At 41.7% G+C, this 512,841-nt stretch overlaps 23 protein-coding genes across 37 annotated transcripts; 15 read left to right on the forward strand and 8 right to left on the reverse strand.

Moving 5' to 3' along the window:
• Positions 1 to 28,811: 28,811 nt before the first annotated feature.
• On the reverse strand, positions 28,812 to 33,245 carry LOC131671497 (kinesin-like protein costa). Its single transcript, XM_058947968.1, has 2 exons — positions 33,237 to 33,245; positions 28,812 to 32,053 (listed from the first exon to the last, which is right to left on the reverse strand). Exons 1-2 carry the CDS (start codon positions 33,243 to 33,245, stop codon positions 29,450 to 29,452), a joined length of 2,613 nt encoding a protein of 870 aa, XP_058803951.1. The 3' UTR covers positions 28,812 to 29,449.
• An 11,132-nt stretch (positions 33,246 to 44,377) lies between these two features.
• Positions 44,378 to 55,292, forward strand: LOC131671490 (protein suppressor of forked). The gene is made up of 13 exons (XM_058947950.1): positions 44,378 to 44,865; positions 45,651 to 45,842; positions 45,927 to 45,959; positions 47,357 to 47,454; positions 47,567 to 47,720; positions 47,978 to 48,211; positions 50,795 to 51,178; positions 51,429 to 51,675; positions 51,753 to 51,822; positions 51,901 to 51,997; positions 52,080 to 52,338; positions 53,154 to 53,288; positions 53,377 to 55,292. The coding sequence occupies exons 1-13, from the start codon at positions 44,848 to 44,850 to the stop codon at positions 53,592 to 53,594; spliced, it is 2,139 nt and encodes a 712-aa protein (XP_058803933.1). The 5' UTR covers positions 44,378 to 44,847; the 3' UTR covers positions 53,595 to 55,292.
• A 2,855-nt stretch (positions 55,293 to 58,147) lies between these two features.
• LOC131671494 (fasciclin-3) lies at positions 58,148 to 283,696 on the forward strand. 2 transcript variants are annotated; one of them, XM_058947961.1, is made up of 11 exons: positions 58,148 to 58,622; positions 267,804 to 268,130; positions 268,222 to 268,341; positions 268,414 to 268,596; positions 268,679 to 268,863; positions 269,007 to 269,148; positions 270,044 to 270,157; positions 279,033 to 279,063; positions 279,337 to 279,420; positions 280,436 to 280,604; positions 281,739 to 283,696. In XM_058947961.1, the coding sequence occupies exons 1-11, from the start codon at positions 58,556 to 58,558 to the stop codon at positions 281,937 to 281,939; spliced, it is 1,623 nt and encodes a 540-aa protein (XP_058803944.1). In that variant the 5' UTR covers positions 58,148 to 58,555; the 3' UTR covers positions 281,940 to 283,696. The 2 variants fall into 2 exon arrangements, with proteins under 2 accessions (XP_058803944.1, XP_058803945.1); XM_058947962.1 differs by lacking the exons at positions 279,033 to 279,063; positions 279,337 to 279,420; positions 280,436 to 280,604; positions 281,739 to 283,696 and adding an exon at positions 274,003 to 278,797.
• Positions 283,697 to 283,836: 140 nt separating this feature from the next.
• LOC131671498 (uncharacterized) lies at positions 283,837 to 291,613 on the reverse strand. The gene is made up of 4 exons (XM_058947969.1): positions 291,242 to 291,613; positions 287,948 to 291,167; positions 286,215 to 287,728; positions 283,837 to 286,137 (listed from the first exon to the last, which is right to left on the reverse strand). The coding sequence occupies exons 1-4, from the start codon at positions 291,611 to 291,613 to the stop codon at positions 283,837 to 283,839; spliced, it is 7,407 nt and encodes a 2,468-aa protein (XP_058803952.1).
• A 3,873-nt stretch (positions 291,614 to 295,486) lies between these two features.
• LOC131671486 (scavenger receptor class B member 1-like) lies at positions 295,487 to 336,623 on the forward strand. 2 transcript variants are annotated; one of them, XM_058947942.1, is made up of 9 exons: positions 295,487 to 295,916; positions 298,285 to 298,440; positions 321,628 to 321,883; positions 321,984 to 322,125; positions 331,806 to 332,006; positions 332,164 to 332,388; positions 332,776 to 332,938; positions 333,653 to 333,897; positions 333,971 to 336,623. In XM_058947942.1, the coding sequence occupies exons 1-9, from the start codon at positions 295,880 to 295,882 to the stop codon at positions 334,331 to 334,333; spliced, it is 1,788 nt and encodes a 595-aa protein (XP_058803925.1). In that variant the 5' UTR covers positions 295,487 to 295,879; the 3' UTR covers positions 334,334 to 336,623. The 2 variants fall into 2 exon arrangements, with proteins under 2 accessions (XP_058803925.1, XP_058803924.1); XM_058947941.1 differs by lacking the exons at positions 295,487 to 295,916; positions 298,285 to 298,440 and adding an exon at positions 310,035 to 310,659.
• Positions 336,624 to 336,806: 183 nt separating this feature from the next.
• LOC131671493 (ATP-dependent DNA helicase Q5-like) lies at positions 336,807 to 341,911 on the reverse strand. Of its 4 annotated transcripts, none has more exons than XM_058947960.1 (15): positions 341,677 to 341,911; positions 341,182 to 341,306; positions 340,918 to 341,082; positions 340,658 to 340,831; positions 340,353 to 340,532; positions 340,167 to 340,272; positions 339,973 to 340,084; positions 339,626 to 339,871; positions 339,367 to 339,552; positions 339,139 to 339,274; positions 338,973 to 339,062; positions 338,722 to 338,904; positions 337,946 to 338,630; positions 337,361 to 337,780; positions 336,807 to 337,281 (listed from the first exon to the last, which is right to left on the reverse strand). In XM_058947960.1, exons 1-15 carry the CDS (start codon positions 341,789 to 341,791, stop codon positions 337,214 to 337,216), a joined length of 2,991 nt encoding a protein of 996 aa, XP_058803943.1. In that variant the 5' UTR covers positions 341,792 to 341,911; the 3' UTR covers positions 336,807 to 337,213. The 4 variants fall into 4 exon arrangements, with proteins under 4 accessions (XP_058803943.1, XP_058803942.1, XP_058803941.1 ...); XM_058947959.1 differs by having other exon boundaries at positions 337,361 to 337,870; XM_058947958.1 differs by having other exon boundaries at positions 337,361 to 338,630; positions 341,677 to 341,762; positions 341,843 to 341,898.
• Positions 341,912 to 343,914: 2,003 nt separating this feature from the next.
• Positions 343,915 to 346,692, forward strand: LOC131671495 (dolichyl-diphosphooligosaccharide--protein glycosyltransferase subunit 1). The gene is made up of 3 exons (XM_058947963.1): positions 343,915 to 344,889; positions 345,027 to 345,851; positions 345,972 to 346,692. Exons 1-3 carry the CDS (start codon positions 344,109 to 344,111, stop codon positions 346,199 to 346,201), a joined length of 1,836 nt encoding a protein of 611 aa, XP_058803946.1. The 5' UTR covers positions 343,915 to 344,108; the 3' UTR covers positions 346,202 to 346,692.
• Positions 346,693 to 347,172: 480 nt separating this feature from the next.
• Positions 347,173 to 348,694, forward strand: LOC131671511 (deoxyribonuclease TATDN1). 2 transcript variants are annotated; one of them, XM_058947981.1, is made up of 5 exons: positions 347,173 to 347,314; positions 347,479 to 347,658; positions 347,739 to 348,132; positions 348,253 to 348,456; positions 348,558 to 348,694. In XM_058947981.1, the coding sequence occupies exons 1-5, from the start codon at positions 347,275 to 347,277 to the stop codon at positions 348,661 to 348,663; spliced, it is 924 nt and encodes a 307-aa protein (XP_058803964.1). In that variant the 5' UTR covers positions 347,173 to 347,274; the 3' UTR covers positions 348,664 to 348,694. The 2 variants fall into 2 exon arrangements, with proteins under 2 accessions (XP_058803964.1, XP_058803965.1); XM_058947982.1 differs by having other exon boundaries at positions 347,293 to 347,413.
• A 755-nt stretch (positions 348,695 to 349,449) lies between these two features.
• On the reverse strand, positions 349,450 to 356,821 carry LOC131671507 (transmembrane protein 214-B). The gene is made up of 9 exons (XM_058947977.1): positions 356,438 to 356,821; positions 355,742 to 355,941; positions 354,947 to 355,630; positions 354,669 to 354,879; positions 354,401 to 354,546; positions 350,231 to 350,363; positions 349,887 to 350,152; positions 349,660 to 349,811; positions 349,450 to 349,589 (listed from the first exon to the last, which is right to left on the reverse strand). Exons 1-9 carry the CDS (start codon positions 356,562 to 356,564, stop codon positions 349,463 to 349,465), a joined length of 2,046 nt encoding a protein of 681 aa, XP_058803960.1. The 5' UTR covers positions 356,565 to 356,821; the 3' UTR covers positions 349,450 to 349,462.
• Positions 356,822 to 358,586: 1,765 nt separating this feature from the next.
• Positions 358,587 to 363,277, forward strand: LOC131671509 (neuronal acetylcholine receptor subunit alpha-2-like). 2 transcript variants are annotated; one of them, XM_058947979.1, is made up of 8 exons: positions 358,587 to 359,284; positions 360,874 to 361,040; positions 361,158 to 361,202; positions 361,280 to 361,389; positions 361,580 to 361,793; positions 361,861 to 362,038; positions 362,129 to 362,281; positions 362,485 to 363,277. In XM_058947979.1, exons 1-8 carry the CDS (start codon positions 359,182 to 359,184, stop codon positions 362,847 to 362,849), a joined length of 1,335 nt encoding a protein of 444 aa, XP_058803962.1. In that variant the 5' UTR covers positions 358,587 to 359,181; the 3' UTR covers positions 362,850 to 363,277. The 2 variants fall into 2 exon arrangements, with proteins under 2 accessions (XP_058803962.1, XP_058803961.1); XM_058947978.1 differs by having other exon boundaries at positions 360,874 to 361,202.
• Position 363,278: 1 nt separating this feature from the next.
• LOC131671510 (5-hydroxytryptamine receptor 3A-like) lies at positions 363,279 to 365,421 on the forward strand. The gene is made up of 7 exons (XM_058947980.1): positions 363,279 to 363,659; positions 363,733 to 363,777; positions 363,861 to 363,970; positions 364,032 to 364,233; positions 364,453 to 364,636; positions 364,713 to 364,865; positions 365,028 to 365,421. Exons 1-7 carry the CDS (start codon positions 363,420 to 363,422, stop codon positions 365,396 to 365,398), a joined length of 1,305 nt encoding a protein of 434 aa, XP_058803963.1. The 5' UTR covers positions 363,279 to 363,419; the 3' UTR covers positions 365,399 to 365,421.
• A 43-nt stretch (positions 365,422 to 365,464) lies between these two features.
• LOC131671512 (neuralized-like protein 2) lies at positions 365,465 to 368,568 on the reverse strand. The gene is made up of 4 exons (XM_058947983.1): positions 368,021 to 368,568; positions 367,495 to 367,884; positions 367,099 to 367,422; positions 365,465 to 366,779 (listed from the first exon to the last, which is right to left on the reverse strand). Exons 2-4 carry the CDS (start codon positions 367,862 to 367,864, stop codon positions 366,658 to 366,660), a joined length of 816 nt encoding a protein of 271 aa, XP_058803966.1. The 5' UTR covers positions 367,865 to 367,884; positions 368,021 to 368,568; the 3' UTR covers positions 365,465 to 366,657.
• A 1,639-nt stretch (positions 368,569 to 370,207) lies between these two features.
• Positions 370,208 to 377,621, forward strand: LOC131671492 (kelch-like protein 18). 4 transcript variants are annotated; one of them, XM_058947954.1, is made up of 10 exons: positions 370,208 to 370,245; positions 371,621 to 371,799; positions 372,538 to 373,067; positions 375,109 to 375,239; positions 375,321 to 375,821; positions 375,900 to 376,075; positions 376,149 to 376,329; positions 376,390 to 376,606; positions 376,681 to 376,850; positions 376,922 to 377,621. In XM_058947954.1, exons 3-10 carry the CDS (start codon positions 372,588 to 372,590, stop codon positions 377,127 to 377,129), a joined length of 2,064 nt encoding a protein of 687 aa, XP_058803937.1. In that variant the 5' UTR covers positions 370,208 to 370,245; positions 371,621 to 371,799; positions 372,538 to 372,587; the 3' UTR covers positions 377,130 to 377,621. The 4 variants fall into 4 exon arrangements, with proteins under 4 accessions (XP_058803937.1, XP_058803936.1, XP_058803935.1 ...); XM_058947953.1 differs by lacking the exon at positions 370,208 to 370,245 and adding an exon at positions 371,375 to 371,448 and having other exon boundaries at positions 372,524 to 373,067; XM_058947952.1 differs by lacking the exon at positions 370,208 to 370,245 and adding an exon at positions 371,375 to 371,448.
• A 405-nt stretch (positions 377,622 to 378,026) lies between these two features.
• Positions 378,027 to 381,607, forward strand: LOC131671489 (GTP-binding protein Rheb homolog). 3 transcript variants are annotated; one of them, XM_058947947.1, is made up of 7 exons: positions 378,027 to 378,623; positions 379,174 to 379,367; positions 379,477 to 379,548; positions 379,920 to 380,127; positions 380,219 to 380,348; positions 380,431 to 380,533; positions 380,660 to 381,607. In XM_058947947.1, exons 2-6 carry the CDS (start codon positions 379,319 to 379,321, stop codon positions 380,518 to 380,520), a joined length of 549 nt encoding a protein of 182 aa, XP_058803930.1. In that variant the 5' UTR covers positions 378,027 to 378,623; positions 379,174 to 379,318; the 3' UTR covers positions 380,521 to 380,533; positions 380,660 to 381,607. The 3 variants fall into 3 exon arrangements, with proteins under 3 accessions (XP_058803930.1, XP_058803932.1, XP_058803929.1); XM_058947949.1 differs by having other exon boundaries at positions 378,032 to 378,489; positions 380,431 to 380,553; XM_058947946.1 differs by having other exon boundaries at positions 378,033 to 378,623; positions 380,431 to 380,553.
• Positions 381,608 to 381,759: 152 nt separating this feature from the next.
• LOC131671487 (ATP-dependent DNA helicase Q5-like) lies at positions 381,760 to 384,572 on the reverse strand. 3 transcript variants are annotated; one of them, XM_058947944.1, is made up of 11 exons: positions 384,462 to 384,508; positions 384,341 to 384,365; positions 384,151 to 384,266; positions 383,915 to 384,079; positions 383,684 to 383,848; positions 383,370 to 383,546; positions 383,208 to 383,307; positions 383,007 to 383,133; positions 382,746 to 382,934; positions 382,513 to 382,650; positions 381,760 to 382,445 (listed from the first exon to the last, which is right to left on the reverse strand). In XM_058947944.1, the coding sequence occupies exons 3-11, from the start codon at positions 384,205 to 384,207 to the stop codon at positions 381,866 to 381,868; spliced, it is 1,698 nt and encodes a 565-aa protein (XP_058803927.1). In that variant the 5' UTR covers positions 384,208 to 384,266; positions 384,341 to 384,365; positions 384,462 to 384,508; the 3' UTR covers positions 381,760 to 381,865. The 3 variants fall into 3 exon arrangements, with proteins under 3 accessions (XP_058803927.1, XP_058803928.1, XP_058803926.1); XM_058947945.1 differs by lacking the exon at positions 384,462 to 384,508 and having other exon boundaries at positions 384,151 to 384,166; positions 384,237 to 384,266; positions 384,341 to 384,389; XM_058947943.1 differs by having other exon boundaries at positions 384,341 to 384,572.
• Positions 384,573 to 392,321: 7,749 nt separating this feature from the next.
• Positions 392,322 to 395,758, reverse strand: LOC131671499 (uncharacterized protein K02A2.6-like). Its single transcript, XM_058947970.1, has 8 exons — positions 395,656 to 395,758; positions 395,217 to 395,343; positions 394,973 to 395,127; positions 394,677 to 394,879; positions 393,829 to 394,027; positions 393,616 to 393,733; positions 393,176 to 393,507; positions 392,322 to 393,082 (listed from the first exon to the last, which is right to left on the reverse strand). The coding sequence occupies exons 1-8, from the start codon at positions 395,756 to 395,758 to the stop codon at positions 392,322 to 392,324; spliced, it is 1,998 nt and encodes a 665-aa protein (XP_058803953.1).
• A 55,009-nt stretch (positions 395,759 to 450,767) lies between these two features.
• Positions 450,768 to 452,543, forward strand: LOC131671500 (piggyBac transposable element-derived protein 4-like). Its single transcript, XM_058947971.1, has one exon. The coding sequence runs from the start codon at positions 450,768 to 450,770 to the stop codon at positions 452,541 to 452,543; it is 1,776 nt and encodes a 591-aa protein (XP_058803954.1).
• A 34,782-nt stretch (positions 452,544 to 487,325) lies between these two features.
• LOC131671502 (uncharacterized) lies at positions 487,326 to 488,234 on the forward strand. Its single transcript, XM_058947972.1, has one exon. It carries the CDS (start codon positions 487,326 to 487,328, stop codon positions 488,232 to 488,234), a length of 909 nt encoding a protein of 302 aa, XP_058803955.1.
• Positions 488,235 to 490,828: 2,594 nt separating this feature from the next.
• Positions 490,829 to 491,662, forward strand: LOC131671503 (uncharacterized). The gene has a single exon (XM_058947973.1). The coding sequence runs from the start codon at positions 490,829 to 490,831 to the stop codon at positions 491,660 to 491,662; it is 834 nt and encodes a 277-aa protein (XP_058803956.1).
• A 2,219-nt stretch (positions 491,663 to 493,881) lies between these two features.
• LOC131671504 (uncharacterized) lies at positions 493,882 to 494,865 on the forward strand. Its single transcript, XM_058947974.1, has one exon. The coding sequence runs from the start codon at positions 493,882 to 493,884 to the stop codon at positions 494,863 to 494,865; it is 984 nt and encodes a 327-aa protein (XP_058803957.1).
• A 616-nt stretch (positions 494,866 to 495,481) lies between these two features.
• On the forward strand, positions 495,482 to 495,919 carry LOC131671505 (uncharacterized). Its single transcript, XM_058947975.1, has one exon. The coding sequence runs from the start codon at positions 495,482 to 495,484 to the stop codon at positions 495,917 to 495,919; it is 438 nt and encodes a 145-aa protein (XP_058803958.1).
• Positions 495,920 to 495,976: 57 nt separating this feature from the next.
• LOC131671506 (uncharacterized) lies at positions 495,977 to 498,364 on the forward strand. The gene has a single exon (XM_058947976.1). It carries the CDS (start codon positions 495,977 to 495,979, stop codon positions 498,362 to 498,364), a length of 2,388 nt encoding a protein of 795 aa, XP_058803959.1.
• Positions 498,365 to 501,150: 2,786 nt separating this feature from the next.
• LOC131671491 (meiosis-specific coiled-coil domain-containing protein MEIOC-like) lies at positions 501,151 to 512,835 on the reverse strand. The gene is made up of 3 exons (XM_058947951.1): positions 512,344 to 512,835; positions 511,915 to 512,080; positions 501,151 to 511,547 (listed from the first exon to the last, which is right to left on the reverse strand). The coding sequence occupies exons 1-3, from the start codon at positions 512,827 to 512,829 to the stop codon at positions 511,189 to 511,191; spliced, it is 1,011 nt and encodes a 336-aa protein (XP_058803934.1). The 5' UTR covers positions 512,830 to 512,835; the 3' UTR covers positions 501,151 to 511,188.
• Positions 512,836 to 512,841: the final 6 nt, after the last annotated feature.

Consider the following 512,841-nt stretch of genomic DNA (forward strand, 5'->3'; position numbering starts at 1 on the left):
CCTGCTTAAAATGCGGAGTGTTCCCCAGAAGATGGAAAAGTGGAATGCTAATCACGTTACTCAAAGGGGTTGAAAAACCCGAGAACGAGATTAAATCATATAGACCCGTATGTCTACTCCCTATAGCGGGAAAGACACTCGAGAGGCTTGTGATTCAAAGAATATCCAACATTCTTAATAGCTCGGACTGGTCTTCGGAAGATCAATTTGGCTTTAAGGCAAATAGATCTACAGAGGACGCCATTAGAAGACTACATGAAATAGTAGAAGAGGCAGAATCTGATCCGTCGACCAAGTACGTAGCCGCTATTCCACTGGACGTCTCAGGAGCATTCGACGCCTTATGGTGGCCAAGCCTGCTTTCCCAATTGAAAGAAAGAAATTGCCCGAAGAACATCTACAAGCTCCTCCAGAGCTACTTCAGTAATCGAGAGGTGGGCATATATGCTCACTTCGAAGAAACACTGAAAACAGTGACGAAGGGGTGCCCACAGGGTTTAGTATTTGGACCGGTAGGCTGGAATGTCATCTTTGACAAACCACTTCGGGCAATCAGGGATGCAGGATACGAAGTACTAGCCTACGCAGACGATGTACTTCCTATCATCAAGGCGAAGACACGTATTGATCTTGAAAGACAAGCCCAAGAAATCATTAATATAATGATGAACTGGTGCAAGTCTGACAAAATGAAGTTGGCAGTGGAAAAGTCAGCACTAATATGGCCAGCTAAGCGAGAATAGGAACCCTACAGTCAAAATTGGGAAAGACAACATTAGAACGCACAAATCAGTCAAGTACCTAGGAATCACGATCTCGAAGGGCTTCCGATTGGAAGAACATATTCGAAACGTAGTTCAAGGCTGTAATAACACCTACTTCAAGCTAAGTAAAATAGCAAAAGCGAACTGGGGCCTAAAATTCAATTCCATGAAAAAGATATATAACGGCTTCCTACTATCGAAAGTTACATATGCCGCTGCGGGCTGGTGGCAAAGAACTAACATCAAACAACAATCTGCTTTAGAAAGATTGCAGCGATCAGTTCTTTGCAGAACACTCAAAGCCTACAAATCGATCTCTCATGAAGCGGCGCATGTGCTAGCAGCCTCTCGACCAATAGCTCTAGAGCTCGACGCGAGAGTTGCAAAGTACTGCGTCAGGAAAGGGAAATCGATTAAAATGCACGGCATCCGAATTAAATCCGAAGAACTTCGATCGGGCAGACTAAAAATCTCAAAAGCCATACAACTCATCAATGATGAAATCGAAAGGGTATGGCAGGAGAGATGGCAGTCAGCCACAAATGGCAGGAGAACGTACTGCTACTTCCCAGTAATCAAGGACAGATTAAAGAAGAGGTGGCTAAATCCCAATCACTACATAGTCCAGTTCATGACTGGACATGGCGCTTTTAAGTCATACCTCCACAAAAGAGGACTATGCGAAGACCAACTGTGTAACTGTGGGGAAATAGAAAGCGAAAGTCATATTCTCTTTAACTGTGAAGATATAAGGGAACTAAGGAAGCCATTAATAGAGGCTGTTGAAAAGGAGGGTCATACATGGCCTTGCCTGGAAACGGCCCTAGTATCTAGTAGGAAAATCTACAAAGCCTTTGAAGACTTTGCTAGAAAAGTCATAGAGCCCAGAGAAGGAGCACCTATAACAAAGAGAAAGCGCAGAAAAATAGTCACGAACTATGGTAGAAAGACGCCGCCTCTTACAAGGTCCCTGACCAAAGGACAAAAACTCCCACAATAACCTAATTTTTAAAACTTTGAACGCAGACAAGCTTATAAAGCTTGAAACTTTGAACGATAATTTTTGAACATCAACTTCAGAACTAAATTCTGAAGCTTGAATACTTGAACGCAATTTGCCCCGCCTGACCCAACGACGGAGTTTTGAACCGAATGCGTAGCATGACCGGCAAAGATACTGAAAACTGCCTGGGGAATCGCCTTGTCGGCTAGACGAGACCCCGCCCTGACATAACAAGTCAAAACCCAAATTGAAAGAGCAAATATCAGTATCAGCCAAGTCGTAAAACCATTCTTTAGAAAGCGAGATCCGACTTTGGGACAAACGGCGTAAAAACAACCTCTCGAATGACGGATACCCACCAGCGTGAGCGGGGATGACCGAAACGCAATGGGAAGATGTACCTAGGTACGTCGAAGCGATGGACCTGTGAGTCGTGGGAGAAATTCCTTAATACAGATACGCAGGGTAGGATGTTTTTCGAACGCGAGCCCAGGAGGGGAGGCTCAGTTGGTTGATCGTCTTAGGAATTTCCTCTGGCTGTCCTAGCTGAGTTTCTCTTCCGACATCCCAATTTGGGTTGGCCTCTACGGGGTAGTGGTACCAGGTCAAGCAAATCTCATAAGATTTGTACGCTGCGTGCTTCCGACGCAGTAGACGTTGGGGCAACTAGAGTCCCGTCGCGCCCAAACCGAGGGTCAAGCCTTTAATTCCGCTCTCCTTGAGCGTTGAACCTTGAAAAGATCGGTACTCCTCTCGAGGAGGTCGCCGCCTTAGATGAAAAAGGTTCCGACTCGCTTTGTGCGTCAGGGATGTCGCAGCAAACTTGACTTCCGGATCTCCAAAATGTTTGAAAGCGAAGGAGTGAAAGACAGTGGGCTATGCCAACCTGTTGGTGCCCAGTGAGAAGGGTGGTAATGTTTGATTACGCTGTGCCTCCCTCAAATCGGAAAAGTATGACAACACACAAACACTAACTGTCATCGGAGTAAGCCTTAATTAGTTGAATGGCCATTCAACCGCTTCTTTATGTAAGCCAATAGAGTCGCATTTAATCTGTATCGTGTCATTTCTCTGTTCTTTGTCTTTGCCTTTGTTTTCTTGTTTAATTTTATCAATTGATTCATTGTATTTTATGATTGGTCAAAGGGCTTTTCCCCCACCTACGACTGCGGTTTTTTATGCCAGCTGACAATCATTATTCTTTCTTTAATAAAGGTGTTTAATTAGAGAATAAATAATTTTGTTATCAATGCAAAGTCAACCCAAGCCTCACTGTAATAGTACAACAATCAGATAATTAATTAGATCATTCGGACTTCTTAGCAAAGATAATAATCATTTTAACTTTGTGTATCTCTTTCCTACTTGCATCTCTATCAAGTATATAATACATATTCAACTCCTAATGTGATGCGCTGCTAAGAAAGAACACAAACAAAGATCTATAATCGAATTTCCTAAATCCAAACTTGAAAGAACAAAGTAAGCCGATAAAGTTGATATAGACGCACTCACTGGCAATTCTTCTTGTAGGCTATAAGAAGTCCTGACCCAATGAAGAAAATAAGTTCAAAAACCAATTCGCGTGTTATAGATTGAAAGAAAAATTGTACAAATACCTAGCTGGCCCTTATAGGCTGACTAGGGCTCGTTGTGCAAAAATCTCGATTTGAAATCAACCCATGTCTGTCCACCGCAATCAATAGTCCCAGAGAAGAGATTAAGTAAGCTATGAATGAAACAAATCAACCTTGGTGGCCACAATCGATTGCAATCTATCCTCCATTATCAAAGCAAGAAGGAGAAAGAGAAGGCGTGATATGACATATAACCCTGATATCGACTGCAACTCTGGTGCTCACGAGAACGATAGAAAATCGACTCGAAAGGCATCAGGAAACTGTTATCTTAGTACCTGAATATAATTTGGAAAGGCGAACAAAGGAAGTAATAGACTCAAATCTCAGAGTGAAAGACAGTGCACGAAGAAGACACTTCATTCATGGTACATCCTCAATTCACTATAAGGATTCTAATAGCCAAAATAGAATAAAGTAGAAAACATGTAAATAGTACCTGTTACGGACGAAAACAAACGCCTTCAGTGGTAACAGATGTTCGGTGTACGAACCTCGAAGGACGGAGCGCGCGGGTCTCATTTGTACATGGGATTTAGGTAGATGCGTTTAATTATTTTTGTCTGTTTGTATCGTATATTTCTCATTAAAAATAAATCAAAATATAAAGTTGATTGTTTTTGTTAAAAAAAAAAAAAAACGCGTGCAATTGGTTCCCCACAATTGGTATCCCTAAGTTAGAATTAGCAAACAATTAAGTGAGTTCAAACCGGTGTCTGTGCTTTATTAACGTTGCCAATTTGTTCAACAATGGTACCGAGAACAAAGAAGAAGAGAACCGCTCTAGTGACAACAGCAGTGACGTCCAAAAGAACGCGCCGTCAACCAAGGAATTTGGCACCAGCGGCCAAGGTAACCAACAAGCGCAGCTGTGGTCAACAAATCGGAAGAGGCATTGAGCCGTTTGCCACATCAATGAGGGTTCAAACCTCGCCAACGCCACCCGAGGGTCACCGACGACCAATGCCGCCGCCTGAACTGATTAAAGAGCAAGCACTGGTGCATGAACTTCAGGCTGAACGTGACACCGTTTAGATTCGAGTGGTAAGATCAAACAGTGATAATGATGCGTCTTCCGTTATGACTGCGCGTGCCCGCACTAATATGAGCAGCAGTGTAATTGATGCGAGTGTCTCGTTAGTGGAAATTGTAACCAAGTTAATGCTCAAATGGATGCGCTTCGAGGCAAAGTATCGAGAATCTACGCGAAATTATGGCTATTCCAATCGAGAAAATACTTGGGCGATTGCAGAAAGCTGTACGAGGCAAAGCAGCCAAACGTGTAGGTACATTGCTCGATACAGCGACCGATCTAGAAAAAGTCATTCAATCTTTGAAGTTGCTATTTGGCAGTAGATCCGCGATTGCTAGCACGATATCGGAAGACATCTATCAATTACGCTCATTGCGAGATGGAAAAAGTGGCATTGTAACTTTCGCGACAGATATTAGTAATACTGTCGCGACCTTCAAATCGGTCAGTATGACAAGCCGTTTATCCGACATAAATCTAATGTGCAGTGTTATACTCTCGGGAAATCTGAAGCAGGCATACTGTGATTGCGCTGCGGATGAGGCAGCTGACGATAAAACGAATTTAGAGAAGCTCGCCAATTTTCTATAAAGGAAGGCGCTTAATACAGTTAAATCAGGAGTTTTAGAATTGGAGGTAACACGTGTACGCCACCAAGAGAATAGTCGACCACGTCGAGACCGATCCGCACCGAGACAACATCGCGATGACTCGAGAAAAAACGCAAAGCTTTCTAGGATCGGTTATGTCTGTGCCACCATCGTTAAGGCTAGGTCGCGCGCTGAGCCGCGAGAGAACAGCTAAACATGATAATGGGTGCCGTTTCTGTCGCCGTAGCTCTCATACGATCGTCGACTGCTATAAGTTCGAGAAAAAAAGGGAAGCCATAAAAACACATTAGCGAAGAAGTTTGGGCTATGCTATCGGTGTTTGAAAGATGGCCACCTTGCGCGCGACTGCTCAAACGAGACGGATGCAAGATTTGCGGTCTCGGGCATCACGAAAAATAGCATATAAGCGATCGAGAACGGAACGATCAACGAATTTCCAGACACGGTGATTAAGGTGGTCATTCAGGTTCCAACACTAGTGACTGTACCGAGAAAAACGACGCGATAACGCAACTGACGTCGCGACGGGGAGTGTTGAAAATTGTATCGGTGAAAATAAAGGGAACGGAAGGCCAAGCCGTAAAAACCTTTTCGTTATTAGACGGAGACGGACACTATCAACGTTATCGATAAGAAATTGGCGAAAGAAACTGACCTACAAGGAGAAGATGTTGAAATGAAAGTATAAGGCCCGTGGGGTGAATCTGTTCATACGAAATGCGAACGAATAATCTGTGTGGTGGAAGGTAATCTCGGGCCGCAAATTATCGAGCACACCCTCGCGGTTCCCAATTTATATTTGCCATCTCAATACTTACCGTCTGACATCATTCAAAGAATTAAGACATAAGAATACGTAGATTCACAAGATTACGAGAACATGTGAGTCTCGACGGATAACTGGCACCGGCCTTATCGCGTTATTGTCGCGTTCGTTGTTGAGTTGGACTATACACGGGATTTTCAAAGACAATAGAAAGAACGCTTGCGGCCTGCGGGTTCGCTAGTCAAAAAATATTTTGGATCCGAAAACTTAGACATTGAAGCGCGTAGGGAAAAGAATGAAGAGGTAAATCGGTCTATGAAAATCCTGCGTGAAACAACGAGAAAAGTTGACAATAGTTGGGACACAGGGCTTCTATGGAAAAGTGATACTCTACCAATGCTTAACACTAAGGCAACGGCAATGAGGAAACTAGGCGCGGTAGAGAGACGACTGTATCATGATCCATAGCGTGTAACGCTTTATTATAACGAGATGGAACGGCTAGTCAAAAATGGATGTGCAGTAAAAGTTGCGAATTTTGAGAAGCCAACGAACGAATGCTTTCTATTGCACTTTGGCGTGGTAAACTCGAACAAATCAGGAAAAATACGGTTATGTTACGTTATACGTTAGTAGTTCGGACTCTTTTGAAGTTAGCTTTACTAAGAATTGGTCTTATCGCGTAAAGAAAAAAGAATATCAATGATAGATTAATAAAAATTCAATTAGTGTATATATAATAGCATTTGTTCTGGAGTTCTATTGGTCACTATAGAAAATGCGGAAAAGCGGAGACCAAAGACCGACTTATCTCGGAGATAGCGCCCATACTCCGGATTAATCTCGCCACTGCCAGCCGCATCAGTTTTTTATTGGATGAAGGGACCGCATATGCCTCGCGATGCTCTTGAAGGCGGTGAGGTTGTCAGCCATCGACTCGTTCTCACCTTACATCCGGCGGGGCAGTATAGTATACAGCTGCTTTCAATCTAATGTCCGACAGTATTGGCGACAGAAATCTGAGGCGAACTCGTGGAAAGTTCGTCATCCATCGAGGCTGTTAGCCAACCAGATTTTCATGCGATAGAAGAAGGTCGGATCCAACACTGGGAGCATCTCGCGGTCTGAGAAGCCGTGCCTTCGTACACAGCGCTTCAACTTCTCTAAGAAGCGCTCAGCTACACGTCTTTTTAACAGCTAAATGTTCATGCAATATCTTATTGATGCTCGTCATACTAATGTCCAATAATGCCTCAATCTCACGATAAGTCTTATGACGATCTTGCAATATCAGTTCGCGTACAGCATCAATGTTTTCTGGCACAACTGATTTTGGACGACCTTCACGACTTTCGTCCCGGAGCGAACTACGGCCACGATTAAATTCGTTATACCAGCGTTTCACAGTGGCCAAGGATGGGGCTTCATCGCCAAAAGTTGAAGTAAGTTGATCGATGCATTATTGACTTGATAAGCCACGTCGAAAGCCGTAAAAAATCATCGTACGAAAATGTTCACGAGTTAATTCCATTTTTTCACTGAGACAAAATTTTAAAGTCGCTGTAGACAACAAAAGTTGTATTTAAATGACAAAATGTTCTGAAGAAGGTTATGGTTAAAAAGGTCAAACTTTTAATTGGAAACATCAAATGGCGCCTGTAAACACTTGTTATGCCAAGGCTCAAAATATAAATAGCAACCCTCGTATATTAGCTGGGCGCGACGCAGCCACCAACGACAACAAACTCCAACAAACACGCCCCACGCACCAGACAGGTATCTTTAAGAATCAAAACCCGGCAAGGCTGTATTCAAAAACAAAACTCCCAAACCGTCGGAAAGTCGGCGATGCGCCCGATCCGACAACCCAGCTCGAACTACCCTTTTAAATTCGCTCTCTCGTCGACCCTCTCCCAGTCTTTCTTGCTTTCGCGACGATCGGACGATTATGAAAGTCAATGGATGATTCGACAAAGACATGATTCTTCGTTACAGATTAGAAAATTCAATGTTCGGGGCTTGATCAAACCGAAATAATATACAGTAATATAAAGTGAGATCAAACTTCGTTACTTTGGAAAATTTTCTGTCGTAATCTCACGCAGATGATACAAATATATTCAGAGAATTTGTAATCCACCTGAAATAAGAAGGGAGGAGGGACAGGGAATTTAAGAGTTAACTAGTGTAGAAAATACTAACATCAATTTAAGAGAAAAATTATAGATATAAAATATATTTTCATAATCGAAAATTGAAAAAGTATTAAAATATAATCAGAGAAGTAGTTCAAAGAAAAATTTCAACAAAATTAGTTGAGTAGTATTATAACATATGCGGCTAGTACCTGTGCTATTAGAGTAAATGAAACAACGGAATGCAAATATATGAGAAGAAAATCAAAGATCTTAAACTAGGAAAAAATGTTAACAATCGAAAACTACTTGAAACAAGAGCAAAGATAAACCTTAAAAGATATCCTGAATTTCTAAAAATTCACAGTAATGAAAGTATAGAAAGAGTTATTATAATTATCATCTCCATTATTATTATCCATCATTATCTGAGAAAAGCCCTAAAAACATGAGATGGAAATGGTTGATTAAGGGCAATACGGGAAGAGTTTAAATCTTTCTCAGACAACAAAGTGAGAAATGTAGTAGATGAACCGTCAAAACAAAAAAAGAATAAATCTGGTAAACTCAAAATTAATATTCGAAAGAAATACATTAAAAAATGGACGTTCAACGGCGTTTCTGAATGGAGTTCTAGAAGAGAATATTTTCATGGAAACAGCAGGAAGCCTAAAATACAATGAAGATACGATAAGTAAAAGAACATGTAAATCAAAGAGAACATTATATGTACTAAAAATAAGCCAAAAGAAACGGTGTGAAAGGTTTATTAAAGAAATCGATCAAATATTTCGAAAGACATATCAAAGATTCTTATTTGTTTGATAAATCTAAATAATAAACCAATCAAAGCATACAAAGAAAATATTAGCGGATAACTTTTATGCAATTAATTTATTATCTCGTAAAGAAACAGTATTCGTCAGAGGAGGATAGGCAATTTGTCTATCAGAGTATTTGGCGATAAATAAGGTGTAGATAAACCCCTAAGAGACATTATCGGGCTAGTTCTTTACTAGACAACAATTTGGTGACACAATAAATCAATTAGAGATTGTACACAAAAAGATGGTACAAATAAATTGAAAGCTTTTGACTACAGTTTACAGGAAATTCAGAGAAAATTAAAACTAAGAGAATCTAGAGAAAGAAAATACTGCAAAATAATATGAAATTTTTTTTACGACACCTAAAAAATCTTACAAAGCAACTGAACCTACAACTTTAAATTATTGGACAATTATACTCACTACTCATTCTATCTCGTCACTCATCAATTCAACTGCCAAAAGAAAAGGTCTTTTTATAGACATTTTACATTCAACAGCTGGATGGACAAATACATTCTTTTCGTACTTTTGCATAATTTTATGGCCTTGAAATGACAGCCGAATGAAATTATTTCATTAACGCCAGTTTCAACTCTTAAAACTATCGATTATATAATTATCATGTTATAAATTGAAAATTAATTTTCATTCTTAAAATTATTCTTATCGTTACATATTATTCTCATTCTAGTCTATTGATATTAACTTTATATTATTTACTTTCACTTTCACTCAGTTGTCTTTTTGGTTAATTCGCACTATATAATTATATGATTAAATGAACTTGAGAGTGAAGTTCTATAATAATTATATGAGCGTCTCTTTCGAATTCATCAAAATTCCACCCATTGTTTTTTCCATTATCTTAAAATTTTACATACTTTGAAATACCAATGTATAAGTTATAGCGAAGCTTCAAACTGCTGCAACCGTCAACGCTCACTAGATAACAAGTCAGATACCAATACCTAGCTTCAGATCGATTGGGAGCTTTTTATTTTGTGGAATTACAGTCACTAAATGTTTGATCACTTTGGAAAAGGCGCTCATATAACTATGATAGAATTCACTTACAGCAAATTTATTAAATTATATCATTATTACAAAAATCATAATTTGCTTCTCCATGCAATTAGATTACACGGAAATTCAATAACAACGGTGATAATGATAAACACAATTATTTCGATCTGTTGAAATAATTCTTGATTGTCTCTCTCACTGGGGCGTACGTATTGTTTTTCGTTGAGCGAACGCTGTATTAGAATCTTGAAAGCATTTCAACTGCGAGAACTTTATCTATACTCGTGAAATTAGAAGGTTTCAAGCAAGAGCCTCTGAAGCCATGATGTGCATAAGTTGACTCAATAACATTGATGTAATGCCCTTCTGTTATGTATATATTTATAGGGTATAAAAAGATCGTTGACAAATTTATAAATCTTTAGTATATTGCTCAGGTATTGTTAATACTTTATTATAAAATGTTGTTATTCTTTTTCTTGTGAAAATATTTTATTTTTCACATTTAAACTCTCAGTTTGGTAAAAAATACATAGATACACAAAAAATTAAACTCACTGAAATTAAATATATAAAATTTACAAATACAAACATACAAACATAAAAATACATACTCGAACGTATCGTATAAGAATCTATACAAAATATGTGTACGAGATTTATACAATATTTGTCCAAAACATTTCATACAGATTTTGAATAAATCTTGAACAAAAATTGTATAAATTTTGAAATCGATTTATGAAATGAATTTTCATTATTATCTGAATTACTAATAAAATTTGTTTTGGTGAATGATAATGAGAATATTTTTCAAATTTATTTCTATTGAGACTTATATTATTGAAATGTTTTTTTCAATAACAAACATTTTGATATAAAATACTTTGATTTAAAAAAGCATTTAAATATACATTTACAAAATATTACAACTTTTAGTACATATTTGATTTTTTTCTTTAAAAATTCATTCATTTTAGTAGTAAAACATCTGGACGTAGCAGAAATATATTGTCCATCAGGTGTATTGGATACAAACTGCAGTGCAATAATTTCAATAGTACTTATATCGATACAGTCTTGTTCACCTTTTACTACTTTCTTAATTTTGTTACATTTTTCGAAAATATCTTCTATTATAATATAATTACAAATAGAATTTTATTTTATTTGTTTTATCAACAACAAATTCGATTATTTTTATTCACATCTTAAATAAACATAAGTATTATTATGCCGAATAAGTATTATAAGAACTATATACAAAAATAATAATATTTCCAATGATAAATACTCAATAAAATTTACCATAAAATATGCTAAATTTAATCTTTATGATCGGTAATAACGGACTGAATTAAAATAAGTCTATAAATTGTTGTCTTATTTTAATCCACGAATGCAAAATTGATTGAATGCATATATCATATAACTAAGAAAATTCATTTTATAATGAAATTAATTATTAAGCATTTTATTGAAAATAATTATTAATTTTCACAAAAATCGTACAGTATTAGTACAAGGTAAGTTCAACATTTGCAATAAATGTATATAAAATATGAACAACATTTATATTTTAGGTTTTTTAGAAAAGTCTTATACAAGTTTTGTACAAGTCTTAGACAAATCTTGTATGAATCTTGTATATACTTTGTACACAATCTTTTACAATTTCTAATGAGTTGAGCACAAGTTTTGTATATTTTTTTTACAGTGTGGTAAAAAATTTTATATGAAAAATTTTAAAGCGTTTACAATTTATCTTAGTATGTTATCATAATACTTTCGGATTCAATGGCATTAATACGAGGACTAAAAAAGTCTACATGAATGATATGTATAAATTATTAATGAATTTTCGTGCAAAATTCAACTTTGACTTCAAAATCAATTTAATTAATTTCATTTATTTATTTATTTACAGTTGCATCCCCCTGAGTGGGTATTAGCGACATTGGCACCGTGTTAAAGAGTTACTTGTTATATAGAATTGATAATAGTTATACACAGAGTTTGTAGTACAGGCTTGGTTGTTTACATCGATATAATTACAATGGTGTATTAATTTTTTCCTGTTTATTATAGTTAGCTTGTTAGTTGAGTTTCTTGTAAAAATTTGATGACATTTTGGCATTGATCTGGATGATTGAGGAGGCTTTGTATGTCACTTGATAATTTGTGTTTTTACGTTCTTTTTTGTATTTTGGGCATTGCATTAGTATATGTGCTCAGTGTTTATTCGTATTAGGCATTTTCCACATATCGACGGTTTCTCTTTATTTAGTAGATGTTGGTGTGTTAGTAATGTGTGTCCGATTCGCAGTCTAGTTATTATAATTTGTTCTCTTCTGTTCAAATTTTTTGCAGGATTTGTTTGAAAAACATCGTTTTTTTTATTTTTTTTAATGAACATTTATTGGTGATATCGGTCCAGTTAGCGTTGTTTTCGTTGTTAATTTTGTGGTCGATCGTTTTGACGCCAATTGTTTTGTTGATTTTACACTCATTGGTGAATGTTAGGTGGCAGGCTAATAATGCTGCGTTTTGGGTGTGTGTGTGTAGTCATTATCTTTTGCTAGTCGAATTCCTATTTCGTCTTTTGTATTGTTTAGTATATTGGTAATGTATTGGATGATTGTATTTTGTAAATGGATGTTTTGGAGTTGTTTAAATGCATTACTGTTCTTTTAGTGAGATCTATATTGTTTAGAGTGTGAAACATCGAGGTTTCGCATGCTGATTGAAGTCCGTAGTATTTTGGGAGTTTAATTAGAATTTTTTTCTTGGCTGGGTAAAATAGCGACGGTTCCGATAATATTGTTTATGGAGATGATCTCGGTATATATGTTGTTGAGGTTCGTAGTAGGTTGGGAATGGTTGCAGTTTTCTTTTCTCGCGATACTTGATTGATCTATTGTTTGTTTGTCTTTCTATATAACATATAAGTTTGGTTAGAATGTGAAATTATGTATGGAAGGAATTGGTCATAGTGAATTTCATAATTTGTGAGATATTTATAGGCTTGATAATAAAATAGTGTTTTTTGTAGCGGTTTGTTATCGTCGTATATGCGGCGGGTTTTAAAGAGGAGAGTATGTGATTGGTGATTTTAGTGAGGCGAATTTTTCGCCTGAGGTGTAGTGGAAGTACATTACTTTCACTGAAAATGCTGATTATAGCTAGGGCTTGTCCTGTAGGCTCCTGTTGCTATTCTTATACTTTTATATAGTATTACATTTAGTTTATTTAAAGAGCTTTTATTTGCAGAATCGTAAGCTACGCAGCTGTAATCTTGTTTGGATTGGATCAGAGATTTGCGTATGTATTCGTGATTATTTATTGGGTTACTCTCCAGTTTCTTGCTGATAGTAATTATATTAAGTACATTCGTAGAACGCATTGGTTTTTCAGGACTGAACCCACTTTGGGCGTTATTTAGCAAGTTGTTTGTTTCTATATACCATTTCAATCTTTTGTTCACAATTTTCTCTAGTATCTTGCACATGCAGCATGTTAGTCTGTAACTGTTTTTTTTATATTTGTTTTTGTTAGATTTGAGTATAGAAATTACGATGGCTTATTTCCTTTCGTCGGGGAATTATTTTTCCGTCCAAATTATATTGCAGATTTGTAGTAGGCATTTACGGGATCTGTGTGGGAGTTGTTTAAGAAATGTTTGGAATAGAGTCAGGTCCCGGGCTAGTATTTTTGCTGGTTTCTAGTATCGACTTTAGTTCTCGAAATGTGATTTTATTGTTAATTGTGTTGTTGTTTCTCGTTTCTTGCAGATTTACGAGAGGATTTTGCGTTTTTTTTAATAATAGGAATTCATCGGTAAGGTTTGTGTCACTTGCTGCATCGGCGAATTGTTTGACTAGTTTGTTTGACACTTCGTGTATAGGTCGTTTATTATTGAGTTGTTTTTTTTTATTATTATAGACTATTGTGTGCTTTTGTCTTCTATTGATTTGATTTTTTTCTACAATTCGTTGAGGGGTAGTTAATAATTTATCGATTTCAGGTATTTTAACCATGATTTTGTTTTATTTTGTTTTATTGTTATTTTGGCTAGGGCTTTTAGACGTTTATGTTTAATTTGATTACTTTGTGTGTTTCTTTTCCAAATGTTGAAAGCTCATTTAACGTTTTTGACAGCGGTTTCGCACTCTTTATTCCACCAAGATGTATTGTGCTTTGTAGTTCTCTTGGAGCTGATGGGAATGCTTTCGTTTGCTGCGTATAGAATTATTTTTTTGAATTTATCTATTATTTAATTGATATTGGAGTTAATCTTTCGGGATTTATCGTTGAGTAGTGATTGCTGCTGCAACCTAACACTTATTATTATATTTGTTATTTCTTAGCTATAGTAATTTTCTTTAATTAATATATATACTCCTCCACTGGCATTTATGCAGTCTTGTCTGTTTTTGTTGCATCTTGTAAAATTTTTAATATTAGGTTTGTCGTTGCCTTTGAGATTTGTTTCTTGTAGACAAACAATATCTGCATTTTCTTTGCATATAAGGGATTATAAGTAGTTGAGTTGTTGTGCTAGTGTTCGCGTTAAGAGTAGTGTGAATAAAAACAATTATTACAAAATTATATCTAATTTATTATTATGACAAAAAAAATTATTAGTAATTATTAATTATGAATAAACGAATGAAATCAAGTTGTAAAAAACAAATAATATCTTTAGACTATCGGAAATTATAAGTGCGCTTGAATCGAGTTAGTAACGAAAGAACAACTTGCCTCGCTGATAGCCAAGAACTTTCTGACTAATACTTGAATGATGCTTGCCGAACGAGCCGAGAAATCAAAGCATTATTCTCCTCCATCCTTTTCTTCCCCTCAAAGGGGCTTAGAGGTGGAAGGCGTCAGTTTTCGTTTTTAGCTTATCGTTTGGACTATACGCGTAGCTATGCGCACCATACTGTTCGCTCTATCAATTGATCGTGTGCCTTTGCACGGCTTTTCAGACGTTCAAGTGATGGTGTAATGTTACACGCTAAAAGTGCTTAAATGAGAATGTGCCTTTGCACGATAAACATTCAGCAATGATGTGCCTTTGCACGATAAAAATCCAACAATGATATGCCTTTGCACAATAAAAATCCAACAATGATGTGCCTTTGCACGATAAAAATCCAACAATGATGTGCCTTTGCACGGTAAATGTTCGAGGTTGCATATATTGCGGTATGCATGACTCCCATCCGATCTATGGATGTGCATGCGATTCGAGTTGCGAGCTTGAGAGCAGGTGGCATTAGATTTTTGTATTTTTTTGTTTAAACATGACATGTGGCAATTGTACGGTTCTCCTTCCGATCAAATTCTACTCTATGTTTGTTATAATTCAGCTCGTGTCGGCCGGCATCATTCTGTATAGTTTTAATCGCTCTGTTTACAATAATTTTCGCCAATAAAATTATGATTGCGCTCACTCGTTCAGCTTATGTCTAGGTGATTAATACTACGAAGGTTACAAATTATAATCGTAGAGAAAACGTGAAACGGTTTAAAATTACACTAAACTTAAATAAATGGCCGGCATAAAAAACCTCGCCGTCTGAGAGGAAAAAGCCTGCCATTTTACAAGCCAAACTTAATCCAAAAAAGGCGCAGAGACAATATTAAAAGATGGCATAATCGCGTACATTTCGTTACAATTTATTTTCTTCTCCGAAGAATTTTTCGAATGTCGGCTCGGCGACACTTGATTGCGTACGGTCTTAGATTCGAGAGCGAAGGCTTTATCGGATTTTGTATGCGTATACAAGTTGTATCGTATATCGGCTATGAATCATGAAACAAAGAGAGAAATTTGAAATAGAAACACTATGAAAATTAAGACTTTCAGGCACACGTCATCGTCAGCACGAGTTTCGATTTTGACACAAGCATCTTGATTTCATTGCAAGCAAACCACGGTTAAATTATACTCGGTCGTACGGAACAGCTAGGCTATTTAAATTCCAATGAATGCTTTTAACCATATTCATATTTATATAGAATCAGAATCGGAGTCTGAATTGGTGGATGTCGGGGTAGGAGTGAGGTTCGTGTTCGGATGCTCGATACTTTTTATATGTATGTCTTAATTGCCTGGCCTCAATTTTCAACCATTCGCGGTGAATTTATGTTTGTGGAAGTTAGCGCCGGCTTCCTCAACCGAAATAGGACCCAAAATCGCGGGGCACAGCTGTGGCGCACCATAACTATTGAGTTTTCCCCTTGCAAAGTAATTATCAAGTGAAAATAATTTACAACATCCCTAAATATACTTAACAAATAAAATATAATTATACTATCTATTTCGGTCAAAACAAACGGAGAACAGTGCAGACATTCGTTTCTTTCAAATTCTGGATTTCTAGTTAAGATTTTAAAAAACTAGCGATACTACACACGTACTTTGTATGTATTTTATCAAATAAGGATACGAGAGGCCTGTTGATTTTATTGTAAGATTAAAAGCGTCAGCAGCGAGAAATTAAGCCTACAACTGTATGCAGACTTGAAAATTACTTAAACTGAAGTGGTTACTTACCTGTTATAGGTACAAACATTTGTCGCCACATGTTTAATGTCAAAGAATAAATAAAAAAGCTGAATTTGACAAATAAATTAAAAACTCATAATCCGATTTCCAGCTAAAATGAGACAAATAACGAATTTACAGAATTTAATTAGAAAATTGAAAACCTTAGTGTTTAGTCATTTCTTAATAACTTTTAATCAGATAATAAAAAAAAAATATGCTGTTTCGCGGCAATTCAGGATACAAATGGTTTTTATTTCCGAAAAAATATAGTCGAATTAAAATTTTGCACTGTTCAAGAACATTTTTTTATGACTTGAATAATAAGAAAATAATTTAATTCGAAATCATAGTACTGAAAAAAATTTTGCGTTTCTAGAACCCCAAAAAGTGTATTTTTCAAAGATTTATTTATACAAATTGGTATATGATATTATTATTAGATAATGAATTTATTCCTTCTTTGTTTCATTACAGTTTTATTCAATGATTTCTTAGCGGAGCTCCTTGAAAAATTTCAAAGGAAAAATGGAATTTTTATCAGAACAGAATGATTATTGAAATATAACATTTCAGTATAATATTACATTTTAATACAATAATTCAATTTCGATACTAGTACGAGAAAAGATTATAGGAATTCTTACTTCAACGTATAACGATATATCGTTAGCAAATTTATATACTCCGGGGAAGTAAGGTCGAAAAAAAGACGAGAAAGGACGACTTTCGCACCGCTAATTTTATGTTCTTAATCGAATCTATATCGATCCCCAATCACGTACCTGAATTCTCTAATAAATCCCGCTGAAGCTTTCGATACAGCTTGCAAGCACAGCTTTTAACGTGTAAAATTGAATGTTTTAGTGCGTATATCTTTCCAACATCAATTCGTACAAAAAAATTGTAAAGATCGAATTTGTTGAGAATTCAACGCTTAATAACATGGTGAAAATCATTTTTGGAAAAGAAATTTTTTTCAACCCTTAATTTTCAAAAATTTATCAAAAAATAAAAAAATTCGTTTGTTTAATGGTAATTATTCAAAAAATAGTGTTATTAAGGTGAAAATATAGTGGTGGTGCTTCTGAAAAAGGAGGTGCAATCAAATTTGGAGAATTCAAAATGGCGGCCGCTCCAACTGATAACGCATTTTTTTTTTAATCGTCGTTCGTTTTATAAACATTAACAATATCGAGATGCGGTTTTTTGCAATCGACTAAGCAAGAGTTATGTTTCAACGAATTATAAATTTTAATATTTTTTTATCATAGTTTTTTATTACTTTCAGTGAAAAAAAAAATTTTTTTTTTGTTTTTTCGTAATTTATCGTTGAAAAATTCATTTTAATTCTCTATTTGAATATGAAAAGTGTAGATCTTGGAAAACCACAGATTTAAAAAAAAAAATTTTGTAATACGATCTTTAGAAGCCGAGATAATGGAAGGCAAAGTTGGAAATGTTCTGACGGGATGCTATTGACTTTTTGAAAATTTTGATTGGTACATTATATTCCGGCATCCAAATTTTACCTGGCTCTATTCGGGCATTCCGATATTGTTGTCCCATACCTGTGAAAAAGACAGGTGTTCGAAGCGCGCGCAACGATACTACAGTGCGGCAGCGGCTGAGAGCCGTGGTGATGGTAGAGCGCTAATGCGTAGATGGATCAAGCTTTTTGGTTTCTCTAGGTATTTTTATAATAAATTTGGGTTTTTACTATTTGTTAATCATTTTTGTTGCATTTATTGACAATAATAAATATATTTTACAAATATTATACACATAAATATAGCAAACTTATGACTAATGCGCAATTTTATCTACATTTATTTACAATTTTGGAACGCAAGTAAATATATTTTATAATTTAAATATTTTAATTCATTTTTCACTGAATTCTTGCTCTTTTTGATTGCAAATTACGCGGTTCTACAATTTCTTCGTCACTTTCGCTATCAGGAATCAGATCTCCGTCATATTCATCGCTATAATCAATTTGCAGTTCACAATTTAACATTTCACTTATATCGAGGTTATAATCGTCATGTTCGTTAACATCGTCGTCGTTATCGTCATCTATTAATCTACTTTCGTCTTCGATGTTACAGCAATTTTTACCTTTGCAACCTTTACATAAAATGGTACAATACATTCCTACTTTCTTACAACCACACTTTGCTGTAGCACATCCCGTAATGCAAGCACAAAAAATAATCGACATTAATTCTATCGGTACTAGTTCGACATCGGTAATTTCTGGCGCAAGTCCATAGTTTTCAATAAATTTCCATCCCCAGTCCCTTACGTTTATTTTATCGACGACAGTTTTATCAAGATCCCACAATCTTAGTTGATAGAATACTCTACGGGAATGAAACTTCATTGCAGCTTCAGTTAGTGGTAAATAAGCTAAATTGAAAGTTTTTTTAGCACAAGATTTCTGGAAGCAAGTGAACCTCAAGTCGTTCAAAGAAACATTTTTGTCTGGTTTTTCTTGGTAAGCATATTTTATAAATTCCATGCCCGCTTTCTCTACGTCGATCTGATCAGCTGTATGGTCGTAAAATATTTTTAACTGTTGTCGAAGCTCTTCGTGTTCATTTAGAATGGCTATGAATTTTAGTTTACCCTGATTATAAAAAGCAGAAGTCGTATCACATCCACTAAATGCATGTAATAATGTTATATATTCCTTGAGTAGTGGATATTTAAAACTATTGCAACGATAAATTCCATCGATAGATTCCAACGATAGATTCTTTTTCCATCTTTACCTTTGGCAACTTTTAAAAAATAAATGTTATTTTTTTCAAAAGCTAATTGATTCAATATCACGAGGATATCTACATCTTCGCCAACAATGCCAACAGACGAATAGGGCGCAGAAAAATTTATTGCCGTGCGAACAAGCTCTGTATCAACATCTTCTTTTGCCTGATTAACAAGGAAACCTGTAATTGTGATTTCTCAAATCCAACCATGGACTCGAAAATAATTTAAAAATGTAAATATGATTTCGTATGAGTAGATAGGAAGGGACGATATGTGAAACAATTCGGGATATACGAATTCATTTCCAATGCGTTGTCATCTTATTCAAATTTATTATACCAAGGTTTGTTTATTCTGTGTGATCGTTACAGTCTAAACATCGCTGTTACCTTAATTTAAATACGCGTATTCGCGCAGACTCGACGGATACTATTTACACTTTCAAAATCGCCTTTATATATATCTACAACTTAAATTTACCTCCAATCGCAAGCGTCTATAAATCCAATTCATTTCGTACATTAAATTATTCGTTATAATTCGACTTCTTTTATTCGCATGAGTCTCTATATCGAATTTATTCGCTATGTCGTCAATTTTCTCGGTTCACACTCTCACTTACATGATAACAATGACAGAACCTGATATCGCCTCATTCCCCCAAACGCACCATGCCGACGTGGATATCCAGGGGATGATTATCTGTCCAAAAAGATCATCACCCGAGCTCCAGTGATTACTCCTATCGGATGATTCCAGTGATACGATTGCAAAAGCAAGTCGTATGTCGCTTGGAAGAAAGAACGGTCTCCCGGGCAGGACGGGCCACCCGATGTTGAGATCGTCCCACAAAGAAAGTGTTCCTCTGACGAAAGGAAAATGGCACCGGATCCAGAGAAGGTCCGTGCCCGCCGAGTGCTGATCGAAAAGTATTCAAAGCCGATCGAGCCGTCGGCAAACGCGCGCAACCAACACCCCCCTCCGACGGCCCCGCGAGCCCGCTGCCAACCGAACACATGGCTCACGAGCGCTACCAGCGGGATCGGTCGCTCTAGCGCTCGAGTTAGCGGCACACGTTACAAACCAGCGATTGAAAACTTCACTTTCAATAATTAAATCAAATTATTTTTATTTGTATCGTTGCTCAAAAAACTACGTTGACAAATCGTTGGACTGTTTTCAGTAATAACATATGTAGGCGATGTGCATTTTTGTTTACGGCGAATACGTTCAACATTTTTCGTACCTCTATCATTTATGTCTTCCGGATAACCATCAAAATAGATCATACACGTGTTATTGTTCTTAGCATAATTATTTTTAATGTAATTGACGTATTGATCGCAAACTTTTCCATATGTTGAATTTCGGTTCCAAACAACGCGGTGCAGAAGAAATCCGCCATTAATTATAATAAATGAATCTTTGAACATCGGAGGTTTCTCTTCCACTTGAAAACTATCATAGAAATCTGCCTTATTATTTTTACGTAGATCATTGTCAAGGAATAGAGAGGGTGGATACGAAGCCAATTCATGTGTTAAATATTTCTGTAATTCATCTTCATTTCTTTTCCAAACACAAATTCTTTGAAATAATAAAGCAGAATCTATATTGGGAACGTCCGATTTTTTTGCTGTGTTGACAGTTTGTAAAGTGTTGACTCGATTTTTGCGCTGAAATTTAATGGTCGTCCATGTGCTACTGTATGTTTTCCTCATTAAATCAGTTCCCCTTTCAATTGCATTATGACAATATACTACAGATTTATCTCCAATCAAACCTGTGCTGATACACATGATTTCCTCTGTTTCTACGAATGGATTGTGTGCCAAAAACCAATTATGAAACAAATCTATGACATCGTTATCTGTTATTATACGAGCATCGCTAGCATCAGCATGCTGGCCGCTATTGGTGTTAAAAGATATATTACTGTGATCGAGGACTGATTGATCGATTTCGAAAAGTGACGGCATTGACAGTACCCATTCATTAGTTACACTATCATCTACGCCTCTTCCATGCGTAAGACCACCTTGACTTTTCATACTTTTCATTACAGTTTGCTCGATAATCATGTCTGACCAAGTTCCACTTCGAAACTTGTCAGTTCTGCGTACAGTAAAATACCCCTCCTCAGTAAGACGTTTGAATTCTTCTGGAGTCATTTTTTCTTTCAAACGATTAATTTCTTGTAAATAAATTGGAGTCGCTTTAGCGTAATGAAAATGACCACTAGCATGAAAAATTGGCACTATCTGTTTAGCACTTGATAAATGGCCCTTCCAATTACCAACTCTCTCCGAATCTAAAAAGGTAAAACCTATCGCTATTAAATGTAAATAATGTACCCATAGTTTCGGTGTAGGTCCTCTGTTGGATAATTCAACTAAAGTCTCGTCGAATTTACTTCTAATTTTTAGAAAATCTGGATTACTCAATTTCTCTATTGGCGATTTGTCCACGTTGTCCAATATTTCTTTCAAACGGTTTTTTTTCAGATTCATCTAGTATCATTTCGGAAATTACAATTTTTATCAGAGCCAAATATGCTAATTCATGGCATCTTATGGTTCTAGCGTAGTTACTACATTCAAAAACTTTATCAACAGAATTTTTACCAAATGCAAGACCGAACAAATCTTTTAAGCCACTATTTTTCATAATAAAACCAACTGCTTTCCAATACGACATGAACATATGAAAACCGCCCAGTCTTAAAATAACAAATTTCAAATCGGCATCATCCGGAGCAGAAGAAATCATTTCATATGCTTTCAAAAATAAGGGCAAATCGAAAGTCACTATGGCGTACTTTTTACCGAAAAATTTACTCTTTCTTACTGCTTGCATTAGAACTGTATAAATTGTATCCTCGTGAGATGGCAGAGCATTTACAAAGGCAGAAATATAATTTTCGATACAGCAAAAGTATTATCTTTCACTAATTTCTCTAAAAATCCATTTCTACCACTTGTTTTTTCAGGATTAATTACTTTAGAGTACGACCATAACAAATTTTCCGATGAAATTTTTGAAGAATTATTCGGAAACATTTCATCCAGATTTTCAAAAGTGATTTCTGACAGTTTGCTACGATCATTGTTATCGTGTGATAAAAGCTGAACGTCGCTCATTTCGCTAACAATTTCTGCCGTGGGCACTTCTTTCAATCTTGGAATATCAGTATTTGTTGCTATCGTTCGATACGGCGTAACAATCATCACCCCATCCATCGCGTGAAACGTTCCACTTCCATTTAGCGTACGAACATTATGATCGGCATTATCGAACACGAACTGTAAAGTGCAATCGCTTAGATCCGGAGGGTCATCAGTCATGACATCTTTAAAGTTTTGAGCTAGAGATTTTCGGAATTTTTTTTACTTCATGATAAGAGGCGATATATCCATAATTACATAATAAATTTACAATATCTTTGCAGCCAGTCTTCTCATGTAAAAGTGATGCCACACCTACTTGTATTGGCGATACAAATGAATGTGGTCTGATGACTTTGATTAAAGAGTGTGATAAGTTAACTGATTTTCTATAGTATGGTTTAAGATTTCCTTTTTTGTTTTTTGTGCATAAAATATCGAGCAATAACTTCATTGTTTCTGGTACATCTTCGTTTATTTTATCATAAAATTCTCCTGATGGCGGGTAAAACTCATTATCATAAACCATTGCGCGAACATCCTCGAGCAATATATTTGCCGCTGCTAAAACAACATGTTTACGTTCTTCCAAAATATCTTCTTTTTTCTGATCGTACCAAACTTGCGTCAAAATATCACATGCTTTATCTTTAAAACAAATCAATATTTCTCTATTTCGTTTTCTGCTAATAATTATGTCATCGTTATGATATTTTAAATGCTTCGAACAAATGTGTTTCATTTCTGGCATTTCACCCGCGTAAGTTTTCATTATATCATTTAAAGAAAATTGACACTCATCTCGATTTCTCTCTAGAAAATCCATCACATGTTCTTCGATTGGATCACTGTTTTTTGTGCGAGGCAGCTTTGGAGGCTCACTTTTGTGAAATTTAATTAAACATTGATGGTGGTAACGAGGTGAATTGTCATATTTCTTCATCTGAATTAAATCTACTTTTGATAAGAGAGCCGAAATTTTTATAGCATCTGCAGTCTTTAACGTTTTAGTTTTTTCTAATATTTTATCTAAAGTTTCTTGATGTTCAACTTTTCGAACTACCACGCTCTTTTTTTTCTGGTTTTTTCGTCTGTGCTAATATAAAAGTATCAGAAGCATCGCAGTTATAGAAAAAACATAAAATATCGAACGCAAATCCGCCCGAGGACCGTCGCTTTTTTAGACTCAATTGAACAGCTTTTTTAACTGCAGCAGCAATATTACCCGCGTGAGTGTATGACGTATAACATTTATTGTGAACTTGCAAATCGTTATTCCTACTAAAGCGAGCATGCAGTGAATCTTTTCTCTGTATACTAGAGTTTTTTAAAGTTTCGCGACATTTTTCACTTACTGTTTTTATATCATTTAGAGGCTCGTCGCACATAATGCAATGATGTTCTTCGTGACTCTCGTTTGGCTCACCAATCTCCATGATTCCTAGCAGAATATTTGTAAAAAAAAAATTGTTAGTATAATTGAACGGTAAAAAAAGGTACAAGTATTGCAGAATATTATTTTTACCTAGGCTTGAGCTAGTTAGTGCATAATTTGCCCTGGAATTACACATTACCTCAATCTACAATTGTCACATAACCTGATCCATCTCAATCTAAATGGACGTGAGACTTTAGCAGCTACTGGTATCATCTGGCATCATTTTGCACTACATTGATTTCTCCTGCACACCGGTTTCCTGCAACATCGGCTACTAAAAAACACATTATCATCGCCTACATACCGCTTTAGTGAGAGAGATACATCAAAATCGCTAATTTTATTTCATCTTATCTAATCTAATTCTCGCCTCGTTACCCGGCTGCGCCCTTAATTAATTTCTCCTGTAGCCGTCATCGTTACCTTTTCGACTGAGTGATTTGTTTTGTTGTTTCTGTTAGTCATCAGCAATTTATTATTAAGCGACCAATTTTAAGTACTTATAATTCCGAGCGCCATTTAGGTTAAGTTCCTCTACTAATTAATATTCCCGCGAATTTTTCCAAATTTCCCGCGAATTTCGAAATATCTTGCATTTCATCTAACTGCAGGTAGGAGTCACAGATCTCGTTTACTCTTGTTCGCGCCAAATTTTCTATCTGTCACATACATACTATCTTGACCATTTCGACTACGTTAATTCGCTCTTTCCTCTCCAGTTTATTTCCTTGTTAAGTTTAACGTAGTTCGACTCCCTCTTAATCCTCTAAACCTTAAACTTGTGATCCCTTACGATTTCTTAATGTCAATTAGAGACTGTGCTAAGTGTTACCATCCATTGCGACGACTCGACAGATCTCTTTTGTGCGGCTCCTGCAACTCCCTTTACCACCTTAATTGTATATCCCCAAATTCTAGGCCGATATCCAAAACTACTAAATTTATATGTTGTACTGATTTATCACCTTCCAACCAATTATCGATCGCCAATACAGTCGCGCTATTCGCCACGCTTACCGGACACTCTCCATCTATACTCTTCCGGGCCAAGAAACGCCTAGCCTCGCCTACTCAGCCATTATTGTCGTCTGTAACCAAGCAACATTGTACTGCGCCTCATCATTCGTCACCTGAGTCCTCTGTTCCTGCAACCAACGTTTTCGCTGCGAATCAGAACCACCTGCAATCATCGTCGCACTCAATCTCATATCAAGGCGTAGATCACTCTACTACCATGGCGGATGCACCTGAGTGGTTCAAACTAGAGGCCCAACTAAATGCCGGCAGACATCAAGAGATGCGCGATTTGTGGTCCCAATTGCGCTTGGAGCACCAGGTCAGAGATGCTCTTTTTGCAGTCACAGACGAGCCGGAACTTCTCGTCCACGGTCTTCCCTCTGACTATCAGGGCACACTGTTCCAAGCAGCAACTTCACTGCTTGTTGCGCTCGGTTTTCGCGGGATGCACAGTCTGCCGCAAATCATAAATACGCGTGATTGGAGCCATTCTTCTGTCTCTTCCCAAAGCTCATTATCACTTCCCGGCGCTGCTCGTCGGTCTGCTCACTCATTCGCTTTTCTTGTGGACTCTCCATCGATCAGGGATAGGATTCTTCGTTTCTCCCCGAAGTTGAACGAGCACACCGCCCAGTCAATCTTTGGTACCGGTGGACCGACGAGAGTCTACGTTCGCCCTATATGGCCGAAGCCGGTCTTCGATCTTCTCACAAAAAAAAATTAAAAAAAAATTTTCTTTTTCAATTATTACAAATAGTTGAAGCTTAATATATTATTGAAGGGACACACAATTTTTTTTTTCGTTTTGTGCCACGTTTAATGACCGCTGTATCAATCTGAAACATACCAAAAACATTTTTTTGTTATTATAGTACGAAAAACTCGTCGATAAACTACATTTACGATTATAAAAAAATTTACTAAAAAAATTTTTTTTATTTTTATTGCAAAAAAATGGTTAAATAATAATTTTTTTTCAAAATCCTTTTAGTTTGTCGACTAGATAATTAAATTACCTTTAAAATGGTATTTTTTTTTCGATACGTTAAAAATTCGCGGAGTAATCGTCGGCAGAAACTCGAAAAATCATTTTTCGAGGAAACCCGAGAAAACGCGTTTGCAATAAATCAAAATTTCTTTTTTCATATTTTCACTTTCAAAACCATTTTTTGAATTTACCTGCAATGCCTGGCCCATAGAGCAAACCTTCTGACTTTTCTAAGTGCACATTTTCCGCTGCAGTTTTCATTTTCTTCAATAATCGAGCTTCTTTTGAGCAACTCTCACTTCGAGCATCTTGCCGCTTGACTCGCTCTTGGTCCACTATTTTCGCATAACTAGCTGTAACGTTACCGACTTGCAAATCTAATATCCTCATCATCTTCAAAATGCCTTTGAATCCATCATTGAAAACTACATCAGCAATATAAGCAGCAATTTCAACAGTTTTAGGGCCAGAATGTAAATGTTTTGGAGCTAGACGCCACACGAGCGCGTTGAAACTTTCGTTGGCGTTTTGAGTGTAACCGCCTAAGCACCTTTTCAATAAATCTTCTTTCGAAAGATCTTTGTAAATTGGTAATAAGTGCTTTTGCAAGTTAACATGTAAAGCTGGAGGATGTTCATATACATTTGCCCCTACAAGGCGTGATGATTGCCACCCGCACCAGCTGTCAATTCCAGGAGGGCAATTTTCGTGCATTGGATTTTCATCTGTAGAGCACATGTAATAATAAGTTGACATTATGGCTTTCTTCATATCTTCAACGGAGTCCACGTTCCTCCTTATTGCTAATCCGTAATAATTAGTCAACTTTGTAATTGGTGCATCTGTGAATTTACCCTTTCTGCCTAATTTTTCAGCTTTTTTCAAACTGCGCAGTCTTGTGCCCATTCTCTTTTGCACATGGCCAATGAACTCACATTTAGTAACTGTATAGGCATCACCGTAAGGATTTTCGTTCAATATGGCTAGAAATGTCTTTGAGTTGCCATCACCTATATAAACTGTATACATTACACCATGTAATCCTTGTGATCGCAAAAACATTTCGAGTACGGCATCGACCTCCATTTTACCAGCGGAGCCTTTATGATTCGCACTGCACTCATCAGCGTGATTCTCATACCAATCATTATATTCCGGCGTATTTTCTTTATAAGGACACGTAGAGCAACCTTGACAGAGCGTACTTTTCACAATCAAGTCAATAATTTTTCCCGTCTCGTATGCTATCAACGTTGTAACACCAATTTTTGACAAGAAGCCACGCTTCTTCCACGAGCCATCGCCTGATACTTTTAACTCTAGCAGTGGTCTGTTGTTTTCCTCATTTAATTTCTTTTCTTCTTTGACGGCGTTATCACAACTTGTGAGAAAACAAGCCTTCGAGGCATCATAAATATGCTGCAGTATACCATCATAGGCTTTCTTACTGAGACCTTCGCCAATATCCAGTAAACTTGCAAATAAGTTAATTCCTTTCAAGCCAACACCTAATAATCTCATTACAAATACTATACGACGGTTTATTTCGAATCCATTATTGATGAAGGGTCCTGAATCAACTTTACTTTCACCACACCTACACGAAACGAGTTTCCAGCCTATGCCGCGGTGCCCAGCTTCTAAAAACTTTACAGGTCCTTTGCACGATTTGCAGCACAGCAATTCAGACAATACAGAGAACATAGTCACAAACTCAATGATGCGATACCGGTGCCCATTATTTATTGTGATTTCGTCCTCCGATGCCAACGATAATTTTCTTGAACTCGCACTGGCGAGTTTCAGTTGTAAAGCGGTTTCCATAAAACTTTTTTTTGCGCTCTGATGCACGATATCTTGAGCCTCCCTCGCCCTTCGGATACGAAGAAGACATGGTAAAAAGTGCAGATTTGCTTATAACTCGGAAGCCACAAGAGAACTGAAACAGCTGCAGTAATCGCGCCGAAACTAGCAGTTCGAAAGCTATACTCTACAACCTCATCTCAAAAGTATACTAAACATGAAAAACGTTATATTTCAAACATGGCTGTATACATCTTATTGTATACCTTTGAGTCCCTACTCGATGGGGTGCCTTTGTGTTAGAGCGCTCACCTGTTTACCTGCTCCGCACGCTGACAGACCTTTCCGAAAATGATCATAAAATTTAAACCGCTTAGAATTTTGCTCCAAAATTTTAACAGCATACTTTTGAAAGGTTTAACTTTCAAAATATGCACAAAAAAAATCGATTTTTTTCGCCATTTACACGAGGATACCCCCTTAAGGGTTGAAAAAAATTTTTTTTCCAAAAATGATTTTCACCATATTAAACGTTGAATTCTCAACAAATTCGATCTTTACAATTTTTTTGTACGAACTGATATGGGAAAGATATACGCACAAAACCATTCAATTTTACACTTTGAAAGCTGTGCTTGCAAGCTGTATCGAAAGCTTCAGCGGGATTTATTAGAGAATTCAGGTACGTGATTGGGGATCGATATAGATTCGATTAAGAACATAAAATTGGCGGTGCGAAAGTCGTCCTTTCTATATACTTACTTCCCCGGAGTAATAGGTTTTAAGGTTTCTACGTGCAAGAGGTCGCGGGTTCGAGCCCCGGACATGTGAAGATTTTCAAAAATGATATTTTCATGTCTGTTACCGTGATTCCAATGGTTCGGATTCCACCATAAACTGTAGGTCTAGTTATAATGCATGTTAAACTTTATCCTCCTACACCATTTAAAAAATGATCGGAAAAGTAAGTCTGCATATTCATGATTATGTATAGAGAACCAAGACTAAAGCGTACAGGTACTTAGTTTACCTCTGCAGCGTTCCACGCGGACGTAGTTCTTGAAATAACAATAACAAATAACAAATAACAAAATCTAATTTTGTAATTTCGTATCATATAAATATGTAAATCAGTAAATAGGGTAAGAAACATAAATGAAATAATAGTAGTTAATATAAAATTGATTTTATTATACATTTTATTATAAAAAGAAAATAAAAAGCAAATATGATGCAGTATTTTATTAATCTTCACATTTATAAACTAGGTACTGAACGTACAGTAAAATATTTACTGATAAGTTATTTTATTGTTGATCGCATTTATAATCTAATTATTACACTTTTGCTATTTACATACACTTAAATTGTAAATTATTATATATTATAAAGAAACCAAACTATAATTTATAAAAAGTAAAATGGCTCTTCATTCTATCATACATGATTGAAGTATATGTATATTCAAACAAAATATTTACAAAAAAATTTAGATGAAAAATTAGTTAATGCTAATACTGTTTAATTACGCATATTATTTATGGAAGAAATTTGTGCTTCAATCAACACTAGCGCTTTGTAATTCAGTAAAAAATACAACCTAATATAAGCAATACAAATTGTAAGATCATTCTCACTTCATATTGTTACGACAATGACCATTAGTATCTTAATAAGCGTTTAATTTTTCGACTTGAATATCAGTTAGAATTATATATTATAATACTACTTTTTGTGATATTAAAATTATTTAATAACAATTTATTTATATATAGTTCTTTACGTTTTATTAATCATTTCTTGCGTGTAATTTGTCATAACGTAATAAATAAATTAAATATACATTCAAAATAAAACAGTCACTGCAAAGTTTTTTGATGTAATACATTTAAGTATTAGAAGTTATCGCCTATTTTTGAAAAACTAATTTATTTCCTTCACGGAAAACAGTAGCTTTTTGTGATGGTCCTGCATGCATCAATTGATGTGATGGCTTAAATACTGGCTTAGTGTTGCGAATGGAATGAGGTTGAATGGCCTGAGTTAATGCAGATTTATCAAACTTAATTAATGATTCATAGTTAGCTATTCTTTGTTTCAGAGAATGATTTTCTTTCAATAAGTGGGCGATTTCCCTGCTTCTGTCTATCTTGCTTTCACAAACTGAACTACTACTTTCATCAGGGTAACAACTAAGTAACATTGTTATGTGCTTTTCATAAGTTGTTTGAAAATCTAGCAATTTTTTCTCATAATCCATTTGTAAACTTTTAAAATCACCTTCCATTTTAGCATTATTTATCTCTAATTCTTGTGAGCTCTCCTTGAGGTCAACAACTTTGTAAATGTATTTATAAATTAATGTAACTAGCTCTTTATGTGATAATTTTTCTAATCTATTAAATACTGGTATATTATCATCCAGTTTATTTGATCTATTCTGATTTAGGTCAGCTTTACTACAAATCATTACATTTTTCTCTTCCATCATTGCATCGATACATTCTATGTATTCGCTTACATGCAGTACATGCCTTTCAATCTTAGTAGTGGGAGTCATTTTAACAGTCGACAAATCACATTGCATTTTTATCAATAAATCCCTAATATGTCTCAGCTCTCTTATTTCTTTTCTAAGACTTTCTTTTTCATCCACGTCATCATCATTTTTGCAATTTGACTTTTCTCTTATAGAATCATTGACACAAAAGCTTTTAATATTTGTTTCTGTTGAACACTCATTCGTATCGCTTTTAACTATTATTCTATGATTTTTTCCATCCTCGCTTACAGATAATATTTTTTTTAAGTTAGCTGGTGTAAGATTATAAACATCTTCAAGTTGTTTAACTCTTTTTTGACATTCTGCTATCTCAATACCAAGTTCTTCTTTATACTTCTCTTCATTATTCAATTGTAATTTTAAAACTTCCATTTCTTTTCTAAATTTATTAACAGCAGCTTTAGAAAAAGTCAATGTTTTCGCTGAATTATCAACTATTTGTTTGAGATTTTTAATATCTTTTACCTTCTTTTCATATCGTTTTAACAACTGTTTATATTTATCCATTTCTTCCTGATAGGACCAAATATCACCTACATTCCGTTGTGATTTCTTACAATAGAGTAGCTTTTCGTATTTGCGATATTTTTCTTCATATTTGCTTTGCCACTCTCGATATTTTTGCTTAGCAGTATTTCTTGCAGCAGAGTTTTGCTTTATTTCTTCAATAAAAAGTTCTCTTCGTTGAATTGCACTTTCCAATTCTACAATTTGTTTTCTCAATAAATCTATATTGAACTGAATTTTTTTCACTTTTGATTGCTTTTCTATAATATCAATTCTTAAAGTTTTAAGAGTATTGAGATGTTGACAATCTATCGCTAAACTAGATTCTACTTTAATATTTTCAGATTTTACATTTATATTTAATGTCTCTGCACAATTTTGGTTATTCTCTGGGTAAGCTTCAGTCTTCTTATTAGAATTGAAAGATATAAGATCATGATTATTATTTTGTTGAAGATTAATATTATTATTTAGCTGTTTCTGGCAATTTCGCTTTTGAAACTCAGCCAATTCGATACTCATTTCAGAATTAGGTAAAATTGATGCTCTCCTTGCTGACTGTTTACTCATGGAACTTAATTTTACACTTGTTATAAAATTATTACAAACTGAATGCGGTTCTGGTGAATTACTTCTTGAATTAAAATCATTTTCTGATATACTATTTTTAGATTTTGAGCAATAAATTCCTGGGAAAATATCATTTGATTTTAGGGTGCCATTCTTCATCGAATTTACAACATTATCTGTATCAATTTCAAATTGTTTCATACTTTCTTCTAATTTATCAATAAAATCTGAGTTTTCTGAGTCAACATCACTTTCATCACTGTCATCAGTTACATCTGGTGTTGTCTCATATGTTTCACTTTTTGAACTTGTATTCAAACTAGAACTTGAACAATTTTTATTTCTGACATGTAGCTGTTTACGTGCCCAATTATTAGATTCATCTGTTTTTTCATCTGTTTCAGTGGTTTCTGTGACTTCTTCAATTCTTTCCAAAGATCTTCTTGTATTTTCTGTGTAACCATGTAAACTAACAGACTCATCACCAACAATGCACTCTTCATATTCTTGTTTCATACAAAGCCACTGTTCGATTTGATTTTTCAATAAATTTTGTTCATTTGATGGTAAAGCATTTGTTGACATTAATTTATTAAAAAGTCCCTCTGCGTTCAATACCAATTTTGACCACGAAGATGCAGCAAATGCTAACCGAAACATATCAGCATTATGATTTTGATCATCTGATGCTTCAGATGGCATTTCATCTCTTGACTGTTCATAATTCTCTTCTTGATGATCATTCATAGAATATTGTAAATGCATATCGTGGGTTACCAATTGATAATAAGGATATTGTTCTAATAACATTTGTTGATATTGTGGCCAAGGTCTGTAGTGTATCAGTGCAGAATGCATATTGATTCTTGAAGTCTGGAAAAAACAAATTTTTTTTTGATAACGTACAAAATCTTTTAATTGACAAGTAATAATAGGTTCAAATACTCACATGAATATTTTGACGTTAAAAACTGGTTGCAGGGATATACTTGAGATCGCTATTTGTAAATATTATTAAAGTAATTGTATACATGATAGTATTTTTTATCTTCGATGTGTTTTACAGTTTCATCAATAATTATAGAAATTTTAATTATCAAGACAACAAACTGAAATCAACAGCGTCAATCCGTAGTGGCTTATCTCACAACGGCAAACACGATTCACATATGACATACTGATGTCAGATTCAGATAGAAATAATGTTTGCATGAAACAGTCTTACATCTGTTTTGTGTAAATCAGACCTAAAGTGTGATTAATATACTAATAAGTGATTTTATGAGAATTTGAGGATTAAAAGGTTTCTTGTGGCAAACGTTAAATATAATAACTTTCTAACAAGGAAACCACCCCAACCCGACCCTACTGATTTGAATGATTTTTGTATTTTTTGTTTTTTGTTTTACGGAATGGCATCCACTTTTAAGGGATGAAATCCACCCCTGAAAACCACCCCGAAAAATGTTTTTTTAAATATATCTCTGCATCTAATGAATATTTCTAAATAAAATCAACGCCACAATAGTTCTTATAAGTAGGTGTTTTTACTGATATGATTTTATTTAAAAATATTTATTAGATGTAGAGATATATTTTAAAAACCATTTTCCGGGGTGGATTTTACCCCTTAAAAGTGGATACCAGCCGATAAAAAAAACATGTGTCGAATATTTTTTCGAGTATTACAACATATCTAAAAATCATTAAAATCGGTAGGGTCGGGTTGGGGTGGTTCCGTTGTAAGTAAAAATAATATTGATATAAATTAAATTTTAATCAAATATAATATCATTTAGTTTATAAAAATGTATTCTCAATTTTTATGTAAACATAATCTACAAATTCTGATGTAAACATGAGCTATGAGGTTATGTTTATGCAGCTTATTTATTAACTTATTATTTATTCTTCTTTAAATCGCATTATCTGCTGTCACACTACAGCTTCAATTAAGTCATAAACATACTTTCTTGAATGATGATACATTTGAATAAACTTTTGAAACAAAACAATTTATTATTTGTATATAGTAATACTAAAAAGTGTAACTAACCCAACACATTATGGCTCATGTCAAAATTGGATAAGATAGAACCAAACTATGTCAAAAATGACAAAGAAAAGAACAGATATCTGCTTTTCTTTTGCCGTTTATAATTATTTATAAGAAATTATTTAAATAAATTACTAAAGTAATACATTCACATAATTTGAATTAAGTGATAACTTTTGAAAACTAATAGCGATACTCGATTGTACGAATAATAGTACATTACGATACAAGTGCGGGAAAGTAGATTCTTGCCTCGTGTGGCATTTACGCCCGAGCGAAGCGAGGGTGGAAAGGTACACGAGACGAGAAACTCTGAAGTATAAATCTTTCAAAGTCTACTTTCAAAGTCTACTTTCCCGCACTTGTATCGTAATGTATTATTTCCATATAAGTTTGAAAACCTAGTTAAAAAATACGTGTGAATACCGGACTAATAGTTTTAGTAATTTGTTTGACAGTTGGACAATATCTTACTCAGTTTTGGCATGAACTTTAATGGGTTTAGTTGGAAACTGTAATTGTACAAAAATTGGCTTTAATTGAACTTCTTCGTGTTTTTGTTATAAATGATCTTGGCTTATTTTATCCATTTGCTGCAAGTGATGGTTTATGGTTTATGATAAACTTTGAAAAACACAATGATAAAGTTCATTTAATTTTTTGTAACCTTACAATAGCTTCTACTAAATGTATATTTTAGACCATTTACAATTCCTAAGCTATGCAGTTTTGGAACAAAATCAAAGTGTATTCACTGTGTTAATTTAGGAAATTATAATATTTATTATATAATATTATAATATTGTACAACCATATATTCTAATATACATAGTTCAACTTTCAATTTATACAGAATCTTCAATCTTTATCATCTGTAGTGTATTGTGAATGTGAATCTTTGTATTGGTGGTTATCAAGATTTACATGCTTTACTTAGTGTTGGTTTTTTTATTCGTGATTTCAAATAATTTGTTGTATCAATGTATCTATATGCATTGCATAATGTATCTATGTACATATATGGTATTGAGTGATCCTCTAACTAAATAAAAAATTCACTGTAATCTGTCAAAAATTAGTTCCCTAATAGACAATAATTGTACCACTGGAAATTAATTTAGCTGCTCATGTTCAATATGAAAAAGAATGATAAAATGATGTTTGTTTTCATAGTTGACTAATTAAATTTATTATATCACTAATTTCAACTAAAACTTTATCAGCTTTCATAAATATATATCTTTGTATTTCTTCATACTACCTATCTCGGATACACTAACAGTGATTGGTACAGTGATGAAAAATATTTAATTTCTGAAAATAATTTTTTTATTTAAGAGATTTAGGTAGATTCCAGCTTATTACATTATTTAATTTGATATATTTATATATGTAGATTTATAAGAAAGTCTGATCTTTTATAGCTTTGATCAATCTTACCATCTGTTACCATAAACTTCCATAGCATTCATTCACTTCAACTATAACAACAGATCCCCTGTATCTACTTGTCTAGCAATTCATTTTGTATTAAATTTTAAGAACATTACTGTTTCATTATTGCACTTTCAACATTTTACCAAAGCACATGCTATTTTTTTAAATAATGCTAGCTTGTTCATTTACTAATTATTAACTTGGCTGAAACTGTATGTGAGAGCGCACAGATGTGCGTATAACTGTATGTACTTGAAAATCATTAAGCTAATATAAACAATTCAAGGCCAGTCAATGGTTCAAAAACTATAGGTACAATGTTTTACAAGCATATTTGAATGAAAAATAAGCTTGTAATCTGTTAGTGTAAACTTACACAGTATTCATTTCCACTAATCCTTCTATATCTACTTGTCTAGTAGTTAATTTTATATTGAATTTCAAGAACCTAAGTACTTCATCATTTCTCCTTCAATACTTCTCTAAAGTATACATCAACTGTTTTAATTAAATGCTAACTATGTTTATTTATTTGTTAACTTAATTGAAGCTATAGAAAATCAAACTTTTATACAAGTACAAATAAATATATTAAATTAGGTAATTTAATAAGTTCCACTCTACCCAAATCTTAAACACAAAAAAAATTATTTAAATAAATTAATTATTTTTCACACAGCACCAATCACTGTTATTGTATCCAATATAAAGCAGTGAAGAGATGTACAAAGATATACATTTGTTAAAGTAATTAAGTTTTACTTGAGATGAGTGAGGTCATGAATGAAATTAGTCAACTATAAAGGGGAATAACATTTCACCATTCTTTTGCATGTGGATTATGAGCCGCTAAATTAATTTTCAGTGGTACAATTATCCCTTTGGGAACTAATTTCTATTAGAATACAATGAATTTTTCACTTGGCTTGAAGACCACTCAACAATATATATATATATATATATATATATTGACATAACAAATTATTTGGAATTTATGAATGAAAATACTCAATATTAATTAAAGCAGGTAAATCTTGATCACCACTAATACAAAGGTTCACATTGACTATAGTGCAGTTTATACTAATTAAAGAATCTGTATCAAATGAAAGTTGAATTATGCATCTTAGAACAAATAGTTGTACAATGCTTTAAATATTATAATTTCCCAAATTAATACAGTAAATACACTTAATATTTTTTTTCTCTAAAGCTGCATAGCTCAGAAATGGAAAGTGATCTACAGTATACAATTATTAGAAACAATTGTAAAGATTTAAGAACAAATGAACTTTATCGTGGTGATTTTCAAAATTTTTTAAAAATCACATCAATTGGAGAACAAATAAATAATATAAGCTAAATTATTTTTTTAATAAAAGAGCTAAGGATTCAATGAAAGCTAATTCTTGTACAATTTAATCTTGCAATTTAATTACACTTCATAGCATTAAAATATTTCAATAATAAGTTAATATCCTACAATGTTCTATTTTCTCTGAAGTAACCTACAAGGCCATGTTTACATAAAAATCGAGACTAATTTTTATAAACAAGGTTATATTTGATTGGAATTTAATTTGTATTGATAGTACATTAATTTAGAAAGAAATTGTACTTACTTTCATTGCAAAAAACCTTTTGATCCTTAGATACTTCTATATATACAACTATACTCACTACTATAATTGTGACTGGTACCAACGAATCTATAGACGCATCTGTATTCGATACTAGTATATATGTTGGAATCAATAACCTTAGGTCCGTTTCACATGAATCAGTCGTCTGTTGGTTTCATAGGACGTTTACAGAATTATCGTGACACTTATAAAATGACATGAATCCTATATAGTATAGTGCATGCGTAAAAATGGTTGTTGCTCGGCATAAAAATCCTCGTGATATTTAAATAAGTATTTTATTATATTACAACTGCAACAATAAAATTAATTAAAAATCTTTTTACAAAAAGGAACTTTATAAAATAAATGACAAGATTAATGCAGATATACATATAATTTTGTTATTTGAAAAATGCACATGTAAGAAAATAATTTATTGTTATTACTAAATTCAATTTATTATTATTTTAATTTATTTAATATTAATTTTAATTATTCTATTACTCGATTTAATTTATTTTACCAATGATAAAAAACAATATAGCCTATATAGTGTATACACATATTATGTAACAATATTACAATAATACGTTATAAAAATTAATTTCGAATTCTATAAGATAAAATTGCAAATTAAATTCCCGAGAGCAAGCAAAAATTTGACAAAGAAAATATATAATCGTAAATAATAAAAATAGTAATTGTTGAATGGTTTACGCATATTTCTCCCAGTAATACACATCTCCGTTTCGAATCGCGATTCTAATTCACTGATTCTCGCTCTTAGGCCCTCGTACGCGCGCGTATGCGCATATGTGGCGAGGACCTCTAGTTCGATTATTTAGTACCAACGCTACCGGTAGTGAGCAAAAGTGACTGTTGTTTAAAACTGTAGCGCCGAACATACCACATTTAATGTTCAAATGTCAGGTCTACAATTTACTTTTCAAATTCTCATGAATATTGCTTATTGATGAGTATGCTAATGTAAAAAAAGCTTTTGGGATGATTAATACATATCATTTATATATATATTCTTCTTCTTCTCATATATTCAAGTACTTCCATAAAATTAAGGCCTAATTCCACTAATTGTAGTTGAAAGTCTATCAATTCTCTATCATTTGCCATCTTATAGACTGCAATAATGTAAAAGTTAGATAGGCGTTCATTAAATGTGGTACGTTCGGCGCTACAGTTTTAAACAACAGTCACTTTTGTTCACTACCGGTAGAGTTGGTACTAAATAATCGAACTAGATATTTTTAGTGATGTTACTAGAGTTGCGATTCGCGTCCGCATTCGTCCGCATTCCGTATGTGACCGGGGCCTAAAAATTAAGTTTAAACATTAAGATAAATTTACAAATAAAATTCCTGAAAGTAAGCAAGAATTTGACGAAGATAATATACAATTGAAAATAATAAAAAGATTGTTAAGCTGTTTACTAGTGTAAACCTAGTCGGAAATAATTTTCTTTGTCTAGCTGAAAGTATTAAAAATGAATTCTTGCTAACTGTTATACACAGTTATTTACACTTTATTACAGTTTATAAACATCTGATTTTTGACATATATAATGGTTATTAGAAGTTATCTTTTCTATGTTTCAGAAAGCAGAGAGAAATAAGCATATCATTCATGATCAAGCCAGGAAAATCGAACATTTGGAATTCCAATTGAGTCAAGCTTGAAGATAAGCAAGGAAATCGATTATTGATTCAGAATACATTATGCAAAGTTGTGAAAATAGTTATGACAATAATAAAAGTAGTAAGTATGTTATTTATACTTTTATGCGGCTGACTTGATGTGAATTCGCAGTCAAGGTTTTGCACAATAAAAATTAATTAGGATCTCTTTCAATAAATAAATAAATAAATATATATATACAATATACATACACACATATATACATACACATACATACGAATTATAACAAAATATTAAAAACTATTAGAATTATTATTTTCACTGAGATAAAGAATGTGATTTTGTTAAGTATGAATTTACACTCTGCTAAGTTTATTTTTAAATTTATTTTTATTATTATTCTAAGTTTATTTTTAATACTATGAATTACAAATGAATTACGCGCGTAAACAAAGTTAATAATAAAGTCGTTTTGTTAAATGAAGCATGCATGTTCTACACGTGAAAGTTCATCGATTATTAATATTTTTGTAAAATCTTCAATTTAAAAAAATAGTCAAAATCCGTCGGAAAGTTTTGGAGAAAACACGAAATTTTTTAACGGGGTGAATTTTAAGCCGCGTCAGCTGTTTTCGAGCGCTCATCTCCACGTCGGATTCCCGCGCGACTAGTTCACGGTCACGTCGGTCTTCGAACGAAAGACAAGCTTACTCGGGTAATTGAAGCAATTCTTAGTGTTGAATAATAAAGTTCAACTCATTATCTATAAGTGAAAACAAAATTAGTCTCTTAATCTTAAAACTAAAGAAGCTGCGATTTACATGAAAGAAATTATCTCAGCTCTAAATGAAGTTAGAGAGTCCACTTTTTTTCGAATGATAGGAAAAATGACCAGGAATTCAAAAATAAATAATACAAATATGGATGAAAAAATCCGGTTATGGTATTACATTTTATACATCGTGTCATATTTATGCAATAAACAATTGTGTTTTACAGTAACAATTTCATAAAAATAACAAAATGTTATGGATGATTCTTATACTAAAAATCTAGACGAATCAAATGACACGTCGTAGACAATCGTACATTTTTTCATATAATGAGAGTAAAATTAAAAAAATTGATGCTACCGATTACTTGGCTGATTCAATCATAAATAAGTAATTTAATAAATAAATAAAATAAAAAATTTAAACAATGTCTCATCTTAGAACGTCTTTTTTTATCGATGTCACCTTTCATTAATTTTGTTAATAATCTCTGAAATTATAATTAATTTTTGAAATAAATTATTACAGAAACGGTGCGCATGAAAATGAAGTGAGTGAGAGAGAAAAAGTGAGCGAAAGTTTTGAAATAAATGTTTTTTGCTCAACTCTGATTAGTATCAAAAAGTGCTTTTGACATATGAATTGAGGGTGCATGTGTGAACTTTCACGTTTTTATTTTTTAACTGAGGTGCCGGATGCAATAAAGGGCTCAGTGCTCAACCTTTTCGAATCGAGACTCATCGATTTATGATTTTCAAAAATTGAAAAACCAAATAATAAAATGTACCATTACGTTTACAATAGTAAACGCTATATTTTTTACATTTACCATTTCGTTGTAAAATGTCAAGTTTCTGAGGAAAATATAGTGACTGTTAAACTTCAAAACACATTTATATTTATTTTTTGAGAATAAACTCGCTGTTACTCGGATAATTTTCATCTGATTACATCGATTTTTTTACAAATACGTGTAATTATCTCGCGTACACGTTGAATCTATACAAAAATAACTGTAGAATATGGTTAATTGATTATTTCAATCTAAGTGAATAAATTCGGGTCACATGGTTTTCGTGCGTTCAAAGACAAAATGTTCCAAACGGACAAAGGTAATATGAATAATTTGTATATTATATATAACCAATTTCAAAAAAAAATTTTACAATTCAGCACCGTATTCGCAAAATTTAAAACTAAAGGCACGCACGTATGGTATTTTCTCATTCTACGTGATTTTAAGAGTTCAGAAATATTTGTGTGCAATGCCGGAAAAAATAGGGTCCGGCATGGCACACGTATATTTCTAGACTCCTCTAGTCACATATAGAGAGAGAAAATACTATACGTGCGTGTCTTTAATTTTAAATTACGCGAATACGGTACCGAATTGCGGAACTTTTTTGTAGAATTGATCATATGTGAACACGATCATTGTTGCTAGATATACATATGCTATGTTTTTGACATTGCAGTTCTCTTACTGAAACGTTGCAATGCAATAGATGCAACAGGAAAGTTAGCAACTTCTTGGAAAAAATTATACAAAAGAGAGATTGGGTACGCTATTCAAGATGCGCGAAGGTTAAGATAATATAAAAATAGTAGAGAGTGTGGTGGACCATTGTTGCTCTATAATACGGTTACCCTTTATATATTACATTTAAGATCGGTATTTGAATACTTTTTTGCAGCGGTTACATAACAAAGTTTTAAATAAGTCATATCATTTTTATGGAATTTGAATCAGATTATGTAATGTATTGTTACTTCTTTAAATATTCTTATAAATAAATATTACGTTCACGAAAAAATCTTTCTTTCTCTTCTACGTAAATTGTAAGAATTTAAAAAAACAATTTTGTTTTGGAAACCACGCGGGATTTAAAGTGGGATTTCACTAGCGGATTTAATTTTTGGAAATCCTATGTTGGATACCATGAGGAAGTTCGGATACATTCTTAATTTACCGGAGTCCCATGTGGGTTCCCATATGGAATCCCACTTGGAAATATCTATCAAATCCCTGGATGGGATCCCATATGGGATCCCATGTAAGATCCCACATAAGATCCTCATAAGGGATCCCATCCGGGGTCTTCCGACCGGGTAAGAAATAGAGATTAAGGACACGGATTTATACGCACAATAAGTAAAAACAAATATTACAACATGAATTTTCAGTCAAATATGGTAACTTAAAGTAATTAAACATAACAATTAAAGAAACGCATAATTTGAAAAATAGGATTTATAAGTAGCTGTGATGGTGGTTTGTGAGACTGCCCACTTGCGAAATAATTTATATTATTTCATGGTAATTCGATTGTACAACAAAAGATAATAAAAGCCTACGTTTAGCGATCATTTAATGTAGTGTAGAGGTAGTTTGCCAAGACGCCGAGGAGGAAACTTTTTTAGTCTTCTTTTTATTGGAAATCTTACGTAATGAATCACTCGGCATTTTTTCGTGGTAATTATAAATTAAAACGTAAAAATATCGAAATTCATTGTTAGTGGTCGTTTGATTGGCTTTAGGAGCAGTTTACGAAGGCACCGACCAGAAAAATTTTTTTCGCGCTCTTATTACAATTATACTTAAACGGGAAATCATTGTGCTGTCTCTTATCTATTTGTATTGACAAGTGTCAACGTAAAATACTAACATTAATATGCCAGTAACTCTAAGGGTAGTTTATAGGGGTAGTAATTAAATTAATGACGTGAAATTATTATTCATATCAATATAGTATTGCTAAGAAGAAATATATCGTATTAAAAATTGAAACTTGAAATTTCGCAATTTTCTTTCACCGTGAACGATCCAAACTTCATACTCACCTCTTCAAGTGTTTTTTCTACCATATCGCTTGCTGAGCGTTCGTAACACGATCCCCCCGTAAAAAACTACGCTAGTTTTTCATGTTTTGCAAACCGAATATTTTTATTAACTTATGAGCCGGTCTTGTCAAAAACGTTTTCCCCGTTTTTATTGTGGCTGCTCTAACAATTCCCTCTGGCCGACTATGTATTTCTGTTACCCTTCCGGTCTTCCACGCGTTCCGCGGCGCTTGATAATCGAACATCAATACGATGTCATCAATTTGCAGTGAGGGTGTACACCGATACCACGCTTTGCGAGGCAATAAAGTAGGCAGATACTCCCGAATCCATCTTTTCCAAAAGGCCTTTGCACAGTTTTGAACGATCTCGAAGGTGCGTCGCGGGTTTAGGATTTCGTCCTCGTAACGCGCGAGTTTGAGATGACCTGACGAGCTTCCAATTAAAAAATGGTTGGGCGTTAGTGCCTCTTCGTCATTTGGGTTAACCGATACGTGTATCAGCGGCCTAGAGTTGATCATGTGTTCTATCTCAACTAGGAGTGTTAGGAGTACTTCTTCGCTTATCGATTTTCCGTGTAGCGCGTAATCGATAGCTACTTTAACAGACCGGATCGAACGCTCCCACGCTCCCCCGTGTGTGGCGCGTCGGGCGGATTAAATCGTCATGTAAATCTATTTACTTCGGCAAAATGTTGTTGCTTTGTGATCTCTATATTTCCGATTGCGTCGCGGAATTCCTTGCTGGCCTTGACGAAATTAATTCCGTTATCGCTGAACATTGCGCGCGAAAACCCTCGCCTAGCTGCCAGTCGTTGCACGGCCATGATCGTCGAACTCGCGCTTAAAGTATGTGCTAATTCTAAGTGCACGTGTGGTCATGCAGGTAAACATGACGCCCCATCTCTTCTCTCGTTTTCGCCCTATTTTAACGAACATTGGCCCAAAGTAATCTATCCCGCACTGCGAAAACGGTCTTTGTCCAGTTGCTAGACGACACGCGGGCAGGTCAGCCATAGGTGGGTTTAGAGGCACGGCGCGTTTCAATCGGTAAACGATGCATTTTTTATTTAGCCATTGTACTATATAAAATCTTTGTCGCAGCTCGTTTACAATTTTTTCGTTGTTAGCATGGAAATATCGCCGGTGATAATCTTCGATAAGCAATTTTTTCGCGTAGTGATTCGCGTCCAAGATTATCGGTTGATTTTTGAAATCTGTGATTTACAGCGACGTATTCTAATCTTTACTATCCCACACGCGCGTGACCCGTCCCTTTGCGCGGAGCAGCCCTTCGCTATCAATGAATGGCCGTAACTCAATCAATTTACTCTCCTTGGCTACGTCCTTGCCCTTTCGGAGAGCCTCGAGCTCATTCGGGAAGTACGCGTGTTGGATCATCCGGAACCAAGTTTTTTCGGCCTCAAGAGTTTACTGCGCAATTGTTTCGTCTTCCTCGGTTATCGGTTGCTTTGACGATATCGGCTTGTTCGTTTTCGCTCTTACTTTCCGGGTCCATGTGATAAACGCTCTTCTCACACTTGCGGCTGTTTTCACGATCCTATTCCAGCCTAAGATTCGAAGCCGCACGTCCACTTCCTGCGAACTTGGATTATCGACAAACTGCGTGCCTATAAATTCTTTTCGCGCTACCAGCTTGTTAGCCTCTTGTTTTTCTGATTCGGTTAGCTTTCTTGATTTCGGCCACTATTCCGAAGATTCGCGTAAGAAGCAAGGGCCTGTAAACCAACGGTCGTCTGATCGCATAGGTCCGTTGGATTGTCGTGTACTATCATTCACAGTTGTCGGTATCGCACGTTTTTTCGATTTGCAGTCGAAACGCGAGTGACTGGCGCCAAGGCATTTAAAACAGACACGTAACTTCTTCGCGATATCCCAAAGACCGTCGACTGTTTCGTGTTTAAATTCTAAACAAAATAACTAAAATTCAGCCATATATAATTTACAAAATTTCCTTTTTATCTAGAAAATATATACTTAAATAAATAATTACTAACATACTAGCATAAAACCTTTAGAAACGGTAGCATAAAAAGTATTTTTATACCACCGTTTCTTAATAAACTTTTGTTTTCAAACTGTGCATCCTTAAAAATCCCTAGCTGCGCACACGTAGTCGCGCAGTGGTATTAATATCATGGCAATCATGGCAATATGTTTTTGTAGTTGATTAATCTCATTTATGTACTTTTTCCGTATAGTTACTTTTTCAGTAAATAAAAAAATTTATTGCACTTACGCTTGTAAATTTATTTATTTATTTAATAAATTAATAAATATTTAATATATATAACATATATAATTTAAAATGTTTTCCAATTTATCAGTAGATGGTACAATTAATTAAATTAATAACATATTAAAATAAAAAAATTACTGCCTCTAACATCTGGTTTATAAATTACAATTAATAGATTAATTAATTTTTATTCTCATCACAATGTAGATTGTTATAAACTACTAATCAATACATTAGACCAGCGTTGCCACTGAAACAATTTTTCTCAGGGTTTCTAGAAATTATTGTATTATGCTAAATGGGATAATTTTTAGGGACCCTGAAAATAACTATTCCAACGGCAACGCTGCATTCAGTGATGAGAATCCAATGGCGTTACAAAAAATTTTATTTTCATGAAGTTGTATCGTATCTATATTGTTTATATAACTATGATCAAGATTCACAGCCGGCATTCCCATAGCATATCGGTCATAGCTGTATAAATGATGTAGATGTGATACGATTTCGTGCATTAAATTCTCACTTAGTGAGCATATTGTGAGTCAAATTGTAGCACTGCGAGTAGTAGCTTCATTTCGTATACAACTTTAAGTTAAACCAAACGACAAAGTTAAAAGCGTTTCGGAGACAGGAGGCAGAGTGGAGGCATCACACAACGGTACGGTACACGCCACTCGTGGCGGCACTGCTGCAGCAAAGCAAGCGACCAAGCGTTTCCTCTTCGCTCTTCATCAACCGCCAGTATAGTACATAGCGGCCATCATAGCTAAAACTGCTAAAAATCTAGTCAAGAAAATTGTGCGAAACGACGTGTGTATTCCAGCAGTTCATTTCTCATGCACAATATTAGTGCATGAGATTTAGTCATAATAAATTTTTGAGTGCCTATTGTATCTTCGTTTTATTCTTGACGATATCAGATACTTCTACGTTTTACGTAAATCAATACAGTGACGCGCCACTCTACTGTAATTTTGTCATTTTGGCACGTTAAACTGGAACAACCGAAAATTACAAACCATGGCTGAAAATGATTTTGTAAGAATTCATTCATTTTATTTACAATATCAATTAGCTAATTTGTACAGTTTTATTTGAAAGAATATACAATGTTTCGTGCTTTCACTATGACGCAAATCTTGCTTAACCTTAAATATAAGAATACGTTTGTCTATACTTGCTTATGGTATTTTATATAGTAGAGTGCAACATATTCAGTTATGAATATTAAGCATAACAATATTTATTTTGCTTTTATAAGCATCATTAGTACTATTTATTTTATTACTTTATTATGTTACTAACCTCTTATGTATAATAAAACATAGTCTAATAATGCTATTATGCACAAACCATAACATTTATTAATTTGGTGTACCATTAATAGTTTTTATTAGAATTACTACTAATTAATTAAATTTACAATAACCAATTCAAGGTTTCATTGTTTCTGATTGAAAGACTTATATATCTATTTATAATTTTAAGCACTGAATTACAATTAATATAATATATTAAAATGTGTAACCTATTTTAGAATTTCTTACAAATACTCAATGTTAATTTTAATACGTGTGTGTGTGTGTGTGTGTGTGTGTGTGTGCGCGCGCGTGTGTGTGTGTGTGTGTATGTGTATGTGTATACGCCCATGTTCATATATATATTATATATGATACATGATTAGAATATTAATAACTTCTATAATTACTTGTTATACTAGATAAAATGTTTCCTTTGCTTTTTCAGTTCTTTGGAGACTATTATAGGATCTTTTTGAATCATATTTATAAGTTATTAAAAATACTACAGTATTATGTTTTTAGGATTGGGGAAATGAAAAGCTACAGCGTGCTCAGAAGAATATCAATGAAACTCCACATGACTTGGAAGCATGGAGTTTGCTGATCAGAGAAGCACAAAATAGACCAATTAATGAAGTACGTCCAGTGTTTGAAAAACTTGTCACTGTCTTTCCATCAGCAGGTCGATACTGGAAGATTTATATAGAACAAGAAGTAAATTTTTTAAAATAATAAGCCATGGAAAGTTAAAAAAATTTTAATTATTATTGATGGTTTCTTACTTTTGCTATTTTCCAGATGAAATCACGCAACTATGAAAAAGTGGAAAAGGTATGTTTATGCAGAGTTTACTAGTTAAATGTATTTGTATGAAAGGTATGACAATATAAAATGAGTGTATCCAAAAACTCAAATAGACTAATCAGGAAAATGAAAAAGTTTACGAACTATTACTATTGTAATATATTACAAAGATATATTTAATTTGAAAAGTATATTACTTTTACATAGACTGTGATATTACCAATAAAAAATATATTATTGAGTTTTAATTTAAAAAGTTATTTATTACTTGAGCAATAACAATATGAGCAAAGTCTTTTTCATTTTGCTTATTAATATAAATGAATTAATGTTTAAGTTATCATGGGAATCTTATGAGTACATTCCAGACAAAGTGAATTACATAATTTTAAGTGTTAAATGTGATACATACACTTTGCAAATTATGTGAAGTGAATAAAAGAATTTATATTCACGAAAAGGCACTTTCTTTATTGATGAATTATTATGCTTACATAATGTTTGGGAGGTTGTTTTCTTTTTATGCTACATCTATATTCTAACTTCATACTTTGACAAATGTTAATAAAATAAGTCAGAATGAAAAATAAGGAGAAGATAACCTTCTAAACATAGTAGCCTTGTATTCCTTCCTGAGTTTATTACTTACATCATAGCTCCAATTTCATTGAATTCATCCTTGGACGTGTCGTAAGAAAATCAACAAAATCTCAATTTGGGAAGTATTTGTTTTCAATACACCAGTTCTCAAATCACTAGTAACATTGATTCTTATTTATTTTAGTTTTCCTGTCCTACAAAAAAAGTAATGGTCTCTATTAGAAGTAGCATGCTATGAGTCATTGCTATGTTACTTTATATGCAACAAAAGATAATTGATTATTTGTTTTTCATAAGCTTCTTATGACTGAATGTATCAAGTGTATTCTAAGTGCAATGACTTCATTACATGCTGTTTCGCAGTCTGACTTTAATTTAAACTACAAAATTTCCCTATAGCAATTAGAAAATTTAATATCAATATATTTTATCAATAAATACCATTCAAAAACTGAGTATACATATGAACTTAATTTTTCTCAATATCCTACAATCAATAATAATAATAATTTATACATGCCAATAAAGCATTTGCAAAGATGTATAGGTGCATTTTTCTTACCTGCTTATACTGATTATGAACATTATGTTATTGTTAAGTTAAGGAATCAAGAGAAAAAAAATATATGCCTAAAACTATTTATTTGAATGTAAATATTTTATGTAATGTACATGGTTCAAACTCCACATTTATTGGAAAAATTTGAGTAATTACTTGCTTTTTTGAGTAAGTAAGAGGTGCAAGCAGTTTTTTGATTGGAGAAAATCATGAAATTTCAATAGCCTATAAAAATAATGAATATTAATTTTTTTGTTGCTAACAGCTTTTCCAGAGGTGTCTTATGAAAATTTTAAATATTGATCTGTGGAAATTATATCTCTCATATGTCAAAGAAACAAAAGCAAGTCTTGCTACTTACAAGTGAGTAAAATGTTTTTTTAATAGTAGTTTATAATTATCTATCATAATCTTTGTTCAAGTAAAAAATATTAACTTTCAAAAAAAAATAAAACATTTATGTGTGGATTTTCAGAGAAAAAATGGCGCAAGCTTACGATTTCGCCTTGGATAAAATAGGAATGGATATACATTCTTATAGCATTTGGAATGATTATGTTGTATTTCTAAAAAGTGTTGAGGCAGTTGGATCATATGCAGAAAACCAAAGAATAAGTGCTGTGCGCAAGGTAATCTTACATCAATTTTTATGGACTTGAAATAAAGAACAAGTTCTTATTTAATATAATTTTCTCCATGCAAGTGCAATAAAAAGTAGAATTCAACTATAATATATTCTTTTAATTTGATAATTAAATTAATTGATTTAATTCGTTACATTCTCTTATATATATTTTATTTATATAATGATTTTGAAATAAATATATTTATAAGTATTTATGATCTTTTTTTATTATTAATATCAAATGTAATTATTTACATGTAGGTATATCAAAGAGGTGTGGTAAATCCTATGATAAACATGGAACAACTATGGAAAGATTACATGGCTTTTGAACAAAATATAAATCCTATAATTGCTGAAAAAATGGCGATAGAACGGTCTCGAGATTACATGAATGCAAGAAGAGTTGCTAAAGAATTGGAAGCAGTAACAAGAGGCCTGAATAGAAGCGCACCAAGTGTACCACCGACGGGTCATCCCGAAGAAATTAAACAAGTAATTAAACATTTTGTCTTACTCATTACATTCAAACAACATTCAATAAAACTTTCTTATAATTTTAAAACATTTCTTTTAATCTTATTTTATTCAACGAGTATAAGAATAAATTACAAAAAATTATTACTATGGTGACTTCATGATTCTTTTTCATTCAAATGTTCCTGATGTTGATCTATAATCAGGCATGTGCATTCGTCTTTTCTGATAATCAAATTTAAGTTCAATAATCATTTCACATGAATTTATAAAACGGAATTATTGGGAATTTGCAACATTTTTTTGCATTCGAAAGTTGAAACAGTGTTTTTTTTATTTTTCGTCTTATTTAAAAAACTTTTATTAATTCCATACTAGGTAAGACTGAAATCGATATTTTGTGCTTTATTATGCAAAAAAAAATTATGCAATTACAGCAAAAAAATCTGATTCGGACATGTAATACATATATTCCCATGTATTTTAACAATGAGTACAAATCCATCGCCGTAATTGACGCATTACTATCCAGTTAGTTTTTGTTTTGTTTTATGTTTTTTTTATTTGCATACAAAGGAATAAAGAATTCTTGCGTTAAATCCCTCTTCAGCGTGTCATAATATATTGGAACACATGTGTCGCATGTATAGATCAGCTTTGTTTTGTGTCGATATCGTCAGCTATTTATCATATAGAAATATTTACTAGTATATTATTATAGAAATAGTAAAAAAGGCCTTTTATGTATTTTTTGGGCTGTATTTTAATTGAATTTTGTTAACCCTATAAATCATAATATTGCTTCCACTTTTTATACTCAATACATTTATAAATTGTGTATTAACTGAAATAAGTTTAATTTAGTTTAATATTTTAATTATTAATATGTCGATTGTTACATAATTCAACATGAGTTATGTTCGTTTTACCCCATAATTTTTGCATAATTATAATTCACTGAATTTATTCAATTTATTACATTGGTGACTTAGTGATTCGATTTTTGTCACTTTATGATATTTTGTAAACTGACATTTTTATAAATTACGTATTTTATGATCCTTTAGATTACTTATAATAATTTGATATTTACTTGCATATTTATTTTTTCAAGATGATTTATATATAGATTATGTCTAGAGAAAGATATGGATCAGTCAGTGTAGACCGTGCCATCTTAAAATGATTGTGACCTAAAGGACCTGTTACAAAACCTACAGAACAAAATTTTGATTATAATTTAATTTAGTTGCGTATCCTATCTTGGCGATTGGTATATTAATTAGTTCGGGCACTGGTGACACTTGCCTAATTATTGAGAAGGGCTGCGGTTTTATGGTTGATCTTTGTTTTTGGGATCACTGAATCTTAATATAATGGGTCATATATCATGTTCACAGATAATCATTTTGTTTATAACAACTCAAGTTGCAAAATAACGATTATTAATATTTTTTGCTTATTATTAATATTAGTAATTAATAATTCTTAATAATAATAAGCAAAAAATAATAAAATTAACAATTATTGTTAATCTCAAATATAACCTGGTAAGTCGATTCTATAAGAAAATATAAGAATATATGACATCTAGCCGTGCAAGTATATGCGCTTGTGCCTTATGGATGTTGGAGTAGTTGATTTAGATTTCATTGGTTAATATCCATCTTGTACAATGGAAATATAACTATTATTATTATTATTACTATAATTATTAATAGTGTCATCAACAGTCTCGATAATTGGATTGAGCAATCCTAAAAACATAAAGATCATCTATAAAACAGCGAATCCTTCTAAAATACTACTCGAGTGTTACCTTAGCATCTTAACTGCCCTTCAAGCCCACACTATAGGGGTAAAAGTGCTAACTTTTAACAGCGTTAATAATGACTTAGAATTATAGTATTCATTTGAAAATATATCATGTTATAGGGCAACTTACAAGTTCCTATTTTACGAAATAGATTCTTCCTAAAAATGGAATATGACATCTATAATTGTTCTGTTTTTTATATTCACGTAAACAAAGGAATAAAAAAAACAAAGGAAATAAAAGTTGATTTAACACTTTACTAACAACCATTCATTCATCTTATATTACAAATAGCCCAATTTGTTAACTGTAAAACTTACATAACAAATAACTTAAATAATAAATTAGAGTGTACACTTTCGAAACTTCTTAAAATTAATTTAATTTAAACAAATTTTCCTGCAATTTGTCTTGCATATTGCATGGATTATTAAAATATTCGGTTTCTTTTCCCATTGCGTTAAGTTATTATTTAAAACTCTTATAAATTATTTTGAAACGTGAATCAATCCTTTGAACTTCAAGAAATAACATTTCAAAATTGATGTAATTTTGTTTGAAGCTGAATATCAAACATATAAATTACGTCCTGTCAACTGGAGGAAAGTTTATGTGAGTGTAATTTGTGTTCAGTTATACGGATCTTTTAGAATAATTTCTAGAATAAGCCAATAGCAGCATTATGGCATAAGGGTGATAAAATAAAAGAACCTATTGAATGAAAATAACATTAAAGCGTAGACGAAAAAATGTTTTCTGATATACGTGAAATTGAATACTTTTAGGTTGAACTGTGGAAAAAATATATAGCTTGGGAGCGTAGCAATCCTTTGAGAACTGAAGACACATCGCTGGTTGCTCGTAGAGTCATGTTCGCGATAGAGCAGTGCTTGCTTTGTCTCGGTCATCATCCTGCTGTTTGGCATCAGGCTGCCCATTTTCTCGAGCTTAGTTCAAAGATTCTTACGGAGAAAGGTGACGTGAATGCGGCGAAAAATTTGAGCGATGAAGCTGCCACTATGTTCGAGCGTGCAACCAGCACATTGTTGTCAAAAAATATGTTATTATATTTTGCTCATGCTGATTTTGAAGAAGGTCGAGTTAAGTACGACAAGGTGCATCAAATTTATCAAAAGTTTCTCGACATTGCAGACATAGATCCTACTCTGGTAAGTGTCGAAAATTATTTGTTTCACTTGCTAACCAAGCTCATTATTATTAATTTTTTTTAAATTGACCTTATTAGTAATAGAAATTTTATTTATAGTCTCACAAAGCACTTTGCATCAAGTTAAAGAGCGTATTAACAACCTATGTAATATTTTTCAATGTAAATTTTTAGACATTTAGTAATAGTTACCATTTACTATTAGCTGACAGTTTAACCGAATCATAAGTAATCTGAATTCTAATTTACAGGCTTACGTTCAGTATATGAAATTCGCCAGAAGAGCTGAAGGCATCAAGTCAGCAAGAACTGTTTTTAAACGTGCAAGAGAAGACCAGAGATGTAAATTTCACGTATTCGTCGCGGCTGCATTGATGGAATACTACTGCACCAAGGATAAGAATATAGCGTTTAGAATTTTTGAGCTTGGTTTAAAAAAATTTGGTGACAACCCAGATTACATTCTCTGTTACATTGACTACTTGTCACATTTGAATGGTACATTGAGTTTCACTTTTTCTTACTGTGTTTTCTGAAATTTCGTTATTAAAAATATAAATGCTTTATTTTTTCAGAGGACAATAACACTAGAGTGCTGTTTGAACGAGTATTATCATCAGGCAGTTTAGAACCAGAGAAATCTGTGTAAGTACTTTCATATTTTTCGTAAAATCGATGTAATTTTTCAACGAGTGACATTTTTATTATGAATTCTAATTACAGTGACATATGGAATCGTTTTCTGGAATTCGAATCAAATATTGGGGATTTAGCTAGTATCGTCAAAGTCGAAAAAAGACGAAGTGCCGTTCTTGAAAAGGTTAGGGATTTATGTATTTATATTATATTTGTTATTTTCAAAGATATTGATGAGTCGTTAATGTGGTTTTAATGATCCATAGATTAAGGAATTCGAAGGTAAAGAAACAGCACAATTGGTCGATCGATACAAATTTTTGGACTTGTACCCCTGTACATCTATGGAACTGAGATCAATTGGTTACGTGGAAGTATCTAGCGTTAGTAGAAATACATCGTGCCCACTGCCGCGAGCTTCAGATACAGAAGAAGTTATTGCAGCATTGCCAAGGCCGGATTTGTCACAAATGATACCTTTCAAGCCGAAAGTAAATCCTTTACCGGGAGAGCATCCGGTTCCAGGTAAATTATATTTACTTAACCACTATTTAATATCGATGGCACTTTATGTATTTGTTAGATTTATAAGACATATTTTCGTATCATCAACGATAAAAAAATCTTTTTTTCGATTCCGCATTGACGTTAAAGCTCAATGACAGTCATTTACATTTTCAATTTCATATATTGAAATAATATTAATTGTATTTAATGTTTATCCTTTTTAACTAATTAACCAATAATTAATCTGATTAAAAAAAAAGTCGGTGTTTAAAGATAATTTTTAAGTAATAGAATACAGTGTTTTTATCGAATCCAGAAAAACAAGTGTGAATCTAATTTTATAATTTGTACTCCAAAATTACCAGTGTTAGATGCTTAAATTTTACGTAATCGAAACCTTATTAGATACAGCAATTCTTTTATGTTTTAAAACTTATATTACATACATAATTTCTTATGAAGAACATTTTCAACGATTATTTTTTATTATACAATAAAATTCCTTATTTATCTATAAATTATTACATGCACTTAAACGTTATATTAGTTTTTATTTAATATATTTTAATTATCAAGAAACAGATTAATATAAAATTATATATAATTACTATATAACTGTTTAATGAAACCTTCATATCACAGGAAAATTGATCACAATAATACTTTATAAAATCCAATCTTATTTTTATCCTATTTTTATTTAAACATACCTTTTGCTATATCTATGACCGGTGATTGCAAATAACGTTTGTTGTCTTTATACATCTATATTTTCTTCATTTGAAAAAAAAATATATTCAAGAAAACATGAAGTAAATATAATTTACTTGAAGGTGGATCATTTCCATTACCTCCTGCTGCGGCTCAATTATGTACCATTTTACCACCACCAGGATGTTTCAGAGGACCATTTGTCTCAGTTGACATGTTAGTAGACGTATTTAATAGGATTCAATTACCTGATCATGGTGAGTCATGATATTAGTACTTTGTTCATATACAAGATAATTATTTTCACATATGAATTTGTATGTCAACTCTATTTTTTCATTCTAGCACCTTTGCCTATGGCTGATAACGGCTGCGATACAAAATTGTTTGACTTAGCTAAGTCTGTTCATTGGATTGTCGACGAAACTGCGGATGGTAATAGCATTATCAACAAGCGAAAAAGAACTCGATTAGGTAACGGTGATGATAGTGAAGAAGAAGATTTACCTCCACCACCTGCAAATGACATATACAGACAGAGGCAGCAAAAGCGTGTCAAGTAAACGTATTTGCGAGCAACAAAGTATCAACATTGAGACTTTCTAGATGTCTCTTTGAAATATTTCAAATGCGTTTTTTTAAATACTTTATAAGCATACAAATATTGTTATGTACTGGAGCTTCTATTTGATTGGATACAAATTCTTGTTGATCATTTATTTTTTCGATAATTTTCACGAACATTAATTATTATAAATGATTAATAATTAATAATCAGTAAATATAAATTTACTGATCAATTTACTATAAATTTTTGAGTTATCGAGTTTCTCACAAAACGTATTTTTATTTCAAAGTGACTAATAGACAGAATTTCAACACTTTATGGACATCTAAAAGTTTTACTTTCTTGAATTAAGTCGATGTAAAAAAGCTCGTCAATCAGTCGTTCGAATATGATCACCGAATTTTGATTGTATTGACTTTGCTTTTGCTATTTTTTGAGTACTATGTACTCAGTTTCATAACTTTCATAACATTATTATATTTTTGTAAATATACTAGTATTGGAGTGACTGTTTAGTTATCCTCAAAAGAAAATGAATTTAGAAGTGATTGAAACGTAAAAAAAACCTTGGGGATCATTCTTAAATAATTTTTTTATACATAGCATGCATTAAGAACTCTCAAGCGTTAAATGAATTTTGAAAAACTTACAACAACTAAATCAGATACCAACACTATATGAGTGCATTAAATTCATCATTATAATACAAATTCACGTGAACTTACTAACAAAAAATTGTATTTTTCAACATGCCACCCGGAAAGTACAATTTTACCGCACGCTCAGCGAAAAACGTGCTCTTGAATTCGCGCTTTCCATACGTTGTTTGAAAAATACTGTACCTGACATATTCGAGAAAGTAGATTCTCATTTCGCGTGGGTCTTTCCACTCTCGTTTCGTTCGAACGTAAATCTCACACGAAAAAAGAATCCAATTTTTTACGCTAGTTAGGTAATGTACAATTTTATACGAACAATCAGAAAAAATCTACGAAATGATTATATCTTAGTTATAGCTAAACGTCCAAGCAAATGATACTTATAATTACTTGCTTATTGTGGTTAATCAGAATGTTATTATTAAAATTTACTAATTTTTTATTCTTTTTTGGCTAAAAATTATATGAAATATTATATTTAAATTAACGCATATTAAATTAAAGTGCTACTGTCACATATTTCATTATATTTTTGTAAAAGACTACAAAAGCAGTAATAAATCTCTCGTAGGAAAATTTGTAATAATAGTATCAACAATTTTTTTCCAAGATATAAAGGACTCATATTATTTCTTATGTCATTTATGATTTAAATAATATTTACAAACCTCCTGAATGTTTCTTTTACATTCTACTATAAAAAATGTTTAAGATAAAATTTTATATTCCTATCATGATTTTTGATTATTCATGTCAACAAAAACATTGTAAGTGAGTATAATAGATTAGCTCAATATTTGATATTTAGATCTAATATGTAAGATATCTAAATTAGATGATACTTTAACTGATAAACGTATTGAAATACAATTGCATTATTTCTTTTGGGCATGTGTTAATATGTACTGTCAAATATATGATAAACTATCTTTCGCAAACTAAAATACCATAATTAATTTTATAATTTGAACTGTACAATTATCTGCAAAATTTTATTTGAATTGTACATACAATTAGTGTCTTATTAAATTAAAAACGTGTATCATGTAATAAAAAATATTATCATAATTTTATTTCGTAGGAGGCTTATAATTATAAATATAAATATTTAAAATTACAAAATAACGTTTATTTCACATCATACGTATTTGCAAATCACGATTGGTGATAACACATTATTCATATTAATTACAGTAAAAGTTTTGTAGAAAGAGTGAAACAATTAATTAAATTATATAAAGTATTATATGGTATTTGATAAAGTTGATTATTATTTTTAGTGAAATTAAAAGTTACCTATGTAAATAATGAAAAATGAAATAATTTGTAGCATCCACTAATTTTTTAATTTTATTAAGAAAGACAATCTAGCGAACTCAATGGATTGCATTATAATTATCTGTGTAAAGATAATTGCTTATATATAAGTATACTTTAAAAAAAAAGGAATTTCACGTCTGGCTTATTGCAGATATTACATTTATTATGAAGTCGATTTGTATTCGGAAGCAAATAGACAAGTGCTAACATAATTCGTCTACTTTCAGAAAATTTTATTGTAATGTAGAAACTATTTATTTTATGGATATAGGAATCCCTTTAATATTCATCCAAATTTGCTTGTTCAAAATTATTTTTTATCTTTACAAAATCTACAACATGTTATTTAATTAGAAAATCTGTTAAGTAAAATTCAGTCTGCAATATACTTATACTTATATCTACGAAAAATATATGGAATGATAAATATAAAATTAGAAAATTTCTTCAGTTCAATCCCTTTTTTAACATATGTATTGTTTAGATGGTAGTAAGTCAGCATAGTGAACACACTATGTTCAAGATCAAAATCTTCAACAAGCTAAACAAAAACGATACCAATCTGTAATTATTAAAATAAATAATGTATGTAGTAAAAGTGGTAACACATGAGGATTCATATCGCAATTAGTACATTCTTATTTTTAGTATATAATATTTTTATTATTGTTAGTTTGAAAACTTCCAACTATATTGCTTAAAATTTTAAATCAAAGCTCCAAATTCAATCAAGTTAAACATTAAAGATATAAAAGTAAAACTAACAAAACTTCCCTTCTGGAAATTTAGGTATCAGTTCAAAAATTCCTACATTACTATTAGCTTGGAAATTATAGTAACTTGACTTTCACAGCACATATATTTAGAAAACAAAATCACATAAGTAGGTCTTACATAACGTTGAAACTTAAGATCTTACACAGTGATTGATTCGTCAGCTATTAGATATAGACCAATTAACACAGTTGTGGATCCTAATCGGGAAAAAAAACACGCATTTCAGACACGCGCAACTTCGCAACGCGCAACATATATTCAAAATTATTATTATTATAGTGTATTTGTAAAACAGCAATCTCTGAAAAAAAATCTCATCAATGGCTTGTCTAATTACTTTCGGATTTCATGTAAAACATTGAAAAGCTTTCGATCCTTCTAATTTTTAATAAATTTTTTAACATATTACTCAATGTTAGTGTCTCAAAGTTGAGCATGATACGTTGAAATGAAGCTGCATTTTTTTATTTTGGCCTTAAAGTCTTAGTATATAGAGTAGCTTGAGAGTAATGTGACACCAACAGTTATAGTTACAGCTTATCGCTGTTAAATCGCTAAAACAAAATAGTATTTTCAAAAAAAAATGCACTGCGCAACAAATTACACTTAATTAAAACACTACAATTAAAACTTCTAAGTATCATTTTCAACAATTCATGAAAAATAAAAAATCTCGAAAATTTTTCAATGTTTTGCATCAAATTCAAATGTTATTAGGCAAGCCATCAACTAGATAATTTTTTTCAGAGATTGCTGTTTGCAAATAAACTAATTTTTTTTTAATTTCACCGTAATTACTTCAGAAAGACTTTGAATTATAAGTTGCATTTTTCTCGGTAATTTGAGTTTTTCTGATAAAAAAATTGATTTGTGCGAAGTTGTCTGTGTCCGTGATGTTTTTTTTTCCGATTGTCGTCATATCTTTACGTATTAGTCTAAACATACCGCTGATGAATCAATCGATGTGCAAGATCTTAGCTCAACGCAATTTAAGTCATATTTTCATGTGATTTTTTTCGCAAAGATGTAAGCTTTGAAAGTCAAGTGACTATCTTTTTAATCCAACTAAAGATCGTCGTCTGACGGAAATAATCAATTTCACAGTGACTATACCCAATGCACAAAAAAACATTGTTTTGGAGCTTGTTTCCTAGATTTTATATTATAATTTATTATATAAATTAACAAAGGAAGCATCTGGGAAACAAGCTTAATTGTGATATTTTTACCAAAAAAATTTCTGTACAAAAACTTTCTACAATTATTAATCGTATTCTATATATGGAAATTTATTGATTTTATTTGATTTTTCAAGTGCATACCGATTATCTTTCATCTAGGCCAACCATTGTACGTATTTTCTTCATTGTAGTGTACTGTAGATATCTAGGTTTCCACAAATTACATAAATGGTGTATTTGTCATAATAATATTCGAATATCCATTCATCGCTATAAACCATAAAAACTTATCTAGATATGGAAATATTAATTTATACTCTATGAATCGATTTCAAATTTACTAATTATTCGTCAATTTTGAATTATCATTTGCTTAAAAACAGCTAAATAAAAATAATTGTTTAATCGGTAAAGAAAGAAAAGAAACTAATTGCAACCTCTATGTGATTGTAGAGTATCGCGGCGCGCTTATACGATGCCGCCGCGGGAATACGCTGAGTGCGGAGGGGAGCCGCGGCGCTCGGGCGTCTTCGTGCCATGGAAGCCGAACGCGTACGAGTCGTGCCGAAAGGAAAGCGCGGCAGTGTTGGCAGTCAGACGGTCTTTGCGCGTCGAGCCGATCGGTCGCTGTTGCTTCGGGCACACACAGTTTATATCACAGCGTGCGAGATAGAGCACCTATACTGCCTACCTGTTATACCTTCACATCCGTTCGGTTAACCGATCGCCGCTGCGCTTTGTGCGCACCGCTTGTTTGTTTTCATCCACGACATATTACGTACTTCATTTACACCGCCAGTTAATCTTGGTTCGTCAACTGCACTGTTTTTGTGATTGTATAATTATAGTTCTGCGACTTATAAAAGCAGTTTTGTGAGATCTTTTCGTATATATCTCTTGCTTGAGAGATATCTGCTCGAATTTTTTTGCTCAGTGTCAGTGCGAAACTTGCAAGTTTTGTTCTCCACGTATCGAGGAACCACGCGTTACTAGTGACTACAAGAACGATCTCCGCCAAGATGATTTTCAACAACATTATCAACGGAGTGCTGCTGCTGGCTATCGTGGGCGTCGCGTCGATTCAAGGTTTGTTTTTTAACAGTTTTAATCTTGATAGTTGCGTACAAAAATTGTAGCCAATTTTTTGGAGATTCCGGTCAATTGTGTTCCGTTTTTTTCACTAACTAATTTGGGCGATCGGTAGTTTGTGTTGACGGAAACCGTAAACAATACAGCGCTATTAATGGATTGTATTATTACCATAGCGCTCTATACTGATAACGTTTCGTGAATTATACATTCATCGAAAATGATTCGATTTATCTATACTATGTACTTCGTTCAGTCGCATCATAATTTTCTGCTTCAAAATAAAACTGCTTTTGTATAATTTTTATTTATCTATGTTTTCTTATATAATAAGATTTCATTGGAATGTTTAACTTTTGAAGAAAATAAACTAAATCGATAAGCGTGACTGCAAAGCGAGCACGTTTGAAAATACTTGGAAATACCATTGGCTCAAGTTCGTGGAACCAATTTGACGGTAAAAATTTTTATTCTGCGTTTTGCAAAAGGTATGTAGAACAGAATTGAAAGTGTACAGTAATTCAAAAAAACTTGGGAGTCCGGTCGGCAGAAAATTTCCTTAAAGCGTTTGTTTAGCTTTGTTCGGTTCTCGAAGAGGAAGTCGCTCTTGTTCGAGACTATGTATTGCATTCCATGAAGCTGGAGCGGTAGCAGTCACGAAAAAAGCAGCATCTCGATCTCGCATGCGATAAAGCGACGAAGAGAGCAGCACATGAAAATTGCAGTTCGCAATCGGTTCGAAAGCCTGCCGCGTGATTGTCGGTTGCACGGAGCGGAGACGCCGATTCGAGTAGTGCACTTTCCCGGCCGTCGCCTGCTCGTTTACTTGCGTTACGCGGCAGTCGTTGCGAAAAGATCAAATCGGCTTAAAGTATGTATGTATGTACGTGATACCTAGAGTGGGGTTACCTTCACTCAACTGGATTTAGTACGTCTGTATGTTCGCAATAGAAAACTCTTTTGTTGATAAACAAGCATAAAATTGTAGCGTATTGGAATTCGGATAATTTGGAGTTTTGTATTTACTTCTACTAGTTCGGAGTACAGTAATTGTATTCGTATCGCTCAAGGTTACACGTGAAACGACGGTAAATTCACTGCTTCATTTTTCATTAAAAACAGTACACGCTGCCCGTATATGAAACGAAATCACATCATTTGACATTGTACAAGTTAATTGAAACTAACATTTGCAAAGACGATAGAGAGCGGAGCTGATGAGCAATTTATGTACAGGTTAGCTGATAATAAAGTGGCTAGTACAGATAAACGCGTAAAATCATTATCTCTAGCGTGAATTAAGATCTATAAGGTAAAGGAAAGAGAGGGGGGGAGGAGAAGACAGCGAACAGAAACTGTAGTGTCTACGCGGCGAGTAGTAGGGATAATGAGCCGTTACATTTTCTCGGGGTTTCTTTCGCGAGTGTGCGTGTCTATATGTGTATTGCTCTCTCGCAATTCTCCATCAGGTGTACGGCGTTCTCTGGCGCGCACAGCCGCCGCCCTGCAGACATGACGGTCCCGCGTCTACACTCCATTTTCTATACACGACTATACTTGTAGTCAATAAAGCGAAGACTGACTACTTTTTTTAGTAAAAATTCTTTAGAGAAGCTAGTTTCTCGTTCCGTTATTCATCTTTCAAGCGCTTTCTTTGCGCGAAGCTCTACGAAGAGGTTTTTTATTTGATCCGATTCTTATGTTACGAATCAATTTATTTGTATTGACTACTGCGAAGAAAAGAAAGCAATTCTACAAATGGGAAGGTTGCTGCTGGATTACGATCGTTTTTCTTTGCTCTTCGTATACGCTCGTCGAGAATCAGTGAAGAAAAACAGCAAAAGAACCAACGATGTAACAACTTGTTCAAATAAAGCTTTCTTTTTTCATGCGATCAAATCGTTTAGTGTTACAGTTTTTTTCACGTGTTTTCTTCGACGTTTAAGTTCGATCAGTCAGTGTCACTTGCAAATTTATTTAATTACCAAATATTTAAGCAGCTGACACAAAACACTCAAAGGATGCATATCAAATCACACTCTCTTAAGGAAACAGATGAGCAGAGACTATATACATTTAAGTGACAAGGTCTTTAATGACAAATAGGGTGTGCGTAGTATGAATAGACTCGATGTAATCAAGCATACAACTTGAAATTTCATTCGATTTTTTCATTTACACTGTGAAGCTGTCCAAAGGAGATATAAATAGCTCAATACTTTGTTTGGAATGTTCTTAATTGATAATCATCTGTATCTGTGATCTGGGTCTTTCATTATTTTTGTAACTTATCGGCCATTAATATCTTATTCATTGCCGTATAATTTGAATTGGCATTCAAGTTCAAGTGTATTGACAAGTTCAAATTGACTAATACAAGGAAGTAGTATCTAACTTACCTCATTGAAATATGATAAACAATGTCGAGCTGATCAGAAACAAATATGTTATTCGGTTGGTGGTTGGTCCATCTGGAAAAAAATTGACTTGGTTAGTCCACATAAGCTAGTAAAGAAGTTGAATATGTTGCGGGTTAATCTACGCTTCGAGTACTGTTTAATCACGGAGCTCTGCAGGCTGTCTGTACGATGGATTTTCCTGTGGGGAAATCGACGATTCGAGACAGCTCGAATCGTCGCAAACTACTTTGTACTAATCTGAAGTTATTGTCGCAGTAATTGTACTCTTCCTCTCCCTTACTTCTCTTTTTACTCGCTCTTCGTATTTCTATACTCGCAGTCTGTTGCTCTCGGGCCTTACAAAGTTTTCTTTCTCCATAGTGGATTTGTTTTGACTTTTGTTCAAAGCTCATTATATCGCAGGCAATTCTTTGAAATTAGCCTTTCTCCGACTAGTTGTTTGACATTCAAGTAGTGATTATAGAAGAATACAAGCGACTGTTAACTGGCAAGCAAACTTTGCTATTTTTTGTTGCTATCGCAACAACGCTCATTTACTTATTCGTTAACGTTCCTCGTTGCTCCGTCTGGATTTCTTTCACGTGGGAGATAATGGAAGCCAAAGGATGAGCAAAAATAATAGTAAGGGATGGCAACTCCTCTCGGCGAGAATGAGAGGGACGAGCCTTTCAGACCGTTTATTCGACGCTGCCTCGTCCTTTTGTTATCGCTGGAGAATCGAGCGTCTTGAAAGATTGAAGACTTGGGCAACAACGTCAGGCAGCACGTTTTTTTTTTTCTTCCCTCGGCTCATAATTAACAATCCGCTCATTATTATTGTCGTCGTCGTCGACAGAGCGAACTCTGTTGAGCGAAACATTTCTTTCTCCTAGAAATTGATATTTCTCTTTATTTCTTCTCCTATTGATATGCTTTCTCGCTTTTTATGGCAATTATCTTCGCTTGCTGTTCATTTTAAGGGCTTGGGAGAAATCTGTCGACTATATTTTTCCCGATACTTTTCCAAAGATATTGAAAACTTTAGCGCGCGCAATTTCGTATCATGAGCTTTTTTGTTTACACTGTAGATATTTTAAGATCTACCTCTGATATAAATTGACTGCTGAAAAGCGTACTTGCACACTGCTTTCTTCATCTACTATAGATCGTTATACTTCACTTTTTGATATTTCATTACTGGTCTTTCCAGTTTACCCAAGTTTTAGTTGATTTTTCACATAGCCTCATTACCCATTCTGAAACGATCTTCTTTATATGTTTGTGTGATTGTAGGTTCATTAAGGTACATTAACTCGCCCTTTTTCTCGTGTACATTGACAAATAAGTATTGTCAGCTGGTTAACAGTTTGTTGGTCAGCTTAAAATATGTTCAATTAATACTAATACACGTAAAACTATGCTATAAAATTACAAGTTAGCTTTATAGGAACATATTCGATATGAAACTTTGCTGCGTAAAGCCTAGCAAAGAGACGTAAATTTCATTATATTTGTATCCATCAGCGTTCTCAAAAAATATTTGATCAATTATCCTCGGAATAATATTTCGAAGTGAATCCTACAATGTGTCGTTAATTAATTAATTAATTGAGCAGCGTGGTGATTACGTTGAAAGGCGAAAATAAATGATTGAACATCGCCTTTAGCATAGAAAGCAACGTAAAATGGTAACAAATTGCGGGGATATAGAAAATCTCGTATTTATGTGTATATATCGATCTCTCTGGGTGTACCTATCTGCGCAAATTGTGTGCACGTGCATCTAACGTTTCATTCGGTTTTATATCGATCGCTCCTCAAAATAGTCATCGGCAACTGGGTTGTGACGTTATCAGCGCGTACCGTAAAATCCCGCTAAATATATATTCGCACGCGACTATTCAACAGCAGTGTGTAATGAGAAAAGAGAAGTTTATGGATCGTCAGGTATAATAGCCCAACACACGTACGGCTAGACTTGAATATTTGAGTCGATGAGGACAAAGACGCACGCCTATCCACTTCCCGAAATATCCTTCCGCGCGTTTGGGCTCGTCGAGACAAGGTAGTTGAGGGAGCGAGGGGGTGGTAGTAAAATCACATATCGAGAACCGGTTCAACTGGTTCTCGAGTTAGCGTCATATCGAGTGCAAGATCGGGGCACTGGCATACACACTAGCAGGAATATAGGTGTGTGCTGCGGCCTCGGAAGCTAACGTGTCCTCAACTCCTTCTCCCGCCAAACGGGCTCGCGTCCACGTGGACTTATAGGGCGTCCCGCGTCTCAAGTGCGTATGCCATCTGTTCTTCTGCTTCGTACTCTGTTCAAATTTATATCGCACAAGGTCACGAGCTGCCAGCCGATCTCGTTCGTGACTCACGAGAAAGCAATTAATTGCGGCATCGATCTCTCGACACTCGACTGCCGACCTTCGCGCTCGTCACACAACGGTCAGTAGGCTAATCTGACCAAGTGGAGAATTAAAGCAGAATATGGCATGCTATAGCAAGGCGCGCACTGCTGCGGCTAAAACTAGAGCGTTCAATGCAAAATTCGCGCCAACTTGCCACTGAAGCGCGCGCGCATTCCACTTTTTTGCAAGCCGAACGTCTTTCGGTATCAATTCGTCCATCCACGCACGGGACTCTGTTGGCGAGTACAGGCGCGCATCGAGATGGCAACGTGGAGGTGTTGTCGAGTGTCCGGCTAATGGCCGTGCGCAGCGAGGCCTCGCAGTCAGTATATAGGGTCATGCAAGCGAAACGTGCGCTTCGTACACTGGGGCCCCGCGCTCTGCTTGCTTGCTCGCTCCGCCGCCGAGAGAAAGGAACTTGCGACTATATCCCCGGAGTATATCGTACTGCCTCGGTCGTCAGCGTTTCTGTATATATACGTAGCGGGTCATCGACCGTGAATTTTCGTATTACCTGTTGGATACACGCGGCTTAATTTGCCTAGTGGCGTTTCCTTTTTTCTTTTATTTTTGACTGAACGCTTAATTCTTTTTTTTCTTTGTTCTTTTTTGTTCGATAAGTGAAAAATGATGTTTACGATGTGACGGCCTGGGCAAACTCTTAAATTGATTGAATTGTTTTCTCTCGCGTGGGCGCGTGTTTCGGATAACCTTGCTAACTTTATCCGATTCGATTAGGGAAAAATTCATTTTTAGTCGAACGATGCAGGCAGCATCGAAAAAAGCACCACTAGAGAGTTTACGTCAAATGAACTTGGACGACAGTGATGGAGTAAGTAGCCAAAGGAAAGCTGATTGCATTCAGAAGTAGGAAGATCTTGCCTCCAATACTAATGACGTGTAATATGTTTGCCGAAGAGCTCTTAGCTCTCTCTCTCTCTCTCTCTCTCTCTTGCGCAGACTTGGACAAACAGCTGCTTATTAGACGACGCGGCTGCGCTAACAGTTGAAAAATTCAAGCGCGGCTGACGGATAGTTCACGGTATAGTGGTGCGCGCAGCCTCGTTCTTTAAAAGGCAAATATACCGCGACTACGTATTGGAAATCTCGCGAGTTTGCGGATGTTCGAGCAGCGAGCCAAGCCTTCGCACGCAGTCCCCCCCCCCCCCCCCCCCCCCCCTCGGCATAGACCTTTGCTGCACTACACACATATCGCTACACCTGTTCGCATCGCAGCCAGGCCCACAGATTGAGAACGCGATATGAGCGTGAATCGCTGTACAGTACAGTCGACGCCTCTCGCTCGCTAATGCGACTTTCTTCAAGTGCGCAATCCTCTGTCGAGTTTGCAATATAAATCAGAGTTCCGCTGTTAATCCGCAGGGCCGCGAACTCGTTTCCTGCTTATGACAGATCAACGACCTGCGCGCGCTTGCTTGCTGCCGCGTCTTGAAGCTCGGCGGGCCGATCGTTTTGAAAGTAGAGCGACCAACCATTAATGCCGGGCACTTTTCGATGTCGAAGAGAGAAACAGCTGCGAGGCAAGCTTTATTAATTAGAAACTGGCGTTAGCAAGAGAAGCCGTTACAGCCTTACGCTGGCAGCGCGTTTGCGGCCTATAACGAAGTACCGTTGAGAGAAAACACAGCGAACAGAGCGAACGCTCTCGACTATGAATACAATTATTATCGTTGAATGGGAGAGGGAGGGGAAGAAAAAAGCAGTGCAATCGGCGGCGGCAGGGCGCCTGCTCGCTCGCCACAATGAAATCTCCGAGAGCTTGTTTATGATTAACGAAGGCAAAAGGCAACAAAGCGCGCGGGCAAACGAAGCGCTTTAATTAAGGCAAGGTGTGCCACACCGGCGCTCGCCGTTCCCGGATGAATTCATCTCGTGCTCGCGCGCGGGGAGATAGAACGAGAGGCTTCAAACTTTTACGTCGCTCGCGTTTTATTTACAACCGTATAAAATATGTATCCGGATGCCGCCGCCATGCGTGCCTTTTTCCACTTGCGTCTGCGGCCCGCGAAAAATGCAAAGCGACGCCAGACTGTTGAATTTGCTTTCGTATTATATGCAGCAAATCGTCAATTGAGGCCAGCAAACTTACTTTGAATCAGCGAAACGGTGCCATGTATTTCGAAAGATGAACTGTCAAAGTGCCACGCGGTTTTCTTGTAAATGCTTTGCTCTAGCTTAAATATAGGTTTACGTGCTGTGCACACACAACTCTATCGCGCGGTCTACGTTACACAGCGTAACACAGAGATATCTAGGATACGAAGGTTTAGCAAAAAAACAGTCGTCGTCGTCGTCGTTGTCAGCGGCTATAACTCGATTTTGCTTAAATAATAATTGTATTGCGCAGGTGGATGTACTTTCCAAGTTGCAAAACTGCACTTGTCATTTGAAACTTTTAATCGTTGCATCTGAATACAGTTATAAATAGTCCGCTGCAAGTACCGTACTGAACATGGTAAAGTCCCTACTATGCACATAAAAAGTAAATCGTTCATTTTGATGCCGAGGAGTACACACTGCGGAAAATAGTAGCAGCGAAGAGGAAAAGGAAAACGCGCAAGGTAGTGAAGGCGTGTCGTTAGCCCTCTATGCGCGTCATTACGGACTATGTAATACGCCAGCAGCAGCTAGTAGCTAGCAATTATTTGCGCAAGTAGATTTCGTTGTATACACTGCGAGAATTAATATTATTAAATTTTCCAGAATTCGCAGTAAAAATTACTACAGAACATAGTAATCGTGGGATATCCTCGACTGTCGTAAAAGATGCCATCTAACATAGTAAAATTTACTAGAACCCATAGTAATTGCTACTATAAATAGAATGCAGGAGATTAGCTGGCTAAATGTTACTATCTACATAGCAATTTTTTACTGTTTCGGGAAACTACATTAAAATGTTATACTTGAATTATTGTCGAAGGTCACATTAATCCTGAAATTCTTCTTTGGAGTAGGGCGTATACGATTCCAATACATTATCATTACTACCTATGTACACATGCATATTGCCCACCTTATCTATTAATCGGTTCGCAAGTTAGTTTATTACAGTTTTACATGCTTAGTTCAGACTGACATTATCTTGTGTAATAATCAAATATTTATTCTGACACGTACGACAATTAAACTGCCATCTACGCGTGGCCCTTGCAAATCATCAAATGACCATTTGTACAATTGTTTAAAATTATAATAATTCTTACTAGCTAATCTGATACATATCATTACATAGTTTAATAATTATTCGAATGATGTTTTAAATCACTTCTTATAATGAACTTTTGAATATCGCCATAAAAAATTTGCTGTGTTCACAGTATAATTCAATGAAATTGAAATAGGTTCTACGGCGACTCGAGTATATTCCACGATTACCGTGTTTTTTAGTGAATTTTGCTGCAGCTGTAGCATACGTTAGTATAGCAATTCCCTCAGTGCAAAGACGTAATTGACATGATGCGAGGTGTGCGTGTGAGTGCGACGATAGGCCGTGCGCGTAGTACGAGAGTCTCTCGATGTCGGTGACCCAATGACCAGCACTGCGAGAGAGGAGAGAGGCATTCTTCGATGCATATAAGCACGCGAAAGGCACTGCATGCGCGAGCTGGAGATGCATGCGGAATACGAGTAACGCATACGTGCACCTATGTGCGGCTGGTTGAGTGAGAGGGGGGCGGGGGGAGTGAGAGGAAGAGAGGAAGAGAGAGGGAGAAACGCGCGGCGGCGACAGAGCCCGCTCCATGCCATATCTCGGCTGATTGGATTGGTGTCACACGAATGTCGAAGCCGATCGATCTGCCCATCCGTCAGCGGCGACTTATTGATATTACGAATAATCGCTCGCTAATACCTGCTCGATTGCCTCTTCCCCCGAAATTGCTTCCTCGTCGCATAGTCTGCTCCAGCATACGCGGCGAATGCCTCTAATCGCTAATCTTCGTTGCCCAATCTCCCTGTATTACTGGACTTACTGTGTCGAGTTATATATATATATATTTGTTCGCGGATGGCTGCAGCAGAGCTGAAATGCCGGGAATCGCGTAATCGCCGCCTTTTTCCCAAACACCTAAATCATGAGGTGGAAGAGAAAAGAAAAGTTGGCGTATAAAGCCAGGGAAAATAGATCGTTAAATTCGAATGATTCCGGGCGAACGAGCAAACCTTATGAATCTCTTGGCGGCGTGGCGGTGAAATGGGGAAAAGCGTTGACCGGCACTCTAGAAGGTGAAATCATTCTCTGGAAAAATGGAAACGAGAGTCGTTGCCGGCGCCTGCGGAAGAGGCGGCTACAGCGCGATCGGAGAAAGCTTATTCCAGGCGCGTCTCGCGGTCGGACGGCGAAGGTGAAGCCGACGACGACGACGACGGATGCGGCGCGCGGTAGCCCATTCTTCTAGTCGGGCCTGCTGCTGCTGGTCGCCGCGCGAGCTTGGACACGGGGAGCGATGCACGTTTGCTTCGCGAGCTCCGTGCTCTCGCTTATCCTTCCTTCTAATGCTTATCGATTCTCGCGGCTCCGTTTATTAACGCTCTGGCGGCTCGTACAAGCTTTAAGTGCCATCTTATTTTCATGCGCGCCAGCTTACGGACCGAAGCTTATTTCTCTCCGGGGCGCGCGAGGGGCGCTAATGACTATTCTCGGCGCGCGTGCTCGTTGTTTTTTATTGTCTTCCAGGTGGCTCGCGCGTCGGAGCTGCGATGAAAAATCTTCGCCGAGCGGCGCCATGCGTACATCCAGCGCTCGCCGCAATTGCATTAGAAAGCTTTTCCCGCGCGAGCAGCTGCAATTCCCACGCGCATTTTACATATATTGCATCGAGGTTATATTGCTTTTCCTCGCTGTAATTCATTTCTTTCCTCTCCCTCTCTTCGCTGCGCCGAACATTACCGGCTGATGCGGTTTTTTCTGTCGTCTCGCGGAAAGAAACGGAAAAGAAATATTTGATCGCAGTAACAAGCCAACCGGCGGGTAGGTGTGTAGACAGAAAGATAGATATTTAAATTGGAAAGTATTGGAGCGTTGATCGCGGGCGTAAGGCAGGAAAAAACGAGCCGAGGTCTTCCCGTCACTGGGCTTATCGCGAGGTTGCGTCGATTCGACGCTATTGGACGGGACGTCGATGAAAGCTTGTTCATTTTTTCTTCGTAGTCCGTATCTTTGCACGCGCCAGCATGCCAATTGTAAACATACAGGGTTTTGTATATATTGCACCTGACGAGGGCATTGGAAACTTACGTCAGATATGTATCAGTGTGTGCGTGGGACAATTTCAATTACAAAAGCCGATTATGGGCGAAGCGTATACTCGTTGCGTAGTTAACGGACTGTTAATTTTTTGTTTGCTCGTCCAATGAAAGTTGTTATTTCTCTTGGGATTCGCGTCAAATTCTTGGAGCGTACTTTCATTGTCGGCTCGCGAGCGTATACAATATTTTTTTCTTTTTTCCGTGCGGCAGCTCGAATCTGCGCGTTCCTCGAATGTTTTCCAACTACAGCCATTCACTTTTGTCCTTCGTTCTGAGGCAGCCGAGTTCATTGCAGCGTTATACTGTTCTCTCTTTCTCTCGCGTGCGCGCGCGCGCTCTGCCAAACTGCAGTCATCCTGTAATAAAGTCGCTGCGTGGCCCGCTCGAACTTTCTAAAGTGTCCCCAACGTTTATCACTCTCATTCTATTATTCGTTTTTTATTCTCTTAGCCATATGAAACTCGCATTGTCCGCATTGGCACGCGCTGATTCATCGCTCGTTTCCTTATTATCACGCGAATAAAGAAAAAAAAGTTTTTCATTTGTGTTGATGCGCCCGGTGTTGGTTGCTGCTCCTCCGGATCTCCGATCCTCGTCGTTGTGTAGAGAAGGTTGCTCGTGAGACTAGAAAAAACACGACAAAGTAAAGTCAAGAAAATTGCATCGCAGGGCAATCTTCGTTCGCCGGAATCAGTGCGAGAGCAGCGCGTAAGTCAATGGGGATTGGCTCCGTTATAGGCATCGGTGTCCTGCGTGGGGGCGGCAAACAAGCACAAGCGGCAAGCGGCAGCCGAATCCCATTGTATCCACGTGCGCGCGCGCGCGTGCGCGCGTGTGTGTGTGTGTGTGTGTGTGCACGTCCTACCCTCGTTTTCTCTGGCCGATAACTGTCTTTATATATCTGTATCGAGGCGGTAAACGCCCAAGCCATTGCCGGCTCTCATTAAAGATTTAATCGCTCGGTCTTCCCTTTTTCCGAACGAAGCTGCAGCAGCGGCCAAAGAGAAACGCCGAGTTCTGCAATCGCGCGCCGTAATAGCGTGCCGCTTCAGTTTATCGTGTACTGATATTTAAGTGTTCGCAGTTTCGATTGAGATTTCCTCGGGGCAAGTCGCTTAGCGCTTTTGTACACGGACGTGGTCGTCCGAAAAGTAAAGGGACACGCTCGAGCATCCGTGTGGTAGCTTTCAGCAAATTGCTATATGTACGTAACTGCTGATGAAGTTGACGTCTTGTTTTTTGTCTTCTCGGCACCTCGACTTTCACGACCGATGCCGATAAATGATGAAAAGCAGCTACAATTAACATTTCCTGTCGCGAGAGCGTAATTATAACGCTGCTCAGCCGTGAAACTTTAATGGTTGCCGTGATCAAAAAATATGATTCATCAATAAACAGCTGTGGGTCCGAGAGAGACTCGTTCGAATGGCGCCAAGCTCGCTGTTGAAGAGCGATGATTAATGAGCCTACAGAGCTTTCCAATAATAATATTATCTCACGTTCCAATAAAGGATATTGCGTTTTCTCATTGCAAGATTTTTACGATAGACTCGGTTAATCGGCAAACAATTCATTTCGCACGATGATTCGCTGCTGCCAGCTCACGCTGCAATCTCACGAATAAATCATATTTTCTCGCTGCAACGCAATCCGCGAGATTTACTTGCGGCAGTAACAATTATCGGTTCTGACTCAAGCCGACAAAAATCCGCTGCTTATTCTTTATCAGATGCAAATGCTTTTCTCGAGCTTTGCCAGCGTCGCGCACGCCGTTACAAGCTCTTTACGAGCGCCAGTTCATTATTAACTGCGAGAGGCAAATTTTCGGAAAGATAAAGCTGCATTGTTACGTCGCACAGTTTCCAGGGAATAATTCCGTTTGACAGCTACGCGAAAACCGAGTGGTCTTTACCACATGAGAGTACAGCGAGATGCTCCGGTGCGGCCGTTGTCGCAACCGTACCAACAATAAATCTCAATGTGGACTGACCGTTAAAGTCCCTTGTCTGCACTAAAGCCCGAGATTCCTATGTCTTCTTTTCTTTCTCTTGCGTTAGTCTCGTTCTTGCGCGAAAACAAGCGAGCAAGCGAGTAAGCGAGTAATTAGCCGAGAGTGGTTATACACTTCGGGGACCGCTTGTGCGACGCGAAGGTCATACGGGCGGGGCAGGCATTTTCACAGTTGGCATTATGCGCCCCAGCTAAGGCTGATCTATATGCGCTCGCGCGAATCCCAGCCAATTACGTCTCGGCAGGCCGAGGCCCAGCAGCGGCGCGTTAGCCATTAACCCCGGATTTCAGAGAGAGAGAGAGAGAGAGAGAGAGAGAGAGAGAGAGAGAGGGTGCATCCGAGTCATATATCCGAGCAGCCAGCAAATCAAAGAGAGAGAGAGAGAACCTTTTATTCGTCTTGCGGAAGTTTGACGGAGGGCTAACTTCGCTTCTGCTCTTTATGACAGTTGACTTCCTTTCGAATTAATTCCGTACAGACGCAACCTGAGCAAGCCTGTCTCCGTATTGAAAAGTGCCTCGACGAACGCCGTAATGCCGCTTAGCCTAGATGCTTTGCCTTGATAATTAACAAGTTGCGCGAAGTCGCGTGCGATTAGTCAAAGGTGCGAATAAAAAAGGCAACTGATTGGCGATCGGTACAATGCGTTTGCAGAGGAGCGACCGGTCGTTATCCAGTGCGCAAAATCATTACCGCGCGGAAATTCCAAAGGCGTTATTTATAAATGTAATCGAACGAACGCGTCTAGAGGCCTCGGCGCGCGCGCTCGCGCACCACAGGCAAAAAGTTGTTTTCTATTTTGTAGAGCGTAAGCGCGCCTACCTACCTGACTGTTCGCGATAGACGTGCGTTGGTAATAATTGAACGAATCGATCGACCGTTCTCTCTCGCATTTTTTCATCGGCCTTGTATGTTTTTACTTTTCCCGACGTGCTGCAAGCTTCACAAGGCATTTCGTCGCAATGATTCTCTCACTGTTACGGAGGTGTTTTCGAGCTGTCCGGACTACAAACGTCATTGCAGCTTGAGCAATTGATAAATGAGATCGTTCGAAGACGAAAGGCTGTGCGCGCAAGTGAGCGTCTTTCTAAGCCCGCTGATCCGCACTCGCTTCTCGCTATTTATAGTGCGCTCCGTGGACATACTCGGAACAAAGAACAATGCAGTGCGAGAAAGAGCTCGCTCACGTTATCTGCTAATGTTATCGCGCCAGGCGTCGCCAAGGCGATCGAGGCGAGCTTCGAGGATGTACTCTTTTTAAGCGAATCCTTTTCCTATTATTCGCACTTTCATCGTTCTCGCCCCCTATTGTTCCATTAATCCAGACGTCTTCTTCCTGTAAATATACATACATACATGTAGGAACGCGTGTGCTGAAGAACACGATATTTTCGCGGAGCAGCCGTTAAAATATATTCTGGTATCTCGGTAACGTTCATTTTCAGCCAATTAGCAGAGAGAAAGAGAGAGAGAGAGAGAGAATCTGCCGCGAGAGAGTTGAGCTCACGTTACCCGCGGGAGAAGCGCGGTTGCGAGCATGCGCTGAAACGGGACAGGAAAAAAACGAGCGCCGATCGCGCGCCTCTATAACGAGAGAAAGTATATATATTCCCTGGGCACTGCGCGAATAATGAAAGTCAATTGAAAATCTGGCTCCGAGTCGGTACGCGCACGCGTGCAGCCTTTCGTTTTAAAGTGAGTTTGCCACTTTTCTGCAAGGTGATATTTCAATGCGCGCGCAGCCTTGGCGATTTTTGTTGTCGTCGTCTACATCGGTATCGCTGACAACCGGTCTAAGGCATCACTTTCTTATAGGCCGCGCTATAATCAACAAGCCCAGCGCTGGGACTTCTCTCTCTCTCTCTCTCTCTCAAGATGTCCGCCAACATTTATCGAAAGTTTGTTTGCAACTGGCGCTATCGATCGGCGGTCAGGTCAGCTCCGCCGATATGAGCTTTCGCGTAGCGCGCTTGTGCTATTTTTGATAACGAACCGGGCCCTTACGCTCACACTCTCGTCGGATTGACATACACGTATACACGGCGGCCGTTGGCGGAGAGCGCACGGCGCAGCCTGGACCGCCGACCCGCGCGAGTAAACGAGAGAGAAAGATCGCGGGGGGAAGTGACTAGACGAACCGGTTAGACGGGTTCCTCGCTGCGAGAGAGTAGGCGAAAGCCCTCTACTCCGTTATCCTCTTTTCTCCTCCTCTCTATGCTTCTCTCGTTTCTTCTTCTTCTTCCTCCTCCTTCTCCTCCTCTTCTTTCTCCTTCCAGCCTCTTTTTTCGTTCTTCCTTTTTCCCTCTCGCCACACTGATGTACGTAACCGTCAACGCTCCGCCAATGCTGATTTGAAAAAATGCTGATTTCACCTCGGCCTGCCTGCTTGCCTGCGTGATTTTCATTCGAGCTGCATACTCGCTCCTCGCTGAATTTTTCGTTGGATTATAATAACGCACCGTGAAATGCTTGCGCCGTTCAATTAAGACTATTATTTAATGGATACTTGCAGGGCTTTCTTTATGCTATACCTTGTAATTATTATGGTATTTTTGAAGTATGATCATCCGAGAATAGCGAAAGCTACGCGCACGAGCTGTGTTTTGCCGAAGATATTTCAAAGACAATATTTTCGTTCCAAATCGCAACTTATCAAAAAATTGCACGGTTTTCTTCAAATTACTACCACACTAAATAAAACTAGATTCAAGCGCACTACGACTTCGCTTTTGAAGACACTGGAAAAACTCGGTCGATCGTGCGATGAGTGCTGTGGTGAAATGCGATACGTCTGCAGATTAGTCTAATTCGCGAAGTAATTCATGTGCTATTTACGTTATATATACACACTCTCTCAGTCGGTTGCGGCACTAGCATATCTCTTACTCAAATCAGTCTTTATGGCGAAACTCAACACAATTTTTATGGCCAAAGTTCGCGATCATATAATCCCCCTATTCTGAAAAGAATGCCACGAAACTTGCAAATTTAAAATGAAATATTCGATGAGCGTCTTGGTAACACCCCCCCTCTCGTTCTCTCTCTCTCTCTCTCTCTCTCTCTCTCTCGTTTTCTTTAGTTACAGCGAAAAAAAAACTTTGTGATCTACGAGCTGCGGCTAACTGGCTGGCGTTTCTGCATCTTTCAAATTTGGCTTTACTTTTTTCTCAACCGTACGCTTGACCGCTCTTCCAGCGCTAACTTCTCTTACTATTAGCGAGCCCCTGGCTGAACTTGCCCTTTCATCATCCGGGAATGGAAAAAATAGAAAAAGCTAGCAGAGGCTGAGCCCGAGTTCTTTGAAAGAGCACAACTTTCGAGGTTTCTCGTGCAGTCGGTCAGCTAAATTTCGCCACCGCAATCACATCCGATACAAATCGCGGATGAGAACAAGAGAGAAAGCTCAGAACGAACGAAAAGAAGGCCAAAAGCGTTGGCTAGAAAACGCGTGGAGCAAGTAGTTGTCGTGTTTCGGCTGAAAACATCTTCCTTTTTTTCACTCGCGGGAAACCTGCCAAAAGTCATATTTACTTGGGATCTGTGTGTGAGTTGGGGGGGGGGGGGGCGAATCAAGTTTGCTGCTGTTGCGCACGTAAATCGTGCGACTGCTTCTGCTCCCTTTTGCACAGCACCCACTCGACGAGATGAAAGCAATTTCGTCGTGGTCGTATATTATCAGGAAAAATTATTGTGCAGCGGTATCCTTTTTTGAGAAACAGGCCCTTAATACTGTTTCGATGCTACAGAGTACACTCTCATTCTTCCTTTGATACGTTGGCTTAGCTGCGCTCCTCTTCCTCCGTTCTCCAGTGCCGGCCCTTCCTCCTTTATTCAGCTTTCAAACTATTGCTACTACAGTTCTGTGGGACGTGTATCGCTTAATTTCGCCTCGGTCAAAGTCGCTCGGTATGGAAAAGAACTTTGACAAAATCTTTTCTAAGAGCTGCGCAATGCGATAAGTAGGTAAAAACGAAATGCTCGTGCATTGTGCATCGGAGAAAATATTTGCAACGCCATGAGGTCACTTATGAAATTCCGAGCAAGCGAAATAAAAAAGCAACAAAGTAAGCGGAGCACTCGGATTTTCCGTTCGGAAAAGAGAAAAGGAAGTCCGAATTCAAATGAATGTCGCTCATTTGGCGCAATAAGCGAAATGTGTTAACCGCGCGGCTCGAAAAGCTGTGTGGAATCGTATGCGTATTATAGAAAGTAGTAAAGTAAAGTAGCGTGGAAAGCCGTAAAGCGTTTAATTGTCGGCTTTTCTTACTTTGCACGGTTTTGTAATTCGTCAAATAGCATCTGCATGATTAGCCGAGCTCATTGAGCCGACATTCAGAGATGCCCGAGTGAGATGCACCGAACATGCGCGCAGTACGAAAAATACGACTCGCGGCAGTTAAGATGCAGGTCTATCTACGACTGTATCAGCCTCTTTCGAGTGATCAATTATCCGCAGGCTATTAGCCCATTAGGAGGCACGCCGCGAGCATGCGCTAGACCAACCGACTGTCCAAGCCCTCGAGCATTAGTTTTTTTCGTGCAACGCCCTCTCGGTCTCCGCATACCCTCCTCACACCGATTTTCAGCTTAGTGATCTAATCTAGATCGACTGCAGGTGTACATGCGAGCACGAGAGGGGAGAGCCTAGACGAAGGCTGATGTCGATCTCGCCTATCGATTCCCGTAACACTGTTCGGCCTGTACGCACTAAAAAAATGAAAATCGATTTTTCCACCTTTCAGCGCACGCATCATATTTCAATTTCAGCTTGATTAATATTTTTCCTTTTTGAATGTTACAGGTGAGTCGGAAGAAACGAATGGAAGGCAGTCGAAATGGCATTCATAAAGTGCACTTTACTCGTAATGTATGAAACGTTGAGTATTTTGATATGTTTAATTATACATCTACAAGGCTGACTTGGGCAAAGCTTCCTTCCCGCGCTGATGATCAACTACTAGCCCGTTGCTACTTCTAAGCGAAAAGGCTTCCGTTATTCCCATGGATCTGGTCGTTCGGTGGCTGCTTAATCGAGTACGGGTATAGAGCATAACCCTATCGGGTTCACGGCTATCATAATAAATCGCTGTCCGAAGAAATGCGACAGAAATAGCCTACGATTTTTCGATCGTCTCTACAATGACGGACATTCGAATTCAGTCTGCGGACGTGCTGCTGCCGCAACGGCCGACCTGACGAATTTACCAAATCGCCAAAATAAAATTCGATGACGCGCGTCGCTCGTTGCTCGTTTGTCCGGAGATTATTGGATGAGTCACCGAGCGAAACGAAAATATTGCACGCGCAGCTCGCGCAATTATAAAATGCGCCTCGGCGCGCTTAAAATATTTTGCATTAACTGAGGTGTATTATTAAAGCGAAAGGACGCGCGAGAAGTAATTACCGAACGGCTAATGAATGTCAATTACGCGCCACATTTTTCACTCCGATTTCCGTTTTTATTCGTGCGAATTCAGCGCTCAGCGAGTAATCCAATTTCTCATTCAAATATTTATATTTACGCGCGGATGAACGCTCAACTCGATCGCGATTGCGGAGTCGAGTGAGTTAGTAGGTTGTGTACAACTCTCGTTGCGAACCGCACAAATGGTGAATATCTGCGGAAGAAAGCGGTGGCAACAGCTCTCTTTGTAGATCAATGGAAAGTGACTGCTTTCTGAGCACTTTGACGGCAATTATTCGACAGCTAAAGAAACTATTGTCTCGGACTGGGCTTGAAAAAGAAGTCACGCAAAAGAAAAATACTCTGGCTTCCTGCGTTCGTCTTTTGTCCGTTTTGCACGTTGCGGCGCACAACGCGTTTATTGAATTTTTCCGCATCGGAGCCCTCGACTTTGCTCGAAAACAGCCACGTCCTGCTTCGAATTATCGACGGAGATGCGACCTAAGCCTCATTCGTAAAGACAAGAGAGAGATTGCTAAATGACTGTGATTGGACGCCGAAACTCGTTGATGCGGCAAAATGATAGCCGTCGTCGGCGATGTGTGCGAGCGTAGTTATTTAAGTCGGTTTAATTAATGATTCGGAAATCGCGTCCTAAACGCTTCACTTAGCGGCCCGTACAAACAATGCGCGCAAAAACTTATATAGATATACAGCTTGCGCTCGGGATGCCGCGGCAATAATTAATCACTCGGCTAATTATGGTAATTTGCGAGAGGCGCGGCGCCGCGCCGACGCTCTCGAGCTTTGCATTCAAGCCTCCTCGGCCTCTGATATTTCCGAGAGCAAGGGAAACGAATGAGAGGGGTGTCTCTTGCGCCTACGCATGCCTTTTGTCAAGCGCGTTGCGCCTGACGAGGAAATATATATGGCAGACTTGAGGCTGCCGACTCTCCGATAAGCCACAGGCTCTTGCTCGTGAAAAGCAAAAGCTGTCATGCGGTCGCGCAGACACGAAGACAGGGACATCTGCACTCGCTGGGGAGAAAGATGTCCGTTACGACACGCGTCTTTTTCCACCGAACGGACGTCATAATTTTGTTTGGCGTGGGCGAGAAACCTACTAAAATCCAGTTGCGAGTCTGTTTTCTTTATTTGGCCCGGGACCACGTGAGAGCTCGAATATTAAGTATACACCCGCATTTTGCATAATCGACTTGGCGACTCTTTTCTCGCCGCGCAGGTATTATTTCGAAGCATACTTTATTGGCAGATCAATTGCGCATCGATAATAACGCAATAAGGCAAATAGCTCGCGGCGGCAGGCTCTGAGTACGTCATTAGACATTGTTGTCAAATTATCCGCGTTCTATACAGCAGAGCGCAGAAATGTTCAAGGATGCAGAGAAATAATAAAGTGCGCGATCTGGCCAAGAATGCAAGTTGTGCGAAAAAAGGAAGCCGAGGAATCGGAATGAACTAGTTTACACGCTGCGAAAAAAAGAAACATGCGCGTACTGGCCTTTAATAGGCTCATTAAAATGGGTTTGCTCGATCCAAGAAAGAAGGATGCATAGGTGGAATACAATCGAGGCCATATGGAAGAGGCACGCACCGAGCACGAAATGACCGAGACGGGATCTTCCCGCAGAGCGAGAGAGAGAGAGAGAGAAACGAGAGCTCTTAGGGATGACGTGTACGTAGAAAAAGCGTCGTCTGCATCGGAAAACGTCGATGTCAGGCTTTCTCTCTCTCTCTCTCTCTCTCTCTCTCTCTCTCTCTCTCTCTCTCTCTCTCTCTCTCTCTCTCTCTCTCTCTCTCTCTCTCTCTCTCTCTCTTCCCGACTGCTGCATCAAAAACGGAAATGAACATCGACTCGACGATTGCTTTTTTCGCAATCCGACAGCCGCATTATCGACCCTTGACATGTTAAAATTTTTCTCCTTTTATTGCTTCTCCGACGAAGCTATTCCGCTACGCACAGTATCGCTAGCATACAAGCCCTCTATATTGATTTTTTTTCGCTGATACTTAGGTGTGCGCTATACGGTTTAAAGAGTCTCAAGCTAGAAATCTATTAAGCGGCGAGTCGATAGAAACGAGTATATTTTGTTGGCGCGTGATGGCATTCTTGTAGTTTTTCTCTTCTTTTGTCTTCATCCTCGTAAAAAAAAGGAACGGAAGAACGAACGGCAAGAAGAAGCCAAGAAGCCGTTGATTCGCGCGCAGCGATGGTTTCGTCATCCGCGAGTGATTCACCTACATAGAGTCGAGTTAGTGCTTTATGTTTTTCTCTTGCCACGAGTCTTTGACACGCACCTTGCCAATGGAACTAACTCTCCGGCCATTAAAGTTTTCTATGAATGAGCAAGCCGCTGATGAACTCATCGGCGTGAAATTGCTTATTCGCATGCCGACAGTTGTGCTTCGCTGGAATGCACTTGTCACGAGGGCGAGCGCGTGCAGTGCACGCTCCCGAGCGAATCTCTGTATGAAAAGCCAGCTCGACCGCGTCTTTGGTTCGCTCGCCTCTGCATCAACCGAATCTTTGACCTTATCGACCGACCGGAGCCTTGCCTTCTTTGTTCGCGAGAGAGCGAGCAACGTAAAAATTGGCGCGGGCTTTTCTAGACCGTGAAACTCGGTTGTGCGCCTCGCGAACTAAACGCCCCCGCAAGCCCGCGTGCAAATCGAAAATCGTGAGCTCGCTCACGAAAGATTTTGCACTCACGGGCCGTCGCGCGAGTCTACTTGTTAACGATTAATCGCTTTCTAACCGCGCCGCGTTCGCCAGATTGCTCGCTCACTTCGTTTTTCTGGATCAGTTGCCCAGCGCGATATTTGAGAATTGTCGGGACTTTCAAAGAAACGAGGAAAAGGAAATGCTCTTTGTACAGTTACGCAGTTACGCCGAGTGAAGAAACAAATGTACATAACTAGTTTTCTTGAATCACGTGTGACGCATTCACTTGCAGTACAGTGCACGTGCCCTGACAAAAGACGGAGAGTTGCAGCTATCTTACTCCGAAGCGCTTACGGCACATCTTTTTTCTCCTTGTTTTTATTCTTTACGACTTCTCTACGTGTCTTAGAAAGTTTTCTGCAATTGCGCGGCTGCCGCTGCAATAACAACATTTTTCCCCAACCGAGTTATTGAAAAGTAATGGGTGTTGAACGCCGCCGAGTCATACGAGCGGCACATACATGCACGCTCGTCGTCGTTTTTCATTTTACCACGATTCGCCAGGCGACTTTATCTTAAAATATGTGGCACATTGGTCGTTAAATTAACGATCGCGGGCTCATACGTGCTAACAAGGCAAATTGCCTCCGCGAGTTTTATAGCAAGTCATTGATATTTTTAAAACAATGAACGTATCGACCGGCGGAACAAAAGCACAAAAAAAGTTTTGACATTGCGCAAGCTCCGCTAATCTGCTGTAACAATCGAAATTCCATTGGAGAAGGAGCAACAAGAAAAAAAGATGCACTTTCGAAAGGCGCCTAATTAGGTCGCGGACGCAAGTGTTCCCGGGAAACTTTCTTTTCGAAAAGTCGCGTGTGCTCTAGCGACAACAGCAACAGTGGTGCTAGCGGCAATTAAAGTAATTCTATTCAAGCGCTCGCAGAGAGGAAGAGGGAGGGAGGTTAAAAAAGTATACTCCCATATAAATCGCAGCGCGGTTGCGCTGACTGAAGAGGAAAGGGAAAGTTGGGTAATGTCCGCGAAAAGAAACGCTTCCCATGTCGATTTCAGCGAATGTACAGATCGCTAAAGCGACATTGATCATCGAAGGTCAGTGCTCTCTCTCTCTCTCTCTCTCTCTCTCTCTCTCTCTCTCTCTCTCTCTCTCTCGCCTGCACTGCTCTTTCACAACGAACGAATGCTGCGGCGGCCTGCTTGTCGTCGCTCAAATGACGGAACCCGCGAGCACGTTTGCTCCTTCTCCGCAAGAGCTCTGCGCTGGAACAATGCAACGGCAGCACACTCGAGTCGCAGTGCCGGCGAAGCAGCAAGTGCAGCGTCGCGGCCACACGACTCGGAGCAACAGGTCTGCCTCGGCGCACGCGCACTTTTTGCCGCTGCGCTAATCGACCTATTAATTGGCCTTCGCCAGAGCGCACCCGAGGAGAAAAGCGGAACTTGGGCTAATCCCGGCGAGATCGATGTACCGCCGAAGCGACAAACAATTAGCGAGAGCTGCAGGATTGCCCGGCCGATTCTCCGAACGAATAGCCCCGAGTAAAGTCACGGTGCAGTCGTACGGCACGGCATAGCCGTGTGGCCGCATTCATTGCATTAATCACTCTCGCTCTCTCGCACACCCGCTGACTTGCGGCTCGCCCTCGCTCGTGGAGCGCTGCCGTTCTCATGGTGTGCAGCCGAGGAGCGCGTAGTCGAGTAGGCGCAGTTCCGCGAGAAACAAATTATCGGCCCTTGAAAAACCCGTAAAAAAAGCTGGCCGTGTTTGCGGGGCTTTTCCCGCTTATCGGGCCGCGCGCGATTTGCCGGGAAACGGGTGAACGAGTCGCGGGATTGGCCAAATGGCTTTTTGACGACTACTCGCCGCTAGCGCTCGCGTGTTTTTGCCGCCTCTCCTCGGCTACTACTACGCCGCGCTTTTGTTCCCGATTCTCTCTCTCTCTCTCTCTCTCTCTCTTTCCTTGCCGCCGCTCTGCGTGTATTTCTTTTTGCTCCCGCCTGCACCAAAGCGACGCTTATTAAGATAAACTTTGCTGCGCGCTTTTTTGTCGGGCGCTCTCTGTCCTCGAACACGCCTATTGTTTTCGGCGAATTGCATTTTTCCCTTCGGTTTCCTTCGCCAGCCCGGCGAGCGCGCGTTAGCAGGCCCAGCGGCGGGCTTCACGAGTGCACTACACGTCAATCGCCCGCACGTAAAAATAAAGGGGTTAACGACGTGCAGTCGGTGAGCATTGAAACGGCGAACGAGGCTGCGAGATGCCGAACCGTCGGAGATTTGTCAAACGTCAAGCGATAGGAAAATGACCGGGGCATTAAATGCGCTGACTCGTCGACGCCTAGAGCGCGCGCCAGCATGACCTCGAGATATGACCACTGCGCATCCGCGAGCTCCATATCCATATACGTAATCGACACCGCGCTCATTCCGGCTAACCAAGCCTATTCCCTCCCGCTGCACAAGCCACATTATTTCATTTGCTTCCAGCAGTGAATTTTACCACGCGCACTTGACATTTCCAGAGCGAGCTCTACTTTATGTCTGTGTTTGTGGACAAGCTAATGGTATTTACACGAGCGCCAAGTATCTGCGCTAGCGAGAGAGCAGCTACGTCGAATTGAAATCGAAGCGCGGAGATCGCGTTGTAGGCAAGAGAGAGAGAGAGAGAGTTGCTCGGAGAGACGTCGGCCGAGGCGTCAATGTATATTTTTTCTCGGGGTTATATTCTGTAAAGCCCAGCGACGACTAGACGAATGAGCAAGTTTTAGTATGCGGATTCGGTCGCTTACGCGGCTGCAAAATGGCGCTTTCCTATTTCTCGGATTTCGAAAGCTGTGCGTTTATTTCCTCCGCGAGCGGACCAAAAGTTCACTCCGCCGCTTTTGTTTAACGACTGCCTAACATCACGCGAGTGTGTGCGTGTGTGCATGAAACCCTTCGTTATGAATTCAGCTTAAACACGCCTCGTATCTCCCTCTCTCTTTCGCGAGCAACGCGTACGGGACGAGGTGCACGTGTGCGGAGGACTCGCTGGCTAGAAACTCAAAACTAAAACCTGCCGCGAGTTCGGACGGATGTGGGCGGGTTTTTGCTTTGGATTTCACGGCGCGCTTTGGTACGCTTTCGCGACACCTTCTTTATTTTCGTTGTGAAAATAAGTTTTCATAATTTGGTAATACAGTCTGATTTGCGGTAGTACAACCAACTTGGTTCTGATTATTCGGTAGGTGCAATTGCGTCGCAGGCGACTAAAAGCGAAGGAGCAGCAGTAGAAAAAGGCTTGAGAATGAGTATGACAAGGCTCTACTAGATTGGAAGAGATAATAAAGTTTGGCGATAGAGGTAACGAGTTGGAGTGCGTGCGACATCTCATGGGATGGGAACAACGATGAGTAAAGATAGGCAGAGGAGAGGCTAGACAGACTACTAGAGAGAGAGAGAGAGAGAGAGAGAGAGAGAGAGAGAGAGAGAGAGAGCTTTAGCGGCAGAGAAAGGCATACATGTACAGTTGCGTGGCGGCCGACGGTTTCACCTGACAGGCTACCGTGACGACGCCAAGGCTACGCCGGGCCGAAGTTCAACGCACTCTCCTACACACTCGCGCACTCTCACGCAACTGTAAGCTGCAATGGGCTGTAACAACGCCGAGATTCGTTCTTCTCCGTGCAGCTTTGAATTTTAATTGAGAGCCGATACTTCCCGCCAGAGAATTCCAAAACTTTAGCTTCATCAGTACTTTCCACGCACTTCTTCTTCTTCTTTCTCGTCATTAACATTCTCCTTTCCCTATAAACTTCCCAAACGATTTTTTTCCTTCGGTCGATTTTTTTTGCTTTACCCTATTGCACACTGAGTACGACGAGGCCAATAAAAACAAGTGTACTTGGCTTATGAGAATGTAGACGCTCGTTCTCACTGTTTTATTTTTCCACGGTCCCTCTCCCTTTCTCCGAGCTGCGCCGCGTGTCCCTCGGTGCGCGACCGGCGTCCGCTTGCTGCGCATTCATTGGCAACCATTTCTGACTGTCACCTCTGTAGGCGCCAGAATTTTTTTTACTTCAGCGGTTTCTCTTTTTTTTCCAAATAAACTTGGCAATTTTTGTCAACGTACGCGTGTTAATTAGTATTCTCTTTGCCAGCCGCGCCTGACGCGTCGCGTTTGTTCGCTCGACATTTCCCGGCTGTAGTCCTTCGAGGGAATTGTCACTCATTTTTGCATTACCAAACTACGCCACGCCGACAGTAATCGGATAGTTGCACCGTTTTTCTTTTCGTAAAAAAAGAAGGGACTCACTCTTTGCTTTTCTTTTAAAAAATCGTCCATTGAAATTTGTAAAACTCACATTTTATAATTCAAAAAGTATAGCGTGATAGTGCCGGGGTGCATTTGCATCTCATAAAAATCAAAAGCAGCAGTAGTAGTAAATTTCGGTTGAATAAATTTGAAAATGTATCGCCTTCGCCACTGGAGATGATGGAGCTGCGACAGCGACACAAACTGGGCTGAGCGCGCGCACGAGAGAGAGAGAGAGAGAGAGAGAGAGAGAGAGAGAGAGAGAGAGAGAGAGAGAGAGAGATCCCCAGGAAATTACGTCTTGCCACTTAATAATCTCATGGAGAGAGTGTATAGTGTACGGTGGGCTTGTAGAGCTCGGTAGTGGGGCTCACGTGCAGCTTTGGCTTGCTAGTAACGACAGTGCTTGCGATATTTCATAAGAGCGACGACGAGCGCCTCGCGTATAGCAGCAGCAACACAGTTCACGTAACCGAGAGGAGCTTCTGCTGTTGCCGTCGTGGCTGCTCGTAACAGCTCATTATCCCTCGAGAAAAGGCCTTTCTCTCCCCCGAAAACCCGAGAACCCATGAGAAATGGAGCCTAGTCGAGATTGATGCGTGGTTTAATTCGAGTCATAGTAAAATTTCATCCCGAACGTTATAAATGACCGAATGGCATCTAGAACGGTTAGAGAGAAGCACAGATCCCCTCTCAGATAAACTTCCATTGTCCGGCTCCACGGGATCCCTCTACGTGAGTGCGCGCGTGTATATAGTTTTCTTTGACCATCCTTTCCGTTGCCTACCTGTCTGCCCCGTTCAGGCTCTAACCCTATGCGCCCCTTCTTTGTCATATCGTCTTTCTTGCTTTGGCTTATTTCACCTATGCCTTCACTCCCTTACCTCAGCTTTCCTTCTATTTCGATCGAGAATCAATGAAAATTATTGCCTTGTACTCATCCCTCGGCAAAATCTCGACTTTTTAAGCCGTACTTTGCCATCTGTTTTAGTTTTAAATGGCTTTACTCGAGACGACAATTGATCGCATGAAGAGCGTTTCAACAGTCATTTCTTTAAAAAAACGCGTGCATTCTTTAACGAGAATAAAGCTTCAAGCTCAAGCTAAATCCGGGTTTAGCATTATGCTTTCTGCGAAATGAAAGGATTCAAATTCATTCTTCATTCTATTAACATTAAAGCTTGTGTCATGTAGCTTTCGGCTTAGCGTACTTTACTTCTGCAGATAAAAATTCATCCGTTTCTTCGTTACGCAAGCTTACAATTACGGCACTAAACGGTACATTATTTTAAATCCTCTCGAATGCTTAAATATTTTATTCCTCGCAGTTCGTTAAATTCGATAATGGAAAATTTAAAGTGTATTTACGAGTAAACATACCTACAGGCGCGTAGGTTGAATGTAGGGGAGATTACTACCAACAGCACATCACTGACAAACCATAAAGGAACAAAAAATGAAAAAAATATAACGAATGTATAAAGCTATTAATTCGTTGGTTTCCGTTAAGCGGCTGTCGTGAGCCGTCTGTGGCCGTTAGCTTTTCTTCTCATAGAAAAAGAAAGGAGAGCCCAAGTTATTTGACTCTTCCGTTATTGAGACTCGCGCTTCACGTATACCTTGGCTGAATGGGCGTTTGAGTGTTTAAGAGACAAATCGTGATGCATGGGCGTGCGGGAGGGCGGCGAGCAAATAGAAAGCTCGATGTGGCGCTCGCTGCCAGCAGGCATCATTGCGCGACAATGAAAACCCTCTTACGGTCGGATTTGGCTGCGGCCGAACGTCACAAATAAATAATCGAGGGCCGCCGTGCCAGATGGTCGGCAGGTAGCAGTGGCAGCGGCAAAGGCGCGTGCTGGATATCCCTGGGCTGTCATCCTTCGCTCTCGTTTCTAGTGAGACGCGTTAGCAGCCAGGCAGCTTTACGATCGCACAGGTGTACGCGCACGCGGGACAGATAGATGACGGACCTCCGTGCCGCGACCTTTTTTATTAATCACTTCGTGCAGCCCGTGCACGCGCATTCACATGCACGCCGCGATTTCCGCCGTGACAAATCTCTATCGCGTCCGGAAAAATCTCTCCCACTGTCGCAGAGCTCATTGGGACATTTATTTTGGCTCGGCTCGGACAAACATAAGGGCAGATATTGGACTTGGAGAACTTATGCCGGTGGAACAATAGACACCAGACCGAGGCCAGGGAGAAAAGTTGACTGCATGGCTATTGGAAAAAAGAAAAAGGCGTGCACCTGTATCGGCTTTTGGGGTCGGACGGTCGAGAACAGTCGAGCAAACACGCGCGCGCCCTGCCGTTCATCCGGTCACGAGGGCAGCGAGGGCAGGATGGCTACGCGACGTGCACACGACAGAGGGACGACCGACACAAGCGGGAGAGACGAGTGTGCAATGACCGCCTGGTCGGTTAAAGGGCAGCACTCGTGGAATGCGGGCCGCGTCAAAGAAATGCCGCGCGAGAGAGCCTCGATCTGATGCGTCTCCCTCTCTCTGTGGCTGTACTATGCGCCGACTGAAAATACCGCGAGAGAAACAGATCCGAAGGAGCTTTTACAAGATATCCGGCAAACCTTGTGTGCATGCCTGTTCATTAGAGGCCGAGCCGTGCACTTTAATGTGCTAAGTAAGCACCTGACTTTACGAGACATGTTTGCCTTTAATGCCGATAATTTTCACAATGACTCTCTTCGATTCCATTAAATTTTATCTTTTCTTGCGTCTACGCTTTATTGACGATCAACTTTTTTTTCTGTTTCAGGTACGTTCCTCTGACATCTGCCAATATTCTCTTACTTTCACGGACTTTACTTCATGCTATAGTAACGTACATGCAGATTATTTGACAGGGCCCAAGCGATTTTTATTTGTTGCCCTTTGCTACAAACAATGCGCATGTCAGCCACTTTCATAAAACCGCCAAGAGTGGCTTAGCCTAAATATTATCGTAGTCAAGCAAATATAGCCAAACAATTAGAGCTGGCTAAGCCTATTGTTGGCTGGGATGCTGCTGGAAAGTAGGTAGTTTACCACTAAGCCCCGAACTGTAAGCGTTCGCGTGCTCTCCACCGAGGCGGGCACTAGATGAAACGTGAATACGCACACACGCGTACAACAAGGTAGCCAGGAACTTGTCGAAATCGCACGAAGCTGAGAGAGAGAGAGAGAGAGAAAGCTCTGCTAGCACGCGCCCATCGACGTTTGCATACCATGTAAATTTGAGCAGCCGGGATTCGCGCCTCCATTGTCTTCTCTACCTCTCTCTCTCTCTCTCTCTCACTCTTTCTCTAGTCTCGGTGCGTATATATACACTTGCTTTCTCTTGCTGCAACACGCTTGTGTACACTATGACTCCAAGCGTATAATTCTCGCTTTCATTGCCGAGGACCCTGCAGTAAAGCTGCTGCTGCTGGTGCTGCTGCTGCTCTTTCACTCAGAGTCACGCTCCGCGTAAAAGCAAGAAAAAGCGCGGCAGCTCGCTTGGACACCAGCGCTCGACTCTTTTTACGAGCGCTCTCTCTCCCTCTCTCTCTCTCTCTCTCTCTCTCTCTCTCTCTCTCTCTCTGCCAGGATACGCGAAATTACATTTATTTCACTTGTTTAACGGCGGCCTCGTTAACGTCCTAAGCGAATGATATATTAATTCGCAAACTCCGCGGCGAAATTCGCTAGCTGCTTCTTAATAACTGTTTACTGCCTAATTAAACGGGACACTTTATGGGCCGGCGCCCAAAGACACTTTGATTGAGAGCTCATTAATGAGGGCGAACCCTATGAAAAAAAGGATTAAGATAAATATTGATTTAACGGCTCGCGATCAATAAGACTTATTAACGGATTTCGAATACATCTCATGGTCAACGGAATTATTCAAAGGTATGCAAAGCACAAATTGAATATCGCGCGCTTAAATTCATACATCGAAATCGGATGATTTATCGTTGTGCGTTGCAGCAGTTCGATCGAGTTATGTAAATGCAGTCTCTGCTAGAAAGAGAAATATAATATCCAGCGGGAGTAATAATCAGGCAAGCGCGATCGACCGAGAGTTTCGGTAGTCCTATTTTCCGCGCCTGATAAAGAGAGCATGTCAAGTGTGCCTCGAAGAAAGTCAAACAATAGCATTGCCGGGGTCGCTGTTCGATTGCCTCGATTTTCTGAAAAACAAGGAAGCGGCGGTCGCGCGAACGAAAACGGGGCCACTGACCCCGCGAACAGCAAGATAAGCATCTGCCTTGTCTGTTTGGCGAGGCATTACGTACACTACGCCCGTGTATGCGATGTTGATAGTCTTAATGCGAACCGGTATTATGTGGCCACGATTTAGCTATGCATATTCCCTACTCTCCGACGACATATCGCGCATACCTAATCGTGCACCGAGAGCTTACGGCGTTAATAACGAGCCTCGTTTATGCTAATTACGCGCGACTAAGTGTATACGGGCTCAAAAACTCGTCGCCCGCCAACAATATACAACTTTCTCGAAGCATAACATTTGCATGCCAAATTGATAGATCGCCAATTAAATGTGAATGGATATCTCGCATGCGGACGAGTAGAGACATTGGCTTATCTGGAACAATGGATGCAGCAGCAGCAGCGGCAGCAGCAGCGTCTTTTATGCTAAGTGGATCATGTCCGTTGCGAGAGCACGCATTGCGCCTCTCTCTAGCTGCATCGCCATCAATATTTATGCTGCGTCCAGCTCCCCCCGCACGTGTGTCGCGGCCGCGTGACTTTTTAGCGTTGCAAACATCCATATAGCGGATCTCAACGACTTTACGTCATTGTATGCTGATGTCCGAGTCCTCTCTCCGTGCCAAATACATTCAGCACACATGCACCGTGCGGACAGACGGAGAGATCATCTGAGGTTTGCCCCGCTCCAACGTGTACGTATCCGCGTGATTATGAAGTCGCCTTAGGGACACGCGCTGATGGATGTTGAGCTGATGCCTATTGTAGATTGCCGCGCGTCTCCCCGCGTCAGGCCCACTGCACAGCCAAATAATTGAATTTATCAGCCGCTGCGCGACGCATATCGTTTGCCAACGACCGGATGATCATTTGATATTCCTCTTATTAGTCCAGTCAACCAAAAATTCACATCGGTATCGCGGTGGAAATGCATTACGAGTGAACAACTATCAAAATCCAAGATTTTCATAACTAACGGAAATTACGAAAAAACTTTCAAATAAATATGATGGATTTCGGTATACCGTGACTTACCAAATTCTATGGTGTAATTTACAACTGTTTTTTCGTGTTTTTTAATTTCGACACTGTCATTCCCTTAGCCCGAACAGCTGACGTGCGCAGATATGCTTCTGCGTCACTTACTACCGCTTACTTTACTCTCGCATAACACCTTTGAACCACGACATCGCGACCGTCATTGTTGGCGGCCACGCGAGCTTCTGACTGAACTATTATTATGATCGCGCTGCATATTCTGTGTTACTTCCGTTTTTTTCTTTTCTTTGCCCAACGTTCGATCTGTGTTTAAAGAAAAAATCAATATATTTCAAAATCATACATTGTGTGGATTATAATATTAACACAGCGATTCTACGCGTTTACCTGTAGTTCATAACTGATGGAAAAATGTATACACGTATCGATTTTAATAATCAAAGACAAACGCGATTCTGTAAATATTCAACAATCAGATCGGGTTTTTCAATTATTGCCGAATTCAGCGTTATTTCGTTGTTTTTTTACTTCGAAACGTCAGTTTTGTGTTATTACATTTGATCACAAAATGGAAATAAAATCACAGGGAGATTGAAGGCATAACAGCGCAGACCGAAAAATGTTTAGTTTATCGAGTACAAGGGTTCAATAAACTTGAAGTACGCATTAATGCTAGTGAGCAACCTGATGCACACATACGCGTATTTATCGGAGTCGTCAATCTCTTTAAAACGCTACAGAGTGAAGCTCGCGAACCCACGGCTAATCCGATTTCGCGCGCGCGAGCATCGGACGTTGGCTGCGAGCAGTGTTGTAATCGGTTTCACTTGCGGAACTACGCTGCTCGTTAGTTATACACACTCGAACTCGCTCAGCCGTTTTTCTTTTTTTCTTTTTCTTTCATTCCTTGTAACATTTGTATGTTCACGAATGCTCGATCGACGTAATCCGTCGAGTGCACCTGGTCCACAGGAGCCAAAACTCAAATGAAAAAAGTCTTTAATGCGTCTAGTTTATGCGGCTTCTGCTCCTCGTTTACATCTTTTAACAGGCTAGTTCGGTCGAGGTCTAGCTTGTATAGACTCGGTTATAAACTAGGCCAAAGGAATTTTAAAAGGGCTCTACAATTTTGCCGCTGCTACCACTACTGTTTTTTTTTTTTTTTTTTTTTTTTAAGGGATGTCGAAGAACGTGCTTTGTCTTTTTTTAGTGTTTCATCCCTTGAGGATTTCTGAACAGTGGCTCGTGACCACAGCTGCGAGCGAGCTACCGAATGTGCGTTTCTGAATGTCGGATGTCGATTCATCGTTCCATTTCAACTGATAAGTCACGTAGTTATTGTTATAGTCTGAAAATGGGCCTGTGTTTAATTTACGATTTCCGTTTGTAAGTACCGTATTATTAGCATAAATCAGGAGAAACTTATAATCGAAGCAGAACACGCATTTCTCACTAGACACGCGGCCAGCTGCGGCTGAGGATTTCTCGTATAAAGGAGCAAATAGTATACATTTTTATTTTTAAGATGAAGATTTACGAGGCTCAATTAAATAGTATCCCGTAAAGTAACACACACCCTCGTCATCGACGTCCGTTAATAACGCTTTACGAATGATATTCAACCACCTGTGAAATGAACTCGGACTGTTCTACGATATATAATAGAGAGCGAAATCCAACGAGCAGCATCGAAAAATTTAACGATCGGTCGCTTGCTTGCTTGCTTGCTTGTTGCCTCTAAGGTTCTTCGATCTAGTCTGCGGTTACATTCCCGGGCATGTCTCAACTGAACTATAGAAAAAAGAAAGAAAAAAGAATAACGCTTTCACCAACTTGAATCCGTTTCTTTCTGCTATTACTAGTGTTATTTAGCGCGCTGCGCGCGCTCTTTCACGGTTTTTTTTGTTATTTATAAGATTATTTAAATCTGTTACGTGATAATTTTGAGAATTAATGGTGTATACCCATAGACAAATCATGCTCTTCGAAATACATTATATTTATAGGATATTCATTAAGGAATACAAATAGAAATTGCACCGACTTTTTCAAAAAACCGATGAATTTATATTTTGCAATATGTACCCAAAAATTATTGGAAAGATTAATTGAACCTATGATTAATAAAATATACTAAGCTATCATACTATTATACAAAACAGAACTTGAAATATTTAATAGTAGTGGTTACAGCACCATTCTTATAAGTATGAGTAATTCACATAATATCTTGTGTTTTTTTGCTCGTTGCCTCGTCAAAAATATCCGTGAACATTCTTCAAATTTAACGGGTTTAATATTCCGATAATTAGTTTTCGTTGTCCGCATACCTTTAAATTTATAATACACAAAAGGTAAAAACGTATTTCCCTTCCACTTACCCTCTCTTTCAACCAAATTTCAAGGCAATGTTAATTTTATTATCTTAGATGGTTCTAGATGTATTGATATTTTCAATACATAGTCTTTATTTTTTGAAAACGATTTACGAACGACGAAATTTTATTTTTGCAGACTATTGTTCATTTATATTATTTATAAATTGAATTTACTACTGAAATATTATAAATGCTTCTAGATTTATAATGATTTATAATGTATTTGAAAGTACATGAAAATTGTTGCTCTTTTTTCGCATTAACGAATCACAGCATTGCATGTCTGCGAAGGAAATTTCATTTGGTGATTGAAATCACTTTCACTCGTTTACTCTAATGCATCATCAGCGTATCGTTTTTAAATATAAGGCGACTTGGACTTGTTCCCGTTGGGTGCGTGGGCTAAGGATACTGTCAGTCTCCACAAAAATTTGAACAGATCCGGTTCGGTTTTCCCACATTATAGAGAAGCTGACTGCACAGCAGGAGGCTCGAAGCGTGTCGATGAAACTAAACGATCGGACGGCAGTCGTGGCATGGAATTGAAACGGAAACTACGTATATGAAGGACACCAAAACGGAGGAGACCAAAACAGCAGTGGCAGCAGCAGCAAGCGAGCAATAAGTGCACGGAGGCGCCGCTCGAAAAAAATACAACACCGCACGCATACGCTTGCGCATGCCCGGGCAATGCCTCTAACGAGGCTACATCCTGCGCGAATAATAAGCTTGTTCCGTACGCGTACAATTGCCGGAAGCGCTCTCTCTATCTGTCTTTCTCTGCTGCGGCCTGCGTATAACGTCTGACTGTCTCTGTGTAGATTTGGTGTGTGCGTATCCCACTGCTGTGGCCGAGAATGGTTGCAGCTTGCACCTGTCGCGCGGCAACGCGTCAAGTGGCGACAACTGTCAATGGAGTATTCGACAGAGGATCGGTGTGTCGAGTGGAGCTTCGACGCCCGTTACTCCGACGAGCTCGTTCTTTCTTGCGGATCCGTGTGCTCGTTCTCCCTATCTTGATTTCAAATTGCAACTTGCCTGACTCTCGACAAAGGCTATGCGCGTCTAACTTGGATTGGCGAAAAAAAATGAACGCTCGGTCCGCTGGGATTTGAAGCTGCTGGCAGTGACGTATCTACGCGCAGGTGTAACTGGAGAAACACGTCTGGCAGTCTACGCAATGCGTCGACCGTGAAACGACGAGCTAAGCCCCCGAGAGATGTGATTCCTAGTTGTTCTGCTAATGCATGGGCTCTAGGTAAATTGCAGGATGGTTGGTTCGCAGTCGCGCGCGGCGGCGGAGGTCGAGGCCACAGCAGTTATGCTCTACTCGTTCACTTGCGCCTCGGCCGATCTTCATCTTTTCTCTTTCGAATTGAGCAAACTCGGCAACGACAATTCCACATCGAGGGCCTGACTATTCGAAAGCGAAGTTTCAGCAGATGCAGCGCCGGTGCCAGAGAAGAGTCCATTATACTGTGGCAGTGAGCCACGGAAAGGAACCACAGCAGTGAAATCGTGCGGCTCGATCGGAGTCTGCTTGTCATCGAGCGACGCGCCGGGACAAGAAAAGAGCGAGACTTTTGCATGTGCCACTCGCGCGCTTTACCGAATGCTGATCACGATTTTAATAAGGAGCTCGGGTCAGAAGAAGAAAAAATGGCAAGAGAATCGAGGGAATCGGAGGGTAGAGAGAGCCAAGCGCAAAAGAAGCCAAGTAGATCGCACTGTGCACTCGAGCAGCACTCGAGTGACGAGTGTCCTTGTGTCCAGCCAGAGAGAGCTTAATTAGCATAACTGTTGGCTGGTTAATTGATACTCAAAAAGAACTGGTCGTAATAACGGTATCAGAGGCTTGCAATCGGACTGCAACTGGCACGGCCGGCAATCTCGGCATCTGGCGCTGGAGTGGTCTTTTGGCTGCGAGCGAAGAAGCAAGCAGCCGGGGTCCGGTTTGCCGATGATATCTCGAAAGGAAAGCGCAAAGGGGGCTCACTAGCAGCGCAGAAAAGCCAGCCCGAATAGAAAAGAGCCGCTACGAAAGACGACAGCCTGAATATTAATACTTCCCTGGGCTCCTCTTTTCCGAACAGATTATATCTCTCATCGGGCGCTCGAATGAAGACCGTTCGCTCGCGGATTAAGCGTCGAGACTTTTCCAGCCAAGGAATCTGGCTCTACTGCGCACTTTGCGCGGTCCTCCCTCGATTCTGATGAGGGCCAAGCACAGGCACAGCTCGTTCGGCAACTTTCTCACTTGAAATGCAATCGTCCGCCCGCCACTCACAAAAATCAAGACAATCTGCTTTTCTCCCACTTCTGTCTTTCTTTACCTTTTCCCTTCTCTTACTTCCGAGACAAAACTGCCAACACTGACTCATCCATTTCTCAAATTGCATTCGTATAATCAATCTTCGAGATAATTGATGCGATGATGCATGTGAACATTCTCCTCCCACAGCCTACCAAAAGTGGCGGGCAAGTCGATCGCTAATACGTACAGATAGCTAGTGTACCTCTGCAGCTTTCCAAATGAATGAAACTCTCAAAGTAACGATAACAATTACTCACAACAGATTGATCAATCGACGAGCTCTTACACGTTTGCGAAGGAGCAGAACCGTGATGGAAAAAACCCGAAAAGAACCGTGGCTAACTCGATAGAGAAGGTGTGAATGGAAGCGTGAGAGCAAACGCAGACTTAATCGAGTAGTTGAATTTTCTTTCGGAAAAATCAAGTGATAAATTATTTTCCCGTCGATCGGTGGAAAGCCAACTTTCCTGATATCCTAAAAGCCTACCAGCGGTAAGTTCTTTTTTACGGTCTTTTTATGGGCCTCGTCGATCGAATCTCGCGTCAGCAATATCGAATATAAGCGAAATTGCGTTACAGTTGTTTTCCTCTCAGAACGAACCGCTGCAAAGTTTATGTATTTTTTCTGACTCTCTCTCTCTCTCTCTTGGCGGCTTTGGGCTTAGGAAATGACATTTGTGGTCACTCGGTCTAATGAAAACCGCTCCATAAAGATGTTCTCAAAAATAGAAAGCGCACAGAGCAGACCAGACTTAAATGTTTGGGCGTTATTAATTGGGCTGGCATTTGTTCTTCGTAGGTAGCGTGTGCGTTTATCGCGCAGTCGCCTCGTTGGTGTCACAACTGCCGCTAGAAGCGGAGTTAGAGGTATAAAAGAGAGACGGATCGAGAACTTCCGCAGCGTGTCCGCTTCATCTTCCGTGTCACCTTTTACGAGCCGCTTCTCCACGAATGCGATACACAGACATGTACACACCTGCAGCGTTACGTATCTACCTACCGTCGAGTTTGATACCCCGAGAGAGAGAGAGAGAGAGAGAGAGAGAGAAAGAGAGAGAGAGAGAGAGAGAGAGAGAGACGACAAACGCGCATTCATTAGCCATTCCAAGAGCCGAATGCGCTGATGCTGCTTTCAAATGCATTCCTTTGTATCTTCGCGCTCTAACTGTTTTTATCATTTCCTTCCCAACGGTCGTTCGCCGTACTGATCATGGGGAATGGAACAATTTTTATCCACACTCGGAAGCTCGTCTCGGCAACTAAACAATTTTTGAATCGCAGGTAAAACTATGAGAGAGGTAATAAGTGTCGACGAACGTCTTTGGAGCTGCAGACACAATTGGCACTGGTAGCAAAGTTGAGGCGCTTCGTAACTCGCAGAACGGTGGGTTTTCAGGGCAGAGCAGACGTATTCGTTATGAGGTGCGAAACATGGGGACGAAGAAGTTGAGAGGGAGGATTCGGTTACATCGCGGTGAAAGAGGAAGAGAGTTGTAGTTCACGGTTTGTCGAGCCACAGACGTGAGAGAGTTGTTCTTTATAAACTTGCGTAATTTATCTGGCACAATGCCGTTGATCAGATTCCGATTGTGCCGATTTCCCATTGAGCAACCGAGCCGATATCTATCTATCTGAATTCTAAGAACCTTCTTGCCGATCACAATTACCGAATGATTAATGCACGTTCGAACATTCAGCTTTCTGATTTCAAAATCAACGAAATTCAAAACAGGGCAGGCGTTATTCTCCAATAAATGCTAGTTGGTGTAATCGACCGGCCGAATACGCCGGTACGAACGTAGCGTGGCTTTGGAAAAATAATTTAGTAGCCAACAGTGCGGTGCCGGGAAAATGTGCCGTTCCCTCGCACAGCGACCGCACAACGCCGCGGGCAAAACGTTTTCGGCTGTTTTTTGCACGAGCACGTATAGCCGCGCGAGAAAAAAAGTGCGGCGCTCGGGCCGCTCGTCCGCGCGCCAGCAGCGGAGTTACAAGCTGTTTATCGATGAAACTCTCCCGCGCCAACTCGATCGCTTAAATCCGTCTCTGTTTTGCATATAAAACCCCGCTCGTGCTGATTGCGTACGCTCCCCGCGAGTGACGATGCCGCTGCCGTCGAGCTTTTTTTTTTGTTGTTTTTTTATTTCTGTTTTATTTTGTTTGTTGTTTCTTTTGAAACGTCAGCCAGCGCTAACGCGACATACGCACTGCCGTTAATACGCCTTTATTTTCGGACGAGATAACTTTTTGTGTTTGTTTCAATTACGAGTCGTCTGTCCCTGCAATTACGCTTGTTTGCGCAATTCAATTTTGCAGATAATTACTTAGCTGGCTGAAATAAATCAGGAAACAGGCTCGATCTTTTTTGTTTTTCGTTTTGTTCGATGAGAATCACGCTTTCGCTTGTTTCCTCGCTTGATATATTTTCCTTCTCTTCGTGAATAAACGGCCATGAAGAAAAGTTGGAATGAGATGGTCTTTTTACGAGGCAATCCGTTTGCGTATTTGCTGTTGTGTCAGCGACATGTAAAGGATGCCTTATCGCACTTTTTAGGGCGAAAGAAAAACGCACAGTTTGCCACATAGTTGAAAGATAACACGCTCGCAAAAAAGAACGAGACAAGGCAAATTACTCGTACAAAAAGGCCTCGTACGATTAATGAAAATGTTGATGCGCGTAGAGATTATAAAATAAGTTACTTGTCGACGACAGTGGACAGCGTCGACGGGCACCGGTGATAAATACGGAAACTATAATTTACGAGTGTGTGGCCTATTAACTGACGGAATAGGCGGTGACCGAGCTTGCCATTTCTTTTTTGGGCAACTGAAATTGAAGATCAGCGAGGTGAATTCTATGTGTCAGCAGTGGTGAACGAACGTTGGCGCGCGGCGCGAGGGCGCAAGAAGTGGCACTTTTTCCGAGAGACGTCATCATCATAGCCGTGCACACGCACTTTTTGGTGGCGCGCTGTCGTTGAGGGACGCGGGCAAATTGCTCGAGTGGCTCTTGCGAGTCTGCGAAAGTCAAGGTTAATTCCTCGCGGGGCAGATTTACGACGCGCGCGCGGTATATCCGAGAAAATTGCCGCGCTTCAAGCGACTGTGGCGTTGTTTTCGCTCGCGCTCTGCTCTATTTCAGCCGCAGCGGCAGCTACTCGAAATAATCGCGGTATGAGCCGCGCTTTTTCTCTTTTTCTCCCTCCTTTCTGCAGCGCCTTAATGTACATCTTTTACGCAAATTTCACGAGGTCGCCGCGCTATCATTGACTCGCTCAAGACATCATCATTTTGTCTTCGCGTTGTTTTACATTACTTGTAAGCAGCACGGCTGATCTACGTTATTATCGAGAGATCGAATGGCGACATTAGAAGCCTATGGAAAGCATCGCGCAGCGTGGAATCGATCGCTGTTCCAAAATAATGCCCCAAAGCCATGCCGTGACATACTTCGGCATTTCGGTGGGCAAAGTAGGTTTTACTTGAAAAAGGCAGCCGCGCCAAAGAGCCAGAGTCGACGCGCGCGCGCGCGTCGACTCTGGCTCTCTCTCTTCATTGGCGCGTTGCGCAACCTCGTTTATATAAGCAATTCGAGCAATTAAGCAATTTCTCGGATTTCCTTACGCCTCGGCTGGCGTACTCCGTGCCTTTCCCCATCCGTTGCGCCGGAGGAAGGTCTTGCGGATCGCCAACGGAGCCCCTCTTGCACATTGTCGCTCGCGCAAGCAAACTAATTAACGCGCCACCTGTCGTTTGCATTCGCAGTCGAAATTTCGGCTCTTTCGCGCGCCTCTCGCTCGTGCGGCTGGGTTCTCGTGAAGCTGGTGAAGCTGGTGAAGCTGGGCGCGGTACGACCGCAGACGCCGGGCACGCCGGTTGTTTTAGTTTGGCAGTTTGGAAAATTGCGAGTCGAGTAATCATCTTGGCGAATGCGGTCAGCGACCGCGTGAAAAATTCTACTCTGAGAAACGAGGGTTTGCTTGTCGAGATAAATTTGCGTTATAGCATACTAACATGCGCCACGCTCGACCGAATGATTTGAGAGCAGCGGCGCGCGGCGTAATTCATGCTCGTCATTTTCCTAATACGAGTACCGTCTGGACGTTAGACGCGAGATCGGCCGGCACAGTTTCACTTGCATAATTTATTCGAGAGGATATTTATTTATTTATTGGCGTGCGCCAAGGAGGCACCGCTCAAGTGGCACTGGCTGCAGCTCGTCGTTCGGCCTTCACGGCTTCGTACGCTGTTTCCCCCGAGGAGCCTCGTGGAGCGCGCGCCTCATTCGAGCGCGATCGACGACACGCGCAAGCAACTCTGGACACTGGGACGTTCCGCAAATAAAGATCCACGGTGGCCCGCGACCACGAGGAGACGCTCGCGTGGCTCCGGGGCAAATTCCTTTGCGTGCTCTCTCGGCTCGCCAGTGCGTAACCGCGGCGTCGCGAGCCTCCGTCACTCGTTAATTGTCGTTTTATCGAGCGGCTCTGCGTGCAGTGCCTTTTCAGCTCGACAACTTTCATGGCGCCTGTAATGGGAGCTGATCGATCGAATTTTACGAGCCTCCTCGCACTCGTCACTCGACGCGCATTTGTTCGCGCCCAGCGAGAGTGAGCGAAGCAGGTTCGTGCGAGGATATTAGAAAATGTTGAGAAATTAGGAATCGAGAAGGACGGCGTGGGATAGGACAGACGCGAGGGAAAGCGCTGTGGGCAGTGGCGATTCGTCGCTGCAGATACGGAGCGAGGAGCAGCGCCGCTCGAATAGGTTCAGGTGGCGATGCTGCAGAATGTCGGATTGGGGCCGGGTCGAGGAGCAATCGATCGAATCCAGAGAGACAGCTAGGCCTTGGCTTCCCGGGCTCTCCGCGGCTTCAAGTTGATTCAAGTCGCGCTCGCAGTTTCGATATCGCATCGCGCACTTCGTTAATTGGAATGCCTCGAGCTCGTGATGCAGGGCGATCAGCTGCTGTGGCGACGCCGTGATAAGACCGGCCAAGCGCGTAGCATGGGGATCCACCACTTGCCGTCCTCAGTGAGAAATGGCTCGTCGTCGTCCGCGAGAGAACGTACATCGACGAGCAACGTTTTGCCGCTACGGCCCCGATGAAATATCTTCTTTTTTTGCCAGTCATCTCTGTCTAATCGTCGCCTTTGCTATGGAATGACTAATGCGTTGTGTGATTCTAAATCCACTGACTAGGCGACGCATTATCGCCTTTTCTCAGTTCGCCGTCTTAGTCATCTAAATTATTCGCCGTTGTGCACTGTGAGATTGTCGTCGCATGTGGTGCTTGTCTAAGTGCTTGGACAATACATGCACATGCATTAGTAGTTGTTTTTACTCGGAAGTGACTCGCTGTGATCGCGGCATTGTTCATCGAAATGTCCTGAAAGGAGCTCGTTATATTCATAGCAGACGTCGTTTTGTCGACTATTCGATTGCACCTCACAGAACTCGCGTGAGCCGACTGATCGTCGATGAAATCAGACTGTGACACACGGCGGAAAGACGACCCAATCAGTCGCGAATCGATGAGACGCGTCGAGTAGTCTGTTTACGTTTGCAGTGCGACGAATGGCATTTGGCTTGGCGGTAGGCGGCCTATCTCGGCTGTACGCCCTGGTCGTGGCGCGATCGGCTACTACTTGTCGGCTGTAGAAATCTCCGACTATGCAGTGCAGTCACGTATAAAGGCCATCATTTATTAACCGACTGCAGATCTCGCGAGTGCGCGACTGCGTGTGATCTGCAATCATCACTGGGTTGTTGCATTTTCGACTTTGCAAATGAATTTACGTTAGATCGTCGGTTGGAAAACGTGCGCGACTTTTTCTCCCCCTTGTTAGTAGAAAAAACTAAAGGCTGTTTACGCTTAACGTACCGAGGAGAACGATTGCATCGTGTACAACACAAGGGATATAAAGTTTCATTTCATCGTGGCAAAATGCAGAGATCAGCAAAGCTCCCCGACGCTGGCACTGTCTAAACATTTAGTGGAAAGGGTCGCTTTCCTCGTTTGCCGGACGAGCGCCCGGCCAAATGACGCACAAAGATTCGTAGCAGAAGACTATCGGGGCGCACATTTGATTGGCTTTGTTGGCTCCCCAAGCGCATCCGCGGACTAGGTTGTCATGCGCCGATCGCATTAATCGAGCTCTGAAACTTTCGTCAATATATACATGGACTTGGACGCGTGAGTAATTGAAATCGTTCGACGGAGGATTCATTAAAGAGAGAGATAGCGGCATTGACAGAATCTATGCGCTGCGGCAGCTAATGCTGCAAATTAGCCATTGACCTGTTATACCGTATGAATGATATTCGCCAGCTCGCTTCGGCCTTAGCTTTGTTTTCTTTTTTCGTCATTGTTCTATTGATGCGCTCGTGACCAGAGGTCATTAATTCATCGACGTCTGCTACGCTATTATCTCTTTTTGTAGCTTGCGATTGATCTACAATCGAGAACTTCTTTGCCAAGCCGCTCGGAAAGTCAAACGAGATTTGCAATGGGTAAAAGATATTAAGAAAAATTGTAACCACACATGGCAATGCTGCGGGCTTCGGGCATGGACGAAGGGGATAACCGTACGAGAGCACCTCATAAAATTCAAGCTTTATATTTATCGGGCCGAGCGATCGGCCGCGACGCGTGATTTTAATGAGCAGCCGCGTGTTTGTGCTCTCCTGCTCGCGCTCTCTTTCCCCGGCGTCACTCGAAACGCTGCTGGTGGCTGTACTGCATTGATCATCACTTTTTCTCCCTCCCCCCTCCCTCTCTTTTCCTTTTTCGGTGGCGCACTGATGCTAATTGGCGCTGCGCGAAAACTCTTTCGCGAGCTTTTTTCCTCTCGATCGCTCATCGCCTGATATGCTGATTCGCCCTCGACTTGCACGCACTGCGCGACCTGCGGATTTATATTCAGCAGACTCATGTAGCCACGGCAACGTTGCTTACTGTGTACACGCGGCTGCTTTCAACTCGCAGCTGCTTTGCTGTCCTAACGATGTTTCACCGCTTTTTTTCTTTCTCGCGCCAGATCTCTCGGTTTCGCCTCTCTCTCCCTCGCTCCTCGTTCCGCCCAATCAATCAAGCTTGGATTTTTTAATGATTCCCTTGCGAGTCTGAATCATTTTGGTCGAATGCAATGCTGCTCCTTCGTCTGCTGCCCCCCCCCCCCCCCCACCCCCCATCCACCCACCAATCGCCGTGTTGCGAAGCCGCGAGAGACTAGGTGCAGAATCAGTCTCTCTCCTGGAAAATTGCATTAATATTACACTGCGATAGTTGCTGCCGTTGTGGTCGTTTTTCGAATCTCGCCGCTTGCCGCGACTGCGAGCACTGTACCGACGACGACGATGAATACAAATACATCCGGAGACGCGCGACTACGTTAGAGCCTGTACTGGAGCGCCGATCTTTTGTTTGCTTATCTTTTATCTTGCTGTTTGCCCCTGCCCCTCTCTCTTCTTTATTTTTTCTTTGTTTCGAGCAGCTCGCGCAGCTTTCGTTTTTCGCTGCCATGCCTTTTCCCTAGAGCATTTGTCCGTGTCGTGGATATAGGCTTTCGTGTAGCCCAGCACGAATTGCTTGTTTCATGGAGATGTTTTCTAGGGATACTCGAGTCTCTCTCTCTCTCTTTCTCTCTCTCTCTCCCTCTCTTTATTTCAAACGCGTTAACCTTGTTTGCATACTTCACACGCAACGCTGCAATTTATGATTCGACTCGCCACAGTCGCGGTGAGAATAAATTTTCAGGCGCAAAAATACAACTCTATTTCTTCTTATGGTTTTTTTCTAATGAAGGCTGGAGCATTCAATCCGACAGCTAGCTTATATTTATATTCGACGAAAAATCGTAACTTCAATTGGCTCGATAACAGGTTGCTTAGTTGTCGTTTGAAAATTTCCCAGAGCTTTGAGAATACTAGAATAAGAAATAAAAAAAGAGGCAAGCAGCGAGGTGCTTTGGAAATTTGTGCTTTCGTTGTGTCTTTTAGGCGCACTCGATGATTAAATTGAAAGGTCGCCGGTGGAGAGTCTTGGCGAGCTGTAAATTCCGAGAAAGCGGTGGTTCGTTTGCGCTCGGGCGGTTCCCCTATGCACTGCCGTCAATACTTGGCAGACAATAAAAGTCGCGGGGCGCACGCTATAGCCAGTCAGCGGATTTAATGCCTCGTGAAATGCTCTTTCTCTGTAGCCTTACACTATATCTATATATGTGGGTCATAAACCTCAATTTTAACTAAAAATCCGTATCGGTCGGTGGTTTCGAGACTGAAATAAAGCCGCGCGAACCTGCGCGAGCCAACAAAGTAGCGCGCGTCTTGTTGTTGTTGTTGTTGTTTTTCTTTTTTTTTATTTCTTCCTCGCTCGGCGACGCTGAACGCGTGTACGTACGGCAGCTCGCCGACTTCTGACCTTGCGCGTATACAACCCACGGAGACGCTGCAGCTCTGCCGTGCCGAAGAACGCAGTACGGATATGCAGATCGCGCGCAGTATGAGGCTTCGAGAGCAAGCAGGGCGTTTGCACGACTGCCTCGCTACGTTAGTGTCTTTTTCTCTTGAACGTCGCTATCTGCTGCGCCGCTCGAGGTTCGCCGCGCGCACTCGTATCAGTTGCAGCGTTTCCTCTTTCGCGTGCTAAAAAGGCAGCGCTGTTTGCGCATCCGAGGTGAATTGCAATCGTCGTAAGCGGTCGAGCAGCCTTGGCTTCCATTAATTTTAGAAATCGCTCGTTCAATTCGAGCTCGTCCGCTTGTTCTCTCTTTCTCTCCTCCTCGGTTTCCATAAACGGCAATAAATTGAACGCGGCGAAACTGGTACGTCGGCCATTTACAGCGAGGCGAAGGCGCCGAGAGAATGGCGGAGAGCATTAGGTCAATTTTTCGCAGCGTCTTGCGCTCAGGGGCCAATCAATTACGTACTTTCTCTGTGCGCTGCAAGCAGGCCAACGCGACGGACTGTGGTGGCGATTAGGGCCAAATTGAAAACTGCGCTCGTACATAAATAAACGTAAAAACCGTGGACCTAATAGCACTCCGCTGCTTCGACTGTTTTGTCATGGCGGTTTATCCGTTTTTAACGATGCCATTCACCTGCTACCGGCCAAAGTGGGACGCTGTCGTTCGAGTGTGGAGAGTGCGTGCGCGAGCGCTCGTATCATTCGATTAGCGAACTGGGCTCGTCGGGTCCGTCCCGTTACAAGTGGGCCGCGGGACTCGCCTCGACCACGCACGGGTACCTTCCGATGTTTTATTCGCGCCGCGCGCAAACTTCAAGCTTGCGGCGCCTTTGGCGCGCTGCAAATTGCAGGAACTCTGACCCCACGAGCTGCTCGGCGAGGGATTACGATGCGCGCGCCCGTGCATCATCGTCTTATTCGCCCACGGCCACGTCGGATTGACCACTTTAGTGGCCTTGGGACACGCGGCTTGCGGCTTGTTTTCCGAGCGCTTCGCTTCGCCTCGTCGCCTCTCGCGCGTACGTCGAGCGATGCGCTTGTGCTCGGCGTCGCTCGGCAATGTCCAACGGAACGCTGCGATCGCAGGCTCGATCGCTGAGCGATCGTCAGATTTCTGGCAGGCGACCCACGAAACAAAAGAGCAGCTTGAGCCAATTGAAAGCGCATGAAATTACAAGTCGTGGGCAGATTTTTTTCTCTTTTCTTTCCTTCTGCTTCTTCTGCTGTGCCTCCTCTTTTTACGAATTGGCTCAACTTTAGAACGACTGCAATCTCGAATTGCCAACTGCGCGCGCTAGCGAAAGGGGTTTCGGAATTAAAGGCTCCTGCGCCGTTATCTTGATTAGCCAATTAAACTAACTAGATACAGAGAGAACAAGGCGCACTCGCTAAAGGGATATCATATTGCGATACTTTCTTGTTTATTTAAAAGAAGCTTTTTTTCTGTGCAGTTTATTGTCGCTAACCGCGCGGCCCGCTTCCAACTTCGTGCGCTATCGCAGCAGTATTCCCATCTAATCTACTTACAGGATTTATTAACATTCGCGCCTTGCACTAGTGTATCAATTCTGTGGCGAAACGCGCAGCGCGCATGCAGCTCCATCGCATTGATCGCGCGATGTACAAATAAAAGCTCGACATACGTCGAGGGAAAGTACGATAAGGATGATTCTCGCGGCGATAACGTGGCTCGCGAGCGTTTGTTTTATTAGGCAAACTGGTGCTGGGCTGCAAAACGATAATAAAGCTGTAACCACATTTTCAGCAAGCCTCTCGGTGCAGCTCAGATCCCTCGAGCAGATAAAACAGGTGTGCGTTCGGTTTGTTCCGGATACTCTCTCCTATCAATCGATTTTGATGCGTTTGCGCATATACGCAGCTTGTACATGGCGCTCTCTCTCTCTCTCTCTCTCTCTCTCTCTCTCTCTCTCTCTCTCTCTCTCTCTCGTAACCGTTACGGATCGCAGCCGTTTGGAACGAAGAAATTGCCGCTGCTGACAACTCGCGCCAATGCCATTTCCATTAGATTCGAAAATATTACAGTCGTCGCGCTGCTAAAACCCTTTTATTACTGTTCAGCTACTTTCTCTATTTTAATTGAGAGTTTTCTAGAGTTTCTTGCGAATAAAATACAAAACGACGCTCTATTCGAGTTCAATCAAACGAACAAACAAGCAAGTTTGAATGTAAAAAGAGCCTTCGGAGCTACGGCTAATGAATGTTCGATCGCAGCCGTCGGGTCGCGAGAGAGGTAAAGCAAGAAAATCACGAGGTGCTAAAGTCAAGATGATAAAAATATGTCCGGCAACGACCTTTCATGGAATTTTCCCTTGCAGCTCATTAGCCCATTCATTGTCAATTTCAGAGAGAGAGAGAGAGAGAGAGAGAGAGAGTCGCACGCGTCGGAAGATGCTGGCAGTACGATAAGCCTTGCGCCGCAGTCACGTGTGCGTACGAGTATGTGTGCGCGTTGCTCAATTTTTATTTTCGAGCTGTACGTGTGCAGATCTCACGTGCGCGCGCGCGCATGTCGTAAAGGTAAAAGGCACTTTTGTCTTTGACGTTCGCGTAATCTCACTCGAATGCCTCTCTTCGTGCTCCTCCTTTCCTGCGCTCTCGCAACAGGCTATTCAGCGAAAATAAAGTGGCTTTGGCCCCCTCGACGCACCATACCTCTTTCTCTCTCGTTCTCCGCGTATCCGGCATTCTTCCTGCTTGGGATCGCTGAGCTTTGAGAAATAATCGCGGGATGCTGTCGCTTTTTCTCTCTCTTTGTTAAACTGGCTTTATCCACGACAACTGATAGCAGCGAAGCAGCGCAACAGCGCGCTCGATGCTGCCTTCTTTCTTTTCCTCGCAGGCAATCGCGTCTTTCGCAGAAAAATGTTATTTTCCTGTTCGATAATTGCCTTGTCTTTGTTTGTTGCAGGTAAGCATCGTTAGAGGGACTGGCAAAACATCTGGCCAAAACCTGAGTGTGCGGACTCGTGCGACGGCACGTGGAACTGGAAAGGAAAATTTGCAAGAGAACGGAGTTAATTGGAGAGTGAAAAATACGAGCGAGCGCGTTTGCAGCGCAAATTGGTGGGCAAAGTGGGAAGGCAGCGGCAGGCCGAGCCGAGGGCTCGATATATCGGCGACTGCTGAGCGGCGAAACGGAAAACCGCAAATCCGTACATCGTCGCCAATAGGTCGCTTTCTCGCTGGCGTACTCTCCTTTTTCGAATATTTTTGCACGATATTGCCCTCGGACAGAACCCGCCACAGGTACCTAGCTAGCGTGCTTCGCGTGAGCCCACTTGCGACGCCGTGCGCTCGATTGTTTCCGCGCGCGCTTATTGCACCGGCAGCCTTGTCGGCACGAGAGCGGCGATCGATATTCGATCCGTTAACGTCCGACGAGCTGTTCGATCGCGCCGTTCGCCAGTACGGCTGCCAGAAGCGCGACGAAAATCAAGCGGTCGACTTGTTGGCGCGTACGTACACTGTCGGGTAGGGAGGCAAGGTGGCGATAGGAGAGAGCGCACCTGACTGACGGCGATTGGAAGTACGCAGGACGTGTGGCGCGCCGGAATATGGGCCAGCCGACACTATCGGATATCTGTCGGGGAAACGCTTACGGGAATTACCCTGCCGACGGCCCGTACGCGCAGGTCTACGGCGACGCGGCGGATGGACGCTCGTTAGGGGCGTCCATCCACAGCTCGGCGCTGCTCCGGTTGTCCGCGCGAGTATCTCGCCAAGCGAGCCAACTTTCGCTCGCACGTTGCCGAACATCTTGGCGATGTACAGGTGCGCCGATGCGCCGTCGATTGCGAAAGTACACAAGCTCGCGGGCGAGTACTCGACTCCCGCGTTTGTCGAGCGGAGAACGAGGGTAAACAGGCGTCCATTCATCGCCGGCTAAAAACCGAAAAGCCCGACGAGAGTGCGCGTCGGAATAAAAAAGAAAACTGTAGGTTGCCGGAGGTCGGCACCGGCAGCGGCATCCGTGCACTATTTGATTTCCTCTCCTGAGGCTTTCACATTGCGGCTAAATATACAAAGTGCGCGCGCGGATCTACATTTTCATTTTCATCGCGGCCGCCAGTAGCATCTCTCTCTCTCTCTCTCTCTCTCTCTCTCTCTCTCTCTCTCTCTCTCTCTCTCTCTCTCTCTCTCTCTCTCTCTCTCTCTCTCTCTCTCTCTCTCTCCTGTTTCTGTTATTCTTCCTCTTGGCTTTCATTCTCATTAATTCTCGCCCCTTTCTCCTGCATCCAGCAATTGCTCCTTTTTCGTCGGCTTTGTGTAGGCGAGCGCGAGAGAGCAACGAAAATACGTTACATATTGCCGGCACTTCCTCCTTGGCTATACGCTCGGGCGTTTCATTAATTCTGCGCCGACCGCGCGCGCAAGCTTCGCTCCATAGTGCTGCGCATTTTTAGCCGCTAGCAGCAGCCAAAATTAACGGCCGCCTCAAGCTTTGCTTACTGAATTCAGCTCTGGATAAGGAAATTCTCGGCTCCTGCTAAGCCCGCCTAACACTTGGTAAACGTCGTTTTCTTGCGCTGCCGCGCCGGATTAAATCGGAAATTTAAAATCGGAACAGCCAGCGAGCGGTGAGATTTGAACGAGAGCAATTCTCCGGACAGCTAGCAGAACGCAAAAAGTGACAATCGTATTAGAGGTCGATTAGTTTTGTTGGGCGGCGAGGGGGCCTCGCTTGCTCCGTTTTGGGTGCATACATGCAATTGGCGTGCGTACATCAGCCTCTCTCTCTCTCTCTCTCTTTCCCCGTAGCGGGCTCGCAGACACGTGAAAGGGTTAGCCGCAGAACCGCCAACCTCATTGCCCATTGTGTTGCTGCTGCTGTTGCTGCTGCTGCAACAGCGCGAGCAGTCCTCCAAAGCGTGTTTGCCATTCAACCGGGCGAGCGGCTTCATTAAACCGAATTATGCGCATTACAGTGCCACATCCCGCGTTGCGCACCGCGGTCGAGCCCAACTGAAAAGGCGATCCCATTGGTTCTTTTCTTCGCGTTGGTCGGCGCGACACGACAACCCCGCGCCGGCCCAACGAAAAAACGAGGAGCAAAGTGCGTCACAGGTGCGTCGAAAGCAAGGCCGAATCTTGCCGCCAACGTCGATCGACCACCGCGAGTTCATTCATTGTTGTTTTTTTGCGTGCAGGACAAGAACGCGCGCGCCGATCGCTGCTTTAACGCGTTCGCCCTTGTTTCCGCGAGGAAAATGTTTATGAAAATACGGCTGGCTGCTGAGCGTGGGATACAGTGCTGCTTTGCATGATAATGGCCGCAGGCGAATTAATGGGATTTGGGAACCGTGCAAACTCTCTGTGGAGCGCACGAGCAAATTGATTTGAAACTGAAAAAATATGATCGATGCGCGGTGCTAATTCTACACGACAGTAAAGCATTGATAAGTCAGCTAAATGAAATTGGCGTTGGTAGTTACTGAGCCTCCGGAATTTCGATGTTGTCGCGCGATCCTATTTATCTGCTATTTATCCGCCGATTTCGCCCAGTGTGTATTTATCGTCTCGTACTAATCGTGGACACTGCTTTCCAATGCCCACACGCGCCGCGCACAGGCTGCGTACGTGCAATCTCGCGTATTTGCCGAGAGAGCGAGAGAGGGGGGGGGGGCAGGTCAGACTCCGGGAATGCATTTAATCGTCGTATCCGCTGTTAATCAAACTCTCATTTGCAAATTTTCCCTCTAATTTCGTTTGCTTGAACACTCGCCCTCGAATGCTATACCAAACGTATGAGCAGAGTGCTCGGAAGTAAGCGCGCTTGCTCTGCTCCTCTCCTTTGTTTCTCTTCTCTGCCTTTTTCTCCCTGGCAGCCTAGGAGCGCTCGCTTGATCGACTGCTATCGCTGGAGGCGCCACTCTGTATCATTATAATAGACAGCTTCCTCCCTTTTCGTCACTTTTCATCGCTCGCGTAGGCCAACATCGCCCGTAGCGCGCGGACGACAAGACCACTCGTGGGCGCGTCGCTGATGCCCGGTTTTTTCACCGACGACAGTGACGAGTGCAGTGCGGGCCAAGCAAAAGGGAAGAGCAAGGTGCTGGCTAGCGGAGCCTTTGCCACGCACTCTCTCGCGCTCTATTCAGCTTCCGACGCGGCATGCACGCGCTGCCCAAGCGCCTTTCACTTCTGGCTCCAAAGCCCTTTGCCTCGGGAGGAGTCGTTATTTTCTTCCATTTACGCGCTCTTTCATCGCAAATTCTTTGGCGCTCCAAAGATCTCTGTTGAGACACTTGACGAACGGTTCCTCTCTTACAACGACCGATAAGATTAGATTTTGTAGTCGTCCGCTAAGGCGACAATCGTAAAGTTTGTCCGTAGCCTTTCTTGTTTACCCAGTTACCGAGAACGCAAGGTTAATCGGCAGATGCCGGGAGGTTTGGTACATATCGATCGTGGCTGGAAGCCAAGCTGCGTCGGATAATAGGTTCGGGTGCTCGTCGCGCAAAGCTGTCGAAGAAGAAGCCGTCCGCAGCAGTGTCCGGCTCTGTAATTTGCACCTCTCGCGCTAACAACCGTCTTGCTCGGCGACGGCGGCGGCGGCGGCGGCGGCGGCGGCGGCGAATCGAAAATCGCATCTGCGAAATGAATGGGCGTCGAGTCAACGCGAGCTGGCGGCAGCGCTTGAAAGAGGCGCGGAAGCTTTTAACGAGCGAGCTCCGCTCTGCACTGCATGCGCGCGTGGCAGAGCTAGCTGTTTGTCGGCTGATCCGCTTGGTTTGCTCGGGACAATGCTGCGGAGGCGGGCGGTCGAGGTGTAGTGGGCTTTTGCGAGCGAGAGAGCGTCTCCTTCACGGGCCATCGCGAACCTCGGGATAATGGTCCGCGTTTCGTGTACATTGGCTGTATCCGGAAATGGATTCGCGGTGCTGCCGTCGCCGCTGCTGTTGCGTCGGTTCCTCTACTAGCGCGCGACTCAAGCTTGCGGTTCACTCGTGTCTGCGCTTTGTTTTTCAAATGACGAGCGCCTAGGCGTGTCGCCGCTGTTTATTAGTTCTGCCACGCTTGATTATTGCCTCGAAGGAGGCACCTTCCTTGCCTCCTGTCGATCTTCGCTTTGTCGTAGAGCTGCAGTACTTTCGGATGCAATCGGCATTTCTGTAAAAGTCGACGCGAGCGGTCATTGCGACAAAGTGTACATATAACCCTCGAGTGGATCTCGAGCTATTCGTTCACATCCGATCTATGTCTCGCATCGTTTTACCATCGATGTACCGTCGACCAGAGAAAAACTGCGCTCGGCTGGGTCAACAAACTCGCGCGCTGGCCCTTTATTAACTCCGGGAGCAGTTGTTCTCTGGACTGCGGCGGCGCGCAAAGCAAATCGCTTCTCGAGGCCGCTCGAGAAAGCTGCGAGGGGGCGGTTTCGATTTCCACCAAAGAGAAATCGCGCGGACGTGTTGCGCACTTTGCTCAGCTCGTACGAGCCCTGACTTTTCTTTGGCTGGCATTGTGCTGACGCGCACAAACGAGCTGTCTGCGACGTCGCAGGCCAGTCGGTTGCGTAGCCGGGTACAGGCGTGAGTCGGAGGAGCCAACTCGTGAATTAGTTGGCCAAGATTTGGGAGTTGCGCAGCCGCAAAACTGCTCGCAGACTGCTGGCGCACTTCGACGAAACTCTTCGACTGCTTTGCATATAAATAACGGCTTCTCCGACTGCCGCTCGCGCGGGCTAATCTCGTTTTCAGTAATACGCTGCCGATAACACCGGCGGCGAGACAATGACCCGCCGCAGGCTCTTATAATGCACGTCAGTGTCGCATTAGCGTCGCGCGGGCCCCGCTTGCGCATAACCGCTGTGCCCTTGAGTTATTCATCAGTTTCCAGCGAAGCGTGGGAGTATTATCTTTCTCTCTCTGTCTCTCTGCCTATCTGGAACCAGCGAGCGAGATAATCCGCGGATTCGAGCCTCGCGCAGCCTTGGGCTACATTCGCCTTGCGGATCAACTCCCGTCAAAATATTCGACGGAACACGGGGGATGGCAACGGGCAAAGCGCGTGCTACGTCGTAATGCACTCGATCGTACCTCGACACCTATAATACCGCCCACGTTCGACGCGCCGCATGCTAATCGCGTTATTTTGTTCGTACGAGCCGTTATTTTTGTGCCGCCCCCTGCGAGCTCGCTCTCGTGTCGTTCGTAGCAATCTGCCAAGGGCGAGCGTCACTCGTGGCGGTTTTCCAGAAAAAGGCAACCCTCTACACGCGCTACTCTTGCGCCGATGCGACGACGACTTTATCGAACGATTTACGCCGTCGCCTGGCACAAGGCGAGCGAATGAACCTGTGCATTGACTCGGCATGCATTATAATGACGAATGGTGCCACTGCTCGCCGCAATTCAACGCTCAATTTGAGAAATATCGCGCACTGCTTGCTTTTTTCCTTCATGGCTCTACGCCTCTATTTTTCTTCACGTCGCGGAAATTTGCCCTAGAGGGAAGGCAAATTTCATCCAACCTTCCGACTCGCTATCCGAGCCGTAATAACATTCGTCAGGCAATGGACGAGGATGTTTTAGAGCTTAGAATAACTTATCCTCGTTTGCAAGAGGAAGTTTCGAGAAAGTAACGAAGCATCATCGGTCAAGTCTGAATTGCATCGGATAGACAGCTGCGAAATTAAAAATTCGAAATAAGACGCATTCCAGAAACGAAACTTGGGTCATCCCTTTAATTTGGCGTATCTGAATTCCAACTCCTTCGTGACTCTTTCGTTTTACGATTCGCCGTTTTCTTTATCAGTTATAACGCCCGCGAGGGCGCATACTACTCTGCACTAGGCGGTGCCCTCCGCGCGTAATGTTCTTTTTGCTTGCCTATAAAGTATCCCGGGCCTCTTGGCATTGCGGCAGCGGCAGCCTGGAGTCGCTGCAGCGACGTTCACTACCGGCATGTATTATAAAGCATCTTCGAATGAGCGCTCTCTCGGCGTAAAAATGCATTAGCTCGTGAAATGTGGCCATGTCGTCCGTTGACAAGGGGCAAAAGGAGCGACGGCAAGAAATGTCGGAGGTGGTCGTCTCGTGGAAGCCTGTTGACAAAGCATCGCTCAACGTTCACCTCCGGAAGGAGTCTGTTCGCACGGGCCACGCCGCGGCTCTCTATCCCGAGCCCTCGCAGACATTGCGAGCATGCAATAATTTCTCATCGGTATAAAGCGCCCGCTGAGACGCGCACAGCTACGGCGAATATCGCTCGGCGGAGATTTCGCTTTGAGATTATCGCTGCCTGCTGCGAGTACGAGAGCGCGAGAGAAGGAGCTGTCCGCGCGCCTTTGGCTTGTAACGCGCTTGATTAGCGGATTTCTCGTCGGCGTCGGGGGGCGCGAGAGCGTTTCCGAAAGCGAGAAACGTCGCGAGCGGACACCGAGAGATCCAGCGGACATCCAGCGACGCGGATCGCGGGCAGGAACGCGCGCATCGATCTCGGGCGGACGCGGCTCCGCCTACGCGCTGATAACGGCCGAGGGCGCGAGCATCGAGCAAAAATGAGAGGCCGACTTCGCGCGCGCATCGATTCCGGATAGACGCGCGCCTCTAGCTACGCGCGCGCCGGACCAGAGCTGCCGATGATTTATGCCGACCGGTAATACACTTTCGAAAAGTTGCGAGGGCGCGCCCACGCGCACGTGCGCTGACGGATGTCAAGCTATAAGTCATTGCGAATGAAAACTTGAAAAGAGGCCGGCGCCAGCCCCCTTTTCAATCCTTTTGTCACTCTCGCAAAGTCAAACGCGCGTGCCCGCTTTTTCAGCTTTCGCCGGCGCAGAAAAACTTCGGGCACTCCGAAACCGCGATGTGCGCTGCAGTGATCGATCCCCGACCAGTCGATTGCGCGTCAAGGCACACGAGGAGCCCGTCAAAATAAAACGCTGCCGAGCAGGCAGCTCGTATAAATAAGTAATCAGATTCATACACACGCTGGCTCATTAAACTCGAAAGAAGCGATATGGCGTTGAGCTTTCGGCTCTTGCAAGATGAATGAGCGCCGTAGTATCGAGCATAAATAATTGAGAGCGATACGCGCAAGATTGCACTTGTTTTTTCTCCAATTTTTTCACGTCCCCGTGATATCGCACGCACGGGCTCATCAATAATTGCCGCTCGAACATCTCAAGCGTAACTTGTCAGTGATTTTTGCTTTCACCGAATGCGCGGCAAGAGATATTCGCCCGAAAACTACCTATAGTAGCACGTGATCAGATTCCGATTTCCGATTACATCGTCACGTCTAAATAACGCGCTGGCAGAATTTGGTCGACGGCTATTCATCGAGCTCGAAAGAGGTTAATGCTCGGGCCGTCATTTGGCGAGCAGCGCCTCAGCCGTGAATGGAAGCCAAGTCCGAAATTCGAATTCATGACTCGAGCTTATTTTATTAACCAACGTGCCTCTTGAAGGCGCACTAAACTTAAATTTGCTCGCCTTCTCGTGCATCGTGCAAATTTTATTATGGCGTGAAAATGAAAGACTGCGCCAGCCTCTCGCCGTATTATAGCGTTGTTTTTCAAGGCAGAGGCGTTCGGACGCAACCGTTTTTTCTCCTTAAGCGAAAATTGCCTTTGTGCGTAAAACGCTTGTTTCTTCGAAACCCATTTCTCCGATCGGCTTTGAAAAGTTCAGCGGCAAGGAAGAAAATTTCACGTCAAAATTGGAAACGGGCTAAAAAAACAAAAAGAAAAAAGAAAAAAAAACCGCGAGCACACGGAAGCCTTCGGTGTGTACGCAAGAATAGACTTTCTACGGCGACTTGGTTACAGGACATGCGTGGAGTAACCCAGTTCCCACGTAAAATAAGCCGTCGGAAAATGACTTTTCCCAAAGTCTTCTCGTCGGCTCTCCGCGGGGCCGCTGCCACCCCGGGGAAATAGATTCCCGTAAAAAAAAATAGTTTTTGAGAAAGCGATTTATGGTATATGAGAAAACGTCGGGTAGGAAATAGCAGTCTGTCTGAGGCGCAGCGGCGCGGCGACAGCGCGTGTGATCGGAAGCAGACTGCGCAAGAGAGCACGAAAAAACTCAGCAGCAGCGTTGCAGCGGTATACCGCAGCGGCATATCCCGAGCGAGTGCGCGCCTACGTTTGCGTCATCAATGAAAGCCTTTCATTAGGGGGGCCGCGCTCTCCTTCGCTGGCAACGCGCGTCCGTCTTCGATGCGGTCATTAATTGCCGCTGCGGGAACCGATGTGTCTTGCGAGCGCGCTTTGTGCATCCTCCGCGCGCAGATCTGCCAGCTAGTTCTGTCGCCTTTCGCACAACCTACCGCCTGTTTACGGCGGAGCTCTAAATGAAGCCTTTACTTTGTCGCGCATCGCTCGCGCCCGGCAATTGTCCTTTACGAGGCTGTCCTCCTTCCACGTCGACCTCGGCACTCGTCGGCTATTCCGAGAAGCGCAACGACGCCGCGACGAGAGCATTCTCCCTCTCGACTTTTCCGCGCGAACGCAGGTGGGCAGCATAGGTGAGCGCGCAGGCGGCTTACCCAAAATTGGACTCGCCGTGGAAAGTGCATTCCGACGAGCGTCGTCGTTGCCCTCGCGGTGGCTCGAGGTCGGAGAGGCGGCCCGTGCGGCCGATCGCCGCACGTCGTTACCGCGAAGCTCATTGTCAGCTCCGCGCAATAAGGTCGCTTCTAACGCACTTGCTATTCCTTGGCATTGCCTCGGCCGCTCGTTAGTTCGCGCGTACAACGAGTCGACGCCGCGGAGTATGCTCGCTGCTTTCGCGATAATTTCCGAGCATCGTTGCGTTTTCGCTGACGTTTCGCAGAAGTCATTTGCGAAATATCATCGTCGAGTTTCATGCGCGTTTCGGCGAGTCAGCTAGGCTCGCGCGAAACCGCCGGGCGGATGTGTCGCTTCGATCGTTCGGAGAACGGCTATCGTGCACCGAGAGTCGCGATGATTCAAGGCCAAGACGCCGCCCGAAGAGCGAGCGTGCAGTTGTTGCCGAGGACTCGCAGTATAGTCCCACGAAAAAACGGTAATCGGCTTTGTATCGCAAAGCCGGCAAAATTAGCGATCAGTCGCTGTCTGTCTGTGTACGCGGAAGCGCGGAAGGAGAAGCGTCGAATGCTGGCGAAGCCGAGCGTGTAACGTGATTAATTCATCACTGGGCGGCCTCTCTGGCAATTTCGCAGCTACTGCTTGCAACGCGCTGATTGTAAACGAACAATGCGCAGGGATATATTCGGATTGCCGGTACATATCAGCGCCAGGCCAGCGCAGTACACTGGCCATGGGGCGCCGCCTCCAAATCATATTTGTCCCTTGATTTGCCAGCGAAAGTTGCAGCCGCCTATGCGTCCGTATGCCCGGATTAATCGTTGCGAAGCGAGTCGACGAGCCCCTTCGGCGCGGCGGCCTAATGATCGCGCTGGCCGGTGCCCCCTTGCGCGGCGCCGACGTTCGCGCACGATTCGTCCAAGGGGGCTGCGCGCTTCCGCTCAAGCTCGCGCGCAACCTACCGCGCCCGTAACTGTCCGACGGGCGGAGGCAATTTCGACGGAGCGCCAAGTTCGACCGCGGAACAACGTTTGGACGCGGGCGGGCCGCGAACGTCGGAGCGACGGGGAATCGCCGTAGGTGCGCTAATCGAATATCAATAAGCAGGCTGCCGGACGGCAGCTCGGCCGAGAGCCCGGCGACGAAGCGGTCGGCGGCCGACAAGCGCTCAGGCCTCGCGTCACGGCCGGCGGCTCTCTAGCCGGGCTGCTTGCTCGGCTGTCCGTATAATTGGCGGGCCCGGCACTCGGCTCTCTTGTGCCAGTGTCCTTGCGCCCAAAGCAAACACGAGGAGCGAGCAACGCGGACGCGCGTTCCGCTCGAATTAAGCATTAGTCCAGCGCCTGCTCGTGCTGCGACGCGGACGCCTCCGGCCGGCCGTCACCGTCGAGTTTCGTTACTCGGCTTTCCAGCTGTTTTGTTTTCCCGCTTCCCCCTTCCTAATTGAGCGTGCGTCCGAGCAGTTCCCGGAAAGCCCGGAAAGCCCGGAAACCCCGGAGACCCCGAAAAGGTACCATTGCACGGTGCTCTGTCCGACAGCTGTCGAAGAGAGGCTGGACAAAAAATACGCGAGGTCGCCCGCGCCACGAGAGATTCAGCGCGGCGATAATTGAGTGTGTATATAGCTGTAGGTGTAGCCGAGTGCACCTCGCCTCATGCATTTTGAAGAAGCGAAGAGCGATGACAGGCCGTTGTAATTCATATATACCTTGCTGTAGCTGCGTAGCCGGAGAATAACTCACAACTCGCAGCGAAACTAATCTTTAGTGCCAACATGGCCTTCAGCGCTGTAGAAATAATCTGCGTACTAAAATGACACGAGCAAGCGAAAGAGAAGGAGCCGCGCGCTCCTCTCCTTCAATTATTCAGTCTGCGCGAGTAGATGGATCGCCTTCGCTATTTTTCGACCGGGCTCTCTCGGTTCCTCCCTCGCTTTTGCGTCTTGCGCCGTACTCCTTAAAAGCGCGCGCTGCGCTAAGGGATCTTTTCTATGCCGAAAACATTAAACTTGCAACGCCGTGTTGCCTCTTATCTCCAAACAAATTCCCGCCCCTTCGCCCGCATTAGACGCTACCGAATGCTTAGCGGCCTAAAACGAAATTGTCTAAGCGGATTATTTAAAATGTGCTCGCTCGCGCGCCTCTCTGCGGCAGAAATAACACGAGAGTGCCAGAGACAGAGGGAGGTGGCGTATGTGTGTGCTGTTTAAAAAGTGTTGACTTTTGGATTAAACGTGTGCCGCGACCTGAGAATTATGGAAATCCACGTACGTATAAGAGGCGCATTTCTAATTAGCAACGACGCACCCAAATTCACATTGTATTTACAAGTAACAAGTTGAACGCGCGTGATGGCAACTACATTCTAAGCTTGCTAATTAATTCTTGCCACTACTGATAGATTAAAACTTGATTAACTCGTTAACTGACTGGATGAAAAAAAGAACCTAAATTACCGAATAAGCCCTACAATTTGGCATGATAAAGTGGCAAATTGTTATATTGCGTGCCGGGGTGCGCGTTAACATCGAGTGTGTGCGTGTGTATGTACGTACTTGTACGAATCCCCAACGTGGAAATAATTATCCTAACATCTGGACGTTTATTTAAAACACTTGTCACGTACGTTTTAACGAAATTCAGGTTAGCTGGGTAGAAATTATAACGGCGAGGTCAGCAGACTCCGCCACCGTCCCTTTGGCAAAAGAGAAAGAGAAAGAGAGAGAGAGAGAGAGAGAGAGAGTCATCTTATCACACGCAATCTGTCGCGAATAAATGGTCGTCATGATATAGGCGCGGCAATCCGCACGTGACCGATAAGTCTGTCGTGATAACGCTCTGTCTCGGCGTCGACGCCCGCAGTCCGCAACTGAGCAGCTCGCAGATTTACGCACGCGCGCAATTATACACTGCGCACACGTCGGATAAGTTTCCAAAAACTTTTCATTCGATGATAACCGTCGCGAAGGAATCAAACTTTGGACTCTCCCGGGAGCGCAACCGCTCTCGGGCGCGAGCTGAGCAGGTGACGTGACACGCCAAAAGAATCTTGGCGAAAGATAAAGGCCGCGATACGGATAAGCCTCGTAGCGCTCGCGGGGCTTTTACAGCAAAAACTAGGCTGGCGCGCGCTGCCGCCCTCGCCACTGGATCATTCGATCGCCTCGTTAACTCCAAAGGATGCTGCTCGACCCTGGCCTTCGACTAGCCAATGCCACGGCAGCTTAGATTGTACACGGTGTCAGGTGGCGCTTCGGGATCAGCAGAGGCGGTATCGGCCTCCGTCGATGAATATGTCGTGCGCTACTTGCGCGCGGCCGACTGCATCGTCACCGCAGTTTAGATAAGCCCCCCTGCTCGCGATATCGCTAGAATGAATTGCCTCTGGCGAAGCTCTTTTCTCTCTCAGCCTCGACGTCGCTCGTCGGCGCGTGCGCCGCCAATATTGCCCGTGCCTCGTTAAAAAGGGGGAATCCAACGGCTAAACACATAGAGGCTTGGTTATACCTTGCTGCGTGGAAAGACGTATCGCGGGCGGGGCAGGGGGGTGCAGTCGATCTAATTGAATTGATGGCTTATACGCTGCGCTCTCTCGCTCTTTAAACGTCTGCATTTGAGTGAGCGATCGTTATCTCGCAGAAATAGCTTGTATATCCATGTTCGACTTTACGTATGTGATAGCGCGCGTTTACACACACTGCGATCGATACGGTAGTTTGGCGGGGAGCAGCCCAGCCACATACGCAACATGAATAGTTTATTCTTTTATCGCTACTGACGTTGCGTATATATATTATTCCAATTACGAGTCGCCTAGTTGTGCTCGTTGTATTAGCCACGGCGGCCATTTGCATGTCGAATGATATTACGTACTTTTGTGTGCGCAGTGGCAATATTGATGTAAGCTACGATCGATACATTTTCGAAAGTGATTCGAGCATGGCTGCGCGATTGTCGTTTCGCGATGCTTCCCGGAACGGCCAGATAAATAAAGGTCAAGACAAAGGCGGCTAGAAGCTGGAAAAAGCGCAGCGGGACAGACTGTAGATGTCAGAGGGAGGAAGCTTTTGTGTAGCTCGAGCGCGAGCATCGGAGCACGTAATTTTCATAACTTTTCGCGGAGACAATGACCGAGGCCGGCGCCGCGTGGCCCTTTTGGATAGCGGATAGCGCCTAAGTGGCTGCAACCGACCAATTCTCCTGCTTTTGTCTCGCTGCAATATTCGCCTGCTTCTTCCTCCCTTGGATCTGTCATCGCGGCGTTTAATGGCTGCTCATTTTTGTTATTCGCGCGTCCGCCGATTCAATTATCCGATGCGGCACGCGCGCGCCGCCGAGCGTGCGACTTTGGGCATAGAGCCACACACCCGACACGCGATACACGCCAAACAGCCGTCGATCGATCGCCTTTATTTTGCCGGATACGGCGGCAAAACAGTTCGACGCTAGCTGTGCAAGAGGCGCACGGCTCGACCAATTCAATTTGCCTGCGCGTTAGCGAAGAACACCGAGGAAATATCGGTGAGAGACGGATGCTGCACCTACGGACGAGACATTGAAAAGCAAGCTCTACCGAATGAAAGGATCGCGCGGCTCTCCGGACGGAGGCGCATCGAGCGTTCGCTAAAAAGACCACGTCGACGCTCGCGCCGCTAGTCCAAGTGCAACGGCAATTACAGCTTGGCTGCACGTGCAAAGGAAGGCTGCTTCTCTGCTATACGGACGAAACGACCGTCTCGTAAGAATTTTAATTTGATTTGAAAGCGAGCGGCCTGGAAAGAAGAACAATTTCGATAAAAAAGACGAATTTTCCATGGAGAAACATCCACATGGGAATGGACTTTTCGGCAGAAATTTCAAAAGAAAGGAGCAAAGGCTGTATAGCGGAGCGCGTCCTTCCGTCGCTGCGGGCCGCGCGTGTAATTTAAGGTTGCCAAAGATGAAGAAAGGGAAGCTGTGACGGGCTGGAGCGCAAACATTGCGCCTCGCTCTTTTATTGCTCCACGCTTCACTGAATTGTTCAAGATGTAGGACCAACGAAATTAGGCTCTTTGATGTGTCGCGCGTCGCCCCCTCAAAGCCGGAACAAGAAAAGCCAGGCCAACACAAATACCCGAGCAGATTGGTTAATACTCCGCGGCTATACGTGCGGCAGATCCCTCTGATAAGGATCTTAGCGAAGCGCGCGCGATCTCTTTGTGCGCCAACTCGTGTGTGGCTAGTCATAAGCGTTTTCTCTCTCGCTGGCTCGGTTACAATGTAATCTGCGGGCGTGCGCGTCGAATCCAAGTGTGGCGCGCAGATTGCCAGGCGCAACGCCAGTATTTATATTCGATCGGCAATCGGTTACGAGCGAGATGTAGGCAATCGCGCGGCCCATATGTGCACGCAACGGAGAGCAGCAATAATTAGCATAGCTATTTCGCGAGTGGCGACCGCCAGGCGAGTCGAAAAGAAAATTTGCGCGCGCGTTCAAACAACGGCCGGCGGAATAGGTGTACGTTGGGTTAGTAAAAGCCGCTCTCTCAAAAGTGGACGCTGGCGCGCGTAATCAGTGCGAGTGCACGCTGCGGCGCGGCAACAAACAGCGCGGGAGTATATAAGCTTATCCGTTAATGGAAAACGCGATCGCACGTGACGCGCAGAGCCAGCCGAACCATGGAAATCGCCAGAGAGATGACGAGTGCACACGGGAAGCGCAGAGAGCTCGCCGCTATTCACCGACACTCGATGACACACATACTGCTCGTAACGCGCGCGCCAATGGCACGCGAGGACGCGGAGACAGCTATACGCAATCCTCGCTGCGTATTAATCTTAGCGCTCATTACTTCTAGGCGGTACCGTGCTCTTTTTCCCACGCCACTCTCGTCCTTCCTCTTGTGCGTGTCTGTGTTGCCACGGCATTCGCATGATGAATATTCATACGTGTCCGATGCGCGCTCGCCTATTAAATGCTACACGCTTTCGCAATGTGTCGTCGGTCAATTGTTATTTTGCGTATGCCGCGTGTAAACGTTTCACTGGTCGACTCCGAGACGTTTACCGCCGGCGATAATTGTCTCGACGTGGGACTTATCTAGATTCGAACGACTGCTATAACGCGCATCGTTGCAGCTACTAGTAGCTGCTTCGCGTATATACGCCGCGACATTTCTGGCGCCGCCAATATTGTCGCGCTCTTCACTCGCTCGCTTTTTTCCCGTCATCGGAATCCACTACGCATAGGTAGGTCCTCGTATGCGCTATTCACACGTTAGTTCGCGCTCTCTGAGCGCAAGAGGCGTCAACAAAGTTCAACATTTTCCACTGAACAATTCCATTGTTTTGAGCTGTGTATTAGATTTTTCTTCCCCGACTTCACGGAATTTTCGTCTACGGCTGAAGTGGATTTGCAATTGTCTATCGGCAAACAGTCGACTGCAATGGAATTCCAGTCAATTATTGAATTTTTTAGCGCCCGTTGAATCCATTAATGGTAAACTTTTTAAAAAATGGAGCAATTTGGAAAACAAAATTTTCGAAGTCTGCGCCTCAACTGCTCACCTTGAGTAGATTATAAAATAAGCGACGACTTTCTCTTCGAGCTTTTCTTTTGCTAGCTCAAGGCTTCCGATGAAGAGAGAGTTCCGAAAGGAACAATTGGCGCACCATGACACGAGGTGGCCGGAAGTCACAGCGACAGTTCCACGCCTGTTTTTCCTCTCAGTCTCTCCAGGCGGAGAAGGACGCCGAAAGATAGACGCCCCCGAGAGCAAAGAAAAAAATTGAGAGGATGCACTGGCATCATAGGTCAGTTCATTGCAACTATTCGGCCGCTCGCTCTTCGCCCGTGTCTTGCTTAGATTGTGACGTGTAAGTCATCTAACGGTCCGCCGAAGTGCTTCTCTGCGTACACGCGTACATACAGCACCATTTGACTGTGTTATTAAAAATGTAATATCATTGACTCGATTAATCTTCGTATCAATTTGGTCATCGTTACGTGTACTGCAGTCCGGCTGAAATCCTGATAAAAAGTACAATGTGTCGAAAGTACCGAAAGGTAAGCAGGTCGAACACTCAGGCCGGTTTCAGCTTGAGTCAAGAAAGAAGCAGCCCGAATCGCTGGTGAGGTAGGCGATATTCATTGATTAGGCATGATAATAGGTAGAGGCCACGAATAATTGATACTTTATTGAGATTGATGTACGCTACTCTCGTAGTAGGTAGTCCCGTACGACGACGTCATTCTCGAGCAATAGTCCAGAGGGTGCCATTGTCCAGCGCACCCAGGACATTAATGTTTCAAGGCTATGCGTGGATTTTAAGCAATGCGCTAGTAGAAAATCGAAAGTCTTGTGTGTCTGCCGTGTATCGAGGCTCGAAAGACGGCCGAACATATACGCTAGAAATTGTTTTTAGCCGTGGCGCTGCGGTCGCGAGGTCGCAGCTTCTGTCGTCTAACTTTCGAAGTTCACTATTCGATGCGCACAGCACTCTCTTCCTTGCTCATTCTTGCAAGATTAATGACTTCCGGTGGAGAAATGACAAGCCGCTTCGTGCGTCCCATACGCGTACGCAAACTCAACTCTCGACTTATCGTCGCTTGCGCGGAGAGGACAGGTTAATGCCTGTCTTGGTACTGGAACGAAAAGTCTCGAGAAAAGTGATGCTTTGCTTTTTGCGCAATAACGGCTGCTCAAAGAGAACGCCAGATATAGGGAGCTTGCAAGTTAGTGCCTAAAATTACGAATCGCGAGCAGCGATTGCATCTACCGGCCTCAGCTAACTATTTGTCAATAATCCAATTTGAGCTTTCCAATTGAATCCACGAACTGTTTGTACACCATTTTGTTACTCACTTTATTTCTCTATTTGTTGTTTCAGGTAAGCCGAAAACAAATATGTCCTAGAAACTCTCTGCCAAACAGAGTTAGGGTAAGGCTTTCTTTCTTTTATGACTAACGACTTAAATAGAAGTAGATAAGAGGCATAAAAAAGCTCCTGCGTATATGTCTAGACGGCGCGGAGCGAAGACGATGAACCTGGTCGCCGCGTCGAACGCTCCTTTGTTGCTACGAGCCGTATTTGCTCGATCTCAACATGTACATAGCTAAGGGTGATCAACGCGGCTACTCCATCGGGACGCATTAACGATTGATTACAAGTTTCTCAATGACGTCAACGCACTGTAATATGTCCCGCGAGTTTTTACATGTCGGAATTGCGAAAGTAAACTCGTTAATAAGAATTGGTGAGGCGCGCGCACCGCAGCCTTGGCCGTTATTTCCGCCTCTGCAGCACGGAGTGCAAATATTCGTTGTACTCCGCATCGTTTTTCTTTTCCTTGCCGACAGTTATACCATAGATCACCTGTGCAGCACGTGGCTGTGAATGACGCCACGCCAAATCTTTCAACTCTCGTTTAAAGCTTGCGCCTTTCTTTCTATTCTGCCGTGTACTTTGTTCTTGTTTACTGGCGCGCCTTGGCAGTTTACTTACGGGCCTCGGAGTTTTCGGTAAGTCTAGCAGCTGCATCATTAGTTCGACTTATTGGCAGTGTTGATTGACGTGGAAAACCTTCGGGAACACGCGCGTTCCAATTCGTTTTTCTTTCGCAGAAAATTTTCGCGCCTCGTGATGCAGTCTCTTACTGATTTGAGTTGCGAAAAGTGTGTTTGCTGACTTGCAACTTGTCAGAGCTTTCCCGGAAAGTCACCTAATAGGGGGTTTTCCCCTACAAGCAAGGAACACAACGCATGGCGAACGGTTGTCCCTCATCGATGATTGAACGGTCATGGAAGAATTTAATTAAACGGGACCCTATGCTCGTAAAAGCCAGAGTATATCGAATCCGGGTGCAACTGAGTCACGAAGAGAGACATACGTATATATTGGTGAAAGCCTCGCAGCAAAAGTTTGGCTGTACGGTTGTGACGACAGTGCGAGTCTTGTACATGAAAAAAAATTAACGGATCGTCAGCGAGTCCGTTAATTCTGCTGAGAGGGCCGAGATGTATTAGGCTGTTTACAGACTGTTCCGCTGGCTTTTTATTGCGACACGTACACTCTCTGCATATGCGTGAGGCGGTATTCCCTCGGCGCGACAGCCTACATGGGGGGGCGGGGGGCCTCGCTCGGCACTGCAATTATAGCTCGCGCATACACCTACTTTGGGGGCTAATAAAATTCCACGCGCGCACTCGGCTATTTGTCCCGCCGCTAAGTGATATGTAATGACGCGAGCTTTTGCCCCCGAGATACGAACGTGCGCACGCCTCCTTCAGCGCAAATCCCATTCAATACTATCTGCTCGCGGCGCTTTCTCTCGACGACGCCCCGACGACAGAACTGCAATTTCGACTGTTTCATAAATTGTGGATTAACGTCTCTCTCTTTCTCTCTTTAACTTTGTGCTCTTTGCCTTCTTCGATTTGTAAAAAAGAGGGGGCGTACGAACGTCGCCCCCGTGGCGACGACGTGCTTTTTCAATGGCACATTCCAGTGTGACAATCAGTTGCCGAGCCAGACATCAAAAAGCCTAAAGCCCTTTAAAGAGAGCTGGACAGATGAGAGGCGGCGGCGACGGCTCTCGATCTTGAAAGCTGGATTTACGAACGGGCTAATTGCAACTTGATTATTTACAAGCAAACTCCTCGATCGTTCAACGGCGGCTCGCTTTTCATATATCCCTTTTGTACGATCGACAACTCAATTGCACTTTGGCATTCCTCTTGTCGTCTGCGATACTTGCAAGTTTTATATAAGCGGCTTTCGATGCTTCTTGATCTTACTTGCATGCAACGATCCCACGACGAACCGTCTCTGGAGCTTTTTTTGTTTAGCTTGTACAAGTCTACGAATCGAGCAGAGCCAGCCAGTACTGCATTGGTCCACGTCATAGTATATCTCATCGAAAGCATCAGAGGATTTCCCGTCGCGAAATACCCCTTGGCAAAAGTTCTCGATCTGCTTTGAGATTTCCAACTGGCTCTCAACTTTGCCGCGTAGCTGAACGTTGCTCTTATTTTTAGCCAGGCGGATAGTGAAACATTTCGACGACTCGCTCGCAATGTGCAGTGTGCATTCGCAAACATATACTTAATTAATCCTGGACTTTCTCCGAGAATCATAGCCGCGGGGCGTAATTGCATTTGTGCGGTAACAGAGTTGCTTGTAAATAGAGGCCAACGACCGTACCAAAATATCGTTTGGAAAAGAGTCAATCACACAAGTGATTAAAGTCGGCTTTTATTGCATCACAGCTTCAAAAGTCACAACAGCGCACCGGCGGCGGCTTCATAAATCGTTGTGGCTGCCGAAAGAGAAAAAAGAAAGAGAGAGAGAGAGAATCCCTCGACACGACAAACGTAAACAAGCGCATCTGGAGGCCGCGTTGCTATTGCTCAGTTGGCCGCACAACGATTATGCTCTAGCCCCCAAACTCATATTTCCCGGGTGCGCGCTTTCCTCGCTCGCTCTGTCTCTTGTCCTCAATTACTCGCCACTTCTAATTACCATTGCAAACACGAACTGGCTGGCTGGCGCTCGGGAGCTTATTAGCAGAGGCGGACCCTGGGGGTGCAGTTGCGTCAGAGAGAGAGGGAGAGAGAGAGAGAGAGAGAGAGATCGGCGCTCGCGAACCATCCGTCATGTCATCTGTCGCTCCGCTTCGTCTCTCTCTCTCTTTCTCTTACTCGTGCCTATCTGTATTCGACGACGCGGTTTTTTGCTGCTGTCCGTCTTTCCAATGGAAAATACTTCCTATCACGATGAATGAGCGTCTCCGGAGCTCACATTATTTTACCGTCGGCCCTTATATTCTCGTGAAATATCAAAAACAGTGGCATTTTACGGTTGACTCATTCGTATAATTTGATATGGAAAAACCTAGATTATCCTTGCACGGATGTTCATTGAGTGAAAGTAGTGGGCGAAAGAGTTCCTCGAGAAGCGATGGCACATTTATCGAGATGCTTATCGTGGAAACAAAGCAGATTGAGTTCTCTTACTGGGCGAGTATAACAGGGCGCTCTCCCAATCCATACATATGTATGCGATCATGTAGATGTCATATCAGAGTCCAATTTATTCGCTCATAGCGTTCTGTTTCTCTCTCTCTCTCTCTCTCTCTCTCTCTCCATCTATTTGCGCGTTTGTCTCTTCTTTTTTCTCAATGATTTGGCTTGAAGGGGACTGACTGGTCGCGCCGTGCCATAGCAGCTGCGCGCCCCTCGCGATGCCTCGTAAATAAGGGTTGTCTCGCACTCTCGTCCTCGTCGCAGCTATAAAGCTCGAGTGGTCCGAGGATTTGATTGCAGATTGCGCGGGGGTGCGAAACGAAGGAAATGTGCGGCCGAGACGCTGAATCTGGCCAATAAGAGAGGGTGCCGAGCATCGTCATCACGACAAATTAAACTGACGTTGCACGTTCACTCTTCTCCACTCAATTTCAAGGTTTTTTTCATTTGGACGGTTCATCTCTAGCAGCGGGTCAACGCCTTGATTCCTTTCGGGCGATGCCTCGCGATTTCTAAAGTGAAAGGAGCCAAGCCAACGTACGCCAGGAACGTGTTAAATTCGAAAATAACCGACGGCTACGCAGTCCCGGATGGAAGTTGGCCGGAGAGAAAGAGCGCACACAACGGGGCGAGGGCGCAAAAAGAGAGTGGAAGGGGCTGGAATAGCAATCGTGCAATTTGCTTTCTCTCGCGCGCGGCTTGCTACAACAGGCGAAGAGAAATGAAGCTGGCCGATCGGATCAATTCAAATGAGCTGAGCGCAGGCGCCGCCTGGCAGCGATTCTTGAAAAAATATTTGACTAGCCTGAGCGCTCGCGGCAACCGTGTGTGTGTGTGTGCTTCGTTTCAAATGCCGATTGCTTTTTCATTACGTCGAGACCCGACTGCGAATAACCCCCACAGCCACATGCACACTTTGCTGTCGGTCTTGTACAAAGATACCAGGCTCTGATTATACCAGAAAATCAACCGACTGATATTCCATACGCGTCTCTACTTCTTTTTTGGTCAGTTTCGCCAACATATTTATTTGAAATTTCGATTGACAAAATTTGTTGGCCGCCACAAGTAGCGTCTTGTGTGTTGCGTAGGCGGCGGCATCCGCCAGTCGGCGAGCGCGCTGAAAGCTTCCTCATTTGTTTTTTCCCCGACTATTTTTAAGTCGTCGCTGCAGTTGAGAAACGCATTCGCTTGTCTTCGCCCGACAATGCATTCGGACGAATGCATTTGTTTGACATCTACGAGCGCAGCCTCTAAAGTTACGAAGAGGGAAAAAGCACTTGTCGAGTTAAAAATGCCCATCGAAAATGTGTGATGATTGACAGCCGTGTGTTTTTTAAGTAAATGTGATATACCTGGGCCTGGGGGATTATTGACTTTTGTCAGCTTACAGTTTACTGCTGCGGAATCTAGGAGAGGGCGAGACCACCTTACAAGTCGGCTCGTAAAACATGCCATTTAATTCAGTGAGTACGGGCCTATAAAGCAGCCCGAAATACACGTACGAAAGGAGCATAAAACTGGAAGCTTGTTTTTCCGTGATCTCGAGAGAGAGAGAGAGAGAGAGAGAGAGAGAGAGAGAGAGAGAGAGAGAGAGAGACGAGGGCGCCACTTTAATAAACGTAAAACATATAAAGCGCCATGTTCTGGAAAAACTCAGGTTCGTGCCGAAAGTCACGCGCTCGTGTGTACGCAGTATGGAAATAGGCATACAAGTGCGTAATTTAGCCGATCGCGAGCGTACAGCTCAGTAGGTAAACGCCATTGACTGCGTGAGCCCGAAATGCACATCGGCGTTTGAAGTTGCACTTGTATAGCAGGTAGTTAGGCGTAAGACGGTCTATCGGGCAGCCAGATGAAAAGCCCTCATAAATAGCCAATTCGGGCGCTCGTAGATCACCGGATAAGACGTCCTCGGGGTGAAGCACACGAGGGTTGCTTTCTCGCAGAGCGCACGCGCTTTATAGCCCCCGGGGACAAGGCGACTTTTTTTTCGAAGCAGTCGAGGGACTTGCTCGCGCACTCGCTTGTCTCGTTGCGTGGACGACGGTGATGATGTGACATTATGCATGAACCGAGGACCTTATCTGCTCAAACGTCGATTTTCGGATGGATTGGCGCAGAAGTTGGGCGCCCTTCGATCAGCGAACCGCCTCAAGGTCGGCCGCGGCAGCAGCCTCCAGTCGCCTCAGCGAGAAGACGATGAATCAGCTGCTCCCTCTTCGACGCTTACGTACGGCATATAACGTTGTATACATTACGCGCGCATGCTTTTCATTATGAATGAACTGTCGTCTTTATGGGATGCGCTCCGCTGGATACTCTATTTATAGCTCTCGCTCCTTTAATTGGCCATTATTTATATATCTTTGCTGCCTGCTCCCATCGCCTCACCCAACTACACACGCGCGCGCGCGCGCGCGTAACCTTCGATTTCAATGTTTGCTCACCGTGTTCTTTCACAAACAATGCGTCACTTGTTTGTGGGGTGGGGAAAAACTCGTAAAAAAGTGAACAAACGTGCGATGCACGTTTCGTGGGTAAAAAGGAAACGGGTGACAGCGGCTCAAAAGCGAGCCTAATAAAAAAGTAGAAGCAACATGGAGCGCAGCGTCAAGTGTGCACGCGAGGCTAAGCAGCCCGAAAGAGTTGAAATAATGAAGTTAGCCAAAAGCAGCAGCTTGCGGGCAGGTACGCGCCGCTGAAATCTAGCTGCAGCGACAAAAGCCAGCGCCGACTTTGTGGCTTGTTTAGCGCGCGTTTTTTTCCCCGTGTACGCGACGGCACAGGGGTGGGCAATCGATGACTACGACGCAAACGTTTTCTGTCTCCCTTTTGGAAAAACACTGCTGCGCTGCCGCTGGACTGCCGAGCGTGACCAGTCGAATGAATAGACTCGTCTGGCGGATGCACCGAGAGAGCCGCTGTGCGCTCTACGGACCGGTGACTCGCCGACCGGCTATCGGCCGTTCGCAGATCTACATGCGCGCGGCAGGCGTTCATACGTATATTCCGTATATAGCTACATACTTTCGTTGTTCGCTGGCAGAAGGAAAAAAATTTCGTTTCTATTTTCGGAGGGAGCGCGATTCCGTGGGATCGTCCATTGACCGGCGCGCTGAATTGACAGAACAAATAAGTTATTTCCAAGACTCGTACCGTGGATCTGATAAATTGATTGATGAAACTAGCCGCGACTTCGCAGGCTTATCCCGTAGCTTTGAAAATTGAGTCATCGGTCCTCGCCGAATCGAATACGCCAGAGACGGCGTAATCCGCGCACCCGAAACAGAAATGTTTACGCGTTTTAATTACTTATGTGGCAGCAAGCCAATGGCGCCGATAGCAATGAACGAGAAAAGTATGGAGTCGAGAGGGCTTTGCGCGAGCTAACGAATGTCGGTATATTCGCAAAAAAACAAGCCAGAGAATAAACAACGAAAGTATCGCAGAGCGAGAGAGAGAGAGAGAGAGAGAGATAGAGCTGGATAACGGGATTAAAATCACGCAAGATCAAAAGCGTGGCGTATGCTGTACGCGCGTGGGTGTACGCGTGTCTCGCGGGGCTCACCGTTGCAAAACTGCGCCTGCGTGACGCGCGTGCAGCCAATCAGCGTCACAGTGCATTTCCAAAGATGAGCCCCCCCCCCCCCCCCCCCTCCTCGTCTCTCTCTCTTTATCTGCAGCGCAGGACAGTCTGGCTGTTTTGAATATTAAAAGCCGGATTAGGTCTTTGTTTCTGGGCCGGAGTGCGCGCATCAAGGGGGCTTCCGCGCGTAGTTGGCTTTTTTCCGCCTCTGATGTATCGATAAGTGATGTGCGCTGACGGCAACGCCGGCTGGTCACTCGACCGAACATTCTTTAATGTGCTCGAATCCCGCGCCGGCCGCAGCTCGGATAGTCGTGTAATCCGCTTATTGAGCCCGCTCCGCCGCTACGCAAACCGGCAGGCGCGCGCTCGCGTCTTTGTTGCGCGTAATTCTGTTCTGGAAACTCGACCGAGCACTGATTCCTGCTCGCTGCTGGCGTTGGGGGCTCCGGCCTCGCAAGTGCCCCACGCCGCCGCAGCATCAAAGTGAAAAATGGAAATTCCGCAGAGGCTGCGCATTTACATCCAAATCGGGTTAATCGGAATTCGCAGGGCGAAAAAGGGGGACTGCTAATCAGTCGATCGGCCGTCGCTCTTGGCGCGAGGAAATAGGAAAAGGCGATTCGCAGGGTCGCCTATGGAGGCCGGCGAACGAACCCGCGCCCCGCTGATCCGGCCGGGCGGCGCACTCGGTTATCGATAGGAAGTTCCGATTCCGGACTGGCCGAACGAGGAGCTCAATTTGGCCCTTCGTCGCCGCGCGTGGACGTCGATGGGCCAACAGCACGGCCGATCCGGATCGGGCGACGGACCGAGTGGGACGCAGAGCGACAGTCGATATCTGTTTCTTGCAAAATGCAGCTCAATGTCTCTTTTGTATTCCCTCGGCGAGAGGTGGCGAGAGGTGGCGGAGGGGGAGGGGGCCAAATCGCATGTTCTAGGTAATGGATTGAAGTTTTCGTCCGCGTCTCCGGGGACGTGGGCAACGATGCCGAAGATTAATAGCGGCCCACTGCGCTTCCGGCCGATTCCCTTTGTCGCTCCCGCGCGCCTCGGATTTGTTTTTGAAAAAAATAAACGGGCGCGCGCACGTTGAGAAGCCAGCAGAGGACAAAGCCCCGCTCGTTGTAACGTCGGTTATCATCGGCGAGAGTCGAGGCGAATGCCAGCCGCTGCAATTGACGCGCGACCTCACTGGCCATAGAAAAACGCGAACGCTTCGCGTCGGATGCGTTGTTGTCGCGTCGGGCGAACCGGCGTCGAGCGCGCGCGCGACGACGACCAATTGATCGGCTCGCGAGAACGAGCGCAAACAATCGGGCGGCGCAAGGCCTCGACGTTTCGTCACTCCGGGGCATGGAGCTGCCCGTTGTTCCCTAGGCAGGGGCCCCGCTGGCGCGCGACAGCTCAATCTCCCTCGGCTAGCAGCGCGCCACCCCTCGTCTATTTTGAAATTCCGCCGTAAAGATGAATGCTCGCGCGCGCGCGCCGCGGAGCCACAACGAGGACGTTAGCTAGCCGGGCGACCGACGCGCACGTCGCATTCGTGGTTTGCGGCAATTATTTATGTGCGTCTGTTGTTCCGACTCGCTTGCGAGTGATTTTTGTTGGCACCGGCCCGGAGGAAGACCCATATAGCATGCCTCTCGATGCGTTCAGAAGCTAGGCGCGCTCGCGGGATAATTACAACGAGGGAACCGAGGCAAACAATCGCGAAATGCGAGAGTTTTTATGAAAATTCAAAAGCATACATAATACCACTAAGAGCGCCGTTGAAGAGTTTGAACTACGCGTGTGTAAGCGATGGAATCAAGTTCTCGCGCGATCATTAAGAACTACTAGGTGGATTATTAAACAACGCTCAAAATCTTGCTGAGAGCAGTTTAATTAGTAGTTCCATCAAGGCTCGTCCGACTGCATACAGCAGCGAGAGTTTGAAACACACCGAGAGTGCTGCGGATGAAACTGGAGTCTCGCGAACGGAGCGGCGTACATGTAACCGATAGCTTGAACTTGAGAGTTGGCGAGACCTTGATCGTCGTCGACAACGGCAGGCGCGACAGAGGAGCCGACTCGCGTTTCAATGAAGACTACTCCAAGAGCTACGTGCGTGCCGCAAATTATTCATCACTGTCCGCGCGCGTCGTGAGAGCGATCGAGTGAACCAGCGTCAACATTCAAAGTGAATTAATTGGGGCAGAGGGTGGCGGCGGCCGATTCACCAGGCTCGCGGAGAAGCGTTGATCCGCTCGAAGAAATTTGCCGGAGCGAATGGCCGCGGTGTCGGAGCGACGTTGGCGAGAGGGTAAAAAGGCAACGCCAGTCGGACGATTAGGATCATTAGCCGTGACTTTATGATTAATGGAAGTGGCCGGACCGCGAGAGGATGGCTTGATTTACGAGGCCTCTACTCGTTCGAAAGTGTAAACGATGATTATCGGGCGTCACGCATCGCTGCCATACGCGTCCAATTCAATTGCAATACGTCTGCTGGCGTTTCGCTTTCGAGCCGGCGAAGCAGGCTCCGAGCTCGATCCTTTTTTACACATCAGCTTCGTTCGGCTCCTCCGAAGGTTCGCGCGTCACTTCTCATTTATCACCCCGCAACCGGCTTAACTCCCCTACCTACACAGGCGACCTATGCTCTCCTAGTACGGCTCAATTCGCGTATAATAATTTTAGGCGATTTAACGCCACTGACCTCAAATCTCGGTCTCTGCCGTGATCCCTCAGACATTTATATGGGCGAGGGGGATAAACGACCGAAGGAGGATCAGCTAGCGCAGAAAGGAAGAAAAAGAATATATACGAAAGAAGGAAGTGGCGTAAGCGGAATGGGGTTGGGGCGCGCGTCTACACTTACAACTCATCGAGCGCGAATACACCGTGTAGCCGCTGCCGTTGCTATCGCAAGCGCGCACCATTGACGGACTCTGACGAGCGAAATGTCAGTGGTGCATCATCGCGAGAGACCATTGTGTTTTCCTGATTCGCTCTATATCTCTCTCTTGCTCCCTTCGCCTAGAAGCTCCTTTGTATGCGCAATCGCCTACGTTCATCTCCCTTTTCTCTCTCCCTCTCGCGTTTTCATCCGGCGCTTGCTTTTTTCATTCTCTTTCGTGAAAATTAATTAAATTTTTCAACAATATCTCTTGCTAGCTGGTGCCCGGTTTAACGAGCAGATGTGGATTTGTTTTTGCTCTCTGGATTAAAATTCAAAGTACAGCCGGGCAAATGCTTTAGCTTTAGTAAATGAAAGCTGCTTGTAAGACAAAGCTCGTGCAACTGTCCACGCAGTCCTGATTAATTGCTTCAATTGACGTATATTTCAATTGAATCATTCAAAAACCGTACAAAAAATCGGAGCTCGACCGAGGTATTCGACAATATTCGACAAGCGTTAAATTTGGTTATGAATGCCGGTATTTTCCAGTTATTTAGAATGTACAGATGCAGCGATATTTACTTTGGCTGGCGCGCGGTGCCGTTTCTATTGGCAAGCGAAATCCGCTAAAATCGCACGGTCAAACAACAAAGGCTGTACGAGCGAACGGAATGTTTGAAATATCAAGGCACGAATCGAACCAAACAATCGAAACAGTTCCCGTCTCATCCCTTTGTCATGCTCGGTACTTTTCTCCGTGGACTGGCTGCTTGACTTCTCGCCGACAAGAGAGGCAGAGGGCACGCGCTCGCATTTTTCCAGTTGCACGAGCACGCGCACGTTAGCCGCGCCGAGGCAGCGTGCAGCTTGCTCGCGAAATCACACCTTGCCATGGACGCGCGCGCGAGGGGAGAGAGGCACCTGGCCGCAGCACTCAGACATCGTCGAACGGATCGTCGACGCCGTCGTGCTGCTGCGCGCCAACGACGCCGCTTCTTCCAAAACCGAATATCACGTCCCGTCGCCGGCCTATTTCTAACCGAATGGCCAGATCATCGGATTAGCCGACGCTGTGTTTGCCGGAGCTCGAACAATATTATTTCATTACTCGTATTCCGCGGTCGTTGAAAATCCGTAAAGTCAGCAATGTCAGTGTCTACACTCGTTGCCTGATTGCGTCATTTTCATATGAATGCGCTTTCGCAGACACTATATATTTACGTATGATTGCGAGGGCTGCTCATAGATACCGACTCACAATGGCGAAATTGCTCCGGAATCTAATGCATAAAATATAAAGCATTGCCGATTGTTTCCCGCGTGCAGAGTTATGTAGGTCGCGATTCTCGCGCGCACTCGAAAAGTGCGCGCGACGCGCGTCCGCTGACCGATCGAGCCTCTCTCGAACGACTACTCGGCGTCTTCGCCGATTGATACGGCCAGGCGTTATGTCTACATGCGAGGTGTAGCGGGGGCCTGTGCGACGGCCGACTCGTTGCGCGTTGAATTGCTAATTGTCGCATTTGCAGGCCGTAGCCTCAGCGCATTCCTTCGCAGAGGAATCCGAGGAGAGATTTTTCGCATCTGGCTCCGTTGCTTCCGTGCCGTGCCGATAAATCGCTGGTAGGCGGGTTTCGTCAGGCAAACAACGGCGCGTTCGATCATCGCTCGCAAGGGACTGCTAAGCCAGCCAAGAGCCGACGCGCAGACCGAGAAATGAAAAATAACGAGGATGACATTTGCTTTCAGACGGGAGCGGCCCCGGGCCTCGAGTCCTGTACTCGACCTGCAGCTCTCTTTATACCTTTACACGCTGCATCTCTTTCCCCCGATGATGCTTGCGTAACAACGACTAACGGCGCTCGTGCGCTCTCCGCTCTCGTGTTTACTCGGGCCGCGCTAGCCGACGAATAAAGCCCTGCGGAGAACGGAGATTGATAAACACCAGCGCCGCGCTCGCATGTCAGGTGGTCGACTGCGCTCTACAGCTCGAAAGGGCGGCTATATCGCGCTCGCCAGGCGTGCCAAGTTATGCAATCAACGGACGAGTCGATTAGCGCCGCTGCGCGTTAAGACCATATCACACCATCGCGTCGCTTTCTCCCGGCAGACTTTCAAATATATGTACTCGTATTTGTGCCCGCCGCTGACTTATTGCCGCTGAAAGATTCATTGGGCAAAGCCGAGGATGGCTCAGCTGCGCAGGTGAGATTTCGCGCGAGGTTTTATTGCCGACTCATGAGCAGAGCTCAGTTTTACGCGCGGCGCCATCTCCCCGAATGCTCTGCAGAGCTTATATTGTCGATTGTCTGGCGACAGACTGTTAAGTTTTAACGATGCTGCATTCTAATTTGCGACGGACGTGAGAAATAGGCGTCCGACTTGTTGGCGAAGGCGGCCGCTAGTCTTGGAGTCGCGCAGGTGGCGCGAGAGTAAATCTCCGTGTCTTAAAATTCAATATTTTCCATAAGGCTCGGCGCTCTTGTGCGATCATTCGTTCCGAAGGCCATAACTAAGCTTTGCGTCTGGTTATATCGCCAAGTCGACAGCGACGACCAAGCCTCACGGATCTATTGGAGCTCTCTCCCTCCCTCTTCTGTATTTCCCTCCTTTCTTTCTCTCTTTTATACCGTTATTCTCCTCGCTTTCGCTCTTTCTTTTACTGCCATCTCATTTTTCACGGGTTCTTGAAAATTTTCCTGCTGTTCTCAGCTCCGAGGGGGAAATCCTCGTCTAGCTCCGACAAACTTTTCGTACGCATAACGAAGTAGAGGCACGTACAAGATGGAAAATGTCGATGAGCGTCATTAGCGGAGGGTGGTTTCTCAGGTGCGCGACAGCGCTTAAACAGTATTCGGGGCTATCAGGCGTCGAATGGAATGTTGCCAGTACGAAAAGAAAGGCGGCGTTGCGCGGGCTATCCTTTACCTGTTTCATTATCGCCGAGTCGTTTCTTCCCTCCGCCGTCTCTCGCCGTTATCGCTGCTCTTATCGCGGAATACATTTCTCATTCTACAACTCTTTCCTCGCTCTCGTCGAGCATTATTACGTTTTTCTCGAGTGTGCGTTCAGGCGGCTGACTGGGTGTGCTTGTCGCGGCCGTCCGCGTCGAAGAATCTCCGCCGGCAGAAGGTGCAGCGTCATTCCGGCTGTAATTCCCGTGATGGAGCGACTCTCAAAGGCTCGTAAAAATCTGAGCTAGCTATCTCTTGCGCTCGCGAGGAAATGAATTTGGGTTCGATCGAGCGAGGAACGCTGCCGTCGGTTTCACCCCCCCCCCCCCCCCCTCCCTTTTCATCGGCAGCGCACGAGTTTCACGACGCAGACGAATGCCGCGCGGCGACGCGCGGTTTCCTGGTCCGCCTTGGGACTCCAAGCCCATTGTGTAATCGCCGTCTTCTTCTTTATCGTCCGCGAAGACGGAGGAGTCCCTGCTCGCTGGATTTCACGTTCGACTTGCGCGACTCCGACCAGTCGTATAATTTGTCCCTCCGTAGTTCGCTGTTCGCCGCCGCGCCGGCGGATGAATGTTTAGCTCACGACGAGCATGATTTTATCGATGCTCGAGCATTTGCTTCCCTGTCGTCCCGCTCTCTTGTCTAATGAGAAAGTCGACGGCGACGGTCTGCTCGATAGATTCATTGTCGCGCCGATCACGACTTCATCAGTGAATCGCAAAGTCCCAATGATCCCCAGTGCGAAAGCGGGCCTGCAATCTGCGCGCACAATGTACCATTAAAATAATGCATGCGTGTCACGGCGCGCTCGGATCGATTTATCAGTATTATTAACGTAGCGGTTAATTCAAGTTTCGTCGAACAATAGCGCGACTAACGGAGTGGAGTGTTGCGTTGGAAGCTTGCGCAGGAGTGGCCAATGAGCCCCGAACGAGCAAAGAAGACTTAGGCGAGGTGCAAGCGCCGGAGAGCAGGTGGTGGTGCATCGACGGAGCCGCCACGCGCGTGCATATAGTCGGAATCCGAAATGAGTCGCAGAGAGGAAGTGGAAATTCATTTGGCGAAGGCCGCCTGTGAAATTTCCAGCGCGCCCGACTGGGAATTGATTGCCCGAGAGGACTTAACCCGATCGCCCGGTATTATCATTAGTTATATATATTAGATCTGCGATCAAACAGTTATTTACCTTTTGGCGCGTGCCGTGCAGTGCGAATAACGAAGAGGCCGACTGACTGAACAAGGGCAACAGATATTCGCTTTCTCGGACAATTTGGTTGGAAAATAAATGAAACGGAATGGAGATAATGGAAATAAGAGTTGGAAAGTAAATGGCTCGGCGCACTCAAAGACCTCACTTCCGTTCTATATAATGAGGGATCAAGCGAAAATTAGGTCCCTTGCGCAGCTGTACAACTCTACATTTAAATTTACAATTATCCTTGGCAAAATCCCCGCCCTCCTCCAAGGATTTCCAAGATAAACGAAGCGCGCTGATTCCAACTTTTCTCGCTCCGCCGCGTGGAAATACGTTTACGTAGCAATCAAGCCTCTTAGCTGAAGATTTTCGAGGCAATTGAGATCTCACACGCGAAGCAGCCTATTCGTTGGCTGCCGCAGCAACTTTTTCCGATTTTTTCCGATTTTTTCATTTCGAAACGTGGTCAGCCGTGCGATCCGCCTTGCACAAGGGAAATGCCTGCAAGACGGATTTCATTGTACGTTAATTGCGTCAGGAGCGCTCGGGCGTGGGTCTCGCAAAAATGGCACGACGGCGGCGAGGGCGGTGCATCATCGAGAATCGCTTCCTCTTTCCGTGCGGCGCAATTTCGGTGCTCGCCTTGCCGCGCGCGTGCATCGGCCATCCGTTGCAGTGCAGAGAGTGCGGCGCTAGCCCATAAAAATGTAAAGCGCCCGGTCATTTATTTGGCGTGTAGTAGGCGCGCTCGCGTGCACGGTAAAAGAGTGAGAGGGACAAAAGCACAGGCGGACAGCATTCTGCGACTACGACACTTTGCGTTCGGTTATGGTTTTCCGGCATTGTCACGGCTGGCCGCCCGGCACTGATATATCGCCGAGCGCTGTTTACACTGTTTGCAATATATTCCAGGCCGAAATTAACGGCCAACAAGAGGCACAGCATCTGCGACGAATTTGGAAAATTGGGGGTGCGCTTTTGTTCCGCTGCCCCCACCCCCGCCCCCGATCCGACCCCGTCCCGCGCGCTCTCGCTCGCGGTCCTTGCGCCAATTGATTTTCCACATTTGGCAGCGCCGGTCATATCGCGGGCTTATTAGGCCAGGCCGCACAAAAGACTGCTGCCCAATTTTCCGATCGTATCTCTCCGCGTGACGCGCTTTTTCCTCTCCTCTCGCCGCGACGAATCTGTCGCTATTTAGCGAGCTGATGTATGGCACTGGAGCGAAGGCGAGCAACAGTCTATCCTTGCGACAATGGACGTTTTATACGAGAATAGCGCGTGAAATTACTTTCGTATTTACGCTTTCCCCCCGCCGGCTGTTATTGACTTGCTAAAAGGCGTTTTCTTTCTTTGTAAAAAGTCGTAAAAGCACGTAAGGCTTCCGGCGACGTATTTCTAATAAAAGGAATAAAAGGAAAGAAGAAAAACAGAAGAAGATAGGAGTGTCGAGGGTGCGAATAAAATGAAGCCATCGCATGGCGAGGAGCGGCATAAGCCTCGGCCAGCAGTGGCAGTATATCCTCAACGGCGGCGTAGCATCGCGGCAATCTCCGGGCTCTCGGCGCGGCTACGTCGTAGAGGAAGGCATTCGGCCCGGGCTATCATCGGCCGCGAGATATCCGCGCCCTTTCGAGCTCCGAGGAAGGCACTCGAGGCCTCGGCGGACGCTCGCGGATCGGCGTCGCGTCACTGCTGCCGCTGCTTCAGGGAGAAATGGCACAGCGATAATTTTTCCGCGAGCCAAGCTCGCTCGCTGCTGCCGCCTTCTCGCGCGCGTATAATGGCTCGAATTTATAGACTCTCCGGCTAGCTTGCCAACTATATATTGCCTTGACGAATCCCACGCCAAGCTGCGATGTATTACGGCCTCCTTGCCAGCGATATCGTACATCTTCGTAGCCCATTCCAATTGCTTCCCACTTCTTGTTGCGTGAGCGTGCCGCGAAACTGTTCTACTGGACTCAGCCCTTTTCGGATATTGCCTATTTTCCCCTATAGATGCGCGCCCCATCTTCGCCCATCCCCTTTGTTCCTCGTCCATTTTTGCCCACACACCAATGTTATTACAGTTCGCATCTTATTACCCACTGAATATCTCGATGCAAAGAAAACTAGACGCCTTGAAACTTGACGCCGTTACGATAACGCGAGACATCGATTCGGAGCGGATTCGGTCGAATTTCGCGACGGTTGTTTGGCAGCCAGCGGATTACATATTTGGGTAAGTCATCGTTACGAGCTGATTCGATTCCGCGTGCACACAAGTAGCGCATTGCAACCTGCAACATTCGGCGTCCGACCGCTCTATTGACGGCACATTTACTTATCGATAATGAATACGAAAATCGACTATGGCTTTTGACAAGCATTCACTGGCAATCTTGTTGTGCGAGCTTTCGCGCGTGATTTTTCGCCGGAGATTAATGAGAAACTCCATGTAGGATTGATTTGAGAGTTAATTGAAAGCTCTGCCGAATAGCCTCGAATAAATAGCAGAGCATTCAGCTTATAATTATTTTCACATTCAGCTGCATGTCCGATTCATTGGGCTGATATCATGCTGTCATATTTAATTTATTTTCTGGATATGTAAAGCATCGGCGTATTTAAATGCAAAACCTCAATTTCCGATCAAAATTCCATTAGACTCTACAGACTCGATTCGAACGTCTAATCGCAAGCAGTAAATTGCAATGAACTCCAAACACTTATGTGCGGCAAAACGAGTTGGACTTGCTTTGGTTTGCTTTCCGTGCAGGCATTTCATTAATTACCAGCCAAATTTAACGAAGCACACCCTTAACGCACCCACTCCAAACTAAATATCAGCCTCTGCGATAAATTTTGCCTTTAATTGCCAACTTTTGCCCTTTCCCTTTCTAAACTTGGTAACTTATACTGCAGGAGTTGATACATCGAAGTACAGCTTCTAAATTAATGTTGTTATAAAAATAGTCAGCGTCAATTGGCTCTTTACTATCAAACACTACGAGGGCGCAATATTGAATTTTCGATAATATTCAAGTAGGTAAGTAGATATACGTTACGATTAATACAATATATCTTCTGACGGATGACGTCACTGATACGGGAGAAGCTGGCAGTTGACGTTAGAATACGGGGGAGCTGGCGGGTGACGTCATGATACGACAAAAGCTGGCGGCGATGTCAGGATACGATGGGAGCTGGCGGTAAATTGATAGAGAGTAGTAATCTCACAATTAATTATGTATATCATTGATCAGTCCCATTTTATTAGTGAGAGCTCAGCATGCGCCTGGCGTTAGTACTATCATTCACGAGTACCATTTTATTAATGAAAGCTCTTGATGCGCGTGGCACGAGTGTCAATAGCGTGAAGCAGATGGAGCGACGGGATCTAGAGGATGACGATAAATTGATTGTGACAATCAATTATGTATAAATTCATCAGCTTTACTACGCATAGATTAATCAGTTTGACCAGCTCGGTAATAACGTGATGGCATAGTGTAGCACGAGTCTATAGTATGCGGGGTCCTATAGAGCTGACGTATAGCAGATGGACGCTAGTACAGCACCACAGAGTTGCAGCAGGCGGGACAGGCCCTGTAGAGCTAGCGCCACTGACAATGAGTTGGAGATATCGAGAGACTTATAGAGAAGCGCGGTCGATCGATTGCTGCTGCTGTGATTATAGTTGAGGCTGCCTTAAGAGCCTGTGACGGTCTCAGTAGCACTACCCTTTCGCCTTCCTTATTTATATGGAACAAATGAAATAAAACTATAATAAAACTGTAATAATACTATATAGTTATAAAAATAATAATACATGTTTGAGATAAATTTGAATATTAAAACATAATGTATATTGCATAATCAAAATATTTACATTCCAGTCTGTGCGATGAGAAATATTTTGAAATGGAATAAATGGCTAATTGAGCGCTAAAGACCAACTGAATCCAAAGGAATTGATACTCTAAATCGATATATTGATGATTATTATTTACATAAATACCCAAAAAAATATTTTGAAATGGCTACGTCTGATTGTGTGAGTGTGAAAATTAACGGCAGAGCATTCTATATTCAACGTATAATTAATTTACCAATGTTAATTATATATAAGTACATAATATGATGATAAATTAAATAAGTGTAATGAAATAAAAATATATCAACGTGTACAATCATCGAGTTCATAAATAATATATAAAATATAAATAGTATATAACTGTAGAAAAAAAAACAACCACGTAACAAAAATGTATATTACATTATTGTATAAAATATGAACAACTACAAATAAAATTGGCAATTGTGATTAACTCTTTTTCTATACCGTCTATATCCTTGTATACTTTTACCTCTCTAAATAGTGATTATGGTCAGAGTATTTCGTACTCAATGTATATATAATTTAAATAAACGATATTCAATTATATAAAACATTGTATTATTTGATCTGTTTTGTATAAATGAAGAAGGAGAAAGTGTAGCACTAGCCTCAACTAAGTAGTCACAGCCGTGGCAATCGAATGGCCAAGTCTCTAGATATCTTCAACTCAGTGGCGCTAGCTTTACAGGGCCTGTCCCGTTTGATGCATACTATAGACCCGCGCTTCGTTTCCAACTCTGTGAAGCTGTACTAGTGTCCATCTGCTGTACGCTAGCTTTATAGGACCTCGCATACTATAGACTCATCTACGCTACGCTATACAATCACGCTATTACCGAGCTAATTAGACTGAATAATCTATGCGTAGTACGGCTGATGAATCTATACATAATGGATTGTCACTATCAATTTATCGTCATCCGATAGCTCCCGTCGCTCTATCTGCTTCACACTATAGACACTCGTGCTACGCGCATCCCGAGCTTTCATTAATAAAATGGGACTCAGGAATGACAGTACTCACGCCGCGTGCAACCCAAGCTCTCATTAATAAAATGGGACTGATCAATGATATACGTAATTAATCGTGAGATTACGACTCGCTATCAACTCATCGCCAGCTCCCATCGTATCCTGATGTCATCCGCCAGAACATATATTGTATATCTACTCAGGTAATAGTTTAGGGTGCTTCTAGGAAGCGCTGGTATATTGTGCAAACAATATAGCTAACACGCCACTGGCGTGTATGGTGCTTCATTAAACGCACAGTGGATCGAGTGTAGAGCCTAACGCTGGCTGGTACACTCTAGTCTTATATAATGATCAATTGAAATTTCAGTCGAGGCACACACGAGTGATTGGCTCGGCAAGATTGTAGCGAGCAGCAAATGATTTGGATATTGAATGGGCTGCGCTGCTCAACGGACTATTCGAGAGTGCACCAACGATAAGCAGGTGGAACAACGAATTGAAGGCTTTCGCCTCGCTGCAAGAGAGGGCCGCAAACACGGCGCGAATTTGCCAAGCAGGCTAAGATGCTGCTGCTCTAGCTCGGGCCGGGGATCGGCAAGTGAAGCCCTCTCGTCGACGTGATTCTCGATTATACCTGAGCCGTGACGCGCAAAGGCGGCAGCGAGCGAGAGTACAGGACGGGCTAGAATAGCGCGCAAGCCAAGGCTAAAGCGAGCGTCTCTGTTGTCGTCGTCGTTGCGCCGGCCCGAAGAGAGGAAAGCTCTTGCGGATCTTATGCAAATCCGCTCCACTCCCTCGCTGCCTCTTCCAGCTAATAAAACTCGGCTTGCGAATGTTTCAGACGTGTCAACAGATTTTATGTGCGGCGTAACTCGAGCGCCGATGAAAATTCACGCGCTTTTATGTGGCTACGCGCCCGGCGACGACGGCGACAACGGCGACGTCGGCGACGGCAGCGTCGACGAGAGAGAGAGAGAGAGAGCGCACACTGCCCATGAATATTGAACTAAGCTTTTATTTTGGAGAAGCAGCTCAACGATCTGAGTCACGGTCGTCTTACAACTAGGCGGGCTGATCGGGCTCAACGAGGTGCATTTCAAAATTAGTCTTCGGAGGGGTCGTTTCGAAAATTAACATGATTGAAACTCAGGAGGCAGTTTATTTTTTACTAGTATTTATTCAGGTCTTTTTAAATCTTGTTAAGCATCGGCAGGAGAGGCAGCAAACCGATGCTTTCCCTACTCTCAAATATCCGCGTCGTGACGTCTCTCCACTGCAAATAAACGGTTCCCCTGTGCAATCAGCGATATCTCGACGTCTGCGCTGTCACGTGAGCAGAAGCTGCAGCAGGCTTTGGCTCGTGAAACGTTATAATTATCAAATGATTACAAAGCTCCGTCCAGGCCATTATCGCAAAATCGAGCTTAGATATTCGTCGAGTTGCAGAAATTAATTAACACTAGCGAAGACAAAAGAGGATTGCCGCGATCCCGTTGCCCGCTGCACAGATCAAAGCAGCTCGTGTGCCTCGCGGTAGAGCGCGCGTGCTGGCGCGTCGTAATTCCAAGCGCGCTGCGCGGCTACGGGCCGAACAATGCGCGCGTCATGGCGTCGTGGACGCGTTTACGGCGTTCGTCATCGCGCCCCGAGACTGCCGTAGGCGATCGCTCGTCACAGCGGCCAGCGGCATCTTGCTGCGATACATTATCGTAAACGCGAACTTGGGAGGATGTATTGGCGACTGGTGGGCGAATCCCTTGGCGCGGAGCTGATTTTCAGGCTAACGAGCGAGCGCGCAGGTGCCGCATTCCCGCGCTGTCGATCGGACGGGACGCCGCGCGCCAGTCGCGCAATAAACATTGACTCAGCACTCGACTCGAGGCATTCTCGCGGCACGCCGACACGCTTACGAGCTTGGCGGGCGTGCAAACGCTTTCGCGAGATTACGCGCTGGCGCGGATGACGGAAAGAAAACGAGAAGCGCGTTGCGCAAAAAAGTCTCGCTGGCTCGCGTGTGGCCGACTTGTCACGCGGACAATTGTCGATTTGTCAGGCAGCAAAGGAAAAAGACGGCAGGAAAAGGCAGTGCGCAATAAGCGCACGGCGCACGCGAGTGCACAGCGGAGACGTGGCATGATTAAAGCCAGTCCCCGGCCGAGCGAGTGATCGTCGAGCCGCGGCGCTCGCAACTCGGCGATATATCACCGTGGCGCGCGAGCGCAACTTTGACTCTTCTCCAGCGCGCCCTAAATGCGCCAACTTACGGCAAAGTCAATCAGCGTAAACCTCGCGAGGGCGAACATTTAGTGGGCGCACGCGCGGTAAACTGGCCTTTAATACCGCCCTCCTTGCTCTTCGCGGCCGCATGCAAACAATCGCAATCCGCGACGGCCCAGATTTTACCGTGGAATCACACGGGGCCGGGAGACAAAAGCTCTGCCGCGCGATAAAAACGCGACAGCGAGCGGGCGTGGCGCGCACCGAAATCCGGAGATCTCGCGCGAGCAGCCGCCCTTCTCTTTGTCCTACCTGTTCGCGCAGCCACTCTCTTCTGCAGATCAGGTCAGCGAGACAAAGGCTCCTCTTTCACGTCCGTCTCCCCAGACTCTGATCTCTCTTCTGGATTTTGCTCTTATTATTGATACTGAAGTTGCTGCTACAAGCAGGCCCATTGTTATTTTAGCTTGACGTATCTTCGTTATTCGTCTCCGGACCTTCCTTCCTTCTCGTGCCAGACGTGCTCTCTCTCTCTCTCCTTCCTCTCTCCCTCGGAGCATTTTCACTACAGCTATTAGAAGTATGACAAGCTCGTTACCATCCATGCAGTACCGGAGTCGTCGATTAATCATACCGGGATTTACCGGAGCCCGTTCGAGCACTACGACTCCTCCGCCTTCTTTTCCTTTCGTTCTCTTGTTCAAATGCTCACTGCGGCATGCTTGGAAAATTTTTAATTGGACCTTCTTCGACAAACTGCAAAGGAATACCTATAAGACTGGCAAATGACTGTGATAACTGATATCTGGCTCAAATCATGTTTAACGAACTTCAAATGATATATTCAGCTTTTTTACTGGAACATCACGCAGGCTGATATTTTCAAGTTCGAAATTGATCGATCTATGTTTTCTATTAAAACAAGATTAAACCGGTAAAACTGCGAAAATCAAGTGTCGAGTAAATATTTATGAAATTCGGACGCGGCTGGTTTCGCCGGGACTGCGTGCTACGAACTGACTAGTCAAGCATTGTAGATCCAACAGTAATTGATGTATTTAAGAGCCGCGTGTACGTAGTATGATCGAGACGAGAGTTCGCAAAGTGTCGTGTGGAGTTATGTCGGGCAAATAAATTAAGCGCCCGCGCGCGCAACACGCGGCTGCAGGCCGCAGTGCAGCTTGATTGCCCAAGGCAAGGTTAGGTAAAGGGCGTGCACATCGTCGCGAGCGAGCGAGCGCGGAATAAATTAAAGACGATCAAGAAATTGGCTGAGCTCTCCCTCGGCGTGTGCCATACTTGGCGCGCGCCGTCAACGACGAGGCAGCCGCCGCCAGTGCTATGGTTGTTTTGCGCGCAAACAAATGCCTCGGAGCTACAAGGCTCTCTCTCGCTTTCTCTCTCTTGAGCCTTCTTCCTCTCTCTCCCTCTCCCTCTGCACTAAGTAAGTAGATGGAGTTATGTAGTTGCCAGGCTGCCGCGGGAATCGCGCGCCGCGCGGAAAATAAACGCCGGGCCCTGCGCAAATTCTGAGCAAACAAGTCGCCCCCGAGTTTAAATTGCCTTGGCCCCCGGCCCCCGGAAACACGCGCATAATCGATCGTTCCTAACGATCCAACTTTGTTCCCCGCTACGCCTTAATTCGTGCTCTTGTCGTTTGCCTAGTTTAATTAGCGGCGGGAAAAAATAAGCGTAGCTACGACTTGGGTTGCCCTAAATCACGACGAATAAGCTGAACCGTGCGTAGCGCCAGTGGCCGAATAAATCCTCGGAAATGAAGGCCCTCGGCGGCTGGAGCGCGTCGCGTGGCCGGGGCAGTCTGCGAGAGAGAAACGAGAGGATATCGAGGTTAATTGAACGAGTAGCAGCAGCGCTGGCAGGTGAATCGACGAGGGCCAAGAGCGGCGTATATTTCACGCCGCGCGATCGCCATTGGCCTCTCCCTCTCGCGCCGGCTCCGTCAGGCTCCACTGCCTGACGCGCTCCTTGCCGGCATCGGGCGCACTCGTAGTAATACCATCCTAAAACTCGTGCGCGCGGACTGTGGTCGCTTGCCATTGCGCCATCTGCACTCGAACGCCACGACGGGGGCCTGTCCTTGCGTTTACCATCACATTGCCGAACTCTCCATCGCTAATAAACTTTTCGCCCAACCAGTTCATCAATTAACCAATCCAGCTCTCGAGCACGTTGTGCGAGTAGATCGCGAGTAGTGACGAGCTATTCTAGGCCGTTCGTCACCCTTACCAATCGGCCAGACAGTGAGAGACGACTTGTAAATCCGCTTTACGCGCAATGAAAGAGGCAGTCGAGTGGTACGATGCGGCGAGCTGAAGTCATTATACGCACAACGCGTATCGAAAGGATAAGCCGTAAGTCGAGCTGTGCGCGCTGTCTTGCTTTTCAATGCCAGCGCGGGCGATCTAATCGAGTTTAGTTCCTTCTGCGCGCTCGTAGTTCTCGCCTCGGCCATTCTTCCTCCGCGTTAATGATATTCAGAGACTTGGCGAACTTTGCTCCTCCATTGGTTCCGCAGCTATGCTGATGGCAGGAGGAAGAGAGAGAGAGAGAGAGAGAGAGAGATATCGTCGGACGCGAATGAGCGCGCGAGCCGAATCTTGGGCGAAAGTTGGCGTGGCATGCGCGCGCGCCCGCGTGCATGCCGCCGGGTACTAAATTCGCGAGAGAGACGGATCGCGCCGCAAGCGATCCTAATTACAACGAGCTCTGGCGCGACGTGACTTTAACGCTCGCTGTGTTTGTCCATTGAAGCTAGCTGCAGCAGTCCCAGAAGGCACGTCGCAACTTTCGCGCCAGAAGCTCGGGCACCGTTCATTAAAGCGCCAAAGTGCTGGTTACGAGCGATGCACCGCCGCCGCTGCCGCCGCCAGTAGCCAAGTTCCGCTCTGTCGATTCGTGGCCCGCGTGCATCTTGGCCGCTGTAACCCGTAGCTCCAACCGGCTTGGCGCACTGCACCCGCGAATGATTAATAGCCCTTCTTTTTACACTCGACATGGGCGACGAATTTATGTACTCTGCTTTTTAGCCCTCGCTGCTGCTGCTGCTGCAAGCTCTATTTACGTCAGCACGCGATTACATGGAGCGTTTGCTTTTTCTCGCCGATAGCGTTAATTTTCCATTGATCAACGATCGAATTTCTAGTTTAATTAATGGCTAACGAGTCTTAATAAAGGCTCATTAGCGTGTTTATCGTATCGGATAAAGCGTTTGCTCGACGTGCGCATTGCTGTACCGCGGAAATCATTAATTCTGCCGTTCGACCGCTCATCGAATTAATTAAACACTTGAAATTTTATGCGCGGACCTGCGACGATTATTCGCACGTGTCGAATAACGCTCGCGAAAGTCTTGCGGCGGCAAAATGATCAAGCGGACAAAATGCTCGTATTTTAATCTGGGCTACGTCATCGCCACGGGGTTATTGGAATTGGCGGTTCCGGCAATACGCTAGCATTGAATTTCGGCTCGGCGCACGTTTTCGACCAGGTGGGAACGTGTCCGCGATTATATTTAAGCTCGGAGAGCGAGGGAGCGCTGCGATCGTGCGCGCGAAGCCGGCGAGATTGTTGCCAAGGGAAAATACGTAACGCAGTTCGCACGAGGAATCTTCCAATTGCTTAGTCAAGATACGAAGTGCTCTGGTCAATTCCATTGTGATTCCGAGCCGCCAAACGGCCCAGTGTCCAATCCTCGCTGGTATAGTGCTCGGCGAAAGAGAATATCCCGGCAATGGCAATTGGCGCGTAGCCGCGATCGAGGGTACGAAAAGGGAAATCAAGTGGCGCCAATTGGAAATAAGAAGCGAGAGTGGCCAAGAGGCGGGGGCGTGCATGCGTTTTACGAGCGCATGCAGGTAGGACCGCGGCACGCGAAGACTCGAGCGGTGCAAATCGTAAGCGCAGTAGCGTCGATGCTAAATGCGGCCGGAGGGCTCCGCGAGCGAGCGTGGCCCGTGTCAGCAGCTAGCGCCGGAGGAACACAAGTGCTGGCTCGCAGCCAGATAGCGCGCTCAGATATTGACTGCCCCTCCGCCCCCCGAATTTGCATCGGGCGCTCGTTAAATGCCAAGCTATTGGCCGGAGATCGACCCGCGAGCTTGAATACCGATTATCCGGAAGGCTCCGCGTCGTGTTTACAAAGTTTTTCACTCGACCTCGACTCCTGGGCAGTTGGCGAATTCGCGCCAGATTTATTGCCGGCCCCTCGAACCCTCAATTACCGAGCTGCGCGGACACAGCGCCGCTTTCCCCAGTCCCATGAAACCACGGAAGTGCATCGGAGACACGCGTCCCACGTCTGCTTGGCAAGTTTTCGAGTAGGCTTGCAACCAGCGGCCGCATTTCACGATATCGGAGCAGAGGAGGAACTGCGGCCGGCTTGAGCAAGCCCCACGGTGTAGAGGCTCTCTCGGAAGGACCAATCAATGGAGAGCGCTCCTCTCTCCATTGATTGGCCGGCTTGTGGAGCTTGGAGCTGAGCCCTCGTTCGTGGGCCTGTATTACGCGCGCAAGCGGCCGCCGGTTTTTCCGAACGCGCGAACGCGCCGAGCCGGTAGTTCATGTGCCGGACGGCGCTCATTGCGCTCATCGCGCTCATCGCGCTCATCGCGCTCATCGTAGAAGGCGTCAGCAGCTCGTCGAGAGACGCGCCGCATGCTACTAGCTACTCGGGGCGGCCGAGCCGTCGTGCCGTCGTTACGCTCGCTCACTCGCGGAGACATTTGAATAGACGCAGCCGAGCGATATCAGGCGGCAGATGTTGGAATGGGCCGTCGATCAAGGGCTTCGCAACGGGAAAGTCGTAATGCGATATAATTAGAGGCTAACGCGAGCGGGGGAAATTCGTGTCCCGAGACCACCTGCGGAAAGAGCCAAAAAACAAAGGGAGAAGAATACCGGATCGCGTGCTCTTTTCGTGGGCGTGCGCGTGCGGCGCTGGTCAGCCGGCGCGATCCTAATCGTAATGTATGTGGTTCCATTTAACACGCGCCATGTGGGAGTTGTCCTGCGGTCACGCGGGCTTTCTCTCTTGCAGTCGCGAATCGTGGAATTTGTACGCGTCGTCCCGCGAGCTTTTAATCTGCAAAGCTATTTCTCTCGGGGACAACGGCTAAACATTTCAATTTTCGCGAGCCTTTGTCTGCGCCTTCTAGTCGCCGGTCGGAGCCGCCGATTTATACTCGCTGATAAAGTCGCCTCTTTGATCAACCGAGCGCGCGCGATAAGTCTCTTGGCGAGTCGGAGATAAATGCTCACCAATGAAAAATAATATCATCGCGTTCTCTCACGAGATGGCCAGCCATTATGAAAATTTGGTGTTGACTGCTGGCCTTCGCTTTTGCAATTTCGAAGGGCTCTTGGCATCGCGATTCTTCTTTTTTCTCTCTCCTAATTTTCTTTAATCTTGCCAGACTGCCGCATGAAAAAGTTATTCCGCAAGGATCTTGGCAGCGGTTTTCCCTTAGAAGCGGTGGTCTAGCTCTACGGATCTTTGAAACTACGCGAAGCGGCCGGCTGGCGCTTTTAGCCTTGATTATAATTTTCAAAGTTGTACGCGTTTAATCATTAAGATCGTTTGATCAGACTTCTCGCAATGATTTGCGAATACGAACGTTGAAGCCGACCTCGTGGCGAGGCGATCGAGGCTAATTGACCGTCAAGAACAAAGCGCGCGAGCGAATCCTCGGCTGGCGTCGTTCGCAGAAAAACGCGCCATCGATCAAAAGCGAGGACGAGTCGAGCGCGGTGAACGCGACGCGGTAAAGGGCGCCGACGGACAATCGCAAAGTTGGGCGTGCACCTACCCGAGAGGCCGAGAGGCTGGCAAGAGTGATTAGGGAAGGGCACTGGTTCCGGCGCTCTAATTGCGGCGCCTAATGAGGCTAAAGCGACACGCGGACGGCGCTGTTGCAATTTCGCAATAGCGGCGGCAAAGTTTTGCTGTCCGGGATGCCGGCCGCGGCCGTCGCTATTACTCACTCTCGCTCCATTTTCGCGCGTCGAACCGTTAGCCGCGGCCTTTTGTGCTGCGCCTCGCCGCTTCCCGCGTGCGCTCGGCTAGCGGACGCGCCGCGTACCCAGACGCGCTAATCGGCCAGTCGGTTTGTTCTGCCTAGCTCTTCCCTTTTTTCCCTTGCTCGCTGTGCCGCTTGCGGTTCTTCTTTCTCTTCGGCACGGCGTGGCACGGCTGTATGATACCCCGGTCGCCTTGAAAAATGCGACTCCGAATTAACGGAAACGAGCTAACGACGTGGCGGGTTCAGTTATAGCAAGTCCAATATGCGCTGATGACGTGGCGGCGCTGTCCCGCTGTCCTCGTTCGTCCGATGCATTGTCAAGTCGACTCAAGTCAACGTGGCTCTCCGTAAGTGCGTGGGCAGTGAAGCGCGCACAAGGAATTTCCAAGCGAGCAGCCCAACTAGGCTGTCGAACCCTCGAGCGAGCGCGGCTTTCAAGTCTGAAACCTTCGAGAGCTTAACTTTCGAGAGTATGCCAAGCGAAGCCATACGCGAGCTATGCTATAGGCTCATAATCGTGCGCTAATAGAATATCAGTTTTAACGAGTTCACGTCTCGCTCGTCGAGACTAAACTCTCCTTAGATTAGGGACAATCGCAGTCGCCTTCTTCCACTGTTATCAGATCCCACTTTATAAGCCGTTGTCGCCGTGACATGGCCTAGTTATATCCAAGAGGAACGCGCATTTCTATCGTTTCCGATTGGACGATTACCTGTAAGGGATGAGTATGAGCGCAAGTAATTGGCATACTTTGCTTTGTCTTATTTTATTTTATTTAGAGGTCAGATGACCGTTTTTTTACAGAAAATGAATACAACGGTCTAAAGAGACGTATAACATATATCGCTCGCTGAACGTCAAAAAGGCGTAGATTCAGTTAATATAACGACGGTCACACAGTAGCACACGGATAAGGTGCTATGAACTATTTTTCATCCGAAAATGCTCAACGCGCACTAGCTGAATTTTCCATTTGCGCTGCGCTAAATCTTTTGCACCTCACCCTTTTCTCGCCCAAATTTTCCGAATGGCCCTATCCCGCCCCTACCATCTCTCGTTTGCACTCTCACTCGTCCATTTCGCGGTAAGAAGGTCGACCAGCTGACCTTCCGCCCATTGAAGTGACCCGCGAGAACTCGGAAGCCGCTTGCTTCCCGTCGGCTTTGGTAGCTTTCAGGAACTTATTCCTCAGAGCTAACAACTGCAACACGGTGACGAAACACACACTTTGCCCTCGCTCACGTTCGAGTGTCGAACAGATCGACTTGCCAGCGAGATTATGGTTATCCACAGAGATTTTTTACTTTTTTTTTGTTTCGGACACGGACGGGCGGTCGTTCGAAAAGCTTAAAAACACGTGGACGACGTAGGTACGAGGCGCTAGGTGAGCATCTTCGCGCACCTGGTTTTTCTTTGAGAACTGAGTCCTGATTTTTATGGCGGACCAATTAGTTGCACGACGCACCCGACGGGTCATTGTAGCCGCACGCGTTACTACCTGGCTTGCTGTTTTCCAGCGCGCACAAATCGGTCTTCGTTCTTAGCTGGATTTTTCTCGTTTTTTTGTTTTTTCTTCCCTTCGAAAGTAAAAGTGAGCATCCCTTTCTGACGCTTGCTTTCGAAAGCACCGTTGAAGCCGTCGATGAAGCACTCATGCTCAAAGAATAAGCGATGGTAATTGTCGGCGCGTCAGACAGCGCAGTGTCGCGGCGCGTCGTCATTGGAATAGCAAATCACCAACGTCATTATTTACACGCTCTCCGGTATAATGAGCCCAGAATTTTAAATCGCGTCAACGTCGTTTTAATGACGCGATCGCGCTGGAAAAAAGGCGCGCCAAAGTCCAAATTAAAAGCGCGTCGCGAACAATAATTGTGCTGAATACGCTGGACGATCAATCACGATAATGATGCGAGTAGCGGGCGCTAAGAGCGCGCGTCAAACCGGATCGAAAAAAGGGGGCGCCGTGGGACGAGCGAGCGCCTGTGGCTGACATTGAATCGACGATTCTGCGCTGGCGTTCGAGCGCGCGCTTTCAGAGCCAGAGCTGCATGTGGGCGCGTGAGTCGTGGGTCGAACCGTCAAGTGTCGATAACTGAGCCGAAGAAAGCCGAAGAAAGACTCGCTCCCCGCCGCTGCCGGATGCTTGCACGCTCCAGAGCGACCTCTGCACCTCTTTTTTCGTTTTTCCTCCCCACTCTCCGCTGGCTCACTTAATCACGCGAATGGACGCTAATGACCGCGAGCATTTCATACGACGTGCCAAAAGAACACAGATTTGCCGGGGAAGCCAAATGTTAAGGTCATCAGATCTGTTTGCGATTCGCACAGTTATTGCAGATCAACGTTAATTACATTTGCTTCGCGTACTCCAGTAACCTCGTGATGCTTTTATTCGGTTTTTGTAGTCTCTTTTAACAGCGGCCAGTCAATTGATTATGCTCTCGCTGAAGCACCACGCTATAAATATGAATAGACGACTGTAAAACTGATGCGTGTCAAATGAATTTAATACGTACACGATTTTATACTGCAGTATGGAGCTTTTTACGAGATAATACTGGAGAGTGATTCATCGACTTTCTCTCGACCATTCCAATCAAATTATCGATCGAATAAATTGCGTTTTTGTAAAAACCACTTTATCGAGAAACTCTGAACTTGTTTTTCGTGAAATCGATGAAATGTCCGACGTAATATCGCATAAAAAATTGGATTCCTGGAGTTTGGTCAAAAAAGAAGTTACGACGCGTCGACACGCAACAAAGCCGATTTAGACGAAAGAGCGCGTAGCATATATACGTATACCCGCAAGCCGTGCGTGTATAGATATATATCAAGCTGGGCCATCGGTCAATAGTGGCAAACTTGCGTGTGACGTTCGATTAGCATAGAAGAGCGTAGTTCTGTGGGCTGGCTTGCTGCCGATCTCGCTCGCCGCTTGTCTCGGGAGCGCCGTTTACGCGCGCGCGCGTGCGTGTACTTTTACGATGCCGCGAGCTCGCTCGAGGCGTTGATTGCCGGGATCGCGAATTACCGCTCGACGTCGCGAATGCGTATGCGCGGCTTATTGTCTCGTAAATATTGGATTTGAGTGCAGGGCTGCTCCGCGCTTCTCTAATTTGCCTTTTCTCGATGGCCTATTTCATATTCGCGGTTTCGTGCTTATAGGCTGCTGCTCAATTTCATTAAAACTTGAATTTTATTAGAGGGAAACGACGGCAAAAATAATCGACAAAGTATGCCGATATGAGGCTTGGTAATTTTCCCGTGTCTAATTAATAAAGACTGGCGCTTCTGATTAAAATTGATGCTCCAACTGTAGCTTGTTCAATGGTTTATTTATTAGTTCTATTACCAGTGCACGGCCTCTAAATCGTAAATTTTCATGACAACTCGAATCCGTACATGAATTCAGATGAAATTACTATTTTATTTTGATTTTATTTTGAACCAACTGCCAACTGACATTGATTTTTCTAAAAATAATACGTACGTAGTCATATTTACTGAAATTGTCGAATAAAATTAAATAACTGAAATTGTATATAATATTTTACATTGATGTCGATTCAACATTATTGCTTGTTCGTTACAGGTGAGTGCATTAACCCGATGTCTATAAAAATTGTGAAAGCTTGTTGAAATGAGATACCTCGATGGGTAAGTAACTCGTAAAGCAAAAATTACCAGCTAGCTTTTCTGCGCATGCCGCTTACACCGCAGTTTGATCCCCGAGATCGATAGACCTGCTATTTTAGCAGCGCAGAGTCTCGGTAGGTGCATTGGTTCACGAAGCAAGTCGGTTGATTGTTAATCGGAAATGATATTCACAGTTGGTACGCGCGTGGATAGGAGACATTTGGATCCCCTCGACACTTATACATTAGCCGAGCATGCATGCGCACGCACGATAGTATCTCTGTTTTACGCTGTCTGTTTAGATTTGGCCGTTGAAGCTTAGCCTTTTCGGAGAAGGGGGGATACGAATGAATAGTCGTTGGACGACGTCGCGGCGAATAAACACGATTGTCTCGTAGGGCCAGGCCGCGGAAAAGCGAGATTCGCGTCGGCCTCGATGAACCGTTCGCGGTGCTTGTTTGTAGGTGAGCTGTGCCTGCGACGAGGATACGGATCCGCCGTGGTCTCGCTGCCACATCGCATAGCAACCCCATGCGTAAGCTGCTACCCTACTGTTCTCTCTGCGCGGCTTTCAAGCTCATTTCTTTCCCAAAACACGCGTGTATACGTTTCGTTAGCGGGCTGTTGCCCTTTTTTCTGATTTCGCGTTTCCTTCTTTTTCGTTGTTTCAGCGTATCCAATTACTTAAGATTTTTCTCGCGGCCTTCGGAAACTCACATTTTTCCTTGGCTCGTTGACTTGAAAACATGAGAAAGCAGTGCAACGTACCTTCTAAATAGGAAAATTTCGAGGACGCTCGAGTTGACGTGTTCCTATTCGGAAAGAAAACGACTGGGAGGTGACTCCTATCCTGCTGGCCGATGACGCTGACGAAAAGGCTCGCGGAACGTGTTTTCTGCCAAATAAAATGTCGTTGTTCCGAATGGAGTTGCTTGAAAATTGTTCCGCGATCTATCGCGAGTTCGCTCGAATACGAGTGAAGGCGGCGTTGATAAAGGCTCGCCGGTCGTTTTCAAATGTACCCTTCGCTCAAGCGCAATCGATGCTGGACGAGCTCCATCGACATCCACATTTCAGTATTTTCAATCAAACGCGCCCTTATTTGAATAAAATCGAAAAATGCATATTCCAAGGCGATGGCAAACATTTTTCATTCGAACGCCGGAGCAGCGGAGGTAGGAGAATTCGATACGAGGGAAACAGCATTGGATGTGTTCAGCCTCGACATAAATTTGCCGGCGACAGGGCTTCCGCGCAGCGGAGCTACGTAACTGAGCGCAAGACTGGCATCTCTATAAATACAATGATTCGCGGGTCGTTTTCAGTGTTTTGAGTCGTAGGCGCGGAGGCGCGCGACGCGAACGAATGGAAAGAAAGAGGCAATTAGCGAGGGGAAGCTCGGCTGAGGGCTTTTATCGGTTCGCTCGGAAGAATGATGTTGACGTATCGCGGCTGCGAGGGAGAAGCTGCTCCTAATCCCGTCGGAGCGTAATCCGTTGCTCTGCCGAGCGAGACTTCGGAGCGAGGGATGAGCAAGAAGAGAACGGGCCAAATCCGATTTCCAGCAACAACTCATTGCACGCGGCAGCCCGGCGAGCTCCTATCGCCGGAATAGCTCCGCGCGCCCTCCTCTTACTTACCGTCTTACTTGCCGTCTTACTTGCCGTCTTACTCGCCGTCTTACTCGCCGTCTTACTTGCCGTCTTACTTACCGACCCGGCGAGCTTTTCGTTTCGCTGTCCCTCGCGAGCGCTGCCGACATTGCCCAAGTTCTTGCACTGCTCGTTTACAAGCAGCGATCTGCCGTCTGCTCCGAGCTACGGAACGTCGCCAATCTGTCTCGATCATCCGACAGAGACCTTATCCACAGCGAGCTATCGGCGTGCCGCGCACCCGCGTTCGCTCGCTAATTTAATCTTGCACCGGTGAAAGCGACGAGGAACGCGCGCAGCTAGGTCCGCCATAAAAATTTCATGTGCTCTCGCGTGCCACGTTAATAGAGCCGCGAATGGCCTTCGATGCATTCTCGTCGTTACGAGCCAATTTCAGAGGTGCGCGAAAAAGTGCCGTCGTCGGTCGGGCTTTCTTGCTCTCTTGCTCCGCGCAGCCATATCGCCCACGTGGCGGCTACGGGGGGGGGGGGGGGGGGCTTTTATCGGAGCACGCCGGCGGCACGTGAAAAATCGCGGCCCGTGGGCGATAACTCGCGCGCAGGTGTTCCTAAATTGTCCTCGTCAGCTCGACCGCCGCGCAGCTCGGGTTTCCGCCCGCGCGCCGCCAGATGCAGCGAGGACGTGACGACGCGACGACGCGGTCCTCGAGCCCGGTCCCGCAGTCGCATCGCTGATAAAACCCACCTGCCGCCCCGATCTCGCTCGCCTCGCCCGTCGGGGGCGGGCACGGCCATCGATGCGGCCAGGCAAGGTCCTCCGAGCGAGCAAAGTGGCAGCGGGCCTCGGCGCCTTGCATCATTCAGAGACCTGGCGCGACGAGCTGCTCCTCTGCGCCGCGTCCCACGGGAAAAATGAGCGGCCCAGCGCGAAGCTTCTGATTGCGCTTTAATAATTGAACGGCGCGCCGGGCCGCTCTCGCCCCTGACGCATTCGAGTCCGTCCAAGTGCCGAATCGCTGGCTGCGAGAGCGACTGCTTAAGCTTGAAATTCACTCGGCAGCCGAGCGAAGCGCGGATATTACGCTCATTATTTGTCTGGGAAGCGCGGAGCACGGCGCGGGCCGGGGAAAAGCGCCGGCGGCGATTATGCAGTTAGATTATTGCCGGTGCACAGCTGCTGCCGGCGCCTCGCCACCAGACCGTCCTCTCAAATGGCGAGCGCGACCTTCGCGCGCCCGCTAGACCCGACCGGCCGCCCTTAAGAGCCGTGTTCCGCGGAGATTTGCCGCGGATTACGCCGATACAGCTGCACCGAAATTTCTCCGTCATCCCCCGGCGAAACTGCCGGCAATCGTGGCATTACGCAAATGTTTTTCAGTGCTGGCGCGGGACCGCCGCGCTAATGAGCTGTTCGCGTCGGGGGCGACGGTTATTCGCCGCTTCGCTCGCGATCGTTTGGCTCGAGCGCGCCGCTAATGGCCGTTGTCTTGGACGCTTCGCCGATCAGCCCATCCTCGATGAGGCTACGGCTGCAAACGCCCGATTACAATGGGAATGCGCTGTGACGCTCGATGGGAATGGCGATCGATACGAACGAGAAAGTGGGACACGTCAAATGAAACGTTAACGCGAGACTGCAGAGGAAAATGCATTCAAACAAGCCATCAAGCCAGGCTGTCCCTTCAATTTCGCTCCGATGTAGCGTTAACACCTAGTCACGTCGGGCTGCGCAGGCGAGAGGAGAGCTGCACGTGTGTGCGCGCGCCTCGATCGCTGTATACGTGTTTCAATTTCATACGCGAGTTGCTCGCGTCATTTTCTCGCCGCACTTCTCGCCGTACGGCGCGCGAAATGTGTCAGCAGCCGTAATGAAAAATTTACCTGCGCCGCGCCGCGCCGCGCCGCGCGCCCTTCATCCTTTCGCCCCGTGTACATTTCCCGTCTTGGTCGCAGCGCGTCCTCCTCGCGACTCGGTTCGCGGCGCTGCAGCAGCGCTCGAGCGCTTCGACCAACGACAGCAGCCGAGACCTAAGGATGAATTGCGGAAGAGAGGTCCCGGGAGAGGGAGAGCGCGCCGCCTAACTTTGCCCAACTCGGATCTGCGTTTTTCTTCATCCTGCCGTCGTCGATGATAAACACTCGACATTTTTTAGTCGATCGCGCGACCGAGCGCGCACCTACTTGGCGTTTTCCGAAAAACCGACCAACTTTCTCCGGTCGGATATTTTACGTTGGCGAACTTGCGTCGGGGCTAAACTGGCTGAAAATGGAAACTTTGCTTGAGCGATCGAAGGAGGTCGCGGGGCGCATTCCGGCAACGTTTACTCTACCCCTTCGCCGAGAATTGTTGCGCGCCAAGTTCTGCGAGCATAAGCGAGCCGGAAAACAAAATAAAGCTCGTCGAATGCATCGGAAGCCTCGAACTGATGAAAATAGCAAGTTGGATGGGATCCAATGCATCCGTTGCAAACAGCTCCCAAATCCTCCAGCTCGTCGCCTGGCCTCGAGCTCTGACCGTCGACGGCCAGAAGGAAAAAGAGGGCGCGCCTCGCGTTCCTCTTTTTGCGGGTCCGTGCGCGACGCGTGCCAATCACAGGGCGCAGCGAATAAAACGGCGGGCGTCGAGGCGGAAGCCCGGGTCAAGATCCAATTGATCTCGTCATCTGGCTAGAGTACAACGGCGCGCGCCACCGCGATCAGATCGGACCAGAGTCGCGAGCGCACGCCAGAGGACAATGTTTCCAGAGCCTTTCTCATTTGCCCACCGTCGTCGCGGTCGCTCCTCGCAACAGCGAGAGCTGTAAGCGTGCAAGTTCAGAAAGACGACGTTTCAGCGTCATTGGGACTGAGCGCCAGCGAGGCGGATAGTGATTGGATGCGCGCGGCTCTCGCGTATAGCGAGCGAGGCTTTACCTGATTTTATTTGTCTCGTCCGAGTGCCCGTAGCCGCAGTGGGCCGCGGAAAGAGCGACAGCCAGGCCAGAGCGGCCCCTGATAAGCTGCAGCGTTTACGAGCTGCTTCGAGCACATCAACTCCGGCGATTCATTAGTCGCGAGCTTCGAATATGATCGCGGCGTTGGATATAGAGCGACGCGTTTGGCGCGGTCGATTAGCGGACTACTCAACGAGCGAACGAACGATACGTCGAGTTTCGCCGCGAACGGCATTCCCGCTCTTCGGTGCATTGTAGCTCGGCAGAGGAGCGAGCTTGCTCCACGCCTCGCTGGCCGTTGTCGGCGAACATTGACTTATCGAGCGGCGGCGACGACGGCGCCCCGCAGCCGACAGACAGAGCCAGAGAGCGGCACTATGCGGCAGCCACGCGAAAGTCCAAGTGTGCACTCGTTCGACGAGAGGGAGCAAAGAGCATCCTGCTTGTACGCGGCTCTACCGAGCACTCTATTGCTCCTTTTTTGCGGTTGAGTTACGTCTACCCAACCCCTCGATATCTTTCGCTTTTTATTCCTCGTCGAGCTTCTCCTTTTGTGCGCGCGCTGGCATTGTTCGAACATGTTTTTCACATGTCCGCATGGACCATATTTGATAGGTCTTGCGACAAAAGGTATGCGCATTTCCAGCCTGGGCTTAAAATAACAAGTTAGATAAAAATGTCCTGGTACTCGCGAGAAAGTTGTGAGTGGAGCAGGGATGGGGGGGGGGGGGCGTAAGAAAAATCCGTAAAAAAGCTTCAATTATTCACGGAGTATAACATCCGGAGCATTTTTCGAGGAGAGACATTTTCTCGCGACATTCTCCGTCATCGAAGGATGTCGTAATATCTGGCGTACGCGAATAAGTGAGCACGCGCGTACCGAGTCACGTGTACGTCCTTACAGATTCTCTGCGTACCTAATAGCTTGTAAATGGCTGGTGCGCACGTTGTTGAGCAGCTGCTAACCTTGGGATTTCACGCCTCTGTATCTTGGGCTCTCGACAACCGCGCGGTATTATGATTAACCTACTTGTGTTTTAGGAGATTAACCGCTGCCATCTCGTATTTCATGGTTATGCTGCTTTATGCAGCCACCAATTTGACGCGCAGTATTCAAATTATCATTTCACACACATACTCTCAAGCAAGTCCAATGGCAAATACTGCAACGCGATGATACCATTTTTAATCCGACGCTGTCGACTCGACGGAAAGCCACATTAGCACTCGAAAATTGTTACGACGATCGACTTGTGCCCAAAAACTCGTCGATTCGATCTGCTCGCTACGTCCCTTAAAATGTCAATCAATTGTCCAAGAACGTAGCAGTGGCGTCACGCGAACGTGTAGCCACGCACGAGTGGCAAGATTGGCTCAATGGGTGGCTCACATCCATTCATAAAAAAATCATCATTTATTGGCGAATTGCTGTGTACGACGAGTCATCGCTACCGTCGTGTAAACGAGCGCGAAGCTGACTTTCAGGAACGCAGAAGTCTGCAAAGGCAATCAGACTGCAGATGCGTGGTACGGGAAAATTGGTTCGAGAGTCGTGGTCTTGCGTAAGCAAGTCCAAGTGGTCGCGCTAGCGGACAGCGACTACTCGTGGGCAGCGGCAGTAGCAGCAGCGAGACGAGCACTCTCCTTAAGTGCATAATGGCGTGTGGGCCGACGGTCAGGGCCAAGCTTGCCAAGGCGCTTGTCACTTGGCGTCATTCAATTTGCCGCGCGCGAGCTCGACTCGACTCGATTTTTGCCCTCGCTGCTCCTACCTGTCGCGTATTGAAACGTACCCTCGGGAGCCGCGCGCGCGCCAATTCACTTGCACGGATCGTCTGCGTCCATGCGTCATTTCCGTGGCCCCTACAGGAAAACCAGATGGCGAGCTGCACTGGGCAAACTGTGGCTGATTTCGCAGACAACGCGCACTCGGCAACCGCAAGCGTACTGAGTCGAGCAAACGCGAAACAACTGCAGAACTGCAGCTCTCCCGCGGATCCCGCGTCGATTTTTGTCAATTTTGACGAGTCTCACTGCTACGTTGCAGAAAGGATAGATGCGCGTACGCCGACCGCCAAGCGTCCTGCTGCCGAGTTTTCGCACTTAACGAGCGCGCAACTGCACTTCGATGTTCCCCCTTCATCTCGTCGAGAGAAGAGAGAAAATTTCTCGAGCTGCGGCTTTCAGCTTTCGCCGTGTGTAGCTCGAGGCTTCGAGGGCGTTCGCACCGTTTACAGAAATGGGAATTCCAAGTGTTTTCTATTTTTCATTGAAAAGCCGCGCTACACAATCCCAGAAGACGAGTTTAGATCGCAAGCTCTCTCATGGCGTTGCATTGATCAAGGGGGCAGGTCTGCAGCCGCGGCTTCCGCGCCGCGAGACAAGCGAGAAATCTCGATAGCTTGGCGCGACGTACTACGCTGAAAACTTTTGTTGGCCTTCGCACTCGCGGGCTTGAAGAGTTTGTCGGGAGACGAGCAAAGACGACTATCTCCGTCTTCCTCCTCGGCACTCTGGGACTCCAGTTCCGGCGCCGCGAACGCCTAAGAAAGCTCGCGTCTTCGCTCAAAACTGGCGCTTTGCAGCGCTGCGTCTAATGGCAATCCGGCACGAAAAACCACTTTGCCGTGGTTCCCATTGCCCGCGCGTCTCTCGTTAAAAATCAGATCGCTTTGCTGCCGCGACGATCGATCTTGGAGATTTCGAAGGCTGCGCGCGAGCGCCAATGGAAAGCGGCACGGGCGCCCAGCTGAATTGTTCTCGGCGCGACGTAATATCGCTCGCGCTCAACGCTCGGCAAGCCGACTGCAGTGGCGCAGCGGCAGCAGCGAGATAGAATTTATTCCTTCGCTCGCGTCGAGAAGGCGCTGCGAACGAGCGTGTGCGTAGCCCGAGACAAGCGCGCCCTTGTCGCGCCCAGATGAAATCGAATATTTTCAATTCAAATGCACACGTACAGGCCGGAAAGCACGGACACTGAAAATAAAATCCGACGTTATTAAATATTTGAGATTTAATACTCGCATACGTGAGCTGGCTGTTTCCTTGCTCCTCCTCCTCCTCCTCCTCCTCCTCTCTTTTCCGCTCGACGTCGGCTATATCTCTTTGGCACAAATATCCGTCGGGCGAGGGCGCGCCTCAGTCCTCTCGACGTTGGACCGCCAGCCCGGCAGAGCGCCGAGTACAAAATATAGCTCGCGCGCCGACCTGCAAGACCAAGCGCTTTCGGCACTAGCGAGAGTTAGCCTCGATGCGACCGATGTTCGCGACGCCGGCGCGGCGTGCAGCCGCTCCGAAGATCGCATATCCGCGAGCATCGAATCACTTCCTCTTTTCGCCGGCGCCACATACAGCCAACACGGATCGGCCGTAAAGTCATAGCTCTAATCGCATGAAAATCCGGAAACCTCGCTAGCGCTGGAGTCGAGGAGACCGAGGGGGCAGCAGGGCGACAAGTGGATTTGGCTAAGCTGTAGCGAAGGAGCAGTGTATCGTAGTCGCAGCTTACGCGCAAAGGTGCTCCAAATCCCTGCTGATATCCTCGATGTGAAATACGACAGGGTCCTCCGGCTAAGTTACTTGACACGGAAACCAATATGAAATCTCGCGACGGCAATTCATAGACGCAGCTGCTCACGCGTCTCGAGAGGAAAAAACGGCGGACGAGCTGAACATTGAAATGCCTCGCGTGCAACGAATTATCTACGGGCTGTGGAGTCACCGCTCAATTAACGCTGATTAAAAATCACAGCGCAAAGTCAATCGAGTCAGCGGCGAGCCCCGGCGAGATTTTCTCGCTATCTGCAGCAGCAAATATATCTCGAGCTTAACGGAGTCTCCGAGGTCTTTGAAATTTCGTTCGTAAACATGTCGGCTAAGTAGAAAAAAAGGCGGCGGAGGCTTATCGCCGGGGAGCGAGAGCGAAGGGTCAAAGCAAAGAGCGAGCGTGGCGTGTCATCTTTGTCGACGCTTAAGGACTAAAATATGAATGCCACAGGGGAGCTTGATCCAGCAGACGGCTATATTGAGGCGTCGCGCGCGAAGCGACGTCGTAATGAGTTCTCGGGGCCAAGCGCGAAAATAATGGGGCCGCGGCAGCAGCTCTCATTGTCGCCAACGCGGTGGCTTCTCCGCGAATGCCTCCCCCGGTGCAAAGTGACTCGTGAAGAAGATGCGAGGGCGCGAGGAGAGTCGACGTCTTGCGATTCGTCGCATCAAAACTCGTTTTCCCGGGTGCAACTGGCTTTTTCGCTGACGTCTGAGTATACGAACACTCGATATTGGTCGTTTACTGCGAGAGAGAGAGGTGAGGGGGGGGGGGGGCGAGCCCTCAGCCGCGCTGCTTATTGAAAATAAACTTCATTCGAGCTGCCAGCTCTGCGCCCAACTTCAATCAGAGTTGCAAACTTTGCAAAGACGCGCGTCTATGGCGGGCGACGCGAGAGAGAAAGGCACTCGACGGACGAAGCCCCATCAATAAATATGACGTACAGAGCGCACCCGCGATCCTCTGGCGGGCTTTACTGGCGCGGCGAACGTGCACAGAGAGCGAGAGAGGATACCGGAGACGCCTGAGCGAAGATGCAGCTATGTAGGAGAGCCGCTGATGGAACTTAATAATCACGGAAGCCAGTCAAGTGGGAAAGTGGGCCATCGCGTGAGCTATGACGTCGCGCGAGTCGCGCGAGTAAGATAAATGCTGTTTTTTCGCGCGCGCTCCATTATGAACGCCGTCGTGACTCCGAATTGAAGCCGTAAACCGGCGCCAGATCGTTAGCGCTAGCCCCCCGTGGACTTTCCGCATCTCCACCCTGTAATTACGATCTGCACTGCAGAAAAAGCCAACTGACGTCCGTCTCTATTTCTGTTCCAGGTAAATGTCGCTCGTCGGCTAATTCGCTGACAGCGCAGTGCCAACTGTATGCGTGAGTCGATCTTCATTCTTGTCGAGCCACGGCTGATTTGGAGCTCCTTTGACTGCACGCACTCGACGCACAGGTGCACGTGCGATTCGCTCGCTTTCCATTGCAAGCTGCGCGCAGACTGCTGATAGGGCGATAGTGTCTGCGTCGCACTCGAGGCGTATTATCGATGTTGAGTAGGAGCGACGACAGCCGCGCGCGTGCTCTCGAGTGAAAAAGCTCTCTCTCTCTCTCGCCGAGACCGCGAGCCTAAGTGCATTCGACGCATGCCACTAGCGGCGCTACACGATAATGCAGCTCGGAAAACAGTTTAATCGCTTCCGCCCCTTTTTCGCCGACGCCGTACATGTTCTCTCTCGACGATAAATGCCACCGTTCCTCCTCCTCCTCCTCCTCCAGCCGTGCAGCAAAATCAGTTTGCGCGCAGGATTCGTCGCGCCCACTCGCACTCGCACTTTGGCCAGCTTTGTTTATTACGTCGCATTGGCCAAGAGCAATAGAGGCGGTGCGCGCTTTTTTCCGCGAAATACACGGCGAGAAAGCTACTGCAGCAGTATAGACAGAAAGCATCCGAGCGCGCCAATAGCGGTCGGTTTGAAAACACCGATGATCAGTAATCGTCCGTGTTTATCCGATAGGGGCTCTAATATAGCCGGGGACTAAGCGAGATAAACGAGGTTAGACACGGATATCGCGGAATCGGACGACGATCGCGTAGAGGGTGTATCTTAGATGCAGCACGGTGGCGGCCGCGGCGGCAGCGTGCGATCCGCTCGATTTGCCTATCGGGCCGGTTATTGCGGCGGGCAGGGCGTCGGGATGGCCTTAATAGTCGCTGGAATATTCATTTAATTAACAAAGTTACGAGAAACTCTCTTATATGGCGACGAGCGAGGGTCACGTGACTCGCGCTACGCCAGCTCTCGGCCATTGAATTGGAGGGCGCCGACCGCAGAGCGCATTTAACCATTCCCTCTCAGCGTCGGAATATCCCGCTCTCGCTGCTGCTGCTGCTACAAGAACGTAGCCAATAGCGGGGCCCTATCCTCGAAACTTTCGAAAATTGGCCAATAACATTTCGATTTCAAAGACCGTTCGAGTGTCGATGAGCCGAGACGCTGGTTTTAGTAGGTGCTTAGGAGGGCTCGACCGCCTCGCCGCGCCGCCATTCAGTTCGCCCGCGAGAACGATTGCCGCCCTAGCGAGAGCGATACCTACTTCGCTAACGAATTCGACGCCGTAACCTATAGCTCGGACGTCCACGCGATCATCGCAACGTCGTCGCCGCAGCGAGGCGATCCGTCGATGTCGCAATTCGGAAGCAACGTTCGGGGCATCTGGAGCGGCGAGAGGTGGGCCCCGGGACCGAGGGAGAGCCAAGCGGACGACTGGGATGCAGCTGGGAGCGCGACAGCGGCAGCAACGACTCGCGATTGTTGGTTATCGGCTGCGGCGCGCGCCACTCGGCATCTCCTCGTCCGTTTGCAGCCGTCGTTAAGGTGCAGCTAGCACAGCAGCCGGGGGCTTATCGCCGAAAGCCCGTAGCTTCCGCTGCTCCTCGCGGTAAAAACGCCGCGCTCACCCCGAGGTTGCAAGCTGCGTTATCATCCGGACCGGCTTGTGCCTCTCTGGCTGGCGCTCAAGCCATCTTTGTCAATTGCCTCCAGCTGCCGCATGCGAGATCGTTTATTTGATCGCCATTCTCGTTCTAACGGACCGCTCGTTTGCTTGATACATTTCACGCGCTGCCTTTTCCCAGTCGTCTGGTTTTGCCAACAATAACAATTTCCGTGATAAATCGCACTTTGAAAATGTAGTGCGGAATAACGATTGTAATGGCCCTGGAGGACGACTGGCGTTTAACTGGTCAACTGCTTGTCTGCTTTCTACGTTCTGCCTCTCGTTGTTGTACACTTTTGCCGAAAGGTCGATCAACAGCTTGCCGTACGTCTGCCACTCTGCCTTTGAAAGTCGAATCTCGGAGTAATAACTGAAACTCGGTAAACGGCACGCTTTAGCGGATAACAAAGCGAGATGCTGGTCGCAGCGATCGAGTGCGCCGCGCCGGCGCGCCGTCGGCGGCATTTCAGCAGGAGGCGATCGGCTACGACTCCTCGCTCATTACAAATTGCTTCCCCGCTTCGCCTCTTTGTGCCGTTCCTCTGTCGGACTCGTTTCTCAGAGAGTGCCTCTAAAAGATACACTGCTCTCAGCTCAATACTATTTCCAGCAGTTTCGCCTTTTATTCGCTGTAGCGGCACAACTTGGCCCAGTGTTCAAGTTCATTTGAACAAATACTGGCAAGAGCCAAGCTCGAGCGAATTACATTTCTCGATGCGAATTTGCGATTCGTTATTGTTCGACTTTCGGCGGAAATGCAATATTGGGCTGATAAATCGATGGGCCGCGCCTGATTGCATTATGCAAAGCTGGTATCGCGCTACCGAGTTTTCTGCGACGAGCGACGAGCATCGAACGGCATTGCTTGGGAAAACGGGAAAACACGGGAAACGAAGTGGCTGGGGCGCGCGACGCATTAACCATTTATTGCTGGCACGCAGCGCCGACAACTCGCTAATTCGCGCGCTCACGCGCGCACACGAGGCCACGAGTCGAGGGATTTGATTGCCGGCAATGAGTTCAATCAAATTGCATTTGAAGCGATGAAAGGTGGCAGTGTGCTAGGGTCGGCGATCATGTCGGTGCGCGAGGCTATAATGCAATTGCAAATGCATTATGCAATGAGGGGCTTGCTGCTGCCGCGTGCAGTGCGTTTTGTCGATTCGAGGCCTAGTGGTGGCGGCGATGGCAGAGACGGCGGCGGCGGCGGCGGCGGCGGCCGTGCTGTGCTCGCAACTTCATAAAACATTCATAACGAGGCATTTTACGTGCAAAACAGCCGGCCCAGCTTGACTCCCCTGCAAGCTCCCAACTTTCGGCATATATTCTCCGGGGCGACAATGCCAGCCAATTCCATGAACAATCTCGCCAACTTTTTTCCATTCGGCCCGCCGGAGACTACAGCGGCGTAAACAGGCCACACGACTCTCCTCCAGTCCCGCGAGTTTTATATGCACGCCTACCTGCAATGGCCATGTTTATGCATGTACTTGCAACGAATATTTATTGTATTTACGTATAGAGTTGACTGAAATAAAATATTTTTGATGGGTCTTCCGTTGAACCCTTTGGAATCGGAAACTACTTTGGCTCGGCTTTTTCTTATAGCCCTGTATGCCAACGCCGATGCAATACGCGATATTGAGTGCAACTCGCGGCAAAGGGAAAGCTGTCTTCGCAACACTGCCACCTGGTCCGTAGCTAGAATGTTGCAGTCGAGACTACAGGACAGACGTCGAGCAACCTTTTATCAGCGTTGACGCGAATGCAGCCAGCACGCGTGCGCATGCACAGGCCTGTCTTCTACGCGCTGCTTCATCGCGTCTAGCCAACTCGATCAAATTGCAATTGCGATCGCGGGCTAAAGTTCGAATGAGCGTGGCCACGCCCATTATCCTACTCGCCAGCAATTCAGTCCGCCAATAAATCTCTCCTCGAGCTCTCTCGCCCTCCATACTCTGCACTCTATGACGTGATTATTTCGTTTCCGATATATTTGCCTCTCGCTCCTCTCGATTTTTTACGCCAGCGAGGATCCTTGTTTCAATCCATTCAACCGGCTACCAGCCTGCAGCTGCCTGCCTGCCTGCCTGCCTGCGTTCGCAGCTCGTCGGCTACCGTATTTTTCAAATTATCGAGAATACAATGCGCACTAACAACTTTACGTAGCTTTCATTCGATTTGCAAAAGCGAACGCAGCCTTTTTTTCCTCGAGTGCCGGCTCTATCCTGAACCTGCCACGCTTTTGTTAAAAACAATGCCGTTCTGCCGTCAATAACGAAGGTTATCGCGGCGGTGTGTCGAACGAAAGAAAATTCATTCCGTCATTTTTCGCCGAATCTCACGCGAAACGACGCTCGATCTTTTTCGCGACAAACTTTCGCGAGATTTGTATCAGGGCTCCAAGTTTATTCGCAGCGATAAACTCGAGCGCATTGACGTGAGCCAACGCGGTTAACTTTTGGATAGGATACGACTTGGCCGCCTCGGTCGACGGAATGAGCTGCAAGACGTAGAACTAAGGTAGAAACGGCCGGAGGGATCTAGCGCTCGACCTACTCATTATAAAGGCAGACTTGGCCGTCTCTTTCAATCAAGTTTACCCAAGTTAGCGTAAAGCAGTTGGTACGAGTTCGCCTTTCTCTGTTAGTAAAAACCTAGTCTCGTTGCTTCGGAATAAAATGGAAACGAACTGGCTGCGATTTTTCGTGGGGCATTTGCATCGCGTTAGCGTACCCTGCATTGTTTTCACTCGTAATGTAGCGAGTGCCAAGTAAAAGCTAATCGACACTGCGATATTTTCCGCGCTGCAAAAAGTAGGTGTCATTGGCGACGCTTCCGCGACATAAAACTGCCAGGTCTCGAAGAAAAATGTTGCCTCGGCTCTGCAGGAAAATTTTACGAAAAATAAAGAACGTCTCGAGCATTAAAGAGCTGGACAAATAGCTTGCAATATTTTACTGCAAATGAGAAACACAGAGAAATGCCAACTCTTTGGCCAAGTGATGCGCTCGAGGGCGAAAAGCGTGCAGCAACGAGCAGACTTCAGATAGAAGCAGAACGTACGATTGAAATTCATTGCAGTGCGATTGCGAATACCAGTTTGAATAATGTCGACCAACTTTTATCTGGAATGGATAATTCGATTTTTTTATGCTAGCGCTACGCCTATATAGGGCGACTATCGCAACAATAGTCTCCTAAAAGGGCAAGCCCCTTAAAGGTTTAGCCCGGAGAGGCTGTCGTCGCGTTATCAAGTCTCGCAGCGGCACAACCACCATAGCGCGCGCGAAATTAAGCCAATTTGTTGGCTCGGCAGTACGCCGTGCCCCTTCTTGCTATTTTTCCTTCCTCTCTTTTTCTTTCTCTTTGCCTTTCCCTCTCTAGCTGACCGACTAAATCTCGTTTGACCGCCCTTATCCCTTATCTTCCGACTTGTCGGCCAATCTTTCACTTGTTTCCTTCACTCGGTTGTTGTGCAAACAATTACGTTACTCGCGGAGGAATGCACTCGGAGCAACAAAGTTCGAGCTAATCTTTTTGGCGCTGGAGAACCGTTGCGAAAACGAAAGAAAATTATGCTAAAGGACAGTCTTTTGAAAAGAAGAAAAAAAATAGACTTGGGAAAAAGTGGCAGCATTGGATTGCAACTTCCAACAGGTTGTTCTGCGAAGAAGGCAGCGCATTTATTCGGACGCACGACACGTACGGCTGAAACGCATACACACGGTAGCAGCTTGAACAAAGTCATAGCTATTGCAATCTCGCGGGGAGTCGTTTACATGGGCCGTAATATCAATACGGTGCTTGCAGTTGGGCTGTTGCGAGCGAGCCGAGCTAAGAGGATTTCGCCCGGCGGATGCGCGCGGAGCGCCGAGACGCTGCACAGTCTATGTATGCCAAAGGAGATTTACGAGGCACTTGAACGCGCCAAGCTCGCCTGCCCTTCTTCTCTTATATTTCCTCTGCTACCGGGATTTAGCCGAGCGAATGACAAATTTTTGCCGAGGCTTCTTGTACCTGTTCTGCATTTCATTCCGTTGCCGTTGTGCGCCTTGCGCGCACAGCCACGGCACTTTTCCGATAAGCTCGTAGAGGCCACTTGTTTTTGCCGTTGCCAAGAGGGACGCGCTATGGCTGCGATAACGTTTATCGGTAATCGAATGCGATTTACGAGGCTAATCTCCTGGCCGGCTGCATTATGCCTTGCGATCGGCCAATCGGTTTCTTCAATCATTATCCGCGGCGGCGGCGGCGACGGCGGTATTCTTCTCGTAAAGCCGAGTAAGCGGTTGCTCACATATTTTAATGAAATTCAATAGAGAGGACGCAGCTGAAAGCCCGGCAAGACTAATCGCACTTAGAAAAGGCTAATCGTGGAACGTTAATCAAAAGTTATAATAAGGCCGGCGAGAAGCGCGACTCGGCCGACGAAAGACAGAGGAGGAGAGAGAAGGAGGCGGAGGGCTGAAAGTGCTCTCGAGAGCTCTGTTCCGAGGTTTTTGCGAGCAGCGAGCCAGGGCCGGGGCGAAGACAGCAGCACTCAGCCGCGGCGGCGGTGAGCGCGAGAGAGCAAGAGAGCGGGAGAAGTTGGATGCGTCAAGCCTCTCCAAGTTTTCCAATGGCTTTGCTTATTACAGCGCCGATCGCCGTGGCGCCGAGCTGCCATTGTCCTTGTTAAGAATTTCGCGGCAATCCGGCCGGCCGGTGCAGCCGGTGTCGCACGGCCGGCGCCACTGTGCCGGCGAGCGCGCTGCGGCCGCAAGCGATCAATCTAGAAATGTAGCGCAAACGAGCGCGAGGATAAAAAGCATCGTCCGCTATTGTTGCTCGGGCTTCTCACGCTGGCGGCTGCGCGGCTCCTTCGTTGGCCAGCTCCGACGCCTGCAGGCCGCTTTTTATTAGTTTCTCGAGTAGCCAACCCAATCGAGAGTGGCCTACTCAGCCTCCCAGCCATTAGATCGCGACTCCATCTCCGGCGCAACGCTCGCCGCTGCCGAGGTTATGCGCTGCGTTGCGCTGCTGCTACGGCGAGGAGTGCCGCTCGCCCGAATACCGAGGGGATCGCGCGCGCGCCTCCGGCCCCGGGCATTTCTCCCGACTGGAACGCCGGCTGCTGCAAGCTCCTAGCCAAGAATACGAACTGTCGGAATTCCGTTTTTCCGATCAAATTTATAAATGGATTTGCGGTCAAAGCGCGATATGCCGCGGCGTTCCGTGTTGGCAATGTCCGATGGCGCGCGGCCCTGCAACTTTTAATTAAATTTGGCCGCGCCAATAGAGCTCCCGATTCAGAGCCAGCGAGAAACGAATGGGACAGTCGAAGAGTGATCCGACCGAATAATTGATCTAACTAATGATAGCCGAGGCGTTCCCTCGGTCGAAAAGTTCATCTCGCGTTCTTTCGTCGCGCCGCGGGAAACGGGGGCGGGCGGGGGGCGGCCCTCGTCCGTTTCTTAATCCCTCGGAACGCTGGCATCGCAGGTTCGCCAAACGAAGATAAAGCAAGGAAGCCGACAATTGATCCGGCTGCGTTTTACGTGCGCGCCCGACGACAATGGACGTATATTGTGCGGTGCACAATACATGCGCGCACTATATGCTGTCGCGTGCCCGTGCGGCCTGTTTCGACTGATGACCGTAGGATCGCTCACAGCGCCACCCCTGATTTATCGTTCGCTCCTGCGACGCGAATATCTTTGCACGTCACTCGCATCGCTCATTCTACCTTTCTCGATTTGCCCCTGTTTTTTGCTCTCTCTGTCTCTCTCTCGCTCTCACACTCTCTCTTGTATGCTAGTCCTTCCATTTGCTTCTTTGACACGGGAATTTTCATTAGTGGATTCATTTTTTACTGTGGCCGTTCTGGCTGTCGGCTACTGCACGAGCTATGAATCGTGAACTACCGGCGCCTCAACTTGTTTCGGTTACTTTGCGTTCCCAAATCTCACACCTTATCTTTATTATGATCTTCCGCTGCATCTCTTGCATGTCTAGCTTAGTGCAGCGAGTCGTAAAAGCGAGCACGTTCGTTTGACAAAACACGCACGGATAAAGTGCGATATTGAGCGAATAAAACGCGGAACACGACAATCGAGCGACGGGTGGCAATGATGAAAACGAAGAAATGTTCGCAGCTCGCTGCTATCGCGACAAACTGACAGTGCCAGCCATACGCGTGTATAAGGCTGGAGGCGGAGCTTGAAATTTTTACAGTGCTAAGCGAGTTTGTCGGGGTGAGGTTGGGGGGGGGGCTCGACGGGTAGAGGCGCGCGTATAACGCGATAACGCGAATGCAATTGTCAATTGGCGCTGCGCTAGCTCCGCTCGCGGTTCTCGTGCCGGAGCCGCTAGCAGCGAGCGAAGAACATCCGGCGTCTCGGCTGGAGCCTCTCAAATTTATGCGATTTCCGTGTAAGGTATTATTGCATTTCCGCATCGGAGCTTTAAGTGCACGGAACCCAAGCCAAATTTAGATCCTCCTCTCGCTGCCATCGCGACTGCTGATATGCAAAGCTCGAAACCTCGCCAAAATACCGCTCTGCCTTCTACGAGTGCGAGCCGCGGGTTTTCGCTCGTTTCGACGCTAGTTTCATATTGGCTGGCTAGTCAATCCAGAAAGAATAGCTCGGAGAGTTAGAATTGTTTGGCAAATGGCGCTCTGATCGAGAGCGCACAAAAAGGAACGACGTGGAAATGGTTAGCGCGATAGTAGTAAGAGTTTTATTAGAGTGTACGTTGTGGCATTGAAATCCCATCAGGTTATGGGCCTCTCTCTCGTCTCTCAGCTATATGCGCTTCGGAAAAGCACTGTCGGAGTCATTTTGAAGCTAAAAGGTTTTCGAAGTAGTAGCGGGCAGAGGAGCGAGGCAAGGATTTAGCGCTCGCCCCAGCTAGCCGGCCGCCACCACAGCTTCGCTATTGATTTTCTTTCAGATTTTTTCTCCGCTTTTTTTCGTCATATTCCCCGCGAGCTAAAACGACATTTTCAATTATTGGAACGAAGCGCTCGCGCGAAAGTCGTCAGGCGTGGAATATAAAAGAGCGGAAATTGTCGTCGCGGGCGCGCGTTATATATTCCATCGACTAGCCATGGCCCATCGGGAGGGTTATGTAGAGAGTTTATATTGGCAGTGGTGCGCTCGATGTCGGTTTAATGCGGAAATTAGACCGCGAAACTTTGTCGGAGAGAGAGAGAGAGACTCGGTATGACGTTGCGTGCCGCTCGAGCGTTTTGTTTACACGAGCTTGCTCGCTTGCTCTCTCTCTCTCTCTCTCTCTCTCCTTCTCTGCTGCGATCAATGCGCGAAGGCGAATCGAACACGCGTCACAGGCATAAAGCGCCAGTGCACGCCAAGTCAGTCACTCGCTTCTATGTATACCGAGATCGGCCCACGTCTCATTTTTCACTCAATCCAGTTGAGCTTTTAATTACCTGCGCACGAGCTTAACACGAGACGAGCGTAGGCTTTCATCACTGCTGCCTTGCAGTTATCTGTCGGCTTGCCAATGCCAAACATTCGCCGTGCCATAATTGTTTGTCTATCAAATACTATGCTAAAAATTTATTGTAATCATTATAGTACGGTGCATATGAAATGAGAGAGATAGAGAACACCGTTGAATTAAAACAAACGCTGAGCTATGCTTTGCTTGCAAGCTTGCGTGCTGCGGCGAGCGGAAAAGTTGATATTAATTAATCAACGTGAAACGCTTGTCAAGGAACAGCACAGAACGCGTACAGCCAGGGCGGAAAAAAGGAAAAAAAAAACAGAAAATTCCCTTAGGAGAGAAAATGCTTGATACGTGTATATCTGGTCTAAGGAAATTTGACGTCGACATTCACGGGAGAATCGCACGGGAGAGAAAATGCGCTTGTCAGCAGCGGAGCCGCGCGCGCGCACGCGAGTCGCGGCTGACGTTACGTTCCAACCCCCCTGACACAAGCCCTCGCGCGGGAATCTGGGAATCTACATATGCAGATGCGCCGGTTGTAGCTGCTTCGTCTTATCTTCGTCTCGCTCTCGGCGCATCTATCGGCAAACATTGGAAACGTGTCAGAGTAAATCTTGGCAAGAGCTATTGCCACTGCGCCCGAACTGGGAAAGTGAGCTAGAAAGGGAGACGAGTCTCTTTTTCTCCGCGCGCGCGCCGCACGAATCCCATCTTTCGCAATCAGACCGATGCGGGGCTAACCTTCAGCCTAAGAGCGCACCAGTCTTGTTTTCTTCTTTCGCCCTTATCCGTACACGGATATTTGAATTTCTTGTTTTTTCTCTCTCGCCGCCAAATGGGATCTCTAATATTAATCGAATACCTCGAGTATTGGCAGCTGCGCCCATTCATCGAGCAACTTGTTTTCTTCCAGTAGATTGTCGCCAATGATGAAATCGTTCGCTCGTCAACGTCAAAATCTTTGTCTCTTGTTCGGTATTGGACTCGCTTTATCGGAACCGAAGGGCTTCTTTTTCTTGAAATTTGAAAACTACCGTGCTGGACACGCGAGGCATACGTCCCGCCTGGGAATTCCAAATAGCCCCAGGAAAGACATTCCCAAAAGCTGTCGGACCTGAATATAGGAAAACGGCTGCGCATTGAAATTCATTTCCTGAGCGCGTTAATCACTATCGTTCCTTCCGGTTTTTACACTCGTCCCTTCATTTTTCCCGGGAACTTTCAACGTAATCGCGTCCCCAGAGATGCCTATCTATCGCATGAGTCACCACTATCCTGTCCTTTTTTCACTCAACTACCTGTATAAATTGTAATTAGCTTCCGTCTTTTTCCGTCGAGCGCTGTCGCTTCTCGTCGGCTTTCCCGGGGACAGACGGATAAGCAGCCTTTGAGCCCTGCAACGTAATAAATTGTCCTGTTGCTGCTGGGCTCGACGACCCCCCGGCCATGTCACATAGATCAAACCAAGGATTAGACTAATTACGTATGCTGCTTGGCAATGCCCTGGCTGCTGCCCTATCCTGCGGCTTTTCATTCGACGCAGGCCCTATCATCGTTTGCGCGCTTCGATGAGAAATGCATTCGCAATCGAAAGCTGCGGTTCTTTCGCCAAGGTCTGCCTCGATTGCAGTCGTCGCACTTGAAATCGACGGCGAAACTGTTCTTGGCAGCGAGCTTAATTTCGCGCGCGGCCAACAAACACATTGCGGCTGGATGCTCGGTCGCGCAGCTGCGATATATCGCCCGAGGCTGACTGCTCACGCGGCACACGGTTTCTCGCGGCTGCGCACCGACGTCGAGGAAGAGGAACGAGGAAACACCGCTCGTCGCAGCTTGCAATACCGATCGTACTGGCTGGCCGCAAAGTGGAGAATAATTAATTACGCGCTCGCCCATTGAATATTACTCGATGCGCGGAGACGCGATAAATCGGAAAGGAAAAAGCGCGCGCGTGGAGCTTGCGTGGCACTTATCTTTGAATGAGCGACGACGGAAAAGCTGACGGTGCAGTGTCACGCACTCGATGCAGCTCGATCGGCCGTTATTCAAATTTATCGTTGCTCTAAGCGCGCCCAGGTATCGGCGTAGTTAGCGAAATATTACGGGAGCTACTGGCAGCGAGCGAGGAGCGAACAACACGGAAAGGGGTGCGAGAGTTAGCTTGGTGAATTTTGCCGCTTGGAATGTACACGCAACGCGGCCGAGCTTGACGAGCCGTGTTGACGATCAAAGTCCGATTTTCATCTGCAGCCGACTGCCTCTGTTTGCCCACACTCGGTACTGCCAGGAATGAGCCTGCGAGCCCCGCTCGCGGGATATCGATCAGAGCTGGCCCTTTGTACACGCGCGTAGCGCTGTAATCGCTGGAATATCAATTTTTCACTCGGCGCCGGGGCTCCATCCATTTCAAGAGCCTTTCGCTGCAGTCGATGGGCGCCGCGCCGAGGTGAGCTGGACGCGCGTGGAACAACCAGCTCCGCTGGCGGCCCGTGCACTGTGCCGTGGTGAGCGCGAGCCCGTCGTCGGCCCAATGAAAGCGTTCTCTGGCAAGCGCCTGCCGGGCCGCGAGACATCGCAAACATTTCTCCGGATAATTCATGAGCGCACTTGGCTGCTTGGCTGTCTTCCAATAAAATTAGGAGGGAAGAGAGACGAACGACTTTAATATTGCGCGCCACGCGCGAGTCGTATTGCGCTCGGTCTAATGTAATTGAAACTCGTCAGGCTAATTATAATAAGAAGTAGGCTAGTAGTGCGTGGCCATCGCGCTTACCTCGCTTCCCTCGCTTCCCCCATAAATTTTCAATTAGCCCGCCTCGGACGTACTGCCAGCCATGTGCGCGCCTTGTGACGCGACAGCCCATACACCTAGCCACACACATAGCCACATGCATAGCCACATACATAGCCGCGCGCGATGCCGATGTCCTCTTCAGCGACGACGCCCGTCCTTTGTGCCTGCCGTTAGCTGGCTTTCCCGCGCGCCAATCCGTCGAGCGTTCGCGCGCTGCCGGTCTCATAATTAATCTGACGCGCGCTTCGCTCTTTCATCCATCCTCTCGAGAGCAGCACTTTGCCGCGACGAAATTGCTGAACGGGCCGGCGACGATTTCTCGACGACTCGAATCTGCATTTCAAGCGGATCTTCGACATTCTCCAGAGCAGACGACGGCCTCTTGCCATACGTGTGCCGCGCTGGCGCGCTAACGAGTTGTCGTTTCGGGCCCGTGCAATTGGCATTCGGCCGAGCGTCCAAAACAACCGTTCGTTAGCGGAAATTAGGTAACGCGATCGGTCATCGGTTAATGCTCGATGATGGCTGTGACCGCGCGCATTTCCAATTCAGCCGGAGGTGTTAATCAACGGTTACGAGTACGCTCTCGCGGAAAATTATGCGATCGCGCGGCTCGGCGTCAGCAGCCTGTTTATCGTCGTACCCGCGCAGCTCAATTAGATTCGCGATAGTTAACAATACTTAGGCGTGACGTGCGCGAGCTCGGTGCTTCGAATAATTTCACGCCGGCGGCTCTCGGGCGATATATTTTATTCGCGTGTGGCACGACTCATTTGCCAAAGTGCAATGAGATTAATGCCGCTAATCGAGCTTTCGTGTCTCTGCGTCGCGTGCACGTCGAGTGCATCGACGTATTGGCGCTCGTTTCTTCTTAATGCCGTCAAAGTGGTGCTAATCGTCAAGTGCGTTCGAAAGGCCCGGAGCCGCAGTGACGAGCGCACACGTTCTCGCGCTGATTCGCAAATCCGCGTTGGAGGCAGATTCGGCCGTTTGTGAGAGTGTACGGACCGCGCACCGAGTCAAAGTAATGCCGTTATAGCCCGAGGCGCTTTTAGTCGAGGTGTACGTGCGTATGAAAGCTGTATTGGTTAATTTTCACGAGGAATCCTCGGTGGCGTCGTCGGCAACGGTTCCCCGAGCACACATCGCTCGAGCTGCTGCTGCTGCTGCTGCTGCCGCAGCTCATTCCTTCCAACTGTTATATATTTACATACGTAGTGCGTATCCGAATCTCTGAGTCGTTATAACGCCTTACTGGCGGTTTGGGTCCCTCGCGTATACGCCTCGGAGCAGGAAATTGCGGCACCTCTTCCGCTCGTTCTCTAGCTGGGTGCTTATTTTTTTGTGCTACCCGCGGCTTTGCCACTATTTTTTGTATCATTTTTTACGTGCCCATGTACTTTCGCAATTTGTAGGCCGAAAAGATAACGAAAGAAAAAGAAAAAATAAAATGAAAATGTGGAACACAACACACTCGTGTGTACAGGAGAGGAAATGTAATGTTCCGATGTTTGAAATGACGCGTAAAGGTGGTTTGATTTGCATTCCTAAGGGCTCGCTGCGGCTCAAAAAATAATGCCGTTGGAGCGAGGGAGAGAGAGCCTTCTCTGCGTGACATCATCTCTCGAAAACACTACCAAAATAATTTTTCGCTTCTTTCATCGTACACATTTCATTTCGCAATTCACTGGCTTGAAAAATTGAACGACTCCGTTTTTTTTTATTCGGAACGCACAACTTGGAAATGAAAATAGTCTAGCGAGAGAAAAAGTGGTCGTTAATGAAAGCAAGTTTTGAAAGCTGCGTGCCATGGAGACGTTACTGGAAAGCATCGTGCTGAAGGCTTTGTTCGTCGTAGTCAGCGATGTCGAATCGGGAAATTCACTTAGGCGCGTTCTCGCTCGCGCATCTCTTGGGAAAGGTGCATCGGTGTATCGGTGCGGCGCACGCAGACGGCCGACGCGAAGCGCTCAGGGCGATCCTTTAGTTTGCTCTCGGTCGAGCTGCCTCCAAATGAGGGTCAGTCTTCAATCTTTCTCCTCCGCGCTTGCGTGACCGACAAGAAACAATGCTCTCGTTCTCCCCTGCGAGAGCTCGATAAATAAAATAGCAGGATCTTTCCTCGGCGAACCGACTGATCTAGTGCCCGTGGCGCGCTTGCCGCAACAATTTAGCTCCAAGTTTGCCCCACAGCCGAGTGCTTCGGTTTTTCTCTTGGTTTCGCTAATGAGCTTTCTCCGTCACTTTGCTTCTCTAGCTTGTATGGCGATCGATACTGGCGCTTGGCAGAGCACTCACGAGCTTCGACAGAAAGCCAGTAATACATCGATATATCGCCAATCGAACGTAAATCGGATTGACCAGTCAACCTACTGAAACTGAAACGCCCAATTGACCAATTAATATTGATCGCGTTGCATTAGCAATGCCTTCGAAAACTAAAATAAAAGCTCCGAGCCAAGTGAAAACTTTTAATAAAGTTACTTTGTTTAATAGACGAAACGTTGGGCAAGTCAATTAAAAAGTCAAATTAAAAAGTTTTACTGGCTAAGTGTGCCCCAGCTTACTGCGCGACGCAGTCTCCAGTGTCTAAAAGTGTGTTGGGTGCGCCACGGCGCGTCGCGCGCACAATCTCCGAGCAGAGGCGGCGGACGCGCGCGCAGTGCCAGTCCTGCAACGGAATCAAATACTTAACGATTGGAAAGGGTGTATCGGCAAAGTGTTTCGCGCTCGGGCCAATAATTGAGTTTCGTTTTTTCTTGTCTCTTGTCCGATCGGCCCGTTCATTACACACTTTTTCGCTTTGCCCTGTCTTCTTTCCTTTTCGTTCGACGACACACCTGACGCTAACGATTTATAGCTCTCCCAAGGCTGATAGGATCCCCAGTTCCTAACAATATAAAAGTTCAAGTCTTCGCTATCGGTTTTCCTCCAACAATTCTCTCGGCGCTGAGCAACGTATTGATTTTGGTTTACTGAAGCGAGGAGAATGAATCATTCTTTCTGGGGACTGGTCAATTGGCTTATCAGCACATTAGGTTTAGCAGAGTCTCGAACTTGCAAGGATTCCCGCTTCGCGTGGGCATTCTTGCAAAAGAAAGACGTTCAGTTGGTCGAGGAAAAGAGCCGCTGCTCCACAATCCACTTAAAAGTCATGACCGTCACGAGCACGAGAGCGGGAAGGACAAGGGTCCCCGTGAAAGGCAGCGGAAATTGAGAGGAAATGAGCTGAACCGTGGAGAAAACGGTAAATGTTGCAGCTCTTGTTGCTGGCGCGCACAAAGCCGCTCGATGACACTGGCTGCGTTCCAGTCCCCCAGCTGTCATTGCTGGAAAGTGGAACGTCGACAAGAGCAACAGCCGCGGCGATAATAGTTTGTGATAAATAGTTTGCGGAGAGAGCAGAAACAAACGGAGACGGAGAGGGAGAGGGAGAGGGAGACGGAGACGGAGACGGAGACGGAGACACGGAGGCCGAGAGAAAGCAGCGAGACGAGTAAAAATCAGCCCGTGGAAATGTAATTTATTCTCGCGAAGAGAAGTTTAAGCTGAAATTAATTAAGCCAACTTAATTAGGTGCGTCAAGGCGCGCAGTGGAGATAAGGTTTTTTCGCTGGCGGCTCATCATTAGCATCCTGCAGACGTACAGCTCGAGTGGTCGCGCCAAAGAAAAGAGCGCGCCCTCGCGAAGCGCGCAGCCTGCCTGTCGATCGGAGCTTCTCCCAGTTCGAGTGGCGCTCGCTGCTGAAAGGAGCTCTCTCGCCACCGGCTGGAATAATAAATGAGCGGCAAAGTGGAAAACAACGGGATCGAACTGCAGATGAGCCTCGGTCGATCCACCACCATTTTGCCAACTCGATCCTCCCTCGCTTCGCGCACCCGTCTGCTGCGCGCCATTCCTAGAATTTTTTTTCCACCTCATCCACCGGGAAATCAACGCTTCCGTTTCAGACCTGTCACCTCGGCCACTTTTTGCCTCTTTTTCCGGAGGCGTGTCTCTTCTTCATCGGATTCATTGGCACACGCGGCCAAGGGAAACTTTACGAGAAAAAAAATCGCTGATCATAAGCTTGTCGCTATGATCAGCGTTTTTCAACACCGAGCAAATCTTCTTCCTTGCCTCATGTTTGCTCTTCCTTTCTGTTGCAGGTAAGCAGAGCTGGCACATGGCCGCCGATCTTTCCGCGAACAAAACAGACGCAACGAAGCTCCATCATGAAATACCGGTAAACTAACTCGCCGAGATTTTTCTTCTAGTTTTTAACGTCTTTGTAGCGCTGCGCGTTCGCGCGCCATCTGAGCGAATTTACGACCGGCGTTAAAGAAGATACGCTGCTTGATAACGAATTAGCCGCGAGGACGTAAAAAGGCCATTAAAATTGCGGACCAACGTTTAAGCGCGACGCAACGCGTCCCTCTGGTAATGATGAAGCTTTCGGAATATCGCGACGAGAACGCTTAATCGGCTGGCCGTGTGGCGGCGGCGGCGCCAAGCGCGGTGCGTGCATCCTGCAAATTTCGTGCGCGACGTACATCCATAAAAGCCATTTAGCACGTCGAGCGCCCGAGGATGGGGATAAATTCATACATCGCCGCCGAAGGAAGGAAGCAAAGCCGCCGCCTCCGCGGACTCCGCCTCCCCCGCGTGCTCGTAAAAGAAAGCCGAGTCGAGCGTTTCGACACTTCGACCGCTTGAATTTTACGGTGACCTAATTGGTAGTAATCCCGCTACTTACGGAGCTTAATGAGATCGTTAATCCATAATTGCCCGTGGAGCTTCTTTTTTCTTCTCGCTGCCTTTCTCTTTCGGTCGGTCGCGCGGCGCCGATTTACAACCTTCATTATCGGTCACCGATGGACGGTTCAACGTGCGCGCGAGCCTCGATTTTATTGCCGCCGAAGGGCGTTTTCATCCGCGTTCCCGCCTATAAAACATCTTCTCGACGAGCTTCACTTGACGAAGGCGCCCATTGCCCGAAAGTGTTTCTAAGCGGACGACTCGAGGAGAGCAAAAGGCGCACCAAGTGTCAAAGAAAAAGCAGCTTGGCTGACCAATGACGCAGCGTATTCATTTGTAACGAGAGGGCGAGACGGCAATATGCAATTATTCGCGGTACTCGCTTACGAGCAGCTCATTAGAGTGGCAGAGGCGCTATCTCGCCGATGGACAGCACCGCAGCATCGAATGAGACGGTGCGCGGGCAAAAGGGAGCCAGCAAGCCAGCCCGCGTGCTGCACTGTGCGTGCCGCTGTTGCAGTCCAATGGAGTGTTCCGCCGAGCGCGACATAAGCGGAAGCGCCGAGAGAGAAAGAGAGAAGAGGGGAGGGCCTCGGTTCACTCGCTCTCGGCCAGAGCGTGTCTTGGCGTTGAATCGCCTGCGAAGTACTCGGCAGGCAGTGCTCGGCTGGCGCGGCCATGCGTCGCTCGTAAAAGTCGGAAAAGCAATGGGGTAGCGTCAGCGAAAGAGCGCGCGCTCGCGGCCTAATCGAAGCTCACTGGCTGCGCGGGCTGCATCAGCAAGCGCCTCTCCTCGTCGCGCTATGTCGCTAAAGCGACGAGTCGGAGCTGGGCTGCACTCTCATCAGCGACGCGCGATCGATCGCATTTATCATCGACGCCGACGAGAGTGCGCCTCTGGCTTCTTGTCTACGCGCTTTATCCCAGCAGTCTTTCGCGCTCTGCGAGCGCATCGGTCGATCGACGGCGAAGCATCGCTAATGATGAATTTTTGGGGCTTCTCGCTTGGAGAGGATGTTTTCGCTCGAGTCGGAGTAGCCTGAGGCCAGGTTGGTTAGTAGTCGGTCGGTTTACTGAACGCCGCCACCTTGATGGCGTACAGCTCGACTGCGCGCGCAAGCTCGACGCCGGATTAAATTGGATTTTAGGCGCTGCGAAGCCGATCGACTAAAGCGCTGGTAGCAGAGCCACGGGAATGCCGAATGCGCAACTCGACGCGAAACCAAGCGAGGCAATACCATCGTGGCGGCAGGGCCTGAGCCGCAGCAACTTGCAAGCTCATAGTTGCCCTATCACTATTAAACCCGTTTACAAGCCCAAACTCTCGGGCGCGAGCGCGAATATCCCTTTGTACCCGCGAGACGGCTTTGCGGCTTCACCTCATTATCCCGAGCACAGGGCCTTTGCCAAGAAGAATTCCACCTGCATCGATTCGTTTCAGCCAAACTCGATCTATTCTTATGTAGCTTCAGAGGCTCTTTTATCAGATCTGCGATATTGTTATCATTGATTTTTCGCGTCAATTCATTAGCTATGTTTAGTCTTAATAGCCCACGTCTTGAGTACCGATATCGTGTCCATTGTCTATCTAATTATGTGATGCAACTATATCAATTATTTCGAGTCGTCTCGCAGATGCACGCTCATGCCAGAACTATCTTATTCGTTTTTGAGATTCAACACATTGAATTGCAGTTTGCAAGAGCGATTTGTAATAAAGAATTCGCAATAACAAAAAATTTATTATCTCAGCAATAGATCATTGATCGTGCTAGTTTGAAATGCAAAAATGTGATTTTTCACTTGCAGAACAGTCTCATATGTAGTTCGATTCGCTTGCTCCTATATACTTTTGTACGTATTCGGTTCCAATTTATGAATATCAATGTACGTACCAATGCTTTGACAGTGATGTCAATTACAATATCCCGTTGATTAGATAACACGTTGATATCAGTTGTGCCATTCACAGGCCTGCAGTTGTACCACGAATAATTCGTATGAGAAGAAAACGGTGTGAAGTGCGAAAAGATGTTTTTGCCTAGAATAACATTCATTGAAATGCGAGGTCATCCGTTGGCCTATTTATACGACAATGGGTGCATGAATTCGGCAATAAAATAGCTGGAGCCCGCGTGAATACCCGGAGTCGCGTCTCTGGCTGCGCTGCCGAGTTCTTGTTATTTAAAATCAGATATTTCAAGCATTTCTATATTGTCTCTGCGGTTGGCATCGCCGCGTTTCCGTTTGCCTTCCCAAGCCTGCCCCCAATAATCGGGATTCCAGGTCGAGACACGTCGCCGCGGTGAACTGCATTGCTCAGCTAGCCTCCCAGCGACGACGGCGACGAGGACGAGGCCAGCTTACTCTCCAGTCCCAATCAATGGAACATTGTGCGCGCTCTCCGGCGGGCGTGCTTTTTTGATCGGCTGCAAGCTTGGCTTTTTCGCTCTCTGCCGACATCTCGAGGATTTTTCAAGAGGATTTTGCCGAGGGAATTATATCGCGAACTCGGTGCGCGAGTACCTCGAGTCGCTCCACGGATATCTCCAATTGTTATTCGACCGTTCAAGCGCACATCTGTCGCTTGACATCCGTTCTGTTTACCGATAGAAGAAATTGCAGCGATTGTGCCGGCGGGCGAGGGTTAAAGCAGCCCGGCTGAATGCTACCGGCATCGCTAAGCCACCGGCAGATCGTCTCAGGATAATCTGCGAGGCACTGGCGCGTCAGGCTTATGTGCGTGCGGCTGATGTCGCCGGGGTGACGCCTCCGCCGATAACGAGCCGGCTCGCCGACACAAGGACCAGCGCCAGCCGTGATCTTCGGCTGTAGGCGACGCAAGTGGCCCGCGATTGTCCCTTTGTGCGCGAGCCCGGCACAATGCGCCTCGTATCTGCAGCCGCAACCTTCCGAGCGTGCATCGCTGTTTCGCTGCTGCTCCTAATTGTGTTCGTCCAGATTCGCGTCCTCGTCGACGACTTAGTGTCGGCCTGTAATCGAAGCCCGGCACGTTCGCCCAATTCCGTGCCGCGATTCTCGTTATTTTGCTTGATGCAATTGCTAATCAAATTCGCCGCAGTCATTCGGAACTTTGAAGCACCTTGGCGCGAGTACATGCGATCCACGTAAAAAACTTTTCTCATCATCATCAGCGACTAATGTGGCTCTCGACGCTGCTCGGACAGAGTATTTCCTTGAAATACCAACGAAGCAAAAGGTCACTCGGACACGAGCTGCGCGCTTAATTAAAGCAGCATTTCCGTGTTCTAATGTTTGAATTGCGAAGAAAAGTTTTGCCGCACAATCGCGCGGATGCGCTAAAAATCAGCCGAGGTGTGTGTTTCTGTACGTGTGCGCAGCTCCGGCGCCAACTAAAAACGAATCCGCGGTACCTTCGTTAACCAGGGGAAACTGGCTGCAAGTGCAAAATCACATTTCGAAGCAGCAAAGCTGAGGCGCGCGGAATTGAAGAAAAGTTTTGCTCTGGTTACGCAGATTTTCTTCCAAAGCACTCGCGGATATGCGCGCAACCCGAGGTCGCTTCGTTTACACCGGTCGGCGGAGTCCCGGCTCTAACCGCCGTGCGTACCACCAGCCTTGCACCCGAGCCCATTGAAAGGCGGAAAACTGATGGCAGCGCTGGCTCGCCGCTAATTCTACTGATTGCCTCGGCATCGGAATAAGAGCAAGAGAAATCGAATGTTTTTCGGGTGCGCGAGCGCTGCGCCCCTTGCCAGCCGGAAAACTAGCCAGTCGCTCGCTGTCTCTGGCTCACCGTGACAGACGCTTCATGAATATGCAATTTTACGAGCACATCAAGTAACGTATTTTCTCTGGAGAGATCGTAATAACAGAAAGAAAGAGAGAGAGAGAGAGAGAGAGAGAGAGAGAGAGTGAGGGGCCGCGCGTGCACGCCTCAAGTCCAAAACTTGCACTGGAATTTCGGCTAAATGCTCTCTGGCACACATGAGCGTTCGAGCCGCGTGCCACAAGTCGTAAAGCGCGCAAAGAGGACGCAGGGGACACTCTTGCAGCGTGCCACAGCCCGTACCTCTATCGATTAAACTGTCGTTGCATTGCGTCGCAATCATCTTGAATTATCCGCATCTATGACCGACAAAGCCCACCGAAGCTTTTGCACTTTTTTTCGGTCTGTCAGCCGACTAATGCGCGTTTGCTTTACGTTCTCAAGTTACCAATCTCGATGTATCAGCCAGTCTTGCGAGTACGAGCAATAAGAATATTCATCGGACTGCGCTAACACGAGGCGTCTAGGTGGTCGACGTATACCTGGCCTGTACGCCTCTAAACGAATGACGCAGAGCATATGTCGGAGGTGTGATAGCTTTTAATAAATCTAAAATTACAATGAGGTTCACGGACTCGTTCGTCATAGATAAAAGCCCCTTGTAGCCAGCGGAGCGTGATTTTCGCAGCCAGAGAGTGGCAACCCCTTGGCTCACGCACCACGGCGCACGCAATGAAAAAGCCCGCGGCTCGCTTGCGAAAATCCATTGCTCCCTTGCTCACTTTCGTTATCGAGTCTTGTGTGTATGTGTGCTGCATATAGTATTCCCAGACATAAGGGACACGCCTAATTGCGAGATTTATTGGCCAACCGCATCCAATTATACGTCTCCGTCTCCGAACCATCTTCCATATTCGCATGTGCAAAGGAGCAGAGGTCTCACCATGAGATAATTAATAATAACCTACATGCGCTAATTTTTCTTTCATGACAAGTCGATACGCTAAAATAATTTTAATTTTCGTCCTAGTATTTTTCGTCCTAGTCAATTTTTCTCCTAGTGAATCTAAAGTAATTGAGGAAAATAGTAGCACTCGGACTCGTTTTACGAATAAGGTCACTTAATCACTGTAATATGAGCATTACGAAAGGTATATTTAGTCACGGCTGAGCTCACGTGTTTTATTCCTCTGTTAACCCAACTTGATTTGTTTGACTTTCTACCACATTTTTGTCGAGTCGGTTGATTTCCATAATGTATTTGGCAACCGCGTGTGTAACAGTGAATATGTTTTTTTTCATTTTTAGCGGATGAAAATTTTCACCTTCTACGGTAATTAAAAAAATAATTTATATTCGTGTGTTCGACAAACCGATCGATGGCTATCAGACAGCATCAAACGAAGAATGAACGGCAATGAGGGGGAACCTCGGTAAAGAAAAGAAGCAAGGAAGGATGGCAAAGGCGTGGCTACGTGCAAACTTCTCACGATGCCATGCGTGACGAATTATTGCGCAGAGCGATTGCAACCTTATAAGCTGTTACGAGGCTTACCCCTCTTCCTACCATATGTACTCTATAAGACTTGACGAGTCTATTCATTTGCACGCACTTTTACACGCCAATTTCTTGCTCCAGCGTTGCTACACAAAGATACTCGTTTTCACGCTGAGCTAATTTCATCTGCTTATGCTGAATTTACAACCTCGCTTACGACTTCGAACCTCTTATAAAATTAACTCGCTGAGAATATGTTCGAAAATTTTTTAATAAAGCACGCAATTATGAGGGTGTCGTGATTGAATTTGTACCAAGGATCGTAAATTTAATATCCTCGAGTAAGATTACAACTTTATCTGATTTTAATATAGAACATTTACTTTTTGGTATTCAATAAAAACGGAGAGAGAGCATTTTTTCCAATAAAAGTTGCGTTGGAAAGCCAATAACATGCAAATATGCATGGCATAATTCAAGTACTCTCGGGTGATAAAGTGCGCGGAAAAAAAATTGAAGGCAAGGCGTCCGCCCGAGCGCAAGCCTCCGAAGTGCTCGCTCTCTCTCTCTCTCTCTCTCTCTCTCTCTCTCTCTGTCTCTCATAAATACTTTACGCAGGGGCAATCGGGCTGTGAAACACATCCGTTCAATTACGCAATTGATCTGAAATGTTAATATTTCCAAAATAGCCCTCTCGGTTCCTACGGGATAGAAAGAAACGAGCCGTCGGTGGAAAAAAAAACTGGCTGCTCGGCCGTTTGCCGCTGCTCGTTGCATATTTTATTTTTAGCAGCCGGGCCCCACTTAACGCTGATGCACACGCGCTATTTTTAATTTACAACCTGCCACACTGCTCCTCACTTTGCGGCGAGAGCAGCGTAAAAAGTTTATAACGCCGACGAAAAAAGCTAGGGATCGAATAGGTTCCGACGGCGCGATCATTTTTTCATCACCGTGTTGGGTTCACAGAGCGCAGAGCGAGCTGTCGGTTTACGCGTGAACGATCGACCGCGCTATCGTCGAGTAATCAGTTGCTGAGTGAGCGCTAAAATTCAGCAGCCGAGGCTGCCGGCCGCCCTAATTTTGGCTCCATTTACGTGGTTGCTGCTCTCGGTTTGCTCGCCAATGCGAAAATCAGCTGATGCGCAACGCCAGTTCCGAGCGAACCCTTTTTTCCCATCTCTTTTTATCCATCGGAGATTGTGTAACGATCTGTAGTGTTGAATGCACGCCGATTGCCAGCGAAAACCGACTGAGAGATTAATATTGTTGTCTATACCCCTTTCTGGCTCACTGGATTTTCGTTTCTGCTGCTGTGTAATCCGCCAACTGTCGGAGGTACACAAGCGTTTCCGCCAATCGTGCGTTCACCTTTGCCACGTCATTCGTTCATTAAGTGGAATATATGTTTAAGCAAACAGGCCAATTGCATCGCGAATTGCGTTGCAAACAATATCGCAGGCCGACAAAATGTTTAAAATGGAAAAAACTCAGAAATGCGATAGTATGTTTGCGAATATTTTCGAAACGCTGATTCCGAATCTGGCTTCAGACCTGATTCATCTTTTAAGGTTTTCGAGATATCCCAACCTGAAAGTGCGAAAATCCCGGCATTTTGCTAAGTTCGAGGTTATGTAACACAGTGAATAAATATTTTCTGTTCGAAAAACAATTAGAGTCACGACGATGCAGCATTCTTGTCCATTACGAGTAAACCCCATTTTTCAGATTAGAGTTTTTTTCATCGAGATATCATTGATTGGAAATAAATACTTTAGCAGCTTCGCAACAACATTAAATCAGTTCAATCGGCTCAATCAAATACTTGTATCTAGCATACTCCAAACCCTTAAACCCCAATTGCCGTAGCGCCCTACTCTTTTAGCCTGTGATTTTAATGTTGTTGCAAAATCGCTAAAATGCTTAACATGACAATCTCGATGAAAAAATGATATCTTTAATCCAAAAATGGGGTTTCAAGGGCAAAAGTGCTGCTTTATGATGGTATTACTGGTTTTTGGAAAAAAATGTATTCACAATGTTACATAATCTCGAACATAGCAAAATATCGTGATTTTCGCATTTTAGGGTTAAGATATCTCGAGAACCTTAAGTGATGGATTAATTCTGAAACCAAATTTGGATTTAGCGCATCGAGTATCTTCGGAAATATACTATCGCGTTTCTGGGATTTTTGGATGTGGGCCTATGTATTTATATGGTCTCGTTCATATGGCTAAAAGTAAACTGGCTTTGAGTATCATTTTGAGAGAGCAAGAGCGAGAGAGAGAGAGAGAGAGACAGACAGAGATGTTTACTGATATTTTGCGATGCGAACTATCTTCTCTCTCTAAATTAGTAAACTTTTTTGAGCAGCCATGTAGTTGAACGCCTTCTTTATTATTCAGCGCTGCTGAGAATAACCGAGCGTAATGCCTTTATGCCTTGCGTAAGCGAGTTTTTCTTGCAGGCGGTGCCGTAGCGTTGCGTGTTTTCTCACCGCTCAATATCCAACTATGCTCAACTTCTTCTCTTATCCCTTTTTATTCATATTTTCTTCTACTCCTCTCGGTGTATACCTTATTATTTCATCTGATCCTCGAGCAGATTCCGTCTACAGCGTTATCGGAAGAGTAATTGCTGTAAATGTTGAAAATTCGCAGGAGTTTTTAATAATTTATGGCAAAGTAAAAATTATGATCTCGATTTTAGCGCGCAAAAAGCAGCGTACAATAGTTGTTTCGCGCAATATTACAGACATTTAGTTAGGATGAATATATATTCAGCGGTCGTCGTATATATTTTTGCAAAAGTAATGTGAGTGCTCAAGTCTGAAATGATATTTCCAGCGTAATAATTTAACGGTGCTAGGCGCCCGGGAATCGTCGACATAAATTCCGTCTAAAGTGAAAAATGAAAAGAATTGTCAATTTTACGCTGGCTAGCTCTTGCCAATTTTTTTCTCTTTATACGTTGATCGTGCTTGAAAAATATGTAAAGTTGCTCTTTTTTAAATGCTCATCGCAGAAATTATCAATTTGCTCGTCGTAAAAGGCCGAATAAATGTTCGTGAAAGAAGTTCCTCGTGGTAAGTAGGTGCGATAAAACGTCGCGACAGTTTTTCCATTCAACGAAAGCTAGAGATGACACATAAAACACGAGCAGGTCAGGTGATTTAGATGAGGTTCGGTTTCAATTAAAAAGAGAAGCTGTCAGAGAGCGCCTGAAAGTTTCCTAGCAATAATTATGTTATGATCGCGCGTTCAGGTACAAGTGTATACACGTGCGTACAGCCGGCCGCGCGGATTCTTTTTCAAGAGGTTTCTATTCAGCGAGGGATCACAATGTGGAATCCCGTGCGCGCGCGCGAGAGAGAGAGAGGCTCAAAGGGTGTGTAAGCGGGGGCATAAGAGATAGGTCGAGAGCAGCAGCAGCCAGACCAGATTATAATTCGCCTCTTTCTTTCATTCTGTCTTCCCACTCTCTCTCTCTCTCTTTCTCTCATTCGTACGCGGGCCATTCAGGATTGAATCCCCGTTCCTAATTCAATTCGCAGCAGCTACCGACTCTGCCGAGCGTTACTTCTATATCTGCCTACCTGCGAATTGCTTCTTGGTTATACCCTATACGCGAGATCCTTTTTTCTTCTTCTTCGTACTGATAAATCATTTCGAATGCACGTTTCACTAAGTTGAGACACTCAATTCCTCGGAATGTTTTATGATTAATCGAATTGAATAATTACGGTAGTTTCAAATTATTCACGACATCGATGCGCGTCACCTCTTTTACCGAAAATTTTTACAATTCAATTTGAAAAATCAATTTATGCCGGAGAATACGCAAACTAAGAATTTTCTTGATGGACAGGGGGAAAATTTGAATGATCTGACAAATGAAGCGGGGACATGGAATCTAATTGAAAGCAAGCGGAGCACGAACAAGTCTTGAGTTATTTTGGCGGTGCGTGTTTTTTCTGGCGACAGCAGTGCAGCCACCCTCGCCTCGACTTTTTTTCACGAGTGAAGCTCGCCATTCGTTATGTAGAGAGAGGGAGAAGGGGGGAGAGAGCGTGGGCAGGGAGACGCGCGTGCGAGTCTCGAAGACAGAAAAGGGGAGAAGCGCGTACGTACGTACAGCGAGAGATGCTGAAGAATGCACTCCAGCTCTTTTTGAGCAAACAGAGTACAATGGCGGATGTTTTATTGCCGCGGAATAAAGAGATGAGAGAACGGGGTGTAATGTGGCAGACCGAGCGTGAAATTACTGGATAATGGACGGTTTTTAAGGAGAACTGGTTCGTTTGCCGATTGCCATCTCAATTCTAGGCGGCAGAGGCAGCTATTCAGGCGACCGACCCACGGAGAGAGAGAGAGTGAGAGAGAGAGAGAGAGAGAGAGAGAGAGAGAGAGAGAGAGCGCAAGCATTTCATTCATACGCGTGGACAATTTATTAGATTAGTTTTCGAGATTGCGGCCTCCGCTTATGTATTATGCCATAGCAAATTTGCTTTCTTTGTTACCAACTTTATCCTATACAACGCGTGCCTTTCAAGAACTATCCAAACTTGCGTACACGAATCTGCGAACGTTGAGAATACGCTTTCCAATATTGCGAGGAAAGGAGGAGAAAGAGAGAGGCATTTGCCTAGCCGGTCGCGGGGTTGCGCTGGGAGGGCTGGAGGGGAGCAGCGTCTTTGTAATGAAGAAATATGAAGCGAAGGGAAGACAGCGCCGGGCTTTCTCTCTTCGACACGCGCGCGGCCTCGCGACCCACCGACGTTTATTGCGCTACTTTTCACCGCCTGCTACTACCCTCGCTGCCACCTCGTTCCGCGGATAAATATCGAAAGTGTGTGGAGTTTTCTTTGAAAGCCGATATTCGAGCGGCGGAGGGCGCGAGAGGCGCACCAGGTTTTTTCAGCGATTGGAAAGTCTTGCTTGCACGGTAGACACGGGTTTCCCTTTTCTTTTTTCACATCCAACTACATACGGAACAGATACGTCTGCCTCGCAGGCCTGAGCCTAAGAATGCATAAAGATTGATCCGCTCGCGCGGACGCTCACTCGAAAATCTTGCGGGCTCGCGATAAACGGCATTTGGTCCAGTTTCGAAATTGGCGAGGCTCGAGTGTGGGTGTGGTGTGTCCCAGTCGTCACGCAGTTGATCGTGGGAAACGAGCAGCAAAAATTTGCGTTTGCGACGAGAAATTAATGCCAGCCAGGCGTCCATATTGTCGCGGCGCAACAACCACCGAGCGCTGTCTCAATCTGCTTTTCTGCCTGCCTGCCGAAAGCTCGCGTACAAATATTGCGAGACGCAGGTAGCAGCAGGAGTCGCGTGGCTCGACATCTCCAAACCTCCGCCCTGCCGTCAATTCGGCGGCTAATCCGTGTTTACGGTATTGTCCCGGCCCGATATGCACCATTGTGTATGCTACTAAAGGTGATATACTTGTTTCCGACGCGGCATCCTCTTTACGAATTCAACGCGCGTATGCCCATTAGCTTGTTATTCCCTCATACCCATCGTCCTTCTCATTCAATGAAAACTTGAAAATGCTTTCAAATGTGATTCTGATAATCTCTTTTCCTTCGACAGGTCCGTATTGCGTTATTGAACAAAGTGCAATAATGCCAGGCGGAATGTTGACTCGCATCACTCGTTTTCATTTTGCCTATCCGTCCAGTGTGCTTTAACAAACTACCTTACGCACGCGCGTAAATTTTCATCTGATTTTTCGCTGCGGAAAATAACGTTGGCAAACGCGCAATGCCAGCAACGGCAACGAAGGCGTAGCGCAACATCTCCGTGCGGCGGGCAATAAGTGAATTTGGCGCGGGCCGGCGAAGCCTCGGCGTGGCGTTCGATTCGTTGGCGCGAACCAGAAAGATGCACGGGTGCATGGGCTGCGTGCGCAATGTCGGCGTCGCGCCTTTGTCAACCGTAAACAATTTGTTTGGATCTGCGCATTGAAGGGGCTTTCCCCTTGGCGCTCGACAATAATGGAACGGCGCTTTTCAGTGCCCGCCGGACCGTCGTCGGCCGTAATAATTGAGAGAGACTGCGACTTCTCGCGCTCGCGTGCTCGTTATTGCGCCCCCCCCCCCCCCTCCCAATGGGTCTTTCTTCACCTCCGCGAGAGTGCATTGTTTTGCGTGCTCCTTCGCCTCTTCGATGACTGCGTGAGGCGCCGCGCCTCTGGCCCTTGGTCGTGGCCTGCCCATTGTTCGAGCTCGCGGCCAAGGAATAAAAAGCGCGCTGCTGTGCTCTCAAGACCTTTTCTCCGCCGGAGAGAGGCGTCTCGGAATTTTAATTAATGCCGACGAATGGCGAATATAATTAACATGAAACTTGGATAGTGCCTCTGGCTGGGCGCTGGCAAAGCTTGCAAAATCAAACTTTCAGCCAGATAAGAAATGCTCGCAGTGATTACTCGCCGATGATTTGTTGCTGCTCGCCAAACAGTCGCGATCGAGAGAGGCCGAAGCGGACGATTGTTATCTCGAGTGGAAAGCGAGCTTGCTCTCGAGACTAAGTTCATAGATAGGATTTGGCGCGCGCTCGCTGAAAATATAGCGCAGACGAACTCATTCTGGGGATCTTTGTTGCCTTGGATATTTCCATCGATAACAGCCCTCCAGTCATATTCCTTCGCAAGCACAACAGTCCAATCTCGGCTTTGGCTCTCGAGCGTGTGTGCGCGTCACGTAGGGGACCGAGCAGGTTGCGAATGGCTACGACAGCGTAAAAATATTCGGGAAATCATCGCAGGCACAAATCGAATCCTCGGGGAAAAGAGAGAGAAGAATTTGTCTTCGCGAGATACCTTCGCGGGAATTACTCGCGTGTCCCGTCTCAGGTAAGCACGCCTTTCTATCCAGCGTGAACGATCCGAACATCCGTCCAGCTGAAGTCATTCAACTGATGCATCACTAGAAATCAGATGAAACGAGAAAAATTCGGACGAGAGCTTCGTTCGATCTGGCGAGTGAACGGACAAAGAGAATCGACTGCGTAGCTGGCCGAGCACGAGAAGTCTCGTAAAAGCGATCGAGCTTGAAGCACTAAACGGAGTAGCAGTGCCTGGATTCGTGCATTATTGGATGATCGGGCGGTTAGGAGACGGCGTGCGGCAGTACAGTTGTCCGATAGGTTGGCCGGCGGCGCGTTACACAGCTTTGGGCGCATAATTGTACTTAGGCGAGGGCCGGCCGCTGAATAGTTGTCGGCTTTAGCGGCGATGTTCAATAATTATCCGGGCGGCGCGGTCGCAGCAGCTAGCTAAGACGCGCCCATTGTAGAGAGCTTGAACTCAATACGATTGTCCCGGTCGAGCTTATTGTTGGAAGTTTCTATTGTCGTTATTATTTTGGCCGCATTACCCGCCAGATTTATAGCTCTCTCGAGCTACTCCGCTGCGGGCACTTGGATTAGCGGCTAAAGCGCACCACGAGCGTAACCTGAGTTCATCGAGCTTTCCTTCTTTCGGCTCTCGCGCTAGCTTTATTTATGGCCGCGAACGCGCGACCCGCCGCGAGATATGACGCGCTGGCCTCGGCCCCGCGACACTGCAACAACGCCCGGCGGCGAGTGCAGAGAGAAACGAAGGTGCTCGACCTGGCGCGGCAACAGCCGGGCTCGACCAACAAAAGCCGGTTGAATTCGTTTTTACATCGGCGATTGGATTCGCTCGACTTTGGAGTGGCGTCGACTGCCGGGCGCGGCCACGACAACGGAATAAACAACAAAGAGGATGGCCAGGGCAGCGGCTCTCGGCGGCGGCCGGCGCGCCGAATTTCCGCGCACAATCGAGGAGCGGCTACGAGCTTTGTGCCCAGAGTCGCGGAACGACGTGGTTTTCTTTGCGCGCGGGAGTCCCCGGCGAATGTTGGCTCTGGCCATCAAACGAGATTCGGCTTCTAATTGAAAGTCTAGCGTCGACGGCGGCGCGCTGCTGGATCAGGCCGAGTACAGCTGGCACGGATATTGGCAGCTCGTCGAATAGAAATGCAGCGTGCGTAGTGCGAGGCTAAGGCCGAAAGACTCACCGGCCGGGAGGGGCGGAACGCGAGTGCTTTACAGCATCGCTCGAGGCCCATTTATGGGTTTAATTCGCGCGCGGATAACGGCCTACGTGCGGACACTTAGTACTGGTATAAAGTCCAAGAAAATAGCTCTCGCTCGCGCCTTTACGACACTCGCTACTGCCGCCGTCGCTAGAGCTGCGAACGGCTTCTAGGCAGATTTCGCGCCGCACTCGCGGCAACGTACAGTGGCGCTTATTGCGCCGCCGCGCTACGGCAAAACCGGAAAACAGTTGGCCTCGTCAGCGTTTTGCGTTTTCCTCCGCGCGCCGATACTAATAACGCTGTCTCTTGCGCCGTGTGCCAGGTGTACGCAGCGAGAAATTGCCGACTGCCAGAGCAACCAGCTTCTTCCGCCTGCGCGCGTGCGCACTAGTGACCTAGTAAAATCAGGCGCGCTCTCTGCCCCCTTGCTTTGACAGCAATTTGACACGCCAATGGCGCGAGAACGAGCGCAGTAAAGCGCGTGACGATATTTCACGTGCGTTTCTTACCGAAATAATCAACTCCGACATTGCGAACGGTAAGTCTAGCTGTGGACTTTTTAGCCGTTACGGAAGAGCTATGTCGCCCGTGAGTTTTTGAAGCCAAGCAGTCGATGCGGTTCAGCAAAGCCAATTAATTGAAAGAGGCTGTTGCGCAATTTTTGATTAAAGGTTGCGTGACGTTCCGGCATCTCTTCCCGGCACGGCGACCAAGACAGGCTATAAAAAAGGCAAGAAGAAGCGAGCGCCGTAACCAATTGCGGAAAATTATCAAACTCGACGCGCGGGTGTTGCGGCAGCGCCTGCGAGCGCGGCGCACTTGTCGGCTTCTCTTCTCGAGGGAAAAGCGCGGTGTACGCTGCTGACGCAATTGCTTTCGCTTGGCGGCGCCGACGCCGCGCTTGCGTACACCAGCTAATTCAGATGTTGGCGAACGACATTAATTCATTAATTTAGAAATTGCATTTGCTCCTTTCGAAAGCAGCGGCTGTTCTTTGCGTTTTTGTCGCTCGTTCGACTACTCTGCCGCTTCGCTTGTTCCCTCTTTTTTAACCCTCTCTGGAAAAAAAGACATAAACCTTGTTACTTCTCAACGCGTAGCCACGAGTCAGTTGATAATACAATGAGCTTAATAAATGTCGACTAATAAGCTTAAAGTGAGTTGTCGCGTTAGACAAAAGAAAGAGCCAGAAAAACGAGTCGCGTGCAGATCTCTGTCCAGATCTTGGGCGCATTCGGCGTGGCTCTTTAGCGCGTGCGTTTTTGCTCTCGGTGTGTGGCTTGGGCTTTCAGCCGATGCTTTTTCTCGAAAGGGACGAGGGCAGCGGTGGCGTTTTGCCTGCGCCCCGGCGGCATGTGGCCTCTCATTTTGCTGCAGCAGCAGCGGCAGCGGCGGCGCTGCGATGGCACTCGTGCAGCGGAGCCGTCAAGTGGAAACAGTTCAAGTGGTTCTCTCTCCGCCCCGACGGAAACGTCGCAGCTCTCTTATCTATACCCACTCACGCCGGAGAAGATTGAAGGGCTTTTCTCGCCCTCCCCACGCCCTTCTTCCCGCCTTTCAACTGCAAACGCGGGCCGGCGCGCGCATCTCTTGGTGAATAATCGTCGGACAAATTGTTGGGAAAAAGTCGAGACCCAATCGATATTCAATTAAAGCCCCTCTGGTTTTTCATAAATCCAATGAGCGTTGTGCGAAGAAAGGCAAGCAAGCACGAGCGGGTTAACGAGCGGCCAGACTATCCTTTTCGTTAAAGCCATTACCTCCACTGGCATTTTCCATTAACCTGCGCTCTCTCTCCCTCCCTCTTTCTCTCTCTCTCTCTCTCTCTCTCTCTCTCTCTCTCTCTCTGTTTCTCTTCAGCTTTTGCTTTTCTCCCCTTGCCTCGCTAGTCGCTATTTGTACGAGAATTCATTTCTATTTATTTAGATTTTTCTAGCACTTCTTGCTCCCCGTTCCGGTATTTCTCCCTCTCTCTCTGGACGCTCCTCCCGGAGATTCATTTGATGCACGGATTACCTGTTTTTATAGCCAATAAATCCAATTTTCCCCCCTTTGCATTAATTGCTCTTTTATACCCTTTCATTGGATAATTTTTCAATTAACCTAGCAATATCTATATAGAGGCATTTGCTCGAATAGCCGTTGTATTTATTCGTCTTAAATACCGAATAAATATCCAAGCTGACTAATTACTCGGCTTTTCGTCGCTCATAAAGTAGCGCTACTTATTTTTTTATCCATCTAGCGGAATATTAGAATTTGCTAGAAGCTGTCAGGCAAGCAGGCACTTTCGAGCTCTGCGACGCCCGAAACTTGCGCCGCAAGCATCCATTTAGTTAGCTGTTTCCCATTGGCTCCGGCCAACTCTACATCCCTTTTCAGACGTCCCGGCGTCCCGTATAGATTAATAATTCGAACGAGTCTACTACGGCGGAAAGATATGTCGGTCCACGGTAAAAAGGAAACAACAACGCGCTGCAAGAAGAGCACGTGAAAAACGATTCCCTGAAATAGCGCAGCAGGATAACGATGATCGAAGCGCGTCGCCGGCGTGCATAGCTCGCGCAAAAGGAAATAAAAGGAGGCAGCGCGGCCAGCGCAAAAATAGAAAGCTCGCGTACCGCGCCAATGACAAGGCGAAAGGTTGTATTTTGCAGGCGTGCGCCGGCAGCCGCCAGTTCGAGAATGAAAAAATCGCCATATCGCGGCCGCGCGCGAGCATTGCGAAGCGAAAGACCCGCTGGGGGCGGTAAATTGATTTGCCGTGGTTCTTTTTTCGCACTGCCAGTGGGTCACGACTATTTAACGGGGGCGGCCGCGCAAAGAGTTATATATATTTTATTACGGAACGGGGGCGAGGGCCGACAAGTACTCGAGCGACAAGCTCATTATCTTGCGCGCTGGCAAGGCGTAACCGTTGAGCTTATCGGCACTAGGTGCGCGACCAAGGGAAATGAACAAGAGAGAAAGGAAGGCACGCGAGCTGGAGACGGGAGAAGACGAGAGAGCCGGATAAACCTGTTACACGCACATTGTCAATATTGAACGAAGAGAAGGCGGAAGGAAGCGCAGGACTTGGCTAGTCCCCGTTAATTAAATGAGCCGGCTTTATAGCCACGCTCTGCATAAGACATTACGCTTAATGAATTTGTTTCGCACCAAGGTGCTCGCAAGCGCGCGCGCGCGCGCGCGTGTGCACGCGTGGGTTAACGAGCGCGCGACTATGAAGGACGGGAGGCGGAGTACCCGAGCAATTTAATCGGCACGAGTGGTGTAAATAGCGCCGGGCAAAAACGCTTAGCCATCTCTGGCTGTCTCACGGCCCGGTGTCCCGGAAATGGAATGGAAGGAGAGAAAAACGAAGCCACGCGGCTGCTGCTGCTGCTGCTGCTGCTGCTACTGACGCTGCTACTGACCGCAAGCCCAAAGTGTCGTTCGCGCGCAATTCCCGCCGCAACTTATACGATCATCAGCTACCGTCGCCTGGCTAACGAATTCTCCGGGCGCCCCTGAGACGGACAGATCTTATCGCGCCGATCGGAGCTGCAACTCGGACAATTGGCAGCTTTCAAGATCCATTGACGTGTGTGAAAAATGCCTACGAGGCGACTGCGCTCTATCATTAGCCGGCGGAGTGCATCGAGTCATCGAAATAATACGTCAAAGACAATTGGCTTTTAATGAAAAGAGTGGCATCTTTGCGCCGCGCTTGCGGACGCAGGACACGTGCGATGTGCTGAGCTGTTCCGCCTCGAACCATTCATCCCTTTCACGAGCCACGCGGAGTCCATTATTCCGAGTCGGCGGGGAGAGGAGTTGATCAAGGCGACCGCACTGGCTCGCGCGCGCGCAGCCCGTAATCGTCTGGCGGTCGTTCCGTTTAATTGCCGGGCGCGCCGGGCAATAATTGTGTTATCCGAGAGCAGTTTGCGCAGTTTTCACTCGCTCGCCGACTAGACGTAACTCGCGACAGTCCATCGGGCCGCTCACGTAAGTATGAAGCACTAGCGGACAAAGCAGTGCACATTTGAAGATTGGATCGCAAAGAAGCGAGCGCTGAGCAGCAACGCTGAGCACAGTGAGGCTGCTCGTCAAAGTGAATAGCTGCACTCGCACGCTCGCGGGAGCAAATTAGGCGAATAGAACAGCGGTGAGCGAAGCGAGCGCGGGCGCCAATTGTAAAAGAACGGCGGCGCCGGTGAGCCTGTCCATAAAGCCGGAACGTGACTCTGGAATCGTAGCGCGCTAAATTAATTACGGTTAACCTCTGCAATATTGTGCATCCTCTCGCGTGCTCAGCCGACCGAAATTGGCGTCCACTATTGGCTGGCCGCTGGCCGGCGCCCGGCATTCGATTGGGTCCATCTTACTCGGCAGCAAGATGGATCCCTCGAAGGAAAAGCGCGACTATTGATTCAACAAACGAGTCGATGGCTGCTGCTCGGCAGGAGCACCTCGCCGTCCCCCACTTGTTTGCATCTCAAGTTAAGCCCTGCGCGATCCGACGCGTTACTGGGCGTCTGCGCGCCTCCATCTCGAGCGACCCTCGGTCGTTTAACACCCGAGCGAGCCGGGGAAACGCGGCCTCGAACAGCAGCTCGCGCGCATCCGCCGAGCTTATTAATCGTCAAGGGAGATGGAGGCTTTGCGCGCGCCGCTCCTGTTTGGCCTTGTCATTAGCCGATTCCGACTTAACCGAGTGGTCGCGAATCGCGAAGGGCTCGGCAAGGGGACCAGAGGCCGAGATCCAACCGTCGCGGCCCGCTTTGTCGGCGAAGGCTGCGGTTCGGCTGGGAAGGAGCAATCGAAATCGATGATTCGCCGTGGCTCGTCGGCGAACATTGAAAACTGCCAGCTGCCGATCGGCCGTCGGGCGTTGGGACGCCGTAACGTCGCCTGGGACTCGCCAGAAATAAAAGTCGGAGCGCTCGGGGCTCGGGGCTCGGGGCTCGGGGCTCGGGGGAAGAAGATAGAGGCAACGGCGGAGCGCGCGCGGGGGGAGAGAAATAGCCGTGGAGTGCTGCGGCGATAGGGCGGCGCGACGCCGGCGCGACGGTGGCGCGGCGGGAGTATAATTAAAACGGCAGCTCGGGCGCGCAGCTCGAGCGCACTTTCTAAACTTGGCGTAATGGGCGTTATCAGTACGTAACAGTCGTTCTAACGAGTACCGCCGGAAGCCTCGCCAGATCAGCCACCAATTATCCCCTAAGCCTTCCTTTGCCGCGGCCCGCCGCCGTCTGCTATCTTCTATCTTCAGCCTCGCTTTTTTTCCCGCCGGCGCGCCGTATCGCTTTCGCGGCTTCGTTATTTCGATTATCAACGCGGCGCCTCCTCCTCCTCCTCCTTTACCAAGACTCGGTGCCTTCTTCGCTCGCTCGCTGAATCTCGCTGCTCGCTCATTCGTTATTCTCCTCTTCCGTGGCCCACTTCCTGTCCGCCACTTTTATTTTATCATCTGGCAAAAAATGCGTGGCGCGCAGACGTACAGCAAAATAATTGCGCGTTGTCGCTGAGTCGGATTTTGCTGAGCTGTCGTACGCAAGCAAGCCTCGCGGACGTTCGCGCTCTCTACGAGTCAGTTGCACAGGTATATAACGCACGTACGTTTGCAAATGCGTTCACAGCTTATAAATAAAAGAACCATTGCCTGAGCGCGACGCCTACAAACGGACATTTCAACGAATTTTCATTTGGTTTTGTTCGAAGCTCCGTCCGTCGAGCAAGTTGTCTGAGTGCAGTGCAGCCGTGCCGCAGTGCATAAGATCGTGTCAGACTCGTACGCGCGAAGAGTTTCCGGGGGCCACGGCGTCGAGAGCTTTTTCGCGAGACGAGGGCAAGGGTTATTCGTCCGGGCGTCGCGGCGCCAGCTCGAGCTCGGCATTCGTTTTTTGGTCGTCCGCGCGGGGCAACGAGAGCCGCCGTGCCATAATCTCAGCGATCGTCGCTTCGGCAACAGCGTTCGGCGTAATCGTGGCCAACGAACGCTTCAAGACGAACCATCCGTTGAACCAAATTAGCCGAATGGCATTGACGCAGGCACGAGGCTCCCGAGGCTCCGTTCAAGGGTGAAAGAGAAAAAGGCGCGGGCGCTGCACGCAGCCGCGCGAGAGCTTTATTTGCGCATACGACGCGGAAACGACGCCTTGGCGTTCGCAAAGCCGCGTCTGCCGATCGATTTGACATACGTATCGCGCGCTTTTTCGACTCGGATTAGCGTCGTTCAATGCTCACAATGCTCTGCCCGTCTCTCTTTTCCCTTATCTTCGGTGACATACATACATACCTTGCCAAAGCTCTCGTTCGCTCTCTCTCTGAATGCACACGCGAGCCCACTCTGCCGTATGCTCTGGCCGTTTGCGTTTATGACGCATCATATAAGCTCCCAAACGATTGCTCTGTTTGCCTCGATTGCTTTGTTTGCGCGCTCGTTCGAATGCGCCTGACTGCCCCCGGCGCAACTCCCCGTGTTTACCGTCTCGTCTGAAATCCGTATTAAACTCAATTACAGCTTTACCAAGACGAGTTACCTGCGAGTTGCCAAAGTCAATGAAAAATCCGCAGGATGACGATTGATGGAACGTCGAGCCGCAGCCGTATACGCTGTTTATCGACCGACTCATTAGCCAGTTGCGTATGCATAAAACCGGAATCCAATAATTTGCGAATTGACGACACGACGGCGACGAGCGATAAAATCGGCAAATATGCAAATGCAGTCAGGGCTGAAAGCACGCATCGATTCGAAAAGTGGGAAAAAGAAGAGAATAAAGAGAGATTTAAAAAAACGAAGGAAAAAAGAGCAGAAAGCGCGCGAATGCAGGATAAAAGAAAGAAAGAAAGAAAGAAAGACGACGATCGATGGATCGGCGCGTTCCCGACAGAGTCGATGGAAAGCCCATCATCCCGTCGGGCAATTTGTGCAAATGAACATAAACAAGCGCGTTGCTGGGCGCGCATCCGTCTACATCCAGCGGCCAATAAACGTCGCGCGGCCTCTATGAATTATTTTGACAGCTGTCGTTCCTTGCAACAGTGGGCGCGCGCGACGCCCAGTTGATTCGATTATATGGAGGCGTGTGCGCCTGGCCCTCGACAATGCCGTGGCGCGGCTCTGCGCGGCATCGTCTTGATGTCGAATGTCGCCGTGCAGTCAACTCGCGGCAAAGCGATCGCCTCGAGGTAATTTTTAATAAGCCGGCTGCGGCGGCCCTATCGAGCGAGTGCCGGCCGACTGGACGTCGCGTACGCAACGCCAAGCGCAAAGTGGACCGGACGGCGAACACATGTCGGCGAGCCGCCGTACAACGCTGCTCGCGCGACGGCTCTTTTAATTTGAGTGGACGCGCGATTCATCATGCTCAGGCCGTCGCCGGCGCGTGCACAGGTGGGCAGCGCTCGCCGTTTCCGCGCGGCAAATCGCGCTCGCTCTCAGCGCAGTGCCAGCACGCGAGGCCGACGAGAGGCCGCCCGCCATTTTGTAAATTGTCCCGGGGCATTTTCACGCGATCTGCATCTCCTCGAGAGCCGTGCGGACTTGGCTCTCGAAACCTCCTGCGCCCATGAAAAATTCATCTCGGGCAAGACTGATGTGGCCTCGTCCCCGCGCTTGATAAATCTTGCGCGCGCCGCGCTGCCTCTGCAAATCGCCAGATAAACTCGCGAGCCTGCGAGCAATAAATTGCCAAGTCGGCGCGACGGTGGCCCCCAACCACCACTGCGAATGACCTAATAAGCTTGGCTAGGATTTAATGAGCTATTTTTCCGAGAGTCGTTGGCCGGAGCGGGAGAGAGAAGCAAACGAGATAATAACAGGAATAGTGGGAGCCGCAAGTTTACGAGAGGCGCTGGCATTTCGCTGGCTTAAATTATGGTTTCCATTATCCCTAGCAAGCTTTTCGGCGCGGGCGCCTCCCGAGCGCCGCGCGCCGCAGTTGGCGCGTGTGTGCACCCGCAGGCCAAAGAGGGATTTGTGGCTGGCCAAACTGACGCCCCGTAACTTACGCGTATATGGACTCTGGCGTGCCAGCTACTTATAGATATGCACCTGTCTCCCAGCAGCAGCGAAAACTGCGCGCGCTCCTCCTGCGAATAATCAATTCCGAAAACGGCAGCAGCTGCCCTCGGCTCCGCGCCCAGCTTGCTGCGGCGACTCCGCGTGGACGTACAGTCCCGCATATGCCCCATGAATAAACATGCAGTGCGCGCACACGTAGGCCTCGCCCCGCCAACGCTGAATTATGCAGACGGTTGCCGCCGCCCCGACCATTGCCACTCTTATGTTTCCTTTTTTCGAGTACATTCCTTTCTCTTGGCACTTCATCAGGGCATGATCGCGGATCGTTTGCTGGGCTTGAAAGTTGCCTCGTCGAACTTTGCCCTAGCCCGCGAGCAACCGAGCCGCCGAGCCGTCAGCGTTCGCCGGAGCCCAAAGGACTCGGCTCGATGTGGCGTGCGTGCGTTTATTTCGGGTCAATCGTGCGAATACAATGAGGCGCGGCGAGGCGCATGATGATCGCGTCGAAAATTTGGAATGCCGATGGCCGGCGGCGCGACGGCGTATGCGGCCGCGCCGCACCGCGAGCGCTTTCCGATGGTCGCCGCGGCAATTTTCGGTCCGCGCCGGTTGACGAACGTCGAGCGTCGACGCAGGCCGTTTTGAACACTCGACGTACGCGACGTGTTTTTTCAATACGCGCTGCCCGGGCTGAGCCTGGCAATATCAGCGAGAATAAAGAAAAAAGAAAAAAGGATTCGAAGCGAGCCACCGAGGCGCGAATTTATGGCGAGATGAGGCGAGCTTTTGACGCGTAGGGGAGCGCGTTGTGTTTCTGGGGCATTTGCCGCACTCGCGCCAGAAAGCTTTTGTTCGCTTTGGGAGCTTTTTAATTGGAACGCCTCCTCTTGCCACGCCAGACCGGTTCAACTATATTTTGTAGCCGTGTACCTGACGCGTGCCTCGCGTGGCGACCGCTGGCCTCCATCCATTTTTCCACGATTCCACGAGCCCGTGCTCGCTTCGTTTGTCCGATAATTATGTCGACTGTCCACAGCGTCGCGCGCTCGATCTATTTCTATAAAGACGAATTTCGAATCGATCGACACCAGCTTTTCTTCGAAAAACAAGAAACAACGCTAAAACGGTTGACTTTTTTTCAACGTCGTTGTGCAGGGAAGAAAATTGCCGGCAAAACAGGAAACGATACTCGTTGACGGTGCGAGCTTGAAGCGTGGCTCGTTTGGGAACGAGAAAATGGTCGAAATGCAAGTTATTAATCGCACTCGCGCAGCTCTCGGATTGGGCTTGCGCTGTCATTGATAGTTTTGATTAATGTGCGATCGGCCCGGCTCGTTAACTCGATTATGCGGGCCACCGAGCGACACCGTTTCTCACTTCTCTCTCGCGTTATCTGCCGATCCGCGATCTATCGACAGTTCCCTCCGTCACCTCACGACGATAAACGCCAGTGGATACCTGCAAACAAGCCTCGTTACGCTGACTTTTTTCCTCTTTTTCCTCCTATCGCCTCCAATGGGAGTTGTTTTTTTTTCTGCTCGCCGATCCTTGATTGATCGCGGCACTCGATGAAGAGCTAACAGAATACGTACACTCGCTGTTCCATACTTGACTACGGAATGAGTCGTTATATTTTGACGTTGAGAAAATGTTGTTGTGGTTTTGTCGGCTGAGGAGCAAGAAGAAAAGATCATTTATCTCAATGAAAAGTCTTTGCACGGCGGCTTCGTATGCGCTACTTAATGGATGACGACGAGGGATCCGCGTCATTCGCGAGGGACTTACCCGCCCGTATTGATGGAACTGCGTTTGTCGTGACTGCATTCCCCTTCGATATTATCTTTCGATCCGATGACGTGATTGCGATTTCGTCTATTGCTTCTTCGACGATATAGTTATGGCCATACTCTAACTAAATAAAAGTAGATAAAATATTAACAAAATAACGGGGGAATCGATAAAATCGATGAAAACGATAAAAATATAGCTCGCAGCTATATCCGCACTGTGAGCCAAGTGTTGCGCAATGCATAAAATATCATGAATAATTTAGGTCTCGTAGCAAGCTACGTTTTGCATTAAAGTGTACTGAGTGGCACGATCAATTTTAAATCATTTCGAATACTTGCGTGCAATATAAATGTCTACATCTTTGCTGGGTTACTGCAATAAAAGCTGATTTATCGACAGAATACTTGAGTATTAGCGGAGCTGAGCGGGAATATTGAAAGACACAGGTTGTTTATCGTGAAGCTTGAACCCTCGTCATATCTCACTTGTTACCTCTCCCCCCAACCAACATTTTCAGACGAGCATTCTCGTGGAAAGACTTAACTATTTATTGACTAGTCGTGACATGATAAATACATCCGCTGGCACGGTTGCAGTAGGCTTCTTGGAAGAAAAGGCATATCACGATTCTTTGGTGGACGTGCTCGAGGCGTTTACAAGAGGAAAAGCGCGCGCGACCCATTGTCCGTGCGCAGGATCTCACCTCGTGGCGTACGCGAGACTGAGGGATAAGTCGAGAGAGCTCGTATTGCTTATGATTGATGATGTCGTGATAGGTGTTACGCTGCTCGAGAATCACGCAGGTGCCAGTCTCTGAGTAACAACTTGCCTGGTGAGATGCCGACGCGAACTCTAGCAAAGTTTAGCTTGAGAATGTGAGCGACTAACGATGCGCAAAACCTCCTCCCCCTCGTACTCGAGCTAAAGCACCGACGCTGCTTTTTTCCGCTTTCTTCCATTTTTGTTCTCTCGTAATCGAGCGCGCCGATGTAAATGCAGCTTTGTCCGTCATTATATTCATATCAATTGGCAGGCATCGCGATGCAGAGTATCAAAGTACCATCATGCGGCGCGTGGTATTTTTTTTACGAATTTCACGCGATATAGTTTGACAACGACTCGCCAGAGTCGATAGCGTCGACGAGGAATATCTTCCGGCGCGGCGCAAAAAAATAAACCGGACGCTGGATACGAGCGCGCGGGTATCGGCAGAAAGCAAATTCGATATGAAAAATTGTTGCTGCGTGCAGCATTCGGCAGCCACCGCCGTCGTTCCATTCGATTTTAAACAAAAACACTACTCGCGAGCTACTGCTATGTTTACTGGCTTTAAAGGGAGCATGCCCGTTTTTCCAAGTGTGTGATTCCGTTTTTACTTGGCTACACCGCCATGCATAACAATGCTGATCGATATTCCGCGTGCCACTCGAAAACTGTTGCGATTTTTGCAGCTTCATGTACGTTGGCGAGCGCTCGTAAATGCAGTCCCGCTCAATAAAGTTTAGGAGTGAGAACTTGACAAGCTTGATAAAATACGAAAACGTAGTTTTCTCATTATGATTCGGAGCTCGTATACACAAACCAGCCAAACGCTCATCAACTCGTCAGAGTTAGCGGGCGCGAAGCTTCGCGCAGCCATCGCCAGTAAATAAACAGTCGGCTGATGATGAGTGGGCGAAAAGCTCGGCAAGTCACAATTCGCTACGCTTGTCTGAGCCGCGGTCTGATTTATGAGGCCACCAAATGGCTTTCCGTGCCTCGGCAGCCTTTAAACAGTCGTCGAAACGCGGAATATACGACGAGGCAGAGGCTTTTTTTTTTAACTACGATACGCGAGGCACATAACGCAAGCGAGGGGCTCCAGTACTGCAAAGGCTTCAATTATAGACGGCTGTACCTATTGCCGAGTATCGATTGTCCGTCGTACGGGCACAACGTGCACTCGCCCCTGTACTGTACTGCGCTCTGTTCTCGATGTCAAATGATAATAACAGAGGCACAGACGTTTATTTTTATCTATTTTGTCACGCTGAATTCAGATTCACAGTTAGTTTGACCCCAGTACGTCACGTTTACGAGACCATAGGAACGTCAAATTTAGCAAAAAGTTGTTTCGAAGAAGAAAACTATAGTATTTCCCTAGTTTTGAGGGCTGCCGAATCTCAAGCTGTAGCCTGCTTGCTCTCGGCATGTCTCAATCAGGGTCATGTCAATATCATTGTAAGTTTATATTTTGAGATTTAGTATGAAGATTGCAAAAGTACAAAGGTATGCTTCCATACAACTAGACAACTATTTTATACGTATTTAGAGTTTTCTCTCCTAGCTTTTCTTGGCAAAGTAGAAGAGTGAAGATTAGGTAACTTTGGTTGAAGATTTATTGAAAAACTTCAAGGACCTGGATTGTTTAATACCTTTTAAATTGCACTTTCTACATTCTCGTCTCGATTACTTCCTACAAACCTCCGAGTATACAGCGAAGAACAGGATGAACGATTTCATCAAGATGTCAAGCAAATGGAATGTCGCTATCAAGGAAGATTTTTTTCTGCATACTTTAGAGGGAAAACGAGCCAAAAACGTAAAAGAGAAAAAAAAATCAATTGTGATCCAAGTAATCTTGGTGTACCGTAATTTAAACGAAAGTATTACACGGCTGAACTTCTATGTCTGAATAAAATAAAGGATAATCTTATATACTTTGATCCGCTGAATCCAATGGTACCGGTTACTTCTATAAAAATTGCCTAGCTTTTGTTAAGACAAAATTGTTTCAATACAAATATTTTTTTAGTTAATTTGAGACATTTTAAGAAGAAAAGATCTCTTGTAATTTTCCGATAAAATGCAAATTCCAAAGGTAATGAATTTTGAAACTTTCAAAATTGACGTTTTTTTTATACTTAGAGTATTAATGACTTGAGCTTTCAAACATATTTTAAAAATTGAAAATATAATTTATTCTTTAAGACATTCTCTACTTATTAACTAAATATAATAATAGATTAACCAGTCGGAAACCATGGTTACTAACGTTTACAAGTAGTGCTATTTGCACTATCTATGATGCGTTTGTCAAACTTGACATTTACATTAACAGAACGAGTAAAACATGTAAAAACAGAACGTTTCTATCGTTAGGTAAAATAATTATTTCGTAAAAAATGTTTTAATAAATGCAAAAATCTGAGGTATAGTGCATGGTCGTCGAGCGAATTCGCGAGAGCCAGACCAGGTAGGTTGCATGCGCTGTCGCGCGCAAAAGGCGCTACTTGTAAATGCCAGTAACTACGACTTTCAACTGGTAAATTTATTATTGCATTTAGTTAACAGATAGAGTAAGTCTTAAAGAACAAATAGGTTCTTCCATGTTTGAATAATATTTAATAGATGGATAATTATTAACACTAAAAGTTTGAAAACAAATGTCAATTTTTGAAAATTATAAGTTCATAACCTTTTAAATATACATTTTATCAAAATATTACAAAAAATCTTTTATTCTTGAAACGTTCCAAATGATCTAAAACAATAATTTTTCCGTTGAAAAACCCATTTATTCTTAAACAATACCAAGCACTTTTCGTAAAAGTAACAGGTTCCATTGGATTCAGCGGATCTAAATACATAAGATTACATGGTTCTTATCCTTTACCTCTCTAATGCACATGGGATCATCCCTAGTCCCAAGACCAAAAGCAGTGGGGTGTTCTTGGGAGCAACTTTAACGCTAAATTCGGTATCAGTAATTCTCATAACCATAGAAATACCAGTCATCTCTTCATAATCGGTTTTTGTCTCAACTTGACCTTCAAATGGCCATGCAGACCTAACATGAAGGAATAAAACTTTCAACGTGCGAAAATCCACGAGAATATATGTACGTCGTTTTTGATACCAATCACTTATTTCTGTTGTGTGCCTGTGTAATTGCTCGTTTTGTGGGCAATTTACTTCTGTTCTTTTATAGCCACATCGTACAATTTGTTTGCTATTCATCGGCTGAGCTTTATTTTATTTCCCCGAGAAGCTACCTATCGGAAATCAAAGATAGTCATACACGCGTAGCTTTGATGGAATGCAAACGACAATATTGCAATAATAACCATATGAATATTAATGGGGCATTAATTATTCGGAAAATACGTCGTGCGCGGTTCTACGTACATAATGCGCTCCGGGTTTTCATTCGAAGGGTCTGTTAAAATTCATAACATGCAATTATACATCGCAAGAGACGTATCTATATTCACGAGTGGAGCTTAAAATACAAAGAAGAACAACTGGTAACTGTAACAGAAAATTAATTATAGATTACACTTCGATGAGAATGAACTGTAAGTAATTGCGTAAATATGAATCGTAAACAATACGGAGCACATAAACTAAAGATATACGAGGAGGAAAATTAAATGATATTAGCAGAACAATCCATGTGTGCTCTATCGAAGCTCGTCCTCATTTGGGGTTTGGTTAAGGCTCTTCCGGTGAGACCTGTTCGCACTCGCATGGAGCTATATTCCACACGAAATCTCTCCACGTAACTGTTCCGACCGTAAATGTTCCGCTTGCATGCGTTGCCCGGAAGAAAAAAATGCGTGCCCTAGTGTCGATAGAATCGCTCGCAGTCATGTTTACTTCCGCTCGCACAATTCGCGCAGCCATATAGGGCATTGAGCCAATCATAAATAATACAATGGCGAACGCGGCCTTGGTCCTTTTTTGCTTTCGCACGATGCTTCGGAATGAAGATCAAGCTACTCGCAATTCATGGTATGCGGGCGCGCATTTACCGAGGATTATACCAAAATTTTTTCACCGTATAAAACTCGAGTTGTCCAGCGAGGTTACTGCTCTCCGCCAGCCTTTATAGCGGCCAAATGTTTAGCGCTTTTATCAGGGAATACTTCATTAGCCTGTAGGGCATTACATGTAGGACTTACGGCTGCGATTACGGGTAACCTTTATCGCTCATTTTCGAGACAAAAGATGAGTTTATCGATGAACCTCGTGGACCCATTTATTCATAGTGCGACATTGTTTTTCGAATACCGCGTCAAGCGGCTTACGAGAAATTCGGTCATACGAAGGCGAAAATAACGGCGGGAGCTTTGAAAAAGGGAGAAAATCGGCTTAGTCGGGCTAGTCATTCGGTCCAGCCGAATGGCGCACCTATAGGTCCAAAGGAGCGTGACACGTCAAGTTTAGCGGACAAGAGTCGGGGGTCTCGAGGACCAGTTGGCTTCAAAGTTTCCGCAGGCAAGTTTGGAGGTCGGGGTGGTGGAAACGCGTGTCTGAGCTCGCCTCTCTCCCCTTTCTCTCTCTCCCCCCCATACACTACTCGAAAGTTTTCCTGCCTGACATATTTACGGGCGCCAAGCGGGAAATACGAGGACACGCGCACCGGAAGATGAAGAGCACTCGCGACCGGAATTAGCGGCTTTCACGCGGTTCTTTCGTTCTGAATCAAGCTTTGTAGTTTTTTACTTTTCCACGTGCGATGTGCGTCAGGTCGACGATTTTATATACTGTTTTCTTTATTTCACATCGTTCCACTTGATGGACATAAAAGACGGCAGATTGAAAGAAGGGGAATAACGGACGTGGCTAGAGTTTCTATTGCCGTAGGTTGTTACGCGAGTGGAATGCACTGACCGCGAGGCTCGTAAACAAACGCGAGGCACTTCATTATTCGTTTCTTTTTTTTTTTTTTTTTTTTTTCTTTTTTGAAAATTGAAAGGAAAGTAATGCGATGCGCAGCGCGCTCTGCAAGTGGGTCGTAACGAAATATTAAATCTGCTCATATAGCCCGCGGCGCAACATTAAGCCCGGCTGCCGGCCGTCAGCAAGGAAAATCGCCAACGGTTAGGTACTCGTAAACGTGTCCCCTCTAGACTCTCTCGCGAAAAGTTTAACAGCGCAATATCGCGCCACTTTACATCGCTCGTTCCCGCGGCGAGCATTTATCAAATAATTGCGCGCTCGGCCGGTCGCAGACGTTGAAAACGCGGCGATCGAGCACTCGGGGAGGCGCGTCCATCGGAAAGATCTTGCGAGTGCTATTCAAAATAGTCGCAAGAGGAAGGCCGAGCCGCCGGTGAAATAATAAGAAAGCAATATAAAAGTTGCACGGCGCACTTGGACCGGCAGACAAGAAGGGCGGAGCGATCGGGGCCAACTGGGATTTTCGATAGGAGGATAGGAGACCGCTGAAGAAGTAGCTGTAGACGATTGGATTATTTAAAGTTTACCCCGGGAAGTTGCTTTCGCGCGAAAAAGGAAGAACAGTAGCGCGCATTGCCGAATTGGAAATCCCCTTTCATCTCGCTGAAACTTTGGCTAAGCCGGCGGAGAACTCGTCAGTCCCCGTGTGTACGTAAGTTCGGGGCGCGGTCCCTGTGTGCCGCCCGCCGCCGCATTCTCATTTGCGCCACCAACCCTTTCTCCACGCACCCACTGCTCTCTACTCTTCGCTTTGCGTCGATCCTCCTCTGTCTGTGTCTCGCGCTCGGCGCCCCAAAGAATCCGCCAGCCTTCATCTAGTCCGAGGGCGCGCAGAGCCAAGCGGCAAAGCCTTTCAGCGATTCTTTGTTCGGTCGTGATTAGTTTTTTGCCGCTGATTTGCTTTCGATTTGCCGCCGTCGACGACACTTTGACGCGAACGCCAAAGAGACTGCACTGTTTGCTCGTAACTCGTTAAGCACTGCTAAATTATCGAAAACCTGCCAGTTCTCGCAGTGCACTTCCGCAGTATGTCTGTCGATTCTGATAATGTGCGAGAAAGGTTTCCGCAGTGAGGAGAAGAAGCGAGCGCTCGCGTCAAAATTGAAATGGAGAGCACGCGAAACGGCTGGATTCATTAAGTGGATAGTGGCGTTAATCGCGGAAAGCAGATTAATTTAATCGCACTACTTACGGGCCGCTCGAACGAAAGAAGCTTTGGCGGAGAGTCGAAAAACGAACGAAACCGAAGAATAAAAAAATCAGCGCACCGAAGCGATAGTGACTTTACAGAGCTTTGGCGCGGAGGTGGCGGCGGAGAGAAGTGGGAATATATCATGACGTGACTTTGCCAGGGTGCTGCGAGCCTCTAGGAAAAAGCGTCGGGAAATAATGGAGGAAAGTGATTTCCGGGAAGTTAAAAGCCGCGGATCAAGAAACTCACTTCCACCTTGCCGGCAGCCCTCCCTCTTGCCCTCTCTTCTTTTCTCGGCTCGCCTGTTTCCTTCCAGCCTGTTCTCCTTTATTTTCTTTTACAGCCTCGGAATGAAATTCACTAGCGAGGGCAAGGAAGCCGAGCAGGCAAAGCCCGGCAATCGAATGAATTGCTATTACGTGCATCGCTCTTTTTCTTAATTTGCCGATCCGCCGCCGAGAAAGTGATTTGCTAAAGGCCGATTGCTGACTTGCGAAAGAGAGCCAGTCGGAACAAGAGAAACAATTCCACCTTCCACTTTAAACTTTGGCGCGTTTTATCGTTTAAACTTTTCGTGTTACCTACTTCCGAGATCTCACCTTTTTGCACTAAAGCATCTTAAGTGTTTTTCAGCATCTCTCTCTCTCTCTCTCTCTCTCTCTCTCTCTCTCTCTCTCTCTCTCGTGAGCCATCCAACTTTCAGAACAGTTGAAAAACTCAAAATACCTGTGCCTGTTTTATTCGTTTGACGCATGTCCGATTCCCAAAGCGGAATTCTGTTATTGGATCTCTCGGAAATAAAAGACTTGAAACCATCGGATATCACACCCACGAAAATGCGCAGACATTTTATTTGGCCGTTCTCCCAGCGCGGGAATTAGCATTTCTTGCCGAATACAGTAGAGAGCAGGTAATAGAGAGCAGACAGATAGGTGCGTCATTCATAAAATTCATTCGAAATCAGCAATCTCCTGACTCATTCCCTCTCCTCCGGCTCTTAAAGCCAAGCACATAATGGCCGCGAAGAATACTCGATTCTTTCACGGGTACGGCGCGATTTGCATGGGCCAACACACGCGTCTTCTTCCTCGGGCTTTCTCTCTGGCGCGAGGCGCATAAAGTGCGAGAAATATTCGGCCGAGAACCGGCCCTGAGCGAATTTATTTGGCAGCGATTGCTAGCCAAGCTTCCTTGTCGTTCCTTTCCTCGCATTCTTATTTTCTCGCGGCTAGCAGCTCTCTGATATCCCAAAACTGTTCTTTCACCGTCGGCTATCGACTGGTAAATACCTTTCCTACAAATACGCTCTCTCGCTCGGTCAATACCGTTCATTCCGCTCGACTTTTATGGCTTTACCCAAAGTTGCCAAAAAGCAATGAAGCACCGGTTGAAATGCCTGCCAATCAACTGTCATTTCGGTTAATGAAAACGCCAGACCATTGTTTTCTGGCTTCACTTGCAAATAGCTTGCAAAACAAACTTTATTTGTTATCCGATTTCAACTTGCGTATCGAATTAAGCTACTCGTAAAATTGCACTTTTTGTTTCGCGCGCAGTCACTGCCGCTTTACAACTTGATAATTAAACATTCCTAGTACGAGTTAGAGCATTTTAACCCGAATTCCGCAGCGGCAATCGCTGCGTTTGCCAACATTTTAATAAACAAGTAACTCGATATTTGGAAAATCTGTTTTTCACGCGCAAGCTCGAGAGAAAAAAGTGCATTCTTCGCAAACGAAAATTGAATTTATCGCAAAAATTAATCAAAATTCTGCGAGGCCAGAGGGTTATGAAAAGCAAACAACGAGCTGAAAAAAGGCCAATTGGGGATGTGTGCGTGCTAACGACAGTGGAGCAGAGAGCGGACAAAGGGAGACTCGGGCGCGTAAAATCGCTTTACATAATAATGAAAATTGAAAAGACCAAACGAGGTATCACGCCATAGAATCGTTGATTAAGCGCGACAAAGGAGTGCTAAATTATGATCGAGGGTCAGACTGAATGGTGGGAGGGGTGCTCTCGTCGAGATTTTTTCTGTGTTATTCTTCGTCCGAGTTCGCCGTCAAATGAGCCCTCGGCACGCATCACGTACAACGTCCCTCGGCTCGTACGGCTGACCGCGCGTCGACTCGTGTCACTCGTTTCCCACCTCAATGCCCACGTTCAGTGCCTCGATCATCGCCCCGCTCCCGTTCCTCTCAGCCAGCACTGACAATTCTGCTAATTACGTATATTTTATTTATTCATTATCTAACTTTGCCTTTATCTTTATTATATGGCGATTAAATCAACATTCTTAATAGATCTAAGATAATATTTTTATTCGGTTTCTTTATTTACAATTGTTGTTCGTTTTTATGGCTATTTTTGACTTTTTCAACAATTTTTTTCCAACATAGTATGACACAGTTTAAAAATAACAAAGCAAGGGATTCAATTAAAAAATATATGTCAAGCTTTAAAAAAAACTACTATGCCAATGAAAATGTTCATTTCTTCGCAATATCAATTTTGTGTCGATCTATAAAATAATAGAACGCTCTCGTCTGTTCTTAGAAAAAAAAATTAAAAAAAATAAATTCCAGGAAGCTTTTCTCATTGAAATTCCTGAAAAAAGCGATTTGGAATAGCCGCTATTCAATGGTACCCAAAAAAGAGCACTTTGACTATGACGAAAGCACGTACATGAAACTGAATTTCAGCCGAATTCTTGTAAAATTTTAATCCGTGAAAATTAAACAGAAAAGGAGTGTACATACTTGAGTGTAACAAAAAGCAAGGAAAATGTTGTATCAAGTAGCTCTAAGCGTATTTAACAGACACAAGCGCAGGCAGGCAGGCAGAGCGTACTCAACTCTCTCCGGTCAATCCCATTTCGCGAAGGGCACACGCGCGAGCGCTAACGACTGACGAGAATTTCAAAGCAGCCCGGGAGTGAGTAATGACTTTAGTGGGTGCCAGCAGCAGATCGAAGCCCCGCGGGCCGAGCCGCTATAGAAGCTTGATGCGCCTCATAGATTTTAGCCGGGAAATTCAAGAGAGCCGATTAACAAAGTACCTGCTGCCGCCTGCCTACAGCATCTTCATCGTTGCGCTACGCCGTTTCATCGGAGTATTCAAATTGACCGCTGCGTCCTTTTGCACGAGCGAAAGATGAAAAGCTCAGCGATAAGAATCGAGGAAAGGCGCGATAACGCGCGCATAATACACTGAGCAGCGCCGGGACGTGAAAATGAAAATGGAGGCGCTCGGCGTGCCGTATAAAACTGCGGTGGCGGTAGAGCGCGCGTTAAGCAGATATAGCATAAGGCGAGGGGAAAAAATTGGCCGGTGGCAGCGCGAGCAAGTGCCATTAAAGCTCGCTCAATGAGCAGCGCCAGCAGCAGCGAACCGCGCCACATCCATCACTCAGCTGTTATTTCGTTATTTGTGTCGGAAGCCCGAGTACTTTTGTCGGCTGTACGGCCGGCATCGAGCGCTGCTCGGGCTTTCCAGTTGCGCATTAGTTGCGCCATTGTCTTTTCATCTTTTTCATTTGCAGGTAATTGTTCGAGCTCGGCTCTCGCGTCCTTGCTCCTTCTCCGATTTATTTGGCTTCTGTGCAGCCAGGAAAGCCCTTGAACGCCAGACCGGACTATGATGGATGGCTCTTTTAAGATCTCGGGATCGCGTATTTCTCGTTATGATCTTTTATGGCGACGCTCCATTAGAGCCACGTAATACTTTGGTAACTACACCCGGCCTCTTAGCCGATCGCGAGTTCGCGCGCGTTTTCATTAATTTAGTCTTAAAATCTTTCTTAACGCGACGTTCTGCGTGCAGCGGTGGAACGTGAAATGCCGCTTCGCTAAGCCGCGCACGCCTCGCTGCAGCTTCCGACTGGACGTGTTTTCTGCCGCAGTGCCGCAGCTAGCTCGAGGCAAACGAGAGCGCGCTGAGTCTTCGAGTGCGTCACTTGTCGAGTCCTTTATATCGGCGCAGTCGAGCGGAAGAGAGCGAGGCTCCCGGCGCGGTGCAGCGCGCCGACGAAAAACAGCCGAGGCCCAAGCGGAACTTGCGACGTGCGTCCTCAACGTTATCGAATTTGCCGATGCGCGCTCCGTCGAGATCGTCGCTCGCCATCTCTACACTCGACTGGCTACTCGCGATGCGCTCCGATCGCTCGCCAGATCAGACGCCAAGTGCAATTTTGCAATTTTCGTGTATCGAGAGAGTAGCGTCACACGAACGATACTCGAGCGAGAGGTTAGACAAGCGCATTGCTGCGCGTTCACTTTCTTTCCTAGCCGACTACCCCGTGATTGAGGATAACGAGCGCATTAATGCAAATTGTCTGCCGGCGGACTTTTGTCAAGGCACTTTTTATTCTTTTGTGGAGCACCGACGTTAACGGATTTCCGTCTTCACTCCTGTGCGGGCTGTCCTTTCGGTCCGCGGCATTGTATTTGCCGTCGGGTCTTTCGAGCAATGAAAACGCCCGTTTGACTACTCGGTGACAGTCTCTTTTTTTTTATCACAAACGAGCGCGGCTCAAGGTCAGAGGGCAGCGCTCGCCTAGTACACACGGAGCACAATCGCGCGGCGCTTCCTCTTTTACTTAGCGCTCAAGTGCAGCTGCGCGTTCTTGCCGCGAGCTGCTCTCGGGCAGGGCGCGTGAGCAACATGACAAGCGCAAAGTTTGACGCGCGACTCTGTTGCTGCAGTTGTATACTGCTCGCGCACTAAGGCTAGGGCAGGCTGCCCCCTTAATGCCGGCGAACTTGCCTCGCTGGCTCGAGGACAACTCTGCCGCGAGCCGGCCATTGTTTACACGCCGCCGGGATCTTTGTCATGCTCGGTGCCAGGCTGTTATTTGCCTCGAGCGTCAGTAGTCTACGCGCATGCCATACGTACACTAGCTGGCCTGATCGTCGTCAGCGATAAGGCTTGTTTTTCCAGTCGAAGCCGTTTCACTTTTCGGACGCGGGGGACCAAACTGCCGGACGGCTGCTTTTGCTGATACAACGCGCGCGCACGGCCGAACCGTTAGCCGCTTTTACGATGCCGTGGGAGGTGTGCGCAGAAAAATTAGCAATCCGCTCACGTGTCGCCTCGCATAAAGTGTAGCCGCTGTGTACATCGTCGCGGCTGCAACGTTCGTCCGTGCGTCCGCGCAAGTCGAATGGGGTCGGGGGACGAGGACGAGCGCCCGCATGCAGCCACGACGTATCAAAAATAAAAATTAATTGGCTTTGTATGCAAAGAACGTTCGCGCGCGAGCACACGCGGCTCTTCGTGCCGCGACTTTTGATTGCGAACTATCGAGAGCGCGCGACGACTTTCTGCGCTGTTCTCTCTCTCTCTCTCTCTCTCTCTCTTTTGCTTTTCACGCGGCGCGCGATTGTTTTTCAAGCTCGATACGCACGCAAAACTATGAGATTCCAATGCGCCACGTACGTGCTTTATTGAGGCGACCGCCGTGAGTGCGCGACTCAATGAGACATTTGTATGCACTCGGCGGTTCTGAGTTATGGTAATGATTATTGAGCCGCGCTACGTCTTATTTATGCCTTATTATGTTGGCGTTGCCGATCCCCGAGTGGCGATGGCGAGTTGTTCCGCAGCGGCTGCAATTGTCGCGCCGTTGCCGAGAGGAAAGACGATCGCGGCGATCGGCGCGAGGCGAGGAATATGAAAGGAAAGGGCGCGCGTCGACGATAAATAATGCGGAGCAAGTCGAGGCATTATTTTAGGGGAGTGGGGGCGACGATGAATAGCCGATGGAAATCTGGTTTTCAGCGCGCGCCCGGGCAGCAGCGTAGTCGATGGCCGCACGGCAGCCGGGATAAAAGCGCGTCGTCTGCTGCCGGGGCGCCAACGAAAGAGTCTCAGGCTCAAATATTTATGCGTTTATTTACATTGCGACGCGCGCCGCCGAACGCCACTGGCTCGCTTTCTATCCGCGCGGGCCCCGAAATATATAAATCTCGGCGCCACGCCTACCCCGAGCTGCTTGCTTCGTGTTCTAACAATAATAAACAATCCATTATTGTCGTGGCGGCCTCGTAAAAAATACGCAACCGCAACTCTTCGACATTCCGTTTTGCGGGCCAGCCAACTACCGCTTTTATTGTTCGCCGGTTATGACCACTTTTTTAATATTTTTCCGTACGACGCTCGTATAGCAGCGCTGCTCTTAAAACTTCGACAACTGGCAAATTGCGTTTGAAAGCTATCGGTTGCTTTGCGCTTTAAAGGCAAACTTGACCAAGTGAGAATCGTAAAAGTGACGAGTCGAGAGCTACATCTTGATCGCGAGGAATCAATCACGTCAAGCTCCATGAGCCGACATTGTTAAGCGGTAGACGCTTCGCTTGGATTTACTTATGGAAATTATGATGGAGCCTTTTTCGAGACGTAAAGCGAGTCAATCAATTTGCGCGGGCTCGCTCGTTATTGTGCTGTCTCGTTAAAAATGAAAAGAAAAGAAGAAAATTGCGGTTAGTCGATCGAAGCAGCAGCAGCAACAGTTTAGTGGATTAGCCAATAATTAACCATCGATGGAGGGAACGGCTAACGATGATTATAGCAAAGGCCGCCATTGTAATGGTTGCCGATGGAAAACAATCAATCAGCGTATTGCTCAATGCGCGTGCAAGTAGGTGGGGTAGGCAGGTAGGCAAGCAGGCAGGCAGGCAGGCAGGCAGGCAGGCAGGCAGGCAGGCAGGCAGGCAGGCAGGCAGGCAGGCAGGCAGGGTTAGTATTCAGAGGGTAAGCGAGGCTGCTGTTGCTGCAGTTGGACAGGCGCTAAAGTTTGCTTCAAGTTTTGATTGCTTTCGCAATGAGCTTCGTTAAATGTTAAATAGGATGATGTGTCATTGTCTGCGAGTAAGTAGTACTCGCGAGCTTTGCCACTCGTCGATCGTCTCGTGATTGCGCCAAGTGCGCGTCGACTAAATCAGAATTTGCTCTCGCGAGGGTCGAATCTTCGCGCGCGAAAACCGAAAGCCCCAGTTTTCGCGCGCGAGAACGCGCAACCGGAGATGGGCGAGCAGAGTTTAGAAACACTTCGGAGAGGAGCAACGGCGCGGTGATAAAGTACGTTAGTGTAGTTCTTCAGCGGAGCTTTGCGCTAGCCAGCAGCGCGTAAACAACTTTTGTTACTATTGCAGGTGCGCTTGGTCGCGCGCTAACTTTACTTCAGAACTAAAACTGCCTAGTCGCGGGCGAATTAAAGCAGCGCCTCGGAACATGCACTCACGCGCAAGTCCGGTACAATTACGATTGGATCTGGACGCGAGAACATTTTACTCATATCGTATTCTTTAATTACGAAATTAATTGCAATTGCAGTCGCTTCGTGCAAATCACAGATTAGGAACAAATTACTTTTAGCTCAATGCTAACGAAATCTTTCCGTATATTGCATTTATTCGCAAAATTAATCTGACTGTTGTGCGCTGAAAACATCAAAAAGCCATTATGGTTATCATAACTCGTCAATCGACGAACATTGATAGAAATCATAAACGTAACGCATTTTCAGTTAGAGTGCATGAAAAATATTGGGACTATAGCACAAAACGGCATTGGCTTTTTTGCTAAATAGATGCTTCATTGTTTTGTGCAGTTTGCCAACTTTGGAATGAAATCATGACCATTTAACGTTTGAGGCGTTGAAAAATTCCTGCTTTTCCGTACTTTACATGAATTTTTTTTTCAATTTTAAATGAAACGGAAATTCGCAGAACCTACTCACAAAAAATATTCCATTTGTTATTTGTGTCGAAAAAACTTGATGATAATCTATTATATTATTCCAAAAGAATCGTATAAGCATAATTAACAAATGCGATAGCTTTATAACTGAAAGAGATATCGAACTGATTGTTTTTTCGTTTAAATTTTGAAAAATTGTAGTTTGCAAAGTGTATACAGCAATAATGTCCGTTAATACGATCGATGGAAATTCCGAATGCAAAAAGAAGATGCGTTTTTCGAAAGAAAGAAATTATTCCGCCATGGCGGCGAAGGCAAATTAAATTTTACAATTTTCAAGCACGATATTGCATTAAAAATTGCGTTTGTGCGAAAAATGAGGACGCGAGCGAAAAAAATTACATGGAATTTTTTAGCCGGAAGGTTTTAATGTGAAAAACACAGAAGGAAATTAGAGGTGGCGGATATAACACTTTGATTACTACATTATTTATGAGCGATTCCATCAATGAAATAGCTGGCTGCTCCATATTTCGTAACTTTTTGGGCTAATTCTACTGGACTAGGGCCAAAGTAGGTTCGGAAACATCAGTTTTCTCGAGCCAGATCCGCTCGCGCTGCGTGTCGAGTTGCAGTCGTAAACCAACTTTCCTAATGAAAGAGCTCTCGAGAGAACACGTCCACTTCGGCCGGCAAAAGCAACGAGCGCCGCCCGCTCCCACTCGGCCGACACTCCTGCCTTGTCGACACTGTGCCCGCTACGCCCTCGGTGACTTTGTCGCTGACCGATTGACGCGAACCTTCTAATAGAACCGTTCGCTCGCCTCTGATTTATTACCTTTCACGCGTCGTTCGATCATCTGGTCGAATTATTATTTTTTCCCTAATGCCTATCGCTGACAAATGGGCCAACCGGTCTCGGCTGAAAAATAAGCCGAGAGCCAAGCAAATGTGAAGATAATTGCCGTGCGGAGGACAGAGGGTAAGCGTCGCACCTGCCGTTGACCACTTCCAATGTAGCTCTCGATCGGAAAAGACAATCCCGCGAAACGATCCGCAGCCGAAAGTTGTCGCGAGCACTTAAAGTTGGAGCGCAGGAAGAAATGATAAAGAAGAGTGCGATGCAAGTTATTTGTTTGTTTAATTAAAAGTACAAGTGAAGCGAGGAGCAGAGGCGCGAAACAATATATCTTTTTCAATTAAAAGTTTCAACAACGCGAGGCGGACTCGATGAGCGCGCGAGGATGGCGTGTATACAAGACACAAACGGGCCGGGAAGTTGGTCCGCTCGCGCCCGCGATAAATTAGCGGCTATCTCGAGGCGGCCATTGATAGGGCAACGCTCCACAGCCAACTTCTGTCATATAAACTTAACGCTAAGACAACGAAAGTCTTCTTGCTTGCCTCCTCCTTCTCCTCGCCTTGCATTCTCGCCTCACTTTGCTTGACATCCTGCAACGGCTTCTAACTATATGCTTTACTACTTTTCCAAACTCTTCTCGCCCACTCCGTGTTCATTTATATTTCCGTACTCGAAGCACTTTGTACGAGCATCTTGCGATGTTGCCTCTTCCTTATCTGCACCACTTTCAACAATCGACGTTTATTCTCGCGCCTCGCCTGCTTTCATGGCATCGGCGATATACGCAAATACAAAAACATCGTAACGCGCGTGTTAAGGGCAATGGGCGATTGTGGCTGCACTTGCAAATGCCAAGTTCCTAAAAGTCATACGTAGATCAAGATACAGCCGGTACGGTCGCGCGACAACGACGCGAAAGAAGAAAAAAAGGCCGAGCCGTTCGGTTAAGGCTCGCTAAAGTTCATGGCTCGCTAAACTTGGCGGGGTTCGACTTTACCGATATTTTTTCGTTGCGTCGTGCCATAGGAGAACGGAAGAAATGCAGTCCTTTTTTTGTAGGCGTCGACAAAAGTTATCGGACGTTTGCAGTCGACGTAGTTTCGCGGCCAATTGAAAGTCCGCGACTGTGGCGTGCTCGCACGGTTATCTGCCGAATCGACCCAGTGTGCGGCTACCTCCACGACAACGACACTTTCTTCGCCCTCTATTGCTCTTCTCGCCGCGGGAATATGGCCTCTGTAACCCCACGACTCGGAGTTGCTACTGCATCTTCCTCGAGGGATTCTTCCAGTTTAATGTTGCCATTTTTTCGTCGCGACTGCTAGTGCTTTGGTGGTCTATTTTCGTTGTGACACGTCATTTTGTACTCTGAAAAATTACGCGTGTTGCGTTTATTTGTTTATTGCCGAACTTTGAGATTGACCTTGCGAAAATAGAGAAGCGTTCGGAGCCGATTGTTTGCTTTTTGGTCGGGGTATTCACGTCGACAAATCGGATTTGAAAATTCAAAGAACATCTTGTTGGGCGTTACCTTGCTCTCTCAGTCGTGTAGAGCAAACACTATTTTGCTTTTTCCGCACACTATTTCTCTGCGAATGAAAAATCCGTGGTTTTCCGAGCTTTTCGTGACAAGCTTTCACGGTTTATTATATTAGCGAAATTGCACGGGAATTCGATTGCAGAGATACAAATGAGATTGAAGAGGCTTTGTCGTTGCATTTGCAAATCAAATGGTATTTGCTATTGCGTGAGCCAGCAGCGCTGCAGGAGCAATAAATAATAAATAAGTGCCAAAACGAAAAGCCAAAGGGGTACAAAGAGACAAGCAGAATAGAGCGAACGAACGAAAGAACGAAAGCAGCCGAGAGCAGGGAAATAAAATGATAGAAACAAAAGAAGAAAGCGTGGGCGACAGAACGAAAATGAAAGCGCGCGATTGAGTCTGATAATTGAATTTGCTAGGGCAGCAGCAGCAGCAAAGCGCATCACGTAGAACATATGGTCTTAAGTCAATTAGCAGCTATTATAACAAATGCCATTATTCTGTTTAATTTACGATGCAGCGGTATTTTAGGAATGAAATTGAATCCGATCGTGCGTGCAGCAGTCGTGAAACGGTTTTGCCGAATCGCGTTAGTGCTGATTCCCACGGCCGCGCGCGTGGCTGGCCAGCATCCACGATCAAATTGGATTGGCGTTAGAGCTGCGAGCGAAATACATTTTCTGTCCTGATGATTATTAACTCGCTGAAGCTTTATAAAGTTATGCCCCCCGAATTTCTCCGCGTCAATGTATCTCGTTTGCGAATTTCGTGTACCGTTATTGCGCATCGTGCATCATCAATGCGGCTTTAAATATTGCCGTCCAATTTGGGTCCACCAATGTTTCGCCATCATACATTGCTTCGGCTAGTAAATACAAGCCATCGATTTCACAGCCCAACACTAATGTGTGATTAATATTTCCGTGATTTTTTTCTGTTACAGGTACGTTTCTTCGCGCTCCATCCCTTCCGTTCTGCAAGCACGTAAGCATACTCACCGGACTTGATCCCCGATGAAAATTGTTCGGCATTGAAAACCAGTAAACGTTCGGAAAGCCCTGCTTGATTGTGGGCGCGCAAAAGAAATGAAATTTTGCGGCTCGAGGTGTTGCACGCAAGAGCGACTTTGTCGAAAGAAAATGAAAACTGAAAGATGAGAATAGCGATCGAGGTCCGCAGTGAGAGTCGTCTGCGTAAATAAATCAAGCGAAAACACAGCGAGGCCACGGGCACGGGCGAGGTGTCCGAATCGAAATTGTCATCGACAGTGTGCGTCGTCCGCGCGACCGGATTAACACATCGATCCGATCGTATAGCTGGTCCGGGCGCGCTCTCGCCTATACGCGACACTCGACGAGATACACATGCACGCGGACGGATAGCGAGCTCGCTGATCCGCCAAATAGCTGAGGTGTCGTGTCCCAATTCCAGAGCCTGGCTCCCATCAGACTTTGAGCCTCGGCGACGCATTATGACGGGCGCGCTATTGAATAATACCTTTGCTCGTTCCCTGATGTACTTGACAGTCGCACGTCGAGCTGCTAACCCGTCAGCCGAATAGTTCGTACAGTGGAAATCAGGTTGTCTGGCTTTGCTTTGCTTTTTTCCGCAGAGCGTTGTCGTCGACTGGAAGAAGCCTCGATCGAGCCACGTCTCCGTGCAAATATTGCACCCGGCCATCAACATCGGTTGATCGAGGTTGCGCGAGCGCGCCACGGAGCAAAGCCAACGCTAGGCCCGGCGGCGGCGGCGGCGGCGGCGGCGGCGGCGGCGGCGTTATATCGAGCAGCTGCCATTACCACGGGCGCCTTTGATAAGAGACGCCGATGCAGGCACCCAGCGAAAAACCGGTCGTTAACCCAATTACGCGTCGTTATCGGCGCAGTCGAGCCAAAGCAAACAGCTTTCGTCAGCCTTCGATATTCCGCGAGTCTTCTCGCCGCATGCCAAGCGCGTCAATGGGGTAATTTCTGCTTGACAAGACTGCGCTTGCAGCAGTAAAGGCAGACGTGCTTTCGACTGGGCGCGCGGCGGAGCACGCGCTTAGGTACGCGGGTAAAGCCGCTCTGCGACCGCGGTCAAACTTTTAGCGCGCGCATTTCCGCTAAAAGGCCTCGAAGAAGACTTGGCTTCTCGCGGCCCCCGGAAAGCAAGGCAAGCAGATGCGAGCCAGTGCCCACAGGCTGGCTTTGTGCCCATCGATAATAAAGAGAGAAGCGGAGGGGCCTCGTGGCAGTCCGGTAATCGAGTTAGCGAACGACGAGTGCATCGAGCCCGGCTCGTCGCCAGCGTAAAGTATGGAAAGTCAAAGGCCGCGCCCGACGGCTGCTGCATCCGCTTCGGGACGTCGTCTCTAGAGCGCACGGCAACTGCTCCGGACCTTATCGCGCATCGCCTTTGAGACCCGCGCGTAGCCCGGCATAAAAGAAGTCGAACCGAGAGCAGCTTCATCTGCCGTGTGCATTAAGGGAATGAGCGAATTTCTCGGCCATGATAAATTCCAAGGCGAGCGCCGGATCTCGCTCTCCTCCCTGTGCCGTCGACTATTTACATTTTTATCGTGTTGTCTTGCGGACGCGCGCATCCCTGTAAAATATTTCGCGAAAATTCGTTGTGTCGGCCGACTTCTTCCTCTCTCTCGCCTAGTTACGCGTTGCTCAGCTCCATCCTGCATAAACACTTTCACGTGAATTTCTAAAGCTGTCTTGAGAAAATCATTTACTTTGCTTATTTTCGCAAAACAACTATTTTCCTTTTGGACAGTAAAAATAAACTGTCAACTGAAAAGACTCGGTAGTGGCATTGGCGGGCTGAGGGCCCACCTAGTAGGATATTTCCATTGGAGACTGCCCGGCTAGAAAAGTCGCTAGTTTGGAGCGGCGCCAACGGTGCGAGTCGGCTGTATCGAATGGAGTAACGAAGGAGGAAGGTTGAATAGGTCAGGCTCTTTGCCGACAACCCGGTCATGTATAATTAATCGTCTCGGTCCAGGTGGTGGGTCGATCGTGAAAAAAGCGAACCAACTGAAGATTCGCTCGGAAAACTTGTGCCCTCGATACCTTTCCATTCTCGCCGCGGCTTGTTGAGTTGATTGTTGGCTAATTGACGCCAGTGGTTTTTCGAGCACTTGACTTTTACGTGTGGCAAAAGACCATCAAGGCGAGCGGCTCGCGCGCGAAGTTTGGCAAACTTAGTTTCCAGCAATAAGCAATTGATATTCGGGCGAGCTTTCGTTATTCGCACGCTCGAGCGCGGTAAGTGAGAACATTAGCATTACACGGCGCGCGATAGAGAGGCAGCTGGAGCTTTAATAGGTGCTGAGAAAAAGCTTTTAAAAGCGGAAACGCCGAGCGCTCGTAAAATTTTTAAACGATTTGCTCTGGCTGCTGCTGAGACGCCGCGGCGTTTTAATGTCGTCGCGCGCGAGCACACGGAAAGACAGCGGCCCGCGAGCTCGACTCGCTTGCGACGCGACAATTTTTCTAACCTACGGAATGGCCAACTTCGGTCATAGATGTACTCGACAGCTGATCTATATCAGTCAGTGGACTGAAGATAGATTGAGTATCGATAATATGGGGCGGGCGCAGGTGTGCACAATGGTGTGGCATACTAGGGTACTAGGTAACTATGATGCATTGGCAATAGGCCTCCTTGAGCGTTACAATCAGCCTCGGTACTAGTGCTAACGTCTTGATACGGATTAGGTTAGGCGCGTACGTGCGAGCGAGAGGGAACAGTTGCACGGCTGCAAACACTAAGCAAACACCAGCTGGGTTACTGCTGCTACTGCTGCTGCTGCCTGCCTGCTTGCGTGCTCTGTTAGCTCCTAACGTGTCTCTGTGTGCATATGCATAGGTATACGCGTACGTATAAATGTCATCGCGCAGCTATACGCGCCCGTACGTATACGGGCAGAGCGGCGACAGGTCAACTCTGCGCATGCAACATGTCCGAAGCCATTAGCGATTTCCGAGAGCCTAGAGATAGCCCGCTTACCACACCAGTCTCTCTCTTCTCCTTCTCCTCCTCCTCCTCCTCCACTAATGATTCCCTCGACGGCAATACATCATTATATTAGCTGTACGCTACTAATGTTCTACCTTCGCTTCAACTTCCCATGCCGCCGCCGCAAATGCTACTGCTGCTGTTGCTGCAGCTACCGCCGCCGAGCTTGCAAGCTTCTGCGCCGGGATTTTATCAGGATTTATGTAAGACGTCGCGTTTGTTACACGGCTTATATGATATTGTGCGATCCGATCGTATTGCTTCGTTTTTGATAGAGGTCGATTCGACTTGCTGCCGATAAACTATCGGTTACATTACTTATACGTAAATGTTTGCCGCGACTGTTTGCTCAATTTACGTTTTATCGGTATCTCGAAACGACCGCTCATAAAAATTTCGATAGAGAATGTGATTTGTCGAATTGAGACTCGATAATGCGTCACATCCCGCGGAATAATTATTACTTTGCTTCAGATATCAAGAATTAGCAGTACCTTTTCAACGCCATGGCAATCTAATAAAAGACGCGTTATCGTCAATTGGCCTATATATATATACATATACATATAATTTGATATTTCATCTTAAAACGCTATCTAACGAAGAGCTTGGATTTGCCGGAACAGTTATAAATTGATTTGCTTCATCGAAAACTCTTAAAGACAATAAGTGTCCTTTCTCAAGATTGCTTCTGTTGCAACGACACAACCGGGATTGTCGTTTTTGCCTCATTTCACGATTGCTTCACTGCAGTGAAGCCACGCTGCGACGCTTTTTCTATCTTGGCCCGTTAACTCTCTCTCTCTCTCTCACAAGTCCAAATGACAAGTCTTCGTTTCTTTGCCTTTGTTCTTCCTTTGCTGTCGCCAGTGATTCCTTTCCTACTTGACCCCCTCTCTTTGAGATACGTCAAAGACAGCAGTAGTGCTTCAGCTGGCTCTCATTTGATCTCTCTATTGGTCTTTCAATACTGCACTCGAAGAAAATTCCTCGAGGCCACTTAAAATCCAAAGTATTGATGTCTGACTAAGCGATGACCGTTGCTACTTGACGCGTGCAACGGATGCTTCGTTATCGAGGGCATCTCTCATGGATAGCTCGTGCAATAAAGGGAAGATTGCCTTGAATAAATAATCGGCCGGCGTTGTAGGTAAAAAAGCGAGCACGACGGTCAATTGGCATTAGGGTACGAAGAGTAGAAGATGGAAGGCGCCTGCCAAGTACGAGGTCATTGTTCTGTGAGAGACTGCGGACTTGACGAAGTTTGCCCTTTCTCTTGAGCGACGTCAGCGCGAGGCTCGACGCTCGACGACTACGTTCGCCGGCAAAAAAGATGTTTTTGCATCTTCGCTCCGCTTTCTTTTTTCTCGCCGTCTCTCTTGCAACGGCTGCAGTGTTTACACTTTAAGAGGTCTCAAATTGTCCCTTGCGTCTTGCGCCACCCTCGAGAACGAAGCTCTCGTCGACAACACCTCGGCTTCGCGTGAATTCCAGCACGCAGTGAATTCTGGGGCGTGTTTCGCTGTACATTTTGTGGCAAGCTTATTCTGCGGCGGACTGCGTTATTTTTTCAATTAAAAAGCAGCCCCACTCGCGAGATGAAATTGCAGCGAAGAAAACAAGTCGCGCTGTTCTCATCGGGAGTGCGACGTTTATCTTATCAGGTTTTTATCAGGTCTCATATTTGTCTCGTAAAAATAAGAGCCGCTCGAGTGTGCCCCGTGAGCGGAGTGGGCGTGGCGGGGCAAAAAGCGCCGATCAATTTGTATGGTGGGAAAGCTTGCCACGTGGCTCTCTCGTTCAATGTTTCACGCGCCGCGGAGAAACGCACGGCCCGTTAATTTTTGTTGCGCGAGCTTTCTCGTTGCTCGCAAGCTGGTCAGGCCATTCCGGCACGTGACTCGAAATAAAACGATCGAGGGGGCTACGACCTCGCGCCTAAGCTCCCTTCCTGCAACGATTTTCCGGCAGACGCGGACGCGCAAAAACAAATCGGACTGGACAGCCTCTGAGTTACGTCCGGCTGGCGGAGCTTCGCTGCCACTGCGCGGTAGCGGCAGTCGTTTCTTTCTCACTCGCTAGTAACGCTGCTGGCGATGTGTAAGCGTGCACGCGGCTGCTGCTCTCCCTCTTCGCTTGACTAGCTTCACGGGAGAAGCTGTTTTTCCTGCAGCATTCTTTGCATACCGATCGATGCGCGGACCTCCGCTCGATTGCTCGACTCCGTGCCGAACAAGATTTTGTTTTGTTTTATTTCGAGCACTTTTAGCCAATCTATCGAGCGGCCGGGGAAAAACAAATGATCTGGCGCGCCTTTCCTTTCCCCCTGCCCTTCCGCCCAAGGCTGACGCGTGGCTTTAGCGGACGCCGCTGACTCGTTAGTCTCTTTATCGCGTTTCGCGCGCAGGCTACTTCGCGAGCGAACCCTTTGCTGTTGGAGAGCCGAGAGCCCCTCGAATTTAATAAGCTCTCGAGGCTTCGAGTTACACGCGAACCATCCGTTCGAGTTGAAAAATGACATTGACAGGACGATTTCTTGTCGCCTCCGGCTGCCGCGAGAAAACGGCGCGGACGAAGATGGCTTCGATGTTAATTTGATGCACCGCAGGCACTCATGCTGCAGATAAACGAGAGTATGGGCTTGGTCGGGCGCGTTAAGCCTGGTTGGCGCGTGAGCAGGAGCTATGCCGCAGTAACAGCTTGTGCACTAGCAGGTTCGGGGCGTGCGAAACGCGCAGGTTGTTGATGTAGCAACGGCTCGGCTCGTCCTTGCGCCCGGGCTATATACGCGCTCGGCCTAGCGCGGACGCTATATATCAGGACGAAAAGCCAGCCGGGCAATAAACGCTCGAGACGTGTCGAGCCTTTACTGCGAATACAGTTTACTTTTTAAACAAGCCGCTGCTGCGGATCGGCTACGCTCTGCACCGTAGTCAATATGCAGAAGTAACCGGCGCATATTTCACCTCCTAATTCCTCCTATATAGACTTGGAGCAACCTAGTAGCATCGTCTTTGAGCATTTCGGCTCTGCGTGCCAAGGTATAGACGGCGTCGCTTGGGATCGAGCTTGCGGCTGTGAAGCTGCGACTCGGTACACGGGCAGCCATCAATTCCAAACGTTAAACTAGACCCAACCGAAGAGCCAAGAGACCTGCAGGACCCATTCCCGCTGTGTCCTCGCCGTACTCCCGCCGTACTCCCGCCGTACTCCCGCCGTACTCCCGCCGTACTCTCACCGCGCATACACTCGCTGCTCTTCAATTTGAACTTGGCTTGCCGCTGCCCCCGGCAACGGTTTCGCCAAAATCGGAGACCCATGCCGTGTTTTTTCTTTCTCCCGAGCCAGTATTTTCATAGCGGCGACCTCGGGAAGCTTAGTAGATCGATCGAGCGCGCACGCGGCCAAAAAGACCCCGGCAAAATTACGCTTTGCCGTGAACGTTCATTAGCGGCAAGTTGAGCCGATCGCGCACAAGGCGCGTGTGCATTATAAGAGGCATCTATCTTCGGCGAGCAATGGCGCTTTTATTGAGCGAGCGCTGCCCTCGGAAAAGAAGGGAAAAGAATGCACGCTAGACAAGCTCGTAAGGGAGGGAATGCTCTGTTTACGTTTTTTCCCCCGCGCAGGTCCCGCGGGCAAGAATTATCGAGCAAGATAATTCATTTTCCTCCTGCTTTCCTCCCTTCTCTCTGCGTCGCCGCGCCGCCACCGCCGCCGACGGCCCCGTTCCACGAAATCATAAACACGCCTTGTCTATATACGTATATAGAGAAGCTTCGCAGGTTTACCTTGCATTTTTCATCGCTCGAGCTCTTTTCCGCGACCCCTCTTTTTTCTCCTCTCCCTTCGCAGTAGCGCGCTCGAGTATAAAGTCGCATCAGCTTATTCAAACATCGCGTGAGTTTGCACGCGACTCGGCCGATCGGGAGAAGATAACGAATAGTCGAAAGGACAGGGAAGTAGGGGACGAAAGATAAAAGAGGTGACCGCAGTGGACAATGGATGATCGGAGAAACGAGTCGCGGCGAGACACGTTCGCCGTCAAGTACGCAAGGCGCTCTGCTTCTTTCGTTCGCGCAGCCCGCCGCTATTGTGTTTGGCGCGCACGTCGATGTGGGAGAGCCTCGCGCTCGAGCTTCATCCGACGGACGACGAGTGGTGCCGTGGCGCGTATCGAGAGCCGCTGATCGACGAGGCGCAAGTGTTGGGGCAGCGTTAACGCTCGCAAGATCAAGGGCTTGTTACACACAGGGGCGCGCTCTTCTGGGCGTCGCAGGAGAAACGAGGAAGCACGCGGCGCCGACGCGACGTCGAATCGATAAAAGCGCGCGCGCCCGTAGGCCCATCGGCGATTATTTCGACCTGGTGCTCGGCGTGCTTTTTTCTTTGCCAATGAACTTTTTCCCAGCCGATTCGCCGGCCGATTGATCGCCCCTTCGAGCCGCGGGAATCTCGCGATATTTTCTGGCCTCGCAGCCGACGAACGAGTGCGTCTTCGGTCTGCCGCGACGCACAGTGATCGATCAAGCCGTACGAGTGAAAGATTCCGTTTTCGCGTGATCGTCAGCGGCAGGTTTGAACGCTGGCGTTAGACGGGCTCGTGGCGGCAGCAACAGCAGCGCGGCAGCAGCTGTCAGTAGCAGAAAAGGCTCGGCGGCGTAAATCAGAGATATTTCCGTAGCGAATAGGCGCGCCTGCTCTCTCATCAATAAACACGAATAGTGCTTCTAGCCGAGGCATAAAAAAGCCGTAATAAAACTTCATCCATCGCGCGCCTGGAAAAAGCATATTCTCCGTATGAAATGCAAGCTACGCGCGACAGAGAGAGAGAGAGAGAGAAAAAAGGCACCGTAAGCACACTCGAAAAAGGTGTGAGAGCATAGTGCGTAGTCGCGTTAAAACGGAATGAAAAATAGGCGGCACGCGCGCGCGAAAGCGCGTCGTTAAACCGAACGTCACCCAGTGTATAATTTATGATCGCGAGCGATGACAAGACACCGACGTGCGCGTTGCGCGAAATTCCATCAAAAACTTTTGCCGCGTCAGCGGCCTTTTGATCTTTTGACCCCTGTACGCCCTCAATACCGGTCGCATCCGCGCGTGCATTCGCCCAAGCCGCGGCGCCGCAGCTCTTTTGGCGAGGCTCAACTACTCGACGACTCGATCCGCGACGTGAACGACGACGAACGACACTCGAGCCTGCCAAAAGCGATGCGAGTGTGATCGAAGCGTGCGTTTGCTATGCGCATACGTGGTCTTTGTCCCTTTCTTTCGTGACGCTTATTTCCGAAGTCGAGTCCAAGTGCACGAGCTTCCAGCGACTTTATTTGAATATCTACTTCTGGTGCCGCATAAGTACCGCCAAGTACCTCCTGGAATTCTAAATTATACGCATTTGCGCGCGCGCAAATTCATTCTCCGAATGCGGCCCTGTACCGTGCTCGCTTTATTCGGACTAATGTGCCGGATGCTTATTCCATAGCGACACAAGGATGCCTCATATTGTTTTTGAAGTCGAACAATAGCCAGGAAAGCCTGCCTTTGCAAAAATGTCCGGCCAAAGGCAAACGAAACTCGGAGGAGCAGGGACATCGAACGAAAGATCCCACCGGGTCTATCGTGCGACCGAACCAATCAAACGCCTAGCCGACAAGCAATGGGCGCTCGCGAGAGTTGCGTAGGCGTGGATGAGCAATGTTGGCGTGCGAAAGCTCGTGGAAATCGACCGAATGCCCGGGCTAGTAAACCAGGATGTGGACGACGACGGCTGGTGGATAGTGACGCAAAACAGCTTGATCCGTCAAAAAGATGAATTAGCCAAGCGATTGAGCCGAGTCCCCGGCCACTTGCCAATGGCAAATCCCAACTGGCAGAGAAAGATAGAAAGAGAGTTTTAATCGTTCTTCGGGGTTTCGGCAGTTTGCAAGCAAGTGCAGCAGCCGTCTCGTCGATCATCGACCGGACAGCAACTGATTCCACGATCGGAATGCCAGCCGTTGGCATCAGTCTCGTTGCCGATAAATGTATATCAAGTGAGGTGCAGCGAGAGAGGCCAACAAAGTCAAAGTCCGACGTGAGTGGCCGAGCGAGCTCGGCAACAATCGAACTAGTGGCTGCAAATCCCAGAGCGACACCGGCTGCGAGTTCGGCAATTGCGATTTCAGTCGTGAGACCGAGTGGCAGCAGGTCCCTGGGCAGCTAGTCGGCACCTAGCAGACCTCTCTCCCTCGGCAAGAAACGACATTTACATGAAAGAGGCAGCGCGGGAGAGGAGCTATCGGTGGAAAAGGGGGTCAGCGGCGACGTCGGGCGCGCCAGTCCCGAACTAGCCGGTGGAAACTCAAGAAGTGACGGGCCGAGTTGGAGCAGAAAGCCGCTGGAAGCTGATCCAGACAAATGACTGCATGGCCGGAGAGTGGCAGCTTCGAGCTGCCGCCAGCGCCGCCGCCGCCGCCGTCGCCGCCGCCGCAGCCACCGCCGTCGGCCGCTGCTGCGATATAGACCCGCCAGCTAGCTGCTATCTTCCGAGAGACAACTCTGCTACACGGATCTCCGTCCACTCTTATACCTATATGTACCGCCAGGATTTTCCAAGGCGCGTATCAATCACCCAAACCTCATCAGTCATTGCTCTCCCTGCCTTGCTCCTCGCCAAGACTGCATGCAGGCGGCCTGCGGCAAGCTGCTTACACTCGCTACCAGCCGATTGAAAATTTTACGAGCTTCCGCGCCGATTATTATAGATAGCTGCCGCTGCTTTTTCTGCAAGCTCCGTTCCTCTGCGTTATTGATGGACCAGCCTGTGTACGTAAATATTGTGGCGGGCCACACCGCGCGCTGTCCGGTGATTAATTGTCCGTGGAGAAAGACGTTCGCCAATTTTTGCCGCTCGCTTGCTTTTTTCGAGGCTCGATGGATTTCACTCGGCTAGGCTTTTTCCTCGTGCGCCTTTGCTTTTTCGCCAATAGTCTTTATGATAATTTATCGATTCTCCCTAATGATACGCGCAGCTCGGAGCGGCGATAATGCCGCAGCTTTTTGTTCTGTCGCAGTCATTGCCAAAAGTGCCAGAGACGGCTCGCCGAAGCCGACCGAAGGATCGTCACTCTCGTCAAGGATCGTCAATCGCGAAACGCACGGTCCAATTGATTCGCTGCTGCAGATTCATCGGACGCGAGCACCGGCGCTGCCAGTTATAAATGCAAAAACAGAAATCAATATTCCTTGGAAATAACCAATTTCTATTACGCCGCTTACAAATATTGAAGCGGGCGAGCTTGCTGCCACATAAATATTCATTCTCCAGCGAAATTACGCGTACTCCACGTGCCCGCGTGAGCCTTGCCCAAAATAACTCTCTCTGGAAATTTCCCAATCGAGTCGGCAAATGAAGCGTTCGCGCGGTATGCTCGGTTGCTTTTTTTAAATGCACAATTAGTTGCAAGTCGATTGTATAGCGGTATAAAGTACGGCGAATTTCGAGCGCTTCATGCACCTCCTATGGATGCGTAGCTTATTGAACTCATGCAAAATCAATGATTGCAACAGCATGGCAATCGAACCACTCTAATGATCTTTCCAAACGTTTGATCAATCGTAAAAGTTCGGTCAGTCGTTTAATAGCTCCGATACTACAATGTCACGTTTGCAACACGTAAGACGAGTACGCAAGAAAGAAAGAAATACAGAGAGTCGATGCCAGTGGAGGACCGTGTGAGCTTACTTCCAGCGGACTTTCAACTGCTAATTCTGTTAAAAAGTTATTCGACGGCTATCCGCTTTCCTTACGGCGCAACTCGTGTATACGGCAGCTGGTCCCCCTGCTGCGGCACTTTTTTGTCGCGGCCAACTTTTCTCTTAGCCCGCTGGCTGTCCCCGTCCACTGTATCCCCGGCCGCGCGCGTGTACATAAGCAGAAGCGGCGCGTGTCAGTGCGCGAGCGAAATTATTTCACGGATAACTCATACTTTCCGCGCGTCGGCTCTACGAATTATTGTTCAACTTGGTAAATGCGCGTCGGTCCCATAAAAATTTATGCGGCCAGAGCTCGCGAGAGATGCTATTGTGCTTGGCTGCTGCCTCTTTCTTGCTCTAGATTTACTCACGACGAGAAACTTTAATGCCTTCAACTCGTTGAGCTGTTGCCCCTAGCTTATTAGCTTTTAAGCTGTCTTATTATTCAATGCACACTTCTTGCCCGAATGATTTACACTTTTAATACTCGAGTATTTTACGACAACCATCTCAACGCGAATGTTCTCTGCGATTTCACCTCGGCGAAATCAAGCTTCTTAATTAAATTTTGATATAGCCTCCGTGATAGAATCTCTCGACTGAAGCACGCCCTGTTTGACAACGTTACTTCCGGCCGGATCTGATTACAATTTAATCATTCGCGATGCCTTATGTCTTATTCAAAAGGCCGCGAATCCCGCGGGCAAACATGCCAAATAAACTTATTATCCGCGACAGCGATTTAAAATGGAAATGGAAGCCGCCATGGCGATAATTCAAGCACGAATATCGCGATGTCTTGGGGGATGCTCGCAAAGCGAAGGACAGAGTGGGGCATGAATCGCGGTCGCAAACGAAGTGAGCCATCTCGAGAGGAGCTGCGCAACAAAGCCGAATTAACCAATCGCGAAATTCGTCACGGCGGCAGACGCCTGTCCCCTGTGCGCCTGCTGGTGCTGGCTGGCGCTGGCTGGCGCTGGCTGGCGCTGCCCTCGCCTTTCCCGAGCGCCAAATAAAGACGTTTCGCGCGTTCAATTATCGCGTGCGCCGAATGCCTCGTCGGTAGCGAGGGACGATAAATTCCAAGCGTAAAATAGCATGACGCGCAACTTGCGCATATGATCCGTTGGTACGTAGCCGGAGGGGAGATCGCGTCGTAAAATCTATACTTCGCGCCTTACTTGCGCCTGCGAGGGTGCGTCATTTGTTTGGTCGTTTGCAGTGTGTGGCTCGTGTGACCCATGAATTACGTGTCCCGTTCTATCGCGTCGATCATTTTTTAGGCGTTTCTTCCTTTAGGGGCTGCAGTGAATTACATATAGATTCTTTATAGGCCAATATTTCTCGTCGCTCGCCATACATTTCAATCTTGCTGTGCCGTCGATCGAAAGAAATATTTAGCTCAGATACCACACTTTACAGTCGAAAAGGGAAAACCATTCCGAAAAGTTGACAAAAACGATATTCATATCGTAGCTGCAAGCTATAGAGGAATCAGCAGCATATACAAAAGTATTATTGAATATGCCGAGCCAAGCCGTCGCGGAGCTGGAAGAAAAGCAGCGAAGGTGAATAAGAGGCTGGAACTCTCAACGCGTGAAATATCGTGATCCGTAAAACCCGTCGCGTTTGAATGGACGCACTGCTGCTCTCTCTCTCTCTCTCTCTCTCTCTCTCTCTCTCTCTCTCTTCTTTCTCTATTTTATATATATATACATCACACGTTTCTTCTCTCTTTATACATTGGAGGGCCATTAGGAATTAAATGAGATGTCTTGGCGAATAAAGGGAGTAGAGAGCGAAAGTTGCAGCCATTGTCGCGCATATAATCATCACGCAACGATCCTTTGTCACCTCTTCGCAGTTTCTGCTACATCGCAAGCTCGTATTTTAACGATAGGCTCTTCGCGCGCTCTCTCTCTCTTTCTCTCTCTCTCTCTCTCTCTCTCTCTCTCTCTCTCTCTCTCTCTCTCTCTCTCGCTACCTCCCTCGCTTTATCGATCTGTCGAGTCGTCGCTTTTCTACCTCGCTTTTCTCAAGATTTCAACTAAGAGCTGCTTTCCTTTGCCATCAAGTTCACGACGAATGAAATTAGACTCTGTCGGCTATGCGAGTTTAATATAGGTTAACAATTTGCGGCCGAAATTTGTAAATCTTTTTACGTAAAAGAGAGAGAGAGAGAGAGAGAGAGAGAGAGAGAGAGAGAGAGAGAGAGAGAGCTTGGAAATATTTCGCTGGCAGAGAGTTCCCGTCAGCGTTATTAAATACCGTGGCTAACCAGTCTGTCGCGCTGATGTGAAAACAAGGAAATTTTGCGGCGAGCGTGTAGCGTTTGTAGTTAAATTAGAGTCTCACACGCTCCGCCAAAGAATTATTTTCCTCGGAGAACAAAAAATACAATGCGTGTCCATTTCGCAAAGGAAAATAAGAACGTGGGCCGTCAACGTCGCTGAGCAAAGAGCCAACATATCGAGGCGGTGCGTCTTCTTTGTCTATACGCGGCACGATTGCGCGAGCTTTGTATTCATTACCGCAGGCCGAGAGGGCGAAGGGTCCGAGAGAAGACTTTACCCGTGGGCTCTTAACCCAAACAAATTGTCTTTCGTCCCTGGCTTTCTCGCTCAGGCGACGCGACGAGACGCGTGTCTGATGAGAAAAACTATTTTCCCGTTGACATCGCTAGAATTATACCGAGAAAATGCCACATTCTCGAGTCGCGCAAGCTTTATACGAAGCGCAAGCAGCAGCGGCGCGTTTTAATTAAAGGTTCTCTCTCCCGGTCTCTCTCTCTCTCTCTCTCTCTCTCTCTCTCTCTCTCTCTCCCTCTTGGCTAATTGAGTTTCTGACGCTATATAACATTTCGCTTCCCGTCTTCGTCTGTTAGCGTAACGCGTAGTATTTGCTTTATGAGTCGATGTTTTTTCTAAAAAACCGTTTGATCAACTAGCGTTTTACCTCGCTGCTGCCGCTCAAAATCTATCCAAACAGCGCGTCTCCAGTTCGCCTTTCTTTTGCAAAGAAGACGAGCCGAGCAAGACTTGTTTCTTAACGTTCGCGGCTAATGTTGCAAAGTACACACGGTTTGAATGAGGCTCGGTCACGTGGATGCTAGTGCAGGCGGGAGCCGAGTTACTTTGCTTTGCAAATGGCAGCTGGCGAAGCGAGCGTGCGCCGCGTGCTCGTTGGCACTGCCGCGATTCGCCGATTTACGTTTCCGAAATCTCGAGTCGCTATTCTCATGCATATTCGCAGGGTGTCTCGCGGACGCATTAGCGCGCGTCTCTCTCTCGCTCGCGTAGCTCCACACGGGCTATTAATTTTGCGACGCATGCGATATCGCGCGCCGGGGCCGAACTTGTAATACACGTCTTTGACGATAACGTCCGCCGCCGGCTGGCGCACACAGCTAGAGAGAGAGAGAGAGAGAGAGAGAGAGAGAGAGAGAGAGAGAGAGAGAGACGGCAAACGGCCTCCCTCTAAATCACGCCGCGAGCAGCTTTGCCGAGTAAATCATATTCCGCTCGATATAACGCAGCTTGCCGCTCGGCTCTCCTACCTATACTGCACACTGTTGTTGCTGCTATAGCCTGTCGTCTAGCTGCGATGCCCTAGTTGCGCGATTCTCCAGCGACGATTCCAGATTTCGCAAATGTTTATTGAGCGCCTGCGACGACGACGACGACGACGCCGACGACGACGGCGGGAAATTAATTTCGCGCAGAGGCGCCTCTTCTGACTCGACTCGCTTGTAACGCCATTGCTTTATCTTGCCGCTCCGCTAATTTGCTATTACTTTGACTTGCGAGCGCTAAGTCGATCGATTGCCCTTGCCGTGCTCGATCAATTTTGCAAATCGAGAACGCTTTGACTTGGTACACTGGCATTCGGGAAATTGCTCGCCAGTCGTTTCAACATTTTCATCAGCGAAAAAAAAGCGTTGTAGACGACGCTTTATTTCTCGCTCGTCGTAGCAAATCAACGGCGAAACATCGATACACCGGTAGCCACCCGCTGAAAAAGATTTAAATACTTTTCGCGAACAATGTAATCGAGCTGCTGCGTCCCCGAGGGGAGGGAGTGCTTTATCAGGCAGGCAGCACAGCCGTTGCACGTGAATACAGAACGGCTACATATACGTGCACGAGCGACGCTCGTGTGTGCGTGTGTGCGCGAGTGCGTGTGCCTTGTCGAGAATAGCTCGCTCGCGCGCGCACGGCAACTCAATCAGATACGGATTACTGCATGTACATGTCATTATTGCGACGCACGGAAAAATCTGCACGTTAATGAGCCCCTGATAATTATTCTAATATTTTTCGAGCCGCTGCCAGTAAATTTATAATCGGATTGCTGCTGCATTTGGGCTCCATCGTCGTTCCAATTTGAATAATGAACATTGTGCAATGACAGAGTCCGAATGCCCGCAGCATTGTTGTGTGGAATATTGCGCGAGTATGAATTTCATTGCAAGCCGATGAAACATTAGTAATAATTAATTGAATTCCTTTGAGTGTAATCTCAATGAAGGTTATTAACAATAACGGTGGTCGGATCAAATGGCAGAAATGTGGAAGAAAAGCATGCGTACGGTAAATGAAAGTAGAGCAAGTCGTACGGTCAGGAGGCTGGGCCTCTATGGTGCAGGTACGCGCCAGGAGAGAGGCACAAAGGTGCGAGGCGCGCGTACGAGCGGAGACAGTAGCTTCAACGGCTCGTGCAATAACTGTTAGCGCGCGCTCGCAGATAAGAGAGTGAGAAACTGTCCCGAGGAGTTCTCGCTACGCGCGCGGCCAATTAAGCCGTGCCCGCGTCTGTGAACTGCGCTCGGCGCGAACTTGAGATTGTCATCGGGCCGCGCCAGATTAAGAATAAATTGTTCGACGGCAACGCGCGCGGAAGCGGACGGCCTCTCGAAATTAGGACGCCTCGTCCGGGGCGACTATAAATTTGGGCGATTAGTCCGAGCGCGCGGCCACGCGGCATCTTGCCGGACTCGTTAGCGCGGAGGCGGACAAGGAGGTTAGAAGCAGCGGAGCCCATCGCGCGTGATGCATGGCTGCGGTGGCGTCGTGCGCCGCCGGTCGCCGGACAATCCTCGAGTAAGCCGTGCGCCCGCGGAAACTCCCGCGTGCATACACGCCGTCCGCGCGATACGCGCGCCGCGCGCCCGTCACGGGGATTAGCAAAGCCGCTGCGCTGTCGTCCGAATGCCGAGCCGCGCTTTGTCGTCCCGTTGCACGCTCGCTTTTGCTTTCGCTCCGCAAATCCGTCCTTGATTTCGAAGAGCAGGGTTTCGTGCGCCTCGCGGTGCTGAAACTATCGGCTCTAATTGGGGCAGTAAGTAAGACGCGCCACACGTTGCGCGCACGATAACAACGAGACTGCGGCCGTAACTCTGGAGTCGTGGAGTACATGTGGTGTTCGGGCGCGGCCGCGCGCTCTTGCTAAATGACGCGAGCCGGGGGAGCGAGCGCATTGTGTGGCTTGCCTAATAAGATTCTATAGCCGCGTTTCCGATCCCACCGCAAACTTGCCGGCTCTCCGCGCTCAGACGCGATACCTCCTTGCTCTTTGCTCTCTGCTCTCTCCTCAAGCTCTCGCGCCCGTGCGAAAGACTAATATTAATTTTCCGCTTTGTCCTCCGTGCGCGCTTCTCCCATTGTTTGAGATAGTAGTCCAAGTCTTGGCAAGCGAGTTGCTTGCGTGCGTTGCTCAGACCGTACCAACAGCAGGCTCTCCTCCGCTTCCTTTGGCCAAACTTTGACGAATAGTCGCGAGTTTTCAAGCGAATGCTCGGGTCGATCGCTTGCCGATCAGCTGATTGTTTGCGAACGACGCGAGAGTCAGTCAGCGCTCGCGCGGCGGAAGACATTAAAAAAGCTGGCGCCTAATTTCGCCTTCCTCCGTGGCGCGCAGCTAACGCGAAAGAGCGAGTAGGAGAAGAAAGCGAGAGACGCCCGCGGAATAGGTGTCGATCAATTCTCCAAATGGAAATTCTAGCGTCGGAAGTCGTCGGCCACGCGAGAAAGAAAATAAGGTTCGAGATGCAAATTCGATTTGTTCTTTCCGCTGCCACGAGCGAATCGCTCGCGCCGTCGCTTCCGCAGCGAGCCTCGAAAGTCAGATATTTTTTCACCGGCGCCAGTCAGTCTTTCCATTCAATGAGAGAATGTCCAAAGGAAAAGTTCATATCCTCTCTGTCGAGTGTTCTTCCAAGCATCTCTTCGCTTTTGTTTTCTGCTTTACTAACAAGTTTATGAAGAATCGCTTGCACTAAATGTCCGTCTAATGAATTTTCACTCTTGCGCAGTTCTAGTTTCTTTATTTAAACTTCATTCTATCACATTTCAATATTCTATTAATGTTAATCTTGACACTTTTTCAATAAAAGCCGTATAAAACTGCTGCTATAAATTCTAATCAATATATTAAGAATTAACTAGGTCGGCATGGTGTACTCATATAAATAAGTATCCGTCATATGAAATGAAAATTCATGTATCTATTATTTATCGTTAAAAATATTTCAACGCCGCTATTAACTTTGAGAATTATCAAGTTGGTATATCGAATAAAAAAATAGTGCAATCAGATGAGTATTAATATTCCATAATTAACGTGTATAATTTTCAAGTCATACATGATGGGAATTCGATTTGACGTGAAATCCGACGATATCGATTGGCACTCCACCTTCCAGTATACTTGCCGGCAATATAATTATAAAAGTCAATTCGTGACACGCAGAGATGAGGACTAATTTTCGATTCTCCAATTATCGAATATTCACGACCGACCGCGGCAGAATTCCAGGGGCTTGTAGCGCGTCATATTGGATGAAAAAGTGATAGATTAACGACGGCCTGTCTGCAATAACCTCGAACGGACATGAAAGAATTGCCACATCTCATGGAAGCAAAATAAACGTAATATATCGTAGAATGCAATCTGTTCGCAATTGATAATAAGAATGTTAGCTTTGGCTCAGTCTCCTCGTGCTAACTCTACAAGTCGTGTCACCGCTGCACAGTAATGTTTATTCAGCTCTTTTTCCACGTCACAACGATGCCCAGTATCAATGCGTCAATCGTTCTGATGGGCACGCGTGATAAAAGCCTGCACTTGAATCGTGCGCGGCAATCAGTGCGAAGAGCATCCCTTAAAATTTGAGGGTAACGTCCTGCGAAACGACGCGCCACCGCTTTGCGTAATAAAGTTCAACACGGTAGTCTTTTTACGGCACCGCTGCACCAGACCAAGTGAACACTACGTGTAAATATTGGACTCGGTCGAACGTGTGCACACCGAGATTTTGCCTTTTTTTTGTTTTTAGTTTTTTTTTTTTTTTTTTTTTTTTTTTCCTTTTACATCAATCCACTTCACTGCAGTAGATCTGTACTTTATATTCAGGTCTACGAAACTCCCTTGCCAACCTTTCAAAAAAGATATTCAGACACGTTAGAAATCGATTTTATTTTTTTGGCTGGAAGGACTTATTGCATAGAAACGGTCTTTTCAATTGCGACTATGAATTGCAAATGGTGAACTTAATAACAGCCAGATCCGTCTCTGCAAATACGCTCGGCCGTTCGTGTTTAAAATTGGCGCTAATACGATTATCACATAGTAACGTGTAAAAATGAGAGACAAATTTCGAAAAAATCAGGAATCGCCATCTCACCGTGGCTATTTCGTGGGTACGCGCGTGCGACTCTTGATTGCAGGCTACAGCCAACTACAATTCGATATACTTTTAACGATATTTTTATTCGTGTATTCGTATATTTAATGGAAGTGGAACTATTATTTTAAATAAAAAGAAACGATTCAGGACACCTGGAAAATCAAAAGTAAATATTGATGAAGAGAAGTTCGTGAAAGGTTAACCCGGGAAATGCTTATCCATCATATAAGAAAGTCTTATTAACTCCTACTCTCAGCGAATAAAAATAATTCGAGGGATCTCTCGGGCAGCTACAAGTGAGAGCCTGAAACCCGAAGAAGGACTCGAAAGATAAGAGTTCATTTCCGCGACGAAGGGATAGGTTGTTTTTTTTTTCGTCGGGGCGGTGGCGACGACGCCGTTCTGTCGGCTCCTCGTAAATTTGAGCTCGCCCAAACAATTTCTCGTCGCAGTTTGCCGAGCAACAGAAAAAAAATGAGCTAGTAAAATTATCAAATGTAGCGCAGATTCACCGGGCGAATATGTTACGTTACGACCATTTTGCAAACGCGCGATGAAAATCCGGAGCGAAACGACTGAATGTCCGCCGCCAGTTTGTTTATCAACGCGTACGGCAACAAGAACGGCGTGTAACAACTTATCCACTTTTCGCTGCTGTTTTAGTTTTACATTGACTACACAATATATTTCCAGTTAAATGGAAATTGCTTTCATCTATTTATTTGATATTTTCGTAAAAGAAGCTTTTTTTTCTACCAAATGGTATATTGTTTCCGTAGGAAAAAGAAAATAACGAACAGTAATCCTCGTTAAAACATGTACTCCTATTTTCACGGTGAGCTCAGCTGGGAGCAATTTTTAAATATTCTGATAAAAGCCTGACTGAAAACTTTTTTTATATTTATAATCTCATTGATATGTAAAAATGGTAAAAAATCTAAAAGCAAAACGTATAAATGTTGTATTTCGTATTACTAGTGTTATTTAGCGCGCTTCGCGCGCTTTTTTAAGAATGTTTTACTATTATATATTACATTATTTGAACCTTTTACATGTCAACTTCAAGATTTCAATGGACACGAATAAGTCATGCTATTTAAAATAGACTACATATGTCAATATTTATTGCTGTATAAAAATAGAACATGCACCCATTTTTTCTTAAAAATCCATGAACTTTTACTCATTTTAAGATACATCGGAAAAATTATTCAAAAGATTAATTCGACCTAAGATCAATAATGCTATTATACTATTATACTATTATACAACACTAAACTTACATATTCAATAGTAGTGATTATGGCTCCAATCTTATATTAGTATGAGTAATACATTTAAGATCGTGTACTTTTTGCTGCCACTATGAAAACACCCGTGAATATTCTTCTAATTTAACGGGTTTAATATTTTGATAATTAATTTCCTTTGTTCGCATACGCTTTAATTTAAAATATACAAAAGATAAATATGTAGTCTCTATTTTATTTTTATTCATTCTCTTTTTCTTTCTACCAAATTTTAACACAACGATATTGATTGTAGTATCGGAGATGGTTATAAAATTAACAATTTGTACAAATAATTTCAAAACATAACGTATTATGTTCTTAAACCAATTTACTAACATATTTCCATTCTTGCAGTTTATTATCCATGTTAATTATTCATAAATTGAATTTATCGCTAAAATAGAAATCTTACACTCTTTAATATATAATAATAATAATATTTCAAAGTATAGGAAAATTCAAAATTTCACGTTCTATTTTTGCATCAACAAATCACAACGTTGGACGTCAGCGACTCATCTTTTTTTAAAAATAAGATACGAATAAAATATGTAAAAAGTATAAAAATAAAAAATAAAAATAAATATAAGGCAAGGATAAGGATAGGATAGAACCATCAGCTGTGCCTAACAATTTAATTTTGTTTCTTTTTTAACGTATTGGTTCATGGTATCAAGCTTTCCATAGGATTTCTCCATATCAACAGATATATTATTTTAATTTAACTGTTTTTTCCATTATTCATCTGAAACCATTTGGAGAGTTTGTTTACATTTATAAAATAAATTTCAAAATTTATTTAAAATGCCGGCTGCACCGAAATAAATTCGCAGAATTTCATATAAAATATCAATTTACCATTCTTCTCAATATTGATCATATTTATCTGAAGCTAAATTTTACAATAAAGATATATTCAATTAATTTATATGTCCAATAAATAAATGCAATTGAAGTACATTAAGATTACTTTATCGTATTTTTTAAGGTTAGGCTATTGAGAGAATGTAGAACTCATTTACAGTTTAATGCCTACAAATTATTATACTTATTTGTATTGATAGATGTAAAGTACTTCGATTTATTATTATGACCGATTTACTCATAATTGTGACACACGTGACGAAATTCAGTTAATCAGGTCATAAATAAAATTACTTCACTCAGCATCACTTTTTCATATAGGAAAATAAAAATATATAGGTTTAGATAAACTTTACGCGTTTTTACCTTCTTCTTTATTTTTTATTGTTATATCAATATTAACATATTTAACAAATTACTTTTTTCAAAGGTAGATTTTTCAATTTTTTTTAAAAACCCATATCACAGCGGAAAATGTGTATTAGTAATGAAACACGTTTTCAAATTTATGATTTATTATATCAAAAACTGCAATAAATATAATCTTATACTATTTTTTTCTCAACGGGTTAATTTATTATTAAACTTTTATTCTACTTTTTGAATAAAGATTGCAACATTACAACTTTTATTTTACACATTCAAAAACCAAATTTTCGATTATTAATAGAAAATATTTAGAGCAATTTCAACCTATATTATTTGTATGAAACGATTTCTTCGTTGTTAGGTTCATATTAGGAGTGTGTAAACAATATTACAGTCTACTTTTTTACTTCCTTATCTTCAAAATTATCCGTATGATAAATTATGATGATTTGAATTTTTATTAGTAAAATCTCAATTCAAAACCATGCTTATTTTCTATATATATGCTTATTTTCCGCCACATAAGTATATCACGCAATTATATCTCAGCCATCAGATCACTATATGCTTCAACGTGGCATCCATCACTTTTTTATAAGGGGAAACTTAGACTTCGTTTGTTTTTGTTGCAGGTAAACTTTACTGCACTTCACTGATCCGTCTGATTTGGAGGTTGGTAAGGTAATCGTTTGGCAAAGCAAAAAATTTGTCGGCGAAAAAAGTTGAAAAAGGAAAAACTAATCCGGCAAGTAGATTCGCAAGATACACGGCGGTCTATTTCGGGGAGGTACATCTTTCGTTGCTTCTGTTGTCGCAGCGAAGCATGAAAAGAACAGCGAGCGGCGCGTAATTTTTAACATTTCCCTTATGCGTACCGCGGGCCTTGGGCTCTCAGCGGCAGCCCACAATACTCTCCAGCGGCAGACAGATCAGTGTGATGAGTTTCCTAGAGTAGAGCCGAGGCCGTTTCCCATTGTGGTCGCCGCGCCCCTTTGTTTCTGCGTTATTGTTATATGCGTGTCAGTACAAAATGCTGGCGTTCCTTTTCACCGGTCTCACCACTTCTTTTTTGCTTCTCTTCCTTCTTCTTTGCTCTGGGTACGCTGGCGCTCCTCTATACCTTGTATCTGCTTCGGTCTGGCAGCGCGATACGCTAGCTGGGTTCAACAATTCATAAAATATCCGACTGCTAAGATCAGCGTCATATCACCTTTCCAGATAGGACATCTTGCGAAAATGGAAGAACGCAAACTTCTATGTGAATGAGAGCGCGCTGAAAAATACTGGGCCGGATAATCACGTTGAAAGTGATCGCGCGACAATGAGATGAGAGAATCTTTCAAGATTGAAAATTGATTGTTCGGCTCGGTCGATCATTTCTCCATCGGCTCTATGGCGAAGCAAAATTCGAATACGCAGTTTGGCCGACTATCTCGTCTCAGCACGCGAGCGACAGATTTAGATGCCGCCCGGGGGACAAAAAATCGCTCTCGTTTACACCCACGAATCTAATCGGTCGCGAAATTGCTGCTGCTGTGCTGCTATCTCGCTTATCGGCCAGATGAAGGGATTACCAAATAAATAGGACAGCGTTAGCGCATGTCAGACCAACGGATCTGACGTGCAGTCGACGGATCGACCCATTTCATTCCTTATTTCGCCGCTCGCCTTGCTGCAGTCTTGACTTCTCTTCTTTATAGCTTGCTTTATCCGATGCTCCACTGCAATCCATTTTCACGTTCAATCGTCACTCAAATATTTAGCTTCTATTAAAAACTTGAACACTTAGCCTTGGTATCTGCTACAATGATCGCGAGGACAAATTGAGTTCAATCTTATCAGCGAGCGAAGCTTTCGGGTTAAATATTTGAATATGATATGAGAAGGTGGAAATTTATTAAAAATAGAATGGAATCCGAGGGCGTAGTAGTCTGTTAGTAGTCGAAAACTACGTCGAAAGTTAGATGGAGCCCATTGAACTTGAAAACGATTGGAGTCGCCTTCAGCCTCGACATATAGACTTCTGCTGTCTGGCTGACTAAGTTTAGTCGTAAGAAAATTTTCGCGAAAGATGAGCCCAGTGCTGACGTTGCTGCTATCGCGAAAGCGTCAAACAAACTTCGTTTTATCGTAAAACGGGGCCGGGGCGCTTCGGCTGCCTCTCTCTCTCTCTCTCTCTCTCTGCTTGCTTTTTTCCTTACTCGACGCCTCGCCAAGGGGGAGAAGAAGCTTCGCTGACTCGTCTTGCAAATGTGCGCCGAAGACGCGCCGAGCTGAAGATAATGGCGAATTCATGGGTTTGTTACGTAGGCAAGGATATCCCAGATAAATTAGTCATGTGGATCGAATAAGCATCGGCGAACTTGGCTTTTTTAGGGGCTCTATTGTGGCAAACTGTCGACTGTTAATTGTGACCGACTGCCGAAACCAGAACGCGTCACGGATTCCTAGATGGAAAGTTGTGCTGGTCGCGCTTTTATTATGTTCCTTCTACACCGGTCGCTCGTGGAAAAACTTTGCCTATCAGTGGGGGCTCTCAAGTTTATCGGCAGCGAGAGGCAGAGGGAGGGGGCTTGTTTTTTCCGCGTCTCCCCCCTTGTCAAATATTCAGAAGTGACGGATAGCGTAATATTGGCGCGCGGGCGTTGGGCCAGCGGCTCCGTAGGCGAGTAGTCTACGGCCGCACGGCTGTTTTCGAGACGAAAACAGCCCTGGAGAAAGCGGCGCGGCCAGGTCTTTCGCAAAAATAGTAGCCCGGCCCTTTCGGCCAAAGCGCCGCGCGCGAAATGGAATATCGATCGCTGACATAACGACGTGCCACTTTTGCGCGCTGTACTCGCCACTTTGTCTTTCGCTACTCCATCTTTTCGCCCGCGCTTCACCTTCTTTCAACTCCCCGGCGCTTAGCGACTCGGTCTGTGAAAATGTACGTATATTTTTAGCACGGATAAACGAAGCGCTTTAATAAGCAGATTGCTCGACAACGACGACATGAGCGGTGTAATTTGAGAACGAGGCTAATCAAGTTGACATGGGCATTAAGTAAAGAGAGCGAGCGACGCAGAGTAGGCACACGTGAGGGCACAGCTAGGGAGAGTTGGAACGGGCTGCTTGTGGCAATATCACTGAATATCGTAACGGCGAGGAGTAACGCGATGCCGAGGCGATGGCCTGTTATATATACGCGGAGCGATGGCGGCGGGGCCGCGTAATCGACGACGCCTGGCCACTTCTCTCGGGGGAAATTTTCACGACTCACTCATGCCAATAGAATTTTCAATGGGCACGCGGCCGCCGTCGAGATGCCGCGAAATTGAAGCCATGAAAATGCAGCTCTCTCATATGGATTCCAAAGATGCATTCAATTTATGATTTTCCAACGCTTGCCAAAAGTACGTTCCATCGACGCGGTTGTGCATGGCAGACAAATCATTGAATCCATTCGGAAATAGCGTATCCATAGATGTGCCGGTGCGCGCGCGCGCGCGCGCGCATTGACGATCGATTACGTGACTCGAGCCTTCGTCTCCGCAGAGATCGTAGCAGCAGAGCACGGCCGGGGTACGCGTGTTAATTGTGTCCGCGTGGACTGGCTTTGCCAGCCCTAAAAGCCGCTGAAGGAACTCAAAGCTTACGCTGATCGATACCAACTTGTTTCACGGAAAATAGCGGCCGCGGCAGAGTACGCGCTCGGGACTCGTAGAGCGTGCATTGCAATTGTCTACCGAGAGTGAGAGAGAGAATGGCAAATTGGTTTTCGTTTGGCGGCTCGTGACGCGCGAGCGCTTTTCCGCGTAAAGCGCGTCATGCCGTTGGAGGCTAATAATAGTCGCAGATTTTCGTCGCGTGCGAAGGATAATTGCGAGCTTGTTTTACGACGATGCGACGACTGACGGTGGGCCACACTTTTGTTTGAGCGGACGCGAACGCGGACGGGCCGAAATCCCCAACGAGCTTTTCATGAATCAGCTCGCGCGAGCAACACAACAAAGTTTGCGCCGCCCGCCGGCGCCAAACTTGCTCGCGCACGCTCCTTGCCGCCTGCCTCAAAGTTTTTATTGATGAACCAAGTACTTTGCTTACTCGGCCAAAGCGCCAACGCGCGGCCCTTTATTAATTTTCCTCGCAAACGATTTCATCGCCGTGCTGTCCTTGCCGCGAGCAAACGTCGGCGTAAAAGCGCCGTTATTATCGACTGGCAAGCGAATGTGCTGCAGGCAGTTGGAGTGAATTTGGCGAGAAGCTAGACCAATCGCGGCCACGACGCTTCCTGTATATAGGCTTCCGCACTGCACGCGCGCCTCGTGCATCCTTTTCCCAGCGCGGCGCAGCGACGTCCGTAAATCGTTTGAATTTCGAGACAGTCGTCACAGCTCGTTATGCATATCCAACGGCTATTGCCCGCGCATTCGTTGCCGACGACTTATTATTCATTGGTCTAGTCGCGACGACAGGATTCTTGAATGTTTCATGCCTCTCTGCTTACGTTTGTCCTGTCGTCGATGGCTGCACGACCGCGTGCACACTGGCCCCCGTAGTTGCACTTTTTACTCGAGTAATTACTTAACTTGCTGGTAAAACAGAGGCCCTTGGCTTTCTCTCTCTCTCTCTCTCTCGGCGCGCGCGTTCTTTGCAAGTTCTTTGCAAGATTGATGAGGAAACTTGGCACGAATTCTTATTATGCCGCGAGTCGAGGCTCGCGCGCTTTGAAAAAAATATGTTAGAGTGCTCTCGCTCCAAAAGTTTTAATCAAATAATCAAATGAAAAACTTGCGGCGGCAGATCGCTCGCCTAAAGACGATTTAATCGAGCTGTGCTGGGCGCCGAATAATCGCGTAAAAACTCCATGAATATTTAATAATGGGCACTGCCAGCTCGCCCCGACAAAGTTATCGGCTTACTTTCGCTTTTAATCGCTCGCTCGCTCTCGCTATCTTTTAATTATTCCCCGTCGAGAGAAATTGAGCAGCCGAGGCCCGCAAGGATCCGAGCTCTTTCCGCACGAGTAACGATCGCACGCGTATATACCTCGCCTTTATCGCTTGGACGGCCGATCGTCGTCCGCTGCCTATACTTTCCTTGTCCCGCGTCGCCCCGTAGCACGTGGCATTCGCGCGTCCGTTTTTATAAGCTTCATATTGCGCGGATCAATTTGTCTCCGACTGTCAAAGAAACGAAAACAGACAGACATGCCCAAGTTTTGGCATGAATCAAAGGTCGAGAAAGCGGCAACTTTTCAAGAATTTAGCCGGCACACGCGCCGCTTCTTTTTGCTCGCAGCTCGTCGTCGTCGTCGTCGTAGTCGTCGTAGTCGTCGTAGTCGTCGTAGTCGTAGTCGTCCCTTTTCATAAGTTTGCTCTGGCGTCTGTGCATATCTCTCAAATCCCGACGCTCTCCTCAAGGGCTCGGCGAACAATTATATATTCAAGTGCCAAGGGAGGATCACTTTCGAGAAGACGTATTCCCGCGCGCTATCTCATTCTGCAATGAAAACTTTCTGACCTAATAACCAACTTCCTCCACCTCTTCTCCGAGGCAGTGACTTCTCTCTCTCTCTCAAGTATTTGTTCCTGGCTTTTATGCTAATGTCTTTACTTCCCTTCTTGCTCCAATAAAACTGTTTGAAAAATCAATTTGCCCGAGGAATCAGCTGTGTGTCGTGCTTTCAATCGACGACTTTTTCAACAAATATCCTTTTTTTTCGCAAACTTAGTTTTGATCGACGAATAAAGTGTTACGTCTCTCGGCGAGCGGTAAACTTGTTTACAACTCTGAAAATTGTTGCCGCACTCGCAGTCGTTCATTTGCACGAAACGCACAACTTTTTAAAAGCCAGAGAGAGCTACCTTTGTGAAAAAAGAGAGTGGCGTAGCGATATCTGCCGAATGTGAGGAAGACAAGGATTCGGTAATGGTTATTGAATGGAAAATGCGCGTAAGCAATTCTGAAGATGAAAATATCAGTTGATGAATGCAGATTGAAGATCTTTTAAGTACGTTTGGGAAGTAAAAATTGGCGATTTATGGGAAGGTGCGCGCAGGCAGGGGCTCGGTGTCGTTCTAATATTTCAAATCGAGAGCTCGGGCTGTCGGAAGATACAGCGTTTGAGATTTGTTGTTGGAGCCGCGGCGCTGCCGGGTGACGCGATCCGTATAACTTGCCGAGCAGATCGCTGTTTTTCTCTCTCTCTCTCTCTCGCTCGCTATGCAGAAATGAAATACGCTGTCTCGCTCTGTGCGCGCGCCCACGCGCGCCGGCAACCCATTGTGTTGCGCCCACGCCGATCGATTTGCCTTTGCGAGCGCATAAACTCGGATATAAAGTGCACATTTGCCCGCCCCGATCGCACAGACGTGACTTTGACATTCTTGTTATTTAGCTCGCTTATCACGCTCACGTTCGAATATCATATTTTCGAAACGGTCGTTCTTTCATTCTCCGCCGACTAATTGCACGGCGAAGTTCGTTCGATCTCGGCCGGCAGATTCGCGCGAGAAAATTAATTTTCTCGGTTGTTTCACACGAGATAATGAAGCTCGCCCGCTAATTGCCGCCACGACTCTCGTCTGCCTTGCCTTCATTCCATTCATCCCAGCTACTTGCAGCTCTGTGGCGCGTTCTCGACCAAGTAGCCTGCGCGCGCCTGTCGCCTTTCAACAATTGATCATCGCAGCAGCTCCGTTATAGTTGTGCAAGTCGATGGGCCGGAACGTCAGGCCGCTAATGCGTGGGAGCAGGACTTTTGCGCAGCTTTGTCGGTCTCGCTTTTGCGACGCGCGGCGCAACTAGCGTCTGCGTTCTCTCCACAAATTACAAAGGAAAGCGCCTCGCACACACGGTGAGTTATGGCTTCGGATGGTCATCTGCTCCCGAGAGCTCCCGAAACACTAATTTCGCGCTACGTTGCTGTCCTACCGCTCGTAATTTCGCGCGAATCTCTCCCGCTCTCTCTTGCAGTTCGTTCGATAAACCCAATCTTCTTCAATTCTTTTCCCTATTTCTCTTTGCATTACCTCTTTTGCTCTTTAATAATTGAATAAAATGATTCGGAATTATTTTCCGGTTAGAGTTGAATTTTGCAAAAATATTTGTGGAAAGAGCGTGTGCAATGCTAAAACTGATTAGCGTTCGAATCAAATTAATTGGAAATAGATCCGACTCGTTAGCAGCAGCGGAATATCAATTCCGTGCCTGTAGATTCAATTCCATCATCTGGTTATCTCCGATTGAATAATCTTCATTAGAATCGCAAAAGTGATTTAAAACAAAAAATAAAAGTCTATTTAAAGCGGGCAGTAAACCGCAACAATATTTGTGGAGTATATATGTGCGCGTATGTGGCACGAGCTCGGAATTGGCCAGAGATCTTGCGCCCGAGACAGAAGCACATAGTCGGCAAGCACTCCACGACTGCGGAAGATTGACATAGTTGGCGCCTTTCAAACTTTCGGGTCAACCGTCAGAGCAAGCTAGCTGTAGCGGCACAAGCGCACAAGTAGCGTGGAGACGAGGCAACGCGCATTCTGCGCTGTCGTCGGGCAGATACGTAATTGCGACTCCGCCAAATAGTTTGTTTAATGGCCGTCGCTCTCCCTCCCCACGGATTACGAGCTTCGCTTTTAACAGCCTCGCTCTCTTTTCTCTATCTCGTCACTTTCTTTTCTTCTAATTTTCTCTCCTTATATTGCATCCCGTATTTTCGGGCGCTTGATGGTTTTGTTTTCGACCTCGTTTCGCCTCTTATTCCTTCAGCTCGATGGTTTTCCGCGATAAAAGAAACTTTTAAAACGTCGCCTCAAGCCTTTACGTTTATTATCAGCGCTGGTCATATGCTAAAGTTGGAAAAACTCGAAACTAAATATCACAGTCAAGCCTCCGAGCATTTCCATAGTAACCGGGTTTTCGGAATATTAAGCGGCTCCACAGTCTTGTTAAGATAGTTCTAGCGCTACAGTCTTTACAACTGAATTACATGAATTTTTCTTATATGATTCTTTACAATAATCCAAACTCGACCGAAAAATCAGAATTATACCAAACTCAAAATTTAGAAAAAGTACGATACGTGATTTGAGGAATATTAAATGAGATTTATATACGTTCTACGTAGAACTCCATTGCTCAACAAAATGATGATGTCGCCGAGATTAGTCATGAGTATAATTTCATATAACATATGTACGCCAACGAGAGGGTTCTATACATCAAATAAAACCATTGAAAAAAAAAGAAGAATTAACTAGTGAATGATTTGTGTGAAAATAAAAACGCTGGAGTTAGCCGAAACTGTTGGTCGTGACTAACCAGAGGCTTTGCAAAAATGGCAATCCCTGAATGCAAGTGCATTACTGTTAATAGGCAGGTGTGCATCGAGCACTGCGTCAGTGTAGCAGCGACGATAAGCCTCGCTCGCATAAAATTGGACGGTAATCGAGACTTGAGCTGCGCGACAAGGCAACGTGAACGCTTGGACGCACTCGCTGGCCGCCAAGTCCATAAAGCTTACGGTTGTGGTGGCGCGCCGCTTGGGGCGGATATTGCCAGTGTGGTAGAGGGAAAGACGCGCGTCCTGCCTCTCGTCGCGTCGATTGAACGTGTAACTGTTCCCAGAGGATCTGCGCACTGTCATTGATAACCGATAGCGCAGGAAACCCCGGTCCGCTCTCGGTTCGACCAGTAGTACCAAAACCCAACCCAACCCGTCGGATGAATTTCCAAGACAAAGGAGTACCCTGCATTCGAGTTGTCTGGTCGGTCGATTCATTGGCAAATGACACGCAAAAGTTGAATAGGCGTTTACGCCTGTGTTATAGCAGGGAGCGCGTAATGTTATCGTAAACGAGTGCCATATTGGAGATGCGCGCATCTTGCCGTAAGGGCTCGTGAGCGTCGTCGAGAGACAGCGACGCGACGCGGCGTCTCGCAACTTATCGGCGTCGCTACTGCCTTGGATATTATGTCACTTGTTGAACGATAACGTTTGCTATTCAAGTCACGCTATATCGCCTTGCGATGTTTAATGATTATTTATACCGTTATAATCTAACTCTAATTAGACGCTCCAACATATACGACACGGTCGCATTCTCGATAAAATACATAGTCGTCCTGTATGCGACGTGTGCGAAACGTCTATTACTGTCGAGCCGTCTCGCGTTCTAGCGCGGTTTCGCCGATCAGGTCGACACTGAACCGGAAGCTCGCTCTTGTCGATACTTCATACGTCCCTAGTCTTTTGAATAAATTTCAAGTAAATTCGCGTCACGCACGATCGTTTCATTTGCGCGTAACCAGCACTCTTTCTCTCTCGCTTTCTTCCAGCGAGGATAATCCGCGAGGGATTTTCTCTCCGGCAGATTTGATTTTAAAGTTGAACATGAGGCTATCCGAGTAGGTGTAACTTTAACTTTGCGAAAGGTACACCAAGCCAGTTTTCTCTCCCTCTCTGACTTATTCTCTTTGAGACACCGAGCGAGAGCGAACAAAGTTACTTGTGGCCAACTGATAATTATGAGATCGTGCAGATAGAAGCCCATAACTCTCGGCTAATAATTTTCCCAAGTTTAATTTACGAGGCTTTCTGGCGCACTGCTGATTACATACGACCGAAAACTGATTTTATCCCAGCGTTAAAAATGCAAACAAAGTATTTTGAATATTCAGCTGCTCTACTTGCACTGCGTACCTCGCTTATTGTGGAAATTGTACAACGTCCAGCTATCACCTGTCGTATTTATTGTTTTTTTTCTGGGGCATGCATGTTTTGTTCGCAAAGAGAAACACTGAGAGAATTAGGCGACAACGAATGTGACGTAGAGGCAAGTGGCAATAAGGTAAACAATCAAAGCAGCGGCAAGTGATTGCATACACGAGGCGTCAAACATAGACACTTACGGACAGAGAGACAGGAAGCTGGCCGATTGAGCTTTAGCATTCTAATGTACTTGCAGGCGCTTTGTGCTCTCTCGGCATGCGCATGCCGTGGCAGCTGGTTGCCCCTCGCGCGGACGCGTCGAGACCACGGTCGGTGGCGCGGGCGCGGGGCGACCGAAGGGGAGGGGGTGAAAGCGGGCCCTCGCTTTGACTGGTCTCTGTCTCTCTGTCTCTCTCTCTCTCTCTCTTTCTCTCTCTCTCTGCCGAGCACTCGGCAAATATGAGCGCGCTAATGCCTAGTTGGCGGTCTCAGACTACGACTATGTGCGCGATATGCACTTGGAGACGTTTCCACCGAAGCGCTTGGTCGACGACTGTGGTGCGCGCGGGGGATAGACTTTTATATTGCATGCGCAGAGCTCGGTCAGTTTGCACTAAAGCTGAATGGGTAAAGCTCTGGCTGGATGAGTCGCAGCCAGCCACCTTGGCTACGATTTTATTGTCGCCAGCGCTTACGCGAGCTTTCGTGGGCTGCTCGCTGCCTATCCACAAAGTCAACTCTGTTTCCCGTCTGACTTTTCATTCTCTTGGACAATTATCCAAAAAAGCCCAGCATTCCGTTCTCACTTGCGCGACGCATTAATCAGCTGTCCGGGTCTCTCTCGGCGCACTTTTGCAGCGAGCTCGTATAATTCATTTGCAGTTGTTCGGTGGCGACGCTGGCACGGGAGCTCTAGCGATATCTCGTTAATTAAATTTTCGCCGGCGGCTCCTAATTTGGCGCTGCGGGTCATGGACATATATATGTATGACGAAATAAATATAGATATGTATATGTGCATGTACGTGCGGGCAAGGGTAATTGTAGTAAAGCTTCGCTGCAGGGAATGCAATTCTCTGTAGAACAGCAGAAGCGTAGCGCTCGAAAAATCCAATTTGCCATGGAAGAGAGGAGCTTGCGCGCGCCCCCAAGCTTGCAACAGGTCCACTCGTCATCCGGCGCCGTCTACGACTCCAATCTATGCTCTGCCCTCTCCCATTGTTTTCGCTGAGCTTCAGCGATAAGCCCCCTTTCCTCTTCTCTCTCTCTCTCTCTCTCTCTCACTTTCTTTTTTTCATCGTACTGCAGCTCTATCGATAGCTTCAAAATTACTTTCATCGAGTACTGATGAGTCCCTGCGTTTTGTTACCGTATGTACGAAAGAATTCGCCATTTTTCGACTTTTTTTTTGAGGTTTCGCATGCAGAAATTTCGATACGAACGACAACCGCCCAACATTTTTCATTTGCCACGCAGGCCTCATGAGAATGCAGAAGGGTCGGACAGAGCGGGAGTAAGGGTTTTGACAAAGGAAATTGCTGAATTGCAGTCGGCTAAATTTGTCGCGGAAAGTTGCGCGCAACGTGCGGCGCGCAGTCTAGAAGCTTTCTCAGTATCCAAGGCAGCTTTGCAGTAAAGCTTGCCTTATATGCAGCAGAAACACAAACCCCCGCGAGCAAGTGCTTTCAAGCCTCGTCTCTCCCTCATTCTCTTTCGGCTTGCCGCGGCGCGTGTGTGTGCGACGTGCTATAGCATGCGCGTGGCTCCACTTAATCTCCGACATGCGCTTTTCCTCCCCTTCCCTTCAAACACAATAGGAGCACACGCATTATGCACTTACGAGCTGGCCACAAATGAAATATCACCGCAACTTGCAAAGTTACTGGCTCACTCATTATCAGTGACTCGCGCGACCGTGCACTAATGGCGGTGTGGCCTATTTTTTCCTAAATTAGTCACGAGCCCACATAATTTTCCCATAAATCACGTTCAATTTGCAGGTTTGCTTGTGCATTCAAGTTTGTGGGCAGCATGAACGCGCTCAACCGATTCATTTTCCAGGCTGGATTTAATTATGCGTGCCGGTCGACCTTTATTTTTCTTGGGAGATTAACGCGATTGATAAACCTTTCATCGGGCTTTCAAAATATTTACAGGTCGGTGCGCGTTCGTTGATAAATCTTTCAGGCGCTACTCGCTCGTCAATAAAAGAAACAAGCTCTGCGGATTTTCAAAGTATTTTCATCCCTTTAGGCTTGCGCACGCGCGTCATCGCGAAACTTCATATTATTACGCAACGCCGCCTTCGATGCTTCGCACAGACTTGGACGAAATTTCCAGCAGTTGGATATTTTTCGAGAAGCTCGCTAGGATTTGATCGTTGATATCTGCGTTACGCCGCGTGTCTGCAGCTTTTATTATGGTAATAGCATTCAAGCCACTACTGCGCTATCTCTGCTATCCAACAACTCGCTCAACCCTCGTTTTTCTCTCCTTGTCGATTCGCATTGGCATCGTAACTCGACTGGCGCCTGAGGAAGTCTAGCTGAGAATACATTGTCGTGGCAAGAGAAAAAAGTCAGTGCGGGAAGAAGATATCACTACTTTTTTTTCATTACACCCGCCCGTCTCAGTCTTCGCTTCTTTTCCAGTAGATATGATCTTAATGCTGCTTGGATCGAAACATATATTTCAAAGATATTTGAAGGTCTATCGTACATTTGCTCGACCTTTTCAACATAGCTTCGTGCACCCTAAGACGAACATCAACGGCAGCAAAAACATCTGACGCGCGCGCTCAAAAGGCGTACAACAAAAGCAAAGCAAAATAAAATGGCGAAACAACGTTATCAGAGAGGAAAGAGCGAAGCAACGCGTAACGCTCGTCAAGTGCAATTACCGACCTATTGCTAGCTATTATCCGCAGCGCGTCACGGGAACCAGACATTAGACATTATCCGTTATTTGTACGATGACTATCTTTGCAGATTACACCAGTAGCGAACCAACGCTCCTAACGGATTTTCCCATGCCTTTGTTTTTGCGAATTTGGTATGCATGGCGCGACAATATTTCCTAATGCCGCGCCGAGTAAAGATCACCTTGGCGAACAAGAAGTAGTTCTCGCTTGATTATAAAAGAAAGATGTATATTGTAAAACGAGGTCGTAACTAGGATATTTACGTGGGAAAAAAATGGCTAGTGCGATTGCACGCAACGAGCCAAGTTCCCTCGAGCGCCGAACGCGAACAAAAGAAGGACAAACTATCTGAAAGCGCAGCGTGGAAAAAGACTCGACAGAAAGAGGCGAGAGAAAGGAGTCGCGTGGGACTTGTGAATGTAACGGGGGAGAGAGAGAAGAGAGAGTGAGTAGAGCAGCAAAAGCGAAAACGAAGTACTCTAACGGGGAATGCGCGCGAGAACAACAGGACCGCTGATAATCTAATAATAATTCGCTGCGCCAGCATAGCGGATGCGCTTTTTTATTTGAATGTTTAATGGCCGGTAAAGGAGATAGTGGGGAGGCCCAAATGCAGCTACAACAATTCTCTCCTGCTCTCATATTCGCCATTCGCACTACCGCACTTCCGCAGTGTCGCAATTAGCTGTTATGATTCCACGCAGGACTTTACTTCTCGTGCGTTTCAGTCAAGCCGGAAGATTCAACCTTTTTTTGTCGCTTTGGTTGCACATAAATATGATCTTGAAATAGAAAGCAATGATAATACAATGTTCGTCGAAAGTATTTAATATTGGAGACAAAGGAAGGCGGCTCATAAAGATCTCTGGAATAAAAGAGATGGCCAAGTTGGCTGGCAGAAGAGAAGCCTTTTTTCCTCGAGACTAGGTAATGAATTCTCCTTTCGTTAGAAAAAGTTTCGCTCGTCACCTGTTACTTGAACCATGCTATCTAGGCTCTTCTTAGTCTCCTAATTAATCAATTTTCCAATACTATAGTTACTTGGAAATCGTCGACCATTCAAAGGAATCATAAAATTTTAGATTGGTCTAAATAATTTCCATTGTTTGGCTGACGAGCTTTCACTCGGAAACGTCATTAGATGTGAAAATGTAACTCGATGAGACATTAGTCCGCCGACTGTAAGCCACTCGCGCGGCAGCGTTCCGTGAAAAAGTCCAGCGCGCCGCTCTGTCAAAGCTGCCTCGCACCGTGTGACGTGGCGCGGCGGGAGCGGCGAGAATCAGGCGAGAGGGCAGGCGTTTTATTATTATTAACGTCCGACACTTTTTTAAGCTGCGTGTATCCACAGAGATAGAGTGTAACGCTTGCGGAAGACACGTTGCCGCGAGAATTTCTTTCTTTAATTATGCTCGTCTCCGCTTCGCGGTTTGCATTTCTACGCAGCATGAAGGATCTTCCGCTCTCATTATTAAAGCACACGTCAGTGATTTCTCTGACTCTTCCATTCGCTCGCGGCTGCGTAAGTCCATACGCGGCGCGGGCCTGCTTATATCATTACAAGCGCGGAGACTGGCATTCGGCGATAAATGCAATGTGCGGGGATGAAAGAAAAGGGGTAGGAAAGGAAAAGAGAAGCGTAGAGAGGAGAGAAAAGGCCGAGCCCTCATTAGAAGAGCGAACCGCACCCCCGCCAACGGGATATATATACAGGTGGCGCGCCACGGCGCTTCGTTTTGTTTTCCCTTTCTCTTGGCGCGTCTCGCTTTCTTCTTTTATCCTCTCTTGCAGCCCCGCGCGCGAGAACCCGCGCCGGCCAGACTGAAAACACAGACACGCGAGCCTGCTCTGCAGCGTGTTAGTCAACAGTGCCTCACCTTGATTTTCAAGAATTTCCACGAAATCACCATCTCGTCTGTGGAATTTATCAATCAACATTCTCTAGTCCGCTTCTTACTTAATGAGCTTCCAATGATATTGAATCTCGTAATATCTGCTTGCGTAAGCCAATTTTATTATTATTATTATTGAAATTCTGGAATGTCTGGATGCGTATATCAATTAATCGATTAGTCAAATATTCTAATAATAAAATATTCAGTGCCAGGGTTGGGCGGAGGGCGGGGGGAGAACTTCGCACGTCAAATCCTCTTTCGCGTGCTAAACTAGATAAAGGAATAACCTTGATAGGTCAATAATCTTCATGCTCAAACCAGACCGCGAGCGGAAAATGCTCACTCCGACCCAATCGCCTTGGAGTTAGCACGCGAACTATTCGCTCACAGATCGAATCTAAAATATTTTAAGCACGTTTCTATCTATTATCCGATATAATTAAAGCCACGTCGGAGAAATATACGTCCACAAAATTTATTATTTTTCTTAGCAAGTTCCCTTTACTGAAACAAAGTTTCCAATAAAAATTTGAGAACTTGAGTTTTCCTTTTTTCATGTCTAAGTATAATCAGTGTCAATCTTCCTTTATTGAACACTTCCGGATGACTTTGGCTGCATAATTATTTAAAAATCAAAACATGTTAATTCAAGAACTTTTTTTATAGAGTTTGATCGATGTAATTTAAAAAGTAGTTGATGCTCGTATGTCTATTAATCAAACTTCATGATATGGTATAACAGCAGTAATATTAAAGAAATATATGCAGTGATGAAAAGTCACTCGGTAACAAATTGAAAAGGAGCTGGAAAATAAATTCAGTGAAAAAGGTAGACTATAGAAGAGAAAAGATGCTCTATGAAAACAGAAAACGAAGAAAAAGCTTTGGTAATATACACCTTCCTCGTAGGATCTGTAGTTTAGACCAAGGTTTTTTGCGCTTCTCTTTCGCTCTGTTCTTCCTTTTTCCGACTATATCATAACGCAAATTAGAATACGACGTTTCTGAATTATAAGAGGAAAAGAAATGTAATAACGAGGTGATAACAGTGAAAATAATTTTTATCACAATTTATTAAGGCATTAAAATTAACCGAGTTGCTTTAATGAACATATTGAAATGAAAATAGTTGAGCGATGTAAGATTAAAATTTGCCCATTAAAACTTTATTGTTAAGCTTACCTTTGAAATTTACGTTTGGCATTCTGTTTATTTGAGTTTCAAATAGAACACGCGATAATCGCGGAAACGGAATTAAGGCTGCTCAACAACGTGAATTAACGTTTTTTTTCTCTTTTTCTTATTTCAGGTAAACCGAGTTTTAACAGCAAACAGTGGCTTTCTCAGTAATCACCGTAAATTGTGTCGTAAGTTTACAAGAGTTGCAGATGAACGTGAATAAAGTTTAAAATGTTCGTTTTCTATGCAGTGCTGTTGAGAACAAAAGTTTGCTGCTCCGCGCGGTAGCCTTTGATCTTTCCTAACGAATCGGAGGTAAATTTGTAGTGAAATATGCATTGGAAAGAACGTCATAATATGATGGTGCAGATGTGAGTTGGTAAAAGTAGCCGTCGCAGAAAGAACGTGCAGTCGTTGGCAAATGTCGGCTTTTCCGTACGCTTGGTAAGCCGTGGGTTCATGGGCAGAAAAGTAATAACCGTGAGTCATCGATGAGGTCCGTAATAAGGGCTGCGAGGTATCATTTACCGAGTATAAATGCAAACGAACCATTCGCGGCGTGGTCGCGGGGGCAGAAGGGCGGTATAGCCGCGCGCAAACAACAATAGGTCTTTGCTCCGAAAGACAGCGAAGCGACTGCGCTGGACGTATTGCGCGGGGCTGCCGTGATCCGGATCGAGGGACTCATTGTCGCTGTAGCGGCCATTGTGCCTGCGTGCTTGCAGCGCTAATGAAAGTATGCGCCGGAATGTTCGATTCCGGCCGCGCCAACGAAAAACCAACCAACTCTTGCCTCGCATGGAAAACGCCTAATTTACTGATTCACCACCAAGAGCAGAGGCAGAGTGCACGCGCGAGCGAGACAGGATGAGACGTAGGATTATTCCGGTTTCGCTGAATGACACTAATTCTCGTGGCGCTTCCACGGCTTTCGGATTCAAGATCGTTTCAAGCCGTTAAATTACGTTACAATTGCACGCGTTCTGAGCTTTCAGAATTACAGTGCCAAGACTGCACCTGCAATGAAAACGCAATCAACAGCTTTGGTTTAGCGTGTTTTGTCGCTGAACTCGCAGTCTTGAGATTGCTTTCTCGCGTAGGACCACCGCAAAAACAAGGCGAGTTTTCGCTTGATGTTCATTTCATGGCTCTCCCGTCATATTATTTCTTTCCCCGCGCGCGCTTTTCGTCCTTTCGACACTTTCATTTCCTCGTTAATGTTTGTCAGCTAACAGTACCGTTCGCACCACGTGTCTTTCCTTTCTTTCGATTAGCAGTGTCGTATCTCTGATGCCACCGCGAATGCAATTTTAGCGTTTGCTCGCCTAGCATTTGAAAGCATGTGCGGGGAACGTGAATCAGTAGAGAAGGAGGAGGTAGCTTGTCAGAATAGTCAGTCTTGACCTTTGGTGTTCAAAACAGTTTGTACGCGATGCGTTCGCTGAAGTGTCTTCGAACACGTGGCTTTGCCCATTCCGTTTTCTCGACAACGACGTAGCGAGACCTCGGAGCTACCGAGTGGTTTCAACTCAAGTGTATGTGTACGTACGTCAAACTTGTTAAGCATCTATTCCATTGAATGGCCATTCAATCTTGCAGCTAATGTACAAGCTAATTGAGCCTCACTCTTTATTTGTAAGATAACATTTCTTACTTTTTTATCCATTTTAATTCTGCAATATTCTAGTTTTATATTTACTTAATTACTTAGTTTTCTGTTATTTCATTCTATTCGGTTTATAAGTACTTGTTGTTCAAATGACTTTTCCCCCACATATGACTCGGGTTGGATTTTTTATGCCGACTGAACATTTTTGAATTTTATTTTCTTCAAAGCCTTCAAGAATTTTATCCTTAGTTCTGTTTTGTCATTTGCAATACACACATCTACCCAACTCGAATCAATTATCATTTATATTTAGCGGACTCAGTCGCAAAAGTGAGAATTAAAAAGATTTTAAACATACTCCTACTTGATCCTCTTTCGAGTAAACAAGTACGGAAAACCGACCGGATATAGTTGTTACTTAAGCGTATACTCGTATGACCAGCAAGAAATCCCTTAATTCTACGAGATTTTAGAAAAATTTCAAGCTAATAAATCATTGAAGGGTCCGCCGAGAATACTCGTGGGATCTCTTTTTCATCCATACGAGAATTAAAACTACAACAAAATCCATTACTTTATTAAACACGATAAAAAAACGGAAAAAAGTTATAGCATGAATCAGACTCGAACGGAACAAATGAAAATGCATCGAAAATCGTACCTTGGTTTATTTTTACACAGAATTTCAAGTCTTGCAAGTTTTTAACGCTGCAGAAAAAATTCATTGCTAATTAAACTGCTTAAGCGACATTATCGCTTTGCAAAAATTGAAATTTCGTTTGTTTGTTTTTTATTGAATCCCTGAAAACTATGAGAAAATAAGGCCCTTATTGATCTGCGCTTCCATAGAGAAGAAAGGGTGTCACAAGCAGGAACGCGACAGGTCAAGTGATTTTAGGGCGGTCTACAGTTTCAGAGCTTCAGAACGATAAAATGAAAAAATGATATGCGTGCATCCTGATGATGCCGTATTATGAGGGTGTTCCGGTAGCGCTGTCCGCGCATCCCCGTTGGCTGTACTTATAATTTTTATAGTGTGTCAAGTTTAACGAGACCAGCCGTGTACTCTCTCGCGTATAGCTCAAATTCATTATTCTGAATGATTCACGCGACATAGCGAGCAGTGCAATGTCGCTAACTTGCTCCCGCGACTTGTTTGTTGCAGCCGAAAAATTTATGAGACACTTGGCCCTCGAAAAGTCAGGTCCGACAGTTTGTTCGTTAACGGCCGGCGTTATTTCTTTGTTTTTTTCTTTGGGTGCCACCGAGCCTGCACGGCAAACGAGTGTAATTAACGAATGCGAACACTTGCACGTTATAGCGCGCGCCGGTTAACGAGGCGGCATAAAATGAGCAGCGCGCGAGCTCGATAATGACGCGATATCAAATTGAGATTAACGGATGCCAGCCAAGTGCGAACTGATCTCGTTTCAGCAAGATTTGGTCGTTTGCATGAAATGCGCGCCAAGTGGTTGGTCGCGCGTGCATCAAGGCGTCACTGCAGCAGCAGCAGCAGCAGCAGCAGCAGCAGCGTTAAGAGTCGCGGAGCGCCGAGGATTAACGCCTTGATAGATCGGTCTGGCGAGCAATCGCTCATCGTCGTTGGCTGCTTTGGGGTCGCGCGAGGAAGCTCTCGTAAATCGCGGGAGGCCGCGGTGCGCGCACGTCCGCGTATTATCGTAATTCACGGGCGTCGACGACGGGGGCAGCGCGCCAAATAATATCGCGCCGATGAATTACGCGCCGCTCGCGCAGCCAGCAAAATATAACGCGCGATTGTCGCCACCGTCGTTAATCTGCCGTTTTTGCCGCTATAGTTATCGCTTTCTCACTCGCTCGCCAGATCGGCGATTCATTGTCGCAATACGCGCCAATCGACGCCACTTTTTCTTGCTCTTTCTGACGACTTTGCAAACAGCGAATATACGATAATAAAAAGAGAGAGTTGCAAGCTATAAAGTGTGGCGTTTAACAGCCAAAGTCGAACATCGTGCCGAAAGAGATACGAGCCGAGTTAGCCGCTGTTGGTTTATGAGACTGAATTTTGGAAGCGGATTTGGCTGCTGGAGTGAACTTCAAATCGATGCCTCTGTTTTCGTCGATATTTTTTCAATTTTACACCGGTGCTTCAACTTTGTCTTATCGGCGCGTTTTAGCGCTCCGTTATTCCATCAAGACGGCTATCTCGATGCTCCGACACCAGAGTCAATTTACACGAGAGTTGATCAAAAGCTCTAGTCGACGGGCAAAATAAATGAAATGAAATACAAACAAGGGCTGGGGGGAGGGGGCTAGGCTGCTGCAACGAAGCCGCAAATTTACATATGAGCGCGAAAGCTCGCGAGCGACTAGCTCGGAAAAAGCCACGGCCGCTGACCACTAGAACTTCTCTAGCGGTGTACACGTTAAAAATTGCACGAAGCTCACCCCGGAATAAACAAGATTCTCGGCCGCGTGCGTTATATGTAAGCGAATTCATGCGCAGGAGCGTTGCAACTAAAAAAGTTGTTTGGTGCAAGTTGGCGTGCTAAAAAAAAATGAAAGGAAGAAAATAGACGTTTTATTTTTACAATCTCAAGGGTCGTGAATCCGTTGTACATCGGGGAAATGAAATTCACGAAGTAATTTCACTTTATGAAGTGGAACCACTCGGGAAGTAGCAATGTCCCGTAACGAGGGAATTACTTTGCTCGCTCGCCCTCTCGCTGAAAAGAGACTTTGAAGGAGGAGCCGGCGGAATCATAATTCAACGTGTCGATATCAAACGGAATTTCTGATCTTTTCTATTTTGCGCGACTGCGCTACTACTGTTGGTCTTTGTCTTCCCTTTGCTTGCTTCATCTATTATTACTGCCCTTTCCTCGCCCTCTCGCTCTCTTTCGCTGATTTTACTCATCGAACTTTCTTTTATGCATCGGCTCCTCGCGACGCTTTCAACTTCCCCTCGTTGCGCCTTTCCCCTTCAGAGTCGCACTTTCGCATCTGATATTTGTTTTCAAGTCTGAAAGATTGGCCAACTTTGAATTGTTGCTGCCGCGCGCGGTAAGTGATCGGTGCTGCCAAGTATCAGATGATTTTTCATTCGCACGTTGTTTAAGGCGAACTTAACTTTCTTCTTCGAGCAAGTTTCGTCTTAATTTGCCGGTGTTAGCCACGGGACGGCGGCGTTGCAAACTTGCTGCAAAGTAATCTCATCGGGACTCGTTGTTCTTTCACCTTATTTCAAGGTCTAATGGATGGTCCTTGGAGTAGAGGACGCAAGGTAACGCCTCGAGTGTCGCTGCGCTGCAGAGCAGCTGCACCGGCAAGAGAGAGAAAGAAAAAAAGCGCGGAAAGTAACTCTCCAGGGTGGAATTACATGCCGTTAATCTGCTTTAAAGAAGGAGAACTCTGCGCGAACGACGAATCTTGAGGATCGACAATCATCCGGAGACCTCTCAATAGACCGACCACTCTTTCTCTCTCTTTCGTTCCTTTCCAGCCAATTCGTTCCATCCTCTGCTCGTTTTCGTCGCCTGCAGCTGCAGCGCGAATATTCAACGGATGCAAATGAATTTTAAGTCTGGCGTATAAGTTTCCAGTAGAATACATTAAGTTCGGTCAGACGGAGCAATATGAATACTTGTTCTTTTAGCGGCTTATATCAATCCAGAAAATATAAGCGATATGTACATATAGCAATTTGCATGACAATGTTGTCGAGTGAACCCAATCTCACTCAATCACTTGGCGAGAAGTTTGTTTACAACTCGGAAGTGCAGCGGCTACAAATTTTCGATACACCGGCGCGAGCGCGCGCGCACGCGCGAACTCGCCGAAACCTTAACAAAAGACGAAGATAAAGTGCGTTTCGTCGAATGAAAGTGTCTCGGGTCGCATCGACGAAAAGAAGAATGCTCGGGCGATTGTCTGCCTGCCCCCCCCCCCCCCGACACTCTCTCTCTCTCTCTCTCTCTCTTCCTACCGCTCGGATCCACGGAAGACCGAGCACTGCACAATAAATCTTTGATTTATATCTCGGCAAAAGTTGAGAGTCCGCGGTGACGGAGGCTTCCGTCAAACTCAGCCGAGGTCCCCGGGAGCTTTTACTTCCTGCGGCCGCGCTCCGCGTTTTATCTCAAAAGGACTTTTACTCGGTGGACAAGCATTCGCCATGATTTTTCATCCGCAGCTGGGACTCGCTCGCACTTTTTGCCTTCTCCTTGGCTATTGAATTTTCTAACCGATCGCCGCCCTTAACAACTTGCTCGATAGTTCGAGCTTCGTCGGAACGAAACCACGAAGGATATTTCAAAGTCGCGGTCCACCTGTTTAAATGACAGCGATATCACGACGATATTAATTCTCGTGCAAGCTCTTCTCCTACAATTGACTAAGAAAAGTCTATTGGCTGTTGAAAGTTTGATTGGAAAATCGGGCCTCGAAAGCGAGGAGTCCTGCAGTACGACAAAGACGAGGGAGTGCATGTATATAGGGCGGTCCGCGAATCGTTGGCGACGCTTGCGGCGGGAGCTAGAGACGGGTGTGGCGCGGCGTGGTACTGGAAACGAGTGCATCTACTACACAGTCGCCAAAATTGGAGAAGCGTACTAGGCAGTCTCTTTCTCTGCTGTGGTTCTAGCCAAAGACGTGCCCGCTACTATACATGCACGCGCACTCGAAAGTCGGACCGCATAACACTCTGAAGTGCCTGGGCTGCCTCTATCTATTCCGCTTTGCTACAGTCTCGAGAATCCTTTCGGCGTTTCGGACCGCTGCGTATCATCGACTATTTTCATTGCTCTGCGCGCGCCGCCGTGCGCCCCTCGCGTTTTCCATTTCGAGCAGGCCTAAGCTCACTTTCTATTTGATCATTGGCGCGTTGCTCGTTGCGGGAGGAGAGTAACGGTGGGCTGTCGCGCAGCCTCGATTCGCGCCATTGATCACGTGGGAACAAGCACGAGGACGCTCTCGACTGCGGCGAAAGCGGATAAAATGGCAGAGCGGCGTTGTTTCGAGCCTGAGAGCGTTCGAGTGTCGCGCCTAAGTCTGCGGTTCTCCAAGCCTTGCTCCCCTCTCTCCCCGCCTCTTCTTTTATTGCCAAGTGTTCCGCCGCGAATCTTTCTCAAATCAGTTATGCGCGTGGCAATAGCTTTGCTGTAGCCAGGAAATTGTTGAATCGTAGAAAAACGTCAATAACCGGCTTTATTCCCGTGCGTTATTCAATACAATTTGGGTTGCGAGAACCAGTGAAAATTCCACAGTGAATTGATAATGAACTGAATGAAGTTCAAACAGCTGGTCGATTCCACGACTATCCGAAAATCAAATCACATATAAATCTGAAGGTTTATCCGAGGAAATGCCAACGATATACTGTTTCATTAAAAATCGCACGACGGTATTGAATTGCACGTTCAATCGATAGATCAATTTATTTGTTCCGAAGACCGCCGGGGCCACGTTTAATTTCATAAAATTTGCAATCAGTGGCTACAAATTGGCAAGTAATCGACGTAGGTATAAGTTTCAAACAGCCCGTGCAATTGAACGGAGAGACGTCGAAATTGAAGGAGAGCTAGGCCATAGGTCGAAGGTGAGGAACGCCGCCGATGGAAATATCCGCAGCAGACGCGCAAGTTGGCGAGCCAGCGTGCCTCGCACTCCGTCGACGCGACAGTTATTTAATGCGAAATCTACTTTGCATAACTCGATTGCGAGGCCATCATCGACGAGCGCAAAATCGTTTAAAGTCTCTCTGTCGCGCTGCGACCGGAGAAGCGCGGGGAAATCGCAAGGTCCAATGGCGCTACCGTTATCCAATTTCCGTGGAATTTTTTCGCGGAATAGAGCACGCGCGATCTCACCTGGCTGCCGCGATAGAATCATCCTGAAATAATACGCGTGCTGCGAGTTTTCCCGAAAAGACACGGAGAGATGCGCTAAATATATATCATCTCTCGAAGGAGTTGATTTAGCGACGCGTAAAGCGCCCTTAATCTCCGCGGAGATTTGCGGCTGTCTCGGCAAAATTGGCGAGCGAGTTCTCTCCCGCACGCGCGAGAGGAAACTCCGGGAGCTTCCTCGCTTTTATTACTTTCTCTCTTTCCCTCCGACGGCTATCGTCGTTGATTCTTATTTCGTCTTCTTCTATCCGCCGCTGCTCTCTTCGTCGCGATTACTACAACGCAATCTTTGATTGAAACTTCTAGCGAGTTTTCTCTTCCTTCTTTTCCTCGTCGACCGATCATCGTTCGAAATTGACTTTGACCGATCGAAATAACGATTTTTCGCCGCTAGCGCAGAGAAGCCCGCGACGCACCTTCGTTCGTCAAGCTCGCCTTGGAAAATTTCCCTTCCCGTAATTATGTCCCATAAGCAGTTTCCAAGTCGCCTGACGGCCGAACTGATTAGAGGGCGAGAAAGTCGATTGGATTTGGCGAGCGTTGAAATGCCACGCTCGACAGGCAAAGTGCTGACCTCGCGACGACGCGACGGCGCCCGACAAAATTGGAAATCACTGGGACGTGGCTTGTCCTCGACTCTCTCGCGCCTGGATTCTCGTATTTGAATGCGAATTTGAAAAAAAAGAAGAGAAAACTCACTTGGGGTTATTCCGTGCAAAATTGAATGCCCGCGCGCACCTATCGCTCGACGACCGACTTCGATTTCCGGCTTTGGTGTCGAATTTTTCAAGTCGGATTCTTCCGGCTTCGCGCCTGCTGCGCGCAGGTAATGGGCCGCGTAATCCCTTGTGAATTTTCGCGCATCGTCGTTTCGTATTGCAGAAAGCGACAACCGCGAGTCGCACTCTGTTATTGGAAAGAAGACAGATCGAATAAAATTTAGTACCAGCTTCGGATAAGTAAAAAAGAGTGCCGGATCGGCGACGCGGCGCTGTCCAGTGGTCAGTCCAAGCGGACGAAATCGAGTTAGCGCGCGCGCGGCGGTAGTGCGACGATGCGCCAGCAAATACAATTGCGGAGTAGCTCTTCATTAATTCGGCAGCGTCGGTGTGGCTAATTGCAAAGCTGTAGATTCGACGCGAGTGCTGCAGTTGTGCTGGGCTGACTGCCGGTCGATTCGTCAAGCGCGCCTCCGACGCGTCTGATTTGCCTGCGTATACGCGTACGCGACGTCGCGCCTGCTTCGGCACTCGCGCGCGCGGAGAACCACGGCAACAGATGCCGTGATTTGTGGCTCTGACCTCGACAACGCCCCCGAATATCGTGATGCACGAGCGCCGATAAGCGTCTGTCGATCCCGCTTGTCTTCCATTCTAACCCACGAACCGGCGAGTCGTATAAATTTCGATGAAAAATCAAAAGCAACACCGAAAACCAAGGAGTCTGACCCTTTTGCCCGATATTAATGACCGTTGGCTGATAATGGACTGTGACGTGCTCGAGGGCCCCTTTTTTTCGTTAGTGCCAGGTAGGCGCGTTAAAAATTGAAGCGTTTAGGAAGCTCTCCGAAAAGGCTTTTCGAGCTACCACGCGAAGTGGTTGGAACTGCATTCGCGTGACAGCTAGAAATGTCTTCAGAGGAAAAAAGAGGCAAAGTAAAGCGAGCTTCTTTCTGCGTTTTTCTACTTGCGACTCCGTAGGTTGCGCCCTATTAAAAGCTTCCTTTCTTGCCGCGGGTAATGCAGCCGCGGCGCAGCCGGTCAGGTTACCTGCGTATACCCCGCGGAATTCCTCTTCTCATATTTGGCTTGCAACAACCTCGAGCTTACCTCTAACGGTTACGAGCCGTGGAGCGCCGATATGGGACGTCATCGTGCACTAAGCCGGCCTTTACTTTTACACTCGACCCGCTTCGCTTTCTTCTCTCCCTTTCCGACGATTCTACCGCGGAAATTAGCGGCATTAGCGGCTGTCGTCTAATACAGTTGGCGCACGTGTGTATGCCCACAGCTTGCGAGTAGCCGGCGACGCTGCCTGCGCGTACTATGTATGCAAAACATGCGGCTCTCCCGCCACGACGATCTCGCTTCGTTTCGCTGCTGGGATTTGCTCCGGGAAAATTGATAGGATCAAGGTTATTTCTGGAATGAGAACGAAGAAAAAAATCCATTTTCACTTTTCCCCAACTCCTGAATCTGCCACTTTGCATATTTTATCGTTCGCAAAATCCACATCAGAAAGCGTTGCGGAGATTCATCTTGGCTTATGCTAATTTCAGCGCCGTTTACATTGAGATTTTTCAATACACGGAGCTTTTATAATGAAAAGAAACGAGTCGGCGATCGTTACGCTAAGCGGAACAAAGAGAAGAAGCTTCGAAAGAAACTACTTCGGATTTTGTGAAGCGCAGTCACAGTGGCCGGGGCAATAGTTGTATAGCGCGTCAATCTGCTGGTTGGGTTCGATAAGCAACAATCAAATGCAGGATCGCGCGACGCAACGAAAGCCCGCACACGCGAGAGTCAGCGATGCGAGAGTCGCGGCGCCCCATTGGATACCGAAGCATTATAACGAGCCGGCTCATGCGCCAACTAAATTCGCTGTCATTGAGTGGCCGCAATAAAGCATGCAAATTTTACGCGCCGCTCTCCCGGTAGTAACAGTCAAATTTCATGGCGCGGGCTTTGCTGCCTCGTCATTTTGCCGTACCTTATATTATTTGCTGTTCAGCCGCTGCGCCGCGCGCATCGACCATTGCCTCGTAAAAATTTGCACTTCCATGGGAAATTATGTGCGTCGCGCTCGTAGCATCGCGGTTACGACCGATGCATCCTAAATTCATTCTCCGACGTGCTCCTCTACTTGCGCCCGTTTATTGAATATCGGCACGCCTCACCGACCTCGCACTAAATCTACTTATCATCGAGCCCTTTCTCCTGGCAGTTTGCTCGTGGTTCTCAGCGGCGACATTCGAGTAGCCGCGCGAGGCTCGTGCTGCCTCGCCGAGTTAAGCGCCAAATGAAATACGATGATCGACGGGCGCGCAAACGCTCGCGCGCTTTATCATAATTTTTTTGCCGCGGGTGCGCGACTGTCATCGCGACTCATCAACATAATGGGCACAGAGAGTCGGCGCTGCGCGCGTCTTGTTTGGCCGCGCGCATGCAACTCCGCGGCAGATTGATGTGGCGCGCGTGCTACCGTCGCTGCAGTCTGCATAAAATTTGGAGGGGCGCGTCGCCAACTGACGCTTTTTCCCGGCCGCGACCCTCCTTTTTCACGCGCTTTCGTTCTTTATTCCGCGGTGAGCGCCTTTTGATGCGACCGCTCTTTCGGTCGCTCGTTTTTATACATGGATCATCGGCTCCTTTTTCGCCTTCGCATTTTCCACTTGCAGTTTCATTTGAATTTTTCCCGTTGCCCATTCGACCGAATGTTTGACGTTTAATACGGAGTGATATTTGCTGACGCTATGATTAGCTAGCCGCTAATAATTAACGTCCGTTACAATTAGCGCTGATGCCCGCAATACGTACACGCGCGGTATCAAAACAACTTAATAAATACATTGTCATGCCCGCTGCAATTTCATTCGAAGCATAATGAACGATGCATTGTTCGGACATTGCTTTTGATAATTGAATATTCGAAAAGACTGGCAGACAGCTCGGACGGAAAGAGAGAAAAAGTGGAAAGAAAAATAATCGTGCAAGCACTAACTATGCGTTGCCTCCCTTTCCAGTTCTGTAGTAATAACAACTCGATAATTAACCAGCAAAGCCCGCGGGACACGACTCACCCATTGGTTATTATCAAAGTACGAACTAACGCGATACTTTATTACTCACGCCCAGTGTAAATATCGCCTAAAGCTTGCATTCGCGAATTTGTTTATTCGCAAAAATCAGGATAACCAATTCCGAGTACGACAGTTAATGCGCGCCAGAAAACCTGTCAGCCGGGCATATTTATGTGAATAATAGTCAGCTCTTTTTTTGCAAAGCCTAACTGAAAAGAGGATGAAAGAAAATGAAAGATGATGGTAGCAGTAGAGGTAGGCTTGTCATAAAATATACTCAAACTTTTAACGAGAGTGCGGCCATGTAGATCGAACGAGTGCGAGATCGTTTCCGGTGCAGTCGAGTTTGACGATGTGGTTATTAATGGAGACTGATCCTCGATCGGTTAGCTGATCCTCTCTCTCTCTCTCTCTCTCTCTCTCTCTCTCTCTCTCTCTCTCTCTCTCTCTCTCTCTCTCTCTCTCTCTCTCTCTCTCTCTTTGCGGCCCGACACTTTCGTTTGCCGTCGACGTTAGTAGACTTGATTACGGGCTTCCGCGTGATTGCACCTGCTATCCGTCGGCCTTTTTGTTGTGTTGCGCTACTTCATACTCCTGTTGCTATTTTTTCAAATACAATGATTTCTCGTCGTGCATTTCGTTGCAATTTTTCTGGCGAGCAATGTTTTCTGGATTCACAACAATGTCGCATTACTGTACATATCAGCAAAGCGAAATAACTCCTCGTACATGCAGACGTCGGACGTTTCAAGTTTGCGCGAAACACCAATAAGACACAGAAGAGTCTTGGGTGCACTTGGGGCATAAATTTTGGCGACGAGTCAAATTCGCAAGCGCGAGCGAGGGCGTGGAAAAAGGTGCAAGAGAGAGAAAGCGAGAGCTCGGTCGGTTTAATCAACTCTCCTTTTTGTCTCGTAAATCTCGCTTTTGGCGGCTGCCCCCCCCCCCCCTTGCACGCCGGTAATACCGGTGTCAGTGCGAGGCTGTCTCAACTTATTAGACTTATTGCACGAATACCCATCCTCCTTGTCTCTCGTGCTTCCTATGGCCGTGCGAGGATTAAGAGCTGCCATGCATGCGCCGGCAGCTGCATCGCGCGATACGTTTCTTGACAGCGATCTGCCACGAAAATAAAAAAAAAATAGTCGACGACGACTCTTGTAAATTAGAAAACGACGCGAGTGCAAAGACATCCAATGGAAGTATTAACGATCGCTTGCTCTGTTATTCAACAGCGAACCGATTGGTAGCGGTGGAGATAGTGCCGGACAAGCAGACGGCCGTTAAACAAGGGGAAGAATTGAAGATAGTGTGCAAAGTACCGATGGAGTTGCAGGTCTGCAGATTCGTCATACCTCGCGAAGGTGATTCTGGTCTGATCCTCAAGCCAGGACCGCAGTCCGAGGATGGCATCGATTACTTCGGTGAAGGCCTGGAGAAGGGTTACTGTGGCATCAGACTAGCGAAGGTCAGGGAGAACGACGACGGCAACTACACCTGCGCCATCACGCCCAAAAACGCACGTACCGAGAGCGTCAACAGCGTCCGCGTTATCGTTGCCAGTCAGTCACTTTTACTTGCAATTATCGTTCGCTAGTTCACTTGCTTGTTTTCCGACTGTTTTTCTCATTGGTATCTGTTTCGCGCGTTTAGGGGAACCGTCGATGCCCACCCTCGAGCTCGCGAAGGACAGCTTTCGAGCTGGCGAGAAAATGGATATCGTCTGCCACTCCGACGGAGGAAAACCACCGGCCAATCTCAGTCTCTTCATCGGTAAGTTTTCGATCAGTCGCGGCAAGACTCAGCAGCGGTCACTTTATCGACCATTCTGCTTTGATCATCCAGATAAGGAGCAGATCCAATACGACGAAAGGCCATTGGTTTACGGTCGTTACGATGAGTCTGTTGCCATGCTCAAAACATCTCGCGCTGTCTCGATAGAGGACCACGGAAAAACTCTCACTTGCACTGCATCCCACATCGCTCTCTCGACACCCAAATCCGCCAGTCAACAGATCAACGTGGAGTGTAAGTATTCCTGATGCAAACATTACCGCAGATCAATATGCACTGCGAGAATTCAAAACTGACCGTGCTTGTTCGCTTGCAGTTCCACCCGAAAAGCAGGAAAAGATCGAGCGTTTTGGATACACCATCGGCCAAGCCGGTAAAGTCAATGTGACCGTCCGTGCTAACCCCATGCCTGCTTTTACCTGGGTAGTCGGCGAACAGAGAATCGCAGCCGGTCAGCCTGATAATACTCACCGTATCCAGACGTCCAGCCCCGTCGATATGGTAACTTAGCTTCGCTATCATACTTCTGTCTACATGAACATATTACTACAAGTTTTCTTTACTTTTTTATTCGATTATTTATTTTATTTTTTCCAAAATAAATTCACTTTGTACAGCGATCAGTCATTTTTTTTTCTTAACAGGGTCACGGATTCTGGGGCGTTGAGTTCCTCATTGATAGTGTTCAAAAATCCGACACAGACAAACCCTATATTCTGGAAGCCGTCAACAGATTAGGAACCGAAAGTTACAGAATTATCCTTTCGTCTGCAACTGAACCAGCAGGTAGACTTCAATCATAAATTTATTTTTTATGTTCATTCATTTCATATTTGTACAGAGAAGTAATATGCGTACGAACTTAACATTAATACTACATTTTCATCTAGTAGCTTTATATTTGAAAAAAGAACTTGTGTTTAAAATCTTAAAATAATACACATTTAATTAATATTCTGTTCAATTATAAATCATCGACACTCTCTGATTGTGACCATTGTGTGTCAGCTTTCCGTCTTGTTGCTTCAACTGGTAATCTGATTAACCTATTATCTATCGTTGATTGCACATGGGGATTTTCTCTTAGTTGAATATATTTCACAGCCGAGTCGTAAAGAAATAAAATAGGCACGCACGTCCTATAAAAATGTATACAGAATTTTTCACAGTCACATGTCGCTGATTAATACAAGCCACTATGTTTAATTATTATTGAGTTAAATATAATATTCTAATGGCAACCAAATTCACCGCATGCTCACGCAGGACCTTTAGGTCGATTTAATCAGTTCTACGGTAAGCTCTACGAACACATGCACGCACTAGGTAATTGTCACTTTATATGCTTCATAATTATTCCTAACTATTTCATTCGTCATCATTTACCATATACGCGGTTTTATAAGTACGCGTTGTCGTCTGTTCTTGTGATAATTTTGTAATTTGTGTAATGTGCTTTTGTTATCGAAGTTTGAAAGGTGGAAGGTCATTCTAATGAATCTGTGATCTGTAACTTTTATTTCTAAAAAGTGTCTAACAGTTGCTGTAATAATATATAAGCTTTCGTTTGGTATCTGTGTATTACTATTAATTTTAATTTATTTTGATAAACTCGAAAAAATTTATCAAAAGAAATATGACGACGGTTTTAAAGAAATACTAATTAAACAATTATTTACAGGAGTTGATATGGAAGCAGGATCCATCATTGGCATTGTCATCGGAGTTTTGATCTTAATCTTCGCTGTATTCTTGGTAGTTTTTGCTCGGGCAACAGGACGTTGGTGCTTTGCAGGTGAGTCATTGTATCTCAACTTTTTATCATTCTCCTTTGTTCAAATAGGATCTACAATTTTGATACTTATTTCGAAACTAAACAATATTACTCTTTTCAAATGAACTGACAACATTATCTTGAACAATACGGTTGCGGGTGTAGCTGCTAAATATTCTTCATTCGCTCTTCTTGTAGATGATTTGAAGCTTTTAACAAACATATATATTGAAGCACAAAGAATTTAGAATGAACAGTAGATCAGATCAAATTAACTCTAAAATAATAATTAGCTCTTAAGTTGTAGTCACTTTATCGTACAAAGTCTTTCGAGATATTTAAGATCGTAAATGAGTGAAGGGTGGGCTCAACATTACACTCCAAATCAGATTGTTATGATGTAATTGGCCAACGAATAATCTGAATACTGTACATAGTCACTCGACAAAACTCGGGAAAATCTTTTTTTTTGAAGATACTTGAAAAGTATGAATGTTTAAGATAGAGGAATTGTTGTAAAAAAGAGAGTATGCATTGAATATATACAGTTTATTTTAAAAAATGAATATATCTTGTGTGTTGTGCTGCTATGGCTAGGACAGCATGCAAGTCGGGCCAAGTAAAGAATCCTGAGACACAACGACTTTAAGCGTGCGATTCTGAGTTCTATTCATGTCCAGGGGTAAGTTGTCGCGTAAGCGACTTTACCAGGCAAAGCATCATGTTGCAATTATACCTCCGCTCGACATTTCTTAATTATCATTGTGCGCGACATACTTGATGTCAATGTTTTTTTTAGTTTATCAACCATTATTCGCTAGTCATTGTATACTTTTAATCCTTGTTCTTAATAGCCAAAATGTTTTAAGACACATACGAACTTGAAAAACTTTCGTTTGAAATTTGATATTTTCATTTTATACTTCGAGTAAATCATATTTTGCAAATGTAAGTTTTTCACATTTCATTCGACTTCTTAGATACACAGTCATTCATCACGATTTTACTCTTTGATAAAATTTTACAACATATGTTACAAGTCATTGCTATAACAATTATCAACATGTTGTGCTGAGCAATTATTAATTATCATCACGAATGGCATAATAATGAGCTTATTGCCTAATATTAGCCTTTACTCATATATAACAAGAAGTCATTTATAACGTACTTTATAATAATTTCTTATCGTTCTCCTACTGAATTGAACGAAATCAATATTTTGCTAATAAATTCAAAGAGTAAATTGGACGATTGTTACACTAGTTTAGAAACCCGTCAGAAATTTCTTAAATTGTATTAGACTTGAACAATCTTAGACAGTACAATTGCAATGAACAAATCAACAAAAACACCGTGATGCATGAATTTGAACTTGCGATGTTTTTGCATGTAGTTTCGCATACCCTGTACACATATCGCGGATATTCCACATAATATTTTAGTCATGATGATTCCTATCATGTATTTAAATTCAATTAAATAACAAGCAACCACCACAAATCGGCGAAGGCAAGTGTGGATAAGCCAGGAGTTGATAATTTGTTATTGACTTTGCCAGTCTTACTTTTAGCTGTTACGTTCCTTGCAATTTGTGTAGCAAATTAAAATACCTTTAAGTATTCTTTTAACTTGATGTTTTTAATTGCATGTTTCGCTATTTTTTAGTTTTGAAATCCACTTGAAATTACTGGTTACATAGTGGCAACAGCTTCAAATGTTTCAAAAGAACTAATATTCATCTTGATAAAAGCTTTTTTTAAATGCTCAATTCTCATTTTCGGTGTCATCGGAATGGTATTGTTTATATTGTTTTTTATTTCATATTTTTAGTACATAAAAAGTAAATTAATGCATTCCTATCAATCTGTTATCTATTTAAATTTTCCTACTTCATAATGATCTATTCATTGCAAATATAATGATCGTATCATGATCTTTTTAATTATATTTTTATTTTCTAGTAATACTCACATGGATATCGTGTAAATTGTCAATTTTTTTATTTAATTTATTATTTTATTAAAGATTTATCAAAGATACTTCTTCATTTCAACAGTTTGTATAAACACCGTTACTTATAAAATATTTGTCATTTATAATTCATCATTATTATTTTCCAATTAACACGATGTAATCAAAACAGAAGAACGAAAGATTCTCAGTAATAAAACTTATTAAATTAAGTTTCTCAAATTCGTTTATTTATCTGTGCGTTATTATAGCTTTATAATTTAAAAATAATTGAAAACGCACTAATAATCTACAGAAAACTGTAGAAATAACTATTACTGTACAGCACTTATTCTAATATTTCACATGTATCATATTTATTGCACGATACTTTTTATATGCACAGTAACATTGAACGGATTGTCCTGTGTACTTATTTAAAAATTCAGTACTTTATTATTTAAAAATTAATGATACTGACTTTCAAAATTTAACATTGACAATAGTTTGCAAAAATTGGCATGTTTCAATTAAAAATATGTTTATATGATCATGATAACATCGAACATGACGCATAATTAAGTGGCCCAGCTGGTCTCGAAGAGTGAAAATTATCAGTTTACTTTACTGCGGTACAAAAATCATTCTATTAAAGTTATCATCATGAATACTTTTTCGTTATAAATTACACGATGCTTTTATTATCTTCTTTTGAAGTTCTAAAATCTCGCTTAAACTTTCTAGGAAGTCCACTTAACTGTAATACTTTATTTGTTGAAAAAACTTGGTTTACCACTTGTCTCTGAACATTAAAGTAAACGAAAACCATGTTTGAAGGATCACATTTACTTTATTTAGATTAGTACTCCAAATCAAATGAAAGATTTTTCGAAATAGTCAATTTTATTATTTTTATGAGAACTTTTTGAAAATTCTTTTTTGATAAATTTGAAAAAGTTGTCATGAACATGGTAAAATTGACTATTTCGGAAAATACTAATGTAATATAATAAAATACTAAGTATCCTTTAATCTAGAATACTGATCTAAAGGGAAAAAATGAGCCCTTTAAAAATGATTTTTATCCATTCTATCGTTCACAAAAGTGTGGTAAACGACTTTTTTTCTAAAAACGAGATGTTACGGTTAGAGGAATTTTCTAGGGCACCTAATTGAGATTTTGAGACTTAAGAAGATGAAAAATGTTAGGGCTTTAAGATGAAAAATGTTCGTGATGATGACGTTATTAGTATGATTTGTACATAGTAAAGAAAACTTGTAAATTTCATTGTTTAACACTAGCTGACCTTCTTAATTAATTATGAGTTATTAATTTTTTCATGAAAATAAATGATTGCATGACTTTTTTCTGTCTTTTTTTAACCTCTTCGCAATTTTTTAACCAAATTTTATCTTGGTGTTTATTATCAAAACATCATCGTAGTATTTTAACAGAATGAGCCAGACATTCTCTCTAACAATTGCTTGATTTTTAAAAACCAAATAAACATTTTCAAACTAATGCAATTACAGTTAATAATTAAATAAATACTGCTAGTCACATAATTGTGGTTATAATCTCATGTTTGACAAAATCACTGGCTCAATCTACGTAAAAAGTTTAACGTACAAATGAAAACGATGACTCATTTTCTAAAAACTACAAAAAATATTTTAAAGAAATGCTGGATTCTGAAAAAAAAGCAGTGGTTATAAAAAGTAGTTTTCAATAGTATTTGCATCGTATTTAAAGTAGAAACGAGCAGTAATATAGCTTTAATAAAGCATGTGAATCCGACATGCTTGTAGCTAGCAGTACGTAAAAGAGAGTAAAGAGAGCAAGTAAAAAGAATCCACACTTTGCTGAAAGTAAGAGTGCCTTTGACCGACGTATGTGGGGTTGCTTGTTGCAGCGAGGCGCCGTGGCGACGAGGAGGCGGCCGAGGGCGCGGGCGCCGGCAGCGAAGCGCACATCACGCCTGGCTCCGACGAGGACGACGAGCAGCACGAGCACGAGCAGCACATCATAAACGACGAGAAGGTGCCGCCAATATCGCACGGCCAGGAGAATCCCGTTCACGCGAGCACCGAGTACGTCAACGGCCGCAACGACATCAATAATAAGGACGTCAAGACCGACACCCCCGTCTAAGACACTCCGCAATCCATACTCCTCTTGCCTAAGATACATACCATCTCTCGATCAACAACTATCTTCGCAACAACACCGTCAGTACACGCACGAGCCTCGACCATTCTTTCAAAATGACTATATACCCATCAGCTCGGCGCTGAGCTGTCTGTGTACATGTGTGTGACCACTGTGAAAGCGTGTCGACTCGGGGATCGACTAGCCATTTTTTCCTCTTGCGGGCACATGCGACTTTTCCTCGAGCGAGCGGCGCCGTCCTCTTTAATTGTAATGATGTAACCAGACATGTCGTTGCCGTCGTCGTCGTCGTCGCCGTCGTCGTCGTCGTCGTCGTCTTCGACATTGAACTTTTACGCAACGTTAGCGAATCGCTAAGCGAAGCCTCGTCCTTCACTCTATATATCTTTTTTTCTACCCGAGCATGTAGTCAGTTAATCTTTTCTCTATTTTTCTATTTTTTCATAGATTTTTTCTATCGAGCTTCTCGGCGATCCGCCTACGGATATGATTACTGTCAAACGCTTTTTATATTTCTTGTAAAATGAAATAACGTCAGCAATAGGTATATTTCTTCAACTTAAGTTCTGTTTTGATGACAGCGAATCATCACAGTCGCTTTATTCATATACAAATTGACTGCATATGCCACTCAATGCACTTATCTGACGTTATCTCGTTTTTCCGTACGTGAGTTTGTAAATAGCTTAAAAGAGATAAATAAAATAGCTTAATAACTAAAAAAATAGCTTAATCCTGCAATCGAATCTCTAATTAGCAGAAATCATTCCAATGCGCATATATACAAATTTTGCAATCTTGCATCAATCGATTTGTTAAGCAAAAATGCATCTAACAGAATCTCATTAGAATTAAAACAAATGTTTTTAAGTATCACAGTTTTGTAAGGGCATACTTAAGTTTAGCTGAATAAGACTATTAATGAATGAACAAATTTAATGCCATGGCAATATCATTTGAACATTCCTCAATAAAAATAGTTAGAAACTCGTCGGTAGTTTGTATGAAAAAACACGGCCGGCATTCTTTGAAATGATCTGGCCTTTATAAAAACAAATGGAAGACGTAATTTCCATATAAAATACATATTTTTCTTTGGGATCAACAAAGTTTATCTTTTATTTTCGTGAGTTTTTATTTGACATAATGTAAACATCACTTCTGCAGCCGTTTGAAGAACAATTGCAATTGCTATAATTTAATTATTAAATCAAATAAAAAATAATTGTGTTGATGTATTATAACTATAAAAAATGCTGTCATAAGCATAGTAAAATACTTTAATTTTGAATTTTTCAAATTTTCAGTGCACGGTTCGATAAAACGGGTGCAGTTTAAGACAAGTATTTAAATTTAAGTTTTATTTTATTATATCTTGAAAACTAGCACGCAAAACACTGGTTAGATCACGTGATTTTTTTGTAATTCAGCACAGTAGTTAGTATTTTTCAAACTCACTGATATGAAATTTTCGGTAACTAAAATATAATATTATTTATTGCTCTTTAATTTTTGTGAAAATAGACGTACTTTCATGATAATCTCAATACTTGTGAATCTATTATAGATTTTGGCTGAATTTGAAGTTTCTGCCATTGCTTTTTTCATATATAAATGACAAAAATGAGAGCTCTTACATTCTAATTTTTTAATGCTCCCATGCGCTCCAATCAACTGTTTTCGAACTACTATTTCACGTTATCATTGACAATAAAGATTGTTTATACTTTTATATAGATAATTTTTGCTAAGCCTCACCTAGGCGTTATGAAAAAGTGATAGGTAACTTTTACCATTTTGAAACTTATGGAAGTTCATTGTCTAATTTAATTAATACAACATGATAGAAAACAAAAAATAACTGCCCTGTATTGAGATTACAAAATTTTATTTTGTATTTTTTATTTCTACTACTAATTACTGTTTTTGTAATCATTTATTGAACAAAGAATTTTTATAAATATTTATCAAATAAAAAGACTTTAAGTAAATAAAAACAAATATGAATATTTGTAAATCGTATGCTTATTTTCAAAATCCTTTTCATTTGGGTATTATAATTATTTCGAATTTAATAAAGTATTAATTAGCTATTTAAATTATAATCAAATCAAAGAAATCAAGTTATGTAATGTAAATGTTCGAAAGAAATATCTCTTGGGCTTTAAATCAACAAAAAAACTGAAATTGCGATTTCTGTTTGTAGATTATACTCAAAAAGTTATAATAAAGAATAATTAAAAATGCTCGAATATGAAATAATGATATAGAGAAACATTGATTCGCAATATACAAGAAAAATTCGTTAGCGGTCAGCCTCGACAAATTCGTATGCAGTGTATATATATGGAAAATATATGAAAGGAAAATATACAAATATACATATTATAAATATTATTGCGGTGAGATTGAATTATATATTCATGATAAATTATGTTGGAAAAACGTCGAGGCATTTGGCTTGCAACACAAAAAATTATGTATCTACATAACTTGCATCCCAATTGCCACCGACCTATAGTTACTCATTCATATTTGTATTCATGAATAACAAGATGTTACAAATTGCAGAGTGATGTGTTACTTGATATTAAAAAATACAAAGTTCTATCTAAGTAACATTGGAAAATTGTTCGACGGAATTTCTCTGTCCACAGTATTGATAGAAGTATTCATAATTCATGTCTGTGACCTAATCAATGATTAAACTTCGTGACTTGTAAGAGTATGAAAATACCTAAGTTTATTCACGTGATTAATGAATGGAATTTATTTTACATTATTGATGGAATTTGTTTTTTTCAATGATTTTATTAAATGACATAATAGTTCAAAATGGAAAGTGTAATAATATCAGAATTCCAAATGATATAGAAAATAAATAATAAAGCTATATAAATATCAATGCATTTGCAATAATTGCAGTACCGTTCTCAACTTAATGTCATTTCACTTTACATAATCAGATATGACAATGTGAAAAAAAGTGTATGGTAGATACAGAAAAACATTTTGAAAATTATGTCAGAAGATACAGACTTTTAAGAGAAATTTAAGAAAAACCAATCAGTCCTTTTAGATATTTAATATCAGTGTTTATCTGAAATATTAAAAGTTCAATTTTTGAAAGCATATCGACATAAGTACATGTGCAATTCTACCACTGCCGTCAAAAACAGTATAAAAAGTAATGAACCAAATAATAAAATTGTGACCAATTACTTTTTCTACAGTAAATATTATTTCAAATTTCGTTAAAATCATTCTATTTCTATTATTACACTAAGTATTCATTAGCCACGCCAACCTTTTTCTGACAAAAGTTTACATATTTGAAGAAGTAAGTGTAAGCATGAATCTACAAAAATTCGAAATGTTTCGATAATAAAGGAGTATTCACAAAACATTTCTGTAAAATTATACTTCAAATTGTCAATGCTAAATATAATAAATATAAGCTCAAGATTATCGTTGAACTGACGATTATTGAGCAAGGGGAAAATAACACGAATTTACGTGAAGATTTTTAAGCAGCAAACACTCCCTTAGACGCTGTGAGAAAGCTAACTCGTTTTCATTGTATAAATATACTTTAAAGTACATTGTTACATTTGTACGATGTGCTTGCATAATTACTAATTATTGAGAATCGATTCTAAGTATTTACAACTATATAAAGAGCATGTTCTCATTCAATAAGATTTAATGTTTTGTAAACGTCGATTCTTGTAGCTGTACTTTAAATTTAGCCTGTATTTTATTGTTTAAATAATTTGCAATAATGATATGGAAACGAAGTTGGCAACTCATTGAAAAAGATATAACTATATAGTAATATAAGCATGAACGTTGGCCATACAATGGAGTAAACATATATAAATATATTTATGTTAATGTAAGGTTTAGATATTACAACGACAAATGTGAACAAGTTATTATCATTATCAAAAGTTGGCGTTCTCTGAAAAAAAAATGTTTATACAAGAACGTTTATAATCTTTTTTACACATTTTTAATAACTAAAAAATCAAATCATTCTTGTGAGTAAATTATTTACTATTCAATTTATCTCACTTTTATACGTATTCAATAAACAGACTATACCAATGGAATCATATTAATTTAAAACGCACGATTCAATAAAATTTAATCTCACCTTGTATTATTAGAAATGTATCACTTCAGAGACCGCTACTTTGTTTTAAAGATAACTGCGAAAATCTAAATCTAAATGTTACGAATCTTCAGTGAGAAATAAAGTGACTATGTCGAGCAGAGAGAAAAGAGAATAGGAAATAAAAGATTTTGTATCTGTACTGTTAGATACAATGATGATAAAAAATGATATCGGTTACTTATGAACAGGATTAAGAATTAAAATGAAATTAATATATAGAGAAAGCTGTATGTACTTTAAATATAAGTTCATTCATCGCTATGATATTATACTTAGGAATCGTATGATTTTTGAATAAAATCTTTGTTTTAATTATATGCATCTCTTCAATTTCTTAAACATTCTTTAGTCGTGTAAAATGTGTATTTGGTTGAATGAACAATTAAATAGAAGTTAATTGTGAATGAACATTCAAATATTTTTTATTTTTAACTACAATTTATTTATTTCTTTTTTTGCACTAATCGAAATCATTTTTTTATCGATTCAAATATTTTTGATTTCTTGAAATTTAAAAAACATCTTAATTTACAGATTTACCGTAACGTAAATATTTTTTTCAATTTTGTCAATATATTTTAACTTTCAAATTACAGGTGATTCCACAAAGAGGAACATTGGTGAATCGTAAGTATCCAAAACTATTAAATTTTTTTTTAATCAAGTATTTCTTGAGTTTTTATTGTAACTAATATATTGTAGATATTTTTCTGTTATACTGGCTTTTCCAATACTGTAGCAATTGTTGTTAGCATTAACAATGTGATACTTTTTTCTGAATTTTATTTTTATTACTGTAAACTATATTTTGACAAAGCTAAAGTTAGAGAGACAAGTGAGAGTTAAAGACTGAACAAAAATGTAGTTATGATTTGTTGGCATGACTCGCACATTTTACAGAGACTTAGCGGAGCCGGCGGAGAGCATTAATCTACTACGCTTCGTCAAACCAAAACCAAAAACAGACGATGCCAGTCCGCGAAGGCAAGAAGCACCCTGATATATTTTGCTTTTTTTTTGTTTGGCAATGAGAGAAATTCGGTCATTCGGGTTCAGTACTGGATATGTTTGAATTACTAGATATTTTAATATATTTACAGTTACATTGATAATATTTATGAGCCGTTTAATATTGTTGCTGCTTCTTTTTAATAAAATTATTTTCGACGCTTTTTTGCTTCTTGCTTTTGGATCTAATGCCATAGATTTGAGCTTTCTGATAAATGCCAGTCGCAACAAAATATCAAGCTTTGTATATGTGCTTTTTATCACAACATCCATGTATATAAAAAATGTATTATTCATAAGAAAATTTTGTTAATATAAATTATGTCTTCACATTGTTACATGAACAAAATTATTTGAATTTAATAAAACTATCGAAGTCAAATTTTAGAAAACAGTTTTCTAATGCATATTGCAATTACTTTTAAAGTAATAATTACCGCGGATAAACGTATAACATATTGGCTTATGTGATTATTAACTGTGCGATGAATCAAGCAGATCTATAAAAACATTCAAAACACGAAGTGCAATTAATGTTCACGATCCCTGCCTTGTTAAATAATTACATTCATTCATCACTTATGCACTATGTCGTATTAAAATTTTTCCTCTTTTTTTTACTTATGTCTATTTGCACTTTGAAGCTATATATAAAAGGAACACACTATTAGAATTTGTTTAAAAATCATGAAATTTTAAATGTTTTTAAAATTTGCTACCAGGAATCTATGTTACATTTTAAGAATTGTTTTCGTTTCTTACTGCCATCCTATTGAAATGAAAGCTTTGGATTGGTCTTGCAATTTAATTTTAAAAAGGCTTTCAAATCAAGAAAAGTAACACGAATGTTCTTAGTCATGATTATACAAAAATACGCTGCTTCCAATGTATGATAACTTAAATTCAAATAATTTGTTTGATTCTTTCAAAAACTTGAAACGAGCCACGTATTCTTCAAAATAAATAATAATAAATGTTTTATTTAACTCAGAAGTGATACCGAAAGCACCGGACGTTTCTCAAGAACAGAAGTAGACACTGGAAAAAATAGTGGCAGACCAAAAATCAGTTTCTCGCAGCTCTTTAAGCGGAATAAGGATAAGGTTTCTGGTGCTGACACTGACACAGTACGAACTGTTGTTACGATGGAAGATGAGAAGGTAATGATTTGAAAGAACTAGAATATACTTTACGTTTTATAAACATGTATGCTTTATACTTTTACAAATTACATATAAAAATTAGACGGCAAAATAAATTCACGTATTTGGTTTGACAATGCATACTTGTTTTGGGTATAAAAATAATAAAAATACTTTCCGCTATAAACTTTTGATGTCACGACATAACTTTTGTTCACTTGACATAATGATTAAAAAGTAAACATTTGATTATTCTAATAATTTTCACTTCTATCAGTGATAAATTTTGTTTGCAATGATGTCGTGAGTAGAGAACTTTTAACAGATATGACGTAACTATTTGCTAATTATTAACTTGAAAGAATCAATATTCAGTAATAGAACTTGTTACAAATATTATTGTAGATTAACTTTTTAACATTATTTACATCTTTAAATTATAAAAGTGATTAGATCGCATAGACAATTACTACAATTAGTGTGATCCTGTCGTATGAGTAACATTTTTGTTGATTTGTGAGAATACGTAAGATATGACGGAGAAAAATATTTCATACGTAACATTTGTTCATCGTAATAATTTTTTCAAATATTGAGCTGATACAGCGCAGGTTACGCATTGCATTGTGATAAATGACAAATTAATGAATTTAAATTCAAATCGTCTTTACAACTTTGTTACGCAACTGATTTATCAATAGAAAGTTATTATTCTTATTAGTCAAGTGAAATATATTGCACATAGCTAACTGAAAATTGAAGGCGACATAGATATTATTAGTGAAATACAGTATTTAGAACATTTATTTCCTTAGTTTCATCTCGATTCGAGAATTTCATATTGTACAATGGTATTGATTCAACTGCAGCTCGATTAATCACGACGATAACTTTAAAATAATTGTTCTTTAAAAATTTGTTCTTTAATACAGCATTAAGCTGTCATTTCAGCTAAACAATTAATGCAATCTTACAATACTAAATGATCGAATTATATGCTTTTATCGACGTTATTATACATTCTCCAGACAAAACTAGGGAGAGAAAATTTTCATAAATTATTGTATATTATACATAGAGGTAGAGGGACCTTAACATATTCAGTTCTTCGGCGTCGTCATTTGTATTGTACTTATACATACGACTTTGCAGCCTCCCGTAAGCGACGTGACGATTCCCATGCCAACGGCAACAAGCGGCAACGAGAGTGGCATTGTATACGCTGAGTTGGATCTGGCTCACCAGCAACCCAATGCGCCACGACGAATCACCGACGAGAAAACCGAGTACGCCGAGATCTTGTACACGAAGCCCGACGGTCAGCCCAACGAACACCCGACGCCCACTAAATAGTTTGCCGTTAACGGCCGCAACTGCGTCGCTCAAGGCTTACGATACCGTCCAACCGTGTGCTGCATCTATTACCCTGGGATGCCGGAGATTCATGCGCACTATTATCTTTAATTTGTTTTTGTCGTCGGCATTTTGAGATAAACTAGTTTCCGATGCTCGATGATAAATTATTCGGAATATCAATCCGAAGATCTGATTATTTCCCATAAAATAAGCTTTTTTTAAATGCAGCAGATTTATTCACTGAATAATCTGAAGCTGTCCTTTCATCGACGAGTTCAGTTTGACGTACAGAGATAATTGTGCATGTTTGAGAACACACGAATTAAAGTAGAGTTTATCAGAAACTTTTAAAAACATTCGAGTCCAAAACGAAATATTGATGCTAGCTTGGAATCGAACCTTTTTTTGTTACTTTATCAATTGTCATTCTTTATTTATCTAGGTGATCTTTTCTTTCAAAAATATTTATCAATATAACACGTGTACGCACTCTTGTGAATGCAGTGAAAATATTTTCTAAAGTTTGTTGCATTTTCTAAAAAATGTTGTCAAAAGCAGACAATTTCACTTAATCTAAAAGTAACTGTTTATTTTTAAGAAAACTTTCTTAAATTGGAATTATTTTCAAGAATCCAGCAAATATAAGACTTTCTTTGCTGTGAGTCTCTTCCAAGTCTATAAGTTTATTTATTTCAGTGATCTATAATCTACCTGTAATGTAATAATGTCATGGAGAGAATACTACTGTAATTCTTTTGTAGTTTCTTGCATTCCGATACATTTAATGTGTTTATATTTAACAATTAATGGTGCCTATGTTATACTCCATTCTATACATGCAGCCGTGTATGATTCACGTACTTAAGGTTGTTAATAAGTATTTTTCATTTATTTTTATTACCATATGCATAGAACAAAATGTTTTCATTATAATTTTAAGGTAATTTTGCCTTAATTTTTTTGTTTTATGGTTTTTATAATTGAGAAAGTTTATTTTTCCTATAATTTTTTACGGATGGTAGTATGACAGGAATAACTTGATTGACAACTTTTCTTGAAAATTATTTTTCAGATTGTAGAAGTGATTAGTTGGACAAAAATTATAAAATTAGATTGCTAATTTTATCGATGTAACAATTCTTTATATGTAAGGTGATATAAATAACATATTTATAAGAAAAGTGGTTGTGCAGCTTTCACCTTTTAAGTACAATTTATATCATGTAATCAAATTCTCCAATTATTTCAATGTACTTGACATTTAGTTTATTTTAATTATTGTGAAAAATCATTATCGTGTAATGCATAAATTCACTTGCAAGTGAAATGAAGATAACTACGCGTCTATCATTGATATTCTTATGTAAAATTGAGTGTTGTCTATTGTAAAAAAAAACAAAATGTCGTATGTCAGAGTAGTGTTAATATTTAAGATTTTTAAATTAGGCATGATGATTACATTGTGACAATGTGCGTAATCATCCATTGTGCCTATACGATGGCTCGTATGGTTACTGATGCAGTATCTAAAAAACTCAGTCGGCGCTATTATACGCCTAAAAATAAGCATAAAGTTCAATACAAAGTCTATTCTTTACGCACAAGTGGACCGATATTTTTTGTAATTTGTTAAATGCATAGATGTATACATAGAAAGAAACTTTTACTATATTACTATACTAGGTACAGCTGTTTGTAAGATGTCGAAAAGATTTGAAAACGATCATGTCCTTATTTTGGTAAATAAATAAATTGATACAAATTTTTTGTTACTGCATGTTAATTTCAAAGAATATTTTTAACCAAATTTTTTACAGATATAAATGCATTATTCAGTAGTTTGATTAGCTGAACTATTTAAATTAAGATGAATACTACTCCTATATGTTATTTCTTACTCCTGTATGTTACTTTCTTCGGGTTCTTCTTCCATTTGTTCACTACACTGTGAAAATACACTAAACTCAGCTGACGCGGATCCTATCATTGTCGATGAAAGTAAAGTTGAAGTCATTTTCTTAAATTCTTTTTGTCCATGCTTATAATTGTGATAGATATCTTTTTTCAATTCCGCATTATACTTGTGGAACATTTCTCGTTCCTCTTCATAAATAAAGCTACTCCTAACATCGATTTCTTTTTTTGTTTGACATGATCCACGTACTTTTTCAATTTTTTCATCAATTATTGAATCTTTTTTAGGGCCACAAGCAATTTTAGGATGGGTTTTTCCACGTTGTGGGAAGCACTCATCAGGAATATTTTTTATTAAGTTCAAAATCTTGGGGTAGCCAACAGTTTTATTCAGAATACTGGAAATTGATTTAGTCAACTTCGTTCCAGGTTTCGGTGCACAACAGCTTTGTGGTCTTCTTCTACCACATATTTTCTTAGTTGAGACAGTTTCTAATAATAAATCCGGAGCACATTCCAGCTCTAATCCTCGACTCAAACCTAATTTCAAGTGTTTACTGTATAATAAGTAGGAATCTTCGTCTGGAACAGCGTCGCATCCGTTGACGAGACAGGCATGATTGATCGTAGTTCCTGGTGATTGGCGAGCAGGCTTATCCAACAATTTTTTGCGACTGATTTTGGAATTTGAGTCGCTCGGTTGCCAGTCATCTTGCTTGAAAAACAAGTTCACTGGTGTTATTGCGAATTCAAGTCGGTAATTTGTGTTTAGGATTTTCGTAACCACGTAAACTAGCATGTTTAGATTTCTAGTTCTGATTGCATATATGGCTCCGTGGTTTTCCGAGAATAACGGTGGTCCTGTCCATGATGCGTCAATAACGTAAAAGGCTTCGGATGTTTTCAACAGGGCAACGAACTTTTTATTACAGTGAAGTAACAGATTTTCGAAACGTTTGAATGCGTTTTCCATCGTTTCTGCTAGATTAGGTTGATCGGTACTGCAATAAAGTACTCCACACATATCGGAGGAAAATTCCAAATCCCAGAAGTAAGGTGTGATCTTCAAACAGTCGGTCAAACTAAATTGATTGCGAGATTGTAGTGGGATTTTTTGGCTGTCTTTGTAGTAAGAGTGGCCGCAAATAACCGCCGAATCCAGAACGCTAGTACTCCACATAGATGGATGACATAAATTTTGCATGGCCAGAGCGGCAATACATATAGCTACTTGATTCTTGCCAGCGTGTAAACCAAATTTCGTATCGAAAGTACTCAGAGTGCCCCAAATAGAGTATATCGAATTTGGTATTTCTATTAAGTAGTTTTTGAACATAGGCTTTTTTACTTCTTTTGGCGTTTCTAGTTCTTTTGTTTTCTTTTTTGGAGCATTCTGCTTCGAAACGTGATTGTAACTCCAATGGTTATCTAAATAAATCCAGACTGGATCCTCTTGAAATTTGGGACAAGCCGAGGAATCAACCGATTCCACATGTATTTGGTGAATAAAGAAGCCAGTAGTTTCTTCAAAGTTATTCAAACACATCTGCTTGACCATTTCGCAAATAGATGGAAACATGAAAAGACAACTTTTGCCTCGCAAATGAACTCTTTTTCCGTTTTCGTCGCAATAGTAAGGATCTAGATAATAGTAACAACATTTTGCTCTCGAGTACCAAAAACCGTAGCAGCAATTCGAGAAATGTATAACACCACTCGTTGATTTTTTCAAGTGCCGCTCGAGATGCTTTTTCACGATAGCGATAAAATTTTTGTCATTCATATCAACTTGACCCTGCAAGCAAATTAGTTGAGAAGCGCAATCTCGAAGCTCAAACGCGCGACCCAGTAAGCACACGTCTTTGAGGATGTGCTCGGTGTGATACTTTGGCTGCTCGCATAATTTGTAGATACATTCGGCGAGCTCTAGAACTTTGTCTACCATCCCAGGTAAGGGATTTTGGATGATATCTCTCTTGAGCATCACTGCAAACACCGCAACAAAGTAACAGCGTTTTACGTATGGTTCAGTCACAGTATCCCGCTCATTCAGCGCAACGCTTCCGAATATAAGTAAAGGCTTTTTCGGACAGTTGATGGGGCGGAAAACTGCATCGAAATCATTTTCTTGATCATTTACGTGGATTTTCGCTAATGAAGACGAGGGCATCATCGACTCGTGTAGACCATCAAGATCGCTGCAGTCTGGTCCATAAATTTTAGTGTAAGATATCGTGATAATTCTAATTTTGAAATCCACTTCTTCAGGCTGACCGATTTCCTGCAACAATCAAACATTTTAAGTAAGCATTGCATTTGCCTCCGAAATATATCTAATAAAACATATGGAGCACTAACTTTGACTATAAGCTTTAAATAGTGTACCATATCATCCGAAACAACCATCCTGATATTTTTCGTTCTATCAAGCAGCCACCAGGCATAGTATTTATCTCTATTTTTCATAACGCCAATATGCGCATCTCCACACACAATGATGGCGCCGGTATATACTGTCGAGCCAAAAATCTTTTCCAACGACATCGCCAAGTTCCAACCTTCGTCCGCGTACAACACACCCGCGTGCATTGGAGCGAAGACAGCTCGGAAATTGTAATTGGCAATATTGAACTCTGTCAGCACATCGTCGCACATTTTTGTAACCGTTGTATCCTCGGCAGTCAGTAAGCTATCGAAAGCGTATTCTCTGCTCGCTTCGAAGAGAGCTTGCATTGTTTTGGTACTCCAAGCCGGTGGCTCGTATATCTGAGCCCAAGCCATTACGCATAAATCCATCGGCTCGGCGAGTACTGAGTTTTCGAAAAATTTGCGATCGTACGGTATTTGCCTCGACGGTTTGCAGTTCTCATCGAGTTTGAAAGGTGCCATGATTGGTCGAGTGATATCGTTTTCCAAAATTTCTACCTCGATCGCTGAAGCGTTGTAGTTCTTGATCGGCGTGAAACCTGGACAGGCACCGTCGTAAGTCGGAATCTCAGTTATATCGTTTTTCACCCAATCCGACGATTCGATCAACGAAGTTTCCGATTCACTTTTCTCGAGTTCCGGAGGGCAACATTCGTCAGCATACGACGGTTGATCATCCTCAACTGGCAATTCACAGCAAGATTTCTTTTTTCTTCTCGGCTTACGCTTCTTTATTTGCTCCAAATGTGATATCGCGATGGTATATAGTCTGTAAGATTGGCAAGTAGCTTCTCCAGTATTTTCGATAATTCGATTGATGAAGGTATCAAAGTCACAGATTTCCATGAGACACGCTTGCCCCCCAGGAGCAGCTCGACCATTCTCATCACAAGAATATGGATCAAATAGATAGTAGATGCCGTTGGCGGTCCAGAAGGCATAAGCAACGTTTCCAAAAACCAAAATTCCCGTTTGATTCTTATCGAGGAAGCTCGGTAAAAGGAATTCGAGCGCGTCTGGCTCGTAATTATCCGGATCGGCGTAGCGAGTTTGTCTCAGAATGACGTTGCAACGCGCGCCAAGGATGTTGAAATTCCGAAAGCAGCGCATCATCTTGTATCGGAATTTACCCGTTACATCACTGATCTTATTCGTCGCAACGATCATTCGATCGAGGAAGCCACCGTGAAACTCGGTCACGTCCACGTTGATTTTGGCCAGCACGCAGAGGATTGCCGAGAAGTAGCAAGATTTGTAGTGACATGACTCTATTGTCTCGCGATCTTGTAAGCATTTGCTTGCTAGGATAATGCCGACGTTCTCATCGTCCGTTTTGCCGAAACCACGAATTTCCGAGCATTTACCATCGACTTGCCCGTCATCCGGCTCGCCAACCTCCGCACACTTGTCGGTTTTTGGGCATTCCTCGGGTGTTTCTTGCGCTTCTTTCCACTCCTGGAAATACAAATTTATTGAGTGTTTCATCATGCTTTGAGTAATAATGGACATTTCGAATAAGAAGAAATTTTTAAGTTTACTTCACCGTAAACGAACAAATTGAAAATTACGGAGTCAAAAATATTTTTAAATAATCGAAGCATTTACTCCACATGAACGTGAGAAAATAAATACAATAAAGCAACTCACCGTGCATCCTTTAAAACCCGGCACAACTAGTTCCAGTAGCAAATTTTCGGTGCTGCAAACCAGTTTTCGCAATACCACATCCTCCTGCTGCTTTTCGGACAACGAGCACCTCTTTTCTTGTTTTTCTGGACAAGCGCGAGGTTTGGGATTGAACTTTGGAGTCATTATACACGGCCCAACTGGAATGATACTCGGCAAAATACAATCGGTTGGTGCGTCAGGCACAACTTGCGCAATCATCTCGATTTCCTTCTCTTTTTGTTTACGCTTGCACTCTTCTTCCAGCACTTCCTCGGCAATCTTGTCGTGTATATATTGCTCGTCGACCGCGCGAATAGGCGTCAAGCCATCCGGTAAACTCTTGGAGAAAAAATATTTTTTTCGTGGCAAATTGATTAGTTTGGATTTGTCAACGGTACTTATGGTAACATCAGAAATATCTTCTTTTTCTTTCATAGCCAGTCTTGAATCAATGGAAAACCTCGAAAGCAAAGAGTGGCGTGATTTTGAGGCTAATTTTATGTCCAAAAGGTTGCACAGATTTTTGGCTGGCGGTATAACAAACGGAGGTGGATGCTTGTACTTCAGTTTCTCATAATATACGTTTTGATGTTCTTGGTACTCTTGATTTTCAGTTGAATCTTCGATTTTCACGATACCGGTTACGAGTGCGAGATTCAATCTTTCCGGAGTTTCACCTTGTTCAGTCTCTGCCACATCTTTAAACAGATTTTCCAAATCCTGTGTTAACGATTTGGCTTCGTAAGCAGAGTTCGTTTCGTTATTCACTTCAGTTTCTTCGTCTTCAATCGTTGTTTCGTGTATTGCTTCATTTTTTAAATCATCAGGTTTCATATCATTTAAATTATCTTCAGTTATTGGTAAAAATTTAATTTTGAATTTTTCAAAGCTTTCTATTGTAGATCCATTTTCAACTGAGTTCGATTCGTTATTTTCATCGGATTGGAACCTCAGTTTAACGTAATGGCATTTAAAGTAATAATCGTTAAATTCAAATAAACCGTAGAGCAAATTGACTAGTTCATTAATGCTGTCGACGACAAAAAGCGTTGCTGCCTCGGTGATATTCCGCCAACCGTCACAATCGTTTCCATATGGATTAAACACAAAGTATTTATCACTCTGCAGCCACACTGCGTACATCAATTTATTATTCTCCAACAACATCTCGTTGAAAGTATCGAAATATTTTTCCAAAGCTTCTCCTAAATTCGCCAATGGATTTGCCTCACCCTCAAGAACACTAATTTGCCATGACAAACGAATATATTCATCGAGAATTTTAATTTTTTCCGGCAACATCGAGAACTCTATGTTGTTAAGTCCTCTGATAAAAATGCTATCGGACATACGGGATGCCGAAACGAAAGTTTCCGAGAGTTCTTCTTGCTTAGAACGTGACGCCTCTTCTTGATCTTCATCAGTTTCTTCAAAAGGGTCACCTTCCGAGCCATCGAAGATCCAAGCAACTATTTTTCCGTAGACTGCATTTCCTTCAATAATTATTTGATCGACGTCTCTGTGGGTCCAATCAGCTTCATTTTTTAACCGAGCTTTTACCATCGCTGTCAGGCCTATAATCAAACCCTGCCTTCCTTTACTCGGTTCGTGAAATCCAGCGTCCACACAATTTCTCGTCGCACTCAGGATCAGTCGATGTGGATTGGCGATCTCGTAGCCGATGTCGTCTTCATTGAGCTTGTCCTTGTCGGCGTTATCAAACGTATCCATGAAAAGCTCGACTTGACTCATCAGTTCCGGATATTGCGCCACGTAATCTACCAAAGCGTCTCGTGGCCGCGGTATAGGATGCGGTTTTACAACCGTGACGCACTCGTCAACGACGGTCGACGGTGGTGAGGGTGGCGGTTGAGGTCTGCGATTAGTATCTTTTTCTCGATACACAACTTTCTCATCGGAAGCGTCGCTTGCAATGCCAGCCTTCACGTACAACACGCTTACGCCATGGATAAAGAACGGATCTTTGTCTTTAGTCTCCGTATTCTCCAACAGTATCTCCAGCAATTGATTTATCGACGAATTCATCGTTACGCAGCACGCAGCTTTGTTATATCTAGCCGCCTCGTCCGGATCGGTTGGATCAACGCGAAAGCCTTCCTCGTCGCACGCGAAAGGATCGAGGAGGTAGTACTTGTTGTTCTCTTTCCAGATAGCGTAGAAGGTATTCTTCAATTCGAGGATACCGGCGGCGTTGCCGTTGAAGAAATCGCGAGTACCGACGTTCACGGTTGTCTTGCCTTTTTTACCCTCTCCCGGCACGACATTCTCGGTGAGCTTTATCTTGGCTGTGTACACGCCAAGAACGACATCGCACAAGAGCTCGCTGACTGACATCTCGAACGAGTCGTCGAGCCTCTTGCCTAGGACACGTGCCAAGTCGGTGAGATAGATGTTCGACTGATTGACGATCAGATCGATCATGAATTTCGTCCACTTGTTGGCACTCAAGAGTTTCGAATAGACGATAGCCGCTAGAGCGAGCACGAGATGATTTCTACCGTGAAATTCCTTTGGTATATTCGGGTGATATGCGTGATAAGTTCCCCGCACTACTGCACGGAATGTTTCCGGGATCGAGTAACCGTCCGCTGGGAGTGTTGCTGGCCCCAGAACTTGCTCTGGTTCTTCCGGTATAGCAGAAAGCTCTTTAACGCTGCTGACCGATACTTTGTGAAGCACGTACGACTCGTTCTGCACTCCGCTTTTCTCCAGAATTATGAACAGCACACCGGCCATATTTTCGACAAAAATTAATTTGGCCGTCCCTTCGGTGTTGGAGTCGTCGATCTCTACATCGTCGAACCTCGGCTGGGCATCGAAGATGTTGAAATGCCTACAGCACTTCCAGATGGCGACGTTCAACACCGGCGAGGTGAGCACGCATATGTCTTGCTTCTGGAAAAGCAACTCGAGTGCTTTGGCCACGTGAAGATCCTGCGGCCTCTCCGACCTGAAAGTTCCAGCGTAAAGAGGATCGTTAATTTGAACGGTCGCGCGGTGTGCGTTGCGTATGTTTAAGTGCGGCTGCAAGTGCTGCAGCGTCACTGCCCGTCGGTCGTCTATCTTCAGGTGCTGGTAAGAGTTGTTGTAAAAGCTATCACCGTCTTCGACAACTTGATCGATCACAGCCTCGTTCCAGCATTCTGGCTTTATTAGAAACGATGTAGCGATTGCTGCTACGGCGATTGCTGGGCCCTGCGGTAAATGCAGTGTTTTTCACCTCGCAAACTTGGTAATACTGTGATCAAACCTATGGATAACTTATTTACCTGGTAACCTCTCGATAAAGGAGAAAACTTCTGCATATTCATATGCGTTGTTCCAGATCGAACTCCAAAGTTCAGGCATTTTGGAAATTTAGTTTCGATTATTGTCATAGAATATGTTTCTTTTGGCAAATCGAGTCGTTCGATTAATTTCCTGTACTCGGCTTCGATATCATCGTTGCAATGGTCGGCGCCCAAGTCGAATTTTTTATCCCCGTAATAAAGTTTTGTCTTTTCTGCGAGATCTGGAATTTCATGTTCCGACAAAATTCTATCGCATTTACATAGTCTGTTTAGATGGGCCCTATTTTCGTCTACAGAATCCTTCAGGAGGTCGTTTTGGTTTGCGGTGTCGTCTTTTCTCATACTCTTCATTTTTCAAAAATTACGTTGACTAAACTAGCCAAAAATTATATTAATTTAATATAATATAATTTTTAGTCTTTACGAGAAATTATTTTCCAATTTATTACTCACCTTATTCAATTAACAACAGTTTTTTTTTGCTTGGAACATGTACGGAACTTGTTGAATTTCGAAATTTTTAAATATGAAAATTACGTTAAAATTTTGGTTGTTTGTAAATTTTGACTAGAGGTTAATGGTCATAAAAACAAAAATATAAAATGAATCTGTGAAGTTGGTTCAATATGAAATTAGCTTTCCAAGTATAGCTCAAGATCGAATACATAGCGATCGACTAATTTTTAAATTATTAATACATAAATCGTAATGTTATTTTGAAATAGTTATTTCGTGTTATTGAACGTTGTAAAATTCGAAGTTTTCCTAGAAAAATAGCTAAAACAATCATTCGTTCCCAGCTCGATTAGCAACAGTAATAACATGCGTCGACGCACTACCTGAAAAAGGTTAGTTTCAACATAATTAGTAAGTGTTGGGTAAGTGTTGACCGACATATCAGAAAAAAGTCGTGCTATTCTCATAGAACAATCGTATTAAAAATAGAACGCGGCACATCGAGAAAAGATGGGCAAAGTTCGGTGTTAAAGTCATAAAGCTTTGTAAAAGATACAGAATAAATATCGAGTGTTGAGTGGAGCATAGCCGAAAGGCATTTTGGCTATATGGGCAAAGTTGAGCGAGAAATTAGCATAAATTGAATGATGAGCTGTGATTAGAAAAGCCGATAGCGCTTGCCAGGCGGACGTTGACACGCGTGCAATCTGTATGGGTATCACACCTGAAACAGGACGTGCTAGTCCTAGTTTACGCTCAGACCTCTTGACAACATTCCAATCAAATGCGCAAGGTAAACAATCGCACGATTAAAAATATAAAAATAGCCAGCGTATGATAATTCGGATTAGTAGAAATATATTAAAAATCGAATGGTGCGAGGCGTTGAACGTCTTATTAATATTGATGTCGAACATCCGTGCAGACATGCCTAAACAAACTTGTGATGGTTTTTGATTAATTTCGGCGACCGCAGAAAATCATTCTCTATTTCTACGGGAATCCATGATATATAACATAAATGCAATTGTTGTTTAGTCGAGCTGTAGTGTCGCGTATTATCCTGACATTGGTAGACTTCGGAGCGATCGATTATTTAACGGTAATTAGCAATAGAAAAACTACCGTAAGGAGTCTGAGCGAGTGTAATTTTTTTGCATCATTTACAAATAAATGCTCGCATTTGTCGGCACTTAAGCACTTGGCAAATGATACATAAATTGAAATGACGATATTGCTTACGATATTGTTCAATCGCTTATTGTTGATTGTACGATTTGACAAACAATTTTTTGTTTTCCGTCGCACAAAGCTAAATATAACGCAATTTATAGCAGCTTTGCAATGAGCGGAATTGAATTTCATCATCAGCTCAAACATAGATTGACCTTACCACTCGTACATCAGACGTAGAAACAAGATGGAGTTCAAGCGGATAGATTTTTAAAAACACTCGCGGAGAGCGAGAAAAAATAGCGTTTATAAAATTCCTCCAGTTGTGTAGAGAGAAAAAGTCGTCTATATGCTGTGCGGTATTGATAGGAGGCTGTCATAATTAGCTGGCGAGTGCGAATCCATTGATACGCAATCGTTATTGAGCCGCGATAAGGGGCACGTGGCAGCGGCCGAGACATGCGCAAAGTTCGGCCTGAAGTCGACTGCTGCGCTTACAGAGAGACGCTTCTGGCGAAGAAAAAAAAAGACGCGCGATCGGGGAAAAAACCGAGAAACGTGACAAGCGGATGCTGCTCGGGAAAGAGATTGACTTGCAACGAGATTTCAAGTAAAATCATTTGGTTGTTATTCAATATCGTGACTTTCAAGCCTCTTATGTCCAATAGCGTACAATTGCAAGGACTGCATATTAGACGCTAAAGGGCAAGAATCGTTGATTCTTAGAAAGTTTCCCGTAAGATTGGCCAAGTGCTCTTTCATAATGCTTGTGCTTCGGTTCAACTTGTTGCATATTTATAACATTAATTAATACTCGATATTAATCAGCCCCGTAGAATGCAAACAAATAACAAACAACAATAATAAAGTTTCCTTTTCATTTGAACTTGTGCGCCTTAAGCACTGTAATCGCTCTAATCGCAGAGTTGACCGAGGAGTCCTCGACACCGTTGGTATGCAATAGCAACATCAAGAAGAAAGCCAAACGCCCCAAAAAGCCAGACGCCTGTTGCCCGCCGGACATAGATAAACTTTTCCCTCAGATTAAACCTTCGATTAGCGAGCGAGAAAAGTATCTCAATATCATGCACATCGTATGCGTTCTGGAGGCAGATGAGCTGATACGAATGAAGGAAATTCAGAAGATTCGTGAACGATTAAGAGAATGCGACCAAGACGTGATTCGTAGGTCACAAGCCCATACTACATTGTCTTAGTAGAAACTGTTACACAAGCTGTTGCATTTATCAAATTACCATTGTCAGTTTGAAATCGAATGGATACTTCCTTTAAATATTTACGAAAGTCGTTTTCTAAACATACCAAATGAATAACATAGATAAGATAATATAATGTCAACCGGATTTTATCATTGAGATAAAAATATCATTAATCAGCTTAGAAGAATGTCATGCATAATTACCCTTAATACTGTACTTAATAATATGGCATCGTTGAAGAACTTTCAAAAATGATAAAAAAAATTGTACAGTTTTGTAGCTTTTTTAGCACACGTACGTAAGATACATTGCAGAACATTGACTTACTGGTATTTCAAGAACTTGCTATTATTTGAAATAAATTGAAAACAAAATATGTTTACAATAATACCGGATAATTTTTTAGACCACTATAGATTTTATCTTTAGTTTCAGGAACTGGCGATGATAAGAAAGTTGGGCAAACATCCAGTTTAACAAAATCAGTGAACAGCGAAGCAAACGATGAAGAAAATCAAGAGAAAGATCGTATTTCGGTTCGAGAAAGCAGGAGTGAGAACGTAAATCATGGCGCAAAATTAAAAATGACAGCGGGCAAGTTTACCAAGATCGAATGCAGCTCGATATGCTCGTTCGACAGCGAAGTGGATTTAACTGGTGCGTTTTTAGGCAATTGAAGTTGAAAATTCAAGAAAGATCGTAATGAAATTAATAACGCCATTTTTCAGGTCTACACTTGACAAAGGAAGACGTGAGACAGATAGAAGAAGATCGAGAACGTTTACGCCAACGGCAAAAATCGGAATGCGAAAGCGAACATACCGACGGCGAGGAGTAGTGCTTCGTATCGATCAAAGTTCATAAAGCAAAAAACTTTTGAAAAAATAGTATAAAGATATGCACAAAAAAAATAGAAAAACATGATTTTATCTGAGAATTGTTGAAATGAATCGAGCAATAAAACAGCACTAAGCGGAGATTGATCGTGGTTGAGGCGACAATAGCCTCCATTTTGGGTAAGATGCCAATAATGACAAAGCAGGGTTTGGCGGGTGTGCAATTGGCCGCAAAAGAGAAGCTCGCAAAGGCTGGCAATAACATAAACACGTGGAAAACGAGGCGAGCAAAAAATCGCGCACGTTTTGTTCTTCATCCGGGCGGGCTTCGCTCCCCCAGACCCAAATAGATAACAGTCGAGCGCACGACCACACTTTGTCATTCTTATAGCTACTGGCTGGTAGCGCTCGGGCGTACAGCTATACTCGTCTCGTCACTCCTCCGTCCTCCTTCTTATCACGACGCTATACGTTTGCCCCTGCTCTAAGCTCGGCCATCTATTTCTCTCTCTCTCGCTCTTATCGGCGCCGCGCGGCGATTTCTTATAATCGAAAAATCCGTGGTCGCTCGCCACAGTACCTCGGTGCGCATCGAATGCACAAGCTCCACGTGCAACTTTTCTTTTTTCAGTTCTACTTTGAACTCCGTTCTCTCGTTCGCTGCTTTTCCTTTGCCACCAAACGTTATTGTTTGCCAATTACTTTTCGTCGATAGTTTCGGCTTTTTTGCGAATGTCATCGAGTGACTTCTCCATCAGTGACGACATTCAAAACTCTTGCCATTATTACATGACGCCGTTTAACTATTGCTACAGTTAATGCTCAACTCATACGCAAATCGACTGTTTCTTTCGATAGATAACTTCTGTAAGTAACAATTGGTCGCGTGTCAATTGAGTTTTATGAGAAATTGAGTCTTCGAGGAGGACACCATGAGGAACTTATTGTGCTTTGCGGGGTTAGCTAAGTGTGAGTTGATTCATCTTATTTTTTTGTCTTATAATAACTGGAGAAATACATTGCCAATGGCAATCGATTGAGATATTGAAATATTTATGGATAAATTGCTACGACTTTACACTCACTGAATGGATACTTATTTATCCATATTTTTCAAAACAAAGCCATCTATTATTATTTTCGATTATATACTTATCTCCTGAATAAAATAATATACGATTTATTTTATTAAAAATTGTATCAGTTATAGTAAATCAATTCAGAATCGTAGAAAAAATAGATTATAAAAAAAGTTTTTCAATTTTCTGAGTCAATTGTTGAATGAGAATGAATTTTCTTTAATCGAGAAATTTTAAAAGTATTATCAATTTAACAATTTCATTTGCTATTGTGTTCATTTTAAGAATTTTGTTGTTGTTGTTGCTGAACGATCTACGTATCAATCTAATTCGTGTCAATTGTAAGCTTTTCAATTTCACATTTTCTTTCTTTTATTTTTTCATTTCGATTTTTAATCGAACCTATCAAAGATTGCGCGTATTTTTATCAATACAAGCTATATCGAATAAAATTATAGAATGAGTTTATATTAAAAAAGTGACTTATTCGTTAGCATATTTTTTGTTGTTCTGAAACAAACAGAATAAAAATATAATTACTGTCCATCGTGGAAGCCGTTGAGTTAATAATTCAATTTGACGTAAAGATAATTAACTTGGGAAAAAAATAGTGCAAGTAGATATTTAAATCACGCGATTCGGAAGAAGAAAAAATTGTCATCGATGATAACACGTCTGAATGTACACGTACTTATTACTTCCTTAAGATATTTCAATTCAATAATCAACGTCAAATGTAAATTCGTTATTTATCTCAAGTCGCATAAAATTCGTAATACCACAAATAAACACTCGCACGTTTTGTAAAACTCATTAATGCATAAACATCAGATGCGCGCCAGACTAATTACAGAATCAGTTAGAATCATATTGGTGCGTCAAGCAGTCGTGTAGATTTCCGTGACAAAAAGTTGTTAGATTATTTTTTTGTCCTTTCGCATATTTAATTAGCCGCAAGAAAAAGAAAAGGGGATACTCGGTAGAGTTGTAAAAATACGAGTACGATTGTCGCCCCGTCAGTCAAAGCGCACTGGGATAAAGAGACGCTATAGAGGCACGTGCGCGCCACCGAGTGTCTCGAGTGTTCATCAAGAGCGTACTAGACGTTTAGTACGAGTGAGAGGATGTTAAGCGGCACGGAAGGATTGTCCAAAAAAATTGTTGCACTTGACAGCTCACGAAAAAATAATGCTCGATACTTTCGATAATTAAAACAATTTATTTAAACTTTTTTTCATTTCATGCAATTTTCGAGTAAACGAAAGTATAAAACCTCGTAGAAACTACCAATGAACGCACAATTCTAAAAACCTCATGCGCACTGTTTACGAAAATTCATTGAATCTTGCGACTAGTTTTTTTATACGTTCGGTAATTTTTTATTAGTTCCAAAGACATCTGTCATTTGAAAAAGTATACTACGTAAATTTCAATTTATATCCATGAAAACGCTTCAATATAATAATCAATCGACTGCCAATCATTTAAATAATTATTAATTTATTCCTTTGTTCAAGTCTTAATATCGTTCGAAGCGATTACATTAGAATAAAAGTTTTCAAATACGATAGGCACATTGTACGTGCACAAGGACACGGAAAGCTATTGAGAGTCAAGTCATTCGAGACTGATTATTATATTCTGATAAAAATACGGGTTAAAGAAAGCCACGATAAATTGCAAAAATGTTATTGCCTGAGAGTTGTTCGAGTAGATACAACGTCTGGAAATACTAAATCATCATCACGTTTTTATGAACACTCCTCGCAAGAAATGAGATTTTTTTTTATGAACGATACCAGACTCACGTGTACGGTCATAACTCGTAGGCATACGTATACAACTTGACGACAATACAAATATATAACTTTACTTTTTCCATGTAATTATAAAATGTCACAGTGCAATTTATGAAATACCAAAAAAACCGTATTCATTGCTTCTTTGGCTAGGCTTGAGTAAATCCTACTATAAATATTCAATAATTTGTCTGAATTCAACCCAAATAGAACAGAATAAATGAATAAATGGATTTGGCTTGATAATCATATGCAATGTGTACGAATCTATACCATTATTGATACGATATATCAAATCATATGCTTACGATCATTTTCAAAAGTTCTATTTATAAATGTAGTTCAAGAATACTTCTTGTTGAAAAACGTAATATTTAGTTACTGTTTTTCCACTCGTATGATCGCCTGCATGTAATCTGTAATTTGTAGTTTTCTATATGCGTAAAAAAAATCTTGCAGGCCCTGGAAAGAGTGAAAAGAGTGAAAAGACCGAGCCATCAAATGATGTTCAAAAAGAACCTTCAAAAGATCCAGAGGCACCTCGACGGCAATTTGGACTGACCAACATCCTTATTCTCGATTCACCAAAAGTACCCCTCCAGCCGACTTCAAAAAGTAATAACATTTTAAATACTAACTTTTATTTACGTACATATCTCTACATATCGTTACTATCAATGAACAAATTCATTTTATATATCGAGGAAACATACAGATTGGTAAATAAGAACGAATGTGAAATAAGTATACCGTCGAAATTCAGAGTATTTCATATAATACAGCTATATTTGTGCAGTAATAAGTATATGAAATTACATTTTACCACAACTTATGAAAATATTTGGCTTACTACAAAAGAAACCGCAAAAAATGATCTTTGTCGATATGTCATGATTTGTTGCCATGTAATTTATGCGCCTTCAAAGATTACTTGAATTCCATAAGTTTGCTCTTATGAAAAAAAGTTTTGTATGCCCCGCGCATACTCGTTTCAAAATCCGCTACGTTTTTTTCTTTGCGCATTTAATAACATAGGAGAGCAATCACTGACAAAGATGTCGAATGATATTCACGACTGGCTGAAATATGCATCATCTTGCATAATGTAGCAGATGAAAAATTATTAATGAATTAGTGACATTTTGCCAAGCGCGCGCATTATATCCCAAGAAAATTTGTAAAAGCATTTCGTTCGATGGATCGCTAGATTTTTTGAGCAAAGCCGTGTATTCCATTGCGATCGCGAGCCTCGAGGAAAACAAATTTGCGGTTCGCACGTGATAGGTGCTCACTTATATAAATCAACGAAGGCCAAAGCGAAAGATTATACTCTTGAGTAAGTTATTCAGATTTTTTTTTCTTTTTTTTTTTTTTTTCTCAAAGGTCACGCCACTCTGCCATTTAATCGAAACATGCAGCAAATCGCAATTGAATTGCCCCGTTGCGCTGCGGATAACCCCTTATGAGATTATAGGGAGCACTAAAATTATATTTCTGACGCGTTTTAGCTGGAGTTAGTTGAGCGGACCGATAATCGGCGTTTGGGGTGATGAACCATTGAGAAATGATGATAATTCAAACAAATTGACAGATGATGCCGCTAAAAAAATTAGTATCTAGAGAATATTTTGGGTTCGAACACTATCAGCGCCACATTAAACAACTGCAGAACAATTTAACATATCTGCATAGACCTATCAATTAAGCCCACTACAGTGAAAACGGTTAAAACTTTGTTATACGTTGCAAATCATAAATTAGTGGCTAAAAGAAAAATTATTTTGACGTCATACGACTGCGTAGCTTATAGGACGACGAGAGGACTTGGAAAAAAAAAACGAGAAGGAATAGCGGAAGGGTTAGTAAACGTGGAATCTACATTTGACGCAAATGAAATACAGCATGGCGTCACACCTTCTTAAGAGAAATCACATAAACTATATTGTAAATTGAAGATCATTAATTCGAGAACGTCACTGACAATACCAGCTATACCATTGAAGTAATTCTTAATATTTGTTCATATCGCGTACGTGGGAATGTAATTTTTTGAAACTGCACGAACGAGATAAAATCGGATAGAAATTATCAATGGGAGTACATATGAGGTCGAGCAGAAGAAAAGGGCGGGGGGCTCGCGCGTGTGGGATTCCCCCGTCCTTGCGGCATACAACCGGTATCATCGCCAATGAATTTCCCGTGATCATTTTTTGTTCTTCTTTGGTTCAAATCGAGCATCTTTTCCTTTCAGTGCGAGTGCTCATTCATGAAAGACGTATATCTTCTTCGACAGATAACTCGTGTCTGCTATAATGATGAGGGAATTCGTACCTTTTGCCGGTGTCTAAGGAATATCAGTTGCGCACGCAGTGCACGCCTCAAATATTTCCATTACTTCTGCTAACGGTGAACGGAACTTTTTCGAAAACTCGCTAAATACGTCGACGAATTATTGGTGTACTTTCTAGCCCTATTAACAATATTAAGTATTCTTGGAACCAGTTTTTGCCGTCAGCATGAAATCAGTAATATAGAGACGACATTGATGCTAAAAACCATTGCCATTAAAAAAAACGAATGGGCAATTCGAGGCGGAGTCTGACGCAGGCGCAGGCGAGCCGGTCTCGGGCGGCAATCCTCCCGCGAAAAGAGCAAAAGGGCTGTAGAAAAACAACAAAGAGGGGCAAACGAGGAAAAAAAAGGCCTTTTACTGCTATACACGGCACGGTAACTTTCCACATGAATCAGCCGCAGTCCGGATGCGCTGATTCCTGCCGCGGAGCGAAGCCTAAGGACGAGTGAAGGGTCGCTCGTGGAAAATTACGAACTTTACGCTTCTTACAAAAATAGCTCAGTTCAGGCGACATTACGAAAGTCTGCTTAGCAGCGATTGTGTGGGTTCAAGGTTTTTCATCCGGCAATATGAATATGCAGCGGCTTTTTTTTATGAGGCGTTGACCGGAACCTGAGATTTTACATTGTCAGGGTGACTTCTTCTGATCAGACGCATTGCATTTAAATTCCGCTACGCTCACGTCACGCTTTTCAAAGTTCATCTTTATCCTCATACTTGAGCTTCATCAAAATTCAAGATTCGCGATGATACTATTTCTCAATAATCATTGTCACAAAATTGATGGAAAATACGATTATACACACACACACACAGACACACACACACACACGCACGCACACATATATATATATATATATATATATGAGTTTCGGCTTTTCGTGCTTTCACTTATATATCTTGGAGCTAACTTTTGATCGAAAAAGTCTGTCGTCAGCGTGACTTAAATTATTTCAAATCTGACTGCGTAGCTAAAACAAGTTATTTTTATTGAAGAAAAGTAAAGCGATTTATCACTGTGACTCTCGCGCCAATAGAAAATTACGACGCGTGACGTCACTCTAAAATAAGCTGCTTGGCACCGATAAAAAACATAACAGAAAAAGGAGGATGCTAGCTCGACTTTACGATCGCGTATTACGATCAATATACTAATATCGCAGACATTCCGCGCACGTGCGCCTGAATTATGAAGCAATTCTATCGTCGCGTGAGCGGAAGGGTGATATTATTGAAAAAATTCCATTTTTTTGCGGTGCACAACACGTGATTTTAAAATGTCAGATCCATATCAAACTACAGTGCATCCCGGCTTCAGACATTATATCAGATTTATTAAATAAATTACTTCGTCGGCTTGATAAAAAATACTTGGATTGCTTATATTTATTTATTAAACGATAGAATTCTTCTACTGTTGCAAGCGGAACTGGCATTTCAAGAACCGGATTCGAACTTTCGAGAGACGAGGGTCGCTCCTCACATTGTTTTGGCGAACCTCTAATAGGAGAGTGGTAAACTCTGTTTTTAATGGTTTCGACGTATTAGATTTCTATCAGCATTGACTCCTATATAGAGGAGACTACGACACGACCGCACTTGTGTGCAAAAAAATAATATTAGGCCGAATGACTGGTTTCTTATATGTTTTTTGCATAAAAAAATTTGGAAAATTACATGCAAATCGGTGATCCACTGTCGCGGTCTTAGTAAGCTTAAAGTAGAAAGGCGCCCAATAAAATTATCAGAAACAAAGCTTAGCGCTTAGCCTGTTCTCCGGAAATAATGAAAGGAATAAGACTGTCTAGTCGATGATACTGAACTATTCATTATTATAATAGATGCAGAAAAATTGTCCTTTATCAACGTCACGTTAAATGTACCATTCATACGAGTAGCTGTTGGTGAATATAACCATATCAAAGACAAAAAACGGATCACGTTGCAAAGATAATAATCTGAAATGTTATTCCAGTGCTTAGCATTACTATACATCAATTTAGCAATACTACAGTTTTTACGAATGAATGCATAATCAATATCTATCCAAACGCATGAAAATGCGAACTTTCATGTTTAACAGTTCTTTCTTGGACTCATTGACCATGACATGTTACAATCTCGTAACATACCACGTGCTATGTTATCAGCTTCATATTCTTTTGAATTCGGACCAAATTGTTATCAATTCGTTAGCGACAGTCACATGTGAAAACACGTGCATTAATCGATTATATACCCTTTAAATTACATTCGAATAAAATTTGCAAAATAACAAAGTTCATCACGTGAAGTTCCATGAGTTCCCGAAGATTTGTTGGTGCTTTCAGCACCAAGGCATATAAATAAATATAAACACTTTTCATGTATTAATATGATTATTATAATTGATATTTAATACGTTTAGCCCTGGAAAATAATGAGTAGCACGTTTACACTTCATTTGTTTTCTGGAAATGCCGAATGAGAAAACTAAAATGGCTCCTATAACTCATTTATCAATCGTTATCAACCAATCTATCTTCTTACATTAGTTTTCTTTTTTGGTACTATAAAATGATTCTATTGTATGTCATGAGGTGGCCGAGGGAAAATTTTAAATATAAGTAAATCGAATCCCAAGAATAATAATTACTTCACTATCATCAATAAGATCTAAGATCTATACTTATCCGGAAAATAAGGTACTAATAGTAAAATTTCAATAGGTAGAATTTTGATAGGTAGACCAGGATTAATATTAGCTACATATACTACATTAGCTATAAAGAATATTTCCGCGTCAATTATGTGACTTGTATCTGATATTTTTATACGTGGACGTTTGAATTTGTGGTTTGACTTGTTTTCGTTAATATGCTCCATCGCATATCATTTATCGGTATGACAAACATGCGCTAAAAACGAATCCTCATACATATTTGCTGGTAATTCACTTTGACATTCAGACATTTCACTATTCCAAAGAAAATTAAAAGTTATCGTTGCTCACATATTTCAAAATTGAAACTATTCAGAATGACAAAGAATTTGGAATCTCTCAAGAAAATTTTTCACGCTCATTATTTTAAAATGTGAATCGAAATTTAATCTACATTCTTGTCATTCAATACTTTATAATTGACACCGGCGCGAAATCAACCAAAATTTTTCACACAAACAAGATCAGTAACATATTTTATCCCTTTAATTTGTTTTACAACCTGAAGCGAAGTACCTGGTAATGGCTTTGCATTATGGCTGCAATAATTTTATCGCACATACAAATTTCATGATAATTCTACACTTAAAATTAAAATAGTTGTATTAAGTTCATCTTGTTATGTTATATAATTGATTGGCAGATTAAATTTGTTTCTATCGCGTGAGCTCGCAACAATAATTTACTCATCGTAGCTTAAGGAAAGCTATGTACATGAACAACAAGTCTCAATATTTACGTAGACTAATCACATTATCACAATTGCTCGAGTCATAAGTTGAGTGCTATCGGGAATCAAGCTTGGCTAATTAATTTCAAGGCATATCAAACGCATAAAGTATAGTTATAAATGTCAAACAGACCTCATCACAAACGAGTATGAAAATACCAGCAGGATTAATTACATCCGCCAATACAAGATTTACAATATCCAACAATGTCTCTGTAATGTATGGAGATCATGAATTTTTGACATTGAGCAATAAACAGTTATAAAATAACGTTTGCCATGACAATTGTTGAAAAGAAAAACGCGTTACCGTACTCCGAGGAATCGAATGTTTTCAAAGTATAATCCTTGTGACGAAAATAGAGGCCATTTTACGCATATTGAAGCGCACGCATTGATTTACAGGAATTAAAATACGGCTCGCTCAATGGGATTCAACCAGTGAGCAAGACGATAGGAATACAATAATTATCGCTGGAAGATATCGTGGACATTAAGTTTTTGTTCTTGTAAAAAGCTTCTATGCTCTGCCGATCAGTCTAGAAAGAATTGAAAAAAAAAGGTACGTAACAGGACATTGTAGAATGGCAAATATCGACGAACGGAAAGTTCTACGAGCTGGCTAATGGCCGAACGTTCGCGAAAAAGGGTCGTCACAACGAGAATACTCTGAGATTGCTCCTCTGATTCACTCGTGTAAAAGTCGTAAAAGAAGCGATCAGCCGTTAATGGAATTATTACGCATTTACTGAACTTTCCATTATGTAAATTTCACGTGGATTATGTCACAAGAAATCGGTATTTTGCATACAATTTTTTTTTTCATTGCTCATCGCGGAGCAAAAAAGCATGCTTCTATGTATAAGAATGAAACACTGATTGGGATAATGAACATTCCGGAAAGCCAAACACCCTAAAATTCTAAGCTGTTTTATCGATCGATGATAGAAATGGAATATCTGGAATATCCAGCTCTTACAAATGGACTATTTCTTGATGACACATTGAAAGTATCAGAGTATTAAAAAGGAGGAAACATAATGCAGACGTGAGGTAACGTTGCCATTTTTAAATTCAAACTAGCTAGAACGCACATTATCAAGACTAGTCACCTATGTCACGATATTGCGTGCAATATCGCTCATTGGCTGATAGGTTGACGGCTAAAAAATATCTCTCAAAAAGTGAGCATGTCAAGATCTCGCGTCTGACAACTGCATAAGAGCTCTTTAGGGATATAATTTTTTTTGCTTACATTATTCTTATTTTACTTTGTGAAAACATCTTACAAAACTTTTATTTTTCAATCAAAATCGAATTTCATATTTCTATTTGTGTCTGACATGGATCGATCACGAATGTTCCTTGTTTAAAAGTAATGTGAAATACAATTCTTGTTTGTTTCTAACTAATAGAATCAAAAACTCTAATATTTTAGAACGACAAAAATCTGTTACGTCAATTTTTAAATTGAATTGAAAAAAAAGAGAAAATGTATTCTAAGATTTATTATGTAAGTAGTTGCTTACTTGAACTAATAAAAAAATGTAATTTTGCTGATAATTTACAACGTAACGGAAACTTTTATTAAGAAAATCACTGATCTTACGCAAAACCAAATATTCAAGGCCAGCAAGTTTAAGTACGTAAGTGTCAGAACCGAAACTCATCAGGCGTGCGCGCACGGCTATATCTCGAAGAGATCGCATGCGTACGGCTGAAGGCGAACAGGTCGCGCGCTCGCATTCGTGCGCTTGAATGGCATGATTTCGCCCGAGATGTAATAAAGAGTTTACGCGCACCGGCCCAACACGTGGAATTTCGCGCAAAACCGGAAGCTCATATTTTTCCCATTATTGCCGCGAGTTCAACCGGCATTTTTTCACGAGAATTATCATTGTCTGCAAGGCTGTTCACTAGGGTTACAGCGCGAGTTCAATGGTTTCCTGCGTCGATGTTTCCTTTGTCAGAAGTATCCTCTGTACATTCTACTCAAATCTTGACCTTGCTTCACTCGATAAAAATTGGATCCCTTCGGAGAGATTATTAAAACTGGATGACAATGATCAACTCTCGATTAAGTATTTTTTATTTATTGGGTACATGTTTGAAAATGAGATTTTTTTCGACAAATTTTCACACATTTATTCGCCCTTTTTAATACGAGAATTTGGTATCAACGTTCGCAATTTCACATCATATTTATGCATTTGCATAAATTTGATTTTCGATTTTCTTTTTAAATGAATACAAAATTCAAGTTTTTGTCTCTTCGATCAATTGTCTAGTCTCCTCAATTTCATTGAAAGTATTTCAATGTTTCATAAAATTGGCTCACTTATTTATAATTCACCATTGTGATTACAATTGTTTTTCGTAATGTTCAAGATATAGTACATTACGATACAAGTGCGGGAAAGTAGATTCTTGTCTCGCGTGGCGTTTACGCCCGAACGAAACGGAAACTCTTTCCCGAACATGTGCCGTACCGTATTTTTTGATACGACGTGTGGAAAGTGCGATTTTCAACGCACGTTTTCCCGCTAGCGTGCGGGAAAGACGCACTATGCGCACGGAGTGTCGAAAAAATTATTTCCTTGTAAAATGTTTAATGATTATTATTCTAATTGAAATAAGCTTTTAAATCAGGATGATGGCTTAAACCGAGTGTACTTTTCAAGATGCCCAAAACCTGTTGTACTGAATATATAAACATTTACTAGATTTCTGCAAGTTAAATTAGAAAACAAAACTAACTTATAAACAAACATCTCATTTTGAATATTTTTATTGTGCAATCGCGCGTACTATGCATTTAACATTCGATAACTCAATCAAATTTATTTATTAGGTATTGTATCACATTGCCTGAAATGTAGAAATTTAATTAAGAAAAATATTAAACTCACGCAAATATTACTTTTTCAAGGTATGTCGAAACAACTTTTTATATTATAAATATAATTCATCCTGACTCTTATGATTTTACTATTCTAGATTAGTCAACACACGAATTTCGGCAACACTTACAGAACTATTATTTTGTATCAACTTGACCTTCAAAGAACAATAACATTTAAGGTTTAGGTTTTTTTTAGCGAGAGTAACATATCAAGTTATTCGTCTAATAATAATTCATTTTAGGCAAAAAGTAACTCTCAGTAGAACTAACGATGACGTGCACAACGATGAGGTGAATCAACCCGTGTCCCCGATATTCATTTAAAACTCGCATTATGGAAAATTCGCGAAAATAAATGACTTCGGCAAAAAGCTTTCGATCGAAGATAGATGAGTTTACGAAGCATCGTATCATCGTTGTTTTTCTCATAAATTTTGTACTATTACTATACTAAGTACGTTATTTAAACACAATTGTATTTGAACGACATGAAGGTGAAGTTGAATAATGCGATAATGAAATGTATATGAATAATTAGAATATTTGCTTTGCAACATCATTGAGGATTTGATAAAACAAAACAGTTAATCATTTGAACATCTTTATTTGAAACTAGAATTTTGATGCTGTCATTGGTCTGAGTAATGAATCGATACCGAAACTTCGTTTACATTTTTATTTACACGCATCGAACGGTTGAGAAGTTTGAACAAAAAAAGCTTGATGGAGAAGAAAATGACACTTTTTATCTCAAAACTACTCATAATTGTATCGAAAAATTATGGCTATTTGAATCTAGGAAAATATTGCTTCTATTGAATACAAGTTAACTCGTTGACTATGAAAATGGTAAAAGAAGTGCGATGTAATGCAGATTGAGTCTGAGATTACGCACTGCATAGATTGTTCATGTGCGACAGACACGTGCTCACGTGTGCACCTCGTCATAAATTTATCACGATTTAATTTCTAAAAAAAGCAACGAAGAGACATTGATTTTCATGAAAATTGTGACGCGCCTTACAGGTAACAACAGTGTTTTTTCACATTGACGTTTTTTTCTTTTTATTAAAAGTCCCACGTGTGTATCGTATACCTTCAAACAATAAGGAAAATCTCAAATTAATCATCCTGTAGTAACTAACCACATCAATGTTACAACATAAACAAACATCCTATTTGACAAATTAGTTTAGAAAAAATGTGTTCTCCAAACCGTCTTATGTTTAGTATTCAATATAATAAAATGGCGAATATGGAATACGCTCAAATGTGAAAATTGCATTGTTCTGATATTGTTTCAGCAGTTTGAATTGTTTAGTTTTATTTAAAATATGCTATTTGTGAATCAGTTAACCTTTTTATTTAGAAACTCAAGTAACTCATTCAACTATATAGAGTGGAAGGAAAAAATGTGGAATTTCCAATAACAAATTATCGAATGACAACACTCGTGCACATGCCAATTAGACGAAGATTTTTACGTCAGCGGACGGTATAAAAAGTCTCTTAAAGCGATGAAAACTTTTGCAAATATCTGGAATCAAAATATATCTTTCGTTGAGGATATATCAGAACAATCTGCATGGAACTACTTATATGTTTATAATAATAATAATTGCGACTTCCATATTCACATACTAATTATTCCCAGTGTTGCGAGTAATTTTTATGTAAATCTTGATTTGTTTGTACAGTATTTATGCATAAATTATCTATATTGAAAATAGTATGAGCATAAATGTGTTTTCACTTTTCTATATTATATATAATATTTTACAGATGTTTTTATTTAATTGTAGAAAAACATTTGTTAGTTTTTGTTTAATATTAAGCTTTTAGATTTAGTTTATATTCGTATCATTTCACAATCTTAAATATAAGTTTGAAATAATAGAAAATAATTAGTCGCTCACAGCATATCTATAACAAGATATGTTATTATTTAGTTTTCATACAGTTTATTAAGATATTTGCTGATTTCCGAAAGACGACGTGACAAGATCGTAAGCGGTAGATTCAATTTATTATTTGTTTTTATTTATCAAATAGTAACTTGTCACGTGAGATTATCTATTATATTAATGAGAAACATCTGAATATATTTTGTTTCAAGTTACCAAAAATATCATTTTCTGTCATGAAAACTTCAACTACAAGCCTTCTACTTGAACTGCAAATCTTGATGTACCTTTTCAGTGTAATAAAAAAATATTCTTCAATACATATATTTACTGAGATATCTTAATTTAATTGTTATAGTACAGAATTTCATTTGTTTCCAAACGTCATCCTCTTTGTTGCTATTATATCTTCTTTTATTACTTGTTCTTTACTTATTTTTAGAAAAATTTCCTTGAAACCCCTATCTTTCCATTGACCGATTAGTTTTTCTAGCGTAACGATTACATTTTTCTAATTTTGAATGTCTACCTCGAAATTCTTATTTTATCACACAAGTGAATTTGGTTAAATTCAGAATGATTTGATGAAATATCATTTTTTCAATGATTTAAAATGTAGTTTGACTATTTTACGCCAAAAGTTATGACTGGCAGTTTCTAAATATAATATTACACTTTATTAATAAATCAGACAATAAAAGAAAAATCGTTGCATGATTTTGGAACATACTTTTGGCCGAGAAAAGGTCTTTCTCTCGAATTCCGGATGATGACAGGCAATTTTATCGCCAAGGCACGGCCTGCACCCAAAGTGTTCCGCAAAAATAGAAGCGTCAGCGAACAAAACGTCGGCTATCCACATTGCATCACAATTAACTTGAGAGGATTCTCTTGTTTCAGCAAAAGATGCGCTATATCTTCTCTTGCATATTTCATTGCGATCGTGAGAAAGCCGACAAATAGACTCGCTGTTTCCGTTGTAGATCGCTTTGGGTAAGCCAACACCTTATGTGAATACGAGGAACGAGTCGTCTACTTTGTAACTGGACTGTCGCCAACGTATTTTCAATCGAACTTTAATATTAATTGAAGCAAAGATGAGGTTGTGCGTAACGCATCTCACGGTCAAATAATAGCAGTGGTTCAGAAAATTCAATTTAATGATGCCACTACGTATTATCCATCGCTAACGTTCTATTGAATCGCGAGTACATTGATTTTATTAATATACACTTTGCATAATTGTGTTCATACGTTTAGACTATTGAAATATTTATTGATTGAAACTTGAAAAGAAGAAATTTTCTATATTTACATAATAGGTATCATCGTGACGATAATCATAATATATGAATGCACTTTTGTGTCGAATGAACTCGTCTGATTTTGATCTTGATTAGTTAGAAAAAATGATGCTTCTTTCGCACAAAACAAGCGCAGCATCGCTGACGCAAACGGTCAATACTGTTAATATAAATCTGCGGTTGAATGCGGTTTTTGGGCAAATCGAGAAGAAAAGAGGCCGCGTGCACACCGTGTGCGTCAAAGCCGCAGACCGGTGCTGAAAATCCCCGTTTCGGCGGAAACAGCGCTATAGAAGCTGCGACGCCGTTCGACTATTGGCCAGCAGTCCACGTGCCTCGGAGTAGCCACGCAGGTCCCCCAGAGTGGGAGTGGGCGCACAAATCTCTGCCGACTCGAAGAGGTAGCTCGGCACTTTTCAAACGTATCGCACACCTTGCGCACCTCTCACTCGTGCTGTCGCCAAGACGCTCGCTCTCTCTTTCTCGAACCCTCCGACAGCGCGTCGAGCTTTCGTACTCGGCATACGCTAAAGTCATCTTGCATGTCAGTGACGCCACAATCGCTTGCTTCGTTACACTGAACTTTGCTTTGTGGGCAAAGCAAGCGCTTTGTCGGCCCGTTGAGTGAGTCCCGCGTGTCGCGCTTATTTGTACTTGTCTTGTCGTCGAGCTCCTCGAGAGCTTCCGCGACTTTCGACAAACATGAAGGACGACATTATCTCGATCTGGAACAGGCTGTCGAGCAGGAGTTACTCGATAGTCAGTCAGAATCCCAACCGGCAGGATGACTTGCAGCAGCAGCGCGAGCAACACGTGAAAGACACGCAGGACCCGTCACTGTTCGCGCGCAGCTTGCGCCGCAAGTCCTCGGTCGTCGTTAACCAATTCTTCAACAATGCCATTCCCGTACACGCCGATGGCAGGCCCAAGTGGGGCAAAAGTAAGTGAAGCATGCTTATCAACTTACTCTCTTATCTTTTTTGGTACATTGCACTTTCTGCTGTATTTTTTGTGTAACAGCTGCCTCTTTGTTTTTTGTTCTTTCGTATCTGATACTACGCTCATCTGCACACTTAACGATAATATACAAATATATCGACAACACACTTATCTCACTTTAAAAAAATACACACGCTGCAGAGAAATGCGTCAGTCTCGGAATTCGGATGTAGCGCGTATTTTTCAAGATCGTAATCGCGACCGCTTGTACTTATCTGCGTCATTCTGCAATCTACTTCTTCTGCCGTCATAAAATTATTGCATTACATCGGTTTACCTATCAAGCGTTTTTTCTCCAACGGACGATTCAGAAAATAACAAATTAAAATTTTTTTACGCGACATGTCAACTCACCCATCAATTAGTAGCACGAAAAACGAAACTGCGCTGTTTCACATGGATCAAATCTATTGATAATTACGAATAGCTCTCTGTTACTTTGACCGTTAAGTCAAAATTGCAGTCAAATAATGATAGGAATTTTGAAATTAACACTTGATCGAGTGCTTTAACATAGAAACAATTTTTATTTTCAAATCCTAGAAAAATATATTTTCCGTCGTACAAATAGGGTAAGATAAAAGCCTAAAGGATAAACTAATTCCGATATCTGCACATTGTATTTTATTTCGTATTCGACACCAAATTTCACGAATTTTGAATATTTCGCAGAATATCATCTTTTTTAAGTTTCATTGATGGAAAAAAAATCAATAACAACAAAAGTGTAAAACGTTTATAGTGTTCTAAAGTATCTTTCTTTCAATATTGTACATTAACATGCAATCCTATTTTTCGCGCTTCAGTCAACCGCCGATTCTTCCGCGTTATGACTGCTTTTGCTCGTGTTTGCTCGTCCGCTTTTAATTATAACGCATCAGTGATGAATTACTTTAATTAACGCCGCTCACTTGACACTCAATGATCTAATATCAGTTTCTGATATTGATTACGAATGCAAAATATATAGAAAAACAATTAATTGTCGATGCCACTTGTCGACTGTTCGCGGGTTTACAGTGCTCAATTATTGTGCTCTGATAATTCGAATTTTATTAGTAAACCATTATTGTGCAATGAAACCACTACGTAAACTTTATCAAGCAAATGTTGGACTCACTTTTTTTAATTAAGATTAGTATTTAGCTTTTGCAGACGGCTGTGCGTATTACGTCACGCGTCAGCTACGACAAATAAGCCAATTTTATATTTTCTGCTCATTCGTAAAGACACCGGAGCAAAGATCTTTAATAATTATTCCAAAATTTTTGTGAAACTGCTGATGAATGAAATATGTAACTCGTTTAATTTAATTAATTTCATTGGCCAAAGTTCGTTGACTGGTGCTGTTTTTCTGAATTTTTCGATAATCGTAGAAAAATAATGAATAAGATTGAATTTCTTAGAATATCATGTATGCATTGATCTGACATATTAATATGAATACATTAGCGAAAATCGATCTAGCAGACTGCAGAGTGAAAAATGTTCTTGCAAATCATTGGGACGAATATTAGTATGAGATGCGTTGCCAATTTTAATAAGCTTCTTGACTTCCGCTACAAAACATAGCGTTTGAAGGAAACTTAACTATTGGCCTTAGGCGATTGAGATCCGAGCCCTCTCATTTTGCTATACCCAACGTTGAAAAGAAGTAAGTTTTTTACTCACGGATATACGAGTCGATAAGGCGTCGGCGCAATTGCTGTAATGCGCGTAAACGCGTGAAAATGTCTTCTTTTGGGCCGAGGTAATGGTTAAAATGAATCGCGAACACGAACTGGCCTTGAGATTCAGGGAAAGGATCGCGCGTCTCTCATTTGAAATTCACGTGAGCCGGCGCAGCGCATAAAAATGTACGAACGCACGATTGCGCCTATCTCCGACGTTATCCCGTCGACAGTCGTTCAATTTTCATGCTGCGAGCAAACTAATCTCTATGTGCACTTGCTAATTTTACACTTACAAGGGTTTTTTTAATGCTCTTTAGCTTCTCTCGATTGTTTTCAAAAGACTGATAAATTGTGAAATTCCAACTCCGCCGTACCCATTATAATTTACGACTGTTAATCACTTCAAATTATTATTAGAAATGTCTGGAGCTGTACAGGTTTTGCAACTAAAAATTATCAGCTTTTAAAGCTGTATATATTTTTCAAGTATACAAAAAATAAAATGCACTAACGCCGTGATTCGAAGTAGGTTCTGCGATATACTTCTGGATCTTTCTACAAATAAACTTGATTTTTAACTTCGAAATTGTTACGACGAAATGAAAACCATTAAAATTGAAATGTTCGTCAAACGTCTGCGTGAAATCAGTAAATTTTTTTATTATTACCAAAAAGAGATAAATATATATGCGGGTTTTGCAGAATTACTCATAAAATATTTATATTTAATTTAGATTCGTAAACCTTCCACTTGTCTTAAAAAATGTGAAAAGTATTTTTGTGAACCCGCAGTAAGTACGGTAAATTTCCCAAAGATATATATGTCATAATGTATCCGGTATACATGTACGTAGCTTGTTATACTACCTCCGTATTTTGTGGCAAGTGCTTCAACTTATAAAAAACTGTACAAAGATTTTTGATGCGTTCAGACTTACAATTCTATAATGTGCCAATATATGCAAACATAAATAATATGGAATTAATAATCATACAATGAAAGTTCATACTTGAATCTATCTTTAACTTAATTATATATAATGTCATTTATGTGACTTATGTATAAAGTCACAGTTATTTTTCTTAAGTTAGAAGAAGGAACGGAGTGGATTTAGAGACAATCATGAATTTGTTAGTTGGTCCTGCATACGTAACCATAAAAATATTCAATAATTAATTGAAAGGAACTAAAAGAGAAGTCTTTCGAATATTTCCGATTAAAAATTTTTTTATTTTATATTTATGGCTACCAATGTATAGTGGCTTATGTAAACTGCACGACACGTTTTTCATTTGCAATTCGTTTTCATTAAAAAAAAACCTTTTGCGTTCAAGTATTGAATCGGTTCATGTTCAAAAATAGTTTTCTTTCAGGAAAACCCAATAGCGCAACATTTATTTTTCATTCTAAACTTCAATCGGTTTTAGTGACGATCACCAACATTGTAAAATACACACTTCGTACATATCGTAACATATCGAAGGTATGATATTTTGTAAAACTTCATCGGTGACGTGTGGCAGGAGTTCGTTGTTCTGAATTTTGTTCTGAATTACGCTGAGATTTCAGTATTGGCAACATTGGATTAAGTAAACGCGATAAGCTTTGCCAATAAATCAATTTGAATATACGAATGCTCGCTTCTGTTGCAATTCCACTACATCAATAAGAGATTACATATATTTCTACACCATGAACCTCTCAAATTAGATTTACATTCTTTATATTGCAATGAATATCGAAATGACTAAATCTTATTGCAGAAACAAGTGAGAAAATTATATATCATATGTTTGGAATTTAATCAACAATATTTGTAAGGAGCTTTCATTTTCGTTAATTAATAGATGCAACAGGCAGAATATTTTTCAACGCGGAATTAAAAGTATTGCAAAATTGAGAAAACTTGAAGACAGTAATTTATGATAATAGTACATTGTTCAAACATTTATAACTTTTGAAATATACTTTTTATTAAAAAATAAATTAGTCTGTTTATATTTATGTGCTATGTTTTCCATTAACTCAGTTATATGAGATTTTCCAAAACTGACCAGAAATTAGTGTCGCTCTCGAAATTTCAATTCAGTGATTCTAAAAACTGAAGGAAAGCGTATAAAACTGCGAACGCTCTAAACAAATACTCGAGTATCACTAATGCCCCGACTAATTAAAACATGCACATTTTATGAACGTACGTTAAAGTAACAACACATCAAATCGTTTTCTTAATATTATTTCTATTATTTAATTTAAGTTTTCTTATTAACAAAATTTTCGTTAATATTTTCTGACTGCTTTATAAACCCTAGAAGATACGTAATTTTTAGTAACGTATTATTCATTATATCTTAATTTATGGGTCTATCGTTGTATGAAATTAGCACACATATACATTAAACTTGTCGAACTTTGTTTGAAGCTGAACACTTACAAGAGTAATTAATTATGTATGACACCTAAAACTTCAAAATAATATACTGAAAAACAAATAGTATCTCATACTGATTATGCATGTCAAATAATTCGGCGTGTACGGAAGTCCTTTCCACGCTGTAACGACAGTTTAATTAACTTATCTTTTCTGCTATTACTAATAAAGCACTCAATAAGTCAGTAAAGATAAAAAGGTTACATCAGCGAATAAGACTTATCTAGAATAACACTGAATCTGTTGATCAGGGCCCACGAAAGAACTTTTTTGACAGTCACGCTCGGAGAAACGAACGTGCTTGAAATCTCGCGTCTCACACGTTGTATAAAAAAATTAAGTTTGATACATGTGCGCCAAGTGATTTTATTCTCGTGTGGCCTTTTCAAACGTTTACGCGAAAATCAAATCACTTTCTCGCACTATTATCGAAATGCACTCCCAGGTCAGTTCCAGTTGTACCTCGCACGAAAGCTTACGTCTCACATTCAAACTTGTTTCCGTAATTTTTCTCTTTTTCATCTTAAAATACGTTTTTATTTTAATAAAAACTGCAAAGCTCAAAAACGAAGCTTAAGTATTTTTCATTTAGCAGATCCATATTTTATTTAACAAATCCGTACGTGTACATATGTTTTTCAACCAGTTTGATGAGTTTAAAAACTGCTTTATTGCGATAAATTTAGCGGTCAATCTGTAGGAAGCCAATTTATCTTATACGCGATACTCAAATGTTGGCGGCGAGATAGCCATGCTTATAAAGAAATGATTCTTAATTAGTGTAGGTGTAATCATATTTTAATTCTGATTCAGAGTAAATTATAATAGAATTTTTTCTTGGTAGTACAAAATTCACATTAGCATTATCAATTTTAGATGCGAATAGCAAATGCTGTACTGATCGAATAATATTTAGAATATTTTCTGAACATGCAAACAGCACGATACGGATCTGTGAAATTTTTTCTATGAGTTGGCTATGGGGTTGACGTAGCTTGAAATAACAGATCTATTAACATCCGTCAAATTAACTATTATACGATATATCTTTATTTTGAAAAATACACGTCGCCATCAAGTGACAGAAAATGCAATTAAAGTTTGTAAGTAGTGAACAAACGCAAAAGAAAAGATGCAGAAAACAAAAAATAAGACTTATTAAATTAATTTTGAATGCAAAAAATTTAAGCCGCAACAAAGAAATTTTTCACGGCAAGTTTTTAATTCAGTGAGAATTTCGGTCAGCTGAAATAAGCTTAAACTTGAATGTCGATCTCGTTCGTGCGGGTGCAGAGCAGCAGCGACGGTGAGAGTGCAGAGATAACAGGTCCGAGGGTCCCGAGGAGTATGCAGTTGCGTGGCAACTGGCGAAACCGGTTCACCGGGGGAAATTTGCCAACAAATAACTAGAAATTCCCAGGCGTTCGACCGAGTCGCCGTCGGTTTGTTGTGTTTACTACGCTTGCTTCTCTTCTCTGCTTCTTTGTTTCGCGGCTGATGCGTTTCTAACAGATGCCATCTTTTTTTTCTAACTACTTCGACAATGCCTCCATTGCACATTTTAAATACACCGATTGATTGATCGACGATAAATTTAGCGATCAATTATTGCGAATCCTTGAGTTGGGAACGGCAATCTTCATATTGACGTAATACGCGATGATAAAAAAGAAACTTGATTTTCATCGGAAACATTGATTTTATTCTTTTTAAGTTCATTTAACATTGCTGCTTTGTGCGAATATACATAATTATAATAAATTATCAATAATTGTATCCAGTATTTGTTTTGATGAATATCAAACTCTTCTTTTATCTCTTATTGTTTTTCGCGTTCACACGGAATCACGTATTTTATTACCAGCGTCGCAGTTAATGCGAACAATTGTTTGACGCTAGCTTTAATTCTATTCGATGTAAGCATCGGGTGACTACAGATAGGCCTTTAGTTGACGAAGAATTGTTCTACATCCGTATTTAATTTGCATAGCGGATGTTATATATCTGCATGCAAACGTCTCAATTAGAAATTTATTAAGAAATAGAATTTATTGATCTTCAATATTATCAAGGTACGTGTAACATCAAGCTCGAAGTAAATATATGATCAACTCAGAATGTATGCCTAATGTTAGGCGATTTCTTTACCCTAAATGCTCATGTACACTGGATAAATATGCCAAAGAATATTCAAGAAACAAGTCATGAATCACGGCAATTTGCAAGTTAAGCCGTCAAAGTTTTTATTATGAGACAATCTAGTGTTTTGTACTTCCATATAAATTTTTAAAATTTCATATGATTTTATTAAACATATTAATTATATAACGAAACTAGGATCGTTATATAATTAGATCAATTCTCTCGTCAATTTTGATCTATCAAGGGCAATTCTTATTTTCACAACTAGCCATTCATTGTTGAAATATCCTGGCCTCTACTATCTCTGGTGTACCGATTTCACGTATGCAAATAATTGCTTCTGCCCATAGATAAGTAGGCAATCGAGCCTTAGAGATACTCAGTTTGGAAGACAAAGTATTATAAGTACGAAAAAAGTGATGAGGTGCAGTGACACCATGGCTTTGACGATTTGAAAGGTATTAAAAAAATTTTGGCGTCGTCTCGCGTATACGTAATTTTTGTTTTGTCGTTAAAATTCATTGCTCTGCTTGGCGATGCGGTTCTTTGTCTATCGGCGTTGATGCGCGCTCTCGCGAAACAAGATGATTCCGCGCGTGGTGCAGCTCGGCGAACCTGCCACCGCGGCCGGCCGCAGTAACGGAGAGCGTGCGAAACAGCACGGGACTTACGTAATAGAACGGATCGGCCACTGATTTCCGCGTTTTCGAAATCCAAATGTATATAAATGGGAAAATACAGAGAGAGGGTAGAAATGGCAATACCGAGGTGAGGGTGACGAGCCGTTAGGGCGATATGTAGACTGGCATAAAGAAGACATAGACGATAGACAAGGTCAGAAGTGGCAACGAAAAGGGCGAGAGTACGTGCCGAGAGAGGCGTTGTCGAGTCGGCATTATCGGCGAAGCGACGCGAGGTCTTCGAACCGACGATACGTGCGAGCGCTCCATCGCGTAATCTAGCAAAGGAAAGAGTCTCGTGCCTCCCTCGATCCCCCGTCGCTGGAGCGCATAAATAAGGCAGACGCGATCAACTGACAAATGGCTGTCGGACGACGAGGATGGGAAGAGCGAGAGAACGGCGAACGCGCATGCACGCACGTTCGGCCTCGATTAGCGGCTCGCCCCGACGAGCTGCCCGCTAATTTATCAGTCGCCTCGCGTGCGAGATAAGCCGATGCTACTGAACTAGGCCTGGCGTCTTGCTAGATGCGCGTCTGCCGGCGTTGCGAAATCGAGCTCCGCCGCAGCCACGGGTACGCGAGCGTCGCGCCGATTTCGGGCTGCGCTTTCACGTGAAATTGTCGCCCCGGCTCCGCGGCGCATTATGCAAAGTGCATTTCGTTGCGCAACGGTCGCCGAGATTCCGGCAAGGCGGGAACGCGGCGCGCACTCGCTCGGGAAAAGGCGAAAGCGTTCGGCGCGTTGTCGCACGCATCCGACCTACCGGCGAATCGGTTAGTCCCTCGCGATTGACCGCAATCTGCAGACTCAGCGAGTAATCACCTTATTAAAACCAGTCTTATTTTCCGACGCCTTTGTCGACTATTTTCTCGATTGCTATTTGTCCAATTTATTTACATAGAAATGAATATCTTTTTGTAAACGCCATTTGTGCGAACATTTAAGTGATACTAAATTATCGACGCATATATAAATAGACTTTTGTAAACATCCTTTGTCTTATAATTATTATTAGCAAGCAGACATAAAACATTATTGGCTAATCACATTAGTATATCGCGCCACTTCTCATTTCAATAATCTTCGAATTTACATCTCAAAATGACTCAATACAACATTACTTTAAGATGACGGTGAAAGGTATTTCTTGATTTTGTGTTTGTAATTTTACCTTCACTCGATCCCCACGAAAATAAGCTTGGGGCGATATTTCCTGAGAACTTCAGACGGTCGGTTCTTACAATTTGCAATCCAACCATTTGATATAGACGCGCGACAGTATGCAGAAATATTTAATTCATCTATGTTTCGCGAGAACACTTCAATGCTAACAACATTTTTGCAATTTGTTACGCATTATTCACAAGCAATATCGATGAAAAAATAGACTTAACTGTTTCCTTATACGCATCTATGAAAATTCGTCTATATCTTATATCGTACAGTTAAACTATTAAATAAAATTTCATAATAAAGCTGTATATCAAAGGACATCTCCAATGTTCGTTAAATTCTATGGATCAGATTAAATCATGAGATCGAAATTTTTATTCTTGAATAAAGATACTTTATTTTCAAATCGAATATTATAAGTTGAGATAATCCGCTGGACATCTTTACGCCGTTCTAAATGTATCAGATAATATCGTAGAATAGTAATTGTTTTTCATCGAGTTAGGCAATCAATACACACTTGTTTTATTAAATTAGTCGAAATAATTTATTGAATACGACGTCAAGTGTGATATTCGAGCTTGGAAAGCTAAGCGGTAGTGCGTAGGACGAAAAACAAGAGGAAACAAGTTTGATTCCCAAAACTTCCTCGAGTTAGTCTGCAAACACTAGTCAAGCTAGACGAGGTGCAGGCGAATGAGTCAATGCGCGCGATCGGATCGGAAAGAACTTGATAGTTGAGCCAACCGTGGCACGAAGGATATTTCGCCATACGTGATTCCGTTTCGGAACGACCTGATTAACCAGTCGGCTAATTTGCATTCGCGCGCGGCGACACGCGAGTCATCGCTCGCAAACTATACTTGCGACTATTGGACAAAGGGACAAAAGCCTATTTGACCCACGTACACCTCGACCATAGCTATCAATTCGCTGTCAAAATAAACAAATAGCTATTATTCTTTCTCTTTGTTTATAATACTTGTCAAACAAATCAAAGGAAAATCAGGTTGTTTTCTCAAACTGACTACTTCTAACGTATTTCTTGTCACACTTGCTTTTTCGAAAACCTCTTCAATTCTTATAAATAGTTGAACAGGAATTTCATTTCACAAAAGGAAAAATTAACATCAGCAATGGACTCTTTTTCCAATCTTTTCACTGAGTCAGTCTGCGCCAAGTCATTTATTTTCCAAACATTCAAGGATTCAATGAGCGATGTTAAAAATAAGCGGTCAGGGAAATTCGGTCGACTTCGGAAATCTTTAGTAGGAGCATAAATCTATCACGAGAAGGAAAACAATTGTTTTTTGTTTGCAATTACATCGTATCGGTAGTATGCTCCAAACTCATGTTATCGCTGACACGACATTGAAATATATATCGTTTCGAGACCAATTTCAAATGAGTTCAAAGAAAAAAGCATCACCTAAGTTCAAAGTCAATATTCCCTCGTGTTAATTGCAAAATGACTGAACTGAAGCTCTCGCATCTCGCCCGTGATTTCACGGCTAAAAACTCTGATAAGCGCTTTCGTTTAGTTTTGATGTACGCTTGATGCATGCATGCAGAGAGCAATATCACCAGTAATTTTTCGTCATAGGAACAAAAATAATATGGTATTTAAGTTGAAGGGATGCCGGTGTCACTGATATATGTAACAGCGCGCTTACCGATCGATAATTATGAAACTAGACCATTTAACGAAAATAACAAGAGGCCAAAAAAAAAAAAACGATGCTCATTGATACGTCATTGAGCGTTACATGTCGAAGCTCGATCGATAAGACGCACGCGCGCCCCGGGGGTTGTATCTAATGTCATCGCGCTATCGAGAATGTCGCGGACTGCGCACAATCCAATAGGCCGTTTGCGTAACCTCGACTTTGAGCTTCTTTTTATTCTCTCCCTTTTTTGCCGCCATCGATCCAGATTGCAGCATACGCGCCATTGTGCAATTTTCAAGTCCTCGGCTCGTGCGCACGCATCGAAGAAGATCACGGCCGCAGCGCGATCGTCGTGCTTCGGCAATTATCATTCCCGCGCGTTTTTTACGCGTGCGATCGTCGTACTTGGCTTCGTTTGGGGTCGGCTTACTTCAGGCCGGTCGAAATGGATCTGCGTCGATCGGTTTAACGCGGCCAATTTTTCCTTCTTTTCGCTGCGCAACGATCTTTCATCCACGCTAGCTTCTGACTTGAGATTCCTCGTTAACCGCCAAGTCACGAAAGACTCGATCGGCCGAGATATCCTTGAATCAGCGTATACAGCTCGTATGCACGCGCAAATTGCGGAGCTGTCAACTGTGTGTGCGCTCATCCGACCAGCCAGATATCCGCCTCCGTGTCTCGTGTTTCTCCTTTTGTTCTGGAATACCCCAACAGTGTCTACGTGCACGAATCGCGAACGTTTTTCACATCGCATGTAATACGCGAATAGACGATCATTGAAGCCTCGGCGACAACGCGATTCACATATTTTCGGCGCATGCAAATTTTCGTTTTGTTCTTCGACGCGGGAACGACGCGCGAACGTGATCTTTCGTTGCTTAGTTTCTTAGATGATCTTTCAGAGTAGAATTTATGCGGGCCAAAACAAACTGATCTGGAAGAATGAAGCGACAGTAAACGAATTCAACGAGAGCGTGTGATCAATTCTATGGGCTTTACGTGTGTTGCTTCATTTTTCATTTCTATGAGCTAAAGTTATGACTGGCGCTTAACCGATTCGTTGGTTTAGAATTTATAAAAATCCTCGGACAAGCTAATGATCGGAGTCTCGTGATAAACGTATCAATTTGTTTCAGGTATATTTACGCTTATGGCAGCGGGCCTATTGGGACTATTAATCGGAACTCTAGTGCTGGTGATTCAGCCGTACGATTTCATTTTTAAGTGGAAGTCAACCTTTGGTCCTGGCGGTGAGATCTACGAGATTTGGCGTGCACCACCGGTGGATCTTTACCTCAAAGTTTACCTCTTCAACGTGACCAATCACGAAGCTTATATGAGCCGTCAAGACAGCAAACTCAAAATCCAAGAGATCGGTCCCTACGTCTACAAGTGCGTACCGTAATATTCTCGATCAATCGCGTCATTCCATTTTACCCGCGTCCTTTTCGCCGAAGGACTAGAATTGATTGTTCGCATTTCCGTTAATTAGGGAGTATCTGGAGCATGGCAACGTCACTTTCAATGACAATGGAACTGTCACTGCGATACCTCTTCATCCTCTGGAATTCGTACCCGAATTGAGCAACGGGACAGAAAGCGATATCGTTGTTATGCCAAATATTGCTCTATTGGTGAGTTTTACCTTTTCAATTCGATGAAAATATTTATGCTACGGGTTTCAACTCAAATCAAATACAACGGAGCTTTCAATATTTAAGATTATTTTTAAGCATTTCAAGCACCTACCTCTTCAAGCAATACGTCATCAGCTTTGACACACCTGTAACTGTTAATGTTTCAAGCGCTTGCACGTACAGATATATATATATATATATATATATATATATATATATATATATATATATAAGATATAATGACGTATACACATATACGTTTCATTTCACTTTTTCCGAGAAAATCAATTTCCTACGTCTGATTCGAATTAAAAATCGCTGTGAACTGCTCATTACGGCGGAAACTTTTTTTAGATACGTTTCTGTCATAGTTATTAATTCGTGTAAAAGATGATGACTTTTTGTTGAAATGTCGTGCAAGACCTCGTCTTGGTAACATTAAGTGAAATTTCCAACGTAATTGCATCAATGAAGTACAACGATATAGTGCTGCATACATTGCGATCGTCGGAAACTCGTTTAATACAGTCGCACACAGCTACAATTTTCGAGCGATTACAAACCTCGTATTGAAAGTTAAAAGGAACCGGAGAACTTGAAGTCAATGACGAATTCGCTCAACGGAATGCCGTGAAAACTTGAAAGCTCGTGATCAAGACTTCTTAATAGTATCTGCATTCCGTACGAATCCTATTACGTCCAGTAATCGCAGGCTGTAATTTGTTTGGCATTGAAGTGACGATTGATTACACCCTTCGATTGATTAAACCGATAAACGTCGCGTGGAAAAGGACCGGTTACAACGTAATTTTTGCTGGTAAGATAATGCACCTGAAGCGGTGATCAGGTTGTTAACCGCTCGCTGTATATCGCGCTTTATGTTCGTGCGCGTGATGCGAAATATCCAAGTGGCCTTGCCAAGGTCAGGATTTCGTGGTTCCCCCTCGACTACGTAACACCGTCAATGTGTCCGATATGAATGGCCGACCGTTGTCACGAGAAATTTATGTCTAGCTCGATGTACTTCAGGCCGATTTTTATCTTTTTGCAATCTTAATAGATCTCGGTGTCGTCATATTTATACTGGGGGTCCTCCAATTGCTATTGCTACAACTTATAATACGCATTCGCGAATAAAACGACGAAAATTTGGTTTCGCTTACGTATGAATAAAAGAAACGCAGTCTATCGCTTTGCTGTTGTTCGATAAGTATAGCGTAATAATTCATGGACCATGAGTTCCATCTTTGGTAAAGGTCATCTACCCTCGTCCACCTGTCGCAAATTCTCAACTTTTTTCACATCGCACATTACACGATTTCTGATATTTTACGTGACCCTTTGATGGTCAATAACAGAACCTTGCTGCCCACGAATAGAACTTGCTGAAAAAGTTGTTTTCGTGCTCTTGAAAACCTGTAATAACAGGGCGCCGATATACTAATATATTGACGTATGGACTGTCAAACTTTTGATAAATAATGCACAAATAATTTTCACTAACCTTCAAAATTCGTGATAAATTAAATCAATATTGTTTTGACCTTCTAATGTCTTTACGAAGTACATAGAATAAAATATGCATATGCAACTTATGATTGTTACAGAATTCATGACTATGAATATCCTATCATGTTCAATTACAAGCAAACTTTTTCTTACAAAGTGTGTACGTAAATTGTTATTCGCTTTACAACATCGTTAAGCGATAATAATTATCATCGTCCTACATTGTGGCTTAATCGGAACGATTAATTAAGTTTGCTTTACAACTATCACTGATTGTCTTCAATACATCAAGCTTTCGTCAAAATGTTTTTTGAAGGCTCAGTTCGTTTTTTAGTTGGAGAAAACAGCACTCGTAGAATCTTATTCGTCAGTTTTTATTTTAAAATATACTTTACACCGTATCTTATTTTAAATAGCAGCTAATTAAAAACGTCACTAAAACGTTGAATTTACATATATTTAATGTAATCGGATATTTTTGGAGCATGGTCTCGTCTCGTCTTGTTTTTTTGCGGATTTTTAATTTCGAATTCTTCACAAAAATAGTTAGCTACTCTAAGTTTAGCTAATCTACTCACGATTCGATTTTAATACATGTTATTTATAAAGACCGTAACTGCCAAAATGTAAATTTGACAAATTCCCAAATCGACATTTTAATCATTACTCTGCTAAAAAATCTTGAATAGACTTCAATCTCCTACATATATATCTTCCTGATTTTTACATTTCGTTATTCGTTATTGGCTTACGTTTATATATTATCTAACAACATACATATATCTAATATACATGATTACTGGCACGTAGCATGTAGATTAATACCAATATAACGAACCGAATGTTAAAATGTGGACAAAACACAGAATTAAAAAACAGTTAATTTCATAAGAGGTCAAGGCTATCGCATTTTTATTAGAGCAGAACGAAATCTATCTCTTTTACATATATCAAGACCCAATTCTATCTTCATTGCTAATTTAACGCGATAAATAAAAATTTAGGCCGTTTTTTATTTGGTGCACTATCACTGCGTTATGCAGTGAACAGTTATGTACCAACACTGAAGCGTATCCTACGGTACAAGACTACTTGTAATTTTTCATACAATCAGTTGGAAGAGAAAAAGAATGCCGCTGGCATATCTGATTACACATTGTAAAATGTTAATTCGACGAATGATTTGCTGCCGCAGACTCTCCGTCGCATGATTAATCTTGAGCACCGAGTGAATCACAATTCGACCTGTGACGCACGTTCCGAATTCCAAAAAATACAAAAAATCTAAATGGACAGTTGGGAGAAAAACGAAAGCGAAACGATGATTTCGATTTTGTGAGTCGACTGTGTTTAGTTAGGTCAGAGTTCATCGTGAGGTCGACGATCCGTATGCGGATAATCGTCGATTGCGAACCGAACGTTTCCTCTAACGACTGAAGAAAAAATACCAATCGGATCATCGCGCCAGAAGGCATTTAATGGCCATATAACGTAAGCATCGTGTAACAAGCTAGTTGTGTAATTTTTGACTGTTAGAGATTAGCCTGTCTCGTTTCTTTTCTTTCTTTCTTCCTCGTTTCTTTCATACAGTTTGTTGTCTTTTTCTTGAATGCTCTCCATATTCATCAATTGTGAAAATCCAGAAGATTTGCAGGATGATGAGAGCTCTTGTGTTTGCTGCATACTTTATGAGTTATTTCGTCACTTTCGTTGCGTTTACAACTTCATTCGCGTTCTGATTATGAACGGAAACCGTTTGCTTGGATGAACAGTTATAATGCAAATAATTTATAAGCCAAGCACAAAGAAATATTATGTTTTGAGTTTTCAAAGTAACAATAAACTTGAGTTGCGCTGCGCTGTCGCAACCTAAATTTCTCGACAAGATGTATTATTAAATAAGCAAATAATTTATTGCGTATTCACATTCTGTACAACTGAGAAAAATAATTTTTCTTCACTTAAATTAACAATATCTTCGATGAATTATTATTATTATTACCAGAGTACATATACACGAATTACATTAGTCGCAATTAATATAGTTATACATTATATATAACACAATTATATACATATATAATTATTATTAAGATTTATATCCCTGCCTAATTATTCGTCATAAAATAATTTGAAGGGTGAAATACAAATTGTCGGATTATTATTACATAACAATTCAGTTGTTTTATCTCGTTTTGTTTTCCAAAATAAAACTATTTCTTTATTCATACATATATATTAAAATCTTGAACCACGTGCGAAAAGTTGCCATTAAAAAAGAAGAGTGCCTAGTACTCGTTTATATCACTTTCAATTTTATCAAAGAAGAAAGCATGTGATATTAAAAGTTATTCCGTAATTCTTTTATTAAATGTAATAATATAGCAAAACATTTATGATATCCAAATAACTATTTCAAAAAATATCAACTTTTTTGTTTTAAAAAAGAAAATGAAGATGATAGTCGGAAGAAAAAGAAAACGAAATATAGTGATATACGCGAAGTCTAAATGGAACGGATAACAGTAAAAGAACGAGTAATATACGCTTGGATCTTCATCGCTAACATTAGGAACACGTGGTGCTTTTTACCTAGAAGAAAGATTATTTAGGAATATTTCGCAACACATAGTAGAACAACTTTTTTTTAAAAAAGTTTTTTGATCTGCATGGTAATAAATCTATTGGAAACTAAAATCTGGATAACAAGGCTGATTTGCTCTTTGTGTTACCTTCTTTGTTTTTTTAATTCATCGATTTATTACTATTATTTTATTCAACAATTATACATTTGATTCTTTACCGATAAAAAACATGTTAAGTCACTAAAAGCCATAAAGCCATACACTGAAATATTTTATTGATACATGCATATTTAGGTTATGTGATTTATCATTAGTTTGATCAAGAATTGCGTGTTAATTGGAAAGTGGTTGTAATATAGTACATTACGATACAAGTGCGGGAAAGTAGATTCTTGTCTCGTGTGGCGTTTACGCCCGAGCGAAGCGAGTGCTGTATATGTGCCGTACCGATTCATTTTTTGATACGACGTTGGAAAGTGCGATTTTCAACACACGTTTTTTGCCGAGCGTGCGGGAAAAACGCACTTTCCGTACGGAGTGTCGAAAAATTTATGTACAAAATGTCATTAATGTACTTTGTATATATTCACAATACTTTGAGTATATTCATAAAAACCGATCTGATTTTAATACTTTTTTCAGATACGAAATCTTTCATCAATAATCACGTTACATATACGCGCACACATATATTTCAAAATCGCGATAAAATATACGATTATTAATCGAAGTTTTTGAACCATTCAATACAACCGCTGAATGTAGCCTTTCAAAACAAAATCACCACAATGGCGTAATGATTACAAATACAAAGTAATTCAAATGCAAGAGACGTCTTTACGATTATTCATCGTATTCAAATCCGTTTGGGGCTAAAATAACATCTCTGTTCTATTTATAATTTACTTGATATTATTATTTACTCATTATAAAGATTAATATGATTGTGTTGTTGGTTAACCGAGGGTCAATTTCAAAGTAAGTTTTTGCGTAAAATTCAAATCCAAAGTTAGAATTTGTCCATCATATCAGGTTTTTTAGATATCCTAACTTAAAGAGGCGAAAAAGGTAGTTTTTTGGTAGATTGGAGGTTCTGTAGCGTTGTGAAAAAGAATTTTTTCTATAAACAAAGAGAATTCTCCGAAAGGCCAACTCTTACTCTTCAAAATCTATTTTTCAGATTTAAGATATGGTTGATCGAAGTCAACTATTTCAGTAATTTTGAACCAGCTAATTTTCGGATACGCATAATAGCATATGCAAAAATACTTTAATACTTTATAACAATAAAACTTCAATCATCGATATCTCCATGGAAAAAAGTCTCAAATCTGAAAAAAGATTCTGAAGGGTAAGAATTGATCTTTTGGGTAATTTTTTTCAGAACATTTTTTACAAAACCTCAAATATACCAAAAACTGCTTTTTTCGCCTGAGTTTGGATATCTAAAAACCCGATGTGATGGATTAATTCTGACTTCGGATTCGAGTTCTACGCAAACAATTACTTCGGAAATGATCGTCAGTTGGCCAACAACAATTACAATTATTTATTTTATGGATCTGTGTTATTTTCATTGGACAATGAAATATTGAGTTTAGTATATTTTTCTATATTTTTTATTTTTTCATATAAATATTTAATTTATATATTATCTACTCTTTCGAATATCTTGCAGTTAAGAAACCATATACGAAAATAAATAAAACTTAATCATTTTTGTTAATAAACCTATTTTAAATATTACACCTTTTTCTAATACTTTGAATTATAAACCACTCAATCCTTAGGTAGTTATTAAAACTGATTATGATCTATGATACTGTGTGGCTTCTCTCTTGTCATTCGAGTGGTGTTCTTCATTTGAATGAACATAAATATATGAAAAACGTACAATCATATAATGATGGTCGCGTGTCGCTCGTGCGGGAGTTACACAATGTATTTTGAGATCACCTTTTTACACAATCACAAGCAATCTTTAAAACGCAATTTGTCTTCTACTTTCACAGGATGAAGAGAAATGTACTTCTTATCGAATACTGTTTACAGCATTGTATCACGAGAAAAGTTCTTTTTTCAAGTATACAGCAAATTTAAGAACTTTACATGGTTAATTATCAGGGCCAATTTTTCTATAGAACCTCTATCAACCTGACTGATAAGACCTTTACATTTTTAGATCTTTGCCTTCTTCATTCAAAAAAAAAATATATATACATATATAGTTGTTGTATTTTGTAGCATAGTGAATGGTACACGTGCGTAAGCGCGAATAACAGTAACGAAAGTGCGAGGACGTACCTTAAAGGGTCAGATAGTTTCAATGGCCTCGCGTGAGTTCAACAAACTCCCGGTAAAAAAAGAAAGACTTTCGGGCTGGTCAGCCAGTCGTGAGCGGCACAAAACTGCAATGTCATCGTACCAGCTGTTAAAGAGCTTGAATAATATATTGAGCAATTTATTTTGAAAAACGGGGTACTGATAAGGTATACGACTCGTTTTTGGGTGATGGTCCTTTCACAAAAACTTCCAGAATGCGCTAATCTCGTGCGTACATTGAAGGAAACCGGTTTTGTTTATCGCATGCGCATTCGTGGAAACGAGGTCTTTTTTCCAAGCCGACCGTACGCGTGGTGCGTTGTCGCGCAGTAAAAACTCGGCAATAAGAAATCATATCACACAATCGAGAAAATCGCTGATTGAAATTTAATAATTATTCTAAAGCCGAAACAATTGTGAATTTACGCAAAAAAGCGTCACGAGATGTTTCTTGAAAGAAAAAAAAAAAGCAATTGCTCATACGAATGACATACTTGTCGTACGCTCTTACCGCGAACAATTCTCGTCTTCCCACGCAGCCAAGTGCAATGAAAGCGGCAGTCGTATTTGTTGTTTAATGTTTTGTCGAGTGCCATGTACTCGGACAATGAACAACAATTTATACATGTCTTTCAGTTATTTTTATTGCCTGAAAAGTTTCAACCTGTATCACTGTCATTCTAGTTTCCCTTTCGAAATTAATAAACATTCGAAACCACATTTCACCTCCGTTTTGACTGTACTGTTCATATCAACAAGTTATTTTTAGTTTTCTAATATACGAATAACAATGCAGTGTTAGCGTCTAACCGTACATATTTATTTTTAGCATCTTAAATATTTTTTTGGGATTTCAGATTGAATAAAAGACCACAATATCAATTTAATTGAAATTATTTTTTTTGGACAATTTTTACTGTCACGTCCCTCTCATTAATGTTTATACTTATTTGAGGAAGTAATTGTAAAGAATGCAAATGTGGTTTCATATGACATCGATTAGATAAGAATATTTGATCATACCTTAAGTCAAAGCGATGCATCAATTTGTCATCGACAAATAAGTAGAATTTTGCGTATGAAATAAATAATTATTCAAGAGTGCATTTTAATTGCAGTTCAACGTCGCTCCACAATCTTTAAAAAACATTGGAATTATTGATTATCTAATTGACATATTTATTTCCGAAAATTAGAACAGCATTATTCTTGATTTTTACATTATTTGCATGATACTTGAAGTACAATGCGTTGACGTAGATCTACAATGAAACCCGTTGTCACACTTATATTTACATAAAATTTTTGCCTCCAAGGACAAAATATTAAAATTAAACTTAAAAAATTATATAATTGACTACCGAAACATTGTCTGTTGCACGCACATTGTGAATTTGTATTTTCGGTATCCTACATACTCACGTACTATAAAGTATTGAAAGTCACAATGCATCCTTAAATAATATCATCAGAAGTGATTTTTCAAATAGTCCATATCTCTGGTGAACAAGTTTAGTTGGATTATTAGATGTTCAGAAAAACTCACGCCACATCTAAATAAAATGAAGTTAATTTGATTAATTAATTAGACAACGTATATGGAGCTTATAGTTGTTGCAGCTCAACCTCAGTATCTCGCGCAAAGCTGCTAATTCGAACCATCGTGAGTCAGATGTGTGCATGTCGAGTGTTGACTTTGCCGTTTAAAGAAAATAGTTCGGTTGGATATTGCAGCCTGATCATTCGCATCAGATTATCGGCATTTTTACGACGAAAGTATCCTTGAATGATGTGCATTTAATTGTATGAAGCAGTATCAAAATAGGCTAAGTCACTAAAAACTCTTGACATTGTTAATTCAATCCTTCCATTACTAAACGAATATTTTTTAATGTCTTAACAGAATTTGTAATATGAAAATAATTTAGTCGACTTAAAGTGTACTTTCATTGAAATACGGGAAGACGCTCGCCTGTGTGCACGAATAGCCTATGCTTTCAAACATCATCATTGTAATTTTTTTGAAAAAAGAAATTGTCAGGCATAAAGAGTCGTAGCTGTGTTCCGGGCTAAAAATTGAGATACGATCATTCGCAATTCGCTATACTGTATAGCTTGATTTATGTCATACTTACCTTTAATACCACGATTATCGTGACGATGATTAGAGTCACACAAAATATAGTATACAATAAGGAAATCGAATTTTATTTATGTAACTGGTTAAATTCTCGATAAATCAATCGATCACTTCAAATCGTATCGTAGCTTCGTGAAGTATTATGCAACTTGTCGAAAGTACGTGCATGTATAGCACATGCGTTACGTTTACTAATTGAGTAAAAAATATCTTTGTAAATGGCACTGAAATAATCCGTTTGTGTCCCTACGGAAACGAAGTGCGAAAATTGTGAAATTATCAAAGTTTGTCATCCAACATCATGAAATGCATAATAACCGCGGTAACGTCAATTAAACGATTTCTTTGGCATTTCGCAGATGATTAATACACATTGCGACGGCATTGTAAAACTCGAACAACCTAGATTTAATAATGCAGTGATTGTTTATACTTCGAGCACTCTATAAAAACTATTTACAATGACAATTCAAGTCAGTTAGCAGTCGCTTATCCAATTCAAGTTATCACGCAAATAATTGCGTACTCGTTTCAATATTAGACGTTCAATTGAAATGCAAGCGTAATATACTACTATTGTTGCCGAGAAATTTCTAAGTTATTACAAAGAACCCGTGTACGTGTGCACATTTTGGTAATTGGCAACCACACAACTGCATCATTAGCGTCGAACTGCACGACGTGTACCTTTACGTAATGATCGCTCGGTAATCGATATAGCAATGCACTCGCAGACGCGAAAGAAATGGACGGGAAAGTGCACCAACAGCGCGTAACTGGAAAATCGCGTGTTTGTCTCGGGGCTCGTTTTTTACGCAGTGATTTGTCGCACATCGCGAGTTCCGATTGTCTACTCTAACTACTCTCATTTACAAACAATCGCAAGGCACTCCGTTTGTATTCAGCCACGCGAGGACTGTGAATTTTTGATCGCATCGTTGCCGCGTTCAATTATTATTTAATCGTATCGATAAGCTAATTGTACAAACTGAATACTTAACATGCAGTTGAAGCTGACGCTTTGGAAGTACAAATTGAAAGTATTTAATCGGAACGATATGCTCAAATCAAGTGCCGAGTGAACAGTCAATAAACGAACACTGTCCACATTTCTGTTACAGAGTATCGCCAATGTGATGCGAGATGCATCGATACTTTCACGTATGGGCCTGAATATGTTGATTCGTCAGACGGACTCGAAGCCATTAGTACCAATGACAGCCAAGGAGTTCATGTTTGGATATCAGTCCACCCTCGTAACTCTCGGCAACAACTTTATGCCGTCCTGGATTAAGTTTGAACGTTTAGGTCTCATCGATAGAGTAAGTTGCGTTTAACTTATTACATAACCAGACTAAATACTTTTTTTGCAATTGCATTTGTGACGTACCTACACATCAAAGCCATGCAAATTGATACGTACACGTGCAACTATAAGCGTTTTTTTGTCCTCAACAACGTTTCACTGCTATTCCCTAGATGTACGATTTCTCCGGGGATTACGAAACAGTTTACACCGGCGAGGTTGATCCACGTCTGACGGGTCTGATCGAGAAATACAATGGCAATGAAAATCTACCTCAGTGGACGGGCAAATGTGCTAATGTCAGTGGCGCCAGTGATGGAGCCAAATTCCAGAGCTACATCAAGCCAAACGACACCTTAAAATTTTTCAGAAAAAGCTTGTGCCGAAGTGAACGTCTGGTAAGCATAATAAAAAATACCTGCAATGTCACAGCAGAACACAACTGGAAGCTGGTTTTACTCAGTCCATGCGTTAAAAAAAACAGCTGCTACATGCAAAGTGCAATTAATCACGTGAAGTACGCGATCGATGAAAATGAGAAGTAGCATTGCTGACATTGCTGTACCGAGTTAAAAAGAAACTGAAGCGTTCGCGGGGACGGAATTGATTATATGCAAGATTTTTGATGTCTAATTAAAGCCAATATATGGTGTCATAAATTTTCAGGCGTTTTTTACTTTTTGCTACGAGTATTATAATTCAATATTACGCGTGTACTTGCAATAATATTCGCCATCGTCAGACTAGTTTAATCGATGAAGATAATGAAATGTTCACGTTCACAGGAGCATATTGGCGAGAAGTACATAAAAGGATTATACACGTACAAATACAAGTTCGTAGACAACGAATTGGACAACGGTCACTTTAATCCGGAGAACAAGTGTTTCTGCCGGCAGGGTTACTGCCTACCTTACGGTCTAATCGACGTCACCGACTGCTACTATGGTGAGTATTCTCTTCCACGTACAGGACAATTATTTTAATGGTTGGAATTAATTGCCTCGGTATGTCGCACGCCACAGCTAATTATTGGCGATGAAACAAAAATCAGAGTGTTATCCAAGACAATTTCGAAGTTTCCACTTGTACGGTCAGACAGTATTTTTTCATAAGAATACGTCTAAGTGAAAAATATAAAGACCGTGCGGTTGTGCGTCACTAATATTGTATGACGCGATACGCAAATTCTTTCAAATACTGTTGTTAGATAAATTTTGCACAAACGCGTAATAGCCAAGCTAATAATTGAATGACAAATGGACAAAAACAAAAGATGCAGATGTTTTTAATAAACCGTGCGTGATTAGCTCTGATCAGCAAGAAGGACAAAAAAAAAAGGCTGGATACCGTCTGAATGTGGATATCTCGCGACCTGATCCGATAGACGTTGATTGATAACCGGTGAAAAAGATGTTTTTGTTGAGAAACAGGTCTACAACTCATTAGAGCCAATTACGACAATAACGATGAACTTGTTGCAGACCACAAATCTAGCCAAGTGTTATAATTTATTGCGCGAATGATGAATATGGAGGGGAAAATACACCCGTTACACAAGACCGTGAATAATTGTCACGAGTCGAAATTTGAGCGTCGTTTCGAGAGCAGGAAAAACGAGCAGGGAGAAAAAATTGTTTGTAATCCAATGTATGTTTTTAGGTTTCCCGATAGCTCTGTCGTATCCTCACTTCTATCTGGCAGACCCAGCGGTCCTCGAGCCTCTGGAAGGTATCGCGGTAAACAAAGATATTCACGAATCCTACTTCTACATCCAACCGCAATCTGGATTGCCAGTTGACATCGCGTTCCGTTTCCAAATCAATCTGGCTCTGCAAGACGTCAGCGCCATCGAGCACGTCGATGGTTTCTCGAACATTGTCATCCCTTTGGTGTGGTTCGAAATTGTCAGTGATCGGTTATACTTCGGAGCGTCGTAATCTGAATCGAATAGACTAAAATTGTTTTGACTTTTCACAGGGGATGCACGGACTACCGGACAACCTGAACACGAGATTCTTCCTGTACCTCAACATTTTGCCGGCTATGCAAGAAATCGCTATCTACGGTTTCTTCCTCGCGGGGGTCGTCTTCTTGGTCTGGAGCGTAACGAAAATCATGACTTACCGACCGAAGGATATCGAAGGCGCGGCAACTACGAATCAATGGCTTGAAGCCGAGATCGCGCGCAAACGGATGGCATACTTGAACGAGAGGCGGCCTTCGCTGAAAACTAAGGAAACGGGTGTGTATTTCAACGCGTTACTTCAGCCCACGGAAGAAGAGCTCATCGACAAAGCTGCTCTTAAAGAAATCGCCAACCTGAAAGAAGACATCGTCTGAGCAGACATTTGTGCGCGTCAAAGAAGAACTCTGTGTTTTTGTTCGTATATGTATTGTTGTCTCTCTTCGGTTCTTCAGTTCATTCGAAGATTCGGACGAGGAGATGGTGCTACTTTGCGTCCCTTCTTGTGTTTTTACAGAAAAAGCATCGGTGAGATACTGGATGACTCTAATGCTCTTTTCTATATTTGCACTTTCCAAAGAGAGCGTGGGCCTGTGACTTTTATTTTTTTATTTTTTATTGGCCTTTAATCAACAGTAACTCGTTGGTAGATTTCATTTTCGATTCGTTTTCTGTTTTATTCTCGCCTCATTGCTCCATTTTTTAGATTAGCGCATGTAAATCACGCTGTATGCGATTGATATATGTATATCCGTCCAGAAGTTACGTTAATTTTGCCATATGCTACACTTTCTGAGAAGATATGTGCTTTCAAAGCGTAGCCTATCAATTGTATATTTGTGACTGCCAAAAAAAAAATATCTTTCCAATTTTTTGCTTTGCAATTTGCTCTATCAAGTATTTTACACTACATAACCGTTCTTTTACCAATGACGTTTATTATGTTTTTAGTGACGATAACCAATGACGGCAATATAGTGGAATATAAAAGTGATCTTGACTATTCCAACGTTCAGTGTTCATTTGAGCAAACGCAAAAAGTACTTAAATAACAGTTTGATTTTTCAATTAAACATGATAATTTGCATGTATTTTTAAAACAATTTAAATTTCGCTAAGACTGATTCATTCAAATAAAATTTACTTTCAATGTGAATTAATTAGATATTAAGTTAAAATTTATGAAACTGTTCGGATATTGAACCAATTAAAAAATAATGTTAGAAAAATCCTGTGAATTACGTTTTGCACAGAGTGTTTTACTTATGAAAAATGATTTCAGGAGTAACTCAGCTACCTACATATTTATCATATCACAGTTAAAATGTTCGCAGTCCTTTTTATAAGGCATAAAAGAAAGAGAAACGATGATTATACATATATAAAAATCATAATAAATATTTAATAGGAACTCGTTTGTGTGTCATCGTTTTCGAACGGCCTCATAACAGCGATTATAAAATTGACACCAACTCCATGACACCATTTATTTATCATATAAAATTGCTGCTTTCGAATTCGGGCGGGTCTTGAGAGAGCGCATTCTTGTAAATATTGTAAATAATTTTTATCAAATAATGTAATATTAGTTTTTGATGGCGTTTCATTTATTTTTTTAATAATAATTTTACGTAATTAAAAGTTATTAAGCTGTGACAGATATAAATTGAAATGCTTTCGTATTGAAATTATCAATATAATATTATTCACATTATTAAAAATAAATTGTGACTTGACGTGACGTTCAATAAATTAGACTATACAATATTGACTTTTGAATTATAAGCAAAATATAATGCCAATCAGTAAATTCCAAAATGCAACTGTAAGTTTGGTTATTATTATAAATTTATAGTATATCTGTAACATTCTTGCCTTATTTATACAATTTCTGTAATCGCACATGTGTCTTAATAAAACATATATTTTTCTATTTCCGAATTGCATAAGTATCAAATGAAAGTTACTGTAATTTTGAGTAAAAATAATCATGCTTAAGTATTTTTATAAATTTATATTCGTTGATTATCAAGGCTTTCATAAGGGTAGCATCAACAACAAGCTTTAGTAAAGAATATATACAGTATTTTTAAATATGAGTTACACAGTGCTCTTACTTTTTCTAAATAACTATAAAATAATTTTAAATTTTAATTGAGGCAGCTAGTGGTCATAATTTTCTTTTTTGCACGAGATTATTTGTATTCATAATATTCTGTCTTAATTAATTTCAAATAGGAAGAGTACAAGTTAATTTCGTAACGTTTCATTTCGCTAATAATTATGAAAATTCAAGTTTCCTCTGTAGAATAAGTATTATGAGCAGATAGATTAGTGATTACTTTCCAATTGTGTTATGATTATCTTGCCAGTGACAAGTGCCTTGTGTTGATGTTTCATTATGAAATAAAGATATATATATAAATAATTTTGTGAAATAAAGAAATCTCTTCAAATAAATACTTCGTTTATAATTATTTATCCATGCTATATTTTTTAACACAGTTTAGGAAAATAAATATTAGAATGAATTTCAATATTCTTTAATAACATTTATGCATGATATTTTATTGTAAAATATATTTACATGTATATTACTTTATAGATTTCAATATTTTTAATTATGATCTATAACAGGTTACCAAAATCAAGCAAAACAAACCTATAATGGCGAAGATTTATACTGTTTTATACTGATATAAATCAATAAATAGTACTTGTATAAGAATAACTGAATTATTCAATACCAAATCGTTCGACTAAAATTTATTTTCAGATATATATAATAAATTATAAAAATCATTAAAGATTTGGAATTTATACATATAATATACATAAGCTTTTGTTAATGAATTATAAAATAATCTTGGTGAAATATGATTTTTACTTTTACTAGTTCCTGATGAAAATTCATTACGAGGCTAATTTTTTTTTTAATATGAATAAATCTAATATCCACTATTAAAGAAGCATAAACTAAATGCATAAACTAAATTTAATTGATATCGAAATCTGGGTGTTTGAGCTTGTTCATATTGAATTTTCAATTTTAAAACATGTAACTGTTGATTGCCAGCTGTGGTAGACATCAATTATAATTATAAAATAAAGAACTAAATAACTTTTATCAAAATAAATTAATTTATCAAAAATAAATACAAAAATACAAATACAATTAAACGTTTAAGTTCTCACACAATACAAAACTAAGTAACTGTACACATTAAAAAGACAACGTATTGAAATTTCAGCTATCATTAATCGTCCTCAAGAAATTTCTTTGATTTTATCATCTTTACCGCTACTGCTTTAATTGCGTCTTGTTCTACAGAAAATGAATTAAAAATTATTCACGTGCATTAATTTTTTAACCGAATTATTACTTTTTTAAGGAATCAACTTACCATAGATTTTATTGTCTAGTATATTCATGTGTATTTTTCGGAAAATACTTTTAAATTTGTCAGCATCTGGAATATAATGACTAACGTAGTATTTCATTATTATCGGTTTCAAAATATTAAAAGTCTTTCTATGAATTTTAACGGATTCTGATGTTTTACTACTTGATGTCTTATTGTCTTCCTTATCCGATCGTTGACGTTTTTCATTCTGAGCATTATGATCTAAATTATTTAACTCTATTTCTGAATACGAACGTTTATTTATTTTTCGTACGTTATATGGTTTGTTATGTAATACTTTATCATCTTTTGTTGAATTGTATCGATTATGGACGTTTTCATTTTCAAATTTTAATTCATTTGAAACTATATTGTTCTTCACTTTACTATCTTTATCTTCATCACTTGTTGATGACTCGTCTCCAAAAAGTAATGCATTCGTTTTTGTTGTTTTATTTTTAGATGGGAATTTAAGTTTGAATGTATTAACACGTTCAGAATCATTTGTTTCTATGTTTTGTTCATTCAAAAAATTATTTTTTGCATTAATAAATTTATTTTCTTTAACATGACTTATCGACTCACCTGTCACGTTTTTATCAACTTGGGAATCCTCGCTAACAGCTGAGTTTCCTCGAAAATCATTATTTAATAAATCATTCGACTTTGCAATATTTGAAATTTGATTCGCAGTGATGGATTCAATTTCATGTTGGGTAGTGCTTGGCTTACTTACATTACTCTTAAAAAATTCTGTAATTGATCTCGAATTTAATTTTTTTTTTAATTTGTCATTTCGACTGATTCGATTCAATTTCGACACTTCTGAAACAGATTCCGATTTAGTAGAATTGGATATTTCTAAAGCTGTTTTGAATCCATTACAAGTGACCAAAAACTGTTCATTAGTTTTTGAATTGATCAATTTCGATATTTTAGCAATAGATTCTTTACTACTGTCTTGTATAGACGTTTTGTTGTTATCTAAAACGTTTAAATCTAAAGCTGTTTGAAATCCATTATGACAAACTTGATTAGAGGAACTTGCGGCAATGTTGTTAACACTTAATCCAAGATTATCATTAGGTAAGGGAATTTTTGTTTCCATCGGATATTCGCATTTTTTCTTCATTTCTAAGGCAGTTGTAAATTCACTGCAAAAAGGCAGTTCATTTATTTCACTCTTATTTGATGTTTGCTCTTGAACTATATCGTTTCTCAAATCCACGTATAATTCAATATTTTTAGTACATGTTTGAATTTGTAAGATCTATAATCAATAAGTAATTTACTCGAATGACTAATTAAATAATTCATAATATGGAATCTAATATAATAGAAATTTATATAGGTAAAATTACCTTCTGAATAATTGAATTTCGATACGTAGGAAGTGCTTTTGATGCACAAACAATATTGTACTCAAGCTTACGAGCGATATTATTGATTTCTTTTTCAGTTAAAAATCTTTCATTTTCATTATTACATACTTTAACATTTTCCAACAAGCAAGAATTGATTTTGTCATAAAAATATTCTCTCAACTAAAAAATAAAATCATACAGTAGTTATAAATAAATACTGCGGATAATTGAAATAAAAAAGATGTTACCTTCACGGTTAATCTTTTAATTTTTATATCTGTACTTTCTGCAGCTAGAACACATGAAGATTTGGCACATTCTAAATTTATTTTTCTCAACTACAAAGAAAAATTACTCGTTTATGTCTTTTTTACGCAAGAAAATAGTTATATCTATCAATTTTTTAATATTTACCTCAAGATCTTGTAATTTTCCACCTCTTCGCAATTGAAATTGCTCATTAATAAATTGTTTTTCTTCGATTTGGGCTTTTTTATCTAAAGCTTTCCTACCGCTATCTACAGAACTTCCAGAATCTGTGTCATATTCACTAAAAAAATACCATGAAATCCATTTTTTTAAATATATTTTGAATAGAGAATTGTTAATTTTGTATATTATGAACAATTATTATCTGCTCACTAATTTTCGAATTTTTCCAGCCCAAAACTGTCAAGATGCTCTTTAGTTTTTGGTTTGTATTGATTCGCAATTTCAAATTGGATTACCCTTTCTCTAACTACATCTTTATTTTTACAAGCATCACACCTATCAACACATTGTGGAGCTGGATCCCCAAAATACTTTGAAAATAAAAGATGCCTACATCTTTAATATAAAGTTATTGTTAATTATTCAATGATTGAGTATATTAAATATGTCATATTTAAAAATTTCTTACTTGACTGCAGTAAAACTTTCTACAATTTGTTTAAATGATTTGACTTTATTTCTTTGATAGTCTTGTCTACTTTGACAGTTTTGTAATTCTTCTTCAGCAGCATTTTGACATAAAAAATTAATGGCGTTATATTCTTCACGACTAAAATATACTCTACAGTATGACTGATTTCCATCTCGACCAGCTCTACCTGATTCTTGGTAGTAATTTGCAATTGTTTGGGGTATTGTCCAGTGTACTACAAATCTGTAAAATAAATAAACAAAAATTGTTACACAAACAAATTTTAAATGCAAAAATTATATTTTATTAGTTATTAGGTATATAACTCATTATATATTTTATACCTAACTGATGCTTTATCTACACCCATTCCAAAACTGCATGTAGCAGCAATAACTGGGACGTTACCTGAGGTCCAAGAATCTTGAACTTCAATTCTTTCTTTACTTTTCAAACCTGCATAAAAGACATTTGATATTTTATAATTTTGAAGCTATATTTATATTTTGTTCTATGATTTTTTAAATGCAATATTAACCTGCATGATAAGCAAGAGTTCGTATTCCCATTGCACTCAATTTGGTTGCTAATGTTTCAGTTGTTTCCTTTTTTCGGCAGTAAATTATACCACAATTCCTTTTTTCCTATCAAAGCAATGTGGAAAGCTTATTATTATAAAATGTATTACCAATAAAGAAATTTTTGACTAGAAAGTAATCATTACTTTTGGAATTGAATTATTAGTTAAATCCAATGATTTGCTAATGAATTGTTTTAGGTGTTCAAAGGGATCTGGTATAGTATCAATAAACCAAACATCATAATACAAATTTGATCGAAAAACAGGTGTAGAAAAAACAAGTGAGTTTTTCATTTTTAATGTTTTTAAAATGTCTTCTTTGACCTGGAATAACATAAGAAATTATAAAATACTTTTTATATAACAATCAGTGCAAAAAAATAATTTAGCTAAGTAATGAGCTACTATAATAAGATATCTAAAATAAATTAGATTAATAATTTACTCACTTCTTTAGCAGCAGTAGCTGTTAATGCTATTATTGGTACTTCAGGTTTCTTTTCTCTAAGTTGACTAAGTTTCCTATAACTTGGTCTAAAATCATGGCCCCATTGACTAAGGCAATGTGCTTCATCAATCACAAAATACGATAACACTTTTGGTTTTATTTGACTTAATAAAAGCTAGAAAATAACAAATAATGGAAATAAATATAAAAAAAGTGAAAGTAAGAAATCTGATAATTGCCAAAACATAATAAAATTATTACTTGAAAAGCTGTTGTGTCACATAATTCAGGAGTTACATATAACAACTTCATTTTTGGTTTATTAGAAAGCATATCATTCTTTATAATAGTTCGTATATTTTTTGTAGTTTTACTATTCAAGGCATGTGCTTCAATCTTTTTACTATTCAAATAATCTACTTGATTCTAAAACATAGTTTACATGTATTAAATTAATTTCTAAGTAATTTTCAAAGTTGCAAATAAGTTCTTAATGTTTTCATAGCTCTATTATTTGATAATAACCTTTACTAATGCTATGAGAGGTGAAATGACAATAGCAAAAGAATTTTCTTTTGTTATAGCTGGTAATTGGAAACACAATGATTTTCCCGATCCTGTTGGCATGCAAATATATACATCTTTATCTCCTGAAAATGAACAAAAATATTTTATTAAAATATATATTATGAAATTTTAATTGTGTTTATTATTTTTATTTTGTATAAATCAATCAATCATTATTATTAAAAAATAAAATATTTTTATTTTACCTGTTCATTCATAGTAATAAAAGAATATGCAATAATAACAGATACATTTTTTTATTAGAGAAAAATATATGTAATAAAATCTTACTTTTATATTGTACATATATTAAATTAAACTCTAGAATATTTAAAAAATAACGAGTAATATTTTACTTGACAAATAAGATGTGAGATGATAAATTAATAATGTTTGTACATTTTCTTATACACATTTTTAATAATAATCATAAAAAAAATTAAAGTAACTTACCTCTGTATACAGCTACAGCCGCCTTTTTCTGAACATCACTTTTGAAGTCATTATGACCAAATTGACTTTTCAACTTGGTTCTTAACCTAGCTTCAGAAAAAATCTCACCACTCATTGGAAATAAATCAAATGGAATTTGAAAAATGAAATAATAAACAATCAGCACCTCATCATTATGATAAATACCGATTGTATCAAAACAAAGAAAATCTATCAAATCTAGTTAAGCACTGTCAGCGGCGGGTTATGATATTTTACCTAGCCAAGGGACGCACTTCAAGTCTTATATACAATTTCCAAGTCCAAAGAATATAAGGTATCAAGACGACCCTGGCAGAAAAATGATTGATTTAAAAAATATATATACCATTATCTTCGTCTTAATTTGTACCACTCGAAAATTGCTTTTTTGAAATTTGTACCCTCTTTAAAAATAGAGAAAAAAAAGATTTTCTTAGGGTAAATTAGCAATTTAAATTAACATATTACTGCGCATGCGCGGCGGAAAATCTATCTTCCAGCAGAAAAATATGCGATTTAATAAAAAATATATGAATGCCTTCTTAATTTGTACCATCTAACAAATACATAAAATTAATTTGTATCTTTGTAGAATTTGAATAATACAATGTTTTTTGTGCAATTGTAATACTGATAAATTTTACAGGAAAATCTTTTATTTCTTAAGAAAAAAATATATTTCTAGCTTTACGTTAAATTTTACCAACTGAAAATAGTTTTATTGTAGTTTTTACACTCTAAAATTTAATTAGTCATGTTAATATACAATGTCCTAATTTAACGTGTGTTCTTATAAGCTCCTACATCCGCAAAAACAGCTGATTACTCGGATGATAAAGTAGGAAACTCTGATAGGAAAAATATTTATTTCCTAAAACAAAATACACCACCAGCCTTGCCTTAATCAGTAATAAGGACTTTGTATATTAACATGTCTAATTAAATTTTAGAGTGTAAAAATTACAATAAAACTATTTTCAGTTGGTAAAATTTAAGGTAAAGCTAGAAATATATTTTTTTCTTAAGAAATAAAAGATTTGCCTGTAAAATTTATCAGTATTACAATCGCACAAAAAACATTGTATTATTCAAATTCTACAAGGATACAAATTAGTTTTATGTATTTGTTAGATGGTACAAATTAAGAAGAAGGCATTCATATATATTTTTTTAAATCACATATTTTTCTGCTGGAAGATTGATTTTCCGCCGCGCATGCGCAGTAATACGTTAATTTAAATTGCTAATCTACCCTACGAAAATCTTTTTTTTCTCTATTTTTAGAGAGGGTACAAATTCCAAAAAAGCAATTTTCGAATGGTACAAATTAAGGCGAAGCTAATGGTATATTTTTTTTTTTAAATCATTCATTTTTCTGCCAGGGTCGTTTCAATATATAAGGTCTATTCACTGAGCCTCTCAGCTGATATGAGCTTCCCTTTTAGTTCTACTTTACCAACTGATTCGTTCAACTAAAATTTATACTTGATATTGAACAGTTGAATTATAAATATGATATAAATTGATAGGCCGTTGAAATTATTCACTTGGTTATCTTAATTTAGCTGAATTATTACCACCTGAAAATTAGCCATCAGGAAAACTTTACCATTTATCAGAGATTAGTAATGCTGATAAGAGTTCTAGGCGAAGAGTATCGTTGCAGATGTAAGAATATTTCTATTTCGAAGAAATCTCTTTGACATAATTTTTAAAAAGTTCAACATTGAACTTTTCTTAACAGAAGTTTTCCTGGGATTAGGTAAAACTTTTATTAGAGAAAATTGCTGAGTTTGCTACTCTCATAGACTAAGCAGAGTATCGTTATAGCAAGAATAATGTCGTTAATATTAGTAATAATCCTATATATACGTATTTTGAACTTTAGATTAAATCAAAATTTATTGCTTATTTTTGAATTGTTACACAAGTAATAGTATTATTAAAATAAATATAAAACTGCATTATAATTTGTCTAGTAATCTACAAGTTTTCATTTGAATAATTATAGATAGTTAATTTATCAAAATCATTAAATACTGAACAGCTTATACATGGGAGACGACGAACAAACCTTAGATATTCACCAGAGTGCTACTAGAGCTAGCATACATGACACATATATATATATATATATATATATATATATACGCACACACATGCCATATCGGACACCCACCATTCAGCGCTAAATTCAAGGAGTAGCAAACTAAGAATGATATACCGAATACCGATATCCTATCATACGCCGGCCACGTCCGTTACGCCACGTCCATGTTTTTAAGAGGGGTAAGAAGAAAATAGTGGTGACAAAAACGCCGCTGCAGCCGATGCTGATTTGAGTAGTTTTCTTTGAAAAAAATTCTTTCAATAATTTATATTTTCAAGAAGATTATTTTTAATCAACAACAATGAAGTCTCAGAACTCGTTGACTTTTTTCTCAAAAGCAGTTTACTTTCTGTTGCTTACTGGAACTTTGGCATGTTGTAACCTTATCGATCCCGGTTTAAACATCAAAAATGCTGACAGAACTATTGATTTGCACTCGCAAATAACTAAAATAACGAATAAACTAGTCATTGAAAATAATGGTAAGAGTGCAGTACGCAGTTTTCTATTTGCAGTGGATGCCAAGCAAAAGGCCTATCTCAGTTACATATCTGCATTGCTCAGAGAGCATGGCAGACCAGAGCTTAAAGTTAAAGAAGTTAAAGATGCACAACTAAGCAAGACCCATCCTGACAAATTATTTTATTCTATTGGATTGAGAGATCCACTGCAGCCAGAACGCTCAGTTTCTGTTGAAGTTGAAGTAATTCTTACCCACGAACTTATAGCACATCCTAAAGAGATATCACAGAAGGAAAAGCAATTGGTTAAATATACAGGAAACCTTTATTTGTTTACACCATACTCTGTCAACAAACAAACTACTACAGTCATGCTACCTTCTAGGAATATTGAAAGCTACACCAAGATTAAACCAGTTACTCAAAGTGATTCTACTATTACTTATGGTCCTTATGATAAAAAGGTTCCATTCGTACAAGATGAATTAACAGTACATTTTGAAAATAATAATAAATTTTTAACTGTTACAAAACTTGAAAGGAGTATTGAAATATCCCACTGGGGCAATATTGCTGTTGAAGAAACTATTGATTTGCTACATACAGGAGCACTGTTGAAAGGTTTGTTAATTTAATTTTTGTCTCATCTCATTGAAATATAGGAAAAAAAGAAATGAATTTTGTTCTTCATTTTCTTTTATCATAATTATGAAGTTTCTATTTATAATAATACTGAAAAATCTAATTTATCATTTCAGGTTCTTTTTCTAGGTATGAATATGCAAGAGAATCAAAGTCAGGGCAACCAAGTATACAAAGTTTCGATACAGTTTTACCAGCTGCTGCTTCAGATATATACTACAGAGATGAAATCGGTAATATTTCAACTTCTCACACCAGGATTAAGAAAGATTCTGTTGAATTGAACTTGAGACCTCGTTTTCCACTTTTTGGTGGATGGAAGACTCGCTATACAATTGGATACAATGTACCTAGTTATGAATATCTGTACAATTCCAGAGATGAATACATTCTTGATATGAGACTAATAGATCACATATATGATGATATGGTTATTGATGACATGGTTGTTAAGATCATCCTACCAGAAGGATCTCATAGTATTATGTTAGAACTGCCATATGAAGCTACTCGATTAACTGATTCTCTTCATTATACCTATCTAGATACTACTGGCCGACCAGTCATATCAGTAACAAAAAATAATTTAGTTGAAAGTCATATACAAAACTTCAGATTGAAATATACATTTCCAAAGCTATTGATGCTACAAGAGCCTCTTCTAGTAGCTGTAGCCCTTTATCTTTTATTTATACTTGTGATTGTTTATGTACGCTTAGACTTTTCTATAGATAAAGATGAGATCTCGGAGAGTAAACTACGAGTTGCTGGTCAATGTGAAAAAATTTTAGCTGCACAAGATAGAAGAGTTTCATCTTATAATGATTTAGATGATCAGTTGAATCACTTGAAAACAAACAAAGATGTCAATACTTTTTTGTCAACCATAAAAAATATTAATCAAGAATATAAAATGGCTACTGCAGCAGTTGCAGAACTAGGTAAGAATATTCACATAAACTAAATACTTTAAACAATTTAATTTTTTATTTATAAATATTTTAATTTTTTCTAATTACTTTAACAAAATAAATGGTTTATTTATTTGTTAAAAATTTCAGCACAAAAACTTAAAGGGGAATCTGGAGATGTTCATGATAGAGTACAAGAGCTCCAAAAACATGATAGAACATTGAAAGAGCTCTATAATCAACAGCAATCCCTTTATGTTGATAAGCTAGTACCTGGGAAAATCAATCGCCAAGCATTTGTTGAAGCTGAATCAGCTATTGCTAAGAAAAAAGAGGACTGTGTGGAAAAAATCAATAACATTGTGAAATCATTACAATAAATTGTCTTAAGTGTAAACAGAATGAGAGATGAAGAAATGAATCAGAAATAGTTAAATTTTTACAGAATGTTTGCAATGATGAGTGTTATTTTAGTTTAGTACAAGCATTTATGCATTATAAGTTTTATAAAAAATGCTAACATTTCTAATCAAAATCAGATGAAAATTTCTATCTTCATTGCAAAATTTCGAAAAAATAATATTTTATAGATGAATGAATGTACAATATTGAAATTTTGTATTGATTCATCAACTATTGTCAACGTTATTTATAACAAAAAACAAGAGTTGTAAAATTAATTAAGGAAGAATAAAATGAAACGTTATATTAAATTTCACAAGACTTCACGAAAAATGCGAAATAAAAGCTTGTAATGATGCTTATGAGTAATTTACAATGCTTGCATTGGTATAGAAATGCAATGCCAATGTTTATTAAAAAAAATGCATAGTCATTTTTATCAATTTATGTATATTTGTGTGAAAAAATAAAACGCTTCTACTTAATTACAATGAAATAGAATTTATGTTAGCTCCATAGACGAAATTGTGTTGCCATTACATATTATTAAAATTTCTTTATTTTTTTTAGAATGATCTTCAATCTGTCACATATTCTTTTAAAATCATGTAATTTTTTTCTGTCATTATTTTTTTGGTGACTTTCAGTTTCCTTATTTTTTAAAAATTTTATATATTCCATATTTAAAAATTAATAGTTTTTAATAAATTTGTAGTTGAAATTCTTGTAATTAATAACAGTGACAGGATTATCGATAATTTTTCTACCATTTACTAATATTAGTATATTTTTAAATGTATCATAAAAAAAATTATTAATATTATCTGAGAGAGATGAATATATCTATCTCTAAGACTAAATTCAAAAATTCAAGATAGTGTATTTATGTATATACAATCGTTCATTGGATTTGTTTACCTGACGATCGAACGAGGGTAAACTACATTTTTCTCTTAAACACCTGCTGCCTGCAACCTTTTTTAGGACGCCCCCTATCTATAATAGCAAAGTGGCGATCTATTTCCGAATTGTTTAATAGTGACACTTTTTTATGATAAGAAAGACAATGATCAATTTGAGGAAGTTTATAGGTAAAATTAATTGATATAACCCTTTTTATTTTCCATATTTTATCATACAGCTATAATAAATCAGTTTATTTTTGAGGTTAAATTCAAGAAATTTATAATGTATGTGTTGCCATAATATTTGCTAAAGTAAAATGCAATAATAAAAAAACACTTCTTTTTGTCAGACATTGGAGCTAATTTAACAGATCCTATGTACCAGGGTATTTATAATGGTATCCAAAAGCATCAACCAGATCTTGACAAAGTATTAGAGCGCAGTTGGAACAACAATCTCTCAAAAATTATTATTACTGCTGGCAGTTTGGAAGAAAGCAAAAAAGCTTTAGAAATTGCAAAAACTGATGGTTTGTTTATCAATGATGAATTTTATATACAATAATAGATTCTTTTTAATAAATAATTCATCTATTTTTCCATTTTACAGATAGATTATTTTCAACGGTAGGTTGCCACCCAACAAGATGTAATGAATTTGAAGAATCAGGTGATCCAGAAGCTTATTTAGATGCACTGTGTGAATTAGCTTTGAACAATAAAGATAAAGTTATAGCAATAGGAGAAATGGGTCTTGACTATGATAGACTTCAATTTTGCTCTAAAGAAACTCAGAAAAAATACTTTGAAATGCAACTGTCTTTATGTTCAAGACTCAAATTACCTATGTTTCTACATTGTCGAAATGCAGCAGATGATTTTGTACGTATTCTGAGAGAACACAAAGAAAGATTGACAGCAGGTGTTGTTCACTCTTTTGATGGAAATACCGAAGATGCCTACAGTATGTTACAATTAGGACTATACATAGGAATAAATGGATGGTAAATATGAACAATATTTTCTTTCTTCAATACATTTGTAATTACTTCCCAATTAAACTATTGTTTGTAAATTTCACATCAAAACTTGCTGACATAGATTTTATTTTTAAAATGTTTTAGTTCACTCAAGACTGAAGAAAATCTTTTTGTTGTTACGACAATACCGTCAGACAGACTTGTGATAGAAACAGATTGCCCATGGTGCGAAATTAGGCCAACACATGCTTCAGCCAAAGATGTAGTAACACAATTTTCTTCAGTCAAAAAGGAAAAATGGCAGCCAGATAAAATGGTCAAAGGCCGAAACGAGCCTTCAAATATTGTGTAAGGATTATTTCATCTGTGTTTGAAAATTAGTTCACATGCGGAAATACTTGAAAAAAACTTCGAATTATTTATAAAAATTTTCTTTAATTTTTTTACAGTCAAATATTGGAAGTTCTTGCAAGTGTGAGAGATGAAGAAGAAGAATATCTTTGTAATCAAATATACAAGAACACTATGAAGCTTTTTTTTCCTTATGAGCTATAAATTGCATTTATAAGCCTGCAAATATTTGTACAATGAAAAGTGCATCTTATTGTATACAAACGAAATGTGCATTATACAAAACTGAATTTACACTGAAAGTGATGGAATACAAAGTATTGACTTCGTAGAAGTGCTTTTGCAATTACAAGATGATCGTGCATCATCACATATGCGATATGTTGTGCCGACGTGAATTGTAAACCTCAATATATTTGAAGGATCTCTTTCGATGTAATTTCTACACATATTCTTGTCTATTTTTTGTCACATGTCGATTATCAAAACAATCGTTATCTTTTATTATCAGTAATAATGTATAAATTAATTTCACTTTTACGTTTAAATTATTCTTTTAAGTTATTTATTAAAGTTTTAGTTTCTATAGCTCTTAATAAGATAATTAAATATATTATAGTCATTTTATACAAAAAAATTATTTATTTTACGTCTTTTCAATCCATTTGTAAAGAAATACATTTATAATACAAAAAAAATTGTCAGAGAGTTTCTTTGATATACATCTAATTCCTTTAACAGTCATTCTAAGATGTCAAATTCAAAACTGTCTTGCCATTTTGTATCCACTATCAAAAAATCATAGTTAAGCAACTAATTTTTTTCAATGCTATTGCAATGTGTATCAAAGATACAAGATACATCCTCTTCAAATATCACAGGTAAAATGGCCGTTGATTCATGACCGTCAAATTATGCAACAAAAACTCCAGCTCTATAAACTTTAGATGTATAGGAGTTTTGTTACAATTGGAATTGTTGTATTTATTTTTCAAAGTTTTCCTTAATCAACTTTGGAAATTGTTTGCACTTTTTCATAAACCCAATTGTATGTTTGGCTAGCGAATGCTTGTGTTGTGTTAATTGCCTGACTTGCATAATTTTGTAAGTTTTCAGGACTTAACTTGCCACTGTAATAACAATATAAAAATCAACAAGACACTTTAAACAATAAATCTCACCATCAAATTTTATACTTACATAAAAACATTAGTTTTCAGCCACCTAGTTGCTTTGAAAGAGTTTTCAACAATCTGCTCTGTGATCAACACAGAATAACCTTTCAATTTGTCTATTCCTTTTAAAATTCCCTCTTGTAATGAATCTAATAAACCAGGAACATATTGTTCAATCTGTAGAAAAAGCATTTTTCAATTAACAATCACATAAAAACATTTGTATTATTATAATAGAAACAGAATACTGACTGTCTGTTGAACTAGTGGTTTAGTTATAACTATATAATTTGAAACATTGTCATATAGTTCTATAAAAATTTTACTCAGAACAAGATAAACATCTTCAGCTAATTTAATATAAGGTTTAGAAAAATCAATAACAGCTTTATAATATTCTGGTGAGCTTGACTCTATATATCCACGTCCTTTATCAGCATACAATTTTGTAGAAACCCAAGTTTTTTGCACAAAAGCACATATTCCGCTATCCTTCAAAAATCTTGCAGTATTTGTTGCTAAAAAGATATACTGATGTTAGCTTAAGCATAACATACAATTTTATATTTAATATTGTAATTTTATTGACAAATCACCTTCAAAGGAGCCATGTTTATGCGTATCATAGGCAACAATAGCACCAATAAACAGCAATAATAAGAAGCATCCTGTCTTCCATGGGAACCCTCCTTTGCTAGATTTTTTTGAAGACATCTTCTTGATTAGTACCTAAAAATTTATGTGAAACTAAGCATTTATTTTTCAGCTAATGTCACATTTGCATTTACAAAATATAGGATTTTAACAATTGCTGCCACTGCATAATAATTATAAAGTAAAATCTAATTATTAAAAATAAAATATTGAAGATTATAATAGTAATGCATATAGTTCAACAATAGTCTTTCTAGATTTGCAACAACAGTAAAACGTCACTTTCTCTTAAAAGTTATGAATTTCACTTCTTATATGTGGTTTAAAATGAACAGAGCTTACTGTTGATAATACGTACGCTGAATTCAACAGAATATTAATTCTTTTGGTTAAATATTCACGAATGGAAAGTCCCAAATACGGAAAAAGGTACAACGGATTTAATAGCAGTGCAATAGAATTGAATGGAGTAGAGATACTATATATATATATATATATATATATATATATATATATATATATATATATATATATAGACCTACAGAAAGAGAGAGAGAGAGCGCGCGAGACGCGCGCGCAAACCGAACTATGTGAGAAAAATCGATGGCGCAGCCAGGAGGCACGAGAAACAGTATCAAATCAATGGAAAACTGGAAAAACCAATGGTAATTTAGGCTAAACGTACACGTAGATTTGAATATTTATGCGAAGAGTCGGACACTAAACGAAGCAAGCACGTATACTTTCAAAGCAGTGTAACAAACCTCGCTGGAATTGATTCATGTACTGTTCGTACAGCGAGAGAATGTGATAGATAAACGAGCAAGCACAGACACTAGACAGGCGTTGGGAGGACTGGCGTTTGCCTTGCGGGGGAAAATTACGATGACGCCATTACGGTCTGCCTTTCGAACGAGGGGACGAATATCGACGAATAGAACCGGTCTTTAATTATCACGAACCACGCTTTACAAGAATCAAACGAGAAAATAAGTCGTCAAATTTTCAACTGTACCTGCACCGTGAAAAAGATGACGCAGCTTCTCATCCGTCCTTGTCGGCAATACAGTGCATATATGCACTAAAGTGCGTGCGCGCGAAAGAGATGAAAAGAAGAGAAGCAGAGAGAAGAGGAAAAAAAGCCGTGTTATCGTCTGGTCGTGCTTACTGCGATGCAGCCAAACGAATATCTCAGAGGGTATCGAACTAGTAACGTTCCACAAATTACTTGTTTGTACACATTCTTACAATACAACATTCACCGTAAACTCAATCAAATGTAAACATTACAAAAAGAAAAATACATTTATCAAAACCAATCACACGCAACCCACTACCATTCGCTACTATTTTGCATTTTAGGTTTATGTCAGTTTATGCAATGCCAACTTCACTTAATCAATTCGTTTGTAATTTTATATACAACATAAACACCTAATAATATATTATATACTCTACTAAAATTTATTTTGCAAACATCTATTTCTCACATAAATATGTTTTCATAACTACCTATGCGATTACATAATCATAATTGCGCGCAACACAATATCAATAAAAATACTACGTACTACAATTTGATTTCTTTCACCATTACAGGTCCATGCATCCATATATGCATAAATTGAGTAAAAGCATATCAATATATTTTAAATATTGAAAAACACTGTAAGCTCACAAACTATGCGAAAAGATTATGTGCAGATAAAAGTATTGATCTACGTTGATTGATTGTTATAGCAAAAATTACAAAAATTATATCTTATCTAAGGTTCTGATAGATGTTCAGATACACATAACGCGCTTATTGCTCAATTTATTTATAACTTCGCTCCTAACTTTTAAATAGATTTATTATCACTAAAAGTTAAGAAATTATTACTCATTTCAGTTTACAAAAAATGATGATTCTCCGTGGGTCTTTTGTATATAACCAATCATTTTTTCAAATTTTCAAGGCAGCTAAAATGTACATATTTTCAATATATTTTTTCCATAGAGTGCGATGGTGCCAATGGTTTCATCAAGCCTATCTGAAAAGTGCTAAAATTAAAAAATCTCTTTCGCTTTTGAGATAGTTCCAATGATAAATGTATAGTATCTTCGTGAAAAAAAATCATCGAAAATAACACTTGATTCTCTTTGATTTTTTGAAAAAGTAAAAATATTGAAACCAATCACAATCGTGATCCAGCCGAATGGTGCGTCAATTATTTTATTTATTAAAGTATTTCAAAATATGTATTTGATTTATTTTTCAAGTAGAACGCGATTCAGCTTGATTTTATTATAGCTTTATCTACAAAGTCTACAAAGTAAAAAACCACCGAAGACGCCGTTTCTTTTTTTTATATTGTATTTCTTACTTATTGACGTAGAATATTACAAACATTTTTGAAAAAATAATTCATTGCATATTATACAAATTTTTATAAAAAAAATATATTCTCAAATAAACAATTTAATCTTGAGAAAAGTATAGGCATAAAAGATGCATTGACTCATGTCACAAATTTAATACTAAATGGAAATAGAAACATTACAGCAAAAGCGTTTGATACAGTAGATAGTGATATAATTTTAAAGAAACAAGAATATTATGAAATCCGAGGACTACCGCACCAATTATTGAAAAATTATTTAATAGATTACAAATCTTAAAAACTGATACACGCTGTAGTAACAAAGAATATATAGGTACTAACAAAGAACAAGGTACTATTTTAGGACCATACTTTTGCTACTTAAACAATTTCGCTCCCTCAATAAACAATGTCGTCATATGCAAACGATATAGTAATAATTAGTAAATAAAAAACATGTCTGGAAGCAGATGAAGCAATTGATAAACTACTAAAAAATACCAATATATGGCTAACTTTATTAAAAAATCATTTTCGATAGCAGATTAAAATGGAAAACCCATATTAACCTCGTAGTAAAATAAATACTACGATGTATTCCAAATCATCAGCACATATGAAATTATTATATGGAACAGTGTACATACATAAAAACACGCTATAATACTTACGAAAAGTACAAAACAAAGTATTAAAAATCTTAAATGGAAGGCGAGATCAACTTTCGTCTGATTACAAGATTAATAAAACAATTAAACTATAAAATAATAAAACTATAGCTCTAAAGATTTTCAATAAATTAGATTATAACATGAAAATATTATAAGAAAATGTACACAGAATAACACTCAACCGTTAAAAGATCTTAACATAATGTACAATTAATAATGTTAATCTATTGTATTTTGAAATTTTTAAGTCTTGTAGAATGTATATACTGAAAAAAAATAATATCACCTATAGATATTACAATATTGTAAATTGGAGATGCTAGTTGATAAGCTATGAAAAATTATATACACTATTAATAGATTTTAATAGTACAATGTACCGTGGTCACATACAGGTAAATTTTTACCTCGATGGAAATATTGTTGTAATGTTTATATATACAGTCAACAAATTATTATGATTACGCTAAAAATACACAGATAAATATTCATCTTTCATAAAAAATGAATACCTGATCATTGAAAAAGCCATTGAAGAATACGCCGTTTTTTGCAAATTAAAACGGTTTAATGGGTTTTAATAAATTATGAAGATTAAACCGATTTATTAAGGATTGGAACTATTAGAAGCACGGTACCATACGTACTTCAGAATGTAAGCACCGTTAAATCTACATAATGCAAATATTTTGAAATATTTACTTTTCCAAATGCAAACTTGTTTCTGAATCGCCGATTCACATTTCCACTTATGTTTTGATATTTATGTCAATGAAATAAATGTTACACAGACTAGTACATACCAAAAAAAATTTTAAGTTCACAGCAAATACATAGAAGAAATATTACTGGAGAGGTATTTGATATCAATAAGTGTATCAAGGTATTATAGTTATAACAAAAGAAGGTAACATTTCTTCTAGTTCTTGCATACCGAGTCAGAGGACATCTTATCAACACAAGACTGTCCCGACTTCATTCATGATTCAGTTGGTATTTATAATTGTAATAATTATCAAAATTCACTTGCAATTGTGTTAAAAATAATATTATTTAGTAAGCATATTTTTAAACTTACCACGGTCGTGACTTTACACGCATAGAGATATTTATCATCTTTTCCTTTACCCTTTTTAGACTTTTCATAAGATAATTGGAAAGCTAAAAGAATATCTGTTAAAAGTTTGATATTCAAGAAAGGCTTAAATTTATTCCAATTCGAATCTGTTGATAAAATAATTCTAATTATTAATTTTGACTAAAATGCAATATCCTCGAAAATATCATGGTATCTTGTAGTATTTAATGCTATTTGTATCAAGATTAGAAAGTCATGGAATATTTACCAATGTGAGTTAATAGTATGCTAGATGTGTATAAATTTTTCATGTAAAGAGACTTCCATAACGTAAAGCAGCGATCATCGGTACCGAGGCAGTTTACAATCCCATTCAAAACTTCGTTTTTCTGATTATCTGACGCTTTTGATGTTACTTTCGTCAGCAAAGTTTCGAAAATTTTCCGATGATTTATATTTTTATTTTGAAATAAAATACACTGCAACAATATTTTTGAAATTATTTTTTTAACAAAGATTGGATAATTTTCAGAATATATTTCATACCCTCAGTTTTTCAAGATTTGGAGCACCTTCATTAATAACTGATGAAGAAATATTCAGTTTCCCTGAGTAAAAATCATCAAATATATTAAAATATAAATCAGGTCGGAGTCTTTCATCTTTGCTGTGCCATGAGATAAGATCACCCAATATTTGTATAACATAGCTAGAATAGTTTTTTGTTTCAAGCATAGGAGCTATAACCTCATGCCAGACTGTTAAACCTACTGTTAAATTTTCTCTACCGCTTTGGTTATAAGACCAAAGTAAAGATAAGCCAATGGGCTTTCTGTTTTGATAGGAGTTCCTCATACTAATTAGCTTGGGTATGTTGTTCATACCCAATGTGGGGTCATATTTAGCCAATAACTGCACAAATATTTTGTAACCCACAACAGGAACATTTTTTGTCATTTCCATAGTGAATGCGGTGAGAATAAATTCATAAAAAAGACATGCATGTTGAGCTCCTGCAGCATCAATCGCTTTTTCAAAAATAACACGCAAACTCTTTGGAACAACACTCAAAGGATATCCATCAGGTCTGCCAGAAAAAATAGGATCATCTTTCTCTACTGGAATTTTAGCATTCAAAAAACCTACAAGACTTTTTAGCCAAACCAGTGGTGCATCTGGGAAATTAGCTTGGTTAGTAGCTAGCAAATTTTGCACTTCTGTTACATTGATCTAAAAGGTGAAAAATTTTTTAAGACGTTAAAATTAATTTGTAAGACATTAAAACATACTGAACTTAACATCAGTTTTGTTTTTGATAGCTCATATAAAATTATAACTTACAAAATTAAGGGCTTCTTCAATAGACCTTGGTGGCTTTTCTTTTAATTGTTCATCTTTCTTTTTTTCCACTTGCTGTTGCTTCTGTTGCTTCTTTTTCTCTTCATTTTCCTTAGTTTTACTTTCTTTTTCTTTAGCAGGCTTCTTATTTTCTTTATTACCATCTAAATTTTCATATAAAGATTTAACTTGGTCTAACGGCACTGTGAAATGAAAAATTTCATTAAATATAAGTCACTAACATATTGCAAACTCCATAATTTAAAAATTATAATTATCATAATAATTTTATTATTTAAATAAATCTATCTCAACTATAGAAAATTTGTTGTTTCAAAAAGATATGCATAAGACACACAATCTTGATAAAAATTCATAAATAAAATTTCTTTCAATCATTCTTATCAGATAAGTTTGACACTTTTTTATAAACTTAACAATAAAAAATATAAACATGAAATTTTAAAAGAATGTTTTTTAAGTCGTACTATAATTTATTAACAATTAATTTTTTAAGATGTCTAGTTTTACAAATCTTTTGGTAAATCTTTTTCAAAAGTTCTATTGAGAGCAATATAATAATTACTAACTTATAGCAAAAAACGTTTAAAGAAAATTGAAAAGGTCTAAGGTAAATTTAAATTGAAATATCTTTGATTATATAAATGAAACTGAATTAAAATAATACTTTTAACTTACAAAAATCTTCAACTTTTGGAGCATTTTCTATAAATTTCTTTTTCTCAGCTTTGGTCAGTTTACCGGTTTTTGCAACACTTTTGTCTTTTTTATTTCTACCAACGACTTCCCACCCACCAGCATACATGACGAAAAATAAAAAATGTTCAAAATTTATAAAAAGTCAATGTAATATTTAAAATATTTATTAAAAAACGAAAATATTAGAGTGAAATTTATCCTTCTAAGGTTAAACATACGCTCACAGCTGAGTGCTAAGACTATAGCATTATTCGAAAGTTTACGTGGCGATTATTCTAGTGTTTTTCATATTGACGCATAAAACCCTATCATTTAAAAAATTCAACGGTTATCAGCTTAAAAAGCAAGCAGTATATAAATCTGTAATTCATATATTTCGAAATACAGTTTTATACAATTTTTATTGAAAATCTATCAACGGGGTTCATGGAGATTTTTGATTTGTCATATTTGCTGCAGTTGGTGGCGCTAAGTTTCATTTCACCGAGTGTAATAATATTATGCTTCAATTCAAGTCATTGTAAAATACTTTAGCATAAAATAAATATTACCTAATGAGATTCCGATAACCTTTGATATTCCAAGATAATTTGGAAAAAGCCTAAATACAGCCTTTATAATTTTTATAAAAAAGTCAAGGTGATAAACGAGTTCTGTATTGTAATGATATAATAAAACAGTGTAACTTTTCTGATCTTGAACTGATGTGCTTATTCAAGTAACTGTATAATATTCAAAATTTCAATCAAATGATACTAGCAAGAAAATATAGAAACCTTCTTACTGATATACATAAATTCTACTTCTCTAAATTTACGTACAATCAATAACACATTTTTGAACGCTATTCAGTCCAACATTACAGTTTGAAATCATCATATAATTTATTGAAATATAATCCTTTATTTATATTTTAGATAGACTTTGATAAATTTAGCAGTTTTTGAAGTTATTGCAATTTACAATAAATTTCAATGTACGCCAAATCTTTTTATTTGCATTATTACAATATCTTTAACCTCACATATATGGTGTTCATGTCCGAATCTCGATGAAAATTTATAATCTTTATCTCTATCTTATATGCATTTGGAGAGATCTGAAAGTTTGTTTACGTATTTGCTGATTAGGATTTTTCTTCGATATGATAGTGACGGTATAAGTTTGATTCTGCGAGGATGCTAAGTGTGAGGCTAGTGTAGAATACTCCCAAGGTAATTTTAAGCCTGAAATAGTGGATCGGGTTTAACATTTTGGAGATAGGTGAAGAGTCATGTAATTTCCGTAGTCTAATTAGCTAAAACGGTTGCTTTATAAGTTTATAGTTTATATAGCTTTATAAGATTTCGGGGTGTTTAACCCCAGGGTTGGGCGATTCTGTCAAAAAGCTTCCAGCAGTTGACTTCAAACCTCACAATTTTCGCTCCTGCTTTACGAAAATTGTGAGGCCTGAAGTCAACTGTTGGAAGTTTTTTGACAGAATCGCCCAACTATTATGTCTAAGCCGCGCACGCGAAATATTTCTGCCACAATACCTGGTAACTCGTTTCTCCGACTGCGACTAGGTTATAAGGGCGCCAGACCGCTATTCCTTGGTTACGGTGATCGTCAGGAATAGGGTCCGAAATCGGCGCATAGGTCTGTTTATCTGCTGTGCGACTGTGCAGAGCGGGCAAGAGATTTGTTTTACGCTAATTTTTCTAGCCCGCTCCAATGGCTTGCTTTCCGCCCTCTCAACGTCCTTGGGGTGCCGGCAGCTCGAGAAGTAACTCCTTATCTCGGGCGCGTGCAACTACTAAACATTCCGAATTATTCGACTAAATTCTCACTGCAAACCGTCCGCGGCTGAAAATAAAGTTAGCATGCGGGGGGGGGGGGGGGGGGGGGGTCGGTCAGCAAGACAAAAATAACGATACCAAGTAAACTTGACTTTTCTTTATTCACTCGTTAGAGTACATGGCGGTCAAAATGGCTATATTCAGCGCGGTTCATTACGACAGTTAGACCCCGGTCCCATAGCTACGTACGGATGCGGACGGATACGCGAATCGCAACTCTAGTAACATCACTAAAAATATCTAGTTCGATTATTTAGTACCAACACTACCGTTAGTGAGCAAAAGTAACTGTTGTTTAAAACTGTAGCGCCGAACGTACCACATTTAATGAACGCTTATCTAACCTTTACATTATTGCAGTCTATAAGATGGCAAATGATAGAGAATTGATAGACTTTCAACTACAATTAATGGAATTAGGCCTTAATTTTATGGAAGTACTTGAATATATGAGAAGAAGAAGAAAATATATATAAATGATATGTATTAATCATCCCAAAAGCTTTTTTTACATTAGCATACTCATCAATAAGCAATATTCATGAGAATTTGAAAAGTAAATTGTAGACCTGACATTTGAACATTAAATGTGGTACGTTTTAAACAACAGTTACTTTTGCTCACTACCGGTAGTGTTGGTACTAAATAATCGAACTAGATATTTTTAGTGATGTTACTAGAGTTGCGATTCGCGTCCGTATCCGTCCGCATCCGTACGTATCTATGGGACCGGGGCCTTAACGCGCGGCGGCAACGGATCTACCCGTTCCGGCAAATCAAAACCTGCGACAAATTATGCGCACGATCACCTAACTCTCGACAGCGAGCAGCACTTCACCGAGTTATCCAAATCCTAAATTCTCTTACGCTTAAGTTAGTCGAAGAATGGCGATTAGTCAACGCGATTCAGTTGGGAGTACTTTGTTCACACGGCGACGGATCCACACACATCACAGCGGAATCAATATAACACCACGAATTACGCTCGGTAACCTAATTTTCACTAAACGAGCGGCACTTGACATATACTTACTTCTTATAGTCTGATGAGTTTCTCTCATTCCAATTTGCTCAGTATTCCAGCTCGTAGAAAAGATCTGCGTGCAGCTGAGTTCACTACCAGTAGCAAAATGGACGAGCAACGGCTCTCTGTGATCAAAGATCTCTTACTTCTCCTATTTCTTAGAATAAATCATTTTATTGGCAGATATGCTAATTCGGACATCGGTAGCACCCTCCGAATTTCAGTCATTGGTCAATATGCAAATTAAAAAATTAGCAGCGTCCTCACATTATCTCCTCATCGTTATTTACCCTCTTTCACCCCTCCATTAAGTCGGTTGTCATGGATTGATGAGAGAGATCTACCCCTACTCTTATCTAATTTTCGGTGCGGACGGAAATCAATTTTTATTTTAATTCGTCTATTGGGCGTAGTTTTTCCAGCATTCATTTCTGGTTTTTCTCACGGCGCGAGAGGATTCGCGCAGGAGAGCGCTATACTCTTTGCGCACTTGTGAGTGGCATGCAGGATTCACATTCAACAGCTCCTAGCATGCACGCCTAGCTCGAAAGACCCTACGCTTTAGCCTATTTAAACCTCTGTACACCATGAGTTGGACTTTCTAAATCTAATTTTCCTTGGCATGGTCAACTCACAGGTTTCAGTAAGAACCTGAGTGAGTGTATTTACCATGTGCTCCACTTCTTCCGGGTTTGTTAGCGCCTGCAGACTCGCCAGCTTTACGCGTCGAAGGTTCTGTAGTTCAGTGTTAAACTGGTCTCAATCCGCTGTGATCGTATTGAAACACGTCGGACCTATTTTTACGAGCTCGACTTTGGCAGCCGGAGAGTCGAACGTGAACAAAATGACTGTGTAGGCACTTTTGAATTCTGCGTCTAGTAACCTCCATTGATAAAGGGACGAGTCCATCTGTCCAGTGGACAAGGTTACATCTACATACGATTTTTTTGGTCCCTTTTAGAATGTGGGAAGATCATTTTTGTTGTTTGCGACGTGGAGTCTGTGTTGTTCAATGAAGTTGGCCAAGTTTTCTCCAATGGGAATAGGTTTACAACCACGAAGCAATTGCAAGCTGAGTTTTTACAGAAACCAGTAAGCCTCAGTATCTTTCAGCAAATCACCATCGTAGTTTTATATGATAGAATAAATGCCTCGAATGACTATAGCAATCTAGATATCTAGTATTTCTGCAGAGTTAAAAATGATTAAGTATGGTCGTATCACAGATGGAATATAAGTTGATATATTCAGCTCGACATTCTTCTAAAATAATGAACATAAACATAAAAGTTAAACTTATAAAGTGTGAAAAAATAGATCAACATACCTATGTAAGAATTAAAGGGGCGTCACATCCAGTCGTATATCTAGGTGCCGCAGATCGAGTTTCACGGGGCGTCATCGGCGGTCACTACATCGTTTTCGTGCGACTGGTTCGCGTACGGTTGAAGCTAATTAAAATCTATCATTCATGTTTTGTGATCTATAGTTCAAAAATAACTTGAATAAATTAAAAATGTTCTGTTTTGTGATTTTGGTAGTTTTATTGCTAGGGTTTTGTCGTGCTAGTTTAGACTGTAACACTGCTGGACTTAAGTCACCCACGCTGCGGCTTAAGAGACATTTGTTTTGCGAATACGATGTTTCGGTAAGGCCAGTTACGGAAAATAATAAGGCTGTGAATGTCAGTGTCATGATTGCACCAAAGTTCATGGGCTTCGTAAGTGTATTTTTAATTTCTTTCAGTATTAAGATGATTGCAAATTTAATAGCTAACGTTCTTGTATGCAGTAATGAGATTTCAGCGATTAATATTATTTATGCCTTATTATTGCAGGTCGAAAGAAGTAGTACTTTCATCATTCATACATGGGTGTTCATTGTACGTAAAAACCAGTTACACTTATGTTAAATGCAGGGAGATTTGTTTAAAATTTTTTTTTAATATTTACACGGTAGAACTGGAAAGATGAACATTTAACTTGGAAGCCTGAAGATTTTGATGGTGTAAACCAGATCAAAGTGAAAAGTGATGAAATCTGGGTTCCAGATTTTTCGGTTTACAACTCGTAAGTAATAAGTTCTTGTATTCCAACATTAGTCATAATCAAATAATTAATTTTATTATTGACAAATATTGATTTTCTTTATTTTAATGACTGATGCTTACAATAATTGGATTAAATCAAACAACTGTGTACTGGTTATATAACTGGGAACGGGAAACAACAATGCTGCTTTAACGAAAAATGTGCTTAGAGGAGATTTAGAACGTTCGCAGACAGGAGTACCGAATACCATGTGCCTATTGTTCAGTACTGGTACTATTTCGTGTGTGCCAACAATGAGGTATACCACTCAGTGTGATACTGATTACACATACTGGCCTTACGACAAACAGAAATGCAGCATTCGTATGGGCTCCTGGACGCATACCGGCGAAGAAATTAGTCTCAATTTTCGCAAAAAAGGAGTGAGTTATGTCGTTGCAAGCTCAATGGACTAGTACAATACTAAACATTTTGAACGATGCTTTGCAGATAAGCATGAAAGGTTTCACGGGGCACAAGCAGTGGTTGGTTACAAATTATACATCGAAAAAGTACAGCCCAACATTTAATTGCTGCCCAAATGACACATTTCCTACATTGATTGCTAATTTTTACCTTCAGAGACATTCGCCAATGATGCATGCAGTTTACATTACTCCAGCTGTTGGTAAACTACATATTCCATTTTTAAGCATTATTTAGCGATCAACAGTTTCATGCATTGTTCGCGTGCTAATTTCTCTCTATGTCATTACAGTCTTGATGGTAATTACGTTGACAGTGCTCTGGTTGGATTCAAGATCCATCGAAAGAATCTCACTTGCTTCAATCAACTTTGTCTGCCATATATTGTGCCTCTATGATCTTCATTGGATGTTACCATCGAACGGAATCTCACCTCCAAACATATGTAAGGCTTATAGACGATTTAAATATTTTATATAGAAACCTATTCTGTTTGATCATTGCCTTAGGTTACATATACATTTTGATGTACCTTCTTTATTTTCTGTATTTTGGAAGAAAACTTATAGTCAATTGCACTTTCACGCGAATGTTCAGCTTTCTCTCACCAATTGCGCACAGATTACAGAAGATTAACTCTGTCCACAGTATTGTTCTACCGGGATTCCATGGTGTTGGCTACTTTTGCAATGATAGTGACGGCATTGTTGCGCAAGCTCCAGGTAGCAAATTCATCAGCACCTGGCTGGATCGTCTCCACAGTGACATTTATGGCAAGCAATCGGGCAGGCCGCTTCCTCTTGCTTGACAATGCCGATGTCAAAGCTGAATTGTCTAATGCTGAACGCGATTCCGAAGACACAGTTGAGTCAGCGAATGTTGCAGTAACAAAAAAACACGATGACTCTTGGAGAAAACTTGCGATTATCGTCGAGTGGATCGCTTTTTTCGCAACAACTTTCACATATTTTCTGCTACTTATACTGCTTGTGCCTAAGTACGCAAACTCTTAGAACGAACTGTTGTGCAATGTATTCACTTTTTTCTTAAAAACGATTTTTTTTTTGTAAAGAGTGATTGACTTAAATAAATTAATATTTTTTTCTATTATATTCAACGTTTTCTTTTAGACTAAAAGAGTTTATAACAATAATTGCTGTAAACAATCGATTTAAAAACGTCTTAAAATTAAATTGACGCATCTGTTTGTATATTCCAAAAATTATTAATAAATATTGCTGCTAATTGTACTGTACAGCCTTGACTTATTTGAAAATTTCGATGCTCACTACTACGAAATAAAGTTTTGAAAAAATAGAATAAGATATATAATAGAAGATTATTATGATGTTTGTAATTAAATGAGCTATCAGCACCTCTATTCAAAAAAATAGACGTAGACAGGCAAAAAAAAACAATTTTACAGATGTAATACCGTGAAATAACCTGGAATGTGTTGGGGGGCGGGTAGCCTAGTGGCGTATCGCTAGTTTCGAGTTTCACGGGGCGTTCCTCGTCAATCCGACATAATTTGTTCTCACATACAGTCATACGGTTCAACGGTCTTTAACTAAGCTCGCAGAATGTTTGCTCGAATGAAATTCATCAACATTTTCATAACAAATTTGGCCTTTTTTATTTTAATTATTCGTTGTGATGGTTGGGAACTTGCAACCGCATGCAAGGATATTTCGGGACAATCGCCTGAGCTTCGGCTCAAGTCGCACTTGTTTTGCGATTATGCCCCAGACGTGCAGCCTATTACCAAGCAAAGGAACAGTACTCTTGTTGGTATTGCGATAATGCCAAAATTTATCGAATACGTAAGTTACGATTTTTAAATTGATTTTATTAGAACTGTTATTATTGAGTTATTACCGTTGGGGCGTGTAATAGGATGACCTAACGGATACTCTTGACGTGCACTGTTGGGTAGCAATGGTGAGTACAAAAGATTTGCAGTCAAGAATAGCATGCAATTATTTATACCATGTGCAAATATTAATTTAATAAAGCGTTGACAGAATTGGACCGATCCTCATTTGACATGGGATCCGTCGTCATTCGATGGGATAAGTAACTTGCATGTGCCAAGTTTCAATATCTGGATACCCGACATCACCGTGCACAATGGGTTTGTACGATCAATTTAATCTGATAAACAGACAAATTTTCATGCAGTAATCCATGAACAGGGGTGACGTAGACGAAGACAGTTCGTTGCCGACCACCGGTTGCGGATTGAGCAGTGATGGAACTGTGTTGTGCTTACCTCCAGTCAAATACTCAGCTCATTGTGATTCCGATTACACCAATTACCCTTATGACGTTCAAAATTGTACCATAGAAGTAGGCTCTTGGTCTTACACGATGGACGAAATTACTATAGAACCGCAGGTCAACAGCTACAATAGCTTTCTTTTTCATAATCCTATGATGCTTTCAAAAAGGATGAGATAGAAAAATATGAAAATGACTTAAGTATCAACTTCAAAGCTGGCAGAGTAAACCCACAATGTTTTTGTGGGTTTACTCTACTAGCTTTGAAGCTTATATTTAAGTTATTAAAAAATGAAGAGTGAAAGGAAAATTAAAAATATAAAAATTTGTTTACAGCCCGATTTTATATACAGTGATTTCACACCAAATCAAGACTGGAGAGTTTTAGACATGACTATACAGTCGGTAACTACGGATTACAAGATGAATGATACTTTTGCTGCCAGTATGTTCAAGATGAATTTTGTTATAGAGAGACGAGAAGCTGGTGTGGATATAGTTTACATCATTCCGGCTGTTGGTAAATATAGCAAAAGTAGCTGTTCGTTGAACGTAGAAAAAAGAAGAAATTGACGATCATTGAAAATCTTTTTCAGTTTTAATGATTATGACATTAATTGTGCTATGGTTGGATTGTCATTCTGAGGAACGTATGATAGTTGCATGCATAGGCTTCCTATGCCATTTACTTTGCATTCAAGATCTATACGTTCGCATTCCATATAACGGAGGAGTTCTACCAACTCTTTGTAATTATTTTTGTTACGATGTCATATCATGGCAGTTTCTATTTCTTCTATCAACTAATTATTTATTTAATATATAAATTAACAGATATACAAAAATATTTTTTTAAACTAGAATAAAATTAATGTGACGAAATTTAATCTAAAGAACTGCTTCTTTTTCAGTAAAATTTTATGAAACTTCATTTCTCTTGGTGGCATTCACTTTGGTATTGACAGTCTTATTGCGGGAATTACGAACCTTCACCACGCCTGCTCCGAAATGGCTGAGCTCGAGTACATCGTTTTTGCTTCAAAGTAAGGTTGGACAGCTTCTGCTTTTGAGTATTCTCGATCCAAAAGCATCAGCTTTTCTGGAGGTATCGGCCGATGACAATGCTGATTTAGTAAATACCAAAAAAAATGATGCTACTTGGAACTACGTTACACTACTACTTGGATGGTTTGCCTTCATTTCCACTTTCTTTACCTACCTTATAATGCTGGCACTTTATTTGCCTCGTAAGGATACTAGTTGTTACTTTTGTGTTGTATAAGAAATTATTTAATTTATGGAAAATTTATTCTAGCATAAAAGAAAATGTTTATTTGACAGTACAACGAAAATAAACGATTAAGCGTGGACTTGGTATCTTCGTTTCTAGTACAAATCAACATTTTGTGCTGTCCATATGTTTCGAATTGAATATGAATTTCTCGAAAAAAATGAATGACATATTTGTTGCTGTATAAATCACGAAAAATGTTTAAAATCCACTGTATTCATGAATATTGTGTATAATAATGGATAACATACAAGTTCATAGTTTATATATACATTTATTTTATAAAATAAGTTACTGCTCATTGTTTTCTTAACAAGACATACTTATACTCGTCTTTCTTACGCATGTTTTTTTACAAAAAGTGCATTTGACAAAATACAATAGTAAATAAAAAATATTCTTCATACTAAAAAGTAACTGGCTTTTCATTTTACATAATTTTTAATTTTTATATTTGCAACTTTTAAGTTCAGTCAATATTTTAATTTTTACCATAAACACGTAATCATAATCAAAGGTATGGGGGGAGCTTGATAAATTAATAAAGCATAACTATAGAAACTTTCAAAATCTGATAATAGGTTGCATTAATTTATGCCATACGTACATGAATCGCCCCTTACCTAGCTGTATCTTTTTTAATTGAATGCAGACAATTTATTATTAATGAATGTCATTTTAATGATAGACAATAAACATCTATATAATGTTTAATAATAATATTTACTATTTTTTTGAGAATAGAAATAAATTGAACGTGACTCTGCAGCACGTAAACTAATTTCAAGTTTCAAACCAAAGATTATGATTAAATAACTAAAAAAACATTTTTCATAGAATATAAAAAAACTAATTCAATCTACATTAATGACTTGCTTTAGAGGTTAAATGACTTTGTACAACTTTAACAATCACTACTCACTTTTGATTGCGTTTAGCATCAAATAACAAATTATATGGATCTTTATTCGTAATTTTGTATTTTTAAAACAATGATCAAGCATTTTCAAATATGTTCAAAGTATTTCACAGTACATTGATTTAAAAAAAATATTAATAAATCGCGACTCCATATTAGATAATTATTACAATATAAAAATTCAAACTATGCTTGTCAAAGCAATAAAAAAAATCTGCAGTACCTAACAAATCTCATAAAAGTTATGTACGAAAAAGGTATAACATATGGAAATTAAAGTATTAACAGGCACAATCTTACTTTTCAGACTCTTAACGTAATCAGATTCAAGTTACTGTGACTGATACAGAAGATACTTTTTTAACATTTTTGGCAGGGGAAGCGCATCAACACCAGTCCTCTTTGTGTATTGTAATATTGTATCCCTGCATGCACTCTGAAGTGTCAGTGAAGCTGTAAAGTATAAGAAAATATCAAAATTATTTTAGATAGACAGAAAGGAAACAGTATACAATTTATTATTATGAAGTTTGCAACGTTCATCGTGAACGAAAAAATCGAAAATTTAAATATGAGGATTTGATTCCATATATTGCTTTAAATCAATGTTAATATATTTATAAGCTACTGGCTATAGTATTTTATATTGTTAGTTTGATATTTAAAGCAATATATGGAGTCAAATCCTCATTTAAATTTTCGATTTTTTCGTTCACGATGAACGTTGCAAACTTCATAATCATTACAATTTAACACTATGCCAAATCCTTACCACCATATAACTGTACAATTCTAACTTGCTTTGTGGTTCCATAAACATCAACAACAGCATGTAAAGGTCCTGCTTTGTAAGGAATATCTCTGGCAAAAACTCCTTGATCTTCGCCATTAATTATAAAATGCATTTCTGCTTTATCAGAGCCGGCCTGCGGTACATACATAACACCTATTCGACTACCAGTATCAGTTGGTAGTATATTTTCTGATGAGCCTACAACATTTGGCCTCAAAGCACTGTAAGGTATAAGACCGCGAGAAGTCTGTACATTGACACCATCTGTGATTAACCTTTTTTCTCTGGCTGGAATACCTTCACCTATGTAGTGCAAAAATTCAGTTTATAAAATCACATTGCCAAAATAATTACAATGTATATTGTATTTATTACCATAACCAGTTCCTGCAATTCCTTCAAAACTATCCCAAATATTAAAACTTTCAGTCATTGCAAAAACCCAACTTGAACCCATATTCATTAAATTAGGTAGTGCAGCATCGTAATGTGACATGTTTGTTTTATTTATACTGTGTGGATCTATTTGAGTTAAACCAATTCTTATGTGTCCACTCCATCCTCTCTCATCCTTTTCTATTTCTAATAAGAAAATTTCATTTGGAAGAAGTGGTTCCTCACTAAAAACCAAAGCATTTGCAAAGCTTGACTTGCGATAAGCCACTGTATTATCATCATATAAGATGATATTTTGCCCATGTACTGGATGAAACCTTGTTTTGATCTTTTTTGTACTTTCAGACATAATGAGATGTTTTAGTAAATCTGCAAATTTCAAATTCCAATTGAAAAAATTATAACCAAATCATCACTTGTAACAATTTGTCACAAACATGCTTATTCTTATAATTATATAAAGTAGTAGAATAAAGAGAAATAAAAATAATTTTATTGTAGGTACCTGCAACAATAAACCTCTGGAAAATTCGCTAATCGCGAATTTTCGTTAAGGTTAGTCGGTTGAGAAAAATGGAATAATGAACTTGTCGATTAAGTGCATAATACAAGTTTCCATTGTAAATAAAGATCAGAGATTTTAAGTAATTTCAAATTGTAGTCGTTCGATACCATCTGATAAAAATGAATCAAAATACAACAAAACTTTTTAAGGATAAATAGAGGAGCAGAAGCCAGAGACGCACAAAGCTTGACACAAACTTTCTCTTCAATTTTATAAATATTGATCTTTTGATCACACAATAATAGTTTTTGAATGTAAACACATTTTGGGTTACTGCTAAAAAAGTAAAATAAACGATATAAATGCTGAATGATAAATATATGTTACAGTGTTGCCACTTGGTTTTCTTGCGGATTCAATCGACCAGCCACCCTACACTCGAACTCTTGGGTTCGTAATATATACCTAGTGATTGGAGAGAGAAAGAGAACGCGAGTTCAATGCATTAAAGAGAGACAGTAACAGAGGCGTGTTTACGATTACCGGAGAATATAGAGCGACCAGTCCGCTATAATAGTCGGAATCAACCATCAAGTAACAGCTTTCAGGCGCGAATTGTCAATCAGCGCCGTCTGTCTACAAGGAGGAAAACTAATAATTGTCTCCTCGGAAACGCCGCTTTCGCCTGTCGCCGCTCCAGGGACGGGGTTGCAGGACCAATCCACCGATTGGCCTAGTGATTACAATTAGCGATTATTGCCAAGTGCGCATGCGTAACAAAGCTCTTATATTAATTTCGTTTTTGATTATGTTTTGTCATCGTTTTTTGAACTCAATTTTTGATTACTTCAATTTCCACTTACGTAATTAACATAACGTTTCTATACTGAATTTTAGTCATTTTTATCAGTAATAAGATTGCAGCAAACAATATAGAAATACACGTATTCATCAGAACATTTTTTTTACTCAAATATATTTTTAATAAATGATAAATAGAAGTAAACAAAGAAAAATGCACTAAGGAGCGTATTGTAAAAATTTCTTTATAATCAACCAAATATGTTGAAAATACAATTTTCATATTAAATAAAAATAAGTTAAGTTTGAAATGAAATTATGAAATATTTCGTTTGGGGAACAGATACTGTTATATTTTCCAAGCTCGTTGTAAATACAATATTCTCATTTGATTTACACTTTAAACAATTATGAAGCACTATCTCTGAAATCTACGTTCATTATGGAAATTGTAAAATATTTGGTCCAAAATATTGAAGTATAAACAGACACATTCTGTTGTCCGAAAAAGCATATGATTCACATTGCACTAAATAACAAAGACAAAGGAATGCGTCTTGTAAAAAAGTTTGAAAGTTTTTATCGGAAGCAAGTTATGGTGCACCATAGAAGCGATTCAACTGAAAGGCAAGGCGTCGGAAAAAGCGCGAAGAGAAGAAGAATATGCATTCCTCTGTGTCGCTTTTCTCTTGTTTTTGCGCAAATATATCCGGCTGAGCTTGCTCGCATTCAGAATAGGTACGCACAAAGAAAGAAGAAAGCAGCTGGAGTAGTATAAACACTCGCTGCCAAGCTATAATTAAATGCGACGAGAGTAAGCGATATGTGCGAATCCACGCGTATCAAACTCTCATCTCTTGCGCTTACTCGACGCATGCTAAATCTCATATCAAATACAGCTCTGATCAACTGTAAATTGGTCATCTTATATGGATTCGTTTGGAGCGTAGAAAAATTGACAGATTACGCTACATAAAAGGGTCTTTCGGGCAGTAATGGAAAGCTAAACCATTATACACCGTTGTACTTAAAAAATGGTAGCCTTTCAAGGCTGCTGCATGACGAAGCCAAATTCACAGAGCTTGAACAAAGTTACTGCCGTGAAAAGTGTTGCAGCTCAAATCCCAGTCGCTTAATCACTGAAATTTATTAACCTTTCTTCTAGGTTCGCATTCAATTGCGATTAGCGCGCACTTTAATGCATTCGTTCATGCAAATGATATTCGTAGCAAACATACTCGTGGGTTAAGGCTGCGCTTGAAAGAACCAAATTGCGAAATTATATACGTGCACACGCATACACGGTAGCGGCGCGCTAGTGGAAAGAGTTATGGAAATCCGCACCGCGCCGCACATTTAAATTATCGTCAGTTCGAAATTCACTGCCAGCGCATCAAGTCGTTTTGTCGCGCTGCCTCGTACCTGTAAGTTTGTCTTTTATCGTACGCGACGTCGTCGTTGCGAATTTTTCATATGTGATTCGTGGCATATAAAACTTTGACATTGTCCAAGCTGTCACCATAAGATATCGCTTTTTTTTTTAACCGTTGGCGAATTTGTCCAAAATTACTTGGCAACGTTTACTGGAAATTCGCCAAAATCTTTTATAAAAGTTACACAGTCGGTTTATCACAGTTGAAAACGAAATTTAGTTGGACAGCGACACCCGATCGAGTAAATCAAACAAATATGACGTGAATTATTTTTGACAATGCACGCAGCGTAGGTAATTAAAGAATTATCAAATGATCCATGTTGATTGAAATCGCAGCAACGACATCGGCAATATACGACATACGTTATGGCAAATGTAGCACACACATTAATGCAAGTAAACACAACAAAGAAACGTATCCGATTCTGATAGTTACTGACCGTAAAAGTTTCCTTTCACGTCTCTTTATACGTACGTAATAAGACTATTAATTATGTAAAAATTCCACAAAGTAGGCTGCATTCCAGAAAAAAAAACATGCGTACTGTCAGATGTAATGATGTGTCTTCTCAGTCCATAGAAATGTTTTTACTTTCAGTCAGTTTAGAATAATGTTGAAGCTAATAAAAATCTTTTAATATATTTCGGTACGAAAAACCGCAGGTGAAATTTTATGGTATGTATAGTAAAATAATAACTTATAATTCATATTTTAGACAAATAATATTAATTGTTCTAGTAGTTTTATCAACTATAAACAAATATTTGTATATTTATTTAATCAAAACATAAAACTGCTTGTTATATTTTTGTCTCCACAGTATTCGCATAGGTTGACATTAAAAAAACCCAGCGAAAGAATGTGTAGGTATAGTAGATAATTGCCATTTTTCGGTTTGATAACACGGCAAGACGACTTGTATACGAGGGGAATCCTCCATCCTCGAAAAGAAAAGAGAGAGAGAGAGAGAGAGAGAGAGAGAGAGAGAGAGAGAGAGAGAGAGAGAGATAGTTGGTGACCGTGTTTAGAGGCGCGCGCAAGTCCGAAAGTTCCAAGTTTAGCTTTCCGCAAGCGCACAAAGGAGTCGACGATCATTTAAAAGGAGTTCGTTGCCTTCTACCCACTTCATTTCACCTCTACGCGATCACGAGCCGCGTTAACTCCTCGTGCCGAAGTTTGGCTATTGCTACGGTACGGTAATACGTAGTTTTTCACGTTCGTTCATATGTGATTAGTGATTTGTGTAATTTCGTGCCATTGCGGTGATATGAAACGTCCGCCAAACATTAATTACGTCAAACTAATCAAATTATCTAAATATAACTCTTGAATAATAAAACATTACTATTTGTTTGTCACACAGAACGTGAGAACTTTATGACGAGCTGAAGTAGAAAAATAAATATGTGAACGAACAACGATTTCCACTTACAATCGACCTTCATTACGTATTATTACATTGCTTGGCGAATCAAGCAAAACGAATATAGAGGTAGTTTGATTCTGCTACCAACGCTCTACGTAGTGTTCGATCGTAACCATGTGAGTACATTTTTATGTTGTAACTACTTTTATATTTCCTCCACATTTTTTTTCCAAATTATATTTCCCAAGAAGGTTGAAGTTTACATACATAAGAATAACTCGACTGATTTTGCTACTTATTAAATGGTTTGTATCAAAGTTGTCGATAAAACAAGTCTCCAAATGATACAAATCACACGAAAAGGTGATGTGTAAGAGTTATTTATCTGAAATAAAATTCGATTCGACTCGAATGTTTTTTATTCGCTTAGTTATCACCTGAATTTTCAATACGTAGTCATACAGGTATACATTGCGGTTACGTGACTTATCACTTTAAAAAACAAAAAAGTTCATTTTAGAGAAATAAAGCGAAATACCAAAATATACAACAAAGGAAAATTTAAAACACGTTGTAGAAAAAGAAGCTAGCCGTAACATCTCAGTGTCAACAAAAAAAGGAGATCCAATGGCCTTGTATACGAGATCCGTCAACGAACAAAGCCATGATCATTTTCTACTCTTTACCCAATAAAATCACAATAGTCAAACTTGCACACAAATCAACGGCAATGAAACAGATAATGACAAGAGCAGCAAAAAATAATAAAATATAATGAAAATGATGTTGATGTTGAATATTCAAATAATTAAAATTAAAACGTTATCAATAATACAAAAAGATTAGAAATTCTATTGGAGCACGTTTTCCATACAATAAATAACTGCACAATTATGAAAGTTTGAATGTTGCAGGAAGTAAACTCAATCAAATCGGAACAGTAAAAACTCGCGTGGCTCTCTAAATGGAAAACCTCCCGCGGTTCGGCGACCTACAGAATCGCCGAAGCTCATTATTCAGCGGTGTTTACCAGCGGCACAGCTGCGTTACGAGGAGCGGCGCTGCATCTGCGTCAGCGCCAGCTGTGTTCGCGGCGGCGCGCAGCAACAGTGCTCCCGAAGTGGTGCGCGCGGACGGTCACAGAAGCATCGCCGTCGCCGCCTCGAGCTCGTGCTCGCGCCGCCGACCCAAGATGGAGTCGACGGTGGCGGCGAAGGCCGGTCCGCTGCAGCAGCAGGAGCAGCGCTTCCGCGCCGACAAAAGTATCGCATACAAGGCTCTCGGCGAAGCACCCTTGAGCAGCGAGGTCCCGGCCCACTCGGTTGCGGGCCTCGGGCTCACTGACAAGCAGATCGTCTATCAAAACCCCGAGCACTGCGCCAACAGTTTCCCAACTTTCGAGCACATCAGGCGCCAGGGCAAGCTCTGCGATGTCACTCTCAAAGTAATCTATATTATAACCTCCATCTCTTACTATAATGTTTGCATCTGCCTCCTTGTGGCAATGGTGTAATTGTACAGATAGATCTGTATAATAAATCAATCAAGTCACACATTGCACGTCTCGGTTTAGGGTGCGCACAAACTGTTGCTTATCCGTAAACATAAACGACAAATCAGACATCGAGTCACGATCCTCTGGAGCGCAGACTACAATGAGTCTTTTTCGCTCTCTTTTTTTCTGCACTGTCGACATTTCGTTTCCGCGCTTAAATGGGAACAAAACACTCGTTCGCACTTGTAGTTCCGAGGCTTATGCAAATACTCAGGCTTTTTTCTTTCAAATAAGCTATGCATTTCAAGTAGATCGAATTTTTCAATTATACATCTTTTGCACTTTTAATCGATATATCGAATGGTCATTTCAACGTACACCCAAAATTCTTGCGTGCTTACAAACATTAAGTAGAAGCCTTACATCGATTGCAACACCATTGTCTTTAGCTGCACTGAAGCGGCTAATTATGCAAGTGAATGCTCGCTAACCGGTGCCGTTGGAATGTTTTTAATTCATTACGAAACTCGCTGTTCAATAGGTTTTTGTACATACACTCAACTGAAGTATTTCATCGCATTTCAAGATTGTAACTTGTTGAAACATTACAGTCAAGCCGAGAACTTGATGATTATGAAGTTTGCAACGTTCATCGTGAACGAAAAAATCGAAAATTTAAATATGAGGATTTGACTCCATATATTGCTTTAAATATCAAACTAACAATATAAAATACTATAGTCAGTAGCTTATAAATATATTAACATTGATTTTTTCGTTCACGATGAACGTTGCAAACTTCATAATAATAGAACTTGATTGATTTGTAGAAATTTGGAAATCATGTCTGCCAAAATATTTACTTCAATTTAACAATTGGCTTTTTATAACATTCGATACGATTTTTGTTACTAACAAATTAACTCATTTAAGGTTCTTTACACGCTAATCATTTCATGTAATCATTGCTCAATACTTTCAGTTAACGCTCAATAGTTTTATACTGTACGCGTGTGCATTAATGATAATTATTATTATTCTGCAGATTTGCTCTTACTTAAATTAATGTTAAAATTCTGGTTTTTCAAATGAGAAAACAAAAGTATTTTAGAGCATTTTTATACATAAAATTTTCGCGTACCGTTGGCTCTATTGGAAAAAGAATGATAATACTACCGATAATTACAATACACAGAAATGTCGTTAGAAAACGAAAACGTATGATCGCATCACAATGAAAATCATTGGTTCTGTTCGTAATGACCTACAGGCTTCTGGCTCTATTGGCACTTTGCCAGGAGCACGTTACAATGGAGCTACTATTTGGCCTGTAAATTTCATTCAATCATGCAGTTTACGCTACATAGGACTTTTACTATGAATGCGTCATGTGGGTAACGGTTTTCAAAAGAGGATCGATAATTATTAGCTGCTTTTATTCACACTTCAAAGGTTTAAGCTCCACTCAGTGTTTATATTCGATTTACAGTTCTAAGTTTTTTCTTTATTTCTAATCAAAATAGAACAACGCTTTTCCGTACTCCAATCAAAACCGGTAATACTGTTTTTTCTTTATTTTGATTCTAAATGTATACATTTTATTGAGAAGCATGTTAAAATAAGCACAGCTATGTAATTTAATATGTTGTTTATAAGCAAACGAACTTTATTTTCAATTGAGGTTGATGAAATCACATATAATTATTGAAAATAAATACATTATACAAATGTAATAATTTCATGTAATCTTGAAGCATCGCCTTGATTGATCATAAATAAAGTATTGCCTTGAATCGTGTAGATTTTGTTGGTGATTGACCAAAAGTCTTGAAAATCTGTTTGTTTTCATTGCAACTTATATGAAAAGTTCCTTAGTCCGACAATGATTATCCATAATTTTTAACACATTAAACATTGTTGAAATCGATTTTATTTATTCGTGCGGTGACTTAATTAGAAATTTGATTTAAATACGAAATAACTTTTTCAGGTCGACGATGAAAGTTTCAGCGCGCATAGACTAGTCCTTGCAGCCACCATACCATACTTCAATGGCATGTTTCTTAACGATATGGCCGAAAGTAAACAGAAAACAATAACCTTGCAAGGATTTGATTCGACGTAAGATCAATCGATTTTACGTATTATCGATCACAGAGCATTTGAATAAATTAGATTATAAACAATGTGAATTGCTCACAGGGCGCTAGAAGCTTTCATAAACTATGCGTACAGCGGCCGCATAATATTGACGAATGACAACGTTCAAAGCATTATGATCGGCGCGTCATTCCTCGGGCTACTGCAAGTGAAAAATGCATGCGCCGACTTTCTCAAGTCGCGATTTCACCCCCACAATGTCCTAGGGATCCGCAACTTCGCGGATATGCTCAGCTGCACTCCTCTTCTCGACCAATCCAACAAATACATACACCGCTACTTTGAAGATGTTTCGCAATCGGAGGAGTTTCTCGGGCTTCCATTCGATGAGCTCCGCGATCTCGTCAGCAACGACGACCTCAACATCAGTTCCGAGAAAGAAGTATTCGAAGCCGTAATCCGATGGCTTAAACACGACGCTGAGGCTCGTAAAGATAAACTGCCCGAATTATTAGCCCTCGTAAGGCTGCCGTTACTTTCTCCGGAGTACCTTGTCGATTGTGTCGCCAAGGAGGAGCTGGTTAGGTCTTCTCATCAGTGCAGGTATACAATGTCTTTACTTATTTGCTTGCTCAATTTATTTTCCAAGTACCAACATAAACTTGTTTTTTAACTCTTCAGAGATTTATTGGACGAAGCTAAAGACTATCATCTTATACCTAATCGACGATATCTGATTGACAATATAAGAATACGACCACGGTGTAATTTCGTAATGGGGCACATTTTTGCAGTTGGTGGATTAACAAAGTTTGGAGACTCTCTCAGTACCGTTGAAGTTTTCGATCCGTTCACCGGTAAGATTCATTTTCTGCCGTCAATTATATCATGCGCTGACTACTTTACTTTTCTTAAATTTGCGTGATCAAGGAACGTGGCAAAAATCGGAAGCGATGACGACCCTTAGAAGTCGAGTTGGAGTAGCCGTACATAAAAATAAATTATACGCTTTCGGAGGCTACAACGGTTCCGAACGACTATCAACAGTTGAAGTGTACGATCCATATAAAAAAATTTGGAAAATCATAGCTCCCATGCATTGCAAACGAAGGTAATTCAATTCTAAATATTTTGTCAATATTTTGACGTTAAAAACAATTTAATTTTATAGTGCGGTTGGAACGGCGGCTTTGAATGATTATATATATGTTTGCGGTGGCTATGATGGTGTAACTTCTTTGAAAACAGTTGAGAGGTATTGCCCAGATAGTGATAAATGGCGGATGGTTTGCTCCATGAATAAGCATCGCTCTGCTGGCGGAGTTGTTGCTTTCCAAGGTTATATTTATGCTCTGGGTGGACATGATGGCTTGTCAATTTATGATTCGGTTTGTCAAATTGTGCACTTTATATTATGTATGAAAAGTTAAAATACCATAAAAGTAAAACTTATTTATTTAAGGTCGAACGATACGATCCTCGAACTGATACTTGGATGGTTGTGAAACCAATGTTAACTAGAAGGTGTCGTCTAGGAGTTGCTACATTAAATGGAAAACTTTACGTTTGTGGAGGATACGACGGTTCGACATTTTTGCAATCTGTGGAAGTTTATGACGCCAAAACTGACACGTAAATTTTATAATATGATTCTTGTAGATTCAAACTTAAGCTCGACGTTAAATGGACTATTTATATTACAGGTGGAGTTACGTGGCATCTATGAATGTAATGAGAAGTCGTGCCGCACTTGTTGCAAACATGGGAAAACTCTGGGCTATTGGAGGATACGATGGAATTTCAAATCTTTCGACTGTTGAAGTATATGATCCAGAAACAAATATATGGATATTTGCGCCATCAATGTATGCCCACGAAGGGGGAGTTGGTGTCGGTGTTATAACGCTGTGATAAAAACGTTAGTGAAGTAACTATACGTTTACCAGTCATTTTCTATTCAAGAAATCGTACTTTAATAGATTACCATATCTATCTTAGCCTATAACATGTCAATTCTATTGGTGCTTAGCTGGACAAACTAGTATTCATTGAGAATAATAACATAGTGTTTGAAAATTACCAGACTTTAATCTCTGGTTATATTTGCATTTTTAAATAAAGTTGCAAACTTTTACTTTTTATTCGGGCTTTTATCGTCGTATTTTTATCTAAGTTAACCTTTAGCGTTAATTTTATACGTGATCGTTAAAATTAATTTACTTAAAATTAATCTTTATTTCCTACTTAAAACGCGCTATCTACTCCTTTCTACGTATAATTTTTTAATTCTTAAAAAATTTAATCATCAGCAGTGAGTTATCTATGAAAAGAAATTAAAAAATTTTGATGACAGTCATATATTTTAATGACAAAATATACTTCTCTTAATAATAATGTATAAGAAAATTACTATATTACTATATGTTTTTATATTATGTGATCTCAATTTTATTTTATATCGTAAATAAATAATAATACCTCATGTTTCTATATGACATTTGTAATGTATTATTGCTATTTTATTATTCTTAAGTAATATTATTTATAAAATAAATAAAAATTACATATAAGCATTTAAATTCACATTTAATGCATATAACCTTAACAATTATTTGATGCACTCAAAATACAACGGTGCATTATATTTGAACCCAAGTAAACTAAATAAATAAAACAGAATCAGTGGATTATAGTTTAAAAAAAAAAATTACATGAGTTATATTCATGTTTCGTATTTTTAATTTTTTGCTATGATTATTGTGTCTAGACCTTTTCGAAAGGTAGCAAGTAATTTTTTTTAGATTCACGAAAAAGGCTATGGTAAATATATGATAAAAGAGTCATAAGCAAGTAAAAGAATTAAAACGCAGTAAAAAAAACGAGTTCATTTTAGTTTAGTAATCAAAATAGATGGTCGTTCGTTCAATCATATACTATCGACAAATTTATGAAAATCATCGTTCATCTGATAATAAACTCTGTATCCGAGAATAATAATGAAGATGCAAAGAGTTTTTCTCTGCGAGTTAATTGCGCTGTGATGAGCCCCCTCTACAATCTACGTCTGGCGGCCACTGTCGGTTTGGTGAACGAGTCTATAGTGCGTCGGCTTTCGTGGAAAATAGTCAATCAGTCGCTCGGCGCATGGTCAGCGTACACGCATTACTGCCAGTCTTTTGTGTTTGTGTTTCCATCTTTCTCTTGTATATCTTGTTGTAAGCACTGTATCTCATTCTTGCAAACGGTGCTGCTCGCTGTATAGTTGCATTTGGTGCGTAAGCGAGCAATTTTTCTCGACAGTCGCTCGTAGAATTTCGGAGTTGAATATTCCGTAAATACGTCGTACGTTACATTGTGCTCTCTGTTGTTGACTACTTTTTTAGGCAGCCTGTGTGCATATAATAGGTAATGGGTATTATTATTTTCGTTATCATTTGTTTTTAAAAGTCCATGGAGTGTACTGTGCTGTGCATGACACTGATGCGTTTTGTTTACGATTGCTCACGAACACATGATGCACGCGCCTATGATATTACGTGTACCATATATACGTGCACACATCTTGCATGTGCAATGTAAAATAAAAACTAATGTGCATAACATCACGGCTTCGCTTTCCACGCCCTTTAAGTGATTTCTTTTAAATATTCATATTTGATATTGTATATGAATTAACAATTTAACCTTCAATATTTTGATTTATAAAAGCGTATAGGTACGTTGCGCTAACCTTGCTAACGAATATGTTTTGACATCTGCATACTGCCTCCTGTAAAGAGATTATGCGTGGGTTGGTTTTGTAGGTTAGAATGAATTTGTGTGTGTGCGCACACGTATGTGTGTGTGGGGTTCAGTTATTGCGCGATAGAATACGTAATTTTTGGACAGAGCATAAGCAAGTCATTCTTTTTCCGTAGCCTGATTTTACTCACAACACTTATCTTTATTCTTTCAGGAATCAATCATTGTCACGATAAACTCGCTTCTGCAGAATGCATGTAGAAGAATATTTATGATTAAACGCATTTAGGTGATGCCCAGATCGCTTCATTGTTGTTAATTCAAATTCAACGTAAGAACACTACAAACGCTTTTACAACATGCCTCCCAAACAGAGAAAAATTGCGATTATGGGTTATCGCTCTGTTGGTAAGTCAAAATTAAAAGCCTTTTAATTAACTTATAAAAGTTTATTTCTTTATTAAAAAAATATAATTGAAAAATACATCAATAAGTAAAGCTGTTTCTTAATTTTCAGGCAAATCCTCACTGAGTATACAGTTTGTTGAAGGACAATTTGTTGATTCTTATGATCCTACTATTGAAAATAGTAAGTTTATTGTAGCGTTTACAATTATTTAGCCATTTTTATGAAAAAAATTTTCCTCTTTGAATATTCCTTTTATAAACTACAAAATACACATTGTGCTAGTACAAATGAGGTATAATTACCATATTTAGCCACTATAAGTTGTAATTTTATTTTTATTTATTAAATGTTATTTATAGTTTTAATAGCAGTTCATCATTATATTAATTGAAGAAGTTAGAAAAGAATATGTTAAGCATAAAATAATTTGCTTGTATAAACTCAAATAAGTCAGCACATACATTAATGAGTTTTTATTGTATACTAATTTTTTTTCAATTTATATTACTGATAAACTGTATTAATATCAACTCATATTAACATTACTATAGCTTTTACAAAAAGTACAAGAGTTAATTCTCAAGATTATGAAGTAAAATTAGTTGACACAGCTGGTCAAGATGAATACAGTATATTCCCTACACAGTACTCAATGGATATTCATGGATATGTTTTAGTATACAGTATAACTAGTGCAAAAAGTTTTGAAGTAGTACAAGTTATATATGATAAGCTGCTTGATATTACAGGCAAAGTCCAGTAAGTCTTATGAACATATAGGATTGTTATTAATTCAAATTTATTTATTGTTATTAGTTCCTATTAGTAATTATTATTCATTTTGTTTCAGTGTACCAATTGTTTTAGTGGGAAATAAAACTGATTTGTTTGTAGATCGAATGATCTCTACAGCACAAGGAAAACGATTAGCAGATTCTTGGCATGCAGCTTTTCTAGAAACTAGCGCAAAGCAAAATGAAGTAAGTAAAGAAAAAGACAATAATTTGTTGCCTCACTTTCACATTTGTCTATAATATAAGTGCTCATTTGTAACTATTTCAGGCTGTTGCTGACATCTTTCATACTTTATTACTTGAGATTGAAAAGGCTGATGGAAATGTACAGGAAAAATCCAGCTGTGTAGTATCTTGAATTGAAAAATTAGGTATTTTTATTTTTTCAATGGTATGTGATGTATTTATTATTGTTAATCAAAATTATTTTATACTTATTTGTAAAACTAATTTTCACACTTAATTATTTAAATTTATAGAATTTTTTCTGATTACAGGCAATTTATGGTACAGAATGTATAGTGGCAATGTATAGATAAAAGACCAGTCTTCTGTCAGTGATTGTTCACCTCTACAAGTCTTTCCTTAACAATAGGCATCAATTACTTTAAAAACATGAAGTGATTAATATCTTAATCCATGTGTATACATAGAGGAGTGCATTTCCAATGTGAATAGCTGTTATCAATCCTAAATTCTATGTAAACACATGATTTTTTTTCTAAACAAATTCAAAACGAAGATAAGAAAATGAGGTATTTTTAAAGCATTTTCTTCAAATATCTTAATTTCTTACATCATCTATTTTTTTTATCTTGAAAATTTGTTATATGCGAAAGATCAAAGTTAATAGAACAATTTATGAATAGAGGACTTAACTTTTTATTTTATTGAAAAATTTCGAAAATAGGAGGATGTACATTTTTCTAAAAGTTCTAATGTTTTTAAATTAATATGATTTGTAATGTGCAAATTTTAGAATGTGATAGATTCATAAAAGGTGATAAGTTGAATATGACTAGAATGTATGCTTTCACATTTGTATTTAAGGCACATTAATAATTTTATATAAATATAATGGTCCTTTACAACATGAACATTTGTGTAAGCACAATTGTTCATTAACTTATACATTTCCATGCTCAATCAATTTTTGGTCAATTTATTGATTTTATACTTGTCAGAAAATCAAATGCTTTCGATAACAGAATAATCGTAATGATTTGGAAAAAGGACCGTTACAGTGTTCATATAAAATATCGAGTATACATTTGTTCACTTTTTGATACAGGCGCGAGCGCAAACATGAAAGTGTTATTAATGTAAATTGTGTTAGACAGGCATGTACAAGTTGAAAAATTAAATTGTAAATACAGAAACAGTTGTACTCAGAACTGTACGATCTGTATAAAACTTAAAGTAAAATAAAATAAATATGTCCACAGTTTTGAGTTTATTTTATTTTATAACAGATATTTTTAAAAGCAATCACGCGACGTTTTGTTCGTATCACCATTTCTTACAAGTTAACATACCATAAAAAATAAAATATTCTATATTTACTTCTACCTTGCACACAAATTTTGTGTAATATGCTAATCTTTCAAAATATTTTTTTAACAACTATTTTTACTATTATTAATTATTCTAAGAATAATTGCACCAGAGTAATATTAAACCGATATTGTCCTTGTGATTACTAATTATTTACGCCGTTTTTTTCGTTCTAAACTTAAATCGCGTGTTAATGATCGTCGACGTTTTCTTAATTCTTTTATAAAAATGATGTCATCATCACTGTTAGAAACTTCTTTTTCTAACTGAGAATTGTGTACATAACACTCTTCTTTTTCTATGCTTTCATCATCAATTGTTATTACTTCTGTTACCATTGTTTTTGTTTCATAATCTGTTTTACTCGACTTTTTAGATTTATTAAAATTTCTTGATTCTATCGTTTTAATATTATCACAATGCATGGCAGCTAATGTAATGGTTTGAGTTGACTGTTGCGTAAGGAACAACTTTTTATAAATTTCATCTAAGGCTAACAACGCTTGGGATTTTTTGTATACTTCATCATTATTTTCTTGATTGTACTGAATATTTGTATCTAAACTAATGTGATCATTATTGGTTGTCTTTGTTGGATCTTTTACAATGCTTTTAGTTTGATATTCACTGGATACTGTGTCTTTTACACATTTGTACTGGATATTTTTATCACATATAATAATAGAATTGTTTGATAAATCAAGCAATGACTCTTCTAACTTTTTCTTACTAAATTCAATGCAAATTGATTAATAAAAGTAACAATATACACGTTTACTATACATTTAATACTTACAAACTTTCATCATCAGTAATCTGCAACAATAGTCTTATTTTTTGTTCTACCTCTTCTTTTTCTTTACAAATATCACAGTAATTTTCACATGCAGAAAATAGATCACCCCAATATTCAGAATAAACTTTATGCCTACATCTTCAAAGAACAAAGATTATAACATACTTAATATCTTATAGACATTGTTATAAAATATTAGTAATAATAGTGAATTGAAAATTACACAAACTTACTGCAATTGGACAAGACTATTCTTTATGCAGCATTCATAATTAAGGCAAGAAGATGGTGTACAGTTATGTATTAAATCCTCCAATTGACAATAAATTCTACAGTAAGACATTCCATAAAAATATCGAGCTTGACTTGATTGTGAGTAATATTTTTTAATGCTTGGAAGAACATACCAATATACAACAAACCTGTTTAAAATTTTTTTGGATTATCAATTAAAATATGCATATTAAAAAGTTATAACATGAAATAACATGTACCTAACTGATTTACTAGCAATTAGTTGGACAAGATTATTTGTTACTGTAAGCATGTTAACTTCATCACATACAGTAATTACTTTTACATCTTTGACATTTTTTAAATGTTTATATTTTTTACGTGAAACTGTAGATTAAATAATTTAAATTTATTAACATATTTAAACTTTCAATACTTATCAATTTTAGAATTATAAATACAGTATGGTATTGTTGGGATTCCTACAGAAGTGAGATATTTTGCAATGCTTATTGTTGCTTCCAAATCCTTACAAATAATTAACCCCCAACTTTCTTTCTCCTACAAAATTGAAAAAATATATTTATTTGAATTAATTACAAGGACAAACTTTGACTCCTTACTGCAGAATTGTCATTATGGGAAGAAAAACAATTTTGAATAAATTTGATTAGATGTACTAAAGGGTCTGGTAATGTATTGATGTACCATGTGTCATAGTATAGATTGGACCTAAAAACAGGCATAGCATATATCTTTGGATTCAGTAAATCAAATTTTTCTATTATATCCTTTTGAGCCTGCAATTTGTTAATGATTTAATTCATATAATTTTAGTAACTGTTACAATCAATATACAATATATAAAAAATATTGTTATTAGAAATCAAATGTTCATAATAACAAAATGAAAGTATTCTAATGCACAGATAAATACCTCTAAATCTGTTGTCGCTGATATTGCTATAACTGGTACTCGAATAATTTTTAAATCAAGATTTTGATACTGCCTTCTAAGATTTTCTTGCCTTGCAATAATATTATCAGCTTGATCAATCACTATATAAAATAATCTATGTTTATTTATTTTGTTGAGAATAGTCTAAAAATTAACAGAAGCAGATTAAAATTTTGATATAAATTAGTGTAGTTACAATTTTTAACTTACTTTAAAATATCCACTTTCATATTGGTAAGGGGTAATAAATAGAATTTTGAAATTGGATTTCTCTGAAATAATATCCTTTTCAATTGCCATTTTTTGTTTTTTGGAAGTATTGGAAGTTAAATAATTTGTCTTAATATTCTTTGCTTTGAAATAATTTTGTTGGGCCTAGAATGTATAAAAATCTCATTATCTAGTACTTTTGAAGTATTATGCATAAATTAAAAATATTTTCAAACCTGGATATATGAAACTCTGCAAGAAATAACAATGATAAAAGCATTTTCTTTCATCATAACAGGCAATTGATAGCACAGAGATTTACCAAAGCCTCTAATAAAAACATCTCTTCTGGCTGAAAATTTTTGATGATAAATTTATAATATAAATTTATAAACACGTACAGTATTAGACAGGTTAACCTCTAACCTTCCCAAAGATTTTCTGCTGCGCACTGTTGCAAATCATTAAGATATTGTTTGAATCCAAATATTTTTTTCAAACCTTTTTTTAGATTTCTTTTACTATTCATGATTTACATTGAACTCACTTTTACTATACCTATATAATGACTTGCATTATTAGTATATTATAAAGTTTCTACACTTATCTTGCATAAATGGCTTTGCTTCACTGCTTGATCGCAATTTTGACCGGTAGTTTCAACCCTGATTTGTACACGCGACGGAAATTAATTCTGATTCCGATGTGACATACTGCCTATGTCATGTGGTTATGCACATTTATAGTAAGGCAGCCGCGCGAATATTCAAAACCCCTTTCTTTATATTTTAGCGTATTACTCTTAACTGCGTAGGTTCTTATTAGTTCTCACGTTCGTCAAATATATTTTCACTTTCCCTTAGATACTTAAATATCAAAAACGCGAACGATAATAAAATTGTCACTTGAGCGCTACGACGAGGCGGGTCATAATTAACGACTTGAAAAGGAAAACAATGCTTTCTCGCGACGACTCTCAACTCCTCAAAATTTAATGAGTTTTCCGCTGAAAAGTCTAAGCTTCGTCGCCGTTGCGAACAGCTACGCTACACGTGCGGACCATTAGCGAGGAGAGAAGAGAGGTCGAGGCTGAGAGACAGGTAAAGAGAAAAATCACTCTCCCAATTCGTTAGCGCCCAGAAAAGGAACCCTTTTGCCTCCTGTAATAACTTCACCTTTCTATCTGCGCTATTGGTTTACGCCCGCAATTCACGCGAATTTAAATAGAAATTAAACGCGGTTCAGGTAACTTGGGAAAAGGAAAAGACAAAAATTATTTTGAACGAGGACTTGATTACTCGTAAGCCTCTAATATATTTGATATGATGCTATAGAAAATAACAGGGCCAACTAGACGGTTCGGTAGCGAAGTCGAGTCTGAACTCGCGATGCGGTGTCTCAGCTCCGTTTGATGCTGCTCGTTGCCATTCGCGCGTGCGGGGGAGGGAAAAAGGATGTCCCTTTTCTGGGCACTGGCGAATTAGGAGGCTGGTTTTCTCCTTCCCTGGCTCTCAGTCTCGACCTCTCTTTTCTCCTCGCTATTGGTTCACACGTGCGGTGTAGCTGTTCGCAATAGTGACAAAATTTAATGGGCTTTCGGCGGAAAACCCATTAAATTTTGACGATTTGAGAGTCGTCAAAAAAGTTGTTTTTCATTTTCTTATTTTTTTTGAGCCATCCTTTACGACCCGCTGTGTCGTAGCACCCAAGTGATCATTTACATTTTACGGTTTATGCTAGCCTATTATATGTCTATTCAAGCTCAATATTTATTTGAACACTCGTGCTTACTTTCTATTTTCTTTTGCACGTAGTTTACTGCTCTTACTTCGTGTACCTGACGATACGTAACGTCAGTTCGTCACACCTCCTTCCATAGGACAAGCTGTTTTATCGCAGAGAAAACAGCACTTCTAACATCAGATAATAATAATTACAGATAGTCTTATGAAATGTAATAACATAAAATCACGCTACAGTCTAAAGGAAAGAGCCAGTAAAGGGAAGAAATATATAAGAGGTATATATATGTATATATATATTTTTTTTATTAATTCCATGTTATTATTATTATTATTATTATTAACCAGAGTATAATATAATTATAGTACAAAATATTACAACAAGTAGTAATAATTATACAATTTTACATTACAAATTTGTAACCCGGCAGAGGATAAACCTGTTCGCTGGTCTGGTATTTTAAAACTACTAAACACTTAAAGAAAATTAAGAAAAAAACAAAAAACTTAAAACTAAGAGTTGGTTTGTATAATAGATTATACTATTTCACAGATGAGGTATGGCTTAATATTGGTAGCAAGAATGCTTCCTATAAAAGCTTACTTCACCAATATCTTCGATTTTGTTCTTCTATCTCCAATATCTGATTAACATTTGTCTGGCCGTTACGATTGTCGTCATTGATGCTTTCATTTTTCTTGCGTTTGATATTCTTTCGTATGTATTTAGTCTAACAGGACAAGTAAGTCCTGTAGCACACGTGACTCTGTAGTGAGGGAACATTTCAGTATGCTGCCTATGTGAATCACATTTACATGTTGCTGTGAATACTATGTCATCTAAGACTATCAAATCTTTATATTTAGGTTGTTGTTCCAGTGAGTACAATGAATTAGTGAAAGTTTGATATCCTCTGATACCTCTATAAAAGTATAATAATGCTTTATTGTTTCCAAGATAATTGATGTCTCCATAGGTCATTCGAATATTATTTGTTTATAGAATCGGTTTTCCTGGTGTATTTTTTGGTTTACTTGTTTCTATTTGCATACTATTGTTGTCTGCAATGTCATCTATTTGTTTAAATACTGTTTCTATGGGTTTATATCTTACTTTATCTGTATTTGGTTCTTTGTGATCTTCTTTGTTTTCTTCTTTTATGAAATGTATATGTTTTTTTACCAATTAATTGTTTGTAGGTGCAGTATTCACATTTATTAATGAAATTTATGTTGGTTGTATCTGTTTTTGTTAGAATGTAAGTTTCGTTTCTTTTTCCCTCTTTGAGTCCGTTTTTTGTTTTGGTATTAATAGTTATCCGTTGTGAGTTCCATGCTATGTTAATCACATTTGCAATTGTTTCTATTATTTTTCTGTAGTTATCTGATACTTTAATTTTTTTCATGTTATATTCAGACATTCGACGATGAGAAAGATTGTGATGAAGTGTACAAGTGCCTTGTGAACACAAATATGTCCTTACATCCAAGAGAAACTTATCCTTATCCACATCCACATGGACTTCCAATGCTGAATTTAGACTATTATCAAAGTTCCCTTGTTGCTTTAGTTTGTAATATATTTGTTGTAAATTGTTGCAGTGTATTTTGTGGTTCATTGTATTACTGTATCTAAAATGGATGGCCTTTTATCCATTTTTTTATTTTGTCCTTTAGTGTTTTTGTATTGCTATTTAAAGTTTTGAGGTGAGAAGGTAGTTGATTGAAGGTGGCCAAAGCTCTTGTATAGCTATCTTTAATGCTGATTGTTAATTTTCTTTTAAGGGGCTGTATAGTTTTTTTCCTTGTTACGGAATTTTTCTTCAGGAACATATCTTGCAGGTTAACATAGTGATACACTAGAGATTCCATGGTGAATGTTTGATCTATGTTTAGTGGATTTTTTTCATTTATAAACTTGTTTTTATTTATTATTTGTAATAGTCGTGTTTGTAGAGTTTGTATATATTTGAGCCTTCCAATGTATGCTCCACCCCATGCTATAATACCGTATGTTGTTATGCTATGGAAAAGTGCATAGTAAATCATACGTAGATTATCTGTGCTCATTATCCTAGATAATTTGTAGAAAATATAAGTTAGATATTTTAGTCTATTGTATAGCATGTTTGTATGCATGTCCCATCTCATATGGCTATCGAAATGCACTCTAAGGTACTTAGTGTTATCAACTTTTCGAATGGGTGCACCCTTTATATTTATATGTAGATATGTAGAGTTGCTATTGCAGTTATTTCCATATGCCATGTATACTGTTTTGTCAATGTTTAGTGACAGTTTATTCAATGCTAGCCAAATGGATATTTTGTTTAAGTGGAAGTTCATATTTCTTTCGACTTCATGCCATGTTTCGCCTTTCACGATAGTTACCGTGTCATCAGCTAAAGCCAACACATTATCATTTGGTAGCAATTGTAACATATCATTTATATAGATTATGAAAAATAAAGGTCCCAATATTGTACCTTGTGGTACGCCAATGTTGATTTGTTGATATTGACTATATTCACCATTAATTTTAACTCTTTGTTTCCTATTACTTAGATAGCTTTTGATAAGTTCATACACACTTCCTCTAATTCCATATCTATAGAGTTTTTTGAGTAGAATTTTGTGGTCCACAACGTCAAAAGCTTTCGCTAGATCCAAGAAAGTTGCTGCTATTGATTTACTATTATCTAGTTGATTGTATATTGAGTTAGTTAGGTAGTATAGGGCATTTTTGGTGCTAAGACCTTTTCTAAAACCAAATTGTTTATTAGAAAATAAATTATGTTTGTTGAAAAAACTTGTAATCCTGATTTGTATTAATTTTTCAAAAATTTTGGCGATATTTGATATTAAAGATATAGGTCTATAGTTTGTTGGTAGATACTTCTCTTTAGTTTTGTGGATAGGAATAATTTCAGCACTTTTTAATTCGTCAGGCCATATTTCTTTTTGTAAGCATAAATTAAAGATATAGGTCAACGGATCACTTATGTGGTTTATTATCATCTTTAGTACCTGAGTGTTGATGCCGTCAGATCCTCCATTTTTGTTGCCCATTTTTCTTATTGTTTGTTGAACTTCTATTCTATTTGTTAAATGTAGAAAAATACTGTTGTTGTTCATAGACGGTATAGTAATGTTATTATTTATTGGTTGTCTAATATTATCACATATCTGTTTGCCTGAAAAATGTATTCATTTGTTCTGCAATGTCGTTTGAGTTTGTAATTTTATTATTACCTATTAATAGATGATTTATGTTATTGTTTTTTCTGGTTTTCTTCCCAATTTTGTTGTTGATTATTTTCCATAGTTTTCGTGGATTGTGTTGATTTGTTTTGATTTGATTTTTTTCATATTTTTCTTTAGCTAGATCTATGGTCTTTTTTAAAGTTTCTACATAGTTTTTATATTTTTCTCTTTTTGTTGCATTGTTGGGATCTTTTTTCCAATTATTATAAAGTTTTTCTTTGTGTGCACATGATATCATTATTGCTTTAGTTATCCAATTACTCCTTGGGTTCATTTTATTCTTATTGTGTTTATTGTTATTAGATGATGCCGTAATACATGTTTGAATTTTTTCTATTAATTTGTTCGTAGCTAGATTAGGGTCTTTTATAATTTGTATGTCAGTCCAAACAGTTTTTTTGGCTTTATTTTTTAGTTTAAAATAGTTTATTATTTTGAAATTGGTTTTTTGTGTACATTTATAATTATTCCTTAAACTCATCATTATTGGGTAGTGGTCATTGAAGGGTACGTTGAGGACGTAAGTTTTATATTTGACTTTTTCTAGCCTAACATAGAAATTATCTATACATGTACCTTTGTTAATATCAATATTGGATGATCTTGTTATGGTATGTAGTCCAGGGCAATATCCATTTTCTAGCAGTACTTGTAAAAAATCTTGATCTAGTATTTCTTCTCTCAATATATCAAAATTAAAGTCTCCCATTAAAATATTGTTTTTATATTTTTTGTTTATTTTCAATAATTCTTTGAGATTCAATAGGAATTCAGATTTAGATAAATCATGAGATCTGTAAATTGCAGACAGCACCAAATTTTTGTTGTTTTCTAGTGTAATATTAGAGTTAATTATTTTTAATTTATCTATTTCAAGAATTTCTGTAATTTCGGTGATTTCTTCTTTCATATACAAAACAACTCCATCTGATTTGTTTATTTTACTTTCATTGTAATATATTTTATAGTCTGGAATATTGAACATTTCATGATTGTCTAAATTCCATGTTTCTGTGCATACTATTACACATGGTTTTTTTTTCGAGGTTCTTCAGAAATACTAGTAATTTATTGTAATTTTTTTTTTTAGGCTTCTGATGTTTATACATAGAATGATATTATTTTCTTTACATATATATTTGTTTAGATCATCAATATTATCTGTTTTATGTTCATTTTCAAATATAATATCATATAAGCTGTTATCCATATTGTAATATTGCAGAAAACTATTTAGTATTCCTGGTTTTATTACCTGTTGGACTTGGAGTAGATAATGATGATAACGATAAACTGTTATTTATTCTCGGACGGTTATATATCTTGCGGGTGTTTGTTTCAAAGTTTATTCTACCAAAATATCTTTGATAAGTTGGTTGAATTGGATAATCTGTCATTTCAATATACCTTTTTATTTTCATTTTTAAAACTTCACACATTTCGCTGTCGATTGCACTATGGTTTACGTTGTAGTTTTTACTATATGTTTCATTGTTGAAAATGCAGTTTGTACATTGGAGTATGCTGCTACTACACATTTTTGCTTGGTGCTTGCCAGCACATTTATAACACGTTGGCTCTTTTTTTGCTTTTTCACACTTTCCGCCGCCGTGGCCAAAACCTGAGCAGTTGTAACACGGATATGTGTTGATGACGTCAAAGACTCTGCAGTTTTGACATCCAATAAATAATTTGTTACTATTGTTTTTTATATGTTTATATAGAATAGATGGAACTTCTATTATTGCAGTTACTGTTTTATTTTTTTCATTTGTAAATACATGATTTACTTTGCATTTTTCTTCGTATTGACTAAAATTTCTTGCATTAATATCAGTTTCTATATCTTTTACATTTGTTGTGAAAGCTTTAGAAATTCCTATTACTTTAACTATCGGTTTACGTATTTCTTCTTTTAGAACAGTAAGTGCCGGTAGTTTTTTTTGTAAAGTTTTTTCTAACACTGTGACATTTTCTTCGGTCATGCAGTTGATAATTATTTGTCAGTATTTTTAACTTGTACACTTTTTGTTTGTATGTTTTTGTCTTTAATTAAGTAATGTGCTACTTGATTTTCTAAGTTTATGTTATCATTACTCTTTTTCTTTATTATTAATCTTGGTATTCTTTTGGGTTTAGGTTTTGGTAGTGCAATTGTTTCAGCATATGTTTTTCTCATAATGTTAGTATTTGCATTTTTATTTTGTTTTTCTTTAATTAGTAGTTCATTGAGCAATTCAGTTTTTTCTTTTGTTTCTTTGTACAGTTCTTTCAATAGGCTATTTTCGGCTTTTAATTGTTGTAATTCATCTGTAATTGTAATTGATCTGTGTTACATCCATATGATCATCTTTTTCATTTAAAATTTGCTTTTCATGCACAAGCTCATTTAATATTTCCTGTTTTATTTGTTCTCTACTTACAAGTTTGAACTATGTTATGAAAATACTAGCTTGTTCACTTAAGTCCCCATATGGCAAGTTTGATGTTAGTGCAAAATTTGGATGCTCCTGGCATATTATGAATGAGCTGTTTATTAGTTTGATTGCATTTCCTGCATTGATTTTTGCTACTATTTCACTCGTATGATAGAAATTTCCACATACTAAACACACAAGTGCTCCTACTTTTGTATTTGGATGACACTTGAAATGCTTATGTAGCGATGATGCGTCAGGCGGTTGCACTTCCGCACCGCTTGACGGCGACATCGCGACTGAAATGTAAATTTACAATCCGTCTCACATAGTGAGACAATAAGCAAATGTTTCTACTACTTGACATACACAATCTGAATAACAGAACACTCCAGTGAGTATGTTGTTTTTGTTTACAGTTTTTGTATAATTAACTTAATCTAGTTCGTCGTTCATCAGTTTATGTTTCTTAAGTCTAGTGTTGGTAATCTCTTCCGAGAGCAGTTTGCTAATAAGTTCGTTTAAGGGAGTATGGTGGATAAGACTATTAAAAATAAGTGTTGTATATTCAATAAATCAATACTCAAGTTTGTAATTTAATTATGATTTATTGTATAAAGTACGAAGAATCATATAACAGAAAGAGAGTGGTATTCGACTGACTAACGTTACATTCATGATAAACAAGAGAGCGCAACGCTATTCAACTATTTAGAATTAATTAAAGAATCATACATTACATTTCTCCACCTTTAGAAAAAAAATATCACTTCAAACTTCATTATAAATCAAAAATTTTTCTAGGTTTAATAAGTCTTGAAGAGCGATGTAAACTAATTGGAACATCAGAATTAACCTTAGAATCATAAACATTTTCATTTTGAACAATACAATCTACTTTTGGACTATCTGTATTTTTAATAACATTTGATTGAACGCATTTTTCAAAATCATTCTCACACACATTTACTTTATCTTTATCAGTTACATCATTCTGAGAGACAATAACGTAGGACTCATGCATTTTTCCGGTGTTCGTAAAGTATCGTTATCACGCATTGATAAATTACACGATCGCAATTGATTTACATGACGCTTCCATTCTCGCTGATCATTTGATGTGACATTGTATGTAATAGGACTTATCTGTTTACTAACTTCAGCTTTTCGCCAATTACCATTTGCATAATCTCTAGCCATTACTACTTCTTCGTCAAAACTCACCTTTCTATTACCTCTAAAAAATTTTTGCTGATCTGCTTGTTTAAGTGCAACACGATTGCCAACATTTTCTTTCAATAAATCCCATCTTGTACGAAATTTTCTTCCCATTTGTAATTCAGCTGGACTTACACCTGTTGTGCAATGAGGAGACGAGCGGTAATGAAATAAATATTTTGCAAGAGCTTCCTTTCTTGTTGAACATTGTCTATTCAGAATTTTAATTTTAGCTTTGAAAGTTTTCACTGCATTTTCAGCAGCTCCATTACTGGCAGGATGGTAAGGTGCACATTTTATGTGTGTAACTCCATTGGCTAACATAAAATCTTCAAATAACTTCGATATAAACGTAGGACCATTGTCTGTAACTAGCTTTTTTGGAATTCCCCAAGTTGCAAAATAATCTCTGAAAACATCAATAGTAGTTTCCGCTGTAATATTATTCAATTCTCTTATATCAAGCCACTTTGAATGACCATCTAAAATTACAATATGCATTTTTCCATCAGTTGGTCCACAAAAATCTGCATGTAAACGTTAATTCGGACTTTCTGGCCAACTCCACACATGCAATGACGCTTTCGGTGGATTATTAGCACTTTTAAGACATAACTCACATTTTTTACATTTATTTTCAATCTGACGGTCCATCGACGGCCACCAAACGTATGAGCGAGCCAACATCTTCATGCGTACAACACCCATGTGCGAACTATGAAGCTCATTTAACATTTCTTCTCTGATACTTAAAGGAACACACACACGATAACCCCACATAACACAACCATTTTCCAATGTCAACTCCTTTTCTTTGCTTTTATAAGGTAATAAACTATCATATACACTTTTAGGCCAACCATTCAATAAATATTTCTTAACTGAATTCAAAACTAAGTCTTTATCAGTCTCACTTCTAATTGTTTCTAATGAAAATGATCTAACCCCTTCACTAAAATAATTTAAATAACTATATTCATCATTATTGGTACTAGTATTATTTTTAATAGGAAATCTTGATAAAAAATCAGCACTCTTATTATCAATTCCCTTAATATACCTTAGTTCATAATCATATGCAGCTAAAATAACACTCCATCGTTGTACTCTATTTGCAGCCATTACTGGGAAACCTTTTTTATCTCCAAAAATATAAATAAGTGGCTTATGATCTGTCTCTAAAATGAATAATGCCTCCCATACAAATACTGATAAAAAGTTTTTACGCCAAAAACCAACGCAAGACCTTCTTTATCAAGCTGCGAATAATTACGTTCTGCTGGTGTAAGTGATCTTGATGCAAATGCAAATGGTCTACAGTTACCACCAGGAAAAATATGCGACGCTTCCGCTCCAATACCCTCAAGGCCTGCATCAACGGTGATTTTGATAGGTAACCTTGTGTCATAATGTACTAAAACTTGATCGGAACTCAAACTCGCCTTAGCTTTCTCAAAGGCTTCATGACAATCCTGAGTCCATTTCCAACGAAAATCTTGTCGCAGTAACATATATAGTGGGCTAACAATGAATGCATAATTTTTTATAAATTTTGAATGATAATTCATCATACCTTAGAAAACTTGTAATTCTTTGACGTTCTTTGGTATCTCTACTTTTTTGATTGCTACAATTTTCTTTTCTGAAATGTGAATGCTTTCCGCATCAATCGTATAGCCTAAAAAATTAATTTCTGATTTTGCAAAATCACATTTTTCTTTCCTGACAGTCAAACCAACATCATTAAAACGTAATAAAACTTCTCTTAATCACGTGTCATGCTCATGAACATCTTTTCCAGTAATCAAAATATCATAAAAAAATTTCAACACTCCAGGAATACCCTTCAATAATTCTTCAATTTTTCCTTGAAAAATTCCAGGTGCCGTAGCCAAAAACGAGTCTTTTGTATCTAATCAGCCCTTTATGCGTAGTAATAGTTGTCAATTTTTGAGATTCATCATCGAGTAAAAATTGTTGATAAGCATTCATTAAATCAAGTCTTGTAAAAATCGTACCTCCTTTAAGCATTGCTAATAAATCTTGTGTTCTTGGAATCGGATGTCTATTTACAATTAAATGTTTATTTAAAGTAATTTTATAGTTCCCACAAATTCTTACTTGATCATTAGATTTCATAATCGGTACCATTGGTGTCGCCCATTCACTCGACTCAACTTTTTCCGCAACATCCGACTTAATTAACCTATCTATTTCCGCTTCAACTTTCTCTATCAACGCATATGCTACTGGTCTCGGTTTACAAAACTCCTGTGTAACGTTTGGTTTGAATTCTAATTTGAACGTTCTCCTATTATATGTGCCTAATTTATCAGTGAAAACATTTTTAAACTCTTTAACAATTGCTAAATATCTACTCTCACATTCATTGATTACTTTAATTTCATTCAACTTACATTCGAAATTTTTAATAATATCTAACGCATCTAACCAATCTCTACCCAAAATCGGTTTACTATTACCAGGTAAAACATACAATAATAATTTACAATTTATGTTCGCAACGTCAACTTTAACTAAACCAATCGGAACAATAGTATCGCCAGAGTAACTTTTGAAAATTCGATTCGATTCATACATTCTTAAACACTTTAATTCCTGTCTACCAAAAAAATGTCGAGACATTGCCGTAATAGGTACCCGGTATCAATTTCAAACATGATTTTAACATTTTTAACAGTTACCTTGATTTCTAGAGGTTTAATTTTTGTCTTATTTTCATCTTCAGTTAAGTGATAAAGATTATTAAATTCTTGTTCAAAATTATCTACTTTATCAATATAGTTTTGTTTAGAATTGTCTCTATTGAAATGAGTTGTTCTAATCCCACTACGATTATTATTATTATTAAAATTATAACCTTGAAAATTTACTCGCTCGCTATTACTATTATTTTAACTGTTTGTTCTGAAATTATTCGCACCCCTACTATAAGAACTTGACTAAGACTTCGCCACTTTACACACAATAGCTAAATGATCTACTTCGTGACATACATTGCATTGATAATTGCGATACCTACAATTAGGTTTCTTATGGTTAGGTTTCCCGCAACAATAGCAATTAATGTTACTATTACCCTGTTGATCACTCGTCTTATCATTTTGATTCCAATTCTTGTTCTTCTTATCTAATACATAGTTGACCGCCGTTGAATATGCCATCTCCGTTGATTCTCCCATCCCTTCAGCATCACGTGTCGCCGTTTCTGTAGATTAAGCCAACAAAACTGCTGAATCAAACGTCAAAGACTTCTCTTTGAGTAGTTGCTTTTTAGTCGATTTGCAAGAAACACCAAAAACGAACTAGTCTCGCAAATAAGTCTTCAATTCTGTACCAAAATTACAATTCATAGAAAGCTTTTTCAAATTAGCAACAAATTTATGATTATTTAATGATTTAATGTCTTCGCCCTCTTTTTGTCGACATTTTTTGAATATATAACGCTCGCTTATTTCACTGGGCTCCGGTTTGAGATGTTTTTTTAAAATGTCAGTAATCACTGCATAGACTTTACTTGCAGGTTTATCAGGCGTACATAACTCTCTTAATAAAGCATAACCTTTGTTACCTAAAAACGTAATCAATAACGGCACCTTCTTTTCCTCTTCAACATCATTAGCCGTGAGAAACTGTTCCAATCTCTCTTGCCATAACTTCTAATCTTCCAACAAATTATACTCCACAATCGAACCGATATAGCCCTTACCAGCCATCGCTCCTTCAACCTCTTCTTAGTTCACGAAATCATCAATGAAAATATTATTTTCTCCGTCTGAATCATCAGTATTTCTAGCATCTTCCACATTTCCCATCAATTCATAAGTTCATCCTCGTCGCCAATTGTTGTATATTCAATAAATCAATACTCAAGTAACTCAAGTTCGTAATTTAATTATGATTTATTGTATAAAGTAAGAAGAATCATATAACAGAAAGAGAGTTGTTATCAAATCCGGGAACTTTTCTGTTTTTAATATTGTTAATAATGAGTAATACTTCCTTCATTTTTATCGATTTGATCGGAGTGCTATCTTGTGTATCAGATACTTCTAGTAAAATTCTTTCTTCCCGTTCGATAATTATTCTTTGGTGTGGCTGGAATACAGTGCTAAGGTGGTTTGCGAAGGTTTCAATTTTTTCCTCGTCCGATCTCGCCCATTCATCATCCGGTTTTCTGATAGGCGGTATAAATGTTGTTGGTCTTTTAAGTCGTTTTGTGGCTTTCCATAGTGAATAGTCTGTTGCTTCTGTTGGACTCAGTGTTCTAAGATAATTTTGTGTTTGGATATTTTTTTCTTCTTGTAGCATTTTCTTGAGGACTTTAATTGCTTTGTTGAGTTTTGATTTATCTTGACTTGATCTGGTTATTTGGTATCTTTTTCTTAGTGATCTTTTTTCTTTGACTTTTTTTTTCTATTCTAGAGGAGTTGATTTGTTGCGTTATTAATGGTGTTAGATAAAAGTACGTTGAGTGAATTTATGCAGCTTTCTATATTGATAGTTGTTTTAAGTGGGATATTACACGTAATGCGTTCATCTATGGAAAGAGTATATTTTTTCCAGTCCACTTTTGTGTGTTTGTTTACATTGTTGTGTACTTGACGGTGAAGAGTAATTATTACCGGCAAATTGTCCGATGTAAGATCTAGGCATGATGCCGCTTCGAAATAGTTTTTGTTTATCCCTTTTACTATTGCAAAGTCAATAAAGTCCGGGAGCTTTTTTAAGTCAGTAGGCCAGTATGTTGGTTCTCCGGTGGATATCGGGGTGAATTTATTTTTTTGTAGTATTTCATAGTGCCTGTGGGTGTTGGAGTTTCTGATCTAGATTCCCACCACGGGTGCTTCGCATTATAATCCCCTCCTGCTATAAAGCGGTTTCCTAGTGTTTTGAAAAATGTTGTCCATTTTTCCTTTGTGATTATTTTGTTTGGAGGACAGTAAACAGCTGATATTGTAATCGGTCCCGCTTTATCTTTGATGATTATACTAGTTGCTTGAAGGAAGATTTCACTAGTATGTTTGTAAACGTGGTGATTTATATTTATTTTGATTAGAATCGCAGTACCTCCGTGTGCTTTATCGAGTGGATGATTTGTTTTGTGTACTGAGTAGTTTGGTATGTGGAGAAAATTTTTGCTAGTAAAGTGTGTTTCTGAGACTAACATAATATCAATATTTTCTTAAATTAAAAATGCTCTTGACTCGAGGTGTCTTCTCGTAAGGCCATTTGCATTCCAGATAGCAATTTTTAGATTTGACAGATTTGACATGGTTATACTAATTTCTTAATAAGTATGGTTACTAATTTTAACAGTATGTCCATTGTTTGCGTCATTTTTTCCATTAATTGCTCAAGTTTATTAATTGACTTTTCATCGTTACTGCAATTGTTTTGTGCTGTGTGTGCTGCTGTTTGTTTTGGTATTTCTGTTTCATTCTGGCCGTTATGTTTAGCTATTACCTGTGCGAATGTTGTGTTCGGTCTAATTCTATTGTCATTTGGATTTGAATTTGCATTTGTGATTGCATGTGCTTGTATGCTATTTTGAAATGTTCTTTCTCGCAACTTAGAAAATAATTTTTGCTGTAATTGCTCACGTACCGGACAACCTTTATAATTTGCTGTATGATTTCCTTTGCAGTTTGCACATATTACATCTTTAATTTTTTGTTTGATTGGACAGTCCTTGGTTTGATGATATTCAGCACATTTAACACATACTGCACTTTTGAAACAGTAATTTTTCATATGTCCGTACTCTTGGCAGTTTTGACACTGAAGAATTTCTCTTTTTATGTTTGATGGTTCGAATCTGATTACTGTGTGAAGAAGTTTGGTTACTTTGTAGATGTCCTGACTTTTATAATCATGTTCAATTTCAACTGTGAAAAGCGGTAGTGGTCCTTTTGTGATGCGATGTCTGATGTTATGAATACTTAGTATTTTGTGTCCGTGATTTTCTATGGCAGCTTTTAATTCTTCAGTATCAACTGACGGATGCATGCTTCTTAGAATTACTTTGAAACCTTTTTCTTCTTTACGCTGGTAGGTGTAGAATTGTGCCTTTTATTTCTTTCAGCGCGTTTATTATCGGGAGATACTTTTCTGATGCTGTTGGTTGAATTTGAATTTTATCTTGCCCTATTACTTTTAGTGTAAAATTATTTTTGGCTATTGTGTTTAATAATTTTTATAACGGTTGGATATCTTCTACGTTGTAAACAAAGATCGGAGGGGATTTGTTTATCGTTTTGTTTGCTTCGTTATTTCCTGATTTTTCATCTTCACTATGATTATTTACTTTATCATCTTGTAGTATTTCGAATCTATTTCTTGCCACTAGTCGAATTTTGCTTGTTTGATAGTTTGAATAATTTGTGTTTCATTGCCTGGACTGCTGCGACTCCTTGGACTTCTTTTATTAGAAGCGATTTTCCATTCTCCAGGTTTATCTTTATTGTTGGATGACGAATCATCACTTACTTTTGTGGCCATTTCGGCCGTCTTGTTTTGTAATTCTGTTAAACGAGTTTCACCTTTAATTGTCACTTATGCTATTGCTATAACTAAGACTTTTCCGGTAGAGCGCAGATTTAACACGTCTACTCACCTCAAGGTTCAAACGCTAACTGTGATATATATATATATATATATATATATATTGATTTAGACTACCAGAACGGATGTTTGGTTTTGCTAACGTTGGCTGTATCCAGCTATCTCGTATCTTGTTTTCTAACCGGACAGTAAGTATACAGGGTGGACCATTTTAATCGAAGCACCCAGAAATCTTTTTCCAGGTAAAAATGCGTGAAACATGTGTAACACGACAAAGTTACATACATCGCGAGCGCCGAAAGCCAACGCAAGTGTGAGGACACACACACACACGATGATACGGCACGACGAAAGAGAGAGAGAGACAGTACAGCGAGTAGCCGACAATCACCGAAGATTACCGAAACACGATAGCGAAGACCTCCCGCGAACGCGCGAACGGACATCGCGGCTTTTCGTCTCGCTACGCTCGACGCGGTCACATCGATATCCGAGTATCGCGCTCGAGGCGACGACGTCTCACCACCTCCGTGATCCGACCAGCAGGCCTGCAGCCGCGTAGCAACGGAGCCCTTCGTCGACCAGCCGACGGCGCGAAGTAAAACCGTCTGATCCACGTGCGAGGGCGATCCGGAGGATAGCCTCCCGTCGACGAAGCTCGCAAGCTCGTAAACACGGTACGACTTATTCTCTCTCTCTCACGCGGTATCAATTGTATTGCGGCGCAGAGTTTCGGCGGAAACTCTTGATTGCACCTTTGCGAGAAGGTCGCACGTTATATAAGGGTAGTCGCTGACACAATAAATCTGCCAACGTCTTACTATAACGTAGCTCTTTATTTGCGTTGCATACCCTTCACCTCTAATTCAACCGACGGGTTAAACCCCGACCGCCTCCGCGGGTCAGTCGACACCTGGTCGATTGACAATTATACTGACCTAGCCGGAGCATACCCGTCTATTATCGGTGGATCCTACGGGTGGATTCAAGGGCAAGTCCCACCATCGTTTTAGTGGCGCCCAACAGTGGTTTGGTTTACTTCAAGTATTTTTTTTTTCCATTTTTTCTTTCACATCAATAAATTATTTCGACAATAAAATCACACCTTCAAAAAAGAGAGCATTCCTTTATCACGCGCCTTTCAAGTGTACTTGAAGAAATAAAACCGACGCGAGCATCACGTTGATGCGTCGTTCACGTGTACAGTCGAGCAATATACTGGAGTTAATCCGAAAAACAAAACAAACAGTTACGTAACCTAATTTACATATTATCCACACGGCAAGAGAGATCACTCTCCCCCTCGACAACACTCGAACGACGAGCGAGCTGACGCTCGCATATAATATATACAGAGAGCGAAGAGACTGTTGATACAGTCGAAACGGTAGAAATTTTTGTTCTTTCTCAGGATGATTGAAAGGCTGAGAAATAAATAGAAGTAACATATATTTGCTCGAGCATTGCTATTAGAGGAGAAGGGTTCGCAGATATAGCGAAATTATTTTTTTTTCACATTCAGCATAGCAATTTTACTGAGGAAGTAACGAAGAATTCTATTGTGAGATTCGCTCAACAACCATTTGAAAATAGATAAAGAAAGCGCGCGAAGGATATGCAAAAGCTGTTATCGATATAGATCGATAGATTTTTTTTCCTCCCTTGATAAAAGTTTTTTTTTCTTTTTGTTTGTTTTGATACCGAATATTTTTATTATTTACCGCAACGATAAATTATCGTTGTTAGCGGCAGAAAAATGCATGTTTTTTTTTCTCTTTAATTAATACATATTTATATAACGACATTGAATAATTACTTTCGATACTCATTATTTCTGTTGTGGTATTTACCGTTGTCTCATTAAGCAACGAAGAAAGAATATGCATACGGTATTACATTTACATACACACCACACCCAACACAAACTTTATACACACAATAAAAGCAACACATTGGTTCATGACCAAATACTGGGCCAAAGCTAAGGCTGAAGCCTTCGCAGACAATCAATCCGGGCAAGCCTTGAACGTAGCATTACTCGGATTGGGATTATTACAAACCGGCTCGGTTACAGAAAAAAGAAAGCGACTCACGAATCGATTACAAGGCAAATACGAAGCCGCGCAATTTGAGGTGGGAGCGGCTGACGAACAATCGCGCGGACGCATGCTAGAGAATTTCCTCGCGATCAAACAAAGTCAAATAGAAGCCGACGAGATGTCAAAACAATATTGGACGATAGAAAGAGCGCAAGCTCACGCCCAATCACTCACCCCCCTAGAATTAGAAAGAGCTTTGACGCGACTTGAACTTAAACCAAATGGTACCGGGGTAGAAAAACAGACGCGATTAGCGAAAAGGTTATCGTACGAATATGTCCAGACAGACAACGACGCGGGCCGCGACCACGACGAAGACACACACATGAACTTGGTCGACGAATACCTTGACGAAATCGAAGAATTCGAATCAAATGCGGCAGGTCAAGATCGCGATAAAGCAAACAAAGAAGTCGCGACGACCAGTACAAATACTGTCCCAACCACGACCCCATCCACGAGCACTGCTAACAGCGCGACAAGAACATACGAGATAACCAGCCCCGACGGTAAACGCCGCGTCATAAATAAAGCAACTTACGATTTGCTATTTGCAGACGAGCAAGATCCCGATATTTTACAAGCACAAATAGCTAGCTTATCGCTACAGTCGCAAATACCCGCAGCGATACATCCACAACCACGCACACGCGGCCAAGGATCCGTCGCGTCAACACCTCGCTGGCCTAACACGTACATACCCGAACCTTGGAAAACTCGAGACTTATCTAAAATTATACCGAATTGGAACCTTAAGTTCAACGGTACCGAGAAGGAAGACGTCCGAGATTTCTTTCGGAAGGCCGAACAGATGCAAAAATCCGCGGGATTAACGAAAAACGACATGGTACGAGGTTTTCACATGTTGGTAGAAAACGGAGCAGCAGCCCACTACCGCCGACATGAAAGCAAATGGGCAACATACGACGAGATTCGCGCTAACATGATTAAAGAATACTCGGACGAGCTTTATACCGAAAGAAAAAACGACGAAGTACGAGCGCGCAAGCAACAACAAAACGAATCGGTACGAGAGTATATTGACGCATTAATGATTTTATTCGATGAGATGGACGAACCAGTAACAAACGAGAAGAAGAAAGAGAGAATTTACAACAACATTTTACCGGATTACATGCCCTTGTTACGAACGCAGTTCCATAGGAGCTTGCATGAGTTTATCGAGTTTGCGACGGAGTTAGGGAAAGCATTTCAATCGGGCAAGAGATCACGCGAGCAAGCAGAAAAACAATCATTCATACCAAGCAAAGCTTGCGCAACAACAACAGTCGAATCGGACTTACGCGCAGAACTTGACACGTTGAAAAATCAAATCGCGGCAATAAATACAGAAAGATACGATTCGAGACGCAACCACAGTGGATACCGCAGCCACAGCGGAGACAGATGGCATAGTCGCAGTCGCGAGAGATGGGATCGAAGAAGCAGAAATGAGTACCGAAATCGCGAGCGGAGTAAAAGCCCGTGGTACTATAAAAGCTCGAGCAGGGGTGATAGCAGAAGCCGAAGTAAAGACAGCAATGGTTCGAGAGGCTCTCACCGAAGTCGCGACGAAACTCGGAATCACGACAAGTACGGTAAATATGAGAGACGAGGGTACAGCAGAACACGCAGTAATAGCAGACAACATCGTGACAGTGATAAACACGACAACAGAGACAGCGATAGACACGAGAAAAACGACAGACGGAACAACGATAGACGTGACAATCGCGACAGAAACAACAAACGCAACGCCGACAGACGCGATAGTCGCGATAAATACCGCGACGACAAAAATTCAAAATCAGACGACCGCAAAAATTCGGGAAACGGCAGATAGACGGAGCGACAACGGGCGCCGCCACGTCTTCGATAAAACACTCAGCCCGTAAACCCAAAAACACAGTGCGGTTCGCCGATCAAATAAATAACACTTCTAACGGTAAATCTAAAGTATACCCAAGGTACTGGGTAGAGGTAAAAATCGCAAACACAAAAATTAAAGCTCTATACGACCCCGGCGCATCGAGAACAATCCTTGGTAACATCGGGCCTAAATTATGCTGCGATAATAACATAGATATAGGTGATTCAACAGTCAATTATCTCCGAATGCCAAACGGTAAACTCGAGAAAGCGTTTGGATACATAAAAACCATGATCGAATTAAATACACTAAGAATAGACGCAGAAATACTAATGGTACCAACGATACCATATGACATGATTCTCGGACTGGACTTAATACGTGAACATAAAGTATCGATGAACGCAGCAGATGACACATATACTTACGAATGCGACGGTCATACACATAAAAAGAAATTCGAGCTTTGTTCAATAGAGGTAATACCGAATAACGAAGTAGCTTTCGACGCGTGCTCCATCGAAATAAAACAAGCAGAGAAACCAATAGAAAGCGGTTTAAGAAAATTAACAAGAGAACAAGCAGCTAAAATACAATCTATCCTTGACGAAATTTTACCGATCGATAAGAACCCGAATAAAAGTAAAAAGTTACCGTACACACCATTAATCGAACACGAAATAAAACTGCGACCCGGTACAAAACCGAAAAAGCAAAGATATTACCCACTATCGCCGAAGCTCGAGAAAGCTTTACACGATATAATCGACGAGCAAGCAGCGCAAGATATCATCGAGCCGGCAGAATCGGAATGGTCTAGTCCTATAGTACTAGTTAAAAAGTCAGCGAACGAGTATCGAATGTGTGTCGATTTACGTGAGGTAAATAAAAACTGCGAGCAGGACGCTTACCCTTTACCATACATGGAAGTAATATTGAACAAACTTCGTACCGCGAGATACATAACATCGCTGGACCTCAGCAAAGCTTACCACCAAATAAAGCTCTGTAAACACTCCCGCCACATCACAGCTTTCACGGTCACAGGTCGCGGATTATGGCAGTACAAACGATTGCCAATGGGACTAAGCGGCGCGGGCGCCGCGTTCCAACGATTAATCGATAAAATTATCGGCGGATTGGAACCACACTGCTATGCCTATCTCGATGACATAGTGTTGGTCACCGAAACGTTCGAAGAACACATGGAGTTACTGAATAAACTGATTAAAAGTATCAAAGACGCGGGACTAACTATAAACCGAAATAAAAGTAAATTTTGCCAGTCGGAAATAAAATATTTAGGTTTCATCGTAAATGAAAACGGTATAAAAATCGATCCCGATAAAACAGCGTCCGTTGAAAATTACCCTCGACCGAAAACTCTACGTCAACTTCGCAGATTTCTCGGTATGGCATCATGGTACCGAAAATTCTTACGTAATTACGCGCAAATCGCAGACCCACTAACAAAACTGACACAGAAAAATACACGGTTCGAATGGCGCGACGAACACCAACGCGCCTTCCAAAAAATAAAAGCCATGTTAATCGATGCACCGATGTTACACCGCCCGCACCCAGACGGAGAGTACTTCCTCCATTGCGACGCAAGCAACGTCGGCTTAGGAGTAGTACTCATTCAAAGAGTCAACAGAGTAGACTACGTTATTGCGTTCGCTAGTCGCGCATTACGGAAAAACGAAAGGATATTTTCCACGACCGAACGCGAATGCCTAGCCGTGAAATGGGGAATAGAGAAATTCCGATGTTACCTCGAAGGAGACCATTTCACGGTGGTATCAGACCATAGTGCTCTGCGGTGGCTTTTCGAGAAGAAAAACCCCACAGGACGCATAGCGCGTTGGGTACAAGACCTACTTTGTTACGACTTCAAAATAATACATCGCGCGGGTGTAAAGATGGTGGTACCAGATGCATTAAGTCGAATTTACGAGGGATGCGAGGCAGAAGCTGAAATAAACGAATGCAACGCAATAGAAATCGCGAAGAAAACAACAGACAAATGGTACATAAAGCGAGTACGCGATTTAATAAAACATCCGAAATTATACCGAGACTACAAATTAATTAACGGCAATCTATATATATACAAAAATAATAACGACAAAGACGATGACAAAAACCCTTGGAAATTAGTGGTACCGGCAGAACATCGAACACAAATCTTGCGAGAATCCCACGACGAGCCACAAGCTGGACACCTCGGTACAGACAAAACATACGCGCGCATGATACAAAACTACGCATGGCCTGGCATGTACCGCGATGCACGCGATTACGTTCGAAAATGCGACATTTGTCAACGAAACAAGCCAGACCAGCGCGGAAAAATTGGCTTTATGAAATCCCGAAACATCGACAGACCATGGCAAACGGTTGCTACCGACTTATTAGGCCCACTCCCTTGCACAGTAGAAGGATTCACATTTCTAATAGTTTTTATAGATTTACTATCACGCTTCATTGTATGCAAACCGTTAAAAGACAAATCATCAGAATCCGTAAGGGAAGCCATCGAAAGTCAAATTCTACAGCACGGTTGCATGAATACCTTATTAAGCGACAACGGTAAAGAATACATAGGCGCACCAGTACAAGAGTACTTAAAGAAATGCGGAATTTTACACGAAGCGACAGCCGTATATTCACCGCAAGGCAACCCAACCGAGAGAGCAAATCGAACGTTAAAAACAATGATACGAGCATACCTCGAACACACACACACACAAATTGGAATAAGTATTTACCACAATTCCAATTTGCATATAACTCCAGTAAAAACGCCACGACAGATTACACACCAGCGTATCTTATATACGGACGCGAATTACAACCACCTACTCTTTGGCGAAGAGAAGTGGAAATGCTATCTAACTCAATACATAAATTACAAAATTCCGCCGAAAGTAACGACACACAAATACACACAATACAAAACAATACAGAAACATGGAACAACCATATGCACAATTTAAAAACCGCACACGTACAAGCACAAAATAGTAAAAACGAGAGCAAACGGCAGAGTACTTACCACAATAGAAATAAACGTATAGACACATTTAAAATCGGAGACAAAGTACTCCACGAAAACATGCAGTTATCGTCCGGCGCGAAACAAATTTCAGCAAAACTATTAAAACCATACATCGGTCCATACACGATAACAGCTAAGGTAGGAAATAATATATATACGTTAAAAGACGAAAATAACAAAGTACTCAAAAGCTCTTGGCACACTCGTTACCTCAAACCGTACATCGAAAACTCAAGAGAGAAGAAAGAAGAATTGCCACTGCCCACACCGCCTATCAATAAACGACCCCGCGGACGTCCCAAGAAAACTCAAGAAACTAATGAAATTGTCGTAGAGACGAAACAAAAGCGCGGCCGCCCACGGAAAATCGCACCACCAAAAGACATGATATCTGCACAACCATCAGAAAAACGCAAACGAGGTCGACCGAAAAAGAGGATCGCTGAAAATTAGCAGCAGCACGGCACATCAAAATTATACCGAAGAAGTCGACAATTAAAATTCGCAACAATATGTACCGTATACTCAACTCACATCGGGCAAATTCAAAAACCACGCACGCCAACAGCACCACGTCAACACACGCGCAGGACGCCTCAGTGAGCTGCGCGCGCACGTCGTCCCCACCCCCCCGCCAACACCGCACCGCCAGTCGACGACGAAACACACGTGAGCAAGCACGCCGCCGACAATCAAAACACGAAGCGCCGCCATTTTGCACAACCACCGGCAAAAACACGTGCGAGTTCGGTACAAGTACCAGTGAAAAACGTGGGTGAGTGAGTGAGTGATAATGTCTAACCTCAGCACCAACTCGGTCCCAGATCCAACAGAGATGAGCGAGGAGAAGAAGGCACTACTGCCGAACTTCTACAGGCACAGCATCGGACGCGACTTCACATACCATCACCGCCCCGGCGGCCTCAACCTTACAGAAGCCCGCAAGACTGAACTCCAGCTCGAGCTGGCTACACTACGCCTAACTGACACCGAGCGACAAGAATTCAAGGAAGGCAACAAAATCGCACACCCTGCCGACGACGGTACAATTTGGTGGGACGACGAAATCGAACACGATAAGCAACCGGTATCAGACATCGCACTCAACGCTTTCTGGGAGGAATACCAGAGCTACGCCACACGCGCGACGTGCCCAATCGAAAGATATATACACGATAAATACGTCGAAGCTTTCCACAAGCCGATAACCAAAAGGATGTCGGAAACCCTCATCAACTGGGCGAAAGAAAACATGTGGAAAACAGCAGTGGAGAGCAGCATCACATTAGCCGAGTTGATCAGACTTCCCAGAAACTCAGACAACCAGCGAGCTACAACGGCCAACGATACCGACAACCCAGACGACGCCAACGAGCAGCACGGTACAACAAGTTGTACGCAGCAACAACAACAACAACAAGCAAAAGTACGCGACACCTCGGTCACATCAGCCACAGGCCCACGCGCACCTCCAGCCGCAGCAGCAGAACCAGCACGCGCACAACAAATAGATCAGCCCATATACGGACAACACTACCGGCAAAACCGTCACATGGAAAAAACACCATCACCAGAGTGGTTCAAACAAGAAGCCCAGCGACAACTGGACGCGGGCCTTGTCCCAGAAGACGTCGAAAACGTGTTCGGATACGTGCGGAAACGGTGGTTTTTCGCGAGGCAGCGCGAGTACGAGGATCGACTCAACGCAGACCCACACTTCAAGGCCTGGTTGAAGCAAAAACTGCTGACCGGAACATTCTCCCCACGAGGCCCGGTACAATATCATCTGAAAGACGAGGCACGCAGGGAGGAAAGAGAGAGACAACAACAGCTGCAGCAGCAAGTACATCGCCGTTAAGAAGTGAGGTAGTGACAGTTTGCCAAGAGGTTGACACAAGCAGAAAAACAACCTTACGGTAACAACCTTTTTTTCCCTTCTTTCCTTTTGCGATATGCCCGTCCTCTTTACAAGAATCCGACACACCAAAAAAAATTATAAAGATTAGATACACAATTTTAAATCGAAGAATATGTAATAAACGTAGTAATAAAATATGTTACCGTCCTATATTTAGTCCCTACAAAACAAGGTACGCAAAAGAAAGTACCATCGGTATAAGTCAAAAAAAAAAGAAAGCCTTATTTTTTTATAATCAAAATGTACAACGACTCCAGAGTACGCAAAAGAAAGTACTACTGGACTACCAAAAAAAATCATATGTGTTAAATTACATTGTCGCAATATGATCCGATCAGCGAAATAATAAATAGAGAGAGAATCCGGTTAACGCTCAATCGTTAGTTTTTTTTTTGCTTTTCTCCTCCTCCCCTTTCCGTACCTGGCACTCGCCCTCAACATCCATACGTGTGTGCCAAAAATCTGCTTCTCAGATTTTTCCCCACCCGGGGGAATATTGTAACACGACAAAGTTACATACATCGCGAGCGCCGAAAGCCAACGCAAGTGTGAGGACACACACACACACGATGATACGGCACGACGAAAGAGAGAGAGAGACAGTACAGCGAGTAGCCGACAATCACCGAAGATTACCGAAACACGATAGCGAAGACCTCCCGCGAACGCGCGAACGGACATCGCGGCTTTTCGTCTCGCTACGCTCGACGCGGTCACATCGATATCCGAGTATCGCGCTCGAGGCGACGACGTCTCACCACCTCCGTGATCCGACCAGCAGGCCTGCAGCCGCGTAGCAACGGAGCCCTTCGTCGACCAGCCGACGGCGCGAAGTAAAACCGTCTGATCCACGTGCGAGGGCGATCCGGAGGATAGCCTCCCGTCGACGAAGCTCGCAAGCTCGTAAACACGGTACGACTTATTCTCTCTCTCTCACGCGGTATCAATTGTATTGCGGCGCAGAGTTTCGGCGGAAACTCTTGATTGCACCTTTGCGAGAAGGTCGCACGTTATATAAGGGTAGTCGCTGACACAATAAATCTGCCAACGTCTTACTATAACGTAGCTCTTTATTTGCGTTGCATACCCTTCACCTCTAATTCAACCGACGGGTTAAACCCCGACCGCCTCCGCGGGTCAGTCGACACCTGGTCGATTGACAATTATACTGACCTAGCCGGAGCATACCCGTCTATTATCGGTGGATCCTACGGGTGGATTCAAGGGCAAGTCCCACCATCGTTTTACATGTTTCAGACAAAATGAAAAGTCTTGAACGACTTCCTTGGCGAAGTAAATCGCTCTAGTTTGAATTTTTCTTCTTTGTCCTTTATTGCTAATTTAGTTGTGGTAGTTGAATTTTAATTTATTAAATGAGGGGGAAATCACTTAACACTGATTGAGGGAAAAAGCCGTACCGGCATAAAAAACCCTTTTATTAAAATGAAATAGGAAATTACAACGATGAAGATAACGCGAGAGAGAGACGTCGCGCGGAGAACAATGGTCGTTGCCATGCACGCACGCACTCATACGCTTCACACACAAAGGAATTTAGTATACAACGAATTTGTATTCACTGTCACACAAGAGATTTAGTCTACAACGAATTTGCATTCACTGTCACACACTCGAATTACATTGAAGCGATAGGAAAGACCACGTGAGTGGACGAGAGCCTTGCAATACGTGGGTATTACAAGTGGTGTTGCACGTGGGTGCGCGAGACCGTTATTCGAGAACGTAAAGGCGCGAGGGAGCTCCGCACGCTGGACGATGTCGTCGACGACTGCCGGTTACACCGGCAAGAGCAGCCATGCTTGGCGCGAGTGGCGCAGCGCCGTAAGGTGCTGCCACCACGCTAGGCTTAAAGCCCTAGCACCTCATACACTCTCACACACAGACACGCTTTAGCTGCGCGCGCAGCTTAACTTAATTTGAAAGTACATGCCTGAGTAATATACGTATGTGTTAGTACATATGTATCGTGTTGCGACGTAACACAAAAGTTGCTGGACTCCGAGGGGGACATAATCGGGTGACCTTGACTCTGACCTTGAGGGTCATTTTCAAGGTCATCCGAAGGTCAACTTTGTTTTTTTAAATAGAAACCCCCATTTTTGACCTCGGATTCAGAAAGAGCGGGAAATTCTACGTTCAGATGACCTATTATACGTGGGGTCTGGGTGATCACCACGGTCGCCCCCAACATCACGTAAAGTTCAATGTTATTTTTTTCTTAATCTTTCCACCTAACTAACCTAATATCGGTATGGTTTAAAGAAAAATGATGTAGACAAAAGTTATTGCATTTTGAGAGGGGCATCTTGTGGCGACCTTAACTTCGACCTAAGGGTCATTTTCAAGGTCATTTGAAGGTCAACTTTCTGTTTCTCGGAATAGCCTACTTTTTTATCACGGATTCGGAAACAACAAAGAATTCAACGTTCTTGAAACATAACACATGTAGTATCTAGGTGACCCTTCCTGTAAGGGTTTTTTTGTTGTAAGCTTTTTCATAAACCCGTTTGTAATTCTAACTTGAATAACATTATTTTGAAACGACATTTTTTGTAATTATTAAGATTTCTTCACAATGCTTTGTAATTCCTGATTAATTATTAACAATAAAGATAATAAATATGATAATTTTTTCATGATAAATAAGATCAATTTGTGTACTGTACACTTTGGTGTGATTTATTTACCCTATCCAAGACACTCCTAAAACAAGTATTGTAGAAATTACTACTACTGTTACTACTAATAGAAAAGTAGAAACAAATTTGACCTTCAAATGACCTTGAAATTGATCCTCAAGGTCGAAGTTAAGGTCGACCACAAGATGCCCCTCTCAAAATGCAATAACTTTTGTCAACATCATTTTTCTCTAAACCATACCGATCTTAGGTCAGTTAGATGGAAAGATTAAGAAAAAAATAATATTGAACTTTACGTGATGTTGGGGGCGACCTTGGTGGTCACCCAGACTCCACGTATAATAGATCATCTGAACGTAGAATTTCCCGCTCATTTTGAATCCGAGGTCAAAAATGGGGGTTTCTATTTAAAAAAACAAAGTTGACCTTCGGATGACCTTGAAAATGACCCTCAAGGTCAGAGTCAAGGTCACCCGATTATGTCCCCCTTGGAGTCTAGCAACTTTTGTCAGAAACATGTTCCACGCATCCTTACCTGGAAAAAGATTTCTGGGTGCTTCGATTAAAATGGTCCACCCTGTATGATTTTGGTTTGCTAACCTACAGTATACATGGAAGTTTGACAAGCTCATTGTTTGTAAATGAGGTACTGTAAGTTTGAATATGTTTAGTTTAGTTTAGTTTATTTATTTACAACTTATATGTTACATTTGGTTTACATTTCTTAAATTTCTATTTGTGTCTCGTGTCCAGTTTGTGTAGTTGATTATGTATGTGTTTTGTGTGTGTGTATGTGTGTGTGTGTGTGTGAGTGCGCGCGTGCGTTTGTGTGTGTGTATGTGTTGTGTAAATATGTGCCTTTGTAGGTGTGTCCGCAACTCTTGTGTCCCTGTCTTCTGCGCCTGCCTGTTCCTCTTTTCTTCTCATTTTTCTTCTGATTAATCTTCTCTTCCTCTTTCTCTCTCCAAGATCTGACTTTTCCGGTCTTCTGTTTTCTTTTCAGCTTTTCCTTTATTACTTTCTTTTGCCTTTTCACCTTTGCCTTTCCTTTGCTTTTGCTCTCCTTCTTGCTAATCATTTCATTTATCTTTCTTCTTGTTAAGGCTTTGACACCTTTTTCTTGTTTCCTATTGCTCCCTTTGCCTTTCCTTTCCTCAACCTCACTTATTTTTCCTTAGTATCTTATGATTTGCCTTCTAGTTTACCTATTTCTTTCTCTTCTTCGATTCTTCTTCTTTTCCATTTTGCTCCATCCTCCAATACCTGCTTCCTCTCGCTTGTGTAGTTGCTTTTACTTGTGTCTTGTGTGTGTGTGTGCATGTGTATGTTTATGTTTGCGCGTATGTTTGTGTTTTGTGTGTATGTGTGTGTATGTATGTGTGTGTAGATGTGTCTGCGAGTCTTGCTTCTCTGTCTTCTGTTTTCGTCTCTCCTTAGGGTCTTGTAGCTTCGTCCTCTTGCTTTTCTTTTTCTTTCTTCTCTTCATTTCTTCTTCTTTTCCATTTTATCTCCATCATCCACGCTATCTTTTCTTTGCTTCCTATTATTATTTTTTCCCATTCTTCCCCTTCCTTTCTGGGTTTTTCACATTTTTCTACCATGTGTGTCCAATTTTCTTCCTCTTTCATACACATTCTGCATCTCTTATTTTCTTCTTTTTCCCAATACCTGCTTCCTCTCGTTTCATTACCTAACCTAAATCTTTCCCTTATTTGCAGGCCTTTTATTCTTCCCTCTCCTTGAATTTCCTTTAACCTATACCTTTTCATTTCTTCTCTCAGCTCTTTCCACTCGTTTATGTATCTTGATTTTTCTAGCTTTTTTTCTAATTCTTTTTCATCTTTTTTCTTCAGCTCATCTCTTATTTCTTCCCAAAACTCTTCCCTCATTTCATCTCCCTCTTCTCTCTCTCTGTATATTTTACTTTTTTCCAGTCTTTCCTCTCTCTTCTCCTTCTTGCCCTTTTTATCTTTTTCATTTCTTTCCCTTTTCTTTAATTCTCTCGATGCTTCTTTTCTTATTGAGCCATCTCTTTCTTCTCTTATTTTGTTTTCATACTTCATTGCTCTTTCTAATGCTGTTTCTTTCATTTCTTGTCTTCCTGTTTCCCATCGTATTAGGTAACTTGGCGTGTTTCTATCTAATCCTAATACCCACTTTATGTATTTTAGTTGTAGTCTTTCTATTTCCTCATATCTCTTCCATCCCCAGATTTCTGCTCCATACATAATCACGCTTTTCGCCAGAGCATCGAACAGGTTCATCCTTAGCTCCCAGTTTTCTCTAAATAACTTCTCTCCTAGCCCCCATAACTTTCCGAGTCCCATATTTATTTTCCCTTCTACCTTCTTTATCTGCTTTTTATTTCCGTTATTTCTGCTTATCACATATCCTAAGTAGTTGTACTCTTTTACCATCTCTATCTTCTCATCTTCCCATTCGAATTCTTCTTCCTTCCCCCTTTCTCCTCCTCTCCTGCATTTCATCATCTTTGATTTTCCTACATTTAACTCTAACCCCCTTTCTTCCAGGTATCTTTTTAATTTTTTCAGCATTGCTTTCATTCCAATTTCACTCTTTGCCATCATCACTATATCATCTGCGTATCCTAATGTCCATATTTTCTTCCTTCCTATCACTACCCCTCCTTCCTGGACCTGCTTGATCTTCACTTCCAGGTCGGCGAAGGCAATATTAAATAGCGTGGTGCTCAAAGGGCACCCTTGCCTTACGCCTTTGTAAGTCTCAAACTCCCCAATTATTTCTCCTCCAACTTTAACCTTACTCCCTGTTTTCTTGTATATTTCTTCTATTCTTTTCCTAATTTTTCTATTTATCCCTTTCTCTTTCATTGTTTCCCATATTTCCTTCCTCTTTATTTTATCAAAAGCGGCCTTCATGTCTGCAAAGAATACGAACAGTTTTCCTCCTTTTTCCCTTATTTCCTTTCCTATTATTATTTTTAATATAAATATCGCGTCCATTGTTCCTCTTTTCTTCCTAAATCCCACCTGCGTATCAGCGTTATTCCTCTATAGTTTCCTACTTCTTCTTTCCTCTCTTTCTTATATATTGGTACTATTATTCCCTTCCTCCACTCTTCCGGGTATCCTTCTCCGTTCCATATTCCATTTAAGCATTTTGTCATATCATTTATCAAGCCTTCCGTGCCTTCCACCCACGCTTCATTTGCTATACCATCTTCTCCTGTCGCCTTTTTCTTTTTCATTTTTCTTATTACCTCTTTCTTTAATTTCTTCACCTTCCTCTCCTTCGCTGTCTTCGGTTTCTTCCCCTTTAATTTCTTCCTGTTCATTCTCTCCCAATTGTTCCTTGAAATGCTTTATCCATTCTTCTTTTCCTATATTTTCGTCTAATCCAATTCATTTCTTCCTATTGCCATTCACTTTATCCCAGAATTTTCTTCTCGTCTTATATGTTCTTATTTCTTCTGCCACTCTTTTCCCGTCATCTTCTTTTGCTTTTCTTATTTCCTCTCTGTATTCTCTCTTTGCTTCTAGGTATTTGCCTCTGTCTCCTTCCCCTTTTCTTACCTTATTTAACTCTGCCATCACCCTATCCCTTTTTGCCTTACATTCTTTTCTCCACCAGCTTTTTTTTGATCCTTTTTTTTTCCTTATCTTCTTTTTTACAACTGCGTTCTTCACTCTATTTTTTATATCTTTCTATTTATCTGTTCCCTCTATTGCGTCTAACCATCTCTGATACTCCCTTATACCTTCTTCACTCCAGTCGTCTATCATTCTTTCTTTCTCTTCTTTTCTTTTTTCCGCTATTTTGTCTCCCAGTTCCACCTCTATTGGTAAGTGGTCCGACTTTACCCTCTCCTTTATTTGAACCTTTTTTATCGCCTCATCATCTTCCTCGTTACCTACTACATAGTCTATCGTTGACATTCCTCTCGCTCCTATATATGTTATTTCTCCCTCTTCATCTCCTTCTTTTCTCCCATTCGTTATCACTAAGCCCATTTCTCCTAGCCATTTTATCATTTCTTCTCCCTCTGCGTTTAACACTTTATCCTTGGCCTTTATTTCTTCTAGGTTTTCTTCTGTCTCCCATTCTCTCCCTTCGTTTCTTGTTCTTGCGTTGAAGTCTCCTCCTATAATTATTGTTTTTGCTCTATTCTCCTCTATCTCTTCACTTAGGTATTCATAGTTTTCCTTCTTCTCATGTTGCATATACACCGATACTATCATGTATTCCCTCCCTCCGATCTTTATTTCTCCTACTATTACCTCACTTGTCCTTTCTTTCTTCCATTCTACCTTATTCATCCCTTTCCTCTCTCTTACCGCCATTATTCCTCCCCCTATTTCTCTCCCCCTTCTTCCTTCTCTTCTTGAGTCCCTCCACTCTATGCTGTACCCTTTCTGTTGTTTCTCCACACCAGTTCTTGCCCCTTGCCTCTTCACCCAGGTTTCCGTTAGCCCTATTATGTCGAATTCTCTAACATATTCCCAGACGTCTTCCTCCATGCTCCGCACCCCTACCACGTTCCAGAATAGTATTTTTACTGCCTTTCTCCCCTCTCTCCCTTCTCTTCGCTCTCTCTCTTTTATCCCTATTGTTTTCGAAACCCTTCCACCCCCTTTCCTACCATTTTTCCTTCTCTCTCGCTCCACCACCATTCTTCTTCCTCTGATTTCACCCCGTTATGCCACATCTTTACCTCTTTACCTTTACTTCTTATTTCTTTCGCTTTCCTTCTTACTTCCTCTCTTATCTTTCTCTGCTTCCACGTCCAGTCCTGATCTATGTATATCTTTTTCTGTGCCAGATTCTTTTTCTTCTTCATAATTCTATCTTTTTGTTCCCATTACGCGCATCTAATTTGCCACATGTTTTTTCTTCTTTCTCTTCGATCATCTCTCTCCGCTATTCCTCCTATTCTTCTCAGATTCACTATCTCTCCTTTCATTTCTAGTACCTCCCTTAACCAGACCTCTGCCTCTCCCTTCTTTTCCCATCTTAACTCACCCTCTAAGTCTGTTACTATTATATTGTTTATCCTACTTTCCCTATCCATTTTTTCTCTCATGTGATCTAATTCTTCCTTATTGCCTACTTCTGTTCCTCTTTGCTTCTTGTTTCCTCCTTCTATGCTTTCTTTTAGTTTCACGCACTCCTCTTCCAACTGGTCCATCCTCTCTTCCCATTTTTCCTGCAGTTTCTTTTCTCTGCGTTCCGCTTTTTCCCTTTCTTCTTTCGTCTCTTTCTTTCTTTCTTCTCTCTCTCTCTCTTGTTCTTTCCTCACTTTTCCTATTTCCTTCTCCCACCTTTCTTCTCTTCTTTTCCCCTCTGCCTCCATTCTTTCCATTTATCCCATTATTTCTTTAAACATTTTTATCCATTCTTTCCTTTCCTCCTCCCATACCTCTCTTAATTCCCTTATGTCTGTCCGTATCTTTTCCATTATTTCTTCTGCACCACTACTTTTTCCCGCTTCTCTTAACGTGTTGTCCAATCCTTCTCCCCCCTCCCCATCCATCTCGCTTCCCTCGCTCTCACTCTTGCATCTCTTTGCCTCTCTCATTTCTCCTCTATTATTCTCCCTCAGCCCCTCCCCGCTTTCTCTCCCTCTCACCACCTTTACTCTTTTCTTCTTTTCCTCCTCTGGGCCTTTCTTATCCAACCTTCCACCTTTATCTCTTAATTTTTCTGTTATCACAAATCTTTCCATCCTATCTCGTACGCCTTAATTGGACTCTCTATAACTACCCGTGATCCCACCTTTATTCCCTGTCTTACCTTTTCTGTCTCTGCCTTTACTTCTTACCGCCCCTCCTCTCTGCCTGCCTTTCCCGCTTTCTGATTTTCTCTCTTAACCTCAACTTTTATTTTTTTTCTTTATTCCTTTCTCTTTGCTTTTTCCTGCTCTTCTCCAGGCCTCTCTCTCTCTTCTCCTCCACCTCCACGCTCTTTTCACCTCTATTTCTCTCCTCAAACATTTTTCCTCTTTGACTTTATCACCAAAACTTGCGCTCACATCCAAGATACGTCCACACTCCCCTCGAGTCTAGTTTTCAAGTTTGAATATGAACGGCACGAATCTATGAAGCCGAGATTTTGACAATTAACCGGGGTGTAACGAGTTATAGAGTAAATAGGAGTTTACGCGATGTAGATTGCAATTAATTGACTGTTAGAATTATATATTGAACTGCTTTTCACAGTGTAATTAGTTTAAATGTTATGTTATTCTTATAGAAGCGGATTTTAATTTGTTGGCGTGGACAATCTTATATCCCGAGTTCAATTTCAATTTATAGTTGATGTGATCATAATCTTCTACTATCTCAAATGGCCCTAGCCAAAACTTATCAAATTTAGTGTTACGTGGTTCTTTAAGTAAATATACCTTATCATTTACTTGAAAGCTTTTAGCATTGGACTTGTAGTCATAAATTCTTTTATAATTTTCTTTAGATTTGTTAATAATTTCAGCGGCTTTTGCTTGAGTATAATTCAAGCGTTGAAGAAGACTATCTACCACGTCATGATATGTTCTTGGGGGTGTCTGTTTAGCAAAGGAGGATGGAATTCGGGCTTCCCTACCAAAGAAAACTTCATGTGGTGTGAAATTATGTGCAGAGTGGATAGTGGTGTTATATGAAAACATAGCAAACCGTATCCATTGATCCCAATTTAGTTTTGTGCAAAAGAGTCTAAAATACTCTACGAATGAATAATGTGCTCGCTTAAGAGAGCTTAAAGATTGAGGATGAAACGCAGTTGACGTAATACGATCAATTTTGAAGATCTTACAGAGAGCTTTCATTAATTTGCTACAAAAGTTGCTGCCTTGGTCAGTGTGAATCGTTTTTGGACAGCCATGCCGAGAAATAAATTGTTCGGCCAGGGCTGCAGCGACTGTTGCAGTTTCCGAATTAGGAATGGGGATGGTATCAGCATATCTACTGAGGCAACACTGAATTGTAAGTAAATACCTATTGTTTGAGTCGGTTATGGGTAATGGACCTACAATGTCCATTTGAATTTTGTCGAGTGCAGCTTGAGGAGTGTCAGTGATAACTATTGGTTGGCGAGCCTTCACTCAAATAACCTTGTTCTCTTGACAAGCCTTGCACGATTGCACGTATTTAACTATGTCGTTTGTCTTCCAGTAGAAATGTTTCCGAATTGCTGCATACATTTTTCTCCACCCTTGATGTCCTGCACTCAGCGAATCATATTCTCAAATTAATATTTCCTTTTCGGCCTCGTCAGGAAAATGGAGCTCATTAGAGCAAACGGTGAATTGATAATCGCTTTCTGAGAAGCTGTCGACCAGAGTATTCTCAATGACCTCCCAGGAAATGTCATCGAGTCCATTATCAGACCTTGACATACGAACAGATTTTACCATGTAGGTTTCCATGGCCCTTTTGAGACAGTTCATGCAGGTTTGTACATTCTGAGTAGATGATTCTTCGTTGGTCGAGTTTTTCATAACTAAATTGAAAATATAAAATCCATCTCTCGTTTTAAAACAAATGCTTGTCCTACCAACGGATTCAGCTTAGATAAACCCTCAACTGTCACACACCCACGGTCTATGAATTCCTTATAAATGTCAGTACTCAAGTCGCATTTAGCAGTAATGAAGTTAATTAAATGATCGCTACTCATAAACAGGGAATCATTGATGTGTTTTATCAAACTAAACACCATCAGGAACACTCTCTCATATATCACCTTTCTACATTCAGGAGGACTGAGTACGTGCCGTACTCACACCCAGGGATGCCACCCCACTCGGGCTAGCCAGCTTTTATGCGTTCAGCCTCCGTTTTGCCGTACACGGACCAAGAGACGTTATCCCAATCGGGCCGGCCAGCTTCCTCGCCTGTTATCTCAACCTCTATACTGCCGTACTCGGACCTAGGGACGTCACCCCAATCGGGCTAGCTAGCTTTAGTACCTGCTATTTCAACCTCTATACTGCCGTACTCGGACCCAGGGATATCACCCCAATCGGGCCGGCCAGCTTCAGTACCTACCACTTCTCTTTCCGTCTCACTTTCATTACAATTTGTGCTCATTTTCAACGACTGCACTGTTTTCTCAGTGTCATGGGAAACGAGGAATACGCTCGAGATAGCTTCTTCAATCGAAAATAACTCAGCTCGTGAATCAGGAACCGATGGGGAGTCTGCACATACATTCATCTTTTCCTGATGCACCACCTCGCTTTCTTCCGTCACATCAGGAGCAACGGGATTTCTAGAGAGGGCATCCGCGTTGGAGTTCACCCGACCAGGCTTATACAGTACTTTGAAGGTATACTCTCTAAGCCGGAGTCTCCACCTAGCTAACCTAGACGTTGGATCTTTCAAATTATGAAGCCACACCAGAGGTCGGTGGTCAGTGACCAAGCTGAATTTCCTGCCATACAGATAAGGCCTAAACTGCTCTACTCCAAATATCATTGCATGTAGCTCCTTCTCATTCGTCGCATAATTTCTTTCGGCAGGACCAAACAATTTGGGCGCATATGCGACTGGAAGATCTAGCCCGATGGGACCTTGGCTAAGTACTGCTTCACATCCAAAATCAGATGCATTCACAGTAACGATAAACTCTTTGGTAAAAATTGGGTATTGAAGTATGAGTGATTCGCAGAGAATTTTAGTCAAAGTCTCGAAAGCTTTCTGCTCATTAGAACTCCATTGAAAGGTCACGTTCTTCTTTAACAGGGTATAGAACGGTTTGGCAATAGAAGCCAAATTTTTGATGAATTTCCTGTAGAAGCCTACCAGCTTTAACAACTGTTTAACATTTTTTTGTTTTTAGGCGTTGGAAACGACCGAACAGCTTCCACCTTTTTGGGATCGGGTTTAATTCCATCGCTCGAGATTACGTGACCAAGATAAGGCAGCTCTTTGCATAGGAACAGGCACTTCTCTGGTTCCAAGGTGAGATTTGAATCTTTAGAAATTTTCAAAAACTTCTAATTTGTCTATATGATGGTCAAGATTTTCTGAGAAAATGATAGCATCATCTATGTAAATTAACATTTCTATGCCTTGGAGACCAGAGCAGATCTTATTCATCATGTATAGGAAGACTACTGGGCTCGTACGTACCCATGGGGGTTCGAGTTTATTTCCAGTGGCCGTACGGAGTGGAAAAGGCCGTTTTATGTCTCGATGAGGGATGCAAAGGTACTTGAAAAAAGCCCATATGCATATTACAAGATGAGAAATAGGTACAGCCACCTAATTTGTCTAAAACCTCAGTGATATTCGGCATGGGATATGAAATGTTGACGACCTTTTTGACGACCTGTTGACGATAATCGACTACAAGTCTCCATCGAGGTTTGCTGGAGGCATCTGGCTTCTTTGGAACGAAAAGACAAGGCGCGTTATAAGGCGATATAAAAGGGCGGATGACACCGTCGTCTGCTAAAGCTTTCACATGCCTATCAAGCTCCTTCGTTTGAATCTGAGGGTGTCTGAATTGCCTAACATGAACGGGTACTTCGTCGACTGTCTCGATTCTATACTGAAGAATGTTCGTGGCCTTCAGCTTGTCACCTGGTAAAAAAAATTGATGCGGGTATCTAGATATGAGATTAACTAATTTATGACGTTCCATGGTGTTTAGATGATTCATGGGGATGATTCTCAACAGTTAAGCAATGCACTTGACTTCATCACGCTGTGACGGTGTAGGCTTGTCATGGCCTGCACCGTGTGCTTGCTTCCCTCTCCATCCTAGGCAAAGGCGCACGGCTGGCATCGGACGCACGTTATTTTACGTGTCTGATGCCTGCCTTTATTCTTTCTAGTATTGCAGCTAGAAGAGAGAGAGAGAGAGAGAGAGAGAGAGAGAGAGAGAGAGAGAGAGAGAGAGAGAGAGAGAGAGAGAGAGAGAGAGAGAGAAGGCAGCAGTGAGCAAGCAAAAGGGAAGGTATATCACGAGTAAAAGAGAGAGAGAGAGAGAGAAATCATAAGTTACGGTTAATGCGCCATAGGAAACTCTCTTTAACTCTCTTCTGCGAGATCGAAGAGTTAAGGGAACGTTTTTTTTTTTTTTTTTTTTCATTTAAAGCCGTTTAGATCTTACATAAGGTCTATTAAGGCTACAGTTTGCTATCACAATATAATGCGCAGTTCAATGTAATAAACAATGTTTTTCAGATTTTACTGTCAGTGCATACATAGTTCAAACTTTTAAATTGCATTCTTGAAGAAATTTATGTATGTTTTTACAAGCTATTATATTTGGTTCCGCTATGAGTGACTTAATATTGTATGGAGCATAGAGTTTCATTCTTTGTAAATTTCTTACTAGCTTGTGTCTTTGTTTAGTATACAATTCGCATTGAAATATTACATGATTCAAATTTTCATCGTAGTCATCGCTACATTTACATTTGGGATCATTAATAAGTTTAAGTCGCGCTAAAGAAGCTGCTAGATGGTAATGATTGGATCTCATACGATTTATAGAGACAATGAATTCTCTACTGAATTTACAATTATTGAACCAGGTTTGTCGTTTATTGTGATAATAATTTTGGAAATATATTCTGCCCGTATCATGGGCTGGATTGTTAAGGAATTCATGGTTATTGTTATACATTTTCTTTTTAAAGTTTTCACGTAAATCAGTGTAAGGTATGCTTTTAATATTGATATCTTCAGACATAGCAGCTTCTCTGGCACGGCGTTATCATTTCCTTGAATTCCACAATGAGACGGTATCCAATAGAATTTGATGTTGTTAGTAGTGAATTGTACAAATTTTTCTCTAATTTTTAGAATATAATCATTGATTTTAACATTTATGTGCGTACTGGTTAAACTCTATAGTGCACTAAGCGAGTCTGAAAAAATTAGGATGTCTCTATTTTTATTTTGTGTGGCAACATTTATCGCGTTTTCTAAAGCAATTGTTTCTGCCGTATAGACTGAGGCGTTTTTGTTGATGCTTCGAGTTATTTGTAAATCAAGTTCCGGGCAGATACAAGCTGCCCCAGTAGATGGTGATACAGTCAGCTTACTACCATCAGTAAAAATTTGTAGTGCATCTATTTTGTCAACCGTATTTTTGAAAAGTTCATTAGAATTTTGCAATTTTTTCAGTCGTTGGCCAATTTCAGTATTTACATATATTTCCGCAATACTAGATTTGTAGTCATAACGGTATAGATTGAATCTATCTTTTCTATCTATTATATCAATATCATTTGTAAGCGATTCTATGCAGGTAAATAGTAATTTTTTAGGTATAATTTTTTTCCTTTTGACAATTTTGAGGTATGTATCGATGTTTTTTAAAATCGGAGAATCAGTGTTTGACATAGCCTTAGCCAAGTAACAATTGCATAAAAATCGAATTCTTTCTTTTAGTATTACAAGTTTTGATTCTGCTGTTAATACTATTTTCGGCGTAGTTATTCGATATCCTAAGGATGATCTGATAGCAGTGTTTTGTATTTTTTCTAATTTAGTGTAGAACTCTTCCTTATCATAGCAATAAATATAACATCCGTACTCAATTATGGATCTTATGTAGCTTTTATACAAAGTGATTAGCGTCTCTGGACAAGATCCCCACCATGTGCCACACAAAAATTTAATTAAGTTTAAAGTTTTGAAGCATTTTTTGGTGACTATTTCTAAATGTGTCTTAAAACTCATTTTATAGTCAAAGTGAATGCCCAGAAAACGTACGGTGTTGGTAGATTTTAGAGTGATATCCCTGAATGTGATTTCTGTGTTGCCAGGGAGAATTCCTGTGTTATTAAAGTGCACAAAGACTGTTTTCCCTGGAGAAAGATCTAACCCTATGTGATTCAAGTTTTTGTCGATAATATTACATGCCTTTTGTATCGCATTTTTTCCCCATTTGATTGATTTGCTTTTAATATATATTGCAATATCGTCCGCGAATTGTGAAATGTTAACATTTTTTGGCAAGTTCCGAGTTATCTCTGCGACGTATAGTATATAAAGCAATGAGCTAAGGACGCCTCCTTGAGGTACACCTCTATGTACTACCCTAAATTCATTGTTTAATGAGTTCGTATATATAAACCTTTCATGAGTTATATGTTTAATGTATTTAAGTAGATTTTTAGAGTGAGTAATTTTCAGCAGCTTATCTAACAGTATGTCTATATTTACATAACTAAAGGCTCCATCGACATCAAGAAACAATGCAAAAATATTTTTTTTTTCCATGAATGCCTCATCAACTTTTAAGGTAAAATTAACCAAATTATCACTGGTAGATCTACCTTTCCGAAACCCATTCTAATTATTAGGTAGTAACTTGTGTTGTTCAATCCACCATTCTAGTCTATTTTTAACTACTTTCATATAGCTTATGGACGCATGACGTCAAAGCGATTGGTCTTAGTGTTTTACTTTCAGGCTTAGGAATAAAATGTACAAATGTTTGTTTCCAACTATCTGGATAGCTATTATTAGTGTGCATGCCATTGAATATATCTAATAATAGAAGTTTGAATTTTAGAGTTAAATTTTTTAGAATCTCAAAATCAATGCCGTCCATTCCAGGACTGGAATGGATTTTTTTACTTGCCAAGGCTATATTAAACTTTCTAAAACTATATGGTGCATCGAAAAATTCATTGTTATCATTATCTCTAGGTATGAAATTTGGGTCCGTTTGGGTCCATGGTGGAGCAATCTTGTCAAGAGCAGCTTGTACATTATCCCTAATTTGTATATTTTCAGAAGCTGTTTTTGATTTAAGTTTGACAAAACTGTTTTTAAGTATTTTACACTTATTCCAGACGAATTTAGGATCAGTCCTTATGTTTAAGCTAGCTGCAAAATTTTTAAAATATTCTTTTTTTTTAAATTTCAAGTTTTTTTTGGCTATTGCTATGCTTCTGTTATAATTTATCAGGTCATTAAGTTGGCCTGTAAATTGCCATTTTTTAAGAGCAGCCTGGCGTAGGCGTTTCACTTTGCTACATTCTGAGTCCCACCACGGTACTGGGTTGGTTATCTTTTTCTTATTAATGATTTTTTTACGAATAGGTGTGGTATTTATAATAACTTTAGTAATTACTTCGAAATAATGTGCATATTTTTCATTAGGTGGTAATCTTTCATATTCAGGAGTCAAAAAATCATTATACAGTTCATCAAGTTCGGTTTGAAATCTAGCCCAGTCCGTTCTAACGGATTTGATTCGGAACGATTTTTTTGAATATTTTTCTTTATTAATGCCTATATTAATCGTGTTTAATGTTGTGAAGCTATCATGCCCTAGATGGCATTGACGCTGATTTTTTCTCTTTTTTTTTGTAAGGGAAGGGTAATTGAATAATTAAAACATGCCTTTTTTTGATGGGAAAAAGCCTAAAGGCATAAAAAACCCATATTTAATAAAATAAATAAAAAACGAAATTACAACGTTGTAATACAAAAATAATAAAAATAGGATAGAGTTGAGAAAGGGAAAAATGACGCGCACTACACTCACACACGCTCGATTTTATGAACAAAGAAGGCGTTGACGCACCATTGAGGCGATCGTTCAACGACCAATTTATGAACAAAGGAGGCGTTGACGCACCATTTAGGCGATCGTGCAACGACCGTCCAATGTCGTTAAAAAGAGCACCGTTGAGGAGATCGCTAAAATTGCCTGTGAAAGGCAATGAGGTTTTTCGACACCTCGGAAAGGCGCGAATACAAAAAAACTGCACTAGGCAGGACGTTTTTTATTGTTAACGAACCTCATACATTTATGCACTCGTTATACACTTGAATTTTTACACGATTCCTTTAGCGGTAACTCAAGAAAAATTGAACCGAAAGGGTTGCGCAATACGTCGATTTGCGTCTTTGTGAGGGCTACTGGGGTAATGCCGAAAGGGTCCTTGATTGCAAGGCGAACACGTGTGGTTTTACCGGTGTCAGCATGTCCTTTTCGCGGCAGTTCTCATGCGCATTCACTCTGGCGCACGCACACACATACAAATTCCATCACAACGGAACAAATCGAAATTGGGTAATGGTCCGAACCTAGTGGATCATCGCTCATAGTAACTTCGACCATATGTGCTAGACATTGAGAAGTGAAAACGAGATCGATATTGGATTTAGTAGTATTATACTTATTGAAATGAGAGTAAGTATCATTATTGTGCAAGTGTAAATCGTATTTTTCGATGGAGTTTTCCAATCTCAGTCCGTTCTCATCTGTTGTGTTACAATTCCAAATAGTGTTGTGTGCATTGAAATCACCAAGTAGTATAGAATTTTCACGGTTATTTACATTATTTACAATTTCATCCCATTGGTTTTGGGTGAGTTTAGAACCAGGAGTTCTATAACATATTATAAATTCTATGCTAGGGTTAGTATTTTTTATCTATATTCCGCACATTTCAACCGTTTGGTTCGGAGAACTAATATTTTGAATTTCGTAATACTCATAATCATTTCTAATAAAGATTATTATACCTCCCCCGCGAGTATTCTTGTCGATGTCAGGTCGGTCTCTTCTGTACGTGGAGAAACCAGGCAGATGTAAAATATCCTCTTCAATCAACCAAGATTCAACGCATATGAGTACGTCAAAATCGTTTTTCACAGCTGCAAGCTCCTCTTGTTTTGATTTAACACTTCGAGCATTCAAAAACATTGCTCTTAAAACCTTGTCAATTAATATTATTTCATTAGCCATTCTTAAGTCTCTTTTATGTATCAGAGTCACTTATTTCACTGCTATCTATTTCACTTTGTGTTAACAACGTGTTTTCATCAAAATTTGTTATACTCAATTTATTCTTTATTTTGGTAAGTTTTGTTTTGACGCTTGGAACTGTGATATACGGGTAAACAAGGAAGATTAGGTCTATAATCTTTTGTTTATTGTCAGAAATCTTTTGAGCCTCACGATGTAAATTGTTTTTGCCAAAGGTATTTTTATAAAAATTAGCAAAATCTTCAAAGCTACAGGGCACGTCATGTCCAGCGGAAAACAAATCACTACACGGACTGAGTGCGTCATCAATCTTAGCCATCTTATCTGCAGTCGTTTCATCGAGTTTTGTTTTCTTCTTATTATGTTTATTTGATTTGATTATCTTGGTCGTGTTTACTTGAGTAGTGGCAGAAGAGCTGCTAGAAGAAAGTGGCCTCTTGAACGTAGAAGTTACAGTATCCATTGGAGCAGGTGGCCTATTTTGTTTATTTTCAAGAATGGGAAATTCCTTTTCAGATGTATGTGTGTTTACTTGATTTGTTGTATGCTGCTCAGACATTGGACAGTTCAAAGCCTTATATCCTTCCTTTTTGCACTTGAAACAACGCATAGCATCAGGGCCAGCAAAGATGAAAAAGTCAATTCCTTCGTGCGTAAACTGTAGCATAGATGGAATTTTGGTTGCGTCATCAGCTTTGATCGTTGTCGTCTATGGCTTTCTACGTGCTCGTAACCAGGCTCACTAATGCTCACTTTTATGCGAGTTACTACAGAGGTTCTGTTCGCTTTAAGTTTGTCAAGTATTCTTTCCAGGTATCGGTTAGGAATAGCAGGCGAAACATTTGAGAAGATAATCCTTGTATTTGTAGAAACTAATGGTCTAATGTGAACATTTTTCCCTTTTATTTCCAATGACTGATTTTCACAAGTAAATTTTTCAACAAGATTTTTACTGGAGAGATGTATACATACTTGGTTTTTGGATATTTTAGAGGCACAGAGTACGTTTTCGGGTTTGACTATTGTACCGACTGCAACAGTATAATCATTAATTAATAGGTCATCGGCACATGACATAATTATAGCTTGTTCTCGCGTATAGCACTTTTCGTCTTGAGTTTTTTCTGCGAAACTGTCGTTTTCAAAGTCTTTGGAATTGAACTTGGGTATACTCAGCTGCGTTAGGGTGCCTCCAGAAGGCAGATCGGCATCAAAAATGCACTCTGAAAGTTCAGAGGGCATCTCCGCCGATTGTTGAACCGCCATATTCACGGCCGTACTTAGCACGGCACACAACTATGTAAGGGCCGAAGCCCACACTCGATAAGCACGCGATGTAAACACACGACGTATCAATATAATTGCGGAGCAAGTATAAACACGTCTGCTCTCTTCGAGTGCTCAAACGCGACCTAAGGGAACGTTACTTGCGTTTTATATGTTAGAGTCGCATCACCAAGGGCGGCAGAGCCAGGCTTGCCAAGGCAGGCGACTTTGTCACCACAAAGTGTTGTCGCTCTGCATCGGCCAGCTCAGCTGCAGGGTGCTAGAGCGATGACGCCAATGCGCGAGGAGGCTATCTTGCATGCGGCCAGTCCAGTAAGAACCGCTCCTCAAGAGTTAGGCGCGCACGCGACGGGTGCGCCCGAGACAGAGAGACGTAGTGCCGGCACCTTGAGCCAGGTACGGGATGCAATAACAGCTGTTCCGCGATGGATATACCGACGGGAAGTGCAACAAGGCATCACTGATGGCACAAATACCGTCTATAGGGTAGAGAGAGAAGCAATGCAGGGTGGTGCGAATCAGGCTGCGCAACAGGCTCAACAGCCGTTGCAAGCCGATCCGACGGCCGGCCGCGCAGCGCTCAACGTGCCAGTGGCCGCCAGCCCTGCTTACCAGATTTTGCTCTAGCGCTCAGCCAGCGAATCAGGTTCTCTTTCCTGAGTGCCCGCTATCTGACACAGAGTCGTGGATCTCTGAATGAGAAAGAGCTGTGGGAGCGCCTGTTAGAGTAGGCGCGCGAGTGTCTAGACGAGGAAAAGGAGACTCGGATTCGGAGTCCAGAGCTTCAACGAGAGCGTCAGAGAGTAAGCCAGTTAAGGCGAAAATTTTGCCGGACCATGGCAGCACCGTAGACCTCTCAAGCTCCTCCGAGTCAGAGATCGGAAATCAGAAGAAAGGCGCGTTACGTAAAAGCGATAAGACGGCAAAAGCTGAAAAGAACAAGAAAAGTCCAAAGCATGTTAAGTATATTAATGGCGTGTCAGCCGATGGTGTTAGTGCTGAATGCCTGGTCGCTTCGTTTTTCGGACAATGGTAATACGAGCGCGATTAGCGTCTATAGAATTCCGGATAAAGAAATGTTAAACGCTATCGGCACTAATTTGCGTGGTAAGGCGCGTACTTGGTATGAGCTTAATCGAAAGCAATGGGCGACTTTATCGGAATTCAAAAAGAGCTTTTCAGCCAATTTTTGTCGTCGGCTTAGTAGGCAGCAGTTATATAGAGAATTGATGCAGACATCGCAAGGAGAACGCGAACGCATTTCTGAATATGTAGCAGCCTTTCAGTCGATCTTGAGACGCTTTGATCCGCCGGTTTCTGACAAAAAGCAAGTAGCTATTATTGTGGAAGGGTTACATCCGCAGTATAGGCGATACCTTGAAACGAAAACGTTTAAAGACTTAAGGCAATTCAAAGAAGCCGGCCTAGCGTTAGAAGATCATATGATAGGTTGGAAAAGGTGGCGGCAACGTCCACCGAGCGCGGACGTTACATTGGTGCCGGAAGCGGCTTACTCTGAGCCGAAAAAGCAAGCCGCGAATAAAACAGTCGCGGCAGTAGAAGAATTAGCGAGTGAAGTAGATGAAGTTCTAACGACAGAACCGGTTAGAGATAGAACCAGCTCGAAGAAAAGGAAAGCAAAGGTCAAGGGCAAAGGGCCGAAGAGCGAAGTTGCCGCGGCTAATGTCCAAGGCACGAAGCCGCAGGTGACGAACCGCTCTTCGCAGCAGGCTGCGCAGCCGAATGTTGCAGCGCAGCCGAACGTTGCAGTGCAGCCGCCGGCCGCCCAGCTACCAATGTTTTCTGCGCCGAGTTTGATTCCACTACAGCGTGGACAAACGAACGGCGCTCAAACAGGCAACGCGAGAGGACACCGTCCTTTTGTAGGCGCGTATTTCGCGTGCGGTTTACCTGGCCATCAGAGGTCTCAGTGCCCGGCTGCGCAAAATTTGCAGCCGATTGTTTGCTATAAGTGCCGACAACCTGGGCACTATGCAAACAATTGCCCACTGAGACCGACGGAAGCCAAGCCGGAGTGTCAGGTTTGTGGGACCGTTGGGTTGGGTTTGTCTTCCGAAATTGTTCGACTTGTAGTCAAGCAAGATAGGGAAACTCGGGTGCGGGCGCCGCCGACCGCTCAGCGACTCCTGCTTAAAGCAAATCGAACGAGCGGTTTGGATAGACGAGTTGCTAAAAAGGAAGAGTAACTCGGTTGTTGCGTCGGAAATAAGGAATTTCGATCGCATTGTTGGTGTAAGGTTAGAAGTAGAATCAGATACAGGTGAAAGAAAGCAAGTCATCTGTAGGCCGGTAGTTTTAGACGTAGGTGAGAAATTAGAGTCGGATGCAAACGAAAGGGAGCAAGTCGTTTGCAGGCCAGTAGTATTAGGTGTAGACGAGAGGTTAGAATCGGGTGCAAACGAAAGTAAGCAAGTCGTTTGTAGGCCGGGTAGCGAAGTCGTTCACGATGTAGCTGACGAGAAGCTGGAGAGACCAGATCTCGTAGTTAGTGAAGAGTCTATTTCCTCGGCGTTGGACGGGCCCCTAAAGCCAGAGAACCAAAAATCGAGCGTTTCGAACGGCGGAAAAGCCTCGTTTCAACATGTTAGTGCTAGGGTCGGTCATGAACAGCGGGACGAGGCGACAAGCAAAACTTTACTTAAGTACAATACGTGGGATGCGGTCGGAACGAACAAAGTTCAGCTTAACGTGGACTCTTCCACATCTAACGACACGGTGGGCTCAACAAATTCGCGCATAGATAATGCGCACATATTTAACGAACCCGCTAACTCTGTAGCTTTGGGTAGGCGTCCAATCGTCTCCCGGTTAAAAAAATTCGCCGGGAATTTTCGCCCGATATTTATGGTCGTAAATTTCGGGCGCAAATTTGTTTCAAATTTTGACCCAGAATTTTCAGGCACAATTTTCGGATAAATTTTGCGGGCAAAATTTTTGGGTAAAATTTTCAGGTGAAATATTCGGATAAAATTTTCAAGTGAAATTTTTGAATGAAATTTTCGGGCATCATTTGTAAGGGCATTAGTTGTTTCGTAATTTGTGATATAAAAATGATAGAGAAAAACAGTTCTTGTTGTCATAAAAAAATCAAAACAGGGTACAATAAACTAATGCTGCACGATTCCTAAAAAAATTATCTCACCTGGCATCCTATATTTTGCTGTTGGAAAAACAAGAAATTAATTGTAATTGTATTTAAGGTTTTATATATTTATCTTACACTTTATTATTGCAGAAACGTTTCATCCTTTATTAATCATCTTACAGTACATAGAATATGCTACTTAAATACCTAAATACATAATGTACTTATCAAGTCTTTGGAGTGACTATCAAACTAGTATCACTAACTAATTAATGAATTATTCAAACTGTAACATTATTTTGTAATCATACAAATATTTGAACACTTATCAATATTACCATGTATTATTTTGTTAACTAACGAACAATAATAATATAACTATAGGTGTTTTTGCTTTCGTTACGATTCATTTCATTTCGTTACGAATTATTATCATTATTTTGATAACAGATAATTTATGAGGATCATAGAATCTAATCTGAGAAAAAAACGAGTATAAAAAGACTGAAAAGATGAAAAACGAAGAACGGTATAATATGATGCGTTTGATTACTGAAGTAGTGTAGTACAAGCGTTATCATTCAATTAAATATTTTATAAATTAACTAGTATATGTACTTTGTTTTTGATGACTAAAGATTTTCTGAATCATCCGAGGATGAACTCGACTGTTGTCTAGCAGCGTGCTTGGCATTCTTTTTCAGTATCATAGCTTTCTCGCGTTTTTTAACTAGACAATTTAATATTTAACATATTGCAAGAATATTTTTATATAATAATTTTAAACAGAGAATTACGTTCAAATTTTTCTCTGTTAATTAATGAGTTGATGTGTTCGTTTATATATGATTTCCAATTATTTTTGTGCATCTTTGCTTCTTTTTTGTTTTTTACTACGTCATCTATTCTGCAGAAAAATGTTGCTAGAAAAATTAAATTATTTTGTACATATTTATGTTAATATAATGATATAAATATGAATAGTACTATGTACTTCTTATAACTGATTTTTCTTCGAGAGTAAATTCTGATCGAGTTCTTCCTGGAAGACGTTCTGTTTTACAACTTGCAAGGTTAAATACTTTATCGATCAATTCGTCTTCTTTGAATATTGCATGAATCAGAATTCGAATCCACTCTTTTACGTCAAAAGTTTTTTTTTAATTTGTCCCAGATGTTGTATTTAATACTGATGTCATGCTTGAGGTGGAACATTAATCTCTAAAAAAATCTTATTAATGTCCATACTAAATTACCACAGGCGTAATGTTCATCTCATTACCTTTTTTCTGTTTCTTCACGATAAGACGTATAATTCTTGTGCTCTGATATGCGTAAATCGTCAGAGAGATAATCATCATCACTTTAACGGGAAAACCGTCTTTTATTTCCATCTGACTCTGAATCGGATGTGCTATGCATATCTCCGTATTTTGTAGTGGGAACGTAATAACTTTTAAACTTCTTCTTCTTGCCTGAAAAGTTGCACGAATTTTTGTGCAAATTTACACTCTTTTATAAAGATTCTTATAAATATTTTATTAAAATTGAATTTTTTTAAATTTTATATACAATATATAATATATAATATGATGTATATATGTGCATAAATCATTTATTTTGCAAATTATTCAATGATATATATAAATTATTTATTACTTTATCATTTAAACATTTGCAAAATAGATAAATAAATAAAATATGTATAAATTATTGTTCATTAGTTTATTATTTAGTAATTCGCAAAATAATTGACTTATGCATATTCAAAATAACTTACGAGAAGACTGCCTTTCGTAATTATTATCATTTTTATCAGTGTCACTTTTTTCTTCCTTTCGTTTCGCAATTTTTCTCTTTTTATTCTTTACTCTCTTGTCCTGTCTGGACATCATGTCAGAATTCTTTATCTCATCCCCACTGCTTTCTTCGTAGTCTAGGAGCCAAGGGGGTTTTCGTGGCACTTTAAGGTCCCTCAAATCACCTAGGTGTTTTCCATGCATGTTGACCTCCTGAATCCGAATTTCGAAGGTGCCAAGCTGTAAGTGGTCAAATTAATTTGTTATTAACAAATTAAATGTTTAAACGCTCATAGCTCATTTACTATTTGACCTGTGGAGATGAGCGACATGTCAAATGATTCCTTATTTAATCCTGAATACGGCAGTTTTTTTGAAATGAAAAAATATTTATTAGAACCAAAGATATTGTCAATTAACCAAAAAAAGTGCTGTAACTGTTGTTCCTTTCGAGTTATACGACCGGGAAATATGCCAAAATCTTTATTATTGTTGAACAAACGCACCAGTCTTTCGATCTTGAAAAAATATTGATTACAACTAAAGATATCGTCAATTAAGTAAAAAAAATTAGCCGTTTTCGGACGGTTTAATTGTTTATACGGCCGTGAATTATTTCCTATGTTCGCCACAAGTACTAGCTATTGCACAAACGGTACCTTATTTCATAACGAATACGCCAGTTTTTTCAAATTGGAAAAATATTGATAAGAACCGAAGCTACAGTGGTTTAAGTAAACGAACAATTCGTCGGCGCGCTATAGCCTGCCACGCCGCGCCGCGTCGCAATTGCTGTGCCGCGCTAGGCTTCGCTCCTCGCTTCACACTTCGTATGTAACGTCTTAATTATTACACGAGATTAAAAATTAATTATAATAAAATATAATTAATTAATTATATTTGCGATCTTTTTGAACAATAAAAACTATTGACTTCCCTTATTCAGATTCGAAATAAATTAATTCATAATTTTTAATTCTCTTGCGAAAAACGGCGCGCAGATAGCGCGTTTAGCAGAATATTGACAAGCGTGTTTTAACAAGTTCATAGCATTGTTGCTCGACATTCATCCGCGAGCTTGTTTGAGCTTGTAAGCAGCTCAGACGCTTGCATACCATCGCAGACTGCTGACAATCGGTGCATTAGATTTTCGATAGCATTATGTGAATATGAGTGACACTGTAGACTTCAAAATTTTTAATAAGTTCTTGTGTATTATCTGCCAAGAAGACTTGTCACCTAAGATTAAAGTAATTAGTACAGACGTTAGTTGTGACAATATTAAGCATGCATCCAAAATTCGCGATGATGTTGTTTCACTTCGGTTACTTTTGCTCTCTTCTAATGGTAAGTTTTCTTATTTTTATTTAATTTAGATAAAATGAAAGAGTATTAGTTAGGTGGCTCTATATTGAAATATTTTAATTAAAATTACGATATCGAACGAGTATTATATAACGTCAAATTGAACATATTGATTTTTTTGCTTACGAATGGTCGATGGAAAAACATTTTAATTAAAAACCATATTTTTACAGATAAGTTTTATTTTCATTCGACAAATAAATGTTATAAAATGTTCTCTATCCATTGCAGCAGCTGTTCAAAGAGCTGAGGAATATTTAGTGAAAGTCTTCAAACATGAATCGAAACTACAGACTTTTGATGAATTACGTTGTCAAACGTACAATCATGGAAAGTGCATTCCAATTCATGAACTACCGCCTACCAGTAAATCTATTAAGTTGCATATACTTAGAGCATTTTATATAGTGCATTTTCAAACGCACTGTTTGGAAACAGATTTTGCGCCTTTGGATCCACTATCGTTCGGGTGGATAGAAGACAATGACTTACTCATGCCAGAAAAAATTCGTATTCTCACACCGCCAGCTAACGAATTGGTTCCTCCATGCACTGGGAAAGTCTGCTCAAAGAAAAGCTGTATCTGTGTAGCTAATGGCATACCGTGTTGTTCGTTTTGCGAGTGCCAAAAAGAAAACACTTGTAAAAATATGAACAACGATCAGAGTCAATAGGAGTGTATATAAATATTTATTAGTATGTAATTATTCTGATATTTTATAAATAGTTAATAAAAAAATATTAATATTTTATTTACTCTGCTAAAATTGAAAGCTCAATCCGAAGGGGGGTCTGCCAGTATATGCGTACGATTAAATTAATTTATAATTTGTATTTTACTCGTTAAATATACCACTATCTCTTTTCATCGTCCAGAACTAAATATGTTTTAATAAATAACACTAAGTACATTTGTAATTTGCTGCTACAGTTCACTTTATAAAACGAACGAATGTTGCTACGAAAGTCTACAGACGATATAAGTATATGTAAATAGGACAAGCGCATTTCGCAAGAGATTTAAAAATTATGAATTAATTTATTTCGAATCTGAATAAGGGAAGTCAATAGTTTTTATTGTTGAAAAAGATCGTAAATATAATTAATTAATTAATTAATTAATTAATTATATTTTATTATAATTAATTATTAATCTCGTGTAATAATTAAGACGTTACATACGAAGTGTGAAGCGAGGAGCGAAGCCTAGCGCGGCACAGCAATTGCGACGCGGCGCGGCGTGGCAGGCTATAGCGCGCCGACGAATTGTTCGTTTACTTAAACCACTGTAGCTTCGGTTCTTATCAATATTTTTCCAATTTGAAAAAACTGGCGTATTCGTTATGAAATAAGGTACCGTTTGTGCAATAGCTAGTACTTGTGGCGAACATAGGAAATAATTCACGGCCGTATAAACAATTAAACCGTCCGAAAACGGCTAATTTTTTTTACTTAATTGACGATATCTTTAGTTGTAATCAATATTTTTTCAAGATCGAAAGACTGGTGCGTTTGTTCAACAATAATAAAGATTTTGGCATATTTCCCGGTCGTATAACTCGAAAGGAACAACAGTTACAGCACTTTTTTTGGTTAATTGACAATATCTTTGGTTCTAATAAATATTTTTTCATTTCAAAAAAACTGCCGTATTCAGGATTAAATAAGGAATCATTTGACATGTCGCTCATCTCCACAGGTCAAATAGTAAATGAGCTATAAGCGTTTAAACATTTAATTTGTTAATAACATCCTTGTTAAGCCACCGAGCACACCTCTTTCTATTGTCATAAAGAACCCATTTTTCGTCACACGTAATCCGATCGAAAAATGGCTCTCGGTGAAATCGGGCTAGGAATGATGAGCATACGTTTAACCGATCCAGCTTATTTCGCTCTGTCAGTGCGTGCGGTACCCACTTGTCCATCTTCTTAACCTTACCAATCTCAGAAAGGTGTCTCAATATCGTTGTATGGTCAACTTTCATCCTGATAGCAAGTTCCCTCTTGGATACGGCTGGATCCGCTTCCACTAGAGCCTTCAGGTCATCATTCTTCACAGACGTTTTGGGTCTTCCGCGCGGCTCATTTTGCAGTGAAAAATCGCCAGTACGAAATTTTTCGAACCAACGCTGCACTTTCCGATCGTTAACCGTATTCTCCCCAAACGCTTGGTTTATGTTGCGTGCAGCTTTTGCAGCACTATTACCGAGTTTGTACTCATATAAGAAAATGACGCGAATGTCGGCAGAATTCATATCGGCAATAAACTCAAAAGATATAACAAAAGGGAAGACTTTCGTGAAAACCTATTTTGCTGAACTAAGTCTCTGGCAATGGACAATACGACTATGAATGAGGTTATGCCAAAGACAAAAGTATAACGAAAACAGGGAGATAAACGTCCGCATGTAAAGAGAATCCGACATTTCATACGCACCAACCTAATATTACAATTTACTATTACAATTTAACCAATTGTAATTGCATTTTTTGTTTGTACATACCTTATCACAAATTATTTAACCTGGCTGTTCGTAGAAAATCAAAGAGAATATAGTTAAGGGCTGCGAAATAAAATATCACATGGAAGAACGTATAAATTAAATTGAAAACAGCGTTATCGAAAATTGGCACGTTTCCAAGCAAGAATACATTAATATGTTTCCATGGAAATCGAGGAGGTGAAAATCGACAAGAATGAGCTGCGCCAATAGATTCGATCAAAGCAAGTGATGCATTTCAAGCCATACAATTTTCAAGCGTACAGAACATAAGGTCTATTCGTTGCTTCCCGTTTATAAAATTTTCTTTTATCAAACTAGTTTTTAGGCTAATAATTATGCGAATAATAGCTGTGGAGACCTGTCGAACGAGATTAGTTGGATGAGTTGCCGCGTCGTAGTTACATAACAACAGCATATTTTTAAATTAACAATTAGATTGATAAAAGAAAATCTTATACATGGGAAGCAACGAACAAACATTATGTTCTATGCGCTTCAAAATGGTATGATCTGAAGTGCATCACGTGCTTTTCTCAAATCTATCATAGGGTTAAGGTCGACTCGATGCAATTCACACTGGGTCATTGTAATTTAATTTGAATGTAATTTTTTATTAATATAAAAATACTTTCTGATTTGCTCATCAAAACAAGAATTCAATGCAGAAATAAGTTGCAGAGAACATAAACAAATTTTTCTTAATGTTAACAGGTATAAACAAGGAAAGGAGTGCGAATGGAGTGAACGGTTGTTTTTCAATTTGGATTTGAACTTTGCTGTTGAAATCACAATGAATATTTTATGATAATTTTGCTTGCGAATTCTTCAAACGTATCAGGAACAACTGATGCAAGATGAAAAGATCCAGAACTTCGGAGTGGCGGCATAGAAAAAGATTACGTGTACACGATTACGAAGCCAGCAGCAATGAAAATGAGGATAGATTGTATAGGGTGAGAGTTTATGTTTTCATATATTATTGATTATTTTGTTGCTAGGATTAATTACAACTCAATTATGTTATCTGTTCCAAAACTTTCATAAAATTTATATGCATGCAAGTGTAATCTAGATATGATTTCAATATTTCACTTTAATACTGGTACATTTTAATTTTAAAGTGATATATTTTATGATTTCCTGTAGTGATACATAAATATAAATATATTGTGTTATAAACATTTTGATAGGACAAAGTATTATAAAAAAAAATTTTGTATCTTGAGAAACATATAACTTCTTATTAACAAGAGATACGAAAGATTATTCATTAAGAGGCATTTGCACTGATTTACACATTAAATTCATGTAGATATAGTATTTCATATAAATATAGTCATATTGTATATTATTATTTTTTTCAAACAAAAAATAAATTGTTCTTTTTCCAATGCATGGGAATGTATTTATGACATTGAGTTTGAATGCTTTCTAACAATTATCGGATAATTGCAATATTGGAATTCAACTTTTAACGAGTATCGCATTTATCATTACACATATGTTGCAAATAATATTGTAATACTTTTATCTGTTTGGTACATACTACATAAACAAAAACATTGTAATGCCAGTATCTACATATTTATAACAAGAAGAAAAATTCCACACAAATGTATGAATATAAGAAAACTAAATAACTATTTTTATGGTGTTGTTGTACATGTGTAGATAAAAAAAAATATTTGTTAGTTCTGATAGTAAAGTATGCATATTTTTATGATGTTTAGGAATATTATCATGCACCTGCAACATATACATCTACATCTGAGGAATCTGAAAGTATTTATTCCAATAATCGAGATTCCACGTCGACATCAACCAATCTTTCTATGATACTTGAGTCTTCAAACGAATCCATTAACCACGATGTAATCCAAGATTCGTCAGAAGAGGTAATGCCCTCAATATCATTTCTTTTCTTGCGTAAGTTAAAAATCAATCAATTAATATGGACATATCTGTGTGTATATGTGACCGCAATCTGACGTGAATGTGTATATATATATATATATAATTTTTTTTTTTTTTAAAGAGTCAATAAATTTAATAAATTTCTAGCATTATCAAATTAAACTAATTTGAGTGTTAATGTTAATATATTCTTTAATCTATTTTTCCAATTATATTTCATTTTTTCAGAGTATTACATTTTTTTAAAATTGTAATTCCACTAATAAAACGTTTATTCTATACAGCTATCTACTGACGGTTCCGACGATAATCAGAGCACTGAAGATGACGATTCGGAAGAAGAGAATAGAATTTATAGAGAATATGTTAATCAAGATAACCACGACGACGAGACGGATGAAGTGTCATTTTTAAAGCTGAAATCGATTTTAGCTGCAGATGAAATTGTAACCTTAAAGGTAACTGTTAATAAGGCTGAATTAATGTTGGTAGTTTTAAAATTTGGGTTTGAACATGAATTACGAGGGTGGTCCGATAAGTACTTAGCCTACAAAAGAAAAAAGGAAAATTTTGGAAAAGTGACGTTTTATTTTTCAACATAGTCTCCTCTTAGTTCGATACACTTGGCTCAGCGATGCTCCAACTTCTTTAACCCGTCTGAAAAATACGTTTCCTCGAGGTCTGAAAAGTAGGCTTCCGTGGCAGCAGCGATTACCTCCTCATTCGACTCAAATTTCTGCCCGGCGAGTGACTTTCAAGTTTGGAAACAAAAAGAAGTCGCACGGGGCTAAATCTGGAGAATACGGTGGATGGGGCAGCAGTTCGTAGCCTAATTCGACCAATTTGGCCATGGCGACCGCGGAGGTGTGAGCCGGTGCGTTGTCATGGTGGAAGAGCACTTTTTTCTTCGCCAGATGGGGCCGTTTTTTCTGCAATTCGACGTCAAATTGGCCCAATAATTCGGCATAGTACAGCCCTGTGACCGTTTTGCCCCTCTCCAGGTAGTCGATGTAGATCACACCTTGTGAATCCCAGAAAACGGTGGCCATCACCTTTCCGGCCGATGGGGCAGTCTTCGCCTTCTTCGGAGCACTTTCGCCGGGTAAAGTCCACTGTTTCGACTGTTCCTTGGTCTCTGGTGTATACCAGTGGATCCATGTTTCGTCGACTGTCAGGAAACGACGCAGAAACTCCTTCGGATTGCGCTTAAACAGCGTCAGACATTGCTCTGAAGTTGTCTCACGGTTGCGCTTGTTGTCCGGAGTGAGCAAACGCGGCACCCATAGCGCCGACAGCTTTCTCCGTAGCTTAGCCGTTTTCGGAGCACCTGGACGTGGCTCTTCAAAAATCGACGTGCGACCACTTTGAAACTCGTTAAACCAATTTTTGACGGTCGCCATCGAAGAAGAAGAGTCACCGTACACAGCATCCAAGCGTTTTTTGATTTCGCTGCTCGATTTCCCTTCCAAAAACAAGAATCGAATCACCGACCGATACTGCTCTTTTTCCATTTTTCAAAAATCAACGGACACACTTGCTTTCAAACGCTCTCAAAAATAAACTACAACTCCGATCCGGCTGAAATCTTGACAGTAACCATCGAGAATGTTGTACTACGTGATAGAATATTCCTTTTGCGAGAGTGGCGCCATCGGGCGGTGAAGCTAAGTACTTATCGGACCACCCTCGTATGTCAAACTGGAGTGGCAAACTTATTTAAATTATTGAACAGTACACTGCAGACGAAACTTTTACCTGATACGAGGTACCTTGTGGACAAAATTTTTAATACAAGTAACGGTGTTCAATATTATGCTGTATGTCCAAACCGAAATTGCACTAGTTATGTTGGCGAGTTTAACAAACAAGATCGTGAAATGTTGTGTAACGTTTGTGGGGAGCTGATTAATTTGAAAAGTCCGTGTTTTAATAGTTTTTTTGCAGTTTTTAATGTCGAAAATGAATGCAGCAACTTAATATCACAAAATTGGGAGCATGTTAATGCTGTTATACAAAAAAGGTTTGAACAGTATAATACCATAAATGATTTCTGTGACGGGAACTTATACAAAGAATTTGTAAGATCTTTACCTCCTGAAGAAAGAAACAATTTTGTTACTGCTACTTTTAACAGCGATGGAGTACCTGTATTTGAAAGTTTTCAGTTTTCCATTTGGCCAGTCCTAATGACAATCAATGAGCTGCCTTACGATGTACGAACTGCGAAAACAGTGACATGTGCCTTATGGTTTGGGAAATTTAAGCCGGATATGAACATCTATCTCAGACCTTTTGTTAATATGATGAATAGATTATCTAATATAGGAATTCAAGTTAAAGTTAATAATACCGAACAGAACATGAAAATTCATACAATTTGCTGTTGTGTCGATTCGAGTGCTCGTGCGCCCATGCAAGGCATAGTTTAATATAATGGTTATTTTGGTTGTTCGTGGTGTTTGCACCCAGGTGTATATGTACTAACTACTAGGGGTGGTTGTGTCAAATACGTTTTATTAGAAGAGCTTCCGCCACGAAGAAATCAATTGGAAATGATTCAACATATGCAGCTTAGTGTAGAATCTAATGTGTGTGCTCCGGTATTCGGTGTCAAAAGGTCAACATGTCTTATCAATCTTGAAAATTACAATGTTGTTTCGGGCTTCGTTCCTGATACTATGCACTGTTCGGATCGTGGTGTCGGACCACAAATCACAGGGTATTGGTGTGATTCAAGTAATCTTCCTTTCTCATTGTCAGTTGATGACATTAAAGCAGCTGATAGATTGTTAGCGCAAATCAAGGCTCCTAATCAAATTACACGTTTATCACGAGGGCTCAAAGATCGAAGTTGGTGGAAGGCGCGCGAGTGGCAGAATTGGATCCTCTACTATAGTATTCCAGTTTTATCTCAGTTTCTTCATATGCAACCATACGTACAGCACTGGGCACTTTATGTAGAGGCGTATTATATTAATAACAAAGAAAATTTAACTCCACTTGAACTGCAACATGCTCTTGAGCTTTTCTTGGAATTCATGGGACAAATGGAAATTCTCTATACACAACACAGTATGACTTCTAATGTTCATCAATCTGAACATATAAGTCAAAGTACTGTCGACTGGGGACCCTCTTTCTCTCATAGCGGATACTGTTTCGAAAATTGCAATGGGCGATTATTGAGAAAAATTCACGCAGCAAAAGGAGTCTTGTTCCAACTGTGCCGATCTATAAGTATGAGCCAAAGTGAAAATATTTTACGTCAACATCTCCAAAATCAACCATTCACTCAGCTCCGTGCTTACATTGACCAATTGAACAACAAAAATGTTGGATCTTCAATGAGAGGAAATCACTCTCGGTACTTTGGAATATCTTCAAAAACTAAAAATAAATGGCTCAGACAATTAAACTTATCAAGATATTGTAAATATTAAATTTAAATATTATGGTATTTATTCAAATAATCGCATAACTTAAGCCTTAGGAATGTAACAAAACAAGAAAGCCAATATCAAAGCCCCGCAAATAAACAATGCGGTGTTTATTTAATTGAGAGCACAGAGACATTAAGCTACTTCATTTTCTATACAATTATTATATAATCCACTATTTTTAATCTCGCGATCTCGCAACTTAATCCAATCAATTATGCCTTGCAGACGTCATAAAATTACATCAGTCACGCTATTCATCTTTCCATACATTCGTTTCCGTTCTCACTTACAACATTAAATCATTCTCACAAATTCATGTATTCCAAATTCATCTCACTCACTCCGTTACACTTTATAAAACTAAGTCAAACACGCGATTTACACTATATAAAATTCGATCACTCGTTCCGCTATTCATACGTTATAAAATAAGATCGGTCACTCTATTTCTATTTTAAATTATTTTACTTCCGCACAAACGGCCCTTTCGTTTCTCGTTCGATAATTGAAATTCAAATTGTTCGGAATTTCAACGGTTTGTACATTTGAGGCGACTCATGCTATATTAGGCTAGTTTTGGTGGCTGAATCTCCATAAACGATGATAACGGAGAAAGTCTTCTTCCCACGCAGCAAAAGGCCTCACAGTCCGATTGTGTTCGCTGATCCAATTATAATAGTAAACACCATCTCAGGACTACCCATCTTCATCCGTTAGGCAGACAGTACAGAGCCCTCTCAGGTGTTGTCACTTTGGCGGCGGGAAACAGAGTCGTCCGCGCTCCGCGGTCCGAGCAACTCACTAGCGAGCCTCGGCATGAAGTTGCTCGCGAGACATTGTCGAGCGAGCCATCTATCGCACTTTTAGCGAGATCATTGCATTCAACTTATCGATTCGTCACAATATAGCAGAACTTTTACGAAAATGGTCAAGGATGGTTGTTTATATACGACGTCCAGAATAAAAAGAATTAGATCCAACAATGCTTATGCGATAACTGATACTGGTATATACGTAAAATTAAGAGATTTTATATATGATGTAGATACTGAGAATGAGTACATATTATGTAAAATAATCAATGTTGTTGATATTAATGGACATAATAATACATTGCCTATCAAGGAAATTGTAAGAATTGCAGAAAACGTTTCTGCTATTGAAACAGCTTCAATTTTAAAAATATGTATTTATGTAACAAATGATAGTAAGCAATTTATATGTACAATGCCGAATATGCATCATTATTAAAATACCATTTTTCTCTCTTTATTGATAATGCATATTCAAATCTTTAACATGCAGTTGTAAATATGTAAATAACGGTATATTCCCTTACACTATTTACAATATACTTTATACATACTTTAAGATAATTAATAAAGTATAAAACGTTTCTGCAATAATGAAGTATATGATAAATATATAAAACCTAATATACCATTGCAATTAATTTCTTGTTTTTCCAACTGCAAAATATAGGATGTCAGGTGAGATAGTTTTTTTAGGAACCGTGCAGCATTAGTTTTTTGTTCCCTGTTTTGATTATTTTATGACAACAAGAACTGGCTTTCTCTATCATTTTTATTTGCAAATTACGAAACGATTAATGGGCTTACAACTGATGCCCGAAAATTACACCCAAAAATTTCACCCGAAAATTTCACCTGAAAATTTTATCCAAATATTTCGCCTGAAAATTTTATCCGAATATTTCACCTGAAAATTTTTTTCGAATATTTCACTTGAAAATTTCACCCGACAATTGTACCCGCAAATTTTATCCGAAAACTTTGCCTGAAAATTCTGGGCGAAAATTTGAAACAAATTTGCGCCGGAAATTTACGGCCATAATTATCGGGCGAAAATTCCCGGCAAATTTTTTCAACCGGGCTGTACAGACGCACCGTCCGTTTCGGGGGAGACTGAGGATAACTCAGTAGCTTTGCCAAAAACGGAAGAGTCGGATCAAGCGTTAGTAGCCGTGACAGAGAATAGGTTTTTCTTGAAGGTGAAGATAGGCGATGAAGTCTATAACGCGCTGTTGGACTCAGGTGCTCAGGTGTCAGTTGTAGGACCGAGGCTTGCACAAAGATACGAGGAAGAAGACTCGTGTGACGTTGATTCGAGGAGGAGGTCCATGACGGTCATCGACAGCGACACTACGCGTTCGAGATTGCAGGCACACTTTTGGTTTATTTTCTTAAGTATCTTTAATTTCCTTTACTTCTTCATATTTTTATCTATCCCTTTTTAATATTTAATTATCTACAACATAAAAATTGCTCATAAATCTACTCAAAATTACTCCTTAAACCTGTTGTCACAAGATAACCTCTTTGCGGTGGCCTCTGGCCACCAAGCGTCCTTTACTAATACACCAGATGAATTCTCTGCACCCTATCCAGATGTAGCCGGCACAGATATAACCAGGAGAAAAAAAGGCAAAATTCCTACACCGAAATTTATTACTATTTCTAAAAGAAAAAATTCAAACCTTTCTGAACCCCTAAAAAAACCAAAGTTTATTAAAAAAGAAAAAGAAAAAGATACGCCTTCTGAGCTTACTGAAGAGAAAGAAATGACTCTTTCAAAGTCTATTGGAAAGTCAGAACTATCAGATGATTCTGATCTTATGGATATACAAGAGGTTGGAGTTGAAGCTATTGACACAACCACCAATGGCCAGAATACAAATCTGTTAAATCAGTTATTGTCAAAGGAATATACTGAACAAAACAAAGATCAGCCACCACTGAAGGAATCTACTAAACAAATCAGTACTTCTGAAGTTAATGAACCCTTATCTCAAGATAATATTTTGCTTACGCAGTCAAAGTCTCCATTTCAAACACCGGTAGAACCAGATTTCTACTTTGCTAAAATAGAATGTCCACCCGACTCCACTAATCAGTACACATAATATAATAATGGTCCTTTTGTAGTTTTTATAGAACCCATTAACAAGGAATTAGTCAAAAACGGTATGAATGCTACTAAATTAGGTTGCATTCTTTCCAAATCGTACAGTGAGTCCATATTTCCAGGAACTATTGTATCTTCTGGTTCCTTCAAGATTGCTGTAACTCTTAAAACTCGAATAGCTGCCAATCGCCTTCTCAAAGACCCTGTTCTTGCCCAGAATAATTACAGAGCTTCTGTCCCATCATCTCGTTGCAACACTCAAGGCTTGATAAGAAGTGTACCTCATGACTTATCGGCCACACAAGTATTACACATGATTCAATCATCCTCTCCGTTATTAGAAGTGAGAAGACTTCACCGAAAGGGAGTAAAACCAGACAAAACTACAGGTCTTATTCCTACCCAGTCCATTAAACTTACCTTTGAAGGCCAATCCCTTCCTCCGAATATTTATCTTTATTCTATGAGCCACTCAGTTGAAATTTATGTTCTGCCGTCTGAAATGTGTCACAACTGCTTCATTTATGGGCACCTAAAAAATGAATGTAAAAGTAAGCCTCTCTGTAAAAAATGTGGCAAACATGCACATGATCCTAAGGAGCAGACAGATGTTTGCCCTCGTGCTGACCTTTCTTCTATTTGCAAGAATTGTTAAGGTGATCATTTGCCAAGTTCAAAGGATTGCTTAGAATATTTGTACCAACAAGAAGTTAGAAAATTCGCTGCACACAATAACATATCAGTTCAAGAAGCTCTTACCATTTACTTGGTGCAACATCCTCCCTAATATCAGTCTAGAGCTTTGACAATCCATAAGAGAAAACTTCCCAGAAACTACCCACCCCCTCCTCCCCCAACAACAGCACAGTTTCCCCCTATCGATCGTTCATGCCAGTTATCCAGCAATTTAACACCTCATCAACATCAACTCTGTAGCTCATACGTAGCTGTTTTTAGGCAACCCTTACCAGACAATGGCACTACTACTCAACCTCTTGCGCGACCTCCTTCTCGACCTGGCTCAATTAACGCCCATACATCAGGACACCACCTCTCAAACTTTATACCTTCACCACAATCTCCAAACTATAGTTTTGCTGGTTCTCAACCTAGTACTTCAATTAGAAAAAGCACCTCCAACTTCGTACCTTCCTGTCATTCGCAAGTTTATCAGCATCCTAGTCATCCTAATGCTGGGTTCGTGTTTGCATCACAACCTCTTACTGTACCAGTTTCCAATAGCACTAACACTCAATTTACTCGTACCACTCGTGCTGCATCCTGCCCACCGATGAACTCTGAATCTTCCCCCTCGAATGTTCAATACAGACTACAGAAAAATATTGTAACGCCACTCTCGTCTTCTTCAACAAACGAAGCCGATGAGATGATTCTCCCAAACTTTGACCCGGATAAGGATTATAGCTTTTTTGAGACACCAAAAAATGCTTCCCAAGCTCTTGCCCTTCTTTTAGAAATTACATCCAATATCATTATTCCTTTCATTACCCAATCAAATGCAAACGTCGCCGCTGACTTCCAAGAATTATTCGCCAAAATCTACAAATCTCAAAATGGCCTCTAAAAACACCAATACACCACTTCGCATCTTACAATGGAATTATAATTCTTTCACTCAGAGACGACCTTATTTGCAAGAAATTTCACTAGATTATGATGTTATTATTCTCCTTGAAACGAAGGTAAATGAAAACTACAATATGAAACTAAAAGAATTCACTTTTATACGACGGGATAGACCAGATAGTAAAGGAGGAGGGATTGCGATCGCTCTCAAAAATTACATTCTCTTTGACATTGAAAATTATAACATTTCGAGCATACCAAACGTTCTAGAAACCTTAGCGGTAACAATTAAACTTAGTCAATTCGACTTAACTATTGTCACCGTGTACAGACCACCATCAAATGAAATGTTTCCTCTAATACAATGGCAGCTTTTAACTGATTCTCTGAGTCAATTCAAATCAATATTTATAGGTGGCGATTTTAATTGCTGCAATGTGGCATGGGGTAGTTCTTCTATTGATAGAATTGGAGACAGCCTTCTCTCTACTTTTACGGATAGTGACCTACTTTTGCTAAATGATGGCACTCCTACTTACATTAACAAAATCAATCCCAATAACCCTACACATCTTGACTTATCATTCGTCTCACCTCATTTATACACCTTAAGTGATTGGTCGGTGGAAGATGATAATTTTGGAAGCGATCACTATCCAATTACCATCACCATTGGCATTCCTCTATCTCCCCCAAAACCCATCTTAAACCTTCGATACAATTTCAAAAAGATTAAGTCGTCTGCAGACTGGTTACCATTTTGTGATTATCTCGAAAATGTTCGATTTGATTTCGACTTTGATAATAATACTTATTCCGACAGATACTCAGAAGTAATTTCAATTATCAAGAAAGCTATCGAACATGTTCTTTCTCCCCCTCGTTCCCTAGATATTCAAGACACTTCTCACCCGTCTAAAAAGAGAAATAAACGTATTAAACGACCTGTTCTGAATGTCCATCGTTTTCTGCGCGCAGAGTGCAGAGTGGCCCCTTTATGGGCAGTTTCCCTAATTAGGACTGTCGCGACGCAAAATAGAAATACGAGACACGGGCCTCGGCTTACGGCCGCCGCCGCATTCTGGGGAAATCCCAAAACGTGTTTCTTTTAGTTAAAAAATCACATGGCCTAAATGTGCGGTACAGAAATTGTAAGCGTCTTCGGACTGAGTTAGCGATGTTAGCGATTAGAGCTGCCTGGTCTCCCCCTCCTCTCTCGGCTCGAAGTTAAGACGCGCACAAGCGCAAGGCGCTTCGTGGCCGTCAAGCCCTCAGCTCCAGGAGTTCGCTTCTGGAGGCTGTGAGACCTCACGAGGAGCATGCTCCTGGGTTTTGTAAGGTCGCGCACGGGAAGGAAAGCTGCGAGGCTAACCTTGGCCCGGAAGGCTACAAAACGTGAGAGCAAGAGAGACAGAGAGCGGACACGAGGGGTGCGAGGGCGTGTCCAATGCGCGCGTCAAGGCCCTGAAGTTCCCGCGGAACCCACTGGGAAGTAGGGATGAATTTTTCTGTTTTTGTAAGCGACGCAGCGAGCTCGCATTTGTTTTCATTCTGTATTCTGTCTTCTTCGCTGACACCCGGCGGATTTTTCTCCTCCGCAACCGTTTTTCCTTTGCCGTGCGTTTGGTTCGCGAGTAGACTTAAGTTTCTTTGTTATCCGTTTGCGCTATATTTTGTATCGTTTTCTTTCGAATAAAAGGTTCTTGAAATTTAAAAAAAAAAAAAAAACTTGATTTGGTTTCCGCTCACATTGTCCCCTTTTTCACGACCAAATGCTCCTTGGTGGGATGATGACTGCGAGAACGCAAACAAACAAAGAAGGGTAGCACTAAAGAACTTCCGTCACGATCCAAGGCTTTTAGATGAGCTTATTTCGGCTGAAAAATACGCCAAAGACATTTTTAAACAGGCTAAAGCAACTGCATTTATCAAGTTCTGTGAAACAATCAGTCCATTCACTCCAATTGCAACTATTTTTCAAACAATCAAAAAATTTCGTCACCGATCACTTGGTGCTCCTCAAACACGCAACAATTTGAAGAACATTGAAACCCAAAATCTTGTGATTGACACTATTTGTCCTAGTTCCTGCACACCACAGAACTTTCCAAGCTCATTCCTTGCATCAGAAGAAACAACGCAACTATTCAACAAACCATTCTCACTACTTGAGATCAAATCTGCCGTAAAATCATGCTCAAAGAGGTTAAACTCTGCTCCAGGTCTCGATAAAATAGATTATCGGATTATATCCAACTTACCGGATAATGTTATTCATGAACTATTCAAATCTTTTAACGAAATCTACTTCTCAGGTTCATTCCCGCAATCTTGGAAGGAACTTCTCGTTTTCTTTTTCCAAACCAGGTAAAAATAAATTCAGACCAATCTCACTCGCATCTGCAACGCTTAAACTATTCGAAAAGATGGTTCAAGTTAGACTCTCTTGGTGGCTTGAACACAACGTCAAGCTACCATTGTCACGGTTTGGTTTTCGCAAATCAAGATCTTATGCTGACAACCTCTCGATTCTTACTACAAAAATCTATTCAGGATTCACCAACGGACTTTACACCGCTGTAGCCTATCTCGATGTCAAAAATGCTTTTGATGACGTAGACCCTACTTCCCTCGTTTATTTATTGAAAGACCTAGGTCTTCCAGAAACAATTTGCAAATTTTATTACAATCTAACAGGTGAAAGACTGATTTACTTCAACATAAATGGTGAAATTATTGGCCCTTTTGTAACCAGAAAGGGTGTCCCACAGGGTTGCGTCTCCAGCCCGACTCTTTATAGCATCAGTGTTAGTCAACTTATCTATATTCTCATTGGATGCGATTGTCTACAATTTGCTGATGATATCGCCCTTATTGTCACTCACAAAGATCCAAAAGTTGCTCTTGAAATTCTAGAACGTAACTTGAAAAGAGTATACCTATTTCTCCAAAAGATTGGTCTTTCTCTATCGCTAGAAAAAACCAACATAGTAATTCACACAAATCACAAAGATTCCGATTTTTCGAACCTTTCAGTTACAGTTGATTCTATTCAAATACCTGTCTCTAATAGCGCCAAGTTTCTTGGATTAACACTGGATAAGAGTCTATCATGGTCAACTCATCTTAACCACATAGTTAAAAAAATTTCACCGAGCATAAACATTATAAGATCTCTACGTACCACATGGTGGGGCGGTCGCGCCAGATCGCTCTTACTCATTTACAAATCTATAGTCTCGGCAGCTATAGACTATGGTCTATGTTGCATTCCAAGCAATACAAATTCTTTCTTCGACAAAGTTAACGTTTTACAAAGACGTTCTTAGATTTTCTCTAGGTTTAAGAAATTCGACCCCTAACCGAATTGTATACGCGGAATCGCAAGTTTATCCTCTTCAGCTTCGGCAAGAGAAACTTGCGTACAACTATATAATACGCTCATTCTCGATAACGAATCATCCAGCGACTATTGCTATCTCAAACTTGCAGGCTCGTTAAAAAAAAACTCTCCTCGATATATTCACAATCTTCCTCTTCTTAAAGCCTTTACTAAGCTTAAACGCTTTCAAAAAAAGGTTTACTCTAGCCCTATACCTCCATGCTACGTTTTCTCCTTGGAAGCACAACAGACAGAGTCGACCATTATCCTCGACAAAGGTGAAACCATTGCCAAAGCTGATAACCCGTCAACTGAGTTTATTCATCAATTTAGCGATCTTCTACAATCACACACTCCTTTCTATACAGATGGATCAAAAAAAGATACTGGACTGTATGTTGGTTTAGCCATTCATAGCCCAGACCATGGCCCAGACCCTTTAGACCTTAATCTTAAATTCAAAATTGATCCACACAATTCCATCTTCTCAGCAGAAGCTCTAGCAATTCAATTTACACCAGAACTAATTATTCTCAAGAAAATTAGTAAATCTATCATTTTCACGGACTCTCTTAGTACGCTCCTCTGCCTTACCCACCAAGAAGCAATTATCGACTCTACGCATATTACAATATTCAGAATAAAAACAAGACTTCTAGAAATTCTCCAGAACCATCAAGAAGTAATTTTTGCTTGGATTCAAAGTCATAAAGGTATTTCTGGCAATGAAACAGCAGACATTCTTGCCAAACAAGCTTGCGGTTCAGGTATTAGTCCATCCAACTTAATACCTCATTCGGACCTACGTCAGTTCACTAACGATCTCTGTAGAGATAAATTCAAGAAATTCCTAACACGAGTGGACGTAAACAAAGGAGTCCAATACTTCCAAAACTACTTTAGTCATTCTTCCAAACCCTGGTTTAACAACACTACCTTGTGCAGGACACAAGTTGTAACCACAGTACGCATGAGAAGCAACCATTACAGTCTAGCATATAGCTTACATAGAAAAAATTTAGTTCAATCTCCCTTATGTCCTTGTGGCAAGGACAATGAAGACCTTAATCATGTTTTTTGGTCCTGCGAAGTTTTGACAATCATCGAAAATTGTTACTTTTCAAACTGATAAAAACAAAGATCTTCCCGCCTTATACAATTTCACAATTCCTTTCAGATCCCAAACCATCCCTTATAGAAATTTTATGCAAATTTCTCAAAAGCTTTGAGATACTTTTATGATGTACTTATTTTTCACTACTAATACTATTACTACTATTATCACTACGAACTAATTATCAATCTTCTTTTCCTCTTTTCTAGCTTAACCTTTATTCTACTCAATTTCTAACCTTTTCTGCTCACTTTTTCAAAAGTTCCGCTAAATTCGCTCTCTCGGCGCACAAGCGCCACAAGTCAGTTGATGGCCGTATGGGAAACCGGAGCCAATAAATATATATAGAATAGAAATAGAATAGATACGAGGAACGTTTGAGGTCGCCAACTATATTCGTGCAAGGTATTTCAGGTGAAAAGGCGCGAACATTAGGCGATCTCAGACTGTGTGTTGAGATAGGTGGTAGAATCGCCTGGCTGACCGTGACGGCCGTGTCAACTTTAAAACACGACCTGATCTTAGGCGCGGATTTCTGTAAGAACTGGCAAATTAACCCTTTGCACTCGAGAGGTGACTCTCACTCACCATCGGGTGTGCTACCGCAACTCGAGAGGTGACCTTCGCTCACCACTTGGTTTGTTGCGGTAACTCGATACGCGGGACTAACTGTTTTCGTTTACTTTGTTCGACGCAGGTTCTTACGCTCTTTCTATACAATGTTAAGAAGTGTAAACGGAAATGGAGATAACATTTTCTTATTTGGGATTAGTCCGCAACCACGAACCGGACTGCATTTTCGGCATCAGTTCGAACCTGACAGTCGTAGCAGAGAGACTGCTGAATGTAAAGTTTTTGATCCCTAAAAACATGGAACGTAATGCTGAATTAAGTTCAAGTGAAGATGAGTTCGATTTCACGATGCTCAAGGAGGAAATTACGGGTCTACACAGAGAGCTTCAAGGTACAGAGAATAACAGCAGTAGTGAAGATAGTGACGAAGTGAGAGGTGTCATAAGGCGAAAGATCCGAGTAATAGACAGTGAATGTGACAGTGATACTTATACTACAGAAGACTCACAGTCGGACAGTTCCGAATGGATTACTTGCACTGAATCTGAAGAAACACCGGCAAGAATACCATTCATAGCCGGCGACACTACTGCAGGACCGCACGCACCATCAGATAAGGAAGAACCATTGGATTTTTTAAAACTCTTTGTTACTAATGAACTGGTGAATGAAATTGTTATCGAAACCAATAATTATGCCGCAAAAAAATTAGATGGAAAAACATTATCTCCTTACTCGATATGGCGAAATTGGCGGAATGTAACCATCGAAGAAATGTGGGCGTTTATTGGTGTTATAATAAATATGGGGACAATGCCGTTGGCAAATTTGCAAGAATATTGGTCACGGAGTGATGTCAGCTACATTCCTTTTTATTCGAACAAGTTTACAAGAGACAGATTCAATCAGATTTTTTGGATGCTTCATCTAAAGACAATCCAAAGACAAGATGCAGGACCACGAACACGCTTACAGCTAGTTAGCTGTTTCCTGGATTACATAAATTCAAAATTTCTAAACTATTTTACACCGGGAAGAGAAATTTGTGTGGATGAATCTACGATCAAGTTCAAAGGTCGGGTCTCCTTCATTACTTACAATCCGAAGAAACCGACCAAATGGGGGATTCGAGTTTATACGATGGCAGACTCAACTACCGGTTACATCTGTGGCATTCTTCCTTATTATGGAAGTTTGACAACAGACAGCTTGATAAGGCACGACCTTCCGGTGTCAACGAGAATACCATTGCATCTGTACTCAATGCTGCTGGAAAAACTACCTGGTGCTCAAGGACATCATATGTTCACCGATCGTTATTACACGAGCTATATCTTGGCCGAAGAATTATTGAAATTAAAATGCCACCTTACAGGAACTATCTTAACAAACAGGAAGCATCTACCAGAACAAATAAAAAGAATAAAATTCGGAAAAAAATCAATAGTAGCATACCGGAAAAAAAATACATTAATTTTAGCGTGGAAGGACAAAAGGGTTGTCACATGCTTGACCAACTGGAACAATGCAGGTATGACGCGTGTAAAACGAATTTTACGAGGTGGAGTAGAAGTGACCATCAAGAAACCTAACGTAATAATAGATTACACCAAACATATGGGCGGTGTCGATCGTGCCGATCAGTATGCTTCAACGTACTGTTTCCTAAGAAAATCACTCAAATGGTGGCGTAAACTGTTTTTTTGGGGTTTGGAGATTTGTTTAATAAATTCATATATTTTATATAAAACCACTAAAGAACAGAGAAGCGAACGGCCGCTTAATCACTTACAATATTTGAAGACATTAGTCAAGCAATTGACTGGAGATTTCCACCAGCCGCGCGACCGAGCCTCGACTTCAACAGCCGAATCCGACAACATCCGCCTAAATGGAAAGCTGCATAGCATTCTAACAGGAGTTAGAAAAGATTGCAAAGTCTGCTCTCGAAGAAACAAGCCCGGCAAACGACACCAAACAACCTATTATTGTGACACTTGTCCCGACAAGCCGGGCATGCATCTAGGCAGTTGTTATCTCAAATATCATACAATGCAAAATTACAAAGAGTAACGTTTGAGAAATTATCATCTTAAATATGTAAAGATACATTTAATATTAAAATATAAAAGTTTTATGTGTTACTTTATGTGTGTAATCATTTCAAGCTAGAGGTAAGAAATTCACCAAATACGCTACAAAACGCTTCGAGTTGATGGTGCGCCGCGCGAAAAAGGTCCCGAGTGCAAAGGGTTAACATTGATTTCGGGAATCGTGCTTAACGGTCAGGTGATCAGAGCGATTGGTGTCAATTTTCCGACGAAGGTAGCGAGGCAGTTGACGTGTTTGTTGAATGCGCAGGTTTGAATAGGTACGAAGAGACTCAGCGCGAGACGATCATGGCGCTCGTTCGCCGGATCGTCCCCGAGTCTGGAGATTCACCGGCAGTCACTAACGTTATCGAGCATATTATCGATGTCAGTGACGCGCGCCCGATTAAAACGCCAATGCGTCGAGTGTCGCCGAAAATCTTGGCTTTCCGGCAGGAGGAAACAATGCGCCTGTGGAAAGCAAAGATAATCAGGCCGTCGAACAGTCAATGGTGTAGCGCGCCGGTAGTCGTACGTAAGCAAGACGGTGGTTATAGATTTTGTCTAGATTTTAGGCCGGTTAATAAAGTGACAAAGATTGACGCTTATTTAATGCCAAGCATGGACTCAATCTTGGACAGGTTGCGTCGCGCGGTTCATCTTTCAAAAATCGATTTAAAATCAGCGTTCTGGCAAATTCCGCTCTTGGAAACTAGTAAGCAATATACGGCTTTTACAGTACCGGAACTAGGCTTGTGGGAGTTTGAAAGAATGCCTTTCGGTTTAGTAAACGCGCCAGCAACGTTCATGAGGGTAATGGACGCACTTTTTGGGCCTGAATACGAACCGCACGTTTTCTGGTATCTTGACGATCTATTAGTTGTTAGCGCGGACTTTGAAAGTCATGTCTTTTGGTTAGAAAAGGTTAGCAAGCGTAGGTCTGGAAATCAATCTCGAGAAGTCGGATTTCTTCTGTACAGAAGTGACGTATTTGGGCTATCGCTTAGACAGTGAGGGTTTGCGTCCGGACGACAATAAGATGCAACCGATTGTAGATTACCCGGCTCTGAGCAACGTAGCTCAGTTGCGTCGCTTTCTCGGGATGGTAGGCTGGTACGCTAGGTTTATCGAACACGAAAGTGATATCAAAGTCCCTCTGACTAAATTGATTAGGAAAGATCAACCATGGGAATGGGGCGAGGTTCAGCAAGTTGCATTTGAAAGGTTGAAGCGCGCATTAACTGAGGCGCCTGTTCTTGCGCGCCCGGACTTCGCGCGCCCTTTCTACTTGCATTGTGACGGATCATCTTTTGCGGTTGGCGCGTGTTTAGTTTAAATATTTGACGATGGCGAGCATCCGATATGCTATGCCAGTCGAATGCTTAGCACTCATGAGCGTAACTACACAGTTAGTGACTCACTGAAGTGTAGGGACTACACCTCAGATAGTGGAGAATCATGCAATCAAAGATATTAAAAAATCTCTGACTATAGACCCTGAAAGCTCATTGAGATTATTCATTTGTGACGGAGAATCACGGCTCGACCGTTGCTCTCCGTCGGGCTCTCACTGATTCCCCGTGCGCCTTGATGAGCTGAGAGTGTGCGCTAGTTGAGCACACTCTAATCGCTCCGTTTCTTTCTTTTTTGTTCTTTTCTTGAGGTGCGACGGCGACGACAGCGAGTCGGAGGGAGCCGACGCAGAGAGCACAGCGAAAGAGAGAGATTGATTGATTGATTAAACATTTATTGAGCCATGGGGTATGACCCCGTTGGCTTAAGGAAGGATACAGTGCACGCAGGTAATATAATATCGTTACATAATGTAGGCAGGTGGGTATAGTATGTGGTGGATAAGCAATGCGATTTGTGTGTATAGAGCGTTACATTTCTAGTTGAGGCGAGCGCGCAGATAGCAATGAGAGGCACCTCATTGAAAATACATTTAATACTTAAGACTATCTTAAAATTACTAAGCTTAGAGTAGGCGCAATACGACGAGGGTACGCAGCGGGAGGCACGGCGGTTGGGGGATGGAAACTTAGGCTAGAGCTTTGTTAGACGACGCTGAGTACGCATGGGTAAGAGCTTGAAGGTACGCGGAGGTTAGAGTTTAGATGCGAGGGTGGGTTGGGGTTGGTGAGGTAAGAGGTTGTACTGAAGGTAGCGACCTGGTACAAGTAGGTAGGAGGGGTTGGGGGCGAAAGCCGATACATTGTAGGGTCGCTGGACTTGTGGGAGAAGAGTGAGGGCATTCATGTTACACATGTTCTCATGAGTAGCACGTTGGGTGAACTCGTCAAGCTCCAGGAGAAAGAGAAGCTCAAACAGCCAGCGTTTGAATTCAGCGAGTCGGTCAAGGTCAAAGTCGGTGACCGCAAGTTGGTTCAAAAGGTCCATACCACGAATTGCGAACGACCGTTTCCAGGCTTCAGTGCGTGGAGCTCGGAATTGAAAGGCGGCTGGAATGTTGCGGAGAGAGCGCCGGGCGCAGGTAACGTGATTTAGTTTAGCGATATGGGGGGTCAGGTAGGCAGGACCGTTATTACAGACAACTTTGTAGAGGAGTCTGGCTAACGCAAGATGACGCGAAGAAGACAAAGTAAGCCAGTGAAGGCGGAGTCTGTGATAAGTGACGTGGGTGGTCACATCGCTGGTTGGGATGAAGGGTATGAAACCCGTGACAAAACGCACGCAGGCATTTTGTGCTACTTGGAGGTCATGAGTCCGCGTTTTGTCGAGGTCCATAAAGACCGTGGAGGAAAAATTCAGAAGTGGGAAGACGAGAGCTTCAACTAGCGACTTGCGGAGGGAGAGCGACATGGACTTGCGGTAGAATTTCAGCGAGCTGAGTGAGCCGTAGACCTTCTACACTATCTCGGTAGTGTGGCCTTTCCATTGAAAGGTCGGGGACAGGGTGACACCGAGACTCTTTGCTGCTGCCACGAAGGGGATGAAGGTAGAATTGATGGTGATATGAGGCAAGATGGTGAAATCTAGGGAGGAGATAAAAAGCTCGCTCCCTAGAATCATAGCCTTCGTCTTGGCCAGGTTCAGGTCGAGGTCGTTTTCAGCAGCCCAGTCGGCGACAGCCTGAGCATCCCGCTGGATCTGGGCAAGGCCACGCTTAATTTCGTGCGGTGAGCAGTGGAGGTACACCTGTGAATCGTCCGCGTATATCATATAATTGGCGAAAATCAGCATGGATGGAAGGTCATTAATATACACGGCGAACAACAGGGGACCAAGAACACTGCCTTGCGGGACGCCAGTAGCCGCACGAAGCCACTCGGAAACGGCTCCTCCCCCGTCAACTACCGCTTGTATACGATCAGCCAAGTAGTTGAAGAACCACCTCATCGTTTACTACGCGGGCAAAATGTTTGTTTAAGCTCTGAGAGGAGAAGAACAGTATTTTGCCTTGGGGTCAGTAGCAGTGGCGAGCCTAGCTGAGAGATACGTGTTCTTGGCCGTATCCAAATTATTGGAGACTAGGTTTCGGAGATCACGATATCTCTGGATGTTCCCAAGGCATGGCGAGATTTTTGCGCGCTTAAAGGCAGCGTTTCTGGCACGCATAAGGATGCGGATATCCGTAGAAACCCAGGGTTTAGCTTTTTCAGATAGCTTCAGTGTGCGTAGAGGTGCCAAGGTGTCGAACGCATAAAGGACAGAAGAAGATAGAGAGCGTTCGAAAGCATCGATGGAGACTTGAGAAATCTCTGAGCTCACTAAGTTTGAGGGGGCAGCGCTGAGGCAGGTGGAGGCTAGGCAGCCTGCAACAAGCGAGTTAAGGCGTGCAAGGTCAACGGCTCGAAGGTTCCTAGAGAGGATGAGTTTGTCACCGTCAGGGGGAACAGTGGCGTAGATTACGAGCTCGATGAGATCATGACAGTCGATGAAGGGGGCCTCAGTTTTTGAGAACGAGTGAATGTCCGTGGTGTGCTTTACTAGGAAGAGGTCGAGGAGTGTGTGCGACGAGCGGTCTTCCTGAAAACGGTGACAGGTAGGCAGGCGCGACACTACCTTGAGGCCGAGAAGGTCAATGTGATCCTGGAGTACTGCAGCGTAGTGTAGCGTGTCAGACAGCAGATTCGCATTCATATCTCCAGTGATTATCACATCATGGTAGTTCATGAGCAAAGGGGGGATAATCTGGAAAAAGTTATGGGGGGCAAGGGCAGATGGGCGACGGTAAGCGACTACAACGAGGAGTGAGTAGTTATTTTGCTTTATTTCGGCCGCAACGAATTCACAAAGATTGTAATCACACGCTTGCGATTTCGCAAGGATTTTAACATTGAATACATCACGTACATACAGAGCGACGCCTTCGCCTTCTTTCAGCGTTCTATCGTGACGATAAAGGTTGTAGCCGCGAAGTGATAAGTGCGAATCCGATATAGAGTCTTTGAGGAACGTTTCGGAGAGCGCTACGACATCGTAGTTAAAATTTGAGACCCTGTCCTCGAGTAGCGCAAAGTGGCCGGAATGGTTGAGACGGTTTACGTTTGCATGCGCAACAGTGAAAATTGGGGGTGGGTTATGAGGCGGAACGCAAGGTGCCGTGGGTCATGGTGCTGGTGAGTGGCCGATGACGACATCAAGACGAGATGCTGAGGGATCAACGGTGTCCATAGCAGAGGGCTGATTTTGCCCAGCAGCATTAACGCTCAGTATAGACGAGGAGTGTGGCGAGGTGGTTTGTGTTGGCGATTTCCCAACGAGGGGTAATTGTGACTGGTGTGAGCTCGTTGATGATTGTAAGAACGGGGGTGGTGGTGGGAAAAGGGCTGGTTGGAGCAGGGGGGCTATGGGTGGTGCAAAGGGGGTTTGTTGGCGGCCGCATGCTTTCTGTTGTTGCTCGTTAGTTTGTTGAGGGGCAAGATTCGGTTGTTGCAGTGGTGGGCGCCGTTGCTTGACTGGATTTTGAAAGGGAGGATTTTTGTGTTGTTTTTGAGTGGGTGGGTTGGCACGAGCTTGCTGGAGGTATGGCGGATTTAAGAGTGATTGTTGGAGGGGTTGCGGCTGTTGATACTGAAATTGTTGAAGTTGTAGGTGTGGTTGTTGTTGAATTTGCTGCTGTTGCTGTTGAAATTGTTGTTGTTGGTGTCGATACTGTTGTTGTTGATTTGTCTGTTGTTGTTGCTGTTGGCTTTGGTGTTGCTGTTGTTGTTGCTGCTGTTGTTGGGGGTAGGGTTGTTGAGTTTGCAATGGTTGGGGGTGCAGCTGTGAGAGAGGTAGTTGCCCGCGAGATTGCTGAGATTTGGATTGATTATGAGCGCGCGGGGGTTGGCGGGGGATTCGCGGCCTAGAGCCACGTTTGGGGGTGACAGCATTCAGGGTGCCAGTTCCGTGGTGGTTAGGGTTTGGCTGAAGGTACTACAAGTCTTCTTCGGTGATGATGGGGATGAGCTCCGAGTCCAAGTTTTGGCGGACGAAGACGCGGAGATTCCGAACGACTGGGCGAAGATAGCCAAGTGCAGTACAAGTGAGACGAGCTTTGGTAAACAGCTCGAAGATAGGTTTCGGATAGATAGGGCGTACGTAGACAGGCGCATTTCCACCGCACCCAAAGATAGACAGAGCAGAGAGCTCACGGAGGCGACCAGAGGCAGCGAGGTCACGGGGAGCCGTGGAGGAGAGGTAGAAGGAGAAAGTGACGGAGGAGTCGTAGGCTGAAGGAGGGGGGCCATTTGCGGCATCAGCTAGAGGTTCGGAGTTTCGGGGGTGGGCAGCTAAGTTCTATTGACGCGTAGCTTCGATGGTGGGCATGTCATGGCCATGGCCGAAGCCGAGGGCGCTGAGCAGAAAACGAGCGTCGTAAAGTGAGCCGTTGAATTGATGAGGCAGGCCGCGGACCATGATCTCGGGGTTATCGGTGTGCGCAGCGAGCTTTTCAATAGTCTCTGAGCGCTGTGTGTGGCGCTGCATGTAGCCCGCGAGCGAGACGTAGTGCTCATGTGCAGTGGCACGATCATGGTCCCTCTCTTTTTTACCATCTTTGATATAGTCACTGAACCAAGTAGGGGGTTGATCGGACATGGTGGAGCAAGATGGACCAGTGAGGTGTTGGGGTGACGCGGGTGCAGTGACTGGTACTTGCGACAATGCTGACAGCTCTGAATAGTGCCCAGTGTGAGAGGTAAAGGTGTGTGCAGAGAGAGGCACAGGTGACGAGTTGCAACGGAGTTTAGCAGCGCGCGAGGCAGCGAAGTTTGGTGATGCTAAGCGCTTTTTGGAGGCGAGCAATAGCGATATGGGCGTGGGTTCACTGATGGTGGGCGTGGCCGACAGGGGAGGGGCCGCCACGACAGAGTCCGGGGAAGAGTCAGTGCTGCAGACCAGCACGTGTCGGCGACAGATGAATGACTCGGACTTCTTTGGGCGAAGAGACGGCGAGACGCAATCAACGTGATAAAGCGCGTTACAATCGGTGCAGAGTAGCGTGTTATCGGCACGACGAAGCAGGTGATGACACCTAGCACACGCGGCGGACATAGAGAACTGCGCGTAAGCGAACGACAGGAAATTTTCGACTGTAGAGAGCTTGACGAAGTCAAGGAAGAGCGGAGACGCTACCGTCGGATTTCAAGTTTTGAAAGTCGCGCGTGGATTTTTGTGCCTAGCGGCCTCTGGCGGGAGTAGCATTTTCCGACTGAATAGACGGACAGGCAGGTAAACAGAACGCGAACATAACCTTATATGTGCATGACTCAGCAATAATATTATGTGCAGAATAGGGTGTTTTTTTATTAAATATGCACGATGCTCTGAGTATGGTCGAGCGAATTAATGAAGGCGACACATAGGAAGTCCTGATACACATGCACAGGTTATGATTTGAAATTTCACTCTCTCTCTCTCTCTCTCACCAACATGTAGGCAAGGTGCAGGTGGCAACGTCTACGATGGCTAGGAGCCTAGTAGAATGCGTTGTGGTGATGTGGCAGCATCAAGGTGCAGCCGATGTAGTAGGTAGAGCAGAAGTCGTGGCGTGTAGAACCGCAGGTGTGCTGAGGCGTAGGTGTGTGAGGCGTTGCTTGCGTTGGTGTGTAAGACGGTGTAGCGTTTTTAGGTTATGTTGTTGTGTAGCCAGGTATTAAATCGCATCTGCGGCTCGAAAAAGGCAATAAAAATTGCGATTTATTGCCCACGCATGAGAGCCGCAGATGACGATTACCCTGCAAAGTTTAGTTTTCACTCCAAGGAGGAAAATGAGGTGAGTAAAGCAGATAATCAGCAGAGCGAAAAAAGTAGGTGTAATACGTACCAGAGAGAGAGAGAGAGAGGTGACTCCGCCGATAGTAACTGTACGAGCGGTCAACAGCTCAATGGTGCTGGCTCCCTTACCCCCATGGCGGAGGAATTGAGAGCCCTCCGCCTCAAGTAATTAGAGAGGAGAGACTAGTCTCCGAATAAAAGGTATGGTTTTCTTCAGCTGTGGTTTCGTGTGCGCGGCGTCCTGGTGTGCCGTTGATTTGATCGGGTTTAGTAATAATTAAAACATATATTTATACGTTTCTTTATTGAATTTATCTTTGGAGTAGTTGTTTAAGTCACGCATTGCTCTTCTGTTTAATGTTGTAAATTTAGTTTACATAAATCGGTTACTGATTAGAATCTTCATTAAAAATCAAAGAACCTAGATTAAGCTAGTTTAAGTATTATAAGTTTACCCATAAGTTATTTTAGTTTGTAGTCATCGAGTCGTGAGCCATTTGCCGGAAAGAGAGAGAAAGTTTAAAGAGAGGTAAGGCCTTGTCTCCAAGGGAGAGCTTCGGCCTTCAGGGGGGCTGTGACGGTGTAGGCTGGTCATGGCCTGCACCGTCTGCTTGCTTTCCTCTCCATCCTAGGCAAAGGCGCACGGCTGGCATCGGACGCACGTTATTTTACGTGTCTGATGCCTGCCTTTATTCTTTCCAGTATTGTAGCTAGAGAGAGAGAGAGAGAAAGCAGCAGCGAGCAAGCAAAAGGGAAGATATATCAAGAGTAAGAGAGAGAGAGAGAGAGAAATCATAAGTAGTTCGGTGAGGCTCGGCGCGCGGCACTTGTCGCGCTGGGCAGTGCCGCGTGCCGCCGATTATGAGGATAGTGGTGGGGAAGACGTGAGAAGCCGACTCACACGCACTCATTACTAGATCGACGCACGCCAGAGAGATCGGCCGCACTGGGAGGAAGTGTCGTCTTTTTCTTTGTCTCGAACCCGAGAGAGGATGAGAGCCGTGACAACGAGAACTGGGCTACGTCTTGCGCTAGCCACCTCACCTGCAGCCCACCTGCCAAGTAGCCATCACTTTTTTGGTCAGGTTTAGTTTTCTCTCCTCTCTTTTCTCTCTCTCTGTTTCCTCGGCATTGTCTTGCGGTTTGTGTGCGGCGCCAGGCTTCCACGAGCCGGCGCAACGTATCTTTGTCATTTAGTTTAGTTTGAGACGGTTAATGAGATGACACGGCGCTAACGTGCCGGTCATCTCGTTTAGTGTAAGTTTTCTGTTGTGACGAATCGATAAGTTGAATGCAATGATCTCACTAAAAGTGCGATCGATGGTTCGCTCGACAATGTCTCGCGAGCAACTTCATGCCGAGACTCGCTAGTGAGTTGCTCGGACCGCGGAGGGCGGACGACTCTGTTTCCCGCCGCCGAAGTGACAACATCTGAGAGGGCTCCGTACTGTCTGCCTAGCGGATGAAGATGGGTAGTCCTGAGATGGTGTTTACTATTATAATTGGATCAGCGAACACAATCGGACTGTGAGGCCTTTTGCTGCGTGGGAAGAAGACTTTCTCCGTTATCATCGTTTATGGAGATTCAGCCACCAAAACTAGCCTAATATAGCATGAGTCGCCTTAAATGTACAAACCGTTGAAATTCCGAACAATTTGAATTTCAATTATCGAACGAGAAACGAAAGGGCCGTTCGTGCGGAAGTAAAATAATTTAAAATAGAAATAGAGTGACCGATCTTATTTTATAACGTATGAATAGCGGAACGAGTGATCGAATTTTATATAGTGTAAATCGCGTGTTTGACTTAGTTTTATAAAGTGTAACGGAGTGAGTGAGATGAATTTGGAATACATGAATTTGTGAGAATGATTTAATGTTGTAAGTGAGAACGGAAACGAATGTATGGAAAGATGAATAGCGTGACTGATGTAATTTTATGACGTCTGCAAGGCATAATTGATTGGATTAAGTTGCGAGATCGCGAGATTAAAAATAGTGGATTATATAATAATTGTATGGAAAATGAAGTTACTTAATGTCTCTGTGCTCTCGAGTAAATAAACACCGCATTGTTTATTTGCGGGGCTTTGATATTGGCTTTCTTGTTTTGTTACATTCCTAAGGCTTAAGTTATGCGATCATTTGGATAAATACCATAATATTTAAATTTAATATTTACAGTGTATTATTAGTGATAAGTAGCTTTGTATTCTCATCGGCACTCGAAGTAGTGCAGTTGTAATAAACGGTCAATTAACGAAGTTGAGTGTGTGAGAATCATTGAGTTTACACCTTCTCTTTTCTGCTTTGCTAGGAGCGACTCACCGTCTCCCTTACCCTCCCCTTAAGTAATTCGGTAATAGTAGCGAAATTGTTGGCATTGAAGGCCGACGCAATTATAACGCTTATCTGGCAAAGCAATTTCATCGATTTCGACCAATACCTCTGGGACTCGCTTAATCGTTGGAACAGAAAATATAGCCGTAATGTCTTGGTTGGACGAGTTTATAGCGCATACCCGGACCCTTCCATCAACAAGCATACTAAAGCCTCGCCTAAATAAACATCCATACCCAAATCGATTCGCGAAAGGACACCTTCTTTCAGCCCTCTCTCTGCTGGTACCGAAAATTCTACGTAGGTTCTCGAGCGTGTAGATAGATGGATTTTAGTATTCGGTTAAAACTTGTAAGCTTTTGAATTTACAACTTACTCGTTTTCGCCATTTTTGTTGAATTTCATGTTTACTTCTTCGTTCTCTAAAAATTGAACTCCTAAAATACCGTCTCTTTTTACAGGAAAATCATCAGGCATGACTTGGAAAACTACGCGAAGTTTGCCAAGTACAAGCTCCGTCTGGCCAAGTGTTTTAACGAGCCCGCTACCGATGCCAGTCAAATTATATTGAATGATATGGTCAATTGGGGATTCCGAGTCGAGGCATTTAGCCTTAATGAGATTTAACCTGCATCGAGTATCTACGAGGAAATAGAAATTTTTATGGCGAGTTTCGCAAGAGAGTCGGATGAAAGGATCGACCGATGATTTTAATTCGCTGGCGCTATAGTGGACGCGTATTGAGCAGGAGGCTGTCTGTTCGCAGAGCTCGGTCGAATTGATGATTTTAAATTTGATGATTTTAAAATAGAGTTCCAAGTAGTTCCAATAAAATTCTTAGTGCCAGGTAATGGAATCTTGGGCGTTAAATTTCTGAAAAATAAAAATGTAAAGTTAATGTTCAAGAGAAAAGAAAATGACGAATTAAACATAAACTCTAAAATTTACAAACTCCAACAAAGTTTCACTATTCAGTTACCGCCTCATTCTCGAAAGTTTACGGAGATTCCAATACACTGTGTGGATGGCATAAAAGAAGGCATTCTCTCACGAATACATTTAGGCCCAGGCGTTTATCTAGGCGAAGCTTTTGTCACTCCTAAAAATGGAAAGGTTTTAGTTTGCGCAATAAATAGTTCCACTAAAAATATTACTGCTACTTGCCCTATACCAAAATTACACGAAATTCCACAAGCCCTATCGAAGCAAATAACAATGGAAATAGCGAGGGCCCTTTGCCTGATAAACGTGATGAACTTAAGCGCATTGTAACTCTTTTACAAATAATTAAACTCGATCATATTAATCCTGAAGAAAAGAGCAAATTGATTAACTTAATCAAAAGGTATTCAAATAAATTCTTTTTAGAAGGCGATAAACCTAAAGCCACAGAAGTTTTAATGCATAAAATCGAAACAAGCGATGATATCCCAGTATACATTAGACAATTTTGACATCCTCAGTCGCGAGCGGGAGAAATTGATGAACAAATACAATTTATGTTAAATGACAAAAATATTCAACCGTCAATGTCACCTTATAATGCATCTTGTTGTTTAGTACCGAAAAAAACCAAATTGTTCCGGTAAACCTCGTTGACGATTAGTTCTAAATTATCGTGTGTTAAATGAAAAAATTATCAATATTTCATATTCTTTACCTAACATTACTGACGTTTTAGACCGATTAGGCAATTGCGACTATTTTTTACATGTGATCTTCATATGGGTTTTTATCAAGTTCCTTTAGATCCGGCTACAAAACATAAAACTGTTTTCTTCTTCCTATGGTCATTGGAAATATAATTTAAGACTAGTTTTAAAACTAGTCCTGCTGTTTTTCAATATTTGATGGATAAGATTTGCTCAGGTCTTCAAGGTGTCGAGATGCTCGTTCATATGGATGACGCTGTAATATTTTCTATAACATTAGATGACTATATCGAAAAGTTGAATAAATTTTTTTAAATAAATAAAAATGTCAACCTCACCTTGAATCCAGAAAAATGTTTATTTTTATGTAAGGAATCTTATACCTTGGTTATATTATAACAAAGGATGGAATTAAACCAGATCACAAGAAAAGGAAAGCCGTAAAATCTTTCCGAAGACCTAAAAATAAGAAAAATGTAAAGCAACTATTAGATTTGATAGGCTGCTATTTCAGATTTATAAAGGATTTAGTATCTATAGCAAGACCTTTATATTTATTATTAAAAAAGGACGTAGATGTTCATTGGAACGCCAAGGAGCAAAAAGCTTTTGAAACCTTAACTAACATGTTATATGATCATCCTATTCTGCAATATCCAGACTTTAATAAAAGTTTTATAATCACAGTAGAGGAATCTGCTCTTGATTGTGGTGCTGTGTTTAGTCAGGGCTCAATAAGTGAAGATCTTCCAGTTACTTATGCTTCTCATTCATTTGATCCTACAGAGAAAAATTATTCTATAATATAAAAAAGAATTAATGGCAATGATTTTTGGAGTTGAGCAATTCAGGCCTACGTATACGGTAGATTTTTTACTTTGGTCATAGATCATCGACCTTTGGTCTGGTTGCACAACTTGACAGATCCAAATTCTAAGCTTGCTCGATGGAGACTACATCCCCGAGAATATACATTCAAGATAGCGTATACATCCGGTCGAGTGAACTCAAATGCAGATTCTTTTTCACGAAATCCTGTAGACATTGAAGCTTCAAGTAGCGGTGAACCATTGGATTTAGAAAGGATGGACGTCTGCGCAGACTCCCCATCTATTCCTTATTCTAATAGTGATCTGCGTGCAATAGAAGATTCCGTTTCCCAAATATTTCTCACTTCTTATAATCCTATAATACGAGTAACACATGAAGATAATAAGTGTTTGGATAATAATGATATGAATGAATTACAAAATACAAATTGAATTACGAACGAAACACAAAATACTGACGGAAATATACAAATGGAAAATATAGCAGCACAAAATAATCATGGAAATAAACAAATGAATGTTGATGGAGTTTCAAATCATGTGTCTGTGCCTCCAAGGAAGACTGTTCAGGAGCTCCGCAGATTAAGATTGATAAAAATAAAAATGATAAAAATGGTAATAATGAAGGTTGTCATCATATCTGTCAGGCCCGAGAAAGTGACTGTTCTGGAACTCTGCAGATTGTATGCAACAATAAATGGAAAATGATGGACGAATGTATTTTTCTTATAGTACCTAACATGTTTATACAGGGTGTCCCAGAACTATGCGATCAAACTTCTAGGGAATATTCAGTGCACTAATACAAGACATTTGAGTATAAGAACCCATGTCCGGAAATGTCTCCTTAACCTGTTAACCGGGGAAATCCCTTTCTAATTACGCAACATATAACGGGCGCGACCTTTTCCACTAAGACGTGTATGAATGACGTATTACCATAGTAGTAGTAAAATATACGTCCCGCCCGTTCCAGGGCGCAATATAAATATCGAGGACGTATTCGTATGTCCTACCCGTACCCGATATTGTTTACTTTTGACGTATTTATACGTCCCGCTCGGTTAACAGGTTAAGGCGCTGCGGCCCTTTAACGCTTTAAGGCAGTAATGTGTTTTTTCGAATTTTATTTTCGGTTTTTGTACATAATAGCTACAGTAATTGTTCAAAATGTCGTCCTTGAAGTTGAATACAACTGTTTAAACGGCGTACATGATTTCTGCGAACCCGACTGAAAATTTGATAATCATTTTGAATCACTTCAAATGCCGCAGTAATTCTTGCAAGCAGGTTCTGCTCTGTTTCCACAGGCTTTTCGTAAACTAGAGATTTTAAATGCCCCTACAAAAAGAAATCTGAAGGTGTTAGATCGGGTGACCGTGGGGGGAGGGGGGCACGGAACTGGACCACCTCTGCCAATCCAGTGTTCTCCGAATTGACGGTTCCAATACTGATGGACTTCAACAGAAAAGTGGGCAGGCGCACCATCATGTTGCAGCCACATTTGCTGTCGAACGTTTAATGGGATATTTTCAAGAAGTTCTGGCAGGACGTCTTGTAGAAAACGCTCGTAGATAGATCCTATTAAACGATTAGGCAACAAGTATGGTCGCACCAAATGGTCATCAACTATACCGGCCCACACGTTTGTGATGATGCGTCATCACGGAAAAACTATCTTACCTTACGCTAGCTCCGCTACAGATAGAAACATACGACCGAACAGCTGTTGCCGCATAAGCCCACCCGCACATGTCCGAGATCTCGCGATTTATTATCCCTCAAGGTCTACCAAACCGATGCGCACGACCCTTACGCCCGCGTATAACCCCTCGCGCACTCACAACCCGGACCGATACTCCCCCAGGAAGCTAGACGTTCATAAAGACTCCAGCTGGGATCAGCCGATCTCAAGCCGCCGTCGAACTAGAGCAGACCTAGCTAGACTAAAGTAGGAGCAACCGAGCGCGTGAGAGCGAGCGAGACAACCGATACGAGACCGATCGGACGCGAGCGAGGAGAATCGGTAGGACTAACGGGCGGCTGTTAGACAAGGATAGGCGATAATGACGCTAACGGATTAGCCAATCGGTAACAGCTTAGGGGTAGTTCGACAAATAAAATAAAACCAACGCTATCAGTGCAACCAGTAAGGGAATTAGGCGCCAAGACTCAGCCAATAGCGAAATTACGCGGGCAATAATTAACAAAATAGACGGCGCTGACATCCAGCTTAGCAACAGGACCGACCAATCGCACGATTTATAAGGGGAGGTAAGCGAAGAGAAGCGGCGCGTTGCCGAAAAACGCCACGCCAGTGTTTGCTGAACTCTGGAGCCGACCAGAGAGTGTCCGCTGAGCTCTGGAGCCGACCAGAGCAATATCCGCTGAGCTCTGGAGCCGAACAGACACCTGAACCCGAGTAGCCGTTGAAACGCGAGTGAGTGACAAAGCAGCCAGCAGCAGAGCAAGAAGCAAGCAAAGCAAGCAGCAAGCAGAGCAAGCAGCAAGCAGAACGAGCAGCAAGCAGCAAGCAGAGCAAGCAGCAAGCAGAACGAGCAGTAAGCAGCAACGAGCAACAAGCAGCAGCGAGTAGCAGCAGTAGCGAGCAGCAGCAGTGAGCAGCAGCAGCAGTGAGCAGCAGCAGCGAGCAGCAGCAGCGAACAGCAGCCACAGCAACAGTAGCAACCAGTAGCAGCAGCAACGACAGGAGCAACGGCAGCAACAGTAGCGGCAGCTACGGCGGCATTAGCGGCGGTAGCCGCGGTCGCGATCGCGTCGAGGTCGAACAAACGCACGAGTAAGTACGTTTCTCTTCTTCCCTTAAGATCGCGTGATTGTTTAAACGTCCGCGTTATCGGGAGTGCCGCATGACCTTCGCGCGTCTGATAAATTCACTTATGCGCGCATAATTCACTTTCGTCACTGACCTTTCGGGTGATTTTCTTTGTTGTCGTCATACCGAATACCGTCTGAACAACGAATCCCTCGCGCGCACGTATCTATTTACCGTAGATTCCCTGCCTAATCTTTACCGATCCACCGAACGATGAGCGAACTTTTCTGTTTTTCGTGCGGAAAGTAAATTCTCCGTGTGCGCGTAGTCTTATTGCCGATCTTCTCAAAGTGATTTCCTTGTAAGTTGCCATGTACCGAATAGACAAAGCCTGACCTTCATACGACCGGCCGATCCCTCGTGTGCGCGTTAGTTATCGTAGATTCTTTGTAACGGGCGGTTTTATATATAATAATAACAGTCGGTGAATTACTGCAAGGTGGTCCAGGAAGGCCAGCGACAGCTCCCCGTACTCCGAATTGCACTAGCGCAGTGAATTGTAAAATAATTTACAATTATCAATTTATTTATTTATTTATTTTTCATGTGCTGTTACACGATGAGCACCAGCGGTACTATTATTAAATAATTATTATAACCTGCTATTCTTCCAAAACTTCCTCCGAAAATCGTCATACCAATAAAGGCTGTTCACTTCAAGAAGAAGAAATTAACCAACGCTGCCGTAAACATATATTGCAAGAAAGAAAATAAGGAATTACGGAGCAATCAACATTAATCATGTCGATTAACTCAAGAAGAGCGTTCGAAAAATACATTTAATATGTATTTTATTTTTGCGTAATTCATTGTTTAATTTTGCGTGAATGTATAGTAAATTTTCTTTATGCTACCAACGTACAGTGCCGGTCAGCCACTTTTACCCCCCCACGGGCAAAATCAGTCTAACTTCAAAGTTTTATATCTCTGGTAGAAATTAACGTACAGAGACGCGCGTGGGTGCGTTTGAAAGGTCTTTCGGAGAGCTTTCAAATGATATGACTCACGGTTGCCATCGATTGTTTTTTTAAATTTTGCAACAATTATGCAAAATTGAAAATTCTGAAATTTTTTAATTATTTTTGACAATTAGCCAATTTTGGAAAAAAAATCGTACGAAAATTTGAAGTACACCATTTTTTAGCTATTACCAAGCCCTATCTGAATCACTCATCAAAAATTTATTTTCGTCAAATATGACGCGCGCACGGGCATTTTTTCCTGGCAGTGACAGTTTTTTCAACATTTTTTATCTCCGTCAAATTGTAACAATCGAAAAAAATTTTATAGGAGAAAAAATGTTTGTTTTTTCACGTAGAATACTGCAATAATTTCTTTTTCGGTTTTTCGAAATTTTTTTTTTCGGTTTTTTTCAATTTTTTTTTCTCACAGTCGGTACGCTAAAAAGATGAGAAACCACAAAAAAAAATTTTTTTCCACCCATTCAATAATACTACATAACAAGTATCGTAAATTACATAACAAAAAATCTTTTTTTTCGACCTTGAAAAATAATTTTATCAATAAATAAATGAAATAGCAACAAATGTGAAGTCAGAAATTTTTTTTAATTCACATAAAGCAATAACTACGTATTATAAATTTACTTCAGATGTTAAGTTGGAAATGATTACTTGTTTCATAGAGAATATGTACTATCTAACACGCTGATTAATACTAGCAGTATTTACAAACAAAGTGATATCCCTACTTTCATCAAATCAAACATACTTCTACAAATATTTCTGTACTTCTGATCACAAGCTTATCAGTCGGTAGCGAACAGTTACAGTATGAGTAACTATTTGTGTAGTGTCTATGTATTGTGACCATGGCAAAATCGAGGAATTTAACTGTGCGTGAACGTAATAGCATTATTGCACTATACGAACTCAATATGAGTCACCATGCAATTTCAAAAAAGTTGAACATAGACAGGCGTACAGTGGCATATAACATCAAAAAATTCCATGAAACAGGTACTGTACAAAATCGACGCTCACAGCGAAGAAGGAAAACTACTGTTAAAGAAGGTAACTATATTTGCCAAAAAAGTGTACGTAATCGAAAGTTAACAGCTCCTCAAATAACTGCTCATGTTAACAAACATTTAGAGAAATCCGTGAGTGTAAGCACCGTACAAAGACGTTTAAGAGAAAAAGGACTGTTTGGTCGAGTTGCCGTTAAAAAACCTTTACTGCGATGTGTGAATAAAAGGAAACGTCTACAGTGGGCAAGAGCACACAGAAACTGGACGATCGCCGATTGGAAAAAAGTTCTTTGGTCCGATGAATCGAAGTTTGAAATTTTTGGGAATAAAAGGAGAGTCTACGTAAGAAGGAGAGCTCATGAGAAATACAATAACGATTGTTTAATTCCAAGTGTTAAGCATGGTGGCGGCTCGGTCATGGTATGAGGATATTTTACTGGTTCAAAAGTAGGCGATATCGTTAAAATTGATGGAATTTTGAAAGATTGAATTTTCAATGATTGAATATTGAAAAGAGAGTGGGTAAACATCAAACAGGAGACTTTAGATAAGCTGGTTGCCAGAATGCCAAGAATCTGTAAAGCAGTGATTAAGCACAAAGGAGGACATTTTGATGAAAAAAAAGTTTAATTTATTCTGATTATTGTATGGATATTTATGTATTTATTAATTGAACGTTCAATATTGTTACTTGATATTGAAGCATTATGAAATGTATTTACATATTCCAACATTATTAAGATTGAAAAAAATTAAGACGCGTTAATCCAATTATATCGGTGCTATTTTGATAATTGAAGTATTTAGTCTATGTAAATATTATTATGTGAATTTATAATACGTAGTTATTGCTTTGTGTACATTAAAAAAAATTTCTGACTTCACATTTGTTGCTATTTCATTTATTTATTGATAAAATTATTTTTCAAGGTCGAAAAAAAAGATTTTTTGTTATGTAATTTACGATACTTGTTATGTAGTATTATTGAATGGGTGGAAAAAAATTTTTTTTTGTGGTTTCTCATCTTTTTAGCGTACCGACTGTGAGAAAAAAAAATTGAAAAAAACCGAAAAAAAAAAATTTCGAAAAACCGAAAAAAAAATTATTGCAGTATTCTACGTGAAAAAACAAACATTTTTTCTCCTATAAAATTTTTTTCGATTGTTACAATTTGACGGAGATAAAAAATGTTGAAAAAACTGTCACTGCCAGGAAAAAATGCCCGTGCGCGCGTCATATTTGACGAAAATAAATTTTTGATGAGTGATTCAGATAGGGCTTGGTAATAGCTAAAAAATGGTGTACTTCAAATTTTCGTACGATTTTTTTTCCAAAATTGGCTAATTGTCAAAAATAATTAAAAAATTTCAGAATTTTCAATTTTGCATAATTGTTGCAAAATTTAAAAAAACAATCGATGGCAACCGTGAGTCATATCATTTGAAAGCTCTCCGAAAGACCTTTCAAACGCACCCACGCGCGTCTCTGTACGTTAATTTCTACCAGAGATATAAAACTTTGAAGTTAGACTGATTTTGCCCGTGGGGGGGTAAAAGTGGCTGACCGGCACTGTAGATAAAATATTTTCTTGAATTTTGCCTATATAAATGTAGGGCAGCTTTTATGATTCAGTCTGCGTACTCAATTAAGACTAAATATTTCTGATAGCAAAAATACGTAAAAGTGTATTAATATTTGCTGCAGAAGTGTATGTCAAAATATTGAAATTATCTTCTCACAATTATCTATCAAAAATAATTGTAAAATCTATCTAATATATCCTGAGTGTAATAGCAATTAAAATGCTGCTTGATATACATATTCATATGCTGTATTAGCCACGCCCACCTATATCTATGCCTACGTTAAATAGACAGAGATAGCTTAATAGATAGGAAAAGGACGGCGCATCACACTCAACTGTCCTAATAGACAGAGACAAGCCTGTATACGGATTGATACGATAGAGAGAGAGATAACATTAAACACCAAAAATCATCGAAACCGAAATTATACTGCGACTACGAAAAGTTACGACTAGGAGAAAGAGGGAGAGGAAGAATTAGCCGGAGTTTGCCGATGGCTTTTGACTGATACAGACGTACAGTCTGTGTCCTTGAACCGCTTTGCAGCGTCTTCCCGTGGTTTTCCTAGAATCGAAGTGCAATTATTTAGAAGCACCATAGCTCGCTCGTGCTCACCGTGCCTGATTTCTAACTGTACAAAGTCACGTTGCTAAATGTGGAAGCGGCTAATTTAACGATAGACAATTTAGATTGAATAGAAATATCAAATCTACTCCAGTCTAAAAGTGAGTACCGCATGACTTATTGTTAACCAGCGATTTCACGTTTATTCATTTCACTGCATTGCACATTAGCGAAATTAAGAGTTTGGTAAATAGTGCAAAGAAGAGTACGTAATAGCGCGTTAGCGTTTGAAACTCATTGTACTAGTACCTAATTTCAAAGTTTAAATTTTTTATTTTGTTATTAGTTTTAAGTTTTAAGTGCCTAACCTAACGGTTATTTCGATGGTCATTAATTTTGCACGAGATAATTACATAAATTGTTATTTAATAAATCGGCTCAATTTTATACCACTCCAATTATTTTACTTATTCCAATAACCTGCTTCCTCTGTCTACCCAACCTTGGATATTATTCAAATCCCACAGAGAATAAGAGGAGCTAGTAAATATTTTGAGTTGGACCTTCTCCGACTGTTTGCTATCAAGGTAAGCCACGATCCAGCATCAAAGTGAGCTTAGCCGCGGATAAGTATCGCGGATAAACAAATCTATTCACTTATTGATTCGAACAACAACTTCTATTTATTCAGTAAATTATCTTTAAACTTTTATTTTCTTATTAAAAACAATTATTTTTAATTTTTACTCTAAAGATCTATAGCCTCAAAAATTTTTGCATTTCCACGAACTTTTTGAAGGATAGGAAATCTATTTCGACACTCGTTGTAGGTTTTCCTGCATTCTATAAGTAATTAGCTTTACATTGAAATCGATTTGATCAAAATCGGTCAATTCTAAGTTGAGATATTTCATTTTGAATATAATTTTTTGATGTTTTAATATAATACCACAGTGTGCGTCGTCGCGATCCGTCACCTCGTCCAGGGAGTTCATGATGCTGAGCGGAGAGGTAGCAGTTAGGGCGACACCGTTCGCATCGGTTGTAGGAGCGTCGGATGGCGCAGGATGCGAGTCGCCGCGAAAAGATTTGGTGGATAGCCGGGTAAGCGAGAAGCGAGCCGCGTCATCAGAGACCGGCGTAGGTTTCTCATGCCTTTGTACCCGTGTTTGCGTGGGCGAACCAAAGGTGGACGCGTTGGAGAATCGCGAGCTGTTGGTAGTCCATATCGCGGGAAAGCCATATAGTGCGCTTTACGATTCAGGAGCAATGGTGACTATAGTAGGCCCGCGTGTACGCTGTGACTTTGCGGACAGGATCGAGCCGTGCGACTTCACACTGTTCGGGTTTTCGGGAGTGAGAACCGGGATCGTGGGAAAACTTCGGCTCAGGATTGAGATCGACGGAGTGTCACGAATAATCGTAGCGTGAGTCGTAGATGTGCCAGTGCAATGCGACATGATAATCGGGATGGATTTCATCCAGGAGTTCGGTATTAGCACAGATTACGCGAAGGGGCGATGGCACATAGAGAATGGCCCGTGGCACTGGTTCGCGAAGCTAAAGCGCGAAAGAGTGGAGTTCTCGAGCGACCCTGGGCCCGTGCGTGTCCGCGTTAGAGGGCTCTCTGAACTGCGACCATCGCAGCGCGAATTAGTCGAACGTCTTGTGCGGCGGGTGGTTCCCGAGAAGTCGCCTGCGCGTACGCATTTAATTGAGCATGACATTGATGTGCAGGGCGCACGTCCGGTAAAAACTCCCTTAAGGCGATATTCGCCACAGGTGATGGAGTTCATGCGTAGTGAGACAAAGAAATGGCTAGAATCGGGGCTAATCCGGAAATCGACAAGCGATTGGAGTAGTGCGCCGGTTATAATTAGGAAACAGGATGGCACGAATTGAATGTGTATAGATTTGAGGTCGGTGGATAAAGCGACGAAAACAGATGCATATCCGATGCCGAGTATTGACTCAGTTCTCATACGCGTCATCATATGCTTTAGGTGCGTGTCTAATTCAGAGAGACAAGGATGGGTTTGAGCATCCTATATGATACGCGAGCAGAATGTTGAATGTACACGAGCGCAATTATACTGTGTCGGAGTTGGAATGCGCGGCCGTAATAATGGGGATTAAAAAGTTCCGCCCTTATATTGAGGGAGTGCATTTCGTGGAGGTCACGGATCATACGGCACTTACTTGGCTACGCAATAAGAAGGAGCCTACGGGTCGGTTGGCGCATTGGGTTCTAGAACTCCAACAGAACGATTTCGAAATCGTGTACAGGAAAGGTCGCTTGCATCATACGCCGGATGCGTAATCGCGCGCGTATGAGGATGGTGAAGAAGTATCGGTATTCGCGACTATCAAGGATCCCGACTACTTACAGCGCATGAAGGAGGTACTTGCGAGACCGGATAAATTTCGTAATTGGCGAGTGGAGGACGGAATGCTATATAGATTCTCGTCTGATAGATTACTCGATCCGGTTACAAATAGTGAGCAGTGTTGGCGCTTAGTGGTACCGTTAGAGCACCGAGACCGAGTGATGCGAGACGCATACTGCGAGCCGTCGGCGGGACATTTCGGAAGAGATAAGACCTATGACAGAGTCGCAAAAGAGTATTCATGGCCTGGAATGTACTGTGACATCGTGGAATTCGTGGAATCGTGCGAGAAATGCCAATGGTATAAAATTGAACAACAATTACCGATGGGCCTCATGAACAAGCGGATAGTCGAGCAACCATGGTTGGTTCGCTAGTCTTGTGCGCGGCACTCTCCTCGCACGGGTGTAGCGGCCGAGCGTGGCTATGATTGACATAGCATTCACGCGTTCGTGTCGTTGCAGAGCCTGGATAGGGGAGAGCGCGGCTGGCGGAGAAGACGGCACAAGAGAAAATGAGAGCGAGAAGAGCGTGAGAGAAAATGAGAAGGAAGAAGAATAAGCGAGAACGCGGAAAGCGCGGCTCACGCCGCGAGACGAAGTAGAGCGGAACGAATAAATATTAACGGACAGTTAAGGAGTGACCACTCGCTAATCAGGTCACGGCCTAGAAGTGAGTTTGACGGTGCACCGACCGAGAACAAGCTAAGAATTAGTGAGGGGAGTCTCCTGTGTGGCAAATCTCCGGCTGCTTTGAGCAGCCTCAACAGCGATCAGCATTCGACGATCTAAAAGCCGATCCCGGCCGCCAGCAGCCAACAAGCCGCCGCCGGTGATCCAGCGAGTCCCACTGCCTGCAGGACTACGATTCCGCAGACGCCGACTCTCCGCCAGCGAGCCGCGGGAGAGGCTACCCGGTGGGTCCGATTCTGGTATTTGTTTCGCGGACTCTCTCTCACGCACCAGCTCTCGCCCGGCGCAACGCCGCGAGCTGATTCTTCGCGTACGATAGTTGAGCGAATCCGCTCCTAAATATCATCGACTCGTCGTGTATAATAGTTGAGCGAATAGGCTCCTAACCGTCGCCACTATCGCGTTTTTATGGTTTGAGCTTACGCGCTCACCATCTTAATTTGTAAGAAACCGTGAGTGTATCATTTCGATGGCGTAAAGAAAGGGATCGTCTTTTTGTAATTAATTCGATTTCTTCTCTCCACCTTCCCCGTCATCGCAGTAGATTCACGCCTGTGGAAGTCAGCACCGGCTTCCTTCACCGAAATAGAATCTTTTAATAACTCGAAGGAGACACAGCAGTGGCTCATTCAGCTGTGTTTGTAAATTTTTCTCCCCCTTTGTTTTTCTCCCCCTTTGCATGGCATCCCTTGTGTTCTTTCGGCGGGAGAGTCTTCTGCATCGCTTTGTATGATGGGTGGCGAAGGTGACTGCGAGAGCAGTTAGTCGAAATGGTGTTTTTTTTGTGTCAGAGGCGGTGCGGTAAATTGGTTGACCTGTGTGTTTTCGGCGAGTTCGCTGAGCTGCGGGTAAGTACCGGTGAGACGCCGAGAGAGTCTAGAATTGATATTCAAATTGAAATTCCTTAGTCGTTATGTCGTCAACACGCTAGGCTCGAGATACGCCGGAGTTCGAACGTTCCGAGAAGGGCAGGATTGTGAAGAAGCAAGAAAAATGCATATTTACAGCTACCGTTGAACAAGGAAAGTAAGAAGTATACGGCAGTCGCGGTCCAGGGATGGGCCTGCTTGAATGCAATTATATGATCTTTGGGTTGATCAACGCGCCGGCAACATTGGTAAAATAGTTCACCTGACGTTGGCCAGACCCTCCAAATTGACCACCTTACGTGAAACGTCAGAAGGCAGTCAGTCTGGAGGGTATGGCCAAAGTCAGGTGAACTATTTCACCAATCGCTGTCATCGGGGAGCGGGGCATAGTCGGCTCCGGGAACACTGTCGGGAACGTTATGACTCGTCGTTACCCTGTAGTAAGGCCTCCTTCCTGACTTTTTACATTGATACTCGGGCTAAGCGCGCTCTATGCGAGACCGGTCGTCCGGTACTATAAGATTGCTCCACATTACCGAGAAGCCGGTCTCTTGGAGCAATCCTACCGTATGGTATTCGTACTCAAGCTCATCGTGAAGTCACGAAGAAGGCCTTGCTACAGGGTAACGACGAGTCAGACCGTTCCCGACAGTGTTCCCGGAGCCGACTATGCCCCCTTCACCGATGACAGCGATTAGTGAAATAGTTCATCTGACTTTGGCCAGACCCCCCTATTATGGGTGCTGATGCAGCGTATAGAAATGACGCCATGATCCCAGATGAAGATGGTGACTACGACGAGCATCGCCGAAAAATTCGCGTGGGATCAGAAATTGAAAATGTCGAACATGATCCTCGGTTTTTCCCTGGGAACGTCATTAAAAGCTGGACAAAGACGTTTCGATCCAACCGTTTGTCACATGAACTCTTATACATGTTGACGTTCCCGAAGCGGTTCATGTTACACACCATAACATCAGAAGACGAGGTGGCAATGAAAGTAAAATTCGCCTTTCAAATGTGAGTAGATATATCCTTGCGCATTAGAACCGATATCTCGTTTTATTTATACTTTCTGTTTACTTTCATTTCAGGAGAGCTGAAAACATGCACCCAGAACAGTTACCACCACAATATCAACGATTCCAACGTCAACGATATCGGCGAAGACGGAAAAGCAATGTGTACATACGAGAGGCCATTGATAATGAAAACTTGCCTGAAGAACTCGATGAAATTCGGGTGTAGGTTGATGAAATTCGGATGTAGGAATTAGGGGTTAAAGTGTGGCAGGGTAACCAGCTCGAGGGTTAAGGAAATTAGGGTTAAGAGTTTGGGGTACAGCGTGGCAGGGTAACCAGCTCAAGGATTGGTGAAATTCGGGTGTAGGAGTTGGGGATTAGAGCGTGACAGGGTAACCAGCTCGAGGGTTAAGGAAATTGGGGTTACAGTGTGGCAGGGTAACCAGCTTGAGGGTTGATGAAATTCGAGTGTAGGAGATCGGGGTTAAAGCTGTGAGGAAGTGATAAAGTAAATCGAATGATCTCGCTAAAAGTGCGATCGATGGCTCGCTTGACCATGTCTCGCACGCAACTTCGTGCCGAGGCTTTCTTGGCGAGTTGCTCAAACCGCGGAGCGCGGTTCACTCTGTTTCTCGCTGTCGAAGTAACATCTCCTAAGAGGGCTCCGTACCTTCTGCTTAGCGGATGAAGACGTGTGGCCATGAGTTGGTCCTTATTATCATTAGATCATTGAAAAACAAGTAGAGTTTGAAGCCATTGCAGCATGGGAAGAAGGGTTTCTTCCACCATCGTCGTCTTTGGAGACTTGACAAGTTGAGCCACCGAAAGTCAGCCTAACCTAGCGTAAGTCGCCAATTGTATGCGCAATCCGTTTGATAATTCGAACAATATGATTTAATTTTATAAAGCTAGAAACGAAGTGGCCGTCTGTGCGGAAGTATGATGGGCGTAATTGATGTAATTTTATAAAGTATAAACAGAGTGATTGATCTAATTTTATACAGTGTGAATAGCGTAATTGACTTAATTTTATAAAGTATAAATGGAGTGAATAGTTTAACTTATAAGGTATGAATAGCGTGAGTGATTTAATTTTATGAAGCTAGAACCGAAACGAATGTGTGAAAAGATGAATAGCGTGATTGATTTAATTTTATAAAGTATGAAGGGCATAATTGATTTGACTAAGTTGCCGAGATTGCGAGATTCACGGTCTTGCATTGTAATGGTAATTGTATAGGAATTCAAAGCTGATCAATGTCTTTGTGTTATACAAGTTAATAAATGCCGAATTGTTCATCTGCGGGTTTCGATATTTATTCTTTTGTCTTTATTACATTTCTAAGACTTTTAGTTATGTAATCCATAAAATAACAATATAATATTTAAATTGAATATTTACAAAGCGTGGCAGGGTAACTAGCTCGAGGATTGATGAAATTCGGGTGACGGAGTTCGGGGTTAGAGCGTGGCAGGGTAACCAGCGCGAGGATTGATGAAATTCGGGTGTAGGAGTTTGGGGTTACAGAGTGGCAGGGTAACAAACTCGAGGGTTTATGAAATTGGGATGTAGGAGTTACGGGTTACAGCACGGCATGTTAACTAGCTCGAGAGTTAATGAAATTGGGATGTAAGAGTTACAGGTTACAGCGTGGCGGGGTGATCAGCTCAAGGATTGATGAAACTGGGATGTAGGAGTTACGGGTTACTGTGTGGCAGGTTAACCAACTCGAGAGTTAAGGAAATTGGAGTTAAGAGTTTGGGGTTAGAGCGTAGCAGGGTTTCCAGCTCGAGGATTAATGAAATTCGGGTGTAGGCTATCGGCATTAGAGCGTGACAGGGAAACAAGCTCGAGGGTTAAGGAAATTGGGGTTAAAAGTGCGGGGTTAGAGCGTGGCAGGGTAACCAGCAAGAAGGTTAAGGAAATTGGGGTTAAGAGTTTGGGGTTACAGAGTGGCAAGGTAACAAACTCGAGGGTTTATGAAATTGGGATGTAGAAGTTACGGGTTACAGCGTGGCAGGGTAACCAGCTCGAGAGTTGATGAAATTGGGGTGTAGTAGTGACGAGTTACAGCGTGGCAGGGTAACCAACTCAAGGATTGATGTAATTCGGGTGTAGGAGTTCGAGGTTAGAGCGTGGCAGGGTAACCAGCTTAAGGGTTGATGAAATTGGGGTGTAGGAGTTCGGGGTTAGAGCGTGGCAGGGTAACCAGCTCAAGGATTGATGAAATTGGGGTGTAGGAGTTACAGGTGACAGCGTGGCAGGGTAACCAGCTCGAGGGTTGATGAAATTGGGTTCGGGGTGGTCGGCGATCAGGGTAACATATGAATGCTCTGTTCACTCTCCACTGAAGGGGTAGCAGCCCCTGGTGACGGATACTGTATACTTTTGTGTTACATTTTAAACTGAATTTTATAAGCTTCAATTCTTTTAAAAAAATTTTGCAATAAAATATTTAAAACATAGCTTTTCTTTCAGGCAACTTAGGAGGCTGGGTTGCAACCCTTGTAGATAAAATCCATATATTTAGCTGAAATTTTTTAAAAGAATTTTTTAGAGTTTGATTCGTCGAAAATTGTGCATCAAATACGAAAATTTCACTATAAAATGGTGTTGAGGGGTAACTTTCGGGGGTATCTTTCACCCTCTAAATAGTTTATTCGGCAGAATTAAAGTATACATGTGTTTGGCTTTTTTGAGCGTCATAAAATATGAAATAGCCAGCAGAATCTGCGATTAACAACTGCTTATATTGTATTTATAGCTTGAAGGGGTAGTTCACCCTCGAAATAATAGATAATAAGAAACACGTCAATTTTGTTTTATCATTTTCTACTAGAATATCATTTTTTTAATTTTTTTAACATAATTTTTTGATTTTGTAAGGTAAAAATCCACTTAAAAATACAGTTTTTCCTCTATACAACGTAGGGGTTGCAAAACCCGGGGACCAAATTGATGTGTGCCTTTTACTTTTTTATAAGTATCTTGTGTTTTTTTGTTTCATAAAAAAATATTCATTACAACTAAAGATATTGCTATAGAACTGTTTTTGGGGCTGTTTTTTGGGCTGTTTTTTGGGCGTGGGTTTCATCCCTTAGATAGCTTTTTCCGCCGATAAAAAAATACGGGCCTTTTATTTATTTACGAACTATAACATATCTCAATTGCAGAAAAATTGGGTTGGGGTGGTTCCCTAGTAAGACCCGCGTATACCACCGTAAGAGGAAGAAGCATTGTGCGCTTAGCACAGATGCATGGCCGAATCGCCAAAAGATCATGCGGAGAGAGTATGCTAGGATGCAGTCTTTGCTCAAGAATAACATGAGCAAGGCTGCTAAGAGTGTGTTAGACAGTGACATTGAGGCTGTAACACCTAGCCTCCAAGACATAATCGATCACTGGGGATCTACCCTTAGTCATCGGTCTGTCTTTGTCGAACAACATCCGATGTTACCGTCACACCAAAAAAAAGCACACTCTTCCCAATCCCATATCAGTGAAGGAGGTAAAACTTAGCAATATTCCTTCCAATTTGGCACCGGGCCTGATGGCATAACATCAGTCGAGTGAGCATGGTATCCTGTCATTGTAAGAGCTCTCCTGTACAACATAATACTCCTCATAGAAGTATTCCCGACTAAAACCCTTGTCAGAAGAACCGCTTTCGTCTTTAAAAGTCGGGTACTTCTCAAGCATCCGATTTTCGTCCCATTAGCATCGCCTCAGTTGTAGTGCGCCAGCTGCATAAGATCTTAGCTAAGCGCATGATGACCTAGAAAGGGATGGGGAAGATGCCGCGAAAAGCGCGAGGCCACAAGAATGGCCGCTCACGCGCCAGTTACCTAAGGTTTGCGTCTAATCGTAATTGCGTTATTGAGGTTGTAAGCGAGTGTCGGTATGGTCAAGGCATTTATTTGCCAGATAATATCTGGAATTTCTTTTGTATTAGTAATTAAGTATGTACATCCATGTGTAAATAGTTAGAGGTAGGCTTCCTTTATCTAGCGAGTTTATTAAGGGAATGAGTCAACGGCGTAGGTGCATAAGTTTAGGAAATTTCTTTACTTGATGTTTAGTGTTTATTGATTAAAGTAATGTTTTTAGTTGCGCGTATAGTTTAGATAATAATGTATCTTTAGTTATTATTAATAATAAGATCATTAGTTTGCTTAGATAAAGGTGTCGTGTTCTAATAAATTTATTGACCTTCTCTCTCTTTTCTCCCTCAATTGCCTTCAGCGAAAGTGCCTCACTTACCCCGCAAAAGAATTGGTGACAAGGAGAGAGTATTGTCACAAACTTATGAAAGATTTTCTTTTATATTTGCTATCTTAATTTAGGTTCAGTTGATACAAAAATAATCTTAATGGATTTTATTGTATTTATTATTTATTTATATATTTTATTTAAAAATAATTATGCAGACAACGTAGTAGCGTTGAGCAAGTCAGTAGACTATAATACATTATAAAACAATGCAGGAGCGTTAACTAAGTAAATAGACTAATACACATCATTTGAAAATTTAACCAGTCAAAATAAAATATTTTTATTTAATTATATTAAATTAAAAAAATTCGGTACAAGACTGGAAAATACTGTTAGTCCATCGTTTTTTATTACACTTTTGAATAATACCTCAAATATGTTGTAGTTTATAACACAAATATTAAATTATTTAGGGAAATGGATATTTTCCATTTATAATTTTTTAATTATAACATAATATACTTCAATTACAACTAAAATTAAAATACTAAATAGTGAAAAATTCATTAGAATATAGAGAGTAATATATAATATTACAGCTGTAAAAATGTATATAATAATACGTGTAATGCAGCCACGATAGTAAATTTCCATTATTGTGCATGTCTTAAGCCTTGAGAAATGCAGAGAAAAAAATTCGTTGTAAGAGATTCATCGAGTTACTACTAATTACTAAACCTAATAAGGACTCACCACTAAATTTTCAGATCGTACGTTTTATTTGAATGCGGTTTGTTTTATTTATCAAAAAATGTCACAGTAAATAATATTTATATGGAATTATATACATATTATATTACATATTTTAAATATAATATAATTTTATACCACTTACATATATTATTATTATTATTATTATTATTTTTTTTTTTTTACAAGGAGTTGCGGAATCCTTTTTGCGGATTCCCCTTAGTCTTTCTAACTGAGGGGTTATGTGGGACTCCCCGAAAAAAAAAAAAAAAAAAATATGCCTACCCACTAAACCGCCATCTCCTTGATGTCCTTCCCTCCAGCCAGGGACTATGTATATATTACTTCTGACTGGAGATTCTGTCTGTGTTCGTCCATTCGTGTCGTTCCTCCGTATCTCGTTACATCGCGTCACTTCGTCTGCTCAGTCATCTGTCAGGCAGCCGTCCGCGTTCTTACGTCTCAGTATAGTTTCCGTATAGGTAGCGACTAACCGCCACCATTCGGGTTCATGCAGCATGAGAACCACGATGTTATCGGGGGTGATGCTGCCGACCGTTTCTTCCAGTTCCTGTCTGAGTCTTGTCCAGCGGTCATACGCGAAAAACGTGTGTTCCGCGTCGTCTCGTTCGTGTCCACGGTACTTACAATTGGGTGTTCATAGTCTGTTCATATTGTAGAGGTACCGTTGCAAGTACCTGTGGCCCGTTAAGAGCTGGGTGACGTAGAAATTTACATCACCAAATTTCCTTCCGAGCCACAGCCTCAAGTCCCGTATCAATCGTCTCGTCCAGTTACCACCTCGTTCCTCTGTCCATCGGCCTTGCCAAATGTCAATTGTCCTGTCACGCTCAGTGATTGCCGCGCTCTTTCGTCCTATGTCCACGCTGCTCCCGTTGATCCTTTTGCGTTCAAAGGCCAGAAGATACACGGGTATTACGCCAGCCACCACCAAAACAGCTTGCGCAGAGACTGTTCGGTAGGAGCAAGCGATTCGCAGTGCGCCCTGTCTCTGTACCATCATCATCGTCTTACAGTATTTTTTTGTCTTCAGGGATTCTGCCCATATTTCCGCGCTGTATAGAAGGATCGAGTGAGTTGTCGCCATTAATAGTCGTCGTTTTCCCGATCTCGGTCCCGTCGTATTTGCCATCAAGCGACTCAAGGATGCTATCCTCTCTGCCGCTTTCCGGGTTGTTTTCTGTATATGAGGTGAGAAAGTCATCTTCGTATCGAGGGTTACCCCAAGGTACTTGACTTCCCTCTTGGTCTCTATCTCGCATGTCCCCACCCTCATGTGCAGTATCGTTTATATGCGTCTTCTCATGAGAAACATCAGTTCCGTTTTTTCCGTTGCGAGTTGTAGTCCGTGGTCTGTCATCCATCATCTGACTGTCTCATGGTCTGGTTCAACGCCAGCTGCGCCAGATCGGGGGACCTCTCCGTAACGACCACCGCCATGTTATCAGCGTAGGCGACGAGGGTCACTCCGAGTGGCATCCCAAGCCGAAGCAGACTATCGTATAGACCATTCCAAAAGTCGGGTCCCAGTGTCGACCCCTGAGCCACCCCAGCGGTGACCTGTCTCGTTACCTGTCCTTCGATCGTCTCGTACATTATTCGTCTGTTTCTCAGATAATCCTCCACAACCCGAATCAGGTACGGTGGGATCCGAAAGTTGCTTTTCAGCGCCTCCAAGATATCCACCCACCTAGCCGAGTTAAAAGCATTTCTAATGTCGAGCGTCGCTAGCAGCACAATGGGTCGCGCCGCATGGCAGTGTCTGTCTAGTTCCAGGAAAGAATCAATCACCTTTTGGATCGCTCCAATCGTCGACCGACCCCTCCTGAAACCGAATTGCAAATCTAAGTGACCCCCTCCGGTCTGTATCGCGTCCGTCAGTCTCGGTCTGAGTAATTGTTCAAAGAGTTTACCAGTAGTGTCAAGTAAACTCAACGGTCGGTAGGCCGAAGGCGTGCCAGGGTCGCCCTTACCTTTTGGGATAAGAACGAGCCTCGCCTCTTTCCACCGATCTATTCCGTCTGGTCCCGGGGCCTTGCCCGTCTTCATCATCAGCATTCGCTGCTCTGATGAGATCCTCAGCGGCAAAGACGGGGGGCGCCGATGCGTCAGTGTCGTCCGTCACGTTCTTCCGAATCGGATGCGTCGGAAATAGTTCGTCAACGATCCGTCCTGTTGTTTCGGCATCTTTAAGTTCGGGTGCAACTTGGACCCCTAGTTTGCCAGTCACAATTTTGTATCCTGTCCCCCAGGGATCCTCGTTCACCCCCTCGCAGAGCTTCCTCTAGCATCGCGTCTTGCTGTCTTGTATTGCTCACGTCGGCGTCTTTCGTGTTGTCTTGTACGCGGCCTGAAGATTTTCCCTTTCGGGTCCACCTCCAGCCATCGTCGCACGTCGCCGATTTGCCAGGCATATCTTGCGTAGCTCGGCTATTTCGTCCGTCCACCAGTATTGTAGCCGTCTTTTTTGGATCTGTCGTCGTTTCGGCATTGTGCTGGTGCACAAGCTGTTTATTAATTTCGCCGTCTCGTCTGTCAGTCTTTCCGTTTTTCGCCGGCCCGTTAGCTCAGGAGGAATCTTCGACCCTGGGGCTGATGCCGCCATCAACTCCTCCGAAAATTGTTGTCGGTCAAGTTTGTTAAGGTTCCACCGCGGGGGTTGGTGGATTCTCGTTTGTCTCGTTTCTGTCCGTCCCGCCACATCGAAGACGATGTACTGATGGTCGCTGGCTGTATAGTCCTCGACCACCCGCCACCCCCTCAGCCGTGGCAGGAATTATTATTATTATTATTATTATTATTATTATTATTATTATTAGAATTAAGATATATACGTGCTAATTGTATAATAGTTTTATTATATGATTTAAAAATATTTTTTAGTATTGATACTTAGCTTGTACATACGTATCTTAGTAGCTTAAGCTGAAAAGTGGAACTATATACAAACTTAAAGAAACTGAAAGAAAACAGTGGCGCAGCTGACCGATTTGCGGCTTTTCTCTTTGTTGTTGGACGTCAGCTACCGACTTCGCACTAAGAAAGCGATTAGCGCCGCGAATCGGCGGGTGCTGGATCACTGTAAACGGGTGGTCGGCTGGCTTGTCCAGCTTGCACTGGCCTCGCTGGCCACCTATAAGCGTGGAAGAAGCGTAAATCCCCTAATAACTGCGTTTGAACTAACGGCGGTCGACTAGTCAGGTCGTCGGCTCCGTTAAAGAGTAGATATTCGGAAAAATGAACTCCTCAGGCCTCCCTGGTCAGTAAACGTATGAGAAACGATTTCAGTAATCAAGACGCTCGGCGCACGAATAAGATGGCATTGACGTGTCGACGCGCGCTATCTTGCCCTTTGTGGTTCGACCGCGATAGCTACAAACGATGTGTAGGTTGCAGGTCACGTCAAACAACGGGTTATTAATTAGAAAATCACTATTTACTGTGCCAAAAAAAAGAAAACTCAAACTTCCCACGGTCTGCCCAGGACAATTACGCCGTCGCTATATGACAAAATATTCGCTATCTGTCTACGCTACTAATCCTCAAATTGTCAGGCGAAACTCACCTGATGTTCCATATCACGCCTACTCAGTCAACGTATTAGCTAACTTGTTTGCAGTCTGCTAATCACGTCGTCGCCATTCCCCAACGCGCAGCATACGAACCATTTCCCTCTATAGACACACCGCGACATGATTACAGTTACAGGAGCACTCAAAAGAACAAAAGGTAACGTATCACGCATCACCGGTTAGTCGTAGGTCAATCGATTTTGATCGTGGATCGGTGAGACTTATGCTGATTCGCGCACTCTCGATCACAATATAGACATAATGCGGTACTCACAGGTGGTGTATTATTATTCAGTCTGACGAAACTCCTGTTCTCTCTCTTTCTCTCTCTCTCTCTCTGTCTCATCCTCAACGTAGCACACAAGAGATAAAAAATGGCTTCTCCAATCACTTGTTTAAAATCCGATCCAGGCTCGACTGCGGCTTCCAGGAGAATAGGCCGCGGCTAACCCAGCGTTGCGTCGCATCTCTCGCTTCCCTTTCTTTTCGGTCATGGATTGTATCTTATTGGCCCTAAGTGGCGTCACTACGATTATCAGCATCGTCTATTTCACGATTTTGTCCCGCGGAATTTTACTACTGGTCGATTAGTTGGCGTTTAATTATCCTATTTGTCGGTCTACCCTTATCTTATTTGTAATTGGTCAGCCAAGGTGCACGCTTCGGTCAGTCTACTCGTTATTAGTTACCTATCATCCGTTCTTTATGCGCTCATTCTCGTTATCCCTATCGGTCGCTCCTACTAGCGTATTAGTATTTCCTCTCTCGCTTCCTCTATCGCACTTCTACGCTCTCGATTACTCTCCGCGCTCTTTTGCTCACGCTCGTCGTCGATCGCGTCACAACATGGCCGCTGCTCGGCTTTAGCATCGACGTCGCATCTTGTTGCCAATTCGAAAATTAAAAAATAAAAATTAAAATTACGGTTTTCTTTACAAAAAAGTAAAAAATTTGTTGTTTAAAGTGGTTATGATTTTATTTTCAAGCATAATTATATCTAGTTTTAACCAACCATCGATACCAAAATTTGTTGAAATGTAACAAGGAATTTTTACATACATACTTAATTTGATAAAAATGGCGACTAAAATGCCAAAAAGCCAAAAAAATCAAATTTTTCTTTATTATCGTTTTCTTTTCAGATTTTTTGAAGTCATTTTTAGAAAATTTTGAATTTGTCATTATTTAAAAGATAAAAAATTATCTCTAAAAATCTAGAAAAATTTTAGAGTTTTTTTTTCAATCAATTCTAAGATATTTTTACTCTTAAAAGTTTTGATCAAACTCTATAGTTTTGAGAAAAAATTATTCAAGTTTTATTAAAATTAAAAAAGCTTTTGAATTTCAAAGAGGCATATTAATAATATAAACGCAATTTTCTATGCTATTTTTTTAATATCGATTGATACGTGATCTTATTAAATTACTTAAAATCTTTCGATCATTTTCAAACAGCTATTTTTGTGCTAATAATTGTTTCGAACTGACTCTTTAATACATTTTAATATATATATGAAATGTATGTAATTAAATTATGTAGACAAACACGTCATATCATGTTGTGGCGTTCCGCACGAGGTCGGTGCTGACACCACTCGGGAGACAACGACGGCAAGAGGCGAGCCAACTTCCCGCTTGAGCGCTGATGCTCGCTAGCGACCTTTGACGTCACCTTCTGCGGCAAGAGGCGGTAGCCCCGATTCGTTCCATGAAAAGCGGAACCGTCTCTCTTGCACGCTCTCTCTCTCGCCTGCTGGGCGCCACCGACTCCGGAGCGTTATCCGACCATCGCGCTCGGGAAATTTAGCCACGTGGTGTTACGTAATTGTGTACACGCGCTCACTTCTTTTCCTCTCGCACCGAGTTACTTCTTCTGTTACGGATTAACAAAGTTTGTCAAGTTCATTTGGCACTGCATTTTATTTATCTCCCGCATTCTCGTTTTGGAACGTTTGACCGTCCCGCGCAAGGGACCGCCTTGGTCGTCGTCTCCAAATTGGTGACCCCGACGTGATCTCGGTGCAACGCGAGTGTGTGAGCTGATTAGAACACTGGAAGGTGAGGCGCAGCTTTACAGTGCTTCTTTCCTGAGACTGTTACCCCCTGATTCATAACGGAGGCGACTCCTCGATCCGAGACACGCCGCTCTCTCCACGAGCTGCGAGCTTTGTCGGCGCACGTTCGATCCAGCTTTCAACGGAACGAGAGGCTCGCGATGCCTCCTCCAAATCCGCTTGACCTGAGCAACGAGGCCCCCGTTGAATCAGCTAATCGCGACGATTCGCTGGAGGTGGCCGCCGGAGTTGACGTGGTGCGCCACGTGGCCGTTCGAACGCCACCCTTCCTCAAGCACAGCCCTGAGGCGTGGTTTATTCAGTTGGAGTCCGTCTTTGCATGCCACCAAATAAGCTCCGATCTACAGCGCTACCACGCCGCCGTCGCCGGACTGGACAGCGAGACCGTCCAGGACCTGCTGGATGTGCTACAGAACGCGCCGGCTTCAGGCAAATATGCGAATCTAAAGGATCAGGTCATTCATCGATACGGGGACTCGGCGACGCAGCGGCTCCACAAGCTGTTCTCGGGGCTCACTATGGAGGATCGCACTCCATCGCAACTCCTGCGCCGCATGCGCGGCCTCGCCGGCAACAGTGTGAGCGACGACGCCATCAAGGTACATTGGTTGGATCTGCTCCCGATAGGCACTTCCAAAATGCTACGTCTACTGCGCACGGCAACCCTGGACGAGCTCGCGCAGACGGCCGACGAGTTGGTCGAGACGGCTCCAGAGGTCTGCAGCGTGCAGCGTCCCCTGCCAGAGCTGAGCATACCGGCAACCACGTTTCCGTCTCAGGATAACGCTGTGGCTGCCGAACTCGCGGCGCTGCGAGCTGCCATCTCGCAGCTCGTCGTCACTACGAGCCGGATTCTCGAGCGGCTCACCGCTCGAGGCGGACGCTCGAGGGCCAGGTCGTCTGGTCATTCGACATCTCGCGCCGCTTCTTCGTCCGGTGCTGCCATCGCATCGAACCCGAGCTGGTGTTACTATCACCAGAGGTTCCAAGGAGCTGCTGAGCGCTGTCGGCCACCCTGCACCTACCCAGCCAACCGTTCGACAAACTAGGAGCGCTGCCGTCTGTCACGGCGGTACACGGCAGCGCGACCTCGTCGTCTTCGGACAACCGCCTCCACGTCTTCGAGTCCTCACTGGCGTGCTCCATGCTGGTGGACTCCGGATCCGTGGTCTCACTACTCCCGCGATGCCTGGTTACCGGCCAGCTCTTCAGAGACCGATTGCAGCTCGTTGCTGCCAACGGATCACCGATCAATATTTACGGCCGCCGCATGCTCACGGTCTCCCTGGGCCTCCAGCGCAAATTTCGTTGGACCTTCGTCATCGCCGATGTCCCCACACCGATCTTAGGTGCTGACTTCTTGGATAGCACGGGCCTCCTGGTGGACGTGCGCCGTCGACGTCTTGTCGACCCTTCCACCTCAAAGGAAACGGTTACTCAGCTGCGTAAGGCCCTTATCCACGGCGTTGCCGTCGTAGCTGACCTCGCCAACTTGCGGTACCGTGTGGCCTACGACAAGCTGCTCGCGAAGTTCGCGGATCTAGCCGAACCCTCAGAGAAGGGAGCCTCCCTTCAAGGTACTTTGGTCACGCACCGCATCATCACAACAGGCGCACCGGTGTTCGAGCGACCGCGTCGCCTGTCGGGTGAACGCCTTGCAGCAGCGAAGGACACCATCGATCGACTACTAAGGCAGCGAGTTATACGCCCCTCTTCAAGTCCCTGGACAAGTCCCCTACACCTAGTGGCGAAAGCTTCAGGAGGGTTTAGGGCCACAGGCGACTTCAGTCGGCTCAACTCCATCACGCTGCCAGATCGCTACCCGCTGCCCGTCATCGAGGATCTTCTTGAGGATTGCAGCGGCTGCACGGTATTTTCCGTAATTGATCTTCAGGAAGCTTACTTTCAGCTTCCCATGGCCGACGAGGATATACCAAAGACGGCGGTGACCACCCCGTTCGGCCTTTTCGAATTCCTCCGCATGCCTCTAGGACTTCGCAACGCCTCGCAAACATTCCAACGCTTCGTGGACTGTCTGCTGCGAGATCTGCCTTTTGTGCGCGCGTACCTAGACGACCTTTTTATTCGCTCGTCTTCGCACGAGGAACACCTCCGCCATCTGCGCAGCCTCTTCACTCGGCTGCGAGAGGCCGGCCTATCATACAGATTGGCAAAGTGCCAGCTAGGCCAACCCAGCGTTACAATCCTGGGCTACGAAGTCTCCTTGCATGGCATCAAACCCCCAGAGCGCAAGGTGACGGCTATTCGAGAATTCGCGAGGCCAACCTCAGCGAAGGGACTGCGACGGTTCCTGGGGGTTTTAAACTTCTATCGACGAAGTCTACCGCACGCTGCGCACATTCAGGCTCCGCTTAACGAGCTTCTCCGCGGACTACCTAAAAACAGCCGCCGCCCGCTAACCTGGAACGACAGGGCCGAACAAGCTTTCGAGGAAGCCCGTCGTAGTCTTGCCAACGCAGTGGAGACAACCTTTTTGTCACCGACTGCGCCTATACAACTGGCCACGGACGCATCCAGCTCGGCGCTTGGAGCTGCGCTACAGCAATTCGTCGAGGGACGGTGGCAGCCTATCGGTTTCTTCTCTCAGACATTATCGCCGACAGAGTCTCGGTACAGTACCTACGATCGAGAGCTGCTGGCAAGTTTTAAGGCGGTTCAACACTTCCGGCGAGTCCTGGAGGGGCGTCCCTTCACCGTGCTAACAGATCACCGGTCGCTGATTTCTGCAGCGAACCGGCCCTCGGAGAAGGACTCTCCACGGCAGCAGAGACAATTGGACTATCTGTTGCAATTTGACATCAAATTTCAGCACATTAGCGGCACCGATAACATTGTTGCCGACGCCTTATCCAGAACGCGCGAAGACAATTCTACGCCCGAGGTGACTGCCGACACGCCCCCATTGTCGGTGCCTTCTTTCGAGTGCCAACGAGCCTGCGCCACCGTCAACATGCCCACTCAGTTAAACCCGCAAACTATCGCTAAGGCTCAATCTGACGACGATGAATTACCGCTTCTCGACGAGCACTGCTCTCTTAAGTTGCAGCGCCTCAACATCGAGGGCGCCGATCTGGCGTGCAATATCCACGCCGACAGAGTCCGTCCCTTCCTGCCAAAGTCACTGCGCATGGCGGCCTTCGATGCCATACATGGTCTTGCTCACCGCGGAGTACGTGCGACAGTGCGTGCAGTCTCGGAGCGATTCGTCTGGCCTAGCATTCGCAGAGACGTGACTCACTGGGCACGAGAATGCCAACGTTGTCAGCGCGCCAAAATCTCGAGGCACAACCGTGCCAAACTCTCTTCGTTCCAGGGGCGGGATGATAGTTTTAGCCATGTGCATGTGGATCTAATAATGCTACCGCAGGTGGAAAAATTTCGGTATTGTCTAACGATAGTCGACCGTTTTACTAGATGGCCCGAGGCTGCTCCCCTTGAGGACATAAAAACAGAGACCATAGCCAAGGCCTTCGTCGCAAACTGGATTGCGAGTAAAGGTTGCCCCACGACCATTACCTCAGATCAGGGAGCGCAGTTCGAGTCCGCACTCTTCTCGGCGCTCACGTAAGTTTCGGGTTCGTCGAGAATCCGTACTACGCCTTACCATCCGCAAGCAGACGGGATGGTCGAAAGGATTCACCGGACCCTAAAGGCGGCGCTTATGTGCTCGCCCGCACGCTGGCCCGACGCACTACCGTTAGTGCTTCTTGGCCTACGCAATGCCTTCAAAGAGGACCTGCAGGCCTCACCGGCGGAGATGGTCTTCGGTCGAACCCTCCGTCTACCAGGAGACTTCTTTACTTCGAGCAGCCCACCGGCAGACCCAACAACCTTCATCGGACAACTGCGCACAATAATAAGGGACCTAGCTCCCGTACCAGCGGCGGATCACTCTGTGCACCGGCCTTTCACCTTCAAGGACCTGCGTACCTGCTCTCACGTATTCCAGCGCATCGATGCTGTCAGGAAACCGCTGCAACCTCCGTACACAGGTCCGCACCGTGTCGTTTGCCGCATTAGCGAGAAGGTATACGTCATCGACGTAAACGGTACCGAAAGATCCGTCTCAACTGACACGCTTAAGCCGGCGTACTTGAGCAACACCAACATCGCCCCTCCTAAGCCAGCTGCAGCAACGCTAGTTCCTGCACCCGTTCAGACGCCCCCTCAGCCACCTGCACCTACGCCCCCACAAGCACCGCACTCCTTGCTACCTGGGGAAGATGAGGAAACACTGCCACCGCCCTTAGTTACGCTGCAAGACACTTCACCCCTGCCGACACCAGAAGCCTCAAGGATCAGACACCGGCCCAACATCCTTCGTAAGATCGTCAGATTCCGCTCGCCTCCGGCGTTCGGTCCAGAGGAGGGAGTGGCTGTGGCGTTCCGCACGAGGTCGGTGCTGACACCACTCGAGAGACAACGACGGCAAGAGGCGAGCCAACTTCCCGCTTGAGCGCTGATGCTCGCTAGCGACCTTTGACGTCACCTTCTGCGGCAAGAGGGGGTAGCCCCGATTCATTCCATGAAAAGCGGAACCATCTCTCTTGCACGCTCTCTCTCGCTTGCTGGGCGCCACCGATTCCGGAGCGTTATCCGACCATCGCGCTCGGGAAATTTAGCCACGTGGTGTTACGTAATTGTGTACACGCGCTCACTTCTTTTCCTCTCGCCACCGAGTTACTTCTTCTGTTACGGATTAATAAAGTTTGTCAAGTTCATTTGGCACTGCATTTTATTTATCTCCCGCATTCTCGTTTTAGAACGTTTGACCGTCCCGCGCAAGGGACCGCCTTGGTCGTCGTCTCCAAAATGTTACGTCGCAACACGATATATATGTACTAACACATACATATGTTATTCAGGCATGTACTTTTAAATTAAGTTAAGCTGCGCGCGCAGCTAAAGCGTGTCTATGTGCGAGAATGTGTGAGGCGCTAGGGCCTTAAGCCTAGCGTGGTGGCAGCACTTTACAGCGCTGCGCCACTCGCGCCAAGCATAGCTGCTCTTGCCGGTGTAACCGACAGTCGTCGACGACATCGTTCAGCGTGCGGAGCTCCCTCGCGTCTTCACGTTTTGAATAACAGTTTCGTGCACCCACGTGCAACACCGCTTGCAATACCCACGTATTGCAAGGCTCTCGTCCACTCACGTGGTCTTTCCTATCGCTTCACTGTGGTTGGAGTGTGTGACGGTGAATGCGAATTTGTTGTATACTAAATTCCTTTGTGTGCAAAGCGTTTGAGTGCATGCGTGCATGGCAACGGCCATCGCTCTCCGCGCGACGTTTCTCTCGCGTTATTTCCATCATTCTAATTTCCTATTTCATTTTAATAAAAGGGTTTTTTATGCCGGTACGGTTTTTTCCCTAAATCAGTGTCAAGTGATTTCTCCCATACATCTAATAAAATAAAAATTAACGACCACAAATAAATTAGCAACAAAAGACAAAGGAAAAATTCCAAACAAGAGCGATTTACTTCGCCAAGGAAGTCGCTCAAATCATTTCATGGTGCCTCCTGTGAGGTAGTTTTCTACCTCTTTCTCTCCTTTTTCGTTCTCAGAAAAGGAGACGTCGCGCGAGTACAATTGTGAGTTGTGGGGAGCGAAAAAGTGTGCATATAAAAGCGCGCGAAAAACGCGCGCAACGTGCACCGACAAGTGCAGCGCGCCAATTTGTCTTCTCTCTCGCTCGCTCCCACGCCGTTCACTCGCGCCTCGTGCAACTGCCTACACTCAGCGTGCGCAACAGCGTGCGCAATCACTCAGCGTGCGCAATAGCGTGCGCAATCATCCAGCGTGCGCAACAGCGTGCGCAGTCGTCAGTACCGGTCAGCATTGCCATCGCTTCCGACCAGGGGGACTTACACGCAGCGGCCACCGACATCGTTTTCCGCTAATTCAGATAAGTGTTCTTCTTTCTTTTTCTCGCTTTCTCTGTTTCAATAAACAAGCATACGCTTGCGAAATAACAGTTTCACTTTCTATTTATAACGATTGATTCCATTTCAATTGATTTAATTCTAGCGTTTTTGTTTTTTTTTTTTTGTCAAATTAAGCGAATCAATCAAACCAAAATTCGATTGCTCATTGATTATTACTCGAGTCATTGTTAGCATTTCATGTTTATTCGAATTTAACAAGCAATTTACAATCCACTAGTTATTAATTGCCATTAAATAAGTTTGTAGACAATTGTTTGACATTGTTTAAATCATTCAAATAAAAATTTGTTGTCCGTTTCAATCATATATTTTTTCTCTCTTCTTCTTTGAAATTTCAACTAATGTCAATTTTAATTTTGATTCATAACTCGTTATTTCGATCCAATAACCACCCAAAATGAATAACGACGAGGTTATCCCAGCCAGCGGCAACGCAGAAAAACGCTTAATTTATATCGAACAGAAATTTAATAGGTTCACAAAAACGTTGAAATCCCTCAAAGAATACTTAGCGAAGAGATCGCCAGATGCGACGAACGCGGAGTTACGAATAAATTCCCTTTCGACCATATATCAAGGTTACTCAGCGAATCGCGAAGAACTTCTTTCGATGCAACCTGAACATCCCCACATTGCCGCATTCGACGAACTCGAATCCGAATATTTCGAAGTAGCAAGCCGGATATCGAAAATGAACAAACCCCCAGTGATCCCTCTCGCGAATTCCACTATGCTTAACGGAAATAACACCGCCACCTTCATCGAGAGAACCGACGTGGCGAAACTCGCACCGTTGACAGTACCCAAATTTGACGGGAACCACAAGAACTGGGTCCCCTGGAAGGCCAACTTCCAAGCGCTCATACACGATCGTCCAGGAATGGCGGGAAGCGTCAAACTATCCCAACTTCAAAATGCGGTTCAGGGTTTAGCCGCGACTGTAATAAAAGAATTCTGTCTTGACCCCAGTGACGTCAGCTACGGCCTAGCTTGGGAAGCGTTGTGCAACGTTTACGATCAACGACGTGTCCTAGTCAATGAGCACTTCGACGCTCTGCTGAAGTTAGCTCCCGCTCAAAATCAAACCGCCGAAACCACAGCCACCCTGATGTACACCGTCCGTCAGCACGTCAGCATGCTTAAAACGATGAACATTGCGATCTGCGACGAGTTTGTCCTGCGAATTCTTGAAAGATGCCTGCCCGGGTATCTCCTGTCGCGATGGATGGATAAACACTCAAATCGCGAAATCCCCAAATTAGAAAAATTGTATACCTTCGTTCAGGATTCAATATTTAAACAACGAGCGATAGGTGAACTTCCGAAACGAGATCACCAGTCCAAAAGAAAGGGGGCGGGTAGCAAGGCAGAACCCCCGGCGAAAGTCTCCAAGAACGTTGCCAACACACTCGTCACTACCTCGACGACCAGCAACAACGCGTGCGTTCAATGCGGTCAATCCCACAGACTCTACAAGTGCGAAAAGTTCAATAAGGCGAAATTGAACGAAAGGTGGGAACTCGTTAAGGCAAAGGGGTTATGTCGCAACTGCTTATACGTTTACTCCACTTCCTGCTCCAGCGAAAAAAGATGTAAAAAATGCCATAAGGATCATCATACCCTTCTGCACGCGGATAAAAAATCAAAGCCGTCAAGTTCATCTACCTCTCAACCCGCGAACGATTCAAATTTATCCGGGACGTCTCAACCATGACTAAGCCAACAAACATACGCGTCAAGCGCATACCTTCCCGATTCTCAACTTATGACTACAGCAGTTTTAAGCTTTCAGTCATGCCGAGGAAAACGTCTCATGGCACGCTCACTATTAGATTCATGTTCCAATGCAAACTTAATGACTCAATCTCTTATCAATCGTTTACAATTACCAGTTAAACAATGCTTTGTGAACATCGGAGCAATAGACAATGCGAATATTGTTTCGGAAAAATACACTACAGCCACTTTCTATTCTACATATAATAATTCTAAACATCAATTAAACTTTTTTTTTGATTGTACCTAAAATAGCGGAGAAAGTGCCTAATGAGACTTTCCCTCGGGAGAAATTCAACATCCCCAAGAATATCAAATTAGCGGATCCCCAATTTCATATGCCCAGACCGGTCGATGTCTTATTAGCGTCAGGTCCAACTCTGTCTTCTCTTACCATAGGACAAATCAAGCTAAATGGCGAAAGATTCCAAATCACTCTTCAAAAAACTTTCTTCGGCTGGATTGCAGCCGAAGGATCAATTTTATCAAGGACTCCCAACTCCGTTTCGTGTAACGCGGTGAGGTTAGATTCACTTTTCGAAAAATTCATGGCGATGGAAGACGTGGATTATCAACCCATCAAGTCAGAAGAGGACGTAGCGTGCGAAAGGTACTACGTTCAAACCACGACGCGCGACACTTCAGGTCGCTATATCGTTCGTCTGCCGTTTCGATCAGGCAAATTCGAACTAGGTTCGTCAAAACACCAAGCGTTACAGCGTTTTCAGGCGTTGCAGCGCAAATTTGATGCTAACCCTAGGTTTCGAGCAGAGTACGAAAGGGAATTCAATGGGTACCTGGAACTTGGTCACATGACGTTGTGCGAGGACGACAACAACGATGGTTACTACTTGCCTCACCATGCGGTGATCAAGGAGTCTAGCGAAACGACAAAATGTCGTGTCGTTTTCGATGCTTCTGCAAAATCCTCCACGGGCATTTCGTTGAACGATATATTGTTGACCGGACCGACCATTCAGGAAACTCTGTAGAAGCAAGTTTTGCGATTCCGTTCTCATCCCTTCGTCATTACTGCAGACATCGAAAAGATGTATCGACAAATCTGGGTTCATCCCGACGACAGGAAGTTCCAGAAGATCTTGTGGTACCACGAAGGCGAAGTTCGAACTTTCGTTCTCAACGTTGTGACTTTCGGGGTGAAGTGTGCTCCTTTTCTTGCAGTTCGAACATTGCACCAGTTGGCCGTTGATGAGGAGAGCAGATTCCCAAGGGCGGCAATGCTACTTCGTCGAGACTTCTACGTTGACGATTTCCTTTCAGGTGCAGACACGCTGGAGGACATCATGAGGATTCGCGACGAGATGATCAAACTCTTAAATCGTGGGGGGTTCGTAATACGAAAATGGTCCTCTAATCATCCGTCAGCTTTAGATAATATCGATAAAAACATCTTCGATTTAGACTGTGGCATACAAGGGAACCCCATAAAGAAGACTCTCGGAATCATCTGGGACTCGCAACGAGATGTCTTCACATATTCCGCAAACCCTGATGCATCAGCTTCTACCAAAAGAAAACTCCTTTCCCAGATTGCAAGGATCTTCGATCCTCTGGGCTTATTAGGTCCTTTAACTCTGTATGCCAAAACATTGATTCAGGAATGTTGGAAAGCTAACATTACCTGGGACGAATCCCTACCTCAAGACATCCACACAAAGTGGATTGCTTTAGCTGAACAACTTCCTTTGGTGCGAGAAGTCGCGTTACTAAGATATCTGCGATACGATGTTGCGAACCCAGTATCCACCGAGATACACGATTTTTGCGACGCGTCGATAAAAGGATACGGCGCGTGCATCTTCATTCGTTCCATTGATTCCGCGGGAAATGTCACTGTAAGGTTAGCTTGCAGTAAATCCAAGGTTGCTTCGCTTAGTCATCACACCATACCTCGTTTGGAACTCTCTGGCGCTGCCCTTTTGAAAGGACTATATGTCGAACTTGTGACACAGCTGACTTTCACTATCGTGCGAACAATTCTTCGAACAGACTCAAAAATCGTTCTCTGCTGGTTAGACAAAGCTCCTCATCTACTTAGAACGTACGAAGCGAACAGAGTCCCTGATATTCAAACGCTAGGTGAGAAAGTCGAGTGGAAACATGTTCGTTCGAAAGACAATCCGGCCGATTCACTATCCCGAGGACAGCTACCCAGGGAACTTTTAGCTGACCCCCTCTGGAACTCGGGCCCTCCATGGTTGGTTCTTCCTGAAGATCAATGGCCTTCATCGGAAGATTCCTCGTCAGGTGATCCTCCAGGCGCGACAGAGGGAATTGTTTTATTCACAGCTTCTTCCGGAAGCAATGTCTACGCTCGTTTCTCTGACTATGGGTGCCTTATTAGGTCCATCGGATATCTTTTCCGTTGGAGTAGAAGGGAACCATTGCCAGACGATACCCAAGATTCGGATAAATCGCAACGAGGGATTCGTTACCTCTCTCAAGTCGAAATAGCTTACGCAGAGCGCAATATTCTTCTTCTCATCCAAAGAGAATGTTTCAGTTATGAGATAAGATTGCTCAAGTCGACTACAAAATTTATTTCCAAAGGCCCCAACGGCGCTTTCAGGAGTCGAACGAAGTTCGACGAACTCAATCCCTTCTTAGACGAGCATGGGCTGATCAGAGTAGGCGGTCGGTTGAAGAATTCAAATCTTCAGTTCAATCAAAAATACCCTTTTTTGCTACCTAGTAATCATCACGTGTCAGATCTCATTATCCGCGACGCTTATCATCGAAATCTTCACGGAGGGGTCCAATCCACTCTCTACACGATACGCGAGAGGTTTTGGATTCTCAACGGTCGAAACCAGATTCAACATGTCTTGCGCCGCTGCGTACCCTGTCTTCGGCAAAAGCCAAAATTCTCACACGCCAAGATGGCAGACCTTCCAGAATCTCGAGTAAACCCTGCGTTCGCTTTCGCTAAAACCGGCGTAGATTTTTTTGGTCCGATTATGATCAAAGAAAAAAAGGATCGGAATCGAAGCTTCATTAAGGCGTATGGGTCTGTTTTCATCTGCATGGCCACCAAGGCTGTCCACATCGAGGTAGCTTCCGATCTCTCAGCTGAGGGCTTCCTCGCATGTTTTCGTCGGTTCATTGCCACGCACGGCAAACCGACCACCATGTACTCTGACAATGGTACTAACTTTGTAGGTGCGAATAACGAACTGCAAAAGATTTACAAATTATACGATTCACACGAATTTAAGGACGCGATTCAAACCTTTGCTACAGCCGAACGGATTGAATGGAACTTTAATCCACCTCTCTCACCGCACTTCGGCGGTTTGTGGGAAGCGGCAGTCAAAAGTTTCAAACACCATCTAAATTGTGTCGTCAAAGATCAAAAGCTCACGTACGAGCAATTGGAAACATTATTAAAGGAAATCGCCGCCGTGTTAAACTCTTGACCATTGTACGCGATTTCTGCCGATCCAAACGATTCCCTTGCGATAACTCCAGCTCATTTTTTGATCGGGCGTCCCTTCAATTTCTTACCCGACCAAAATTATGTTTCAGTTCCGGACAATCGCCTCACTTCCTACCAACTCGTCTCTAAGGCTAGGCAAGCCTTCTGGAGTAAATGGCACAAAGAGTACTTGCATGAACTACAAACTCGTCAGAAGTGGTTGACCTCCGGAACCGTCTTATTACCTGGATCCGTGGTTGTATCGATGGAGGACAACCCTGCGTGCGCAAGATGGCCGCTGGGTGTCGTCGTGGAGATCCACCCTGGGAGCGATGGCATTGCTCGAGTAGCATCTGTGAAAATGGCTTCCGGAACCTACAAGCGGAACATTACTCGGTTCTGTGTGCTCCCTGTGAATCAGGAAAACGCGGTCCCCGTTGGAGTCTCAAGCTACCCTCCCGACTTCGTAATTAGCCCCAGATGTGCGCTCTTTAGTTTGCCATAAACGAGTTGAACCATGGGGTATTCTGGAAGTGCTTGAAGCCTGGCCCGAGAAGGGTAGAGTACAGAGTGCTCTACAGCCAGATGCCCAAAGAAACAATCTTTGGAGCACGATACCTGTCCGGATATCAGGTCTCCACGATCGCGGAGACTCCAACCTTACGTCGACGTTAATTTAAGACAAGCGTGATCATTGAACCGTCAAAATTATGGCCTCTGATGATCTCACGTAGAATAAGTTGTTCATTAGACTTAAGATATTGTTAATCGTTCATTTCGTTATATTAATAGTTTAAGAGAAGTTGAGGCAAAATAGCTTCCAACCAATCAGATTGTGATGTCGATGCTAATCAATAGAGCAGTCCCTTCAACGAAAACTGGCTCTCCATGTAAATATACCAAAGACCGTCCTAGATTCGCAAGCAGGAGTGGGTCAACTAGTCAATATAAATTCTTGTTAAGTCTAACACTGCTCGACCATTAATGGTCTAACTAGTCTCGCAGCTGTGGCCGGCAGTATGTTACGTCGCAAAACGATATATATGTACTAACACATACGTATGTTATTCAGGCATGTACTTTTAAATTAAGTTAAGCTGCGCGCGCAGCTAAAGCGTGTCTATGTGCGAGAATGTGTGAGGCGCTAGGGCCTTAAGCCTAGCGTGGTGGCAGCACCTTACAGCGCTGCGCCACTCGCGCCAAGCATGGCTGCTCTTGCCGGTGTAACCGGCAGTCGTCGACGACATCGTTCAGCGTGCGGAGCTCCCTCGCGTCTTCACGTTTTGAATAACAGTTTCGTGCACCCACGTGCAACACCGCTTGCAATACCCACGTATTGCAAGGCTCTCGTCCACTCACGTGGTCTTTCCTATCGCTTCACTGTGGTTGGAGTGTGTGACAGTGAATGCGAATTTGTTGTATACTAAATTCCTTTGTGTGCAAAGCGTTTGAGTGCGTGCGTGCATGGCAACGACCATCGCTCTCCGCGCGACGTCTCTCTCGCGTTATTTCCATCATTCTAATTTCCTATTTCATTTTAATAAAAGGGTTTTTTATGCCGGTACGGCTTTTTCCCTAAATCAGTGTCAAGTGATTTCTCCCATACATCTAATAAAATAAAAATTAACGACCACAAATAAATTAGCAACAAAGGACAAAGGAAAAATTCAAAACAAGAGCGATTTACTTCGCCAAGGAAGTCGCTCAAATCATTTCATATCATATACAAGGCGTAACAAAAGTACCGAAACGGTCCTATATTTTTTCAGGTAAGGTATTTTTGAAAAAGTGTATAAAATAGTACATTACGATACAAGTGCGGGAAAGTAGATTCTTGTCTCGTGTGGCGTTGATGCCCGAGCGAAGCGAGGGTGGAAAAGTACACGAGACGAGAAACTCTTTCCCGAACATGTGCCGTACCGTATTTTTTTATAAGACGTATGGAAAGTGCGATTTTCAACGCACGTTTTCTGCCGAGTGTGTGTTGAAAATAGCACTTTCCACACGTCGTATCAAAAAATACGGTACGGCACATGTTCGGGAAAGAGTTTCTCGTCTCGTGTAACTTTTAACCCTCGCTTCGCTCGGGCGTAAACGCCACACGGAACAAGAATCTACTTTCCCGCATTTGTATCGTAATGTACTATTAAAAGTTCTGGAAAAAATTTGTATTACTAAGCTTTAAATTTCACCTATCATCGGTTTTATTATTCTTGTTATTATAATTATTTTTTTATTGTACACGTCGCTATTCTATCACTATTAAATAATTATTGATCTTATTCTTGCTGTTGTTTTTGTTGTTGTTGACGAAATCCAACAAATATTCTATTAACCATTTTTTTCCGATTTTGACTTAATGAAAGTGGATCTATTTAAACAGGCTTTTCGACCTTGAAATTACCTTGAATAATGTATAAATTAAGTAAAAATAATATAAACGTGAAATATTATTTTTCAGAAACGACTATATTATTCATTTATAAGTTAAAAACAGTCATTAAGCTTATTCGAATAAGAGGTTTTTAACATTCAAATAATATATTATCAGATTAATGATTAATATTTTAAATGAGCGTTCTTACTTATATCTTTATAATACAAAACTTACTCGCTTGTTGATACATGTAAGAAATACAAAAAAATAATATTTACATATTCACAAATTATAATTAACTTACTGCGAGACATAATGACTGCAAAATCAAATATATCAAATCATCTCGTTACATAGTTCCGAAATTGTAAGTTTAAATGGAAAGGTACAATAAAAAAATGCTTTTCTGAACATGAAAGATACCATTTATTTATCATTTTTTGTTGATTTAATGGGACAAACAATTTGACATAGAAAGGACACTTTGAATAAAACGTAACTGTCAACCATCAACACAGCAGGTGTACATAGAACGTAGTTTTATTTGTTGGTTATTTGTCATCTAAACGGCATTACATTACGTCTACGTAGCATCGTGAAAAAAGGATCGTTAATAGAAATAGGTATAGGAAAGAAAAGATTTATTTTAATTTTTCAATACGCTAGTTGTGTATCGTTTCGAATGATCTACGCTTCATAAGGCGACACACTTTCCTTCTACTTGCAATTTACAACAACTACGTTATCTACCACGCAGTTACAATTTGTTTCACTCGACGAATAAGTGCGTCTCGTGCACTTGTGTAAATTCCAACTACGATCTTGACATTGCGTTAAAAATGCTAAAACAAATCTGGTAAAAGTCTCCGTCTTTTCCGAGATCGATATTTCGGCCTTTTACTATTTTATTTTCAATTTCTTTAGCAAGTTAGTTATTAAAAACATGCCGATTCGCATGCAACGAGAAAGACGGTACTTTGACAGGAACGCTTCTGCTTTGCATCGTTAAGAATAAAGAAGAGAAAGCAAAGTGATATAAAAGCGTACAAATGAGTTTTATGTCAGTTACAATGCTCGTAGTTATTTGCAGAAGAATCGTAAACTTCCTCTTCACATTTATTTTGACGACGTCCTCAAGAAATCACAGACACTCACGTAGACATTCGCACTTCTACAATCGATGTAGCAATCGCATATATAATAAACTAGTAAGGTACAAACAGGAGTTTTACAGGCAGATATATTTAAGCTCACATCTCGCATTATTCAACTAATATCCCTTTCTCACCTATCAGCCTCTCGCATTCACTTCTTTTTGTTTTGTGTGTTGCGCGATAACTGTTATTTGTTTATCCTCTTTCGTTTCTACCTTTCCCCTCGTAAATTCTATCAAATTATTGTTTTGCTAACCTTTTTATCTATCAACTTTTATATTAATTTTTATATTTACTTTTATGACATCGTCACACCGCGTATCGAAAAAATTGCAAACCACGGTTTATCATTTATTTATGTTTTGCTATTTGTTGCTTGAAAATTGTTCGATCGTTCGCTACGTCCAAATTTAACATGAAAACAGATGAAAGCGAGATTTAACAGTTAAGAGTGTAATTGTTATTTGTAATGGCATACTATGTAGTTTGTTATTTTTCTGAAAACCCCTAACTATTGATTACAGCTATGCTTTGTTGGAGCGAGGAAGTCTCGTGGATTGATGCCACTAACGTATTTTTTTGATATTCAGTGAAACTTTTAATATTACTTGAAAAATTGTCAGTTAGTACGAATGAACGTACATTACTTAATTATTATTAAAATCATATTAGTCCTTATTAAAAGCTTGAACTAATCGACGAGTGTATATTTGCGATCATTATTAATAACCGGTTTCGCAAATAGTGGTAAGAATGTAAAAAAGTTTCGTACAAATGAAATTTTACATATATATAGCAGTGAAAAAAATTGCTCAGTGCTCAATCATAAAAAAGTACATAGTTAGTTACCCTTTCTCAGCGTAATAATCTTAAGTAAATTATATGTTTCGATACTCGTTAAAGACTGCGTGTAGATCATTTCGCATATTTTGATACATTGACTATACATAAAAAACGATTCAACTTTAAATTTGTCAAAATTCACAGATACGCCGTCGTTAGAGATTCTTATACAATTTAATACCGATTGACATGAAGTATACAATGAAAATGTGTTTTTTGACATCACTCTCAAAGTCTTGTCGCAAATAATAGTTTGAATAGAATCGAGAGACTGCAATAATTGTAATCATATTTAAAGTAGGATGATGAGCAACCTCGTTCATTATCACGCAAATATACAAGTGAAACAATCAAACGATCATACATTATTTATAAGCGAAGATCGAATAACACTTTGTTGTGGCATAATGTGCATTCAATGTTGTAACACTGATAAGGGCTTCATCTCTGCAGCCGTGATGCATGTATAATCGAATTGGTAGTCGACCCAACATACGAACAGTTTTATTTGAGCCGCGATAATGTAATTTTGATGAAAGAGTAGTTGAAAGACGATGAATTACCGCGGTAATGGATGAAAGTGAGGGAAAGCACTTACGGGCAAACATCAAATCCAATGACGGCAATGCAAGCGGCTCGTTTTAATTGACGGAACGAGCGCGAAGCTTCGTTACAGTTTGATTGTCCGCACGTGGGTGCGCATCGCAAAAGAAACAAGAAAGAAAATGCCTGTGTAAGTTGTATCTGCGTAGTAGTACAAACGGCAAAATCTCGTATTATAATCTAGTCTTTTGTCGCGCCTCACTGACTATTAAATTCAAAGCAGATGGTGTTTCTTCATCTAATTAAACTTTTTGTTCGCTAACATGTTCACTCTGTAAGTTGCGATTATCTAATAATGCGCTTTTCTGCCTTTACTTTGTTTATTTTCACTAGCGAGCTAAAATTCAAATACCGATTCGTCGTCGACAGTTTCCATTTTATTATATGTATATGTACACATACATGTGTGTGTGTATATATATATATAGCTACTTTGAGCCAGACGTGGCAAGACTATTTCCTCTTCGACGTTTAAACATCTCTATATAAGTATGCTTCGATATAAATATGTGTAAATAATATCATTTTAATAATAGACCTTCACCTGCACATTTATGTACTTGTTATCGACAAAATCTATCTAGAATTTTATTTTCGTGCCCTTACATTAGTCTCTTTGTTTTGAATGAAAATCTTTATTTCATTCACTTACAAAAATAAGTGCACGTAGGAAATGATTGTTCAAGTCAAATAAATCATTAGAAGTAACTCATATCACTCATTAGTAACTGTCGGAGAAAAGTTTTCTTAACTATTGCCAAGTTACTCGTTGATTATTTATTTTTAACTGTTATTCATGAAAAACGGCATATTGGTCCTATTTTTAAATATATTAATTCAAGTCTCAGCTTCACAATTACCAATAAACTTTCAAATTTATAACTAACACTGAATTGGTACCGGTATTCCTATTCGTAGAAAGACTAATGTAAATCTAATACTGGCTCGTCGATACTACAGTTGTTCGCGAGTGCTACAAATTGCATCAAATTTTCGCCTAATTGATTCGTTTTATCTCGTTATCATAGTCTCTACTAATCATACACTACTATCAGTTACAACTAAAATGATTCTTGAGTGTTCTTAATATAACAAATTGCTACCTTAAGCCGTATAAATTACGTGCCGTGAGAAATTAACATTTGATAAACTGTGTATAACAGATACATGCGATTATAACTACAATTAAAGCTTATCAGGACCAATACAGTATTAGTTAGTTTACACATATGAAGAATTGAGCTTAATGGATTCAAAATACGTTAAATATTTTATATATAAGCCCACTAGGTTACAGCTAATCATCCCAAACTATCAAATTGATAATAAAAATTTCCGGCATTTCGAGTTATTAAAAAAGCATTGTTTAGTAGAAAATAATATAAACGTATGTTATTGGTTGAAAAAGCACGCAATAATAAAATGTGTGAAAGCACACAACGAAGAATATAAGTCTACAGGAGTTATAGGATTGTTCATTTCGTACAAATATCAACGAAAGTAAGTTGTTCGTTCTCCAAGCCACTTCACACAAATGATCCGATAAAAAAAGGGTACAGATGTTTTCGGAGAAACGGAATAATCACTACGCGAATGTTCATGCTAAAGATCGATCTGTCTCTTGAATGCGCGCATTCGGGCTTTCGAAGAAGTGAGATTCCGAACTAATGTACAAAGGCCTTAAAATGGATTTATTTTATTCGTTGCATCATACTTGTTGCTCGGCATTATTTTGTTGAGCTTGCACCGGAAACCAGAACCTTACGGTATACAATAGTACGTAAGTTAGGATTTTCCATAGCAAACAAATCAATAAACTGATCGTGAAAAATTGCTCATGGGTCCAAACACACAGCTCGCACATCGCTATAACTATATACAAACGTACATACGTATGACGTCTGTTTTTTGCTTTTACTATTACGTAAAAACATTGACAAGAGCTCCCACATCTAGACTTGCATGTCACAGATAGTTATTAAGACGGTTAAAAGATTATTTAAACGCTAATATGCTTACGATAACTTCCTCAGCTAAAGTATTTCTACCCAAACCCTACAGTCGTATCAATCAGCCCAAGTAATAGCCTTTACTCAGTTTTCGACTTAATAGTAAATACAGTCCTGACTTTGATAAGACCTTTGTTTTTTTTTTCATTAACTCTGAATTACGTGTTATTTATTCTTCCTTTTTTTCACGTTTTTCTTTTTTATTTTTTTTTATTTTGTTAAGGATAGTATACTTTATTATTGTTTCTTCTTGTCAATTGAACTCATCAATAAAACTTTAACATCTTAATTAATTTTGTCTTCGTATAAAATCTAAGTCTTTTGGTATTATACTTTTTTTATTTTATTGAAATCAATTGACAATAAAGAAACATAATCGATGTGGTTTAAAAAAGTCATTTGAAAAATGAGCACATTTACAAAAGTATTACCACAGCTTGGACCATTCTAACATTTTATTATTACAGCCTTTCATAGACGCGTTAAAGCCTACAAACAACGAGTCATCATTCATACTCCGTGTATAGGTACAACATTATTGACAATTAATGACGGACTTTACTACAATTAATTTAGCTCAGTTAATTATTAATTATTAGGTACAACGTGTGCACGGTGGTCGTTGTGTAATTATATTTGCAAAGTACATGTAAAACATGTTCTTGCGGATTGTGACGATTATTTCGGAGACAGTTTCGTATTGCCCTCCGTAGATATGCGTCATTTGTTTTCTTTTTTTAATAAGCTATAATGCTTATTTACTTTCCTCTCCTGTTTACTTTCATACTCCGACTTTTATTCGTTTCTATTCTTTTTTTCAGTTTTTCTTCGTTTCTTCGTTTTCAAATGATAAAACATCTCTTAATCGAAAATCACTTCGATTGATTTATCGTTTTTGTGTCGATACATTACACTTATGAAAACAAAGCTGATTTGAACCGACAGGTTTAGGTTCAAAACTCACGCGGCGCACTCACAGAGTTTACAAATTTTTGTTTGTCCTTTTCTTTACTAAACACAGCCCATTTAATGATATAATCATTTACATTTTAAATGTCATTTCGTTATTTTTCTCTCAATATTAGTTAGTACATATAAACTACTACCATAGCTGAAATGATATACAAGGTGTAAAACGAGTAACACCGATTGTCATCAAAGTCTACATTTCCAATTATTTAATAGTTATCCATTACTTTGATAGGGTAATAAATTGTATTCTTTTATCTCTAGTCTATTTGACTTTGACAAAATTCTATTTGAAGAACTTTGTGATACACAGAAGTTTCATTGTTATCACGATCAATCATTTATTATTAGGAAAGACCGTAAAACTTTTAAATATTCAGTATTTTTCATCCTAGTGAGTAAAGTTAATTCCGGTTTTCCCGTTAATGAATCCAATTTTAAATACATTTTACTTTTTTTCTTGGAAAAGCGCGAAATCGCGGCAAAAATGTTACCTTTACAGTGTTTTGAATGGCCGTTCGGACATTTAATCTTAACTAATTACATCAAACCATTATTCTAACTCGCTAAAATTCTCAATTCGCTAATGACGAAAGAACTTATATTTTCATAAAGGCTTATTTTGAAAGTACGGCTCAACATTTTGTTCTACTACATCTATAAAATATTTAAAATTAATTTTCAAGTCAAGCATTGTTTACTTTTCTTATTAAATTTGCAGAACATTTTTGATCGTATAAAGTTATTGTTTCGCTTGTCGTAGTTGTTTTATATTTAAGTTTTGAAGTTTCTCAGTTTTAAAAACGAGTTGGAAAACATTCATTCAGGCTTTTGTATAATAAATGAAAATTCTAATATTTCTGAATAAGATAAACAGTTTTTGTAGTTAGTACCATTTCTAATCTCTTTTTTCTAAAGCTAAAGCAAATGAATGCCTAGTGAAAAATAGGCAAAACGATAACTATTCCAATAGATAAATATGTATTTAATGAAGCAGACTTTTTATCAGACTAAGATCAATCATTAATATAAAAAAAAACAATTAAAAATCATTTAAGCTCTTCTGTTCTTTTTAGAAAATTAAAGAACGACGTTTTATATCAACTTAACTAAATAACATTTCTTGTGATAACCATTAAACCGTTACAAAAAAAACCCTTTTGTATAAATCCTGTACTAAGTGAGTTGATTGAATCAATAAGGATTTTTTATGTAAAGATTGGTTAATGGACATTTTATCTTAACCCTGTAACAATAAAGAAGCTTTGTATTCATTCCAAGAAAAAACTTACAGTATTAGTCTTCAAGTGAATTATTATATCCGGTATTTATACACTTCGATCAACGCTTAAATTTTTAAAATACAAACAAATTCCTAATTTTTTTAAGGAATAATGAATTAAATTTTAAAAAATGCTGATTAGGAAATACATTTCATAACTTACTGAAAATAATATAAAAGCACCAGTTGAAAGATTACAGTAACGTGTACCATATGTTTATAAAAAATCTAGCATTTTTTAATTAACAACATTTCTCGCAAACACAAATTATCAACAGTTTTCTGCAATTAAATGTAGATAGCATAAGAGAAAAAACTTTTTTTTTAATAACGTATGTAGTAAATCTCATTAGTATGTAGTAGTATGTAGTAAAGAATCATGTACAATTCGAAAGAGAAGATTCACGTAAAACAGATAAGATATTATTAAAGAAATTAATGTTAGATAACAAAAAAAAAACAAAGAAATTGAAAAAAAATTTTTTATTGATAATAGTGAACTAAATTAGAACAAAACTAATGTGCCCAAAAATTGAACAAATTACATTTTTCATTATATTTCTATTAAATGATTAAAGCATTTTTAGTAAGATCGTTGATTATTTGTTTTACCAATATTATAATCGTCAACAAAATTCTTTCGTGGTACTTTATTCTACTAATCAATCATATGATTCATGCATTGCTTGTACATAGATTTTTTCAATTGTTTTTATAACATTAAAAATAAATTATTATCATATACATAACTAAAAACGATTTTTAATTTTCTACTTTTGATATGTACGATTACAAATAAAAAGGCTTCGCATAGCAATACATCTCTTCTATATAACAAACAATACATATTTTTACACAAGTCAACATTGACACATGAAATTTTCAAAAGCAAATTTATAATCCAATTTTGCCACAAAATCAACGACTGCATCTCATGCAAAAAAAGCAATTTCTTCTCAAGTACAAAAAAAAATTTTTGTTTTTCTTATTTGATTGTAAAATACTTTCATTCAAAATACACAGCTAATCAAATAGTAAATCGTGTATTTTTTACTCCAATTATCTAACTATAGTTTTAAAACCAACTTTTTATCATTTTCTTTTTTGTCTGGAAATAACACATTGTTAATAAACGCAAGTAGTGTAAAAGAAATTAAAATTAAAAGCTTGTAATAGATACGATAATGTTGTGAAATTTAGCATAAAATATATTGAAATAAAATATTCAATAAATCACATGTCTGTATAGAAATTTCATCAATATTAATGTTTTCAAAGTACTTGAAAAATACTAAAATAATTACTGAATCAATTTGTGTAAATTCATCTGAACCACAAAAGAATGAATTAATTGAAGCAGGTCGCCAAGATTATTTACAATAATAATCAGATTTACTGCTTTTCTGAATAGTAAATTAATAAAGATATTACAACGAAGAGAAATGATTTCGAGAATCAATATGCTTTTCCCTTTTATGCAATGTACAATTCATCTCAAAAAAACCGCTTGAGTTCAAAAAACTTACAGCATACCAGTCAAAAATTGCTATTATCTAAAAAAATCATGTCATCAACGTTCTACTGGATTGGAAGAAAACCTTTGAGGATCGAACTAACGTGTAGTGTAAGTGCGCAATTCACATACGCGAATTAAAGTCTATTGACACACACATATTCGTACATTACGACAAAATTATACTCATTCGGTTAAGCCATCATCCGCGTAATCCAATTCCAAATAATTTTTTCTAGAATATAAGCGAACACTCGCAGGTGATTAAATCCACGTTATTAATTTGTCAAGTTTTTTACAAGTTATAAAACTCTTATCTCTTTTATTTTTATTAAATAATCAATTACTTAGATAATTGATCATTTTATTGCTTAAGTTAAATTCTTCATAACCTCTGTTCATCGGCAATAATAAATATAGCACATTACTCATAGACCGCGAATCAGCCAGTCGTTGTAGGCATCTAATTCTATCGTTGATCTTTGGGTTACACGGATGGAAGCTCAATATATACATACATACATATGAGTGTATATATATATATATATATATATATATATATATATATTAAATAAAGCTATTATTACAGTACAGTGGACAGCATTATCTTTAGATTGTTAAGATTAACTTGCAACATCAATACCAAATAACACACGCCTACACGCACCGAAAATTCTATCTTTCGGCTGTTAATCACACCGCACATGTGAAATATTTTTTCGCAGCTTTGAAATCGCATCGATTAGCACACACACGCATCATATGGGTCACATACTTAAGGAAGGCCACATTGAACTATTCTAACAAATTGTATCTAGCGATTGAACTAACACATTCGGTAAAACTCGGTGGTATAGACCCAGAGATTGACCTGAAACTTTCATCTAGTTATAAGCAAATTGTGGTAGAAAATCCGGCTCAAGTTTAACTCACGCAGCAGCAAGAAAGGCTCGAACCCTTTCAATATAAATAATCAAAATTACATATCAATTTGCAATGTTTTTTCCTTCTTATGAAATTTTCACCTAAAAAATCAGTTTTACTTTATTAACCAATACAAAAATGCAAACTTTCAAAATTTGTCAAATACGACATTAAACGTTATCTATTTTCTTATAAAGTTAAATCCACAGTCACTTGATTAAAGTTTTTGATGGCAAATACCAAGCTGTAGTATTAAATTGTAAAATGTATTTACGTGCAAAAGTTTATCAAGATTCATCACAACTCTTATTCAATCAATTAAATAACAATTCCAGTCTATAATTAAAATATAAAATCAAATATTACAATCTTAATAATCCTTGACATTGAATCTCTAATATGCAATCAAATCAACACCAAATGTTTTAGTAGAAGAAAAATGAACGAAAAAATATCATCGAAATAGAAAGCACATGGAACGTTTCTCGCTGCGTCGTATCCCCAGCCAAGTTTTAATTTTTTTTAGTCTGACTGGAAGTTTCGTGCGTTAAAATAGCCGATATAACGACATACCGTGGACCGACCACTTGAATCATCAATACTCAATATGGGTCCAGGTGTGCGAATTCGGCATCGGGTACACATATTGAAAGCGCATTTTTGTTTTAAAAAACTACGGAATCACGAGTAACAAATATAAAAGTTAACCGGTGCAGTGAGAGGTGCCGCTGCCAACCTCCAGAGCAATTACGCGATTTTATTTTTTTTTTCTTCGTCCTTAGATGACGAAGCAGCACACGTTCGCATGATCGTTACATTCAGAACATTGTTGTATGTTTCTATACAGACAATTTTAATAAAACAATACGATGACATCAAACGAAAGCTCTCGAGGTTCTGCGTTTCGAGCAATGGTTAACTTGGTTAGCACCAAGAATATTATGAGTATTATTTTTTAATATAATTATCATTTGCCCTTAACTCCATTTTTATGACTACCAATTTCGTCCATTGATAAACTATTAGAAAAGCTTGGAAAAGATTAGGCGCCGAAAACTTTGAAAAGGAACAGACTCACAGTGAGTGTGAACAAGCATAGAAGAGCCATTTTGCACAAGTTTCCGACTGCTTCGCTTTGGCTTACATTTCTTTTAAGTACGATTTCCGGCGACAGCAGTAGCAATAGCAGTAGCAGTAGCAGTAGCAGTAGCAGCAGCAGCTTCGTCGACAGTTGCTTTATCATCTTTTGCTTCAGCGATAGCGATCTCTTCAGGCTCTGAAGGAGGCACCAACGGCACTAACGGTACCAATGGTAATGGAAACTCATTAGTCACAACTTCAGGTTCCTTGGGCTGAAGCTCTATTACAACGTCCTGATGTGTCTCGATGATCTTCGTTTCAATTTCACTGTTGTAAAGAAGCGTCGTTTGCATGGCGTTGTACATAGCTGTTCTTGCGTAACGTGAAGCTTTTGTTAGTTTGTAAATGCTATCGGCTAACGCTAATATATCTGTAAACAATAGTAAGTGCAATCTTATAAACTAGTCGTATATCGATTTCTATAAGTTTGTACGTTAAACACTAAAGATTGTGCAACGTGTTTCAAATCTAAAACTTCATTCAAATTGTTTTACAATGGCATATACATAAAATAATGTATATGAATTTGTATATACCGAAGTTTCTGTTTATTTAATCAAACTGAAACTGTACATTTAGTGACTATAATTATTTAATATGATAATGAAAAATATGTTAAGATTGAATACACACTGTCCAAGGATTATTAAAATAATTCAACTTCATTCATTGATTTTTAACAAATGGACAGTAAAAAAACTTGTCTTATAGTCTAAATAAATAAATTCTTCACATACCATTATCGTCATGGATAGAAATGCAATGTAGATTTCCTTTTTGTCTTTTAGCGGCATTGGTAATTTCTTGTTTGCGACACTCCTGAACAAATTTAATAGCTTCGAGCCAGTGTTCCATAGCTTTATGCACACGTTGATTCATGTCAGCACCACGAAGTCGTTCCATCTAACATTGAATAAATTAACCATAACGTTTGTTGCATTAAATATCTTTATTCAAATTATCAACATAAGAGTAATTGACCTGATATATACTTTATAATATTTTATATTGCATCTACTCGAATAATATTTGTTTCAATGAAATCGGTATTAAAAAAAAGAGTATTTTTTTCTATTTTAAGATAATCTTGATCGCGATGAATGTTGATTGAGAACACAAAAATTACTATCTATCGAAAGATTTACTTAAACGATTTAAGAACTTACTTTTGCTATGAGTGTGATAACGCGGGCATGTTCCCGAAAATGATCAATAATGAGGCGGTCTACTCTGGATGGACTGCCCTGGAGTCTTGGAATTGGTATGTTATTAGCACTCGTAACCTTCTTTCCAGGGAAGTGAGCAGCCAATCCAGCCTCACATTTTTTGCGCTCTTTCTCGAGTTGTTTGAACTGTTCATAAGTTTGTTCCAGTCTTAAGAATAGTATGCGAGATGGGCCAGACCTTCTAGCAGTTGTGCCATTCCTAAGTCCTAAACCGCTGTCAAATATGGACAACGGTGGCGGTACGGCCACTGGAATTGGCATAACCGTGTGACTAGGAAACACTCCAGCACTAGCATTCTGCATCAAACTCGCATTGAAGAGGACATCAGCAGCGGGCGACAGAGTTTGCATATTTTTTATACGCTGTTGCTGTTGATGCGGTTGGCGTTGCTTTACCAACCGAGTAAACAGCTCATTGTCTACCATACCGTTGCTATT

The sequence above is a fragment of the Phymastichus coffea genome, unplaced genomic scaffold (genome assembly GCF_024137745.1).
Source record: "Phymastichus coffea isolate CEN01 unplaced genomic scaffold, Cenicafe_Pcof_1.1 PCOF00127, whole genome shotgun sequence".
NCBI classification, from domain to species: Eukaryota; Metazoa; Arthropoda; class Insecta; order Hymenoptera; family Eulophidae; genus Phymastichus; species Phymastichus coffea.

Excerpts from the sequence above, each read along its gene's own strand:
- LOC131671491 (XM_058947951.1), bottom strand. The coding sequence starts at position 512,829 with ATGGTAGACAATGAGCTGTTTACTCGGTTGGTAAAGCAACGCCAACCG. Across the intron at positions 512,081-512,343 it reads TTATCACACTCATAGCAAAA|ATGGAACGACTTCGTGGTGC; the intron begins GTAAGTTCTTAA and ends ATTCAATGTTAG. Across the intron at positions 511,548-511,914 it reads TTCTATCCATGACGATAATG|ATATATTAGCGTTAGCCGAT; the intron begins GTATGTGAAGAA and ends TATTGTTTACAG.
- LOC131671509 (XM_058947978.1), top strand. The coding sequence starts at position 359,182 with ATGGCGATTAGTCAACGCGATTCAGTTGGGAGTACTTTGTTCACACGG. Across the intron at positions 362,039-362,128 it reads TTACATTACTCCAGCTGTTG|TCTTGATGGTAATTACGTTG; the intron begins GTAAACTACATA and ends ATGTCATTACAG. Across the intron at positions 362,282-362,484 it reads AATCTCACCTCCAAACATAT|TATTGTTCTACCGGGATTCC; the intron begins GTAAGGCTTATA and ends CTCTGTCCACAG.
- LOC131671499 (XM_058947970.1), bottom strand. The coding sequence starts at position 395,758 with ATGGGAGAATCAACGGAGATGGCATATTCAACGGCGGTCAACTATGTA. Across the intron at positions 395,128-395,216 it reads ATGTTTGAAATTGATACCGG|TTACTCTGGCGATACTATTG; the intron begins GTACCTATTACG and ends AATTTTCAAAAG. Across the intron at positions 394,028-394,676 it reads TTATGAAATCTAATGATCAA|GATTGTCATGAAGCCTTTGA; the intron begins GTAAGAATTTGT and ends AAATGGACTCAG.
- LOC131671494 (XM_058947961.1), top strand. The coding sequence starts at position 58,556 with ATGATTTTCAACAACATTATCAACGGAGTGCTGCTGCTGGCTATCGTG. Across the intron at positions 268,131-268,221 it reads CGTCCGCGTTATCGTTGCCA|GGGAACCGTCGATGCCCACC; the intron begins GTCAGTCACTTT and ends TCGCGCGTTTAG. Across the intron at positions 268,864-269,006 it reads CGTCCAGCCCCGTCGATATG|GGTCACGGATTCTGGGGCGT; the intron begins GTAACTTAGCTT and ends TTTTCTTAACAG.
- LOC131671512 (XM_058947983.1), bottom strand. The coding sequence starts at position 367,864 with ATGTCTGAAAGTACAAAAAAGATCAAAACAAGGTTTCATCCAGTACAT. Across the intron at positions 367,423-367,494 it reads AATTGCAGGAACTGGTTATG|GTGAAGGTATTCCAGCCAGA; the intron begins GTAATAAATACA and ends TGCACTACATAG. Across the intron at positions 366,780-367,098 it reads AATTGTACAGTTATATGGTG|CTTCACTGACACTTCAGAGT; the intron begins GTAAGGATTTGG and ends TATACTTTACAG.
- LOC131671510 (XM_058947980.1), top strand. The coding sequence starts at position 363,420 with ATGTTTGCTCGAATGAAATTCATCAACATTTTCATAACAAATTTGGCC. Across the intron at positions 363,660-363,732 it reads TGCCAAAATTTATCGAATAC|GATGACCTAACGGATACTCT; the intron begins GTAAGTTACGAT and ends GGCGTGTAATAG. Across the intron at positions 363,778-363,860 it reads TGCACTGTTGGGTAGCAATG|AATTGGACCGATCCTCATTT; the intron begins GTGAGTACAAAA and ends AAGCGTTGACAG.
- LOC131671495 (XM_058947963.1), top strand. The coding sequence starts at position 344,109 with ATGAAGTCTCAGAACTCGTTGACTTTTTTCTCAAAAGCAGTTTACTTT. Across the intron at positions 344,890-345,026 it reads TACAGGAGCACTGTTGAAAG|GTTCTTTTTCTAGGTATGAA; the intron begins GTTTGTTAATTT and ends TTATCATTTCAG. Across the intron at positions 345,852-345,971 it reads TGCAGCAGTTGCAGAACTAG|CACAAAAACTTAAAGGGGAA; the intron begins GTAAGAATATTC and ends TAAAAATTTCAG.
- LOC131671489 (XM_058947947.1), top strand. The coding sequence starts at position 379,319 with ATGCCTCCCAAACAGAGAAAAATTGCGATTATGGGTTATCGCTCTGTT. Across the intron at positions 379,549-379,919 it reads TGATCCTACTATTGAAAATA|CTTTTACAAAAAGTACAAGA; the intron begins GTAAGTTTATTG and ends ACATTACTATAG. Across the intron at positions 380,128-380,218 it reads GATATTACAGGCAAAGTCCA|TGTACCAATTGTTTTAGTGG; the intron begins GTAAGTCTTATG and ends ATTTTGTTTCAG.
- LOC131671503 (XM_058947973.1), top strand. The coding sequence starts at position 490,829 with ATGGTCGAAAGGATTCACCGGACCCTAAAGGCGGCGCTTATGTGCTCG.
- LOC131671498 (XM_058947969.1), bottom strand. The coding sequence starts at position 291,613 with ATGAAGAGTATGAGAAAAGACGACACCGCAAACCAAAACGACCTCCTG. Across the intron at positions 291,168-291,241 it reads CTTTATCGAGAGGTTACCAG|GGCCCAGCAATCGCCGTAGC; the intron begins GTAAATAAGTTA and ends CATTTACCGCAG. Across the intron at positions 286,138-286,214 it reads ATTTAAAGCTTATAGTCAAA|GAAATCGGTCAGCCTGAAGA; the intron begins GTTAGTGCTCCA and ends TGATTGTTGCAG.
- LOC131671486 (XM_058947941.1), top strand. The coding sequence starts at position 310,422 with ATGAAGGACGACATTATCTCGATCTGGAACAGGCTGTCGAGCAGGAGT. Across the intron at positions 322,126-331,805 it reads TGCCAAATATTGCTCTATTG|AGTATCGCCAATGTGATGCG; the intron begins GTGAGTTTTACC and ends TTTCTGTTACAG. Across the intron at positions 333,898-333,970 it reads CTTTGGTGTGGTTCGAAATT|GGGATGCACGGACTACCGGA; the intron begins GTCAGTGATCGG and ends GACTTTTCACAG.
- LOC131671493 (XM_058947956.1), bottom strand. The coding sequence starts at position 341,791 with ATGAGTGGTGAGATTTTTTCTGAAGCTAGGTTAAGAACCAAGTTGAAA. Across the intron at positions 339,275-339,366 it reads CTGGAAAAATTCGAAAATTA|TGAATATGACACAGATTCTG; the intron begins GTGAGCAGATAA and ends GTATTTTTTTAG. Across the intron at positions 337,282-337,360 it reads ACTAGACAATAAAATCTATG|AACAAGACGCAATTAAAGCA; the intron begins GTAAGTTGATTC and ends CATTTTCTGTAG.
- LOC131671506 (XM_058947976.1), top strand. The coding sequence starts at position 495,977 with ATGTATCGACAAATCTGGGTTCATCCCGACGACAGGAAGTTCCAGAAG.
- LOC131671505 (XM_058947975.1), top strand. The coding sequence starts at position 495,482 with ATGGAAGACGTGGATTATCAACCCATCAAGTCAGAAGAGGACGTAGCG.
- LOC131671502 (XM_058947972.1), top strand. The coding sequence starts at position 487,326 with ATGCCTCCTCCAAATCCGCTTGACCTGAGCAACGAGGCCCCCGTTGAA.
- LOC131671492 (XM_058947954.1), top strand. The coding sequence starts at position 372,588 with ATGGAAAACCTCCCGCGGTTCGGCGACCTACAGAATCGCCGAAGCTCA. Across the intron at positions 375,240-375,320 it reads TTGCAAGGATTTGATTCGAC|GGCGCTAGAAGCTTTCATAA; the intron begins GTAAGATCAATC and ends AATTGCTCACAG. Across the intron at positions 375,822-375,899 it reads AGGTCTTCTCATCAGTGCAG|AGATTTATTGGACGAAGCTA; the intron begins GTATACAATGTC and ends TTAACTCTTCAG.
- LOC131671487 (XM_058947943.1), bottom strand. The coding sequence starts at position 384,443 with ATGAATAGTAAAAGAAATCTAAAAAAAGGTTTGAAAAAAATATTTGGA. Across the intron at positions 384,267-384,340 it reads AGCAGAAAATCTTTGGGAAG|CCAGAAGAGATGTTTTTATT; the intron begins GTTAGAGGTTAA and ends AAAAATTTTCAG. Across the intron at positions 382,935-383,006 it reads ATTGCTAGTAAATCAGTTAG|GTTTGTTGTATATTGGTATG; the intron begins GTACATGTTATT and ends AATTTTAAACAG.
- LOC131671504 (XM_058947974.1), top strand. The coding sequence starts at position 493,882 with ATGCTTAACGGAAATAACACCGCCACCTTCATCGAGAGAACCGACGTG.
- LOC131671490 (XM_058947950.1), top strand. Across the intron at positions 47,721-47,977 it reads GAATAAGTGCTGTGCGCAAG|GTATATCAAAGAGGTGTGGT; the intron begins GTAATCTTACAT and ends ATTTACATGTAG. Across the intron at positions 53,289-53,376 it reads GATTCAATTACCTGATCATG|CACCTTTGCCTATGGCTGAT; the intron begins GTGAGTCATGAT and ends TTTTCATTCTAG.
- LOC131671511 (XM_058947981.1), top strand. The coding sequence starts at position 347,275 with ATGATAAGAAAGACAATGATCAATTTGAGGAAGTTTATAG. Across the intron at positions 347,315-347,478 it reads CAATTTGAGGAAGTTTATAG|ACATTGGAGCTAATTTAACA; the intron begins GTAAAATTAATT and ends TCTTTTTGTCAG. Across the intron at positions 347,659-347,738 it reads AGAAATTGCAAAAACTGATG|ATAGATTATTTTCAACGGTA; the intron begins GTTTGTTTATCA and ends TCCATTTTACAG.
- LOC131671500 (XM_058947971.1), top strand. The coding sequence starts at position 450,768 with ATGGAACGTAATGCTGAATTAAGTTCAAGTGAAGATGAGTTCGATTTC.
- LOC131671507 (XM_058947977.1), bottom strand. The coding sequence starts at position 356,564 with ATGTATGCTGGTGGGTGGGAAGTCGTTGGTAGAAATAAAAAAGACAAA. Across the intron at positions 350,153-350,230 it reads TAAACATGGCTCCTTTGAAG|CAACAAATACTGCAAGATTT; the intron begins GTGATTTGTCAA and ends ATATCTTTTTAG. Across the intron at positions 349,590-349,659 it reads CTGAAAACTAATGTTTTTAT|TGGCAAGTTAAGTCCTGAAA; the intron begins GTAAGTATAAAA and ends TTGTTATTACAG.